This window comes from Leucoraja erinacea, chromosome 10, assembly GCF_028641065.1.
Source record: "Leucoraja erinacea ecotype New England chromosome 10, Leri_hhj_1, whole genome shotgun sequence".
Classification (NCBI taxonomy): domain Eukaryota; kingdom Metazoa; phylum Chordata; class Chondrichthyes; order Rajiformes; family Rajidae; genus Leucoraja; species Leucoraja erinaceus.
The window spans coordinates 9544334-10121049 of record NC_073386.1 but is presented as its reverse complement, the minus strand read 5'-3'; the positions used below and the strand labels follow the sequence as shown (position 1 = coordinate 10121049).

The 576716-nt window shown below is 44.2% G+C and overlaps 9 protein-coding genes and 1 non-coding gene across 18 annotated transcripts in view; 6 read left to right on the top strand and 4 right to left on the bottom strand.

The window, feature by feature from the left end:
- Positions 1 to 36585: 36585 nt before the first annotated feature.
- f3a (coagulation factor IIIa) lies at positions 36586 to 69547 on the top strand. The gene is made up of 6 exons (XM_055641462.1): positions 36586 to 36876; positions 42567 to 42678; positions 60481 to 60671; positions 61466 to 61647; positions 63802 to 63958; positions 68867 to 69547. Exons 1-6 carry the CDS (start codon positions 36813 to 36815, stop codon positions 69001 to 69003), a joined length of 843 nt encoding a protein of 280 aa, XP_055497437.1. The 5' UTR covers positions 36586 to 36812; the 3' UTR covers positions 69004 to 69547.
- A 24004-nt stretch (positions 69548 to 93551) lies between these two features.
- Positions 93552 to 112673, bottom strand: acp5b (acid phosphatase 5b, tartrate resistant). Its single transcript, XM_055641460.1, has 6 exons — positions 111854 to 112673; positions 110039 to 110232; positions 105922 to 106049; positions 101730 to 101921; positions 98352 to 98499; positions 93552 to 95032 (listed from the first exon to the last, which is right to left on the bottom strand). Exons 1-6 carry the CDS (start codon positions 111924 to 111926, stop codon positions 94778 to 94780), a joined length of 990 nt encoding a protein of 329 aa, XP_055497435.1. The 5' UTR covers positions 111927 to 112673; the 3' UTR covers positions 93552 to 94777.
- Positions 112674 to 112798: 125 nt separating this feature from the next.
- abcd3a (ATP-binding cassette, sub-family D (ALD), member 3a) lies at positions 112799 to 157963 on the bottom strand. The gene is made up of 23 exons (XM_055641459.1): positions 157796 to 157963; positions 145080 to 145113; positions 144874 to 144972; positions 138721 to 138809; positions 136820 to 136889; positions 136488 to 136585; positions 134827 to 134950; positions 132540 to 132596; positions 132059 to 132201; positions 129993 to 130062; positions 129389 to 129458; positions 125583 to 125680; positions 125371 to 125462; positions 124460 to 124551; positions 122878 to 122941; positions 122565 to 122628; positions 120898 to 120975; positions 120741 to 120806; positions 118887 to 118976; positions 117249 to 117368; positions 116375 to 116479; positions 115165 to 115221; positions 112799 to 113273 (listed from the first exon to the last, which is right to left on the bottom strand). The coding sequence occupies exons 1-23, from the start codon at positions 157903 to 157905 to the stop codon at positions 113196 to 113198; spliced, it is 1968 nt and encodes a 655-aa protein (XP_055497434.1). The 5' UTR covers positions 157906 to 157963; the 3' UTR covers positions 112799 to 113195.
- A 25885-nt stretch (positions 157964 to 183848) lies between these two features.
- LOC129700770 (rho GTPase-activating protein 29-like) lies at positions 183849 to 243019 on the top strand. Of its 3 annotated transcripts, none has more exons than XM_055641457.1 (23): positions 183849 to 184069; positions 189793 to 190141; positions 203277 to 203417; positions 207001 to 207094; positions 209224 to 209296; positions 210386 to 210446; positions 215441 to 215578; positions 217406 to 217470; positions 218528 to 218638; positions 219608 to 219688; positions 219792 to 219980; positions 220366 to 220503; positions 221105 to 221295; positions 224336 to 224511; positions 229463 to 229588; positions 231851 to 231949; positions 232231 to 232394; positions 233681 to 233869; positions 234751 to 234888; positions 234988 to 235217; positions 237471 to 237777; positions 240379 to 240472; positions 240697 to 243019. In XM_055641457.1, the coding sequence occupies exons 2-23, from the start codon at positions 189880 to 189882 to the stop codon at positions 241560 to 241562; spliced, it is 3933 nt and encodes a 1310-aa protein (XP_055497432.1). In that variant the 5' UTR covers positions 183849 to 184069; positions 189793 to 189879; the 3' UTR covers positions 241563 to 243019. The 3 variants fall into 3 exon arrangements, with proteins under 3 accessions (XP_055497432.1, XP_055497431.1, XP_055497433.1); XM_055641456.1 differs by having other exon boundaries at positions 240376 to 240472; XM_055641458.1 differs by lacking the exon at positions 229463 to 229588 and having other exon boundaries at positions 240376 to 240472.
- A 17279-nt stretch (positions 243020 to 260298) lies between these two features.
- abca4b (ATP-binding cassette, sub-family A (ABC1), member 4b) lies at positions 260299 to 408128 on the top strand. Its single transcript, XM_055642473.1, has 49 exons — positions 260299 to 260811; positions 262571 to 262664; positions 263647 to 263788; positions 265558 to 265701; positions 273903 to 274026; positions 285344 to 285541; positions 287381 to 287470; positions 289680 to 289920; positions 291605 to 291744; positions 294263 to 294379; positions 295844 to 296041; positions 302204 to 302409; positions 311431 to 311607; positions 315396 to 315618; positions 319649 to 319870; positions 321156 to 321360; positions 322063 to 322136; positions 323853 to 323925; positions 324042 to 324228; positions 329543 to 329674; positions 332473 to 332612; positions 336530 to 336667; positions 345974 to 346167; positions 349732 to 349873; positions 353266 to 353500; positions 357598 to 357797; positions 366732 to 367012; positions 368419 to 368543; positions 373156 to 373254; positions 373427 to 373616; positions 375506 to 375600; positions 376759 to 376791; positions 379762 to 379867; positions 380747 to 380821; positions 381482 to 381651; positions 382785 to 382962; positions 386708 to 386823; positions 386917 to 387064; positions 388888 to 389011; positions 393486 to 393615; positions 395942 to 396059; positions 396143 to 396205; positions 396316 to 396422; positions 397595 to 397736; positions 399799 to 399933; positions 402377 to 402480; positions 402572 to 402664; positions 403992 to 404241; positions 405728 to 408128. Exons 1-49 carry the CDS (start codon positions 260746 to 260748, stop codon positions 405887 to 405889), a joined length of 7146 nt encoding a protein of 2381 aa, XP_055498448.1. The 5' UTR covers positions 260299 to 260745; the 3' UTR covers positions 405890 to 408128.
- A 523-nt stretch (positions 408129 to 408651) lies between these two features.
- LOC129700768 (very-long-chain enoyl-CoA reductase-like) lies at positions 408652 to 488039 on the bottom strand. 4 transcript variants are annotated; one of them, XM_055641453.1, is made up of 13 exons: positions 487999 to 488039; positions 437355 to 437405; positions 436628 to 436679; positions 432781 to 432825; positions 427286 to 427389; positions 422170 to 422285; positions 421240 to 421345; positions 420290 to 420362; positions 419480 to 419523; positions 416356 to 416413; positions 413210 to 413298; positions 411525 to 411570; positions 408656 to 411409 (listed from the first exon to the last, which is right to left on the bottom strand). In XM_055641453.1, exons 3-13 carry the CDS (start codon positions 436641 to 436643, stop codon positions 411282 to 411284), a joined length of 825 nt encoding a protein of 274 aa, XP_055497428.1. In that variant the 5' UTR covers positions 436644 to 436679; positions 437355 to 437405; positions 487999 to 488039; the 3' UTR covers positions 408656 to 411281. The 4 variants fall into 4 exon arrangements, with proteins under 4 accessions (XP_055497429.1, XP_055497425.1, XP_055497428.1 ...); XM_055641451.1 differs by lacking the exon at positions 487999 to 488039 and adding an exon at positions 482390 to 482827 and having other exon boundaries at positions 408657 to 411409; XM_055641450.1 differs by lacking the exon at positions 487999 to 488039 and having other exon boundaries at positions 408655 to 411409; positions 437355 to 437609.
- A 737-nt stretch (positions 488040 to 488776) lies between these two features.
- Positions 488777 to 507550, top strand: gclm (glutamate-cysteine ligase, modifier subunit). Its single transcript, XM_055641455.1, has 7 exons — positions 488777 to 488988; positions 489157 to 489222; positions 497277 to 497361; positions 499155 to 499211; positions 502607 to 502809; positions 503979 to 504093; positions 505759 to 507550. Exons 1-7 carry the CDS (start codon positions 488854 to 488856, stop codon positions 505926 to 505928), a joined length of 831 nt encoding a protein of 276 aa, XP_055497430.1. The 5' UTR covers positions 488777 to 488853; the 3' UTR covers positions 505929 to 507550.
- A 3761-nt stretch (positions 507551 to 511311) lies between these two features.
- On the top strand, positions 511312 to 526454 carry dnttip2 (deoxynucleotidyltransferase, terminal, interacting protein 2). Of its 2 annotated transcripts, none has more exons than XM_055641448.1 (7): positions 511312 to 511383; positions 515980 to 516812; positions 518782 to 518920; positions 521890 to 521985; positions 522167 to 522331; positions 523491 to 523600; positions 525872 to 526454. In XM_055641448.1, exons 1-7 carry the CDS (start codon positions 511327 to 511329, stop codon positions 525963 to 525965), a joined length of 1494 nt encoding a protein of 497 aa, XP_055497423.1. In that variant the 5' UTR covers positions 511312 to 511326; the 3' UTR covers positions 525966 to 526454. The 2 variants fall into 2 exon arrangements, with proteins under 2 accessions (XP_055497423.1, XP_055497424.1); XM_055641449.1 differs by lacking the exon at positions 511312 to 511383 and adding an exon at positions 511912 to 512059.
- Positions 526455 to 531606: 5152 nt separating this feature from the next.
- trnar-ucu (transfer RNA arginine (anticodon UCU)) lies at positions 531607 to 531692 on the bottom strand. Its single transcript is given in 2 exon segments — positions 531607 to 531642; positions 531656 to 531692. It is a non-coding gene; the product is annotated as a tRNA-Arg (tRNA).
- Positions 531693 to 558078: 26386 nt separating this feature from the next.
- bcar3 (BCAR3 adaptor protein, NSP family member) overlaps positions 558079 to 576716 on the top strand; it is a 148823-nt gene continuing 130185 nt past the window's right edge. For 2 of the 3 annotated variants that reach the window (XM_055641445.1, XM_055641443.1), the window contains exon 1: positions 558088 to 558709. The gene's annotated coding sequence lies outside the window, so the exon portion shown is untranslated. Of the gene's footprint in view, positions 558710 to 576716 lie in introns of all 3 variants that reach the window. The other variant, XM_055641447.1, reaches the window with a different exon arrangement.

Below are 576716 nucleotides of genomic sequence, written 5' to 3'. Positions count from 1 at the left end.
TGCCGACCTAGACCCACTGCAGTTTGCTCATAGAGCCAACCGGTGCAGTCACAGAGGATGCAGTCTCCACAACACTCAACCTCGCACTGTCACATCTCGACCGGAAAAATACCTATGCCAGGATCCTCTTTATAGACTTCAGCTCCGCTTTTAATACAATCGTCCCACAGCAGCTGGTGGAGAAGCTGAAGCTGTTAAAGGTGGATACTGGCACTTGCAACTGGGTCCATAACTTTCTATTACAACGGCAGCAGATAGTCAGGGTGGGCAGTCGGACATCAAGAACCATCGCCGTGAGCGCTGGCTCACCCCAAGGCTGCCCTAAGCCCCCTGCTGTTGCATTACACATGACTGTACTGCTAGACTCAGTAACAACTATATTAACAAGTTCGCTGATGACACAACAGTGGTGGGCCTCATCAGCGACAATAATGAGTCGGCGTACAGGATGGAGGTGGAGCTGCTCACAGGATGGTGCAGATCCCACAACCTCACTCTTAATGTGGAAAAAACTAAGGAGATGGTGGTCGACTTCAGGAGGGCGGGAAAACAACATCACACTCCGCTGCATATTGATGGAGCTGCTGTGGAGAGGGTCAGCAGTGTGAAGTTCCTAGGACTCCACCTGGCGGATGGCCTGACCTCTACGACCAACACCACAGCAGTGGTCAAAAGAGCCCAGCAGCGGCTCCACCCTCTCCGGAGACTAATAAAAGCAGGTCTCCCTACTGCTCATCTAAGAACCTTCTACAGGGGCACCATCGAAAGCATAATGACATACGGCATCACTTCCTGGTTCGGGAGCTGCAAGGCTTACGAACAATATTAACTCAACAGGATAGTGAAGACAGCCAGAAGGATCATTGGTGCCCCACTGCCTTTCCTGTTGGAGATATACAAGAAACGGAGCATCAGTAGAGCCATCTCCATCATCAAGGACCCCTACCACCCATCACACCACATCTTCTCCATTCTGCCATCTGGGAAGAGGTACAGGAGCATCAGCTGCAAAACCAGCAGGATGCTCCACAGCTTCTTCCCACAGGCAATATGACTGAATTAAGGACTGTGTCCCCTCCCCAAATATAGTTCACCAACAATATCAACCTCGTCCATACTTTGACAGCTAGGTACCTGTCAAAGTAAAGCCACTGTCGGTCGGAATGCCTGTTTTTATTCTATTGTAAATTTTAGGCCTACTTTCTGTTTTTAGACATGGTCATTTTAATTTGTTTTTAAAGCTCTATGTATTTATCCTTTTTTTATTAACTACACTGAATGGAAACTGATCGAGCAACGTGTTTTCGTTTCCTCTGTGTATGCGGGTACTCAGTGAAAATTATATTAAATAAATACTGAATACTGAAACTGAATACTGGATACTTAGTGCCACTTCCTCTCTCATTTCTAATTCTCTTCTTCAACAATGAGAAGAAAAAAACACCGTCCATCAACATGTTCCTCTCATAGAAACATAGAAACATAGAAAATTAGGTGCAGGAGTAGGCCATTCGGCCCTTCGAGCCTGCACCGCCATTCAATATGATCATGGCTGATCATCCAACTCAGTATCGTGTACCTGCCTTCTCTCCATATCCCCTGATCCCGTTAGCCACAAGGGCCACATCTAACTCCCTCTTAAATATAGCCAATGAACTGGCCTCAACTACCCTCTGTGGCAGAGAATTCCAGAGATTCACCACTCTCTGTGTGAAAAATGTTCTTCTCATCTCGGTCTAAAAGGATTTCCCCCTTATCCTTAAGCTGTGACCCCTTGTCCTGGACTTCCCCAACATCGGGAACAATCTTCCTGCATCTAGCCTGTCCAACCCCTTAAGAATTTTGTAAGTTTCTATAAGAAGCTTTCCTCTCCTCAGTCCGCTTAACTCACGACTCAAGTCCCCCACTCTTTCCTTACCCCTTCCCTCCATCCCCTGCCACCCTCATCCCTCCTCTGGCTTCACGCCTCACTTTTCTCCTACTTACCTGGTGCCATTTCTATCTCCATTTAATCTCTGGCATTGGTCACTTACTCCATTCATCTGTCAATCAACCCTCCCCCCCCCCGTCACCTGTATCCACCTATCACTTGCCAGGCTTTGCCCCACCCCCACCTCTCTTTACCACTTTACTCACCCATGCTCCTCCATCAGTCTGACAAAGAGCTGACCCAAAATGCCATCTGTCCTTTCTATCCATAGATCCTTAGTTCCTCCAGCACTCTGGGTTTTTTTTTTGCTGAGGATACCAGCATCTGCAGTCTCTTTTGTCTCTAACTGAGTGATTAGTTTGACATTTACTGTTTAGTTTATTGTCACGTGTACCGAGGTACAGTGAAAAGCTTTTGTTGCCTGCTATCCAGTCAGCGGAAAAAAAATACATAATTGCAATCGAGCCATTCACAGTGTAAGGGAATAATGTAGATGATAAGGGAATAACATTTAGTGCAAGGTAGAGCCAGCAAAGTCCGATCAAGGATAGTCCGAGGGTCACCAAAGAGGTAGATAGTAGTTCAGCACTGCTCTCTGGTTGTGGTAGGATGATTCAGTTGCCTGATAACAGCTGGGAAGAAACTGTCCCTGAATCTGGAGGTGAACGTGGCTGCCCATTTAAGGATTTGTATTACACTTTCCATGCTATTCCATGCCACATTGCAATCACTGAATGAGGAAATGGCTGCTTGCATCATGCTGGAATCAACTGGAAACTATGCTGGCAAGAATCAATTCCATTATTAACTTGGAACCTACATTCATACAAAAAACCTCCATCAACTATTCTACTGCGGACATTTCTGTTAAATGCAGAAAGATAGAGGAACTCATGTTAGACTGTTCTGATCAGTCCGTAACTTGAAATAAAATCCCAGTTTCTCTTTCCACGATGCTGCCTGACCCACTGGCATTTTCTGCTTGGTTTTCACATTTCTGCATCTTTTATTATTTAACAGGGAGCCCTTGCAAGTGAATGATATATCTTCAAGTACAATCGCTGTTGTGGAAAGTGCTGCATCCAAATCGCACACAGCAGGGTAAATGCGCAGAGCCTTTTCCCCAGAGTAGGGGAATCAGGAGCCAGAATACATAGGGATACGGTGAGAGGGGAAAGATTGAATTAGAACTTGAGGGGCAACTTTTTCACACAAAGGATGGTGGTGCGAGCTGCCAGAGTAGGTAGTTGAGGCAGGCACTATTACAACCTTTATAAAACATTTGGACAGGTACATGGATAGGCTAGATTTAGAAGGATATGGGCCAAACACAACTAGTGTCATTCGGCACCTTGGTTGGCCTGGGTAAGTTGGGCTGAAGGGCCTGTTTCCGTGCTGTTTTACACTGTGACTCTAAATCCCACAAACAACAAGGAAAGTATTTTTGAACATATTTGGGATATTGTGAGCAGTTTAGGGCACCATGTCTGAGGAAGGATGTGCTGACACTGGAGAGTGTCTCTATGCCACTATGGTCCATACCCCTGCTCCAAGGCCTTCTGGCTCCATGCTCCTGTTCTATGACTCCATGGCTCTATGGGTCCATACCCCTGTTCTATGTTGCCCCCTGGCACCATGCCCCTGACCATACTTGACTGCTCAGCATTCTCTCTCTTCTCTCTAGGCCTCTTTATTTAACATCTCGCGGACCATTTAGCCTGGGCCCTCTGCGGCCTCCCTCATTGCTCATCCTGAGGGTGGGTGTGTGGGGAGGGGAATCAGGGTCCATTTATAACTCCAATCCCCTGTCTGTCCCTCTTCCCCATTCTCTGCAAGAAAGAGAAATCTGAGTCGAAGCAGTTCCCATCAAGTTTGTACCCAATCGCACCTTGGCACTGAGTTAAAGTTCGGTCGAGCAATTAAACTAATAATGGTTCACCATTACTGCAATTTCCTGCTGTTCGAAGTCTGATCTGTTTTCAGATCAGGGTTACTAACACAACACCGTCCTTGTTTCACTAAAGATAGACACAAAAGGCTGGAGTAACTCGACAGGTCAGACAGCATCTCTGGAGAAAAAGAATATGTGACGAGATCAAGACCCTTCTTCAGACTAGACTTTGGTTCACTAGACAAACTGAAAGAGGTTTTATATTGAGCTTCAATCAACCAGTACTACCACTTGCATTCTAAATATAACCATATAACAATTACAGCACGGAAACAGGCCATCTTGGCCCTTCTAGTCCGTGCCAAACACTTACTCTCACCTAGTCCCATCTACCTGCACTCAGCCCATAACCCTTCATTCCTTTCACGTCCGTATACATATCCAATTTATTTTTAAATGATAAAATCGACCCTGCCTCCATCACTTCCACTGGAAGCTCATTCCACACAGCTACCACTCTCTGAGTAAAGATGTCTCCCCTCATGTTACCCCTAAACTTTTGTCCCTTAATTCTCAAATCATGTCCTCTTGTTTGAATCTTCCCTACTCTCAATGAAAAAAAGCTTATCCACGTCAACTCTGTCTATCCCTCTCAACATTTTAAAGACCTCTATCAAGTCCCCCCTTAACCTCTGCGCTCCAAAGAATAAACACTTATCTTGTTCAACCTTTCTCTGTAACTTAGGTGCTGAAACCCAGGCAACAGTCTAGTAAATCTCCTCTGTACTCTCTCTATTTTGTTGACATCTTTCCTATAATTTGGCGACCAAAATTGTACACCATACTCCAGAATTGGCCTCACCAATGCCTTGTACAATTTTAACATTACCTCCCAACTTCTATACTCAATGTTCAAAATTATAAAGGCCAGCACAGCAAAAGCTTTCTTTACCACCCTATCTACATGAGATTCCACCTTCAGGGAACTATGCACAGTTATTCCTAGATCCCTCTGTTCAACTGCATTCCTCAATTCGCTACCATTTACCATGTACGTCCTATTTTGATTTGTCCTGCCAAGATGTAGCACCTCACAATTATCAGCATTAAACTCCATCTGCCATCTTTCAGCCCACTCTTCCAAATGGCCTAAATCTCTCTGTAGACTTTGAAAATCGACTTCATTATCCACAACATCACCTATCTTAGTATCATCTGCATACTTACTAATCCAATTTACCACACCATCATCCAGATCATACGACAAACAACAGTGGACCCAACACATATAGTCAAGCTTGTTTCCCTGCAGAGTTGTGTCAGGTCTTGTTGTTTAAGGTCTTGTTGTTTAAATAATTGTAGGAATTTTCTGTTTGATTACATTTGGTGATTAAAATCAGATTTCTCTGTTGTAACTGCATTGTAGACTGCAGACATAGCTGGCCTCTTGCTTGTTAGTCTGGCAGTGACGTTCAGAAACAAACAGCTGGATGTTTGATCAAGTAAACAGGTTGAGGAGGGGTAAGAAACTAAAGACACTGAATTTTACAAGACTGGCATCCACGTGGGAAATACACAGAGAATCATTGATCTTCCATTGTCGTCTCCGGTTTCTTGGGTCATGAGATCGCTCGCCTTGTTGAAACACAGCCTGTCTGTTCAATAAACCAAGGAGACATGTGGCCAGAGTAGTTGCAATGGAGAAGCTGCATGAGTCCCACATGGTCCTCAATCTGGCATGAGTGTCAGCGGTCATCTCGCCAACCCGCCGCTGAGAGACCAAAGAGGGACCCGGCGTGTGTGGGGGGGGGGGGGGGGGGGGGGGGGGGGGGGGGGGCTCAGGGAGAACAAAGAGGGGCCGGTGGCGGAGCGGTAGAGTTGCTGCCTTACGGAGCCAAAGACCCCGGTTCGATCCCGACTACGGGCGGTGTCTGGACGGAGTTTGTACGTTCTCCCCATATCCTGCGTGGAATTTGACCAAGATCTCCGCTTTCCTCCCACACTGGAAAGGTTTGTAGGTTAATTGGCTTGGTATGAATGAAAAATTGTTGGGTAGTGTTACTGTTTGGGGATCGCTGGTCGGTGTGGACTCAGTGGGCCGAAGGGCCTGTTTCTGGGACTGTATCTCTAAAGCAAAGCAAAACTAAATTAAAACCAGCGTGGGGGGTAGAATGAAGAGGGACTCCAGGAGGGGGGGTGGAGGGGGTGGAGAGGGAGCGTGGGGGAAGGGAGGGCCGGCGAACAGGACAAGGGATCATCGGGACTACATTGAATACTTAAGTAATTTTATCGGCACCTTGTACGTGGCGACTTGTTGCTTACTTGTGTATTGTATGAAAAATAAAGAACTTCATCGTGACAAGTACACGTAACAATCAAGTATCCATGAATCATTTGGAGCCACCGTGGTGTGCGCTAATTCCCATCCATCTGGCAGGGCAGCTTTCATGAAAGCCTCGTAGAAGTTACACAAGATATCTGGTTTAGGTCATGGAAATGGCATCTCATGCTTATTATATGGCTAGAAGTAGGAAGGAACTGCAGATGCAGGTTTCAACAAAGAAAGACACAAAATGCTGGAGTAACTCCGCTAACAATGGCCCGTTTCCTTTATCATCATTACCTTTCACTCGTTGTTCTTTATCTCTCTACATCATCGTCTATATCTCTCGTTTCCCTTATCCCTAACCAGTCTGAAGAAGGGTCTCGGCCCGAAACGTCACCCATTCCTTCTCTCCAGAGATGCTGCCTGTCCCGCTGAGTTACTCCAGCATTTTGTGTCTATCTTATTATGTGGCTCTTGAATTCCACAATTGTGCTCTCAACCAACCCCCACAGAAGCTCAGCAGATGTGCATCAAATGCCCAAATCACTTGGGGAAAACCATGACTGCCTAATAATGGGGAACTATCACCATAAAATGAAGGGAATTAAATCTGACATTGATTGCTGGTAATCATAGTCATCAGACTAGATGACACTGTCCTAATGCCCCAACTGGAAAATCATATTGTTTATTTTTTAATTGTCTGAATAACATTCCACTTATTAGTGCCTTAAAATCTTCATCTCTTTATATACAGATTGTTTAACTAATAAAATTACAAGAATATTTACTCATGGTTTGTTTATCTTATTTATTAGTCATGCTGGAAGCACAGGCAATATTTCTGCATTGAAAGTACGTGGTGACTTATTTTTCTTCATGTTCATTGGAACTGTATGGACATGTAGTAAATATTTACAGGCATGTGTTGTTGCTTCAGAATGTGGCCAGTGGTGATCACTGGTCGGCACAGACTCAGTGGGTCAAAGGAACAGTTTCCATGCTGTGTCTCTAAACTAAACTGAACCATAAGAGTGCTGTTATGATCTGTAGAACCAAAGAGGATAAACGTCTAAAATTTCCTGATTTTAAATTGTCTGACAATAATCTTAGTGTCTGTAATAAGGTAAAATATCTAGGGCATATTATTACAGAACAAATGACAGATGATGAGGATATTTATAGGCAACGACCTATGCTGTATGTACAGGCGAATATTCTCTCGCGTACATTTGGTGCGTGTGCAGATGTGGTGAAGATGTGTCGCTATTTAGAGCATACTGCACACCACTCTACACTGCGCACCTGTGGTCGAACTATGGAAAGACAAGTTTGCAGAGACTAAAGGTGGGATTTAACGATGCCATGAGAACACTGCTAAGGAAACCTAGATGGTGTAGTGCCAGTAATATGTTTGTGGCTGCAGGAGTCAGTACTTTAGAAGCTATCAGGAAGCTTGCAGGAAGATTGTTCCCGATGTTGGGGAAGTCCAGGACAAGGGGTCACAGCTTAAGGATAAGGGGGAAATCCTTTAAAACCGAGATGAGAAACTACTTTTTTCACACAGAGAGTGGTGAATCTCTGGAACTCTCTGCCACAGAGGGTAGTTGAGGCCAGTTCATTGGCTATATTTAAGAGGGAGTTAGATGTGGCCCTTGTGGCTAAGGGGATCAGGGGGTATGGAGAGAAGGCAGGTACGGGATACTGAGTTGGATGATCAGCCATGATCATATTGAATGGCGGTGCAGGCTCGAAGGGCCGAATGGCCTACTCCTGCACCTAATTTCTATGTTTCTATGTTTCTATATCCTAAGAAATCACATGTATAAATTCATTTGCAGGATAAATGACGCTAAAAATGTGCTTATTGTGGCCTTGTCAAACATAGGGGTTAGCACTACACGCTACGAATCCCAGCTGTGGAGACACTGGTATTGTTGTCTCGTTGTAGGACATTGATCATTCTTTTAATCTGGATTTTTAACTCATGTATTGTGTATTTTTTTTAATATAAAATTTATGATGCTTTTATAAGTGATCTACTAAGATTTTATATGTACATTATGATATTTTTTAATATGCAATGCATTTTTTTCATGTAATGTTGCCCCTTGTCTGGACCTCGAGTCCGTAATAAAGTTTATTATTATTTATTATTATTAAACTAAACCATCTCAAAACACCAGGCCTTACTGCCCATCACTCCCGTATCTACACTTGGAAGGGCAGTTTTGAGTAATTCTGGGTAGGGATGGAAAAGGAAGGGAAAGAGCAGAGAGTGAGGAACAGAGACTGATTCCTGGGATGTCAGGACTGTCTTATGAAGAAAGACTGGATAGACTTGGTTTATACTCTCTAGAATTTAGGAGATTGAGAGGGGATCTTATAGAAACTTACAAAATTCTTAAGGGGTTGGACAGGCTAGATGCAGGAAGATTGTTCCCGATGTTGGGGAAGTCCAGAACAAGGGGTCACAGCTTAAGGATAAGTTGGGGAAATCTTTTAGGACTGAGATGAGAAAAACATTTTTGACACAGAGAGTGGTGAATATGTGGAATTCTCTGCAACAGAAGGTAGTTGAGGCCAGTTCATTGGATATATTTAAGAGGGAGTTAGATGTGGCCCTTGTGGCTAAAGGGATCAGGGGGTATGGAGAGAAGGCAGGTACAGGATACTGAGTTGGATGATCAGCCATGATCATATTGAATGGCGGTGCAGGCTCGAAGGGCTGAATGGCTTACTCCTGCACCTAATTTCTATGTGTCTATGTTCTATGAATGCTGAAAGGAAGCAGAAACCATTCACCATGAACACTCCTGCGTTCTAAAACCTGCTTTGCACCAGTTCCTAATGACATAGTCCAGATGAGTTAGCGCCACATGGAATTTTGTTCTGAATTCCTGCTGGCAGAAGAAACCAGAAAAATAATACTGCAAACCATGAAATTGTTAAACAATATGATAGATAAACTTTACTCCAAATTTTAGATTGTATGACCTGAGGTCAAATTAAAGGAGATAAAATAATGCATGGTCAGAAGGTTTAGAGGGTAGCACAGTGATGCACAGTATTAGCCTGACGGGGCCAGAGACCTGAGTTGGATCCTGACTATGGAGTGCCGTCTCTATGGAGATTATACATTCTCCCCTTGAACCTGAGTGGGTTTTCTCCAGTTTCCTCCCACAATCCAAAGAGGTACATGTTTTTAGATTAATTGGCTTGGTCAAATTTTAAATTGTCCCTAGTGTGTGTAGGATAGTGTTAGTGCACGGGGATTGCAGATCGGCACGCAATCAGTGGGACGAAGGGCCTTCTTCCTCGCTGTATCTCTAAACTAAGCTGAACTAAACTAAAAGTGTGATTCCGATGTATCACCTCAGTGAATCAGTAGTACCTGCAGGTAAGGAGAGCTAAAAATACAACACAGAACACCTTGTTCAGAACACGCAACTACACCATGGTCACACTGAGAACATTGTGCTTCATTATGCCGCCTCTATTTCCTTCTGTGCAGTAGACTATTTACTAACTTTCCTCCTTGATATATTAGGCACATTGTAGCAATGTTACAAAATTTTGAGATTTTAAAAATCAAGTCTGCAATTTATCCCATCAGATAAAGCATAACAATAAGTTTAATTTGACACCAAATTCACTTTCATATCTCAAGTATTAAAAAAGTTATGGCCATTTTCATACTCGGAAATTAGCATCTTGTTCCCTATTGATTTTCAATGGACATTACAAAAAAGCTGTGATCTTGGATAGTCAAAAGCCCATTTCTTAAGGAAAGATTAACATTTTTAAATAGCCTAAGTGTCCAAAGATTATTCACAAATAATTCACAATATAACATGATTTTTATATCTAATTTACATTAATTTATAGGCCAAATTTAGTTTTCAATTGCTGTAAATAAATGCCCATTTAAATCGGCTTTCTAGTGGGTTCATGTGGAACGCGCTGGTTTAGAACGTTGACATCGCGCTGGATTAGTGCCCTCAAATGCCGAGAAAAATACTGCGGGATATAAAAAGCCCAAAATGAACTACTCGCTATAGATAACTTGAAATATAGGGTTATATATATGCCCCATTTAATGTAAAAATAAGGTACATACCTTTAATTGTTTGCTCTATAAAACCCTGGGGCTGCGAGAGGTTGCGGAATGAGACAGTAATTTTAAAATTATTATAACTATATTATCGAGGCCTATAAAACTAATAATACCTTTTGCGACCGGGTCTTGCAGCGATTTTTCGTTAATGATTTACTAGGCTGAACATCTGCGATTAGTACAGCCTAGTAAAAATCGCGTTTTAAACCCGCCCCCTCCAAACAGCGCCAAAATCGCGCACATGGCTGTGGGCAGATTCCCATTGACGATTCAGGTAGGTTTTGTAACATACCTACACATTGGCAATTTCCGCAACAGCAAACTTTTTATTTCGTGCCTTATTTTATTCCCTCTAATTTCAGACTCTGGGTCTCACTTAGTTTGGTTTAGTTTAGTTTAGTTTAGAGATACAGCATGGAAACAGGCCCTTCGGCCCACTGAGTCTGCACCGACCCACTGTCCCTGCACGTTAACTATCCTATACACACTAGGGACATTTTTACAGTTTATACCAAGCCAATTAACTTTCAAACCTGTATGTCTTTACAGTGTGGGAGGAAACCGAAGAACTTGGAGAAAACCCACGCAGGTCACGTGGAGAATGTACAAACTTCCTACAGACTGCACCTGTAGCCGGGATCGAACCCGGGTCTCTGATGCCATAAGGCAGCAACTCTACTACCGCTGCGCCACCGTGCCACCCACTTGAATTTAACATGGAGCAAAGTTGATAAATCCCACTGTTCAAAAATTCATTGATTGCATCATCAAAAAAATGCTCTGGTTTTCCAGGAAGGCCTAGCGGAGGAATGGCAATGAAGCAAGTTTAATTAACAGCCTTGCGGGAAAGAATCCTCTGGGGTTGATTGAACATGATGTGTTGGAAATTTGTACTGAGATAGAGAGTCGTATGTTTGCATTGGAATGCAGGATCTTAAATCAGGACAGGATAAAATGTCAATGATATGAAGGGCAGATTGGCTAAATTGGATTGAGACATAAAAATAAAAAATGCAACAGTAGGTAAGTGACAATGAATATGCTTATGTTAATTAATAATTTTATAATTAAAATGCATTTTTGATAATAGAACAATAGATTAAAGAAATTGCTGAATAAAGTTGCAATACATGTAGGAAGGAACTGCAGATGCTGGTTTAAACAGAAGATAGACACAAAATGTTGGAGTGACTCAGCAGGACAGGCAGCATCTCTGGAGAGAAGTAATCGGTGACGATTCGGGCCGAGACCCTTCTGACTAGTCTGAAGAAGGGCCTCGACCTGAAACTTCACCCATTCCTTCTCTCCAGAGATGCTACTGGTCCCGCTGAGTAACTCCCGCTTAAAGTAGGAATAGAATTAGATTAAAGTGAGAAATAAAATGTTCTTGAAAAGAGTCAGAAACCCACGAAGCTTGAGAGATAAAATGACTTTAGATATTTTGCTTAAGCTTCTGTACCTTCTGCTGGGCAGGAGCAGCGGGTAAGAAGGAATGACTGGGTGGGATCAGTCCTTTGATTATGTTGGCTTGTCTTTACTTATTTTAAATTTAAATATGTTACCTGTCTTACACGCAAGACAGTTTATGTTAGGAACAGTTCTCAGGAATGGAACCTTGTTGGAACCTGGAGAGTGGATATAATGTAAACATTTGATGCTCTAAAAAGTATTTTTATTTGTTAAATCCACAGGGAACGCAGTGGGTGCAGGGATCATTCTTTCGGGCATGTAGTTGCTACATTTAAGAGTGAACATATTCTGTTGTGCTGCTGCAAGTAAGAATTCCAATGTTCTATCTGGGACACATGACAATAAAACACTCTTGACTCTTGACTCTTGAACTCTTGACATTTGTAATGTAATTGAGACGCCCAAGGATTATCGGACTTCAATGTCATATCTCTGCATTACTGTTACCCTTTGTTTGTGCTCTGTGGACGGCTTGACTGTATTCATGGACAGTACAGTCTTTTAGTTAAGTTTAGTTTAGAGATATAGCTTTGCTTTGGCCTCTTCCTTCGGGGGATGCGACTTTTTCTTCGGTCGTATCCCCGTCTCTTCTGCGCCGAGGCCTAATGGCGGAGCTGGCGCCAACGGAGCTGTAGCGGCGGCAGCAGCGGCGGAGACCTGACTCGGCAACGGAGCTGTAGCGGCGGCAGCAGCAGCAGCGGAGACCCGACTCGGCCTCTGAGCTGGCAGCGGCAGCGGAGACCCGACTCGGCCTCTGAGCTGTGGCGAGGCAGCGACCACCCGCGGAGTTTGAACCGTCGCCTCGGCGCAGAGGGAGAACAAAGAGGGAAGAGCCAGAGACTTTAAGATTTTGCCTTCCACCACAGTGAGGAGGTGTTTGGTGAACTCACTGTGGTGGATGTTAAATTTGTGTTGACTGTGTTTTGTCATTTTTTTAAATTATATGTATGACTGCAGGGAAACAGAATTTCGTTCAGACCGAAAGGTCTGAATGACAATAAACAAATCTAATCTAAATCTAATCTAATAGCGCAGAAACAGGCCCTTCAGCCCACCGAGGCCGCCCTGACCTGTGATCACACTTCACACCATCCTACACACTCTGGGGACAATTTACAATTTTACCGAAGCCAATTAACCTACTACAGACCTGTAAGTGTTTGGAGTGTAGGAATAAACCGGAGATCCCGGAGAAATCCCATGCAGGTCACAAGAAGAATGTACAAACTCCATACAGAGAGCACCTGTACTCAGGATCGAACCTCTGGCGCTGTACAGCTGCCCCTAATTTTCTGGATAGCATGCAAACAAAAGCTTTTCACTATTCCTGTTAAGTCTTTTTCCCCCTTCAACTTAAACCTATGTCCTCCGGGTCTCGAGTCTCCTACTCTAGGCAAGGGACTCTGTGTATCCACCCAATCTATTCGTCATGATTTTATACACCTCTACATGATTAACCTTCATCCTCCTGCGCTCCAGGGAATAGAGTCCTAGCCGACTCAACTTGTCCCTGTAGCTCAGACCCTCGAGTCCGGCATCATCTTCATAAATCGCCTCTGTTACCCTTTCCAACTTGACCGCATCTTTCCTATAACATGGTGCCCAGAACTAAACCGAAGCAAAAAAAAGTCAAAAGGAAATAGAAATGTAAATATGAAATGTTACTCCACTAAAACAAAAACTAATCGAAAAAAACTCCTGAGAAGTGAGTTGTTGAAAAATCCAACCCTTGTGTAAATTTGATTAATTTGGATTTTTTGCACTGCCTCATTCTCCAGTCTGGATCATTTCCGTAGATCCAAACTTACTGTTAAAGAGTAAAGGGCCTGTCCCACTTGGCATTTTTTTTCGACGACTGCCAGCGTCATTGACTGACGCATCAGGTCACCAAAAACTACGTGGCGCGATGCAGCGTGATGACGTACAGCGCGGCGGTGACACGGTGTTGACGCATGACGCGCGGTGTTTTTTCAAGTGTCGCAACATTTTTTTTGTCACCGCCGGATTTTCAAATGTTCCAAATCTTTCGGCGACACTGATATGATGCCGGCAAAATCGCCAAGTGAGACAGGCCCTTAAGAAAAAATAAACAGCTCAACCACCAAGCAGTCTGAGCTGCTGAACCGATTTGACATCACTTCGTCTATGAGTTTGTCTCCTTCCAAGATTTGGTCAATCCAAATATAGTCAATAAAGTAACTGAGAGTCATGACAAAGCAATTAACATGCCTCAGAGAAAGATTGCAAAGATTGGGAACGTTAAGAAATCGGCCACATCATTCAGTGTAGGAATTGCAATTTACACAGGGTTCACATTCAGGTTCATTGGCAACATACTTCCGAATGAAGTCTGAAACACATTTTGCGATCTCTGCACATTACACATTGATGCCTTCACCCACAGTGTGATTCATGTTTTCAGAACACACATGGTAACATTGTGTTTTGTATTTCATATTATTCTTGTCCCAATCAATGCAATTCAAGATGTGCAAGTCATGTCAGTGAATTCAACGTTTGTTTTTTTTAACTATTTTTTCGGTTTGTGGGCTTCCACGTCGAGACAGGAATTTGGTACTCATCCCAAATTGCCCATGAGATGATCAGCAAGGGCTAGCTGTTGAACCTGTGCAATCTTGTTGGTGAAGATGATCTCATAGTACTGTTGAGTAGGAAGTTAGAAAATATGTGCAGGAGGAGGAGGCCATTCGGCCCTTCGAGCCAGCACCGCCATTCATTGTGATCATGGCTGATCGTCCACTATCAATAACCCGTGCCTGCCTTCTCCCCATACCCCTTGATTCCACTAGCCCCGAGAGCTCTATCTAACTCTCTCTTAAATCCATCCAGTGATTTGGCAGGGAATTCCACAAATTCGCAACTCTCTGGGTGAAAACGTTTTTTCTCACCTCAGTCTTAAATGACCTCCCCTTTATTCTAAGACTGTGGCCCCTGGTTCTGGACTCGCCCAACATTGGGAACATTTTTCTTGCATCTAGCTTGTCCAGTACTTTTATAATTTTATATGTTTCTATAAGATACCCCCCTCATCCTTCTAAACTTCAGTGAATACAAGCCTAGCCTTTTCAATCTTTCCTCATATGACAGTCCCGCCATCCCAGGGATCAATCTCGTGAACCTACGCTGCACTGCCTCAATCACAAGGATGTCCTTCCTCAAATTAGGAGACCAAAACTGTACACAAGTTCCAGGATTTAGACCCAATGACATTGAAGAGAGATAGATGGGCCCCTTAGATTAAGTGATACAAAGTCAACTGAACAGCTCAGAACCTTTGGCATTGGAGCTGAATTATTTCTAAGCATGGGTAGTGCCAACTTGGACTGATGTTCCCATGAATCTTCAGTTTAGTTTAGCGTAGTTATAGCACGTGGAAACAGGCCCTTTAGGTCCACGTCGACCGACAATAACCCGTGCACTATCCGACACACCAGGGACAATTTACAGAAACCAATGAACCCACCAACCTGTGCCCCTTTGGAGTGTGGGAGGAAACCCATGGGGTCACAGTGCCCTGGAGAAAACCCACAGGGTCATGGGGGGAACGTACAAACTCCATACAGACAGCACCCATCGTCAGGTTCAAACCCAGGTCTCTGACACCGTAAGCAGCAACTTTACTGCTGTGCCATTGTGCCACACTTACTGGGCCACTGTGCTGCCCTAATTATCTCTTGTCCTATGGTGCAGATGATGAGCAGTTGGGAGGTGATGTCAAATTAGCCTTTAGTGAGTAAACGCAGTGCATTGTGGCAGATGGCACACACTGTGGGTTTGATAAGGCAGTGGTGGGGGGAATAATTTGTTTAAGTTGGTTGGTAGAATGCCAAGCATGTGGGCTGGTTTTTCCCAGATGATGCTGTTGAAACTTGTCGAGAGAGCTTTTCTCACGTAACCCTTGTGTCCATCGGAAAAGCACTTGAGGTGTCAGGAGATGAGTCACTCACCATTGGACTCACCAGCACCCAGCCTCTGACCTGTCCTTGAAGTGCCCAGTGTGTCTATCACACTGCACGGTGGCGCAGCGGTAGAGCTGCTGCCTTACAGCGCTTGCAGCGCCAGAGTCCAGGGTTCGATCCCGACTACGGGTGCTTGTCTGTACGTAGTTTGTACGTTCTCCTCGTGACCTGCATGGGTTTTCTCCGAGATCTTCGGTTTCCTCCCACACTCCAAAGACGTACAGGTATATAGGTAAATTTGCTTGGTATAAATGTAAAAATGGTCTAGCTAGCAAATGGAGGAGAGCAACACAGCCAGAGGACGAGATCAAACACGTTGTGTGAACAAGTGGCATTATGAAAGCATCTGCCCAAAGACCCAAGTGTAGGGTCAACTAACGAGCTGACCAGACCAAGACCTGGGTGGGAGTTTATTTAATTGTGTGATGAAAGGTGTGTGCTGGAAAAGACTTGGCAGTCCAGGCAGATTCTGCGGAGACAAGAGAGGACCAATCTGCATTAAAATAAAGAATTCCATGTCTTCAGAGTGACTTTAGAGATACAGCGTGGAAGCAGGCTCTTCGGCCCACCTGTGATCACCCCTTACACTAACACTATCCTATACACTAGGGACAATTTACAATTTTACCAAAGCCAATTAACCTACAAACAGTGGCAGACTGGGTCTAAAATTATTGGTTGCCAGGAGACAAACTTGATATAGGGGGCCCACTTCATCAGGGGCCCACTTGCCATCGGGCAAGCTGACACCCTGGCCAGTCCGACACTGCCTACAAACCTGTACACATAGAAGGCAACCAGAGCACCCGGAGGGAACCCATGCAGCCACAGGGAGAATGCAGAAACTCCACACAGACAGCAGCCGAGGTCATGATCAAGCCTGGGATTCTGGATGTGTAAGGCAACAACTCTACCACTGTGCCTGCCGTGTAGCAAATCTCCAGCACCATTCCAGTTTTTTTCATTTTTGTTTGTATCCGGACTTCTTACCCTTCCGCTAATGATCATCGCAGAAGCCGCAAACATAAAGAAAGTTTGAAGTTACAACATTTGTCTGTATGTCACTGCTTTGTGACGTACAAAGCTATATTGCCGGTCTAAAGGGATATTGCACCATCACAGTCAATTAATGTTTAGTTCCGCCTGAGGTTGAGCTCCAGATATTACAATGGGGAACGAGTAATGTGTCAACTCTTGCAGGGAAATGAATCATTTGGTCACTTAGTTGATTGAGATTTGCGATCATCATATCCCAAAGACATGCGGGCTTGTAGCTTCACTGGCCGCTGTAAATTGCCTCTTAGGGAGCGGATGTGAATGTCGGGTAATACGGAACTCGCGTGAACACACGATTGATGTTTTGCGTGGTCTCAATGGGCTGAAGGGGGTGCAGGAAGACGATTCTTCTTCCCGCCCTCCCACATCAGTCTAAAGAAGGGTCTCGATCCGAAAAATTACCCATTCCTTCGCTCCATAGATGCTGCCTCACCCGCTGAGTTTCTCCAGCATTTGTGGCTACCTTCAGTGGACCGAAGGGTCTGTTTCCATGCTGTATCTCTAAATTAAATAATTCCTGATGCCTATTCCTGTGGATGCAATAAATTGATTCTCATCACTATTATTTGTGGATACTCTTTATGTATAAATTAGCTGTTGTGTTTTCCATTATGTCTACATTTCAATAGTGCTAAATCGGATTGTGTGATTTATGTTGTTGGGTGTTGTCTGAGTTTTGGATGTGGGAAAAGTATCGTAAATGCAGGATTTCCTGTCAATCTGATTCTCTTGTAAAATCTTGTGCTGTCTTCAACCAAGTGATAGGTTGGAAACAGCCTGATCGATCCTCAATGAACCGTCTAAAACCTGTCCTAAAATTACTTTTAAAGTCATCTTCCTTTAATTGTGAAGTGGTATCTGGTATTAAAGCTGTTAGTTCCAGTTGCCATGAACAATTGCAGAAGTTAGCAGGCTGAAATTTCCCATTCAGGTGGTCAATGGCCCATTCAGAATGTACCGTACATGGCTGGTGAATTTCGGGCAGTTTTCACAGACAGCTCGCAGCTAGCAATTCCCTGTGTCGGAAGCAGAGCACATCAGTAGAGTATCCAGAATCAAAATGAAGAGAACAATAATATGAAATACTTTCAAAACCATCGTTAGAAGAGTAACACATAACATGGAATAAAGAACTTGCAATCATATCATTCCTTCCACAACCACTTGCACTTGTATTTTCCAATTGTGTTTTACACTTTTTTGCACGGTGTTTTTTATTTATTTTTACTGTTTGCAGAATTTATGTGTAATGCGTGTGTAATTTCTGTTTCTGGGCGAGTTGTCTGAGTTTGTGCGTCTGTTCTATTGCTGCAGAAAAATGGAAGTTATTCATTGTACCTGTACCTCATCGTGCTTGGGCATGTGACAATGAACAGGACCTGACTCAGCAAGTCAGGACACACCCAAAAATCTTTTCACCGGTGTAAGGTAGGAATTGTAGCAGATCATTTGCACAGGAAAAGGTCCCACATTTGGTGTGTGGGAGGGGGGGGGTGTGGGGGGGGGGGGGGGGGGGGGTGGGGAAGGGGGTATGGGCGGTGGGGAAGGGGGGTGTAGGGGTGGGGGGGGTGTGTGTGTGGGGGGGGAGGGGCGTGTGGGTGAGGGGGGAACCTTCAAACCTTCATAACCTTTGTACTATTTCATCGATTGGAACAAAACTTATTTGACTTGCAGCAGAGGAGACTGGTAAGGTGGCGAAAAATCGTAGCGCTATGGGGGATCGTTTTTTGAGCAAATTTAATTACAATGCAGACAGGAAGTGGTCAAGATGAGAATTTTAGTAATATATATACTAGACCTAGTGCAGACCCGTTGGGTCTGCTCCCCCAACGCAGCCGTTCTCTACCCGTAGCCCCCACGAGAGACGTGGTCCTCCAACTCAAGCGGCTCAGGAATCAGCAGTGCGGCTGTTTTTAAATGGCGTCTTTGAGGCGAGATCAAAGGTTCAAAGGTTCAAGGTTATTTTAATGTCACATACACCTTGGTGTAGTGAAATGCTTCTTGCCATGCAACACATAAAGAAAGAATACAGACATAACAGTAATAAAGAAATTGAAACATAAAAACATCCCCCCACAATGGTTCCCATTATTAGGGAAGGCACAATGTCCAGTCCCCATCCCCAGTTCACCCATAGTCGGGCCTATTGAGGCCTCCACAGTTGCCTCCACGGAGGCCCGATGTTCCAGGCCGTTCTCGCCGGATGATGGTGCTCCGGCGTCGGGAGAATCCTCACAGCGGCTTGGGACACCTAGAACGGCCGCTTCCATACTGGAGGCCGCGGCTGGTGATCTCGCTGAGAGATCCCAGGCTCCCGATGAAAAGTCAGCGCCGCCACCCGCAGCTGGCCGCTCCTCAGACTCGCAGCTCCGCGATGTTTTTATCGGCGGTCTCAGCTCACTGGAGTTCCAGCGCAGTGACCCGGGTAGGGCATCGCCCGCTCCGCAATAGCGCTCCAGCGCTGTGCCGCTGCCGAAGCCGAGGGTCTGGGCGGTCACCGACAGGAAATGCTGCTCCAGGCCCGCTGGTAGGCTGCGAGGACAGGTCGACGGTGCAGCCCGGAGAAAAGCTGCCTCTCCGACCAGGTAGGGACCGTAGAAAAGCAGTTTCCCCCTCCTCCACCCCCCACATAAAAAAGGCTAGAACTCCAGAACAAAAAAACTGAACTAACTAAAAAATTTTTAAAAAGAGAAAAAACGGACAGCTGCAGGCTGGGCAGCCATACCATACAGGACGGCGCTCCCCCCCTCAGCCGTTATGGTCGCTGGCCAGCAGGAGGCGAGAAAATTAGTGAGTGGGGGGGCGGGGAAGAAGGATTTTATTAAAAATGTGTACATAAAGATGACGAAATTTAATGAGGACTGGATACTTAGAAAGAAAAGTGAAATCTCTACCGAAATGGAAAAGATCTCGGCGATTGTGTGTCTGGATTCGGCGTGGCAAGGAATCAAAGGAAGAAAGGCAGCCGGGAGCCGTACATGTAAATGGATCCATTCCGATTGGACATCTGCGAGCATTGGGCATTCCGATTGGGCATCTGCGAGTATTGGGCATTGTGACATCACACGATGGAACAAATCAAAAGGCAGAAAGGCAGCTGGATGGCAGGCGGCAGCCACAGAGTTTCATATAATAATAGATAGAAGATAGATAGAAGATATATGTCTAACAGTGCCAGAGACCTATGTTTGATTCCATCTTCAGGTGCTGCCGGTGTGGAGTTTTGTGCCTGGGACAGCGTGGGTTTCCTCTGGGTGTTCCGGTTTCCTCCCACATCCCGAATACGATCGGATGTGCAGGTTAATTGGACTCTGCAAACTGTTCCTATTGTGTAGGGAGTGGAGGAGAAAATGGGATAACACAGAACTAGTGTCACCAGGTGGTTGGCATGGACTCCGTTGGTCGAAGGGCATGTTTCCATGTTGTATCTCTGGAACAAAACCTAAAATTAATAAAACTAAAACTTAGTTTCTGATTTATTTTTGCCATTGTATCGACATTTTTACCATTTATTTCAAAACACAGATTGTTTAACCTGCAAGTACAGGATTTTTAATAACTTTGCTCAGTAGGACTCCTGAGGAGATTAAACATTGTCCGATTCAGATTCAATTTTAATTGTCATTGTCAGTGTACAGTACAGAGACAACGAAATGCATTGTATTATTTCACTCCTGGGCAGAGTTACCGTGGTATCGCTAAACATCATAGTACCACTTGGGACTTGCATGGTAGTTCAGTCAAACTAAACACTCAGTCCAGGGAGTTACGAATACAGTACATTGTCCAGTTAATCATTTGAAGCGATCTTAACTTTAAGAACACTATGTACCACCTGCGGAGTAACCAGAGCTACAATGCCAATATTGAGCAATCCAAATTTCTGTTGGATGTGTCAACAATTTAGAAGCACTAAACTAATGTACTGCACGACTTCAATGAAGTTTTAAACTTTTGTCAATCCCATTTTGGGATTTGGCATCACAACATGGTTTGGCAACAATGTTCCACCTAAGGCCACAAGAAATTGCAGAGATTTGTGGACGCAGCCCAGACCATCACCCAAACCAACCTCCATTCCATTGACTCCATCTACACTTCACACTGCCTTGGCAAGGCCTGCAGCATAATCAAGGATGAGTCTCACCTCAGTCACTCCCTCTTCTCACCTCTCCCGTCAGGCAAAAAGTATAGAAATGTGAAAACGCACACCTCCAGATTCAAGGACAGTTTCTTCCCAGCTGTTATCAGGCAACTGAACTATCCTATCACCAACTAGAGAGCGGTCTCTGCCACAGAAGGTAGTTGAGGCCAGTTCATTGGTTATATTTAAGAGGGAGTTAGATGTGGCCCTTGTGGCTAAAGGGATCAGGAGGTATGGAGAGAAGGCAGGTACAGGATACTGAGTTGGATGATCAGCCATGATCATATTGAATGGCGGTGCAGGCTCGAAGGGCCGAATGGCCTACTCCTGCACCTATTTTCTATGTTTCTATGTTTCTATGTTCCTGAGCTACCATCTACCACATTGGAGACCCTTGGACAATCTTTAATCGGAGTTTACTGGACTTTATCTTGCACTAAACGTCATTCGATTTCGCATGTATCTGTGCACGGGCAGCTTGATTGTAATCATGTAATTTCTTTCCGCTGACTGGATAGCACGCAACAAAAAAGCTTTTCACTGTAGCTCGGTACACGTGACAATAAACTAAACCAAACCAAACTTTCTTTAGCTGGTCGGAGGGAATAGGAATTGAAAAGTGGAAGGAAGTGGAGGAATTCAGCTTCAGGATGTATGGGACACTGAGAGGTCCGGGTAGAATGATGAGCAATTCAAATGTACAACCTTACATGCAACTCTAAAAATATACTTCAAACTTCCCATGAAATGGGAATTGGGTTCATCTACTGCACCATCAACACGTATCCCACTAATCCCATTTTATTCTTTCCACCTTGGCATGAACAATTTGCCTCAATTCCGGCTACAACCACGTTCTGCCACTATGTAGAAACAAAGAACTGCAGATGTTGGATTGTACCAAAGATTCTCTTTTTCGTCATCTGAATAGAGATTCATTCTTGCTTCAGAGTTGTAGGGTCATGCTTAGTCCAGGACTCAAGACGGGATTAACATTGTGGGTAGAAAGGAACTGCAGATGCTGGTTCTTACCAGAGATAGGTGCAAAGTGCTGGAGTAACTCAGCTGGCTAGGCAGCATCTCTGGAGAAAAAGGATGAGTGACATCTCAGGTCTGAACAAGGGTCCCCCCCCGACTTGAAACAGTTCCGGTCCTTTATGTCCAGAGATGCTGCCTTGACCCGTTGAGTTACTCCAGCACTTTGCGTCTATCTTTGATGTTCAACCAATATCTGCTTGGGGTCCAACTGGGGTTTTGTTTTTTTAATTTTTCCTGAATAACACAATTAAAAATTGGTCAGAGTCATTTGAGAAGATTTTATTCAGGATCTTTACAAAATAAATTGGTGTGCCTAAAAAAACACGACAGAATCCTCCTAGCAGGCAAAGCAGACCACTTCCAAAATACGTGGTCTGCATTTATGGACTTATTACAAGCATAAGGTGAAATAGTAATTTAAAAAATAAATTTTGCCAGGATCTGGTAATGGGGGGTGAAAAATACGGTTGGCATATATATCCCTTTTTGCGGAGTTAAAAAAAAAAAAAATTATAATAGTGATTATTACTCTTTCTTTCTTTCTTTCTTTCTTTTCAAGGGTCTATTTCTTAACTTTCTTCTCTAACTCCTTTTCTAATGGGCTTTCTTTTCCCAACACTTCACGACTCTTTCTCACTTTCCTTACTTCCTTTATTTCTATCCTTTTTAAAGTTAAACAAATGAAGGGGTACAACAAATGTAATGAGATACATGCGGTGTGTATTACTGCAACTTATTGTACTTCTAATAAAAATACAAATTAAAAAAAATTATAATAAAACACAACAGAAGAATATGCGACACATTTTTAGAACTCTTACGTAGGATGAACCTTCTTCTGTCATCTCCTTCAGATTGATGGGTGTGGACCTTTGTTTCTGCACAACTGTTATGTCAATGACCCCAACTTGGATGGGACCGATCTTGGCAGATTATCACCCCTAAAAAAAAAGTTGTTCGCTCCACTCATAACAGACCTGTAGCCAGAACAGCTGCAACAAAACTCCTTTAATCCTGTGGTGCAACCGTAAATAACTACATTTCACTGCCAGATAAAATGAGATAGATAATTAGCTCAGCAGAACTTGGTGGGAACTGGCTTGAACAACCTTCATCCCTAAAAAAAAACATCATTGAAACAAACTGCAAAATCCTGAGTCTGGGGTTTGGCAGCACGTAAATTGACCCCCGCCAAAAATGCAACAGTGACAACACTTCAAATGCGCTTCATTGACTGAAAAGCACTTTGGCCTGTCCTCGGATGGCGAAAACCATTGCATGAATGCTAGTATTTGCCTTGATGCACATCCACCTGCAGGTGCTGAATGCCTTTGTGTGGCTTTCCAGGCTGCACTTGGACAGATATATTGACTCATAAGTGGATGAAGGAACTCTGTCGTGAGTGTTACGTCATTGCCACTGTTTAAGAAGGAACTGCAGATTCACCCTCTCATATTTTCCTTGTATGTCTTTACCTACATTGCCAGGAACTTTAAGTACAAAGTACACCTCCCCACTGCAATATTCCACCATGGTGTGGGGGAGGGGAGGCTGGTGTGGGGGGAGGTGGCGTAGGGAGAGGTGGTAGTGTGGAGAGGAGAGGTGGTGGTGTGGAGGGGGGGGGGGAAAGTGTGGGTTGGGATTTGGGGGGGTGGTTGGGATTTGTGGAAGGGTAAAGGGGGGCTGTGGGGCAGAGTGGGGTATAGGGGGGAGGGGGATGGGGAGGGGGGGGAGGGGGAAGGAGGCGGGTGTGTGGAGAGGAGAAGAAGGGGGAGGGGCGAGGGGGTGTGTGGGGGCGAGGGGGGGTGTATGGCAGGGAGGGACTCCACTCAGCGGCCACGGCACCACACAGCACCTCCCGACTCCACACAGCGGCTTTCCCGACTACACTCTTGCAGACTCAATTAGCACGGCTTGTTTACTCAGCCCCGCCTCCGGGGGTTTTATTCTCCAGCGGGTGCCGGAAGAGGCGTTACTGACAGGCGAGAAGACCAATCTGCTGATCTCACGATTTTTTAAACCTTCATAACTTTTCTCATATTTCAACGATCGGAACAAAACTTGGTGTCTTGGAGTAGGGGAGAATGGTGAGTAAGGTGGCGAAAAAATCTAGCGACATAGGGTGGTATTTTTGCGCAAATTTAATTACAACGCAGACCAGAAGTGGTCAAGATGAGAGTTTTAGTAATACGATGGATGGATGGATGGATGGATAGATGGATAGATGGATAGATGGATAGATGGATAGATGGATAGATAGATAGATAGTTAAGGGTTAGGCCTAAGGACTAAAATGAGGACATTTTTTTTCACCCAGAGCATTGTAATTCTGTGGAATTCTGTGGAAGGCATTGGAGGCCAATTCACTGGATGTTTTCAAGAGAGAGTTAGATGTAGCTCTTAGGGCTAACGGAATTAATAGATATGGGGAGAAAGCAGAAACGGGGTAATGATTCTGGATGGCAAGCCATGATCATATTGAATGGCGGTGCTGGCTTGAAGGGCCGAATGTCCTACTCCTGCACCTATTTTCTATGTTTCTATGTTTCTAAGATGGATCTGACGTCATCGCAGGAGGTCGCAGATGTTGCTTGGATGTAAATTTACAGACTTTCGATCAACAAAACAAATAAAGATATTCAACTATTATTACAAGTTTGCAAGAACACAGCTAATAGTTTGGCAAGTAAGGCAGCTGAGGAGAATTACAATTTAATAACCATTAGAAATCCCAGGGAGAAGGATTAAGTGAGGCTGAAAGGGAAAAGCAATAATCTCCAATTTCATGGAGATAATATCAGTCTGCTTCCTTCAAAAGATGCAGCACAACGATAGCAGCTGGGTATTAAAATGCTCTTCAACTCAATGGGTGTTTTTAATAGTCTGGGAAAACATGGGTAAACATGCAAAGTATTCTTGACCCAACGATGGTAATAAAGATTAAAGACAAATATAACAAGACACTTGAATAAATATATGGGTGGGAACAGTTTAGAGGGATTTGGGCCAAATGCAGGCAAGTTGGACGAGCCCTGAATGCTCAGCATGGATTGGGTGGGCTGAAGGGTCTGTTCCCCTGTTGTATATCTGTACGACTCTATGAAATACAGCAATGCAGATGCAGCTGTGAAAATATCTTTTGGGAGTTTAAACTGGGAGAAGAACTCAAAAAAGAACAGTTTAGAGATACAGCGTGGAAACAAGCCCTTCGGCCCACTTATTCCACGCCGACCGTTGATCACCCGCCAACTAGTTCCAAGTCAAGTCAAGTCACTGTTATTTCTATAGCACATTTAAAAACACAACTCTCGTTGAACAAAGTGCTTTACATTGGTGGAGGTACTAACGTTATACAACAGTGGTACATACATACATACATACATATAGCCCTCCCTCAGAGGACGTCAAGAAAGGCTTCAGAATAAAGATGAGTTTTAAGTCTCGACTTACAAGAGTCGATGGAGGGGGCAGTTCTGATGGGAAGAGAGATGGTGTTCCACAGTCTAAGAGTTCCATGTTATCCCATTATCACATCCAACATACTAGGGCCAATTTACAGAAGCCAATTAACCTACACGGCTTTGGAATGTGGGAGGAAACCTAATTTAATAATTAGATTATTAAGAAATATTTTATTACTGCTTATGGAAAGTGAATACACTTAAGCAACACAGGGCATACTAGATGAACAAACAGATCTTTAAAAATGTTAACACATTTTTTAAAAACCTGGCCTTAATTAAGATGGGATGAACACTAAGGGGATTGCAAAGCCTCAGTAATGAATCTTTAAAGATGTAAAAAAAAAATGGGTGAGCCAGTAAATTCATTTTACAAGGAGCATAAGCCAAATAAATATTTTAGTTATTTGAGAAGCAGATGGAATATTTAAATACGAGATAGATTTTTTAGGTGAAATGGTGGATTGTTATATTCCGGAGAACCACAAATTGGCAGGCTAAAGAAATTCTTCAATCCATCGTCACAAATGAAAGACCGGGGGCACAGTACGGAACACGTTCATCTGGTTTGAGAATCTATGACTAATGCAGGTCAGTAATGTGCAAAAGAGAAAGTCATTGCTGTAAAGATATTTAGGCACCTGCATGCTACACCCTGGAATCTGTGGGGAACGAGTGAGTAAAGAAGGCTTCATGTGACTATTACTAGTGGTTTTAGGCAACCTGTGGCTTTTACTCCTTCTGAGTAAATAGCAGAGTATGAACACTAAGTATCGGAAAACTGGAATAGATCTGAGGAGTTATTGTTCCCCCCTTGTGCGTCTGTGTTGGAAATTCAACCATATAACGTCTATGTGGTCACTGATTCTTTAAAACAACATTGGTCAAGTTGGTATCAAAGTTCAAAGTAGGGCTGAAGATTCACATTGGCACTGCAAAGTTAGAAAAATAATAGTAACATTAAAACGAGAACTTACCAGTTTGAAGTTTGATCTTTATTTTATGAGGAGTGATTTATTGGTGGTGACGTGAAGAAGGCCCGCCAGTTTGCATGCTCGTCAATCTTCAAAGCAGCGGTATGCAATCACAGATAACAGCAGATTGAAGTAACATGGTAAGATGAGCAACATGAAAACTACCAAGAAGTCACCTTTTTATGAGAGAGAGGGTTGGGTGTGGTGGGCACGTAATCACCAATGTAACTCCTCATAATCCTAGCGATAAAAGGTAACATTTTTGCACAAATTTAAAAAAAAGCAAACCGGAAGTGGTCAAGATGAGAGTTTTATTAATAGTATATAGATATTGATAGATAGATAAGATCCTCTCTCATTCTAACTTAAAGTGAATATAAGCTCAGTTGATCCATTCTTTCTTCATATGTCAGTCCCGCCAACCCGGAAATTAACCTGGTGAACCTACGCTGCACTCCCTCAATAGCAAGGGCTGTTGGGTTAATTGGGGCTCGACAAGCTTCTCCTAGTTTGTGGGGAGTGGTTGAGAAATTAGGATAACATCTGGCTCAGATTTGGCAGCTGCTTTCCAGCTGTTGGTGTGATCAGGCAGCTGACAGGAAATCAGGCCTTTCATTCATTCAGCGAGAAACCTACCACTCAGGTCTCCTACAACATTTTTGCTCCTTAAAAGGACATTTGCTAACTCCCCCACAGCCTTTTTAAATAGCTCTGAATCGTGAAGGAAGGTATAAATTTAGACTTATTATGTGTAATGAATTAGTTTCAAATTCAATTGCATAATGAGTGCTTTGTGTGGGAGATGGATGTCATTGAATCCCTACGTTGCACGTTATTGCTTGAAATGGTTGAAGAAAACATCTGTATCAGATTACTCAGATGGTAAGAGGAGAGTGTGAGACAATCCAAATATGTCAGTATTTCCATGGAAATGAATGTTTGTCAGTGGCATTAAAAGAGAAAGCCTCGCGTTCACACATCACCTCTTCCAACCCCTTTCAGGACATGCCGAAGATCATAGAAGAGAGAAGAGTGCAGCACAGGAACAGGCCCTTCAGCCCACAATGTCTGTGCCGAACATGAGGCCAAGACCAACTCTTATCTGCCTGCACGTAATCCATATCCCTCCATTCCCTGCATATCCACGTGCCTATGTTCTTCTTCTTCTTCCGTGTGGCGTGCACAGCCTAAAGTTGTTGGACAACTTGTTCTATTTGATCTTCCGTTTGTGCACGTCGAGTTGATTGCACTAGTCGAAACGGGGCAGACCACGTGAAGGTTGCTATCTTCCACCTCGTGCCTATCCAAAAGTCTCTTAAATGCCACGATTGTATCTGCCACCACTGCCACCTCTGGCAGCATGTCCCAATCACTAACCCCCCTCTGTATAAAACACTTGCCCCTCTCACCTAACAGCGAGCGATGCCCTCTAGTATTTTATATTCCCATCCTTGGTAAAAGGTTCTGGCCATTTACGGATCAGGGAAAAAGGTTCGGACTAGTGTTTTTGTCAATGGTGGGATGTTGATTGTAAATGAGGAAAAGGTGACAATAGCACCAAATGCTACAGCTTCTTGTCAACTTTGTACAGGTGGCTCTGAGCTCAAATGTAACAGCCCCAACTGAACGTTGAGGTATGAAAGAAAGGTGAAAAATGCTGGAATCACTGAGCAGCTCAAACAGCATTTTTAGTTTTAGAGATACAGAGTGGAAACAGACCCTTTGGCCCAACGAATCCATGCCGACCAATGATCACCTGTACACTAGTTCTATCTTACACCCATTAGGGACAAGTTACTGATCCCAATTAACCTACAAACCCGCACGTCTTTGGAATGTGGGAGGAAACCCGTGCACCCGGAGAAAACCCACGTGGTCACAGGGAGAAATTTCAAACTCTGTACAGACAGCACCCGAAGTCAGAATCAAACCCGGGTCCCTGGCCCTGTAAGGCGGCAATTCTACAGCTGCGCCACCGTGCAGTCCTAAATCTGTAGAGAGAAAAACATTGAGCTGTTCGGAAATGTGAACCATTTCTCCTTCTGCAGAGACTGCTTGGTCCTCCAAATTTTTTTTGTTTTTATTACTGACTAGACCAAGTGCAGACCCGTTGGGTCTGATCCCACAACGTGTGGTTGTGGGGGGGGGGGAGGCGGCATGCAGTGTCACACACACTAACTATCCGCCACCCCCCGCACTCACGCTAATTACCCCCCTTGATATTATATTAATATTATTAATTTGCTCCTTTTACTCCATAACCACCCTATCTACGGACGCATAGCCCCCAACTTGCAGTCACGTCTAGAGAGGGGTTGGGGGGGGGGCGAGGGTAGAGAGTGAGGGCAGAGAGAGAGGGGGACAGAGAGAGAGAGGGGAGGGAGAGAGAGAGGGTGAGAGTGAGGGGGAGAGATAGGGGGGCTGAGAGGGGGGTGAGGGGGAGAGGTGGGGAGCAGGGAAGGGGGAGGGAGGGGGGAAGGAAAGAGGGTAGAGGGGGGGTGGAGGGGGAGGGGGGGGGAGGAGAGGGGGGGTGGGAAGGGGGAGGGAGGGGAGGAGGGGGAGAGGAGAGGGGAGATAGAGAGGGGGAGGGGGGAGGAGAGAGGGGGGGGGAGAGAGGAGAGTAGAGGGGGGAGAGGAGAGGGGGAGAGAGGAGAGGGGGGGGAGAGGAGAGGAGGAGAGGAGGAGGGGGGGGCAGAGGAGGGGGGGGGGAGAGAGGAGGAGGGGGGGGAGAGGAGAGGGGGGGGTGAGAGGAGGGGGGGGGGAGAGAGAGAGGAGAGGGGGTTAGAGGAGAGGGGGAGAGAGAGAGGAGAGAGGAGAGGGGGGGAAGAGGAGAGGGGGTGGTGAGAGGGGGGGGGGGGAGGGGGAGAGGTGGGGAGAGGAGAGGGGGGGAGGAGGAGGGGGGGTTAGAGGATAGGGGGGAGAGAGAGGGGGGGGAAAAGGGGGGGAGAGGAGAGAAAGGAGAGGGGGGGGAGGGAGTGGAGGAGGGGAGGGAGAGAGAGGGGAGAGAGGGGAGAGAGGGGGGGGGAAAGAGGGGGAGAGAGAGAGGGAGGGAGAGAGGAGAGAGAGGGAGAGGGGGGGGGAGAGAGAGAGGGAGAGAGGGTGAGAGGGGGAGAGGGAGAGAGGGAGAGGGTGAGAGAGAGAGAGAAGGGGAGAGGACTCAACCCCAAACCCCCAAGGAGAGGGGGGGAGCAGGAGAGGCTTTTTCCTCAGAGAGGAGGGGGAAAGAGAGAAAGGAGAGAAAGAGAGAAAGGGTAGAGAGACAGGGGGTAGACATTTGTTCAGTCATTCAGAGCTCAGACCTCCAGAGAGAGAGAGAGAGAGGGGCAGAGAGAGAGGTTTTTATAGGCCTTTTTACTCAACCCAAACCCCCCAAACAACCATTTGCAGGCAGTGCTTTTTTCCTCAAACTAATCAAAACCATATTTTCATTTTCAAACCAAATTAAGGGTACTTACTCACAGCTGTGTAGACATTTGCTCAGTCATTCAGAGTTCAGACCTCCATGTTGTAGAGACTGATTGGGGCACACCACTTCCTGGTTTTATAGTCCCTCCCCCCTGCCGCGAGCGGGGGCAGCAGAGAGAATGGGGAATTTTGTAAAATCATTAATATCTCTGTCATTTTTCATCAACGGGAAAAATCTTCGGCACACATACGGCGGAGGGGGGCTCTGAGCAAGGTGGCCAAAAATGAGGGCCGTAGGTGGCAGCCTTCAGACTCGCAATAACAAAGTTAGTCTTCCTGCAGAATTTTCAAAAGAAAAGGTCTTTTCAATCACAATGAGTTAATTTTTGTTACTGCTAAATATACTAAAAATACTATAATATATTGTTTAATATGGTGTCATTGCACAAGTGTCAATAGAATTAAAGATGGACACAAAAAGCTGGAGTAAGTCAGCGGGAGAGGCAGCATTTCTGGAGAGAAGGAATGGGTGACGTTTCGGGTTGAGATCCTTCTTCAGGATTAACCGCATGTCATTTTCAACGGCCGCCTGTGGTGAAAGTGATAGCTGTGTACTGTGTCTGATTACTGCCGGGAGGTTACATAGAAACAGATATATTTACCCCTTATAGACACAAAATGCTAGAGTAACTCAGCGGGACAGGCAGCATCTCTGGAGAGAAGGAATGGGTGACGTTTCGGGTCGAGACCCTTCTTCATCGCCCTTATACTGTTTACTGTAAATCCAATAAATTTATTTTTCTGCTTGTTAATCTCCAAAGTATCTTCTAAATGGTTCTCTAGCTTCCAATCAAAATCGTGCTCTGACCAAATACTGCAGGTGCACAACGCAAATGTTGTTCCTTAATTCGCAACCTGTGTTCTATCCAATTCATTCCATGGAAACATGCATTATGGCCCCACCACAGATCAAACAAAAGCTTTTCACTGACAATAAACAAAAGTAAACTTAAACTTTCTGGATGAGGAGTTGTTTAAGAAAGAACTGCAGATGCTGGAAAAATCGAAGGTAGACAAAAATGCTGGATAATGCAACATATAACCATATAACCATATAACAATTACAGCACGGAAACAGGCCATCTCGACCCTTCTAGTCCGTGCCGAACACATAATCTTCCCTAGTCCCATATACCTGCGCTCAGACCATAACCCTCCATTCCCTTCCCATCCATATAACTATCCAATTTATTTTTAAATGATAAAAACAAACCTGCCTCCACCACCTTCACTGGAAGCTCATTTTAGGCCTACTTTCTGTTTTTAGACATGGTAATTTTAATTTGTTTTTAAAGCTCTATGTATTTATCCTTTTTTATTAACTACACTGAATGGAAACTGATCGAGCAACGTGTTTTTCGTTTCCTCTGTGTATGCGATTACTAATTGAAAATTATATTAAATAAATACTGAATACTGAAACTGAATACAACTTCCCCTTTCTTCCAGTAAGATGTCACTCTCTTGAGCAGAGAGAATCCTGCACTTTGTTTAGAGATACAGCATGGAAACGAGTTCTATGGTATCCCACTTTCTCATCCACTAGGGGCAATCTTTACTGAGGCCAATTAACTTGCAAACCCTCACGTCATTTGGGATGTGAGAGGAAACTGGAGGACCCGGAGGAAACCCACGCGGTCAACTCCAGAGTGGTGGATGACCACACACATACACACACCTCACCCAAGGTCAGAATCGAACCCGCGTCTCTGGTGCTGAACCATGCCTTCTCGTGACATTTATTTGATACCATCACTGAGAGGGATCTTGGTAAGTGTTGCCGGTTGAAGTGTAATGTAACATAATAAGTCATTGTATCTGACTCATAGCAAAACCACGCGCGAATCCTGCCCCCCCCCCCCCTTCCCCCCCGCCTCAAGTATCTTCGATTCCGTTCATTTCTCATCAGATCTTGGCGAACAGAACCATCAGTGTTTTTTTTTTTTGCACAACTTTTTTCTTTTTGTGCAAAACACAAAGTGCTGGAGGAACTCAGCGGGGCTAGCAACATCTATGGAGGGAATGGACGGTCAATGTTTCAGGTCGTGACCCTGCTTCAGTCTGTCCATCCCCGCCACATTAGTCTGGTCTGGTCCATTGAGATTGTTCAGCACTTTGTGTTTTGTTCACGATTCCGGCACCTGCCGTCTCTGGTGGTTCCATCGTTTATTTTCTGTTCCTTTCAGACTAATGATGTTTAATGTAAACTCATGCAATAACTGAACTAGTTATTTTTGGATAGTCGAGGTTCTCTGTGGAGACGACAGAGGAGATGATTGGAAACATGCCCTTGGTTACACAGCCGCCCTCGGTTGCTACAAACTATTGTGGTGCAGTCAGTGAGGTGGATTACAGACAAAGATCCTCCAGCGGTAGGATCTTTGGTTACAGGCCGGGCAACCCGGCGCGTTCAGAAAACGTTCGCCTGTTCTCTCCACATTTCTTATAATCGCATTTGCAGACACGATCAGTCTGAGTGACCAAGCATTGTGACAGAATCAGAATGCTACTACAGAATGCTGACTCACTGCACGGAAATTCACGCGGTTATTGTTTAATGGTATTGCAAATGCATTTGTAAAACGTTTTCTGTTTCGTATGCAATCAAGATTGCAAGTTATTTTAAAACATGTTTTATGTCGGAAGGAACTGCAGATGCTGGTTTACCCCGCAGATAGAGAAATAAAAATGCTGGAGTAACTCAGCTGGTCAGGCAGCATCTCTGGGAGAAAAGGAATAGGTGACGTTTCGGGTCGAGACACTTCTTCAGCCCATTACTTTTCCCCCCAGAGGATCTGACCCGATTAAAACACGTTTTGCAGTTTTTGCCCAAAACGTAAGGCCGAGGAAATCTTTTCCATGCGCACCTGTATTGTCCTGGAGGATATTTACAATGATCCCAACATTTCATATTTTAAATTCTGAATCCATTCCAATAATTTGTCCAGAATTTAAAATATGAAATGTTGGGATCATTGTATATCTTTGACCCTGACGCCCCCTCTGTAGTGGTGGCACGCTATGCAGGGAACCTTTCCCGTTCGTCATTCTTTGAAACACTTCAGTTAAAAAATATATTATTACAGAAAATCGTGAACAAAAAATCGTGGGCAAAACACCACTAAAATTACTCAAAAAAGCTGGCGTAACTCAGCGGGTCAGACAGCATCCCTGGAGAAAAGGAACATGTGGTATTTCGGGTCGAGACCCTTCTTCAGGCCCGCTGTTACTCCAGCTTTTTGCGTCTATCTTCGGTTTAAACCAGCACCTGCAGTTCATTCCTACACTTAAAAAAATGACAACATAGCGAATAAAACAATTGAGCCTCGAGTAATTTTCCGCCACATTAATACAATGTATTAATCAGTATTGCTTGTCACATTAATGCTGCCATATTATGATTATGGTCTCCTTGTTAGCCGTGACAGTCGCCTTACTATGAATAAACCTTGCAATTACACGTCAAAGTCCATCAATGTAAACCAAGCAAGGGGAAAGGGCGCCTCCCTGCTTGCCCATTATCACCTGCACGTCTAATATTAGCTTAAGTGGAGGTCGGAGGCGCCGTGTGTAAGAGAAACATGTTCATTCTGTGACAGTAAAAACCCACCTGTGTGTGTATCTCCACTCCATGCTGGGACTGATGCTGGGAAATATATTCTGCACTCTGTTTCTTTCCCTTTGTCCCACCCATTGTACTTGAAAATGGGTCACAACCAGAGGTTCAAAGGATGCAAATTAAATACTTAAAACAAGTGAGAGGGAAATGCATAGCTATAATAAACCAAAATACATCTTTGAGTTATCAAGTCAAGAGTGTTTTATTGTTATATGTCCGGAAACAAACAAAGAAATTCTTACTTGCAGCAACACAACAGGCGGTCACAGTGGCGCAGCGGTAGAGTTACTGCCTTACAGCGAACCGGGTTCGATCCTGACTACGGGTGCTGTCTGTACGGAGTTTGTACGTTCTCCCCGTGACCTCTGAGATCTTCGGTTTCCTCCCACACGTGTAGGTTAATTGGCTTGGTAAATGTAAAAAAAAATGTCCCTAGTGGGTGTAGGATCGTGTTAATGTGCGGTGGGCCTGTTTCCGCGCTGTATCTCTAAACTAAACTAAACAGATATGTAAACATAGTACTCTGTAAACACTATAATAAGCAACAAAATTGTCTATATATATATATATATATATATGTATATGCATATATACACACAAGATGTACATGTGTATATATTTATATTTGTTTTAATATATATATATATATATATATATATATATAATATATATAAAACAATAAATGTATATAATACATATATTATAACAATAATCGGGAAAAAATACACAAAAAAATGACCCCGTCTATGTAGTTGGGAGTATATTTGGAGGTTGTACTGTTTAATAGCCTGATGATTGCAGGGAAGAAGCTGAACATGGGCATTATGTCTTGATATAATGAAAAGAAACAGTGTAGCAAGAGTGATCACGGGTGCATGCACCCTTGCTTGGAGTGTAGGTGGAATAATGGCCCGGCTTTGGCCATACTGTTCCATGCTCATGTGTAGGGGTGCGAGTGGGGAAGAGAGACAGAGAGAGTGGGCTGAGAGTTCAGTTTAGTTTATTTAGTGTCACAGTCAGCAGAAAGACAATGCATGAAATACAATTGAACCATTATAGATACATGATGAAGGGAATAACGTGAATCACATTGAGTGCAACAAAAAGCCAGTCAAATCCAATCAAAGATAGGCTGAGGGTCTCCAATGAGGTAGCTAGTAGTTCAGGACTGCTCTCTGGTTGTTGTAGGATGGTTCCGTTGCCTGATAACAGCTAGAGGAGGGGGGGATATGATGAGGGTGGGGGTGCAGAATCAGGGTTCTTAACGTGTTTTCTTACAAACAGAGATCAAGATAGTAACAAAGCTCGGCGACTATTTATGATTTTTTAATCTGCAATAAACCTTAATTGTTTAGCAGAATTAGGCCATTTGGCTGTGTAGGAAAGAACTGCAGATGCTGGTTTACATAGAAGGTAGACACAAAATGCTGGAGTAACTCAGCGGGTAAGGCAGCATCTCTGGAGGGAAGGAGTGTAGGCCATTTGACTAATTGAGTCTGCCCTGCCAATCGATCATGGCCACACTGTAATCAATATATGGACACACTGATCTGTTTTATAGTCAATGCCTACTATGTTCTGTTGTGCTGAAGCAAAGCAAGAATTTCATTGTCCTATCAGGGACACATGACTATAAACTCTCTTACATCTTGAATCTCAGGATCTATTTTTCCCTCTCAACTCCATTCTCCTGCTTTCTCCCCGGAGCCTTTGACACCTTTCCCAATCACAACCTATCACTCAACCTTTTGTTCAGTCTGAAGAAGGGTTTCGGCCCGAAACGTTGCCTATTTCCTTCGCTCCATAGATGCTGCTGCACCCGCTGAGTTTCTCCAGCATTTTTGTCTACCTACAATCTATCAATCTCTGCTTTAAAAATACCCAATGACTTGCCCTCCGCAGCTGTCTGTGGCAATAGATCCACAGATTCACTAACCTCTGGCTAAAGAATGTTGAAATCTCTGATTTTTTTTGTATGAGAAGTGGCACGGAATTATTTCCACCGTGAGATGAATTTGACATTTCCGTCAATATGCAAACCAAAAGTATAGTGCGAGAATATCTTGCACAAGGAATAATTGGAAGCTGGCGCTGGGACTTGGATGGATAATAACTGCCTCAGCGGGTCAGGTAGCATCTCTGGAGAAAGGGAATAGGTGATGTTTTGGGTCGAGACGCTTCTTCAGACTGAGAGTCAGGGGAGAGGGAGACATAGAGATAGGGAAGTGTAAGGTGTGAAAACAAGACATCAAAAGGGATGTGGCTCAAGGAAAATGTAGATTATATCATTGTTAGCTGGGAGAAGATGAACACGAAGCATAGGCAGATAACATTTAATCAGGGAGACAGTCAGGCTGGTCTGAGGATTGGGAATGGGCAGGGGATGGAGAGATATGGTTATTTAAAATTGGAGGTAGACAAAAATGCTGGAGAAACTCAGCGGGTGAGGCAGCATCTATGGAGCAAAGGAAACAGGCAACGTTTCCGGCCGAAACCCTTCTTCAGACCCATTTTCCAGCATCCGCGGTTCATTCTTAAATACTTAAAGTTGGAGTAGTCGACCAGAAACGTCACCCCATCCTTTTCTGCTGAGATGCTGCCTGTCCCGCTGAGTTACTCCAGCATTTTGTGCCTGTCTTCAATTCTCATGCCGCTGGGGTGTGGGCTGCCCAAGCGAAATATGAGGTGCTGCTTTGTTCAGCATGTTCCTAACGTGAGCAACTGTGAAAGATTGTGGGGCCGTCAAAGGCACCTCGGCGGTTGCAGCTCCAACGCAGGCGGCACTCACTCCCCGCGCTGTGTTTCGATCTTAGCGGGTTGGTAAAGAAATTGCAAGGAAGGAAGCTGCCTCGGTCGTTGCTGTCCCGTTCCCCAAATCGCTGGCAGCACCGAGACACCAGGAAATGAATCACACAGCGGGCACGCCTTGCGGAGCTGCCTGGAGCGTCCACGTCCAGGTGTAAGAGGGGGGCGGCACTCAGAACATGAACTGCAACACCGGCCGAGGTAATAGTTCTCGTTTCCAAGAATGTGTGACAGAGGAGGGGCGAGGAGTGGCGGATCTTTCCTTCCATTGGTTCCCCCGGGGAGAGAGGGGGCTGCCCTCTGCATTGCTGGCCACTGCCTTTTATAACCCGGGGCTGCCTTGCTATGGGAGGGTTAGTATCGGCGAGGAACAGGCGAGGGAACATTTGTTGAAACAAACACCGATTGTAATTTCACCGCGATCAAACCACCTGGGGCGGAACAGAAACAAAGTCACCTAGACACAGAGAGAAGGAATCGCTGCCGTCTGACCTGCCTTGTTTCCAGAAGTGGCCTCTCAGTTCATTACGCTCAGCATGGGATCGGCTGCTATAACATTGGGATGTGTTCTCATTTGCCTTCACTGCAGGCTATCTTCAGGTAATGTGACCGAACAGCGCGGATAGTTATTTCGATGTTCTTTGTCCTAATCTCGTTTAATCGCCAATGTAAGGTAAACCAGGAAGGAAAAAAAAAGCAAATGTAACTATCTGATCGCTCCATTTTGCAGCGATCCACTTTGAATTTCGTTGATTGAAACCAGAAGAGAACGAAAGCAGTGATTTGAGACGCGAAACGGGGCCCTGATTGTGGATGATCAGCCATGATCACATTGAATTTTTACAACATTCTTAAGGGATTGGACAAGCTAGATGCAGGAAGATTGTTCCCGATGTTGTGGAAGTCCAGAACAAGGGGTCACAGTTTAAGGATAAGTTGGGGAAATCTTTTAGGACCGAAATGAGAAAAAAAAAATCACACAGAGAGTGGTGAATCTGTGGAATTCCCTGCAACAGAAGGTAGTTGAGGCCAGTTCATTGGCTATATTTAAGAGGGAGTTAGATGTGGCCCTTGTGGCTAAAGGGATCAGTGGGTATGGAGAGAAGGCATGTACAGGATACTGAGTTGGATGATCAGCCATGATCATATTGAATGGGGGTGCTGGCTCGAAGGGCCGAATGGCCTACTCCTGCACCTATTTTCTATGTTTCTATGAATGGCGGTGCTGGCTCGAAGGGCCGAATGGCCTACTCCTGCACCTGTTGTCTATGTATCTATGAAACAAAACGAATTTCTTAATCACTCGTTTGCAAACTTTTTTTTAAACTGGTTGCCTGATCGATCGAATTTCTGATTTCTCTTTGCGATTCCCTAATCGGACTGGTGAGGAGGGTTTACAAGAAAGACCCAGCCTTCCATGGGGAAGGTCTACAGGAGTTCAGGTTTGGGTTGGTTCTTGTCACATGTACTGAGGTACAGTGAAAAGCCATGTTTTGCGTGTTACCCAATTAAATCAGGTAATACTACACATAAATGCACTCTTTATCAGTTCATTAGATAGCGCAGAGGAAAGATACAGAGTGCAGAATATAGTTCGCAGTATTGTAGTGCACCAGTTTCGTAGACAAATTCCAATGTCCGCAATGGGGTATAGGTGAATTGGACAGTACCCTATCGCAGGGAATGATCTTCACAACCTGACAACAGACGGGAAGAAGGTGTTCCTGAGTATAGGGTGATTTCACGAAAGGTCACTGGAGCGTAGATCCGCACCCACGGGAACGAAAATCTCAAGTGGAGGACATGCTATACATCCGGTACATGTTAGTGAAAGGGAAAACACGCACTTTCACACCCTTTAAAAACATCGAAAACGGCCAGTTTTTGAGCTGCAATTTACTGTGCCAGTCGGGGTGACCGTGAGGCACAGCTACCTAGATTTACAGTCCAAAAAAAAGATAGAAACTAAGGTAAATTCAAGAGGGAGCTGAAGGTGCAAATCCAGCGGAAATGCTTATCGGACATTTGCCGTGGAGATTTAAAGATCCAAAATAGCGGGAATTATCGCGTTTGCTCGCTACATTTCATCAAAAGTAAGGCATTATTTTTAATCTTTATTGATGAAATGCAGTGAGCAAATGCGATAATTCCCGATATTTTTAACCTTTAAATCTCCACGGCAAATGTCCGCTGTTCACTTCCGCTGGATTGGCACCTTCAGCTCCCTCTTTAATTTACCTTAGTTTCTATCTTTTTTTTTGGACTGAAAATCTAGGTAGCTGTGCCTCACGGTCACCCCGACTGGCACAGTAAATTGCAGCTCAAAAACTGGCCGTTTTCGATGTTTTTAACGGGTGTGAAAGTGCGTGTTTTCCCATTCACTAACATGTACCGGATGTATAGCATGTCCTCCACTTGAGATTTTCGGTCACATGGGTGCGGATCTACGCTCCAGTGACCTTTCGTGAAATCACCCTATAGGGGTGGCGCAGCGGTAGAGTTACTGCCTTACAGCGCCAGAGACCAGGGTTCGATCCTGACTACAGGTGTTCTCCAGGTTCCCCAGTTCCGTTCCACACTCCAAAGACCATACAGGTCTATAGGCTAATTGGCTTTGGTAAAATTGTAAATTGTCCCTAGTGTGATAGTGTATGGGGTGATCCCTGGTTGGCGTGGACTCGGTGGGCCGAAGGGTCTGTTTCTGCGCCATGTCTTTAAAGTCTAAAGTAAAATGTTTGGTTGTATGCACTTTCAAGCTTCTGTATATTCCGAATCTGCCCAATGGAAGCAGAAAGAAGGAATAACCGGATGGGACAAGAGTTTGAGCTGAAGACGGGTCTCGACCCAAAACGTCACCTATTCCTTCTCCCCAGAGATGCTGCCTGTCCCGCTGAGTTACTCCAGCACTTTGTGTCTATCTTAAGTCTTTGATTATTTTAGGCTGGTCATATTCCCATCAAATTCAGCCAGTGTTTGTGCACCCGTTAGCTGGAAGTGCAACTTAATTTATAGACTCTGACAGACGCACCAGCTACATCATAGAACAGTAATACTCCATCTATAATTATATCACTTTCATCTAGGTGTGGGCATAATTGGCCAGCAATTAATTGTGGTTCCCTGAAGAAGGCGGTGGTGAACCGCTACTGTGATGGTGCCTCCAGTACGCAGTCACAGAGGGACTAAGATGAAGAAGGAACAGCATTTTTCGTCTGCATCGCTTTCTTATAATTTGGTTCATTGTCGGCGAGGCCCAGGCCTATTGTATGAAAAATTAATTCATAGCCGCCAGATAAACTTTGCATCAAGCGTAAGAAGAAACTGCAGATGCTGGTGTAGATTGACACAAAATGATGGAGTAATTCAGCGGGTCAGGCAGCATCTCTGGAGAGAAGGAATAGGTGACCCTTCATCAGACCCTGGTCTCGACCGTAAATGTCACCTATTCCTTTTCTCCAGAGATGCAACCTGATCCGCTGAGATACACCTGGATTTTGTGACTGTCTACACTTTGCAACAATTACCTATTCACCAGTGTCCAGGGAATAGCCTGCGTTGCGTTCCCTACTTGCTGAGCTGAAAATAAGTTAGAAGTGTGTGACTTGGAGTGACCCATGGATGCTGCCTGGATCAGAGGGTATTCGCTGTAAGGAGAGGCTGGGCAAACCTGGATTGTTTTCTCTGGAGCATCGAAAGCTGAGGGGAGACATGATAGAAGTTTATAAGATTATGAGAGGTATGGACAGAGTTGGAAACTTTTCCCCAGGGTGGAAATGTCCAAGAAGGTGAGAGGGAAAATATGAAAGAAAAGTTTTTTTTTAATGGAGAGTAGTATGTGCCCCAGAAGGCTTTATCAAAGGTAGATATGATAGTGGTGTTGAGGATTTTAGATAGGACCAGGGTTTTGCAGGGAATGGCAGGATATGGTTCACATGCAGCATGAGGAGATTAGTTTAACTTGGCATCAGGTTCGGCACAGACATCCGGGAAAGCACAATGGTAAGCTTTACTTTGCATGCTGTCCAAATAGATCATATGTACCATGCATGAATACAATCAGTCAAACTCGAGTACAATAGTTAGCGCCAAGGGGAAGATACACAGTGCAGAATATGGTTCTCAGCATTGTTGCGCATCAGTTCCACATAGTTCAATATCTGCAATAGGGTAGAGGTGAATTGGACAGTACCGTAGCTTATGTAAGGGCCATTCAGAAGCATGATACCAGTGGGCAACAAACTGTTTCCTGAGTCTGCTTTCAAGCTTCTGTACTCTCTGCCGAATAGGAGCAGGGAGTAGAAGGAACGACCAGGGGTGGAACAAGTCTTTGATTATGTTGGCTGCTTTCCCAAAGCAGTGAAAGTATAGATGGGACCAGTGGTCTATGTGATGGTTCAGGCTATGTTTACAACTCTCTGCAATTTTTGGCATTCTTGGGCAGAGACGTTTTCCAAACCAAGCCATGGGATTGTTGAGCAAGACTCAGTACATGGGGTTGGAAGCTCATTTCAGGGTACAATTTGACACGTTTTCAGCAAGATACAAGCAGGCGGACATCCTGAGGGGCAACAGGAAAGGCCGTGGAGAGTGCCGTGGGATAACAGTTGCGTTTTTTGGGTTTTGTTTAGAGATACAGCGCAGAAACAGGAACTTCGGCCCATGGAGTCCGCGCTGACCAGTGATCCTCACGGACTAAAGGCCCTGTCCTACTTGGCGACTTTTTTTCGGCGACTGCCGGCGTCATACCAGGGTCGCCAAAAGGTTTTGAACATTTCAAAATCCAGCGGCAACAATAAAAATGTTGCGACACTTGAGGGGAACATCACGCGTCAATATATCATCACAACGCATCACGCTGCGATTTTTTTCGATGACTTGATACATCAATGAATGTTGTCGGCAGTCGCCAAAAAGTCGCCAAGTGGGACAGGCCCTTAACACTATCCTACACACTCTAGGGACTATTTACAATGATACCAAGCCAATTAACCCACAGACCTGTACGTCTTTGGAGAGTGGGAGGAAACAGGAGCAGGTCACAGGGAGAACATACAAACTTCGTAATACAGCCACCTTGGTCAGGATCGAACCTGGGTCTCTGGCACTGTAAGGCAGCAACTCTACCGCTATGTCACTATGCCGCCAAAATGCTCGAGGTAGAATTTAAACAATAAATCATATTTTATGGTAAATAAAAGGTGTGTTTATTGACTTCCAGATTAGCAATAAAAAAGATAAGCTTAAAATTAAGCACGTCCATCATGTAGGTGTGTTTTGAGGATCGAATCCTGACTACAGGTGCTGACTGAATGGAGTTTGTACATTCTCCCTGTGACTGCTCTGGTTTCCTCCCATACTCCAAGATGTACAGGTTTGTAGGTTAATTGGCTTTAGTAAAAATGCTAAATTATCCCTAGTGTGTCGGAGAGTGTTAGTGTTACAGTGACCGCGTGTCGGCTAGGACTCAGTGGGCCAAAGGGCATGTTTCAGCACTGTATCTTTTAACTAAACTAAAATCGGACAGCATCCCTGTGGAACGAGAAGCAAAGTGAATTCTACAGGCTGGTGACATTTTGTCAGGCAAAGGTTCACTGATCTGTCACAAAGTTAGTCATAAGCCTGATTTAGTTTCTCCACAGATGCTGACTGACCTACTGATCATTTGCTTCATTTTCTGCTCGTCTATCAATTTTATTTTATCTTTTTGATTACAAAATAGTAAAAACACACCCAACATGATGGACAGATGTTTAATGCTTAGCACATCATTGTCATTGCTCACCTGGAAGTCGGTAAACAGACCATATGGGGTGTGACACAAAATGTTAATTGTCTTTTAAATTCTTCCTCGAACATTTGTGCGGCACGGTGGCGCAGCGGCAGAGATCGCAGCTTTACAGAGCCAGAGATCCAGGTTCGATCCTGACTACGGGTGCTGTCTGTGTGGAGTTTGTACGTTCTCCCTGTGACCTGCATTGGTTTTCTCCTGTTTCCTCCCACACTCCAAAGACGTACAGGTTTGTAGGCTAGTAATTGACTTGGTAAAAATGTAAATTGTCCCTAGTGTGTAGGATGGTGTTAGTGTGCGGGGGGCTGCTGGTGCGTGCTGACTCGGTGGGCCGAATGGCCAGTTTCCACGCTGTATCTCTGAACTAAACTAAACATTGCTGATGTTAATCGATAAACCGTTGGTGTCTTACATGAATCCACTGCTAAGCTCTTGTAGCTGTGACCAGTTTTTAAAATGTTGAGTGGCCGACTAGAAAATTGTCTTCTTTTCAAACTTCCAGGTGCTTTGTTGAAACCCGTCACAAATGTCAAGTGGAAATCGTTCAATTTCGACACATTACTAGAATGGCAGAAAACTTCGGAAGACGTGACATACACTGTGAGAGTCAGTGGGTAAGTAAATCATCCGTAAAGGGAGACAAGAGCTCGTGGACCAAAGCCAGATCCCTGAGCAGCAGAGAGCATTTAGTTCAAAGCCAGAAAAGTGTGTTGCAAACAATCGCGTTATGTGGGCAGACCTATTGATGTTGTGTGCTGACATTGGGACAAGTGAACCGTTCCAAAAGGAATAGAAGAAAATCGTACTTGCAATGTCCTCATGCTGTGTGCAGTCCTGGGATCCGGTGTAAACTCCCAGAGATTCATCCTCGGAAATAATGGTTAGAAGGAAGTTTCCTTGTGGAGTCAATGAACAGACCTTGGTGTCAGGCGGGAGGGGATCTATTTTGTAACCGGACAGAGTGTACTGGAGGTGGAGGGGGTCAGTAGAGGAGGGGTATAGAAAGCACCTGATGAAATCTCCTGGAATACATCCAACCAGACTTGGTAATCAAAGTTATGGGCAGTACAAGTCCTGAGCAGCTACCTTAAAATTCAACATGGATTCAGGTTGTCAAATAGTTACTCTACAGAGTTTGACTGGGCTTTAACTTTATAAGTTTGTTAGATCTAGGAGCAGAAATAGGCCATTCGGCCCATCAAGTCTACTCCACCATTCAATCATGGCTGATCTATCTTTCCCTCTAATCCCCATTCTCCTGTCTTTTCCCCATAACTCCTGACACCTTACTAGTCATATAGACAGATAGATACCCAGCTATGTTTGACAATAGACAATAGGTGCAGTAGGCCATTCGGCCCTTCGAGCCAGCAACGCCATTCAATGTGATCATGGCCGATCATCCCCAATCAGTACCTCGTTCCTGCCTCCCCATATCCCCTGACTCTACTATCTTTAAGAGCTCTATCTAGCTCTCTCTTGAAAGTATCCAGAGAACCGGCCTCCACCACCCTCTGAGGAAGAGAATTCCATAGACTCACAACTCTCTGTGAGAAAAAGTATCTCCTCGTCTCAGTTCCAAATGGCTTACCCCTTATTCTTAAAAATAAGTTATGTGTATCAAAAGACTTCCATTATTTCATACCACTAGTAATCTCAATCTCCTTTCACTTACTGCATTCAAAGTTAAAGACAAGCAGGATATTATGACTTGGTCTTGGCTGAAGTTGACATTGTGCAAAATGTGAAGTCACACCTAGTAGGAACTAAGAAATTCAGTGTTTGACTTGCCATGTTTCTCTACAAGTTGTGCATACTCAAATCATCTTGAGAATTTTGACATTGAAAAGATGGATAAGTTGGCACACTGACATAATAGATGCCACTATCCATGGCAAAAAACCCATGGCCCGTTTATTGAGCTAAAGACACTTAGCACTGCATTAACTCAGTGGATAAAGCTGACTCTCTGGAGAATATGGGTAGGCGATAATTTGGGTTGGGTCGAGTCGGAAGAAGGCTACAGACCCCAAACAGCTTCTCCAGAAAGGCTGCATGGCCCATTGAGTTCCTCCAGCACTTTGTTTTTTTTTTGCTCAAGATCCCAGCATCTGCAGTTCCTTGAGCATGGAGCTGTTTATTTCAATTTTAGGTCAATTTTATTTCAGTGTAGGTGAATTGTTCATGGAGGGATGTCTTAATCACTGCTATGTGATCTTCTTAACACTTACACTAAACCTCTACAGTCCTGGAGGTAGCTAGGGGGGGGGCGGCATGGTGGCGCAGCGGTAGAGTTGCTGCCTTACAGCGCCAGAGACCCAGGTTCGATCCTGACCATGGGTGCAGTCTGTACAGAGTTTGTATGTTCCCCCCCCAGCGAACGTGTGGGTTTTCTCCAGTTTCCCTCCACACTCTAATGACGTACAGGCTTGCAGGTTAATTGGCCTTGGTAAAAATGTAATTTGTTCCTAATGTTCTCTAAAGTCTAAAGTCTTCCATGCTGTAATTACTGTTTGAGATTTGGAAAAAAGCTAAAGGTGGGGACGTTCCTGTTTGCACCTGCTGCCCCTCCCTGTAAGACTTCTCTCCTAATGTACATTCTGCGGCTGATCAGACATTAAATTAAAACGTCTGACAAACGGCCTTGTTCAGACTTGAAGCAGCTTATCAGCAATTCACCCCACTGGTTATAAAGATGATAAATTGCTTATCCTGAACAAACAGGTCTGAATGGTCGTGATAGGGGCGATGCTTTTTTTCCCTCGAGACGGTTACTGATAGTAAATTCCTATCCAAAAACCCTTTGGAAATCAAAAGGGCATGTGCATATGAAATGACTAACGCTGCTTAATGCAGCCAAGAGGCTCAATGGCACTTTCTATAGTTCATTATCACTGAACAACAATGGGCAAGCTACGATAAAAGATTTTACATAAATTCGAGACAGATTTTGCAACACGCTAACCGGGAATAGTTGCGTGACATCTGAATCAGGTCGCACTTTTAGCCTTTCTTTTAGTCTCTGTACCTAGCAAACCGAGGAAGTTTCATAGTCAGCTTTGAAAACTTTTAGTTTAATTTAGAGATACAGACCCTTCGGCCCACCCAGTCTGTGCCGACAAGCGATCCCCGTGCACCAGCACTGTTCTATCCGACACACGCTAGGGATAATTTACAATTTTACCGAAGCCAATTAACCTACAAACCTAAGGTACGCAAAAATGCTGGAGAAACTCAGCGGGTGCAGCAGCATCTATGGAGCGAAGGAGATAGGCAACGTTTCGTCCCGAAACGTTGCCTATCTCCTTCGCTCCATAGATGCTGCTGCACCCGCTGAGTTTCTCCAGCATTTTTGTGTACCTTCGATTTTCCAGCATCTGCAGTTCCCTCTATAGCCTTTCAAACCTATACGTCTTTTGAGTGTGGGAGGAAGCGGGAGCGCCCAGAGAAAACACACACAGGTTTCGGGAGAGAATGTACAAACTGAGTAAAGACAGAACATGTAGTCAAGTTTGAACCCGGGTCTCTGGCGCTGTAAGACAGCAACTCAACCACTGCGCCACCGTGTCACCATTTAAGTTCCTTAAATAGCATGAATCAAACTTGACACATGCATAGCTTCCTTTGAGTACGTACGCTTGGCTCTGGAGTTTTTTTTTCCAAAGTTCCCATTTTCCTTGACAAATGATCAGATATTCCAGGTGAAAGTCAGTGGCCCAGGGACAGCAAATTACAGGTTACATGAAGAGGGACACAAGGTGATGGAGTAACTCTGCAGGCCAGGCATCATCTCTGGAGGAAACGGATAGGTGGCGATTCAGGTCGGAACCCTTCTTCGGAGTGACCTAGGGTCCCGACCCCAAAAGGAATCCCGATCACCAATCCTTTCCCTCCAGAGATGCTACCAGACCCGCTGAATTACCCCAGCACTTACATAGAAACATAGAAAATAGGTGCAGGAGTAGGCCATTCGGCCCTTCGCGCCTGCACCGCCATTCAATATGATCATGGCTGATCATCCAACTCAGTATCCTGTACCTGCCTTCTCTCCATACCCTATGATCCGTTTAGCCACAAGGGCCACATCTAACTCCCTCTTAAATATAGCCAATGAATTGGCCTCAACTACCTTCTGTGGCAGAGAATTCCACAGATTCACCACTCTCTGTGTGAAAATGTTTTTCTCATCTCGGTCCTAAAAGATTTCCCCTTTATCCTTAAACTGTGACCCCTTGTTCTGGACTTCCCCAACATCAGGAACAATTTTCCTGCATCTAGCCTGTCCAACCCCTTAAGAATTGTGTAAGTTTCTATAAGATCCCCCCTCAATCTTCTGAATTCTAGCGAGTACAAGCCGAGTCTATCCAGTCTTCCTTCATATGAAAGTCCTGACATCCCAGGAATCAGTCTGGTGAACCTTCTCTGTACTCCCTCTATGGCAATAATGTCTTTCCTCAGATTAGGAGACCAAAACTGTACACAATACTCCAGGTGTGGTCTCACCAACACCCTGTACAACTGCAGTAGAACCTCCCTGCTCTTATGCTCCTATAGATACTTTGCGTCTATCTTTGGTATAAACCAGCAGCTGCAGTATTTTGTTTCCACAGATTAAATAAATCTGTTCATTTTTTCCAACATCCAAACATCTGGGGTCATTTATGGTGCTACTAAATCATGGGGCAGGCTGGTATGGTGTGCTTTGGAAGGGCAAATGTAAGGGGAAAGTTTGATGTTAATGGCAGGATCCTTAACAGCATTAAGAGAATTTGGGCTGCGAGTCCATAGCTCCGTTAAAGTCACCAGCAGATATCGTGGTAAAAAGGTGGGTAGTATGCTTGCCTTCATCAGCCAGGGCAGTCCTATTATAAAACATTGCTTATGCCTTACTTGGTGCGTTGTGTGTTGTTTGCTCGTCCCATTACAGGAAGGATGTGGTGGCTTTGGAGAGGGTGTAGAAGAGGTTTAGCAGATTGCCGTCTGGATGAGAGGGGATTAGATATAATGAGAGGTTGGACAAACGTGGATTGTTTTCTCTGGCCTGCTTTGTGCTTCAGCTATTGGACTGTTCACTGGCAAACAGAATTGGACACAACCCTCGAAATGTGGTTGAAGTGGTGTATTTTGCAACTTAATCTCATCTTCCCTTGACCTGAGGTCTACCGGTTTGGCCACAAATTCCAACATTCATTTATTTTGAGCCAACACGTTGAGAATAATGTTGTGCTTGAGACAGCAAAGGGATTGTTAGCTTGTATATCGTATTTCATTAGAAAAGGGAATGGAGCCAGTCGTAAAACAACAGTGTGCTGTCTTTAACTGTAGGACGGGAGCAGCAGAGGCTGGTTTCAACTGAAGATAGACACAAAAAGCTGGATAGGCAGCATCTCTGGAGAAAAGGAATTGGTGACATTTCGGGTCAAGACCCTTCTTCAGACTGAGAGACGGGGGATAGATATAGAGAGATATGTCTTTAAAAATGCAATAAAACAGGGATATACAAATCAGTTAGCTTTAACCTCATCGGTAGGAAATGTAATGGAATCTTTGCCTAAAGAAGTGAGGAAAATGCATCCAGCTACAAGAAATAAAATAGTTTAGACATCGTGGGGAATTAAATAATGACGTGGTTGACCAATTTTATTGGAGACTTTACATAAGTAACAGGAAGGAAAGGCACAGGTAATGTGGTAGATGTTTGAGGATGTGCCCAAAAGAGTCGATGGAAGCAGAGCTGTGGACGTTGTATACATGGATTTTGGGAAGTAATTTGACACAGTTCTGCTTGGTAGGCTGCTCTGGCAGGTTAGGTCCTATGGGATTCAAGGAGAGATAGCTGAATGGATTGAAAATGTGCTTCTTGGCAGGAAGTGGAGGATGATGGTGGAAGGTTGCTTCTCAGAATGGAGGCCTGTGCCTCAGGGTTCGGTGCTGGGCCCATTAAGGGCCTGACCCACGAGCATGCGACTGCATGCGGCAAACACAACCTAACGTGGTCGCTTGAGCCGTACAGCATCACAGGGCCGGTCACACTACGATCGCCGGAATGCTCCGGAAAACTGACAGAGTTCAAAAATTCCGCGTGGCACCGCCTCGATGGGCAGACGCAGCGTCTTGACGCTGTACGTCACGCGCGAACTTCCCACGGACTTCGCTCGAGCTTCACGTCACTCACTCGACCTCCGCGTGGCCCCCGCTTCCGGTTTGGTCGCGCTTGCCACATGCAGGTCGCATGCTGGTGGGACAGGCCCTTTACTGTCTGTCATCTACATCAATAATTTGGATGTGTTTTCAGATTACCCTAAAGTGGATAGAATTGTAGGTGGTGAAGATGGTGGTCAGAAATTGCAGCAGGGTCTTGATCAGTTGGGCACGTGGGCTAAGGAATGGTTGATGGAATTTTATGCTGAGAATTGTGAGGTGTTGCATTTTGGGAACACTAACATGGGCACAACCTACACTGAACGGCTGGGCTCTGGGGAGTTTTGTACATTGTTCATTAAAAGTGGCATCACTGGTGGTCAAAAAGCCTTCTGGCACGTTAGCTTTCATCAGTCAGAGCTTCAGTATTGAAGTTGGGAGGTCATGTTGCAGTTGTATAAGATGTTGGTGAGGCCACATTTAAAAGTATTATGTTCAGTTCAGGGCACCATGTTACAGGAAGGATGTTGTTAAACTGGAAAGGGCCTCAGAGAAGATTTACGAGGTTGTCGACAGGGCTTGAGGGCCTGAGCTGTGGGAGAGGTTGAGCAGGCTGGGACTCTATTCCTTGGAGCACAGGAGGATGAGGGGTGATCTTATATAGGTGTATAAAATCATGAGAGGAATAGATCGGAACTTGCCCAGAGTAGCGTAATCGAGAACCGGAGGACATGGGTTTAAGGTGAGGGGGGAAAGATTAGGAAAATAGGAACCTGAGGGGTAACTTTTTTATGCAACGGGTGACAGGGTGTATGGAATGAGCTGCCGGTGGAGCTAGTTGAGGCAGGTACTACCGCAACGTTTAAGAAACATTTGGACAGGTGCGTGGATAGGACAGCTTTAGAGGGATATGGGCCAAATGCAGGCAGATGGGATTAGTGTAGATTGGACAAGTTTGCTGGTGTGGGCAAGTTGGGCCGAAGGGCCTGTGTCCATGTTGTAAGAGTCATACTCTAACTGATGAAGTCGAAGTCTTTAATAGGTTTGGGAAAGGCCAAGTGCTGTATGTGGAAGTGGGTAGAAGCAGATACGAAAATTGCTTCGTTATGCCCCTGTCCCACTTAGGAAACCTGAACGGAAACCTCTGGAGACTTTGCGCCCCACCCAAGGTTCCCGGAGGTTTTTGTCAGTCTCCCTAATGGTCGAAAGTGGTTTCCGTTTCTTCTATGTTCCGGCGATTATTTCAAAAAATTAAAAACCGGCTGCGACTAAAAATAGGTTGCCGTTTTAAAAATCGGTCATTTTTTTGTCAAAGCCGGTTGCGATGCTAGTTGAAGGTTTGAAGGTGGTTGCCAGAGGTTGCAGGTAGTGGAAGGTAAAACGTTCCACTACCTGCAACCTCCGGCAACCACCTTCAACTAGCATCGCAACTCCTTCCCTCTGATTGTCTTTCCCTGAGATTGGGTTTTATTGTAGACCTGTTGCAAAGGTGAAAATGGAGATGAATTCTATGCACAGCCAAAGTTGAGAAGTGTGCAATCCCTCACACTATTTCTCGTCATTAATTCTTCCTCTCCGTCCAAAAAGCACCTTCCCTCTCCAAGGCCCCCACCCACCCCCACCCACTGCTGCCCTCTCGGTAAACTTCTTCTTCTTTCAAACCAAGCCTGAGCCCAAATTGCATTGTGGCTGTGCCGTCAAAACAATAGAGCAGAGTTCAAACTAGGAGTGGTTTCAAAGCCTTTTCAATAGATTGTTGTTTCGTAAGTAAATGCTCGTTTAGAAACTTTCCCTTCAAATAGGGCTTTTAAACTATTTCAGCGGTAGATCTGACACTGCAGTGGCATTCAAGAGAGTAGTACTTTGAAAGGCTGAATGTGCTTTTGTTACGTTGGGGGTTGGCTATTTTTAACAGCTATTGAATTCATGTGAAGTGGACTAATGCCAGTGCAATAGTCTGCCGTCTAATTGCCTGTACATGAATTTTGCCTATGGCATCTTTTACTTTCTTGTATACATAGATCCATGAATCAAAGTGTTTGGGGCTGGAATTGTGGCTGTGAAATAGTAATAATGAAGTATAAATGATCAAAGTATCACATTGGCTTGGGGCCAGGGCACTACTCTATTTTCCAGAGAGATGTTGTTTTTTGTAAAAAATTGCCTTGATGTGTGAGACCATGAATCTTTCATCAGTAAACGCCTTGCAGAACTGATATCACGTAAGGATTCCCAGGAGTAAAATAAAAGAGACAAATTGCTGGAGTAACTCAGCGGGTCAGGCAGCATCTCTGGAGGAGATGGCGAGGTTAGGTTTTGGGTGGAGACCCTTCGTCACCTTCTCCAGAGATGCTGCCTGACCCATGGAGTTACAACCCAGCACTCTGTGTGTGAGTTTTCTTTGTGAACCAGCATCTGCAGTTGCTTGTTTCTCGATTTCCAGGAGTAATTGGGGACGTTCTATTTCTTCAAGGAGGCTTTGAGCACATCCTTGATGCTTTTCCCCGCTCTGTCTTCCTGTGAGAGCGCTCGGAAAGCAGCGTCCATTTTGGTAATCTAGTCCCAGGCGCATAAATTGTTATTGTTCCCCTTCAGACTTTAGACATACAGCGCAGAAATAGGCTCTTTGCCCCACCAAATCCGCACCGACCAATGATCACGCCATACACTAGCACTATACTACACACTAGGGACAATTTGCAATTGTACTGCAGCCAATTAATCTAGAAACCTGGGCGCCTCTGGAATGTGGGACGAAACTGGAGCAAACTCGTGCCGGAGTACGTACAAACTCCGTACAGACAGCACTCGTAGTTGGGATCGAACCTGGGTCTCTGGCGTTGTCAAGCAGCAACTCTGCCACTGTGCCACCCCACTTGTGTGGCAACTCCAAGAAAATCTCGCAAGGTGCAGCACCTGGCCCTTTCCAAACTCAATAACGCCTCTAACATCATCAATTGACAGAGACTGTGGAACGCCCTCTTCAAATTTGGCATTGTGCAGAAATTAAATCTCCATTTTTCCTCCTGGCTTTTTGGCTGCATGCAGACCCTGATCCTTTACACCAGGTTCTATAATATAACCAATCTCAAGGAAGTCTGGTGTCAAGTAAAGCTGTGCCAATGCCCCAAGACCTTTCTCAACCTTTCTTGCTGTAATGTAACACTTAAATCGTCAGCATACCTTCAGCAGGAGTGGAGCTGCAGAATCAATAGGAAACTGTTTAATCTACAATCGCTACACCTCATAACCAAGGTGACCTGTATCTCAAAAAAGCAATTCTAACTTGGATCAGATGTATGGATGACGTGGTTTGTTCATTTGTAATTGTTCTTAACTGTGTGGCAACTGATAGAAAGTGCATGGAACAACATCTCCCCATACGTAGGAACAAGTAGGATAAGGCCACTCGGCCCTTCAAGCTTGGTCTACATTTACATCTCAGCCCCAGGCCTCATCTCCTCTTCTCTGCCAGTTCCCCATCGCCCTCAATTCTCTGACCGTTTAAAAGGTTCTCTACTTAGATCATGGGACCATAAGTCTGAAGAAGGGTCCCGCCCCGAAATGTCACCTATCCCTTTTTTCCAGAGATGCTGCCTGACCCGTTGAGCTACGCCAGCCTTTTGTGTCTATAAAATCGTTAAATATTAGGGCAGAGTCGGGCCATTCAGCCCATCGAGCCTGCTCCACCATTCGATCATGGCTGATCTATCTCTCCCTCTCAGCCCCAATCCCCTGTCTTCTTCCCGTAACCATTGACACACTTACTAATCCAGAGCCTATCAATGCCCACATTAAAAATACTTCTTTTTTTTTCAATGATCTAACCACACGTTTAAATAAGTGACTGCCTCACAAATAGATTTTGCTAATATTGCCTCTGCAATTACAAATCAAACAGGAACAGTAAGTAAATATGTTAGAAAGGGATTAATAGAAGCAATTCTTTCGGAATGAACAGATTTGATTAAGTAAACACTGGGCCATTGTTTCCATTAGGGGCCTGTCCCACTTGGCCTTTTTTTCAGCGACTGCCGGCATCATATCAGGGTTGCCAAAAGAGTTTGAACATTTCAAAATCCAGCGGCGACTCCGCCGCATATTTTTTGGAGTATTATGGAGTATTTGGAGAAATCTCCTGTCTGGAGGTAAAGCAAGAGATCGTGCAGCTGTGATTCACATTCAGAGATGTACACAGGCTAAACGAGTCAGCAGTCAAGACTGTTTTATTGCAATATGTCCCAAAACAGAACAATGAAATTCTTACTTGCAGCAGCACCACAGATATGTAAACATAATACTCCTTAAAGACCATAATAAACAACAAAGAAAGTTCAGAATTACCACCTTATACAAAGCTGATTGCACTGGAGAGGTTGCAGAGGAGATTCAACCGGATGTGGCCTGGGATCATTGTCTCAGTTGTAAGGAAAGACTGGACAGGCTGGATATATTTTACTTTGATCAGATGACGCTAAGTGGGGCTTGATAAAGCTAATTAGGATTATGAGGGGGTAAAAATTATTAGTAATTTCCCCAAAACCTATGAATTTGGCTTTAACCAAAAACTAGTCATGACTCAGGGCAGCACGGTGGCGCAGCGGTAGAGTTGCTGCTTTACCACGCCGGAGACCCGGGTTCAATCCTGACTGCGGGTGCTGTCTGTCTGGAGTTTGTACGTTCACTCTGTGACCACTCTGGACCTCCCACAGTCCAAAGATGTACAAGTTTGTAGGTTATTTGGATTTGGTAAAATTGTAAATTGTTCCTAGTGTGTGGTCTGTGCGAATGCAAGGGGGGTCGCTGGCCGATGCAGGCTCGGTGGGCCGAATGGCCTGGTTTCCGCGCTGCAGTGCAAAACTGTTAGGTAATCTCACTGGACTACACAATCTAGTATTCAAGTGAAGTCAAGTCAAGTTTATTGTCAAAAGCACGGGTAACCGTAAGGTACAGGTACAATGAGAATCTTACCTGCAGCAGCATCACAGGCACAGAGACCCAGACAATAGACAATAGGTGCAGGAGTAGGCCATTCGGCCCTTCGAGCTAGCACCGCCATTCAATGTGATCATGGCTGATCATCTCCAATCAGTACCCTGTTCCTGCCTTCTCCCCATATCCTCTGAGTCCGCTATCTTAAAGAGCCCTATCTAGCTCTCTCTTGAAAGTATCCAGGCAACCGGCCTCCACTGGGACAGAGAATTCCACAGACTCACAACTCTCCGTTCTAAACGGCTTACCACTTATTCTTAAACTGTGGCCCCTGGTTCTGGACTCCCCCAACATCGGGAGCATGTTTCCTGCCTCTAGCGTGTCCAAACCCACAACAACGTGAATAATACATCAATGAGACATAGATACTACAAGAAGGGAAATGAATGAATGAATGAATGAATGAATGAATGAATGATGACTAAGTTTATTGACCAAGTACTCATGTACAAGGAATTTGCCTTGGTGCTCCGCCCGCAAGTGACAACATGACATACAGTGACAGATAGGAATGACACATAAAACACTAAACGATAATAAAAAAAACATCATCGATCAAACATGAATTAAATAAACTACCAGAGCAAAAGGAGGCTACAGATATTTGGTTATTGAGTAGAGCTACTACTTGTGGAAAAAATCTGTTTTTATGTCTGGCTGTGGCAGCTTTGACTGTCCGGAGTTGCCTTCCAGAGGGAAGTGATTCAAAGAGTTTGTGGCCAGGGTGAGAGGGGTCAGATGAATCCTTAAAACTGAGTAAACACGGCAGCGTATATAACATAACGCGTTACGTTTTATACAACATCACAATAACAGCAAAGAGATTAGATTATTCAAAATTATACCAATATCTCACACTGACATCACCTCTGTTATCGTTCTGTCTGGAACGTATGATAATAAGGCATTCTTGACTCTTGTGCTTATTGATGACAAAATCATAACATTTTATTGTAACTGTACCTTGAAACTGATGTGGGAATTGCTTGCACGCTTGTACTTGTGCGTGATTGTGCACAAGATTTTTTTTTACTGAAATGCATGTGCAAAAGGAACGTCACTGAACCTAGGTGCACAATGTGACAATAAAGAGACATTGAACGTTTTGAATCGACACCCTTCTCTTTAAAGGTACACAAAATTGCTGGAGAAACTCAGCGGGTGCAGCAGCATCTATGGAGCGAAGGAAATAGGCGACGTTTCGGGCCGAAACGTCGCCTATTTCCTTCGCTCCATAGATGCTGCTGCACCCGCTGAGTTTCTCCAGCAATTTTGTGTACCTTCGATCTTCCAGCATCTGCAGTTCCTTCTTGAACACTCCTTCTCTTTAACATTGATTCTGAGTGTAGCTCATCCCAGCGATCACTCGAGGACCTATGTTCCCAGCTCCACAGATGACCCATCTCATCTGCAGGCCCTCACAAGCTTTTCATAACAGGAAACTAATCCCACGATAAGTTATTTTGGGAAAGAAGAATGCTGAGTTTATCAGGACCTTGAGAAGTTCCTCTTTTAATGATGTGGCCATTTGTGGTCCGTTGTATCACTGGCTCTGTGGAGAACGCAGATTAGTAAATTGTGACCTTGGGTTCAACTTGTTTGCGTCTGAATGAATCCTTTCGAAGAATCTTTCACCAACAGCCAGATTTAAAAGTTACTTTATTAAAAAGTCCTCTGCTTCCTTATGGGATGATAATTTTGGTCAATTTTGAGTCAATATTAGTTCTATGTTGGTTTACCAAGACTTAATTGTGTTTCTCAGATGCTAGTTTGTAGCCAAATTTGCATTATGTCCTAGTAACCTCCTAGCTTGACTTCCCGAATGTGTAGGAAGGAACTGCAGATGCTGGTTTAAACCGAAGATAGACACAAAATGCTGTAGTAACTCAGCGGGACAGGCAGCATCTCTGGAGAGAAAGAATGGGTGACGTTTCGGGTCGAGACCCTTCTTCAGACTAGTCAGGGGAAAGGGAAACGAGAGATATAGACAGTGATGTAGGGAGATGTAGAACAAATGAATGCAAAAAAGTAACAATGATAAAGGAAATGGCCCTTTATTAGCTGTTTGCTGGGTGAGAACGGGAAGCTGGTGCAACCTGCGTGTGGGACGGATGAAGAGAGGGGGAATGCAAGGGTTATTTGAAGTTAGAGAAATCAATATTCATACCACTGGGGTGTAAGCTGCCCAAGTGAAATATGAGATGCTGTTCCTCCAATTTGCTATTAGCCTCACTCTGACAATTGCCATGCATTCATTTATTCTATATGTCTCTACATTACTGTCTATACCTCTCATTTCCCACTCCCCTGACTAGTCTGAAGAAGAGTCTCAACCCGAAACGTCACCCATTCCTTCTCTCCAGAGATGCCGCCTGTCCCGCTGAGTTACTCCAGCATTTTGTGTCTATCTTTCCTAACGAGCAGCTGTTATGTCTTTTTATCAGTATCAGTGAACCTGTTCTGACCTGGCTCTCAGTCTGAAGAAGGGCTTCAACCTCCAGCATTCTGTGGGTCTATCTTCTGACCAGGATAAACCCTAGGTAGACAAAAATGCTGGAGAAACTCAGCGGGTGAGGCAGCATCTATGGAGCGGAGGAACCCTTCTTCAGTCTGATGTGGGGGAGGGGGGCGGGAAGAAGAAAGGAAGAGGCGGAGACAGTAGGCTGTGGGAGAGCTGGGAAGGAGGGAGAAAGCAAGGACTACCTGAAATTGGAGAAGTCAATGTTCATACCACTGGGGGTGTAGACTACCCAAGCGAAATGTGAGGTGCTGCTCCTCCAATTTGCGGTGGGACTCACTCCGGCCATGGAGGAGGCCCAGGACAGAAAGGTCGGATAAGGAATGGGAGGGGGAGTTGAAATGCTGAGCCACTGAATAAACCCTATTTTGACTTATCTCCACTCATTTAGTTGCAGGTTTTCCAATGTCTCCACTTTAAAACTCCTAAGAGTTGGTTCCTTACCTGAATGTATCTAGGTAAATAACCTTGGCAAGTACTGCAAAGCAGGTTTTACCTAATAGACTTTGCCAATTCTACTTTTAGTTGTAAATATTAGAGGTTGTTAGAGTTAAACAGGTATTAGTATCGGTTTAGTACTACCACGTGAACCAAGTTGCAGTGACAATCTTTGTTTTGGCCGCAGTCCAGGCAAATTAATACATACATGATTGCAATTAAACCTTATTCATGGTGCAATAGGTAGCACAAAAAGAGTCCAAATTAACTGTTAACTACAATCTACACTCTTAAACAACTGCTGCACTCTTAAAGGCAAAGTGAAATGACTTAGAAAAATTCAGTCTGAAGAAGGGTTTCGGCCTAAAACATCGCCTATTTCATTCGCTCCATAGATGCTGCTGCACCCACTGAGTTTCTCCAGCAATTTTGTGTACCATAGAAAAATTCATGTTGGTCGTTGTGGGCAAGTGTGGCTGAAGGGCCTGTTGCCACGTTATATGACTATGAGAAATGTATTGGATCAAAGTGTGGCAATTACAGATTAAGTCCTCAGTATCATCCATGCCGGCGTCAATTACCATCAATGATTCCTCACTGATGGCCCTCAACTTGCGATAAAGCCAAGAAAACACACACATGGCCGACTTCTGCCTCACAAAGGTCTTTAACCTCTCTCTGAGAAGTAAAATGGTGGGCAACTGTTTCGAGAACTAATCATTTCTAACTTCTCTACCTTCAAATAACCCTTGATTTACCCCTCTCTCCATCCCTCCCTCTTCCTAGTTCTCCAACCAGTCTGGCTGACCCCCTGATTATATGTTATCTCTGTATGCTTTGTTGTTATTTTATCCCAGCTAACAATGATCTATTCTACATATTCCTTAATCCGCGTCCCCTTTGGTCTCGTTTTCACACCTTACACTTCCTTATCTCTGTGTGTGTGTCTCTCTCTCCCCTGACTCTCAGTCTGAAGAAGTGTCTCATTCCTGAAACGTCACTCATTCCTTCTCTCCAGAGATGCTGCCTGCACCGCTGATTTACTTCAGCATTCTGTGTCTAATTTTTCTACAGCGAGTTATATCATTTTATGCCAAAAGAACATTTGTCCCAGCTAAAAAATAAAGGCAGGTCGAATTTCTTAGTAATTTCTAGAAATTACTGAGAAATTGTGTGACCCGAATATTAACTGTTTTAAGTTTGGAATATAATTTCTTAGTAAGCATTCTTTGATTTCTGAGGAATGTTTAAAATTAGAGTTCTAATTGTTTCATTTAGAGGTTTTTTTCACCCACAGGGACACGGTAACAAAAATGACCTCTTCCTGTTATGTTTATTTCTACAATTCATTACTTCAGACATGCCAGGAGATTCCTTCCCCATCAAAAAAAAAGGCCAAGTTCAAAAGGCTAGCAACAGCCCATATGTGTACCCTATTGTACTTGGATTGTATTAGTTATTAAATTGTATTAGTTATTTATGTTATGACATCGGATGGAAGCTGCAAACCAAATCTCGTCGCTCTTATGTGCAATGACAATAAAATATATTATTATTATTATTATTATTAATAAGGTATAATTGCAATCACGTATGCCCATTCCAACGAGAAAGACTATATGATACGATAGAATTTTATTTATCCCAGGACGGAAATTGATCTGCCAACAGTCATTAAACACAGATACATGAAATATGAAATTAACGAGTGGAAAGGATTGGGGATGTGCAAAGATTTGGGAGTGGAGTCGGTCTACCCTATGACAGAAGGGGGGGATGAGATATACACAGGGAAGAAGGCTCTCCTGTGGCGTTCTGTACTGCATCTTGGTGGAACCAGTCTGTTGCTGAAGGTGCTCCTCAGGTTGACCAGTGCTTCATGGAGGGGGGTGAGCTGCATTGCCCGCAGTTTGAGGAGCATCCTTCCCTCCAAGACCACCCCCCGTGAATCCAACTCCGACCCCAGGATGGAGCCAGTTCCTGATGGGCTTGTTAATCCTGATCTCGATTGATTTGATGTGAGATGGTGCAGACATTGCACTAAATCACCCTATGGGGTATGTTCTGTCCTGTTCTACAATACACTCATTGTTTCCACATCTCTCCACGCCACCCACAAACACTCTGCCTGTCTCAGCTCCAACGCACAGCCATGTGCTCATGACCTTGATGTGGTATTGGATTCAAGTCAAGTCAAGTTTATTTGTCACATACACATACGAGATGTGCAGTGAAATGAAAGTGGCAATGCTCGCGGAACAACAAAACAACCAAGCAAATTATAAACACAATCATAACACACATATTATTTTACATAATAAATAATAGAAGGAAAAACGTTCTGTGGAGTTAGTCCCTGGTGAGAAAGGCGTTTACAGTCCGAATTGCCTCTGGGAAGAAACTCCTTCTCAACCTCTCCGTTCTCACTGCATGGCAACGGAGGCGTTTGCCTGACCGTAGCGGCTGGAACAGTCCGTTGCAGGGGTGGAAGAGGTCTCTCATGATTTTGTTTGCTCTGGAGTTGCACCTCCTGTTGTATAGTTCCTGCAGGGGGGTGAGTGAAGTTCCCATAGTGCGTTCGGCCGAACGCACTACTCTCTGCAGAGCCTTCTTGTCCTTGGCAGAGCAATTCCCGAACCAGATGGTAATGTTCCCAGACATCCCACCACAACCCATCCCACCACATTAAAGGGGCTGCATACACGCAACTTATTGTCAGTGTCAAGTGCATGCCATGTCTTGGTATTTATAAGTGGGGGCGGGCCAGTAAATTTGGGAAGAGGGTGAGAAATGTTGTCAAGCTGGAAAGGGTGCTGAGAAGATTTACGAGGATGTTGCCAGGACTTGAGGGCCTGAGCTTTAGGGAGAGGTTGAGCAGGTTAGGATTCTGTTCTTCGGAGTGCAGGAAGATGAGGGGCGATCATATAGAGATGTATAAGTTCATGACGGGAATAGATAGGGTTAATGCACAGTCTTTTACCCAGAGATGGGGAATTGAGAACCAGAGGATATAGGTTTAAGGTGAGGGGGAGAGGGGGGAGGAGAATTACTAGGAACCTGAGAGGTGACTTGTTTACACAAAGAGTGGTAGGTATATGGAACGAGCTGCTGGAGCAGGTAGTTGATACAGATACCATCACAACATTTAGGAGTCATTTAGACAGGTACATGGATATAAAAGGTTTAGTGGGATACGGACCAAATGCAGGCAGGTGGGACTAGTGTAGATGGGGTATTTCGATCGGCTTGGGCCAAAGGGCCTATTTTCATGCTGTATGACAATAAATGCTCTTGAAATGACTGGACTAAAACTGGGATTTCCTACATAATAAGGAGCAAACTTGTTTTGTCAGAATCGAAGAGGAACGAGAGTGGGTTGCTCTGCAATTTTTCACGGTCATGTCATATGTGCCCCAGCACCGTATCCCTGCCTTTTCTCCATATTTCTTGGTTCCCTCGATGCCCATAAGACAATCAATCTCTTCCATAGAATCACACAGCACGGAAATAGGCCCTTCAGCCCAACTCATCAGGGTAGTGCTAGTGTACAGGGATCGCTGGTCGGCACGGACCCGGTGGGCCGAAGGGCCTGTTTCCACATTGTATCTCCAAATTAAGCTAAACTGATTTGATGGCTGCTGTAGATGAATAGCGGTGAGAGTAAGCGATGTACCCATCACCTTCTGCAGCTTGTAATCAGAAGAGCTTGATGGATTAGAGGATTAGTTATTTAACCCTAACAACCTCTACATTCCACTCCCTGGTTAACTGGTTCCTATAGACTGTTTCCTCCACTGCGATCTTCTTAAAGGAGGGAGGTGTTTACATTGCACTAAACTCTTGAAGTGAGATTTTGTTGGAGATGTGGCAGCACAGTGACGCAGCGGTAGAGTTGCCACTTTACAGCGCCAGGGACCCGGGTTTGATCATGACTACGGGTGCTTGTCTCTACAGTCTCCCCGTGACCTGCGTGGTTTTTCTCCAAATTCTTCGGCTTCCTCCCACTCTCCAAAGACATACAAGTTTGTAGGTTAATTGGCTTGGTATAAATGTAAATTGTCCCCGGTGTGTGTAAGATCGTGTTAGTGTGTGGAGATCGCTGGTCGGCGCAGACTCGGTGGGCCGAAGAGCCTGTTCTCTCGCTGTATCTCTGAGCCAAACTAAACTAAGCCGGTTGCTATGGGCTGTTTGCTCTAATGCTCTCCCCTTAAACTAGGGAGGTGTTTACTTTGAACAATAAACTCAACGTGAAATTTTGTTTGGGGTGGGAACCGAATGCTTATTTCCATTGTAATATTAAGAGTGAATGATTTTTTTTTTTGTGTAGCATTAATTCTAACTGGATTAAAAAGCCTGAATGCACCCGGATACAAACAACAAGATGTGACCTGACTAACGTGTTGCAGAATGTGTCCGACACCTACACTGCAGAGGTACTGAGCTACCCTCCCGGTGACACAGAGGAAAACGAAGACCCTCCTGTCGCCAAATCACCTCCAATCCAGCTCTTAAAGGACAGTAAGTGTTGTCAACTATCCAGCAGTGTGGGGAGCTCTCCAAATAGAACAGTGAATTCTCCAATGTTAGGTGACCTTTAACAACCCCCTGCTGGCTTTATCTTGCCCTTTATCCTGTATCTGTTCACCTTCGATGGCTCGATTGAAATCATGTATTGCCTTTCACGCTGAAGATGGGTCTCGACCCGAAATGTCACCCATTCCTTCTCTCCAGAGATGCTGACATACTCCAGCATTTTGTGCCTACCTTCTGTTTAAACTAGCCCCTGTCCCACTTAGGAAACCTGAACAGAAACCTCTGGAGACTTTGCGCCCCACCCAAGGTTTACGTGCGGTTCCCGGAGGTTCCAGGAGATTTTTGTCAGTCTCCCTACCTGCTTCCACTACCTGCAACCTCCGGGAACCGCACGGAAGCCTTGGGTGGGGCGCAAAGTCTCCAGAGGTTTCCGTGGGGCTAGTGGAGTCAAGGGATATGGGGAGATAGCAGGCACGGGTTATTGATAGGGGATGATCAACCATGATCACAATGAATGGCGGTGCTGGCTCGAAGGGCCGAATGGCCTCATCCTACACCTATTTTCTATGTTTCTATGTCTACAAGAAAGGAAAGGGAAAAAAAAGTGTATGACACTGATATCTGTATTGTTTGCTGTTACATTTAAATGTATAATAATCGTGCTATATTTTTTTATATCACATTATTAAACCAACAAAAGAGTATTCTCATTCGTAATACTTTGTGTGTGTGTGTGTGTGTGTGTGTGTGTAATACATTGGCTTCTGTTTGTACTCTAGCCGTGATTGGACGACCAAGTTTCACAGTCACCCGAAAAAACACTACGGAAATTCAACTGAAAATAGACGATCCTAACACACACATCCGCTTTTTAAATCGCACTCGAAAAACACTACGGGATATCTATGGGTCTGAGCTCGAGTACAAAGTGTTTTATTGGAAGGACCGCACAAGTGGCAAGGTACGTCATCGTTATTTAACTGGCCCAAAAATAACTGCAGATGCTGCAAATCCATAACAGGTGGATTCCGGGAGGAAAACGGAGTATAGGTTTCAGGTTGATAACCTTTCATCAGAAAGGCCGTTTTCTCCTTTCGTGTCCATCTTCCATGTTTCAAATGTCAACATCGCTGTCATCGTCAGTCCTGAAAAGGACGCAAGCATCCGGCAACAATCAGTGGGAGCCATCGCTTGTTGCAATAGAGGATGGTGGTAGCAGAATTAGCTCGGGATACTTCCAGTTTCCAGCCCCCCCGCGATGTGGTCGCTTCTGCTATGGGGCCAGAACGGTCGTAAGACTCATACATCATGGAAACAGGCCCTTCAGCCCAATTCAAGCATGCTGGCTTAGATGTTGAGCTAAGCTAGGGTGGGAATTGTGGAGAGAACTGCGCCGTTAGAATCATACAGCGTGAAGGCGGGCCCTTTGGCCTAACTTGCCCACACCGGCCGACATGTCCCAGCTACACAAGTCCCACCTGCCTGCATTTGGCCCATACCCCTCCAAACCTGTCCTATCCATGTAACTGTTTCTTACAAGTCATGATAGTCCCAGCCTCAACTACCTCCTCTGGCAGCTTATTCCATACACCCACCACCCTTTGTGTGAAAATGTTACCCCTTAGATCCCTATTGAATCTTTTCCCATTCATCTTAAATCTATGTCCTCTGGTCCTTGATTCTCGTACTCTGGCCAAAAGACTGTGCATCTGCCCAATCTATACCTCTCATGATTTTATACACCTTTTGTAAGATACTATCCCTCATTGTCCTGCGCTCCAAGGAATAGAGACCCAACCTATTCAACCTCTCCCTACAGCTCACACCCTCGTATCCTGGCAACATCCTCATAAATTTTCTTTGTACCTTTTCTAGTTTGACAATATCATTCCTATTATATGGTGCCCCCGAACTGAACACAATACTCTATATGCAGCCTTACTGTTCTTCCATTTTGTCATAAACATGGGCAGCAGTCATTCTGTGGGAATCAAACTTAGCTCTGGTGAAATTTCCCTACGGCGTTAGGATAAACATTTATGTGTTTAAGAAGGAACTGCAGATGCTGGAAAATCGAAGGTACAGAAAAATGCTGGAGAAACTCAGCAGGTGCAGCAGCATCTATGGAGTGAAGGAAATAGGCAACGTTTCGACCCGAGTCGAAACGTTACCTATTTCCTTCGCTCCATAGATGCTGCTGCACCCGCTGAGTTTCTCCAGCATTTTTCTGTACCTAGGATAGACATTGTCCAGTTAACTTGATCATTTGGTGATAAGGACATGTTTTTGAGGGAAAAATTACAGAATGGACTGCCACGATGGCTCAGCGGTAGAGTTCCTGCCTTACAGTGCTTGCAGCGCTGCAGATCCGGGCTCGATCCCGATCTAAGGGTGCTGTCTGTACAGAGTTTGTACATTCTCCCCATGGCCGCGTGCGTTTTCTCCGAGATCTTTAGTTTCTGTTTCCTCCCACACTCCCAAAGACGCACAGGTTTGTAGGTTAATTGGCTTGGTCTAAGTGTAAATTGTCACTAGTGTGTGTAGGATAGTTTTAGTGTGGGGGGGGGTTCGCTGGTCGGTGCGGTCTCGGTGGGCTGAAGGGTCTGTTTCCGCGTTGTATCTCTAAACTAAACTATACTAAGAATGCTGGATCACAATAGTTAACTTTGTAAATAAGTGAATGTGACCAAACATGCATTTATGCTATCAAAAATAAATATTAAAATGCTGCAAGCTTTCCATCTGTACAGCAGTCTCTTGATTGACTATAAAACAGACACAAAATGCTGGAGTAACCCAGCGGGACAGGCAGCATTTCTGGATAGAAGGAATGGGTGACATTTCAGGTCGAGACCCTTCTTCAGACGGAGAGTCAGGGGAGAGGGAGACACAGAGATGTGATCCTAGTCTGACAAGTTACTGCAAATAAAGAAGTAAACAGTCATATTACGTGTAAATTATTCCAACACAGGTCCCATTTGCCCATATTTACAGTAACTCGGATTCAATCCCATTATCAAATATATTTGAAAAATTAATTGGATATATTCCAATACATTGGAAAACGGATGAGGAAGCATGTACTCATAAATAATATATATTTTTTTCTTAACAGAAAACTAAAATTGCAAAAGAGCAAGTGATAGTAATGGATGTTGACCCTGGCGTTAGTTACTGTTTCTCCATTCAACCCCATATCATATCACCGTATAAGAATGGCCAAGAAAGCAAGATCATATGCTCATCCTCTGAAGATCGTTCTCCTTTTGAAGGTATGTTCTTCATTGAGATTGACTCTAGTCGGAACACCGTCTATTCTGCCTCCTGAAATAAAGATTGCACACAATACAAATTGCCACCCTGCATGGGCGCAGTTAAACACTGTCGTGGTGGCCAATTAAGTACTTTTGAAGTGTAGAAAGGAACTGCAGATGCTGGTATATACCGAAGATAGACACAGAATGCTGGAGTAAATCAGCGGGTCAGGCAGCGTCTCTGGAGAAAAAGGATAGGTGACGTTTTGGGTCGGACTCGAAACGTCTGAAGAAGGGTCCCAACCCCAAACGTCACCCATCTTTTTTCCCCAGAAATGCTGCCTGACCCATTGGGTTATTCCAGCACTTTGTGTCCTTTTTAAGTACTCATGAGGTATAGTTGCTCAAGTTAGTTTTGAGATACAGCATGGAAACACGTCCTTTTGCGAGTTTGCACTGACCAGCAATCCATGCACACTAGCATCATCCTACACACTAGCAACAATTACAATTTTACCAAGCCAATTAGCCTACAAACCTGTATGTCTTTAATGTTCATGTTCATAAATGATAGGAGCAGAATTAGGCCATTTGGCAGAGTAAGTCTACTCCGCCATTCAATCATGGTTGATCTATCTCTCCCTCCTAACCTTGTTCTCCTGCCTTCTCCCCATAACCCCTGACACTGAAACTAATCCAGAATCTATCTACCTATGCCTTAAATATATCCATTGACTTGGCCTCCACAGCCATCTGTGGGAATGAATTCCACAGATTCACCACCCTCTGACTAAGGAAATTCCTCCTCATCTCCTTCCTGAAGGAACGTCTTTTAATTCTGAGGCTGTGACCTCTGGTCCTGGACTCTCCCATGAGTGGACACATCCTCTCCACATCCACTCCATCCAGGCCTTTCACTGTTCTGTAAGTTTCAATGAGGTCACTCCTCATCCATCTACACTCCAGCGAGTACAGGCCCAGTACCATTAAATGCTCATCATATGTTAACCGCATTCCTGGGATCATTCTCGTAAACCTCCTCTCGACCCTCTCCAGAGCCAGCGCGTCCTTCCTCAGATATGGGGCCCAAAATTGCTCACTATACTCCAAATGCAGCCTGACCAGCGCCTTGTAGAGACTCAGCTTTGTATCCCTGTAAGAAGGGTCCTGACTGAAATTGTCAGTTAACTTAACTATGTTCCTTGCGTCCCAGTATTTATCCCTTACATTGTCCAAATAGAACAATGATACTACTTTATATGCAGGGAGCAGGATAAAGACATTTGCAACTAATACAAAAAAACAGGAGACATTTGCTGGGAGTGAGGCAGAGCATCTGGTCTATTGAAGCGGAAAAGTGGCAAACTGGATTTAATCCAGAGGTGATGGAGGAGATTCAATGGAGATGCTCAAAGTCGTGAATGTTTTGTCAGAGTCCCCAAGAGGAAACTCTTTCCAGGGGCAGCACTGTTGATGATCAGTCAGTGGGCATGGATTTACAGTGATGGCCAATAAAGCCAGAGGTAACATGAGGAAGTATTACTTAGTATTTTAATATCTTCTGAAAGCAATCTACAGTGCAGTGGCTTTAGCACGGCACAGCTGGTAGAGCTGCTGCCTCCCAGCGCCAGAGACCCGAGTTCGATCCTGACCTCTGGTCCTGTCTGTGTGTCGTTTGCATGTTGTCCCTGTGACCTTGTGGGTTTCCTCCGGGTGCTCTGGTTTCTCCCCACATCCCAAAGATGTGGAGATTTGTAGGTGAACTGGCCTCTGTAAATTGCCCCCAGTGTGTAGAGAGTAGATGTGAGAGTGGGATAACATAGAATTAGTGTGAATGGATGATCGATGGTCAGCATGGACTCGGTGGGCCGAAGGGCCTGTTCGAGGCTGTATCTCTAAACTAATCCTTCTAAACTAAGCAATGTCTGAAAAGGTGATGGAAACAGATTTAATAATAGCCCCCCAAAAGGTAGTTGAGTGGATATTTGAAGGTGAGAAGTTTACAGGACTAATTAATTAAGCAGCTCACTTAATGAGCCAAGCAGGCATCATGACTCTCTCCTCTTGCCCATTCCGAGCTCCTATGAACAGTAGACACAAAATGCTGGAATAACTCAGCAGGACAGGCAGCATCTCTGGAGAGAAGGAGCGGGTGACGTTTTGGGCCAAGACACTTCTTCTGACTTTGACTTGCGGGGGAAAATCAGAATCTCTTCACAGCAGTTTTTAGATTTTCACAATCCCATTCACCTGCTTTGTATTAGCTGGAAGCAGCAGGGCACATGACGGGATAAATAATAATGTTCAAACAAATATATAATCCCCTTCAGCACGACAGATTATTCAGTTTCACGAGGTCAATTTCGATACCCGTGGCGGGCGATCCAAGCCCGCTGTTGAGATATGGCCATGGCTCATCAGGAGCTTCTGTCACCCTGTGTGGTTTCCTGGGAGTCTGTCACCCTGCAGAGCAGTTTGTAGGCTGCGTCATTGTCATGCAGCCTCTGACTTCATTAATCTAGGTGGTAGTAATCAGGGCATTGAGAAAAGGCCATAAGTGATAGGAGCAGAATTAGGCCATTCGGCCCATCAAGTCTACTCCACGATTCAATCAAGTTCAAGTGAGTTTATTGTCATGTGTCCCTGATAGGACAATGAAATTCTTGCTTTGCTTCAGCACACAGAACATAGTAGGCATTGGCTCCAAAACAGATCAGTGTGTCCATATACCATTATATAAATATATACACACATGAATAAATAAAATGATAAAGTGCAAATAACAGATAATTGGTTATTAATAATCAAAGTTTTGCCCGAGCCAGGTTTAATAGCCTGATGGCTGTGGGGAAGTAGCTATTCCTGAACCTGGTCGTTGCAGTCTTCAGGCTCCTGTACCTTCTACCTGAAGGTAGCAGGGAGATGAGTGTGTGGTGTGGCCAGGATGGTGTGAGTGTTTGATGATACTGCAAGCCTTTTTGAGGCAGCAACTGCGGTAAATCCCCTCGATGGAAGGAAGGTCAGAGCCGATGATGGACTGGGCAGTGTTTACTACTTTTTGTAGTCTTTTCCACTCCTGGGCACTCAAGTTGCCGAACCAAGCCACGATGCAACCGGTCAGCATGCTCTCTACTGTGCACCTGTACAAGTCACGGCTGACCTATCTCTCCCTCCTAACCCCATTCTCCTGCCTTCTCCCCATCGTCCTTGACACCTGCACTAATCAAGAATCTATCTATCTCTGCCTTAAAAACATCCATTGACTTGGCCTCCACAGCCTTCTGTGACAATTAATTCCACACATTCACCAGCCTCCGAGTAAAGAAATTCCTCCCCATCTCCTTCCTGAAGGAACGTCCTTGAATTCTGATGCTATGACCTCTGGTCCTAGACTCTCCCGCCAGTGAAAATATCCTCTCCGATCCACTCTATCCAGGCCTTTCATTATTTGTAGTGCTGAAGAATCCTTGGTAAATGGAAACCCAGCCTCAGTAGTGAGCGTGGCTGCAGCATGGTGGTTGCAGTATTAATAAACCTTAGACCTAGACTAATATGAATATATCAATGCCAAAGTGACTCCTGTCCATATATTTAAATACAGAACCAGCATTCACCGGGTTAATTTTGTGAAAGCGTATCTCCATTCACGCAATGAAAGCCAGATTACTGGGAGGCCAGGATTCATCAAACGTAATATTATGGTCAATAGGGCAGCACAGTGGTGGAGTTGCTGCCTAATGCCCCTGTCCCACTTAGGAAACCTGAACGGAAACCTCTGGAGACTTTGCGCCCCACCCAAGGTTTCCGTGCGGTTCCCGGAGGTTTTTGTCAGTCTCCCTACCTGCAACCTCCGGAAACCGCACGGAAGCCTTGGGTGGGGCGCAAAGTCCCCAGAGGTTTCTGTTCCGGTTTACTAAGTGGGACGGGGGCAATGTCACCAGCAGAGACCAGGGTTTGATTTTCCCCGTGACTGCGTGGGTTTTCTCTGGCTGCTCCCATCTCCTCCCGCACTCCAAAGACATGCGGGTCTGCAGGCTTGTAATTGTAAACTGTCCTCAGTGTGTAGGATAGTGTCGGTGTACGGAGGGGATCGCAGGTCAGCGCGGACTCGGTGGGCCGAAGGGCCTGTTTCCGCGCTGTCTTTCTAAACTAAAAAAAACCTTTGTTAGAACCTGAAAGGCCAAACTCACTACTCAACTATAAATGTATTCTCCAGTTTCTCCAGCTTTTCTGTGTAACCAATGTATTAATGACGTTTTTCTCCTGTATTTTGATGCAGTTCCAGAGTTCACATTTAACTTCCTTCTCTCGCAATTATCGCATGGACTATAAACAATAGATAATAGGTGCAGGAGTAGGCCATTCGTCCCGTCATGTCACTCAATGTGATCATGGCTGTTATTCCCCAATCCGTACCCCGTTCCTGCCTTCTCCCCATATCCCCTGACTCCACTATCTTTAAGAGCCCTATCTGGCTCTCTCTTGGCAGTATCCAGAGAACCGGCCTCCACCGCCCTCTGAGGCAGAGAATTCCACAGACTCACCACTCTCCATTCTAAATGGCTTACCCCTTATTCTTAAACTGTGGCCCCTGGTTCTGGACTCCCCCAACATTGGAAACATGTTTCCTGCTTTGAGTGTGTCCAAACCCTTAATAATCTTATGTGTTTCAATAAGATCCCCTCGCATCCTTCCAAACTCCAGAGTGTACAAGTCCAGACACTCCATTCTCTCAGCCTATATCCCGGGAATTAGCCTTGTAATTTCATAAGGTCATAAGGGAAAGGAGTAGAATTAGGCCGTTCGGCCCATCAAGTCTACCCTACCATTCAATCATGGCTGATCTATCTCTCCCTCCTAACCTAATTGTCCCGATTTCTCCCCATAACCTGACACCTGTGCCCCTCTCTCTCTCCCCCCATCTAGATTTCGGCATCGGTGCCTATGCTTTGATGGCACTCGGAGTCCTGCTGCTCATCGTGGTGGTGGTCGGGATAACGGTGTACATGTGCCGCCGAAAGGCTCCCCACACCCTCGCTGAAGCCAATCCTCTAACGGCTTAGACCCAACGTGGAGGACCTGGGATTTTTTTAGCAGAACCGGCCGTTGTTCCAGGAGCTGGGGGCAGGGTTTTCCTACCCTGATGGTCAGAAGCAAAATGTTTCTTTGTGCATTCACGCCTTACAGTACGCAGCCGACCCTTCCCAGCTGGACGGGGGAAAAGAAAGATTTGTTTCTGTGAAACTCTAGGATTTATCCAGGTACTAAACACATGCAGAACGGTTTCTGCAATCTTCTAAAGCACTAATAAGGAAACTCTCGATGACTGATAAGGCACTTTCATATATTATTCTCTGTTGGTTTCTGGGTTGTACTGTGATGCTGTGAAACTTACAGATGTTGTAAATGTATTTAATAACTAAATCTTAATTATTTTTTATTCGCAATGACGGGGCACCTTAAGGAATCTTTTGTATATTGGTGTTTATTTATCTCAAATATCTTTCAAAGGGGAATTTATCTTTTGTATGAGTATTTTAAAACTTTTTTTATTAAAAAAAAAAACTGACGGTACTTAATAAATGATGGTGACGGGAACAATGAAAATGTTCAGAGTCTTATTTTAAATTGTTACCTCGTTGCTGGAAGGGATTTGTACCCACTGAGTTCGACTTTAAATTTGGGTACTGCTAGCATAGTGTTTTATTGTCATGTGTCCCAGATAGAACAATGAAATTCTTACTTGCAGCAGCACAACAGAATATGTAAACATAGTACACTGTAAACAATATAATAGACGAGAAAAAAAAGTTCAGTGTGTGTGTGTATATACATACAGCGGGAAACAGGCCCAACTTGCCCACACCGACCAATATGTCCCATCTACACTAGTCCCACCTGCCTGTGTTTGGCCTATATCCCTCTAAACCTGTCTTATCCATGTACCTGTCTAATTGTTTCTGCCTCATAAGGACATAAGTGATAGGAGCGGAATTATGCCATTCGGCCCATCTAGTTTACTCCGCCATTCAATCGTGGTTGATCTATCTCTCTCTCCTAACCCCATTCTCCTGCCTTCTCCCCATAGCCCCTGACGCCCATACTAATCAAGACTATATCTATCTCTGCCTTAGAAAGATCCATTGACTTGGCCTCCACAGCCTTCTGTGGCAAGGAATTCCACAGACTACTTCAACTACTTCCTCTGGCAGCTCGTTCCATACACCCACCAACGTTTGTGTGAAAATGTTCTGTCAATTACAATGCTTCTGCGCAGCCATCCATGGTATTTTCCTTTCGCCCTCTTGCTGTCCCTTCTGAAGATACCATTTTTTAATTTCTGATTCACGTGACAGTTGTGTGCTTTTATAAACATCTAAGCAAATATTAAATGAGAACTCTGCTTATTTTCAATCCATTTCCATGGTGCATAACATATCGCCATTGGACAGACAACACAAGAGAGCTGTAACAATGATTCCGAAATTCAATGACCTTGGTCATCTCTGTGTGGAGCTGCAAGAGATGGGCAAGATCCTCCATGAATATTTCTCCTCTGTTTTTACCAGTGAGGATAAAAAATATGTATAGAAACAGGAGTATAGAAGTTGGGAGGTCGTGTGGCAGTAATATCAGACGTTGTTGGTGAGGCTGCATTTAGACTATTGTGTTCATTTCTGGGCATCATGTTATAGGAAAAATGTTGTCAAGCTGAAAAAGGTGAGAAGATTTATGATGATGTTGCCAGGACTCAAGGGCCTGAACTTTACGGAGCACTGGAGCAGGCTAGGACTTGATTCCTCTGAGCGGAGGAGGATGAGGGGTGATCTTATAGAGGTGTACAAAGTCATGAAAGGTCTGGAAACACACAGATTCTCCTGGCTAGAGTAGTGGAATCAAGAACCAGAGTGCCTAGGTTTAAGGTGAGGGGGAAAGATTTAATGAGAACCTAATGGGTAACTTTTTCACACAAAGGGTGGTGGGTGTGTGTAACGAGCTGCTGGAGGAGGTAGTTGAGTCAGTTTATTGCTACATTTAAGAAACATTCAGAAAGGTACATGGATGGGATGGGTTTAGAGGGATATGGGCCAAACACAGGCAGGTAGGAGTAGTGTAGCTGGGACATGTTGGTCAGTGTGGACAAGTTTGGCCACAAGGCCTGTTTCCACGCTGTATCACTCTATGACTGGGGAACTTGGGGACAGTCAATATAAATGTCTTGAGGACAGTCAGTATAACGGTCAAGAAGGTGATGATCGGCCTAAGGCGTATGATGATAAATAGATCTCTCGGGCCTGATCCGAGGACACTGTGGGACGATATAGAAGAAATTTCAGAAGGCCTGACTGAGATGTATGACCCCTTGTTAAATATGGGTGAGGTACTAGAAGACTGGAAGGTGGTTAATGTTGTGCCTCTATTTAAGGAGAGGCTGCAAGAATGGCCGTCTTTTACCCAGAGTAGGGGAATCAGGCTCATCAGCGTCTCTTCTTCCTGAGGAGACTGAAGAAGGTCCATCTGTCTCCTCAGATCCTGGTGAACTTCTACCGCTGCACCATCGAGAGCATCCTTACCAACTGCATCACAGTATGGTATGGCAACTGCTCTGTCTCCGACCGGAAGGCATTGCAGAGGGTGGTGAAAATTGCCCAACACATCACCGGTTCCACGCTCCCCTCCATTGAGTCTGTCCAAAGCAAGCGCTGTCTGCGGAGGGCGCTCAGCATCGCCAAGGACTGCTCTCACCCCAACCATGGCCTGTTTACCCTCCTGCCATCCGGGAGGCGCTACAGGTTTCTCCGTTGCCGAACCAGCAGGTCGAGGAACAGCTTCTTTCCGGCGGCTGTCACTCTACTCAACAACGTACCTCGGTGACTGCCAATCACCACCACCCCCCCCCCGGACACTTATTATTTTTTTTAATTCAAATCGTTTGCTATGTCGCTCTTCAAGGGAGATGCTAAATGCATTTCGTTGTCTCTGTACTGTACACTGACAATGACAATTAAAATTGAATCTGAATCTGAATCTGAATCTGAATCAGGGAAAGGACATAAGGATCTATGGACAGGTTTGAGGTGTGATGAGGAAGATTTAATAGGAACCTAAGAGGCAACGTTTTCACACAGAGGGTAATGGGTATGTTTACAGTGCTGCCAGAGGAGCTAGTTGAGGCAGAGACTATAACATCATTTAAAAGACATTTGGACAGGTACATGGACAGGAAAGATTGAGAGGGATATGGGCCAAATGCGGGCAGGTGGGCCCGCACCGACCAGCGATCTCCGCACACTAACACTATCCTTTGGGAAGATCTCGGAGAAAACCCACGCGATCGCATGGAGACCGTACAAACTCCGTACAGATGGCACCCGTAGTCTGGATCGAACCCGCGTCTCCGGTACTGTAAGGCAGCAACTCTACCGCTGCGCCACCGTGCTGCTGACATCTTCGGTTTCCTCCACACTCCAAAGACGTACAGGTTTGTAGGTTAATTGGCTTGGGGTAAAAATGTTAAAACATTGTCCCTACTGTGCGTAGGGTAGTGTTAATGTGCAGGGATTGCTGGTCGGTACAGGCCCAATGGGCCGAAGGGCCTCTTTCCGCGCTGTATCTCTGAACTAAAAAAGCTATTCTCAACTAAAAAAACTAAACCTCAGTGGTCATCCTGCCTGCTATAAAGCTGTAACAGTCATCAAAAGTCTGCTTAACAACCAAAAGTCTTCCCTTTGAACAAAGACCAAACAAGGATTAGTACCCGAAGATAGACACAAAAAGCTGGAGTAACTCATCGGGACAGGCAGCATCTCTGGAGAGAAGGAATGGGTGATGTTTCGGGTCGAGACCCTTCTGCAGACCCAATGATTCCCAACTGAGTAATGGCCGTGACTCACAGTCTAATCACCATCACCAGGTGGCGTTTGCTGCAGCCAGCAATTTTCTCGGTCCTGTCCGAGATTTAAACTGATTTCCCCGAAAGAAAATAACTCCTCCCGGCGGGCGGCACGGTGGCGCAGCGGTAAAGCTGTTGCCGTACAGCGCTGGGATCAATCCTGGCTACGGGTGATGTCTGTACGGAGTTTGTACGTTCTCCCCGTGACCTGCGTGGATTCAGTTTCCACTCACACTCCAAAGATGTACAGGTTTGTAGGTTAATTGGCTTGGTATAATTGTAAACATTGCCTCTAGTGTGTGTAGGATAGTGTTAGTGTGCGGGGATCGGTGGCCAGTGCGGACTCGGTGGGCCGAAGGGCCTGTCTCCACACTGTATCTCTAACCTTAGCTAAACTAAAATAGAAACCTAAGGGGTAATATTTTGCACACAAAGGGTGGTGGGTGTGTGGAACGAGCTGCTGCAGGAGGTAGTTGAGGCTGGGACTATCGCAACATTTAAGAAATATTTAGACAGGTACATGGATAGGACGGGTTTAGAGAGATATGGGCCAAACGCAGGCTGGTGGGACATGTTGGTCGGTGTGGGCAAGTTGGGCCGATGGGCCCGTTTTCACACTGAATGTCTGCATGAAAGTCAACCTGTGAAGGTGGATTCATATCCTGATGAAAAGCCTATATAATATTTTAAGAGAATCTGGTGCTCAAGAGGAAGCATGCTCATGCTGAGCAAGGAAAGAGCTTTGCCAGCTCAGCGTATTTCCCATGGTCAGAGTGCATCTCAGCTATGCGACTTAAACCTGACCTTACAAAGAGCCCCTCAGCACTGACAGTCTCCCTTTCATACATCGAAAGGGACCGCTGGTTATCGCAGCTTAAAAGATTATAACTGATCCCTGGGGGAATGTGGTGTGGTGACGCACTGTGGGAATGTTTTTGTACGGAGATAAGTAACGGCTAAAGGGCCTGTCCCACTTCCCCGAGTTACTCACGAATTCTCCCGTGTTTTCCCTTTGATGCGAACTCGGAGATGCCCGCCGTTGGTACGCGGGGCTATTTTTTTTATTCGTGGAGATTTTTGAACACGTTGAAAAAACGTCCCGACTTACCCGATGCCCCGAGTACTTACGGCTGACATTACGAGCCGCTACAAAATATCTACGGTCTCCTACGGAGTCGCTACGGACATTCCCCGAGTTTGAATCGAGGGAAAACCTCGGGTGAATTTGAGAGTAACTCAGGAAAGTGGGACTGGGGCTTTACCATATAACCATATAACCATATAACTATTACAGCACGGAAACAGGCCACCTCGACCCTTCTAGTCCGTGCCGAACACATAATCTCCCCTAGTCCCATATACCTGCGCTCAGACCATAACCCTCCATTCCCTTCCCATCCATATAACTATCCAATTTATTTTTTAATGATAAAAACGAACCTGCCTCCACCACCTTCACTGGAAGCTCATTCCACACAGCTACCACTCTCTGAGTAAAGAAGTTCCCCCTCATGTTACCCCTAAACTTCAGTCCCTTAATTCTCATGTCATGTCCCCTTGTTTGAATCTTCCCTGCTCTCAGTGGGAAAAGCTTTTCCACGTCAACTCTGTCTATCCCTCTCATCATTTTAAAAAACCTCTATCGTCCCCCCTTAACCTTCTGCGCTCCAAAGAATAAAGCCCTAACTTGTTCAACCTTTCTCTGTAACTTAGTTTACGAGATGGTGCTGCCACCACAGCCTTCCCAACAGTACTTTAGTAATGTACTGTCAGTGCTAAAGCACTGTGTGAGAACTACATCTGTGCTTAGAACTAGTGCCGTTGATATGATGCGTGACTGGGTTCACAATGTACACGCACACAATGACACTGCTAATTAGGCTGAAGATTGCACCAGGAATCTCTACGATCAAAGCCTGATCCGTTTAACACCACTATGCCATTGAATGATTGCCATATATACCCGTGCACAATGCCCTCTGACAGGGGAGGCCACTTCTCAGGGGAGAGTATGCAGTTTCCTGCAGTGAACAGCCATCGCTTTTCTGGTCGTACATTCCACAAATAATAAGGGTTTTAGACAAAGAAACATAGACAATAGATGCATTCGAACCAACGCCGCCATTCAATATGATCATGGCTGATCATCCTAAATCAGTACCCCGTTCCTGCTTTCTCCCCATATCTCTTGATTCTGTTAGCCCTTAGAGCTAAATCTAACTCTCTCTTGAAAACATCCAGTGAATTGGCCTCCACTACCTTCAGTGGCAGAGAATTCCACAGATTCACAACTCTCTGGGTGGTTTTAGTTTAGTTTAGTTTAGAGATACAGCGCGGAAACAGGCCCTTCGGCCCACCGAGTCCACACCGACCTGCGATCCCCGCACATTAACACTATCCTACACACACTAGTGACAATTTACACCTACGCCAAGCCAATTAACCTTCATGCCTGTACATCTTTGGGGTGGGGGAGGAAACTGAATATCTCAGAGAAATCCCACGCAGGTCATGGGGAGAACGTACAAACTCTGTACAGAGAGCACCCGGAGCTGGGATCGAACCCGGCGCAGCAACTCTACCACTGTGCCACCGTGGCCGCCCTTTTGTTCAAGGATCCGTGAAGCAGAGCTAAAGCAACGACGATTTAGCATTAGTGTATGCCCCACCATCAGTAGTCAACTGCTGCCTGACGTCAGACGGCTGTAGACGGCTGCAACAATTGCCAGTCAAGTGTCTCCTTGTCTCCACTGCCTTGCTCGGGCTGATCATCTCACCGGGGCGGGACCTTCAAAGGAAACGAAGAGAAATCCCACCCAGTGTTCCTCCTTCAACAATGGTTAATATCCAGAATATAAAGACGAAGTTCTCCCTCCATGTGGCTGAGTGCAGCCATTTTAGTGTGTGTGTGTGTGTGTGTGTGTGTGTGTGTGTGTGTGTGTGTGTGTGTGTGTGTGTGTGTGCGTGTGTGCGTGTGTGCGTGTGTGCGTGCGTGTGTGTGTGCGTGCAGGGCTGCCAACTCTCACGCATTGAGCGTGAGACTCACGCCCTCAAGCAAACTCTCACGCCCTCACGCTCATCAGACATTTCTCACGCTCAGTGGTGAGAAATGTTGTGATCAACGAAAATGCCAAAACTCGGATCAACTGCATTGTCCGCGGGATGGGAGCAGAACCAGCGGGCGGAACAGATGCGGGGAGCCGGGACGGACCAGTGTTTGCCGGGGCCGGCGTGGCACTTGCTGCAACTCTGGCCATGGAGCGCTCCGGACAGTGCAAGTCCCGGGCGTCGGAGGCGTCGGAAGTGCCGCTGCCGCGAGAGTCTCTGTGCCGAAGGGACAGACTCTCAAAGGGAGGTGGAGAGAGAGGGGAAGGCAACAGGGAGACAGTGGGGGGAGAGAGAGGGGGGTGAGAGGGGAGAGAGGGTAGAGAGAGAGGGGGGTGGAGAGGGAGGAGAGGGTAGGAGAGAAGGGGAAGAGAGAGGGGTGGTAAAAGAGAGGGAAGAGAGAGAGGGGGAGAGGGAGAGAGGGTAGGGGACAAAGAAAAAGAGAGATAGAGACAGAGGAGAAAAGAGAGGGCAAGGGGAAGAGTGAGAGAGAGGAGGGAGAAAAGAAAAAGATAGAGACAGAGGAGAGAGGGCAAGGGGGAAGAGAGATAGAGGTGAGAGGGGAGACAGAGAGAGAGAGGGGAAAGAGAGAGAGGGGAGAGAGAGAGAGGGAAAGAGAGAGGGAGAGGGAGCGTGGAGAGGGAGAGATAGAGGTTGGGGGAAGCGAGGTGGGGGAGAGAGAGGAGAGAGGAGAGGGGGGAGAGAGAGAGGAGTGAGGGGAGAGAGAGAGGAGAGGGGGGGGGGGAGAGAAAGAGGAGAGAGGGGACAAGAGAGAGGGGGAAGAGTAAGGTGGGAGAGAGAGAGAGGGGAGGAGAGAGAGAGAGAGAGGGAAGGGGAGAGAGAGAGAGAGAGAGAGAGAGGGGGTGAGAGGAGAGACAGAGAGGGGAAAGAGAGAGGGGAGGAGGAGAGAGAGAGGAGAGGGGAGAGAGAGAGAGGGGGGTTGAGAGGAGAGAGAGCGGAAGAGAGGGGGGGAGAGAGAGAGAGAGTCTCTGTGTCGAATTTGCCCAGGTGACCGGCATGGATGAGGCTGCGGCTCGGTGCATCCTGGAGGACAACCAGTGGCTGCTGGAAGTAAGTACCAAGCACTGGGTAGATACGGTGGAAGATAGTGGCCTTCAAATAGGAGTGGCTGGAGAAAGCATCCTGCTTGCCTGCTAGATTTTCACTTGCTGTAACTGCAGGAAAAATGTTCCCGATGTTGGGGGCGTTCAGAACCATGGGTCACAGTTTAAGAATAAGGGGGGGGGGGGCAGTTAGGACTGAGATGAGGACAAACTTTCTTCACGTAGAGAGTTGTGAATCTGTGGAATTCTCTGCCACAGAAGGCAGTGCAGGCCAATTCACTGGATGTTTTCAAGAGAGTTACATTTAGTTCTTGGGGCTAACAAGATCAAGGGATATGGGAAAAAAACAGGAAAGTGGTACTGATTTTAGATGAATAGCCATGATCATATTGAATGGCGGTGCTGACTCGAAGGGCCGATGGCCTATTCCTGCACCAATTTTCTATGTTTCTATGCTGCTTGAGTGTATGGCAATAAAACTCGATCGATTGATTTTGAAGCATTCATGCATTGTGGAGGTATAATGTAGTCATAGAGTGATACAGTGTGAAAACAGGCCCTTCGGCCCAACTTGCCCACACCCGCCAACATGTCCCAGCTACGTTACCTGCTTTTGGTCCATATCTCCAAACCTGTCCTATCCATGTATCAGTCTAACTTTTTCTTAAATGTTGGGATGGTCCCTGCCTCAACTACCTCCTCTGGCAGCTTATTCCATACACCCATCACCCTTTGTGTTACCCCTTAAAAAGTTACCTCATACTTCATACAAAAAACATTGAAATCAAATCATACTTCTACAGTGCACTAAAACATGATTTAATACACTCAAATTTCAAAAAGTTCCTACCCTTCTTCCACACCCTCTCCCCACTCGGTTGCTCCACTCCCTCACCGGGTACCCTCAAGGCCAGTGATCAGTGATCGCACAGCCTCCCCCCTTTCAAAAACGCTCCAATCCAATTTAAAGCATATATTTTGCATTCAAGTGTAAGTTATAAGACTCGCTACAGTATGCACCATATTGCACAATTTCTAGCTGAAAAATGCAAATGTTCCATACCAATGGGAGGGGGCACCCTCCTTTCTCCTCCCACCGCCCCCCCCACACCCCGGTCGCGATGCTTCTTCGGGCTTGGTCTCTCGCAAATTTCTCACTCCCAACTCTCACCCAATATTGGCAGCCCTGGGTGAGGCCACATTTAGTGTATTGTGTTCAGTCCTGGGCACCATGTTATAGGAAAGATGTTGCCAAGCTGGAAAAGGTACAGAGAAGATTGAGGAGGATGTTGCCATGACTCTGATCTACAGGGAGAGGTTGAGTAGGCTGGGACTCTTTTTCTTTGAGGACAGGAGGATGAGGGGTGATCTTATAGAGGTGTATACAATCATGAGAGGAATAGACGCTCAGAGTTTCTTGAATCAGGGAATCGAGAACTAGAGGACATGGGTTTAAGGCAAAAGGGAAAAGATTTAACAGGAATCTGAGGAGTAACTGGTGGGTGTATGGAACGAGCTGCCAGAGGAGGTAGTTGAAGCAGGGATATCGCAACGTGTAAGGAACATTTAGACAGATACATGGATAGGATAGGTTTGGAGGGATATGGGCTAAAGGCAGGCAGTGGGACTAGTATAGCTGGGACATGTTGTCCGATGTGGGCAAGTTGGGCTGAAGGGCCTGTTTCCACACTGCATGACTTCATGACTCCACGCTAAATTACTCCAATATTTTTTTGACATGCAATCTCTGCTGAATTCTATTCAAAGATGTCGCTCACAGGCTAATTATTGAGACCAGTAACCGAGACAACTGCTGGGTTTTACTCACACCCCGATATTTCCTTTTCTAGATTGGTTTACCATCGCAGATAATTGTGGTGATGAACCATTGAACATTAGCTTGAAACAAATGCTCTAAATGTTTCTTTTAGAATTTCTCAAAAGTCTCAAAAAGTTTCCCCCAGTAACCCTGTCGAACTAAAGGGCTTGTCCCATTTGCCGATTTTTTTTTTCGGCAACTGCCGGCATCATTGACTGACGTATCAGGTCACCAAAATATATGCGGCGGAGTCGCGGCGTGATGCCGTATCGACGTGCGGTGTTTAATCAAATGGCGCAACATTTTTTTTGTCGCCGCTGGATTTTGAAATGTTCAAACTCTTTTGACAACCCTGATATGATGCCGGCAGTCGCTGAAAAAAAGGCCGTGGGACAGGCCCCTAATGGAAACAATGGCCCCGTGTTTACTTAATCTAATCTGTTCATTCCGAAAGAATTGCTTCTATTAATCCCTTACGAACATATTTACTTACTGTTCCTGTTTGATTTGTAATTGCAGAGGCAACAAATTTCTCACTCCCAACTCTCACCCAATGTTGGCAGCCCTGGTGTGTGTGTGTGTGTGTGTGTGTGGTGTGTGTGTGTGTGTGTGTGTGTGTGTGTGTGTGTGTGTGTGTGTGTGTCTGTGTGTGTGTGTGTGTGTGTGTGTCTCCCTCTCTCTTTCTCACACACACACACACACACACACTCTTTCAGATAAAAGATCAAATACTGTTGGAGAGTAGTCCGTAAACTTTTTAAAGTCAAATGGGTAGGGCCGAAGATGTCCTGGTCCGGTTGCTCCTAGGCCTGGCCAAGCTGGCTATCCGCGAGTCACAGCGCCAGGCGGAAGAGGGCTTTGCCCGAACCAGATGCTTGCCCCTTTACCGGGGTTACGGTTGCGCCCGGGTGCCGCCAGAGGGGGACATAGTTGTATCGTAGTTATTTAATATATTTGTAAAGATTGTAAGAGTTGTTTGAAAATTGAGTGTCTGGACAATTTGGTGATTTTCTACGGTGGTGGCGGGTGCGTTACCACGTTTTGCTTTTGTACCGTGATCATAATTAAATAAATTATTTTTGATTTTTTAAAAAAAAGGTCTCCTCTCTGTGCTGAACAACTCTAAGACTATCCAATGTAGTGGGCAGCATAGTGGTGAGCAGTAAAGTTGCTGCCTTACGGTGCCAGAGACCTGGGTTCGATCCTGACTATGGGTGCTGTCTGTACGGAGTCTAGTGTCACATGTACTGAGGTCCTGTGAAAAGCTTTTTGTAGCAAGCTAACCGGTCCGCGGAAAGACAGAGTGATCCGGTAGGCGGCGCAACTCTCGTCAGCAGCGGCCTCTGCAGCCCGTCCGCGTTTTTATTATTTTTTGTCTATGTTTCTATGTAGTTTTTGTTATTTTTTGTTGGGGAGTGTGTGGGGTGGGAGGGGGTAACTTTTAAATCTCTCCCTGCACGGGAGATCCAACCTTTTCTTGTCGGGTCTCCGTTGTCGTTGGGGCTGCAACGAGGAGCGGCCTCCAACAGGAGAAGACCGGGGACTCTGGTGCCAACGACTCACCTCACCGTAGCGGAGCTGGCCGAGTCCGGAGCGGGTGGAGCGGTGGTGGAGCGCTGCTGTTGCTGCGGCCCGACCTCCGGAGATTCGGAGGCTGCAACTGCGGGTCTGGCGGACGGCGGCACCGTGAGCCCGCGGGTCCCTGGCGGGAGACCGCTTTTCAGGGCTCTCGCAACGGCGACTTCTCCCGCCCGAGTTGCGGGGTTGAAGAGCTCCTGGAGCGGGGCCTGACATCACCGCCCCGCGCGGCTTGGAATGGCCGCGGGACTCTGCAAGCACCCGCCGGGGGCTCCAACACCAAGAACCCGGTGTGCGACCTTGCATCACCCGGCGTGGCTTTAATGGCCGTGGGACAATCGCCATCGCCAGCCGGGGGCTTTGACTTTGACTCTGACATGGGGGGGGGGGGAGGGTGCAGTGGGGAGATAAGTTTTTTTGGCCTTCCATCACAGCGAAGTGATGGATGTTTATGTAAATTATGTTGTGTCTTGGGTCTATTTGTTTGTAATGTATGGCTGCAGAAACGGCATTTCGTTTGGACCTCAAGGGGTCCAAATGACAATTAAATTGAATTTTGAATCTTGAAGACGATACTCGATTCCAATCGAGGCATTCGCGGTGTACAATCAGGTAAGGAGTTTGCATGTTCTCCTGTGACCACCTGCGTTTGCTCCAGGTGTTTCAGTTCCCTCCCTAGCTCCAAAGGCGTGCAGGTTTGTAGGTTCAATTGTTTCTGTAAATTGTCCCCAGTGTGTACGGGATGGGAAACTGGGGTATCATTAGAACTAGTGTGCGGGTGATCATTGGTCGGCGCGGACTCAGTGGGCCGAAGGGCCTGTATCTTAAAACCAAACAGAACCTTCTGGGAACAGAATGGACAGAGGAGGCAGGGAGACAAGAATGGGGCTGCAGGAGTGTATTTGGGTAGAGAGATAGGTAGGAGCTGGACAGAACATAGAAACATAGAAATTAGGTGCAGGAGTAGGCCATTCGGCCCTTCGAGCCTGCCCCGCCATTCAATATGATCATGGCTGATCATCCAACTCAGTATCCTGTACCTGCCCTCTCTCCATACCCCCTGATCCCTTTAGCCACAAGGGCAACATCTAACTCCCTCTTAAATATAGCCAATGAACTGGCCTCAACTACCTTCTGTGGCAGAGAGTTCCAGAGATTCACCACTCTCTGTGTGAAAAATGTTTTTCTCTCATCTCGGTCCTAAAGGATTTCCCCCTTATCCTTAAACTGTGACCCCTTGTCCTGGACTTCCCCAACATCGGGAACAATCTTCCTGAATCTAGCCTGTCCAAACCTTTAAGAATTTTGTACGTTTCTATAAGATCCCCCCTCAATCTTCTAAATTCTAGCGAGTACAAGCCGAGTCTATCCAGTCTTTCTTCATATGAAAGTCCTGACATCCCAGGACTTGTCAACGAGTTGACCATTGACAGACGGCATTGTGCTCTGGGAAGAAAAGCCAATCCGATCTGGCTCCTAGCCCAATGTCAGATATATGTTGAACCAACTCATTTTTCCAACCTCCCTGATGATCATGGTTATAGATTCCAAACATAACACTGCTCTAAAGAGGATAAACAAAGGCATAACCACAGGAATGCTAACGTGTTCTGTGCTGGGACCAACTTATCTGCAGATCAGTGGCCTGGCAGGGCCTGGTACTGAGTGACACAGATGCAAGATCATGTTTGAACACTCTCGGTTACAGTTAACAAAGCAAAGTCTCTTGTCGAAGCAGAAAATGCAAACGGGCTAGTTCAGTGTGTGCCTGTATTTTTGCAGGGTGGAGCAGGAGAGGCTGCTGGGCAGATGGCTGAAAAATAATGGCCAAAGAAAGCATGGCATTTAAAGAGATTTCTCACAGCCTCACACACAGCTCTTGAAAGCAAATGGAGTGTAGTCTGTTTTTAATATGGAATACTGCAATCCGTGTAGTTTGGTTTAGGGATATAGCACGGAAACAGACCCTTCGGCCCACTGAGTCCGTGCTGACCAGCGACCTCCGCACACTAGCACTATCCTACACAATTTACAATTATACCAAGCCGATTAGCCTACAAACCGGTATGATTTTGGAGTGTGGGGGGAAACCAGAGCTCCTACAGAAAACCCACGCAGGTCACAGGAAGAATGTACAAACTCCACCCAGACAGCACCCGTAGTCAGGATTGAAGCCAAGGTCTCTGGTGCTGTAAGGCAGCAACTCTATCGCTGCACCACCGTGCCGCTCCTGCACAGTTTTGTACATGGCAAACTCCCACAGAGTGTGGAAGATAATCTGAAGTTGTGTTCCAGTGGAATATATAATAACCAGGATGTCATGCAGAACAAATGTCAGGGCCTGAGGGAATATTGAGAAACAGAAGGATCTTGGAGTAGAATTTCAAGCATCGCTGAAGGTGACAGCACAGGTAGATTGTAGGGTACAGGATATTTATTTGCATCAGTCAGGATATAGAATAGAAGGGCAGGTATGTTATGGTACAATGTTATAAAACATTGATTATAATAATACAATGTCAATATCAATTATGTCACAGCTGGAGTATTGTGCACAGGTCTGACTGCACACTATAGGAAGGACATGATTACACTGGAGATGGAGATTCACCAGGACGTTGCCCGGAAGGAGCGTTTTATTTATGACACCTCCCCACCTTCAAAACCTACTGCACCAAGCACTGACAATAGACAATAGACACTGCCTCAAGAAAGCAGCTAATATCATCAAAGCCCCACACCACCACTCTTGTCTCTGCTACCATCAGGAGCTACACGAGTCTGAGAACTGTTATTGCCAGTTCCAAGAACAGCCTCTTCCTATCAGCCATCAGGCTCCTGAGCCAACCTGTACAACTATATTTAAGAGGGAGTTAGATGTGGCCCTTGTGGCTAAGGGGATCAGGGGGTATGGAGAGAAGGCAGGTACGGGATACTGAGTTGGATGATCAGCCATGATCATATTGAATGGCGGTGCAGGCTCGAAGGGCCGAATGGCCTACTCCTGCACCGAATTTCTATGTTTCTATGTTTCTAACCCTAACCATAACCCTGCCTCAGCACTGAACTACTGCGGACTTTGCACGAGTAAGGTTGCATTATGTGCTCCGGTCTGCATTATAATGGCCTTGTTTACCAAGATAAGACTCAAAATATTTGAAAGAGCTTGATGTGCCGGAAACATGATGTCTCGCTGTAAAGGAAGAGTCTCGATCCGAAACGTCAACCATTCTTTCTCTCCAGAGGTGCTGCCTGTCCTGCTGAGTTACTCCAGTGTATTGTGCCTATCTTCGGTTTAAACCAGCATCTGCAGTTACTTCCTGAGGTCAAGGAAAGAACATTCACGTCGCGGCCCTGTTTCAACCTATCTTTCCACCAACCCGCACATGAAGCACGAGAAGAGCAAGACAGGCCCCATTGTGTGCAGATGCCGAGAAGTGTGTTCAGCTCTGGCTGAACAACTTCTAATCTTGTGTGTGGGCTCGATAGGAAGAAGCGTTCCTTCCTACACATTACTCCCTGCACACTGTCTCAGAACAAAATCTTCAATTTTTATTACACACAGTACAATCGTTGCACTCTTTTACTTGCGTCAGATATGCTTATGTGTATGACTTTACTGGATTGTATGTAAAACAAGGCATTTGACTGGCATCTAGGCACATGTGACAAGAAAGTAACTACGGTACTAAACTATTGAACGCCTAGCATCCCAGTGCTGCTGTCTGCTGCCACCTTGTGGAACTTAATAGTTTAGCAGTCACATCACTGCCAAAATCCAATTCAGCTGATATATCTGATCAAAGATGTAATATGTTTAGTGAGGGTGTGGAAATAGTTTAATATAATGTGCTGCTTCAATTTGCTAATTTACACCCTTGTTCTTGTTCACACATTGGCACTGTATTAAGAGGGCTCATTGAGGCTTTGATGAGAATATACAAGGAGAACTGTGAACAGTTTTGGTTTCCCTCCCCAAGGAAGGAACTACTTGCCTTGGAGCTGTGCGGTGCAATTTTACTGGGCTGATTTCCGGGATGGTTGGATTTTCCATTGAGGAGATATGGAGCGGTCTGGGATCTGCTTGAGACTTCAGAAGAGGCTGTAATGAAACATTCAATGGTTCAATGGTTCTTCCTTGGTGGCAAGGTGGCACAGCGGTAGAGTTGCTGCCTGACAGTGCTTTCAGTGCCAGAGACCCTGGTTCGATACCGACCACGGCTGCTGTCTGTACGGAGTTTGTACGTTCTCCCCATGACCACGTGGGTTTTCTCCGAGATCTTCAGTTTCTTCCCACACTCCAAAGATGTACAGGTTTGTAGGTTCATTGGCTTGGTGTAAATGTAAATTGACCCTAGTGTGTGTAGGATAGTGTAAGTGTGCGGGGATCACAGGTCGATGCAGACTCGGTGGGCCGAAGGGCCTGTTTCCGCGCTGTATCTCTAAATTAAACTTGTCATGTGTACCGAAGTATTGTGAAATTAGTTGTTTGCAGCAAAGTATTACTGTATATAAGCACAATTCTAGATTAAGCACAAAGTGTTTAGAAATAGTTCACAAGAGTTGCCACCATGTTGTGTTTTGGCACCATTTTCAAAGTCCAAGTTGCTTTAAGTGTAGGTGGCCAGAAAGGCCCGGTGTCCTGGCTGAGCAAAGTTGTTGGGGTCCTCCACTGCTCCGAGCCACTGCAGGCCGCATCTGGTCCATACACGCTGTCTCTTGGAGCGACTCCAAATCCAGTTGAGCTCCAGGCTGCTGCAAAGCCTCCAGGCGTCACCTCGGTCGAGATACTCGCATCAGCCAGCAAACTGTCATCGCCTCTCCGTGACTCTGCACTCTGAGAGTTCTGAGAAGCCTCGGAGAGTCTCCTTGACATAAGGCTTCTGCAGTTTAGGACTGGATCAGCGATTTTGGAATTCCCTACCCCATTCATCACTCAGTTGTTGAGTACATTCAAGGCCAGGACTGATGGATGATTGGTCACAAAAGGAGTACGTGGTTATGGGAAGCAGATAGGAACATGGAATTGAGGTCAACAATCATCCACAATCTCACTGAATAGACAATAGACATTCGGCAATAGGTGCAGGAGTCGGCCATTTGGCCCTCGAGCCAGCACCGCCATTCAATGTGATCATGGCTGATCATCCCCAATCAGTACCCCGTTCCTGCCTTCTCCCCATATCCCCTGACTCCGCTATTTTTAAGAGCTCTATCTAGCTCGCTCTCGAAAGCATCCAGAGAACCTGCCTCCACCGCCCTCTGAGGCAGAGAATTTCAAAAGGGGGCCTCATTGAAATCTACAAAGCGGATACAGGGAAGGATGCTCCTGAAGACTCCAGAACTAGGGATCATAGCCTCAGGATATGGAGCAGAGCATTTTGAAAAGAGATGAGGAGGAATGACTTTATCCACAGGGTGGTGACCTTGTGGAGTTCTCTACCACCGAAGTTGGTGAAGGCCAAGTCATTAAATATGTTCATGTAAGGGTTAGATATGTGTTCCTTAATGCTCAATGAACACAGGGATATGGGTCTAAGGCAGGAATAAAGAGCAATAGTGCACGATTGGTCATGATTGGAACCTTATCAAATGCTTTCTGAAAGTCCAGGTACACTACATCCACTGGCTCTCCCTTGCCCATTTTCCTAGTAACATCCTCAAAAAATCCAGAAGATTAGTCAAGCATGATTTCCCCTTCGTAAATCCATGCTGAATCGGATTGATCCTGCTACTGCTATCCAAATATGCCTCTATTTCATCTCTTATAATTGACTCCAGCATCTTCCCCACCACCGATGTCAAGGTAACTGGTCTATAATTCCCTGTTTTCTCTCCCACCTTTCTTAAAAAGTGGGATAACATTAGCTATCCTCCAATCCACAGGAACTGATCCTAAATCTATAGAACATTGGAAAATGATCACCAATGCGTCTACAATTTCTAGAGCCATTTCCTTAAGTACCCTGGGATGCAGACCAATAGGCTCTGGGGATTTATCAGCCTTCTATCCCATCAGTCTACCCAACACCATTTCCTGTCTAATATGAATGTCTTTCAGTTCCTCTTTCACCCTAGATCCTCTGGCCACTAGTACATCAGGGGGATTGGTCGTGTCCTCCTTGGTGAAGACAGATCTAAAGTATCTGTTCAACTCGTCTGCCATTTCCTTGTTCCCCACAATAACTCCACCTTTTTCAGTCTTCAAGGGTCCAACTTTGGTCTTAACTAATTTTTTCCTCTTCACATACCTAGGAGATTAGTGGGCAAAATTAGAGCACATGGTATTGGGTGTAGGGTACTGACATAGATAGAAAATTGGTTGGCAAACAGGAAACAAAGAGTAGGAAGTAACGGGTCCCTTTCAGAATGGCAGGCAGTGACTAGTGGGGTACTGCAAGGCTCGGTGCTGGGACCGCAGCTATTTACAATATACATTAATGATTTAGATGAAGGGATTAAAAGTAACATTAGCAAATTTGCAGATGACACAAAGCTGGGTGGCAGTGTGAACTGTGAAGAGGATGTTATGAGGATGCAGGGTGACTTGGACAGGTTGGGTCGGTGGGCAGATGCAGTTTAATGTGGATAAATGTGAGGTTATCCACTTTGGTGGTAAAAACAGTAAGGCAGATTATTATCTATATGGAGTCAAGTTGGGAAAAGGGGAAGTACAACAGGATCTGGGGGTCATTGTTCATCAGTCACTGAAAGTAAGCATGCAGGTCCAGCAGGCAGTGAAGAAAGCAAATGGCAGTGTGAACTGTGAAGAGGATGCTATGAGGATGCAGGAGGCCTTCATAACAAGAGGAGTTGAGTAAAGGAGCAAAGAGGTCCTTCTGCAGTTTTACACACAGAGCCCACACCTGGAGCATTGTGTGCAGTTTTGGTCTCCCAATTTGAGGAAGGACATTCTTGTTTTTGAGGGAGTGTAGCGTAGGTTAACCAGGTTAATTCCCAGGATGGTGGGACTGTCATATGTTGATAGAATGGAGCGGCTGGGCTTGTATACTCTGAAATTTAGAAGGATGAGAGGAGATCTTATTGAAACAAATAAGATTATTAAGGGTTTGGACATGCTAGAGGCAGGAAATATGTTCCTGATGTTGGGGGAGTCCAGAACTAGGGACCACAGTTTAAGAATAAGGGGTAAGCCATTTAGAAAGGAGATGAGGAAAAACCTTTTCGCACAGAGAGTTGTGAGTCTGTGGAATTCTCTGCCTCGGAGAGCGGTGGAGGCTGGTTCTCTGGATGCTTTCAAAAGAGAACTAGATAGACAGTGTAGTCAAGGGATATGGGGAGAAGGCAGGAACGGGGTATTGATTGTGGATGATCAGCCATGATCACATTGAATGGCAGTGCTGGCTCGAGGGGCCAAATGGTCTACTCCTGCACCTGTTGTCTATTGTGAAGTAGACCCTTAGGGCTGAATGGCCTCCTACTGCTCCTGTTGTATATGGTTTTATGTTCATATGTCAACATTTTTGTTGGATTTGACCAATAGATTTGTTACCCTCTGTAAGGATACAAGACAACTACCACTGTACTGTGCAATGACTGTAAGTATCAACGCTTATCCAGGGCAGGGCGGCACAATGGCGCCACAGTGGAGTTGCTGCCTTACACTACTGGAGACTCGGGTTCAATCCTAACTACAGGTACTTTTCTGTACAGAGTTTCTACGTTCTCCCTGTGACCATGTAGGGTTTTTCCAGGTGCTCCGTTTTCCTCCCACACTCCACGTGCACATTTGTAGGTTAATTGGCTTCTGCATTATGTCCCTAGTGTGTAGGATAGTACTAGGTTATAGGGGTCACTGGTTGGCATGGACTCAGGAGGCCGAAGGACCTGTCACAACGCTAGTACTCTAATACCTAAAAGACGCCCTACAATTCATCACCAAGATGGAGAATAACTGTATTGCAAGCATGTAAGTAGTAAAGAAAGTTTACAACATGACTCACTGAGCACCCATTAAATGCAATACTTTAATATTTTTTAAAAACAAGTTACTTGCAGCAGTATTAGCACAACACACATCTCCATGAAAATCTGAGAGTCTAGCGTAGATTATTAGACTAAGTGGGACTCGTTGGGTCCCAGCATCACACGGGTGGGCTGGTCCCCCAACGCAATATTCCCCCTCTCCACCAATTCCAATATTGGTGGCCAGTGGAGGGGGGGGGGGTGCTTTCTGGAGCACTAGTATGGGTGTTGTGGGCTGAAGGGACTGGTTTCTAGAGGGCTAGTATGGACATTGTGGGCCGAATGGATTCTTGGGCTGGTGACTCAGTCACATGGCTGGTGGGCTGGCAGTTGACATGGCTATTCCTTGAAATTCCATTTCAAGCAGGGTGCAAGGCCACTAAATTCAAATGCAGTTTCTTACCACTTTAAGCAGGGTGCAAGACTACCAAATTCAAGTGCAGTTTCATACCATTTCAAGCAGGGTGCAAGGTCACTAAAGATAGCGAGTCATGACCTCTCACTCCTCCATCTTGCAGAGACTGAGCCACGCCCACACTTGTGCAAAGACAACTTTAATTAGGCAAGGCAACTTTAATTCGGCAAGGCAACTTTAATTTGGCAAAGCAGCTTTAGCATTTCCAAACCAAAGGCAACACAGCTTTAGCATTTCCAAACCAAAGGCAACACAGCTTTAGCATTTCCAAACTATATTTTCAAACCACATTAAGGGTACTGACAGGTCAGTAAAACCACTCATAGTTTAGTAGACATGTGTTGAGTGTTATTCACAGCTCAAACTGAGAGACATGACCATCTCACTCCCCCATCTTGCAGAGACTGACTGAGGCACTCAACACTTCAGGGTTTTACAGTCCCTCCGGAAGGGGCGTGGCCTTCAGGAGAGAGAATCTCAACATTTTTTAAACACTAATAACTCTTTTATTTTTCATCGATGGGGAAAATCCTCTTGTCCTGTGCAGCGGAGGGGGACTCTGAGTAAGATGGCCAAAAATCACAGCTGTAAGTGGCAGCATTTTTTCTAAAATCAATATACAGAACACCAGGAAGTGGTCAAGATCAGACTTTTAGTAATATAGATATCAAACTATTAGACCTTGACAAGAGATGTCTATCTTTCCTATTTGACCAAGTTAGGCAAAAATCCAACCACTTTGTGTCCAGCCAACCTGCTATGTATTTCCCCATACATAATCTCCTCAAGGTATGCCTACTTTGAAGAAGTTCTCCTCCACCTCTCTGGGTCAGAATGATCCCGATCCGAAACGTCACCTATCCATGTTCTCCAGAGATGATGCCTGAGCAGCTGAGTTGCTCCAGCACTTTGTGCCTTCTGAATAGTCGGTGGCCTCCCTATCTTCAAGCACACTCCTCTATCACAAATGTCCAGCACCATGGAGTCAACAAAATGTCAGTGATTCATAGCACATGTTTCTCATTCTCGTAAATCCTTCTGGCAAGTGCTAATCGAACAGAGGGGCAGCCACACCAATTCTCCAGGGACCCGCAGTGTTGGCTGATCAGACAGCGTAGAAGAAAGCAAGCAGGCCACAAACAACAGCTCCTGAAAGGAATGTGGGACTTGTCAACAGCAGATAAATACATGTGGGTGGTAGGCGGGCTGACAATGTTCCATGGGTAAAAAAGTCAGGATCCACAGCCAGGGAAGGTGACTGACAGCCTTGGAAAAATGTTGGATATTGCAAGGAATAAAAATCGGAAAATGCGTAAACAGAGCGGCTGCCTTTACAAGTGCTGACAAACTCCACATAAACCATGCATGGATCTGGCTGGTACAACGCTCACACCCTATCTCTAAAGCACAGGACTAGCTGATGCCAGGTCTGACCCAGAGGGAATGCAGACAATCAGTCCACGCGGACATCTCTGCTATCCAAACTGATACGAGGGGGGAATGTTTATGGTCCCACAGAGTGTTAACAGAATTATCACGGCAGACAAGTTACCTTCTCCGATTTTATTGTTGGCAATGCAGCGAATTAACTCTTAAAGCACCAGCACCAGTTGGACACAAGGATGAGATGCAGAAACACAGCACACAGGTTGAATATTGTTTAAAGATTACAAAAGACTGAACTAAAATGAGAAGTCAAGACATTAATGGCTTTTGACAGATGACATTTCTCATTTGTACATTGAGTCCATATACAGGGCGACTCATTACTCCAACCCTGGCCCCCGTACTTGCTGAATCATTTTAGGATCAGTTTGAGCCAAGTAAAAATGGGATGCCTGCCAGCTGAAAACCTTGTGACATCTGACCGTGCCTGCCTGCCTTCTCCTCACCGCCTGGAATCACAGATCACACTCTGTGCCTTCACTTGTATTTCTCCAAATCTCAGCCAGTGTTCCAGCCTTCATCCACGGAACTTCCTGTATTACCTTGTCTACTTGCTCCTACTCACAGGATAAATAGAAACGGGGACACCAATGTTTGCCCGACTCGTTTATCCCTAGTAATGTTCAGGCCTGCAGCATCCATTTGTTCCTTGAAACAGCCAGATTTATTCAAATCTCTGATTTAAAATGCCCACCATTCATTACGTAACCTGCTGATTTACAAGAATGTAATCAGTTATCCCACTTTCTTTTCTCCCCCTCCCCCTCCCTCTCTCTATCTCTCTCGTTCACACTCTCGCTGTGCTCTGTCTATCTCTCTGTCTGTCTCCCTTTCCTCGTATTTAAGCGGTTGGACAGGCTAGATGCAGGAAGATTGTTCCTGATGTTGGGGAAGTCCAGAACAAAGGATCACAGTTTAAGGATAAGGGGGAAATCTTTTAGGACCGAGATGAGAAAAACATTTTTCACTCAGAGAGTGGTGAATCTGTGGAATTCTCCGCCACAGAAGGCAGTTGAAGCCAGTTCATTGGCTATATTTAAGAGGGTTAGATGTGGCCCTTGTGGCTAAAGGGATCAGAAGGTATGGAGAGAAGGCAGGTACAGGATACTGAGTTGGATGATCAACCATGATCATACTGAATGTCGGTGCAGGCTCGATGGGCCGAATGGCCTACTCCTGCACCTATTTTCTATGTTTCTATGTTTTCTCAGTTTCTGTTCTCCATTTTGTTCACACACTCTCTATATTCCATCTTTCTCTGTCTCCCTTTCCTTTTCTTTCTTTCTGTTGTCTCTTTTGTTATCTCTCTAGGTCCTGCTCCCCCCCCCCCCCCCCCCCCCCCCCCCCCCCCTGCCCTCCCGCCCCCTCTTTCTCTCTCACTCAGTGTTCCTTTTTTCTCTCTGTTTTCTTTCTCTGGCAGGACTGTCATATGCTGAGTGAATGGAGCGGCTGGGCTTATATACTCTGAAATTTAGAAGGATGAGGGGATCTTATTGAAACATATTATTAAGGGTTTGGACACGCTAGAGGCAGGAAACATGTTCCCGATGTTGGAGGAGTCCAGAACCAGGTGCCACAGTTTCAGAATAAGGAGTAAGCCATTTAGAACGGAGGTGAGGAAACACTTTTTCACACAGAGAGTTGTGAGTGTGGAATTCTCTGCCTCAGAGGGCGGTGGAGGTCGGTTCTCTGGATACTTCCAAGAGAGAGCTAAATAGGGCTCTTAAAGATAGTGGAGTCAGAGGATATGGGGAGAAGGTAGGAACGGGGTACTGATTGTGGATGATCAGCCATGCTCACATTGAATGGCGGTGCTGGCTCCAAGGACCGAATGGCCTACTCCTGCACCTATTGTTTCTGTTCTCCCACTAGTTCTCACTCTCTCTTTCTCTCTGTTCTCACATTCTCTTTCATCCTCTCTCTATAACACATACATACAATGGGCACTTCCTGCTAATTGAAAACCTTCTTATGGTCTGAAGATCAATTCTTCCATGTGCTGGCACGTTGCAACAGGGAGGGTATAATGTGCAAGTTTAAAGACAAGAGAGAACTCAGAAAACAGCTTACAACACTACAGTAAGATGCGGTGCCTTGTCCATGCCAGTAACTTACTCCAGTTAATCTCCCCCCAAAAAATAACCAACTCTGCCTTGTGTCACACTCGCCCACAATCAATCCTCACTTAAAGCTTTGGTAGACATCCGAAGGTTGCAAGGATTTATACGACTGCTGTGGGATCTGGCAGTTCTACCACCTGCCTTTCTCCTTTCTAGAGAACTTGGCAGAAATCAGGCAAAGCCTGGAACTGATTATTAGGTTGTGTTGTGCAATGCGATCCCTGCAAGCTTCCTTTTTGGACTTTAAAGAGTTCACGGTGCACTCATGACTTAGAACAAAAACAACAAAAAGGAAGCTCGTAACAAGGATGGAGCAATGGCCCCTCGGTAGATGTTCAAGTGAACATCACCCATCCCTGATCCAAGGGTATGTCTACCATGTAAATTCCAGAATATCTTTAAATTTTAATTACTAGGCTTCGTTCATTTTCACATTGGGGTCAAGGTGATAGTTGACGGACAGTGGGATAATCATCCCTCTTGTTCTCACGAGTAGAGATTCAGTCCCTCCAGAGCCCACCACTTTGATCTGGTTCACAACCATTACCCTCGTCCAAATCCACTTGCCATAGTTCGGCTCCACATTTTCTCTTTATCTTCATCTGAGCAGAGATTCATTCTTGTTTTGGAGCTGTAGAGTCATGCCTGGTCCAGGATTCAAGATGGAATTAACATTGTGTGTAGAAAGGAACTGCAGATGCTGATCTACACCAAAGATAGATACAGAGTGCTGGAGTAACTCAGAGGGTCAGGCAGCACCTCTGGAGAAAAGGATGGGTCCGTCTAAAGAAGGGTCCCGACTTGAAATGTCAGTCTGAAGAAGGGTCCCGACCTGAAATGGCACCTGTCCTTTTCCTCCAGAGATGTTGCCTGACCCGTTGAGTTACTCCAGCACTTTGATTAACATTAACATACTCCAGCACTGGATTAACATTGTTTATTTTATATTTATTGGAGGTAGAAATGAAGCTGAGGGAGGTCTTTGCAAGCATTGAGGTGGGGGGGGGGGGGGGGGTTAGGGGTGGTGTGAGTGCTTGAGGTGGTTGTGCGTGGGCTGTGGAGTCTGTGTATGTGGAGGGTTCTGTGGGGATATGTTCCAGAGGAATGAGTGGAAAACATGCCGAGGGTGTGGAGTGCAAGTTGGAGTATGTCGGGGGGGGGGGGGGGGGGTTGTGCCCCAGGATGTAGTAGAGGCGGCTTCAGGGCTAGGGTAGGGTGGTGAGACTGGGTGCTGCTGTACTTTGTACTTTTGTACACTTGTACTTTTCTCCTTCCATCACAGTGAGGAATGTGGAGGAGTCACTGTGGTGGATGTTTATGTTAAAATGTGTTTAGTGTGTTCCGTTACTTTTTATTTGTATGACTGACTTGGCAATTGAAATTCCTCGTATGTTGCAAAACATGCTTGGCTAATAAAGCATTATTGGGATTGTGATTGAGTATCATTGTGCCGATGTCTATATGTCTATGTTTACTAAACTGTGCAGATAAAAGGGATTTCGCTGCACAATAAAGTACCATCGATTGGTGGAAGGGTGTACTTTGAAGTTGTGGGGCATGCTCCAGGATATAGATTTGTACCAAAAAAAAGATACAAAATGCTGGAGTAACTCAATGGGTCAGGCAGCATCTCTGGGGAACATTGATAGGACAGGTTTCAGGTCGGGACCCTGTTTCTATATTACAGACATAAGGGATGCATAGCATTAGGGCTATGCTGGAGCGTGTGTGGAGGTGCTACCCGACGCAAATTCACAAGTTTTAGGAGTAGAATTAGGCCTTTCGGCCCATCGAGTCCACTACACAATTCAATTACGGCTGATCTCTGCCTCTGAATCCAACTTTCCTGCCAGCTCCCCATAACCCTTGACATCTACTCAAAAATCTGTCATCCATTTCTGGACTTGCCGAGGCCTCCGAGGCCAACCCGCAACATTGGGATTCTTGAACTGACGCATTCTGTCTATCGACTCATGTACGTGTGTGCCTAGGGAACGTTCAATGGTGAGTAGGAAGGAACTGCAGATGCTGGTTTATATCAAAGATAGTCACAAGATGCTGGAGTAACGCAGCAGGTCAGGCAGCATCTCTGGAGCACAAGGATAGGTGATGTTTCATATTGGAATCCTTCTTCAGACACCAATCTAAATAAGGGTTCCGACTAAAAACGTCACCCATTCCTTCTCTCCAGAGATGCTGCCTGTCCCGCTGAGTTACTCCAGCATTTTGAGTCTATCTTAAGTCCAACCGTGAGCTTTGTCATCTCTCTGCAAAGGCTATTTCTGGGCTTGGGATACATGCAAAGGCAAATAGTTGAACATTTAATTCCCAAATTAAGCAGGTGCAAGTTTAGAACCAATTAAGCCATATGAAATATATTATGAAAAATTAAACAAGGATCATTTCTAAGTCTAATTTTCATTGGAAGTAAGTTTACGCCTGGGTAATATGGTTTGGAAAACCACCATACCATACGGCTGCCTGTACGATACAACTAGATGCACAGGGGACATCTCGATCAGAGTGAATCCACCCAGAGCACTAATCTTAGCATTGTAGAATTGGAGCCAGCTTGTGGGAATCTTCTTGATGTGTACCGTAGACTTGTCAATGAAAGTCCCGCTTCCAGTGACGATGTACCCAGTCCCATCGTCCTCCCGAATAAACTGCGGAGCAAAACAGAATGAGTTATAGTCCACCTCATCTTCTCGACAATCAGCAAAGGCTTCCCACTGACCAGCTCACAAACAGCAAGCAATGAAGAAGGTCAGTGGTATCGTGTAGGAAGATGCTGGTTTAACCCGAAGATGCTGGAGGAACTCAGCGGGACAGGCACCATCTCTGGAGAGAAGGAATGGGTGTAGTTTCGGGACTGAAAGCCACCCTTCTTAAGTCTGAAGAAGGGTCTCGACCCGAAACATCACCCATTCCTTCTCTCCAGAGATGCTGCCTGTCCCACTGAGTTCCTCCAGCTCCAAATGTCCTTTTTTGGACTATATTAATAGTCAGCGGAACACCCGATTTCTGGTTGCAGACATTCACGTTCACAAGTTATACGAGTAGAATTAGGCCATTCTACCCATGGAGCAGGGCTGCCAATTTTCATGCTTTGAGTGTGAGAATCACTAATTTGGCCAAATTCTCACGCCCTCACGCTCTGTCGTGAGAAATTCTGTGATCAACGAAAATTTAAAAACTCATATAAACTGCATGGGCCGCGGATGTTGGAGAGCCGGGGCTTAGGGAGGGATGGAAGCAGAAGCAGCGGCGGGGACAGATGCAGGCGGGGAGTGGGGGCTGGCGAGTGTTTGTGGGGCTGGTGAGTCGCTCGCTGCAGCTCCGGCCATGGAGCAGCTTCAGTGCAAGAGTCCCGGGCCGTCGGAGGCTGTGCCGAAGGGACAGAAACTCTCAAAGGGAGGGGGAGAGAGTGAGGGGAAGGAGACAGGGAGACAGGGGGGTGAAAGGAGAGAGAGGGGGAGAGAGGAGGGTGGGGGGGAGAGAGGAGAGAGAGAGAGAGAGAGAAAGGGGGAGAGAGGTAATGAAGAGACGGAGAGCGAGGAGAGAGGGGGAGGGGGAGAGAGAGAGGAGAGGGTGAGTGAGGTGGGAGAGAGGGAGAAGAGAGAGAGGGGGTGAGAGGGGGGAGGGAGAGAGGGGAGGGGGAGAGAAGGCCGAGAGAGGGGGGAGAGAGGAAGAGAGAGAGAGAGAGAGAGGAGGGAAGAGAGGGGTAAGAGAGAGAGGGAGTGGAGAGGGAGGAAAGAGGGTAGGAGAGAAGGGGAGAGTGAGGGGGTGGAGTCTACTCCACCATTCAATCATGCTGATCTCTGCCTCCTGATCCCATGTTCCTGCCTTCTCCACATACCCCTTGACACCCGATCTAATCAAGAAATTGTCTAACTCTGCCTTAAAAATATCCACTGACTTGGCCTCCACAGCCCTCTGTGGCAATGAGTTCCACAGATTAACTACCCTCTGACTAAAGAAGTTCCTCCTCACCTACATATAAAAGAGCGTCTGACAGAGTGACCCTGAGCTTTCAGTTGCCTGCCATTTTAATCCACAATCCCACTCTCACCCTGACCTATCAGTCTGTGCGGTTACAATGAGACCTAATGCAAGCCTGAGGAGTAACACCTCGCCTTCTGTTTTAGCCCTTTGCAGCCTTCCGGTTTCACACATTAAATTCTCCAACTTTAGCTAACTTCCTCTTTCCATCTAGATCAAGACCAGCCATCACTTCAGCTCAGTTTTTCTTTTTTACTACACTTATTGAATGGGGAGCCTAACCCAAGGAAATCTCTCTGCCCTGTGTTTAAGTCAAGTCAAGGCAAGACAAGTATATCACTGAGTCAGCAAATTAATGTTAATAGCCAGGAAGCTCCTTCTAGAGCACACACCTATATATATATATATTGTCCAAACACTTTGGCAATAATTAGGTTATGTTGAGTTGAGTCATATGTACAATTGCACCGAGATAGATATAGGTGTAAAGAAAATCTTGCCTGTGGCAGTATCACAGGCACATAGGCAATGCACAAAGACATCAATTAGACAGAAATTTGACCCAAATGATACATCAATTCTGCAAGAGTGAAATGAAAAAGTACGTGCAAAAACCAAGTCATTCTATCATGTACAGGATATGGAGTTAGATGATCAGCCATGATCATATTGAATGGCGGTGCAGGCTCGAAGGGCCGAATGGCCTACTCCTGCACCTATTTTCTTGCGAGTCATTGTTCTAGAAGTATAATAAAGTAAACTGATCATTGTAGAAAAATAATATGTTAGAAGCATTGTCAGGAAGTGAATTGAGACTTATTGAAACCGATGCTTTGCAAATTTCACAAATTAAAATCATTCAGCTACTAAGCATTTGTATAATGTCACCCATTCCTTCTATCCAGGGATGCTGCCTGACCCGCTGAGTTACTCCAGCATTTTGTGTCCATCTTCGGTGTAAACCAGCATCTGCAGTTCCTTCCGAAGCGTTTGCACAAGGTCAAAGTCAGCCCCATATCTACTGCAATATCTGGAATACTCAGGAGGCTGGCGCTGTGGCACCCACTGCCTCTCTAGGTAAAGTCATCAGTGCCCTGTGGGCCATCCAGTGCAGTCTCCATTCCTTAATACAGGCCAAAGTCAGGCCTACATGTTGCTGAGATCAGATAGGATTAAGGTGCTGTCCCAGTTGAGCGACCTAATTGGCGAGTTTAGAAGTGTTTAAAAAAATGACATGTTGAAGACCTCCTTCGATTATGTAGAAGACCTCCTTCAACCTCCTTCGACTATGTTGAAGACTAGCTACAACTAACTTCGGGAAAATTGGACACCGAATAGTGGAGAGTGAAGACAACCTCCTTCGACCTCCCTTCGACTATGATGAAGACTATCTATGACCATCTTCGACTACCCTCGATTATCTACTTCTAACATGCCGACCTATTACGACCTACTATGACTAAACCTACGAGTAAACAAAAATATCGATTTTTTTCCATGGCAACCTTTTTTTACTTGCGGGCATTTTTAAAACATATTGAAAAAAGCGCCACGACCTAGCTGAGGCCTCGAGTACGTGGAGACCACTGTCGAGCATGAAGGAGAGATGCAAAGACCTCCTACGACCTTGTGTCGACCATGCTGCGAGTGTGAGTCGAGGGCAAACTCGCCAGAACTCGCGGATTAGGTCGCTCAAGTGGGACAGGCCCTTTATAGTCTTCATCACAGTCGAAGGGAGGTCGAACGGAGGTTGAAGGAGGTCGTCTTCACTCTCCACTATTCGGTGTCCAATTTTCCCAAAGTTAGTCGTAGCTAGTTGAAGCTAGTCTTCAACATAGTCGAAGGAGGTCTTCTACATAGTCGAAGGAGGTCTTCTACATGTCATTTTTTTAAACTCTTCTAAACTCGCCAATTAGGTCGCCCAAGTGGGACAGCCCCTTAAGGCATTTCAAAACTAGCACTCATAAGTTCAGTGCTTCCTACCTGCAGACTGTGATCATGGCCGCTGATATAGGCTGTCACGTTGTATTTCTCTAGAAGTGGCTTCAGATGTTTTACGAGGCAAGGAGTGGGTCCATGCTTCCCGATGGACCACACAGGGTAGTGACCAGCAACTATCAAGTAGTCAGACCTGAAGCAAAAGCATACAGATGGCAAAGGATTTAACATCTTTACAACCCATTACCGATTGAAGGGGTGTGGGATATGTATTTCAAAATGCACCATTCATTCAACTTTTAAAAATAAAATCGAGTTCGTATTCTTGTGCAGTCTGTTACGTTTGATTTTAACACAAATCTTTAGACTTTAGAGATACAGCGTGGAAACAGGCCCTTCAGCCCACCGTGTCCGCGTCGCCTGTACACTAGCACTATCCTACACACTAGGGACAATTTACAATTTTACCGAAGCCAATTAATCTATAATTACTGTACATCTTTGGAATGTGGGAGGAAACCAGCCTGGGCACTCGGAGAATGTACACACTCAGTATAGGCAGCACCCTTAGTCAGGATTGAACCTGGGTCTCTGGCGCTGTAAGGCAGCAACTCTACCGCTGCGCCTCTGTGCCACCTTTTACAAATGTTGAGATTTTCACAATTCTCATTCTTTTAACATGGTAAAATAATTCAGGGTGAGTGAGAGAAACTTTAACAAGAGATGCGTGTACAAAGCCATGTAAAAAAGCACTGGCACAAGTAACCAGATAGTAAAGAGGTAGATTTTAAGGCACATAAAGACACCTGCGGATAGGTCTGCAGGTAAAGAATTTTAAGGAGCAAAATTAAGGATGGGAGAGAGGTGGACAGTTTTATGGAAGAAAATGTGGACATAAGGCAGCTGGAATTCCTCATCCTGGTTCGTTTTGGTCATGGTTTTGATGAAATCAGTGTGATTGCACAATGGCCTATTTTCGTCCCCACGTTATATTCTAACTATGAGTCTTTCGGAAAGTGCCTTTATATCATTATTGTTTGCTCATGAAACAGACAGTTCGGGTAGAGAAGTCGTCTATGAAGGAAATGCAGATGCTAGAAAATCGAAGGTAGACAAAAATGCTGGAGATACTCAGCGGGTGAGGCAGCATCTATGGAGCGAAGGAAATATACAATGTTTCGGGTCAAAGTCGTCTTGGTTTACTGTAGCCGATTCATATTGAAGAACTAGAACAAGACTATAATTACCTACTATTTATCATAATATCGTTCCTTGTTCCAGACTGAATTAGTGCCCCCAAAACAGTGGCAAATCAGTATCTTCTTACCATATGTCCCAAAGTGGACAAACATTCTGAAGGGGAGCATTGGCATTATGTCTTCCCAAAAGAATAAAGTCCCCGACTCACTCTAGGTCCCACACTTACTGAGTGATGGATATTGCCACACTTATCACTGGGCTCTGCCCATGGACTTCAGCTGGAATCCAGCAAGGGTCCTCCATCTTGCTAAGATTCCTGAGGATTAGGCGGGCACGGATTAAAAAAAAAACGAATTCACTTTAATGGGGATTCTCAGCTGGCAGAATTATGTTACAGAATTAACCCATTTGGCCCACTATGTCCATGCTGGCTCTCGATAAAGCAGTCCCTTCACCCCTGCTCTAAACCAGAGGCTCTGTAAGATTGATTCCCTCAAATGTCTGCACAACCTCCTTTCAAAGTCAGTCACTGTCTCCACTTCCAAGATCCTGATAGGCAGTATGTTGTAGGTCACATAGAAGCAAAAGTTAAAGTAATTATTTAAAAAAAGTAAATTGTTTTAATTTAACATTTTAATGACTTCCAAGTTCCTTGATCTGTTAATTAATGATTTTATTTTAAATAATTTAGATTGATTTTAAATGTTTTAGATAGATCTATACATTGTTAAAATGTAATATAAAGGAACGACAGATGCTGGTTTATACCAAAGATAGAAACAAAATGCTAGAGGTACTCAGCAGGTCAGGTAGCATCTCTGGAGAAAATTGATAGGAGACATTTTGGGTCAGGACCCTAAAAATTGTTTAAACTAATTGACACAAGCCAATGTTTAGTCCTCATTTTTGGCCCCCTGTTATTGTGGCTTATGCAGTCAATTCTGGGTAAAGAGCCTCAGAACTATGCCACCCAAGGTCAAATTGGCCCAGAGGTCTTGCTACCAACTTACAGTTGAAGAGTCATAGGAGACCAGCGAGATTAAGCCCATTGCACTCAGACCAGCTAGGTGTGTATGGGCAGGGGCTATGGGCATGCATCTGGGTGGAAACCTAGATCCAAGGAGATCCAAATCTATCTGGAAAACTGTCCTCCCATGCAACCTGGGAAGTTGGTCAAACTTGAATTGTTTTCCCTGGAATGTCAGATGCTGAGGGGAGACCTGATAGAGGTACATAACATTTTGTGAGGCATAGATAGGGTAGACAGTCAGAAGGTTGAAATGTCGAAGACTAGAGAGCATAGCTTTAAGATGAGAGGGACCAAGTTTAAAGGAAATGTGCAGGACAAGTTTTTTTTACATAGAGTGATGGGTGCCTGGAACATGCTGCCAGGGTTGGTGGTGGAGACAGATACGATAGTGGCATTTCAGAGGCTTTTAGATAGGCACACGGATATACAGAGAATGGAGGGATACAGATAATGTGCAGGCAGAGTTAGTTAGTTTATCTTGGGGCTAACGGAATCAAGGAATATGGGGAGAAAGCAGGAACGGGGTACTGATTTAGGATGATCAGCCATGATCATATTGAATGGCAGTGCTGGCTGGAAGGGCCAAATGGCCTACTCCTGCACCTATTTTCTATGTTTCTATGTTCAGCATGGACAATGAGGGCTGATGGGCCTGTTCCTATGCAGTATTGTTCTGTTCTATATTCTATAAATAAGGCCCCTGCACTTGATGTCTGGACTTCTGGAAGGTCATCTGAATCTTACCATATAATGGGCCATCTTAGTGAGTTGTTTGTTGCGATCATCAGACCCAGAATTGTGAAGTGCGTAAGAAGGAACTGCAAATGCTGGTTTACGCCGAACACAGACACAAAATTATGGTGCAACTCAGAGTGTCAGGCAGCGTCTCTGGAGAAAATAAATAGGTGATGTTTCGGGTCGCGACCCTTCATCAGACATTGATAAATGAAATGAAATGATTCAATTTATTGTCCAGTTTACCAGTCTGATGAAGGGTCTCTCCAGAGATGCTGCCTGACCCGCTAAGTTACTCCCGCATTTTTTGCGTCTACCTCCAGAATTGTGAAGTGTGCTTACTAATTAGAAACAATCTGGCCTTTAACTGGACTCTATAGGAGAGGTTTGCTCTGTTTTTATAAAACATACCCCGAGTGGGGTTTTGCATTATCGGAAGTTGGCTTTCAAAAAGTTACCTGGAACGTGCCAGCTTCTCCTGGATCCACTGAAGTTGCTTCTGTGCTAAATGATATTTTTTTGGTCCTTTTGGTTGATTGCCTTTATCAGTGTTTCCACAGATCACAACAGTGTCAATCATCAGAATGGTGGCAGAAACATTGACGTTAGGAATCTTGAAAGACAACTCGTAGTAGAGATCTGGAAAGTTCCTGTGACAAATGGTATAATTCACTCAGTTCCATGCTCAGCAAAAAACACTAGCTCTTTACAACTGAGCTTGAACTTATCTCGGAGTACGGACACAAGGAACTGCAGATGCTGGTTTACAAAAAAAAGCACACAAGGTCTCCAGCGATGTTGCCCGTCCTGCTGAGGTACTCCAGCACTTTGCTTTTCTACCTAACCTCAGGTCCGGACCCTTGAGAACAAAAGCTTTATTTGCCACTTCATGCAGACTGGATTGTAATTTCCTGAGCTTTTGTACAGATATTTAAAATGCTGTCACTCACTATTGGGAACAACAATATTCTGTTTGGCAAAACCTCAATAAACATGTGTGCTCCTGCTAGAATGGAGGAAGCAAAGAGTAAAAGAGAATCTCAAAAATCAAGAACCACTGATGATACAGCATCCTTAATGCCCGTCCCACTTAGGAAACCTGAACGGAAACCTCTAGAGACTTTGCGCCCCACCCAAGGTTTCCGTGCAGTTCTTGGAGGTTTTGTCAGTCTCCCTACCTGCTTCCACTATCTGCAACCTCTGGCAACCACCTGCAACCTCTCCAAAAAACGTTTCACTACACGTGACAATAAAATGAACTAAAATGAGGGGAGATCCATTTACCGAGAGTGAATAAAGGCTCAGATAGTTCATTCACACAACTCACAATCAATAATAAGTTCAACAGTTGGAGACTGAGGTGGATGATTAGACCAAACTAGGTCCCTTCCATAGAGGTAACAGAGCTGTAAGGATTTTGTAGCATCAGTAGTTCTTGATTTTCTAGATTCGCTTTTCCTTTTCCCTTCGACAAAGCATTTATCTAAAGGAATGGCCCACAAAATCCTTGCCGACTAGCGAGCACCCTGTTCCCCAATCACCCCGTACCCCAACTCTATCCTACACACTAAGGACAATTTTACAAGTTACCGAAGCAAATTAACCTACAAACCTGTACGTCTTTGGAGTGTGGAAGGAAACCGGTGCACTTGGAGTAAACCCTCGCGGTCACAGTGAACGAGAACGAACAAACTCCATACAGTGAACACCCGTGGTCAGGACAGAACCCAGGTCTCTGGCACTGTCAGGCAGCAACTCTACCGTTGCACCACTGTGCTGCCCTATTACTGCAAGTAAGAATTTAATTGTTCCGTTTTGGGACGTATGACAGAAAAAATACTCGTGACTCTCTTGAGCTGGGCCAAGTTGGTAACGATGGGTCAGGATGTTGTCTCACCTGCAACAGTAGATACACTTATGATTGGAGCCCCTGTAACCTTGGATCCCACTTTGCTCCAAGCTCTTCTACAGAGGACCCCACACTCCAGGCCACCCCAGTGGTGTAACAGTTCCCCCTTTATTACCATCAGAAGTGCTCTACCTCTCAATCCCCCTACCCACCACCGCCATCAGCCGCAAGAAACTCTGCAGCTGTTCAGAGTGGCTCTGTTTCTGTAATTATACCCCCCCTGAAGGAAAGACCACACAATTACTAACTAATTGTTCATGGAACTCTGATGAGCTCATTGTCTGGTCATTTTGTTCCTCTTTCTCTCCTCTCACTCCCTCGGTTTCTCTTCTTCATTTGGCATGGTGCTCCATCTTCCTCCCACTCACTCTGCACATGCTATGGGGGCCATGGGAGCATGTGGAAAGCTCATCACAATGGTCCGTGAGCTGCTGATGGCATCTTGGGGAGCACCAACAGGAAAGGGAATAAGATTTGGTTCACAGCTCTGTGACATCCTTCCAAGAAGGCTGAGGTGACATGAAGTTCATCCAAGTAACTGACTCATGTGAGAACTGAAGAGTATTTGCAAGAATAACCAGCAACTGCAACCTGCATCCACAGTGTAGCTGCCTGAAGAATGATTCCTGACCTGAAAACTGGGCTGTCTCGTGAGATCTTATTTGTTTTTCGTGCTTGAGAGCAGCATTGGCCAGTGAACATATTGGTTTTGAACAAGCAATGGAAAGGGCAGGCCCATGTTTGCTCAATTCCTTCCATGCCCCAAACTAATTTTAAAGGAATTGAAAAATTGGATGAAAGGACTCCAGCAACCCAATCCTCTTACACCTCTTCAAATGAGCCATATCTAGCAGGTGGATTCTTTTAAAGGTTTTGTGTCCAATGCCCTGTGTTTACATGCCCATTGTCTATGCTCAATGTTGCTGTGCCCAATGTCCCCGTGCCCAAGTAAATTAATGCTGCCTTCTCTCCAAAATGTCTTTCCCAAATTGAAGAATTCAAGAGATTTTTTCAATATAGATGTTTATACAATTAGGAGTTTGTGTAGCTATAGCATGGCTTCTATCCTCTTGATCTCTACTCCTAAATAATATACCTTGTTTTAAAGACAATCGATTTAACTGGCACATTCTACAGCACAAAGCTTTTTCATGGTTTGTTCTCATAGAGTTGGCGCCATGGCTATCCCTCGAGGTCAAGGATGATGGTCTATGTTCTGTTGTTTCTGTGGACTCTCAGGTGGCTTATGAGTAGAAGTTTTGTGCTGCTCACAGAACTAAGCCGTCTGTGCGTGTGTTTGTTTAACGTGCACTTGATGTTACACTCCAAGAAGCACACGGTCCTTCACAAATCAATCAACTAATTCCAATGGTAAGGGAACCAAGACGATTGGAGCTGATAGATCTGTTGCAGCCTTCATCTGCCTTCACAGCCGTTGAGTTCAAGATAACTTTGTCCGCCTGGTCTGCCGTTGAGGTCTTGTAGGTTGGATCATTCTTAGTCTGAACCCTCATCCTCAACCTTACCGCCATGGGTGACCCTACCAAAAGCTCGGAATCATGGGAACAAGCAAGCCTCTTCACCACGACAAGGTAAACAATCTGAAGAGGTGTTCTCATAGCAACCTGGGGTGGTGTAAACGCTCATGGAGCTTCTGGAGCTTCTCTCCTGACCCAAAAGGTCAAAAACTCTGATTCATCAATATTGAGTGTACCTGCAGGAACTGCAAATGCTGGTTTACACAAAGAATGCAGGCAGCATCCGTGGGTAAGGCAGCATTTCTGGAGAACATGGGTCAATTATATTTTGGGTAGGTGATATTTTGGGTCTGAAGAAGGGTCCTTTTTTGCATCGCACTGCCTTATCCAATTTTCACAGGATTCAGGTGTGTTAAGGGGCAAATAGCAAAAACATAGATTACTCAATAGAAAAAGACACATGGAGTGAGTGTCAGAGAATGAAACAGATTTCCCATAATTGTAGGAAAATGCAACAAGTGATAAATTATATTATACCCTTCATGTGTGAGAATACCTTTCTTGGCTTAAGAGAAAATTCCACAAACTCCCAATCTATCATGTTGCGGCCTTTGCACTATTTTTATCTGCACTTTCTCTGTAGCTGTAACATATTATTTACTCTGTGCCTTGTCTGTCTGCACATTTTGTACTCCTGTACGGTTAGATTGTATACATTCATGAATGATTTACATGAATAGAACGCAAACTAACTTTTTCACCCTCTCTCGTTACATGACAAAATTAAACCAACAACCAATTACCAAACGTTCTTTAGATTACATTGTACTGGAAATAAGGCAAAAATCTAATCAAAGAACTTTGCAAAATTATGAGCTAGATGAGGAGGGCAGGTGGCGGGGTTGGTTGTTGATCACAAAATATTAGATGACATCCCTTTTAAGGGAAATTATCGAATAAACTGACATTTAAGGCTAACTTTAAAATAAAACACAGCTCCCATGGCAAGTAGGGAACGGAGGCTAAAATCATTAATAGGTTTCCACATCTGTTTATTTCATAAAATTAACTTTTCCATATGACATAGATTCCTTGGATACTTTATCTACTTACGTATTGTTTCCCTGGAATGCATCAATTATTAAAAATGTCCATTTAAACGCTGCTGAGAAAGTTGACACCAAGAAAACGTGCACAGCAATTGATACCACCTCATTATAAGTGTTAATTAGTGTTAACGAGCAGATGTTGAAATTCACTTACCATCTCTTAGATATCCTTGAATAAGCAATCTGTGCTGAAACGTTACCCAAATGATCGTGATTTCCTGCCAGAATATACCACGGTATATTGACAATGGAAGGAGCTGTAAATACATTCTCAAATGTTTCCTATTCAAGTAAAAATAAGATCAGCTACTTAGTATATCTGTGATAGAGGAATGTGTGAGAATTTGAAGGCAAACAGATGAATAGTTAATTAATAAGGGTTAAAAGGGAAAGCGGTTTACTGATAGATTTGATTAGAAACTGTAAAATTGCAAAGTAATTTCAAGCAGGTGATTTTTACTTGTGTTGGCTCCATGCTAACTTTATGTGTTCATCATGTTTATTCAATATTTAAGCTGCAAAAATTCTAAAGTTTTGTTTAGATATGCAGCATGGAAACAGGCCCATAGGCCAACCGAGCACATGCCAACCATCGATCACCCATTCATACTCGTTCTGTTATCACACTTTTACATCCACTCCCTACACATTAGGAGCAATTTACAGAGGACAAAATAGTAGGTGACAAAAGATTTGTCACCTACAAATCTGCATGTTTTTGGGAGATGGGGGAACTGCACCCCATTCACCACTTCACACATACTTAAAGCAAGACTCCAATCTGAAAAGACTGGACCCTTTCCCACCCACCCCTTTCCAATCACCACTTCACACCCAATTACCCACACCCTCCGTGCTGCACAACATCAATTCTCCATCATCAACAATAAAATAGAGGAGGTGGAGAGGCTTTTCAGAAGTCAGAAGAGCTTGAAATCTCCAGGACCGGACAATGTTTCCCCCTCTACTCTCTGTGCCGAACAACTGGCACTGGTCTACACAGACATTTTCAACCAGTTCCTGCAAACCTGTACTGTCCCTGCCAGCTTCAAAGTCTCCACTATTGTCCCTGTACCCAAAAAGGCAAGGATTACTGGTCTTAATGACTACAGGCCTGGTGCACTGACCTCTGTAGTCAAGAAGACCCTTGAAAGGCATGAGCTGACCAAGCTGAAAAATATCACAAACCTCCTGCTGCACCCTCTGTAGTTTGCATATCAGGCAAATAGATCTGTGGATGACGCAGTCAACCTGGGCCTCCACTTTATCCACCAACACCTAGACCGGTCTAGGGGGCCTATGCAAGGATTTTGTTTTTGTGGATTTTAGCTCTGCATTTAACACCATTGTGCCAGAGCTACCACACTCCAAACTCTCCCAGTTGACTGTGCCTGAACCCCTCTGTCGGTGGATCACCAGCTTCCTGACAGACAGGAAGCAGCATGTGAGGCTGGGAAAGCACATCTCGGACCCGCAGACCCTCAGCATAGAAGCACCGTAAGGCTGCGTACATTCCCCTCTCCTTTACTCTCTCTGCACCAATGACTGCACTTCCAGACTCCTCTGTCAAGCTTCTCAAGTTTGCGGACAACAAAACCCTGATTGGACTGATCCAGGATGGGGAGGAATCTGCCTACAGACAGGGAGTGTCACAGCTAGCATCCTGGTGCCATCGCAACAACCTGGTGCTCAATGTTCTTAAGACAGTGGAATTGATTATAGGCTTTAGGAGAGCTCCCCCTCCCCTCACCCCACTCACTATCAACACCAGTCACATCTGTGCAGTCTTTTAAGTTCCTGGGAACCATCATCTCCAAGGACCTTAATTGGGGGGCTACCATCAACTCCACAGTCAAAAAGGCACAACAGAGGATGTGCTTACTGCGGCAGCTGAGGAAGCACAATCTGCCACAGGCAATGATGGCCCAATTCTATACGGCCATTGTAGAGTCTGTCCTCACCTTCTTCATCATGGTCTGGTTTGGCTCAGCCACCAAGCACGACACCCGGAGGTTGCAGCGAATCGTCCGATCAGCAGAGAAAGTTATTGGCTGCAGCCTTTCCTCCATTGACGAACTTTACACTGCAAGGGCCATGAAGCGAGTGGGTAAGATCACTCTGACCCCTCTCACTCTGGCCACAAACTCTTTATCACTTTCCTCATGGAAGGCAACTCCGGACTATCAAAGCTGCCACCGCCAGACATAAAAACAGCTTTTTTCCCCACGTGTAGTAGCTCTTCTCAATAGCCAAAAATCTGTAGCCTCCTTTTGCTCTGGTATTTTGTTTTGTTCACATGTTTGATCAATGGTGTTTCATTATTAATGTTTAGTGTTTTACTGTGTCATGTTGTTACGTGGGTGGAACACCAAGGGAAATTCCTTGTATGTGAATACTTGGCCAATAAACTTATTCATTCATTCATTCAAACCAAAGCACCCGGAGGAAACCAAAGCAGGAGAATATACAAACTGCACATAGACAGTACCCCAGATCAGGATCAAACCCAGATTCTCTGGCGCTGTGAGGCAGCAGCTCTACCAGCTGTACCACCGTGCTGCTTCAGTTTAAACACTGAGAGTTCAAGTGATAAAAAGTGACTATTACGCTAACTTTAATTTCCACTTTTTAAAAATTGTTTTACAACAGCTGCGTGGCTTAAAAAAAAGGAAGCAAAATACAAAGTCCTGGAGGAATTCAATGGGTCAGGCAGCCATTTTGTATAGGCTGAGTATAGAAGTTGGGATGTAATGTTAATGAGTATAGAAGTTGGGATGTAATGTTAAAATTGTACAAGGCATTGGTGAGGCCAATTCTGGAGTATGGTGTACAATTTTGGTCGCCTAATTATAGGAAGGATGTCAACAAAATAGAGAGAGTACAGAGGAGATTTACTAGAATGTTGCCTGGGTTTCAGCAACTAAGTTACAGAGAAAGGTTGAAACAAGTTAGGGCTTTATTCTTTGGAGCGCAGAAGGTTAAGGGGGGGGGGGGGACTTGATAGAGGTTTTTAAAATGATGAGAGGGATAGACAGAGTTGACGTGGAAAAGCTTTTCCCACTGAGAGTAGGGAAGATTCAAACAAGGGGACATGACATGAGAATTAAGGGACTGAAGTTTAGGGGTAACACGAGGGGGAACTTCTTTACTCAGAGAGTGGTAGCTGTGTGGAATGAGCTTCCAGTGAAGGTGGTGGAGGCAGGTCCGTTTTTATCATTTAAAAATAAATTGGATAGTTATATGGATAGGAAGGGAATGGAGGGTTATGGTCTGAGCGCAGGTATATGGGACTAGGGGAGATTATGTGTTCGGCACGGACTAGAAGGGTCGAGATGGCCTGTTTCCGTGCTGTAATTGTTATATGGTTATATGATTATTTTTTTAAACCTTCTTTGGACTGATGTCCAAATCATCGGAAGACAGTTCCCGACCCAAATCATCGCCTGTCCATTCGTTCCACAGATGCTGCCTGACCCACTGAGACTCTCGAGCATTTTGTGTTTGCAATCCTGTTTTTTTTTTTTTAAAACAACTTTTGCTCAAGATTCCAACATTTGGAGTTAAATGTGTCTCCATTAAAAAAGACAAATTTTGACTTAGATAAAATATTTTATAACTTAATGTTCAGCCAACTCGTGTTCCAGAATACATTTTCCATTTTGTTTTGGTCCTGCACATCTCACAAAGGTATTATATAGGTGAATTTTATAAGCAAATTTTTTAAATTCATAATATACATTTCTTAAATAATACAAATTAATCACTATCCCCATATTAATTGGGATTCAATAATCAAAAGTGCTGGATTTTTCCTTTTTATTTACTTTCTTATCCTCATATCCATAGATTTAAATTTACATTCAATTCACAAGAAGCATTGGCAATATATGATCAGATGTTACTGGAGGGAGCATGTCGTACTTTGGGTACAACAGTACAACTCAGCACAGAAATGAATTATTAGGTAACTTATACTCTTTCGAAACTATGTGCAGATAAGTATTTGGAGTTTTGTTTCTTAAGAGGATCATAATTAAAATGGAGCATATGACTGGACTTCTTGTCTAATTAACTTCAAATTAGAGTTTGTGTTGCTTGTGTATCTCTCCAAACTGAAGATGAGCAGCAATGTAGGTTGTAGCACCAAGCCGAGATATTTTGGGAACACCTTTCCTGCAAAAATCCTGAGCATTCTTGAAAACCAACTATTATGAGGACAATGATTTTACCTCCTCTTTGATATGATACAGTATGATCTAATAATTATTTACCTTAAATCTTAAGTCGTTTACATTATTTACACCACGGTAGTAAAAATTATCTCCGACGTTCAATACAAAATCTGCTCCCGACTCCTGGGCAACTCTTCCCATCTCGTTTGCAGTAGCTTTCTGGATATTAGTCGTATATGGTGGATAAGGAAGGCCTCCCCCATCTCCAAAGGCAATAAATCGAATGGAGTTGTCTTACAGTTAAAAAGAACACAACATGAGTCCAAATACAATTGCTTTGTGAAGAGCAGAATCAGCAATTAAAATAATTCAACGTATCTGACAATTACTAGTTACTCAGAGGCTGGTGACTCATTTTACAAACAACTATTAACACTTTATCACGAGGCAGACACAAAATGCAGGAGTAACTCAGCGGGACAGGCAACATCTCTTGAAGGATCGGGTGACATTTCCGGTCGAAACCCTTCTTCAGACTGAAAGTTACAAGATAGGGAAACGAGAGATATAGACAATGATGTAGAGAGATACAGAACAAATTAATGAAAGATATGCATAAAAGTAATAATGATAAAGGGAACAGGTCATTGTTCGCTGTAGCTAGGTGAGAAGAAAAGCCAGTGTGACTTGGGTGGGAAGGATGGTGTCCTGTTTACTCCAGCATTTAGTGCCTATCTTCAGTTTAAATCAGCATCTGCAGTTCTTTCCTACACACTTTGTCACTAGACCTGGTTAAGTGCATTGCAAGGAGTTCATATTGGAATACAGTAAACCTTTACAACAGTACACGGGTATTGTTAATAATGTGTAAGAAGGAACTGCAGATGCTGGTTTAAACCAAAGATAGTCATAAAAAGCTGGAGTAACTCAGTGGGACAGGAAAGAAGAAATGGGTGACGTTTCAGGTCTGAAGAAGAGCCTTGACCCGAAGCGTCACCCATTCCTTCTCTCCAGAGATGCTGCCTGTCCCACTGAGTTACTCCAGACTTTTGAGTCTATCATCAGTATAATTAATAAATCTAATTCATTGTTTTTGTACTGAAATATAGTCTGCAGACCAAGAGGTCTCTCTGATATTCTATTGTTAATTTGATGAAACAAGTCAAAGTATTTCCCTTAACAGTGGGCTGTGAAAAAAAAAAAAAAAAAAATTGTACTGTAGTAAGTGCAAATTTAACAAGACCAGTGTAGAACATTGTGAAGCCAAACTGGTGATGTTTTTGGCTATATCCTTTAGATTGGGCAACTGTAAATGAGTTTGATGTTAAAGAGGCAACTATAAGTTATTAAATACTGATAAAGGTTTGTAAGGACAAGCAACATGAAAGAATTGACATGGATGTAGTTTGTTTTATAATACATTTCCAATAGATTGTAAGGTTTTCATAAATATCCCAGTGACTTGTTGAACCACATATACCAAAGATTTCCCAGGTAATATCCTTACCCTTTGCCAAGTCACATGCATGCTAATAAGTGCCAATAGTCAGCTGAGAGTGGACAGAAATTTGCCAGCATTGTTACCCAATGACATTTGATGGAAATGTGTTTCAACATCAAGTGAGAGAAACCCTGTCCCCTTTTTAATTCTGTTTACCATAGATACACACTGCTGTTGCTCATTGGAAAGTCATTTTGACAATGTCTTTTCATGTTGGTCAGCATGGGCAAGTTGGCCCAAAGGGCGTGTTTCCATGCTGTATGACTCTATGACACATACATTGCAGAAACAAGATATACATCCGATTTTGAATAAACCCAAGCAAAATCTAGCCTTTATCAAAGCATTTCCAAGTGATGCTGAAAAATATTCAGAAAAAATACGTTAACAAATGCAATGCAAATACAACTTACCTTTTTGTGGATAGGACTGTACAAATAGCAAATAAGCTATTGCCATGTAAAGCATTTGTTCAAACTGGCCCATGATCAAGCAGTGGGGAAACAGACCCTGCAGAACGTGCGACCAAACCTAACTCAGTTGCAGCATAGTTTGATTTTACCTGCATTTGATTATTTCGAAACTGACACCAAAATCCTTAAAAAGTAATAAATTAACAAAATCTTCAGAAAAAAAATAACAGTTGCACTAGAAACACGCGCCCAACAACCACGATCATCTAATGAAACTAACTTTAACAGCCAGCCTGCTTGTTAGGGAAGTTAGGACACAACCTCCGGAAATATATTGCTGATATATGTTTTTCTTTTTAAAAGGGATGACATTATGAAAGCGGTAAAATTAATACCACCATGAAGAAATTTCACATTACATTGTAAACTAACATTGTCTTGGCTCATAGAACATTGCATCATAATCAGATGTTGCAAAAGATTTCAAGAACAAAGGCAACAGAATGTTGAATAACAGTATCACACATTATCTGATTTGCTCGTCTGTTCTACAGTTCCCTTCATATTTATTTACCTTTTGTTGGCCGGGGTCATTTTCCTGATGAATTACTCATTCTAAATCCAATTTACATTTGGTCCTAACATAAATGGAGACACTCCGTAATCAATTGGAAGGTATTTTCTTTTCCTGGACAATCACCACTTGTTTATTGTTCTTGTTTACATATAACTGAAATGTGGATGCTTGATTGCTGCCAGAAAAAGATGTTGCATTATCTCCGATAAGAGATGAGCGATAACTCAGATCTATCAGATCATTTTCTTAAATCATATAATCAAGTGTTTCTTAGATGCTATGTGTTTTCAGACACGCTCTACATTCAAGACTCCATGTAACATTTGTTGACCAAATTTCAAAATAATTACTCACACATTAGCACAAAGTTAACATTTAACGTCTTTATTTTTTTTCTGTAAAACATTAGGAAATGAGTTGCAGATATCAAATTATTGCATAACAAGAACATGCCATCATGTAGTGCATTCCTAGGTTACTTAATTTGTACTGTACATGAAACATTACAGGTTATCTTCATTAAGGTAACAATTCAAACATTTTCTAGGTGAATTTTACTGGATCTACAAGTCTCAATATTAATATTTCCAAATATACAGCTCTCAACAAGACTACAAATTAATGAATTGTACAATTTTATTACAGCATCTTAAAACTGAGAATTAATTACAAACTGAAATATTTAGTGCAGGGTAGAATGCAAATTGTACTGACTTCTGTAAATCAATCTACTTCTCATTTCAGAAACAGATTAGCAGATGGGTTTTAGGAACCAAATTCCACTGTATCCACAGTAATCGGTTTAAATTCATAATTACCTCTACCATCCATGTGCAAATAATGCTGAAAACAAAAATAAAACCATTGTAATAAACCAAAGTGTAGATCATTAAAACAAAATTGCAAGCATAGTTTGAGACAAATTAGTTTATATCTTTAATATGACAATCAGAAATTTAGTACAGGTGATCTGCAAAACATTTGAGAGACAAGCATATCTTTCTCGGGGAGAAGAGCAATTGGAAAACAATATATATATTTTGAACCTTTTTCAGACTCCTGTACAAGACAGTTAAAAAAAACATCAATTTTTCCTAGTAAATGGTGAATACGTGAATCACATGATACTTGTGGTTTGAGATACAATTGAAGAGAATTTATTAAGGCATTTAAAGTTACTACTTTGTCCCTACAAAATGCATATTATGTAGTGGTATGCTGGAATATTTCTGAAGTTGGCTTTTCAGGATTTGTCTCTCACTTACAAATTTTCTAAAGAAAGTGGTCCAATATGACAATAGACAATAGGTGCAGGAGTAGGCCATTTGGCCCTTCGAGCCAGCACCGCCATTCAATGTGATCATGGCTGATCATCCCCAATTAGTACCCCGTTCCTGCCTTCTCCTTATATCCCCCGACTCTGCTATTTTTAAGAGCCCTATCTAGCTTTCTCTAAAAGCATCCAGAGAACTGGCCTCCACCGCCCTCTGATGCAGAGAATTCCACAGACTCACCACTCTCTGTGAGAAAAAGTATTTTCTCGTCTCAGTTCTAAATGGCTTACTCCTTATTCTTAAACTGTGGCCCCTGGCTCTGGACTCCCCCAACATTGGGAACATGTTTCCCGGCTCTAGCGTGTCCAAGCCCTTAACAATCTTATATGTTTCAATGAGATTCCCTCTCATCCTTCTAAACTCCAGAGTGTACAAGCCCAGCTGTTCCATTCTCTCAGCATATAAAAGTCCCGCCATCCCGGGAATTAACCTTATAAACTTACGCTGCACTCCCTCAATAGCAAGAATGTCCTTCCTCAAAATTGGGGACCAAAACTGCACACAATACTCCAGGTGTGGTCTCACTGGGGCTCTGTACAACTGCAGAAGGACCTCTTTGCTCCTATATTCAATTCCTCTTGTTATAAAGGCCAACATTCGCTTTCTTCACTGCCTGCTGTACCTGCATGCTTACTTTCATAGACTGATGTACAAGGACCCCCAGATCACGTTGTACTTCCCCTTTTGCCAACTTGACGCCATTTAGATAGTAATCTGACTTCCTGTTTTTACTACCAAAGTGGATAACCTCACATTTATCCGCATTAAACTTCATCTGCCATGCATCTGACCACTCGCCCAACCTGTCCAAGTTACCCTGCATTTTCATAGCATGACTTTGGCCAGCTCCTCCATCATGGCCCTATAGTCCCCTTTAACCAACTGCAACACTGACACCTCCGATCTACTATGCCTGTTTTTAGGTTTGCAATTCCAAGCATACAAACCCAAAGTAGGGTATCCCAACTAATGTGACCTTTATGGATTATGTTTAAATAGAAATACAGTATCTGACAGTTACAGCAATCAGTCGCCATTATCTAAGGATAATACTAATTCAAGTGTAGAAGTTTAACCTGCCAACATTCAACTGGAGAATGCCATTGGGCTTGGAAATAATTCAATTTAAATAAACCATCCTTGTGTATTCACTTCTGTTTTATCTGCTCCAATTTAATTCTACTCTGCTATTACATCCAGCAATGAACTGGGTAACACTGTACCCATCCAGTCTGCAGGTCACTCCATCAGTTGTCCACAGGATATCTGTTTAAAATCATGCTCTAGGACAAATGTCCTGGTTAAGAACTTTTAATTGTTTTAAAGTTTTCAGAAGAATTACTCATTTGTTCCATGGATTTTACTCTGCATTTCCTGTAGGTCGGGATTACTTCACTAACCTCATGGTGACTCCAGAGAGATTTTCTGTGTGACACAGTGAACAAAGTGATGCCAACCTTTTGGAAGAAAAATGATATGGATCACATCCATCACAAATAACAAAATATTAATTGTCAATCCAAACAAAGATTGTATTAACAGAATCCTTCATCTTTTTTTTATAGAATTTTAATTAGTACAAAATAACACATTAAAAAAACATATCACAAAGTTTAAACATTAAATTCGTACAAAGCAGGAATCTTCTTTTTCTATTCATGAAACAGTGGAATTCAAATTATCTACCACATTGGTGACCCTCGGACTAACTTTGATCGGACTTTACTGGCTTTATCTTGCACTAAACGTTATTCCCTTATCATGTATCTGTGCACTGTATATGACTCGATTGTAATCATATATTGTCTTTCTGCTGACTGGTTAGCACACAACAAAAGCTTCTCACTGTACCTCAGTACACGCGACAATAAACTGAAACAAACGTGCTGAGCCAGGGAGATAACATAGCTTTACATTTACAATGCTCACACATGTTCTCACCACACCATCATTAAGGTACATTTGAGGCATGAAAAAGTATTTTCTATAGGAAGAGGAGTAATGGGAGAAGAGAATATGTATTTTAAACTACCTTCAGGCTTCCGTTACTAATGTTTAAACATGTTCAAACAGATCCTCTAATTGCTTACAGATGCGATTTTAATTTTAATTTGTTTGTTGGAATTTAAAAGAATTTATTGAAGTATTAAGAAATGTAATGTAAATACTCTGTTCATGCAAAAATTTATTATATGTAATGCTTTCTTTACAATCACGGCTTACCTTAGGCAGCGCCGGAGGAGGGAGATGGCAGCCCTGCTGGCAGTCTGTTCGTTTTTTTTCAGCCTTTTTGGTATTTTTAGCGTTTGTTTAAAGTTTGTTTTAATGTTCTTGTTTGGGGGGGGTTTGGGGGGGGGGTGGGGGGGGGGGGGGGGGGGGGGGGGGGGGGGGGGGGGGGGGGGGGGAAACTTTTTTTTTCAGGTTCTTACCTTCCCGGAGAGGTGATCAAGTTTCGGATCACACTCTCCGGGCTCTGCGGCCTACCATCGATGGAGTTGAAAAGCCGCCTCGGATTCTGTTGCTTTTTTAAAATTGTATGACTGACCTGGCGAGTGAAATTTCACTACACCAATGGTGTATGTGACAATAAATGAACTTTATGAACCTTACCTTTCTGCAGTGGCTATAGATGAAGCCTTCAACATCAACACTAACTGCACTGGTACATTCATCTAAAATAGCAAACTGTGGCTTGTGGTAAAATAATCGAGCCATCTATATTAAAATAAATGAAACAACACAATGTTAGCAGCTGCCCGCTAAATTCAGAGTCATTACAATAAAACATTCCTTTCAAGCAACTTAGCTGAGAAGATACAAAGTGTTGGAGTAACTCAGTGCGTTAGGCAGCATCTCTGGAGAACATGGATAGGTGACGTTTCGGGTCGGGCCTGAAGAAGGATCTCAACCTGAAACGTCACCTATTCATGTTCTCCGAGATGCTGTCTGGCCTGCTGAGTTACTCTAACACTTTGTGTGTTCTTGTGTAAACCAGCAACTACAGTTCCTTGTTTCTACATTTTAAGCAAATTAGCCATTTAACTTGTAGATTTAATTTAATGAACGGTAAAGATTTGGGGGGAAAAATACTTAAAACTTAAGAAAAATATGCTGATGATCCAGCTAACGATGCAGCAGAAGCCTGATGAAAAACTATTACATTGGTGGATCGGAGCTGCAAGTGCACCTCATTAGACATGGATTCGAACACAACTAGACCCCAAAATTCTGCACATACTTAATGCTATTTTGGGACCAACACGCAAAATTCTACCACGTAAAATAAATGCATTATAGACTAAATTTTACACGCATACATTGTTTTTTCATGAATAAATTATAAACGTCAATATGTAATATCTTGCAATATTCAAGCAATGCATCAAAAACAATCCGTTTTATGTTCCATTCTGGTGATACAAATCTCAAGCATGTAACAATATTCGCTTTTCCATCAAAAATTTAAATGGGTTGCACGACATACAGCCATCCGTTGTTTCTCCCCTCCACTGAGTACATCCATCCAATCCTGAATACAATCCCAGCCTCCTTCACGCTCCAGAATATTGCCAAGCTGTACATTATCCAGATAGTCCTTCAGAATCTGTTGACAAACACAATTCTACAATCAAAATAACTCCATCATTTATTAATTTCCATGGGAAACATGGCGGGAAAATTATATGAAAAACAAACACCAACCAGTTTTTAAATGCATTTGTGCGCCCAATCACATATTTTTCCAAATATATACATATATTTATATACACACATACATATATATATATATATAGCTTGATGATAATTTGCGAGACACTGCATAGAATCAAAATACCTTTTCATTGGTGAACAGTGAGGTGAGACACTGCATAGAATCAAAATACCTTTTCATTGGTGAACAGTGAGGTGAGGTGACCAAGAAATAAAAGCGCCTGTTATTGTTGGCATGATGGAATATGGATGTTCAGTTAGTGACCGGGGTGGGGGTGGACATTAACAGATTGGTACTTCACTGTAATAGCAAGTAAGTGTTGCAATCAAGAGCCACCCTGAAATAAGGATGGGAGCATTAATGGAAAAGAGGCATGGAAGAATTTAACTAATTCAAAAAGGAAGAAATAAAGTTATTAATAAGTGTAAAGGGAACATACGGGGGAAGATAAAGCATGCATGCCTATGGAAGTGCAGGAAAGGTAAAGAAAGGGAAAGGAAAGGCTACGGGCAGCATTTATCATTGTTTCCATTTTAAATACAGACTCTATTTATAGACCACATCACCCTCATCTCCCAACCTAAAGACGAAAAAAAGTCCATGTGAAATGCAGATGAGGACCAAGTGGAAGAAGAAGACAATGTAGTTATAGAAAAATTCTGCATTGACACAGATCTTTCAGCTCACCGAGTCTGCACCACCATTCATCATCCATGGGCACTATTCCTACAGTAATAAGTTTATTATCCGCATATTGTCATCAGTTCCACCTGCATTCTCCCACTCACCTACGCATATGGGACAATTTACAATGGTCCATTAATCTACCAACCTGCAGATCTATGGAAATGTGGAAACTGATATAAGTTCCGTGCAGTTGTAGAAGGAATTTGCAAACTCTACACAGACAGCACCTGAGATCAGTATTGAATCAGTCTCTGTGAGACACAATACTACTAGCCGCTCTACTTGTGTCACACAGGGAAAAAGGTAAAACAACAGCAATCACATTCTCTGACCGCCCACATTTAACCTGGGAAATAAAAGGGGGTGGCATTCAGAGTAATGCTCTGTTATTTCTCTTAGTGGAATTCAAAGAGGACCTGCAATCTAATAGAAGGTTTAGGAGTGGAGGAGAAACAGTGCAGGCACAAAAGGAGAAAAAGTGAATGCATGGCTCTTATGACCCAATTATTGAAGCTTTTCAAGGGATCACCACATTAATCACAGAAGGTTTAAAATTGCCAGCACAGAAAGGCACAAAAGATATTTTCCATTTTTCACAAAGGGCACTACATTTTCTTCACTCCGTCATCCAGCTCATTCCAACATTATTACATGTTGCACTAAGATATCCCAAGTTTGACAATCGGAGCACAAAGCAGCTAATTTTATTATATGGTATTATACCAGATCAGATATTCCTTTCCGCCTTTGATCTTCCAGTGTGTCAGGGTAGATCACCTGATCTCTTAGAGTTCCGAGAGTCATGTATGGTCGCTGCAAGATAATAAACAATTGACGTATTAATATGAGAATCAAAATTGATTCAATAGAATCTTTAGCAAGTCAATTTTTAAATAAAAGCACAATAATTTGTGATTTAAAGGTAATTTTAAAACATAGCAACTTTGATTTCAGGTTCAGATGCTGGTTTCCAAAGACAAAATGCTGGTGTAACCCAGCGGGTCGGGCAGCAACTCTGGAGAACATGTACAGGTGATGTTTCGGGTTGGCATTTAAGTTTTACGTTTATATTTAAATTTTACATTTGATATAAGTTCTATATTTTGTAGTTGCATTTACTCACATCTCAATTTTGACAACCAGTTCCAAATGACAATAAAACATTTTTTATAAATTAATTTAATTCCAGCCAACTGAGAAAAGCTGCATCAATGAAATGCATTTTCATACCTTTGCAACTCCATATAACTTTCTTAAACTCTTAAACTTAAGCACAGTAAAAGTAGGCAAGATGTGAAATGCGTGGCAATTATTTACAACCTATCACCTGTGTTTTTTATCACCTTGTTTTGTGGAAGATTTGTTTATTTTAGCAGAAATGTGAAATAAAAGATTTGTGGAATTGTATTAATTAACATAATTTCAATTCAGTATCCCAGTGTACGATATAATATGCTACCTAACATGAGCTGTTATTTACCTATATCTATCCTCTTCCTTGTCAGTTGAATGAAATGGTTAGATGTTTGTGACTACTAGTACGGAGGCCACAAGATATCCAAAGAAGCTTCACTTTAGTTTAAAGTGCACTTTTTTTTCCCTGAATGACAATTATCTGCTCTGTACATAATTTAAACTACATGATCATTAAATCATGTCCGTGATCTTCTTAAACATCAAACAGACATGCTACATAATCTAGGCTTGGCTACTCTGGTCAGATGTAATTTGGGACCAAAAATAGAACATAATTTACTAATTGTTCCATCCTGGCTGCCCAAGTCATGTCTTACTTCCAACAACAATCAGAAAGTAAACCATCTCAGTTACAAATGTATCATTGTGAACACTCGAAGCCTCATACATCAGCTCCTTTTGATGTAACACCCCCGTTACTTCATTCCTGGTTCACTCACTATGTGTTTGGGTGATTAGGTTTAAACTGTTGGGGAATCCTGGGCAAGCTCGGAAAGGTGGATCACCCTGATCAGATCTAAATCCCCAATTTTAAGTAATTCTTGCATTCCTCCCTTCCTTCCCCCTCCCTCCCCCCTCCTAGTCATCTTAGGGCCGTTATAGATTCCCCCCCTCCTCAGATCATCAGTTGCCAACCCTGTTTTGTTCTGGCCGTCTCTACATTAATCTGGTGGGTTCCGACCTGAAACATCACCTCTTCCTTTTCTCCAGAAAGGCTGAGTTACTAGAGAATTTTGTGTCGATCCCCAATTTTTCATGATTTGTTGAATGCTGTGACAGAAGTTCTCTTGTTGATATAACTATCTTGTCTTGTTTATGTATATGTATACAAAGCAATAAATTGAGAGCTTAAAGCAGTCTGGCTAAAAGTCATTGTCCAAAAATAGAACATTATCTCTGGATAATGACATTTTTCAAAACTATTTTTTCCCTTTTGTTTAGAACAATTATAATAATAAAGTCTGAAGGAATCACAGCACACATGCATCGCAGGTAACTACAGATGAATAATCTATTGAGATGGATGGAAATTATTGTGTGAAAGCAAAAATCAACACCGTTAAAATGAACCAAGATTGAAAAGGAATACGTCCGTCTTACCTGAGGTACATAAAAGAGCTTCCCTCTGTCTGGCTTGGTTAGACGTCCTCCAAACAGAGGCCATAACTATCAAAACCAAAAAATATGGTTTAGCTTACCAATTAATGCTACTAGGAAGCAAATATTCTAACGTTCAATACAATTGTTTTGCACTCACCTCTCCTAAGCAGCGGAAAAGTGAGCTCTTTCCACACCCGTTTGGACCACAGACAAGAACATTTGCTCCGGACCTGACCTGAACAGTGACAATGCAGTTAATAGCATTCACCTTAAAAAACTGTTTACAAATTCCCTTGCATAGTCCATCTGAATTTTAAAGATGTCACAATAGAATAGTTCTCTAAAATGTTTTGACATTTTCAAATTAAAGCTTTCAAAATTTACTTGAAATTTCAATTATCCTGCCAACGAATAAAACTTAAACAGCTGATTTGTTTCATGGTAATCGTTCACAATATTCCATAAAAACATAGAAAATAGGTGCAGGAGGAGGCCATTTGGCCCTTCAAGCCAGCACCACCATTCATTGTGATCATGGATGATCGTCCCCTATCAATAACCCGTGCCTGCCTTCTCCCCATATCCCTTGACTCCACTAGCCCCTAGAGCTCTATCTAACTCTCTCTTAAATCCATCCAGTGATTTGGCCTCCACTGCCCTCTGTGGCAGGGAATTCCATAAATTCACAACTCTCTGGTGAAAAAGTTTTTTCTCACCTCAGTCTTAAATGACCTCCCCTTTATTCTAAGACTGTGGCCCCTGGTTCTGGACTTCCCCAACATTGGGAACATTTTTCCTGCATCTAGCTTGTCCAGTCCGTTTATAATTTTATATGTTTCTATAAGATTCCCCCTCATCCTTCTAAACTCCAGTGAATACAAGCCTAGTCTTTTCAATCTTTCCTCATATGACAGTCCCACCATCCCAGGGATCAATCTCGTGAACCTATGCTGCACTGCCTCAATCACAAGGATGTCCTTCCTCAACTGTACACAATACTCCAGATGTGGTCTCACCACATGTAACACAGGTTGCTTGTTCTGCATTTAATACCATTTCCTGACTACTAGCTGGCCTCCTGCTCTTTCTCATACATTTACAAAATGATTCATAACCAGTGTCTTCCCACATGCATCCTTTCTTCTCATAACATCCCGCCCCTCTCATGCTGCTTCTTCTCTAAATTCTTCATCTGCCTATCAACCATACACTCCTCCCATTGTTTTCCCTCCTTCCACTGTTCCTATCTCCCCAACCCTTATTTGGTCTCATACTTCTTCTTCGCCATCAGATTTCAATGTCTGCAGCAACTGGTTACTTCCATCCATCATGTCCCAGTGACTGTTTTTGCACTCCTCTCACTCACGTGACTGTCTACCAATCTACAACCCCCCCCCCCCCCCCCCCTTCACAGTATAGTACTACATGACCCACAGAATTCTTCCAGCTGTTTATACTTTGTTCCAGATTCTAGCACCTGCGGTCATTTGTTTCTATTCTCCATGTAACACAGGTTGCTTGTTCTGCATTTAATACCATTTCCTGACTACTAGCTGGCCTCCTGCTCTTTCTCATACATTTACAAAATGATTCATTAGCATATATATGGCTTGCCCTTACATTTCAATAATCATTCTCAATAATATTTGCACATTTCACACAATCTACAAGTAAGAACATAAAAGTATATTTGTAATGTCACAAAGAAACCAAATATTAGAAGGTTTAGACTAGTCTTAGTTCAAATGAGAAGAACTATTGAATAAAAGAACAGAGATGTAGTACAGCACAAGAAAGTACGTGTATAACAAATAAATGTTTTACCTCAAAAGAGAGATCTGGAATTAAAACATCTCCATTTGGTGTCACCAATGGCACGTGTTCAAATCTGACAAAGAAAGTAATCTCATTTTATTATTAAATTATGTCAGATGATGTTAAATGATGTTCTCTGTCAAGCTCTGCCTCAAAATTTTTGGCCTGTATATTTGTAAATGAGGTGCATATAAAAGGATTTCACAATCAATACTATATATAAAAAACTGTTAATGTGAGAAAAGCCAATATTGGTCAGATTTGGTGAAGAGCTTAAACCTGTACCGTTGTCTACAAGTTACATATCCAGCTTTACACTTACTTGATAATATGATCCATAATAATGATCTCCCCATTCCCTGGTATCAAAGTCTGAGTTTTTGAACCTTAATAGGAAAATTAGAGATTATGTATAAACTTCATGTGACTAAGTACAATATATTTTTCAAGTGCATATTTAAGGGTAAAATACATGGAAGAATTAGGATACATTGCGAGCAGCTATTCCTCTGCTTCCAGCAAGGCGTCGCCTCCTAGAACCAGCAACTTTTCATCCAATATGGATCTAGAGGGGCCAGCAGTGATTTATACTATGTACTCAGAGGAGATGACTGTTGGGTGGGTGTTCCCCAGTGGAAGTTCATCGCTTCCTTGTCTGCCGTTCATAACTAAGCACATTCTTTAAAAGCAATTATAGTATTGCAAACAGTAATGTAAACCTTGGATGATTGTTTCTTTTCCCCGACTGAAAAGTTACCCGAGCCACCCTGGATAGTTATACAGGTGCACAACCTTTTATCCGGTGTTCCGGAAACCGAAAAACTCCGAAAACCGGCCATTTTTTCCAGGTGTCGTCTGCGCACCAAAGCTCGCGTTTGGCGCCAAACTTGACCCGAAACGACCCACGGTCAACCCAGGTCTGTACTACTGTAGCGGCTGCCTCCTCCCCGGAGACCGGGAGACGCTTAAACATCTGTAAATCATTGCTTAAATGTTAGTCAGTTAGTTTGGAGGGCTTTTATGTGAAGGGGGAGTGAAGGGGTAAACTTTAATTCTTAGTCCCCTACCTGGTCGGAGAGGCGGGGAGCGGTCAATGCCTTACTGGGTCGCCGTGCAGTAAGCTCCGCAGCGCTGTGGCCGGTGGGGCAGCGGGCGGCACTGGTTGTAGCTCCGACCCTGGCAACTCTACCCCTGGCTGCGAGGCGCTCCAAATCCAGCGCGGCCCGCGGCCGGACGCCCCAGCTCCGCGAATGTCGGGAGGCGGCGGCGTCGCAGCGCTGGGATACCAGCGGGGAGCGGGCAATGCCTTACCGGGTCGCCGTGCGGCAAGCTCCGGGGCGCTGTGGCCGCCGACCCAACTTTCGCGGAGCGTCGCTGGATTTGGAGCCGCGCAGCCAGGAGTAGAGTTGCCGGGGTCGGAGCTCCAACCGGCGCCGCCCGCGGCCGGACGAAGCCCCCAGCTCCGCGAGGTTGGGAGTCGCCGACCAGGTAGGGGACTAAGAATTAAAGTTTCCCCCTTCACCCCTACTCCACCACCACCACATAAAATCCCTCCAAACTAACTGACTAACATTTATGCAATGATTCCCCGGTCTCCGGGGAGGAGGCAGCTGCTCCAGACTTTTCAAGCCGCCCGCGCTACCTACCTAATCTACGCTAAAAATCTTCCATTCGGAAATCCGAAAATGTCCGAAATCCGACAAGTGTCTGGTCCCAAGCTTTCGGATAAAAGGTTGTGCACCTGTAGCTAATTCAGCACAGATCAAGTATCCAGCACCACAGAGATAAAACATTAAACTATAAACCCAATTACAGGATATAGTTTCTCACAACGTACACGTTTACATGAACTGGTTTGCTTGCATATAACTAGTTCTCGTGTGCTGTATTGCTGGCGTACTTACTCTTATCCTGTTGAGAAATCATTGTGCGTTCATATTTTCCAGCGTTTAGATCTTTCAAAACTTGCATTAATTCAGTGATTCGCGTTGTGAAACTAAATAGAAATCAGAACATAATTTAAAGATTTGCTAAACGTAAGTAGTGATCTAAAAGCTGCCATTTCATCAGTCATAGGAGCAGAAGTAGGCCATTTGGCCCATCGAGTCCACTCCATCATTCAATCATGACTGTTCTATCTTTTCTTCTCAACCCCATTCTCCTGCCCTCTCCCCATAACGCTGAACACCCTTACCAATCACATATCTGTTAATCTCCACCTTAAAAATACCCAATGACGACCTCCACAGCTGTCTGTGGCAATGAATTTGACAGATTGACTAATTAAAGTTAATTCCTGATGCAATAAAAATGCCAGTCTCAAATCTGTTGGAGAATCCTGAGCCTCTCTTAAACACCGCTACCATGTCCGCTTACACCACTTTCTTTGGCAGCGTATTTAAGGAGCCCACCAGTCTCTGTAAATAATATCAACCCCCCCCTCCCCCCGCTCGCCTCACCTGTATTTACCTATTATTTGGCAGGCTTCTTCCTGCTGGATAATATGGATAGGTGATGTTTTGGGTCAGGACTCTTCTTCAGTTTGAAGAATGGTCCACTTCCCCGAAACGTCACCTATCCATGTTCTCTAGAGATGCTGCCTGACACGCCAAATTACTCCAGCACTTTGTGTCCTTTTTTGTAAACCAACATCTTCAGTTCCTTGCTTCTACATTTGTCCTGTGCCTCTTCTCTTCCATACTTGCTTTTAAAATGTAAAACAATGTACACATTTCAATTTTGAAGTGACTGGAAACTAATGGGAAAAAGCGCACATATATATGTATGTGAATCTTGCTGGAAATATTAATTTTACCCAGACAATCTTGTCATCTCACGACCAGCCAGCACTATTCTTCCAAGAGCCTGAGACATTCTCAGTAACATACGACCACTTTGATAGTAATCCTAGGAAAAAAACAAAGTCTGATCAATTTAAAAGAACAGTTTCAGTCTTATTCTTGATTTTAGGGAAAATAATACTATTTCTGGCTTTCTCTGCAACTGAGAAATCTGAACTACACATACCTCCAGTAGATCAGCATGGTTGCTTTGCTGATGGCGAGGATGGGAGAGATTCAGAAATGGACGGCTTACTACAAGGTAACCCACTACAGTAGCAAGATCTATATAAAGAGAAAGATCCAGTCAATGCCTCAGCAGGGTAAACTTTGCAAACATATTTTATCAACCAAGTAATAAAAGAAAATCCAACAATAATTCAAAAATATACATCTTGCACTTTAACATTTCCTGTTCTTGTTACATAAATACCACAAAAGAAATACACAAGATTGGAAGTATGCATATATCAAAGGCCTAATTAACCATGGCTTTGTTAGGGGAGATCCCGTCTGACCTATTTGATTGAATTTTTTGAAGTGAAAACAGAATATTGATGAGAGCAGTGCAGTTGTTGCTGTCTGCATGGACTTCATTAAGCTTTTGATAAAGCACCAACATGGTTAGAGCACATGAATTTCAAAACGTTGAAAAATTGGATCCAAAACTGGCTTTGTAATAGGGGGCAAAGGGCGATGGTGGAGAATTGTTTTTATATTGGAGGCCTGTGCATCAGAGGGATCGATATTGGGATCTTTGATGTGCGTTATATAATTTAAAGATTTAGGTATGAATGTAGTCAAGTCGAGTTTATTTGTCACATACACATACGAGATGTGCAATGAAATGAAAGTGGCAATGCTCGCGGACTTTTGTGCAAAAAAAAAACAAACAACCTATAAACACAATCATAACACACATATATCTTTACATAATAAATAATGGAAGGAAAAACATTCAGTAGAGTTAGTCCCTGGTGAGGTAGGCATTTACAGTCCGAATGGCCTCTGGGAAGAAACTCCTTCTCAACCTGCTACGGTCAGGCAATGGAGGCATTTGCCTGACCGTAGCAGCTGGAACAGTCCATTGCAGGGGTGGAAGGGGTCTCTCATGATATTGTTGGCTCTGGAGTTGCACCTCCTGATGTATAGTTCCTGCAGGGGGGCAAGTGAAGTTCCCATAGTGCGTTCGGCCGAACGCACTACTCTCTGCAGAGCCTTCTTGTCCTTGGCAGACCAATTCCCAAACCAGATGGTAATGTTCCCGGACAAGATGCTTTCCACCACCGCTGCGTAGAAGCACTGGAGGATCCTCGGCGACACTCTGAATTTCCTCAATTGCAGAAGGTATCATTAGTATGTTTGCAAATGTCACAAACATTGATGGTTTTGGTGATAGTGGCAAAGGAGTCTTAAGCTACGGAATGGTAGTGAGGAGCTGGTGAGATTGCCAGAAGAACAGCAGATGGAATTTCATCATGTGTGATATATGTATTTTTGGAGGACTAAGGCTACGATATACACAATGGTAAGACCCTAGGACGTATTAAAAAGCAAAGGGCTCTTGGGACCCTGGAGATGCCAGCACTGATAATTTAAAGGTCATTAGGAAGCCACATGGGATAATTGCCTTCATTAGCTGGGGCATAGAACATAAAAGCAAGGAATTTATGGTTGAGTTTTATAAAATATTGCAACGGTCACAGTTGCCACACGAAAAGAGGATGTGATTGTCCGAAGAGGATGCACAGCGAATTCACCAGGACATTCATCAGCAGTCTGAAGAAGAGTCTCAACCCAAAGCATCACCCATTCCTTCTCTCCAGAGATGCTGCCTGTACTGCTGAGTTACTCCAGCATTTTGTGTCTATCATTGAGTAGAATTAAGGAATATTTTTTCTTTGTGTCTTTGGATTGGTCCCATGAATTTATTATCAATAAGACACTGCAATCAAAGCAAAAGTTGTAGCACCAGCAACATGGACTCAGCTCAGTAAAATGTTCCCAAAATAAACAAATATACAAGTCAACATTTTACATTGGAAAGCAATTCAGCCGGTTTGATCCCTGAAGTAGGATCAGTCATAGACTATCAGTATATTGACTGGTGCCAAAGTAACGGGTTATATAGAATTTCATAAAGGATTGTGCTAACACTTGGATTAAATGGCAGCACCCCTACGTTCAAAAAGGTGGTGATCTCACTTCAAGAATTTTCATGATTGGGATGGCCACCGATAAATTATGCCAAACATGTTTCTTTTTATACACAGGGTGTAACAACATTGAGGGTGACCTAAAATATACTCAACAGTGCAAAAAAACTGTTTATAGATGCCCCAATGAAAGAGAAAAGAAGTACATAAAGTGCGAGGCACTACTTATTTTGCACTACTTCAGATTGCAATAATCTTTGCATTATTCTGCAGATTCGGTTTTGCCATTGTATTTATTGTTGTATCTATCATTATCATGGCTTCATGCGAACAAGGAATTTCATTGCATCCTGGTGTAAATGATACAAAAGATGGTGAATGTAGCTCATCATTGATCTAATATCCACTAAAATAAATCTGTTGAGTATTAAGATGGAGATGGGTTCTTTGTCACTGCCAGACATCTGATCCCTCTGATACCTATGGGGAGCATTGATATGGAAGATGCTAACTATCTTATACCCAACACTAGGATCATTATAAACTGAATCTTTAATAATGGAAAATTGTTGTCAGGTTTCACTTTGTAACATCCTGGTGAAATTGAAACTGTTGGTTTCTGTCTAGTTTCTTAATTACAGCTTTTCACACTGTAACACAGCAACTCCAATCGTTGCTGGCAATTCTCAAAAGTACATAAAACCATACATACACTATTCTTACATCTACAGGGAAGTATTGCCAATGTATGAATGTATACGGAATAAATAAGTCTGTCAATTTTCAAACCAACAAGGTTGAACATTAACTACAGATGATTGTGTCTGTTGCATTGCAATTGATACCATTTGGGAGAGTTTTACATCAGCGAAGATGTGTTAGGCAGAGCAAATTATTACATCAAAATATTGCACCAAACAGATTTCCCAATGGATGCTAAAGCACCCCTAGAAATGCACAAGATTATATAACAGGGTTAATAGGATTTCTAAAGAGGCAATGCCATGGGAGGTACTTGGACACATTTCTAGTCTTGAGCTTATTGCAGCTACAAGCATTCCTTCACAACTATTCAATCTACTCTTGTCAAAGATCAGTTTTGAGTGCAATAAATACATAAACGGTTTAATAATTTCCGATATTATTTTGTTCAGATTCAAATTTAAAAGCGAGATTTGAAAGGTTCTTTTGACATTTAGTGCCTCCTTTGGAAATATTGAAATGACAGGCTGTTTATCACATATATTTTCTAACCACTAGAGGTCAGTGACCGTAAGTTTTAAAGGTTTTCGGAAGCTAAACTAAAGCAGCCAAATTTGCGAAGTTTATGGATACAAGATAGTCAAACTCTAACAGATTACATTGTGATCTCTGCACCAATGGACTAATTACAAAGTATAGTTTCAATGCCAAAGACTGGAGATAGTGTAAGTGTTTCAAAGTTAGCATTTTTCAATTTGAACAATGTTGTTGTGTTTCTTTGAGTGACACTGTGGTCAAAGTTTCTTAGCCGGTATCCTATTAATTTGATACTGGATAATGCAAGTGTTTTCTAGTTGCGTTTGAAGTACCAAGCTATTGAATCCCAATTTAAATGCCATTTAACTTCCACATACAATTTTTCTTTCTTCTATAAAGGCTACCAATTTCAACATAACACAATAACTATCGTAAATTAAGCTCAGCATTTATGACTTTAGATGCTGTAGTGAGCATCAGTTACATTACAAGATGTTTTACATTTTTAAATGGCACATTGCATTCCTGCACATTCTCCAAATTAGATTAGGATTGTTATATTGCAAAAAAAAAAAAATCTGAATGTGTATATACTTACATTTGGCAATTATACTATCCACAAATCCCATGGTGAAACGGAAGACAATGAAATTGTGTATGTGATCCACCTAATGAGAAAAAGTGCAATGTAAAAACCCTATTGGAATGTTAAAACAAAATGCAACCAATTCCCCATATAGATCAGGAAGTGAGATGAAAAATAATTTGTAAACAAAAACAAAAACAAAGGAACTAAAATAGTGTGAAAACTACTAGTAGGTTGAATCAATTCAACTAATGTGTAGATGACTGCAGCCAACACAGGTGATCAAATCATAATTATTGCGATAAGTAAAAGAACATAGAATGGATCATGTGATGCACAATAAAAATAAAGTGGACCTCCTGAATTTCTATGCAGTACCAGTAGGTCATTTGTCATTCTATGAAATTAAAGTGTAAAGGATAAGCAAATAAAAAAAATAAAGATCACACATTATGAGAAGATGGTTGCTTTTACTGAATAACAAGCTTTGTAATCTAAGAAAAACCTATGATGTTAAATATGAGAGGTTGGTCAGAATTCTCTCTTACTTTGCAAACTAATCCTATAATCTATCTTGTTTTATCAATGTCAGCACAGAATAAAAGGGATTGCTTACCAGTCTTTTAAAAGCAGTATGTATAGTCTGTTTTTCTCGATTGTTTCCATTGTAAAATGCAATTTCTTCACTGTAAAAATATGTATCAATAGTTTTACTCCAGTTTCTTATTTGCAAATTCTCTTGCTATTGACCACTTCCCCAACAGTGAACAGGAAATAATTATAAATGGGAAAAACTAAATTCCACCCCATTACATACTTGCAATGACCATAATATTAACAAGAGATGGTTCCATTGCTGTCCAAGTATCATGCTGTGGAAAAGTGGAACACTTCACTGCATAATTAAATGTCTAGCAATTTCAATTTTAGACTCTGGAACTTCAGCACAGAAATAGGCCATTCGGCCCACCGACTCTGCACTGACCACATCACCCCATACACTAGCACATTCCTACACACCAGGGACAATTCACAATTTTTTTACCAAAGCCAATTAACCTGCTCTTCTTTGGAGGTTTTCTCTGTCTCTCTTGTTTTCCTCAAGGAACCATTCAACTGCCTCTTGATACATCATATCTATTCTTTCCCTCAGTCATGACCTCTCTTCCAAAGAGCCACCACTAACCGACCTGTCAGTTTGGCCAACTTCCATAAAGGTTAACAAGCTCTCCTTAAAGCCAAATGGACAAATCCACGAACCAGGTCTTCTAATGGAAAGCCAACTATCAATTGATCAGAAAGGCCAAGTGAAATGCAGGGCTCTTCCAAACACTCTGATAAAGACAGAAATATAATCTAACTACTATTACTGATTTTAATTGAGATAGACTTTGCAGAAAATGACCCAGAATTTACAACTGAAAAGTTCCAAAACATATTTCCTGTTGGAATTTTGATTTGTAGAAGATCAAATTACTATGCACCATTGACTGCTTTTTCAGTATAATACACAATAATACAGGTGGCAAACTCCATACCCAGAATTCCAAAGGTAGTTAGGTATGCATAAGACTTAGACATTCCAAAGCTCAAAAATATACAAAGCATTAAATATTAAGCATTTGTAGAATCAAAAAAGTTGTTACACTAGGAAACAATTAAGTACTCATGGTTAATTCAAATTTATAAAAGGGAAATTAAAGCAAAAAAACTGCAGATGCTAGAAATATGAATCAAAACAGAAAATGCCGGATACACTTAATGCTTCTGTGCAGAGAGAAACAGGCCAGGGACTATTTTTGAATGTTTCTGACATTTCCTAATTATGTTGTGTAAAAACTAATTTGTACTTGTCTTTCCCCGACAGCCATTTCTTCATGTTAAATGGTGCAGATTCAGTAGGCATATTTCTCAGTTTAGGTGCAGAGATATCCACAGATGTTTTCTCTTCCCCAATGGACTACATAGAGTCCAAGAACAGTGTGCTGTCATCCTGTGAGGAACTGTTTAAAGTTTTGAACGTCCCATCATTCAGGGATTCAGAATTTTCACTTGGCCACACAGGTAAAAGTTGGCAGGTCCGATGCGATCCAAAGTCCAATTTACAGTAAGTACGACTATCTGAAATTCTGGCCTTGCAGGATTGTTTGGTCTCCCCTCCCACCGCAAATAGCAAGCCTTGTATATTTAAACATGTTCACACTTCAGTTTCACAATATACTCGAACATTAACTGGTTCAATCAAACAAGGGATGAGCATAGAAATTGCCCTGTACTTTCCAACTTTGAGCATGCCTTTGCAAAAGCATGAGATTTAATAATAAAATAGCAAGCCAGTGCACATCACTCAGAGCAACGTTTGCACTTGTTCCAAAAACAAAAAAAACAATGGATGGAAAGTGGGACAAGGAGGTAGAAACATATCACGTATCCTTGCACAACAGTTCTCATGGAAACAGGTAAAGGAATTCTATTTAAGAACAGAATACAAAAGCAGGAGCCATGCCTGCTCAGATATTTAATAAGATCAAGGTTGATTTTCAACTCATTGTCACTTTCATGCATGTACTCTACACCTCATAGTTCCCTTGATATCAAAAAATCTAAATATTTCCAGATTAAAATCTGAAAAAAAAATTAAAAGTTAAAATTAAGTGCAACTGGTTTTACATGTTTCCTCACCTATTTGTAATCAGACGAGAGTTGACGTATCTGTATTCACCTTCATATCTTTGCTCTGATATTGTCATTTTACCAATTGGTCTTCTCAGTCGAGTTAGGATCAGACCTGAAACTATCAGGTAAGCAGTCATGCATGAGGGTCCCTACAAAGAAAACAATGACTCAATATTCAAATAATACTTTTCCTTTTTGACACTGACATCGGGATGATATTCTCAAAATGCAGACACAAAAAGATACAAAGAATTACACCAAAAAGTCAAGTTATTCAAGTACATTCATTTGCCATTCAGCATTAAAATCTAGAATACTTTATCCTACTTCATTCTATGAGCATTGGATGTTACATTTTAGTTGTGCGTTTCCTCCAATTAGGTCCTAATAAGAAAGTTAATAAAAAACGTCTTATAGTTCAAAGTTAAATGAAGCATTTTCAGTGTCATGCAGTTAAAATTAGTTATTTAATTCATACTCAGCTTACCTGAGCGCCTATTGCACTTGTCAATTTAAATATATACAGAATGATGTCCAAAAGTGGCTGGAAAGGAAACAGGCAAGAAATTAGCTTGCGAAATAGCATGAAAAGAACACACCGAATCAACATTAAAAACACAATATTGTACCAGATGCTGGAGCTGAATCCAAAATAAACAAGCAAATCTACCACTGCCTGTGAAGAGGTCAAGTTTATGGTTCAGACAGAGTTTTCATCAGAACACAAAATTACTTGTGAATCAAAGATCTGGATGAAAACCCTTGTATTGGAAATTACAGGCAACACAAATTTGGATCAGATGAAGTTTATAGGTGGGGGATGAAAGTCAGCCAGGGTGGTAACTAGACAAAAACTGATGATTTTAAGCAGGAAACTGGACAATGTTACAGACATAGAGGTCAGCAGCGTTACTTTACATAGGCAATATTATTTGGAATGAGTTCTCAGAATCTCAGATTCAGATTTGCATTTTGAAATTGCAAATTATGCCAATCATCCTAAAACGAGAATGAAATCAAAGTGAAAGATATTAATGTGGCAAAATTAATGCTTCTTGGCTTCTGTATAACCAGAGACAATTGTGCCTGTCAAGAGTGTATATTGCACAAGCTCTCTGGCAACACAAGCCAGTGCAAGGTTGAAGGAATGGCAGTGTCATTGATTCTGAGGTCACTTTGAGCATTCTGGCCAAGTATCAGAGTATACTGTTGCCAAGGTACAGCATTTAGATAAAGAAGTAGAGATACATGGGGAAATATCACAGATTATTGCGTGTGAACATATAAAAAAATAATTGCTGGAGATACTCCTGCCTTGTTAAATACATAATAGTAGAACAAAGCCGATGTTTCGAGTCAAGACCCTTCTTCTACACCAAAAGAGCAGAGAAGTTGGCAATATAATAAAGGGGGTGGCTGAAGCAAGTGCCAACAGGCTATAGGTGGATACAGGTGAGGAGGGGTTTGGCAGATAACAGTCAGGTGAAGGAAGAAAGGGGAGATATCATCAGAGATGAATACAAGGTGCTGTTCCTCTAGTTTGTGTTTGGCTTCACAATGCGGAACACGTTACTTTAATCAACTTTTTAATTTCTACTCTGCCCTATCCACTGATGTCTACTATAAATCACTTCCGGACTACACCACCTCCCACCCCGTCTCTTATCAGGATCCCATCCCTTCCTCACAGTTTCTCTAACACTACTGCATTTGTCTTCAAAATCATGCTTTCCACTACAGGATATTGGAGATGTCTTGTTTTTCCAAGAAACTTGGCACTCCCCTCTGCCTGCCTGCCTGCCTTCCCCCTGCCACCACCACTTCCACCGGAGATTGCGAGGAAACCTGATAGAAGTATATAAAATTATGAGAGACATAGATGGGGCAGACAGTCAGAATCCTTTATCCCAGGATGGAAAAGTCAAATACTATAAGCAAGCACGAGGCGTAACACCTGTCACTCCATCCACCGATCTACACAGCCTTTCCAGGTGAGACATACATTCGCCTGTATCTTCTCCAAACTTGTCTATTGCATTTGGTGCTCACAGTGTGTCCTCCCCTACATCAGAGAGGACAAACACAGACGAGGCAAATGCGTTGCCAAAAACTGCTACGTCCGGTGTTGGCATCTGGATCTCCCAGTGATAGCCATCTTAATCCACCTTCCCATTCCCACATCAACCCATCTATCCTTAGCCTCCTCTAGAGCCAATGTGAGGTCAAATGTAAACTAGAGGAGCAGCACCAGTGCTTGCGTAATCTACTACCCAAATGCATGGACACTGAATTCACCAGTTTCAGGTAACGCACACCACCTGTCCCTTTCTCTTGCATCTAATCTACCCTAATCCTCCCATCTAACATGGTCTTCTTTCACACCCCTACTTTACACTCTAGCCCCCTTCACCCTATTTATTTCCCCTCCTCTCCCCTATACTCCTCCCACTATTCCCTCCTTCCTCCCTACTGTTCAGCCCCACCCTTCCTCAGCCACCATCTCTCCTCATTCAGTTCCATTCTTCACCTTCCTTTTCTATCAGTCTAGATTCTGCAGCCTTTTCTTCTCCACTTATCCACTCCCAGCCTCTGCTGCTATCTCCACCTTTATCTATAATTTGTTTGAATTCTGAGGAGAGGATAAGCAAAGTGATATGCAATTGGATGCTGGTGAAATGTTACTGATGTGAAATTCATTGTTCCTCCTTCCTCACTTTTTAACTTATTAAGCAATTCCAGCACAAGTAGTATTCTGTATGATGGTTACAACTCACCTTGCTGAGATTTGAATACAAATCCACTACACTGTTGCAAAATTTCTCCACATCTTGTGTTAACAGCTGATCTGCGTTTGCTATTCTGTTGTCAAGATTACCCATTTTATAGTATGTATAACCTCTGCAAGGAGAAAAGAATGCAACTGATTAATAACCCATGAAACCATTACATGCAAGTATTACACTGATATATAACTAAATGTACAGGTCCATCACCGATTTTGCAGCAAGTGGTGGTCCGGCACCTCCTTGAATCCAGACAAAATTACAAGTGTGCTTGAAATCCCCCCAGAAGTCCCCCTGAAAATGTGACGCCATGTGAAGCAGCCGATCTCGACCTCATCGGGACTTCCGCGTCCAAGAGGCGGGTCGAATTTGACCTGTACTACGCAACACAATTCTGGGCTCAACATCTGTTTAGAACAAACTGATGGAATTTGCTTATCAGTGGCAATTTAAGATAGATTAAGGTTTAATACCAAAACATGACTCTTCCCATGTGTTGAGGTAGAAATTAGTTTTCAGACTCTGCACTAAATATGACATAAGATTATAACTGATATGATTGTAATGTCAGTTCCACATTCCTCGCTTCTTATGTTTAGTTTACACCTTGCTTATCATTTCCTTTCCGAAGATCGTTCCTGGTCCCAGCACACTGGTGCAGTTATAAAGAAGGCACATCAGCACCTCTACTTCCCGAGAGGATTACGGAGAGTCGGCATGTCAAGGAGGACTCTCTCGAACTTCTACAGGTGCACTGCAGAGAGCATTCTGACTGGCTGCATCGTGGCTTGGTTCGCCAACTTAATTGTCCAGGAGCGGAAAAGATTGCAGAAAGTTGTGACCACTGCCCAGTCCATCATCGGCTCTGACCTCCCCACCATCGAAGGGATCTATCACAGTCGCTGCCTCAAAAGGGGAGCAGCCAGCATCATCAAAGACCCACACCATCCTGGCCAAACACTCATCTCTCTGTTGCCATCAGGTAGAAGGTACAGGAGCTTGAAATCTGGAACATCCAGGTTCAAGAACAGCTTCTTCCCCACAGCCATCAGGCTACTAAATAGAACATCAAACAAGCTCTGAGCAATAACAGTCTATTGCACTTTATCTATTAAAATTTATTGTGTACATACGGTATATATGAACTTTTATCTCCTGTTCTGTATTATGTTTACATATTCTGTTGTGCTGCAGCAAGCAAGAATTTCTGTGTCCTATCTGGGACACATGACAAAAGAACTCTCTTGACGACTTAAAATTAATCTAAGGTGTTACTTCCAAGACGGAATTCAAAGGCTCTTGATCCTCCGAGAGAAACATTTTGCCTCATTTGTCTTAAATGGAATAACAGCTTTTATTTCCTGACCAGTGACTCGTAGTCCTAGATTCTCAAAAAACAAGGAACATTCCCTCCACACCCCTCTCAAGATGTTATGTTTCAATCAAATCACCCTTCTTTCTCTCACCTCCAGTTGTACAAATCCACTTGTCCATAAGACCACTCATCATTTCTGGTTATCAGTCTAGTAAACCTTCTCTGAACTATTTCCAATGTATTAACATAATTTCTTAAATAGAGATCACTATTGATCACTAAATATATGTACAAAAATAACAACCACTATATGTGGTTACAAATGCCAAGAACTTACTTTAAATACTCCTCATACAGGTAAGTGGTGAGCTGAACTCGGAATCGAAGCTTCAGTTGATTCAAGCCCACTTTCAGGAAATTATTTACCAAAGATATCTGAAGTAATATAGTTAGAGAACAAATCAACTCAAAGCAGAATTTAAGAAACACTAACTATAACTTAAGAGGGCAAAAATATCTTGTGAAGATCAATTATGATCTTTAAAATTTTATTGATTACAAAGTATAGTAAACAATGTTAGGAATGTAGTCACTGCAATGCGAGTGCTCACTAATGACCATTACCAATCTACCGCTATTAATACAGCAAATAACTAAAAGTAAACTTACAGCTGGCATTGTGGCAACAAAGTTGAATAGGTATCTCTTGAAATCTTTGGTGCTCCGACCAATAATTGCACTGGAAACAGTAACATGCATAGAGACTGAGATTAGAGCCAAAATCATAAAATGCAAACATAAATGTTGATGAAAACATACATATTCTCAGAGAAGGGCTACAAAATTGGCATGAAGATCTTCAGTCATTATCATGTGCAAGTGCTGCCTTAAGATAAGTTGCACGTATTTTGCATCATGAATATTCATTTACTCAATATCCAAATCCTACTCAACAATATGCAATCAATACTACACACCAACACCAATTATACTGTAATACTGTAGTTTACAGGGAAAAATATCAGGTGAGAGGACTTTTTAAATACATAAAATTAAAATATTTTATTTCAAAAAGAAATTATACATATGTACAAAATAAGCGATGCAAGGACTGGATATACAACAAACAACACTCTGAATGATTACACCCACTTGCTTATAATGCAAATCCTTCATGTTAAAGTTAAAGCACAGGCCCTGTTACTGTGGATCATGACTGTATGAATAGCTGATAGAATCTTATTTCGATATGGGAGGCGGGGGGTGGAAGAAGAGTCATACTTGTTTTAAATAGATTTGAAAACAAGCAAGGAGGGGATTTTGAAAATAGTACTGCTCAACTGGGAACAAGCATATGACTGATTTATGAATGAGCCTTTATACTTCACTTAAAGTAGCACATGGTTGTGGGAGTTATTTAAGAATGCATTAGAACAGTTATGGCTAAAGTTAAGGCAATAAGGATTTTATCATCGGATGGGCTGAGGCAAGGCCAAGGGCGAGTGACATTATGGAGTTGGAAATAGGCAGCCATCGTGGTGGGTACTCTCGAGTCCAAGGACGACTGTAGTCAATTGTAGCTGTGAGATCAAGATTATGCATGGTATGATTCAGCTTCAGACAATGGCCATGGAAAAGAATGGAGTCAGTGGCTAGGGAATGGAATTTTTACCATAAGCCACAGATATTGGCTTCAGACTACCAGATAGTTAAGGGAAACATCTCATTCGGTCCTAGATTTTAAGCAAACTCTCTGATAATTTAGAGACAATTAAGTAATTAAAAGTTTCTTTGAGTTTATAGAGATTAAATAGATAGCAGATGATGGAATCTAAAACAAAAGCAGCGGAGGAATTCAGCAAGTTAAGTAGCATCTGTGGAGGGAAAGGGATGGATGTAGGACTTTTCTATATTGACGAGACCCAGCATAGATTAGGCAACTGTTTTGCAGAGCATATGTGTTATCCACAACAGCCATATTGAGCTTCCAAATGCATGCCATTTCAACTACCCCTTCTATTCCCACACCAATTTACCTCCACTGCCAGTGAAGCCAAAAAGAAAAATGGCACCTCATATTTACCCAGGGTCTCTCTCTCATTGTTCACCTCTTCCATCTCTCCCCTCTCATTGCGTAGACACACAATGCTCGCACCATCTCATTCCACCTGTCCATCATCCCTCCCTTATCTGGTTCAATTTTCTGTCGCTACTCTTCTCCCTCCTATCCCCAACCCAAATCATTTGCCTATTTTTTCTTGTCTTATGTTTCCACCGATCATCTACCAGCCTGACTTCCCCCTCCTGACTCAGTTTGCCCATCATCCCCTCCCTTACCTGCTCCACCCATCACCAACCAGCCGCTGTCTTATCCCTTTCTCTCACTTCACCAGACTGGATGTCTTCTTTCTACATTCTCAGTCTCAACAAGAAATATCGACCATCCCTTTGTCTCCACAAATGCTGCTTGACTCGTTGTTTTTCTAGCAGTTCATTGCTACTTTCCGAGTTATTCCTGTTTAGAGTACACAAGTGCAGATATTGAGACGCTGCAAGCTCCACAAACATACCTTTCAATCATGGTTCCATTTTGAATCATCCAGACATCACAGTAGGTTCGAGCAACAAGCATCACCGCAATGAGTAACAAGTAGGCAGACTAGAATTAGTAAAATAAGCATTCAAGTAAGCTTTTAAGTGCTCAAAGAAAAATCCCCCCCCCCCCCCCGCACCTCTGTCTATTGGTTCCAAAGGTTCTCATCTTCATCAAATTACATTCTAATACAATAAAACCAAGTGACTTTTAAAAATAAGCACATTATAAATGAGAAATCATAAATTAAATTAAAAGCAAATCATAAATTAAATTGTTGACTATAATTACTATTCAAATAGAAATCAAATTTAAATATACATTTATTTGAACTTTAATTTAAAGCTTTTTCCCCCAAAAGTTTTAATTACAAGTAAATAAATAAAGTTGCAGTTTTGGTGAAAGGTCATTAAAACCCAAAACTAAATCTCTTTCTCTCACCACCTGCTGCGTATTTCTGGAATATTTTATTTCAGATTTCCAATATTTACAGTATCTTTCACTTGATTTAAATAAATGTGTTGTACATATCAGTTAACTTTTTATATATTAAATTATATATTATATATAAAAAGGAAGTAATGGAAAATATTAACACGCAAGAATGTTAGATGTTTGGTTGGTACAGCTCATTTTAATTTTAAATGGTTTTAAAGGTCTCATTTTAATTTTAAATGGTTTCTCAATAGCTTAGTATTTGGGAATAAATTCTCAGATATAGATTAAATTTCAGGAAGGATCGTGAAACATTTGAGACAATGAAAAACAGTCCTTTGATTGGTCACTACTATTGTTGCTGTGATTTTTTTCTTTGCAGGCACTCCCTCAGGACGGTAAGCCTTGACCCAACTGGTTCTGAAGTGACTACTGAAACCTCTGTGGGATCTGTAGATTCTGCCACTTCTCAGGGCAGATTAGGGGGGGAGGGGGGGGGGGGGGGGGGAGGGGGGCTGCATAGGAGACGGTGCATTGGGCTCTATGTACCACTGATGGTAAATGAGATACTCTGGGCCCTGCTTGATGATCTTTCTGTATTTTATTCAGTAACCGAGCAGGAATTCGCACAAGTACGTGCAGATATTACATTTTTCAGAGACTCTGAGAACGTTCTTGAAACATTTCCTCTGTTCCCAGGCAATCTCTGGCAGTAACTGAACCTGGTGTGCCTGTTTTAGGAATTTGGTGTTGGACATGCAAACAATGTTTTCTGAACGTTGCATAGAACACAAAGTACTGTAGTCACTCAGTGGGTCAGGCAGCATCTCTGGAGTTCATGGATAGCCGCATTTCAGGTTGGGACCTTTTTCAGTTTGAATATTCAAAACTTTGTCCATGCACAAAGTTAATGCATTTATAAAACATTCCCACTTTGTCCTGCTTTTCCATACTAAATATAATACTGTGCCTGCTATTTTTTATTTCTGCAGTTTAATTATAAAGAAATTAAAAACGAGGAAGAGAATATCTCTCATTTCCCTTTCCCGTGACTTTCAGTCTGAAGAAGGGTCTCGACCCGAAATGTCACCCATTCCTTCTCTCAAGAGAAGCTGCAGTCTTACTAGAGTTACTCTTGAATTTTGTGTCTACTAATAATTTTGCTCAGCCAGGTCAAGTTAACATTAATCCTTAATGTAAGTGGCCTTTACTGATTGGACCTATACAAGCAGTTGCCATTGCTTCAATATCTTTGCTTCATCTACCTCACCAATATAATCTTAAATGGTGAACAATATTTCTGCCTCAACAAATAATCCTGGATATGAATTCCTCGTGCAAAGTTAATACATATTTACAATACTCCCATTAATTCCCATTTTCATATCTGTGTAAAGGTTCTCCTTGTTCTTGTTTTCTTCTCATAATAATAACCATGCAGCCCATCAAGTCCATGCCAGAACCATGGGGTGCAATCTAATTAGTTCTATGATTTTATAAGCCTCTGTAAGGTCATCCCTTAGCCTCCTCCTCTGCAGGAAAAACAGCACCAGCCTATCCAGTTTCTTCTCAAAACTCAATCACCCAAACCCAGAAACAGGCAATGTTTCGGGCCGAAACCCTTCTTCAGACTGATATAGGGTGCGAGGGGGGGAGATGAAAGAGGAGGAGCCAGGGGGCTGAGGGAGAGCTGAGAAGGGGAGGAGACAGCAAGGGCTACCGGAAATTGGAGAAGTCAATGTTCATGCCGCTAGGGTGGAAACTACACAAGCGGAATATGAGGTGCTGCTCCTCCAATTTCCAGTGGTGCTCACTCTGGCCATGGACGAGATCCAGGCCACAAAAGTCAGATTCCTGATCTCCCTGTGGCTCAGCACTTCAACTCCCCCTCCCATTCCGAATCCGACCTTTCTGTCCTGGGCCTCCTCCATGGCCAGAGTGAGCACCACCGGAAATTGGAGGAGCAGCACCTCATATTCTGCTTGGGTAGTTTGCACCCTAGCGGCATGAACATTGACTTCTCTATTTCCGGTAGCCCTTGCTGTCTCCTCCCCTTCTCAGCTCTCCCTCAGCCTTCTGGCTCCTCCTCTTCCTTTCTCCTTTCTTCTTCCCCCCCCCACCCCACACATCAGTCTGAAGAAGGGTTTTGGCCCGAAACGTTGCCTATTTCATTCGCTCCATAGATGCTGCCTCACCCACTGAGTTTCTCCAGCACTTTCGTCTACTTTCGATTTTCCAGCATCTGCAGTTCCTTCTTAAACCCAGAAACAATTATCTCTAACTCAATTAAATCTTTCTGATAGTGTGGCGACCAGGATTGTAAGTAATATTTCAGATGTGGTCACCTCAATGCCTTGTACACCTATAACACGATTAACTCTTATTATTTCCTATTGCCTTATGACTGAGAAGGAAGAAATTTGGTCCCCACCATCAAGTCTTTGTTAGGTCCCATAACAACCCAATCAATCCCAGTCACCTAATTATTTTCTCATACCCAATTCTCTTGTACATGCCCATCAAAACTCCTCCAATTCACCGATCCCCCGGTTACAGTTGCCAAGTGTCCTGAACCACCAGCATGCCTTTAGGATATGGGAAAAACTTACACTACCCAAACCAATCCTTCGTCATGAGGAGCAGGTGCCGACTCTACATCCCAACAGCACCCAAGATAAGGGTCAACCGAACAGCGCCCATAACAAGGATCGACCTCGACCTATGTGTCACTCTGTTCAGACACTCGCATACTGAACCTTCTTTCAATCATCTCTCAATCCGATACATCACTCCTGCTAACAGTCTACAACATCTAATAGCCTGCCCATTATTTTTAAGCACATCCAATTATTAGCAATGTCCCATATCTCACCCCACCACCAACTGAGACAAAAATAATTCTGACAAAATAAAGACCCAACTTTTCAAAGCTTTCATGTTACATTTTCACAATTGCATGCTGGTAAATTTACAGTAAAACCTCAAAATCTTTTAGTCTGGAGCTTGGTGTTACATTTTTATTCAGGTCTGATTAAGGTTTAACATTAGACAATAGACAATAGGTGCAGGAGTAGGCCATTCGGCCCTTCGAGCCAGCACTGCCATTCAATGTGATCATGGCTGATCATCCCCAATCAGTACCCCGTTCCTGCCTCCTCCCCATATCCCCTGAATTAACCTTGTAAACCTATGCTGCACTCCCTCAATAGCAATACTTATTATTTCGATATATTAGATCTGGAGAAACAACAAGAAACCGAGTTTTCTTTAAATGCCTCATCAGTATAAAGTCTTTAATTTATTTTTACAACTCATAACCCTGTTCTGCTGCTACAAAAAAAGTTAGTGATTTTCATTATAATTTTTCCACAAAAAAAAAAACACTTAATGCTTACAATGAATTCCACCTATCACCAATATCCCATGGGCTTTTAAAAATTGGCTGTAGTTCCAATGTTGGAATCATCCCCATTTTTTATTTCATCAATTTCTCTTAAACCTTTCGATGCGCATTTAATACCCAAGCTGCAAAAAAACAGCTCCAGAACTATACACCAAGAGATACTGTGACTGTTTGCTATATGGGGGAAAGGATTGAAAATCAGGATAATTATAAAATAAATTGAGCCACACATTCAGACAAATAAAATACTCCTTTAGTACTGAAAAACTTAGATTATTCTTTACTGAAGGTATTGGATTAACAAATAAAGCAGCACAAATCAAGAATGATGATGTCACCTCACAACTGATTGGATTATACAAGGAAGTAATTTTAGGGTCATTCTGAAGGATGAACCAACATAGGCCAAATCATCTTTCTCTTTCTTAATTATCTTGTGATCTTCCACAGGAGGCTACTCGTATCATTACATAAGCAAGTAATTTGGAGCTTTGTTGAAGGATCTGTTTTAAGTGAAAGGAGTCACAATTCCAAGTGCAAAACACCAGTATTTTTCAAAATTTGAGAATAAACACATTGACATGACATAGTAATTAACACCCATATGTGATTCAGAAAGTTGACAGTTTAAGTCCCATTTGATGGTCCTCGGAACATCATGCAAATGGATAAAATGTGAATGATGAATACGGAAAACGTTTTGAATTATGTGAGCCGAATTGGTTTTACATAGAAACATAGAAAATACGAGTAGGCCATTCAGCCCTTCGACCTTTCAATATGATCATGATAACACAATTTCATTCAGGAAATAGAGAACCACTTAAATGTTACATTTGAAATTGAACATAAAGCTGTCTTGGGAGAAAAAACATCAATAACATGTCATTTCCCCACAGACAGCATCATCTCTGAACTACTTCTACCAGGAGGCCATTGAAATTGACAAGCAATCACTCCTATTGACACTTTTGCAATGTATTTCTATTAAACAATGCAATACAGTGGTTAGTATTTTTAGCTTGCAGTAACTAAATTAAAAGTATAGCTATTAAGAAAATGTTTATTTTTGAAACAATAACCTTGCCTTAGTGAGTCTGAAATTCTCAAATCCTTAACCACTGACACAATTGATTTTATAAACACGATTTTCTATAACACGAGTTAGAAACACAACTAACTGTACCTTAAAGACATGAAATGCTGGAGTAACTCAGCTAGTCTGGCAGTATCTCTGGAGAAAAGGAATAGGCGACGGTTTGGATCAAAACCCTTCTTCAGGCCTATTCCATTTCTCCAGAGACGCTGCCTTACCCGCTGAGTTACTCCAGCAATTTGTGTGTATCTTTAATGTAAACCAGCATCTACAGTTCCTTCCTACACAAACTGTATCTTGACGTCTATGGACAGGTACTTGTTACTTCATCTTCACTACACGGCACTTACTTTATTGTAACCAACATTAGAATTACAAACATTTTTAAGTGAGTTCAAATCGCTTGCAGAAATTGGATTTCAGAAACTTGTGTCCAAGAGAGTAGACATGGAAGAATTGAGAATGAGGGGTCATGTTTAAAATTATGGAATCATTCATTTAAGACAGTGATAAAGCACTTTTTATTCTCCCAAGGATTGCAAAACAGTGGAACTTTCTCCAATAAAGTGCACTGGAAGAAGTCTTTGAATATTTTTAAGGCAAGGTATATAGATACTTGACAAGCAAGGAGGTGAGAGGTTACTGCAGACAGAAGTGAATGTGGAGTTGAGATTACAATCAAATTAGTTTGATATTACAAAATGGTGAACATGCCCAAAGAGAAAGAGCAGAAATTCAACTTAATTCTAAATTAATTCACAACAATTAAAGTACTTTGATTAACATATATCCGAACGCTGTTCGTTAAATTGTCAGTAGCCAACAGCAAATCTCCGGGCACTACTGATTGAAATGGTATTCTGATGATTTAAATAATTCTTATTCACTTAAATAATCAAAACAAATCTGAATGCAACTTAAATTGAAGATTTGTTCTTATCATTAGATCTTTGCATCTTCTTTAGCCACCTGCCTGCAAGGTCACTTGACTAATAGAAAAGGAAATCAGCAATAAACTGTTATTACTCTCTAAGTGAAAGGAATGCCACAGATGAACTACTTACCCAATCTATGAAGAATCAAGTGTATCATGTCATTTAATATAATTCACAAAAGTAAATTGTGCCACTTTAATTTGCCCAATTTATGAAACTGCTACATAACATTATTCAATTGAATAAATATGAAATGCTTACTTCTTGCGAAATCATTCCAGGTACCATTATCTTCAAAATTCGCCATAGCCTTCCAAAGAAAACCCTATCTACAACTGCTTTCTCTTTTTTTCCTTCTTTCTGGAGAAAAGAAGACAGGGTACACTTTTGCTAAGTAACTAAATTGAGCAATCAAGGCTGTTTAAATGAATAACTAAAATTGCAATGTATTTTCTCAATTGACTCACCTCACCATGTAGAGAAACTTTTCCATCAAGCTTACTGTAATCAAAAGATTTACAATTTAAAGTGTAAACTAGAAACTTCCATATTTAGGAATGAAGCATGTTAGCATTATTTCCATCTTTTCAATGGGTAAGTTAACAAAATTGTTGTCTAGAAAAATAAATATGAGCCCCTCTCTTTCCTTTATCATCCATCCTGTTTTCTGAATTTTCAAACACAGTGTCAAGGGCATGGCAATTCAGCCTGCTTGTCCAGTTTCTTCACTCCCACTTTCAAAATACATGTCATCACCTACTTTTCCCTCTTGCTTGACTTTCATTCCTTTGTTATGTCACTCATTCTTTTTATAACATCTGAATCTAATGGGCTCCAACCACCAACTAAAACCCACCAATGGCTAATTAACTCCCCAATTTCACTCTTGAACCTCAGACTTCCCACGCAGGAAGAATTTGTAATCAGTCAGTTGAAAAAGCAGGTAATGAGAGGAGTCTAATGAATAGTCGATTCACTGAAAATACAAATATAACTTTAAATTGGAATCCAAACCTCTAGTGATAACTAGATGATTGCAACAAATTGTAAAAAGGCAGTCATGCTATCTAGCATTGGGAAAGAGTGATGCAGCACAGTGGCATAGTGGTAGGCCTACTGCCTTTCAGCACCAGAGACCCGGGTTCGATCCTGTCTTGTCTGTACGGAGTTTGTACATTCTCCCTGTAACCTGTGCAGGCTTTCTCTGAGATCCACCCACACTTCAAAGATGGACAGGTTTGTGGGTTAATTGGCTCGGTATAAATGTAAATTGTCCCTAAAATGTGTAGGATAGTGTTAGTTTGCAGGAATCATTGGTCGGTGCGGACACAGTGGGCCGAAAAGCCGGTTTTCACACTGTACCTCTAAACTGAACTAAAACCATAAAAGGTTAAATTATTAGTTTTGTTATTTGACGAACACAGTGCAGAAGCTGATTACAAATATATAAAATGTGCCACAATGTCAGTATGTATCCACATAGCTTCAAAAATGCCAAACTCTATTATCGCAGTTCAGTGCCAAGCATTCTATTAAACTAAACATTCAGTCCACTGACAAAAAATGTTTTAATATTTGACATCCATGAGGGCATTTATTTCACGGTGCAATATCTTGCAAATCACAAGGAACTTGGGTACAATTAGTTAGTAATTTGGTTCTTCAGTTGATATGTTGATCTGAAACATTTCATCCAAACTAAGAAATTAATCTATTGGCACAAGTATTTAAATATTGCACACTGCCAGTCGTGCGTTAAGTAGTTACCATAGCATTTTTTTACACAATTGATTAGTTCAAAAACAAATAATGTTTATTAGTCATTACAAAAAACTAAATTCTGTATGACATTCATTTTGTTCTTAAGAGATTTCATTATGATTGTACCAACAGTCAGAGACAAATCAAAATCTCCACGACTGCTGACAAGTATAAATGGTTATTTATTCGACCATGCCGTTTGACAGGCATGAAACTGTGGCATTCACGTACTGATCAATAATTTGTTGATATTAGACACATAATTGTGCGAAGACAGCATGCAATGTAAGCTGAGCAATCTCACAACCATGGAACAGATTGAAGAACAGCAGTTCTGCTGATTCGAGTGGCGAATGGTAGTGCGCAATTAACAGCTAAAGGGAGCTATGGCTCCCAGAACATCTCATTCGTAATGATGGTGGGGCCCATAATGTGGAGAGTTAAAGGCTGAAACATTAACATTGAAACATACAAAATAGATGCACAAGTTGGCCATTCGGCCCTTTGAGCCAGCACAGCCATTCAATATGATCATGGCTGATCGTCCAAAATCAGTACCCCATTCCTGCTTTCTCCACATATCCCTTTATTCCGTTAGCCCTAAAAGCTACAATGCCCTACAATGTTTGGGACAAAGATCCATCATTTACTTATTTGCCTCTGTACTCCACAATTTAAGATTTGTAATAGAATTCCACCAGGTGGCACCAGCAGCAGCTGCCTCGCTAGCAGTCCGTCACGTCCCTTCTCTGTTTTTATTATTTTATGTTTTAAATGTGTGTTTCTATGTTTCTTGGTTAGTTTATGTGAGGGGAGGGGAATAGGGGGATTACCTCGACGGAGATGCAACTTTCTCAGTGTCTCATCTCCGCCCCCTCTCCCCCCCCCCCCCCCCCCCGCTGCCTAACAACTGGATTGGTGCAGCATTTCCTGAAGCTTCAAGTCACAGGCACAGCGCGGACTTTAACATCATGGAGTTGCGATCCTTTGCAGAGGATCGCCAGAAGAAGTGCTCCGACCGCGGGGCCTGTGGACTTTTAACACCGTGAATCGCAGGTCTCCAGTAAGAAGTGGCCGACTCGGGAACTCCATGCCGCGCGCGGAGTGTTCCGATCCGTCCCGACGTCAGAGTTTCGATCATCCAGACGAGAGGGCCTAAACATCGGACCCTCTGTAGCGGCGAACTGCGGAGGGTTCAAACGCCCCGCCACGGGTGAACAAAGGAGGAGGATGACTGAATTTTGTTGCCTTCCATCACAGTGAGGAATGTTGATTCCATTGAGGTGGATGTTTATGTTAAATTTTATTTTATGTGTGTATCGTGTTCTTTTCACTTCGTATGGCTGTATGGCAACTCAAATTTCATGGTAACTCAAATTTCACTGTACCTTAATTGGTTAAGTGACAATAAATAGGGGGGGTCGGGGGAAACTTTTTATTTCAGGTTCTTACCTTCCCGGAGATGTGATCAAGTATCGGATCACATTCTCCGGGCTCTGCGGCCTACCATCGCTGGAGCTGGAAGCCGCCTCGGACTGTGGCGAGCCCCACCGCGGGGCGCGGACTTAACATTGGAGCGGATCCCTTGCCTGGGATCGCTCCCACTGCGGCCTGCGGACTTACCATCAAGGGCTCGCAGTCTCGGGAGAGGCAAGTCGGGAGCTCCAATGCCGCAGAAGGTTCGTTCAGCCCCAACGCGAGGTTTGATCGGACGGCGCGGGGGAGCTGACATCCCCCCCCGATGCGGGAGCTGAACGCTTCGACCCGGAAGGCCCGAACGCCGCCAGCTACGGGACTCAAGACCGTCCCATCAACGGGGGGCTCGAGGCCCCCGACCAATGAAGAACAAGGGAAGGACTTGAACTTTATTTTTGCCTTCCATCACGGTGAGGAATGTGTGGGAGTCACTGTGATGGATGTTTATGTTAAAATATGTTTTTTGAGTCAGTTGCTTTTTTAAATTGTATGACTGACCTGGCCAGTGAATTTCACTACACCAATTGGTGTATGTGACAATAAATGAACTTATGAACTCATAAATGCAAACTTGAACTTGAAAAAAAAATCTCATGTGGTTAAATTGCACATTGTCAGATTTTAATAAAGGGCACTTTTATACATTTTGGTTTCACCATGTAGAAATTACAGCAGTGTTTATACATAGTCCCCCCATTTCAGGGCACCATAATGTTTGGGACACATGGCTTCACAGGCGTATGTTATTGCTCAGGTGTGTTTAATTGCCTCCTTGATGCAGGTATAAGAGAGCACTCAGCACCTAGTCTTTCCATCACCTTTGGAAACTTTTATTGCGGTTTATCAACATGAGGACCAAAGTTGTGCCAATGAAAGTCAAATAAGCCATTATGAGACTGAGAAACAAGAATAAAACTGTTAGAGACATCAGCCAAACCTTAGGCTTACCAAAATCAACTGTTTGGAACATCATTAAGAGGAAAGAGAGTACTGGTGAGCTTACTAATCGCAAAGGGACTGGCAGGCCAAGTAAAACCTCCACAGCTGATGACAGAAGAATTCTCTCTATAATTTAAAAAAAATCATGTCCAACAGATCAGAAAAACTCTTCAGGAGTCAGGTGTGGATTTGTCAATGACCACTGTCTGCAGAAGACTTCATGAACAGAAATATAGAGGCTATACTGCAAGATGCAAACCACTGGTTAGCTGCAAATATAGGATGGCCCGGTTACAGTTTGCCAAGAAGTACTGAAAAGAGCAACCACAGTTCTGGAAACAGGTGGACAGATGAGACGAAGATTAACTTGTATCAGAGTGGTGGCAAGAGCAAAGTATGGAGGAGAGAAGGTACTGCCCAAGATCCAAAGCATACCACCTCATCTGTGAAACACGGTGATGAGGGCGTTATGCCCTGGGCATGTATGGCTACTGAAGGTACTGGCTCACTTATCTTCATTGATGATACAATTGCTGATGGTAGCAGCATAATGAATTTTGAAGTGTATCAAAATCCTTTCTGCTCAAGTTCAAACAAATGCCTCAAAACTCATTGGCCGGCAGTTCATTCTACAGCAGACAATGATCCCAAACATACCTCTAAAGCAACAAAGTAGTTTTTCAAAGCTAAAAAATGGTCAATTCTTGAATGGCCAAATCAGTCGCCCGATCTGAACCCAATTGATCATGCCTTTTATATGCTGAAGAGAAAACTGATGGGGACTAGCCCCCAAAACAAGCATAAGCTAAAGATGACTGCAATACAGGCCTGACACAGCACGACCAGAAGACACCCAGGTGATGTCCATGAATCGTAGACTTCAAGCAGTCATTGTATGCAAAGGATATGCAACAAAATACTAAACATGACTACTTTAATTTACATGACATTGCTGTATACCAAACATTATGGTGCCTTGAAATGGGGGGCACTATGTATAAACACTGCTGTAATTTCTACATGACGAAACCAAAATGTATAGAAATGGCTTTAATTAAAATCTGACAATGTGCACTTCAACCACACATGTTTTTTTCTATCACAAAGCTCAAATTGTGGAGTACAAGAGGCAAATAAATAAATGATGGGTCTTTGTCCCAAACATTATGGATGGCATTGTACATCTAACTATCTCTCTCAGCAAGATGTTCAGACTGAAGTTTTGGCTTCTTTCTGAGATTACAGAACTCCTTAGCAAATGAAGCAGCTGATGGTTGTATGCAAGCAAGGTTCTAATGACATTCAATCATGGTCTGATATGTTGCAAATAACATTTGAGCCATGAATGACCATCTTCAACCAAAGAGACTGTGACCTCAACATTCAAAATCATTATAACTCCTGTATACCCAGCCACATAAATATCATGGTTACAGAGTAGGTCAGAGTAGATAGCAGGTACCTAGTGATTCACCACCTCGCACCCCAAGCCTTTCCACCATAATGGCATGGTCTTTACTTGTCCCAGTGAACATCAACAATACTAAAGAAAATCAGTATCATCCAAGCTCAACACCAACAGGTCGAAGCAATTCCATTAATTATTCATTCCCTTCATTACCAACACACAGTTGCTGCAGTGTGCACCAACTACAAAATGCAATATTTAACCAGAGCACTCCAACAGTATCTCAAACCCAAGAACAAAGGCAACAGACTTATGGGAACACCTACAGCTATAGACTTGCTTACAAAGCGCTTGCTGTCCTGACTTGGAAGGATATAATTTCTGGAACTATATTTAGTAACCTCCACCCAACAGCATCGTGGGAATACCTGCACCAACAAAACGGCAGCAATTCATGAAGGCAGTTCACCATCATCTTCTCAAGGGACAGGTTAATTAATGTTGACCTGGTCAGTGATGCCAAGACCGTGCAAAATTAATTAAACAGTGCATATGGAATGATTACTCAGCAGCAGACAAAATTCCTGCCGTAATCTTTCAATCTTCCTTGAATATGCTACCAGATGACTTGAGGGTTTCTTGAGGTAATCCTGGTATCTAAAGGTCAGACATTCTAATGACAAGAAGAGGCAAATTAGCTCTCCAGAAAGCTACTTATATCAAGACCTACACCCTCTTCTCATTGCATCAGGAAAGAGGTGCAGGACCCCGAGAACCATTATCTTCAGGTTCAAGAACAGCTTCTTCCCATCAACCATCGGGATCCTGAACCACCCAGCACAACCCGAACCACAACCTTACCTCGGCACAGAACTACTGTGAACTTTGTACCAAGATATCGCTATGTACTTTGCTTTGATCTACTTTAGCTTGAATAACTGAGTATTTATTTATTGCATATTTATTTGATGTGTTGTTGCCTAATCTGCAGGAAGTAAGAATATCATTGTTCCAGTCCTGGTTCATATGACAATGCAATATTCTTGAATGAAGGAGGTAAGATTGTGGAGGAAAGAACTGTAGATGCTGGTTTAAATCGAAGGTAGACACAAAATGATAGGCAGCATCTCTGGAGAGAAGGAATGGGTAACGTTTCGTGTTGAGACCCATCTTCAGTTACCCATTCCGTCCCTCCAGACATGCTGCCTATCCCACTGAGTTACTCCAACATTTTGTGTCTACCAGGTAGATTGTGGTGTTCTATACAGCTATTATTAAGTCAACAGATATTTTGTATATATAGTGACTTGGGTTTGGGTATACAGTACTGGGCATATTAGACTATGCAAAACTTGTAGATAAATAATGCCAGTATAAACAAGATAGTAGCAGGCTTCAGGAGGTCCTAGACAAGTAGCTGGAGGCAAATACGGCAGATTGAAATTAGTCAGACACAAGGTTGTTACATAAAGGTGTTCAGGATTCTTCAATCTCCATATCAATCTTTGAGGAGACAGTAGGTGAATCACTTATGTCAGGATACCCAACCTAATGCACAGAGACTGTTTGTAATTAAGTGTCCCAATACATAGATTGACCAATGATGCTATGGATCACCCGGTTCTTGGGATCTGTAAGCTCACAGCTTGGTATATCCCTCAGTCTACATCAAAGATCTTATAGCGAAGCAAGATGGGTTACTCTCACGCAAAAGTGAGGTACGCTCATGGGCGGATTCATGGGTGATTATAGGACACATTTTAGCAACCTGACTCCGCCATCTTGTTCCGCCATCTTGCTCCGCTTTCTTGCTTCCGGCCAAAGATTGGATCCGCAGCGAGGAGAAGGAGTGCGGGGCCCGGGGCAGAGAGAGTGCGGGGCCCGGGGCAGCGGGGAGAGAGAGTGCGGGGCCCGGGGCAGCGGGGAGAGAGAGTGCGGGGCCCGGGGCAGCGGGGAGAGAGAGTGCGGGGCCCAGGGCAGCGGGGAGAGAGAGTGCGGGGCCCAGGGCAGCGGGGAGAGGGAGAGTAGTGCGGGGCCCAGGGCAGCCCGGGGCAGAGGAGAGGAGTGCGGGGCCCGGGCAGCGGGGAGAGAGAGTGCGGGGCCCGGGGCCCGGGGCAGCGGGGAGAGAGAGTGCGGGGCCCGGGGCAGCGGGGAGAGAGAGTGCGGGGCCCGGGGCAGCGGGGAGAGAGAGTCCGGGGCCCGGGGCAGCGGGGAGAGAGAGTCCGGGGCAGCGGGGAGAGGGAGTGCGGGGCCCGGGGCAGCGGGGAGCGGGGAGAGAGAGTGCCCCAAGCCAATGTTTCTTATTTAATGTCCCTTGTCTAGTCTGAAATAAAGTTCATTATTGGATTAGAAGAAATATAATTGTGTGTGTTATATACATTTATATAATTTTCATGTATGTGTGTTTATAAACATTTTATTCCTTAACAAGAATCAACAGAATTATGAACAAACAGAATTATGAATCTAACCCTATAATCACGCACAAAAAGTCCCCCCCTGTCAATCACCCTGCGAGTCGGGTCGGTTCCGGTTGCTACAAAATCAACTCAAACACTGTTTGTGAGCCATTTAAAAAGAAATGATTTAAAAAACATTAAAAAAGACAATTACCAGAGTCAAATTTTATTCTTGACAAGAAGTTTGAACTGACAGATTTATGAATCTGACCCACACAAACTGTTGCCCCGCAACATTGATTACAGTGCGAGTCGGGTCGGGTTAGGTAGGCTCAGGTTGCTAAAATGGGCGTGGAAAATGCCCATGATCCCCTCCATAGCGTACTACACGTCAGTCCATTGCATTTAGCAGGAGTAGCCTATCTTGCTTCGCTATAAGATCTTTGGTCTACATTACAATCCAGTCATGGGGCCAACAAATGTATAACGAGCTTACTGTGAACAGAAGGTAGACAAAAATGCTGGAGAAACTCAGTGGGTGAGGCAGCTCACTGGGAACAGAAGCTGGTGTACCTAAAAATGAGGTGTCAACTTGAAGTTGCAAAACAGGATAACATGCATCCTAACGAGATAAAACAGGTATACCAGACTGATTCCTGGGATGTCAGGACTTTCATATGAAGAAAGACTGGATAGACTCGGTTTGTACTATCTAGAATTTGGTAGATTGAGGGGGGATCTTATAGAAACGTACAAAATTCTTAAGGGGTTGGACAGGCTAGATGCAGGAAGATTGTTCCCGATGTTGGGGAAGTCCAGAACAAGGGGTCACAGTTTAAGGATAAGGGGGAAATCTTTTAGGACCGAGATGAGGAAAACATTTTTCACACAGAGAGTGGTGAATTTCTGGAATTCTCTGCCACAGAAGGTAGTTGAGGCCAGTTCATTGGCTATATTTAAGAGGGTTAGATGTGGCCCTTGTGGCTAAAGGGATCAGGGGGTATGGAGAGAAGGCAGGTACAGGATACCGAGTTGGATGATCAGCCATGGTCATATTGAATGGCAGTGCAGGCTCGAAGGGCCGAATGGCCTAGTCCTGAGCCTATTTTCTATGTTTCTATGTCACTGACAAAGCCAGGCAAGCCACAATCACTGGAGCATATACCTTTGCAATCCTTCCAAATCTAATGATAAATAATAGTAAGCAATTAACTGGGTGACAGAATCTCCAAAAACATCACCATCTTCAATAATTGTGAAGCCCATCTAACAAGTGTCACGAAAGAGACAGAGGTCTTTGCAACCACATTCAGCAGGAAGTAGTGAATGAATGATCCATTACGGCATCATCCTGAGATTCACATTTCCATAGAAGCCACTTCAGCAGAAATTATTTGCACCACATTATATCAAGATGTAGATATGAGCAAAGTGTAGAGCAAAAGCAAGAGGACCAGACAGAATCAGAATCACACTTTATTTGCCAAATATGTTTTGCAACATACGAGGAATTTCATTGGCCAGGTCAGTCATACAATTAAAAGTAACAGATCACTTCAAATAACACATTTTAACATGAACATCCACCACAGTGACTCCTACACATTCCTCACTGTGATGGAAGGCGAAATAAAGTTCAAGTCCTTCCCTTAGTTCTTCCTCGGTCGTGGGCCTCGAGCCCCCATTGACGGGATGTTCTTAATTCCCGTAGCCGGCGGCATTCGGGCCTTCCGTGTCGAGGCGATCTGCTCCTGCATTTGGGGGCGGGATGTCAGCTCCCCCGCGCTGGACGATCGAACCTCGAGTCGGAGCCGGTGAACCTTCTGCGACGTTGGAGCTCCCGACTCGGCCTCACCCGAGACTGCGAGCCCTTGATGTTGATTCCGCGGTGGTCGCGAGCAATCCCAGGCAAGGGATCAGCTTCGATGTTAAGTCCACGTCCCGCGGTGGGGCTCACGACAGTCCGAGGAGGCTTCCAGCTCCATCGATAGTAGGCCGCAGAGCCCGGAGAATGTGATGCGAAAATTGATCACATCTCCGGGAAGGTAATAACCTGAAAAAAAGTTTCCACCAATCCTCTCCCCCCATCCCCCACATAAAACAAACCTAAGAACATTAAAACAAAACTTTTAACAAACTAAAAAATAACAAAAAGAGTGAAAGACGAACAGACTGTCCGCAGGGCAGCCATCGCATTCTGGCATGGAGAACACTCAGATCCCATGATCTACCAACTTACCATCTGTGGATCAATTTTCCCATGAGGTTGGTCAGGAACATGGGTAGGTTTGCTTTTGGAGCCAGGCTTCAGAGCATAGGCTGGGCGTGCAAGTGGAACGCGAGTCAGGATCAAGACTGGGGTCAGGATTGTATGAGGATTTACATACAAGCAGAAACCCAAACTTACAAGCTGAAACCTACATAGAAGTCATATAGCCAGAAAGAAGCCTTCTGTATGTCATTGTGGCCATAGTGTCATTGCCAACTGCCTTGGGGGTATCTGCCTTTTTAATTATCTGCGGGAAGGTCAGGACCTTCACAGTGAACAGTAGGATGCAGGGAGTGTTATTGATCAGAGGGATATAGGAGTACAAGAACATAGTTCCCTGAACATTGTGTTACAGGTAGATAGGGTGGTGAAGAAGGCTTTTGACATGCTGGCCTTCGTCAGTCAAGGAATTGAGTATAGAAATTCTGACATTATATTACAATTGTGCAAGATGTTGGTGAGGCCACACTTGTAGTATTGTGTTTATTTTCAGTCACCCTGCTGTAGGATACTATTAAGCTGAAAAGAGTGCAGAGAAGATTTACAAGGATGTTGCCAGGACTCAAGGGGCAGAACTATAGGAGAGAGAGGGATGGAGGACTTTATTCCTTGAAGCGCAGTAGGTAGAGGATTGATCTTATAGAGGTGTATAAAATTACGAGGGGTATAGATAGGATAAATGCCCATTCCTTTTCCACAGGTAGAGGAATCAAGAACTAGAGGGCATTAGTTTAATGGGAGAAGGGAAAGATTTATTAAGAACCTGAGGTACAACTTTTTCACACAGAGGTTGGTGGGTATACAGAACGAGTTGCCAGATATAGTTGAGAGAGGTACAATGACCACTTAAAAGTACTTTCGACAGGTACATTCATAGGAAATTATCAGACGGATATATACTAAACAAAGACAAAGGGGATTAGTTTAGACAAGGCATCTTGGTCTCCATGGACGAGTTGGGCTGAAAGGCCTGTTTTTGTGTTAAATCATTCAATGATTCCAAATTTGTGCCCTGTCCCTCCTGAGAAGAGGACTTGGTGTTCTGAAGAATTGTGTTTCAGAACTAATCACACCTAATCATATCTAAGCTGTTGCATTGGTTATTACATTCTCATATACCCGATAATGTAGAAAAGTACCCAAGTATGGCTTATCTACAAAAAGCAGAACAAAGACAATCCAAGTAATCACCGCTCACTTTACTATCAATTCTCAGAGAAGTGGTGAAAGGTGTCACCTCCAGTGTTAAGCAACACTTACTCACCTACATAGTAGTGTGGAAGAGGCTTTTGGATAGGCACATGAATATAAAGGGACTGGAGGGATATGGATCACATGCAGGCAGATGAGAGTAGTTTATCTTGGCATCATGTTCAGCACAGATATGTGAGTGCCAATGCTTTGCTTGGATTTCACCAGGGCTACTCTCTTCCATACTTCATGATACAAAAACAGATCAAATAGCTGAATTCCAAAGATGATGTCAATGCGGCTGCTCGTGGCATCACGATAACACCTGAATGACCGGCAACAAGGAGTCCAAATATAACTAGTGAATGAGCTTTAAGAACATTCAGCAGGTCTATCAGCATCTATGGATGGAGAACCTCAGTTAACATTTCAGGTTAATGGCCTTTCTTCAGAGATTGCATACTTTGCAGCAACTGACACACCAAAGTCTAAACAAAGTCTAAAAAAGTTAAGATTATATAAAGTTAAGATTGTCATGTAATGTTCTCATTTGCCTGGGGAAGTAAAGGTCAATACAATCCAGAACAAAGCAGCCCTTTCATCAATCTATCCATTCATTCTGTCAGGCAGTTATTCCCCCGTGACTGGACCACATACAAAATGCACTGTAGTTAGTCTCCTAAGCTATCTGAACAACACAACCCAAATCTGCGACCTGTGAACACCACCTGTAGCAAGTTCCATAATGACTTGGAAATATAAGTAATTCCTTCATCATTCCCTTGACATACCGAATAATAGGAGTTGAACTTCATCATAGGGCTGCATCAGTTCAAGAAGATGGCTTATCACCTCTCTCAGATGAAAATTAAAAATGGAAAGAAGCATTAGCCTTGCCAGCAATGCCCACATTCCGTAAAATACATTGAAAAAATAACTGTCACAATACTGCAGATTAAACCAAAGGTTAAAGGGGGGAAATTGAAGAGGGACCACAGGGGCTTTTTTTTTTCACTCCGAGGGCAGTCTGTATCTGGGACTAACCTAGAGAAGTAGATATAATTACAACTTTTAAAATCATTTATACACGTATATTGAAAGGAAGGGTTTAGAGGAATAGTGGGCTAAATGCAGGCAAATGTGACTAGCACAGTGAGCCAACTTGGTCAGTATAGGCAATGCATTTTTTGTCCGTGATGCATAGCTCTACTTTCGATCAGGCGCTAAACAAATGCAGAACAGAATACCACTTTGGAAGTGGAAGTGTTCCCTGACGTGTTAAAATGTGCATGTGCAAATTCAGCTCTAGATTCCTAAAGAGATTAATTCTTCTTTTTAAATTAACAATTCTGAAATAATCAAGAGTAAAACATCATGAACAATCTCAATTCGGCCAGTGCCATCCTTCCAAGGGTAAGGGGAATTAAAACAATACTTCAAGATTGATCTTTCCTAGCTGCGTAGCCGGGGAAGCAATAAAACAATGTTTCAAGATTGATCATCCATAGTTGCATAACCCGGGAGCAATATGCGCTTAAAAAATCATTAAATCTTAAAACCCTAGGTTTGCTCAGGAGGAGGACGAGGAGATCGCAGATGCCCATTCATTCCCGGCAGCTTATGTGGTCGCAATCTTCTCCTCCAGAGGTGACTAGGCCGGTTGAAACCCACGGCCTCGATTAGCACTCGACAGTACTCCCAGCCCCGTCCTGTTATTCGGCACAAATCCACGCCCCGTACCTGTGCGGTGTGCTGTTCTTCCGTCTCCTGGCGATCGCAATCAAGGCCAAGACAGCGGTGGCTCCGAGAGCGGAGTTTTTCACCGTCAGGAGTTTGCTGAAAGCCGCCATGGCCGTGACCGGGGAACGTCGCGAGCGCTGCCGGGATGGACGTCCCTCCGGCTGTCAATCACACCTCCGCGTTGTCACTGCGGAGGGGACTTTAACCTGAATGCAAACCACCCAGAGGAAACCCTATACGTAAACCTTGCACACATCCTCCTAAAGTATTAATATTACACTTAACTATTGCATTGCTCGGGTTCTCACAGAGCACGAGTTGCAAATCCATGTTGCGTGTGCATTAAAGCTTACTTACATCCTCTATATATATATTTTATTTATTTTTTATTTTTTGTCCTTTGATGTGGCCTCTGACTGATCATATGCCACTAGAGAGGAGCATTGGGGTGGCGACAGCAATGCTTGAGACCTTCAAACATCAGCGGGGAGCAGTATAATATTTTGGTTTATTTTTACTTTTATATCACGATCATTTGATATATAATTCAGAGGAAAATAAATACTGTATCAAAGAATTAGGAGCAGAGAAGGCCCTCTGGCGTTTGAGTGCCATTGATGGGGATCACGTTTGATCTCCGGAGTGGAAAATTGGAAAGATTTGTCACTCACTTAGTGAAGACATTTCTCCCCAGCTCATGATCCCGAGACTATTCCATAGTCTAAATTCTATAGTCCGAGGAAACATCCTTTCGACTTTCATCCAGTTGAGCCATGTAAAAATTGTATACGTTTCAGTGGTTTAATCTCTTATGATCTTCTAAACAAATATTAGTCCAATGAACCTTTGCTGCACCTGTGCAATTACATCCTTTTTAAAGTATGGAGACCACAATTGTTTAGATGTGGTTTCACTTAGGCTACAGATAATTGCAGCTAGCCTCTTTAACCCTGCTCTCAAATATTCCCATTCTATAAAGGCCATTCTACGATTTACCTTCACAAATGCTTACTGCGCCTGCATGTTAGCTTTCAATGATGTTCACAAGGATACCCAGGTCCCTTTAAACATGAGCACTACCCAAACTCATGTAATTAAAAAACACTGTTTTTTTGTGTTGTGTGTCAAAGTGGATAAGCTGAAAATTTTGCACATTATATTCCACCTGCTGCATTCTTGTTCACTTACTCAGGCCATCTGGAACAAAAAATAATAACTGCAGGAAGAACTCAGACCCTTTATCTTGAATATAGGAATGGACTGAAAAGAGTTGGGGAATTATCAGGTGAAGGCTGTGCAAGAGTGGAATGATAAAAATCTGTGATGTTATGGGAGACATTACTGAACCAATGTTTGAAATTTATTCCATTTGGTTTTATTTGTTGTTGAACATATTAAAAATGTAAATTATAATTTTCTTTTCTGTTTCTCCTTTCTCTCTCTTCTAAGCCAATACTTCTTTCTGCTTATTTCTCTTTCACAACTGATGTGAAATTAAATATACCATTTCTAATTGCATTTTCATCTCAATTCTTCAATAGGATTGATTAAGAAATGTCTGGTACCTTGCTTTGATCCATCATATCCCAGTTACAAACCTACTCCAGAGTTTTAAATGTAGCACATCGTACAGGAATATTTGTACAGCACAGGATCAGCCCCCGGCTCACAATGCCTGTGCAGAGCATGTTCCCAATTTTCACTAAATCCATCTTCCTGCACATGGCCTATATCCTTCCAATCCCCGCCTCTTCTTGTGCCTGTCTAAATGCCTCTTAAACATTGCTATCACATGTGTTTCCATCACTTCCCCTGCCCGCGTGTTCCAGGCACCTACCACCTCGGTGTAAAGATCTCTTTTAAACATTCTCCCTCTCACCTTGAAGTTGTGCCCTCTAGTTTCCTTCACCCTGGGAAGAAGGCACTGACTACCCCTTTTATGTCACTTAGACAAATATCTTGGCTAATACTCCAGTGCAAAGCAAAAGGATATGTTGACAGCGAAAAGTGTCACGCTTTGAATAAGCCCTTAAATCAAGGGCCTATCTGGTCTCTTATTGTTGTGAATGTTTTCACAACACCACTTCAATAAAGAACAGTGCAGTATTCTTTGGGGTCCCAGTTACATATATATTTTACTCAATGCCACACAAAACACATTATTGCATTGTTGTTCACAAAATCTGACTACCACATTTCTACATTAAACAACAGCTACGTTTTACAAGTCTGAAATTTTCTGACAACCATCACATGTGGAACAATATGACATCAACAAAAGTTCAACTTCTTTGTTAAAGGATCTGATTCATCAGAAAATAGTCCACGCTTCCCTATACCAGTAGGACTTCTTGGTCATGAGACACTAAAAACCTGTACTTATTTAGAATATAGATAATGATCACCTATTTCCATACAAAGGCATTTGATTTTTTAATTAACAAAAGCTTAAGTTACTCATTATCTTGGTGAAGCAGAAAGGTGAAAATACAATGACGTGCATTGGTTCCAAACGATGCCACATCAGGAGTGCAAGATAAAATTAAGTAGAGGTTAGGCCTTTGTGGTAGCCTTGGATTACATCTGGTGACCACATCTACTTTATGTTACTCTATTTTATCTCTGTACCATCCACTCCCCTGACATCAGTCTGAAGAAGGGTCTTGACCCGAAACGTCACCCATTCCTTCTCCCCAGAGATGCTGCCTGTCCCACTGAGTTATTCCAGCATTTTGTGTCTATACTTTATAACTATGTAAAAGTGCTCTGGCTTTCATATAATGCTCAATGCCAACTATCCCTTTAGTTTCATTGTCATTAATTTCTATTTTGTGTATAGGGCTAACATGAATATAATTGGGAATCCAGATGCCGGTAATTTGATTTATGGTAGTGAAAGAAATCCAGAACCAGGGATCACAGTTGAAGAATGGGTAGGCCACTTAGGACTGAGATAAGGAAAACCTTCTTCACCCACAGAGTTGTGAATTTGTGGACTTCTCTGCTACAGTAGGCAATGGAGTCCAATTCACTGGACGTTTTCAAAGAGAGTTAGATTTAACTCTCAGGGCTAAAGTAATCAATGGATATGGGGAAAAAGCAGGCACGGGGTACTGATTTTAGAAGATCAGCCATGATCATATTGAATGGCAGTGCAGGCTCAAAGGGCTGAATGGCTTACTCCTGCACCTATTTTTCTATGGTTTCTATGAAAGTGAACAGGAGACCCAGGAACTAATGGAGACCAAATTCAAGATGTCCTTCGATTGGACGCAGGAGAAAAAATAAAAAGCTCTATGAACATCTGAAAGCCAAGATCCAACAGAAAGACCATGACCTGAAGAAAAGATGATGGGTGGAAAAAGAATAAGAAATTGAGAAATTTGCTGATAAACAAACATTACTCAAAACTGTCAGAGCTATCTGGCTAAAGACAAAGGGGCAGGCAATGCCCACTGGAAGGAAAACTTTGAAAAAACCTACACAACTGTGACTGTAGTTGACACAAGTGTCTTTGATGCCATTCCTCAATGAACTATTCAGCACAGCTGCAGAGCAACCCTTGACCCAGAATAATTTTTTTAAACTGATAGGCCACAGAAACAGATATTATACCCGCTGAAATTCAAAAACTTGGCAGTCCCTTTGAACCTGCTCTGCTATTTATTGATCATAGTTGACTTTCCACCTCATTGCCATTGCTCTGCACTATTCATGGATTCCCATCATATCCAGAAAATTATCCATCACTTTTTTCGATAAATATGATCATTAAATGTCAATTTTTATGTTTATTTAGTTTAATTTAATTTAGTTTAGTGTAGTGTAGTTTAGTTTAGCAAAGCATAGAAATAAGGCCTTTTGCCCACCAAGTCCAGGGCAACCACTGATCACCCGTTCACACTAGTTCTGTTACCCCATTTTCTCATCCACTTCCTATATACTTTGGGTGATTTACAGAGGCCATTTACAAAACCTGCATGACTTTGGGATGTGGGAGGAAACCCGAGTATTTGGAGGAAACCCACGCGGTCATAGGAAGAATGGACTGCCTAGGAGAGATTAGATTGGCCAGCCCTACTGTGACTACCAACCAATCCACATTTAGCTTCTCCATGGTGCAAGTGACTATTATAGAGGAACGCTGAACGCAGTTCATTAAATTGGAAGAAATATGTATTTGTAGTTTGTTACTTCACCAGGAAGGAATGTTTTGAATCCTAGAATGTGGCTAGGTAAAAAAAAAGTAGTGGTAAAGACTTGGTTTATAGACTGGAACAATGCGTACAGTAGAGTTCATGGGTTGGCACTATTGCTTTTCTTAATATATATTAGAAACTTAGACGTGAGTGAAAATAACACAATTTCCAAATTTAGAGATAACACAAAACTTGAACACATAATGAACTAAGAAGAGCATAGTTATATAAGTTGAGGAAAATGTAGACATCCAGATGGAATGGGCAGATAGGTGGCAGATGAGATTTAATGCTGATAAATATTACATTTGGGAATCCACCAGGGGTGCGCACGATCAGCAGCCCCGCCTGTTTTTTTCATATTAAAAAAAAAATTAGTGTGTGTTTTAAAATTTTGTGTGAATGTTCTCTGGTTTGTTTTATATGGTGGGAGGGGGTGGGGGACAGGGGGTATGGGTCAGGGGAAACTTTTTTTCAATCTCTTACCTTGCCAGAGATGTGATTGTTTTCCGGATCGTATCTCCAGTTGCTCTGCGGCCTAACATAGATGGAGGCCTCCTCGGACTGACTTTGAGCCCCACCGCAGGTCGTGGACTTAACTTCGGAGTTGAGGCTATCGCGGTTGGCCAGAAACATCGCCTCTAAGTCAGGAATCGCCATTCGTTCCCTCGTGGACTCTGGGGCTGAGATCAGCATCATACCTTCGACCGGCCTCGATACCCATGCCGGTAAGCGTGGTCCCGTCCTGACCACCATTAATGGCAGCCCCATTCGCTCCTACGGGACTCGGACTGTTTCCTTTGTCCTCGATTCTCACCGTTGTTCGTGGCACTTCACCATCGTTGATGACTCCCGGCTGTTGCTCGGGGCTGATTTTTTGTGGGCTTTTTCCATCATGGTGGACGTCTGGGGCCAGCGCCTCATCCCTCCGGGACCCCCCAGTCTGTGGCCTCGCGGCCCATGGTTTCTCTCGATGCGCAGCTCGAGTCTGTGTCGGATGTGGGCGGAGCCTATGCCCCGATCCTGGCGGAGTTCCCGGAGATCCTGACCCCGCGATACCATTCGGCTGCTCCTAAGCATGGGGTGGTGCATCATGGCCCTCCACTGCATGCTAGGATGCGCCGCCTCCCGCCCGACAAGTTACGTTTAGAGCGAGAGGAGTTCCAACACATGGAGGACACAGGGATCGTTCGGTATTCCGACAGCCCTTGGGCTTCCCCACTTCACATGGTTTCTAATTCGTCTGGGGGGGTGGCAGCCATGTGGGGATTATCGCCGCCTAAATACCGTCACGACCGCCGATCGCTACCCGGTCCCGCATGTCCAGGATTTCACAGCTCATACCATATTTTCGAAGGTTGATCCGGTGCGTGGCTACCATCAGATTCCTGTCCACGCCGATGATATGCCCAAGACTGCTATCATTACTCCGTTTGGCTTATTTGAGTGGCTGCGGATGCCTTTTGGACTTAAAAACTCCGCGGAGGTTTTTCAACGCCTGATGGACATGGTTGCTTGCGGTTTGAACTTTGATATCGTTTATCTCTATGACATTCTGGTCGCCAGCCGTTCTCATCGCGATCCCTGTGAGCACCTCCACATGCATTTCCAGCGGCTCCGGGATCACAGGTTGGTCATTAACGCCGCCAAGTGCCAGTTCGGTCTCAGCTCCATCTCCTTCCTTGGGCATCTCGTTACCATACAGGGTGCTACACCCCTTCCCGGCAGGGTGGAGGCGATTCAGCGGTTTCCTCGGCTGCTTACCATCAAGGGTCTGCAGGAGTTTGTGGGAATGGTGTTTTGTGCCAGCGGCGGCTCGGATCATGCGGCCTTTGTTCATGTGCCTGGCCGATAAGCCGCGGGATCTCGTGTGGACCGCCGAGTCTGACGCCACTTTCGACGGTGCCAAGGAGGCGCTAGCTGCGTCCATGTTGCTGGTGCACCCGCGGGCTGCTGCCCCCACCACCCTTACCGTGGATGCTTCTGATGCTGCTATCGGAGGGGTCCGTGAACACTTTATCGGTGGTCGTTGGCAACCGCTTGCTTTCTTCAGCCGTCACCTACGCCCTCCTGAACGGAATTACAGTGCGTTCGACCGCGATCTTTATTTGGCGGTCCAACATTTCCAGTATTTCCTGGATGGCAGGACACTTACCGCGTGCAGAGAGTAGTGCGTGCGGCCGAACGCACTATGGGAACTTCACTCGCCCCTCTGCAGGAACTATACATCCCTATTCCTGGGATGTCAGGACTCTCATATGAAGAAAGACTGGATAGACTCGGCGTGTACTCGCTAGAATTTAGAAGATTGAGGGGTGATCTGATAGGAACTTACACAATTTTTAAGGGGTTGGACAGGCTAGATGCAGGAAGATTGTTCCTGATGTTGGGGAAGTCCAGAACAAGGGGTCACAGTTTAAGGATAAGGGGGAAGTCTTTTAGGACCGAGATGAGAAAAACATTTTTCACACAGAGAGTGGTGAATCTCTGGAATTCTCTGCCACAGAAGGTAGTTGAGGCCAGTTCATTGGCTATATTTAAGAGGGAGTTAGATGTGGCCCTTGTGGCTAAGGGGATCATGGGGTATGGAGAGAAGGCAGGTACGGGATACTGAGTTGAATGATCAGCCATGATCATATTGAATGGCGGTGCAGGCTCAAAGGGCCGAATGGCCTACTCCTGCACCTATTTTCTATGTTTCTATGTTTCTATCAGAAGGTGCAACTCCAGAGCCAATAAGATCATGCACAACCCCTTCCACCCCTGCAACGGACTGTTCCAGCTGCTACGATCAGGCAAACACATCCGTTGCCAAGCTGTGAGAACGGAGAGGTTGAGAAGGAGTTCCTTCCCAGAGGCCATTAAGACTGTAAACTCCTACCTCACCAAGGACTAACTTTACTGTACTATTCTACTGTTTTTTAAAAAATTGCTGTTTTTTTTCCTTTTTCCTTCCTCCCACAATATGTAATATGTAAAAGAATATGTGATTCTGTTCCATTCTGTTTGTAGTTTGTTTGTTTGTTTGTTTTGTTTTTTTTGCACATAGTCCGCGAGCATTGGCACTTTTCATTTCACTGCACATCTCGTATGTGTATGTGACGAATAAACTTGACTTGACTTGACTTGGTGTTTACAGACCACAAACCTCTCACGTTTGCCTTCACGAAGGTGTCTGATCCCTGGTCTGCTCGTTATCAGCAGCACCTGGCTTTTGTTTCTGAATTTACAACCGATGTTCGGCACGTGGCCGGCAAGCTGAATCAAGTGGCCGATGTTTTGTCCCATCCTACTGTCCATGCTGTGCTGTCCTTCGCCCCGGGGTTGGATTATACTGCGCTGGCTGCTGCCCAGCGCGATGGTGACGAGATGCAAGGATATCGTACTGTTGCATCGGATTTGGTGTTGGCTGATGTGCCGTTCGACCCTGCAGGGGTGACAGTCCTGTGCGATACTTCCACCGGCCAACCGCGACCTGTCGTTCCGGTTGGTTGGCAGCAGCGAGTTTTCGACTCTATTCATGGACTGGCTCATCCTTCCATCCGGGCGACTTCTGCATTGGTGGCGGCCATGTTCGTGTGGCATGGCCTTCGTAAGCAGGTTGCGGCGTGGGCCAGGGCCTGCATTTCTTGCCAGGCGTCTAGGGTCGAGCGGCATGTTCGTACGCCGCTTCAGGATTTTGTGGTTCCTTCTCACCGGTCTGCATACACCCATGTGGATCTGGTAGGTCCTTTGCCGTTGTCTCGTGATGCCAATCACCTGCTCACCGTTGTGGATCGTTTCACACAGTGGCCTGAAGCTGTACCGCTGTCCGACACCTCCGCTGCGAATTGTGCACGGGCCCTCGTGGCCCACAGGGTGGCGCGTTTCAGCGAGCTGCTGACATTTCTACTGATCATGGTGCCCAGTTCACCTCTGCCTTGTGGTCGGCCATAGCTCAGCTGTATGGTGCGTAGCAGCATCATACCACCGCGTATCACCCTCAGGCCAACGGGTTGGTCGAAAGGTTCCACAGACATTTGAAATCGGCGTTGAAGGAGCGGCTCACTGGCCCGGATTGGGTGGACCAATTGCCTTGTGTGTTGCTGGGGATCTGCACGGCTCCTAAGACGGATTTGAACACTTCTTCTGCGGAGCTGGTGTATGGTGAGCCGCTGAGGGTGCCTGGGGTTTCCTTCCTACAACTCTGGGTCGCCAGAGCTTGCCTCGTCTGTGCTGGTGCATCTGCGTGGGAAAGTGGGGGTCCTGGCTCCCGCTGCCACTTTCCGCCATGGGGTCATCCCGGTGTATGTTCCGCCGGTGCTTAAGCACTGCTCTTTTGTCTTTGTTCACAGGGACTCGCATCGCACTCCGCTCCAGAGGCCGTATGAGGAGCCTCTCCGGGTGTTGCGGCCTGGTGTCTCGACATTTGTATTGGATGTCGGGGGTCGTGAGGAGATCGTGTCGGTGGCCCGCCTAAAGCCTGCTCATTTGGATGTCAACAGCCCCGTGGTGGTGGCCCAACCCCGTCGTCCGCCGGCCGCTCCCTGTTCCCCTGCACCTGTTGCGCCTGTTTCCTCTTTTCCGCCTGTTTGCCCTGTTCCGACTGGCACCAGTTGTGCAAGTCCCTCCTGTCTCCACTTGGTCTGGTCGGGTCATTTAGACGCCCGCTCGTTTCCTTTCCTCTGGTTCTGGGGGGGGTCCTGTAGCAGCACCTAGTGGTGGGGTGGAGAGGGCAGAACCCTCTTCATTGGTCGGTGCGGTCATGTGACCGCAGGGTGTTAGTTTTCACGGGCATTTGGGGTGTGTCGGTTAGTTAGTCAGCGCTCCTCCCAGCAATAGGAGCAGTTAGTTAGTGCAGTCAGACACGCGGACTTCAGGGGTTTTTGTTAAAAATAATAAAACATTTCGCTCAACCTGTCTGGTCTCACTGCAGTATTAATGTGATTGTGATAGAAAAATGAGAAGAGGCAATATAAATTAGAGGGCGCAAGTGGTACAAGAACAAAGAGATTTGGAAATAAATGTGCACAGTTCATTGAAAGAGGTAGTCTGATTGACAAAGTGGTTAAAAAGCCATCATGGATCCTAAGCTTCACCTGTTGAGGCAGAAGAACAAGGAAGGCATAATGAACTATCATAAAGCTTTGGCCAGAAGTAATATATTCTGTACAGTTTGGATATCATGTTCCCTGAAGAAAGTGATTTTTTTAGAGAAGGTGCAGAAGAAATTGAGACCTCATTGAATTCCAAAATACAAAGGCCCTGGATATAAAAGTATGCAGGTTGATTAAGGAGTCGAGGAACAGGAGCCATAATCTCAGAAAAAGCAGTTGTCCATTTAGGACATTATTTCTTTGTTCAGGGGATAGTAAATATTTGGAACTTTGTAAGTCTCAATTAGATCTATTGTTCTATACACCAGATAATTTTAGTTTAGTCTCCTCAGTCTCCAGGAAGATATTGAAATTCAGTCATGGGCCTCATTGAAAATAAAAGTGAGAGATTTCAGGATATTAATGGAATCAGGGAATGTTGTTTTCCAAAGGAAGTAGAGATAGTGCATGAAAATGCCACAGGTAGAAGATGAATTCTCATCTTGATGAATGTTGCAGCAGACTTAACGAGCCATTTCCTTAATGCTCTTATCTGGTTGAATAACATATCCACCATGGGCCCTGCTCTTATTTGCCAAAACTGCTCACTACCCCAAACTCACTCTTGAAAACAAGGATAAAACGTGGCTTCTTTTCTCCACTGCAATCCAATTAATCTCCACTTCATTGTCTTCATCCCCTTACCTTCAATTACACGAGATAATAAGTTTGAGATCATCTGGATAACTGCCCTTGTCACTTCCTTTGTATTAAATCAACTAAATCCATTGACATGATAGATGTGTCTGTCTCCTCCCCAATCTAGTGGTTCTGATCATGCTCAACAACCTCCATTTTATAGATATGGCTATCAATATGACACCCAATGGGAAAGTGGCATGTGCTCTTCCATGCATATTTTACCTTAGTGGACTGACATTTTCCAACTATCTGTCGTACCAAATTACATCATGTGTCACAAAGCATGTTTGCTCCAATACCTGTGGATTTTGTAGCTTTTAGGGTCAACCTATGGCACTGATCACTCAAGCAAAGCCAGATAATCAGTTTGCATCTCAAATACTTTGGGCAACTTATGGCACAGGAGTCTGTTAGGCCAAACATTAAAGGGCAATAATGCACAGGAGATCACTTGACCACCTTGTCTCCTCTCACTGTCCTCTGGTGCAACTGTTGTGTGCCAGCCATATTGGAGAGTTCTTTGATTTACTTCCTGGCAGTCTGCATGGCAATAATGGGAATTCCCATGGGAATTGTACAGGTCCTGGTTTAATGCACAATTCTTTATGCAAAGAGCCAAAACACTGCATATAATTGTATTTAGCTTAGGTTTGGTTAGTTTCAAGATACAGCGTGGAAACAGGTTCTTCGGCTCATTGAGTCCGCGCCGACCAGCAACCCCTGCACACTTACATTATCCTACACACATTAGGGACTATTTATAATTATATCAAGCTAATTAGCCTACAAACCTGTATGTCTTTGGAGTATGGAAGGAAACCGAAGATCCCGGAGAAAACCTATGCAAGTCATGGGGAGAATGTACGAACTCCGTAAAGACAAGCGTCCGTAGTCAGGATTGAACCCGGGTCTCTGATGCTGTAAGGCACAACTCTACCGCTGCACCACTGTGCCATTGTGCCGCCCATTCCACTCGGTTTATTTAATTTTTGTAGGGGAGCTGAGTGGATATTAATATTTCATGCAGCACGTTCAGTGCACCAAAACAGGATGAAACCCAACTTCTGGGCAGTTATAGCTCCCTTTTTCCACCTCTGATGAAAGGTTAATGGGCTGAAATGTTATCTGTTTCCTGATCCTCAGATATTGGCTGACCTATTAAATGTTTTTGCATTGTCTCTGACTATTTAAAATCTGCAGCGCTTTATTTTGAAATAATCAAAGTAATTCTTTACATTGCAATATTTACTCAAAATGCAGTCATTGTACGATGGCAAGAAATTGAAGGTTTCAACCTAAACAGATTAAGTCGTTATTTTATGTTGTTACAATTCTTGCGATATTCGCAAATTAATTTAAAGGCTGCCTTATCAATATCAAGTGTATGTCACTGAAGAACATAAAGAAATCTGATTTACTGTAAAGTAGCTATTAAGAACAATATATTTTCTAGATTTATCTTGATAATACAGCTTACAATATCTAAAAGAACACTACAACAAGGTGAATATTAATACTGTCTGTGAAATTCATTTTTTGAAGACATTCCTTTAAAAAAAGAGTCATTGGAATGTCGGGTGAATTGTGTGAAATTCCTGTTTATTCCACAGAGTGTAAACTAAAACAATGAAAAGAGAAAAAACAGTTCCAGTCCACTGACTAAGACCCCTCCCTTGGAATTATGTCAGACTCAAGAACTACAGCTGTGCAATCCCATCCCCCCTGTAGCTTGACCCCATATTTCCGCAACTGGTACATGCCACAGACACAGAATCAAGTACCATTTGCCTCACACTTTGGACAATCCAAAGTCTGGTTTTACTGTACCAAATAAACAAAAACATTTATTCCATGATTAGATTTTGTAAAGAAAGTCAATGTACTTTACTTATGGTCTGTTAAATTCTATTTACTTCTGAATATCATATAGCAAAAAAAAAAGTAATTATTTATTACACACTCCTACATATTTATTGAGATTTGTACTTCTGTATAACCAATATGCTTTTGACTTGCTTTCAACACTGCATTCCATGTGTATTTTCTACAGTGTTTTCTAAACTATTGAGAATGTTACATTAATTGATCTTCCATAAATTGAGTCGTCAAAATAAGCTATATGATGATTCATCAAATTTGCAAAATGCATAGTTCCAAAATGAAACATAGTGTCTAAAAGATTAAAAATAAAAAAGCTAAATCTTTCTTGAAAACATCCAGTGAACTGGCCTCCACTACCTTCTGTGGCAGAGAATTCCACAGATTCACAACACTATGGATGAAGAAGTTTTTCCTCATCTCCGTCCTGAATGGCCGACCCCTTATTCTTAAACTATGACCACTGGTTCAGACTCCCGCAACATGGGGAACATTTCTCCTGCATCTAGCCTGTCCAATCCTTTAAGAATTGTTTATGTTTCTATAAGATGCCCTCTCATCCTTCTAAATTCCAGTGAATACAAGCCCAGTCGACCCATTCTTTCATCATATGTCAGTCCCGCCATTCTGGGAGCCAACCTGGTGAACCTACACTGCACTCCCTCAAAAGCAATAATGTCCTTCCTCAAATTAGCGGACCAAAATTGCACACAGTACTCCAAGTCTCACCAGGGCCCTGTACAACTGCAGTAGGACCTCCTTGCTCCTAAACTCAAATCCTCTCACAATGAAGGCCAGCATGCCATGAGCTTTCTTCGCGGCCTGCTGTACTTGCATGCTTACTTTCAGTGACTGATGTACATGCACGCCCAGGTCTCGTTGCACTTCCCCTTTTTCTAATCTGACACCATTCAGATAATAATCTGCCTTCCTGTTCTTGCCACCAAAGTGGATAACCTCACATTTATCCCCATTATACTGCATCTGCCCACTCACCGAACCTATCCAAGTCACCCTGCAGCCTCATAGCATCCTCATTGCAGCTCACACTGCCACCCAGCTTTGTGTCATCTTTGCACATCAAATACCTAACTCGGTCAATTTTGTTTTAAAATCCCAGTATGAGCCATTCAGATCATTTATATACCATGAGCCATTACTCCTGTCTATTTATGCAAAACTTATTTAGAAACACATTCATTACACCCAATAGAACATTCCCACCCTCCGTACACACGCATTCAGGGAGATATTGTAATCTCCCAACAAATAGCTCACATTTTTATGAAGTAATTTGATAAGAATGTGTAACAATTTTGTAAGTATGATATGTTTTGAGGCATACTCTTTAAAGCACAAGGACAAAATAGTGTTTCAAAATGTTAACATTAACTTTACTGCAAAGAATATAGCATTTGAGGCAAAATGAGCTGAAGACACAGATGCAAGTATATTATATAAATTTTACTGAAACGTGACTTAGAGAAACAAGAATGACAGCTTAACATTCCTGCTTATAGGGCTGTTAGACAAGGTAGAGATAGACATAAGAATGAGAGGTGTGGCGTTACTGGTTAAAGAAATAATAATGGTTGAGGAAAGGAGGCTGTTAGAAAGATTGTGAAAAGAGACTATAGAGTTTGAACTAAAGGACAAAAATACTACAAGTAAAATCAAAGGTATTTTTAAGTTCATAAAGGAATGAGGATGACAAAGATAGATGTAGGAACTATTTGCAGCTAAAAGTATAACCTATGTAAAAAGGCAGAGGATAGTTATTGGATAGTTATATGGATGGGAAGGGAATTGGATAGTTATATGGATGGGAAGGGAATGGAGGGTTATGGTCTGAGCGCAGGTATATGGGACTAGGGGAGATTATGTGTTCGACGGACTAGAAGGGTCGAGATGGCCTGTTTCCGTGCTGTAATTGTTATATGGTTATATGGGAAAAGCTTTTCATGAACATTTTGTGGTTATCTTCAACAAAGGGGATAAGGCAATGCTGCATTTAAGGATTAAAAGTGCAGAAGATGGAAAAGATGTATTAGAGGAAGTACTATGGATTTAACATCTTGGTAGGTGAATAAATCTCCAGTCTCAAATTAAATATATTCCAAGCTGCTGGAAGAAGCAAGAGGAAAAAGTGAAGTAGTTCTGACCATCATTTCAATCCCCCTTGGCTATAGGCATGGTGTTAAAAGATTGGATGAATGCTAATGCTTTATATTTGTTTAAACAAGAGGCTGGGTCAAATTTAGTAATTACAGATCAGTGATTAACTTCAGTGGTGGACAATCTATTTGAATCAATTCAGAGGCATTGTATGAATCATCATTTAAAACGGCACCATTTAGATTAATCAACGATTTATTACAGGAAGATTGTGTCCATTTAATTTGACACTATATTTGAGATGGTAACAAGTCAATGCAAAAGTGTGTTCTATGTAATCTTCATGGTTTTTGGCAAGGCTCTCAACAAGGTTCCACTTGACAGGCTGGGCAAAAAGTAAAAGTGAATGAGATGAAAGACAGAGGGATACATTTGATGCAAATTGGCCCAGTGATAGGAAGGAGAGGGGGTTCCATTGGGCTCAGTACTCAGTCCCTTTATTCCTGAATTATATTTTAATGATTTAGACAATTCTAAGGGGCATGGTAGAAACGTTTGCAGATAGTCGAAAAATCACCCACATCATTGACCTGATAAGGGAAGCTTGTCAGAAGATATACTGTGATGATAAAGTAATTAATCAGAAACATGATTTTACCATGAGAAGTTAGGGGTAATGCCTTTGGGGAATTGTAACAAGGCATTCTTTAAAGGTCGCAGGATACCTAAATGGTATGATTAACAAAGGAATGCAAATATTTCCCAGTTCTCCCACCAGTCTTACTGTCTCCGACTACATTCTATCTCTGTACCGCCCACTTCCCTGATATCAGTCTGAAGAAATGGTCTCGACCCAAAACGTCACCCATTCCTTCTCTCCAGAGATGCTGCCTGTCCCACTGAGTTACTCCAGCATTTTGTGTCTACCTTCAAATATTTTCCTTCATTGGTTGGTGCTTAGAGTATGAGAGCAGTGAGATAATGCTGGGATTTTAACCAATGCTATTTTGATCACAGTCAGAGAACTACATAATTCTGGTCTCCATATTGCAAGAAAGACACAGTTACACTAAAGGGGTGCAGAGGAGACTTACAAGAGCACTATCGAAGCTATGGGAAAGATTAGGTAAATGAGATGGGATTTTTTTTTAAAACAGAGTCTGAGGAAAATGAGAACCCTAAACAGAAAAGCACCTTAGCAGGGGTGACAAAAACCAGGAGGATTAAATTGTTATCAAATGATGGAAGGAATAGGAAGATGATGATTTTTAACTAGAGTGTAGATGTCTGGGACAGACTATGGAGAACGACCTTGTGGTTTGAGACTTCAGAATGGGAATGGTAGAATTCTAGAACAAATTACCAGTGAAAGAAGACATTTGATATCTTAGTGGGCTTAAAGATCTATAAATTCCATGGTCCTGATGTGATGTAGCCCTGGATATGATGGCAGGCGAGGCAATGGATTGTTGCAGCTGTGGCAGAAAACTTTGAGTCATAAGTTCATAAGTTGTAGTAGAATTAGGCCATTCAAGTCTACTCTGCCATTCAATCATTGCTGATCCATCTTTCCCTCCTAACCCCATTTTCCTGCATTTTTCCTCTAACCTCTAACACCTGTACTAATCAAGAATCTATCTATCTCTGCCTTAAATATATCCACTAACTTTGCTTCCACAAACGTGGCCACAAAGCCTTCAATCCCCTCATCCAAATCATTAATATACAATGTGAAGAGCAGTGGCCCCAGCACTGAGCCTTGGGGAACTCCGCTAGTCACTGGCGGCCAACCAGAAAAAGCCCCATTTATTGCCACTATTTGCCTTCTGCCATCCAGCTAACCTGATATCCATGCTAGTATCTGCCATTTGATACCATGGGCTCTCAACTTCCTTTGCAGTCTCACATGTGGCACCACGGGTCTTTAGCTTGAAGAAGGGTCATGATACAAAAGTCACCTATTCCTTTTCTCCAGAGATGCTGCCTGACCTGCTGAGTCGCTCCAGCTTTTTGTCTATCATTAAGTGCATTGTTGAGTATAGTTTGGTTGGTGTAGTCTATCCACATGGACTTCCATAAAATGTTTGCACAGGCTCACATAGAAGTCTAGGGCAATTTCACAATTTGCATCCAAAAATGAGTTGGTGATAAGAGGCAGAGGATGATAGTTGAAATTTATTCTTGTGAATAGAAGCCTATGACCAATCGTGTGCCATGAGAATCAGTTCTGGGAACCTTTTAGTTTGTTATATATATTATTTATCCAGAAAATTGTGGTGCAATTGAAAATGAGGAGGGTAGCCATCAGCTACAGGATCATATTGATAACAAGAGAGTATGCGAGATGGGCTGAGCAATGGTAGAAGTAATTTAATCCTTAGAATAAATGAGTGAGGGAGGACATAAGGCTCAGACACATGTATTAAACCATTGTAGCCTTGGAAGTACTGATGATAAAAGGGATGTTGGTGTACATGTTCAAGGTTTCCTGAAGGTGGCAGTGCAGACATATAAGATAAGAAGGCGTGCCAGATAGTTGCTTTAATTCGATTGGGTATAGAGTATACAAGAAGGGACAACTATATAACTATTTTCTGTCTATCTTCGGTTTAAACCAGCATCTGCAGTTCCTTCCTACACACTCTCTTCAAATTCTCCCGTTAGATCTGCTGCCATTAATAAGAACACCACCACCCTTGTTTCAGATCATATTAATAGGTGGTATTCATTTTTTTTCTCTTTTACCCAGTATATCCTTCCCCTTCTCTGCAACTTAAAACATTTCTGTGTTCTAGCTTTTCCCAGATCTGATAAAAGGTTGTTGACCTGAAACATTCACTCTTTTTCTCTCCCCACATACTGCATGATCTTCTCAGCATTTCTGCTATCTCCTGGTTTTACTTTGGGCATCAATTGTGTTTTGCATGAGGAGTGTTGCTAGCAAGGTCCACTTTGGTCCATGTGAAATATGGAACCATATGATTCAATGCTACAAATGGTGCTAGGCATACAATATCATTGCAATCTCTAATTCTGATCTAAATTGTCCATTAATGGGATGTATTTTTCATAAAACCAAGCACTGCGATTTCCAATTTGTATTTATTTATACAATTCACACAGAGGATAGTTGTTACTTCCATTTTGTCCTCAAGAATGTAAATTTGCTTATCACTATATTATCTAGTGCAGATTTACCAAAAAGATGAAGCACATAAATTGAATTTAGTACCATACAAAAGCCTTGCTTCAGGATTTCACTTTCTTTCTGCCTCTCTGCATAGTTTTATGTAATCTCCTGTTCAACCGTTACTTCCTTTTTGTTCTCCTGCCTAACAAGGCATATATTTGGATAATAATTGTATCAAGGATAAGTTTAAAGGAAAAAGCGAAGCTGTATAGAGAATATTACTGGACTGATCCAATTGGCCATTCACTGACTTGGTTGGACATTTGATGATGTAGAGATTTTATTTCCACTAGGAAGCCAGAAAAATTATAAAGTGATTTACCTAGGTACATATATATATATTCACTAATTTTTAAATAAATAATTTGGATCCTGGAAGGCATGAGGTAATTCAAAAGTTTGGACAGAATATATAACTGGGTCAGCACTTGGTCTAGTAATCCAATAAAAATATGTTGTAGTTATCTGGCTGATTTGCCTTTGAATAAATTATACAATAACAAATATTATGAAAAAAGTCAAAAATGTGATGGAGCTAATTTATAGCAAATGCTGATGTTTCCAGTCAATATGGTGCAGCGATCATACGGTTTGCAGGCCAAGAGTCACTATGTTTGAAATAGTTTTTACATTCTTTGTACATTGTTGTTTTAGGCATATAACCATATAACAATTACAGCACAGAAACAGGCCATCTCGGCCCTACAAGTCCGTGCCGAACAACTTTTTTCCCTTAGTCCCACCTGCCTGTATTCATACCATAACCCTCCATTCCCTTCTCATCCATATGCCTATCTAATTTATTTTTAAATGATACCAATGAACCTGCCGACACCACTTCCACTGGAAGCTCATTCCACACCGCTACCACTCTCTGAGTAAAGAAGTTCCCCCTCATGTTACCCCTAAACTTCTGTCCCTTAATTCTGAAGTCATGTCCTCTTGTTTGAATCTTCCCTATTCTCAAAGGGAAAAGCTTGTCCACATCAACTCTGTCTATCCCTCTCATCATTTTAAAGACCTCTATCAAGTCCCCCCTTAACCTTCTGCGCTCCAGAGAATAAAGACCTAACTTATTCAACCTATCTCTGTAACTTAGTTGTTGAAACCCAGGCAACATTCTAGTAAATCTCCTCTGTACTCTCTCTATTTTGTTGACATCCTTCCTATAATTGGGCGACCAAAAATTGTACACCATACTCCAGATTTGGTCTCACCAATGCCTTGTACAATTTTAACATTACATCCCAGCTTCTATACTCAATGCTCTGATTTATAAAGGCTAGCATACCAAAAGCTTTCTTTACCACCCTATCTATATGAGATTCCACCTTCAAGGAACTATGCACGGTTTTACGCAGATCCCTCTGTTCAACTGTATTCTTCAATTCCCTACCATTTACCATGTACGTCCTATTTTGATTTGTCCTGCCAAGGTGTAGCACCTCACATTTATCAGCATTAAACTCCATCTGCCATCTTTCAGCCCATTTTTCCAAATGGCCTAAATCACTCTGTAGACTTTGGAAATCCTCTTCATTATCCACTATCTTGGTATCATCTGCATACTTACTAATCCAATTTACCACCCCTTCATCCAGATCATAGATGTACATGACAAACAACAAAGGACCCAACACAGATCCCTGAGGCACCCCACTAGCCACCTGCTTCCAACCCGACAAACAGCCATCCACCATTACCCTCTGGCTTCTCCCATTCAGCCACTGTTGAATCCATCTTGCTATTCCTGTACTTATACCCAATAGTTTAACCTTCTTAACCAACCTTCCATGAGGAACCTTGTCAAAGGCCTTACTAAAGTCCATATAGACAACATCCACTGCTTTACCCGCGTCAATTTCCCTAGTAACCTCTTCAAAAAATTCAAGAAGATTAGTCAAACATGACCTTCCAGGCATATACATTGGAATATGTTTTATACATTAACCTGAAGTTTGACGTACTAATTTAATATTTGTAAACAGGTTTCTAGTCCACCTCTGGGTATTAATGACGGCAGTTGGAACTTCCAGGCTATTCTAGGTGGGACAGGAGGAGCTTGATGGGAGGTCTAGAGGGTGGTTTGGAGGTAATTTGTGGCTTATGCCAATTGCACTGAGCTCTGAATTCTCAACACCACCCCGAATACTCCTCCATTTTCAATGATCATCAGGTTGGGATTCCTATAAGTTAGTGTAGATGTCAAGTTTTCAAGGTTTTTGGATCATCTTTAAACCTTTTCTACTGTCCACCTTGTAATACCATGTCATGACAGAGCTTGGAATAAGGTATTTTGATATTTTGAGAGTTTGATATTTGACACATGAACAATGTGGACTGCACAAAGCTTCTGACTGACTTTTATTAGGGTCTCAACAACAAAGATCTTGGAGAAACAAAGAACTGCAGATGCTGGTTTATACCAAAACAGGATACCAAGTGCTGGAATAACTCAATGGGTCATGCAGCATCTTTGGAGAAAGGGGATGGGATGGAGGGCAGAGGTGAAGACCTGGAGGAGAGAAAAGACCAGTACCAATCAGACCACAAATGACCACAGGCAGGATGGTGCCTGGCGATCTTGGCTTGGGAGAGAGATGTTGGTTCAGTAACGCTGTCACTGAATTTGGTGGATTTTGAAGACTTAGGGAATTATAATTATTATGGTTTCTCCAAGATTTTAACAACTACACATAATTTAATTTGTTTTATATCATGGAAGTATTCAATATTCTATGGGCATGGAGTTAAAACTAAAGTTTCTGGTAAAGTGATAATATTCTCAATTTTAAGTTCATAATTTCTTGTTATTATTTTTAGAAACACAGAAACATAGAAATTAGGTGCAGGAGTAGGCCATTCGGCCCTTCGAGCCTGCACCGCCATTCAATATGATCATGGCTGATCATCCAACTCAGTATCCCGTACCTGCCTTCTCTCCATACCCTCTGATCCCCTTAGAGGGTATGGAGAGAAGGGCCACATCTAACTCCCTCTTAAATATAGCCAATGAACTGGCCTCGACTACCCTCTGTGGCAGAGAGTTCCAGTTCCTTTCTATCCTTCTGTAAATAAAGACAACGTTGTGCTAGTGTAATTACAAACTCAGACAATGGGTGGCGCTGCAGCACGTCAAAACAATAGGAGAAGCTGGAATTAAAGCAAGGCAAGTCTACGCGGACAGTTTATGTTAGAAATGCAGATGTCGAAACTTACGATGGAAAAATGCCATATACATTTTTTGTTATTATGGTTACGGGGAAAGCCTAATGGCATTTTATACACTTAGAAAGTACAACTGGGAAACAGGATAAGACGCAAAGTGCTGGAGTTACTTAGCGGGTCAGGCACTCTCTCTGGAGAACATGGATGGATGGGTAACATTGGGGTCGGGACCCTACTTCTGACCATGTTCTCCAGAGATGCTGGCTGACTCACGAAGTTTCTCCAGCACTGTGTTTTTTTGTTTGTAAACCAACATCTGCAGTTCCTTGTTTATCCTGAGCAACAGGATACTTGGCTCAAAGAATCAATGTTTTTCTTATGCACTCCACAAGTAGCACAGTAGTTATAATCCATAAAAGGACACAAAGTACTGGCGTAATTCAGCGAGTCAGACAGCATCCCTGGAGAACATGGATAGGTGACGTTTCGACTCGAGGTCCTTCACCAGACTGTGAGGTGGGGGGGGGGGGGGGGGGGACATCGATGTTCTCCAGGGATTCTGCCTAACCCACCTCCATCACTTTGCATCCTTTTGTGTATTAACCAGCATCTGCACTTCTTTGTTTCCAGAGTTATGATCCATTATCATTTGGATCTGTCCAATAATCCTTTATTTTCTTCTCTTCATTAACGTCCTTTGCCATGAAACCCTGTATTTGATCACTGAAGAAGGGTTTCGGCCCGAAACGTTGACTATTTCCTTCGCTCCATAGAAGCTGCTGCACTCACTGAGTTTCTCCATCACTTTTGTCAACCATGTATTTCATTAGCCTATATCTGTTTGACGTGTTTCACTATCTTGTTAATCTAAACTAGATATTTTCTCTGCTTTGTTGAATATCTAATTTTTTCCCATTCATGCTAGGTTTATTATAAACCATTTACCATCACTATTACTATAAATTATATACCATTATTGACTCATTTTAGTGGCTCCTATAGGTTGGAAGTTCATAGAGGTGTAGGATTTTAAATATAAACAGAGAGATACATTTAGAACATATTTTAATCAAATGTTTCAATAAGTGATTAAACGTTAATGTAAGTTACCTCTTCCAGTTTTACAAGATGTTATTTGGACACCATTGAATTCTCACATCACAGTGCGCAGTAACATTCACAACACAGACTAACAAAATACTAGGTTTTAAGGCAAACATGTTAATGCAAAGTTGAGATACAAGGGTAAATCAATATAAAACATTAAATAAACGTACACAGTTTTGAGCTGTATGTCCTAAAAAGGCAATAGGGAATTTAGCACAGAATTAATAGGATGCTACCTATTAGGGAGAAGAGCAAAAATGCTGAAAGCTTGAAAAATTGGAACATATCTGCAAAATGTCCCCAGCTCTAATACTGCACAAACTTAACCATAACCTGACCTCAGCAACGATTTACCATGGCCTTTGTTTTGGTAGCACTATGTACTTTGGTTTGCGCTATTATGGTCTAGTTTGCTGATGATCTATTGTACTGTTTATTGTATATTTATTTGTTTTGTTGGTGCATTATTGTGCCAGTATAGCTGCAGCAAGTTAGAATTTCATTGTTCCATTCCTGGTGCATATGATCATTAAACTCGTGACTCGCGAAATAGATCATTTACATTTTATATACAATTTTGTTTTTGTGCTTATCAAGAATGAGTGAGATTACTACCTGCAGTAGAAAGTTTCAAATTACTTAATTTGTCAAATTCAGCATCATTTAGTCTCAGTTTTGTGCAGCACTTTTCAATTTGCAATAGTGCTTCCTTATGCTAATTAAAATACATGACTCAATCTCCAAACACCACAACGTGCATCAGTATTGTTGACAGTTTCCATTTTTTACATCAACAGTCTATGACTGTTACTGCATATTTGGGATCCAACAAGGATTGGATTGAGACACAAACTGCCAATGCTGAACTGAGACAGGATTGAGACAACTCTAATATAGTCTTAAGAAGGGTCACAACTCAAAACGTCACCTCTCCATGTTCTCCAAGGATGCTGCCTGACCATCTGAGTTGCTCCAGCACTTGGTGTCCTTCTTTGTAAACTGCAGGTCATTGTCTCTTCAAATGTGGTTTCCATAAGTCCAATTCAGCATGTCAGTCTGGGCTGGATTTCAACCCAGTTCTAATATCTTGAACATTGGCATTTAATCAGCTCTCATATATATATATATATATATATATATATATATATATATATATATATATATATATGCCATTTATTGTCACTATACATGTACAGTGAAAATGAAAGCTGCTCGTACTCAGTGCATACATACAATTTAGCACAAAAAACAAGAAACAGAAAAAAACAAAAAACAGAAGGGAGAAGGGGGGGGGGGGATGGGGGTGGGAATAGGTGCACAATTTCTGCGGCGCTACATACATATATACAGATGGAAGTCCGTGTTGGGCAGTGAAGTCAGTGCATGTGTGAATTAGAATTAAAAGTAGTTATAATTCTCGGAAAGCAACTATTCCTGAGTCTATTTGTCCTGGATTTGATGCACCTATAGCGCCTTCCAGAGGGCAGCAGGTCGAACAGTCCAAACGCAGGATGGGAGCTGTCTTTGATGATCTTCTTTGCCCTGCTAAGGCAGCGGGAGGTGTAGATGTCCATCAGGGAGGGGAGAGGGCAGCCAATGATCCTCTGCGCTGTCCTAGTTACCCTCTGAAGCCTCTCCCTGTCTGCCATGGTGCAGCTGCCATACCATGCTGTAATGCAGTATGTCAGCAGGCTCTCGATGGACGAGCGGTAGAAGGTCAGAAGCAGGTTAGAGTCCAGGTTGTGCTTCCTGAGGACCCTCAGGAAGTGCAGCCGCTGCTGAGCCTTCTTGATGACCGCTGTCGTGTTGTCCGTCCAGGAGATATCAGCAGCGATATGGACGCCGAGAAACTGGAAGGTGTTGACCCTCTCCACACATTCGCCGTTGATGTGTAGGGGGGCTAAGTCGGCGCTGTGCCTCCTGAAGTCGACAATGAGCTCTTTTGTTTTCCTGGTGTTCAGAGCCAGATTGTTTTCTGAGCACCAGGTTGTCAACTTCAGGACTTCCTCTCTGTAGGCTGCCTCGTCTCCCTTTGAAATAAGTCCGACCACAGTAGTGTCGTCAGCAAATTTGACGATGCGGTTGTTGTTGTGGGCCGGACTACAGTCGTAGGTGTAGAGACAGTATAAGAGGGGGCTTAGCACACAGTCCTGTGGGGAACCGGTACTCAACCTGCGAGTGGAGGAGAGGTGGGGGCCGAGTCTCACAGTCTGGGTCAGTTGGTGAGGAAATCCTTTATCCAGGCACATGTGAGAGTGGGGAGGCCGAGAGTGACCAGTTTACCAATGAGAATGTCCGGAATGATTGTATTAAAGGCTGAACTAAAATCCACAAAGAGCATCCGGACGTAGCTCTGCCCCTGCTCCAGATGGCTCAGTACAGAGTGGAGAGCTACGGTAATGGCATTCAATAATTCTTTCCATTTTCTTGCTGAACGATATTCACATTTTCCAGAAAAATGACACAAATGCTGGAGTAACTCAACAGGTCAGGCAGCATCTCTGGAGAACATGGATAGGTTATGTTTCGGGTCCCGACCCTAAACATAACCTATCCATGTTCTCCAGAGATGCTGCCGGACTGGCATTTTCTGTCTTTTTTTGTAAACCAGCATCTGCAATTCTTTGTTTCTACTTTTCACATTTACCAGCCTGCATGTGATTCTGCAGAAATGTGGGGAGAATAAATCAACCACAATAATGACTGCAAATATCTAAAATACAATATCTACTTATTGCAAACACTGGAAACTTCAGTATTTATTAAATGCAGTTAATGAAAACTATTTTTCAGAAAGATATTCTTAAATGGAATCACTTTTGAAATGTATTCCTGATATTTTATAACCTGCTCTTTGGATGTGTTACTGGCCTGTAAAAACTCTCTCAAATACTGCACACTCATATAATAACCCTGTTTCCAGACTTTACGCCAGATTCTATTTTTTGCATTTTTTTTCTAGATCACAGGTTCACGCAAATTTGTTTATTTGTGGGAATGTTGGAGCAGAGTGATCCTCCAATTACTTATTATCAATGAATATTTTTAAACATGAAATGTAAATAAACCGTTTCTAAATTCCATTAAAGGGTTGAAAATATACTTAAGGATATTTACTCTTTTTTCTTCCTTTCGCAACCAGAAATGTATCAAAAGGTCTTTAGTATCCTGTCATCTTGCAGAACAGTATGTTAGTGTTCCCCAGACTCGCATGCTTACCTCAGGTATGTGCATCGCACACATGTTTATTTCAATTTACGTTTCAGGATTGTTGGATTACTCGACCAGACCAAGAAAAGAGAAAGTTAATCTTTAATTTCAGAAACCTTATAGGTCGACGCAGCTACCTGACTGAATATACGTGATATTCTTGTTACGGGAAATAAATGTTGAAATATATTATCACTACGTATCAGAGGAAAATTAATCTTCCATTAAAGAAACTGTTTTCCTTACATACCTTACATACCAAGATGTTCCACCCATGATCATTACCTTTTTTTCACCTCTACCTCCAACTCAGGGGCAAAGGTCATTAACAATTTTAATTAAAATGTCCTCGTCGGATCGTTAGTTAACGAGAAATGACCTGTGATTACTTCCAGTCTAGTTTTACTATTTCCAACAGCGTGAGGTATGACCGAGGCACAAGTCTACTAGTCAGATACTGATGAGAGTATCGCACTACACTCACAGACATGTAAATTTACAAATCCTAACTCCTATGAAATCTGGAAGGCTTTTATCACAATCTAATTCATCGTTTGTATTATGCAACAGTCAAGCACTGGATCACTACAGTATGGTTGATGTTAGGATTGTAAGTGTTAAATCCATGCATGCAAGAAAAAGCGCTGGCAGCAGATAAATCGGCGTATTTATTTCAACTGAATCGCTTCGCCAGTGCAAGTTTTCCCAAATGCTTGCATTTTGATTGGATTTCTGCTTTCGGACATTGAAGAGCTCAGAACTTTCCACTTGAACTGGGAGGGGGGAACCCCCCCCCCCCCTCCAAACACACACACAGACACATACTGACAGACACCCACAGCAGCCCACCCATCAAATGCCAATGTAACCTGATGCCTCTGCCTTCACCTGTTGCGGCTTCATCAGACTTCTGCAGAGATGAGAGGAGGGCAAGGGGGGAGGGGAGGAGGGCAAGGGGAGGAGGATAATGGGGGAGTGAGAGGGGGGCAAGGGGGGAGGTGATGAGTGGAGGGAAAGGGGGAGTGGGAGGGCAAAGGTGGGTGGGGAGGAGGGCAAGGTGGGTGTGGCAAGATAGGGGGGTGGGGAGGGTAGGAGGGGGACAAGGGTGTAGAGGAGGGCAAGGGGGGAGGGGAGGAGGGCAGGGGGAGGGGTAGGATGGCAAGGAGAGAGGGGAGGAGCAAAAGGGGGGGGAGTGGGCAAAGGGGGGGGGAGAGGAGACAAGGGGAGGGCAAGTGGGAGAGGGGTGGCAGAGGGAGGGGGGAGGGGGCGGGCAAAAGTTGGGTGGGCAGAGGAGGGGAAGGGGTGCGGGCAATGGGAGAGGGGTGGCAGAGGAGGGAGGGGGGCGGGCAATGGGAGAGGGGTGCAAGGGAGAGGGGTGGCAGAGGAGGGGGGAGGGCCAGCTGCCGGTGCTCGGGCCCCGCCTCGAGGTCACGTGGGGGCGGGGAGCGAGAGCGAGCGCTGGACAAGCGGGTGAAGGTAAACGGCGGCGGCGGCGGCCGGTGAGGTTTGTTGTCGGACCCCGAGTGCAGTCGGAGAGAGATCAAGTGCTGCTTTTTCCTTCCTCCCTGGTTGGAATGCGATGGCAATGAAAACGCCGGCGGAACCGAGCTGCGCCAGCTTGGTGAAGCGAGTAAGTTGAGATTATTTTTGACGGCTGGGATCCAACCCGTCGCCGAGCGGCACTTTTTACCAAAGATCCTATAGCAGATATATATATCTTTGCTTTTTACCTCCTTTCATCCCCCAGAAGCCGTGATCGGGAGTGTTTTCTTTTTTTTTTTTTTGCGGTCGGGGCGGGGGGTGAGGAAGAGTTTGAGACTTACCGCTTGCAGGGGTGCTGAGGTCGGAGAGTGTGTCGGTCGCCATGCGTTGTATCGCAGCCGCCGGGCTCGTCTCGCGGCGAGGGCGACCGTTACTCGTGGCGCGCGGAGCCCCCACCGGCCCCGGGCGCGCGCACCTTCCGGCCCGCTCGCGACCAGCGCGCGGACTCCGGGTGACGGCTCCTTCCCAATACCACCCCCCCCCCCCCCCCCCACCCCCCCCACCCTTCTCTCTCCCCCCCCCCCCCCCCCACACCTTCTCTCTCCCCCCCCCCCACACCCCCCCCTACACCTTCTCTTCCTCCACCCCCCCCACACCTTCTCTCTCTCCCCCACACCTTCTCTCTCTCCCCCCCCCACACCTCTCTCGCTCCCCCCCCCACACCTTCTCTCTCTCCTCCCCCCAACCTCTCTCTCTCCCCCCCCACACCTTCTCTCTCTCCCCTCCCCACAGCATACCTCGCTCTCTCCCCCCCCCACACCTCTCTCGATCCCCCCCCCCCGACCCACCTCTCTTCTCCCCCCCCCGCCCACCTTGCTCTCTCCCCCCCCCCCACACGCTCTCTCTCCCTCCCCACCTCCGCCCCACACCTTCTCTCTCTCCCCCCTCTCTCCCCACAACCTTCTCCGCACTCTCCTCCCTCCCTTCCACACCTCTCTCTCTCCCGAGCCCCTCTCCTTCACCCCTCCCCACAACGCCCTCTCCTCTCTCCCCCTCCCCTTCTCTCTCTCCCCCCCCCCACACTTCTCTCTCTCCCCCCACACCTTCTCTCTCTCCCCTCCCCACACCCTCTCTCTACTCTCCCCCCACACCGTCTCGCTCTCTCTCCTCACCCCCCCACACCTTCTCTCTCCTCAGCCCCCCCCACCGTCCTTCCTCCGCCCCACACTCCTTCTCTCTCCCCCCCACACCTTCTCTCCCCCCAAACCTGCTCTCCTCCCCCCCCCACCTTCTCTCTCTCTCTCCCCCTCCCCACCCTCTCTCTCCCCCCCCACCCGGCCCTCTCCCTTCCTCGCCCCCCCCACACCTTCTCTCTCGCCTCCCCCCACCGGGCTTCTCCCCCTCCCCACACCTCATCTCTCTCCTCCCCCACACCTTCTCTCCTCCTCTCCCCCACACCTTCTCTCGGCGCCCCCCCACCTTATCTCTCGTCGCTCCCCCTCACCCTATTCTCTCTCTCTCCCCCCTCCCCACCTCTCTCTCTCTCTTCCTCCCACACTCTCCCACCTCTCTCTCGCCCGCCCACACTCTCGCGCTCCCCCCCCACCCCACCTCTCGCGTCCCCCCCCCACCCCCCTCTCCCCGTCCGCCCCCCCTCCTCCACACCTTCTCGCCTCCCCCCCACACACCTCATCTTCATCCCCCCCACACCTTCTCTCTCCGCCCCCCCCTTCTCTCTCCATCTCCCCCACCTTCTCTCTCCCCCCCCCCCACCTTCTCGCTCTCTCTCCCCCCCACACCTTCTCTCCCCCCTACCCCCACTCTCTTTCTCTCTCCCCCTCCCCCACCTTCTCTCTCTCACCCCCTCATCCACACCTCTCTCTCCACCTCCTCCCCCTCACCTCGGGGGGCTCTCATCCCCCCGCCTTCCCCAAGTCCCTTCTCTCTCCCCCTCCCTCCCCCTTCTCTCTCCCTCTCCCCTCCTCCCAATCCCCCCCCCTTCTCTCCCCCCCCCCACACCTTCGTCTTCTCCATCCCCCCCCACTCCCACTCCCTCTCTCCAGCCCCCCCGTCCCCCCTCCCTGCCCTTCTCTCCCCCCCCCCACCTCCCCCCCTCTCCCCCCCACACCTTCTCTCCTCTCTCCCCCCTTCCCTCACCCTCCTCCTCTCCCCCCCCCACCTTTCCTCTCCCCCCCCCACTCCTTCTCTCCCCCCCCCCCCACAACTCCTACTCCCCCCCCCCCCACTTCCCTCTCCCCTCCCCCCCCCACCCTTCTCTCTCTCTCCCCACCCCCTTCTCTCTCTCTCCCTCCACTCCCCCACCTCCTCCTCCCCCCACACCTTCTCTCTCTCCCCCCCTCACACCTTCTCTCTCTCCCCCCACACCTTCTCGCTCCCCCCCCCCCAGCCTTCTCTCTCTCTCCTCCTCCCCCACCTTCTCTCTCTCCCCCCCCACACCTTCTCTCTCCACTCCCCCCTTCTCTCTCCCCCCCTCCCCACACCCTCTCTCTCCCCTCCCACACCTTCTCTCCCCCCCCTATCGCCCACCCCACCCCCTTCTCCCCCTCCCCACACCTTCTCTCTCCCCCCCCCTCCTCTCCACCTTCCCTTCCCCCTCCCCCGCCCCCCCTCTCTCCCCCCCTCCCTCCCCCCCTTCTCTCGCCCTCCCTCCCCCCTTTCTTCTCTCTCTCCCCCCCCCTCTCTCTCCCCCTTCTTCTCTCCTTCTCCCCCCCCCTTCTCCCCCCCGTCTCTCTCTCCCCCCTTCTCTCTCTCCCCCCCACCTCTCTCTCCCTCCCCAACCTTCGCATCTCCTCTCCCCCCCTTCTCTCTCTCCATCCCCCCCCCTCTCTCTCTCCCCCCCCAACCTTCTCCCTCTCTCCCCCCCCCTTCTCTCTCTCCTCTCCCCCCCCCCACACCTTCTCTCTCTCTCCCCCCCCCTTCCCCTCTCTCCCCCCCCCCCTTCTCTCTCTCCCCGCCCCTTCTCTCCCGCCACTCCCCCCTCCCGCCCTCTCTCTCCCCCCCCCACCCTTCTCTCCCCCCGCCCCCCTCACACGCCCACCCCCCCCCTTCCCTCCCTCTCCCCCCCTCCCCCTCCCCCCCCCTCTCCCTCCCCCCCTCTCCCCCTCCCCCCCCTTCTCTCCCCTCCCCCCCCCCTTCTCTCCTCTCTCCCCCCCCCTTCTCTCTCGCCACCCCCCTCTCTCTCCCCCTCCCTTCTCTCTCCCCCCCCCTTTCTCTCTCTCCCCCCCCCTCTCTCTCTCCCCTCCTCTCTCTCTCTCCCCCCCCCTCTCTCTCTCCCTCTCCCCTCTCTCCCTCTCTCCCCCCCCCCCCCCCCCCCTCCCCCCCCCCTCTCTCTCCCCCCCCTTCTCTCTCCCCCCCCCCCCTTCCGCTCTCCCCCCCCTTCTCCTCTCTCCCCCCCCTCTCTCCCCCCCCGTCTCTCCCCCCCTTCTCTCTCTCCCCCCCGCGACTTCTCTCTCCCCCCCCCCCCTCTCTCTCTCCCCCCCTTCCCTCTCCCCCCCCCCTTCTCTCTCCCCCCCTTCTCTCCCTCCCCCCTTCCCCGCTCCCCCCCCCCTCCCGCCTCCTCCCCCCCCCTCCCTCTCTCCCTCCCCCCCCTTCTCTCTCTCCCCCCCCTTCTCTCTCTCCCCCCCCTTCTCTCTTCCCCCCCCCTCTCTCTCTCCCCCCCCCCCTTCTCTCTCCCTCCCCCCCTCTCTCGCCCCCTCCTTCTCTCTCCCCCCCCCTCTCTCCTCTCCCCCCCCCCCTCCCCTCTCACCCCCCCCCCCCCTCTCTCTCTCTCTCTCGCCCCCCCCCCCTCTCCCCCCCCCTCTCTCTCCCCCCCCCTTCTCCCTCCCCCCCCCTCCCCCCGTTCCCTCTCCCCCCCCCTTCTCTCCCCTCCCCCCCCGCCCTCCTCCCTCTCCCCCCCCCTCCTCCTTCCCTCTCTCCCTCTCCCTCTTCCCCTCCCTCCCTCTCCCTTCCTCTCCCCCCCCCCCCCCCCCTCTCTCTCCCCCCCCCCTTCTTCTCCCTTCCCCCCCCCCCCCCCCCTCTCTCCCCCCCCCATCTTCTCTCTCCCCCCCCCCCTCCCCCCCCCTTCTCTCCCCCCCCCCCCTTCGCTCTCCCCCCCCTTCTCTCTCTCCCCCTCACCTTCCCCCTCTCTCTCCCTCTCCCTCCCTCTCCCCCCCCCCCCTCCCCCCCCCCCCCTCTTTCTCCCCCCCTCCCCCCCCCCCCCCCCCTCTCATCCCCCCCCCCCCCCTCTCCCCCCCCCCCCCCCCCCCCCCCTCCCCCCCCCCCCCTCCCCCCCCCCCTTCCCCCCCCCCCGACACCTTCCCCCCCCCCCCCCGACACTTCTCTCCCCCCCCCCCGACCCTTCTCTTCCCTCCGCCCCCGACACCTTCTCTCTCCGCCCCCCCTGACACCTCTCCCCCCCCCCGACACTCCACCTCTCCCCTCCCGACACCTTCTCCCCGCACCCCACACCGCTCTCTTCTCTCCTTTCTCCAGACATTCAGCACCCCTTTTCCACTACCCCCTTCTTTTCTCTGAACTCCTGGAATAGCCATCTTTCCCCCGGCTCTCGGAACCTGACCCATCAACCCCCAACTCTTGTTCCTCTTAATATCGGGTGGATTCTTGCCACAGTCCTTTCTGGACCTGCTGTCATTTTCATTTCCTCAGCACCACTGCACCCCTTATTTCTTTATTTTCTACATTGGGTCTGAGAACTGGATGGTGTTTTCACTAGCTGGGCCATACATAATGCTTTCTGTCAAACCTTCCACAAGTTGTGTCAGTAGCAGTAGTGGGGTGAATTGACGGTATTTCATCGGAATGCAGGTATTCACTCCAAGATTAGGCACCATGCATCATAAGTAGGGTTGTCAACTGTGGATCTGTTTTTCACTGGGTGCTATAAAAAAACAAAAAACAAAAAAAAACCTCAACTGTGCTTTTTTTTTCTGCTGAATGCCATTTTGACCCAATTTGTGTTCTGTTGCAGATCAGAAAAAGAAAATGGTTTATATATGCTGTCACAAACACATTTGATTTCTGGCTTTCTTTTTCTGAAGGCAGTTGATCAGCCCATTTTTAGTGAATAATTATGGAATTTATTATCCGTTAAGCCTGTGATGCAATACTGGTAAAATGTGCTCTTTAAAAGTTGAAGTTTACTCATGTACTGCTCTCAGCTGAAAACAGGAAAGTCTTGCAACAGGTTATGTTGATGTGGGTTACCACTTTAGAAATAAGCAGTTGAGGTTTACGTTGTTTTGAGATGTTTTGTGCAAGAATTTAAATGTTTTCATGTTCGCTTAAAATTGCTTTTCTGATATGCTTTGATTTGTCTTATTTTGTTCTATTCTATAGAACAGTTGTAAATCTTGTGCAACTTCTTAATTAATATGTAAATATTTCAGCTAGTAGTTTAATGAAGCTTAAGAGTTTAAATTCTGATGACCATAGCACTATTTTGCCATTGAGAACAAAATGAATAACAGTTGGGTGTTCAGTCAGCTGAGACTTGAAGGTTTACTCCCTGCTTCAAAGTGAGATCCCAAAACTTGAGATATTGAACATCTTTAAGAGCATCCATATATTATGCAAGTGATGAGTATTAATTTAAGCACTAAGTTGACCATTGTACTAGTAAACAATTAAAGATATGTGGGTAAATTTGTAATGAAGCAAATTTATAGTTATTGGTGAGGGAAAAATCTTCTTTCAATTTCTATTAAATTTAGTGCTTCGGGCAAGTATTTCAGCAAATGTGATGGAAGATGTTATTGGGCTCGTGTTACGATTCAGTAAAGCAAACTTTCCAATAAAATGTTGAACTTATCGTAAGCATATTAACTAAACTTTTGTTTTCTATTCTCTTTTTAGGATCAGTCATCCTAAACCTTTGCACGTGATCTTTGAGCCTTGTCTACAGATCATCCTGAGAAATTTGCAAACATTGCAACCGCTGGGATGTTGCGACAGACTGTTGGAAGTAACAAACGTGGTTTGGGTTTCTCCCGACTCTCCAGTTCAAATTTCTTTGCATTGCCCACCTCTGGAAACTGGAGTATGGGCCGAAGTGTCAAAAGTGGTTCTGTCAGCAGCATCAGCTCTAACTCAGACTGTTATGACAATCCAGTTGTGGATCCAGAATACATAATGCAGTTGGTGAATGATGTCAGGAAGTTTGCAGATGTTCTGGAGCATTTGAAAGAAGCCTTTCTTTCAGAAGGTGGGTTATTTACATAACGTTGATCTCTGAGTTTCTTAAGGATAAGCTTGATTTAGTAATTTGAAATATGTAGCATTGAGGTAATGGTCTACCTCTGCAGATAACAATTCAACCAAAACCAACAAAATGATTATTTTGATTTATTTATTATTGTGTTATTTCTTATGAACTTGTAATGATGAACATTTTCTCGTTAAACGCACAACTTGCTTTCGTACATGTAGGTGCGTTAATTCTTGTGTAATCGTTCATAAAATTAGCTTGGATTGTCGACTTTTCAATCCCTGAAAATGGGCTTTACTGAAAGCGTGATACAGAATGGATGGGAGGGATCGGTTCAGGATAAATGGAGGGGGGGGGGGCTTTACTGAAAGCTGCTTTGAGGAAGAGTATTGAACTGCTGTAGTCTTTGAGTGGTGAACATGGCACCCGCTGTGTTGTTACCAATATGTTTAGAGATATTTTTGTTTGGCAGTTTTGAACAATGTTGATTAAATATTAAAATGTGAATGGTGTCGAGTTTAGAGCCAGTGCATGCATTTTGCAATGTGTTTTAAGTTGTGTATTTGGTCGGTGCTGCTGAAGAACTGTTTCTGCAAGTTATTTTAATTCAGCAATGTAGGCAAAAGAGCACAAAAGAACGGTGAACGGAGAGAGCATTTCAGTATTGTTTGGTGACTTTATAGTTTGCTCTCTATGTCATTCTTGAAATTGTATTTAGTTAGGTAATATAAATCATTGTTATATGTTGTATGTACAAATTGGTTAAATAATTGAAAAAGATCATTTTTATTTTGGGCATCTTGTTTCAAAGTCTTCCTGTTAATATAGTAAGGTACACAAAAATGCTGCAGAAACTCAGCGGGTGCTGCAGCATCTAGGGAGCGAAGGAAATAGGCAACGTTTCAGGCCGAAACCCTTTGTCTGAAGAAGAGTTTCGGCCCGAAACGTTGCCTATTTCCTTCGCTCCATAGATGCTGCTGCACCCGCTGAGTTTCTCCAGCATTTTTGTGTACCTTCGATTTTCCAGCATCTGCAGTTCCTTCTTAAATATACTAAACCAGGGCTCGAAATTAACAGTTGCCAATGGCCACCTAAAGTCCCACCTGGCATGATACTGCAGATGCTGGTTTATACCGAAGATAGACACAAAAAACTGGTATAAATCAACTGGTCAGGCAGCATCTCTGGAGGAAAGGAATGTGACGTTTCGGGTCTGCGGCAGCGACGGCGGCTCCACCTCCTCCTCCTCCCACACCCCGCCCGGCCTCATAGCGGCCGCTGCATGCCACTCCACCAACGGCGATAACCGCTTTCGAAAGGAACCCGCCCGCACGTTGAGGCCGGGAGGAGGGAGGAAGGGAGAGGCCTCCTTCCGCCGCCTGTAGCACCTGCACCGCTTGGCCCCGCACCTTCCTGTTGGCTGGCGGAGGAGGGAAGGCGGTGGCGAGGAGATCCCAACTGCCTCCCCTTTTGGCGGTGGACAGGGACGGCCAAGGCAGCGGGGCGATGATGCCGGTGTTGTCCGAGGAGCACTGACCTTCCTTCCTCCCCACCTCCTCAGCCCCTTCCTCTCCCTCTCTCTCTTTTGTACGCCCCCCTCCACCCCCTGATCCTGGGTCCCCCTCCTCTCCATCCCGTACGGATCCGCATTCCCGCCGCTATTCAGTCCTCGCTGACATCCCCTGTTCTCCCCTCCCCATCTATTCATCCTGCACTGATGTCCCTATCTATCTCGCATTGATTCTCCTTCCCCCCCCCCCCCCCCATCTATCCTACATTGGTCCCCCAATTTATCCTGTACTGACCCCCCCCTTCCCATCCATCCTGCACTGCATCCCCCCCAGTCATCCTGTACTGAACCCCCCATTCATCCTGTACTGACCCCCCCATTCATCCGGTACTGAAACCCCCATTCATACTGTACTGATCCCTCCATTCATCCTGTACTGAACCCCCCATTCAACCTGTACTGATCCCCCCCACCATTCATCCTCTACTGATCCTCCCCATTCATCCTGTACTGATCCCCCCCCCCCCCCATTTATCCTGCACCGACCCCCCCCCCCCCCCATCCATCCTGCACCGACCCACGACCCCCCCCCCCCCCCCCTCCCATTCATCCTGTGCTGATCCGCCCGCATTCATCCTGTACTGATCCCCCCCCCTCCCCCCATATTCATCCTGTTCTGATTCCCCCACATTTTTTGTTTGGAAGTGGAAAGGAATAATAGAAATTGCATTCATTGCAACATGTAAAAATAATTTAGATACTGTATTAAAATTTTGCTGCATGTCATTGTGGTATATCATGTATTAATTGGTGAATATGTTTAGTTTGTGACTTTATTTGATGCAGAAATAATATGTGAATGCTTCATTGAGCATAATTCCGACTGGTAACTACGCACTTCGTCCGAGCATGTTATTGCACGCGTCATGCAAGCCGTCTTAAATGACCACTGTCATATGGCGACCTAAAAAGCTGCCTAGGTTGCCTGGTTGGCAACAGAGAAAAAAAGTTAAGTGAGAGCCCTATAAACACTTGAAAGTTGCATTGATGTTTCCCCACATATTTCTGATATGGGCTCGTTGAGGGCCTCTTCTTCTACCAGGCTACCTGATGCTCGATGGGTAGTCAGCATGATCCTCTTTCTTCCACCACTTTACCCTCTGCTGACCCCAGCTAACCACCCCCTGCCATGCACGTTCCTGACCCTTTCCTTCTCGCTCCTCTCACCCCCATCCTCTTTCTTACCCCCCCCCCCCCCCCCCCCCCCCCTCATCACTCCAGTACACCCCTTCCCATCCTTCTCTTCCCTCCTCTGACCCCATGGCCTATCTCTGTTTCAACCCTTGCCCATCCCAGACCTCCCCATTTTCTCAACCGAGCAGTTTTATGGCGCATCTGCATTCAGCCTGCAGTGATCATCTTGGGCTTGTGGTTGCATGGCATTTTAACACTCTTCGCTGCCACGTTGACCTGTCTTCCTTGGCCTCTTTTCAACTATGGAGAAAGCAGAGGACAGACACAACGGATGATAGCTTGCACCCGAATGGTATGAAATTGGGAAGGTTCACACCACTGGTGGTCTCTTCTCGCACTTGGTTCATATCTGCCCGTTATGCTGGTCACCTACCAGCCTGTAAACCCACTATCCCTCCCCCAAGGATGGGTCAGATTGGAAGTGAGGTGAAAACTGAGAGAAAATGGCAAGCTGTGACTGAACTGAGAAATCCGTAAAGCAGGTATCCAATAGGTGTTCTATTATTTGGGAGGCCATATTGTGAGTAGCATATGTGGTGTACTAAATTGAAGTGCAGCATTATTTGGAACCATAAGGGGTAGCTGAGGCAAAGGATGGTGAAAGTGCATATTTTGGGTCGTCTATGGTCGCATAACAAGAGGCGAGGTATTGGCGGAGATTAAACAATATAAACTGTCTCAGCTGCAATGGTTTATTTGAAGTTCCAGGAATGGACTATGTTTTGTAGTGAAGTTGATGTAAAAAATGGCAGAGGATAATAAGAATATGGTGGCCCATATGGTGAGGTAAAAGAACAAAGAGAAACTATCCTAGTTCTGGGAGGAAGAATGAGATCAGATGTGTGGGGAATAGTAAGGATACAGTCAGCATTCGACAACAACAAAAAATGTAAATTTATCAGGACAAATTGGATGGTGATCTTGCAAAAAAAATTGCGAGAAAGTGTACTTATGGTAGGTGTGAAAGTCAATGGGCAAAAAAATTAGAATAAAATGGATATGGTGTTTTTTTCATGTTGCTTTTTTCCATTCAAATTTGATATACCACAAAAAGGAACTAATTATATTAAAGGTACACAGAAATTCTGGAGAAACTCAGCGGGTGCAGCAACATCTATGGAGCGAAGGAAATAGGTGACGTTTCGGGCCGAAACCCTTCTTCAGACTGATGTTATATTCATTCAGACTAACATTATATTAGTTTTTATTATTAGCTGTCTGTATGTGAAAATAATTGCAATGTGAATGTATAAAATATCGTCCATAAATAGTTCATAATGATTGATTGAATAGGGTGTAAGTGGTTATGAGGAGAAGGCAGGAAAATGTGGTTGAAAGGGAAAGATCGCTCAGCCATGATTGAATGGTGGCGTAGACTTGATGGGCCGAATGACCACAGACCCTAGTTCAATATTGAATCCGGTGCAGTCTATGATGTTTGTATGTTCTCCCTGTGATTGTGTGGGTTTCCTCCAGGTTTTCTGGTTTCCTACATTTCAAAGACATTCTTGTTGATAAGTTACCTGACCACTGTAAGTTGCCCCTTGTGAAAAGGTGTGCAGTAGGATTTGGGTGGAGTTGATGAAATATGTGGTGCGTCAAATGGAATGTTATAGGTTCTGGAAATTGATATTTTGGACTTGGTAATCAAAGTTGTGTGACATTAGGCGCTTAGTCATGTCATTTCAGATTTATTGCACCGTTCTTTACAGCATACCACCTAAATAGTGGCACTGGTATTTACCCTCCATATATTACACGATTGGAATCCTAAATCATAATCTGGTTGATTTTCTCATTCCTACTAGTTAATTTACAGCAGCCAATTTATCTACCAATAAGTCTTTGGAATATGGAAGTAAACTAAAGTATCCTGGGGAAAACCCATGCGGTCGCATTGAGAATGTGTAAACTCCAGCCTTGACCTCCAGCATTAATAGAACATGGATTTGGACATTTTATTTCACCTTGTGGGTCCCAAAATATGAGACCTAACTTTAATTAGCATGTAGAATCTGGTGGGGACGTGCAGTGTATTATGAAGGTCCTTTCACAATGTTGTTAATAGGGAATTTCATAATTTTGACCTAGGGGTAATGAAAGTTCTGCAGTGTAAACCTAATCCCACCATATCAGATCTTTTTACAGCAATTGGCTAGACTGCCCAATAAATTCTGGCTCCCATGTAACCAGTTTCCCTTTTGGCTATTCTGGTGGCTCGATCTCTGCCATTCTGTCCTATATCTCTTTCTGAGTCACACCCCACAAGCCCAACCAGTTGTATCCCTGAAGTGGAGCAATGACCTGCAGTATACTAAGGGGTGTGTGTTTGTAAATAAACCGTAGTTACTCGAGTAAATACAACTTAGATAGGTGCCAAAATATTAATAAGCTTTTATTAAAGATAATTAAGTTTCTATCAAATAATTCTCTAAACATTAATTGGTCTAATTGCTTTTGAATAATTTAACTCTTAATGAGAAATTAGTCTACTGATTTCTAATCTACATTAATCGGCAACAGAACACTACAGGTCACGTCTTGCACTAGCATGGCATTATTTTCTAACGGTTTTGCAAGAATGTCTTGATGTAGCATAAACTAATATCTTCCATGTAACATGATTTTGCTCGAATTGCCATTTTTAATTAAATCAAAAATGTACCCACAAGGAATATTGGTAGCGGAAGAAATTCGTACATCGTACATTTTATTCTGAATTCCTTATACATTAATAATCAATGGCCTAATCACGAACTAGAATGCTTGTAGGAAGGTTGAAATATTAAAATCTAACTCCAAACAAATTTTTATTGTTCAAACTAACTTTTCTCTGCCCAAATGTAGATTCAAGACTTGTATTCTGTTTTGTCTTGCTGTCCTTTCGACCTAACCCCAGGCTTATTTCTGACCACCTCAGTTTTTCCAGCTTCCTCCAATGTAGACTGTGGCTTGCGTTGTAGCTGCACCACACTACCTTAACGAGCCACAAAGCAGTCTTTCAGTTTCATGCCTTCCAGCCTGTGTGTGTTGCTTTCTACATTCTTGTCTCCCTCCCATAGACCTTCAAGGGGCTGTCCCACTGTGGCGACCTTATTGGCGAGTTTAGATGAGTTTAGGAGAGTTTGAAAAAATGTCATGTTGAAGACCTCCTTCGACTATTTAGAAGACCTCCTTCGACTATGTTGAAGACTAGCTTTGACGAGCTTCGGGAAAATTGGACACCGAATATTGGAGAGTGAAGACGACCTCCTTCGAGTACCCTCGACTACCTACGAATAACATGCTGACCTCCTTCGACTAAACCTACGAGTAAAAAAAGTATCGATTTTTTTTTTCCCCCCCATGGCGACCTTTTTTTTACTCGCTGGCATTTTTCAACGTTGAAAAATATGCCTGGACCTAGCTGAGGCCTCGTGTATGCGGGGACTACTCTCGAGTAGAGATCACTGGTCGGCATTGACTCAGTGGGCTGAAGGGCCTGTTTCCATGCTAATCTAAACTAATTTTGTTATAGTAATGAACTGTAAATAAATCTGGACATAGTTGAGGCAGGTTCTATAACAGCATTTAAAAGACACGGGAACAGGTACAAGACAAACGCTTCTTGATGAACTTTGTTCAACCAAACAATTATACTGCAAAAGTCCTTCATTGGTTGTAATCTAGTGAGTTAAATCCTCAGGATGTGAAATGACCACATTAGTGCAAGCCGATTTTTCTTCTCTAATTTTCGATTGCTAATTGCAGGGATGAATGTGCCCAAGTGTCATTTGATGTTTTATAAATATTCGCAATCTTAAAATCAACGTATGTAATGTCATACTTGGTGTTGACTAGACAATAAACATACTAAATCCAAGATGTGTGACAGATGTGGTTAATTCACAATTGTAGTGCATAAGCTGCATCACATATCAAAATAAGTCCATCAAAACTGCATTGTTGTGCCCCACTAACAGTGGGTGTATCTCCAATGAGGGACATGGTTACTGGAGATTGAACTAATTTAAAACGTGGGTTCAAAGTAAATTTCTTCCAGAGGCTGATAAATCTTTGGAGTTCTCTACCCTGGAGAGGGTTGGAAGCTAGTTCATTAGTGGTACATAAATAGGAAGTCAGAAAAACTCTTAAAGGTCAGGGAACTGGGCACTACGGGAACTGGCATAGATGAGATGAGACTTGGGGCAAATGAGCCATGATCATATTCGGGTGGACTTGAGGGACTGAGCATTGTTTTGCGTTCTTATGTACTGTGCTAGAACTTTAGAACTTTTTACTTCTATTCCTTCTACTTAATTTTCATGTTTCCTGTTCAATATGGATCATTCAGTTTTTTCAGGCTGCGGAAGTTTAATAGACATTAATGTTGCATAATGCACAATATAAACTTTTAAAAATGTGCTTCCGTAAACCTCTAACATGATGAATACTTTTTTTTAAATTGGCATATTTATCTCAACACAGCATTTTCTTTAGAAAAGCAATGACATTCTGGTATCAGTGATGTTGGTTTTTAAGTTTAAAATAATCAGCAACCAATCAGAATGAAGGTTCATAACTGAATAATTCCACACAGATCCAGTTTTGCATCACCGTGAGCTCTGCTTATGTATTCTCTTGTGAGCAAAGCAAAGATTTTGGCTGAAATCATGCCTATTTCTAAAATGCCAAATTTAGACTCCCATCAAAGGGATCTACATGAGTCGCTGCTTCAAAAAGGCAGCCAACATTATCAAGGACACATACCACCCGGGTCACACTCTCAATTCACTCCTGCCATCTGGAAGTAGGTATAGGGGGCTGAAAGCTGTAACGTCCAAGTTCAGGAGCAGCTTCTTTCCCACAACTGTCAGGCTATTAAACACTAAAATATCCAAATTGGCTTCGAGCTACATAGACTTGGTGGCATATTTTTGACTGCACTGTTATTGTTTGTTTATTTTTTATACATGCTGAACTTTTTTTATTTGTTTATTATGGGTTTTACAGATTATAATGTTTACATATCTGTTGTGCTATTGCAAGTAAGAATTTTATTGTTCAGTTTTGGGATACAAGACAAAACACTTGACTCTTCACTAATGGTTCAATAGTACTTTGTCACATGTACTAGGGTACAGTGAAATTCATTTTTGCATACAGTTCAGTACAAGTATCACTAAAATGTTTCTTTGTGCTTATGTATAATGATACTTGCACTGACTATACAAAAATGAATTTCACTCTACCTTGCTACATCTGTCAATGTAAATGTACAAGATAAGCAACTCAGTGTATAGTAGTACACTGAGACAGTATACAGAGCTGCCAGGTTTGGTGCCGTTTTCAAATCCCAGTTCTAGGTGTATTCTCAACCCGCCCAAGAAGTCCTGTTTTCTTTGCGATGTTGCAGGGCCTGCCTTGGCAAGCACCGCCGATGGTGTCCTCTATGCTGCTGCAGCCCGTGTCAGGTCCATGTGCTAGCCCTCCTGCAGCGTCGCTCAGTCCAACTGAGCCCCAAGCTGCTACAGGGCCTCCCGCAGTTGGGGCCTGCTTGCTGGTCCTCTGTCTGATTCCGACTCCCTCCTCTCCAGTCCATGGGGCATGCAGGGACCGGGCTTAGCGGGTTCTCGGTTCTGCAGCGGGCGACCCAGGCCTGATGTCGGGTATGGCCGAGGTACGCAGGGGCGACCTTCTGCCGCTCGACTAGCTTATCAATGAACTGGTGATTCTTGTGTATGTTCTTTATTGAAATCTATTGACTGTACCTTAAACCACACAGTTGTCCATTCAGTATTTTCTGTAATAAATCCAAATTTCTGCTGTTTACTGTGCAACCATTGCTCGAATCCCCCCCCCCCCCCCCCCCCCCCCCCCCCCCCCCCCCCCCCCTTGTATCACCTAGCGTTAAATTTAAATGAATTATGCAGGATAACTCATTAAACTCTCACAGAGTTGTGAGTCTGTGGAATTCTATGCCTCGGAGGGCAGTGGGAGCCGCTTCTCTGGATACTTTCAAGAGAGCTAGACAGGGCTCTTAAAGATAGTCATGGGAAATGGGGAGAAGGCAGGAACTGGATACTGATTGGGGATGATCAGTCATGATCATATTGAATGGTGGTGCTGGCTCTAAGGTCCGAATGGACTACTCCTGCACCTATTGTAAATGGTGCAGCAAATGGATGTAATTTCCATATGTAAGAAGTATTCTAAACCAGGCATTGTAGTCTCAGGGTAAGAGGTTAGTCATTCAAGATTGAAATAAGAAGAGACTTATTCAGTTAGAGGACTAAAAATCTTTCAGATTACTTATAGGTCTGTGGATACCAGATTATGGTGCATATTTATTGCTGCAGATAGGAAAGTGACCCGGAAATCTTTCCTAAGAAATCTTTCTGTAGAAATGGTGATGGAAGAAGGGAAACTCATAGGGAGAAGTTCTTGAGAGGTTGGATGTACTTTATTTCTTGATGGGATGCATCGTGATGGAAGTTAAGGTGTAGGATACACTACGATTTTCCATCTCCTCATGCAAAGGAGATGCATGAAAAAGTGGAGCAAGGGCCTCTCAAGCACCCACATGCTTTAGTTTATTTTCAGCTGCGTGGAAAACTTTAGGAGGAAAAAAAAGTTGGGCACCTGGAAGAGTTTAAAGTTCCATGTGAAAAATCGAGAAAGAAAATGAGGCTCATGGAATAAAGGAATGAGTTAAAGCATGCATATCTGTGTGAAGTAAGAACAGAAAATAGAGTAATTCGAAGTGAAATAAAAACTAAAAATGCTGGAAAATCTCAGCAGGTCTGGCAGCATCCGTGGAAACGGAAATACTGTATTTAATTGACATTAAGTGTTTTCTTTAAAAAAAAAATTTAAAAAATGATGGTGGACCAAAAGTCAGTGGTGAGATTATATACAAAAATGTGTGGGGCAGCAGTTGTGAAATTATGGCCAAATTAGTAATATACAACAGTGAGGGGTGTAATAATAAATTACAATGGTATATTGTTATTGCTAACAGATTTGAACATACAAATGGCAGATGAAATTTACTGCAGAGAATGTGAAGGCACACAGCTTGGCAGAAGAGGTGTATCAGTTTCCAAGAAATTGGACCCATTTTGCACCTGTCTTTGATGGGTAAATTGAGCACAGCAAGTGTTTCCTGTTGAAGCCCTGCCCATGCTGATATTTGACCACTACTTTTGTTGCGATTCACTTTATCATGGGCTTTATTTCCCTGTTACCACTCCTCGGCACCACCTCCAACCCTATCTCCACTCAATAGATATAATTTTAAAATATAAAAATACGTCCCATGTAATTCTCAAATAACATTTAGGAATGTTACATAATTTTGAGATTATAAAAATCAAGCCTGTAATTTATCCCATCAGGTAAAGCATAAAAATAACTTTAATTTGATACCTAATTCACTTTCATATCTTCAGTATTCTCCATCCACAAGTCCAACCTCCGCAGTTTTGGGGACAGAGCCTTCTCCAAGACAGCTCCAAAGCTCTGGAACTCCCTCCCCCAACTGATCCGCAATTCCGTGTCCCTCACCATCTTCCAGTCCCGCCTCAAGACCCATCTCTTCACCTCTGCCTATCCTTAGCCCCACGTGCCGTCCCTTTTCATCTGTGCATTAATTGCTTCATACTGTGTTTTGTATTGAATTCTGTATTTACTTTGTGTACTAGTCATGTCTCTACTATTTATTTAATTCCCCTTGCATGTTTTTCCTCTACCTGCTAAATTTTTGTAAGGTGTCCTTGAGACTCTTGAAAGGCGCCCATAAATAAAATTTATTATTATTATTAGTATTAAAAAAAGTTGTGGTCATTTTCATACTCAAATTAGCATCTTGTTCCCTGTTGCTTTTCCATTGACTTGACACAAAAGCTGTGATCGAGGACAGTCAAAAGCCTATAACTTTCTTCAAAATTAAGAGAACTGAATTAATTTTTCAGTTATTATAGATTGAAGCATTCTGAAACAAATATGAAACCTCTTACTTGGATGACCAGAAATTAAAGCATATAATTAGTTAGTTAACTAATTGTAGCTAATTACAAAATTGACCGTTGTGACAGGAATAGTAATAAACACCCAGACTGCCATGAAAATTCAAAAATGTGATATTCTCAAGATCAGAACTTGAATATTATTGTATTATATGCTGTAAGTCTGTAACAGATAGGTAAAGAAATTACAATTTCTAGCAAAAGACCAAGTCTTTATGGAGAAGATCAGTTGCTAGCTGGTACATTGGCATATCATAATCAGTAGCATCATCAAACTTCTCAGATTGTAACCAATAAGTAACTCTGTACACCTTGTTTTTCCTCAACTTTTCACTTTTGGCATTGTAAACTACAGGTTTTTGGTCTTCAAACCATGCATGTTAGGCCTTTCTGCCTACTGCTTTCCCATTAAGAATGTCCTGTAGATCCAAATTTGGAGTAGTCCAAATTCAGATAATCTCTACGAATGCTTTCTAAATCAGTCTCTCTTGCTGGGCATTTGGATTGACAATTTTGCATTTCTTCTTCGGAGACGTCTGTTTAAAATGTAAAGAAAAAAACACTGAACAGCATTAGCAGAAACAAGTTATTTGCAGTTTTAGAAAAAAAGGTAGAAATGATAAAGTTAAACGCTAAAACAAATAGTAAATACGCAACAAAAAATTAATATTCATCAGTTTCATCAAATCAATTAAATTCATCTAATCAATTAAATTCATTTAATTCAATTACTAGATCTAAACATCTATACATTTCTTAAGAAAAGTCTAACATTTTTTAATAGCCTAAGTATCCAAATAACAAACTGATCCCATTCACACAAGAATTCACAATATACGATTTTTAAATCTCACTTTGTCATGAATTTATATGCCAGATGTTTAATTCACATAAATTAATCCAGAAACATCCACTCTCAAGATAATCAAAATCATTATTTTTTGCACAATGCATTTGATTAAAACTGCTGTTGATATTTAATATGAAAATATTGATCATGGATAGACAATAACACAAAATATAGGTGATTTAGATGTTCTTATGACATGATTGTGCAAAAAAAAAAAGAAATTTAATTTCTTGAGAGTGGATGCTTCTGGAATGTGATCGATTTGAATGTTGCCTTTGCCATAAATTTAAGCCCATATCGGCATGGCCAATTCGTATGTGGGCCTAAATAACATTTTTCGCATCATAAGATTAAAATGAAGCCACGCCAAAAAGCAAAATAATATGTTAAATAAACGACATACCTTTTGTTTTGTCCTGATATTGCGATCCGTGATGTCGAAGGCATTTTTAGTCGTGTTTAAGTTCAATCCAGCGACGTAATGGTCCAGCAAATTTTTATTTTAACCGGGAAGGGAAGCATGAACGATTTTTCTTCATCAGCTAGCAGCCCGAGGAAATCCCTCTCTGACAACCAATACAAACCTGCATTTTAATCTCCCCCCCCCCCTCCCCAAAGCCTCCGGAATCGCACGCACAGGCAGTGCGCCGCTGGAGTGCCGCTGATGGTAGGTTTTGCAACGCTATAACTTTCATGGGTCTGACAGCCCTCTGAAGGTTGCAAATTTTCTGTATTGTGAACTGCAGCACTCAGATTCCTTCATGCTCTCAAGGGCAGGGCGCAATAGCTCGGCTCGGCTATTACGGGGTCTCCTCCAAGAGACCCACTATGCTTTACTCCACACCTCCTGCTCGCATTTTTATTTTTTAGGCCTTCTTTACCAGTTTCCCCCCCCCCCCATCTCCATTCCCTTCCCACAGGTCGACTGGAATGACATGCAGCTGTAATCCTGGCAAGCAGCTGGCATCTGTGACATGTGCAGGTTGGTTTTAATGCCCTTGAGGGGGATGAAACCACTAGAGAATGAGTTTCTAATATTTGCCATTCTGTTTGGACTTTTTTGGACTTTTGATCAGCACTAACAGAATGCCCCATTTGGGGAATTGTATATGCCGAAATTACACTTTATAGACAAACTGGTTAAATAACACGCTTATAAGCAGTGTGTGGGAACAAGTTGTAAATGGTCATGAACTTTTGAAAGTGGCAGGGCAAGTTGAGAGTTTGATTAGTTTGCCCTTTGGGATCCTGAACTTTGTAAAGAAAAGTTTGCATTCCCATTCCCTGCCCAATGGACCCCTCGCATTAACCTGGGGGTATGTTTGTAAATGTGGAAAAAATAAAATGATATAAAATAGGTACATATATATTTGATTTATTTTGTTTTTTCTTTGACCTTAGCGAGTTTTTTTCTGAATTAATTCTAGTTGTTGGTGATGCACTTTATGTTCTGTATGTATTTAATGACATTTTATTGGACATGTTTTGAGAAGATTTTGCCTGTTTTTTCAGAAAATGTAAGTTTGCATCAGTTAGCCCATGAACGTCTCGGAGAGCTGTTAAGGGTTTTAAAGCTGGTGATTAGCAAACATCAGTCATTGAATTCGGTGGACATTCTAAGTGCCACAGGGACAGTGATTTCTAAAGTAAAAGGTAAGACTGGGCATCTAACTGCATTATATTAAATTTTGAGAAAAATATGTAATATGGTTTAGCTATGTTAAATATAAATTTTAAAGTATTCTGTATGCAAGCAAGAACTTTATTTAACTATGTATATTCTATATTTTCTTTGAGCTGAAGAAAGTTGAGCTTTCTTTCAAACTAGTCTCCTGTGTTCTGCTTCAGTTTTTAGAATAGGTTTCCTTCCACATCATATAGATGTGCCGGTTTGTAGGTTAATTGGCCTTTTTAACAAAGAGTTGTCTCCAATATGGAGGGAGTGAATAGGAAAATGGGATGACATAGAACTAATGTGACCAGATGACTAATGGTCAGTGTGGACCGAAGGGCCGGTTTCCATGTTCAACTAAAGGTACTGCTGCAATAATTTCATACATGAATTAGGTAGCTCATCTTAGAATAAACATTGTGTGCCTTTTACTGCATTATACATTCTCGTGTCTTTATATGTGGAAATAGCACTACATTAAAGGGTGGCTGCAAATGTTAGTCTACATTAAAACAAAATTAAAAATGCAATTGATGAAAAGAGAATTTTTGTAAGATAAAAATTCAAAGGAGAGAAGTATTCCTCGGTTAAAATAGCACCACCTGGTGGGTTTGAACACAATTCATGAAATGTGGAATTTGACACATTTGTATTATAGACAGAATATTTAACTTGACTGAATTTGCCTTAACCTATTTTATCCCTACCCCCATTGTACACAATTTGATCTTAAATATTCTTAATGCATTTCACTAGTTTGTCACTAACTCTCTTGCAAATGATAATGGCAAACAATGCAATCGGTCTCACTGACGTATCACATGCTATACGTGAGGAAATGAATGCATTTCTAACAACTGCCGATTGTCTCTTTTCACTTGCATCCTAACAAAATTTAGTGTAGCCAGAAGTTATGGAGCCACTTAACGTCATCTAAATATACTTCTGCATTGGCAGACACGCTGAATAATAGCAAGTGTTTTGACTGAGGGCAGAGTTAAAACGTTGACTGCATTTTAAGAGTGCCACAGGTTAAGATTGCAAGGGCATAGAATACTTTGGAACTGAAAAGATTTTTTGTGTGCATTGGGCAGCCTACCACAATGAACAGATAAAAGTCCATGGATCAACTTAGTATAGTTAGATACTTGATGAGCAACATGGACATGGTGGGCTGAGGAGCCTTCTATTTCTAGGCTATTTGTGTTGATTTAGGTACTACTGAAATTTTGTGAATACGTGTCTCTAACACCCACTCAGACAGGGTATTCTATATTCAATCTGGATGATTTAAAAAAATCTCCAGTTCTAGTGCTGCGATGTTTTACTACATTTGAACTATTATAGTCCGAAGTTTCCATTTAAGTAAAATGTTGATAATTGGCTAATTTACCAGAAGAATGGTGTTTTATTGGTCTGAGGGGCAGCTGCATGGTGTTAATTTCTCAGTAATATTTCTATTTTATTTTTGAATTGCTCTTACTTAAGTTTTATATATGCGAAAGCAGGCAAGCCTGTTATTTGCGTCAATCAAGTGTTCTGCTTTACAGGCAGAGGTTTGCAGATAAAGTATCTCTCAGCAAAACTCTTTAAGGGGCTGTCCCACTACGGCGACCTAATTGGCGAGTTTAGGAGAGTTTGAAAAATGTCATGTTGAAGACCTCCTTCGACTATGTAGACGACCTCCTTCGACTGTTGAAGACTGGCTTCGACTAGCTTCGGGAAAATTGGACACCGAATAGTGGAGAGTGAAGACGATCTCCTTCGACCTCCCTTCGACTATGTTGAAGACTATCTACGACTACCTTCGATTTCCTTCGACTACCCACAATTACCTACGAATAACATGCCGACCTACTATGACCTACATCGATTAAACCTACGAGTAAAAAATATCGATTTTTTTCCATGGCGACCTTTTTTTGACTCGCGGGCATTTTTCAACATGTTGCAAAATACGCCGTGACCTAGCTGAGGCCTCGAGTATGACTACTCTCGAGCATGAAGGAGAGTTACAAAAGCCTCCTAGGACCTCGTGTCGACCATGCTGTGAGTACGAGTCGAGGGCGAATTCGCGGATTAGGTCGCCGCAGTAGGACAGCCCCTTTAGATTTTAGACTCTAGTTTTGAAGTCACCATCAGACTTTTATGTTTGAAGCACTAAAACCTGATGTGATAAATAAAGCATTAAATGCAAGTTTTTTTTAATTTCAAGTGTCTGATTTTTATACTATAATACTTTGGCCTGCTTTTCGCACCAGAATTCAGGAAAGGGGAGATAAGCTAAGGAGATAGAATTGGCGAAATATGTTCTCATACTGGTAAACCTTTATGTACTGTAAATATATCTTGTAACCACACCCACAGTTTTAGTTCTTTACGAAGATTTGCTATAGATAGTCTGCTACTCGGGAAGCTATGGGAAGGTTTGGAAAGAGTTACTGGAAAATGTTTTAATATTAGCTACATATGTTTCCTAGTTGTAAAGATGTGACAAAATATCTACCTCAAATTTCAGTTGTATTTTAAGTTCTTGCTGAAGTTATAGTTCAAATGTGCTACGCATGTTTGTGACTTAGAACAAAAACTGCAGGAAGTTTGTTTCCTTAAAACTCAATGAGATCAAAGACTAAAAGCCAAATCTTTTGACAGAAGCCTTCCTGCAACAGGAACAAATGCATACTTTGCGCAGAAAGACCAATGTTAATGTTAGTTAGTTAAGTGCTAAATCAGGGTTTTGACGAAGACTTTTGTAATTCTTTAGGGCTCTCTAACAGTTATCACTTTGAAGTGAATTATATATTTTGAGTAGACAAGCTTATTTTGTGCATTCATGTTCTGAGCTGGTAATGAAGACAAGTGTGTATTGTGGTATACCGTGAGTTTTTAATTCAAAACGTCAAAGTTTGCTCTTTGTTGGGGAAGCTCGTAGGGGAAGGAACTGAAACATTGGATTGTATTTGCCAACTCCTGGGGGAGTGAGGTCTTTGCAGACGTTATGCAGGTTTATTGAACCACAAGGAATTCTTTTAACTTGCATTGTATTACTTTTTGGAAAGGTTGTTTGAAGAAGATTGTATTATAGTTTCTTTACAAGAAGATAATTAAAGAGTACTTTGTTATGACTTATTTACAGTACTATTCACCCCATTAGTGTGCTTAGCGGGGCACAGGAAACTAATGTATTTGACAATATCCTGGTTCTTCACATCTTGACCAGATTTCAGTCAGAATTTAAGTATGATAGAAGTTCAAAGTGGGTCTAACCATTTTCTTTATGCTCGGATGAAGAATGATTTGGTCTATTTTGCCTGTGGAATTTGTAATAGCTATGTTGGTACGGTCTGTTTGGCAGTTATATCTCTTTAGTCAGGTTGTGTTATTTGCAGTATTTATAAACATTATACTAAATTAGTCTAGTATGTACATATTTGCAACTGAAAATGCTTGTACTTGTTTAGTTAGCTTACGTTAATTGAGGTGATGCATATTGATGAGCCTTTACTTCATATTCATGTTGTGAATACCTACATTGTATTGTATTGAAGTATAATTTCCTCTTAGGTGCCAACTACAATGAAGTAAATGAAGAGAAAAGAGAGCATTTCAGTGAAATATTTGCTTCCATTGACACATTGGCATTCACATTTGGTAATGTGTAAGTAATACAGTTTGTAATTTGGGCCTATTATAGGTATTTTAGCTGAAATATTATTAAAACTTTATTAATACTGCAACTTAAGTATGCCTAGAAAATTATTTAAATTTAAATTGATTTGAATTTATTTTTTTATTGAACTTTTAAATTTAGCTGTGGTGCTTTATTTTTTCTCTTCGTGCTCCACTCAAATTTTCTACCCTTCCCCACCCACCTCAAGTATTTAAGATTTTGCTGGAATATAGTTATACCACGATTCACATCCTTCCTTTAGTTTATCCAAGCATAGTGTGAGCTTACGCATTGAATGCCGGCAGTGTTTTCAGCTATTGCAGCCAAGCTCAAACCTGTTCTCAATCTACACCAGTATTTGATGATTTTAATGCTGGTCATTGTTCCACCGCCAGGAATGTGAACCCTAACTTTTTTTTCCAGACCTATTTTGTATCTCACTGTGTAGTTCCTGAATTGCTATTAAAGTTGAAATACTAGATTAATTTAAGATGCATTACAAAATGAACCACAATCTAAGACTCAGTGCCTTGATTGCCATTTTTATCTGCAATACCATTAGGGTGATTGCCTTTATATTTAATATTCATCTTCAAGAGCATTTGGGTTTGGGAACTGAAAATTGATACCTGATGAAATCTTTTCTCCAGTGTTACAGGTTGCCTGTTTGTGTTTTAAGCAACGGACACTTTGTTTTAAAATACATAAGCTATTATCTGATAAATTAAAATGGTTTAAGTAAATTGCTTTTGTTTGTTTGATAGTAAAGCAAATTTAAAGTAAGCACATCAACTTTTCAGTGGAAAAGAAGCATTTTTTTCCTGCGAGAATGTGTTCTTTCACTTTGGTTTTTCTGTGTGTCTTTTGTATTGTAGTATCAGAGTGTTCCCCTTATCGTGCCCTGTTTATATCCACAAAAGTAAAATCATTAGCCAATTTTGCAACAGTATAGTGTGTGCATAAACCAGGCAGACCCGTAGCAGTAAACTTTATGTGAAGTTTCAATTATGAATAAGCACGTTTAAAAAATATATATATGTTTAGTTTCAAATGTAGTAACTAGATTGCTTTTATTGTGTCTCAGTTTCTGTGGAGTTTTGCCTATATTCCAGATTTGAATTCAAAACTGAAATTATTTCAAATTATGTTTCTTTACCAGTGAAGTAACTGCTGTTGCATTCAACTATTAGATTGTTCAAAATGCTTTAGTGACAACCCAGAGAGTTGGGAATCTGGAATTCTCTGCCACAGAAGGCAGTGGGGCCAATTCACTGGATGTTTTCAAGATAGTTAGATTTGGCTCTTAGGGATAACTCAATCAAGGGATATGGGGGAAAAGTGGGAACGGGGTACTGATTTTGGATGACCAGCCATGATCATATTGAGTGGGGGCGCTGGCCTGAAGAGCCGAATGGCCTACTCCTATTTTCTATGTTTCTAACCCAAGTTTGCAATGTCTAGAACTAGATTCATAGTGAATATTCAGTTTAAGTAGGCGCGATAGAACATTTGCTTCATACCGCCAGGAATCATTGTTTTATACTTAACCTTTTTAGTTTAGATTAGTTTAGTTTTTAAATTAGAGATACAGCATGGAAATAGGCCCTTCGGCCCATCCGGTCGGCGTTGACCAGCGATCCCCGCATATTAACACTGTCCTACACACACTAAGGACAATTTTTACATTTACCAAGCCAATTTACCTACATACCTGTACGTTTTTGGAGTGTGGGAGGAAACTGAAGATTGCGGAGAAAACCCACGCAGTCATGGGGAGAAGTTACAAACTCCGTACAGAGAGCACCCATAGTCGGGATCAAGCCTGGGTCCCCGGTGCTGTAAAGCAGCAACTCTACCACTGCACCACCGTATCGCCTTTTTTATTTTCTCTAATCTACCTCATACTGATAAAACTGGGAATATGGATGTGTCGAATATTGCTGAGGCGTAGTTTGGATGAAATTGTAAAAGGGGGTGCTTTGAAGCCATTACTGCATTAATAAAATGTAGTATATTGATTTTTCTCTCTGCTTGGCAAGAATTTTTGAAGCAAAAAATGTACTTTAACTTCATGAAAATGTAACACTCATTTAAATCAACCAATTTTTGGCTGGCAGCATTTCAGACTTTCTTATGGGAGACGTGGACTATAGTTCATCTGTGGGACTCCCAATCAGTGGAAGAAGCCGCGTAAGTACACAAAGTTCAAACTAATTAGAAACAATTGTGATCCAGAAATATTATAGGATGTGATAAAATTATTGCTAAATCAATAACTCATTTATAATATAGAAACAGAGGGAGACACCTGATCAATTCTGCAGCTTTTTGAAAGTTATTTAATTTGTCTAATTTCATTATGCTCTTTTGCCTTCTATATAGTAAGTTCATTGATGGCCTTTGCATATTAAAAAAAAATAGGTTGTGACTCTTGCCTTCAATACATGTCATTGTAACCTCCACGGGACCACTTTTATCACAGCTTTACACTGTTTTCTCTCCACCACTTTTCATTTTTTATAACTGCAAACTTGTTTCATTTCCAACTCTTCCCATTTTTGTTCCAAGTCAACAACTAAAATGTCTTCTCTGTTCTCTTTCCACCAAAGCTGTATAACCTGTTGAGTATTTCTACCATTTTCTAATTTTATTGCTCAGAATAACTGTCTGTTTATTTATTTATTTTTTACATCTCATCGTGCTTCTTGGTCTTGTATCTCTCTCCATTGATTGCATATTGGAAGCAACATCTGTTTTCTACTCTTATCAAAACCATTCATTGTATTCATGGAACTATTAAGTCTCCTTTGAATCTTTCCTTCTGAGGAAAACAGCTCCAGCTTCTATATACGACACACCAGTATTAATAGCAACATGATTAATTTGATGATGCAGAAACCATTTACAACCATTTGCACAGTGCTCCCAGCCTGTTTGTTGTGAATGAATGCTTTTGGGAATCTACATACCATGCATAATTAGATTTATTGAATGTATAATTGATGCATAAGTATTTAAAAAGGTGGAGCATGATCTTGTTTACATCACACTAATTTATAAACTACAACTACATTCAGTTTTGGTGGTTTGGTATCGTTTGCATATATGCCATAGATGTGTTGTAGACTTGCAGCTAATTAAGTTGTAATTATAAAAAGAAAGCAAACTTTAGAAATCTCCTGCTGATTATTGCATCCAATGAATTGGAGTTTTATAGTTAAAATATGAAACATTTTTCTGCATCTAAAATTAGTAATTGTTTTTTATTATCAATTTAAGTCCTACGAAAACCTATTCGTGGGATCAGGAGGATCAGTTCGGGAAAAGAATGACTTGCAAGGTACAAATGCATTTTTGAAATTGTTTTAAAATATAATGATCTGAGAAATGTTACTGTCTGCCAAATTTCCTACTTTACATCTGTAAATACAATTCACAAGGTACTTCGTCCAAACAGCTTTTGACCACCTGTCAAACGTGCAATGTCTTTTTTGTTTTGTTTTATTGTTTTTTCTAGATATTAGAGATGTTGTAATGCGAGTAATATTTGTTAAACTTGTTAATGCTTTCAGATACCTACCATGTTTTTGATGCATTGACTGAATTCCAGTATTTTTCCCTACATATGCATTCCTATGAAACTTTGTGTTATAAAAACAACTATCAATGGAGAAAAGAGGTTAGGGTCTAGATTTTCAGACTGGCAGGAGCAAAGTTATTTTTCCCGCAGGATTTGCAGAAATAAAGATATTTTTAATAGCTGTAAGTTTATTTTTACTGTATTGCCAAACTTGTGAAGGCTGCATGTTACATTGTTTAAATGTAGTAAGTGTCAATAGTAACAATTTCTTGTCAATTACAATGACCATCTGTGGTTCAACTGGCAGTTGTATTCATAAAAGTCTGGTTACTGCAGGGAAGTTGCATGGAAACAGTTTTTTTCTTTAGACAGCTTTTTTTCATTTTCCAGTATAACTCTTAAGTGGTTCTCTAGTTTATGGTCATGTTACAACTAATTTGGCCTGTGTAGAAACGTATTCCCTAATTTATCAGTTACGTTATATCCAGTTTGCGTTATAGAAACACGTTAAAGCAAAACCTCCATTCATCCAAACTGAGGATCTGGCTCAATAAGATGAGCTTTATATTTCAGTCACATGGTCATCTATGGTCACATGTTTGTTTCCTTGCAACTATTTTCTGTTCTGGTTTGCCTCATTGTGACCCAAGACTCCACTGCCCGTTTAAGCATTGTCTAGGGCTGGTTAATTTATTCTGAGCAGTGAATGGATTAAGTAGGCCAGAAATTTCTTTCTTCTGTATTGACTGCGGTCAAAGGTATATCTGACATGTTAATGATCTTTTTTGAGAAAGTCCTATAAATCATATTCTTCTATTGAGAAGTTCTGCAACAGCATTGTTGGGTTTCATTTTTATATTGGTTGCAGACTCGAAAGGGACATATGCAGACACTCCTTGAGTTAAGTAAGGTTTCCATTCCTGTGAACTGATTTATCCTTAAACCTATTTATCTGTAAGTTTAAGTTTAAAAACTAACAACTTCTCAGTCGGGAAAACTAAGTGGGTGATAGAAATAACAGAGGCTCAATCATGTGAAGCCAATCGCTAAGGATGTGATCATAAAAGAGCCAAAGTACTAGCAGAGGCAATACAATTCTAATGAGAATTTTTAATCGTGTTATAGTTTAATCATTTGACTTTTTTTGCCTGTACAGATATTTTCAGCATAAATTATTCAATTATATTTTTGACTTTAAAAGCAGAGAGTGCAGAAATTTATGGGGATGTTGCCAGGGATGGTATTGAGCTATAGAGAAAGGTTGGGCAGGGTTGGAGTTTATTCCTTGGAGCACAGGAGGCTGAGGGGGCTATCTTATTGAGGTACATAAAATAATGAGCGGAATAGATAGGGTGGATGCAGAGTCTTTTACCAAAGTCAGGGTATAAAAGGGCAGCTTTTTCACAGAGTGTGTTGGGTGTATGGAATGAGCTGCCATTGGAGGTACTTGAGTAATATAACTGCATTTAACAGACACCTGTAACATGTATATGAATAGGACAGGTTTAGAGCATTGTGGCCAAATGCAGGCAAACGGGACAAGCTTAGATAGGATATCTTGTCGATGTGGATGGATTGAGTCTAAAAATATGTGTTTAAAAATATCCTTTAATAAAATCTGACAACATGCACTTTAACCACATGTGATTTTATTTCTATTACAAATCTCAAATTGTGGTGTACAGAGGCAAATAAATAAATGATGGGTCTTTGTCCCAAATATTATGAGGGCAATGTAGCTATGAAACGGGTCCCTGTAAGCTCTGGATTGATAACGTCTTGGGTCAATAGATATTACAGGGTATGGTTTCCATAAATGTCAGTAATAACTTGTTATCTATAGCCCATCTCTACCGGGTTAATGTTAACGTAGACAAATCCTTGTAGGAAGGTTTGGGTGTAAGAATGGGTGTAGAGCAAGCAGTAAAACTGCAGCGTTGTGGAGCGGGTAGGCAAAAAATAGAGTTGGAACCTACGCCCTTTAAACCAGAATGTTCAAGGTTAAGAAAAATGGAGTGTTCAGCATATAAACAGGCATTTAGTTTCTCAGACCAGTTGGGTTGAAATTCATATCGAAGCTGAATTTTTGGTATCGTGCTTTTGTGATGACAATTGGAGAATTATACAATGATAAAATGTTTCTAGTGCTAACAATAATCCAAGATGAAGGTTGAGGTTAAATTTCCCAATGGGTTCTAAGGCTGGGAAATGGGAATAGAAGCAAAACTGACCCCATTTCCAGGAGTTTTACCATCAAGTGTAAAATGGTGTGTTCTGATTTTTGTGAGCTCTAGAAATATGGTTCCAATGTAAAAATCGTAAGGAGTTAAAAAATGATAGGTTTAGCCTATTTTTAACTTCCCTCCAATGTTTTTTTTTTTTTTTTACATGATTGTGAGAAGGAATGTCTGTGGCAACAAGTACCTTGCCATAATAATATCTGCACCGTGTCTCATCTAGGCCATTGGCTGCAACCATGAATATAAATTGAATCCTGGACCAGATGGATCTTTACTCCTACGAAGATTTCCTCCAACGAAGATTTCACTATATTTCCTGTACACAAATGGCCTCATCCTGCACCTATTTTCTCTGTTATTTTGTCATTATGCGAACAGCAGACAAAATCAAACATGACTATCTGCATCATTTCACTGCATTTTATCCAATGCTCAATGTGGAAAGATTGGATGGGGCTCATTTAACTGCATTCTGCTGATGGGTTGGTTGCAAGCGTAACCAAAAACAAACAATGGAGAAATTTCCTTGCATCTATCGAGGCCAACAGGAAGTCAAATTTGAACAAACCTTCGATCAGGAAGTTGTAAACCCAGGTCCATTGTAGATGTTGATTGTGTCCATCCAAATCGGTTTTCTCACTGCATAATTTTTGATGAAAAAAACATACAGTGTTAATGAGCACTGCATTAATGAGCACAGCTTTAAAGACTAATGTGAGGTCAACCATCCAGGTATTGTTTCATGTATGGAATCTCATCCTCGCAGAAGGTGATAATCAAAGGATAGCAAACAAAATAGCACTGAAGCATGTTTACTTTACTTCACCATTAAACATTTCACGTACTGATATTTGACCTTGTCAAAATTGGTGGTATTATTGAGGTTTCGATGATCATCCCTGTAATAATACTCCTTCAATGTGTTCTGAGATGGATGACGTGCACATTTTTCACTTTTTAAAAGATGAAAAATGTCAGGAATGTTGTTTACTTGAACTCGAGAATAAATTGTATTATTTAAAAAAAACTTAAATGACCAAAACTGATAGTGGAAATGACTAATAATACCACTCCTGTGCCAGAGACTCATAGTTGCATTTACTCGGGCTCCAACATATTATTAATCATTGTTTACATTAACTGATTTAGTGGTCAATTTGGTTGTTTTAATGAGGCTTAAAATGCAAACCAGTTTCTTTCAAATTTAACCCAGGCATGTCTCTGGACAAGATATGCAACATTCTGATGCCCAAATGTTTTTCTCACTGGTTCACAGTACACACTCTCAATCAGGCTCAGTAATGGGTAAATAATTGCTTATCTCAAGCCATCTATTCCTTGGAATTTGTGGAATTTCCTTCCAATAGTAAGTTCTGGTTGCCATTTTAACAGCGATGTAGACTTGAAATATTTATAAATATTTTCCAATTTTGTTTTTGCCTGTAAGCTGTATCAGGCTTTATAGTTGAGTTTTGTATAACTATTTGAGTGTTATCTCCAGATCATGAAAGATATCACAAGTAGTGACAGCTCATGCAAATGCAGCAAAGATCTGAAATGCAAGCTACATATTGTAGATTAGATAAGTGGTTAAAATTTAGAAGTTTGATTTGATTCATGCTTGTGTGAATTCAAGCACCATCCAAGTCTTGAGCTTGCGAGTTGAGTTGTTGCTCTTGTACTGTACATAGTTGATATTGCAGCTTTTAGTTGGAACGGTTGTTCTGCATGTCCTCTTGAAAAGATACAAGTATCTTAGAATACTGTTTGAAGAAGAGCAAATGAGCTCATGATATCATGGTTAATATCTCAACCAAAGTTCTCGACTAAAAATAACTAATTAATTAGTTTGGATGATCTCACAGGATGTAAATTGGAAATAACGTTATGTCAGCAACCCTACATTTCATAAAATAATTTGTTGGCTTTTAAATGTTTTGCAAGATTTTGGCGTGCTGAATGTTTCCTCCTTCGTACCACCACCAGGTGTCAGCCAGTATGGGAACCGATTTACAATTTTCTAAATGATGACTTGGCTGAAAAAGTTAGTTAGATCAGCTTAGATTAATTCATTAATGACATTGAACACAGAATCAAACATCTTTGCTGGAAGGATAATACGTAAAAAGATAATTTTATAATTGATAGATTTTTAACAAAACAATGCACCTAAAACAAAGAGAATGCAGTTTATAATGCATAAATAATATTTAGCAATTTAATGAAATACCATCACCTAACAGCTTTATTGCTTGCACTTTTAAGTTGAATAGTGAACAACTAATTAAATTATTATACCTTCCATTGACTTGGAAAGCATTATCTCTCCAAGTATCTCTGGTTCTGGGTCCATAGTCTCCATCATTCCAACACCACCATGTTAGTTATCATTATGACCTTAACTTGTATTGCAAGATCACAAGTGTTCAGTACAAACATTTGGATTTCTGTATGCTTTACGAGCTTGATTTATATTTCAATCTTATTCCCTGATGTTTCATTTCGTGTTTTTAGGGGCTCTCCGAGCAAAGGAGGTTGATAATATGCTACTTAAAAATGACAGCGGGATAGAGTCAGCTTTAATGTATGCAAAAAATTGGTCGAGATATACCAAAGATATTCTGGCCTGGTTGGAAAAGCGGCTTAGTCTAGGTGAGTTCTTCACACAACTGTTCAATCTTGTTAGCCAAAGTCACTTCAATCAGTGAAATGTTCTAATACATCTTGCGTTCACTTTTTTTCTTTGCACAAGTAAATAACATTTTGTCTAACTTGTACCCACTTTTTAATGGTGCATTTAAGAATTTTTGTTTTGTATCATAGTGGCTAGTTGCATTAACTGAATTTAAATTATTACTTCTGGTTATTTAGTTTATTTTTGGTTATTTAATTACTTTTCGCACAGCTTCAGGATCAAAACAGTTCAATTGTGACATTCATCCCATTGTGTCAATGCCAGCTTTCAGAAGGATCTTTCCAGTTGTTTTAATCATTCATGGGATGTTGGCTTAGTTTCAGCCTAATTTTATTGCCCATCGCAAATTGTGGGACATTTTGTTGCTATGATGACTTGGCTGAATTTTTGCATAGATTTGTAGTTCAGATCATCCAGTAACTTAAACTATAATTATATTTGTGTTATTGTGTTAGATTTGCCAGAAAGCTGACGTTCACTCCTTTGAGGATCAATAGACAATGGGTGCAGGAGTAGGCCATTCGGCCCTTCGAGCCAGCACCGCCATTCAATGTGATCATGGCTGATCATCCCCATTCAGTACCCCGTTCCTGCCTTCTCCCCATATCCCCTGACTCCTCTATCTTTAAGAACCCTATCTAGCTCTCTCTTAAAAGTATCTAGAGAACCGGCCTCCACCGCCCTCGGAGGCAAAGAATTCCACAGACGCACAACTCTCTGTGTGAAAAAGTGTTTCCTCATCTCTGTTCTAAATGGCTTACACCTGATTTTTAAACAGTGGCCCTTGGTTCTGGACTCCCCCAACATCGGGAACATGTTTCCTGCCTCTAGCGTGTCCAAACCCTTAATAATGTTTCAATAAGATCCCCTCTCATCCTAAATTCCAGAGTATACAGACCCAGCCGTTCCATTCTCTCAGCATATGACGGTCCCGCCATCCTGGGAATTAACCTTGTGAATCTACGCTGCACTCCCTCAATAGCAATAATGTTGTTCCTCAAATTAGGGGACCAAAATTGCACACAATACTCCACGTAGATCTTATTAGATAGATTCCGCCAACATTTAAAAGTGCTGTTCACAGTTGGATTCCTTAACTTGCCAGATTTTGTATTCACAGAACCACATGCAATCTCAATCCCTTAAATCTCGGTTTTAAAATTTCTTATGATTAACATAAATTTTTGTTTTCTTTTTAAAATCCATGCTCATGGCATCATTAAATCTGTTTCTTTACTAAAGATCTCAATTCTGGGTCAACCATAATTTGACTTTTAAAATATCAGCTCCCTTTTATGCTTTTCCAAGTAACTTGGTATTTTTTTCCAAGCGCTGGTTAAGTTTGTGTTAGATTGCTCTATCTGAAACATGTCCTCACCATATATTTAGGTTGACATGTATCTAATTACGTACCTTTTTTTTAGCATGGTTTAATTTTTGTGTTCATTAGTCCTCCAGTATTCCACATCTGAATTGGATTGAATGACTCGGTTGACATTTTCAATACTTTCATTTATTTCCCTCTGCAACTTGCATTCCATCCAAATGACGTGGTTTTCGACTCGTACTATCAGCTGCCTTCTTCAACTTTCCTACCTTATCTTCTACAGTGAAGACTATTATAAAGTACTAATTTTAGTGCTTCAATCTTGCCCTCTGCCTAAATGAGATCTTCATTTTGGTCCCTAATTTTGTGACCCCCAGGCTACCCTCTCTTGTTTGATTATCCTGTTACCATTTTTTGCGGGGTTTATTTCTAATAATATTATTTCCCACTCATGCAGATACAGAATATGCAAGAAGTTTTTCAAAATTGGCAGAGTCAGCTAAGATGTGTATCGGCCAACAGGTAAATATAATGTCTGATGTTAAGGGAATTTATTATTGCAAGTGTTACTACAAAGTAAACTACTTGGGATGTCAACACTTCTTTTTCTGGCCAAATGCAGACAATAATGGGGTGGGCTTAAATCAGCATGAATCAGGTTTGTAGAGCAAATGATCAGTCAACACATACATGTAATTTTCGGAGCATGTTGTCAAATGTGTGCTTGTAATATGTTGGAGGAAATCAATTTCTACATACAGATGCTCCTCGACTTACGATCCTTCGACTTGCGATATTTTGACTTTACGATGGTGCAAAAGCGATACAAATTCAGTAGAAACCGTAGTTTGAATTTTGATCTTTACCCGGGTTAGTGATATGCAGTACGATATCCTAAAACAGGAGTTGCAACGGCTTCAAGAGCTGCAGTAAATCTGGTCGGCCAAGAAAAAGTAAAAAGAGAGAACTAAAGACTCCCTGAAAGGCAAGTGTCTTCTGCAAAACGCACAGCAAAAGGAAGCCACTGTGGTTCTGGTAAACAAAAGTGGCAAATCTCAGCAGCTGGACCCTGCAACAAAACACAACAACTTTCCACCCGGGCAGGCAAAACGGCAAGGAAGAGCAAAGAGCGGAGTCGGAACCTAGCGTACCTCTGCTAGTGCTTGCCAATGGGAAGGGCCTCGGAGTAGCCCAAGGGAGGGGAAGGTCAAGCAGCCCGAGACCAACAGCAGCCCAGACCCCACGGCAGTATAAAACAAAGTCAATGGCAAGCAGACGTTAAAAATCGCAGGCAACCAAACCAAGTATTGAGCGGCTGTCGAAGCGGGCCGAGGGCTTCAGACCCTGTGCGACTTATCAGAGGAGAGAATGTTTGGTAGGTTAGGTGTATTAAATGCATTTTTGACTTACGATATTGTGGATTTACGATGGGTTTATTGGAACGTAACCCAAACGTAAGTTGAGGAGCACCTGTACATTCAACTTTACCACTATTGCATTGGATGAATTGAAAAGCAACCCATTAGGAAAGATAATTGAGCTAGAAGAGCTGTGTAATTATTTTAGTTTTTCTTAACAGGTGCACATGCCATTTCAGACAGTGTATATGTCTGCTTTTGAATATGATATGGAGTACTGTCAGGCACTTCTTCAAACTGGAGCAGGTCTCCAGTCAAATAAATTCATTCAGGTGAGGTCTTTGCAAGTTTTCGTTGTCTGACAAGTGTCCTTTTTTTAATGCATAATTTTTGGGAGGGTAATACAGCGTGGAAACAGGCCCTTCATCCCACCGGGTCAACACCGACCACCCATCAGCCGTTCACACCACATCTATGTTATCCCACTTTTCCATCTGCACCCAACACATCAGGGACAATTTAAAGAGGAAAGTTAGCCTACAAACCCCGGAGGGAGGACACCGGAGGATTCTTACGTTGACATGTGAACTCCACACAGATGGCCCAGTCAGGATAGAACCCGGATCTCTGCCGCTGTCAGGCTGCAGCTCAAATCAGTTGCGCCACTGTGCTGCCCATATTATTATAGTCTGAAGAAGGGTCTCGACCGGAAATGTCACCTATTCCTTCGCTCCATAGATACTGCCTCACCTGTTGAGTTTCTCCAGTATTTGTGTCTGCCCATATTATTATATTACTTACACAAATATTGTTAGCTACTTTTATAATTTGTGAATTTCAAATTCCAGTTTGTAGATAGTAACTCAAACTTTTGGTTTGAGTTTATTTCTCCCGTGTGCAATCTCCTCCCTGGCTGCTTAAAACATTGTCCAGTTTTGTGTTGGTGGGAATGTATTATTCTCATGTGTCTTAGATTGTTCTTTCTCTACTGTTTGGTGTCCATGAGCATTTCCTTGTGAAGGGAGGAAAGGAAACAGTTCTGCCTCGTTTATTGTATTGGAACTGAACACTCTTTGTTTTCCCCCTTGTTGATCATTTCTATGTAACTTAGATTATGTGCATTAGATAGAAGAATTGGATGTGCAAGAAGATCTTCCTATGCAAGCTTGAACTTGGAATTATTTTGGTTGCAACATTTGAAGTTGTAATTTGTTCCATTTTATTTGAACTGTTAATAAAAGTTAATTTTAGCAGCAGGTGTATTGGTATAGAGTTATATTTCTGCGTTAAATATTTTATAGCCTCTTCTGCTGCGAAGAAATGAGCTTGACAAGCAACGTAAAGAAATTAAAGAACAGTGGCAAAGGGAGCAAAGAAAAATGGTATCATTCTTCATTCTCTTTGAAATAAAATTTTGAACTTGCTCATTTGTTTTTAATATAAATGCAATTTATAAATATCAGGAACCTTTTATCTATTTGACAGCATGAGGCAGAAACAACCCACAGAAAAGCAAATTTGTTGTACATTCAACGCCAAGAAGAATATGAGAAAGCAAAATCATCTACAATTCGAGCAGAGGAAGAACGTGTAACTTCAAGTAATGGACAAACTGGAACTTTCAACAAGCACCTTGAGAAAAAAAGAAAACTGGAAGAAGATGCTTCACAAAAAGTAAACTTCAAGTCATATTATCAGATTTATTCCATTTAAGTGCTGTTTTTCTAATAATGAGTGCTGCTGGTTTTACTCAACTTGAAGTTGTAAATTAATTTGAAATCTTCACTTCAAAATTTGATTTTTCTGGTGCATAAACTACTAAACACTGTGAATAAAATATAGTTAATTGATCATCTTGTTGCCCAGTCTTGAGAATTTAACTAATCACAATAATTGTTTGGTTCTAATGGGGTTCAGGGCATGGAACATTCAAAGGGTATGTATTTTAAGTTGCCTATGGAGTGATTTGATCGTGGTTTGCTTGTTCTGGATTTAGAAGAATTATTAAATAATAACATTCCTATTGGTTATTTAAATTAGTAAAATATCTCTTTTGTAGGCAGAAGAAGCTGGAGAGAATTTCAAAGCCTCGATATCGGATGCCAATGAAAAAAGAAACAACATGGAAAGCATCAAAAGTGAAATACTGACGCAACTACGCGAACTTGTCTACCAGTGTGATCTCACCTTAAAATCAGTAAGATTGGTTTCTGCAAATCACGTGTGCATAGTTAAAACATCTATAAAATTGTTTCAACTTCAAGAATTTAGTTGAGCATGCTGATATGGAGAAGTTTGCCTTTAATCACTTTGCTAAGAGTATTGGCTCTTACTTCTGCACATCAGTTCTTTTGACCTTCATGGCGCTGAATAAGTTAACGTGACCAATTTCACGCATTTATCACCAGCTGCAAAAGCCAAATTTGAAACATATTTATAGATTTGTTACAGTAGGAAAATTAGTAATTTGACTCATTGGACCTGTGCCAGCTTTAAAGAAAATACTCAATTCGTCCCCTCCCTTGTACTTTACCCTGGAGATTTGAAAATTGTTTTCTTTCAAATGCAACTTATTTAAAACCCATGATTGAAACTGCTTCCACACTTTCAGGGATTCAATTAAAGACCATACTTATTTGTAGTGCAATAATATTCTTTGTCCTATATTTGCACTTCTCCTAGAATCAATAGTTATAGTCTATAACTCTATTTGTTATATTTCAAAACATAAAATTTAACTTGGCCGTCCTTAATATTTGCAGCATTTACATCATTGATTTAAAATTTAACTCTTTTAGGTGACGGTCAACCTGTTTCAGATGCAGCATGCTCAAGTAGTCTCCCTTCCTGTTAATTATCAATCTCTTTGTGAAAATACCAAGTTATACGAGCCAGGACAACAGTATTCAGAATTTGTCAAAAGTTTACCAAAGGAGGAAATTTCGATGGAGCCATACTTTTTGCCATTTTCTGTTTCACCCAGTGGAGGGTAAGTATCTGAATGTTTACCTTAAATTATTTTGATTTGTGTGCAGATAGTGACATATAAGCTTGGTATGAGCACTATTTATGAACATGCTGGTTTACAAAAATGGGCACAAAATGCTGGAGTAACTCAGCGGGCCAGGCAGCATCTCTGGAGAACGTGGATAGGTGATTTTTCGGGACAGGACCCTTCAGTTTGAAGAAGGGTCCTGACCTGAAACGTCCCATATTCGCGTTCTTCAACGATGCTGCCTGACCAACTGAGTTACTTTGGCATTTTTTTCTATTTATGAAAATTCTATTCATTTTTACTATGGCAAATAATATTTATACTCGGTCCATAGGAATACACGAATGCATGATGCATTTTGCTGAACATTTCAATGTTTCAGGATTTTTTTATTGTCCAAATATCTTCTAGGAGCGCAATACTTAAATCGGGGAATATCAGTAAGGATTATATGAGATTTGTAATATACAGAGCCCTCCATAATGTTTAGGCCAAAGACCCATCATTTATTGATTTGCCTCTGTACATAATTTGAGATTTGTAATACGTGGTTAATCACGTGGTTAAAGTCAGATTTTATTAAAGGATATTTTTATACATTTATACATTTGGTTTCACCATGTAGAAATTATAGCTGTGTACATAGTCTTCCCCCCCCCCCCCCCCCCCCCCCCCATTTCAGGGCACCATAAGTTTGGGACACATGGCTTCACAGGTGTTTATAATTGCTCAGATGACTCCTTAATGCAGGTATAAGAGTTCTCAGCACCTAGTCTTTCCTCCCCTTTCCATCACCTTTGGAAACTTTTATAGCTGTTTATCAACATGAGGACCAAAGTTGTGCCAATGAAAGTCAAAGAAGCCACTATGAGACTGAGAAACAAGAATAAAACTGTTAGAGACATCAGCCAACCCTTAGGCTTACCAAAATCAACTGGTTGAAACATCATTAAGAAGAAAGAGAGCACTGGTGAGCTAAATAATAGCAAAGGGACTGAGTGGCCAAGGAAGACCTCCACAGCTCGTAGAAGAATTTTCTCTATAATAAAGAATTAAGGGCCTTTCCCACTTGGGAGACCTCCACCGCGAGTTCTGGCGACCTTATGCGACTATAAAAAAAAATCAAGGTCGCGGTGACCTACGACCTTCCTCGACTATGTGTACGACCTCCTACGACTATGTTGAAGACCTCCCTCAACTATGAAGGAGAGCTCATTCGACTATGTTGAAGACTGGCTTCGACCATGTACGTTTTACTCGAGGATGGTCTCTGGCAAATTGGTCCGTGAATGAGCATGACCCCCTTCCACCTCCGAGGACCACACCGAAAACCAACAGTGACCAGTGACGAGTGTCTACAGCTCAAATGATCACCTGATAAAATGGTCATGTCTGCATTTCTTTTCCTCACTAAAAAATGCCTCCTAGGTTTGTTTGTTTTTTTTAAATCATTCTGAACCATGCAAGCAAGGAAGGAGGATGTTAGTAAAAATACAACTACTGCTGTTTGCAGTAGCCCTTTTGCTTCAGCAGCCTTTAAGAAAGGGGAAGAGCAAGGGTGAAGAGGAAGCACAAGAAGAGGTCTCAATGGGTGAATGTAGATGATGTGATGGACTGTCCCAGTACACCAGATGACTGGAAGAGAGTGGCGCTGGGCTTTGACAAAAGATGGAACTTCAAGCACATGTGGGGCAGTGGATGGCAAGCATGCCATTCTTGTCCCTGTCCTTGTACCCCTCATTTTCCTTATTGTACAGGATGGCATTCTGCTGGAACCTTTCCTCAAGGTCCCCCTCCTGCTGCCTGGTGAAGGTGTAGGGCATTACCTTCCTCCAGCCCTCCCTCACCACCAATGGGGCATCTGCCTCTGATGCTGTGTCAGACACGGGAGAAAGGGCTGCTTTGCTGCCTTCAAATAAGGCAGTGAAAGATCGGGTTGTGGTGGGGACGTATACTACCACCCTGGTATCTTCCTTCAGGGGTCTCTCATGCAGGGCTATCTCCTCCTGCACTATCACCTCCTGCCACTCCTCCTGGGTGGGCAACACCTGCATGGCAGGATTTTTTTTTATGCCCTCCCCCTGAGCTGCTGCCTTTTTGGTGCCATCTCTATAACACAAGTCTCCTCTCCAAAAAACTATCCAGCTATGAATGAACATGCCCTGGAGTGTCAGAGGTCACGTGCTGCTGTTTAAATTATCAATCACCCGATCTGACCCCAATTGAGCATGCCTTTTATATGCTGAAGAGAAAACTGAAGGGGACTAGCCCCCAAAACAGGCCTGGCAGAGCATCACCAGAGAAAACACCCAGCATCTAGTGATGTCCATGAATCGCAGGCTTCAAGCAGTCATTGCATGCAAAGGATGTGCAACAAAATACTTAAAATGACTACTTTCATTTACATGACATTGCTGTGTGCCAAACATTATGGTGCCCTGAAATGGGGGGGGGGGGGGGGGGGGGGGGGGGAGGGGGGACGTATAAACACTGCTGTAATTTCTACATGGTGAAAACAAAATATATAAATGGCCTTTAATAAAATCTGACAATGTGCACTTTAACCACATGTTTTTTTCTATTACAAATCTCAAATTGTGGAGGGCACTGTGAATTGATGCCTATGTAATTCCTCCATTAAATTCTCATTCCTGATCTCATTTACTAGGGAATAGTCATTTTCCAGTAATTTTTTTTTCCTCTCGTCTCCAACCCACCTTCTATTGCAGCAAACCTCTGATAATCCATTATCTGACCACTCAGTAATCCTAATGGTTCAGCATCTAGCTCATTAGTTTACATTTGTCACACTTTCCCCCCTGCTGGCTAGAGCCTTGCCCCTACCATCTCTGTGCTCCCTTGAAATTTACTGGGTCCACTGATATGTTACTCTGCAACTTTTTAATTTAAAAAGGTGAATTAAAAGTCCAGCAAATGCAGTAGTCTCCAGCAGCATTGTGTGTTGGATTAAGAGTTTAGCTGTATTGTTAATTTGACATTGCTGGTAAAATATTCCCTCACTCCCCCCTTGCAGGCTTCCAGTTACAAAAAAAGCAACAAGTAGTCCTCATTCTTCACAAGGAAATTTGTCGCAGACCTCTGGTATTTCTGTTGATATTCTGCCTCAGTCACCTGATGTGGAAAGTCCCCTTCTTATCAAGTCCAATAACATGGAAGAGAAGCAATTAAATAGCAGCATTGACTTTCAAGGTATTTACAATAAATACTATATTATCCTTTTCACAGATACTATGATCAGTGTATGCAAAGATTGCTATTTGTTGTAGATTAGATCTTGTAAGTTCTTGTATAACTCTAAATTGATTGTTTTTATCCAGTTCAACTGACACGCTACAAGTTTCCCATATTTTATTGCCAGATTAAATACTTTGGAACATGAAGAAAATTGAACAATTCACTAACTTTCGACAAGTACATATTAAGCTAAATATAGAGTTATGCTGCTGAAGGAAATCATAGGTGCATGAGTAAAAAAAAACACTCCATTTTAGGAAAAAAATTGCGATATCCAGAAGGCCAAAGGCTGTCACTTATGTTGCCATTGGACGTCATTACCAATAATGTAACTCCATTTATCCTAGCTCTCCAAAAGCTAGAATACTTTAAAGTTACCAGAAAAATAATAGGATGCCTGTTTCTAAGAAATATTTTGATGTTATTTGACATCTTGCAACAATACCGATGCATTCTTGTTTTAATTTTTTTATACTAAGGCATTTTTTGTTTTGTATGCTCCATTATCGAGGATGACTTAAAAGATCCTGGCTAGTTTCTCATACAATTACTCTAGTTATTATTATCAATACTTGCTATTTGCCATATTTATCCTTTCAGTTCTAAGCCACAGCTGCATTAGCTGCTCTTGTTGCTTGTAAATTGGGCTACTGTGCATTGGGTTTCTTTAGGTCATGTTGCTAAGGGAAATTTTAAACTATCATCTAGTGAGAATGCTGTGCTGCATGCATTTAAATGATTTTAGTAGTTTAGGACATAGATATGTATATCACAGGAACAAGCCCTTTGGTTCACAATGTCTGTGCTGAGAAACTAATCTCACCTGCCTGCACATGATCCATATCACCATTCCTTTCATATCCATGTGTCGTATCTAAAAGCCTCTTAAATACCGCTATCATATTTATCATATATATCTGCCTCCAGCACCGGTCCCTGGCAGTGCATTCTGTGCACTCATCACCCTCTATAATAAAAAAAAACATGCCTCACACACCTCTCTTAAACTTTGTTCTTTAAAGCTAACCCCTCTAGTCTTTGACATTTCCATTCTGGGAAAAAAGTTCTGTGTATCCTACCTATGTTTCTCATAATTTTGTGGTCCGTGTGTGTGTGTGTGTGAAAAATCTGCAGATCTAGCAATGTTGGTGTCGTGTGAAAAATCTGCAGGTCTAGCAATGTTGGTGTCGTCCAAAAATCTTGTATTACTCCTCCTCTTACACCTGAGCCCTGCTAAGCTCTAAGTAAATGTACTGTGCTATACCTTGGATTCTGATGTGTACTGACCAGAGGGTTACCTGTGCCTTATCTAGCAAAACAGCAGAATATCTCTAAAAGGGTTAATTGCAAATTATCATGGGCAAAGGGGAGCACTGGTGCATCTCTGAGCCCCATGTGAATTTCTGGATTCCTGACATTGTATTGCTTTCCTATACCCAGATAATTTGTTTCTGGTTTATTTTATGGATATTCAAATTTCAGTTAACATCCATGCATTTACAATCATTTTAAAATAAACCAAATGAAATGGATAGATATAATGTATTTGGAACATAATTTCTCAGAAATATTGCATTTGAAATACTTGAAGTCCTGTCTGCAACTGTCCAAGCTTTTTTTTTGGTGGGGTGGGCATTTGGAATTAAAACCCTTCCACTATGGTACAATAGAAATAACATTTCTGGCGCAAGACTTGACGTGTTACAAACAATGGGGAAGATAATAGATTTCAACAGGATGTAAACAAGCTAAATGAATGGAAAGGCTCGTAACTCGTGAGATTTAATGAAGTGCGAGGTAATGGTTCTTGGTAAGAATGAGGAAAACCGAAATGCACAAATTAATGAACATGTAGCGAAAGTATTGTTTTCAATAATATTTTGGGCTCCATTAATAAAGGCACAAAGTGCAATGCAAAAATCGAAGCTGTGTTGAAGCTTTTCTTTAAAAAAATATTTGACCCCCAGCTAAGGTATAATATGCAGTTTTATAACAACTTTACAAAACAATTGTGAAGGCTTCAAAAAAGATGCAAGGAAAATTCCTTTCAAAAGGAAATTGGATAAATCTTTGGAGAAGGAAAAATAGCAGGGTTTCTGGGGTAGAAATGGCGAATGGAATTGACTGGTAAGGTAGCAGAGTGTTCTAGCAGCCCAGTTCGAGCCTGGTCTTGGTGTCAACTGTGTGGAATTTCCATGCTATTGCTTGGTTTTCTTAGGAATGCTTCTTTCCTCCCTCATTTCAAGGTTAAATTGCTCACAATGTGGATGAGTGGCAGGAGGAGGGATGGAGGGGAATGGTTGTCTGGCATATGAGACAGAATGTTACAAGAAAACAAGTAGGAGAATGAGACCAAAGGCTGCTCTGAGAGCCAGGGTATACAGGGCATACAGAAAGTATTCAGACCCCTTCACTTTATCCACATTTTGTTACGTTACAGCCTTATTTTGAAAAGGATTAAATTCATTTTTTTAATCATCAATCTATACACATGATTTAAAATTAATGCATTTCGTTGTCTCTGTACTGTACACTGACAATGACAATTAAAATTGAATCTGAATCTGACAATACCCCAGAATGAAGAAGCGAAAACAGGTGTTTAAAAATTTGGATAAAGTAATTAAAAACAAATAACTGAAATATCACATTTACATAAGTATTCAGACCCTTTGCTGTGACTATCAAAATTGTGTTTCCATTGATTGTCCTTGAGATATTTCTACAATCTGATTGGAGTCCACCAGTGGTAAATTAAAATGACTGGACATGATTTGGAAAGGCACACACCTGTCTATATAAGATCCCACAGTTGACAGTGCATGTCAGATCAAAAGCCAAGCCATGAAGACGAAAGATTGGCCGTAGACCTCTGAGACGGGATTGTGTCGAGACACAGATCTGGGTAAGGGTATAAAACAATTTCTGCAGCATTGCAGGTCCCGAAGAGAACAGTGGCCTTGGTCATTCTTAAATGGAAGGACTTTGGAACCACCAGGACTCTTCATAGAGCTGGCTGCGTGGCCAAACTGAGCAATCAGGGGAGAAGGGCCTTGGTTAGAGAGATGACCTAGAACCCGGTAGTCACTGGCAGAGCTCCAGTGTTCCTCTGTGGAGATAGGAGAACCTTCCAGAACGACAACTATATCTGCAGCATTCCACTGATCAGGCCTTTACTGGTCACTCTCGGCCTCCCCACTGTCACATGTGCCTGGATAAAGGATTTCCTCACTAACCGGCCCCAGACTGTGAGACTCGGCCCCCACCTCTCCTCCACTCGCAGGTTGAGTACCGGTTCCCCACAGGGCTGTGTGCTAAGCCCCCTCTTATACTGTCTCTACACCTACGACTGTAGTCCGGCCCACAACAACAACCGCATCGTCAAATTTGCTGACGACACTACTGTGGTCGGACTTATTTCAAAGGGAGACGAGGCAGCCTACAGAGAGGAAGTCCTGAAGTTGACAACCTGGTGCTCAGAAAACAATCTGGCTCTGAACACCAGGAAAACAAAAGAGCTCATTGTCGACTTCAGGAGGCACAGCACCGACTTAGCCCCCCTACACATCAACGGCGAGTGTGTGGAGAGGGTCAACACCTTCCGGTTTCTCGGCGTCCATATTGCTGCTGACATCTCCTGGACGGACAACACGACAGCGGTCATCAAGAAGGCTCAGCAGCGGCTGCACTTCCTGAGGGTCCTCAGGAAGCACAACCTGGACTCTAACCTGCTGCTGACCTTCTACCGCTCGTCCATCGAGAGCCTGCTGACATACTGCATTACAGCATGGTATGGCAGCTGCACCATGGCAGACAGGGAGAGGCTTCAGAGGGTAACCAGGACAGCGCAGAGGATCATTGGCTGCCCTCTCCCCTCCCTGATGGACATTTACACCTCCCGCTGCCTTAGCAGGGCAAAGAAGATCATCAAAGACAGCTCCCATCCTGCGTTTGGACTGTTCGACCTGCTGCCCTCTGGAAGGCGCTATAGGTGCATCAAATCCAGGACAAACAGACTCAGGAATAGTTGCTTTCCGAGAATTATAACTACTATAAATTCAAATTCACACATGCACTGACTACACCGCCCAACACGGACTTCCATCTGTATATATGTATGTAGCGTCGCAGAATTTGTGCACCTATTCCCCACCCCCCATTTCCCTTCTGTTTTTTGTTTTTTTCTGTTTCTTGTTTTTTGTGCTAAATTGTATGTATGCACTGAGTATGAGCAGCTTTCAGTTTCACTGTACATGTATAGTGACAATAAATGGCATATCTATAAATGGCATATCTATCTTTATGGTAGAGTGGCCAAACGCAAGCCACTCCTCAATAAAAAGGCACATCAGAGCCTGTTTGGAGTTTGCCAAAAGGCACCTAAAGGACTCTCAGACCATGAGAAACAAGATTCTCTGGTCTGATTGAACTCTTTGGCCTGAATGCCAAGCATCACGTCTAGAGGAAACCAGGCACTGCTCGTCACCTGGCCAATACCATACTTACAGTAAAGCATGGTGGCGGCAGCATCATGCTGTGGGGATGTTTTTCAGTGGCAGAAACTGGGAGACTAGTCAGGATCGAGGGAATGATGAACGGAGCAAAGTACAGTGGACCAAATGGCTGCCTACCAGGGTGGAAATGTAATTGTCCTTGTAAAGATCTAACACCGACCTACAGATGGAATAGCCCTTTAAGTCCTGTGGCACTGTGATTTGTTGTCAGTAGGCAAAGGTTCCTGTAGACCTTTTCTAGTTTTGCTAGCAATTGAATAGTTTTTCTTTTATTTTTACTATATAATTTTGTCAGATCTATTGATCAAATGATATAGCTTAAGACAACGTTAGCACTTTTATAGTTTAACCAATGTTTCAGTTTTCCCCTGATTTTATTTTTTTCATAATAGCCCAGAGTCATGGGCCATTTAGAGCTTGGCCCTCAGGAGCCCAGGGGAGTGGTATGTGCAGTGATTCGGAAAGTGGAGGAGGAAGCAGTGAGTCGAGATCCATGGATTCTCCTTCTGCTAGCCCTGGTATGGAAGCAAACATATTCACGATTATTGTTTTCTGGGTGATCTTGAGATGCTTGGAATAATGTTATTTTTTATGCTCATTATTTCGATTGAAGTACTGGTGCTCATTCTCTAGTAAAGACAATTTACATTTACCATTTTCTATCACACGGTAGGGATGTGAGCATTAGATGTTACAAAGTTATTTGCCACATCATACCACAATATTCTTAAGGTGGTGATTACATCAATGCTTGTTGATAGAAATAAGGGACCACTGTTAACTTTGTAACTATAGATATGAATAATTTTTTAATTTATTTAGCCTCCAAGGAATTTGAAGAAACATGCTTCCTCAATATTTAGTTATATGCACAACTTAAAATGAAACCAAGTAGTGTAAAGTAATAACATTTCCTTATGCTCAAATTACTTAAACCTGCAAGGCTATTAGTAGTGATGCGGATCTTTGTATCGGTGTCTGAAAAGACGTATTAAAATAATTTTTACTGGTATCCTACTTATCACTATCTTAGAATTTTGGGAAAATGGGCAGGACAGAATATGTGATGAGTCATGGGCCTGTCCCACTTAGGCGATTTTTTGGGTGACGACAGGCGACTGCCGCAAAATTTGCAACATGTTGAAACTTTTTCGGCGACAGGTGATGTCGTAGGTGAATTCCATTAAAACTAGTCCTTGACAGTCGCCTAAAAAGTCGCCTAAGTGGGTTTTGGCCCGAAACGTTGCCTATTTCCTTCGTTCCATAGATGCTGCTGCACCCGCTGAGTTTCTCCAGCTTTTTTGTGTACCCATAACTTTGGTCTACATGTATCACATCTTTTTAAAAAAAAAAAAAAAAAAAAAAATGTGAGTTGATCCTTATTGAAAAATAATGGATTCTCAAGTAATGCATTAAATCTCCCAAAATGGAAGAGGGAAATATAAAGTAAATGCAGGACCCCTCGAAGTACTAATGTACCCAAGGAGATGGGGTGCAAGTTCATAGCTCTCTGAAAGTGGCCACAAGTGGATAGAGTAGTAAAGAAAGTATACGACATGCTTGCCTTCAGCGATTGAGAGATTAAGAATAAGAGTCAAAGTCATGTTGCAGCAGTATAAAACTTTGATTTCGGTGCATGCGGAACTATGTGCAATTCCAGTCACCGCACCAGAGGAAAGATGTGGGGACTTTGGGGAGTTCCACCAGTATGTGGTTTGGATTGAACTGCATTAGCCACTGGGATAGATTGGGGCAAACTTAGATTGTTTTCTGGTTGATGGGTTTATAAAATTATGGGAAGCAAATATAGGGTAGGTGGTCTTTTTCCATGGTGGAAATGTCAAATACCATAAAGCATGGATTTAAATGAGAGGGGAGATTTAAAGATTTCAATGGCTGGCTTTTCTTTTACATGAAGTGGTAGATGCCTGTAAGTGCTGACAGACCAGGTGGTGGAAGCAGATACAGTAGCAATGGCTAAATGGCAGAGGCATTTAGTCAGGCACATAAACTGAAAGTTTTGTGTTATTGTGTATTTTGTGTATATTGTGTTATTGTGTATGTGATGAACAAATCTGATTGATTGAAAGGGTATAAATGGATCGTTATGTACAGACAGATGGGATTAGAATGCAATCCTATTTGGCACAGACATGGTGATCTATAGGGCCTGTTCCTATGCTGTACAGTTCCGTATTCCCTCCTTTCTGATTAAGGTGTTGCCTATTTAAGACCGATCAGAAAGAATTTATTTCTCTGAGAGTCGTGAATCTTTGAAATTCTATCACCCAGCCGGGATCACCTGCTCTTTCCATTAACACAAGGACTAGTTTTAATGATCTACTCCTCACTGGACAGCACACAGTCATTCAGTTTGAAAATCCATATTCATAGAAATGGTCCTTGTTCGCATTTATTGTTTTCACCAATTAATTTAAAATTATCTTTCTATTTGTTTCTTTTGAGATCAAGAAAAATTGTAGCCACTTCTGTCTTTGCATGTTATTTAGTCTATTTGAGGGAAAGATTTCTGATCCTTCTGTGGTTTGTCTATCCTCAAATACATTACGGTGCATAATCTAACATGAAACCAGCTGTTGATATTTGTTATTTAATTATTTGCATATTCTGAGTGAAGAAATAGAAGAAGAATTTATGGACCCCACATTTACATTCTTGTAATCATCAATCGAATACATCTTGAAATCCAATCATGCTTCAATGTGTTACTCTGTTTTGCATCAATGAAGTTCTGAATGTTACTTTATCGGCTGACCTAGGTGATTTCAAGAGAAGGCTGCCCCGTACACCTTCAACAGGCACTATGTCTTCAGCAGATGACTTGGATGAAAGAGAACCACCATCTTTATCAGACAATGGTGTGTATTTAGTGTGTTTGTGCTTGTATCATATTATATTTTCCTAGTTTACTATTGTAAGTTGTCTCATCCTATGCAAAATCAATTAATTCTTCTTTTGGTTTGCATTGTGTCCAATGGGTACCAGAGGAGTTTGATTGATGGTAAGATTATGCTATGGTACTAACATATTCTTGTATCTTAAATTTTTTTGAGTTTGATATTTACATAATGTATGGTGAAAATTAAGAATATTACTATTTGCCAATAAGCATCACTATGTCATGTTTTTTAAAATGTAGGTCTAAGTGAGATTGTGGTGGAGATGACGAATTCTCCGGGGCCTTTCCGCAATACTGTAATGTCAAAGGCAGCACATACACACAAACTGAGAAAACTACGAGCTCCGTCAAAGTGTCGAGAATGTGACAGCCTTGTGGTGTTTCAGGGCGCTGAATGTGAGGAGGTAAGTTTTCTATGACTGGCTGTTTTTTTATTAAATATCAAATTATTAAAATATTACCAACTTTTGTCATCTTGCAGGTGACCATTACTGCCTCGGGTTGGGTTGAATTGCATGAAGGGAAATACAGTTGCTGGAGGTCATTATTCTTTTGGGTTCAAGATTCTGTGTGCATTTTTCAAATATACACAGATGGCCATATCATGACAAAAAAAGACACAAATTGCTGGAGTAATTTAGCGAGTCAGGCAGCATCTTTGGAGAACGTGGATAGGTGACATTTCAGATCCGGCCCCTTCTTTAGACCAGAAATGTTGCTTTGCATGTTCTCCAGAGATGCTGCCTGTTCTGCTGAGTTCAGCAATTTGTGTGTTTTTTTTAAACATGCATCTGCTGTTCCTGCTCATTTGCTACTCTGTTCTTTCCTGCTTTCACATAGTAAACCTGGATGTGAAGGCCAATCTACTTGACCTACTATATAATAATAATAATAATAATAATACATTTTATTTAATGGGCGCCTTTCATACATCTCAAGGACATCTTACATAGTAATCGGAATAAAAACATATAATCGGAATAAAATAAGTAATAAAGACATCACAGAGACACAAATTAAAAACAGAATTCAATCCAAAAACAGAAAATCAAAAACACAGTGTGAAGAGAGAGCAGCGGCAGTCAAAGCGCGCCAGCGTCCACTCTCTCTTCACGGCAGCCATCTTGGACACAGACTTACAGGATTACAATTAGACAAAAAAAATATGGTAGGCATTGGTGCGGGAAGGGGATAGCGGTGGTGGGGGGGGGGTCCATTCTCTTGGATTGTCTTCACAGCCTTTAATAGATGAGAATGAGCTGAAGATTTGACTCCCATGAAAACGTTTGTCTAATTTTTGCCTCTCAGAGGTGGATTCCCTTTCTTACACTTATTGCATGTGGGATCCTGCAATTGAGTGGAGTGACAGACAGGGCAACATCTATTCCTTCATCCATCACAGATATACAGCAGACCCATGTAAGTCTGGGACTTAAATTGCAAGGGAACAGCTAAATGCCAATCTTATTCACAACAGCCATTTACAACCAATACAATTTAACCAAAGCATATGTGATTTAGAAGCATAATATGCAGTTCATGCCTCCCTCAATTACAGTACAATAAGAGAGATTTTACTGTTATCAATTTAATCAAATTGAAGATTGGTCCCTATGTGTTTGAGTCCTAAAATTTGTCTTGAACTGAAATTAATATTGAGTTAATCTTTGTATTTAATTTCACTTGGCAGTGTACTTTGGCATGCCACAAAAAGTGCCTTGAGACTCTAGCTATTCAGTGTGGCCATAAAAAACTTCATGGTCGATTGCATCTTTTTGGCGTGGACTTCATTCAAACTGCAAAAGATTGTTATGATGGAATTCCCTTCATTATTAAAAAATGCATTTCTGAGATTGAAAACCGAGCTTTAAGCATTAAGGTAAGATTTACGATGTGTTCTGTAATTACAAGACGTTTTGGTTGTCTGTTGCACCCTGAGACTTCATTCCTGCTTAAATTAATTTAGCTTTCCTAATTTGTGCATTTAATGGCACGTCTATTCAATGCTATATTCCAAAGACGTGAAATATGTAAACATATTTTATAGGGGAAACTTGAGTCAAAAGTAAAATGAAGAGTAAGTGATTTATTAGAAACGTTATTAACAGTTACAAATGCACCAGCCTCATTTTCAGTAACTGATGGAATAACTGTTTGAGGAAGGTTTTATTTTTATAATAATTGATATATCACGACCTTTTGCTTTGCATCTCATTATGAAGGAAATATCCTTTTAGAAACAAACACAAATATAGCTGTGTTTAATAATCAATAAATGTTTATTTATAGTAGTTATAATTTAATACCAGTTATGCCTGGTGGTCACTGTTACTAACATAAAACTAGAATTCTATGAAAAGAAATGCACAGCATTCTGTTTGGTTCTTTGGAGATGGATAACATTGGTACAGCCAAATATATTTACCTTGTCCTGTTAAAGGTAATGAATTGTCATACAATGGAGTATTGTTTCTGTTAGCATTCAAGTATGTAATGAAGGTTTAGAGCTGGGTGTGTCCGATTATGTTAGTTAACGTGGGGTGGGTCAGAATACATTTTATTTATTTATTTATTTACTCTTATAATTTAAATATAAAATTGGCTAAAGCCTTTGTGCCAAATTTGTCATTCAAATATCTAAATCTGCTTAATGCCATGTTTCTATCACATTTTTAGCAATATTCATATTTTATTTTTAATATTTTGCCTAGATTAAACACGTATTAATTACTTGTTCATTTAAATGATCCTTTGTTCAAGGGTATTTATCGGGTAAATGGAGCAAAATCAAGAGTTGAAAAGCTATGCCAAGCTTTTGAAAATGGAAAGGATTTAGTGGAACTCTCAGATTTGTATCCCCATGATATTAGCAATGTGTTAAAACTATTCCTTCGTCAGGTAAGTCCTTTTAGAATAAGACACCCCACATCATTCATCTGAAAAGTTTTTTTTTTAAATTATACTAGAGTGAAATCACTTTTTTTTTTTATCCAATAGCTTCCAGAACCATTGATGTTATTTCGTCTTTATAATGAATTTATTGGCTTGGCCAAGGAATGCCATAATGTTACCCTTGAAGATGATGGTAAACGAAAACATCTGTCAGCATCTAAGTGGTCAACCAGTATAGGAAAAAGCCAACTTCTTTCTAAGGTCAAAGATCTACTTGGTCAGTTGCCGCAAGCAAATTACAACACTGTGCGTTACCTCATAAGCCATCTTCGTAGGTGTGTAAAAGTAAACACTTTTGGGCATTTTACAATTGTAGTGTGTTGAAACTATGAAACTTGCTATTTATCAAAACACATGTATCGCATTTCCTTAACCTGCCAAGAGATTATTCTTTTTGATTGGCATGTGTAGGAGTTGTTTAAAGATTAGCTGATCAGAGCTCAGGGCTGACATGTTCCAGTAAGGAGGAGGGATAACAATAGTAATCTTGGACGATGAGAAGGTTAAATTTGGTCAGAAAGAAAAAGGAGACGTACAATATTTTGGAAGATGAAATCAGCAGGGTCTTTGAGGAACATGAAGAAACCGGGAAATAACTCAAGCAGGCCAGTAGGAGCCATGAAATATCACTGGCCATTTGGAATAAAGAGAATAGCAATACAATGTGATTAAGAAGCAAATGTTGGGTCTCTTGAAGAGCATCAAGGTAAGTACCCAGGGCCTGATGGGAAATATCCCAGATGACAAAGTCTTTGTATTCTCTAGTTTTCAGTGAGATCCCGGAGCACTGGAAAATAGCCAGTGTTGTTTTTTCATGGGGAAATGTGAATAATGTAGGAAATTGTCAGGTCAGCCTCATATTAATGGTAGAAAAGCTATTGGAGAGAATTCCTAGGGATAAGATTTACTCGTGTTTGTAAAGGAATGGGGTAATTGGGGACATTTGGCATGGCTGTGTGCAGGACATGTCATCGTTTGCACACGTTTTTTTAAGGAAGTGCCTAAGGTGATTGAGAGTGTGGCAATGGATCTTTTCACACAGAGAGTGGTGAATCTCTGGAACTCTCTGTCACAGAGGGTAGTTGAGGCCAGTTCATTGGCTATATTTAAGAGGGAGTTAGATGTGGCCCTTGTGGCTAAGGGGATCAGGGGGTATGGAGAGAAGGCACGTAATTTTCTATGTTTCTATCTTCCCTCGGACTAGTTAAGCATTTGAAAAGATCACTCCAGAAGATATATGTTACATGGGATCCATAGTCAACTTTTGATTCTGAACTAGCTTACCCATAGAAGACAGGGTGAAGGTGGAAAGGTGTCATACTGCCTGGACGTCTATGCACCTTGGTGTTCCGCAGGGATCAGTGCTGGATCCTTGGACAAAAATGTAGATGGGTTTTTTAGCAAGTTGGCAGATGACACAAAATAAATAGTAGATTTGCAGACAGTGGAATAGGCTGTCAAAGGATACAGCAGAGGAATAGATGAGTTGCAAAGATATGGTAAATGTGTGATGCTGCACTTTGGGAGATCAATTGTAAGGTGAAATGATAAACGACAGCTTCAAAAGCTGAAAGCGGCGGCGATCTCATCATGTTCTGAGAAGGAAATTTCATCCAACTGGCACTTTTGTGGACATTATTCTTTCAAATATACATCACAGGCATTAAGTAAAATCCGAAAATAATTAATTTATTGTGCTGTCATAATTCCTAATAAGATTCTACACCTTAAATGCACTGTTTTCAATATCATTAGTATAATGATTAAATGGCTTGGCTCTAATTTCATTTTGTTTTTCACCACCTGTGACTGTAAATTAAAGTTATAACTAAAGTGTTTCTTAATTTACTGTTTATTTGTAAGGCTTTGTTTTCATTTATAATGTATGCTTCACTTGTTGAACACAAGAAAATAGCTAAAGGAATAGTGCTCAAGCTTACTCCATCTTTCTGTATGATTTCTGATCTGCTCTTGGCACCAACTCCTCTTCTGTGCCTGTTCATCCTTGCCCTCAATTCCCCAATCTTTAAAAAAAAAAAAAAAAATGATCTAGTTCCTCATTAAATACCTCTAGTAAATTATCCTCCACGACCTGATCGATATTCTAATCCAGACATTCGCAGTTGAGACGGGTCCTTTCCATTATTTCAGTACAAGTCGTGCTGCATCTATTTGCACCTCAGTGTTCTTTACAGTACTCTAAATTTTCATTAGGCAAGTACCCATTCATTTTTATTAATATTTAACTATGGGACAAATATTGGCATGTGCACCAGATTATTTAACTAGTTTTTCTTCGAAGTGATACTATAGTCCTCCTTAGAGGGTAGAGAATACATCTGAAAATTTGCACCTCTAACAGTGCCACATTTTTCTTGGTACTGTGTAATTGTGTCAGCAGTGATTTTTGAGGTTGTATCTCTAAATTGATACTTGAAGACACAACCTTCCAGAATTAGAAGAAAAATATACTACCAACTAAATATATGGCTGACACAGATTCATGCATTTCCATGTTTCCTCCACAGGGTAGCAGATAAAGAGGAAGAAAATAAAATGTCACCAAGCAACCTTGGAATAATATTTGGGCCCACTCTCATTCGACCAAGACAAACAGATGCAACTGCGTCATTATCTTCTCTTGTTGATTATCCACATCAGGCTCAAATGGTAGAACTCCTTATAAACTATTATGAAAATATATTTGTTTTTGCACTGTCGCCATCATCTTCACAAACTGGAAAGGTATTATTCGATGAAAAAGACAAGGTTACTCCTTTGCCTCAGGAGGAAGGCGTCACAAAACACAAAGGACATCCAAAAGCTAACAAAGAGGTAAGTGGTGATCAATATTAGAAAATCTGTGTTGTGATGTTTCAAAGATTTTTTTTCCCTGTCTGCTGTACCCTTTAAAATAAGCATTTCCAGCAAACAACAAGATAACATTTCTCTTTCGTGTTGATTTGTACGGTTCAAGAAATATTCAATTATAGAAATGTAAATAAAAATTGCTGGTAAGATGTATGTATGGAAAGGTAAATGGATTTAACATTTCTAGTTGATGACCTTTCATTTTATCCAGTAGCTGTAGTTTTTAGGTTTCCAATTTAGTTATTTAAAAACTTCGACAAGTTCATATTTCTTTCCCCATAATTATTGACCCTATTATAAAATAACCATATTTAAAGACTTATTTTGGCATACAGTGTTCTAGATAAATGTTTGTGGATATATTTTATTTAGTATCCAGATACAGCAGTGGGTTACTGAACAATAATGAATTCTATAAGGTAAACAAAAATGCTGGGGAAATTCAGCGGGTGAGGCAGCATCTATGGAGCGAAGGAAATGGCCAAGTTTCGGATCAAAATTTTTTGAACAAATGTTGAAGTTAAATGGGATGTCATTCTAGGAACTGACTGTTGACTTTAGAAGAGAAAGGGCGAGGATCCACAAATCTGTCTTTGTCAATGGGTCAGTGGTAGGGGTGGAAATTGCAACCTTCACGTGGTCCGCCCTGTTTCGACGAATGCAATCAACCCGACGTGCACAATTAAACCAGATCAAATAGAACAAGTTATCCTACAACTTTAGGCTGTGCACGCCATACGCAAGAAGAAGGTCAGTGGTAGAGAGACTCATCGATCTCAAGTTCCTGGACGTGCATATTTCAGAAGATCCGTCCTGGATTCAGCACATTGATGCAATCATAAAGAAAGCCCATCAATGCCTCTACTTCCTTGTATATCAACAAATGCTCTCTTCAACTTCTAACTACGTATGGTGAAAAGCATATTGACTGGTTGCATTACGGCCTAGTTTGGCAACTTGAATGCTCAGGAACGAAGGAGATTACAAAAAGTGGTGAACAGTACCCGATCCATCAGGGGTACTGACCTCCCCTACATCAAACGGATCTACAAGAGTCGCTGCCTCAAAAAGGCAGCCAGCATCTTCAGAGACCCACACTACCCTGGACACACTTGCATTTCACTCCTGCCATTGGAAAGAAGGTATAGGAGTCCGCCCACCACAGCAACACCATTGTCAAATTTGCGGATGACACTACGGTGGTGGGACTCATCTCCAGGGGGGACGAGTACACCTACCGGGATGAGGTGGAGCAGCCGACAGTGTGGTGTGGAGAAAATAACCTGCTCCTCAATACCTTAAAGACAAAGGAAATAATAATAAACTTCAGGAAGAATAAAACGGACATGGTACCATTAATTATCAGAGGGGACTGTGTGGAGAGGGTGGCGGATTTCCGCTTCCTGGGAATCCATATTGAGGAGGACCTGAAGTGGGGCGTGAACACCTCTGCGCTGCGGAAAAAGGTCCAGCAGAGACTGCACTTCCTGAGGGTGCTCAGGAAGAATAACATCACTCTGAGATTGCTGCTGTCCTTTTATCGGTGCTCCATTGAGAGCATCCTAACATACTGTGTATGCGTATGGTACACCAGCTGCACAGCGGCTCAGAGGAAAGCGCTCCAGAGGGCCATTGACAACGCCCAGAGGATTGTCGGCTGCCCTCTCCTTACCTTGGAGGACTTACACAGTTCCCGCTGCATCAAAAAATCCCAGAGAATTATAAAGGACATTTCCCACCCCGGACATTCCCTGTTTGAACTGTTGCCGTCAGGCAGACGGTACAGATCTACAAGGACAAACAGACTTAAGAACAGTTTTTACCCCACTGCTATAAAGGCACTAAATGTAGCCGCCAAGGAACGCAGGGGCGATACATACTAAGGGACTGTGGTACACTGAAATCGACAGAAGGATGTAGGGTTGGGTGTTTATGCGTGCTATTTTCATGATATTTATTTTAGTTGTTTATCTTTTTTTAATATTTTACCTTGTATGTATCGTTAGCTTTTAGAAATGTTTGAATGGAGCACTGACTGGCTGACATTTTTAAATTTTGTTGTACATGGTTCATGTTACAATGACAATAAAGAAACTATTCTATTCTCTGAAAACTGTAACGTCCAGGTTTAGGAGCAGCTTCTTTCCAACAACCATCAGGCTATTGAACACTATGACCTCCAACTAAACTACGAACTGCTTGGGTTACACTCTGTTCTGAAGAAAGGTCTCGACCCGAAAAGACGCCCACCATATGCTTGAGAAATCCATATTCTTATTGACTTGAGTTACTCTAGCACTTTGTGCCCTTTTGTCTATTAACCAGCATCTGCAGTTCTTTGTTTCAACTAGGAATTTTGACCTTGTTTGATTTTGCATTATATTCTTTTATAATTTATTTATTGAGCTTTATTTATTATATTATCTGTTGAGTACTGTGTTTACAAACGTTAAGCTGATGTTGCAAGTAAGAATATCATTGTTCTGCTTCGGAACATGACAATTAAACATTCTTGACTCTACTATATGAATGTAAGAAAATAACAGGTATTTTTGATGTTAGCAGTGCTTTCGTTTGTCTGGAAATGAAAAGACATCTTCCAGTAAGACTGCAAGTGAAGGAAAGGATCCAAAATGTAACAAAAACACCAATGAATCAGGTTTGTATCTTGGTGTACCTTTAAATATATAATTTTTGGGTATTTCACGAATGGAATGAAAGCAAATGTTCAACATTACTGCACTGGGGATGTCGGTATACAATAACAAGGGAACTGTGCTTTGTTTCTTAAATAATTAATGATTTGTCAGAAATTATAGACATATTTCTTGGGTCAACTTTTTTAATATTTGAGAATACTAATTTGTGAATTATACATTTCAGGCCCAGATATGTTTTTCGACTCGAATGAATTGCCAACTACACAAGCTTCTGAAGTCCATAAGACCAAGTTGTCATCTGTGGAAAAAGCTGGTCAGCAGCTTGTCAAAGTTAACATGCGGCCTCCGAGGCCAAAGCTAGTTATTTCAAGACCTGCTAGCTTGCCTATTCCTGAAATGATTTATTTGAACGACAAAAGTTTGAAAGGGCGTAGCAAAACGGACAGTGAAAGTTGTACTATTATTGAAGAAGCTCCAGAGATGCAAATTCCATCTCGATCACCTCCGTGCTGCAGACATTCGTACTATGATACCCAGTCTCTGCGTAGAACTTGGGACAAGCAGTATAAATGTTACGATATAACTCAAAAAACTGCCATGATTGTGGCAAATATTGCGCCAGAAAACAAAACCATTGACAATTCTTTCTCTCCACCTTTTGCTCATGGCTCTGGCAATAACTTTACAGGTGGCTTGCTTCCCAATAAACCAAACACATCGACGGTTAAACAAGTAAAGACCACTAATTTTGATTGGAACTCTTTAGATTCTACAGCCCCTTATGCATTTCGACCACCACGAACCTTGCAACCTCCACCTGGCACTTTTTACAAACCACCCTCTAATGCACTCAGACATGCAGGCGGTTCGTTGCTCAAACCGGTTGTAGTATTAGCTGATAGCTCGGATTCTGCACAAGGTGGCAATGGAGCAATTAATCCTGTAGAGGATAATGAGAATAATGGAGCAGGAGAATTGGAAAGTTCTGCAGCCAAAGAAGCTCAAGGTGAACGTAAACTGGCATTTCAAAGACTGCGATCAAAACGAATTCCGCCTGACTATGAATACCGAGAAGCACATTTTGTTTAATTGACAATTAAATGAACTCTTGAAGTGTTAATCTGCCAATGTACTTTTTAATATTTTAAAATGTTTTATTTTGCACCGTGAGAAGCCATAACACAATCTGGAATAAATCTTTGACGGGTAACATATCCATGAATTTAAATTCAATTTTCTCATTCGACACATCAAAGTGAAGTGTTGCATTCTTATATTTCTGAAAGTTTTTCAGCTTCCTGATAAAGGCTGGAGTTAATGTTGAGTTTTAAATGCGTTGATTTTAAAATCCTATGGTAGCATGCAACTCGTATCTTGTCCCAGAAGAAAAAGAGAAAATTGCTAAATATGCAGCACAGAGTAAATTTATTTTGTGGCAATAGTAATATGTTAATACGTAGATTTTATTTTGCAGTTATCCAAAGTTTTACAAACTTTATATCCTCAACTGCCATTCTTAATTGTGCAATCAGAGCTTACTATGCGTCTTAAAAGCTGCACGGCATGCCAGACCCCTTTTTCTTTAATGTGCAAAACCCCTCAAATATATCCATATTAATTGTTTGTATATTTAAGCCAAGGTGTGTAACTTGTCATATTTTTTATTGGTGCATATAATATGGTCCATGATCAAGTAATATGGTCATTAGGGGTTCTGTCTTAAAATGTGAAATACTTTTGTAATTTTTGCATCCGTTTTATTTATATTTTTATTTTTTTTGCATGTATGCCTTGTTTACATTAGTTTGTTCACAAAACACTAAGCTATGCTTCTTGAAGCAAATGTATTAATTATATAAAATGCCATAAGTTACAAGAAATGCCTTAACCTTTGGAAAGTGGCCTTATGTAATTTATTAAAATTTAGTTTTTATGTATTTTATAAATGATGAATTTATGTAAACTAATTGGCCATCAATCTGCATAAGATCAATTATGATTTTTTTTGTACTTGTAATGCTTCTGGGAGGGTTACATTAGCCGTAGGAAATTTGACAGGTGAAAACTGGCAATATTTTTCATCAGTGTTTTAAACGGATACTTCAAGAATGCCAGAGTTTTTCTGCTTTATAGACAATAGGTGCAGGAGTAGACCCTTCGAGCCAGCACCGCCATTCAACGTGATCTTGGCTGATCATCCACAATCAATACCCCCCCCCGTTCCTGCCTTCACCCCATATCCCTTGACTCCGCTATCTTTAAGAGCTCTATCTAACTCTCTCTTGAAAGCATCCAGAGAACTGCCCTCTGAGGCAGAGAATTCCACAACTCTCTGTGTGAAAAAGTATTTCCTCATCTGTTCTAAATGGCTTACCCCTTATTATTAAACTGGCCCATGGTTCTGGACTCCCCCAACATCGGGAACATGTTTCCTGCCTCTAGCGTGTCCAAACCCTTAATCTTATATGTTTCAATAAGATTTCCTCTCATCATGCTAAATTCCAGAGTATACAAACCCAGCCGCTCCATTCTATCAACATATGACAGTCCCGGGAATTTACCTTGAGAAACCTACGCAGCACTCCCTCAATAACAAGAATGTTCTTCCTCAAATTTGGAGACCAAAACTGCACACAATACTCCAGGTGTGGTCTCACTAGGGTCCTGTACAACTGCAGAAGGACCTCTTTGCTCCGATACTCAACTGCTCTTGTAATGAAGGCCAACATGCCATTTGCTTTCTTCACTGCCTGCTCTACCTGCATGCTTACTTTGATGAACAAGTACCCCCAGATCTTGTTGTACTTCCCCCTTTCCCAACTTGACACCATCCTGTTTTTGCCACCAAAATGGAAAACCTCACATTTATCCACATGAAACTGCATCTGCCCACTCACCCAACCTGTCCAAGTCTTCCTGCATCCTCATGGCATCCCCCTCACAGTTACCCAGCTTTGTGTCATCTGCAAATTTGCTAATGTTACTTTTAATCCCTGTATCTAAATCATTAATATATATTGTAAATAGCTTCGATCCCCGCACCGAGCCTTTGTATTGACAGCATTTTTATAGGAAATTTTACCAGTGATGCACTGTTCTCAGCTCTTTGGATGGGGGACTTCCAATATCACAAACATTTTGAATACAGAAAGGATGGGATATAATTGTGCTTTTTTTTATTTTTGGGATGATGCATTTGTTAAATGTGCCTTGTGTTCACAGTTAAGACACAATCTCTTTTGTTAATGGAAATGCTGGTAATGTTGCAAAATTAAGTCACAATTTTTGTCGTTTCTTATCCTATGTTGTCATGTTCAAATTTCTGAACCATCATCTCTTTGTATGGCATTTGATTGTAATAAATGTTCATATTGTTTTTCTAGAATGCTTTTTTGGTTGGAAAAGATTTTGTTGGGGATGTCCATACAGTACCGTCCATAATGTTTTGGACAAAGACCCATCGTTTATTTATTTGCCTCCACAATTTGTACTCCACAATTTGAAATTTATAATAGAGAAAATGTCATGTGGTTAAAGTGCACTTTACACATTTTAATAAAGACCATTTTTATACATTTTGGTTTCACCATGTAAAAAATTACAGCAGTGTTTATACATAGTCGTGTGTGTCCCCCCCCCCCCCCCCCCCCCCCCCCATTTCAGGGCACCATAATGTTTGGGACACAGCAGAGCCATGTAATTGAAAGTAGTCATGTTTAGTATTTTGTGGCATGTCCTTTGCACGCAATGACTGAAGTCTGCGATTCATGGGCATCACCAGTTGCTGGGTGCCTTCCGGTGATGCTCTACCAGGCCTGTATTGCAGCCATCTTTAGCAAACGCTTGCTTTGGGGGCTAGTTCCCTTCAGTTTTCTTTTTGGCACATTAAAGGCATGCTCAATTGGGTTCAGATCGGGTCACTGACTTGGCCACCCAAGAATTGAGCATTTTTTAGCTTTGAAAAACTCCTTTGTTGCTTTAGCAGTATGTTTGGGATCATTGTCTTGCTGTAGAATGAACCGCCAGCCAATGAATTTTGAGGCATTTGTTTGAACTTGAGCAGATAGGATGTGTCTATACACTGCAGAATTCATTATGCTACTACCCTCAGCAGTTGTATCATCAATGAAGATAAGTGAGCCAGTACCTTCAGCAGCCATACATGCCCAGGCTATAACACCCCCACCACCGTGTTTCACAGATGAGGTGGTATGCTTTGGGTCTTGGGCAGTTCCTTCTCTCCTCCATACTTTGCTCTTGCCATCACTCTGATATAAGTTAATCTTCGTCTCATCTGTCCACAAGACCTTTTTTCCAGAACTGTTGTTGCTTTTTTAAGTACTTCTTGGCAAACTAACCTGGCCATCCTATTTTTGCAGCTAACGAATGGCTTGCATCTTGCAACGTAGCCCCTGTATTTCTGTTAATTAAGTTTTCTGTGGACAGTGGTCATTGACAAATCTACACCTTACTCCTGAAGAGTGTTTCCAATATGTCGGACTGGTGTTTGGGGATTTTTCTTTATTATAGAGAGAATTCTTCTGTCATCAGCTGTGGAGGTCTTCCTTGGCCTGCCAGTCCCTTTGCGATTAGTAAGCTCACCAGTGCTCTCTTTCTTAATGATGTTCCAAACAATTGATTTTGGTAAGCCTAAGGTTTGGCTGATGTCTCTTACAGTTTTATTCTTGTTTCTCAGTCTCATAATGGCTTCTTTGATATTCATTGGCACAACTTTGGACCTCATGTTGATAAACAGCAATAAGGTGATGGAAAGACTAGGTGCTGAGAGCTCTCTTATACTTGCATTAAGGAGGCAATTAAGCACACCTGAGCAATTACAGACCCCTGTGAAGCCATGTGTCCCAAACATTATGGTGCCATGAAATGGGGGGGGGGGGGGGTCTATGTATAAACACAGCTGTAATTGCCACATGATGAAACCAAAATGTATAAAAATGGCCTTATTGAAATCTGACAATGTGCACTTTAAACACGTGATTTTTTTTTCTATTACAAATCTCAAATTGTGGAGTACGGAAGCAAATAAATAAATGATGGGTCTTTGTCCCAAACATGGAGTGCACTGTATATTTAACCATTTTCTCGCCATCTCTCGGCTCCAATTTGAAAGTTAACACTACCGAGCAAAAAAAAGGTAAACTTATTTGGGTGCATTTTCTCCCAATGTAAATGTTCAATACTTGATTCCTGGTTATACTTTGAGATTGGGCTCTTTGTATGAATGAAGAAAATGTAATTCTTCTAGCTATTCTACTTCCCATTTTGGCCTTGACTGGTTTAGGTTTATTATCGTCATGTGCACTGAGGTACAGTGCAAAGCTTTGTTTTTCATGCTTTCCAAATAGACCAGATATACTATACATAATACAATCAGAACAAACAAGTACAGCAGATAGAACAAAGTGCGAGGTAGAGTGTAGAATATAGTCTTCAGCATTGTAGCGGATTGGTTCCATAGACAAAGTATAATATCCGCAGCAGGGTAGAGGTGAATCGGATAGTAACAGTTTATGGAAGCCAGATGATGAGCCTGGTGGTGCGTGCTTTTTAAGCTTCTATACCTTCTTCCGACAAGCAGGAAGAAGGTGGAATGTCCGGATTGGGGCAAGTCTTTGATTATTTGGTTTACCTTTGATATAATAGATCATGTTGTCCTGTGGATGTGAGTTTTGTGCCAGGTCTGAGGGGTTGATCCTCAAATACCTTTTCCCTCAATTGACCAAAGATTGTACCTGGGGTCTCAAAGGTTTTGATGAATAACCAGCAATGACAGAAAGCATGTATGGGAAGAAAATGTAATGCAGTCTGTCTTTGCATTTGCTACTCTATCGATGCATGCATTGACATACAATAACGGTCCAACTACGGAAATCACATTGTCTTATTGAAATTATGAATCACTCATTTTACAATCCAATTGTTTAGTCAAAAGGAACAGCAAAATCAATTTCCTCATGAAATTCGAATTATTTATTTATATAAATAAATGTAACAAATAAAAATAATTAAATTCACAATTTCAACAAGTTTATGATTTTGGCCGTTACCTTAAAAAGGTTGTGCTTTTATCCGATTTGTCCTGTTATGCGGTCAATAGAGGCTTTACTGAACTGCATCTTGGACTAATTAATAATGACAGCCTTGCGTATGATTTGCTACAATTTAATAAGGATGTCATCGTGAAGTGCCCTCAAATGTAGGTCACGTATTAACAAATTCTCATGATAGCAAACTTGTTTTTAAAATCTTATTCTAAAGTTAGTGAAAATGAAACTTGATCAAATTATTTTAATTTCAACCATGTTGAAAAAAGCAATTCAATATTAACCAGTTTTTCTTACACAATCAGTTGCTCCATTTTGAGTAGGGGATTTAAACAAGCAGATTACATTTGAGCTGTGTAGTTTTGAGCAGCACCGTCGTTAGATCCTGTGTAGAAATGTATTCTAAGAAGAGTTTGTTTTTCCCACTGGATATTATCTCCAAATGTCAGCTCGCTGCTTAAGGTAAGCTAATGTTTATGCTTTTTAGCTTTTACATTCAACAAATAATAATGTTATTATGGTATACCTTCGATGTTATGTTCTTGTTAATCCGTTGCAGGCCTTATTGCTGGGCTCTCGATTATTATTGCCTATTAACAGTGGAATGTAAGATTACTTCATGTGGAAATGAAGCCTTTTTAGTTTCTGAAAAAAAAGTGTAGACCCCTAGTTTATGGAAAAATGGAATGCACTTTGTTTTTAAACAGCCGAGTGGGAAATAACAATGTTCCAGGTTACATCTGTATACATGGGAAAAGGTAGTATCTTATTCTAGTGATAAAGTCAAAAGTTATCTTCTGGATAGCAGTTTCTAGCAGTCAATTTAAGCATCCTTAATTTGCATGTTGAAATTACAGTGATTATTCAAAGAAGAATTTGGCAAAAGGATCAAAACAAGGATTTAAAACTCCTTTTCATAGGTATTTGGCCTAACAACTATTTCAAGTTCAAGGCTGGGACATCACAAACTATGTGGTAAGCTCACATCACCCACAATGTCCTTGCCTATTTAATGGCCATGTCATAATCAATTTTCCAGGCTACTTGCTCTTTAAAGTTGCTTCAATACAATTTTCCACGAGAATATTTCACAAAATTTCATGTTTAGTAAATGAACAAAATTGTAAATCTTTATCATGAGAAATACTTGAGAAGAGCAAAGAATAGCCCCAAATCTACTCCTTTTACACTGATAATTTGGTATAAGCAAATAATCTGGAATCTCTTGACCATAAACATTGTTGGCGGCAGTTTTGTTTATTGAAGTACAAACAATGTAAGAAAGCCTTTCTTTTTGCTTTTGTCTATTTTGACTGTTTATGTAGCTGACTTTTTTAAAAAAAAGTTTATAAAGCAGCATTCAGCAAAGTTCCGAATCTATTAAATGCATTTGCAGCTTGAGAAGTAAATCGTTTTCTCAGAATCTAATGTAGAAAAAAATGTCTGAAGAAGGGTCTCAACCCGAAACGTCACTTATTCCATCGTTCCATAGATGCTGCCTCACCAGCATTTTTATCTGCCTTTGACTTTTCCAGCATCTGCAGTTCTTTCTTAAACTTCTCAGAATCTAATGGTCAGTCCTCATTTCTGGATCTGTCAGCAAATTAAAATCCTTTTCCATCATAGGAATTTGTGCTAATTGGATTGAGTATTATAGAGCAGGAACAAGATTCTAATGCTCTTGTTTTATGAGTATGATGGCTCAACATGTGCAGGCATGAGAGCATGCCTACTGGATCTGTTGATCCATTTAAATTCTGAACCACTTAATGAGATTTAGATTACATCCTTTTTCTATTTTGTATTCTGTAAGGTTAGATATAAGTAACTATTTTGGTGAAACTATTCTTTGTAATAGATGTGGAGTAACATGAATTGCAATACTGTAATTACAATTGATTTTAGACCAACATGTAAAATTAAAACTGATAAGGCAATGAATTTTAGTATTACAGGTGAAATGACAGATACTATTCCTCGGAACACAAATACCTTTTAAGCATTAAAAAAATTAAGATAGCTTGTATTCTATAAAGTAATTGACATGAATTGCAAGAGTAAAATAAAGTTCAGGAAATACTCAGCAGCTAAGCCAACTTCTGGTGACGGTGACACAGCGGTAGAGTTGTTGCCTTACAGCGAATGCAGCGCCGGAGACCTGGGTTCGATCCCAACTACGGGTTCTGTCTGTACAGAGTTTGTACGTTCTCCCCGTGACCTGCGTGGGTTTTCTCCGAGATCTTCGATTTCCTCCCACACTCCAAAGACGTACAGGCTTGTAGGTTAATTGGCTTGGTAAATGTAAAAATTGTCCCTAGTGGGTGTAGGATGGTGTTAATGTGCGGGGATCGCTCGTCGGTGTGGACTTGGTGGGCCGAAGGGCCTGTTTCTGCGCTGTATCTAAACTAAAGAGTTAATGTTTTTGGTCAATTAGTTCATTAGAATTGCTCATTGCTATGAAATGTTCTTTCTCTAAATATATTCTTCTTGCATATGGCGTGCACAGCCTAAAGTAGTCCATCAAGGGTGTAGACATACAGGCCAGGACAGCATCAGTTACTGGGTGGATGCCTTTGATGCCCCCAGGGAAAAGCCTCAGTGGACATTAATTTACGATGTGTGGGGTGGTCTGGTCTGGATGTCTGCAGTCGCAAGCCGGGCTGTCTGTCATCCCCCACTTTTGCAGGTGATGGCCTGTTCTTGCACGGAGGGTGCGGATTCTGTTCAGGGTTAGCCATTACTTGCGATGGAGGTGAAAACCCGGTGGTTTTGACCTCCACTGGGTTTTGCCCGACCACCTACGTATTTACAACACCTTGGTTTATTTTTCAGATTTCAAGTCTCATTTTTATTATTTTTAAATTTGGAATTGATCAACGATTTCTTAATGTGAAGATTTAGATTTTGATACTAACACCACTGCAAGGAAACATGTTCCCGATGTCGGGGGAGACCAGAACTAGGGGCCACAGTTTAAGAATAAGGAGTAAGCCATTTAGAACGGAGACGAGGAAACGCCTTTTTCTCACAGAGAGTGGTGAGTCTGTGGAATTCTCTGCCTCAGAGTGCGGTGGAGGCAGCTTTCAAGAGAGAGCTAGATAGGGCTTAAAAATAGTGGAGTCAGGGGGTATGGGGAGAAGGCAGGAACAGGGTACTGATTGGGGATGATCAGCCATGATCACATTGAATGGCGGTGCTGGCTCGAAGGGCCGAATGGCCTACTCCTGCACCTATTGCTATTGTCTATTGCAAGCACAACTCAAATGTGTGGAAGTGATTGAAGTACGTGCATTATGGATATAATAAGGCAGCTATTCCCACTGGGGAGTAACATTTCTATCTTATGCAAATAATGAACTTGTTTTACGAGCCCTTCAAAGACAAATACCCTAAATTTAACTGGTTATCAAGCTGACTCGGGCATGACCTGAACCTTGGATGTAAATCTCGATGAGCCACACAAACTGTCTGTATGTAAGGTCATTGGTGGAGGAATGATAAAAAGAAAACCAGCCAGTAAAGTGACTCCATGCCATAAACGCGAACCAGCCTTGACAAAGATCCAAACCTTTCTCATCAAAATTTCCTGTGTCCTTCATCAGATTCCAATGAAAATAAAATCTTGGAAGATCTAACACAACTGAGACAGTGGATGTTGAAATCTTGAAGGGGGAAAAAAACTGCTGGAGTATCTGGGTGTAGGGCAGCTTCTGTGGAGAGAATGGACAGACAACGTTTCAGGTCGGGACCCTTTTTCAAATTGATTGGATTAGGGGGGAGAAAGCCGGAAAAGAGCGAGAGGGGTTTGGGAAAATCCTTGCCAGTGACAGGTGGATACAGGTGGGAGGAGCTGAGAGTTGATTGACAGAAATAGAGCAAGTAATAAAGACTAGAAGTGAAAAGGTGACAAAAGTCCAAAGATGTTTGAAAATTAGTGAAATGTAAAGGCAGGGGAAAAGAACGGGGAGAACTAAAAGGGAAATCCAGGAGTTGTTGGGAGAAGAGGGGAATGGACCATGTGACTATGGATGGTGGGTAATTGTGTACATCTGAGGTGGGATGGGCAAGCAAAGGGGGTGGGAAGGGATATTACTCGGTATTGAAGAATCCACCAATTGCCAGATTTTGTCATGCCCCCACCTCTCCTAATTTAATCCCATCTACAATCAGTCTGAAGAAGGGTGGCAATGTGAGTGCATCATGCATAGATGCTGCCTAACCCCCCCCCCCCCCCCCCCCCCCGAATATACTCCAGCACTTGGTGTCTTTTTTTCCCCTCAATGATCATACCATTGGGTTATAAGCTGCACAAGCAGAATGTGAGGTGCTGTTCTTACTTACAGTTTGCGGCAGTCTCTAAGAGAATGTGGAGGGGAGATAAAATGATTGGCAACCAGGCAATCCTGCCCGACGCAGACAGAGTGTAGGACAATAACTTAAAGTAAGTTATTTCAGGTAGTCCTTGCTTTCTCCCTCTTTCCTCTCCGCTTCCCAGCTCTCCCACAGCCCACTCACTGTCTCCGCCTCCCTCCTGCCTCCCCCCCCCCCCCCCCACCCCACGTCAGTCTGAAGAAGGGTCTCGACCCGAAACGTCACCTTTTCCTTTGCTCCATCGATGCTGCCTCACCCATTGAGTTTCTCCAGCATTTTATCTACCCAAAGGTTAATGCCTGCTTCTGGCGTAGCGAGTCATTGCTCAGTTAAGAGGAACAGTTTCACAGGTATTCTCAAAGCCTTCCTGAAGAATGTAACACCATCACTGATACAGAATAAGCTCAAGAGACAACACAAAGAGGGAAAGGAGCAGTTAGGATGCTATTGAGGAAAGCTGGCCCATATATTCCATCTGCGGAAGGGTCTTTCCACATTGGGCTCATCTTAATAAATAAATAAATCGTCTTGATCACAAGGAACAGCTTAAGCAGAAGAATGAGCAATAAGAGAGCAAGTTCACGTGAAAATAGGTCCCAACCTGAAACATCGCCCATCCATGTTCTCCAGAGCTGTTGCATGATCCACTGAGCTACTCCACCATTTTGAGTCCCGTTTTACAAGATAGACATAGATTGAGAAGAAAGATTTTCAATACAAGAGTGTTTTGAATAGCTCAAAGTGTAAAATAATGCTTATGACGAAAGTCTCTTTGAGTACAATCCCAGGTTGGAAGAAATGAGATTGAAAGGGAAAAGAATATGGAAATAATTAATGGTTTATACTATAGAAAATCCAAATGGCTTTCATTACCTAACTATTATTAAGGGAAACAGTGCAATCTGGCCAGAACGGACATATTTCTTTGCAGACGGTGAAATGGCTGAGGCACTAAATGAGGAATTTACATTTGTTTTCATTAGAAAATAATGCACTGCCATTACAAGTTGGTGGCAATGTTGACTAATAAAATAGATAAAATTGGCCAATAAGTTGCCAATCCTGAAGGCAGAAATTGATCTGATCCAATGGTATGCATCCCAAGATAGCTCTTCAAGAGAAAAGCTGCAGAATTCCTCCCACTATTGATCCCTTAAAAACATACTTTTGTTCATATTTCTCTTTGTAAGAACATGCAGCATGTCAATTGACTGTAATATTTACCACATTATTTCATTAAACTTGTGTTGGCTCTAGAATGCTTTGGGATGATCTGAGACACTTGCGGGTTTTAAGTTGCTGAAAGAAGCTCTACAGTGTCACCAAAACTCTCAGTCCCAGCTGCATTGTCTCTCAACTTGGCCATTTTGACAGATTTTTGACTAACCATATTCATTAACAAACTCATCAGAACCCTACCTCTTCCGTGGACCTTGCCATCACTGAAGCCTGATTTAGCTAACTAAACTCACTCAAAAACTAAAACCATCAGCTACAACAACATTTATGGAACCAGATCATGGACTTCTTGTAGCGCTGAAATCTACATTTATAAAAACAGCCAATCCAGTCGATTTCACTATAGTTACAACACTGCCAACTACCTGCCAATGTGACAAATTGTTCAGATTGTGTCCACGAAATAATCAATCCAATTAATTTCTGCTCCTCCCCCTCACCTGTTATCAATAAGTGATATAACATTTTGTCGAGAATGTTGTCTAGCATCACTTACTCCAACAATCTGCACCCTGTTGCTCAGTTTGGGTTTTGCCAACAACATTTAATTCTGGACCTCAATACAACCTTGCTCCAACTATGGACAAGAGAACTGATTTCAGAAATATGATGGAAGTAACGGTCATTGCCATGAAGCAGCCCCAGTAACCTTGAAGTCCATGGAAATATGCAAGATGGTTCTCTAACTGGGGGGGTGGGAGATTGCAAACTTCACGTGGTCCGCCCTGTTTCGACGAATGCAATCAACCTGGCATGCACAATCAAGTAAGATCAAATAGAACAAGTTGTCCTGCAATTTTAGGCTGTGCACGCCATACGCAAGAAGAAGATGAAGTTCTCTAACTGGAATAATGCATGGCTCAAAAGAAGACAGCCGTGTAACTTAAAGGCAATCACCTCAGTCCAAGGTATCTTTGGAGGAGTTTATTGAGGCATTGTCCCGGGGAGGAATTCTTCAATTGTTTCATTAATAACTTCCTGACATCTTTAGATCAGAGGTAGGGATGTTCAGAAATAATTGCATTGTGTTCAAGCCATGTTCACAGCTTTAAAAAAAAATCAAACAGTGCATGGTTCCTTGCAGTAAGAGTTGGGTAATAATCAAGGAAGGTTTGGACTAATAATAGCCAAGTAACATACGATACAGATGCTCGGCAGTGACCATGTCTACCAAAAGAAAGTTTAAGCACCTCCCCTGAATATTCAAGTGCATTCCCATTTCCAAGTCCTCCACCATCGTGGTGGTCTCCATTGAGCAGAAATCTTGACCAGCCAGTTCTGCAGCAGGTGCCTTATCTCCCGACACCCTAATGTCTTTCAATCATCTGCAAGTCATGAATCAGGTACGGTAGAATATACTTCTTGGTTGGGTCCAGCTCCACCACACAGAAGCAAACCATTCAGGACAAGGCAGCCTCGATTGGAACGCTGAACAACACCCTAAAGAATCAACCCTGCCTCACTGTAACCCAAATGCGTAACATGCACAAAATTAATTAAATTCATTCATTAAGGTGAGAAGGATACATGAGACTGCAGATGTTGGAATCTGGAGCAAAAATCAAACTACTGGATGAACTCGGTGGTCAGGCACCATCTATGCATGGAAATGGACAGTCGACGTTCCGGGTCAAGACCCTTCATCTGGACTCTACATGTTTTCTTAGCCAGCATCACCCAAAGATGTGATGCCCATATACAAGAAATATAAGGATACCCAGTGCTTGCAGACACTTACACCACTCCTCTCCAGGTCGCACATACAAACATTATTATTTCTTCATGCTGGAACAAAATTTCAAGGAGGCCATTCATGAGTAAAGCTGCACAATTCAGGAAAGTAGCTCTTCATCTCTTCAAAGGCAGTTGGAATTGATGGTCCTGCCAGTCCAAACTCGAGTCTTGCACAACCATTGCGCTGTACTTACTGCCCAGGCTCACAGTCAAGCCACACCTTGATTTTAACATCCATTGCCTTATCCCATCCGATCACTGCAATAATCTCCGTTCCAAAAACGCTCCATGATTCAGATTCATATTTATTGCCATATACACCAGGATGCAACAAAATTCCCTGTTCACTTGAAGCTCACGGAGTAAACGCATTGTATAATACAATCATTCTAAACATACAGAAATGAGAAATACACCTTTTATCATTGAAAATGAGTGGACTTCAAATATCATATTTGTGCTCCTCTAATTTTGGTCTCCTGTGGGGTCTTGAATTCATTGTTCCAGTTTGGACACTAATCCTTTTGCATTGCTAAGTTGTGGAGCTCCCCCTCCAAACGTTTGTCTTTCTTCCTTTAAGACATTTTTAACTTCTCTTTAAACAAGATTTTGGCCTGCACTGCCATCTCCCTATGTTGCTCAACATAAGTTGGGATATTTTACAACATTAAAGTATATGTATAAATATACGATCAAAAGACACCCTGCTGAAGGAACATGTCACCCGAAGAAGAGTCTGGACCCATTTCCTCCACAGATTCAGCCTGACTTGCTGAGTTCCTACAGCTGTTTGTTTTTTTGTCCCTTATTCCAGCATCTGTAGTCTCTTATGTCTCTGTAGAGATATTTGTTCATGTGTTTTAGAGTGAATAGAATTTGTTGAAGTTCTTCCAGCAATTAGGATTGGATCTGATGCCAGAGAATAGCAAACTTTTTTAAGTATGGACGAGGGATAAACCGAACAACTGTGAGACGGAATGTAGGAAAAAAAAATGCAGATGCTGGTCTGAAAAAGGATCCCGAAACATCTCTCATCCATGTTCTCCAGGGCAGCTGCCTGACCCGCTGAGTTACTCCAGCGCTTTGCGTCTAACTCTGAGACAGATGTCAGTGGAGACATTTACAAAAATAATTTCTGCGGAAAAAACTTAATGGAGTTCAACTAAATATTAGCTCGTAAAATGAAAGATGGCTTGTATTTATTAAAAGCTAATTTGATCAAGTTTTTTAATAAAATAACCAACCAGACTGATGAGAGTGTTGTGGTTGCTGCTGTGGATTTGAACTTCCAAAGGGCATTTAGCAATGTACCATGTAATAGATGTGCAAACAAAATTTAAGCCCGAGGGATTACAGGGATTCTAGCGGCATAGATACAGATTTGTCGAAGCGACGGAAAATTAGAGCAGTTGTCATTTACATTGCATGGACCAGTACAATGGTATTCCACAATGGTCAGCATTAGAACCACTGCTCATTTAATGACTGACTTGAGTTGAGAGGGCACAATATAAAAATGTGCACAAGATAACCAAAGCCTCAGAAATATAGTGATTAAAAAAAAATCAGATTTCAGTCAAAATTAAGTTGTAAAACATGCAGACAACCGCAGATAAAATTCAACACAGGACTGTGAAGTAATATATCTTTGCAAGTCTGTGGAGAATCAATATGAGAATCTTCTTCAGTCATGGCTGACCATGGGTGATATGAGATTAATAGTGCAATTTTAAAGAAAATGGAGGTTCAGAGTCTTTGATGTCAGTCGGGTGTATTGAAATGTTTCTTAAAATCTATTTGAGACCATTGGCTTTTGCTTAGTTTAGAGATACAGCGTGAAAACCGGCCCTTCGGCCCACCGAGCCCGCACCAACCAGCGATCCACACACATTAACACTATCCTACACATGTAGGATACATGGCTTTGTTAATCGGGAGGCAGAGATATTAAGCTAAGAAGCTTCCATATTTCCTTATGGTGTCTAAGGAGGTGATTTGGCCTGTCGAGGCTGTGCCAGCTCTGAGAATTTATTTTTAGACGTTAGGTATACAGCACGGAAACAGGGCCTTCGGCCCACCTAGTAAACGGCAACCGACAATCAGTGTGTGAACTAGCACTATCTTACATATCAAGGACATTTTACAATTTTATCGAATCCAATTAACCTACAAGCCTTTGAAATATGGGAGGAAACCGGAGAAAACCCACGGGTCATAGGGATAACGTACAAACAGTGTATAGTCGGCATGCATAGTCGGGATCGAACACGGCTCACTGGCATTTTAAGGCAGCAACTCCACCTCTGTGCCGCCCTTATCTCCCCAACTGATTTTGCAGCCGGCCTATTTGCTCTACATTCCTATCAAATCCCCCCCCCCCCCCCCCCACCCCCTCTCAAAATTGGTTCACTTAATAATACACTGGTGACAATTAACCTACCAGCTAGCATGAGTTTGGGTTGTGGGATTCTGAGCGGAGCAGTTGGGTGAGCATTCACAGGACACACTGATAGCACCAAGTGCCAGAATTAAGCCGGGTTCACTGGCGTCTGAGGCTGCAGTTCCACTAATTGTCTCATCCTGCCAGCTAGTTAAACCGTAACTGAAGTAGAGTTGCAACGGTTCCACCGGAGTATAATGGTCACGTCTGAGCAAAAGGCCCTCTAAATAATAGGACGGATTTCCTGTGACAAAAGAATTGTTAACACAAAGGAGCACAGATTTAAAGGTAATAGATGGCAGGACACAGAGAGTTGTTGTGATCTGAGATATGCTTGCCTGAGAGGAGCCAATGGAATTCAATCCAAAAGCAAGTTTCAAACAGGGGGTTATTATTTTCATCTGTACTTATGATACAGTGGAAACTTTGTTTTGCATGTGACGTGGTTTCAAGCTGGAAAGAGTCCAGAGAAGATTTCCGAGGATGTTGCCGGGGCTCAAGGGCTGGAGTTTATAGGGTGAGGTTGGTCAAGCTAGGACTTTATTCCTCAGAGCACAGAAAGCTTGAGGAGTATTCATATAGAGATGCATAAAATCATGAGCGGAATAGTTTGGATGAATGCACAGAATCTTTTCCCCAGAGAAGATGAATCAAGAATTAGAGGGCATAGGTTTACTTAGAGGGTGGTGGGTATGTGGAATAAACTGCCAGAGGAAGTAGTTGAGGTAGGTACTACAATAATACAAGGGACTGTCCCACGAGCATGCGACTCCATGCGGCAAGCTCGACCTAAGCGACTCCATGCGGCAAGCACGACCTAACGTGGTCGCTTGAGCCGTACGGCCTCGCGGTGCCGGTCCCACTTTGATCGCAGGAGCCGTATGGAGTTGTGCGGAGCTGGTCCCGACATCGCGCGGGTCTCCGAAAAACTGACTGTGTTAAAAAAATGCCAGACCACAGCCTGCCTCGACGTCATACGTCACGTGCGAACTTCCCGCGGACTTCGCTCGAACTTCATGTCACTCACTCGACCTCCGCGCGGCCCCCGCTTCTGGTTTAGTCGCGCTTTCCGCATGCAGGTGCATGCTGGTGGGACCGGCCCTTTAGGTCGCGCTTGCCGCGTGCAGGTCGCATGCTCGTGGGACAGGCCCTTTAGACAGATATATGGGTAAGAGATGTTCAGAGAGATATGAGTAAAACACATATAAATGGGGCCAGCTTAGATGGGGCATCTTGTATGGTGTCAATTTGGGCAGAAGGGCCTGTTTCCGTGCAGTATAACTCTATGGCATGAGTGCAGTCATACTATATGTGAATACAACATGTAGTACTAAAGAGAAAGGAAACAGAGGATATAGTATTACAGCTTCAGAGAAAGTGCAGAAAAAAAGTTCAAGGTCTGCAACAAAGTAGTAGTACAAACATTCAAGCTTTTGTAGGTTCTGCCCGACAGGAGATGGGAGAAAAGAAACTGACAGACTGTGAGTGGTTCCTGATTATGGTTTGTACTCGCTAGAATTTAGAAGATTGAGGTGGGTTCTTATAGAAACTTACAAAATTCTTAAGGGGTTGGACAGGCTAGATGCAGGAAGATTGTTCCCGATGTTGGGGAAGTCCAGAACAAGGGGTCACAGTTTAAGGATAAGGGGGAAATCTTTTAGGACCGAGATGAGGAAAACATTTTTCACACAGAGAGTGGTGAATCTCTGGAATTCTCTGCCACAGAAGGTAGTTGAGGCCAGTTCATTGGCTATATTTAAGAGGGAGTTATTGTGGCCCTTGTGGCTAAAGGGATCAGGGGGTATGGAGAGTAGGCAGGTACAGGATACTGAGTTGGATGATCAGCCATGATCATATTGAATGGCGGTGCAGGCTCGTAGGGCCGAATGGCCTACTCCTGCACCTATTTTCTATGTTTCTATGTTTCTAGATTGGGAGATCAGGAAAATATCCTTAGCAGACAAAATGTGCAGGAAGGAACTGCAGATGCTGGTTAATACTGAGGATAGACACAAAATGCTGGAGTAACTGAATGGGACAGGCAGCATCTCTGGATAGAAGGAATGGGTGACGTTTCGGGTCAAGACCCCTGAAGAAGGGTCATGACCTGAAATGTCCCCCATCCCTTTCATCTAGAGATGTGGCCTGTCCCGCTGAGTAACTCCAAGTTTTTGTGTCTAAACATCCTTAGCATTTGAGAAGCCAGTTCAAGAGACTGTCAATGGCAGGGAAGGAGGAATCCTTGAATCTGGCAGTACAAACATTCAATCTCTTGTAGTTTCTGCCCAACAGGAGAGGGGAGAAAAGAAACTGACAGACTGTGAGTGGTTCCTGATTATGTTGGCTGCATTCCCGAGGCAGCGGGAAGTGTAGATACGTCAGTGGAGGGAGGTGGTTTGCATGATAGAGGTTATATCCTCAGCAACTCTGCAATTTCTCGCTGCCTTGGGCAGTGCAGTTGCCATACCAACCTGTGATACATCTCTATAGGTAGGCAAAAATGCTGGAGAAACTCAGCGGGTGAGGCAGCATCTATGGAGCGAAGGAAATAGGCAACGTTTCGTCCCGAAACGTTGCCTATTTCCTTCACTCCATAGATGCTGCCTCACCCGCTGAGTTTCTCCAGCATTTTTGTCTACCTTCGATTTTCCAGCATCTGCAGTTCCTTCCTAAACATACATCCCTATAGGATGCTTTGTATGGTGCATCCGTAGAAATTGGTAAGAGTCATTGGAGACATGCCAAATTTCTTTAGTCTCCTGAAAAAATAGAGCCATTGGTGTGTTTTCAGGGCCACAGCATTAAAATGGTTGGACCAGGTCAAATTGTTGGTGATATTTACACCTGCAAACTTGAAGGTCTTGACCATCTCCACTTCAGCACCATAAATGCAGACTGGAGCATGCACTCTACCCCACCTCCAGAAGTTGAAGATCAGATCATTTTGCTGGCATTGAGGGAGAAATTGTTGCCTATAAACTATGCTGCAAATCCATCTCCCTTCCCCTCTCCCTCTCCGCCTCCCCCTCCGCCTCCCTCCCCTCTCCCTCTCCCCCTCCCCCTCCCTCCCCCCCTCCCTCTCCCTCTCCCCCTCCCCCTCCCCTATGGGTCAGGAAGTCAAGAATCTAATCGCAGAGGAAGGAACTGAATCCTAGGTCCAGATGTTTGGAGAAGAGTTTGGTTGGAATTATGGTATTGAAGGTGGAACTATCATCAATAAATAGGATAGACTGAGGAAGGGTCTCAACCCGAAACGTCACCCATTCCTACTATCCAGAGATGCTGCCTGTCCCACTGAGTTACTCCAGAATTTTGTGTCTATCTTCATTTTAAACCAGCATCTGCAGTTCTTTCCTACACATCAATAAATACAAGTCTGATATAAGTGTCCATGTTAGCCAAATGTTCCAGGGACGATGGTCCGGCTGGGAGATGGCTTCTGCCAGGGACCTGTTGTGATGGTAGATGATTTGCAATGGTTCAAGGTTGTGTCGGAGGCTGTGTGCATCATGACCAGCCTACCATAGCACCTCATGATGCTTGAAGTCAGAGTTACTGGACAGCAGCCATTAAGGCACTCCACCTTGCTTTCTTTGATACCAGGATGATAGTGGTTGGCTTAATGCAGGTGGGAACCTCAGATTGCCATAGGGCCAGTTAAAGACGTCCATGAATACTCCTGTCAGCTGGTCCGCACAGGTTCTGAAGACCCGGCTGGTGATACCATCCAAGCCGGCAGCTATCAGCAGGTTCACTCTCAGGAAGGGCATTATTTTTTAGTTACAAGATTGTTGCTAAACTGTCACATCGCCAACCCTAAGTTTCAGGAGCTATTCTGGCTCGCAAGATTCAGCTAATTAGCTGGGGGGGGGGGGGGGCAGGTTTAACACAAATCTGAAGGGTAACCTTTTAAAAACAGGTGGCACAGTGGTGCTGCAGTAGAGTCGCTGCCTTACAGCGTCAGAGACCTGGGTTTGATTCAGACTACGGTTGCTTTCTGCACGGAGTTTGCAGGTTCTGCCTGTGACCCCGGGGTGTGGGTTTTCTCTGGGATCTCCGGTTTCCTTCCACACTCGAGGCATGCAGGTTTGTAGGCTAATTGGCTTGATAGAAATTGTAAATTGGCCCTATTGTGTGTAGGATAGCGTTAGTGTGCAGGGATCGCTGGTTGGCGCGTGCTCGGTGGGCCAAGGGGCCTGTTTCCACGCTGTATCTCCAAACTAAAAACTAAAGTAGTCACTGCCTTTACAAACCGCGCTATTTGAAGAGGCGAAGGAACTGTGAGTCAGGCACCATCATCTCCTCAATTGCTGTTCCTTCCTGTTTTTTTTAAAAATAAATCAATTGTCTAATGTCAAGGCACTGCTGTTTACTTTTTAGAAGCGCACATGCTAAATGATTGTAGTGGGAGAGAGGCAGAATAATGAGTGCCTCCAAACAAATCCCTCTCCTGCTGTGGAAGAACTGGACTCTCAGGAAGAGACAAAAGGTCAGTGAGTGAACAAAGCAAACACACTGCATTCATTCCCACACCGCCGAACAGTGGGAAGGAAATGGGACAGGGAGACTATTAATATGGGATCAAATGTTATGTAAACATGTTCGGAATTTTTCTCCAAGTTCACGTCACCTTTTTTTTTCTCACTTGTACTATCAGTGACTTCAATTCATGGTGAGCCAGCCTGATAGTACACAATGTGTAGGAAGAAATTCCATTTGCTGGTTTACACAGAAGATAGTCACAAAATGCTGGAGGAACTCAGTGGGACAGGCAGCTTCATAAGATCATAAGTGATAGGAGTAGAATTAGGCCATTCGGCCCATCAAGACTACTCCGCCATTCATTCATGGCTGATATGTCTCTCCCTCCTAACCCCATTCTCCTGCCTTCTCCCCAAAACCTCTGACACCCGTACTAATCAAGAATCTATCTATATCTGCCTTACATATATCGACTGACTTTGCCTCCACAGCCTTCTGTGGCAAAGAATTCCACAAATTTACCACCATCTGACTAAAGACATTCCTCCTCATTTCCTTCCTAAAAGAACGTCCTTTAATTCTGAGGCTATGACCTCAAGTCCTAGACCCCCCACTGGTGGAAACATCCCCTCCACATCCACTCTATCCAAGCCTTTCACTATTCTGTACATTTCAATGTCCCCCCCTCATTCTTCCTAACTCCAGCGAATATAGGCCTAATGCCACCAAACACTGATCATCTGAAGACTAGGAATGGGTGATCATTCAGGTCTGAAGAAGGGTCTCAGTAACTTCACGTGTATCTTGGTCAGCCAGTTTGTGCACAGTTGAGCTCTATTCTGGAATTACAGCAAATAGCTTCCATTAACCATGCACATCTTTAACTTGCTGGGCCAAATATGAAAGCACTGAAACAATTTATTAACGGGACAAAGGCATACTAGAAAATGAATACACTGACTATTGATTTTTGACAGACTAATTGCTGGTTTGATAATCTATCTATTATTACTTTCATACTAACTGAGTTTCGCAAGAATAATGCTGTAACCTGTGGTACAACAGCTAATCCTACCTTAGCATTGCGATACTATGGACCACATCTACCATGGAATTTGCTTCACATAAATTATTGACATGATCACTACTCATCCGGCAGTGGGAAACATAGAAACGTAGAAAATAGGTGCAGGAGTAGGCCATTCGGCCCTTCGAGCCTGCACCGTCATTCAATATGATCATAGCTGATCATCCAACTCAGTATCCTGTACCTGCCTTTTCTCCATACCCCCTGATCCCTTTAGCTACAAGGGCCGCATCTAACTCCCTCTTAAATATAGCCAATGAACTGGCCTCAACTACCTTCTGTGGCCGAGAGTTCCAGAGATTCACCACTCTCTGTGTGAAAATTGTTTTTCTCAACTCTGTCCTAAAAGATTTCCCCTTTATCCTTAAACTGTGACCCCTTGTCCTGGACTTCCCCAACATCGGGAACAATCTTCCTGCATCTAGCCTGTCCAACCCCTTAAGAATTTTGTAAGTTTCTATAAGATCCCCCTCAATCTTCTAAATTCTAGCGTGTACAAGCCGAGTCTATCCAGTCCTGGTTAATAAAATGATAACCTGTACGATCAAATTAAATTCAATAGGGGGTAAACTGGAAGCAAAATAACATACTAAGCTGCTTTCTAGCTTCATTTCAGACACAAGTCTAACAGATCTGAATGTCACTGTAAACTAACAGCATATTTCTCATCTTTATCTAGCTCCGCTTCCTGGTGGAACTTGCCTGGCCTCTCTCTCTTTTCCTGGTTTTAGTTTGGCTGCGGAAATCAAATCCTCCGTACCAACAACATGAATGTGAGTAACAGCAAAGCTTATGTACATTGTTACATTGTAAAGACTGGATCGACTTGACTTATATTGACTCGAATAGAAAGATAAGAGGAGATCTTATAGAAACATGTAAGATTATTAAGGGATTGGACAGACTAGATGCAGGAAAAATGTTGGGGAAGTCCAGAACCAGAGTTCACAGTTTAGGAATAAGGAGGAAGCCATTTAGGATTGAGATGAGGAAAAACGTTTTCACCCGGAGAGTTGTCAATCTGTGGAATTTTCTGCCACAGAAGGCAGTGGAGGTCAATTCACTGGATGTTTTCAAATGAGAGTTAGATGTAGCTCTCAGGGCGAACGGAATCAAGGGATATGGGGAGAAAGCAGGAATGGGGTACTGATTTTGGATGATCAGCCCATGATCATATTGAATGGCGATGCTGGCTCGAAGGGCCAAATGGCCTACTCCTGCACCTATTTTCTATGTTTCTATGTTTACCTTTATTGCTATGTCTCAATCATTGAGGTGGACTTCAGTTGCTGAAAAGATGAAGGCATTGCTTTTGAAACTCCAGAACTTGAAACTGAACCCAGCAACATCCAGAAGAAGCTTTTTTTAATTGAATATCGCTGGCCGGTGTCCCAGTCTGTTTTTGGTCTGAATAATGACTGCACACCATAAGCTGCCCTGATTCATCACTCTTTTTTCCCCAAGCAGTGCATACTTCATAGACAGAGAATACCAACAATAGCATTGGATCAAGGAGCAGCTTTCTGGTGCTTTGGCTGAAGCTGAATAGTTGATATGGTTCCAAGCCTCTTAGATTGACTGAAGTATCAGTACAATCGCAAGAAGCAGAGGGGAAAAACAGGGCTCCTTTCTTTGGAGATGCCACCTTTGTTTTCAAAGGAGAATTTAAAGAAGTTTCTAAGAAAGAGTCATTAAGTGAACTTAGAAACAACAACCTTTTGAAATTACTTTTGCATTTTTTCTTTTCCTCATTAGGCCACTTTCCCAACAAAGCTATGCCCTCTGCAGGGATGTTGCCATGGTTACAGGGCATTTTCTGTAATCTGAACAACCCCTGCTTCCAGCACCCCACCTTCGGAGAATCGCCTGGTGTGGTTTCAAACTACAGAAATTCCTTGTAAGTACAATTTAAGGTTCCATAGCCATACTTGCTACTTGTGTAGGGAGGAGCTGCAGATGGTGGCTTTCACAGAAGATAGACTCAAAATGCTGGAGTAACTCAGCGGGACAGGCAGCATCTCTGATGATGCTTCGGGTCGAGACCCTTCTTCAGACTGAGAGTCAGGGGAGAGGGAGACACAGAGAAATGGAAGCGTAAGGTGTGGAGACGAGATGTCCAAGAGGACAAACTTCAAGGAAGATGTAGAATAGATCATCGTTAGCGAGGAGAAGTTGACAACGAGGCATACAAAGATAAAATTTAATCAGGACAGTCAAACTAGCCGGAGAAGTAAGATGGGGGAGCGATGGGGAGAGAGGGCAAGCAAAGGTTACTTGAAGTTAGAGAAGTCGATATTCATACCGCTGGGGTGTAAGTTTCCCACTTATTATCATTCATTTGAAACTTCCTGAGAACGTCACAGATAGGAACTGAATTCTGGAAGCTGTGCAAATTTTAACATTGCTGTTAACGAGGTAAGTCTGTGTGCCAATCAAAATATTGAAGGACAAAAAACCTATCACATAATTAAAATAAAGAATAAAAATGTCAACATCTTCAAACAAATTCTGTGTGAGTGCTGCTGATGCTTGCCACAGAAGGCTGTGGAGGCCAGGTCAATGGATGTTTTTAAGGCGAAGATCCAATCAATCAATCAACCTTTATTGTCATTTTGCAAAGCAACAGTTGCACAGTGCAAAATTAGAAGACGTTTCCCTTGGGAATAGCGGAGCATCGCACATAAAACTTAAACATTTCACACATAATAACAGTAAAAACAATCAAGTCCCTGATGAAACAGTATAAATTGTTAAAAGCAGGTAAAAACAGCAACATTAAAATACAGTTAAAATAGTCATTAAAATGTCCAGGGCAGCTGATTTGAGTGGCCAGTGCCAGAGTTATTAAATTGTCGGTGCAAAGCAGCAGAATCGGGTGGAGTGACTGTTTAGCAGCCTCACAGCCTGTGGCAGGAAGCTGTTTAGCAGTCTGGTTGTCCGGGTTTTGATGCTGCGGACCTGCGGTATCTCTTGCCTGATGGCAGGAGATCCAGATGTGTGTGGAGGGGGTGCAGTTTGTCCTTAGCTATTCTCAGAGCTTTTTTCAGACATGATAGATTCTTGATTAGTAACGGTGTCAGGGGTTCTGGGGAGAAGGCAGGAGAATGGGGTTGAGAGGGAAAGATAGATAGATCAGCCATGATTGAATGGCAGAGTAGACTCAACGGGCCAAATGGCCTAATTTTTCTCCTAGAACTTCCAAACTTATTTAGAATATCACATGCAAGCTCTTGCACGTGGGCACTCACTTGCACCGATACTGAACTTAGACTCAATAAGCTTACGGTGTCCTTCAATATTGTAAGAAAATATGTGGAATATTTAAGTCTCCCTATTTTCTGACGGGCGCTGGGAAAGCTGACAGATTTTTCTCTGGTGACTTTATGCACTTGGCCGTTTCTGAATCGGCAAAAATCCACAAGCGTTACCTAGATTTCTGCTTGAGCGCCAATACTTCACTTCTTGAAATGTAGCAATTAGCTATTTAGTACAGAAGATCGACACGAAAAGCTGGAGAAACTCAGTGGGTCAGGCAGCAGCTCCGGAGAAAAGGAATGGGTGACGTTTCGGGTCGGAACCCTTCTTCGGATACTTTTTTAGTGCAGACTGGATCTTCTTGTATGGAAAACTGACATGTTTGTGTGCTTCTTGACGGTTTTTTTCTAGACTGGCACGTGTTTATGCGGATGCTCAAGAGCTGGTGTTTGATAAACCTGAAATTCATAAACTGAGCATAATCTGGAATGACGTGCGCCTGCTGTCTGACCTGATGGATACACTCAGATCCAACCCCAGGAAATTTGCAGGCAAGTAGACATGCGTTTATACCAGAACTTGTGAACTCGGCACATCTCGGAGCACCTCTTTTTTTTTTTCTTTTGGTCAGTCTCCCTACCTGCTTCCACTACCTGCAACCTCCGGCAACCACCTGCAACCTCCGGGAACCGCACGGAAACCTTGGGTGGGGCGCAAAGTCTCCGTTCAGGTTTCCTAAGTGGGACAGGGGCATTACTCAGCTGGTCAGGCAGCACCTCTGGAGAAAAAGGATGGGTGATGCTTCTGGTCATTGTTTCAAGTCTGAAGAAGGGTCTCGACTCGAAAAGTCACCCAACCTTTTTCTCCGGAGATGCTGTGTTACTCTGGCACTTTGCGCCTATCTTATTTCTGAAGTGAAGTTACTTTTTCGAGCACATGACAATAAGCAAAGTCCAACAATGACCAGCTTACACATGGAGGCCACTTGCATTAAGGACACAGTATAATTTACATTTTAACATCTGTGTAATGTCTTTCACCTCTGAAATTTGGTTCCACTTATTACAATAGCATTGAAGTTTCATAATTCTAATCATACTTTATTAGCCAAGTATGTTTTGCAACAGACAAGGAATTTGATTTGCCCTACAGTCAAACCAATAAAAAGCACCAAAACACAAAAAATACATTTTAACATAATCTATTTTGCAAGTGGGGTACAATTTACAGATGCTACTGTATTCTGCATTCAACCTGCACAAGTGGCAAAGGAGAGATTAAGGTCCCAACGTCTTTATAGCGGAGTGGTTACCTGTTGATTGAGGAGTAACTATTCATCAGGAGGAGCTGTCCTGTTTCACTTCAAGCAGACGCAATGGGGTATTTAACATCCCAATCACCTAGCTTAGTACTTATGGGGCTGTCCCACTTGGGCGACCTAATTGGCGAGTTCAGAAGAGTTTGAAAAAAATGACATGTTGAAGACCTCCTTTGACTATGTAGAAGACTAGCTTCGACTAGCTACGACTAGCTACGACTAACTTCGGGAAGATTGGACACCGAATAGTGGAGAGTGAAGACGATCTCCGTCAACCTCCCTTCGACTATGATGAAGACCAACTACGACTACCTTCGACTACCCTTGATTACCTATGACTAACATGCCGGCCTACTACCACCTACTATGACTAAACCTACGAGTAAAAAATGAATCGATTTTTTCCATGGCGATCTTTTTGTACTCGCGGGCATTTTTTAACACATTGATAAAAACGCCGCGACCTAGCTGAGGCCTCGAGTACGCGGAGACCACTCTCGAGCATGAAGGAGAGTTACGAAGACCTCCGACGACCTCGTGTCGACCATGCTGCGAGTATGAGTCGAGGGCAAACTCGCCAGAACTCGCGGGACAGGCCCTTTAGAAACATAGAAAATACGTGCAGTAGGCCATTCGGCCCTTTGAGCCAGCACCGCCATTCAATATGGTAATGGCTGATCATCCTAAATCAGTACCCCGTTCCCTCTTTCTCCCCATATCCCTTCCGTTAGCAACAATATTACTACTTGGGGCTTCGGCCTAACATGTCAATTGGAAATGTTCCTTAGACAATCTAAGTTACACTGTTAACCAGGATTACAGTGTAGGACCCCAAGTGCAGGACCTTCAACCCACACTTTCCTGTCTCATTATTCACATTAAAATCAATATTATCACAGTACATTGAAAATCATCTTTCTGGATCAAGGGACTTGTTCTGTCAGTAATGATGGACCATGTTTGGACTCAGCTGTGTAACTGCTGTGTTAATAGAAGAGCTGTCAAGACTTCAAGCTACTGCATAAAAGCTCTCTGTTCTTGTGCTACAAATACGGTTGATTTTCGACCTTAATGGGCCTCTCCCACTTACGAGACTTTTTCGGCGACTGCTGGCACCCGTCATGGATCGTTGCAGGTCGGCGAAAATTTTCAACATGACGCCTCGACTCTTTTGGCGACTGAGGAGACTACTCATGATCATACAGGCGACATGTTGCGGGGTGAAGCCTGTATCGTCGTGAATAGTTGCCCACAGTACCTTGTTCTGGTCGCCGCTGGGTTTTCAACATGTTGAAAATTTTCAGCGACCTGCTGCGACTATGACGGGTGCCGGCAGTCGCCAAAAAAAATTGCGTAATTAGGACAGGCCCATTAGGTTTTGTATAGGCTTTCGCTGTTCTTAGGGCAAGTAGAATTCAAAGTTCTGATCTGGTTTATATAATTTGGTGCTTAAAGATAACTAGGCAATCTGCAGTACATGAAAGGCCATGGATCCAGAGTAGTGAAAGGGCATTAGTGTTCATCCCAAAATGCCTGTGAACTCAGGGGACACTTAAGGTTCAACCACGTGAGATAGTGGGAGCAACTATTGTTTAAGGATTCGGGAGGAGGAACTAACTTGTTTTGTTTCCTCTAGAGCACCAGAAACCGAGGGGGCAATCTGATAGAGGTAGATAAAATTCTGAGAGGGATAGATAGGATAGATATAAGGAGTTTTTATGTAGTCATATATGAGAAGGTAAATGAGATAGGGAATAGCTGAAAGGTGATGTGCAAGGCAAGGATTTTACACAGATACTAGGTATCTGGGATCTGCTGCTAGGGGAGGTGGTAAAGATACATACCCTACACAAGGACAGACACATGAACAGGTAAGGAATAGAGGGACAAGGACCATGTTCAGACATAGGAACATAGAACATAGCAAATAGGTGCAGGAGTAGGCCATTCGGCCCTTCGAGCCAGTACCGTCATTAACCATGATCATGTCTGATTGTCCAAAATTAGCACTGGCTTTTTACCCATATCCCTTGATTTCCATAGCCCTAAGAGCTAAATCTAACTCTCTCTTGAAAACATCCAGTGAATTGGCCTCCACTGCCTTCTGTGGCAGAGAATTCCACAGATTCACAACTCTCTGGCTGAAAACATTTATCCTCATCTCAGTCCTAAATGGTCAACCCCTTATTCTTAAACTGTGACCCCTGGTTCTGAACACCCCCAACATCGGGAACATTTTTCCTGCATCTAGCCTGTCCAATCCTCGATGAATTTTATATGTTTCTATAAGATCCTCTCTCATTCTTGTAAATTCCATCGAATACAAGCCCAGTCAACCCATTCTTTCATCATATGTCAGTCCTGCAATCTCAAGAATTAACCTGGTGAACCAACGCTGTACTCCCTCAACAGCAATAATGTCCTTCCTCAAAATAGGAGACCAAAATTACACACAATACTCCAGGTGCAGTCTCACCAGGGCCCCGTGCAACTGCAGTAGGACCTCCTTGCTCCTCAACTCAAATCCTCTCGCAATGAAGGCCAACATGCCATTAGCTTTCTTCACTTGCATGCTTATTTTCAGTGACTGATGTACACCCAGGTCTCGTTTTACCCAGGTCCCCCCCCCCCCCCCCCTTCTCCTTATCTGACACCATTCAGATAATAATCTGCCTTCCTGTTCTTGCCACCAAAGTGGATAACCCCACATTTATCCACATTATACTGCAGCTGCCATGCTGCTGTCCACTCACCCAACCCATCCAAGTCACCCTGCAGCCTCATAGCATCCTCCTCACAGCTTACACTGCCACCCAGCTTTGAGTCATCTGCAAACTTGGTGATGTTACATTTAATTCCCTCGTCTAAATTGTTAATATATATTTTAAGCAACTGGGGTCCCAGCACCAAGCCTTGCGGCACCCCACTAGTCACTAGTCACCTGCCATTCTGAAAAGGACCTGTTAATTCTTACTCTTTGCTTCCTGTCTGCCGACTAGTTCTCTATCCATGTCAATACCCAACCCCCAATGCCATGTGCTCTAATTTTGCACACTAATCTCTTGAGTGTGACCTTTGTCAAAGGCTTTTTTGAAAGTCCAGCTACACCACATCCACTGGCTCTCCCTTGTCCATTCTTCTTGTTACATCCTCAAAAAAATTCCAGAAGATTAGTCAAGCATGATTTCCCCTTCATAAATCCATGCTGACTTTGACCAATCCCATCACTGCTTTCCAAATGCGCTGCTATAACATCTTTAATAATCGACTCCAGCATCTTCCCCACTGCCGATGTAAGGCTAACTGGTCTATAATTCCCTGTTTTCTCTCTCCCTCCTTTCTTAAAAAGTGGAGTTACATTGGCTACCCTCCAGTCCACAGGAACTGATCCAGAGTCGAGAGAACATTGGAAAATGATCAACAATGCATCCACGACTTCTAGGGCCACCTCCTTGAGTTCTCTGGGATGCAGACCATCAGGCCCTGGGGATTTATCTGCCTTCAGTCCCAACAGTTTACCTAACACAATTTTCTGACTAATGTGGATTCCCTTCAGTTCCTCCTTCCCACTAGATCCTCGGTTCCCTAGTATTTCCAGGAGATTGTTTGTGTCTTCCTCAGTCAAGACCGAGCCAAAGTACTTGTTTAACTGTTCTGCCATTTCCTTTTTTCCCCATTATAAATTTTGTTTCCCATTATAATGGGACTAATGACAGATTGGATCCTAATGACAATCCTAATGACAGATTGGATTAGTTTTGGTTGGCATCATAGTTGGCTCGGACACTAGGTTGCTTGTTCCTGTGCTGTACACATCAATTTTTCTATATTTTAAAAATATTTTCAACAATGTGCAGAGGTTCACCTTTAAGGTGAAGGGGGCGGGGGGTGTGAAGATTTAATACAAGCCTGAGGGGTAACTTTTTCACACAAAGGGTGGTGCGTGTATGGAATAAGCTGCTGGAGGAGGTTGTTGAGGCAGTTACTATTGCAACGTTTAAGAAACATTTAGACAGGTACGTGGATAGGACAGGTTTGGAGGGATATTGTCCAAACGCAGGCAAGTGGGACTAGTATAGATGGGACGTTTGTCAGCATAGGCAAGTTGTGCTGAAGGGCCTGTTTCCACATTGTATGACATTATGACTCTCTGTAAATATAGTCTTAGAGAAGGCAAAACTTGAATTTTCTGGGAAATGAATTGTTACATATAACATAGAACATCAAAGTTCATCAGCCTGAGGAAGGGTCTCGACCTGAAACGGCACCCATTCCTTCTCTCCCGAAATGCTGCCTGACCCGCTGGGTTACTCCAGCATTTTGTGTCCACCTTCGATTTAAACCAGCTTCTGCAGTTCTTTCCTACACACCGAAGAACACAGTACAGGACCAGGTCTCTTAGCCCACAATGCTCGTGCTAAATGTGATCCAAGTTACACTATTCTCCCTCTGCCTGCATTTCATCCATAGCTCTCCATTCCCTGCATATCCATGTGCCAATCCAAAAGTCTCTTAAATGCCACTGTTGCATCTGTCTCTCTGGTAGTGCCCGCAACACTGTGCCCCAAACATCTCTTTTAAACTTTGTCCCTCTCAGCCTAAAGCTATACCCTCTAGTCTTTGATATTTCCACCCTGGGCAAATAGGTTCTGACTCAGTCTGAAGAAGGGTCCCGATCTGAAGGGTTTGTAGAACCTGAAGTGCACCTATCTATGTTCTCTCACTGAGTTACTCCAGCTGTTTGTGTCTTTTAAAAATATATAAACTAGCGTCTGCAGTTCCTTGTTTCTACACTTATGTCCAAGTTGTTTATATATATATATCACAACAACACAGATCCCTGTAAAATTCACCAGCCAGAGACCTACAGCCAGAATAATATATTTCCTCCACAACCCTCTGTCTTCTACAGATAAGGTGGTTGTGAATCCAAACAAGCAAGTCACTGTGGATCTCATGCATCTTAATCTTCTGTTAAAACTATTGATCTTCTGTTAATCAACTGTTAGACTATCAAGCTATGGAATGAGTTGGACGTAAGACCCTTAATCCATCTAAATATTAGCATAGCACCCTTTCTGACGACCTAATCTCCCTTAAATTCATCCAGTGGCAGCCTTGCCTTCAGCTGCCAAAGTGCTAAAGCTGAAATCCTCACCTGACTTCTCTTCCTCTCTCTTTTTTTTTTTGAGATGCTCCTTCAAACCGGTGGGGACAGCCCAACAGTTGTTCCCTTGGAGGGCATGAAGGAGATGGGGATAGTGTGTAAGTCATTGAGGTCAGGGTGAGTTATGAAGGTAAAGTGGATGATGACTGGATGAAGTCATTGCTTTGAAGTGTGGAATCAAACAAAGCACCCTTAAATCTCAGGGTTAATGAGTAAAGGGTCGAGGGATGTGTCGTTAACTGTAGTAAAAGCAAGAAAGAACCAGCATCTATTATGCACAGTGATGCATTGTCAGGATGTCGAAACACATCGTACCCATTAAATACCATTGGAATTTAGTTATTGTTGTCCAAAAGTCAAAAGAAAGTGGTGACACAGATAGGGTGGTGACAAAGGCTTTTGGCATCCTGGTCTTTATGACTCGGGGAACCGACTACAGAAGTTGGAACGTTATGTTGCAGCTGTACAAGATGTTGAAGAGGCCACATTAAGGGGTCAATCTTCAATTTGTGTCTATCTTTGATATAAACCAGCATCTGCAGTTCCTTCCTCCACATTTGGAGTCACGTGTTCAGTTTTGGTCACCAAACTAGAGGAAAGATGCCCTTAAGTTGAAAAGTGTGCTGAGAAGATTCACGAGGATGGTACAGTACTTGATGTCCAACATGTATATGTACCTGACAGAGCCTTTGTATATAAATGAACTTTGTACACAAAATGAATAAAATCGATTTGCCAATAGACACAAAATGCTGGAGTAACTCAGCGGGCCAGGCAGCATCTCAGAATAGAAGGAATGATGAGGTTTCAGGTCGAGACCCTTCTTCAGACTTCAGTCCAGAGATGCTGCTGAGTTACTCCAGCATTCTGAGCCTATCTTCAGTATAAACCAGTATCTGCAGTTCCATCCTACACACATCTGTTTGTTGCTTATGTTGCATTTTGGTGGGAGACACCACAAATAGAAGCATAGAGTCCAAAAAGGAGGGTGACTGAGCTAATTTTCATCAATGGCCTCAGTTGAGGAATGGTGTTGAGTTCTGGGTTGTGTTGAGATATCACAGCCTTGGAGGAGATTAATAAGTGCGTGTCAAAGAGAAGACTTCAGTTATATGGATCATCCAGAGATCATGTGAATTTTCTTGTTAAGAACATAAACGTTTCTGTCGATATTGATCATAGGCAAGTCAAGAAGAGTTTTGATAAAATGAATCATCAAAGGTTTTTAGAGCAGATTGAAGAGTGGGCACAGGCCTAATTGGTGAAATGACATCCTGTACCATACATCCAGATCTCAGTGTGTTTTGAGCCCAGCTTGATATTAAGCTCTTCTTCTGTCACCTCAGCTTCTGGGCCTTTTCTCTGGTCAGGAGTCTTTGCCTCCCAGTGATGTTTCATCTATCCGAGCACAGAAGTTGGGACGTTGGTGAGACCGCATTTGGAGTATTGCGTTCAGTTACGGGCACCATGTTATATGAAAGATGTTGGCAAGCAGGAAAGGGTACAGAGGAAATTTACGAGGATGTTGCCAGGACTCGAAGGTGTGAGCTATAGGGAGAGGTTGAGCAGGCTGGGAGCGCAGGAGGATGAGGGATGATATTATAGGGGGGTATAAAATCATGAGAGGAATAGATCGGGTAGATGCACAGAGTCTCTTGCCCAAAGTAAGTGAATCGAGGACCGGAGGACATAGGTTTAAGGTGAAGGCAAAAAGATTCAATAGGAATCTGAGAGGTAACTTTTTCCACACAAAGGGTGGTGGGTGTATGGAACAAGCTGCCAGAGGAGGTAGTTGAGGCTGGGACTATCACAACAGTTACATGGATAGGACAGGTTTGGAGGGATAATGCAGGCAGGTGTGACAAGATGGGACATGTTGATGGGACATGTTGGCTGGTTTGGGCAAGATGGCCTGAAGGGCTTGTTTCGACACTATCATTCTATGACTATGACTCTATCACTAGCCATGCTTTGTTCTACCCCTCCTCTCTTCCAGCTTCACACACCCCCCCCTCCCAATTTCCACCACAATCAGTCTGAAGAAGGTCTCAACCCGAAATATCACCCACCCATGTTCTCCAGAGATGCCGCCTGGCCCGCTGAGTTACACCAGCACTTTGTCTCTATTTGACCTGAACTATAAGTATACGTGGTCTGCTATCTTCCATTCTGACTGACTGAACAAAATTAGAAGCTAAGCAGAAATGTCAAGCTGTCTTTAATTTTACCATTTTGTTATGTTCAAGATATTCCTGTTTCATTTTAAGGGAGAGGCATTCAAATCACAGACATTCTGAAAGAGGATGAAACACTGACGTCATTTCTACTCAAAGACATTGGACTCTCAAGCTCCGTTGTTCATCAGCTAGTCAGTGCCAAAGTGCGACCTGAACAGGTAAGTGTGTTTGGGGCTGCTACTTGCAAAATTAACGTTGGGATTGCAAAATGGCCCATTTAAACTTTTAGAGATACAGCTCGGAGACAGGCCCTTCGGCCCACCGAGTCTGTGCCATCCAGTGACCACGCCATACACCAGCACATTTTAAAACATTTTATTTTAAAAAATCGTATGTGTCCGAAAAGGAGCAGGAAGAAGCCAAAGCTTATTAATTCCCACCCCTTATTCAACTGCTTATATTTATCTTATACAAATTTAGCAGCTATATGTACATCAAATTATTTACATTTATACACTAATCAAATATTTACAAAGCCATACAAAAAAAGAGAGAAAAAAAGAAAAGAAAAAACCCTCATTCCTACACACTGGGGATAATTTACAATTATTTATTACCAAAGCCAGTTGGACCTGCAAACCTGTTCGTCATTGGAGTGTGGGAGGAAATAGGAGCACAAGGAGGAAACCCACACGGTCACAGGGAGAGCGTACAAACTTGGGACAGACAGCACCTGTAGTCAGGATCGTGCGTGAATCTCTGGCGCTGTAAGGCAGCAACTCTTCCGCTGTGCTGCCTCTTGTGCCAATCAAAAATACCTCTTCTTTTTATCTCAACTACAAGATTTTTCATCCCATCCAGTTTAATCTGAAGAAAAATATTTACAACTACTGTATATTGTTTCAGACTCTCAATAAAGTGCTTGGTTTTAAAGATATCATTTACTTCAGAGTGCTCTTTCTTGAGCAAACGCAAAATACTGATCATAAACTGGCTCGCAACATCGCAGATCCAGAAAATCACTCGTTCCCATTAGAACAAAGAACAGTACAGTGCATGAACAGGCCCTTCGGCCAATAATGTTTGTGCGAAAACTTACCTGCCTGTACATGGTCCATATTCCTCAATTGCCTGCACTTCCTCTCTGTACATGGAAATATGAGGTAAAGCATCATCCCCAAACCAAAGATCTCCTGGAGCAATGGAATAGAAAGCCAGGACATCTGCTTTACTTGCAGATGCTACATATACTGGGGCGACTGAGAATAGGGAAGAATATAAAGTGATTTGTTTAACAATATTTTTAAGGCAGAGATAGAGTTGATATTTTTAAGGCAGAGATAGATAGAGTTGATATTTTTAAGGCAGAGATAGATAGGCAGAGATAAGTATGGGTGTTGAGGGTTATGGGGAGAAGTCAGGAGAATGGGATTGGGAGAGAGAGATAGATCAGCCATGATTGAATGGTGGAGTGGACTGGATGGGCCAAATGGCCTAATTCTGCTCCTTTCACTTGCTATACAAAAACAATAACACCATGTATTTATATGACACCTTTAACATAGCAGGAACTCCCCATACACTTCATAGTTGAGGTATCACACCAAACCCACACATCAACAACATTGAGCTCCCTACATGCCCTTCGCTTCTTTCTAGAACTGAAATCAAAACATTTTCTCATTGAAAAAACAACAACGTTTAAAAGCAACATTGTCGAGAATCTGATGAGGAGATTTATTAGCAAGTGCAGTGCATAACCTCAAAATGAAAGCACAAGGCAGCCCTTCACCCCCTGAATGTCTGAGTGTTGAAGTAATTGCAATCTGCATCAGAATGTTCCTTTTGCTTTCCGTGTGTGGCCTGGAATTGTTTAACAGATGGAATGCACTAGTGTGGGAAGCAACATTGACTGACAGTGGCTGGATAATAATAACACTGGAACACGGCGCTAAAGGTCCTTTTCATATGCAAATAATAAAATAATGACAAAACATCCAAGTATGCCTTGATTCAAAATTACCCAGACTGAGCCATCTTAGCTTTCGTTAGAAGCTTCAAACAGAGACTTCCTAAAGAACTGTTAGCACTTTTGTGACAAGGTTCTTTGACTAGTGTGTATTACTGTGTGCTTGTGGTTATGACAAATGGCTAAGTCTTGAATAGTATCGCAGTAAACAAATAGTGCAATGTCTTCATGTTTCACACGTATCTGCCAGAATCTTCAAGTGTCACAGTCCTGGCTTTTACATTTTGGGAATAAAGTGGGTTATTTACCATGAAATTAGTTTAGTTTAGAGATGCAGTGCAACACGGGCCCTTCGAGTCCACACCGACCAGCGATCCCCGCACATCCTACACACACTAGGGGCAACACTAGCGTACGCACACTCGGGACAATTTATGATTATACCAAGACAACATACAATTACTCCACTGTGTGAGAAAACTGAAGATCTCGGAGAAAACACACGCAGGTCACGGGGAGAACGTACAAACTCCGCACGGACAGCACCCATGGGCAGCATTGAACCCGGGTCTCTGGTGCTGTAAAGGGCCTGTCCCACGCAGATGGCACGCAAAGATTTTGTACATCACAAAACCCTGGGGAGTCACTGCCTACGTCACCACACACCATGCGCGCACCACGTGTGAGGCACGATTCGTGCTTCGTGACGCGTAAATGATGTTGCGTAAATTACACGCAAATAACGCCCAAGTTGGGCAGGCCCTCAAGGCAGCAACTCTACTGCTGAGCCACTGACCGAAATTAAATTAAAATAAATGTTCCTAATCATTGATGTTACCTGGACGTGTGTATGACTGATATTAATCTTCTTCTTGCGTATGGCGTCCACAGCCTAAAGTTGTAAGACAACTTGTTCTGTTTGATCTTCTGTTTGTGCGTGCTGGTTTGATTGCATTCGTTGAAACAGGGTGGACCACGTGAAGGTTGAAATCTCCCACCCCACTGATATTAATGAGGTGAAGAGACCCTGTGTGCTCTGGGGAGCTCTGAATCCAGGGTTCAAGACCCACACGTTCGCACAAAAAGTTATGTTGACCTTGTGCACAATCAGGTGTGAGCTGAGATGGTAACCAAGGACCCTTCTTGTACAGGTGGTCATGTTGCAAAGAAGAGCAAGCGAGCTCTCCCAGAAACTAGGTCAATATTTATCCCTCGATCAGATTTTCTAAAATTAGCTTAAGAAAGAATTGCAGATGCTAATAAAATGCTCCACGGGGGAAAAAAAAAATGGTAGACAAAAATGCTGGAGAAACTCAGCGGGTGAAGCAGCAACTATGGAACGAAGGAATAGGTGATGTTTCGGGTCAAGACCCTTCTTCAGACCCTTCTTCTAAAATTAGCTGGTTTGTTGGGTCCTTATTGTATTATAGCTGGCAGGAGTTTGTTGTTTTCTTATGGGCTGCACTGCAACAGTTTCCAATATTACCACAGTAACAACACTTCAAAGTTACCTACGTAAGGTGCAAAGGATTTAGTGACAGGGACGTGAGAGGTGCTACATATATGTAAGACTTTACTTTCCTTTGATGTCAAAAGTGTCAAAGTGTATTTGTCACCAATACTACTCTAAAGCAGTTCTGCTGCCAACCTACCTGATCTGTGCCTAAAGTATTTAGTTTAGTTTTTTTTTCCGTTTTCAGTTTAGTTTATAGTCACATGTACCGAGGTACAGTGAAAAGCTTTCATTGTGTGCTAACCAGTCAGTGGAAAGACAAAACATGGTCATCATCGAGCAATTTGCAGTGTACAGATACATGATACAGGGAATAACGTTTAGGACAAGGTAAAGCCAGTAAAGTCCGATCAAAGGCAGTCCGAAGTTCCCCAGTGAGATAGATAGTAGTTCAGCACTGCTATCCCTATTTGCAGTAGGATGGTTCAGATGTATTTTAACAGCGAGGAAGAAACTGTGTCAGAAGGAACTGCAGATGCTGGTTTAAACTGAAGATAGACACTAATGCTGGAGTAACTCAGCGGGACAGGCAGCATTTCTGGAGAGAAGGAATGGGTGACGTTTCGGGTCGAGACCATTCTTCAGACTCTGTCTATCTTCGGTAGAAATGTCCCTGAATCTAGAAGTGTACGTTTCCACACTTCCCCGTGGACAAAAAGGATTGATACAATGCTGCTGGCAGTGAGACGGTGTAAAGTGGTTTGACTTCCCACCGAGGACACTGCCCTCTCGGGTTAATGTTCATGATCCTGCCTATTAAGAAAGGCCGGAGAGTTCTCATTGTGCTGAGCATAGTCTGCCAACCAAAGTCACCAGACAGTCTCATTGTCTGATCATTTATACCTCATTGCTGTCTGAGGGATTATGCTGCATGCAGGATAAATGCTATGTATCCGATACCACAATTCAAAGATTCTTCATTTGTTTAGTTTAGTTTAGAGACACAGCGCGGAAACAGGCCCTTTGGCCCATCGAGTCCGCACCAACCAGCGATCCCCGCACACTAACGCTATCCGACACACACGAGTGACAATTTACAATTATACCAAGACAATTAACCTACAAACCTGTGTGTCTTTGGAGTGTGGGATGAAACCGGAGAACCCGGAGAAAACCCACACTGTGTCACTGGGAGATCGTACAAACTCCGTTGTCAGGTTTGAACCCGGGTCTCTGGTGCTGTAAGGCAGCAACTCCACCACTGCCATGCCTTTGTAAAACAGTTTGAGAAATCACGAGGTCATAGCTGGCTCTGGGTATTTCTTTTCCCTTTTTTGATATACACACCCTTCTCTCTCACGGCCACCAAGCTTGAAACATTCCATAAAATGGTCTTTTATTAACATTACAGAAATTAACCCTGCGCGGCACAGTGGTGCAGCTGGTAGTGCTGCTGCCTGACAGCACCAGAGGCCCAGTTTCTACCTTGACCGTCAGGTGCTTTCACGTTCTACCTGCGACTGTGTGGGTTTCCTCCAGGTGCTCCGGTTTCCTCCTAAAGACCTGTGGCTTTGTCAGTTAATTGGCCTCTGTATGTTGTCCCCGATATGTGTAAAAGTGGGATAACCTAGAATTACTCTGAACGGCTGATCGATGGGTTGGCATCGTGGGCCGAAGGGACTGTTCCCGTGCTGTATCTCGAAACCAAAGTCAACACATTTCAGTATTTCAGTGGAGTATTACCCAATTTATTTTTTCTAATGTGTAAGCATAACTTCCTTCCTGTCTTAACATCATAATTGCTTTCAAAAACCTGGGTGCATATATCCCGAGATAGGGTGGCACAGTGGCGCAGCGGTAGAGTTGCTGCCTTGCAGCATCAGAGTCCCGGGTTCGATCCTGGCGATGGGTGCTGTCTGTGTGGAGTTTGTACGTTCTCCCTGTGACTGTTTTCTCCGAGTTCTCCAACACCAGCTTGTGGATTAATTGGCTTCTGTAAATGGGGTGTGGGATTGAACTAGTGTACGGGTGAATATTGGTCGTCATGGGTTTGGTGTTTCCTCGCTGTATCTCTCAACTAAACTAAACTAAACTAAACCAAGTTCTCTCATTCCCCTTTAATCAAACTGTGTCAGTTCACAGTCACTTCTAGTACATTTCAAGTCCAATAAATCTGCCTTTCCCGCCCCTCTACCTATTCCTGACGCCTGGAACCACCCTCGACATTGTTCACAGCATTCCTGTGCTATTGACGTCTGATTTCTCAGTATTCCCAATGTCAGGCCACTATTAGAGGAGCCACTTCCTCTTTGCCAGTAAAGTAAAACAATTGCACAGATTCAGATGTGTAGGAAGGAACTGCAGATGCTGGTTTCAATCAAATGTGGACACAAACTGCTGGAGTAACTCAGCGGGACAGGCAGCATCTCTGGAGAGATGGAATGGGTGACGTTTCAGGTCGAGACCCTTCTTCACACTGATGTCAGGGGAGGGGGCGGGACAGAGATAGAATGTAGTCGGAGACAGTAAGACTAGTGGGAGAACTGGGAAGGGGGAGGAGATGGACAGAGAGGGAAAGCAAGGGCTACTTGAAGTTAGAGAAGTCAATGTTCATACTACTGGGGTGTAAGCGACACGTGAAATATGAGGTGCTGTTCCTCCAATATGCACTGGGCCTCACTCTGACAATGGAGGAGGCCCAGGACAGAAAGGTCAGATTGTGTATGGAGAGGGGGAGTTAAAGTGCTGAGCAGCCGGGAGATCAGGTAGGTTTTGGTGGACTGAGCGTAGGTGTTCAGCGAAACGATCGCCGAGCCTACACTTGGTCTCGCCGATATACAGGAGTTGATTTAGATTCAGATTCAGATTCAGATGCTGGGGTTATTGTTCCAGTCTGTCCTGCATTCATTTTTGCAGCTGTTGTTCCCAGATCTGAATAATTGGAGCAAAAACAACATGCTTTGTCACCTCTTTCCTGTCAATATATGAAAGTAGCCGAATAGTTGCAGAAAGACACAAGATTCTTTACTGAGCCTCTTCCCTTCAACTTATCAACGAATAAACATTTCAAAGTAGAATGCATTAATTTCAATAAATTGTATGATGCAAAAAGAACTTTTTTCACGCAGAGTAGCGTGAATCTCTGGAACTCTCTGCCACTGAGGGTAGTGTTCAGCGAGGCCCGAGTTACATTGGCTCTATTTAAGAGGGAGTTAGATGTGATTCAGATTCAGATGCTGGCTAAGGGTTCCAGGGGGTATGGATTCAAGCAGCAGTTGTACCCAGGATACTGGAGTTGGATGATCAGCCATGATCATATTGAAAGTGGCGGTTGCAGGGCTCGAAGGGCCGAACTGAGCCTACTCCTGCAACTAATCAACGAATTTTCTATGGAATGCATTAACTATGTTTTATGTAAAATGGTTTCTTTATTAAAAAAATTGTTTTTATTAAAGCATAATCTGGGCGGCACGGTGGCAGAGTAATAAAGTTGCTGCCTTACAGCGCCAGAGACCCAGGTTTGATCCTGACTACGGGTGCTGTCTGTACGGAGTTTGCATGTTCCCCCTATGACTGGGTGGGTTTTCTTCGGGTGCTCCGGATTCCTCCCATATCTGAAAGACATGCGGGATTGAAGGTCAACTGACCTCTGTAAATTGTCCCTAGGGTGTCTGATAGAACTAGTGTATCGGTTGATCATTGGTCAGCACAGGCTTGGCGGGCCACAGGGCCTGTTTCCATGCTGTATCACTGAGCTAAACTCATTTCTCTCAGTCCACTCTTTAATAATGCTGTGTCCTCTCATTTTTTCCTATCAAACTGTGCTCTCGTTTCCTCCCACATTCCAAAGATGTGCCGGTTTCCAGGTTAATTGACTTGTGTAAATTGTCCCTAATGAGTAGGATAGAACTAGCGAACGGGTGATCATTGGTCAGCAGGGATTTGGTGTGTCGAAGAGCCTGTTTCCACGCTGTATCACTAGACTAAAGGAAACTAAACTAAACTAGGATTGAAACTCGCTGACGTACAGTAACACAGCTATGGAGTGATATGTGGGAGTGGTTGAGAGGCTTAGACTATGGCCGGCTTGGGGAGTTCAGTCTAACATTACGAAGCTCTTGGCCGGGAACCGTGCAACAACAGGGAGGTAACCACATAACCGACATCTCCCTTTGGGTGGGTGTGTGCTTCAGTGCAGCTGCTTTGCAGAGCAGTGCCGCCCCACAGGGCCTGTGGTTCTGGTTATCTGTGTTCAGCTGGAGAGGTGGGGGTGGAGGAGTGTGTGTGCAGAGGGGGAATTGTTATCCATCAATTCGAGAAAAATTCCAAAACAAAGTGAACTGGACACATTTCAACAAATAAAATCATAGCTCTTCTCATTTTGCCCTTTCAACATCTTGAAGTATTTGACCCTACTTTGACAGGCATTCACATAATGAATCTTTTGACGCAGCAGAAATCCAATTACCCTGACACTGAATTATAATTAGTCACAAAATATTTGTTGAAGTTCAGTTATCAGTGCATCCACAGCAACATAATTGTGTACCTTCATTAGATTAGAGGCTTCTCCAGCCAGCATTCATAGAGGTTGAAGAATGACACATTGATAATATTTGAAAAGCTAATCTTGATTCTCTGATTAAGCCAGTGGCATCCATAAGCTTCTGCTGTCGGTTGCTTAGCTACCAAGTATTTGTTAACTTCATTTAGATAGGAGTTGTAAACTAGGTCGATTTCCTGAGTTGCTTTTGCTCAAAACCTGCAACTGTGAGAGACATCAGTTTAGTTTAGTTTAGTTTATTGTCACGTGCACCGAGGTGCAGTGATAAGCTTTAGTTGTGTGCTAACCAGCCATAGGAAAGACAATACGCGATTACAGTCAAGCCATTTACGGTGTACAGAGAGATTTAAGAGTGCCGAGTGATTGTAATCTGTGTTGGTAGATCTGCTTCTGTGGCGAGCGCGCAAATTGTCGCCCGAATTGGGCGCCAACTTAGTAGGGAATAGTTCAGTAGGTTTAGTAGATGAAGATTGATGGAAAATGTACCGGCTGAGATCGTGGCAATGTGACTCATCACATTGCTCCATCTAGGAGCACTGGGCCAACATTTTGTTCACATTTCTCATCCCATGTTATTGATGAGTGTACGAGAAGAAGGTTTAATCAACAACACTTGTACGTGGTTTACAAAAAGTGATTAACCAGTGAGTCAGAAACATCAATCAGCCGTCCACAGAAGTTTGTCTCCATCCTACGCTTGCTCCATGACGGCATGCAAACCATGTTACATTGGGCGGCACGGCAACACAGGGGTAGAGGTGCTACCTCACAGCGCCAGAGACCCGGGATCAGTTCAATTCAGTTTATTGTCACGTGTACCAAGGTAGAGAGAAAAACTTTTGTTCCAGTCAGCAGAAAGACGATACATGATTACAGTCGATACATTTGCAGTGTATAAGTTTACCTGATAAGGGAATAACGTTTAGTGCAATGTAAAGCCACCAATTTCTGATCAAGGATAGACCAAGAGTCACCAAAGAGATAGATAGTAGTTCCGCACTGCTCTCTGGTTGTGGTGGGATGATTCTGTTGCCTGATAACAGCTGGGAAGAAACTGTCCCTGTATCTGGTGGTGTGCGTTTTCACACTGACCTCGGGTGCTATCTGTGTAGAGTTGGCACGTTCACCCTGTGACCACGTGGGTTTCCTCTGGGTGCTCCAGTTTCCTCCAACATTCCAGAGACGTGCGGGTTTGTACGTTAATTGTAAATTGCCCCTTGTGTGTCGTGAGTGGTTGCAAAAAGTGAGATAACATAGAACTAGTGTGAACGGATGATCAATTTCCCTCCTGGGATGAATAAAGTTATATGGTATCGTATGGTTGGCATGGGCCTGTAACCATGCTGTATCTCTAAACAGACCAATAGATCTACAACATCGACCATCTCACTCAAGACTGCATCAAACAAGATGATGTCATTGCCCCGACAGTCATTCTCACTGCAAATTTGCATCTCAACTTCAATAAACTTCACATGGAAGTTGAAGTAATGTTCGGATCTAATGGGAAATTATTCAATGCACTGCAACTGCATGGTCACCTGAATCTCTATTGACAAGATGCTATGTGTAGATGAGGCTTGAGTGAGATGGTCCATGCTTTGATACCAAGGTCTAAGTCATCGCTGACTTGCTCACTGAAGCAGAGAAGATCAACAAATGTCCTTTACCAACCTGACCTCACGGCCCACACTGTCATAGTCATCGAGACGTACAGTATGGAAACAGACCCTTCTGCCCAACTGGTCCTTGCCAACCAAGATGCTGGTCCCACTTGCCTGTGTTTGGCTCATATTCCTTCCAACCTTTCCTATCCATGTACCTGTCCCAATGTCTTTTATATGCAGTTCTAGTATCTGCCTCAACTACCTCCTCTGGCAACTCGTTCCATACACTCACCATGATCTTATACACTTGATCTTATACACCGTGACCACACCTGAACACGAGTGAGGATTGGGAAGACATGTAGTGCAGCATTAGAATGGCCTCCATTCATCCCAAAATATGTACAAATCAAATCATAAAATCTACAAAACTATTTTCCAAATGTATTTAGGATCTGACACCTCCAAAACTGCAACATATTTCAGAGGGCTTGACTTCCTTCCACTATAATCTCCTGTTGCATGCACAGGAAACCACTCCAGCAATAGCTTGTTCAATAGACTGTGTGAAATGTCACTGAGTCAAAGAGTCAAACAGCACAGAAACATGTTCTTCAGCTCAACTTGCCCAAGCCGACCAAGCTGCCCCATCTATGTAGGTTCCACGGCCAAATTTGACTAGTATCCCAACTAAACCGTTCCTATCCATGCACCTGTCCAAATGTCTTTCAATATTATTATAATATCTACTTCAACTACCTCCTCTGACAGCTTGTTCCATATACCAACCACCTCGCAAAAAGTTACCCCGCAGGTTCCTATTAAATCTTTCAAGATGCAAGAGAGATTTATTATCATATGTCCCGAAATGGAACAATGAAATTCGTTCTTGCAGCTGCACAACAGATAATAAGCAACAACAAAAGGTTTAGTGCATATATATAAAACAATAATAGTGAAAGGACAAAATCAATATCCGCAAGTCTATCCTCCAACCTCATCTATTGCATCCGCTGCTCTAGATGTCAGCTGATCTACATCGGTGAGACCAAGCGTAGGCTTGGCGATCATTTCGCCGAACACCTCCGCTCGGTCTGCAATAACCTACCCAATCTCCCGGTGGGTCAGCACTTTAACTCCCCCTCCCATTCTGAATCCGACCTTTCTATCCTGGGCCTCCTCCATGGCCAAAGTGAGCACCACCGGAAATTGGAGGAGCAGCACCTCATATTTCGCTTGGGCATTTTATACCCCAGCGGCTTGAACATTGACTTCTCCAATTTCCGGTAGCCCTTGCTGTCTCCTCCCCTTCTCAGCTTTCCCTCAGCCCTCTAGCTCCTCCTCTTCTTTCTTCCCCCCCCCCCCCCCCCCCCCCCCCCCCCCCCCCCCCACTACATCAGTCTGAAGAAGGGTTTTAGCCCAAAACGTTGCCTATTTCCTTTACTCCATAGATGCTGCCGCACCCGCTGAGTTTCTCCAACACTTTTGTCTCTCCCCAAGATTAGCTTAATGTCTGAGCTTATTTAGAGGTTGTTGTGTTTAATAGCCTGATGGTTGCAGGGAAGAAGCTGCCCCTGAACCTGGATATTATAGTTCTCAGACTCCTATACCTTCTTCCCAATGGCAGGAGTGAAATGAGAGTGTGGCCAGGGTGGTGTGGGTCATTAATGACGCTGGCCGCCTTTTTGACGCAGTGACTCATGTAGATGCCTTCAATGGTGGGGAGGTCGGCATCTGTGATGGACTGGGCATTGTTCTCCACTTTTTCCAATCTTCTATGTTCCTGGGCGTTTTGAGTTTCCGAACCATACCATGATGCAACCAATCAACATGATCTCTACTGTTTCTCCCCTTCTCACCTTCAACCTATGACCTCTGGTTCTTGATGGCGAAGTGTTTGGGAATGCTGAATGTAACACCGCCTGTTCTCTCTTTCTCCCAGTTTGCTTATGGAATTCCAGATCTATCCCTCAAGGAGATAGCATGCAGCCAGGCCCTCCTTGACCGCTTCATCATCTTCTCGAGTCGGCGAGGATCACGCACGGTTCTCAACGGGATGTGCGTCCTGTCGCAGCAGCGACTCCAGTTGGTGGAGGATGCACTTTATGCAAACGTGGATTTCCTTAAACTCTTCCAGATGGTAGGACCATCACTCGGCTCACTCAGGGGTGAGGAGGGGGAGGGGGGGGAGAACAACGGGGGACCTGGCGCGGATACTTTGTAACATTGTAAGCGCCCTTTATGGGCAACTATTTGCATACCTTGGGTTTGCAAGCAAAGAATTTCACCTTGACTTGTCACAGGTGACAATAAAGTATTAATTCATTCATTCATTTATTATCATGGCTGGAACGCAGTTATTTACTGATAAGTATCTTCATCGCATGTAGGTATTGCCCGGTTTTATAGTTACATTGACTTCTGGATGAAATTAGTTGGAAGGAACTGCCGATGCTGGTTTATGCTGAAGATGGGCACAAAGTGCCGGAGTAACTCAGTGGGTCAGGCAGCATCTCTGGGGAAAAAGGCTGGGTGACATTTCAGGTCAGACCCCATCATCAGACTGAAGAAAGCATCTGACCTGAAACGTCACCCGTCCTTTTTCTCCAGAGATACGGTCTGACCTGCTGAGTTACTCCCGCACTTTGTGTCTATCCTCTGGATGAAATTACTTGAATTAAGTCACTCTGATTGTTTAATACTTTCATTAATCCATACAGTATTAATGAATTTTCTGAACAGCTTGGATATGAATGTCACCCTGCAGGTAAGATGGGAAATAAGTAAGAATGCAGGCAGTTCTCTCCAACTCAGACCTGAAAAAACTTTTGAGGCATCATAATAGAACTAGACAGAAATGAAGGGTTATTGCAAAGGCAGGATCTAAGGGGCGATTTAAAGGTGGAGAGAGCAAAGGAGAGGTGAGGAGGTTTGGGAGGAGCAAGGACTTAAAATCCAGAAGATGCAATGTGGATGGTTGAACACTTGACTAGTTGAAGGGAAGGTGCCACACACAAGGGACCAGATCTATAGATGGAGGAGGTTCAGCAACAAGTCAGAAAGAGTCTGAATCAAGTCAATTGCAACCTTAGACCTCATCATCATCATCGTTGAAACATTAGCGACGCAGTGGTGCTGGTTTCCAACGGGAACGGTGACGGACGCACCACACATCTGTCCTCCAGTTCCTGCGGACTTCCGCCGCTGGATGTATATGATTCTGGTGTGTGTGCTTTATCGTCATTCCTTACAATGCTATGTACGGCAGTGATCGCAACTTCTACTGAAGTGTGGATGGCCGTCGGCTCGCTAGAAGCTCATCCGCCGTTTGACAGGGCTTGTTTTTGGTCCTGCTGGGGGCCCACAGCCCCCTCCTCACCTGGCAAACCAGGTGGGGGAGACGGTTTAGATGCAGACTATCCGACCATGGAGCAGGTAGCACGGGATTGCATGGTACCCGTGGCGGGGGGAACTCCCCCCGACCTGACCTGAAACCTTAGACCTAGTTTAGTTCAGTTTCCTTTACTGTCATGTGTACCGGGTTACAGTGAAAAGTGTTTTTGTTGAATGCTATCCAGTCAGCTAAACAACTTTACATGATTACAATCAAGCCATCCACAGTGCACAGAAACAGGATAAAGGAAATAACACTTAGTGCAGTAAAGCCTGATTAATGATAGTCCGAGAGTCTCCAATGAGGTAGATGGTAGGTCAGGACCGCTCTCTAGTTGTTAATAGGATGGTTCAATTGCCTGATAACAGCTCGGAAGGAACTGTCCCTGTATCTGGAGCAATTCGTTTTCACACTTCTGTACCTCTTGTTTGATGGGAGAGTGGAAAAAGACCGGGGTGAGATTCACCCTTGATTTATGCTGGTGGCCTTACTGAGGCAGTGAGAAGTATAGATGGAGTCAATGGACTCTGTGTTTGGTGTTGAGCTGAATTTCAAATATGTACACAAGTTCTGTTATCATTACAGGCCCCAAAAGTGCTAAACAGACATTCTGATGGAATAGACCTGAATTTTTGGCTAAGGATTTTAAATGATGCATCATCAACATTAGAAGAGGTAAGGAATTAAGGTGCAAATGTTCAAGACCATCTGTATAAAGTATTCCGTTCAATCCAGCCACTGCTAACCGTAAGAAGGCTCTGTTCCAAATTCCCCTAATGCAAGCCCATGTTTTTTCTGAGTTAATGCCCCTGTCCCACTTAGGAAAACTGAACATAAACCTCTGGAGACTTTGTGCCCCACCCAAGGTTTCCGTGCGGTTCCTGGAGGTTTTTTGTCAGTCTCCCTACCTGCTTCCACTACCTGCAACCTCCGGCAACCACCTGCAACCTCCGGGAACTGCACGGAAACCTTGGGTGGGGCGCAAAGTCTCCAGAGGTTTATGTTCAGTTTTCCTAAGTGGGACAGGGGCATTGTAAAGCCCTAAACTGTGTGAGGTATTCCACACTGAAACTGAGCAAAATTAGTTAAAGTCAACGGGAAAATAGGGTAAACAAATTTCATAGTTAGAAATGCCCAGAAAAATTGGAAATGTGAATTCATTTTTGCTCCTTGCCGATCATTTATTTCCTGAGTCGTTTAGAGCAGCCCTCTAGGAATTAATATTTAGTTCCTAAAGACTCTTTGGAAATCTTTATTGCAATAAAGGCAATAAATTCTCCCTGGTCTATTGACTCTTGGTATCACCTTGCCTTTGGGCAGTTCCTGAGGGTGACTTGCTTATACTCAAGTTTATGGACTCGGTGATGGCTTATTAATAATAATAATAATAATAATAATATTTATTTATATAGCACTTTTCAACAAAACCAGTATTTGAACCAAAGTGCTTTACAGACATTGATTAAATTAAATGAACAGATCAATTCAATAAATCCATACAAATCAAAAAAAGAGAAAAAAGAGAAAAAGAAAAAAGACACAGAAACAGTACACTATAGAAATCAACATGAAACGTCCCCCCACAGCAGAATTCACTGTGGGGGAAGGCACCAAAAATATCCAGTAAGTCAACAGGCTCTGTATAGATGGGGCAGGGGGACTCTGATGGAGAGGATGGGGTAGTTTGTAAGGTGGCCAGCAACTTGCACAGGCCCTCCCTCTGTACACTCCCATTGCATGATCTTTATGATCTTCTCGATAGCTTTCAAGATGCTTATTTTAATCTTAAAGACCCGATAAGTGGCTTGTTGACAAGTGACGTTGACAAGTTGGCTTTCATAGCAAGAGGATTTGAGTATAGGAGCAGGGAGGTTCTACTGCAGTTGTACAGGGTCTTGGTGAGACCACACCTGGAGTATTGTGTGCAGTTTTGGTCTCCAAATCCGAGGAAGGACATTATTGCCATAGAGGGAGTGCAGAGAAGGTTCACCAGACTGATTCCTGGGATGTCAGGACTGTCTTATGAAGAAAGACTGGATAGACTTGGTTTATACTCTCTAGAATTTAGGAGATTGAGAGGGGATCTTATAGAAACTTACAAAATTCTTAAGGAGTTGGACAGGCTAGATGCAGGAAGATTGTTCCCGATGTTGGGGAAGTCCAGGACAAGGGGTCACAGCTTAAGGATAAGTGGGCAATCCTTTAAAACCAAGATGAGGAGAACTTTTTTCACACAGAGAGTGGTGAATCTCTGGAACTCTCTGCCACAGAGGGTAGTTGAGGCCAGTTCATTGGCTATATTTAAGAGGGAGTTAGATGTGGCCCTTGTGGCCTAGGGGATCAGAGGGTATGGAGAGAAGGCAGGTACGGGATACTGAGTTGGATGATCAGCCATGATCATATTGAATGGCGGTGCAGGCTCGAAGGGCCGAATGGCCTACTCCTGCACCTAATTTCTATGTTTCTATGTTTCTATATGTACCCTGTGTATTATTAACTGAGAATGGTGTTGACGAGATCTTATAAATGTATGAGTGAGGACCAGAATCTTCCCATGCACCTATTTGGAGATAAGCTGATAGGTCTTCCTATTTCTTCATGAAGGTTCTCCCCAAAAATATCTCTCATTTCCCTTTCAGGGAAAGATAGATCAGCCATGATTGAATGGCGGAGTCGTTTTATGGGTCAAATGGCCTAATTCTAATCCGAGAACATTAATTTAATAAGTTTTCAGGCATTTGTGGAACAGCATATTTCCAGGATTCGCCATTATTTTTCTTTTTAATTTATTTTTCTTTAATTTTGTTTCGTTTTTCATTGCTTTATTTATTTAATGTGATGTCGGCGGAAATAATTGCGCACTTTGCAAACCATTCGCACGCAGTTCACCACGAGGGATAGTGTTCGAGATTTACTTCAGGTCGTTTACCCATTGTTTACTGAGGAGGGCCCAGCTTCGTTCAGCCAGATGACAGCCCTGTTCTCACGTCTAATCTGTGGCTATCCCGAGAAAGGAGGCTCCAGGATCTTCTCTTTTAACTGGTATGAAGATAACAATTACAAAGCTTTCCTGGGAATTAACAACACAAAGAAAGAGTCAACGTATACCTATGATGACACGACAAGTAAGTCTTCTGTATAAATCGTTGCAATTCTCTAAAATCATAAACCTTCATCCACTCTGCCATCAGTGGCAGTAGTACTGTGTGTACTGTCTGTGAAATGCATTGCATTTATTCATCCGGACTACTCTGACAGCACTTCCCAAGCCCACAACCTTTACACCAAGAAGTTTAAGGGCAACAAAATGCTGGAGTATCTCAGCGGGACAGGCAGCATCTCTGCAGAGAAGGAATGGGTAACGTTTCAAGTCGACACCCTTCTTCAGACTCTGGAGACTGAAGAAGGGTCTCGACCCGAAACGTCACCCATTCCTTCTCTCCAGAGATGCTGCCTGTCCTGCTGAATTTCTCCAGCAATTTGTGTCTATCTTTGGTATATTCCCCTTCATTATCCTGACCATCATTTAGGGAAAGACTGTGTTTGAGGATGATTCCTGTGGCTTTCCCCCCTCTTCCCCAGTTGAATAGCTTACAAAGTTTTCACTTGTGTATCAAATATGAAAAACAGCCACATTGCAGAGTTTAGTTTAGAGATGCAGCGCGGAAACGGGCCCTTCAGCCCACCGAATCCACGCCGACCAGCGATCCCCATACACCAGCACTATCCTACACACACTGGGGACAATGTACAAATATACTAAGCCAATTAACCTACAAACATGTACGTCTTTGGAGATTGGGTGGAAACCGGAGCACCTGGAGTAAACCCACGCAGGTCACTTTGAGAATGTACAAATTCTGTACAGACAGCACCGTAGTCAGGATCGAAGCCGGGGCTCTGGCGCTGAACGTGCTCTAAGGCAGCAACTATTACCGCTTCGCCAGCGTGCCGGTCATTGGACTCTTATCCTCACACTTGTCATGGTGCGGGGAGAATGCTAATGCTTCAAAATAACATCTGTAGAATGCACTGCAGACATTTCTGGGTACGTCAATAGCACCTCTCCAATCTGTGACCTCAAGCATCAAGAAAGACCGGGCAAAAAATGAATGGGAGCTCCGCTTGCTGCAGGTTCCTCTCCTGCTAACAAACTATTCCAAACTGGGAATTCAATCGGCATTCCTTCTTCACCCATCACTGGGCCCAAGTCTTGGATCCCCTCAATAATTCAACGATACTTTAGCGTTACAGTAGGTACAGTGAAATGTCTGAAGGGGGGTCTCAACCGGAAATGCCACCCATTCCTTGTCTCCGGAGATGCTGCCTGTCCCGCTGGGTTACTCCAACACTTTGTGTCTATCTACAGTGAAATGCTTTGTTTAGTGTACAGCTTGGTAATATCATATCGCGGACCTCACCGAGACAGTCCACAAGTGACTCCACGTTTTTGGCACCGACAAAGCTACAAATGCTCACCAAACAGTCCTATCTACGAGGGTCCCCCCCTTTGTTCTCGACACATCCCACCCGGTCCCCCTTCAACTAACAAGCCTGTGGAACCATCTGCACTAGAAGGGCTTCAGCAGTTCAAACATGCTACTCACCACCATCCCCAGTAGCATGGCTGGGCATTAAATGGTGGCCTTCTCAGCAATCCCTGTATACTGTAAAGTAATAAGGGGAAAATGCTGGGAGAAATATTGTCAATTTTCTGGGAGAATTTTGCTTTATTGGGGTTATCTTTATTGGAATAACTAGCGGTCTACCATGGTCAAATTACTAATGCGTGGTTAAAATTTTCCATAGCTCCTTTCTGTAATGCATTGATTCAAAACATGGAGTCCAGTCCTGCTACCAAGATCGCCTGGAGCATGCTGAAGCCGCTACTGATGGGGAAGGTTCTGTATTCTCCTGATTCGCCCGCAACACGGCAGCTGATGAAAACGGTGAGTTCACGTTATTTTTATGCTGAACAATTGATGGATCATGGAATATAGAACAGTACAACACAGGAACAAGCCCTTCAGCCCATCATGAATGATGGCCAATCAAACTAACTAATCACTAAATCTGGTTTGGGAATTGCTCTGCCCAGGACAAGAAGGCTCTGCAGAGAGTAGTGCGTTCGGCCGAAACTATGGGAACTTCACTCGCCCCCCTGCAGGAACTATACATCAGGAGGTGCAAGTCTAGAGCCAACAATATCATGGGAGACCCCTTTCACCCATGCAACGGACTGTTCCAGCTGCTACAGTCAGGCAAACGCCTCCGTTGCCATGCTGTGAGAACGGAGAGGTTGAGAAGGAGTTTCTTCCCAGAGGCCATTAGGACTGTAAACTCCTATCTCACCAGGGACTAACTTTTACAGTACCACTCTACTGCTTTTTTTAAAATTGCTGTTTTTTTCCCCCTTTTTCCTTCTGCCCACAATATTTAATATGTAAAAGAATATGTGATTCTGTTCCATTCTGTTTGTAGTTTGTTTGTTTGTTTGTTGTGTTGCACAAAGTCCGCGAGCATTGCCACTTTTCCTTTCACTGCACATCTCGTATGTGTATGTGACGAATAAACTTGACTTGACTTGACATCTTTCCTGCACAAGGTCCATATCCCTCAGTCTATTCATGCGCCTGTATAAATGGGTGGCACAGTGGCGCAGCAGTAGAGTTGCTGCCTTACAGCGCCAGTGACTCAGGTTCGAACCTGACAATGGGTGCTGCCTGTATGGAGTTTGTACATTCTCCCCGTGACCGTTTTTCCCGTGAGCTCCAGTTTCCTCCCACACTCCAAAGACGTACAAGTTTGTAGATTAATTGGTTTCGGTAAAAATTGACATGAGCGTGTGTAACATGAGTTATAATCAGTATTCCAACTGATGAATGCAAGGTGAAGAGAGACAATGCCAATGGCTAAATAAGTTGCCAATACCAACATTTATTGCTCATTCCTGACCAAAGATTATAGAGTGGAGCTCTAGTATCTTTGTTCCTGAACACTCTGGAACTGACTGCCCTGCTGGCTCATATCAGGTGACATCTAAGAGTTGAACATATCGCAACATAACTAACACTATCTAAACATTATTCCCTTATCATATATCTATACACCGTAAATAGATTGGAGCCATCTATTGTCTTTCTGCTGACTGGTTAGCACGGTTAGCTTTTCTCTGTGCCTCGGCACACGTGACAATAAACTAAACGGAATGAACTAAATTGAACATGTTCCCTTCCCTCTGATTAACCAAATGGGTGTCAAACACACACCCAATAGTTTCACAGTCAACGTTATTAACTCCGGATTTCAGACTGTGCAACAATCCAATTGTTGGAAGAGAATGTTTTAATTTGCTAATGTTTTACTCCGCTGGTCAGAATGCTAACTGTTGATGTAGCATACATCAATCATTATGGATTAACCTGGATTTGGCAGTGTACTGAGGAATGGAAAGTCCACTGAATGCAAAGACTTACAACCCTCAACAGCCTGCACTTTTGGCTGCACTTTTCCCTTTTTTTTTCCCCTTTTTCCTTCCGCCCACAATATTTAATATGTAAAAGAATATGTGATTCTGTGATTCAGTTTGTAGTTTGTTTGTTTGTTTGTTTTTTTTGCACAAAGTTCGCGAGCATTGCCACTTTTCATTTCACTGCACATCTCGTTACGTGTATGTGACGAATAAACTTGACTTGACTTGACTTGGCACAGCTGGTAGAGCTGTTGCCTCACAGCACCAGAGACCTGGGCTCGATCCATACTTCGGGTGCTGTCCTCACAGAGTTTGCATGTTCTCCCTGATACCAAGTGAGCTCCAGTTTCCTCCCACATCTCAAAGACGTGTGGGTATGTCGGTTAATTGGCCTGTGTAAACTGCCTCTAGTGTGTAGGGAGTGGATGGGAAAGTGGAATGACATAGAACTAGTGTGAGCGGACAATCAAGAACGGGTCCACGGGTGGATTCAGTGGGCTGAAGGAGCTGTTTTCATGTTATATCCCGAAAAGTAAAACTGAATTATTACTTTACTAGAGAACATGAAAGAGTTGAGCTCCAGATTTAAGGCTGTGCAACATTCCAATTCTTGGAGGAGAATAGGCACAAATGCTGGAGTGACTCAGCGAGTCAGGCAGCATCTTTGGAGAAAAAGGATGGGTGCCGTTTTGGGTCAGAACCCTCCTTCAGACTAGAAGAAGGCTTCCGACCTGAAATGTCACCCATCCTATTTATCCTGAGATGCTGCCTTACCCTCTGAGTTGCTCCAGCACTTTTTGTCTATCTTCGGTATAAACCAGCATTTATAGATCCTTCCTACTAATCTTGGAGGATAATGTTTTACGGACATCCTCCTGTCCGAATAAGATGGCTGAACAGTACTTGTGGATAAGCTGACGGATATTTGTCAGCTGAATATTCACTTTCCTGATTTTGCATTGTTCACCAAATGCTGCTCTGAATTCTCTTCACAGGCTAATGTCACTTTCGAGGAACTACACAGACTTAAGCAGATCGGAAAGGTCTGGGAGGAGGTGAAGCCTCAGCTTTGGAACTTCTTCCAAAACGGCGTACAAATGAACATAATCCGCGTAAGTGTTTGTCACAAGGAGCAACAAACGAGAGCAAAATGTTCCCCGAACCACCAAGCGGTTATATCTCAACTCATTACTTTTGTCGCCATGTTTATCTAAAATGGTCAATTGTCTCTGATGTACTGTAGATAACAGCAGATTACAGAGGATTTTTAACATATTTCTACATGGATAGACGACGTTGCAGGTCGCGACCTTTCATCAGACAAAGGCAGGCGGGGCTAGTGTAGCTGGGACATGTTGGCCGGTGTGGGCAATTTGGGCCAAAGGGACTGTTTCCACACTGTATCACTCTATGACTCTATGACACTATGAATCTAAGTGATAGGTGGATATAGGTGACAGGCAGGTGGGTGGAGTGAATGACAAAGGCTGGAGATGAAAAGGAGACAAAAGGTGTCGGAGGAGGAGAGAGGAGGAGTGAAGGGTAGAGGCAGAGGGAGGGATATAGGTGGAAGGGGGAGAGGGGGAAAAAGCAAGGGGAGTGACGCTGAACCTGCTACTAAGATATATTGTCAGGATTCAGTTGGCATTGTCCTCATCTTTGGCTTCACATTTGATCTCATTTGCCTTTGCCCCAACTTAATCTTACTTTGTCTTATTTGGTCCATTAAAGGATATAATATGTAGGGAGAATATGTGCAGAGAAAATTTACAAGGAGTTGCAGGACTCGATGATCTGAGCTTTAGGGAGAGGTTGAGGAGGCTGAGGTTCCGTTTCTCCTGGAGTGCAGGAGGATGAGGGGTGATCTTATAGAGGTGCATAAAATCATGAGAGTAATAGATCGGGTTGATGCATAGAGTCTCTTGGGGAACTAAGGACGAGGATTTAGGTTTAAGGTAAAGGGGAAAAGATTTAACAGGAATCTGAAGGGGTAACTTTTTCCACACATAGGGCGGTGGGCTTATGGAACGAGCTGCCGGAGGAGGTAGCTGAGGCTGGGACAATCACAACATTAAGAAGCAATTAGACTGGTACATGAATAGGATAGGTTTAGAGGGATATGTATTGCTGCTGGCAAATTCATTTCACTGCACCTTTGGGTGCATGTGACAAATAAAATTGAATTTGACTTTGACGTTGACGCAGGCAAGTGGGACTAGTATAGATGGGACATGTTGGTCGGAGTGGGAAAGTTGGGCCGAACTGTTTCAACACTGTTACACTCTAAGTCTCAATGTGTGTGAAGGAACTGCAGATGCTGGTTTACACCGATGATAGACACAAAATGCTGGAGTGACTCAGCGGGACAGGCAGCATCTCTGGAGAGAAGGAATGGATGATATTTTAAATCAAGTCCCGTCATCATTCATGTGCCGTATGTTTCATGTGCCATCTCAAAAAATAATTGAAGTTTGCTGGCTCAGCCATGTCGACCAGGCTTGGGAATATTTGGAGAGTGTTTGATTCCCCCCGTATATGTTTTTCCACTCACATTCCTCGCCTTTTATTTCCCACAGGACTCCATAAAAAACCCCACAGTTTCATATTTCATAAACTTGCAACTGGAAGACATGGACTTGACGGCCAGTGACATCATAAACTTCCTAAACAACAGCCCATTCAGCGAGAGTGCAGACGGACTGCCAACGTTTAGCTGGCAGAATATTTATAACATTACCGACCAGCTACTCACCACATTCAATAATTATATGGAGGTAAGAAAACAAGGGAAGACATTAAAAAAAATAAGTGAAGAGTGTTTTATTAACAAATGGTAGACACAAAATGATGGAGTAACTCAGCGGGACAGGCAGCATCTCTGGAGAGAAGGGAATGGGTGACGTTTCGGATCGAGATCTCTCGACCCAAAACGTCACCCATTTCAATAGACAATAGACAATAGACAATAGGCGCAGGAGGAGGCCATTCAGCCCTTCGAGCCAGCACTGCCATTCAATGTGATCTTGGCTGATCATCCCCAATCAGTACCCCGATCCTGCCTTCTCCCCATATCCCCTGACTCCGCTATCTTTAAGAAACCCTATCTAGCTCTTTCTTTCTCCCCAGAGATGCTGCCTGTCCCACTGAGTTACTCCAGCATTTTGTCTCTACCTTCGATTTAAAGCAGCATCTGCAGTTCTTTCCTACATGCGTTTTATTATCATTTGTCCTGAAACTGACAAATTAAATTCTTACTTGCAGCCACACAACAGATGTGTAAATTTAGTTATAATGATATTTTTTAAAAATCAAAAAATCTTATATTGCATAAAATCATGAGGTCATTCATGAAATCATGAATCAAACATTAAATCAGGACAAGATAGTGTTGCAGAGATGAACTGCTTCTAACGTTTTTTGTATCTGCTTATTATTCCGGTTATTCTTGGACCCAGCAAAGTAACCAATATTTAACAAACATTTACAAGGCCAATAGGCTTTGTACAGGAACCTTGTATTACTTTATTATTTTTTTCAGGGTGACTTATTAAATTACAGACCTGCATTTATTTCTCCATGCCTAATTTGCTCGTGATAGGGGAATGGGGAATAGAGAGGCAGTAGGGGGTGGGAGGATGTTCTGAGCTACCTTTTGAGCTGCTGCCTGGTGACAAATGTGCTCCAAGAATTTTACCCTGGTCATAGAAACATAGAAAATAGGTGCAGGAGTAGGCCATTCGGCCCTTCGAGCCTGCACCGACATTCAATATGATCATGGCTGATCATCCAACTCAGCATCCTGTACCTGCCTTCTCTCCATACCCCCTGATACCTTTAGCCACAAGGGCCACATCTAACCCTCTTAAATATAGCCAATGAATTGGCCTCAACTACCTTCTGTGGCAGAGAATTCCACAGATTCACCACTCTCTGTGTGAAAAATGTTTTTCTCATCTCGGTCCTAAAAGATTTCCCCCTTATCCTTAAACTGTGACCCCCTTGTTCTGGACTTCCCCAACATTGGGAACAATCTTTCTGCATCTAGCCTGTCCAACCCCTTAAGAATTTTGTAAGTTTCTCTAAGATCCCCCCTCAATCTTCTAAATTCTAGCGAGTACAAGCCGAGTCTATCCAGTCTTTATTCATATGAAAGTCCTGACATCCCAGGAATCTGTCTGGTGAACAATCTCTGTACTACCTTTATGGCAAGAATGTCTTTCCTCAGATTAGGAGACCAAAACTGTACGCAATACTCCAGGTGTGGTCTCACCAAGACCTTGTACAACTGCAGTAGAACCTCCTCTGCTCCTATACTCAAATTATTTTGCTATGAATGCTAACATACCATTCGCTTTCTTCACTGCCTGCTGCACCTGCATGCCTACTTTCAATGATTGGTGTACCATGACACCCAGGTCTCGTTGCATCTCCCCTTTTCCTAATCGGCCACCATTTAGATAATAGTCAACTTTCCTGTTTTTACCACCAAAGTGGATAACCTCACGTTTATCCACATTATACTGCATCTGCCATGCATTTTCTCACTCACCCAGCCTATCCAAGTCACCTTGCAGCCTCTTAGCATCCTCCTCACAGCTAACGCTGCTCCCCAACTTAGTGTCATCCGCAAACTTGGAGTTGTTGCATTCATAGTAAAGTAATTGTAAAGGAACCAAGTATTTGTACATCAGGTTGGTCTGGTACTTCGAGATGCTGGTGTTCCCATGCACCAGATGGCACCATCATCTGGCTGGATTCTAATTGGACTTCAGACTTTTACTTTAGACTTGAAAGATGCTGCGTGGAAACAGGCCCTTCGGCCCATCAAGTCCGTGCCGACCAACGACCACCCCATTACACGGCACTACCCTACACACTAGGGACAATTTACAATTTACAGAAGCAAAAATTAACCTACGGACCCGCCTGTCTTTGGAGTGTGAGAGGAGACCGGAGCACCCAGAGAAAGCCCATGTGCTCACAGAGAGAACGTGCAAACTCTGCACAGACAGCACCCGTAGTCAGGATCGAGCATGGGTCTCTGGCACTGTAAGACTGCAACTCTACCGCTGTACCACTGTGCCGCCCACCTCTTTTGGCGCTCCTCCGTATAGACTGTAACTCACCGCATTTGTGAAAACATTACAATAATTCAACCACTGTTTAGCCCTGAGGCTGGATATTGAATGAAGTTGAGATTTGTATGTTGTGGGCTCTATCGCCTCTGTTATTGCTGGTGACCCGGGCTTCCCGCAGTTTGGTTAGTGTTACACTTACAGACAACACTAATCTGGTCATTACCAGCATGTTTCGCTGTTATCAGCATGACTAAATAGCTTCATAAAGATTGTATCAGCTCTGTGATTTAACATCATTCCCTAGCAACCACACAGTTTTCAGAGCCCATCCACACAGGAGATAAGATATCTCGGCATTGATACAGCCGTCTGACACAAGGGATTAGAAGCTTATCAACATTTTGAAGCAATGTCACTGTGAGTTAATGTTTTTTTCTCGTTTTGTTGAGGAAAAAAGATCTAACCTCACACAAACTCCAAACCTGCAACATTTGACAACTGGCAGATATTGTTAGGAAGGAACTGCAGATGCTGGTTTAAACCGAAGATAGACACAAAATGCTGGAGTAACATAGAAACATAGAAACATAGAAATTAGGTGCAGGAGTAGGCCATTCGGCCCTTCGAGCCTGTACCGCCATTCAATATGATCATGGCTGATCATCCAACTCAGTATCCCGTACCTGCCTTCTCTCCATACCCTCTGATCCCCTTAGCCACAAGGGCCACATCTAGCTCCCTCTTAAATATAGCCAATGAACTGGGCCTCGACTACCCGCTGCGGCAGAGAGTTCCAGAGATTCACCACTCTCTGTAACTCAGCGGGGCAGGCAGCATCTCTGGAGAGAAGGCATGGTTGACGTTTCGGGTCGAGTCTGGAGAAGGGTCTCGATCAGAAACGTCCCACTTTCCTTCTCTCCAGAGATGCTGCCTGTCCCGCTGAGTCACTCCAGCATTTTGTGTCTATCTGGCAGATATTGTTCATGCCTTCCTATACCTCTATTTTCATCCAGTGCTTTAACTTTGCAACATCTGCCTGGAGAATGGGGTGCGATAGACCAATATTATCATAGACCAAGATACTAACATGACGTTGAATAGGTGGGCCGGCACGGTGGCGCAGCGCCACAAACCCGGGTTCAATCCTGACTACGGGTGTTGTCTGTACGGTGTTTTTATGTTCTCCCCGTGACCATGTGGGTTTTCTCCAGGTGCTCCATTCTCCTCCCACACTCCAAAGACCCTCAGGTTTGTAGGTTAATTGGCTTCTGTAAAATTGTCCCTAGTGTGTAGGATAGTGCCAGACTCACTGGGCTGAAGGGCCTGGTTCCACACTGTATCTCTAAACTAAACTAAACTAAATTAAAACTTTAGTTAAACTAAAGAAATTTGGACAGGTACATGGTTAGAATTGGTTTTAGAGGGTTATGGGCCAAGCTTTATTCTTAGAATAAAGGGGAGGCCATTTAAGACTGAGGTGAGAAAAACCTTTTCACCCAGAGAGTTGTTAATTTATGGAATTCCCTGCCACAGAGGGCAGTGGAGGCCAAGTCACTGGATGGATTTAAGAGAGCGTTAGATAGAGCTCTAGGGGCTAGTGGAGTCAAGGGATATGGGGAGAAGGCAGGCACGGGTTATTAATAGGGGATGATCAGCCATGATCACTATGAATGACGGTGCTGGCTCGAAGGGCCAAATGGCCTCCTCCTGCACCTATTTTCTATGTTTCTATAAGCACGGCAGTTGGAACTAGTGTAGATGGGACATGTTGGTCGGCATGGGCAAGTTGGGCCAAAGGGTCTGTTTCAATGCTGTATGACTAGGAATAAGATCTTAGTAGTTTATCGATCTGAATGAGTCGATATTGTTGCCTGTGCAAAGGCCAGTAGTTTCTTAAAAATTGTGGGAGTCATGGTGACTGTTCCTCTCCCCAAAAGTGAACCGCCATCAGATGATCATTTAAAACCCATAGAGCTATGCAACAAGGGAGCAGGCGCTCCAGCCCAACTAGTCCATGCCAAACTGAGTTAGTTCCACTTGCCTGCACTGTCCCATATCCTTCCACCTCCCCTCCCCCCCACACCCCATCAAACCTTCCCTATCCATATATCTATCCAATTGTCATTTAAGTTTCACTTAAATTGTATCCACTGCCACCACTCCAGCTTGCTTCACATCCCATGTACGCACCACCCACTGCCTGAAAAATCTGCCCCTCGCGACCCTTTCCCCTCTCATGTGAAATCTCTGCCCTCAAGTTCTGGAATCCCCCTACCTTGAAGAAAATCTGTGGCTATTCACCTTATCTATGTACTAACGACATGACCGTACCTCTATAAGGTCACCCCTCAGCCTCCTACGCTCCAGAGAAAAGAACCAGCTATTCAGCCTCTCTTTATTTCTCAAACCCTCCAGACCAGGCAACATGTCATGTCTTTTAGGCACCTTTTCCAATTGGCTCTGGATGCCCTGTGATCGAACCTGCCTTGCTGAGAACCTACAATGCTGTACCTTATCTAAGACCTTGCTAGTGTCCATATAGATAACATTTACTGCATTGCCCTCATCAATCTTAGTCACCCCTTCAAAAAATTGTGAGACACCATTTGCCACACACAAAGCCCATGTTGATTAGTCCTTGTATTTCCAAATGGTTCAAAGGTTCTTTATATTGTCACATGAACTGAGCTACAGTGAAAGTCTTTTTTTTTGTGACTTCCCCGAGTCCCTAATCATCCACGTCATCCTCAATATTGATGAGACATAATCATTTATCAGCTCAGGTGCAGATTTAGATGACAGGTCAGGTACAATGACATGTTTAAGAAAGAACTGCAGATGCTGGAAAAATCGAAGGCAGACAAAAAACGCTGGAGAAACTCAGCGGGTGAGGCAGCATCTATGGAGGGAAGGAATAGGTGACGTTTCGGGTCGAGACCCTTCTTCAGACTGATGTCGGGGGGGGGGGGGGGGGGGGTATAAAAAAAAAGAAAGGAAGAGGCGAAGCTCACAGAGTGAATAGTATCCATACACTCATGATAAACACAACAACAAGTACAATGTTGAGTGCATAAGAGTAGATTGGTGCTAGATTGTAGTGCTGGAAATATCAGAGTACTATCATGAAACAATTGAATGAGGTAGCGTTAGAGGTAAGAGTACAAGGCAGCACCTTTGGGAAGGAAGTGTGGATGAGATGTGGGAAGGAACTGCTGATGCTGGTTTACTACGTAGATAGACGCGAAATGCTGGAGTAACTCAGCGGGTCAGGCAGCATCTCTGGAGAAAAGGAATAGGTGACGTTTTGGGTCGCGGCCCTTCCGCAGACTGGGTCACCCGTCTCCCGTAACCCTGCATGCAGATGACCTCGTTGATTTCCGAAGGTCCCTATTCTCTCTCTAGTTACTCTTTTACCCTCAATATACTCGTAGAAGCTCTTTGGATTCTGCTTTATCTTATCCGCCAGATCTTATCCAGGGCCAATCTCTTCGCCTGTTTGAACGCTGCACACTTTCTCCTGTCTCCTTCTCTCCCAGTTTTGCAAATAGTGCCGGCTGTTTTATCAGCGATCCTGGCTGAAGGAAACGCAAGGGTTAAGGTGTGCTGACACCACGGTGCCTTTTCTCTGAACTCGGGTGTCTTCATTTAAGTATCTTGTTCATTAGACAAGAGTTGGTCAAAAGGCAGTTTTTATCTGCACATCTGCAAGTTGCTTACAACAGGTGCTGGAGAGTCTTCTGAAGTATAAATGACTGTTTACATGTGGAGCAAATAATTACAGGCACTAGAAGTTGTTATCTTCTCACTCTGCGATTTACTCAGGCATACTCTTGTCGTAAACTCTTTGATTATTTGCAGTGCTTAAACCTGGATAAATTTGAAGGCCACTTGGACGAAGGGCATCTCGCCCACCGAGCACTTTATCTCCTGGAAGAAAACAAGTTTTGGGCCGGGATTGTGTTTCCAGACTTATACCCGTGGTCAAGCCAGCTTCCAACGCACGTCAAATATAAAATCCGCATGGACATTGATGCAGTGGAGCGAACCAATAAAATAAAAGACAGGTTAGTTTCATTCACAAAGAGAATGTGAGTTCCCAAACTAAAACTCACCACCAACTCTTTTTTTTTTTTGGTATCAAAAATAATTTATTTAATTACGAACACGGCACAAAACCAAACCGTGGTGGCACGAGTAACTAGAGAGGGAATAGGGACCTTCGGAGATCAACAAGGTCACCTGCATGCAAGGTTACAGGAGATGGGTAACCCAATCTGCGGAAGGGCCTCGACACAAAACATCACCTATTCCCACCACCATATTACAAAATCACCAAATGATCTAAATGTTCAAACAACTATGTTACAATCCTTACAAATATACTAAATAACTAAATTCAGGAAGAAGGGTTTTGGCCCGAAACGTTGGCTATTTCCTTTGCTCCATAGATGCTGCTGAACCCGCAGAGTTTCTCCAGCATTTTTGTGTACCTTCGATTTTCCAGCATCTGCAGTTCCTTCTTAAATACTAAATAACTACTATACAACTATGCCCCTCTCTAACACCACCCGGGCACGGACGTAACCCTGGTAAAGGGGCAAGCATCTGGCTCGGGCAAAGGCCTCTTCCGCCTGTGGCCATGACTCGTGGATGGCCAGCTTGGCCAGGCCTAGGAGCAACCCAACCCAACCCAACCCAACCCAACCCAACGGTCCTTCCCACTTCACCAGCAACTCTTAGCGAGTGCCAGCGATGCAACTGGGGAAATATCTTGCCGGTATCAAGTGTTCATAGGATGAAGGTGTGTCCATCTGACTCAAACCCCTCTAGTAGTCTTAGTTTAGTTTAGAGATACAGCCTGGAAACACGCCCTTCGGCCCACCGACCAGCGATCACCCCTACACTAGTTCAATGGTTCCTTTATTATCATGTGTACCAAGATGCGGTGAAGTTATTTTTTGCAGAAGATTATTGGCATGCATAAGTATAATAATACATAATACATAAAAACAGTCCAGTGAGGTTAGGCAATAGTCGCCAGGATCTGGCGCCGTTTCACGGTCCCAACTGCAGTTGGCCATAAAGGCCTTCATCCGGTCTTCCCGCAAACCATCGTCCTCCTCCTTGGTGGACCTCACAGTTGAAGTGGAATTGGAAAGCTCCCATGGAGTCATATGGACATAGAAACATAGCAAACAGGTGCAGGAGTAGGCCATTCAGCCCTTCGAACCAGCACCGCCATTCAATATGATCATGGCTGATCACCCAAAATCAGTACCCCGTTCCTGCTTTCTCCGCATATCCCTTGATTCCGTTAGCTCTAAAATCTAACTCTCTCTTGAAAACATCCAGTGAATTGGCCACCACTGCCTTCTGTGGCAGCGAATTCCACAGATTCACAATTCTCTGGGTGAGAAGGATTTTCCTTATTTCAGTCCTAAATGGCCTACCTTTTATTCTTAAACTGTGACCCCTGGTTCTGGACTCCCCCAACGCCGGGAACATTTTTCCTGCATCTAGTCTGTCCAATCCCTTAAGAATTTTATATGTTTCTATAAGATCCCCTCTCATCCTTTTAAATTCCAGTGAATACAAGCCCAGTCGATCTATTCGAGCCGAGCTCTTCATCCACACAGACGCACAATGCAAATAACTTACATAGAAACATTAGAAAATAGGTGCAGGAGTAGGCCATTCTGCCCTTCGAGCCTGCACCGCCACTCAATATGATCATGGCTGATCATCCAACTCAGTATCCTGTACCTGCCTTCTCTCCATACCCCCTGATCCCTTTAGCCATAAGGGCCACATCTAACTCCCTCTTAAATATAGCCAATGAACTGGCCTCAAACACCTTCTGTGGCAGAGAATTCCACAGATTCACCATTCTCTGTGTGAAAAATGTTTTTCTCATCTCAGTCCTAAACGATTTCCCCCTTATCCTTAAACTGTGACCCCTTGTTCTGGACTTCCCCAACATCGGGAACAATCTTCCTGCATCTAGCCTGTCCAACCCCTTAAGAATGTTGTAAGTTTCTATAAGATCCCCCCTCAATCTTCTAAATTCCAGCGAGTACAAGCCGAGTCTATCCAGCCTTGCTCCCCTTGGTCGCTGAAACATTTAATTTAGGCGTGTCTGGAGATGACATAGAGCTCGAGTTTCACGGCGGGCATCTCTCCAGTTGTTTCACTTGGCAGTGTAGCGAAGTGTAACCTTAAGAGGTTGAGGCCTTGAAGTTGAACGTGTGCATTCTCTCCGGCAACAACAACGCTCGCAAAAAGGGCGATTGTTCCACACAACAAAGCCCAGTTGTCCATTGGGGATGTTGAGTGATTCCTCGCCATTCATCAATCCACGGAGCTTTGGTGCAGCTATTTCCTTGTCATTCCCCTGTGTGTGAGTACAGATAGTTGTACGCTTGTGTGCAGCCCGCCTTGTCTCAGGGACCTGGTACAAGGCTACTTGTGTCAGTATTGTCAACTACATTGACTGGGCAATAATCCAACACAGTAGTCCGACTATTTAAAGAGCAAGACAATTTTAATTCTGTTTCTTTGAACCTCTGTCTTCACTTGCAGCAGGAGGTGGCACCCCCTCGCTCTCCCCAAGCCCACTTACAAATGCCACTTCCACACAGAGGTGTAACCAAGGGGCAATACACTGCTGAGCTACACATACCTTTACATTGGCATCACAATGCATCAGTGGCAGGTGTCGGCATTCTACTGTTGTGTCCAACCCCAGTTTATTACCGGGCAGTTTGCGGGTTTAATTTCATGTACAGACACAAACATGCTGGAGTAACTCAGAGAGTCAGGCAGCAGCTCTGGAGAAAGGGAATAGGTGACGTTTCGGGTCGAGACCCTTCTTCAGACTGAGAGTCAGGGAAAGTTATGGGGAGAAGGCAGGAGAATGGGGTTAGGAGGGAGAGATAGATCAGCCATGATTGAAAGGCGGAGTAGACTTGATGGGCCAAATGGCCCAATTCTGCTCCTGTCACTTATGATCTTATGAAAAGGAAACGAAATGATGAAAGGGAAAGGATATAGACGGTGATGTAGAGCGACACAGAACAAAGGAATAAAAGATATGCAAAAAGCTTCAATGATCTAGGAAATGTTGAGCCCACAATGGTCCATTGTTGGCTGTGGGCTAGGTGATAACGAGTTATGCGGACAGTGAAACTCGACAGGACGACAGTGAAACTAGTACAATGACTAGGGTGGGGGAGGGATGGAGAGAGGGGATGCAAGGGTTACTTGAGGTTGGAGAAATCAATATCCATACCGCTGCCCAAGCAAAATATGAGATGCTGTTCCTCAAATTTGCGTTGGGCATGGTTCTGACAATGGAGGAGGGCCCAGGAGAGAAAGATCAGTTTGGGAATGGGAAGGGGAGTTGAAGTGTTTGGCAACCGGGAGACCAAAGCGGACTGAGCGAAGGCGTTCAGCAAAACGATTGTCCAGTCAATGCTTGGTCATTGAATTTGATCTCTAGCGTCTTCATGCTGCACAGGAAGAGAGATGATGGAAGGGGTTACTGGAAATTCAGGCAAAGGATGGAGAAGGAGAGATTTAACTTGCAGGAAATGGAAAACCTTGGCATCAATGATAGGAGTGTAGAGGACAATGAACAGAAAGGTGGCTCCTTGCACAATTGATAGCGCATTGGACGACTAGCAGCATGAGGACATTCAAAGGTTCACGTCCCGATGGAGCATGTGGGTGGCACGGTGGCACAGCAGTAGAGTTGCTGCCTCACAGCACTTGTACACTCTGGAATTTGGAAGGATGAGAGGGAATCTTATTGCGGCATATAAGATTATTAAGATTTCGGACACGCTAGAGGCAGGAAACATGTTCCCGATGTTGGGGGAGTCCAGAACCAGGGGGCCACAGTTTAAGAATAAGGGGTAAGCCATTTAGAACAGAGATGAGGAACCACTTTTTCACACAGAGAGTGGTGAGTCTGTGGAATTCTCTGTCTTGGTGGAGGCCCATTTTCCGACTACTTTTAAGAGAGAGCTAGATAGGGCTCTTGAAGATAGCGCAGTCAGGGGTTATGGGGAGATGGCAGGAACGGGGTACTGATTGTGGATGATCAGCCATGATCACATTGAATGGCGGGGCTGGCTCGAAGGGCCGAATGGCCTACTCCTGCACCTATTGTCTATTGTCTATTGGATGCATGTGCTTCTGTGTAATGGGAGCACCATGCCTGTGGTGCTTGCCATGGCCAGGCAGTCTGTTAACGCTCAATAGGGAAGATCGATATAAAATGCTGTGGTAACTCAGCAGGTCATGCAGCATCTCTGGAGAAAACAAATAGGAGACGATTCAGGTCGCGACCCTTCTTCAGACTGAGAGTCGGGGTAGAGGGAAACTAGAGATATGAAAAGTTACAAAACAAATCAGACCCAGCAAATGTGGAGCCCACAATGGTCCATTGTTGGCTGTGGAAGAGATGATAACAAAGGGATATGCACAGTGAAACTAGTAGGGTGACTAGGGTGGGGGAGAGATGGAGACAGAGGGAATGCAAGGGTCATTAGAAATTACAGAAATTCAAGTATTCAAACCTATTGGTGTTTAGGAAGGAACTGCAGGTGCTGGTTTAAACTGAAGATAGACACAAAAAGCTGGAGTAACTCAGAGGGACAGGCAGCATCTCTGGAGTGAAGGAAGAATGGGTGACGTTTCGGGTCGAGACCCTTCTTCAGGTTGTGGGCTGCCCAAGCAAAATATGAGGTGCAGTTCCTCCAATTTGCCTGTAAACCAGCGTCTGCAATTCCTTCCTACGCTCAATATCTAGTTTCAAGGGTGAAGGATGGTCTCTCGGGGAAAGTACCAAAATGCTTCAAAACCCACAAATTTGGCCCATACTCTTGCATTGCATAACATGTTTAATGTCCTTGTTAAACTTGAATTTTTGTTTTATCGACGAATCGTGCTATTGTACCACTCATCTTTATTTTGCAACCATGTCCACCTCTATCACCTCCCATGTCCTGTGGTTCTGTGTGCCTGTGTTTCCTGTACCCTCTCCCTCTACGCTCCTCAGTCTGTCTTTGCTGGCAGATCCTTTGGGCATTTCAGCGCTACTCCCTGTGTTAGAGACCTCTTGTACATGCGAGTGGTTGATGGGACGGATGGGCCAGTGGTAGTGGGGGCTGATGATTCAGACGATAGACTCATCAAGCAGCTTAGTTTAGTTTAGTTTACTGTCACGTGTACCGAGGTACAGTGGAAAGCTTTTGTTGCGTGCCAACCTGTCAGCTGAAAGACAATTCATGATTATAATCGAGCCATTCACAGTGTACAAATACATAGACATAGAAGCATGGAAAAATAGGTACAGGAGTAGGCCATTTGAGCCAGCACCGCCATTCCATATGATCATGGCTGATAATCCAAAATCAGTACCCTGTTCCTGCTCTTTTCCCCAAATCCCTTGATTCCTTTAGCCCAAGGAACTATATCTAACTCTCCCTTGAATACATCCAGTGAATCGGCCTCCACTGCCTTCTGTGGCAGAGAATTCCACAGATTCACAACTCTCTGGGTGAAAAACTTTTTCCTTATCTCAGTCCTAAATGGCCTACCCCTTATTCTTAAACTGTGACCCTTGATTCCGGACTCTCCCAACAACGGGAACCTTTTTTTACTGCATCTAGCCTATTCAACCCCTTAAGAATTTTATACATTTCTGGACTATGCCCTCTCATCCTAAATTCTAGTGAATATAAGCCCAGTCGATCCACTCTTCATCATATATCAGTCCTCCCTATCACGGGAATTATAAACCTACGCTGTACTACTAGCAAAGATGTCCTTCCTCAAATTAGGAGACCAAAGCTGCACACAATACTCCAGGTGTGGTCTCACCAGGACCCTGTACAACTGCAGTAGGACCTCCTTGCTCCTATACTCAAATCCTCTCGCTGTGAAGGCCAACGTGCCATCTGCCATACATGATAAGGTAATAACATTGAGTACAAGATAAAGCCAGTCCGACCAAATATAGTCCGAGGGTCACCAATGAGGTAGGTGGTGGTTCAGGACTGCTCCCTAGTTGCGGTGGGATGATTCAGTTGCCTGATAACAGCTTGAAAGAACCTACCTGAATTTGTAGGTGGTAAAAGCAAAAAATTCATTGACAACGAGTTGACTGTTTCACAACCTCATGCGATAATGGAAAAAATCTGCTTAGCTTGTCATGATAGCCATGCTCAATTTGTTTAATATATTACCCTCTGTTAATCTATTAACCAGTTAGGTGAAGTGATGCCTGATTCTCAAGTAATAAACCTGGACTTTCAACGTAGTGGCTACAGAATGGGCAAACGTGCAGTTCAGTTTCCTTTAAATGAGCGCAAGGCTGATGTTTCAATCTCAGACATCCATGAACTAGTTGAACTGTTCTTAATGGCCTGTCCCACTTGGCGATTTTTTTCGGCGACTGCCGGCGTCATAACAGGGTCGCCAAAAGATTTTGAACATTTCAAAATCCAGCGGCGACGAAAAAAATGATGCGACACTTGAAAAAACACCGCACGTCCATACATCATCACTCCGCGTCGTGCCGCATCACAACGCAACTTTTTCGGTGACCTGATACATCAATCAATGATGCCGGCAGTCGCCAAAAAAATCGGCAAGTGGAACAGGCCCTTTAGAGTCACAGAGTGTCTTACAGCCTGGAAACAGGTCCTTTGGCCCAACTTGCCCACACCAGCCAAAATGCCCTCTTATCCATGTCCTATCCATGTACCTGTCAAAATGTTTCTTAAACATTGCGATATTCCCAGCCTCAACACCAGCTCCATTCATCTGATTCTTAATTCTCCTACTGTGGGCAAGAGCCTGATCTATCCCTCTCATCATTTCGTTCTTGTTGTTTGTTACTTTGAAAGCTCTCAGTTAAACTGTTTACAACGTCTGCAGCCAAGCTTCTAAAGGCAGCCTCGTCTTCTCGCTGAAGCTCAGTCTTCATAATCTCATACTGGCCCAAAGTGGGTCTCATCAGGAACAAGGACCTCATCCACACAGACCTCTTCCTGGGCTTCTTCTTCCCCTTTCTCGTTGTACTACTGCCGGACTGATCTATAAGCACGAGGGCTGCTGCAAGCAGAAGTCTTTGTTGTTGTTGTCGTACTAATAGCGATGCAATCTGTAGTTGCTCCATGATAGTCATGATGCAGTCATGATGTCACGTGTGTTCCGTTGTCCTCAGATGTCGTAGACAGTGACGCAGCTTGTCGCATTTTGTCGTATCGTGTTGCGGGTGGACGTATGTTGACTTCAGCTGTCGCTGTTTGACGTCTGTGTGGTCGCATGCCATCGTATGCTGTCGTATATTGTCGCAGTTGAGGTCCTGGGAAATTGTGCCGTTGGCTGACGAAGATTGTCGCAGCGTGACATCAACTGTGTCATAGTGTCGCAGATTGTCGTACAACTTGACGGTTTTTGACACCCACAGTCGCCGAAACAGGCCCTTAACTCTCATTATAATTTGCATGTTGATATAATTTGATATAATTTAATTGCCACACAACCAGGGTCGGTGGAATTTTGGGTTGCCAGCAGCGGTACAGTAATAAAGAACACACAACCACAATAAAAATTTTACACAAACATCCACCACAGCATTCATCACTGTGGTGGAAGGCACAGAACTTGGCCAGTCCTCCTCCATTTTCCCCCGTGGTCTGGACCTCCACCCTCCACAGCCGTTGCAGCGGGCGTCCAGATGGTAAGGGACAAAGTCAAAGTCAAGGTGAGTCCAGGATCGGCTCTTCCCAACCAGAGACCGCGGCTTCAGGCTGGTGTAGGCCGCAGGCCGGTGGTCAAAGTTTGACGTCACATTGAATGCAGCAAGTGTACCAAGGTGCTTCACAAGAGTAATTTTATGTAAAATTTGCCATTGAGTCACATAGGCCAATATAGGTCAGAATTCATTCAATCGAAACACTCGGACTATCTTTAATCGGACTTTATTGGACTTTGTCTTGCACTAAACATTATTCCCTTTATCATGAATCTGTACGCTGTGGACGGCTCGATTGTAATCATGTATTGTCTTTCCGCTGACTGGTTAGCACACAACAAGAAGCTTTTCACTGTACCTCGGCACACGTGACAATAAACTACACTCAACAAAACAAAATTCCCGAAGTTCAAAAAAGTTTTAATGATCTCATTAAAGGAGGAAAGAGCACTCCTGGGAAGGATTTCCATAGCTTAGGACTCTGGCGGCGAAAGGCACAGTCTCCAATGATGAACAATTAAAAGCAAAGTCCACCTCCTTCTTCTTCTTTCGTGTCCATCTTCCATGTTTCAAATGTCGACATCGCTGTCATCGTCCGTCCTGAAAAGGATGAAAGCTTCCAGGCGACAATCAGTGGGAACCATCACTTGTTGCAATAGATGATGGTGGTAGCAGAATTAGCACGGGATACTTCCATTTCTAGCCCCGCAACACGGACGCTTCTGCTATGGGGCCACCTCACCTCCATCTCCCAGCAGTGATTTCTGCTTTGTTCTGTCCCTTCCGATGGTGCCTGTGTTGTTCAGTTGCCGTGTAAAGAGAGCTTGCTGATATCAACATGCAGCCCTAAAATTCAAAACTTTTTAGACTTTAAATTTTCAGCACGGGAACAGGCCCTTTGGCCCACCGAGTCCGTGCTGGCCAGCGATCACCCCGTACACTATAGCACTATCCTACACACTAGGGACCATTTACAATTTTTACCAAAGCCAATTGACCTACAAAACTATACGTTTTTGGAGTGTGGGAGGGAACCGGAGCACCAGGAGAAAACCCACGTGGGTCACAGGGAGAACGTACAAACTCCGTACAAGCAGCACCCGTAGCCAGGATGCAACCCGGGGGTCTGTGGCACTGTAAGGCAGCAACTCTTACCGCTGCACCACCATGCAGCCCTAAAGACCCAATGTGTTGTTCAGCTGCCGTGTGAAGCAGTTGACTAGTGGCTGCACAGAGATCGCGATTAACATTATTACTGGGCCCCAATCATGCAATACCTTGTGTAAACTGTTGTACCTTGTGCATGTTTCTCCAACAGGTACTGGGACCCGGGTCCCAGGGCTGACCCGATAGAGGATTTGCGTTACATCTGGGGAGGTTTTGCTTACCTGCAAGACATGATTGAACATGGAATTATCAGGATACATACCAACACAGAGGTCCCATCTGGGATCTATGTCCAGCAAATGCCATATCCCTGCTTCGTTGATGACATGTAAGTCAATTAATCATTGATCTTCTTTGATAACGCTCTTTTACATAGAAACATAGAAACATAGAAATTAGGTGCAGGAGTAGGCCATTCGGCCCTTCGAGCCTGCACTGCCATTCAATATGATCATGGCTGATCATCCAACTCAGTATCCTGTACCTGCCTTTTCTCCATACCCCCTGATCCCTTTAGCCACAAGGGCCACATCTAACTCCCTCTTAAATATAGCCAATGAACTGGCCTCAACTAACTTCTGTGGCAGAGAATTCCAGAGATTCACCACTCTCTGTGTGAATTCCAGAGATTCACCACTCTCTGTGTGAAAACCTGTTTTAAACCTGGTTTAACTTCAGCAACAGGCAAGCGGGCTGCTGATGGGAAGCTTGAAAATACATGATTTAATAGGAATCTGAGGGGTAACTTTTTCACAGAGGGTGGTGGGTGTCTGGAACAAGCTGTCAGAGGAGGTAGTTGAGGCTGGGACGATCCCATCGTTTTAAGAAATAGTTGGACAGGTACATGGATAGGACAGGTTTGGTGGGTTATGGATCAAGCGCAGGCAAGTGGGACTAGTGTAGCTGGGACATTGTTGGCCGGTGTGGGTGAGTTGGGCCGAAGGGCCTGTTTCCACACTGTATGACTCTATGTTGGATGCTATGCTGAAACAATTCTTAGATTTTCAGCCCTACATTTCCAACATGCTGCTCCCCGTAAACACCACAACATTCCTCTGGCAGTGTGTTCCATGTACACACCACCCCTTGTGTGAAAATGCTGGCCATCAGATCCCTTATACATATTTTCCCTCTCATCCGGGTGCATTGAAATACCAGTCCACCACCCAGCACCCTTGGTTCCAGAGCCTTGCCTGATTATCCGTTTTGCCGAACAAGCCATGGGCCAGAGAATAATAATTCAACAATACACATCTGACCCACAAGTTATACCCCTTCCATGTCTCTAAAGCGCCAGGGCCTGCCTGAAACTTAAATATGTATAATAATGAATTGAATTGATTATAAATATGACAGTTTACATCTATAGTGTTGTAATTGAGTGAAATCCAGGTTAGCCGGGAAGTGGTGTTGGGTAAATTGAATGGATTAAAGGCCGATAAATCCCCAGGGCCAGATAGGCTGCATCCCAGAGTACTTAAGGAAGTAGCTCCAGAAATAGTGGATGCATTAGTAATAATCTTTCAAAACTCTTTAGATTCTGGAGTAGTTCCTGAAGATTGGCGGGTAGCAAACGTAACCCCACTTTTTAAGAAGGGAGGGAGAGAGAAAATGGGGAATTACAGACCAGTTAGTCTAACATCGGTAGTGGGGAAACTGCTAGAGTCAGTTACTAAAGATGGGATAGCAGCACATTTGGAAAGTGGTGAAATCATTGGACAAAGTCAGCATGGATTTACGAAAGGTAAATCATGTCTGACGAATCTTATAGAATTTTTCGAGGATGTAACTAGTAGCGTGGATAGGGGAGAACCAGTGGATGTGGTGTATCTGGACTTCCAGAAGGCTTTCGACAAGGTCCCACATAAGAGATTAGTATACAAACTTAAAGCACAAGGCATTGGGGGTTCAGTATTGATGTGGATAGAGAATTTGCTGGCAAACAGGAAGCAAAGAGTAGGAGTAAACGGGTCCTTTTCACAATGGCAGGCAGTGACTAGTGGGGTACCCCAAGGCTCAGTACTGGGACCCCAGCTATTAACAATATATATTAATGATCTGGATGAGGGAATTGAAGGCAATATCTCCAAGTTTGCGGATGACACTAAGCTGGGGGGCAGTGTTAGCTGTGAGGAGGATGCTAGGAGACTGCAGGGTGACTTGGATAGGCTGGGTGAGTGGGCAAATGTTTGGCAGATGCAGTATAATGTGGATAAATGTGAGGTTATCCATTTTGGTGGCAAAAACAGGAAAGCAGACTATTATCTAAATGGTGGCCGATTGGGAAAGGGGGAGATGCAGCGAGACCTGGGCGTCATGGTACACCAGTCATTGAAGGTAGGCATGCAGGTGCAGCAGGCAGTAAAGAAAGCGAATGGTATGTTAGCTTTCATTGCAAAAGGATTTGAGTATAGGAGCAGAGAGGTTATACTGCAGTTGTACAGGGTCTTGGTGAGACCCACCTGGAGTATTGCGTGCAGTTTTGGTCTCCAAATCTGAGGAAGGACATTATTGCCATAGAGGGAGTGCAGAGAAGGTTCACCAGACTGATTCCTGGGATGTCAGGACTGTCTTATGAAGAAAGACTGGATAGACTTGGTTTATACCTCTAGAATTTAGAAGATTGAGAGGGGATCTTATAGAAACTTACAAAATTCTTAAGGGGTTGGACAGGCTAGATGCAGGAAGATTGTTCCCGATGTTAGGGAAGTCCAGGACAAGGGGTCACAGCTTAAGGAAAAGGGGAAATCCTTTAAAACCGAGATGAGAAGAACTTTTTTCACACAGAGAGTGGTGAATCTCTGGAACTCTCTGCCACAGAGGGTAGTTGCGGCCAGTTCATTGGCTATATTTAAGAGGGAGTTAGATGTGGCCCTTGTGGCTAAGGGGATCAGGGGGTATGGAGAGAAGGCAGGTACGGGATACTGAGTTGGATGATCAGCCATGATCATATTGAATGGCGGTGCAGGCTCGAAGGGCCGAATGGCCTACTCCTGCACCTAGTTTCTATGTTTCTATGTTTCAATAGAACAATACAACGCAGGGCAAGCTAATGATGTCTGTGTCAAGGTCAAATTAAACTGATCCCTTTAGTCTGCAAGTGATCTGTATCCCTCCATATTCACTGCATATTCATGTGCCTATCTGACAGCCTCAAACATCCTATTGGGGCCTGGATGGGGTGGATGTGACAAGGATGTTTCCACCAGTGGGATAGTCTAGGACCAGAGGCCATAGCCTCAGAATTAAAGGATATTTCTTTAGGAAGAAGATGAGGAGGAATTTCTTCAGTCAGAGGGTGGTGAATCTGTGGAAGTCATTGGCACAGAAACCTGTGGAGGCCAAGTCAATGGATATTTTTAAGGCAGAGATAGATAGATTCTTGATTAGTGCGGGTGTCAGGGGTGATGGGGAGGAGGCAGGAGAATGGGGTTAGGAGGGAGAGTTAGATCAGCTGTGATTGAATGGCGGAGTAGACTTGATGGAACGGCCTAATTCTAATCCTTATGAACTATTGTGACTACCTCCACCAACATCCCTGCTGTGTGCTCCAGGCACCCACCCATCTCCTTGTCAAAGGCTTGCTATCCACATCCCCTATAAACCCTCCCCCTCTGATCTAGAAGCCATGCCCTCTAGTCTAAGACATTTGACATCTAATAAACTAAGCATTACCTATACTGTTTAAGAAGGAACTGCAGATGCTGGAAGAATCGAAGGTAGATAAAAATGCTGGGGAAACTCAGCGGGTGAGGCAGCATCTATGGAGCAAAGGAATAGATGACATTTTGGGTCGAAACGTTGCCTATCTCCTTCGCTCCATAGATGCTGCCTCATCCGCTGATTGCCTATACTGTGGTGTGATGATGAAAAGACTTGCCTTTGTGAAGTTTGGGAAGGAGAGGGTTTGAGAATCCAATTCTTGCAGTAATAAAGGGAGGTTTCAACGAGAAGTGAGGAAGCGGTGTTTATGATCTGATATCTGCATAATACTGTGTTGTGACCTTGCCGCTAATACTTTTAATTTTTGCTGCAATCTATCTGCTGTTCCTGCCCATTCCCCGTCCCTTCACTCCTGCCTCTCTGTTGATCCCTCTCCCTCCTCCCCCCCTCAAGCTTCATGCTAGCACTAACTCGCTGCTTCCCGATGTTCACCGTACTCTCCTGGATCTACTCGGTCTCCATGACCGTGAAGAGTATTGTACTCGAAAAGGAGCTGAGGCTGAAGGAGACAATGAAGATCATGGGGGTCACCAGCTGGGTGCACTGGGTGACGTGGTTCATCGACAGCTTCATCATGATGGGCGCCAGCACCGTGCTGGCAACCGTGGTGATCATGGTAAGAGCGCGCTGATAAACACCGCCCAGGCATTTGCCACTCCACCTTAAACCCACGGTATGAGTTCATTCCACGAGTTCTCCCGAGTTTGCCCGGATTCGAACTCAGAGATTTACGGTAATGGCCGCTCGTCGGTACTCGGGGATCTCGTGGACATTTTTCAACTTGTTGAAAAATCTTCACGAGTCTTCCCGAGTACCTGCCTGCCGTTAGCGTTATGAGCCGCTAAGAGACGTCCCCGAGCTCCGACGTACCCGCTACGTTCATTCTCCGCGCTTACCACGAGTTTGATTTTTTAAAAACTCGGGAGAGCTCTTGGAATGAACTCGTACCGTGGGACAAAGCCATTAGGCATCAGTGTGAGCTTGAAGGAATAGGTGATGTTTCGGGTCGACTTTAGACTCAGACAGGGTCTGAAGAAGGGTCTCAACCTGAAACATCACCCATTCCTTCTCTCCAGAGATGCCGCCGGTCCCGCTGAGTTACTCCAGCACTTTGTGTCTATCTTTGATTTAAACCAGCATCTGCAGTTCCTTCCTGCACCGTGTGACCTTGAACGCAGACGGAGATCAAATATAGCGGGCGGCACGGCGGCGCAGCAGTAGAGTTGCTGCCATACAGCGCCAGAGACCCAGGTTCGATCCTGACCACGGGTGCTGTCTATACGGAGTTTGTACGTTCTCCCTGTGATGGCGTGGGTTTTACCCAGGTGCTCCGGTTTTCTCCCACACTCCAAAGACCTACCGTCTGAAGAAGGGTTTCGGCCCGAAACGTTGCCTATTTCCTTCGCTCCATAGATGCTGCTGCACCCGCTGAGTTTTTCCAGCTTTTTTGTGTAACCCTAAATAAAGTTTGTAGGTTAATTGGCTTTGGTTAAAAAAAATGTAACTTGTTCCTAGTGTGTGGGATACTGGTGGTCTATGGGACGGTCACTGGTCAGCACGGACTCGGTGGGCCAAAGGGTCTTTTTCCGCGCAGTATCTCTTGAAGTCTAAATGGGCTCCTTTGCATTCCCAACATTTTCCCTGTGATCGATCGCATGGGTTTTCTCTGGGTGCTATGGTTTCCTTGCACATTCCAAAGACATGCCGGTTTGAAGGGTAATTGGCTGTCGTAAGGTCAGGTGGGGGGGAGTTCCCCCCGCCACGGGTATCATGTAATCCCGCGCTACCTGCTCCATGGTCGGATAGTCGGCGACTAAACCGTCTCCCCCACCTGGTTTGCCAGGTGAGGAGGGGGCTGCGGACCCCCAGCAGGACCAAAAACAAGATCTGTCAAAGGGTGGATGAGCTCCCAGCGAGCCAACGGCCATCCACACTTCAGTAGAAGTTGCGATCACTGGCGTACATAGCATTGTGAGGCACCGTGCCCGTTGATGTTTTAAATTGTTCCTAGTATGAAGGATTGAACTAGTGTATGGGTGATCGTTGGTCAGCGCAGAATTGATGGGTCGAAGGGTCTCCCATGCTGTATCTCTAAACTAAACTAAACTAAACTAACACTGCTCCCCTGTGTTACAAGCTGTTTTAATGTTGGCACAAAGATTCTGTGATTTCCATGCCTGATATTGAATGAATGAAAAAGTTTATTGGCCAAGTATTCACATACAAGGAATTTGCTTTGGTGCTCCGCCCGCAAGTGACAACGACATACAGTGACACTTAAGGGCTGTCCCACTGCGGCGACATAATCTGCGAGTTTAGACAAGTTTGCCCTCGACTCAAACTTGCAGCATGGTCGTTACGTGGTCCTAGGAGGTCCTATGAGGTTCCATTGCATCTCATTATCCTTGCATATCACGCTGTTTTGACATCAATGGTTTCCAGTATCACCCATCGATTATTCATTTCACATGTATTTCCAACATCTTCATAGGAGATTAGGCAACCTTTCCTCACAAATGCCTTACCGAGATTGGGACTGCATCCTGAATCGTGGCTGAGCATCTGCCCTACCCCTACTTCCTTTATGCTTGAGGGAAGTTCCCTCCTACTCGCGGCCTCAGCTAGGTTGCGGAAAATTTGTCAGCATGTTGAAAAACTTTCTGCGAGTAAAATTTGGTCATGGTTATTTTTAACTTGTAGTGAAGTGGAGTGGGGTCGCTATTTAGTTACAGGCAGTCGAGGGCAGCCGTAAGCAATCTCCTTCGCAGACCGGGCATTTTGATTGGCTCATTGGAGTTTTCAGGACCTAGGTAAAATGCCCGCTAAACTTTATTATACTTCTTAAAAGTGTCTCTACTCCTTCTCCCCCCCTTCTCTCCCCCTTCTCTCTCCTTCTCTCCCCCCCCCCCTCCCCCCCCCCCCCCCCCCCCCCCCCCCCCCCCCCCCCGCGCTCCCTAAAGGACTTACCGTACACTGGGCAGCCATCTTTCCTACCTCTTCATCGCGGGTGTGAATTTCAGACAGCGCTCCCCTGCTTTCCCTGGACCCCGCCGCCTTTGTGGGGTGTGTGTGTGTGTGTGTGTGTGTGTGTGTGTGTGTGTGTGTGTGTGTGTGTGTGTGCGTGCGTGCGTGTGTGTGTGTGTGTGTGTGTGTGTGTGTGTGTGTGTGTGTGTGTGTGTGTCAGTCAATCCAGCTCGCGGTTTCGAGCTTCAAGGTCGAAGACACTGTTCTTAACTCACGGATTAAGTCGCCGCAGAGCGACAGCCCCTTTAGGAATGACACATAAAACATTAACCAAATCACAGATATATGGGTAACTGCTCATTCTTTCATCACCTGGGCCTTCTTGCATCTGAAAATCAATTTACGTTTTTGATGTTTTATTGAACGAAATGTATCACTGATGTATCACAATGAAGTGGTGGAATGTGGGGCCCAGTGATATGAAGGTCAAGGAACTGTAAATGCTGGTTTAGAAGCAAACACAACATGGTGGAGTAGCTCAGTGGGTCAGGCTACATCTCTGGAAGATGTGGATAGGTGACGTTTCAGATCAGACTGAAGACAGGTCCCATCATCTGTACATGTCTTCCACAGATGCTGCCCAACCCACTGAGTTAGTCCGGCACTTTGTGTTTTATTTGGTGAATCAGTGGTATGCATATTTAGAGACACCTTGTTGAGGAAATACTTCAGGTACTCCATTGGGGAAGGTTAGGGTATGAGGTTGGCCTGGGATAAATTCAACTCAATATCAGAGCACATCATCCTCATTACAAGTAATGCCTGATTTAAGGTTACATCTGTCTCTCACAGTATGGTCATTTAAAAGGGGAAACACAGAATTAGGTCAAAATAGGTCATGGGAACGTCTAATTTATTGGGCCAGCTGTGACATTGAAGGAAACTGCATTTTCACAGATGCTATATTTGGACAGATGTTTATCTCCAGTACACAAAAAAGCTGGAGAAACTCAGCGGGTGCAGCAGCATCTATGGAGCGAAGGAAATAGGCAACGTTTCGGGCCGAAACCCTTCTTCAGACTGATCGGGGGTGGGGGGGGGACGGGACAAGAAAGGAAAAAGGAGGAGGAGCCCGAATGCTGGGGGATGGGAGGAGACAGCAGGGGGACTGAAGAAGGGGAGGAGATAGCAAGGACTAGCAAAATTGGGAGAATTCGATGTTCATGCCCCCAGGATGCAGACTCCCCAAGCGGAATATGAGGTGCTGTTCCTCCAATTTCTGGTGCTGCTCGCTGTGGCCGTGGAGGAGACCCAGGACAGAGAGGTCGGAGTTGAAGTGCTGAGCCACCGGGAGGTCAGTTAGGTTATTGCGGACCGAGCGGAGGTGTTCGGCGAAACAATCTAGATCTGATATTTATCTCCAGTACGTTTTGTTGTGCTCCTTGGGCAGTGGGAACTTATTATTGTCTTAAAGTAACGTTGCAAGCAGATACGTTGCATTTGTGTAGAACCCTTAATATATTCATTTTTGTGTACATTCAATTTTCCAGCATCTGCAGTTCCTTCTTAAACATAAATGCTGATGTGATCTTCTGCACCTCATGTTCTCCACAAGTTTGTCTTTGTCACATACAGTTCTTTACAATTTCTATTGTTTGCACCTCTTTTGCTTTTGCTTCCAGAGAGGAAATGTTCTCCTCTACAGCAACCCCTTCCTTCTCTTTGGCTTCCTCCTGGTCTTCAGCTTGGCCACCATCATGCAGTGTTTCCTGCTGAGCGTCTTCTTCTCCAAGGCCAATGTGGCCGTGGCTTGCAGTGGGATTATTTACTTCACCCTCTATCTGCCTCACCTCCTCTGCTATGCCTGGCAAGACAGGATGACCAGAAACATGAAGTTGACTGCGGTAAGTGTAATGGAGTGAAATCCTTGACTCTGAACAATTCAGAGCCGACTTATCATCGATAAAAGTACAGATAATCGGGTAGAACTGTTGCCTCACAGCAACATAGACCCAGGTTTGATCCTGACCTCGGGTGCTGCCGGTGTGGAGTTTGCATGTTCTCCCTGTGTTGGTCAATGGTGGTCAGTGGTTCTTCCTGGTGCTCTGGTTACGCCCCACATCCCAAAGACATGCGGGTTTGTACGTTGATTATCCTTGATGTGTAGAATCAGGGGGGCAATTGATGACAGTATGGAGTAACCCAGGTTCGAATCTGACCTCGGGTTCTCTCTGTGTGGAGTTTGTACGTTCTCCCTGTGACCGCGTGGCGCTCTGGTTTCCGCCCATATCCCAAAGACGTGGGTTAATTGGCTGCAGTAAATCTCTCCGGGTGCGTAAGGAGTGGATGTGAAAGTTGCATCAGTGTGAACGGGTGATCAATGTTCGGCTTGGACCCAGTGGCCCAAACGCCCTGTTCCCAATGCTGGATCTCTAAAACATATAAAAACTCATTTGAAAGTATATTTGTGATATTCTGATCACGGTGAATTAGGTTTCAGACCATCCATTCGTGTCAAAAGCAGCTTGCCATTACTTAAACAGCTCCATGATGTGATGAGCATCTCAGTTCAGTTTAGTTTATTGTCACGTGTACCGAGGTACAGTGAAAAGCTTTTTGTTGTGTGCTAAGCAGTCAGCAGAAAGACAATACATGATTAGAATTGATCCATTTACAGTGTACAGATACATGATAAAGGGGACAAGGTAAAGTCGGCAATGTCCGATCAAGGATAGTCCGAGGGTCACCAAAGAGGTAGATGGTAGTTCAGCACTGCACTCTGGTTGTGGTAGGATGATTCAGTTGCCTGATTACAGCTGGGAAGAAACTGTCCCTGAATCTGGAGGCGTGCGTTTTCACACTTCCATACCTTTTGCCCGATGGGAGAGGGGAGAAGAGGGAGTGGCCAGGGTGTGTCTCATCCTTGATGATACTGCTAGCTTGAGGTATATAAATGGAGTCAATAGAAGGGAAACACAAAAACCTGGAGTAACTCCGCGGGAGTTTCCGGACGAGCCCCTTCTTCACACACGTCGCCCATTCCTTCTCTCCAGAGATGCTGCCTGTCCCGCTGAGTTACTCCAGCATTTTGTGTCTACCTTCGATTTAAACCAACATCTGCAGTTCCTTCCTACACATTGGTTTGTGTGATGGCCAGTGGACTCTCAACATCATTGTTGATATTTTCAGAGCCTATTGTCTCCAGTGGCCTTCGGCTTTGGATCTGAGTACCTCGCCCGCTACGAGGAGCAGGGCCTTGGTCTGCAGTGGGGCAATATCTGTGACAGCCCTGTGGAAGGAGACGAGTTCAGCATGCTACTCTCCATCAAGATGATGCTGTTTGATGCATTTCTCTACGGAATTCTTGCCTGGTATCTCGATGCTGTCTTTCCAGGTACGCTGGCATTATGTGGAGCATATAGGTTGTATAGGAGACACGTTGTTCACAAAGTCTCAAGATTTATGTTATAAACAAGTCTTAGTATCTATAGTAACACCAGGGCAGCACGGTGGCGCAGCGGTAGAGTTGCTGCCTTACAGCGCCAGAGACCCGGGTTCGATCCTGACAACGGGTGCTGTCTGGACAGAGTTTGTCCATTCTCCCCGTGACCTGTGTGTGGGTTTTCTCCAGGTGATCCAGTTTCCTCCCACACTGCAAAGACGTACAGGTTTGTAGGGTGATTGGCTTGGTATAATTCTAAATTGTCCCCAGTGTGTGTAAGATAGTGTAAGTGTGCGGGGATCGCTGGTCGGCCTGAACTGGGTGGGCCGAAGGGCCTGTTTCTGCGCTGTATCCCTTAACTAAACAAAACTAATTTTGTTCAAATAATGATCTGTAAACAAATTTGTACCTAGTTGAGGCAGGTTCTGTAACAGCATTTAAAAGACACAGGGACAGATACATGGATAGGGAAGGCTTTGAGAGATGTGGGCCAAATGTGGGCAAATGCGACCAGCTTAGATGGGGCATCTTGGATGAGTTGGGCTTGTTTCCATGCCGTATGATTCTATGGCTCAATGGCCGGTCAGAAGTAATGTACCCCAGGATGTTGCTTCACCCCTTTAATCCACTGTGTGGTTCCTTCCCCTGCATTAGGTCAGTACGGAGTGCCCGCACCCTGGTATTTTCCACTCCAGTTTTCCTACTGGTTCAGTGCTGAGAAACCACAAGCTACCACGGACGGTGAGTTCATTGACAAGTTGGGAGACTGGGACAACAGAGCAGCATCCTCCCATCTTTCCCAGTTCTGTTTCTCCCGACGGAGTTTATCCTGAGAGTGACTACCCTGTGGTTATTTAACCCACTTATCCCATCTGGGTTAATGGAGACAGGGGTTCTGAACATAAAGGGCTGCATACTTGTCTCTGATGACTTAGCCGGTTCTTGCCTATTATTACCAGAGATCTAAAAGAGACTTGGCATGCTGTCTATATTCCTGTTAAACTTGGAGTCGTGTGTTTAAACCTCCATCAATGCTCAACTTCAATGATGTTTTCATTTCAATGGCAATCTGCCAGGTTTTGATGGGTGACAGGTATAATAGCTCGGTGTTGAAACGGCAACACTGAATATTGTGGCATGAATGAGCTTGTGTGTGATTCATCTCCATTGTAATGATCCAGCCAGCGCCATGCATGAATTATTTCATCAGAAGATACGAAATACAAGTAGGAATTGGCCATTTGGCCCCTCCAGCCTGTTCTACCATTCAGTAAGTTCAGGGGCAATCCTATACCTTACACATAGATCCACAACATGATTCTCTCTTATCCTTGGATACATTCAATCACGGAGTATCCTTGCACTCCTGGGCAGAGCAAGATCTACAATCGCCCAAGTAATTAGTAGACACAAGGAACTGCAAGTGCAAAAAAAAACCTCACAGTGTGCTGGAGGAACTCAGCGGGTCATTCCACATACCGTATGTACGGAGTTTGTACGTTTGACCTGCGTGGGTTTTCTCCGAAATCTCTGATTTCCTCCCACACTCCAAAGACGTACAGGTTTGCAGGTTAATTTGCTTGATATACATTAAGTGTAAATTGTCCCTCGTGTGTGTAGGATAGTGTCAATGTGCGGGGATGGCTGGTCGGTGCAGGCTCGGTAGGCCGAAGGGCCTGTTTCCGTGCTGTATCGCTAAACTAAACTAAAAAAAATAACACCAGCCGTGTGATCAGAGTTTCCGAATCAACTACAAGTAAAATAACATCCCTGAGATTAGACAATAGACAATAGGTGCAGGAGTAGGCCATTCTGTCCTTCGAGCCAGCACCGCCATTCATTGTGATCATGGCTGATCATCCCCAATCAGTACCCCGTTCCTGCCTTCTCCCCATATCCCCTGACTCCGCTATTTTTAAGAGCCCTATCTAGCTCTCTCGTGAAAGTTTATACTTGAGAGATTATATTTCTGAGTGAAGAAATTGTTCGTAAAATGCTGGATTATAGACACAAAAAGCTGGAATAACTCAGCAGGACGGGCAGGGTCTTTGGAGAGAAGGGACCTTTCGGCCTGCTTTGTAAAATGCTAACTGGTAGAGCCGGGGATGTTTTAACATTTTTTTGCGACATAAACTGTTTTTATCCTAGCCAGCATTCAACATGAACATTAATGAAGCTTTGCTTTTGATCTTTGCTCAGGTGAAAAAGAAATGCGAGTGGGTGTAAAAGAAGAGGCTGTGGGAGAGGAGAAAGCGGAGAGGCCCGGGGAGGTGAAGGAAATGAAGGCCAAAGACCATGCAGCCGGGCAGTTGACGGAAGCACCAGGCACGCCTGGAGATGGCGGCAGACTGAAGGTGTGTAAACTGAAGGCGCAGGAGGCGAGGAAGAAGCAGGAGAGGCTGGAGAAGGAGAGGCTGGAGAAGGAGAGGCTGGAGAAGCAGGAGAGGCTGGAGAAGGAGAGGCTGGAGAAAGAGAGGCTGGACAAGGAGAAGAAGGAGAAGGAAAAAATCAACCCGGGTAACAATGCAAATCAATGCAATTTACAACTTGTACAATTGGCTCTGTGCTCTTGTGCACATTCCCTGCCACAGATGTTGACAATGTCTGTTTTTATCTGTCGGCAGTAACAGCAGCAATGGCAGGAAACCCTCTGTACGAGATGGAGCCGCCTAGTCTGACTCTGGGAGTGTCCATCCAGAACCTGGTGAAGACTTTTGGTGAGGGGCAGAAGCCAGCTGTGGATGGGCTGAGCATCAACTTCTTCCAAGGGCAGATCACTTCCTTTCTGGGTCACAACGGAGCTGGAAAAACCACCACAATGTAAGGGCTTGCATTCCTGTCTGTTGCGAAAGTCAAAGAATGATCGCTGCCCAGGCTGAGCCGTGGAAGCAGGCCAGCTTCACGCAGCGCTGTTTACAGCCCCAGCTCAGGCTGAACACAGTGCTGCCGGCCATCTGTGCAGTGAAAACAACACCCACTGCACAACGGGCCCTCTGTAACGAGGTCAGGCGATCTGTCATTGAAGTCACGTTAGCCAGAGGTATCATTAGAATATGACTAGCTGCCGACCACCCGTAATGTGACTGCATTGCAGTTGCTGAGACCCCCGACTAGCAGCAACAGAATTGGGGGGGATTGAAAGATGGGAAGTATAACGATATGTCAGAAAGGTTTACAGAGAAGGGCTAATAGAAAAATGATAGGTATTTGCTGCTACAAATGGTGGAAGTTGTATGTAACGAGCTGCCAGAGGAGGCAGGTACTACATAACAACATTTAAAAGATTTGGACAGGTGCATGGGAAGAGTCGTAGTCACACAGTGTGGAAACAGACCCTTCACTCCAACACACCAGCCCACACACCAGCCAACATGTCTGGTCACAGTTTAAGGATAAGGTGGAAATCTTTTAGGACCGAGATGAGAAAAATATTTTTCACACAGAGAGTGGTGAATCTCTGGAATTCTCTGCCACAGAAGATAGTTGAGGCCTGTTCATTGGCTATATTTAAGAGGGAGTTAGATGTGGCCCTTGTGGCGAAAGGGATCAGGGGGTATGGAGAGAAGGCAGGTACAGGATACTGAGTTGGATGATCAGCCATGATCATATTGAATGGCGGTGCAGGCTCGAAGGGCCGAATGGCCTACTCCTGCACCTATTTTCTATGTTTCTATCTGCACTAGTCCCACCTGCCTACATTTGGCCCATAACCCTCCAAACCCACCCTATCCGTGTACCTGTCTAAATGTTTCTTAAACGTTGCGATAATACCTGCCTCAACTACCTCCTCCGGCAGCTCGTTCCGTACAACCACAACCCTTCGTGCGAAAAAGATAGGAAAGGTTTAGAGGGATCTGGGCCAAATGCGGGTAGGTTGGACCCAGTGTAGATGAGGCATCTTTGTCAGCATGGGCAAGTCGGGCCGAGGGGGTCTGTATCTGTGCTGCACGACTCGACTGATATGCACAATGTGTTTAATTGAAAGAAAACCAGTTTATTACACTTGTGCACTGTGTCGCAGTTTATTAGTGGAGGCAATGTAATTACCCACTGCAGTGCGAACCTTGGAAACGCAGGCACTCACTGCCCGAGGAACACACGTGGCACTTCACTGAATTGGAATAATAGTGGCTGTTAAAGTCATACTGCTTCGGTGCCAAACACGTTCCATCTGAGTTGCTCACTTGCCTGTTCCAAACAAACAAGGCACCCATAACCCAGCTCCACCTCCTCTGAATCAAAGCGCTGAGCCAAACCTCAGAGTAAAACTCAGAGTAAAACCAAGGATCAGATTTGACTGTGCCTTGAAAGATAATAAAAGGAATAAACAAGAGGGCTTAGGTACAAATTAAACTGGGTGAAATATTATAGGTCTTCCAAAAAATTTAGCTCAATAACTTTTAGACTAGTTTAGAGGTACAGCGTGGAAAGAGGCCCTTCGGCCCACCAAGTCCGCACATCCCCGCACATTAACACTATCCTACACACACCAGGGACAATTTATATTTATACCAAGCCAATTAACCTACAAACCTGTAAGTCTATGGAGTGTGGGAGGAAACCAAATATCTCGGAGAAAACCCACGCAGGTCACGGGGAGAACGTACAAACTCTGCACAGACAGCACCCGTAGTCGGGATCGAACCCGGGTCTATGGCGCTGTAAGGCAGCAACTCTACCGCTGCGCCACTGCGCCGCCCTATCAGCATAGGAACGGTCCCTTCATCCCCATTCATCCATGATGAACGTGCTGTGCTGCATCTCTGTGCTAATCCTATTTGTCTGCATTAGGGCTCACTTCTCTTTATTCCTTTCTCTTGTATCCACATGCCTTTTAAACAATGTATTTGCGTTTGCCACTACCATCGCCTCTGCCTGTTTGTCCCACATGACCACCACCCTCTGTGGGACACACGTCCCCATAAGTGGGTGGCGCAGCGGTAGAATAGCTGGCTTACGGCGCCGAAGGTCCCTGTTCGATCCTGACTACGGGTGCTCTCTACGGAATTTTGTACGTTCTCCTCGTGACCGCGTGGGTCCTCCAGTTTCCTCCCACGTTCCAAAGACGTACAGGTTTGTAGGTTAAATTGGCTTCGGTAAAATTGCTCCTAATGTGTAATCTGGCATTAGTGTAGCATAGATCGCTGGTCGGCGCAGGCTCGATGGGCCGAAGGGCCTGTTTCCGCCATGAACTAAAATCTCATTTAACTTTTTCTCCTCTCACCTTAAAACTACTCTCTTTAATTTTACACTTCCGTATCCTGGGCAGAAAATAAAGAAATAAATTGTGATGATCCACCCTCTCTATGTCCTTCACAATCTACAAACCTCTAAGGTCACTCTTCAATGTAACACCAACATACATACACCTCCAAGTAATTAGAAACATAGAAACTAGGTGCAGGAGGAGGCCATTCGGCCCTTCGAGTCAGCACCGCCATTCATTGTGATCATGGCTGATCATCCCCTATCAAAACCCGTGCCTGCCTTCTCCCCGTATCCCTTGACTCCACTAGCCCCTAGAGCTTTATCTAACTCTCTCTTATGTCCATCCAGTGACTTGGCCTCCACTGCCCTCTGTGGCAGGAAATTCCATAATTTATTATTTATATTAATTATATTACTATTATAATTTATATATATATATATGACAAGCCTCAAGCCTAGCACTTGTGGTCTTCACACTACTTCTTGTACTCGTGCATAGTATGACCTGAGAGCATACAAGCAAAGCATTTCACAGCATCCAGGTACACATGGTAATAATAAGCCAATACCAATGTTAACACCAACAGCACCGGTTATACCCTCCACCACTCTGTTGTACGTCCTACCACCAAACCAATTTTCCTATACGCCTTGGATCACATGCTTAAACTTCTGGACCTCTTCCCTGCGCGATACCTTGTCATAAGGCTTGCTAAAGTCCACCTATGTAGAAAGGTCCCAAACCAAAACATTTCCTGTCCACGTTTTCCAGAGATGCTGCCTGAACCACTGAGTTACTCTGGCACTTTGTGTCCTTCCATGCATACCACGTTTTACTGCCTTCCCTTTCTCAGTTCTCCTCAAACAACTCAATCAGACAGGATTTCCCTTGCAGTAAATCATACTGACTCAACCAAATCAGTCCCTGCCTTTACAACGGGATAAAATCCCATCCCTGAACTGAAATTTAGCAGCGCCCTCAGTAAATGTTTATTTAAAAAAGCCTTAACCATTGTAACAATGAGATTCAACCAATTTGCACAAAGCTTCAAAGATCTAAGTAAAGGAAGCAAAGCATTAATAACAAGTATTTATGCAAAAGCTTCTGTGTCCATGGGAGATCCCAAAATACTTTCGTAGGAGGAAGCATGAATAATGAGAGGATGGATCAAAGTGGGAGATAATCAGAAAAAAAATGTTAGAGGAAAATATTTGTATCGTCTGCCCCCTGGATAACGGACAGGTTCCATCCATGTCCATTTGTCTATGTTGGAAAGTACCCAGAAATCACTCGTTACTGTAGTCCCACCCCCACAGTGTTGTACAGAATGGCATCAAATCCATACAAGAGTGATATGACATGTACAGTAAGACTGACGTGTACTAAATTATCATAAACAATTACTAAAAGTGGAGAGAGAGAGAGACAGAGTGACCAAGAGGGAGAGAGAGTGAGACTGACAGACAGAGAGAGAGAGACAGACAGAGAAAGAGACAGAGAGAGGAAAGAGACAGAGAAATATGTATGTCATGTTTTATACTTTGGCAATATAACAATGTATTTTTTATCACGCCAATAACGTTTTTAAATTGAAAAAAAATTGAAAAATTGACAGCGAGAGACAGGCAGAGACACAGAGAGAGACAGAGACAGAGAGAGAGAGAGAGAGAGAGAGAGAGAGAGACAGGCAAAGAGAGAGAGAGAGAGAGACAGAGACAGGCAGAGAGAGACAGAGAGACAGAGAGACAGACAGACAGAGAGAGAGAGAGACGGACGGGCAAACCGACAGAGAGAGAGAGAGAGACAGAGAGAGGGAGAGAGAGGGAGAGAGACAGAGAGAGGAAACCAATGATGATGCTGCTACTTTTTGTCACATGTGCCGAGGGACAGTGAAATTCTTTATTTTTGCGAATGTGAAGTACACAAAAGAGCCGCCACCAAGGCGCTGATTATTTGTAGCTGCTGTGTGTGTGATGGTGTGGCTTGTGGCTTGGCCATGGGGCTGCTCATATTGAAGCAATGTGGTCACCCTTGTTATTCAATTTCAATTCATTTTCAATTTTAAAACTTTATTGGCATGATATAGTACATCGTTATATTGCCAAAGTATAAAACATGACATACATATTTAAAATGCATGTATAAATATTCATTGTCCACTTGAAAGTGGCTTCCTCGGCAACATGCTGGGCGACCCACTGACCTACTGCTGGTGAAAAGTGTCGGCATAATCAGGAAAGGTGAAGAACTGTGAAAGTAGAGGAGCTTTAACAAAGCAACTTAATTCCGAAGGAGGAAACGGAATGGTGTGTGAGATGTTTGGTGTTGGTTTTAACTTGTTATGGATTTTAAGCTTCTTTTCCTATCCACTGAGTATGAGTAAATGTTGCGTAATTATCTTTCTAATTGTGTAACACCTTGTTCATGGGGACTCGGTTTTCAAAGGAACAAGGTCCTTTTAAGGTTGGAAGATTATGTGATAGGTGTAGAATTAGGCCATTCGGCCCATCAAGTCTATTCCGGGACATTCAATCATGGCTGAGCGATCTCTCCCCCTAACCCCATTCTCCTGCCTTCTCCCCACACCTGTGCTAATCAAGAATCTATCTATCTCTGCCTAAAATATATCCATTGACATGGCCTCCACAGCCTTCTGTGGTAAAGAATTCCACAGATTCACCGCCCTCTGGCTAAAGAAACATCTCCTCATCTCCTTCCTAAAAGAACATCCTTTAATTCTGAGGCTATGACCTCTAGTCATAGACTCTCCCACTAATGGAAACATCCTCTCCACATCCACTCTGTCCGAGACCTTCACTATTCTGTATTTCAATGAGGTCCCCCCTTCATTCTTGTAAACTCAGTATTAGGTCCTCAAGGTGTTTTGTTGATGGGTTTTGATGCACTTCTCCCTGCATTGAACAGGTCGATGCTGATCGGATTATTCCCACCCACATCTGGAACGGCGTTCATCAATGGCAAGGATATTCGCACGGACATTGATGCAATTCGACAGGACATGGGCATATGCCCCCAGCACAATATTTTGTTTAATAAGTAAGTTCAAGTGACGTAATAAACCCGGACATACGATAGCAAGGAGAGAGGAATAGAGGATAGAAACAAAGAACTGCAGGTAAGGACTCAGAGTGCTGGAGTAACCCAGCGGGTCAGGCAGCATCTCTGGAGAACATGGAGAGGTAACGATGCGGGTTCACAAGTTATAGGAGTAGAATTAAGTCCATCAAGTCTCCGCCATTCATTCACGGTTGATCTCTGCCTCCTAATCCCATTTTCCTGCCTTCTCCCCATAACCCTTGACACCCGTTGTAATCAAGAATGTGTCTATCTCTGCCTTAAAGGGTCAAGACCCTTCCTCATACACTGGTTTACAAATATAGACACAAAGTGCAGGAGTAACTCAGAGGGTCAGGCAGCATCTCTGGAGAGCATGGGTAGGTGATGTTTTAGAATAGAATAGAATAGAATAGAATAGAATAGTTTCTTTATTGTCATTGTAACATGGACCATGTACAACAAAATTTAAAATGTCAGCCAGTCAGTGCAGCATTCAAACATTTCTAAATGCTAACGATACATACACGGTAAAATAATAAAGATAAACAACTAAATAAATATCACAAACAAAGCACGCATACACACCCAACCCTCCATCCTTCTGTCGATTTCACCGTTACCACAGTCCCTTAGTTTGGATCGCCCCTGCGTTCCTTGGCGGCTACATTTAGTGCTTTTATAGCAGTAGGGTAAAAACTGTTTTTTAGTCTGTTCGTCCTTGTCCTTGTAGATCTGTACCGTCTGCCTGACGGCAACAGTTCAAACAGGGAGTGTCCGGGGTGGGAAATGTCCTTTATGATATTCTGGGTTTTTTTGGTGCAGCGGGAACTGTGTAAGTCCTCCAAGGTAAGGAGAGGGCAGCCGACAATCCTCTGGGCGTTGTCAATGGCCCTCTGGAGCGCTTTCCTCTGAGCCGCTGTGCAGCTGGTGTACCACACGCATACACAGTATGTTAGTATGCTCTCAATGGAGCACAGATAAAAGGACAGCAGCAGTCTCTGAGTGATGTTGTTCTTCCTGAGCACCCTCAGGAAGTGCAACATTTGGGTCGGGACTCTTCTTCTTCAGACTGATTGAGGTTGGTGGGAGAGGGGAGGGGTAGACAAAGCCTGGCAAGTGATAGATGGACTCAGGTGAGCGGAGGGTTTCTGAATGAGGTTATAACGTTTAGATTATACAACAAGAGTTCAGCTTTTGTCTAGGATTTTCTTCAGGGACATGAGTGGGTGTTTGTACGATTTACAACACATGCTGGACACACTAAAGAGGATGTTATATCCGTTTTGTAGACACCTGCTTCCAATTCGGATTCATTGTGTCCTGAATCTTGTTGTTGATCTAACTATAAATACAAGGCGCATAAAACAGAAGCAGTTCATTCTACTCCACAATGGATATTGAGTTACTAAATGGGAGCAGCCAATAACTTACATTAATTGAATTACTCCCCCCCCCCATTCAAGTTGATAGCCATGTTTCTATAGGGAAAAGTTTATAGGTCATTTGTAACAACTGACAAAGAGGTTTAGCTTAATGTCGTTTATTATCACGTATACCGAGGTACAGTGAAAAGCTTTTCGTTGCAAGCCATCCAGTCGGCAGAAAGACAATACATGATTACAATCGAGCCATCCACTATGTGCAGATACAGGATAAAGGGAATAGCGTACAGTGCAAGTCCAGTATTGTACGATTAAAGATAGTCCGAGGGTCTCCAATGAGGTAGATGGTAACTCGGGACCGCTCGCTAGTTGTTGATAGGATGGTTCAGTTGCCTCATGATAGCTGACAGGAAGCAAAACTGAATTAGAAGGATGAGGGGATCTTATAGAAACATATAAAATTATAAAAGGACTGGACAAGCTAGATGTTGGAAAAATGTTCCCAATGTTGGGCGAGTCCAGAACCAGGGGCCACAGTCTTAGAATAAAGGGGAGGTCATTTAAGACTGAGCTGAGAAAAACGTTTCCACCCAGAGAGTTGTGAATTTATGGAATTCCCTGCCACAGAGGGCAGTGGAGGCCAAATCACTGGATGGATTTAAGAGAGAGTTAGATAGAGCTCTAGGGGCTAGTGGAGTCAAGGGATATGGAGAGAAGGCAGGCATGGGTTACTGATAGGGGACGATCAGCCATGATCACAATGAATGGCGGTGCTGGCTCGAAGGGTCGAATGGCCTCCTCCTGCACCTATTTTCTGTGTTTCTATGTTTCTATGTTAACGTACAGTGCAAGATAGGGTCCAGTAATGTCCGATTAAAGATAGTCTCCAATGAGGTAGATGGTAGCTCGGGACCACTCACTAGTTGTTGATAGGTTGGTTCAGTTGCCTAATGACAGCTGAAAGGAAGCAATACTGAATTTGCCTGTACCTTGGGACGAGGTTACAAAGATAGGTTCTACTCCACAAAAACAGCTTACGTACCATTGCAAAAAAAAAAGGTATGCCAAAGAATGCAGAGGTTTTCTTTAAATCTGGAATGTTTCCAGTGAGATGGTTGATGCATTGGCCATTTACCACACAGAATGATTCTGCTTGACACTGGACCCGCAGTGCCCATCAAGATAAGCCCATTGTATCAGTCTGCGAATCTGGCCCACCATCAGAGAGAGCTAACCAACTGGTCAATAAATACTGGGGAATGCTTGGTATGTTGGCCTGGGGAAAGTTGATGTCTCTCTCCTGTTACGGCTGGGCCTGGAATATTGCTGTTGAGTCTGGAGTTTGGAGACGGTGAGCAGAATCCTCTTGAGCTTTCACATTTCTCGTCCTTGCAGCCTCACCGTGGCGGAGCACATCCTATTTTACACTCAACTCAAAGGCCAAGCGGTCGACGAGGCAGAGAAGCAGACAGAAGTCATGCTGGACGAAATCGGATTGATGCACAAGAGAGATGAGCTGGCTCAAAATCTATCAGGTAAAACGCCCCTTGCTACCTATATGGGCTCGGATGGAGCGAGTTGGTGGAAGGTGTTGAGAGTAGTTGACTTTGCCCCGTTCAACTATTCTGCTCCATCGATCACCTCCTGCCTCACAAGTGGAACAACCAGCATCCACTACATCGGACTCATTAGCTGCCTTACAAACTGAGAATGCACGCAACTCATCTCCGATCCCAGGTTGGAGAGAGAGAGAGAGAGAGAGAGAGAGGTGATGAGGACAAGATGATGAAGTAGAGGAAGAAACCTTATTAATGTGGAAGCCGGATACAAAATGCTGGAGTAACTCAGCGGGACGGGCAGCATCTCTGGAGAGAAGGATTAGGTGACGTTTCGGGTCGAGACCCTTCAACAGACTTCAGCGAGACTCTTAGTCAAAGTTCTCCACAGATGCTGCCTGACCCGCTGAGTTACTCCAGAATTTTGTGTCTATCTTCCATATCAACCAGCATCTGCAGTTCCTTCTTATACGACCTTATTAATGTTTCATGTTCACGGCCAGTTCTTCCCTTGGACTTGCATTACTTAGCCTTTTTTAGATTTAAGACCCAGAATCACTTTAAATATCTAATAATCTCTGTTATGTTTTCAATGATTGATTGAAAGAAAGATACAGCATGGACACTGGTCCCCACAGCCCACCGAGTCCACCCTGACCATCGATCACCCGTTCAAACACTTTCTATCTTATCCCTCTTTCTCACCCACTCCCTAAATGCTATCGGCGATTTAAGGAGGCCAATGAACGTACAACATTGCACATCTCCTGAAGGAAACCCACGCGGTCACAGGGTGAATGTGCAAACTCCACACAGACAGCACCTGAGGTCAGGATCAAACCGGGGTCTCTGAAGCTGTGCGGCAGCAGTTCTACCCCTGCCCCACGGTGCCGCCCTATGCCGTCCATCTGTCTCCTCAGATCCTGGTGAACTTCTACCGCTGCACCATCGAGAGCATCCTTACCAACTGCATCACAGTATGGTATGGCAACTGCTCTGTCTCCGTGCAGAGGGTGGTGAAAATTGCCCAACGCATCACCAGCTGTCCAAAAGCGCTGTCTGAGGGCGCTCAGCATCGCCAAGGACTGCTCTCACCCCAACCATGGACTGTTTACCCTCCTACCATCCGGGAGGCGCTACAGGTCTCTCCGTTGCCGAACCAGCAGGTCGAGGAACAGCTTCTTTCCGGCGGCTGTCACTCTACTAAACAACGTACCTCGGTGACTGCCAATCACCCCCCCCGGACACTTATTATTTATTTTTTATTCAAATCGTTTGCTATGTCCTCTTCCATGCTAATATTTCGTTTGTCTCTGACGTACACTGACAATGACAATTAAAATTGAATCTGAATCTGAATCTGAACATGGTTTGTGTGACGTCATGGAGCCAGCAGAGGATGGAGCCAAATTCCTCTGTGTCCAAGTGATTGATGTTTCTGACTCACTGGTCAATCACAGCTTGTAACCCACACACACGTGTTGTCGATTAAATCTGCTTCTGCTGCACCCATCAATAAAGTGGGATTAGAAAAGTGAACAAAATGGTGGCCCAGCGCTTGATCTATTGAGACACATTGCCACGATCTCAGCCCTTTGATTTTTGATCACTGGTCATTGCACTCTTCATACCGAATGGCCAACCCCTTTACTTTGAGGCTGTGTGCCCCTGGCTGCAGGCACCACGGGCAGCAAAACATCACCCATGTAGCTAGCCTTCCAAGTCTTTGAGAATTGAGACTATTTGAAGGTCACCTCTCATTCTCCCAAACTCCAGGAATCATAAGACCAACATGCTTAATCTCCCCCAGAAGACAAACTTCCCATCTTTGGATTCAGTGCGGTGAGTCTTAGTCTTGTACGTTCACTCTTTGGTAGGTAGGCAAGCCAGGACTAAACCTGGACTACACTTCTTCCCACCCTGCTTCCTGTAAGGACTCTATCCCCTGCTCCCAATTCCTCCGTCTATGACACATCTGCACACAGGATGAGGTGTACCACACCAGGGTATCGGAGATGTCCTCATTCTTTAGGGAACGGGGGTTCCCCTCTTCTATTATAGATGAGGCTCTCACCAGGGTCTCCTCTATATTCCGCAGCTCCGCTCTCACTCCCCATCCCCCTACTCGTAACAAGGACAGAGTCCCTCTTGTCCTCACCTTCCACCCTATCAGCCGGCGCTTACAAAATATAATCCTCCAACATTTTCGCCACCTCCAACGGGATTCCACCACTGGCCACATCTTCCCATCTCCTCCCCTTTCGGCTTTCCGCAGAGACCGTTCCCTCCGTAACTCCCTGGTCAATTTGTCCCTTCCCACCCAAACCACCCCCACCCTGGGTACTTTCCCTTGCAACCGCGGGAAATGCTACACTTGTCGCTTTACCTCCCCCCTCGACTACAGCCAAGGACCCAATCAGTCTTTCCAAGTGAGATAGAGGTTTACCTGCACCTCGTCCAACCTCATCTATTGCATCCGCTGCTCTAGGTGTCCACTTCTCTACATCAGTGAGACCAAGCGCAGGCTTGGCGATCGCTTCACCCAACACCTCCACTCGGTTTGCAATAACCAACCTGATCTCCCGGTGGCTCAGCACTTCAACTCCCCCTCCCATTCCGAATCCGACCTTTCTGCCCTGGGCCTCCTCCATTGCCAGAGTGAGGCCTAGCACAAATTGGAGGAGCAGCACTTCATATTTCGCTTGGGTAGTTTACACCCCAGCGGTATGAACATTGACTTCTGCAATTTCAGATAGTCCTTGCTTACTCCTTCTTTCCCCGCCCCTTCCCAGCTCTCCCAACAGCCCACTGTCTCCACCTCTTCCTTTCTTCTTCCCGCCCTCCCCCCACTCCCCCGACATCAGTCTGAAGAAGGGTCTTGACCCGAAATGTCGCCTATTCCTTTCCTCCATAAATGCTGCCTGACCCGCTGAGTTTCTCCAGCATTTTTGTCTACCTTCGATTTTTCCAGCATCTGCAGTTCTTTGTTAAACAAATGTCTACATAAGTACACGACTGAACCATCTGGCATTTGTTTACCCATCCGATTCACTTGGTAAAAACCCACTGATCTCAATCTTGAGGTTTAAATTAACCAAACTTCATTTTTGAGGAAGGGAGTTGCAGATGAGTTTAGTTTAGAGATACAGCGTGGAAATTAGCATTATTCTATGCACTCGGGACAATTTACAATTTACAATTTTTACCGAAGCCAAGTAACCTACAAACAGATCTCATCTTTTGGAGGCATTGAATAAACCTGGATAAAGCTGTGGTGTGTTATGTAAGTGTTGACTTTCAGTGAGTCTTATCTGCTTTAGAATCACAGCAGTCTCACAGTACACTTTCAGATTGCAGTTAAAACTGAATTATCAACACATCAACCGTTGAACGTCCTGTGCAGTCTTTGCCTTTACAACTCAAAGGATTACTGTTATGAAGACTCGATAGCTTGATGCTTCCTCTTCTCGGCTCTGACCTCCCTTCCATCGAGAGGATCTATCACAGTTGCTGCCTCAAAAAGGATGGCAGTATCATCAAGGGCCCACACCATCCTGCCCACACACTCATCTCCCAGCTACCTTCAGGTAGAAGGTACAGGAGCCTGAAGACTGCAATGACCAGGTTCAGGAATAGCTACTTCCCCACAGCCATCAGGCTATTAAACTCGGCTCGGACAAAACTCTGAACATTAAAATAGCCCATTATCTGTTATTTGCACTTTATCAGTTTATTTATTCATGTGTGTATATATTTATCTAATGGCATATGGACACACTGATCTGTTTTGTAGCCAATGCCTACTATGTTCTGTTGTGCTGAAGCAAAGCAAGAATTTCATTGTCCTATCAGGGACACATGACAATAAACTCTCTTGAATCTTGAATCTTCTGCAGGTGGAATGCAGAGGAAATTATCAGTGGCCCTGGCGTTCATTGGAGGAGCTAAAGTGATCATTTTGGATGAGCCAACGTCTGGAGTAGATCCATATTCCAGGCGATCTATCTGGGATCTCCTACTGAAGTATCGCTCAGGTATGGTGCCCCTCCGAGAACGTCAGCAGGAAGACAAAGCATAAACCCATGTGATAGAGTTACTGTAAAAAACCTTCCTTCTATATTGTATCCTGAGAATGAAAGAATACTACTTAAGAATGTTTAATTAACAAATGCCATACAATAGTGTGTGAGATGCTGGGAGATGGGAGATCCAGGAGATGCTGCCTGCCCCGCTGAGTTACTCCAACATTTTGTGTCTACCTTCGATTTAAACCAGCATCTGCAGTTCTTTCCAACGCATGGATTGGTAAGTTGTCTGGCATGGCTTCCCTAAGTGTCACTGGGTCATGGCCAAAGAGGGTTCAAGGGGTCGAGGGTTATTTTGGTTGAGGAGGTGAAAGCTCCCCACTGTCACGTTAAATGTCCGGAGATTGGAAACTGATGAATGAAATCTGGAGACGGCCACCGCAGCTGCTGTGCTAACGATTCTAACCACAGATGGACCTGTCTGATCTTGGCTGCTAACTCTGATCTCATCCACAATAGCATTTGTCCCGGCAACAGAGGTGCACTTGTGCTGGATGCATCTCCTTTGTGTTCCTCTCATCTCCTTTCACACAATGGGACCTTTATGCAGGAGGATGCAAAATCGAAAAAGCAAATGCTGGAAGAAAGTTGGCCGACAACTCACGGTTTTCCACAGGATGGGAGTTAACGTCTCAGATCTGATTTCAGGGTGCCCGCATCAGGTTTGATGATGGATTCCCATCCTGAAACAGGTTGTTTGGGGTTTCACTAAACCAGGCATTCACAGAGGGGGCAAATCTCAACCTTCTGAGGGGAAAGGTTTAGAGGTGCATGGGTTAAATATGGGCAAATGGGATTATCTTAGATGGGCATCGAGTCATACAGCATGGAAACAGGCCCTTCGGCCCAACTTGTCCACGCCAGCCAACATGTCCCATCTATACTAGTCCCACCTGCCTGCGTTTGGCCCCTTGGTCATCTTGGCATCTTGGTCAGCAAGGATGCGCTGGCCTGATTCCATACAGCATGACTCTATGACCCTATAAATGGGAAGTGGCCCATATTTTCCAAGTTCTCACCATGAACCTTTATTGTGTCGGGGGATGGTGTTACATATCAATTGCATTTTGGTGCAGGACGTTGAGTGTAAGGCCTGCTCGCTCACAAGCTTCTTTGAAAACATAAATAGCCTTCAATACAGAATATGCATGACGTTGTGCTTGCAACACTGTACATATATAATAGTTCTGAAGAAGTGTCTGAAGATAGGTCCTGACACAATTCATCTCTCCACAGATGCTGCCTGTCCTATTGAGATACTCCAGCATTTTGTGTCTATCTTTGGTGTAAACCAGCATCTGCAGTTCCCTTCTACGTATATAATGGCAGGTTTTATTAGATATGATTTTGGATGTTTTGAATGTTGGTACCAAAATGATAGTGTGTGCTACACTGTATACAAAGGCAGATACTAATCGATGCATTTGAAATCGACTATGATGTGACAACTATGTATCACATTGGACTTCACTATATGTATATCAGTCTCGTAGACTTTGTTAAACTGTGCTGCAGCAGAAAAAACATTTATAGGTGCAGGAGGAGGCCATTCAGCCCTTTGAGCCAGCACCGCCATTCACTGTGATCATGGCTGAACATCCACAATCAGTACCCCGCTCCTGCCTTCTCCCCATATCCCCTGACTCCGCTATCTTATGTTGCATCTTAAACACACCTGAGGCATTCATACAGGACCAGTGTTAAACAAAATTTGACCCCGAGCCCCTCGAGTCCTCGTTGTGACAGATATCGACAATCATTGTCGAACGGGTTGGTTTCAAGGAGAGGCATCAAGGGTAAGAGAAGGTAGGGGTGGAGAGGTCTGGTGGAATTCCAGAGCCTCGTGTCTTGGCAGCTGAAGACACAACCGCTGTGGTGCAGACATGAATTTCAGGAATGCTGAATATGACTCCATATTTCACACCGCTGACATGGAATTTCTGCACAAACAGCACTCGCTGTGCAGTTAGCACCCTTGACAGGATTCTCTGTCTGTTAACATGAGTGAATCGCGTGGGACCTGGATTGCTGTCTCTGCTTCTGGCATTGTGATTAGTACAAACCCTTCCCTGTAATTTGGACAGGAATAGGAATTTTAACATATCTTGAACCGAGATTATAGCAAACACTGTACATTTTATTTTTCTTCATGGAACCCATCCCATTAAAGGGCGTCACTGCCTTACAGCGCCAGAGATCTGGATTAAATCCTGACTACGGGTCCTGTCTATATAGTTTGTACATTTACGTGGGTTTTCTCCGGGTGTTCCAGTTTCCTCCCACACTACAAAGATATGCAGGATTGCAGGTTAATTGGCTTCTGTAAATTGTCCCCGGTGTGTTGGGTAGAACTAGTGTATGGGAGATTGTTGGTCAGCATGGACTTGGTGGGCCGAAAGGCCTGTGCCTCGTTTAAACTAAAACTCACCAGACTATGGAGAGTCAACGGACTACAGATGCTGCAACCTGGAGTGAAAGACAAAGTGTTGGAGTAACTCAACAGGACAGGCAGCATCTCTGGAGGACATGGATAAGTGACATTTCATACACAAAATGTGACCTATCCATGTTCTCCAGAGATGCTGCCTGACCTGCTGAGTTACTCCAGCACTTTGTAGTTTGCTCACCACGGAACCTTTGCCATGCTAACTCCCGAGAGCATCTTCACAGGCTCTGCTACATGTTGTCTGGGGCCAGCTTTCACTAGATGAGGTTCTGTATTGGGGAAGAATGCAGAGACAATTTCAGATGATGCAGTGATGAGTTACATAGAAAAATAGAAACATGGAAATTAGGTGCAGGAGTAGGCCATTCGGCCCTTCGAGCCTGCACCGCCATTCAATATGATCATGGCTGATCATCCAACTCAGTATCCCGTACCTGCCTTCTCTCCATACCCTCTGTTCCCTTTAGCCACAAGAGCCACATCTAACTCCCTCTTAAATATAGCCAATGAAACTGGCATTCATTCTGTGATCAGAGGTGTGGGATCGTCCCCAATCAATAGTAACTCCGGGTGCCTGCCTTTCTCCCCATATCCCTTGATTCCACTAGCCCCTATCTAACTCTCTCTTAAATCTATCCAGTCATTTGGCCTCCACTGCCCTCCGTGGCAGGAAATTCCATAAATTCACAACTCTCTGGGTGAAAATGTTTTTCTCACCTCAGTCTTAAATGGTCTCCCCTTTATTCTAAGTGTGGCCCCTGGTTCTGGACTCGCCCAAAATTGGGAACATTTTTTCTGCATCTAGCTTGTCCAGTCCATTTATAATTTTATATGTTTCTATCAGATTTCCCCTCATCCTTCTAAACTCCAGTGAATACAAACCTAGTCTTTTCAATCTTTCCTCATATGACAGTCCCGCCATCCCAGGGATCAATCTCGTGAACCTACGCTGCACTGCCTCAATCACAAGGATTACCTAATTGAAAATTTGTAAAATCACAGATTTCAAACAAATGATGTTAAGGTTTCATTCCAGCGCAGGCCTGTGAACTTTGCCACCAATTGACTGTAAGTTCTGAGGGTTTTTTTTAAATGTTTTTATTACTTTTGGTATCACCCTGTGATCAGTAAAGTGAGGGGGATCTCCAGAAACAAATTTCAGTTTCATTCTGAATTACTAACGGGCGGATCTCAAGCAGATCCACTCACCCTACAACAGGGGCTGATTGCAGAAAATAATGTCACTTTACAGCAAGGGAATGAAGCAGAATTCACAACATAACATCTCGAGTGTCAACCGCTATGAGGGTGAACCGGTTGATGTTGAAAGGAGATGAGGAAATCAGGTGATTTCATGCACCAGCTAGTCAAAAGCAAATCGGATGAATTCATACCATAATGTGCAAAAGTCTTGATTAGTTTAGTTTTGCCCGACCCGCTGAGTTACTCCAACTTTTTGTGTTTATCTTCAGTGTAAACCAGCATCTGTACTTCCTTCCCACACATTAGTTCAGTTTAGTTTAGGTTAGGTTAGTTAACTTTGCAGTGCAGAGAGAGGCTCTTTGGCCCACCGAGTCCACTCGGACCAGCGATCCCCCATACACAAGTTCCATCTAACACACGAGGGCCAATTTGCAGTTTTTACCGAAGCCAATTAACCTACACGTCTTTGGAATGTGGGAGGATACCAGAGCACCTGGAGAAAACCCACGCGGTCACAGGGAGAACGTACAAACTCCGTAAAGACAGCGCCCATAGTCAGGATCGAACCCGGGTCTCTGGTGCTGCGCCACCGTGCCCTCCTGATTGTGTGTTTGTTTGGTGGAGTGGCTTGACGGAAAGCGGAGTGTGGTGGGTACAGGGGACAGTGGCAGAAGGGGATGTAAAAGAAAGTCACCTTCCCCTGTGACACTTTGCTGGACATTGACTTGAAATCGCTTGCACCAGAGGTAATAGAATTGCAGGGTGTACAAGCATGCAGGTGCCTTCATGTTTAGTTTCTTCATGTTTGAAGAAGGGTCCCGATCCAAAATGTCACATAGAAACACAGAAAATAGGTGCAGGAGTAGGCCATTCGGCCCTTCGAGCCTGCACTGCCATTCAATATGATCATGGCTGATCATCCAACTCAGTATCCTGTACCTGCCTTCTCTCCATACCCCCTGATCCCTTTAGCTCCAAGGGCCACATCTAACTCCCTCTTAAATATAGTCAATGAACTGTGGCCTCAACTACCTTCTGTGGCAGAGAATTCCACAGATTCACCACTCTCTGTGTGAAAAATCTTTTCCTCATCTCGGTCCTAAAAGATTTCCCCTTTATCCTTAAACTGTGACCCCTTGTCCTGGACTTCCCCTACATCGGGAACAATCTTCCTGCATCTAGCCTGTCCAACCCCTTAAGAATTTTGTAAGTTTCTATAAGATCCCCCCCTCAATCTTCTAAATTCTAGTGAGTACAAGCCAAGTCTATCCAGTCTTTCTTCATATGAAAGCCCTGAAATCCCAGGAATCAGTCTGGTGAACCTTCACTGTACTCCTATCACCCATTCCTTCTCTCCAGAGATGCTGCCTGTCCTGCAGAGTTACTCCAGCATTTTGTGTCTTATCTTCGGTCTAAACCAGCGTCTGCAGTTCCTTCCTACGCAGGTTTCTTCATGTAATCCCTTATAATGGTAGTTTAACAGAGGCGTGGGCATTTCAATTAATTCAATTGCTGTCTCCTGTGAATATAGTGCAAATTCCACGCAGAAGTGACAAGCATCCATGTGGTAATATTCTTGTGAAATATGTTCTCTTCCTGAGAAGGGATTCCTCTGTTATTATGTCACATTTTCGGAAGGCCTCGCCCCTGCAGCTCGCTGTAAATTACTTCTGCGTCCTTGCGGTTGTTTGGGCTGAAACACACTGAGTCTGGCAGGCACAACCTCTCAGCTGGAAAATACATTATTCAGCTGTGGTTCGTAGCTTCATGCATGTAGACATTTGGAGCAATATTACAGCCAAAGAACCACAAAATGTGTTGCTACTTCATCTCCTGTTGTTCTGGCAGTTGCCTACAGTCTCACTACATCATTGCGCCACTATAAATAAATTAAACCTCTACTAATAAATAAAAAATAATAATTCAATATTCTTATCTGGAACTTGATAGATAAGGAATTTATGACCAGTTTGAAACAATCCCAGTATCTATAGTAAACGAAGAAGGGTTTCGACCCGAAACGTCACCTATTCCTTCGCTCCATAAACGCTGCCTCACCCGCTGAGTTTCTCCAGTATTTTTGTCTACCTCTGATTTTCCAGCATCTGCAGTTCCTTCTTGAACATCTATAGTAAATGGTTCCTCCAATCTTCCTGTTGCTCAGTGCTCTCATCTTTGAGTATGAGGGTGGTGAGCAGGCAAATGTTGCATTCTATTGCGGCACTGTTGAAAATGCTCTCTTATATCCAATTCGTATCTGCTATCTCAGTAAAAACTCCACAACATCATGAAACAGAAGTGAATATATAATGTTTCCGTAAATGACTTTACCTTCATTATATGTGGCAAGGAACTGCAGATGCTGGTTTACACCAAAGATAGACACAAAGTGCTGGAGTAACTCAGCAGGTCAGGCAGCATCACTGGAGAAAAGAAATAGGCGTCGGGACCCGAACAATCTCAACCTGAAACTTCGCCTATTCCTCTTGTCCAGAGATGCTGCCTGACCCGCTGTGTCCCATGACTTCATTGTGTTCTCTCTGAGGTAACAAGCAGCGGTAATAACTGGATTAACGCTGACCCTGTACAGAGCAAAGAAATTTAAACAACCCAATGTTGGTAATGGTCAAAAGCAAGCACGTGCCAGGTTTAATTGATTGAATTAAATTGATCGAAAGATACAGAATGGAAACAGGCCGTTCGGCCCATCGAACCCACGTTGACTATCGGTCACCCGTTCACATTAGTTCAATGTTATACCACTTTCTCATCAACTTCCTACGCACCAGGGGGCAAATCACAGTGGCCAATTAACCTACAAACTGTTTGGGATGTGGTGGGAAACCAGAGCACCCAGTCACCTGTTCTCACCATTTATCACCCGTTCCTGCTATCTCTACATCATCCCACTTTACATACAATCCCTACACACTAGGGGTCATCTACCGAGGAAAATGAGCCTGCACGTCCTTGGGGTGTGGGAAGAAACTGAAGCACCGGGGTGGAAACCAGTGCTGTCACAGGGAGAACATGCAAACTCCAAAGAGACAGCACCCGAGGTCAGGATCAAACCTGGGTGTCTGGCACTGTGAGACAGCAGCTGTGCCACTCTAAAGTTAAACATTTGGAGAATGTGGCCTGGTCCTTCTAGCTGTTGCTTGCTGAGCAAGTGCTGTCGCATTTGAACCCCTTTTTCGTGTAACCTGCACCTTTATGCGCAAGTATAGAGTCTTAATGAAAGTAAGCACGCAGGTACAGCAGGCAGTGAAGAAAGCGAATGGCATGTTACAAGAGGAGTTGAGTAAAGGAGCAAAGAGGTCTTTCTGCAGTTGTACAGGGCCCTAGTGAGACCACACCTGGAGTATTGTGTGCCGTTTTGGTCCCTTAATTTGAGGAAGGACATTCTTGCCATTGAGAGAGAGCAGCGTAGGTTCACGAGGTTAATTCCCGGGATAGCGGGACTGTCATATACTGAGAGAATGGAGCAGCTGTGCTGGGTCTGCTACATAATTTTACCAGGTTGTACGAAAAGCAAAGCACTTCACTGCACCTCGGTACATGTGTACACTAAAGTATCATTGAATAGTTAGCTTGTCAAGTCAACTCAAGAGAGTTTATTGTCATGTGGCCCAGATAGGATAATGACATATATTTCTTCATATATTTAATTATGTTTTGACCAACCTGAAACCATGCTCAGGAATACCCTGAATTACCAAGTTGCTGGCATTTACTTTGCTTTGTGAAAACATCAAGTGAATGTATGATTCATTCCATCAAACAAATAATGGAAAGAAAGTTACATGATCAAAATAAGTCAGGCATCGTTGATCTGTGGCTGGTGTGAAGTCTCCCTCTAGTGGAGTGTGCCTCAAACAACCCAAGAGAGAACCTAGGTCTGAGGAAGGGTCTCGACACGAAACATCAACCAGACATGCTGCCCGTGTCGCTGAGCTTCTCTGGCATTTTGTGTCTATCTTTGGTTTAAACCAACATCTGCAGTTCCTTCCTACACAAAGATAAAACAGTTTGGGACACAAGGAACTGCAGATCTTGGAATCATGAGGAAAGCAGAGCAGGCAGCATCTGTGGAGGGAATGGGACACTTCTTTAGTTTAATCATAGTGAGGGGGGTAGGGGGCAGAAAGCTGAAAAAGCGAGGTGGGGCCGGGACAAGGCCTGGCAAGCCTGTCTGAAGAAGAGTCTCGAGCCGAAACGTCACCCATTCCTTCTCTGCAGAGATGCTGCCTGTCCCACTGAGTTACTCTGTGCCTATCCAGGCAAGTGATAGATGGATACAGGTGAGAGGGGTGGATGGAGCGGGTGACAAAGGCTAGAGATGAAAAGGAGCCAAAAGGGTGAAAGGAGAGAATTCTAAAGCCAGAGGGAGGGATATAGGTGGAAGGAGGGAGGAAAGAGGGGCAGATAGTGGGAAAAATGTCAGCACACAAGGTTTGTGGGGGAGGTGGGTGTACGGGAAAGGCAAACCGGGTTTGGTGGAACGTTACTTAAAATTGGAAAATTCTGGCCACTCCCTCTTCTCCCTTCATCGGGGAAAAAGGTATAGAAGTGTGAAAACGCACACCTCCAGATTCGGGGACAGTTTCTTCCCTTTTGTTATCAGGCAACATAATCATCCTACCACAACCAGAGAGCAGAACTGAGCTATTACGATTGGTGACCTTCGGACTATCTTTGGTCAGACTTTGCTAGCTTTACCTTGCACCAAATCTTATTGCCTTAGGCTGTAAATGGCTCAATCATAATCATGTCTTGTCTTCCCGCTGACTGGTTAGCATGCAACAAAAAGCTTTTCACTGTACCTGAATGGTGGCCGATTAGGAAAAGGGGAGATGCAACGAGACCTGGGTGTCATGGTACACCAGTCATTGAAAGTAGGCATGCAGGTGCAGCAGGCAATGAAGAAAGCGAATGGTATGTTAGCATTCATAGCAAAAGGATTTGAGTATAGGAGCAGGGAGGTTCTACTGCAGTTGTACAGGGTCTTGGTGAGACCACACCTGGAGTATTGCATACAGTTTTGGTCTCCTAATCTGAGGAAAGACATTCTTGCCATAGAGGGAGTACAGAGAAGGTTCACCAGACTGATTCCTGGGATGTCAGGACTTTTATATGAAGAAAGACTGGATAGACTCGGCTTGTACTCGCTAAAATTTAGAAGATTGAGGGGGGATCTTATAGAAACGTACAAAATTCTTAAGGGGTTGGACAGGCTAGATGCAGGAAGATTGTTCCTGGTGTTGGGGAAGTCCAGAACAAGGGGTCACAGTTTAAGGATAAAGGGGGAAATCTTTTAGGACTGAGATGAGAAAAACATTTTTCACACAGAGAGTGGTGAATCTCTGGAATTCTCTGCCACAGAATGTAGTTGAGGCCAGTTCATTGGTAATATTTAAGAGGGAGTTAGATGTGGCCCTTGTGGATAAAGGGATCAGGGGGTATGGAGAGAAGGCAGGTACGGGATACTGAGTTGGATGATCAGCCATGATCATATTGAATGGCGGTGCAGGCTCGAAGGGCCGAACGGCCTACTCCACTTATTTTCTATGTTTCTATGTTAAATATCTCTATGTCCTTCCACTCAGGAAGAACAATCATCCTCTCCACACATCACATGGATGAAGCCGATCTTCTCGGTGATCGGATCGCCATCATTTCCCGGGGAAAGCTACTGTGCTGCGGCTCCTCTCTATTCCTGAAGAACAGCTTTGGCTCCGGTTTCTACTTCACCCTGGTCCGCAGGATGAAGAAAGTAAAGAGAATGAAGCGGGGATCAGCGGTAAGTCAGTGAGTGCGTCCCTGTGTACGAGCCCCAGGGAAGATCACGCACTCTGGAGGGGGCTTTGAAACTGCTCGAAAGGTCCTTCGTTTTCTAAATCAGATCAGAAACAGGTCCTTCAGCCCCACCCCATGCATGCTGACCAAGATGCCCATCTCTGCTACTCCCATTTGGCCCATATCCCTCCACACCAAACAAAGAGGTGACGTTTCCGATCGAGAAGGGTCTCCACCGGAAAAGTCACGCATTCCTTTTCTCAAGACAGAGAGGCTGTCTGACCCGCTGAGTTACTCCAGCTTTTTGTGTCTATCTTCGGTTTAAACCAGCATCTGCAGTTCCTTCTTGCAGAAAGTGATGGAGTAACTCAGAGGGCCAGTCAGCATCTCTGGAGAATGTGGATAGGTGTTGTTTTGGGTGTGGTTCCTTCTACAGAGTGATTGTGGAGTGGGGGGGGGGGGGGGGGGGGGGGGGGGGGGGGGGGGGGGGGGGGGAATAAAGCTGGAAGAGAGGAGGGGCAGGGTGGACCTGTTTCACTCTAAACCTTTCCTATCCATAGAGGGAGTGCAGAGACGGTTCACCAGACTGATTCCTGGGATGTCAGGACTGTCTCATGAAGAAAGACTGGATAGACTTGGTTTATACTCTCTAGAATTTAGGAGATTGAGAGGGGATCTTATAGAAACTTACAAAATTCTTAAGGGGTTGGACAGGCTAGATGTAGGAAGATTGTTCCCGATGTTAGGGAAGTCCAGGACAAGGGGTCACAGCTTAAGGAGAAGGGGGAAATCCTTTAAAACCGAGATGAGAAGAACTTTTTTCACACAGAGAGTGGTGAATCTCTGGAACTCTCTGCCACAGAGGGTAGTTGAGGCCAGTTCATTGGCTATATTTAAGAGGGAGTTAGATGTGGCCCTTGTGGCTAAGGGGATTAGGGGGTATGGAGAGAAGGCAGGTACGGGATACTGAGTTGGATGATCAGCCATGAGCATATTGAATGGCGGTGCAGGCTCGAAGGGCCGAATGGCCTACTCCTGCACATAATTTCTATGTTTCTATGTTTCTATGTTTCTATCCATGTACCTGGTCAAGTCGGCATTCCACTGTGTGTGTCCAGGACAGATCGCATTAAAGCAGCTCAAAAGGTTCATAAGATAGGAGCAGAATTAGGCCATGAGGCCCATCGTCCACACCACCATTCAATCATGGCTGATCGATCTCACCCCCCCCCCCCCAACCCCATTCTCCCGCCTTCTCACCATAATCTCTGACACCCATACTAAACAAGAATCTATCTATCTCTGTCTTAAATATATCCATTGACTTGGCCTCCACATCCTTCTGTGGCAAAGAATTCCACAGAATCATCACCCTCTGACTAAAGAAATTCCTCCTCATCGCTTTCCTGGAATAACGTCCTTTAACTCTGAGGCTATGACCTCTAGTCCTAGACTCTCCCACTAGTGGAAACATCCTCTCCACATCCGCTCTCTCCAAGCCTTTCATTATTGTGTAAGTTTCAATGATGTCCCCCCCTCATTCTTCTAAACTCCAGTGAGTACAGGCCCAGTGCCATCAAAAGCTCACCACATGTTAACCTACTCATTCCTGGGACCATTCTTGTAAACCTCCTCTGCACCCTCTCCAGAGCCAGCACATCCTTCCTCAGATATGGTGCCCAAAGTTGCTCACATTATTCCAAATGCAGCCTGACCAGCGCCTTATAGAGCCTCAGGATTACATTCCTGCTTTTGTATACAAGCCCTCGGGAAATAAATGCTAGCATTGCATTTGCTGTCTTTACTCCAGATTCGACATGCAGGTTCTTTAGTTTCTAAGTCAGATCAGACCCTATGTGTGAGCAGAGTTGAGGATTTACTTTCACCCATAGGTCAATGGGAAGGTATTTTCCTGACCCGTTCTGGTAAAGCAGCCTCTCATGAAGCAGGAAATTACACAAGGCTGTGTAGGGGAAACGTTGCCACAGAAGCAATATAACCTTGACACTAGATTCACGATTCAAGATTCAAGATTCAATTTAATTGTCATTTGGTCCCCTTGAGGTCCAAACGAAATGCCGTTTCTGCAGCCATACATTACAAACAAATAGACCCAAGACACAACATAATTTACATAAACATCCATCACATCGCTGTGATGGAAGGCCAAAAAAACTTATCTCTCCACTGCACTCTCCCCCCCCCCCCCCCCCCCGATGTCAGAGTCAAAGTCAAAGCCCCCGGCTGCCGATGGCGATTGTCCCGCGGCCATTAAAGCCACGCCGGGTGGTGCGAGGTCGCATACCGGGTCTTGGTGTTAGAGCACCCGGCGTGCGCTCGCAGAGTCCCGCGGCCATTCCGAGCCGCGCGGGGCGGTGATGTCAGGCCCCGCTCCAGGAGCTCTTCAACCCCGCAACTCGGGCGGGAGAAGTCGCCACTGCGGGAGCCCTGAAAAGCGGTCTCCCTCCAGGGACCCGCGGGCTCCCGGTGCCGCCGTCCGCCAGACCCGCAGTTGCAGCCTCCGAATCTCCGGAGGTCGGGCCGCAGCAGCAGCAGCGCTCCACCACCGCACCACCCGTTCTGGACTCGGCCAGCTCCGCGACGGTGAGGTGAGTCGTCGGCACCAGAGTCCCCGGTCTTCTCCTGTTGGAGGCTGCTCCTCGTTGCAGCCCCAACGACAACGGAGAGCCGACAAAGAAAAGGTCAGGTCTCCCGTGCAGGGAGAGATTTAAAAGTTACCCCCTCCCTCCCACCCCCACCCCCACACACACACACACCCCAACAAAAAATAACAAAAACTACATAGAAACATAGACAAAAAATAATAAAAACACGGACGGGCTGCAGAGGCCGCTGCTGACGAGAGTCGTGCCGCCGCGACGCCTACCGCCACCTTCCAGCACTAAGTGCTGGAGTAGCTCAGTGGGTCAGTTCACAGCTCTGGAGGATGTGGAGTCTGAATGACAATCAGAGTCTGAAGAAGGGTCTCGACCCGAAAAGTCACCTGTTCCTTTTCTCCAGAGATGCTGCCTGACCCGCTGAGTTACTCCAGCTTTCTGTGTCTATTTTCTCTGGAGAATGTGGCTAGGCAATGTTTTGGGTCAGGGTTCTTCTACAGACTGATTGGGGAAGGGGTGGGGAGGGGGAAGAAAGCTGGAAGAGAGGACGGGCAGGAGGGGGCTGTTATCCTCTGAAACATTCCTATCCATGCACCCGAGTAAGTGTCTTCTAAATGCTGCTACAGGCAACTGCCTCAATCACTTCCTCTGCAGCTCGTTCAATACCACCTGCCTTTGAGTAAAAAACTTGCCCCTCAAGTTTCCATTAAATCATTCCCTTCTCACCTTAAACCTCTGTCTTCTGGACTGTGCATTTACCCGATCTATTCCTGTCATGATTTCATACACATCTATAAGATCACTCCTCAGCCTCCTGCGCTCCAAGGAATAAAGTCCTAGCCTGCTCAACCTCTCCCTACAGCCCAGGCCCTTGAGTTCTGGCAACATCCTTGTAAATCCTTTCTGTACCCTTTCAGCTTGCAATGTCTCTGATGCTTTGTGCATGTTAGCTGCTGTGCAGATTGAGTGATCTTTGCTGTTCTTTCACCCATCGACTGCCTCAGCCGACCTGCACCTGTGCACCAGGCTGTAGCTGTGCCTGCTCCAACTGTTTCCCACTTGATGAGACCCTTCCAGATGAAGAACTAGATGGTAAGGTTCACATGCCCTCTCTCCCCCTCTATCCTTGCTAGTATTAGACCATCCGACCCATGCATGTGAGTGGGATCATTTCTCTCTGCGGCGTGGCATCTATTCCAGACCCACTGTCCACAGGTTAGGGTGGCACAGTGTGGTGCAGCGGTAGAGTTGCTGTCTTACAGCGCTGACAGCGCCAGAGACCCGGGTTCAATCCCGGCTACGGGTGCTCACCTTTTCGGAGTGTGTACGTTCTCCCCGTGACCCTGGGTGGGTTTTCACCGCGACCTTTGGTTTCTTCATACACTCCAAATACTTACAGGTTTGTGGGTTACTTAGCCCGGTACAAAAGCAAATTGTCCCCTCGTGTGTGTAGGATCGTATAATGACCCTGTCCCACTTAGGAAACCTGAACGGAAACCTCTGGAGACTTTGCGCCCCACCCAAGGTTTCCGTGCGGTTCCCGGAGGTTTTTATCAGTCTCCCTACCTGCTTCCACTACCTGCAACCTCCGGCAACCACCTGCAACCTCCGGGAACCGCACGGAAACCTTGGGTGGGGCGCAAAGTCTCCAGAGGTTTCCGTTCAGGTTTCCTAAGTGGGACAGGGGCATAAGTGTGAGAGGATCGCTGGTCGGTACGGACTCAGTGGGCCAAAGGGCCTGTTTCCTCGCTGTATCTCTAAACTAAACTAAACTAAACAGGAGGTGACAACGGTGAATCTCATGTACTGGGAGATTAGTGAATGATAGCAACAACAGTGGATCTCATTGGGAGGTGCACAGTGGTACAGCTGGTCGAGCTGCTGCCTCACAGCACCAGAGACCCATGTTCGATCCTGACCTCGGGTGCTATGCGTGCGGAGTTTGCACGTTCTCCCTGTAACCACATTGGGTTTCTCCCACATCCCAAAGACGTGCAGATTTTAGGTTAATCAATTGGCCTCCGTAAAATTTGCCACTAGTGTCTGGGAGTCGATGAGAAAGTGGGATAGTATAGACTCAATATGAAAGGCTGATCGATGGTCAGCATGGACTCAATGGGCCGAAGGGCCTGTTTCCATGCTGTATCACAAAACCCTAAATGGAAAGCTCCAGACTGCTGGTTAAATATGAAAATGTTTAATGTAGATTCTCAAATATTTGTGTTCCTTACATCTGTTTATAAGTTCTCTGGTCAGGAAATGATATCACAAAGCATGCATGCAATAATCTAGTGACTAGTTTTAATCCCACCCTGTCACGTAGCTAGCTATTTGCCTCCATTTCTAGACTTTTCATTTCATGTTGTTGTGTTGACTGAAAATAACTTTTTTTTTAACAGTTAGAAACCTAAATCTGCCAGATTTATTTTTTTGATTTAGACATATAACAATTACAGCACGGAAACAGGCCATCTCGGCCCTTCGAGTCCATGCCGAACACCTATTCTCCCCTAGTCCCATCTACCTGCACTCAGACCATAACCCTCCATTCCTTTCCCGTCCATATACCTATCCAATTTATTTTTAAATGATAAAATCAAACCTGCCTCCACCCCTTCCACTGGAAGCTCATTCCACACAGCTACCACTCTCTGAGTAAAGAAGTTCCCCCTCATGTTACCCCTAAACTTCTGTCCCTTCATTCTCAAATCATGTCCTCTTGTTTGAATCTTCCCTACTCTCAATGGAAAAAACTTATCCACGTCAACTCTGTCTATCCCTCTCATCATTTTAAAGACCTCTATCAAGTCCCCCCTTAACCTTTTGCGCTCCAAAGAATTGCAGCATGGAACCAGGTCCTTCGGCCGAATGAGCAAATGTCGACCATCAATCACTCGTTCACGTTAGTTCTGTGTCACAAGGAGAACTTGCAAAGTCCACACACAAACATAGACGCATAGCACCCAAGGTCAGGATCGAACTAGGGCCTCTGACATGGTAAGGCAGCAGCTTTATCAGCTGTGCCACTGTGCCACCCTTAACCCACAGATACTATGATTGTGTCGTTGACCATAATACACTATTTTAAATGAAATAGTGAAGGATAGAAAAGGATATCTTAATAACCATCAAAATTATCCCCCATTATTTATCCCACTGGACATGTATGCAATTTCAATCATCGATTATTCCTTTATAATGAAAATGATCCCAAAATAGATATGCATGAAATTAACAGACAAAAGTACAATCCCTTTCAAATATGGCACCCTAACGTGTACTATTTTAACTGACATTGACATATTTAAAAGCTAAAGGTTAATGGTTATGTAAAAATAGTGTGCTTGATCAAACCTCAGCAGATGAATGCCAACATTGCAGTCATTTCATGGAGTCATTGCATGCTCCAGTATGGAAATAGGCCATTCTGCTCACCAGCTAGGCTTGTATTTCTTAGAACTCACATCCTCATGCTTCATCATTTAACAAGGTCGCACAACTTACTCGACTTCTTTGGACACAAAGTGCCGGAGTAACCCAGCGGGTCAGGCAGCAGCATCTCTGGAGAACATGGATAGGTGACGTTTCAGGTGGTGACCCTTCTTCAGACTGAAGATCAGAAGCGCCTCGACCCAAAAGTCACCCGGTCTGATGAAAGGTCTCGATCCGAAATCTCACCCAGTCTGAAAAAGCATCTCCATCCAATACCTATCAATGTTCTCCAGAGATGTTGCCTGACTTGCTGAGTTACTCCAGCACTTTGTATCTTTTTTTTTGTATTAACCAGCATCTGCAGTTCCTTGGTTCTACCACTCAACTTATTTTCCCGCACAATCCCTTTAACTCCTAATTTTCCCAGTGTCCAAAAACATATCAATCTGACCCTTGAATGTTCTCAACCACTGAACAATCTCGGATGACTGAGTTGATAATTCCAGAGATGTAGCACCCTAAAACATCAGTGCCTAGTTGTAGATTCGCCCGCCTGAAGAAACAAGCTCTCAACACCTCGAATCTCAATGAAATTGCCTGTCACGTTTCCCAACTCAGTTGAGTTTAACCCAAGGCCTTTAAATCTAAAACATTGATGGGATGGTTTGGGGCAATAAGAACACAGTTGACTGTGTTTTGTAAACTTGCAGCAAATGGTGGCATGGTGTCGCAGCAGTAGAGCTGCTGCCTTACAGCGCCAGAAACCCGGGTTCAATCCTAACTACGGGTGATGTCTGTACATAGTTTGTATGTTCTCCCCGTGACCTGCGTGGGTTTACTCCGAGCTCTTCGGTTTCCTCCCACACTCCCAAGACGTACAGGTTTGTGGGTTAATTGGCTTGGAGTAAATGTAAAAATATTCCTTGTGTGCGTTGCGTAGCAGGGATCAGTGGGCTGAAGGGCCTGTTTCCGCGCTGTATCTCTAAACTGAACTAAACTAAAATGACAGCCTGCTTTGTCTTCCTGGACCTCTTGTCGAAATCTCTCCGCAGGCGACGTTGACTCGTTAACAAAACTCATCCAGCATCACGTCCCCGAGGCCCAGCTGATCGAGAATGTCGGCCAGGAGCTGTACTACCTACTGCCCAGTAAAGATATCAAGCACCTGGCCTATGCCAGCCTCTTCCGAGAAGTCGAAGAGACGCTGCAAGACCTGGGTCTCAGCAGCTTTGGTGTGTCCGACACCTCGCTGGAGGAGGTGAGGCTGAGTGGTACCTATTCCAGGAGGCTACTCTGACCAGCAACGCATTGGCAGCCGACTGCAGTTTTCACCAGAGCTGCGTCCGTAGAAAAATGTAGTTAACCGCTAGTTGGAGACAAGACACAAAGGCTCTGATCCTCTCAACTAACAGGTCACCGATTTAAAATCTTGACCTAAGTGTTGTCTTTTGAAAAAGGGGTTGCCCATTTTAGGCAGATAGGAGGTAAAGCTTGTTCTCTTTGAGGGTCGAGGGTCTACAGGAACCGTTCTGCCAGGGCAGTTCTGTTCATGGATTTTGGAGAGAGGCTAAACCCGGGCTGTGTGGGACTGGGGGACAATGAGAATGTAGGCAGGCTGCGGAGGGCTCTGCCAGGGCAGAAGTTCATATCCCTTCATTATCACCTCATCCACAGCCAACAGTGGACTATTTAAATCTGAATCTGAATATATGTGGGCTCCACCTTTCCTGTGTCATCGGTGCAGGCTCTGCTTTATTCTCATGAGGTCATAAGGTCACAAGAAATAGGAGTAGATTTAGGCCGTTCGGCCCATCAAGTCTACTCCGCCATTCAATCATGGATGATCTATCTCTCCCCCCTAACCTCCCTCTCCCCATAATCTCTGGCACCTGTACGAATCAAGAACTGTACCTCTCGTTTCCCTCTCCCCTGACTCTCATTCTGAACAAGGGTCTCCACCTGAACCGTCACCTATTCCTTTTCTCCTGAGATGCTGCCTGACCCGTTGAGTTGCTCCAGCATTTCGTGTCTGAACTAAACTAGTGTTGAATGGGTGGGGGCTCCAGTGGGGCCAAAAGGCCCGTTTCTGTGGTGCATGAATTTAAATTCTCCAGCCACCACGCCAGGCTGCAAACTCACATCAGTGATTCATTAGTCCAGACCCCTGGGTGTTAGTGACCAAACCCTCAGCTGCAGTTCCTAACCTACACTCCGCAACTGGTCACAGCATCGTTGACAAGGAGCGCGTGTTACACATACTTTCTCGTTTTGAAATCTTCACGCCTCTGCAAAAAAAGTTCCTACCAACCTCAAACACTTTCTGAAAGAATTTTCACTGCTCATTTGTGGGTGTGAGGTTTTGCAACCAACAGCTGTGGGTGGGTGTGAGTGAATCATCTTTGTGCTGGACACAAGTTTCAGTGGGGAACCCCCCACCCCTTCATTCTACCATGGCCACGTGATACATTTTTAAATGTAGTTTTGTTTAGTTTATTGCCACGTGTGCCGAGGTACAGTGAAAAGCTTTTTTTGTTGTGGGCTATCATGTTGGCAGAAAGACTATATGTGATTATAATCAAGCCGTCCACAGTGTACAGATACAAGATAAAGGGAATAACATTTGGTGCAAGATAAAGTCCAATAAAATCTGATTAAGTTCGTAAATTCTAGGAGCAGAATGAGGCCATTTGGCCCATCAAGTCTATTCTGCCATTCAATCATGGCTGATCTATCTTTCCCTCTCAACCCCATTCTCCTGCCTTCAACCCACAACTCCTGACACCCTTACCAACCAAGAATCTGTCAATCTCTGTCTTAAAAATATCTATTGACTTGGCCTCCACAGCCGTCTGTGGCAATGAATTCCACAAATTCACAACCTTTCTGACTAAAGAAATTCCTCCTCATCTGCTTGCTAAAGGTGCGTCCTTTCATGCTGAGGCTATGACCTCTGGTCCTACACTCTCCCACCAGTGGAAACATCCTCTCCACAATCACTACCCAGATTAAAGATAATCTGATTAAAAATAGTCCAAGGGCTGCCATTTATGGCTCTAACCTTATTTTGTCTCGGAAGTGCGTGGCTGAGTCCGGGAGATGAGAAACAATTCACGGCTGAGGCGGAGTCTTTCTTTGAAGCATATCAGGGACTTCTTGCAATAATCCTACAGTCACAGTTGCCATTCCTGATGGACACTTTCTAATTCTTGCTATCAAGGGAGTACAGCGTAGGTTCATCAGTTTAATTCCTGGGATGGCGAGACCGACATAATGTGAAAGAATGGATCGACTGGGCTTACATTCACTGGAATTTAGGAGAGGGGATCTTGTAGAAACATACAAAATTCTTAAGGCATTGGGTAGGCTGGATGCAGGAAAAATGTTTCTGATGTTGGGGGAGTCCAGAACCAGGGGTCACAGTTTAAGAATAAGGGGTAGGCCATTTAGGACTGAGATGAGGAAACACTTTTTCACCCAGAGAGTTGTGAATATGTGGAATTCTCTGCCACAGAAGACAGTGGAGGCCAATTCAATGGATGTTTTCAAGAGAGAGTTAGATTTAGCTCTTAGGGCTAATGGAATCAAGGGATATGGGGAGAAGGTAGGAGCAGGGTACTGATTTTGGATGATCAGTCGTGATGATATTGAATGGCGGTGTTGGCTCAAAGGGCCGATTGGCCTACTCCTGTACCTATTTTCTATGTGTCTATGTAATTCTAGATTAGTGGAATTTAAGTACCACAGCACCTGCACTTAATCTGCTGCAGTAATTCAATGTGATTATTTTCTAACCTGCAGATATTCCTGAAGGCTACTGAAGATGCTGCTCTCAAATCAGGTAAATAAAACATCTCTGAACGATCCACATGGAACATGATGGCTAGAGAATTGTGTTCTTGGTGAGGTTTATGGAGCAGAAATATCACCTGCTCCTGAATATCTGTTTTGCCAGATTGATATGAGATGCTGCCTGTCCCGCTGAGTTACTCCAGCTTTTTGTGTCTATCTTCGGTTTAAACCAGCATCTGCAGTTCCTTCCTACACATTTGATCAATTTTGCAACGTTGGTATATTCTTCCAATTCAGGCATATTATAGACCCTTTTGTATGTGAATCAAAGTCTAAGTGAGTAACACTAAGAAAGATGGAAACTGACAGCAGAAGGACCTATTTGAAAACTTGCTCATTTTTAATTCAATGCTAAACAATCCTTTTAATGCAGACTTCATTAATTTAAACTGGATGTGCAGGAAGGAACTGCAGATGCTGGTTTAAACAGAAGATGATTAGACACAAAATGCTGCAGTAACTCAGCGGGACAGGCAGCATCTCTGGAGAGAAGGAATGGGTGACGTTTCAGGTCAAGACTGACCGACAGTATGAAGAAAGGTCTCAACCCGAAACGTCACCCATTCCTTCTCTCCAGAGATGCTGCCTGACCCGCTGAGTTACTCCAGCATTTTAAATCTATCTTTAATTTCAACTGGAACCTGACTCAAGTGCTAATGAATTGATCTAAAGAGACTTTTAGAATGTCAATTGCTTTTAAAAGTCACTTTGGACAATAGACAATAGACAATAGGTGCAGGAGTAGGCCATTCGGCCCTTCGAGCCAGCACCACCATTCAATGTGATCATGGCTGATCATCCCCAATCAGTACCCCGTTCCTGCCTTCTCCCCATATCCCCTGACTCCGCTATCTTTAAGAGCCCTATCTAGCTCTATCTTGAAAGTATCCAGAGATCCGGCCTCCACCGCCCTCTGAGGCAGAGAATTCCACAGACTCTGTGCGAAAAAGTGTTTCCTCGTCTCCGTTCTAAATGGCTTACCCCTTATTCTTAAACTGTGGCCCCTGGTTCTGGACTCCCCCAACATCGGGACTCTTTTTCTCCCTATCAATCTATTTTTTTTTCTCTTCCCTGCCATGTCTATGTGTGTAACTTTAATTCACCTTTCAACATGCTCTCTTTTACCTCCCTTATTCTTCTGTCATGGGTTGGTTCCATTTAGTCTAGAGATACAGCATGGTAAGAGGCCCTTTAGCACACCAAGTCCAGGCCAACCATCAATCACCCATTCCCTCTAGTTCTTTGTTATCCATCTTTCTCATCCACCCCCTATACACGAGGGGCAATTTACAGACCCGCACATCTTGGGGAGGAAACTGGAGCACCCGGAGGAAATCCAGGTGGTCACAGGGAGAACGTGCAAACTCCACAAAGACAGCACCCGAGGTTAGGATTGAATCGGGTCTCTGGGGCTGTGAGGCAGTAACTCTACCACTGGGCTACTGTTGTTCCTATCGTTCACAAATCTCCCAGTACATCGGACACACTGTTATCACCTCATATTTCGCGTTGTAACGGGTAAACTCGATAGTGAGACAGACCATCTGGGTGGTACCCAACTCTGAGGAGGAGTGCCCTGGCCACAGCTTGGTTGAAGTCGCTACATTTTTGTTTGTGTGTTTTTATATCCTTTGTTCATCGTGGCCTCTGCAAGGCTGTCGCATCTCAAGAACGTCACAAGCAGCCGTTGGAGTGGAACAAAAGGCAACAGTTGTGGATGTTGAGGCCCAGGATGGTGAGCATGAGGGAATATTCTCCAGATCCGTATTAGTTTCAGCTTAGAGATACAGCGTGGAAACAGGCCCCCTCAGCCCACCGAGTCCACCGAGCCCACGCCAACCACCGGTCACCCATCGTCCCAGTTTTGCATCCAATTTACAGCAGCCAATTGAACTACAAACTTGCACGCCTTTGGAGTGTGGGAAGAAACTGGAGCACCCGGGGAAAACACACGCGGTCACAGGGAGAACGTACAAACTTTGTACAGATTAGCGCCCGCAGTCAGGATCGAACCCAGGTCTCCGGCTCTGTTAGGCTGCAAGTCCAGCACGGTGCCACCGTGCCGCCAGAAATATATTTAAGAGGCTGTATTTGGCTATATTTAAGAGGGAGTTAGATGTGGCCCTTGTGGCTAGAGGGATCAGGGGTATGGTGAGACGGCAGGGATGGGATACTGAGTTGGATGATCAGCCATGATCATATCGAATGGCGATGCAGGCTCGAAGGGCCGAATGGCCTACTTCTGCACCTATTTTCTATGTTTTCTATGTTTCTAAATATTCGGCCAAGTTAGTAGGTTAATTGGCTTCGGTAAGTTGTAAATAGTCCCTCGTGTGTGTATAGGATAGTGCTTGTGTGTGTGGATTGCTGGTCGGCATGGGCCAAAATTCTGGTGGGCCAAAATGTCTGTTTCCGCACTTCAGCTCAAAACTAAACTAAACCAAGTTACTCACACTACTCACACTTTGAAGAATTCTCGGCACTTTCTTTCATAGAATAAGGTTTACATAGAAAAACCTCAACCTCGTTGAGAGATGGGAGAGATTAAAACTCACTATATTTTTACATTTCCGCTATCTCTAGACAGGCTGCAGAAATGCCTTCACAATGAACCATATTATTTGTGTGATTTGCTCCTTTCTTCTTCACCTTCTAACAAAAAAAGTTAATCAAACCTGCTCTACTCACAGAGTGTAAATAGTAATCATTACAGGTTAAATACGCTAATTGCTTCAAATTCATATTTTTTTGGCTCCAGCTTTTAAAAACCCCTCAACATCTACTTTAAAGGTTGTAAGATCAAAGATTGGAATGAGCTGCACCCTTGGAAATTATTTAGTAACAACCCAGGAGAAAAAAAAATATTTATTTGTACGAATGGACCAGAAGTAATGGAATGTTGTGAATGAAGGAAAGCCGGTGATAAACACGAACAAAAATATGGTCATATAAGTGCTGATGCTTCATAGATGTTCATGTACAGTATATGAATGTCAAAGTATGAACACGTGAATTAGGGGCAGCAGTGGGTCACCCAGGACCCAGCTACAATTCTGTTCCAACGTTTTACATTTCATTCTACCTCATCAGCAGTCTTTTGGAACCAAGAGAAGGGTTCAAGGGTTTCAAAGATCTTTTATTGTCATATGTACCAATTAAGGTACAGTGATATGCGAATGACTATGTAGCCGCATGAAAAACAAGCAACAAGACATACAACTACATAAAAGTTAACATAAACATCCACCACAGCTGATTCCCCACATTCCTCACTGTGATGGAAGGTAATAAAGTCCAGTCTTCTTCCTCTTTATTTGTCCCGCGGTCGGGGCGATCGAAGCTCCCGCGTTGGGGCGATCGAAGCTCCCGCGTTGGGGCGGTCGAAACTCCCGCGTTGGGGCGGTCGAAACTCCCGCATTGGGGCGGTCGAAACTGCCGCGTTGGGGCGGTCGAAACTCCCGCGTTGGGGTGGTCGAAACTCCCGTTGGGGCGGTCGAAACTCCCGCGTTGGGGCGGTCGAAACTCCCGCGTTGGGGCGGTCGAAACTCCCGCAGCTTGGAGTTCCCGATGTCGGTCTCTGAGCGGAGACCATGGGCTCCGTGATGTTGAGTCCGCAAGCACCCACGGTTGGAGCTCCGAGGTCGATCCCTGGCAAAGGGATCATGGGTTCCGCAATGTATAAAGTCCAGTAGGCTCCCCACGGTGGAGCTCTCGAAATCGGGCTCCAGCAAAGGCCGCCAACTCCTCGATGTTAGGCCGCAGTGCGGACGGAGATGGCGATACAGAAAATATTTGCATCTCCGTCGAGGTAAAAGATTAGAAAAATTTGTCTCCAACTACCTCCCCCCCCCCCCCCCCCCCCCCACACCCCCCACATAAAATATTTGTTCCCATTTGTGGGTTCTCAGTGACTCGTGAAACCAATGTGGTTTCGGGCAGCATGGTGGGCACAGCGGTAGAGTTACTGCTTTACCACACCGGAGAACTGGGTTCAATCCTGACCAAGGGTGCTGTCTACACGGAGTTTGTACATTCTCCCTGTGACCTGTGTGGGTTTTCTCCAGTATCTTTGGTTTCCTCCCACATTCCAAAAAACGGACAGGTTTGTGGGGTAATTTCCCCACTGCCTATCTGCTTTCTCTCGATCCCCTGAACCCTTGGTTCGTGTCGGGTGCAGTTATACAGTGAGCATCCAGCCATGCCTCAGTCAAGTGTCCAGCGTTTGTGTATTGCACCTTGGCAGTGGGTTTTGCATCATGGAGCCAAGCCTGATACACCATATGCATGCAAATACAGCAAGTCTCAGTGGTGGTGCAATGAGGAGTGAATGTGCTGGCCAATATCCATCCACCCAATTCCCCATGCAGCCTTCATCCAAAAACCCACACCCTCTCTGGCCGAGGTAACTAACTCCAGAATTTCCCTTCACTGTTTGACTCAGTTCCTCCGAGTCAACTCATGTAGCTGTCAACGCGGCAGAAATTGTACACGCCTTTCATTTGCTTTCTCATCTCCCCCGGCTCTTTCAGTGAATTCGACTCCCATGCCACCAGTCCCCTGCTCCTGCACACTTTTTAGAACAGTTTTTTAAAATAAAGAAGTCTAAAGAAGTGATCCAACGTGAAGTTTTGGCTATCCGTTCCCTCCACAGGGGTAGCATATTGGCTCAGCGGTAGAGCTGCTGCTTCACAGCTCCAGGTTCGATCCTGACTACGGGTGCTGTCTGTGCAGAATTTGTAACTTCTCCCTGTGACCGCGTGGGTTTTCTCCGGCTGCTCCTGTTTCCTCCCACATTCCAAAAGACGTGCGGGTTTGTAGGTCAATTGGGCAGCCACGGTGGCGCAGTGGTAGAGTTGCTGCCTTACAGAAACCCGGGTTCGATCCCGACTACGGGTGCTGTCTGTACGGAGTTTGTACGTTCTCCCCGTGACCAAGTGGGTTTTCTCCGAGATCTTCGGTTTCCTCCCACACTCCAAAGACGTACAGGTATGTAGGTTAATTGGCTTGGTGTAAATGTAAATTGTCCCTAGTGTGTGTAGGATACTGTTAATGTGCGGGGATCGCTGGTCGGTGTGGACTCGGTGGGCCGATAGTGATAGTGCCTGTTTCTGCACTGTATCTCTAAACTAAATTAAAATTGGTGTGTGTCTGTAAACTTTCCCTCGTGTGTAGCATAGAACTAGTGCACAGGTGATCGTCGGTCAGTGCAGACTCAGTGGGCCGAAGGGCCCTTTTTCCACGCTTCCCCTTCTTCTCCTTCTCCTTCTTCTTCTTCTTGCGTATGGCGTGCACAGCCTAAAGTTGTATGACAACTTGTTCTATTTGATCTCATTGATTGTGCACGCCAGATCGATTGCATTCGTCGAAACAGGCTGTATCTCTAAAACCAAAACTGAAAACTAAAAACTAAAAACAAAGAGTGTTTGCTGCTATCATTGCCCACGGCTCGGTACAGCATCCTCTCATCAGCATCCAGAGAGTGATAATTTAAGACGTCTGGTGCAGGAGACACTTTCAAACAAGTTTTAGATGAAAGAGAAGGTACACAGGGGCTCTGGAACTGTGATGTCTCATTGATGTCAAGATGTGTAATTACATCTAATTACCCGACTGCCTGATGCATCCTCTCATTAAATCACAAAATAACCTTTCAGACATCCTGCAAACATAATTACACTGAAATTCAAAACTCTTTTTCTTTAGATTAGTTTAGTTTAGTTTAGAGATACAGCACAGAAACAGTCCCTTCGGCCCACCGACACGTTGTGAAGCAGTCCTGTAAATTGTATCAATGCATCTCGTAGAATGAATGAATGAATGGATGAATGAATGAATGAATTGAATCAATGGATGAATGAATGAATGATTGAATGAATGATTGAATGAATGAATGAATGATTGAATGCATGAATGAATGAATGAATGAATGGATGAATGAATGAATGAATGAATGAATGAATGAATGAATGAATGAATGACTGAATGAATGCATGCATGTATGAATGAATGAATGAATGAATGAATGAATGAATGATGAATGAATGGATGTATGAATGAATCAATGGATGAATGAATGACTGAATGTATGAATGTATGCATGAATAAATGATTGAATGAATGAATGTATGATGAATGCATGAATGAATGATTGAATGATGAATGAATGAATGTAAGTGTCACTATTCACGGGCAAGGAGCTTGGTGCTCCGCCCACAAGTGCAAACATGACATACAGTGACAGTACTTTGTCACTTGCGGGCAACACCAAGGCAAATTCCTTGTATGTGATATTGGCCAATACACTTAGATATTACACAATTGACCACGCTGCATCGGTCGTGGGGCAGTGAGTGTTAGGGTTGTGAAGTTTGGTCAATCAAGCAGGTTTTATGCTTCATAGTTTATTAATTTAGAGATACAGTGCAGAAACAGGCCCTTCAGCCCAGCGAGTCTGCATCGACCAGCAGTTCCCACATATTAACAGTATCCTTCACACACTAGGGACATTTGATATTTACTCCAAGCCAATTAACCTTCAAGTCTGTACGTCTTTGGAGTGTGGGAGGAAACCGAAGATCCCGGAGAAAACGCACGCAAGTCACAGGGAGAACGTACAAACTCCGTGCAGACAGCACCCGTAGTCAGGATCGAACCTGGGTCTCTGGCGCTGTGCTACAATGCCGTGCCTGATTCTAGTTTTCTTGTGAAAGGAGAAGGTAGATACTGGCAGAAATGCTGTCACTTCCAAATACATCCCCTTTAAATGGAAATAATTCATTTCATTTCCCTAACCTTGCTTTTTGGAGTAAAGTCACCTCTGCCGGTATATTTCATCCATATTTTGCCTGCGATATTCCCTTTAATTCACAAAATATTCTTGGATGAAGAAAGATCTCATGCACCAAGAAATATCAAACAACACTTCCAACCATTTCCTTCATCCCACCTCTGCAAACTATCCAGACTCCAAACGTCACCTACCCATGTTCTCCAGGGATGTTGCCCGACCCGCTGAGTTACTCCAACACTCTGTGAAACGTCACCTATCCATGTTCTCCCGACCCGCTGAGTTACTCCAATACCTTGTGTCATTCCCAGTCTTAATTCCTGCACGATTTAAATGACTTTATCTTTATTCATCTACGATGTTTTTGTTGGAACACCTTCCTGAAAACAATTCCAAATTGCACATTTGAACCATTACCAGTGGTTAGTTTGGCTCATTGCCTGTGATTGTTTCATTATTATTAGTCTGACTACCTTTCAATCACCTCACTACAAGTCAAATAGAGTAATGCAGCGTGGAAACAGGCCCTTAGCCCACACCGGCCAACATGTTGCAGCTACACTAGTCCTACCTGCCTGTGTTTGGTCCATATCCCTCCAAACTTGTCCTATCCATGTACCTGTCTAACTGTTGGGATAGTCCCTGCTTCAACTACCTCCTCTGGTGGCTTGTTCTGTACACCCACCACCCTCTGAGAGAAAAGGTTATCCCTTAGATTCCTATTAAATTTTTTCACCGTCACCATAAACCTATCTCCTCAGGTCCTCGATTCACCTACTCTGGGCAGGAGACTCAACGCATCTGCCCGACCTATTCCTCTCATGATTTTATACACCTCTATAAGATTAACCCTCATCCTCCTGCGCTCCAAGGAGTCCCTGCCTACTCAACCTCCCCCTATAGCTCAGACCCTCCAGTCCTGGCAACATCCTCGTAAATCTTCTCTGTCCCCTCTCCAACTTGGCAACATCTTTCCTACGGCCCAGATTTTTCCAGCACAGTCCACTGTTGCAATGGAACTGTACTGTAGTTCTTCTCTACACTATTTCAGTTGAGGATTTAACAGCCTCAGATTGGGAATTTGAATGTTTAGTTTAGTTTACTTTAGAGATACAGCGCAGAAACAGGCCCTTTGGCCCACCCAGTCGATGCCAACCAGCGATCCGCACACACAAGCACTATCCTACACACGAGGGACAATTTACAATTATCACCGAACCAATTAACCGGCAAACCTGAACGTATTTGTAGTGTGGGAGGGAACCGGAGCTGTCATTGGGAGAACACGGGGTACAAACTGTACAGACAGCGCCCGTAGTCAGGATCGAATCCGTGCCTCCGGCGCTGTAAGACAACAACTCTACCGCTGCACCACTGTGCTGCCCTATATAAAGAACACAAAACTGATACACCCTAAGGATTAAAAAGAGTAAGATTGTAAACATTCTCAAAATATTTTTGACTTCAACTTATTAATTCCTAGATTCCATTGTGAAAGCCATCCATTAAGCCACAGGTTAAGTCATAGCCACTTGTGTGGAACGTTTCATGGAAAGACACTTGGAGACAGTGGATTGAGTTTAGTTTTGTTTATTGTCACATGTACCAAGGTACAGAGAAAAGCTTTTTGGTTGCGTGCTATCCAGTCAGCAGAAAGACTCTACAAGATGGCAATCGAGCCATCCACAGTGTACAGATAGAAACATAGAAAATAGGTGCAGGAGTAGGCCATTCAGCCCTTCGAGCCTGCACCGCCATTCAATATTCAATTCAATTCAATTCAATTCAACTTTAATGTCATCGCACAAATACAAGTATCAGTACAACGAAATGCAGTTTTGCGTCGGTCCGTAGTAGTTGTACATAATGAGAAAAAACAAGAAAAAAAAAAAAAAAAAAAAAAAAAATAGAAAGAGAGAAGATACAGAATAATCAGGAAATACAGAATGATTAAACAAAGGGGGACGGAATCATCTGATCATCCAAGCTGATCATCTAACTCAGTATCCTGTACCTGCCTTCTCTCCATATCCCCTGATCCCTTTAGCCACAAGGGCCACATCCAACTCCCTCTTAAATATAGCCAATGAACTGGCCTCAACTACCTTCTGTGGCAGAGAGTTCCAGAGATTCACCACTCTCTGTGTGAAAAATGTTTTTACTCATCTCGGTCCTAAAAGATTTCCCCCTTATCCTTAAAGGATACAGGATAAAGGGAATAAAGTCCAATTAAAGATAGCCTGAGGTTCTTCAATGAGGTAGATGGTAGCTCAGGACTACTCTCTAGGGGTTGAGAGCCCATATTTAGCCCAGCACATTGTAAGCTGCCCAGTCACCTATGAGAGAGCAGTGAAAGATGGCAGCTCAGTGGACCATAAGCAATAACAGTGAATTGTGAAGTAGTCGCCCCTGGACTGTGAGTAGACTTGTGAACTATAAGCACCCCACTGAACAGGCACGTCACAGTGGTGCCGCGGTAGTATTGCTGCTTTACAGCGCCAGAGACCCGGGTTCAATCCTAATGGCCCTGTTCCACTGTACGAGTTAATTCAAGAGCTCTCCCGAGTTTAATCCCGAAATCAAACTCGTGGTAAGCACGTAGAATGTACGTAGCAGGTACGTCGGAGCTCGGGGACGTCTCTTAGTGGCTCGTTAACGCTAACGGCAGGTACTCGGGAAACGCGATAAGCTTGGGAAGACTCGTGAAGATTTTTCAACATGTGCCTGTTCTGCTGACTGGATAGCACGCAACCAAAAAGCTTTTCTCTTTTTTCAACGTGTTGAGAAATGTCCACGAGAGCCCCGAGTACCGACGAGCGGCCATTACCGTAAATCTCTGAGTATGAATCAGGGAACACTCGGGAGAACTCTTGAATGAACTTGTACAGTGGGACAGGGCTTTAACTATGGTTGCTTGTCTGTATTTAGTTTGTACGTTCTCTCTGTGACCTGCGTGGGTTTTCTCCGGGATCTCCAGTTTTCTCCCACATTACAAAGACGTACAGGTTTGTAGGTTTAATTGGCTTGGTCTGATTGTAAATTATCCCCAGTGTGTGTAGGATAGTGTTAGTGTGTGGGGATCGCTGGTTAGCGCAGACTCGCTGGGCCTGTTTCCACGCTGTATCACTAAACTAAGCTAAACTCCCGTAGACCAGGACTGTAAGCAATCCAGCGGAAAGAAAGACTGGTGGATAAGCAGCCTGACAGCAATGCATAGCCCCGTGGAGAACACACAGTCTGGTAGACCATGAGGAGCACAGTGAGTTACCTGAGCCCAGCCCTGTCCACTGTGTTTAGTTTGGTTTAGAGATACAACACAGAAACTGGCCATTTGGCCTACTGAGTCCGTGCCGACCAACGATGCCCGCACGTTAACACAACCACACTAGGGACATTATTACATTCCAATGTAAATTAATCTACAATTAACCAACCCAATTAACCTCCAAACCTGACGTCTTTGGAGTGTGGGAGGAAATCGAAGAACTCAGAGAAAACACATGCAGGTCACGGGATCAACTAGCTAGGGCTCTTAAAGATAGCGGAGTCAGGGGATATGGGGGGAAGGCAGGAACGGGGTACTGATCAGCCATGATCACAGTGAATGGCGGTGCTAGCTCGAAGGGCCGAATGGCCTATTCCTGCACCTATTGCCTGTTGTCTATAAACCGGTTATAGATAAAACCCGCAAACTCTGCACAGACAGCACGTGTAGTCAGGATCGAACCTGGGTCTCTGGCGCTGTAAGGCAGCAACTCTACCACTGCGCCATGGTGCCACCCTATCGTTTCCGATCATATTTCAGGAAATAAAGCCAGCTTATTTCCGATGCTCTATGCAAACGTTTTAAACACTGTCTTCACTCTGAATGTAACCTCGCAGCCAAGGAGGGGCCCCAGAACAGCCCAGCTGCGGAGAAGGCACAAAACATGACAAGAGAAACGTCCGAGGCGAAACCGAACGGACAGCCGGCAGCGGGCAGTTCGCACCCAGCCACGGCCGAGGCGTCCCCTGATCCCACAGGCCAGCAGCCACCCGCTGGGACTGACGGGAAAGGCTCCAGACAAATCAAGGGCGGAGAGCTTGTCAGGCAGCAGTTCAAGGCGTTGTTCATCAAAAGATTCAACCATGCCATCCGCAGTCAAAGGGATTTCCTGGCACAGGTAAGATGAAGACATCAGGTCTCACCAAGTTAGCAGAAGCAAGGAAAACTGCAGATGCTGGTCCATGCCAAGGAGAGACACAAAGTGCTGGAGTAACACAGCGGGGTCAGGCAGCATCTCGCAAGAGATGCTGCCTGACCCCGCTGTGTTACTCCAGCACTTTGTGTCTATCTACGGTGTAAACCGGCATCTACAGTTCCTTGCTACACATCCCTTGCATAAAGTTGTTGGAGAGAAGGCAGGTACGGGATACTGATGTTGATCAGCCATATCATATTGAATGTCCGAAATCGAAGGCCGAATGGCTACAATGGCCACTAATTTCTATGTTTCTATGTTTCTAAAGTGATGTTCAGCGAGGTCACAGCATCTCGCAGAGATGCTGGGCTGAGTTACTCCAGCACTTTGTGTCTATCTACGGTGTAAGCCGGCATCTACAGTTCCTTGCTACACATCCCAGCATAAAGTTGTTTGTTGGTGTTTATAATATTGAATGTCCGAAATTAATGCAATTCTTCAATGGCCACCCCATCGTCCTGATGTTGGCGCTGATGCAGTGCTGGGGCAGTGCTGTCTTTCCGATGATTCAGTTTCAGGACGAGCAGGGTGATTCTCCCGGGACACAGGAATGTAATGCTGAGGCTCCATAAGGCGCTGGTCAGGCCACGTTTGGAATATTATCAGCAATTTTGGGCACCGTATCTGAGGAAGGATGTGCTGGCTCTGGAGAGGGTCCAGAGGAGGTTTACAAGATTGATCCCAGGAATGAGTAGGCTATTGAATAGAGTGGATGTGGAGAGGATGTTTCCACTAGTGGGAGAGTCTAGGACCAGAGGCCACAGCCTCAGAATAAAAGGACGTACCTTTAGAAAGGTGATGAGGAGGAATTTCTTTGGTCAGAGGGTGGTGAATCTGTGGAATTCATTGCCACGGACTGCTGTGGAGGCCAAGTCTTTAGGTATTTTTAAGCAGAGATTGACAGGTAATTGATTAGTAAGGTTGTCAAAGGTTACGGGGAGAAGGCAGGAGAATGGGGTTGAGAGGGAAAGATAGATCAGCCAGGATTGAATGACAGAGTCGACTCAATGAGCCAATTGGCCCAATTCTGCTCCTATGACTTTTGAGTTTATGAACTTGCTTTTGGAGTGTCCACCCTGACCCTCATAAAGGTGGCGAACAACATTTCTTCTCACACTGCATTCACATCATACCCTCATGTCTCTTTATCTATTATATGCATTTCGTACATATATATTCTAGTCATTTAAAAAAATCCTTACATTACTTGACAACTTGCATAGGCTCCAAGAGTGAAGCAGGTTCAGTGAGATTAAAACAATTAAAGTGACATTTTGCGAAATGCCAGATTTGGAACTGTACAAATTAATCTTCTGTCTTCCCAACAGTTTCTCCTACCTGCAAACTTTGTGCTACTGGCTTTGATCTTTTCACTTATAATCCCTCCATTTGGAGAGTATAGAAGTTTAACGATGCACCCATGGATGTATGGTGAACAATACACTTTCTTCAGGTACGTCAGCAGCTTTTGTTAACTTCCCATTATGCCTTTTTTTTTTTTTTTTTAATTGTTTTTACTCTCTTTTAATGTATTTTTGATGTAATTTTAATGTAATTTCACTTCAGTGAGGGTTTGGTGGTATTTATGTCTAGATGGTCCTGCTTGATTGTGTAACAATTTGGTATGATGGATCCTTATTGTGAGCACAACTTAGCACATGATGGATCCTTAATGTGAGCACAAAATTGTCGTGTAATAATTTTTTGTCCATGATTAGTCATGTACAGCACTTTGTTGCAACAGTGGCTGTTTTTAAAATGCTCTATAAATAAAGTTATTATTATTATTATTCTGTTAGAATGTCATACGTTTTATTGTATTGCTCTTGCATTGTGTCACTGTAGGCACAAGACTATATAACTTTAATGTGCACAGTTTAATTTAGATGAAATAGATGAATGACAATTGTCGTTCCTGTGCCGGAGATAGATGGTGGTCCTTTATGCATTTGCAGGATTTGAGTGCAGAGACCTGAATGAAGGTGGCTGACAAGGTCTAGGACTTGAGGAAATTCCTTGTTGTCTGAGTTTAGTTTAGTTTAGTTTAGTTTAGAGATACAGCACGGAAACAGGCCCTTCTGCCCACCGAGTCCGGGCTGACCACCGATCCATGTCCACAAGCACTACCCTACACACACTAGGCACAATTTTTACCACAGCCAATTAACCTACAAACCTTTATGTCTTTGGAGTGTGGGAGGAAACCAGAGCACCCGGAGAAAACCCACGCAGGTCACGGGGAGGACATACAAATCCGGACAGACAGCACCCGTGGTCAGGGTCGAACCCGGGTCTCTGCTCCCGTAAGGCAGCAACTCCACCGCTGAGCAACCATGCCGTACATCTTTCAGCTCTCATCTTTGTGAAGAGGCAGTACACGATGAGGCAGTGAACTATGGTCCTATCTGCTGGTTTTTTTTTTAAAGAATATGGCCATTATTTACCACAGACCTGACATGACTAAAAGAGAATAATTTTATCCCCCTGCAGTTTGTGGAAGTTTGCAACACACAAATAATTAGTTTGAAACACCAGAGCAGCCTTAGATGGGAACACAATTAGAAACATAGAAACATAGAAAATAATTGCTGGAGTAGGTCATTCGGCCCTTCGAGCCTGCACCGCCATTCAATATGATCATGGCCGATCATCCAACTCAGTATCCTGTACCTGCCTTCTCTCCATACCCCCTGATCCCTTTAGCCACAAGGGCCACATCTAACTCCCTCTTAAATAATGATCTGTGGAGCTTTCAGGAAACCCTGAGGATGTAGTAGGCGCTACAAAATGCAAGTTCTTGCAGCACCACTTGCCCTCCAGCACTTTTTACATTCTAAAATTATAAAAATATTTTCTAATTCCTGCAAACCTATCATTTATAATTGGAATAATGTAGTTATCATTTATAATTGGAATAATGTCGTTTCAATGGAAATTTTGATAATTCAAACAGATTTTAGAAACGTTGCCTATTTCCTTCGCTCCATAGATGCTGCCTCACCCGCTGAGTTTCTCCAGCATTTTAGTCTACCCTTTCATAACATCCATTCTTTTGGTGATTATTTTATTCGTGTACTTTAGTCATTTTATTATTTTACAACATAATGCGGTTACGTAATTAAGAACGTCAACATACTGAAGGAACCAATGTCAGCTGCCAATTCGCAGCCACATCCTGTGAATGAATAAAAGAAAGTTACCGTGTGTTTTATTGCAGCAGTGACAAGAATCTTATTTATTGTGGGTCATTCAAGTGTAACTGGCAGCAACATATAAAGTTTAAATCATATCCCCATTGAGCCAAGTGTATTTACTTGTCATATGCACCGGATATGAACTAGAACAATGATAGTCTTACTTGTTGCAGTCTTACACAACAACAAAGGAAAATAAATATACAATAAATTATGTTAAACTAGATCATGCCAGTGCAAAAATAAATCAAAGTAGAGCAACCATAATGGTTCAAAGTCCATAGATGTTCGATGCTGGCGTTTAAGTCACTTTCCCGTTGAGTCAAGGTCTTGAACCATCCAGCACAGCCCGAACCACAATCCGGCCTCAACAGGATTGTGTACAGTGGTTCAGGAACCTGATGGGAGGAAACTGTTCTTGAAACCTGCGCTCATGGTTTTCAGGCCCCTGCACCTTCTTCTAGATCAGTGGTTCCCAACCTTTTAATTTTTCTGTGGCCCTCCCCTGACATTATTAACGGAAAAAAAAGTACTTCAATATTATAATACCTTCCATAAAAATATCAGTGTCTATTAATTGCACATATATTCTCCTTTATTCTATTCCACAAACATCAAAAATATTTTGTGGGTTCAATAAAACAAACATTTATAATCATACATTAAAAATATATTTCAACTTCATGGATTTAAATTTATTAGAACTGAAATTTAGGAGGCAACAGGGTGGTAGCTCTGTGGCCCCCTTCATTGAACCTGTGGCCCCTTAAATCGCAACATTTTTCTGTGGCCCCCCTGAAATTTGCCATGGCCCCAGGTTAGGAATCACTGTTCTAGATGATAGCAGAGAGAAGTTGTCTAATGCATTTCTCATTTAATCTCATTTCGTTGTCTAATGCATTTCGTTGTCTCTGTACTTTACACTGACAATGACAATTAAATTGAATCTGAATCTGAATCTGAATCTGAAGTGAGCATGGCCAGGGTGGTGTGGGTTTCTGATGATGTTAGCAAGCCATCTTGAGGTAGCACTTCCGGTAGACCCTTTGGTGGTGGGGAGTTCCTTGCCCGTGATGGGCCGGGCAATGCCCAACACGTTCTGCAGCCGCCTCTGTTCCTGAGCGTTTGAGTTTCCAAACCAGGCAATGATGCTAGCTCTCCACCGTACACTTGTACGAGGTCAAAGGAGTTTTTGGCAACACAGAACATAGAACGGTACATGAGCACAGGAACGAGCCCTTCAGCCCACAATGTTTGTGCCGATCATGATGACGAGCTGAACTGATCACACCTGCCTGCTATTGATCCATATCCCTCCATTCCCTGCATATTCATATCCGGATGCATCACAGCATGGTTTGGGAACAGCTCCATCCAAGACCCCAATAAATTGTGGATTCAGCCCCGACCATCACACAAACCAACCTCCCTTCCACTGCCTCAGCAAAGCCACCAGTATAACCAAGGACGAGTCGCACCATGGCCACTCCCTCTTCTCTCCTCTCCCATCAGGCAAAGGGTACACAAGTATGAAAAAAACATCCCTTCAGATTCAGGGTCAGTTTCTTCCCAGCTGTTATCAGGCAACAGAATCATCCTATCAACAACTAGAGAGCGGTCCTGAGCTACCATCTACCTCATTGGAGACCCACGGACTATCGTTAATCAGACCACTGGAATTTATCTTGCACTAAATGCTATTCGCTTTATCATGTATCTGCACATTGAGGATGGCTCAATAAGATCATGTATAGTCTTTCCGCTGACTGGTTAGCATGCAACAAAAGCTTTTCAATGTACCTCAGTACATGTGAGAATGAGCTAACCTGATCCATGTGCCTATCTAACAACTTTTCAAACAGCATCATTGCATCTGCCTTCTCCACCACCCCAAGCAACGAGTTCCAGGCTCCCACCACCCTCTGTGTAAATAAACGTGTCCGAAACATCCTCATTAAACCCTCTTACTGTATAGCTAGGCCCTCTAGTCTTGGACATTTACACCCTTCCAAAGGATTTAATCATCGGAAAGCAAGGGTGTTAGAATAATTCTTTATAAATTTTCAGCAGCATCAAACACAAACCAGACAGACCAGTGAATATTAAGCACAAACCAGGTACAGAAATCACATCTGGACACCCCTGGTTCACAATGAATGTTTCATGTTAAATGTAGTGTTTTAGGATTATGTTACAGAGAGGTGCCTCCAGAAAATATCATTGTTATAATATATCCTAGGTAAATGTGTTTTTGTGTATGTGTGCGTGTGTACATGCATCTACGTGTGTATGTGTTGGTATATGTGTGCATGCATCCATGTGTGTATTTGTGTGTCTGTGTGTTCATGTATGTGTTTGTGCATATGTGTGCGTGCATCCTTGTGTATGTGTGTGTGCGTGTGCAATCACGTGTGTGTATGTTTGTGAGCATCCACATGTGTGTGTGTATGTGTACATCCATCCACATGTATTTATGTGTGTGTATATGTGTACATGCCTCCAAATTCACATGTGCATTCACGTGTGCGTGCTGAATCCACATGTGTTTTTTGCGTTTGGGTGTGTGCACATGTGTACGTGCATACACATGTCTATATATTTGTATGTGCGCATGCGTATGTGTGTGTGTGTGTGTTTGCATGTGTGTGAGTGTGTGTGTGCGTGTTTGCGTGTGTGTGAGTGTGTGTGTGCATGCGTGTGTGTGTGCGTGTGTGTGTGCGTGCGTGTTTGTGTGTGTGCGCGCATATCCACAGGCATATGTATATATGTGTGCCTGTATTATTTTAGGATTAAGTTACAGAGAGTTGCCTCCAGAAAACCTGAATGTTATATTATACACTCGGTAAATGTTCTTTTCCCGCATCTCAACAGCAATGAACGGCCATCTGATGAGAAGCTGTGCCAATTGACGGAGGCATTGGTGAACGATCCTGGGTTTGGGACTCGGTGTATGAAGGGCAACCCCATTGAGTAAGACTGATCATATTCACATTGCCACTTTCACATTTTAGCTGAGCTCAGTGTTGACTTTCTGATGTCGAGCTTCAAAATCAGTTCTGCATTCAGTGTCATAAATTTGTGTGTATTAATGAAAAATCCTGCTTCAACGTTCATCTTCCAACATTGTCTTATCTTTAAACAGGGGATACCCCTGCGGGAACCATTCCACTGACTGGGGAGTCCCGAGACATGACCGCTCAATAGCCAACGTGCTGAAATCCCCCATCTACTCCAGCAACAACCCATCGCCACCGTGCCTGTGCAGCACGAGAGGCCGCCTGGTTATGCTCCCCGACTGCCCCCCAGCGGCCGGTGGCCTGCCTCCGCCACAGGTAGTAACCACCTGCCTCACTGGTGCTGCCAAATGCATGACACAGGCCTGTGTGTGTATCTGTGTGTGTGTGTATCTGTGTGTGTGTGTGTATCTGTGTGTGTGTATCTGTGTGTGTGTGTGTGTGTGTGTGTGTGTGTGTGTATCTATGTATATGTGTGTGTGTATCTGTGTGTGTGTATGTATCTATGTGTGTGTGTATGTATTTGTGTGTGTATCTGTGTGTGTGTGTGTATCTGTGTATATCTGTGTGTGTATCTGTGTGTGTGTGTGTGTGTGTGTATCTGTGTGTGTGTATCTGTGTGTGGTAAATCTGCATGTATGTGGTTGTGTGCAGGTAGTTATCTGTGAAGGGTGAGGGAAGGAACTGCAGATACTGGTTTATGCCGAAGATGGCGCACACACAAATTGCTGGAGTAACTCAGCGGGACAGGCAGCATCTCTGGAGAGAAGGAGCGGGTGACGTTTCGGGTCGAGACCCTTCTTCTGAAGTCTGAAGAATGGTCTCGACCTGAAATTTCACCCATTTCTTTCTCTTCAGAGATGCTGCCTGTCCCGCTGAGTTACTCTTGCTTTTTGTGTCTATCTTTGTGATTGTGTGTGTGCGATTATCTGTCAATGTTTGGCTTTGTATGTTTGCATGCATTGTGTGTGTGTACACATGCATCTACATGTATATGTTTGTGTATGCGTATGCATGTATCCATGTCTGTTTGTGCATGTGTGCATCAACATGTGTGTGTGCATGTGAGCATCTATCCACGTGTATATACCTTTGTGTGTGTAGATGCATGCATATGTATTTATGTCCTGAATGCATACGTGTATATCTTTAGATGTGTGCATGTGTGCACGCATCCACACTTTTGTGTACCTGTGTGTGCATCCATACATGTGTACATGCTTGTGTACGTGTGCGTGCATTCACACTTACAGTATATGTTTGTGTGCGTGCATATGTGTGTGTTGAATCCCTGTGTGCGTATATGTGATGGGTTTGTGCATGTGTGTGTGTGTCTACGTGTGTAAATGTGTGTGTGTGTGTGTGTGTGTGTGTGTGTGTGTGTGTGTGTGTGCGCGTGTGTGTGTGTGTGCCTGTGTATGTGTATGTGTGTGGGTGTATACACGGGTACCTGTAGACTATATATATATTCCTACTAGAAGCTTGTTTGAGGTGAGATGCAGTGCAGTAGCAAGCACGATTGAGCAAGCATTTGTTGATGTGTTGATGCCTTCCTTGAGTTGCTCTGCACCGTGGCCGGGTCTGTTGTGGTTAAGACCATGGCTCGTGTGCTGTTGTATCGCGGCAGTAAGGCGACTGCACATTTCTGTGGGAGCCAGCCAACATTAACCTCCACTGCAAGACTGTTCGTCTACAACGCAATTCATTCATGGCTGATCCATCTAAATCCATTCTCCTGCCTTCTCCCCATAATCCCTGACACCCGTACTAATCAAGAATTTATCAATCGCTGCCTTAAAAATATCCATTGACTTGGTCTCCACAGCGGTCTGTGGTAATGAATTCCACAGATTCACCACCCGCTGACTAAAGAAATTCCTCCTCGTCACCTTTCTAAATGTACGTCCTTTTATTCTGTGGCTATGCCCTCTGGTCCTAGACTCCAACGAGTAGAAACATCCTCTCCGCATCCATTCTATCCAAACTCTGCCAGTGAATGTGAATGCGTTGTCATTAGAGAAAGAGAATTGAGAAAGAGAATTTCATCTATTAGAACAATATCTTACTATAACATGCATTTAGATTATCTTTGTTAGTTAAAAAAAAAGGAAAAAGATTAGCTTTGCTGCAATTTTTGTTTTGTGTGGTGGTCTATTTTAACGCTAATATATTTGGAGTCATTGACACGTTTGCTTTCTCCATTCCAGAGAATCCAGAACTCAACGGAGATCCTGCAGAATCTCACTGAAAGAAACTTATCAGATTTCCTGGTTAAAACGTACCCTAAACTGATAAGGAGCAGGTGAGGCCCATTTTACCTGCCCAAAGTCATCATCGTGTTCAGTGCTCATTTGCAGATGAACATAGTCATAAAGTGATCCAGTATGGAAACAGGCCCTTCGGCCCAACTCGCCCACACTGGCCAACAATGTCCCAGCTGCACTAGTCCCACCTGCCTGCGCTTGGTCCATATCCCTCCAAACCTGTCCTATCCATGCACCTGTCTAACTGTTTCTTAAACGATGGGATAGTCCCAGTCTCAACTACCTCCTCTGGCAGCTTGTTCCATATACCCACAACTCTTTGTGTGGAAAAGTTACCCCTCGGATTCCTATTAAATCTTTTCCACCTTGGACCTATGTCCTCTGGTCCTCGATTCCCCTACTCTGGGCAAGAGACTCTGTGTATCTACCCGATCTATTCGTCTCATGATTTTGTACACCTCTATAAGATCTCCCCTAATCCTCCTGCGCTCCATGGAATAGAGACCCAGCCTACTCAACCTCTCCCTATAGCTCACACCCTCTAGTCTTGGCAACAATCATTTCTGAACCCTTTCAAGCTTGACAATATCTTTCCTATAACATGGTGCCCAGAACTGAACACGATATTCTAAATGCAGTCTCACCAACGTCTTATACAACTGCAACATGACCTCCCAACTTCTATACTCATACTCAATACTCCAATGTGCCACTAGCCTGATTGCCAATGTCTACCTGCGACAAAAGAACCATATTGACCAGATCCTCTGCTCTACAACACTCCCCAAGGGGTCTACTATTTGTGTGGGTTCTGACCAAAGCTTTTCAAGAGTAGAAGATTCAAACATGGGGACTGCACTTGAGAATCCTAGAAGTTTAGGGGTCTGAGGGGGAACTTCTTTACTCAGAGAGTGGTAGCTGTGTGGACTCCCCAGGGGGTTTGTTTTTACATATTTGCTAGTTATATGGATGGGAAGGGAATGGGTTCTGCGCAGGTATATGGGACTAGGGGAGATTATGTTTCGGCATGAATAGATGGCCTAACTGTTATATGGTTATATGGTTATATGGTGTATGAATAATAACTTATTATTAGCCAAATTAAAATGTCTAGTCATCCAACCTGAAGGCATCTTCTCAAAAGATTTCCCTATATGTCCTGCGATCTGACCTTTTTCTCCTTTGTGTCATTTCAGCATGCAGAGCAAGTACTGGGTGAACGAACGCAGGTATGGATTCACTTCAACCAACGTCAGTCTCAGGTGTTTGTTGTGTCTGTAGGGAAATGCAAAGAGGGCAACCACAATGTGGATGTCAGGCCTCCAAAGTTCTGTAAAATTAGAATGTGCAAGCCTGAACCAGAAGCAGCTCATTGCTGTTCAGTGATGGGTCAGGGTGGTCCTTGTGACGAAGGGCTTTCAGGTTGGCATAACAAGAAATGGATCTCGGGGATTCTCTGGCTCATTAGAAGTATCTAAAGTGGAGGTAAATACATTTTTGAAAGGTTGGAGTATTTGACGGCAATGGGTATCTTGTGCAGAGGAGTTGAGACCGTGGGTTGATCTGTGATGATCATACTGAATGGCATGAAGAACATTAAGGCCCAGATTGCCCACTCCTGCTTCTATTATTATGTGCTCTCGTGAATAACACGATTAATCAGGTGTTGCCGCCATTGATTGCCCACATCTAAATGCGGGCGGCATGGTGGCGGAGCGGTAGAGTTGCCCCTTACAGCGCCAGAGACCTGAGTTTGATCCGGACTATAGGTGCTGTCTGTATGGAGTTTCTACTTTCTCCCCGTAACCTGAATGGGTTTTCTCTGGGTGCTCCGGTTTCCTCCCACACTCCAAAGACGTACAGGTTTGTAGGCTAATTGGCTTTGTAAAATTGAAAATTGTCCCTAGTGTGTAGGATAGTGTTAGTGTGCGGGGATCGCTGGTCGGCGCGGACTCAGTGGGCCGAAGGGCCTGTTTCTGTGCTGTATCTCTAAACGAATCTAAATTGCCTTTGACAAGGAGCTGATGAGTTCCATCCTCCTGCATTTCCTCTGGTGAAGGTAATCTGGCAATTAGACAGGTAGTTCCAGATTTTACCCTGTGGAATTGAAAGAACGACATCCTATTTCTGAGTCTTGTACCCACATGACTTGGAGGATCACTTGGAGTTCACAATGTCCCCAATCCCTGGGTGCATGGAGGATCATGAGATGTGGTGAAGCAGTCCTGTGAATTGATACAATGCATCCTATAGACACAACACACCTGACCGCACTGCATCGGTAGTTGGGGCAGTGAATGTTAGGTGGTTAGAAGTTGTATCAATCGAGCAGATTTTGTGCTGAATAGTGCCGTGCTGCTTGACTGATATTGCAACTGCACATACACACAGGCAGGTTGAAAGCGTTTCAGCCCGGCTAACGTGGCTTGAAGGTGCTGGAGAGGTTTGTGGGAAGTCAGAAAGGTAGACACTCATTGTAGTATTACCAGTGTCGGAAGGAACTGCAGATAGACACACAAAGCTGGAGTAACTCAGCGGGTCAGGCAGCATCTCTGGAGAAAAGGAATTTCGGGAACCGAAATTCCTTTTCTCCAGAGATGCTGCCTGACCCGCTGAATTACTCCAGCTTTTTGTGACTGTCTGCAGAATTGCCACTGTTTGACGTGTCAGCTTTCACGGCGTTTGTGTGAAACTCGCCATGACTTTGATGTGAGGATTCGACAGTGGTGATGTAGTTAATGTCAGGAGGAGCCAGCGGATCCTCTGGTTATTGAGTGGGTTTGTTTTTTAAGTGTGGAGTCAACATGATTTGCCCCATTAGCCCGAGCCTGAACGTTATATCAATCCTGCCGTGTGCTGGAACTGAACATTGTGCGATCTTTGGGTAATATTCCCACACTGACCTTTTGAAACTCGGCACAGGTCTGGGCGGCTTCTGTGGGGAAGCCCTATCGCTCAGCCGACTGGCCTTCAACAGCTTAGTCATGGGGGCGTACAGTACGGAAACAGGCCCTTCGGCCCAGCTAGTCCATGCCAGCCAACATTCCCCATCCACGCTAGCCCCCATTTCACCGTGTTTGGCCCATATCCTTCTGAACCTTTCCTATCCATGTACCTTACGAGGTGTCTTTTAAAGTATGTTATAGCACCTGCTCACAACCTCCTCTGGCAGCTCGTTCCATATCCCCACCACCCTCTGTGTGAAAAGGTTTCCCCTCAGCTTCCGATTAAATCTTGCCCCTCTCACCTTAAACCGATGTCCTCAGGTTCTTAATTCGCTTAGTGTGGGTAAAAGACCCTGTGTGCCTGTCTACCCCTCATGTACCCCCATCATGATTTTATACACATCTGTAAGATCATCCCTCCACTTCCTGGTGCTCCAAGGTACAAAGTCCTAGCCTGCGTAGCCTCTCCCTGTATAACCTCATAGAAACATAGAAAATAGGTGCAGGAGTAGGCCATTCGGCCCTTCGAGCCTACACCGCCATTCAATATGATCATGGTTGATCATCCAACTCAGTATCCTGAACCTGCCTTCTCTCCATACCCCCTGATCCCCTTAACCACAAGGGCCACATCTGACTCCCTCTTAAATATAGCCAATGAACTGGCCTCAACTACCCTCTGTGGCAGAGAATTCCAGAGATTCATCACTCTCTGTGTGAAAAAAAAAATTCTCATCTCGGTCCTAAAAGATTTCCCCCTTATCCTTAAACTGTGACCCCTTGTTCTGGACTCTCCCAACATCGGGAACAATCTTCCTGCATCTAGCCTGTCCAACCCCTTAAGAATTTTGTAAGTTTCAGTAAGATCTCCCCTCAATCTTCTAAATTCTTGCGAGTAAATTCTAGCGATTCATGCCCTCAAGACCTGCAACGTAAATATTCTCGGCACTCTTCTTGCTTTATTTGTTTGTGCATTCCAAAATAATGTTTTGTGATTAAATCATTTATCATGTGCTGTCTTTCTGCTGACTAGACAGCACGCAGAAAAGGCTTTCCACTCACTGTACCTTGGTACACCTGACGGTAAACTAAACTAAACTAAACTAAACTTAACTGAAGTTAACTGAAGTTAACTGAAGTTAACTTAACTTAACTTAACTGAACTTAACTTAACTTAACTTAACTTAACTTAACTTAACTAAACCACACTAAACTAAACTACCAGCCTGAGGTTTTGTTGTTTCATCGTTGCAGATACGGTGGGATTTCTATCGGAGGAAGACTCGCTGGTTTACCAGTCAACCATAAACAGATAACCACGGTCTTCTCTCAACTGGGCCGAATGCTGAATGTCACTGGGGTACGCTTCACCTTCTACTGCTGCAGAGTACAGCCTACAGCCTAGTGAAATGGTTTTTTATTGTCTTCCACTTCACATGATGTGGTTTACCCAACTGAGGAAGTTGCAACGGAACAGCCCATTTATTTTAGTCAGTTCCGTTACAAGAGTAATCAGAAATTAATCAACTGCTATTTCCCTGGGCCTCAACTTTATTTCTTCAGGTTTTTATGTCGTCTCAACTCAACAATTCTCTGTGGCTAATTCCTCACACTCTGCTAACTTCAATAAGAGGAATGCTCCTGTTGATAGAATGCAAGGGAAATTAATTAAAAGTAACCCAAAAGGTTCTTATCGTTTCACTGTGTAGTTTGGTTTAGAGAGACAGTACCGAGCACCGATCCCTGTATGCCAGCACTATCCTACACAGTGGGGAAAATTTACAATCTTTACCGAAGCCAATTAACCTACAAGGGTTTCCGACCCAAAACGTCACCCATCCTTTTTCTCCAGAGATGCTGCCGGTTGCTCCAGCAATTTGTGTCTATCTTTGGTATAAACCAGCATCTGCTGTTCCTTTCTACACATTCATGTGTTCATTTCTCCCTCTAGTGACAGAAAAAAATACTGCTCCTTCCATTCATTTCTTTTTGCGACCTCCATCATTAATTTATTGTTTTCAAAAATACAAAGTGCTGGAATAACTCAGCGTGTCAGGAAGCATCTCTAGAGGACATGGATAGGTGACATTTCGGGGCGGGACCCTCTTCACCTTCATGTCCTCCAAAGATGCTGCCTGACTTGCTGTGTTACTCCAGCACTTGGAATTTTTGTAAAATAGCATCTGCAGTTCCTGGTGTCGATAGTTGCATTGTTTAATTAATTTGTTCTTTATACTAGGGCAATAATACGCAGATGGTATTCAGCAATCTGAATGATTTCATTAAATATTTGGAGACTGAAGAAAATATTAAGGTGAGTCATCAATGTTGATATAATCACCATTGTTCCCTCTTCACTGGATAATAATTATATAATAATAATAATAATAATAATAATAATAATAATATAATAATAATAATTTTATTAGTTATTTATGTTATGACATCGGATGGAAGCTGCAAACCAAATCTCGTTGTGCTTATGTGCAATGACAATAAAATATATTATTATTATTATTACTATTATTATTACTACTATTATTACTATTATTGCTATTATTATTATTATTATTATTATTATTATTATTATTAACAGCCCAAAACATATTTTCCTGTGCTGGATCTGGATGTAGTACGCTGAAATGCTCTAGGTAGGGCATCACTCAGCACTGGACCATTTTATACGGGACAATGTTTTACATTTTTACAAGCCAACTTTTTCACACAAAGGTCATAGATGCATGGAACAAGCTGCGGGAGGAGGTAGTTGAGGCAGGAACTATCGTGATGTTTGAGAAGCAATTAGACAGGTACATGGATAGGACAGGGTTAGAGGGATATGGGCTAAAGTTAGGCAGGTGGGACTAGTGTAGATGGGACACGTTGGTCGGCATGGGCAAGTTGGGCCGAAGGGCCTGTTTCCACGCTGTATGACTCTATGACTAACGTTGATAAATGTAACAATCTGTTGCAGGTGTGGTTCAATAACAAAGGCTGGCACGCCATGATTGCCTTCACGAACGTTGCCAACAATGCGATCCTCCGGGCAAACCTTCCCGAGCAGGAGGAGGCTGAAGACTACGGCATCACCCTCATAAATCACCCCCTCAACCTCACAAAGGAGCAACTTTCAGAAGTGACAGTGTAAGTTGGTGAGAGCTGAGGCCACATTGATCGGACAGGCCATGTGAGTTACTAGAGAAGGCCGCTGCCATCCTTGAGCCCACTGAGTCCGTAACTTCCTCGTTGATCTGACTATAACTTCAATTCCCCATCCTCCCCAACCCCGTGTAACATTCACTCCCTCCTCTATCAATAATGTATCTATCTCCGCTTTACAAAATATTCAAAGATTCTGCTTCATAAGTTCATACAAGTATGGAGCAGTGATAGTGTTGCTGCCTTACAGCGCTTGCAGTGCCGGAGATCCGGGTGCAATCCCAACTGCGGGTACTGTCTGTACGGAGTTTGTGCATTCTCCCCGTGACCTGCGTGGGTTTTCTGAAATCTTTGGTTTCCTCCCACACTCCAAAGACGTGCAGGTTTGTAGGCTAATTGACTCGGTATAAATATAAAATGTCCCTAGTGGGCGCAGGATAGTGTTGATCCATAATAGCGGGGATCGCTGGTCAGCATGGACCCGGTGGGCCGAAGGGCCTGTTTCCGCGCTGTATCTCGAAACTAAAAAACTAAAGTCTACTCCACCATTCAATCTTAGCTGATCTACCTTTCCCTCTTAACCCCATTCTCCTGCCTTCTCCCCATAACCACTGACACCCACACTAATCAAGAAATGCTTATACCACAAGGTTCTCCAAGGACACGTGACTCGCAGAGAGTAAAAATGGGGTTAATCTCTGTTTTAAACGAGTAACTCCTAGTCAAGAGTAAATGCTTTCAATCATCGATATTTGGAGAGTAACATCTGACAGCATCAGCCATGAAGCACTCAACAGCGCGATTCTCCCTCCCTGTTATAACTGTCCCATGTTCACCTATCCCACAGCCAACAATGGACCATTGTGGACTCCACATGCCCATGATTATTGTTGCTTTTGCATATCTTCCGTTCATTTGTCCTAAATAGCATCTATATCTCTCGTTCCCCTTTCCCATTCAATCTCAGTCTGAAGAAGGGTCTCAGCCTGAAACGTCGCCTATTCCTTATCTCCGGAGATGCTGCCCGACCCGCTGAGTAACTCCAGCTTATTGTGTCCGTCCAGGTTTACTGATGTTGTCTCGCTGTCATTAACACCTCCCTGGTTGTGTGATTTCAGCCTCACCACCTCCGTGGATGCAGTGATCGCCATCAGTGTGGTGTTCGCCATGTCTTTCGTCCCGGCCAGCTTTGTGCTCTACCTGATACAGGAGAGGGTTTCCAATGCAAAGCACCTGCAGTTTGTCAGTGGAATGAGCTCAACCACCTACTGGGTCTCCAACTTTATTTGGGATATGGTACGTCACAATCTACTGGTCGAATGAAAAGCATGAGCAAGTAGGCAGTAACTAATGTTAACGCTGGTTTTCACGCAGAGATGTCTTACAGTACAGATCAAACACCATGAGGGCATCAGTGATAGGAGCAGAACTACGCCATTTAGAAACATAGAAACATAGAAAATAGGAGTAGGCCATTCGGCCCTTCAAGCCTGCACCGCCATTCAATATGATCATGGCTGATCCTCCAACTCAGTATCCTGTATCTGCCTTCTCTCCATACCCCCTGATCCCCCTAGCCACAAGGGCCACATCTAACTCCCTCTTAAATATAGCCAATGAACTGGCCTCAACTACCTTCTGTGGCAGAGAATTCCAGAGATTCACCACTCTGTCTGAAAAATGTTTTTCTCATCTCGGTCCTAAAAGATTTCCCCTTTATCTTTAAACTGTAAATGTGGCCCATCTTGTCTACTCCACCATTCAATCATGGCTGATCTATCTCTCCCTCCTAACCCCATTCTCTTGCCTTCTCCCCATAACCCCCGACACCCGTATTAATCATGAATCCATCAATCTCTGTCTTACAAATACTCATTGAAGGCCTCCGCAGCCTCCTGTGGCAATGAATTCCACAGATTCACCACCCTCTGACTAAAGAAATTCCTCCTCATCTCTTTCCTAAAGGAACGTCCTTTAATTCCAAGGCTATGACCTCTGGTCCTGGAGTGCCCCACTAGATGAAAGATCCATGTGTAATATGGGCCTGTAGCACAATGGAAATAGATAATGACAATGGACTAGTCAGAGCCTCAGAATTAAAGGACGCTCTTTTAGGAAGGAGATGAGGAGGAATTTCTTTAGTCAGAGGGTGGTGAATTTGAGGAATTCATTGCCACAGATGGTTATGCAGGCCAAGCCATTAGGTATTTTTAAAGTGAAGATTGATAGGTTCTTGATTAGGAAGGGCGTCAAAGGTTACAGAGAGAAGGCAGGTGAATTGGGTTGAAGGAAAAAATAGATCAGCCATTGCTGAATGGCGGAGTATTTCTCGATGGGCTGAATGGCCTAATTCTATTCCTATGACTTATGGTCTATCAACTCTCCTGTTCCATTCTCAATGAATTTGAGCACATTTTTTTAAATGGATTTGCCTGCCGTTGAGCAGGTTTGATTATATTCATCTTTTCTAGTGATTAGCTATGTCCTTTTTGATTATTGATTCGAGCATCTTGCCAATTAACTAGCTGGCCTGTAGTCCCCTTGCTCATACATATCTCCCCTTTTGAACAAGGGAGTTACATGGGCTCTTTTCCATTCTTCTGGCACTCTCCTGGAGTTTAGCGAGTTATGACATTTTTCAAACGATAGGGCCACTATCTTTGCAGTCACTTCCTTTAATAGCTAGGGGCATAGTCCATTGGGACCTGACGACTTGTGACTTGACAGCTTTTAGCTGTCTGAATCTTCAATACTTTATCCCATGTAATTGTGATATTTGCAGCTTCTATCATGTTATTTGAAATTAGTCCCTCTGTACGTATGAAAATTGTCCCTATGATTTTATATCTGAAGAAGCACCTTGACCCGAAATGTCACCTATTCCCTTTCTCCAGAGATGCTGCCTGACCCGCTTTGTGACTTTATCCAGCAGTTTGTGACTATCTATGGTTTTACATTTCACTCCTCTTCTCCAATTATCTGACACCCCTTTGTCTCCTTTTCACCTCTTGCTGTTGTCACTTGCTACACCCATCTGCCAATCAACCTCCCCCCCCCCCCCTCACCTGTATCCACCTATCACTTATAGAAACAAAGTGCTGGAGTAACTCAGCGGGTCAGGCAGCAAAAAGGGATGGGTGACGTTTCGGGTTGGGACTCTTCTTCGGGTGATGATTTAGGTCTGAAGAAGGGTCCCGACCTAAAACATCACCATTCCTTTTTCTCCAGAGATGCTGCCTGACGTGCTGAGTTCCTCCAGCACTTTGGTTTAAACCATCATCTGCAGTTCCTTGTTTCTCCATCTATCACTTGCCTGGCTTTGTCCTACCTCCACCTCTATTCTCCCACACCACTCGGTTATTCCATTTAGGTTTCCTTGCACTGCCTCAGATTGCACTACAAAACATGCAGCATCCTGCTATTTTGCAGTCATCGATGTATTTATTTTTGTATCGATCATTAATATGTATATTGCTAACTGTGTGATCTTCATGAGGACAAGAAATGTTGTTACACCCTGGTGTATATGACAATTAGCATCCCGATCACAAAGGGAGGTACTGATTCAGATTATTTCATTGTATGTGACAATGAGAACCTCTCATATTGATTGTGTCACTGGGTCCATTTACCTGCACTTGCTCTGAGGGCTTTTATACTTTGGCAAATCAAGTGCTTTTCTAAATACATCTAAAGATGATAAACTGCTTAACCTTACACTGTGAACAAATTGGACGCTTCGTTCAAGTTAATTACAATGCAGAGTGTGCTGTCTCCAAATGCTTTCAACCCAAGCTTGATGCATGGCAGCTTCCCCCATTACAAAAGTGATGACACTGCATAAATACTTCATTTGTCATAAAGTGCTTTAGGGCATCTTGAAAGAGATATGAAACTGCTATAAACCCAAAAGGAAATAAGTAATAATAGCGTGTTGACTCTCTGCCCCTTGCACTGTATGTCCATTATTTAAGGATCTGGCTGATGTGATCTTGGCCCACAATACTCCATATGCAACCGAACCAATGGTTTATAAAGCTGCAACATGACTTCCTGACTTATACTTATGGCACGGCTTTCCTCCGGGTGTTCCAATTGCCACTCAGTTTCTTGGTATAATTGCTGGTAGTTAATGACATGATTGTGGGGAGATTGGGATGAATGCAAGATGAGTATAAATGGCCAGTTCATGTCCGGCACACACACACTCAGCAGATCGAAGGGCCTGTTTCATGGCTGTATCTCTCTACAACTGGGGCGGCACAGCGGTAGAGTTGCTGCCTTACTGCGCCAGAGACACGGGTTCGATCCTGACTAGGGGTGCTGTCTGCATGGAGTTTGTACGTTCTCCCTGTGACCGCGTGGGCATTCCCCCTGGTGCTCCGATTTCCTCCCACACTCCAACTTGGTTTGTAGGGTTAATTGGCTTTGGTAACTGTTGTAACTTGTCCCTACTGTGTAGGATAATGCTACACTTGTTCACTAGTCGGTGCGGACATGGTGGGCCGCAGGGCCTGTTTCCACACGACACATCTAAACCTAAACCTAAACTGGATGAGGAACAGCCAGCCAATGGCCCTAGGCAACATGTTGACCTACTGGAAGAAAGGCTCATAACTCCAAACATAATGTTATTTATATAATATTGTGTTATATTATATGAAGCTTCTATTGATTAGTCAAGCCATCGCCAGCATTTAGAGTCATAGAGTCATGGAGTGACACAGTGTGGGAACAGGCCCTTGGGCCCAACTTGCCCACACCATCAACATGTCTCCAACTAGCTGCACTAGTCCCACCTGCCCGTGTTTGGTCCATATCCCTTCAAACCTGTCCTATCCAGGCACCCATCTAACTGTTTCTTAAATGTTGGGATGGTCCCTGCCTCAACATGTTGGGATAGTCTTTACCTCCTCTGGCAGCTTGTTCCATACCCTTTGTGTGAAAGAAATATGATGGGAACTTTTAATTGAGGTGTTATCTTGCAGCAATTGTAACAATTCTCCTGACAATGAAATGTGATTGTTTCCCTCTTCCTCAGTGTAACTATTCAGTGACCACAGTCATGGTGACCCTGATCTTCATCTGCTTCAAGAAGAAAGCCTTCACCTCTTCGCAGAACCTGCCTGCATTTGTAGCTCTCCTGCTGCTGTATGGGTGAGGCATATAAAATCCGCACCTCAGTCACATTTTGGTCTGCAAAGATAACGCAAGCATCAGGCTTCAACCCCTCGTTGCCTTCTCTTGCAGGTGGGCAGTGACCCCCATGATGTACCCAGCATCGTTCGTGTTCGATGTTCCCAGCACCGCCTACGTGGCTCTGTCCTGCATCAATCTCTTCATTGGCATCAACGGCAGTGCTGTCACCTTTATTCTCGACTTGTTCGAAAACAGCAGGGTGGGTTTATCTTTTGCCTTTCTGCACACCTGCTAATTAGACATTTCATGTTATCCTCTCTCTCTCTCTACTGGGCTGAGGGGGAAGTGGGACGAGGAGTATCCTAGATATTTAAAACACTACGAAATGGTGATATCTCTCAGTTCAAGTAACCCCTGCATTCTCTCTCTCACCGCTCCCTCCTCCACCCTAGCAGTCCTGCCATTTCCGCTGTTCGCATCCATGTATCTCTCCGTTATCACCTCTTCCGCAGCCAACAATGGACCTTTGTGGGCTCCACCTTTCCATTGGTGCCAGCTCTGGTTTGTTCTGAACCTTTCATACCTCTCGTTTCCCACTTGCCCTCTTTTGGCCCAGATCCCTCTCAAGCTTCCCTATCCATGTACCTGTCCTACTATTATTTTAAATGTTGTTATCGTACCTGCCTCAACTACCTCCCTTGGCAGCTCCTTCTATATACCCACCACCATCTGTTTGAAACAGTTGCCCCTCGGGTTCCTATTAAATCTTTCTCCTCTCACGTTAAAACTATGTCCTCTGTTTCTTGATCCCCCTACACTGTGTAAAAGACTCTACATCTCCCTCATGGTCTATATGATTACTCCACATCCTCCTGTGCTCCAAGGAATAAAGTCCTAGCCTGTCCAACCTTTCCCTATTGCTCAGGCCCGGCAACAACCTCATAAATCTTCTCAGCATTTTTTCCAGCTCAACAACCTCCTTTCATTGGGGGGGGGGGGGGACCAAAACTGAACACAATACTCCAAATGTACAACTTGTACAACTGCAACACGACCTCCCAACTTCTATACTCGGGTTTCGGCCCGAAACGTTGCCTATTTCCTTCGCTCCATAGATGCTGCCTCACCCGCTGAGTTTCTCCAGCTTTTTTGTGTACCTTCGATTCTCCAGCATCTGCAGTTCCTTCTTAAACATTCTATACTCAATACCCTGATTGATGAAGGCCAATGTGCCTGAAGCCTCCTTGACCACATTATCTACCTGTGAGGAGCTGTGCACCTGCATTCCTGGATCCCTCTTCTGCACAAAATTCCCCAGAGCCCTACCATTCACTGTGAAGGTCCTCTTCTGGTTTGCGTTCCCAAATCGCAACACCTCGCACTTATCTGCATTAAACTCCATTACAAACTCAGCCCACTTGCCCAACTGTTCAAGATCTAGCTGTAATTTTTATAACCATGAGAGTTATCTGCAAACTTTCTAATTGTGCCTTGTACATTCTCATCTAAGTCGTTGGTATAAACCATAAACAGCAATGGCCCAGCACCGATCCTTGAGGCACTTCACTAGTCAGAGGCCTCCAGACTTCTTCTTCTTCTTGCGTATGGCGTGCACAGCCTAAAGTTGTAGGACAACTTGTTCTATTTGATATTATTTGATTGTGCACGCTGGGTTGATTGCATTCGTCGAAACATGGCAGACCACGTGAAGGTTGCAATCTCCCACCCCACCTCCAGTCTGAAAAACAACCTTCCACCATCATCCCCTGTTTCCTTCCATGAAGCTAATTTTGGCTGGCTGGCTCTGGATCCCTTGCATTCTAACCTTCCAGAACAGCCTACTGTGTGGAACCTTATCAAATGCCTTGCTGAAGACAGTATAAGCAACGTCTACAGTTTTGTCCTCATCAATCTCTTTGGTTACTCGTAAGGATGGTTACTAGTTTTTAATATTTGGTTACTAGTAATGATATGGAAATACACAGCATGCTTGGGGATTGTGCTTTTGTTGTGCAGGTGTGTCCTATTTGCCTTCAGCCAGTGCTCAGCACGTGTAATGGTGATTCTTATTTTCCCCTCCAGGTTTTACAGATGTTCAATTCAATGTTAAAAAACGTTCTGATAATATTTCCACATTTCTGCCTGGGACGAGGTCTGATTGACATGGCCATGAATCAGGCAGTGACTGAAGTATACGCAAGGTTTGGTAAGTTTTCAGAGAGCAAACTTTGCTCAGATCCTGTTGTTCTGAAGCTAAAGATATTGAGCAGTGTGGAGGTGATTATTACACTGAAAATGAAATCACCGTTCCAAGACAAATTCTTTCCCCCTTAAGTTAAGTGGCTTTTGTCAAGAAAGATATTGCAGGAATAATGTGTAGGAAGGATCTGCAGATGCTGGTTGACACCGAAGATAGACACAAAGCGCTGGAGTGACTCAGCAGATCAGGCAGCATCTCAGGAGAACAGGAAAAGGCGGGTTGAGACCCTACAAGGGAGGGGTTTTGACCTGAAACGTCACCTATTCCTTTTCTTCAAAGATGCTGCCTGACCAGCAGAGTTACTCCAGCATTTTATGTCGAATTGCAGGCAGAAACTCGTTACTGCACAACTAGCAACCTCCCTTTTGATTTACCTGCAAGAAGATATAAATGTAGCGATTATTAGCACACATTTAATTTAACCATCCTCTCGGTGGAGACACCTGTACAACCTGCATAAGAGTTAAACTGGGTAAGTCCTCATGTGCCACAATCAAACCATATCACCCTGTGGCAATGACTGTCAGCAGCGGTAGAGTTGCTGCTTTACTGCGCTTACAACGCAGGAGACCAGGGTTCGATCTCGACTATTGATGCTCTGTACAAAGCTTGTACGTTCTCCCCGTGACCTGCGTGGGTTTTCTCCGAGATCTTCGGTTTCCTCCCGTAATCCATAGACGTGCCAGTCAGTAGGTTAATTGGCTTGGTATAAGTGTAAAATTGTCCCTAGTGTGTGTAGGACAGTGTTAATGTGCGGGGATCGCTGGTCGGTGTGGACTCGGTGGGCCGTAGGGCCTGTTTCCACACTGTATCTCTAAACTAAACTAAACTAAACCCTTTGCACAAATAGATGTCTGGACAACAACCTACTTAACAATTGTATTGCCAACGTTAATCACTTGATAGCAATGTCAGAAAATACCGATAAAGCAGAAACGTCTAAAGCAGTGGTTCCCAACCTTTTTGGCCATGCCCCACCTAATCACCTCTAAAATCCTGATGCCCCCCCCCTTGCTTTCCCTTGAGAGAAAATGGAGGAAATAGATATTATAATGGTAACTTAGCAAAAGCTCTTTGAATCGCATTTCTAAATCCAATTCAATAAATAAGGTTCTCCCATGACCTCGCGCGCTTCGTGCGACGTGCATGAAGAGCGATGGCGTGGTGATTATGTAATAACTACACAATAAATACCTTTTTTACCCAAAAAAAATTATTTACTCAAAATAACATCTGAAACATAAACTACATATGGAAAATCAAAAAAAAAAAAATTGAAAATTTGGACCCAGACCTCCTCAGTCGCGCTCAATTGCCCCCCTTAAAAATCAAATTGCCCCCCTGTGGGGCGTACGCCCCACGTTGGGAACCACTGCTCTAAAGCCTATCTACATCATCGACACCAAACTGGTTGAAGAAAGGGTGGCATGGTGGCGCAGTGGTAGAGTTGCTGCCTTACAGCGCCGGAGATCTGGGTTCACTCCTGACTACGGGTGCTGTCTGTACGGAGTTTGTACGTTCTCCCCGTGACCGCGTGGGTTTTCTCGGGTTTCTCCAGTTTCTTTGCACACTCCAAAGACGTGCAGCTTTGTAGGTTAATTGGCTTCTGTAAGAATTGTAAATTGTCCCTTGTGTGTGTGTGTGTGTGTGTGTGTGTGTGTGTGTGTGTGTGTGTGTGTGTGTGTGTGTGTGTGTGTGTGTGTGTGTGTGTGTGTGTGTGTGTGTGTGTGTGTGTGTGTGTGTGTGTGTGTGTGTGTGTGTGTGTGTGTGATTGTGCTAAGTGTGCGTGAATCGCTGGTTGGCACGGACTCGGTGGGATGAATGGCCTGTTTCCGCGCTGTATCTCTAAACTGAATCAGACGAAGTGGGGTGAAACGAGTTTTTATGTTTAGGGTTAGTTTTATTGTTATTGACACGTGTATCGAGGTACAGTGGTTTTAGCATGCTATCCGAACAATCGGATAACTATACATAAACACATGCAATTTGAACTCGTGTTGACTGAATAGAGCAAAGGGGAAGATGCAGAGTGCAGTTACTGGAAAGATGGCTGCGGTTATCCAGCTTGCAGAAGAACAACAATCCTTCTGCTAACCACACACTGATGTACAAATATTCAGTGACGTGTTTACTGCAAGGATAGACCGATTATTGCCTGCGTCACCCGTTTCCTGTTAAAAGAATGTCACAGTAGCTCATGCACACTTCTTATTGAGGCACAGTACTTCTCACCCCTGTTTTGGTGAGGCTGCTCACAATTATATGTGCTCACAAAATAGTGGGAGAATCTAGGACTAGAGGGCATGGCCTCAGAATTAAAGCACGTTCGTTTAGGAAGGAGATGAGGAGGAATTTCTTTAGTTAGAGGGTGGTGAATCTGTGGAATTCTTTGCCACAGAAGGCTGTGGAGTGAAAGTCAGTGGATATTTATAGGGCATAGATAGATAGATTCTTGATTGGTGCAGGTGTCAGAGTTTATGGGGAAATGGGGTTAGGAGGGAGAGATAGATCTTCTTGGGTTTGAGGCAGCAGAAGTTATGTAACGCCCTCCTGGCGCTGCAGCCAGTTCCGCATTCAGCTGCAGCAGGGTGATGCCATCCGGTTCGACATCCGTAGATGCCCACCCGAAAAAGGGCGCATGCTCTGGGTTGGCGCCAAGCCGCAGCGACTGAGGTTGCATTAGGGCTGCAAGCTGCGGCGACTGAGTTTGCATTATTTTTGCTGCTGTCTCTGTTTGTTGTAGTCCACCTGACTGAAGTCAGTTGACAGGGCTCACCACGGGGAGGTCGACAACATGAGCCCCAGAGATAGATCAACCATGATTGAATGGCGGAGTAGAATGGATTGTGCCGAATGGCCTAGTTCTGCTCCAATCACTTATGATCTTATGCTCTTATTTCATCCTGGTGAAAGAATCAAATCTTCAGTAGTTATTACGTTTCTAAGTCACAAGGAAACTACTCAGGAAACTGTGGAATCAGAAATGCATCCACTCTTTGTTTTGCTCATGTACACATGGGATTTTGTTTTCCTGACCTCCTCTCGTACAACCTTGTAATATTACATTGAGCAAAATAAATTAATCTGACATTAACGATCTGAAATCTAGGGAGTTTCAGGACGTAAAGGTTTGGGAGCCAAAGATACCATCACCATTGGGGAGACTGAAAACGTAGAAACATAGAAAATAGGTGCAGGAGGAGGCCATTCGGCCCTTCGAGCCAACACCTCCATTCATTGTGATCATGGCTGATTGTCCCCAATCAATAACCCATGCCTGCCTTCTCCCCATATCCCTTGATTCCACCAGCCCATTGAGCTCCATCTAACTCTCTCTTAAATCCATCCAGTGACTTGGCCTCCACTGCCCTCAGTAGCAGGGAATTCCACAAATTCACAACTCTCTGGGTGAAAAAGATTTTTCTCGCCTCAGTCTTAAATGACCTCCCCTTTTATTCTAAGACTGTGGCCCCTGGTTCTGGACTCGCCCAACATTGGGAAATGTTTTCCTGCATCTAGCTTGTCCAGTCCTTTTATAATTTTAAATGTTTCTATAAGGTCTCCCCCTCATCCTTCCAAACTCCAGTGAATACAAGACTAGTCTTTTCAATCTTTCCTCATATGGCAGTCCCGCCATCCCAGGGATCAATCTCGTGAACCTACGCTGCACTGCCTCAATCACAAGAATGTCCTTCCTCAAATTAGGAGAAAAGACCAGAATTGGGATGTAAGGATACATCAAGGGATTCCAAGATTAGGATCTTACGGAGAATGAATGCATGGGGATATTGAGAATGAGGGTGGGAAATTTAATATCAAAGCATTGCCTGGGAACTACTGTTGGTCATAGATGATGAATGAGCAGAACTTGGTGCAAGTTGGGACACTAGAATACAATTGCACATCACCAGCAATCATTTAGTAATGGGCCCGTATTTGGTGAGAGTCCAGGTCGGGATTTCTCATAGAAAGCTGTAAAGGCAACACCACTGATTCCAATTAGAGTCTTCTCTAGTATCCAGAGACATATACGTTCAAAGAAGGACTGCAGGGGGTCACTGGTGGACCAGTTTTGTATGCTGGGGAGGGTACATTTTTAACTAGGTGCCTACTATAACAGCAGCCACCTTTTCACACTCATGACTTCAGCAGTTTCGGTAAAGTGCTGGATCATTAATACTGATGAAAATAGAATACTGATTTTAAAAAATAGAATAGAATTGTGAGGTTATGGACTTAACTAAATCATAACTAATAAACCTTCAAATAATCTAAAAACTAGTTGAAAATGATACCGCCTCAGTGAAACTAAACGCATTGGCCTCCGCATGGTGTGAGCGCTGGTCGGCGCGGACTCGGTGCGCCAAAGGGCCTGTTTCCATGGTGTATCTCTGAAGCTAAAGTAAACCTTGTTTTGCAGGCGAAGACTTTTATTTTAATCCATTCCATTGGGAGTTCATTGGCAAGAATCTTACAGCCATGGCGATCGAGGGATTCGTCTACTTCCTGCTGAACCTTCTCTTCCAACATCGCTTCTTCCTCAGTCACTCGTACGTACATCCTGAGCAATTCCTTCCCCTATCTCCCATTCATACTAGAAACAGTTCACGTTCCTGCATTGTCCCCTATTCTGGCAAGTTGTTCTTCTTCAGGCAACTCAAAAAGATTAATGGATTTTGTATCAACGAAGATTGGGTGATTAGAATTATTTGAATCATCTGCTCAATGTGGAAATTATCTGTAACCTCATCAATAAGAGGGATATGAGGCCAATCATGGCCAAATGAGACTAGCGTAGATGGGGCGTCTTGGTCGGCATGGACAAGTTGGGCCGAAGGGCCTGTTTCCATGCTGTAACAGGGTTACCTGACAGTGAAGGAATGGAGGAGGCTTCAGGTTTGAAGCAGTGCATGTCTCTGGAAGAGTAGTAGTTGGCAGAGGATATTACAGAGTTAGGGAGGGGATAGGCCAGGGTGGGATCTTGACAGTTGTAATTTAGAGGTGACTGGAAACCAAAAACCTGGGTAGGTTCAGATGTGGAAACAAACAAGGCGAAACTGGTTGACCCCAGTAGCACAAAACTGGCTTCAACAGAAGAAAAGCAAACCAGCTTCAATGCAGACCATGCTACTGGTTTGCTATCAGCCCATTTTCTATGAATGTCCCCTCAATATTTATTTATGCCCCCCCCCCCTCTCTTATGATAGTCATACAGCATGGAAACGGGCCCTTTGTCCCAACTTCCCCACACTAACCAACATATCTCATTTACACCAGTCCCACCGGTCTGCATTTAGCCCATATCCATCCAAGCCTGTCCTATCCATGTGCCTGTCTAAATGTTTCTTAAACATTGGATAGTATCTGTCTCAACTACCTCCTCTGGCAACTCATTCCATACACCCACCACACCCACATGTAAAAAAAAGTTACCTCACAGGTCCGTATTACATCTTTCCCCCCTCACCCTAAACCCATGTCCTCTGGTTCTCGATTCCCCTACTCTGGGCAAGAGACTCTGGGTGTCTGCACGATCTATTTCTCTCATGATTTTGTAAATCTCCAGGACGATCACCCCTCATCATCCTGCACGCCAAGGAATAGAGTGCCAGCCAGCTCAATCTCTTTCCACAGCTGAGGCCCTCACCTCACGGCACCCTTTCCAGCTTGACAACATCTTTCCTACAACATGGTGCCCAGAACTGAACACAATAATCTAAAGGTCTGAAGAAGGGTCTTGACCAGAAACGTCACCCATTCCTTCTCTCCAGAGATGCTTCCTGTCCCGCTGAGTTACTCCAGCAGTTTGCGTCTATCTTCGGTTTAAACCAGCATCTGCAGTTCTTTCTGACAACAACACTCTAAATGCGGCCTCACCAACGACGTACAGCTGCAACATGACCTCCCAACTTCCATACTCAATACTCCGACTGATGAAGCCCAATCAATTCAGCCGAAAACCACCCGTGCTCAACAGTGGGCCTGGCCAAGCTGGCCATCTGCGAGTCATGGGGCCTGGCGGAAGAGGGCTTTGGCCCTTTACTGGGGTTGTATAGTAGTCATTAGAATATTTGTAACATGGTTGTTGGATGATTTTGGAACATGGTGGTGGACATGTTACCTCGGTTTTGTTTTTTTTGGTTTTTGTATCGTGTTAAAATTAAATAAATTATTTTTTGATACAAATGAAAAAGCTCAACAGTCCGGCCTTTAGCTTCCAGCCTGTTGATCTTCCCGTCTGTCTCAGTTTGGCAAAAATGTCGAAACTGTTTTCACTTTTGATAATCGTAGAGACAATAAACAGGGGGCGGAGCTCACCCTCACCTGGCAGCCAGGGAGAACAGAGAGTAAAGGGCCTGTCCCATGGGCATGTGACTCCAGGCAGCAAGCGCGACCTAAAGGGCCAGTCCCACCAGCATGCGCCTGCATGCGGCAAGCGCGACCTAACCAGAAGCGGGGGCCGTGCGGAGGTCGAGTGAGTGACATGAAGTGCGAGCGAAGTCCGAGGGAAGTTCGCGTGTGACGTACGGCGTCGAGGCGGCTGCGGGCTAGCGGGCCGTTGCAGCGCAGAATTTTTTAACACGGTCAGTTTTTCGGTGTCCGGCGCGATGTCGTGACCAGCTCCGCACAACTCTATACGGCACCGGCGATCGAAGTGGGACTGGCCCCGCGAGGCCGTACGGCTCAAGCGACCACGTTAGGTCGCGCATGCCGCATGCAGGCGCATGCTGGTGGGACCGGCCCTTTAGGTCGCGCTTGCCGCATGGAGTCGCATGCCCGTGGGACAGGCCCTTTATACGCACGCTCCCCATATGCCTCGGCCCTTGATGTTTGCGGGCATCCCCGCCAAACTGAACGTCTTCCTGTTTGGTGCAGGCCATCGACAGCCGGCAACCTTCCCGCCATTGAAGAAGATGACGATGTGGCTAAGGAGCGCGAGAGAATTCAGGGCAAAAGCACGCACGACATTCTGAAAATAAAGGAGCTGACCAAGGTGAGTGGAATCCAGTCGTGCTACAGACGGACGAATGTGTGAGATGGTAACCGAGTTATCTAATTCAGGTTGTGTTTCCACAGTATTACGCAGGGAAATCCAGGCCCGCCGTTGACAGGATCAGTCTAGGAATTCGTCCTGGAGAGGTAACGTTCATCCTCCAAATAAACACATTAAAACTATTTGAGCATATATGCAGACAGGTCGTTACATTCGCTCATTCTCTGATACATCTGCTTTGCCACTCGGACTTTAGTGCTTTGGACTTCTGGGTGTCAATGGTGCTGGAAAGACGACGACCTTCAAAGTACTGACGGGCGATATCCATCCCACGTCTGGCGAAGCATCAGTAGCAGGCTACAGGTACCTTCCCCCATGCTCCAAGATGCTCTTAGAGCCAGATGCTCAGAGCCGGATTTACCACTAGGCTTCGTAGACTGAAGACTAGGACCTCGAAATCTAGGGGGCCTCCGGCCAAGGTGGATAATATTTTTGACACTGTCATACGCCTTTCTTACATATGCTGTCACAACACACTGTAGTCTCTAAACAACCCTTCGGTAATTTTCCTTGCCCTCCATTTCAGAATAATAGTGTTTTAAGTCGATAACTCGACACTAGCACTGGCAATAAATAAATAAATAAATGGAGCGGCTTTACAGCCCCCTATCTCATTGGCCAGGCTCGGGTGCAAATCAATTTGGTGGGCCATCTCCCTCTAGCCGTGGGGGTGGGGGATTGGGAGGGGCCTCACAAGTGGAACAGCCTAGGTCCTCTCTTCATCTAAATCCGGCACTGCAGATGCTTGCCCCTTTACCGGGGCTACATCCGCGCCCGGGTGGAGTTAGAGAGGGACATTTAGTACATTTGTAACATAGTTGTTTGGAGTTTAGTGTCTGAATAATGTGGTAATTTTGTAATATGGTGGTGGGTGTGTCACCACTGTTTTGTATTATTTTGGTTTTTGTTGCATGCTCGTAATCAAATAAATTATTTTTGATTCCAAAAAAAAAGATGCTCTTAGAACATAGAAGATAGTGCAGTACATCACAAGAACAGACCATTCAGCCTGCAATGTTTGTTCCGAATATAATGCCCAGACCAACCCTTCTCTGTCTGCACATATTCCATATCCCACCATTCCCTGCATATCAAAATGCCTCTCCAAAGGTTTCTTCAAAGCCACGAACATATCTGCCTCAACCATCACCCCTGCCAGCGTACTTCAAGCACCCACCATCCCCTGTGGAAGAAAAACTTGCCCTGCACATCTCCTTTCAACTTTGTCACTCTCTCCTCAAAGCTGTGCCCTCTAGCATTTGATTTTTTTCCATCCTGGATGGAAAAAAGATTCTGACTATCTGCCCTATCATGAAAATTAAAATCTTAACATTTTGCAAATGAATCCTCATTACGTGGATTTTTCCTTGGAGGTTGAGCACCCGGAGATCTTTGATAACTTTGGTTTATTTTCTGCCTTGTGTTGCATTGCACTGCATGTGTCTTTGTGTGGATCTTCTCCCCACCCCGACTAGTATTCTTGGCCAGATTGAAGATGTCCACCAGAACATGGGATACTGCCCTCAGTTCGACGCCATCGATGACCTCCTCACGGGCCGCGAACACCTCCAGCTCTACGCCCGCCTGCGAGGAGTTCCAAAAGATGAGATGGACCGGGTAATTTTCTCAATGACTGCCAGGGCCCAACTCTTGGCTGCTTTATAAATCTCTCACGCTCCTCCTCTACCCTGCTCTGCAACCTCATTAGTCACAGAGTTATAGAGTCATAGAGTGATACAGCGTGGAAACAAGCCCTTCGGCCCGACTTGCCCACACCTGGCCAACATGTCACAGTTACACTCATCCCACCTGCCTGGGCTTGGCCCATATCCCTCCAAACCTGTCCTATCCATGTACCTGTTTAACTGTTTCTTAAACGTCTCAGCCTTAACTACCTCCTCTGGCAGCTTGTTCCATACACCCACCATCCTTTGTGTGAAAAAGATACCCCTCAGATTCCCATTAAATATTTTCCCCTTCACCTTGAATCTATGTCCTCTGGTCCTCAATTCCCCTGCTCTGCTCAAGAGACTCTGCCCAAGTTTACCCAATCTATTCCTCTCATGATTTTGTACACCTCTATAAGATCACCCCTCATCCTCCTGCACTCCATGGAACAGAGACCCAGCCTGCTCAACCTCTCCCTACAGCTCAGACCCTCTAGTCCTGTCAACATCCTCGTAAATCTTCTCTGAACCCTTTCAAGATTGACAATATCTTTCCTATTACATGAGGTATCTCGAAGCGATGCTGAATGTTTTATACTTATTTTTGACCACATCTGGTAACCAAAGGTCCATAAACTGAGACAATGCATGTGTCAGTTTACTCGTTTGCACAAACAGGGTGTGATTTGTATCGAAATTAAAACAGAAAATATTAGGGCCGACAAAGCAACAATCATTAGAAACATAGAAACACAGAAAATAGGTGCAGGAGGAGTAGGCCATTCGGCCCTTCGAGCCAGCACCGCCATTCAATATGATCATGGCTGATCATCCAACTCAGTATCCTGTACCTGCCTTCTCCCCATACCCCCTGATCCCCCTGATCCACAAGGGCCACATCTAACTCCCTCTTAAATATAGCCAATGAACTGGCTTCAACTACCTTCTGTGGCAGAGAATTCCAGAGATTCACCACTCTCTGTGTAAAAAATGTTTTTCTCAACTAAGTCCTAAAAGATTTCCCCTTCATCCTTAAACTGTGACCCCTTGTTCTGGACTTCCCCAACATCGGGAACAATCTTCCTGCATCTAGCCTGTCAAACCCCTTAAGAATTTTGTAAGTTTCTATAAGATCCCCCCTCAATCTTCTAAATTCTAGCGAGTACAAGCTGAGTCTATCCAGTCTTTCTTCATATGAAAGTCCTGACATCCCAGGAATCAGTCTGGTGAACCTTCTCTGTACTCCCTCTAGGGCAATAATGTCCTTCCTCAGGTTAGGAGACCAAAACTGTACGCAATGCTCCAGGTGTGGTCTCACCAAGACCATGTACAACTACTGTAGAACCTCCCTGCTCCAGTACTCAAATCATTTTGCTATGAATGCTAACATACCAGTCGCCTTCTTCACTGCCTGCTGCACCTGCATGCCTACTTTCAATGACTGGTGTACCATGACACCCAGGTCTCGTTGCATCTCCCCTTTTCCTAATCGGCCACCATTCAGATACTAGTAACTTGCTTATTTAATTTAAAATATTAACATTTATATGGCAGCGACAATGAAGTAAAACTTTGAGAAGCTTTGACTGAATTTGGTGAACGTGTGCACACAAATGCATGTGTACACGTGGATTACAATGAATAAAATGTGACTTCTGTACTATGGAAAGTATAAACGTCTCGGTTTGAATGAGGGCAGCCCTGTATTCTACAAAGTTAGACACAAAATGCTGGAGTAACTCAACGGGACAGGCAGCATCTCTGGAGGGAAGGAATGGGTGACGTTTCGGGTCGCCCGAAACGTCACCCATTCCTTCTCTCCAGAGATGCTGCCTGTCCCCGCTGAGTTACTCCAGCATTTTGTGTCTACCTTCGATTTAAACCAACATCTGCAGTTCCTTCCCACCTGTATTCCACAAACCAGGATCACATTAGACGGGGCATCTTGGGTTGCATGGGCGAGTTGGGCCGTATGATTCGATGGTGCTAAGTCCATGCCGATCCATTTCCAGGTCGCTGAGTGGGCAATTGAGAAGCTGGATCTCACCGAGTATGCTGACCAGATGGCTGGTACCTTCAGCGGAGGCAACAAGCGCAAGCTCTCCACAGCCATAGCCCTCATCGGCTGCCCTGCAGTGGTGTTACTGGTAGGAAACTCTACGGCTCTCCCCCTTACAGCATCTCTAGAACGGGCGCCTGAATTAAACTATTTGACCAACTACTCAGGAAAATAAAACTCTTGCACTACCTGTGGCCCAAGTGGACAATGTAGATCAATATAGAATGTCCAATTTCTCCACAGCAAACTCCCGCAACAAGCAATCCGATAATGACTATATGAGTAAACGGGTCCTTTTCACAATGGCAGGCAGTGACTAGTGGGGTACCGCAAGGCTCAGTGCTGGGACACCAGCTATTCACAATATATATTAATGATCTGGATGAGGGAATTGAAGGCAACATCTCCAGGTTTGCGGATGGCACGAAGCTGGGGGGCAGTGTTACCTGTGAGGAGGATGCTAGGAGGCTGCAAAGTGACTTGGATAGGTTTGGTGAGTGGGCAAATGCATGGCAGATGCAGTATAATGTGGATAAATGTGAGGTTATCCACTTTGGTGGCAAAAACAGGAAAGTAGACTATTGTCTGAATGGTGGCCGATTAGGAAAAGGGGAGATGCAACGAAACCTGGGTGTCATGGTACAACAGTCATTGAAAGTAGGAATGCAGGTGCAGCAGGAAGTGACGAAGATGAATGTTATGTTAGCATTCATAGCAAAAGGATTTGAGTATAAGAGCAGGGAGGTTCTACTGCAGTTGTACAGTGTCTTGGTGAGACCACACCTGGAGTATTGTGTACAGTTTTGGTCCCCTAATCTGATGAAAGACATTCTTGCCATAGAGGGAGTACAGAGAAGGTTCACCAGACTGATTCCTGGGATATCAGGACTTTCATATGAAGAAAGATTGGATAGACTCGGCTTGTACACGCTAGAATTTAGAAGATTGAGGGGGGATCTAATAGAAACTTACAAAATTCTTAAGGGGTTGGAACGGCTAGATGAAGGAAGATTATTCCCGATGTTGGGGAAGTCCAGAACTAGGGGTCACAGTTTAAGGATAAGAGGGAAGCCTTTTCGGACCGAGATGAGAGATTTTTTTACACAGAGAGTGGTGAATCTGTGGAATTCTCTGCCAAAGAAGGTAGTTGAGGCCAGTTCATTGGCTATATTTAAGAGGGAGTTAGATGTGGCCCTTGTGGCTAAAGGGATCAGGGGGTATGGCGAGAAGGCAGGGATGGGATACTGAGTTGGATGATCAGCCATGATCATATCGAATGGCGGTGCAGGCTCGAAGGGCCGAATGGCCTACTCCTGCACCTAATTTCTATGTTTCTATGTTTCTATGATCTGTTTATTTATTGGTACGCAATAGGAGAGGTATGTTCGCCATGACACTCGGAGCATCTCCCCTGTTAGACTTTAGATACAGTGCGCAAATAGGCCCTTTGGCCCACCGAGTCCGTGCTGACCTGCCATCACCCCATACACTAGCACTATCCTACACACTAGGGACAATTTTGTTTTTCACAATCACCATCACAAGCACAATAATACTTTATTAGCCATGTCTGTTTTGCAACATACGAGGAATTTCATTTGCCAAGTCAGTCACACAAATAAAAAGCAGCGGAACACACAAAATACATTTAAACATAAACATCCACCATAGTGACTCCTCCACATTGCTCACTGTGATGGAAGGTGAAAGAAAATTCAAATTTCTTCCCTTCTACGCTCTCCCGTGGTCGTGGGACCTCGAGCCTTCCGTTAGCGGGATGATCTTGACTCCCGTAGCCGGTGGTCAGGCCCTCGGCATCGGGGGGATCAGCTCCTGCATCGGGGGGATGTCAGCTCCCTCACACCGGACGATTGGACCCCACGTTGGGGCTGGTCGAGCCTCTGTGCCGTTGGAACTCCCGACTCGGCCTCCCCCGAGACTGCGAGCCCTTGATGCCGCAGGTCACGGTTGGAGCGATCCCAGGAAAGGGATCGGCTCCTATGTTAAGTCCCCGCCCCATGGTGGGGCACAAAGTCAGTCCGAGGCGGCCTCCAGCTCCATCGATGGTAGGCTGCAGAGCAACCGGAGATGCAATCCAAAAAATAATCGCATCTCTGGCAAGGTAAGATACTGAAAAAAAGTTTCCCCCGACCCCCCTCCCCCTCCCCCACATAAAACAAACTGGAGAACATTTACACAGACTTCTAACACATTTTTAAAAGAAGAAAAAACAGAGACTGTTGGCGGAGCTGCCAATCGTGCAGTGCCAAAGCCAATTAACATTCAAACCAGTACGTATTTGTAGTTTTGGAGGAAACCAGAGCACCCAGAGAAAACCCACACGGTCACGGGGAGAATGTATGAACTCAGTACAGACATCACCCGTAGTCAGGATCAAACCTGGGTCTCTGGAGCTGTAAGGCAGCAACCGGACACCGTGCGGCCCAAAGGACAGACATTTGTTAACTTCAGTTGAACTGAATTGCAGGATTTCATGTGCATATCACTAAGCTGTGAGCTTGTGCCATTAGGATGAGCCGACCACTGGGATGGATCCAAAGACGCGGCGATTTCTCTGGAACTGTCTCCTGGGCGTAATCCGTGAAGGAAGAGCGGTGGTGTTGACCTCACACAGGTGAATGCGCTGCCCGGCAACCATTTACTAAATAATTCCCTGTGTGCTCGATATCTGGAAGTGACTGAATTCTCTGCTCGCTTGCTTACAGCATGGAAGAATGTGAGGCTCTCTGCACCCGGCTGGCCATAATGGTGAACGGTCAGTTCAAGTGTCTTGGCACCATACAGCACCTGAAGTACAAGTAAGTCCCAATTCCTCTCATCATCCCCGGTTGTGTTGCTATCTAGTTGAATTCATCAGGGTATTCAAGCTAAAGTCTTTAGCACCACGAGTTGTTATGTGTTGTGGTGTGGGGGATGACACCGGGTTCGGCAGTCACCACAGGTGGACGCACGTGAAATATTTTATTTACAGTGGTAAAGAAGTCCAGGACCACATGGGGGCGCTGTCCCTCACTGTCAAGGCTCATGTGCCGGTGGTCCTGGCCCAGCAGCTCAGTCCCGGTCTTCGAAGGAGGAGGCCGTGGTGATCTCCCTGTAGTTCACCCTTGCCTCGAGAGGAGGCGCTGGCGGTCTCGGGCTTATCCCAGCGGCTCAGCATTGGGGCTTGAAAGGGCGGTCTCTGGATTATTCTGGCGGCTCAGTCGCTGCCTCCACGTGTGGGCCCAGCCCCTCATTACCTGTGATCAAAACGGCATCAAAGGGAGAGGGTGCTGTCACAGTATCCATTCAAATTCATCTTAGTGCTTTGTAACAAGACAGGAATTTGTACCTAATTCGTCAAACTCTTACCATCTGAAGAGTAAAAACCCATCCATAGAAACATAGAAATTAGGTGCAGGAGTAGGCCATTCAGCCCTTCGAGCCTGCACCGCCATTCAATATGATCATGGCAGATCATCCAACTCAGTATCCCGTACCTGCCTTCTCTCCATACCCCCTGATCCCCTTGGCCACAAGGGCCACATCTAACTCCCTCTTAAATATAGCCAATGAACTGGCCTCAACTGCCCTCTGTGGCAGAGAGTTCCAGAGATTCACCACTCTGTGTGAAAAAAGTTCTCCTCATCTCGGTTTTAAAGGATTTCCCCCTTATCCTTAAGCTGTGACCCCTTGTCCTGGACATCCCCAACATCGGGAACAATCTTCCTGCATCTAGCCTGTCCAACCCCTTAAGAATTTTGTAAGTTTCTATAAGATCCCCTCTCAATCTCCTAAATTCTAGAGAGTATAAACCAAGTCTATCCAGTCTTTCTTCATAAGACAGTCCTGTGGTTTAAGGAGACGAAGGGAACTGCAGATGCTGGTTTACAAAAAAGGAGAAAAAGTGCTGGTGTAACTTAGCGGGTCAGGCAGCATCTCTGAGTTACTCCAGTATTTTGTGTCTATCTTCAGTGTAAACCAGCATCTGCAGTTCCTTCCTCATCAGTGCAGTTTAGTTTATTGTCACGTGTACCGAGGTACAGTGAAAGGCTTTTGTTGCCTGTTAAACCAGTCAGCGGAAAGACTATATATAATTACAATCCAGCCGTACACAGTTCTTACACGATTCATTTACACGATTCACAGGTTTGGAGATGGTTATGTGGTGACGCTGAAGATCAAAGGAAGTCAGCCTGGAGCCTCACCCGACCTGACAGCGGCCGAGACATTCATCAAGAGCAACTTCCCCGGCAGCCTGCAGATAGAGAAACATCACAGCACCATCCAGTACCAGCTGTCTTCATCCTCATTAGCCAGAATCTTTCACCTACTCATCTCTAACAAAGAGCAGCTGAGAATCGACGAGTATTCTGTCTCACAAACAACTTTAGACCAGGTAATCAACTCATAAGGTCATAAGGGACCGGGAGTAGAATTAGACCATTTGGCCCATGACCTGCAACGTGACCTCCCAACCTCCATACTTAATACTCCGACTGAAGAAGGCCGGTCAATTAAGTTGGGAATCGGTCTTCCGGTCTGTCTCGGTTTGGCAGAAATGCCGGCGATCGGCCAAATGGCCTAATTTCTGCTCCTAGAACTTGTGAGCTCATGAAAGTGGTGACTTCCCCATTGAATCTAACTTCCTTTCCAGATTACGTCATGCGCACTTTCAAGATATTAACATTATCCAAATGACGTGGAAATTCATATTCTAGAGCTATGCTGAGAATTGTGTCAGCAAATCCCGTATAGAATAGGTTTCTCCACTGGTGTCTAAGATTTCATGTTCATCAGTTCTAGGAGCACAATTAAGCCATTTGGCCCATCAAGTCTGCTCCACCATTCAATCATGGGCGATCTATCTTTCCCGCTCAACCCCAATCGCTTGCCATCTCCCAATAACCCCCGACACTCTTATTTCCTTCTGATGTGTGGAGTTAGCTGGGTGCAAGCGAGTACTGACCACAACTAAACCCAATTTTATTGATTCAAGTGCAGTATTGTTTGTCTGTATTCCTGATTATGTTTTTGCCCTTATCTGGTTCTTTCCACTGGGAAATGAGGCTGAGGTTTTTGGGAGGGAAACCTACAACCCAACAGTTGTGCCTGCTCTAAAGATGGATACATCCCCAGGATCAAGTATATCCGAAAGATAGACACAAGATGCTGAAGTAACTCAGCAGGTCAGGCAGCATCTCTGGAGAAAAAGGATTGGTGAAGTTTCCCTTGAAGGTCAGGAGCCTTCTTCGGAAGTGTATCCTAGTTCATTGTGGGAGGCAGGGAGGAAGTTACACCGCACCTGTCAGAGATATTTTTATAGAAACACAAGGAACTGAAGTGTCGCCCATCCATTTTTCTCCAGAGACGCCGCCCGGCCCACTGAGTTACCCCAGCACTTTGCGTCTATCAGGTTTATGCCTGTATAACTCGTTATCACCGATCCCATATCCAACAACGGACCATTGTGGGCTCCACATTTCCTTGATTATCGTTGCTTTTTGTATACCTTCCATCCATTTGTTCTGTATCTCTCGTTTCCCGTACCCCTGGCTCTCGGTCTGAAGAAGGGTCTCGACCCAAAACGGCACCTATTCCTTCTCTCCAGAGATGCTGCCTGACTCTCTGAGTTACTCCAGCTTTTTGTGTCTGCCTTCGGTTTAAACCAGCGTCTGCAGTTCTTCCCTGCACGTAAATATTTTTTATCGTAGATATCCACGGGTGAGGTGCCAGAAAACTTGAGGGTGATTTATTTTGTGCCTCTAATGCTTTGTGTAAGTTTAAACGTCCTGCACTGTACTTGCCTGCAAGGCTCCTACGCTTGTTGGTGTTGGTCCCTTGTCACACTTTGACCATTTCTGGTTCCGTTTACCTCCGCCCAGGTGTTTGTGAACTTTGCCAAACAGCAAACAGCTGAAGACGAGAATCTCGCCCTCCACCCCCGTGCTGCAGCGGCCAGGAGAGAAGTGAAAGTCACACCAGCTCCCGCGGAAGCAGCTCCCGGCTCAGCCGGTGGCGGCCTGAACAAGGAGAAGAAGTCCTGAGGAAATTCCAACAAAGCCGCAGTGAACAGGCTGAATCGCAAAGGTCCTGCCGGTTTCAATAAGGGAGACCACCCCTGTGATAATTCCACGCGGCTACCACTACCAGGAGCATCAACACGTGGACGCCAAGCGTTGTGACTTGCTAAATAGTGAGCTGCTAATCTCAATGTCATGTACGTCTCACTCTAAAGGAAGGTCCACCTGTGGCTGAATACAGTAACTTTAAGTAGCTTTAACCTGAAGAAGGGTCTCGACCCGAAAACGTCACCCATTCCTTCTCTCCAGAGATGCTGCCTGTCCCGCTGAGTTAGTCCAGCACTTTGTGTCTCTCTTCAATTTAAACCAGCATCTGCAGTTCTTTCCTACACAGTAGCTTTAAGTTGGGCTTGGCTGTGGCTATTTCTCAGTCATAACATAGATGCCTGTACATCCCTCCTAGTGGGCAGAATGCAGAACTGTAGTCATTACTTGCAGGATTCCATGTCATTCAGCATTGTTAGCAGTGAAGGGGTTCTTTACCCGTTAACATTCCAATACTGTACCTCCAAATAGAATGGATGGAGTGTGGTAAAACATGTTGTCAGACTGGAAGTAAATAAATATTAAAACAGGGATGAGAGAGCTAATTTTCCTCAGCACACTACTTCAAGTTCAAGTGAGTTTATTGTCATGTGTCCCTTTATAGGACAATGAAATTCTTGCTTTGCTTCAGCACACAGAACATAGTAGGCATTTACTACAAAACAGATCAGTGTGTCCATATACCATAATATAAATATATACACACATGAATAAGTAAACTGATGAAGTGCAAATAACAGATAATGGGTTATTAATAATCAGAGTTTTGTCCGAGCCAGGTTTAATAGCCCGATGGCTGTGGGGAAGTAGCTATTCCTGAACCTGGTTGTTGCAGTCTTCAGGCTCCTGTACCTTCTACCTGAAGGACCCTTCCTAAAAAGCACAATACCGCAGATGCAGGATAACTGCAACACAAACAGAAAATGTCGGAAATATTCAGCCGGGCAGGCAGCTTCTAACATGTTATGCCCCATCAGTCTAAACTCTTTCACCAGCTTCTCCATGTTTACTATTTGAATTATTTTTAGCAATACAGCACAGTTGCAATACTGGCTCTTGCCCAACAGTGTGGACAATTGCCCAGGTGTGCTGCACTCACATATAGCAGAACATGTCCAATCTGCCTGATTACTGCCCAATGTTAACCCTCAATCATCTGCAAAGTGATGGTAGCTGCCGTCCGCATTACTATCAAGCGCCACTTACTGAACAATAACACCTTCACACGCGCCCACTATGGATTTAACCTTCAGACCTCATCGCACCCTTCATCCAAACAGGCACCACTGAGCTGAACTCCAGAGGTGAGGTGAGAGAGACGTTGGTTTAGTTTAGTTTAGTTTATTGTCACATGTACCGAGTTACAGTGAAAAGCTTTTGCTGCGTGCTAACCAGTCAACCCATCCACAGTGTACAGATACATGATAAAGGGCTATAATATTTAGTGAAAGATAAAGTCCAGCAAAGTCTGATTAAAGATAGTCCGAGGGTCCCCAATATGGTAGGTAGTAGTTCAGGAGGACCACTCTCTAGTCGTTGATAGAATGATTCAGTTGCCTGATCACAGCGAGGAAGAAACTGTCCCTAAATTTGGAGATGTGCGTTTTCACACTTCTGTACCTCTCGCTTATTCTCTCTCCATAGATGTTACTTGCCCTGCTGAGTATTTTCAATATGTTTCTGTTTTCATTTGAATTGGCTGCAATGTTTCCTATGTTGCAATTCATTAAAAAACACTTCTTGGTGTAAAGTAATTTTCAAAAGTAGCATAAAAGGCCTGATTCAAATGCAAGCCTGTTTCTATTACGTGAAATACAGGTTTATGACTATGCTGTAGCTATGATAGATGAACTACCCCCCCACCGTCCTATCGTCCTATTTGCTAAAGTCAGCAATGGTAAAGTTTGTGCCCATAATTGGTGAGCCCACAATTGAGCGTGGGAATGGAATGATTTAAGCTCCAGATTCCTTCAGGGCCTGTCCCACCAGCATGCGACTCCAAGCGGCATGCGCGACGTAACGTGATCGCTTGAGCTGTACAGCCTCGCGGGGCCGGTCCCACTTCGATCGCCAGAGCCGTATGGAGTTGTGCGGAGCTGGTCCCGACATCGCGCGGAACTCCGAAAAACTGACCGTGTTCAAAAATTCCACACGGCAACGGCCTGCCCGCCCGCAGCTGCCTCGACGCCGTACACAGCGTCTTGACGCCGTACGTCACGCGTGAACTTCCCGCGGACTTCGCTTGAGCTTCACGTCACTCACTCGACCTCCGCGCGACCCCCGCTTCCGGTTTGGTCACGCTTGCCGCGTGCAGGTCGCATGCTCGTGGGACAGGCCCTGTACTGTGATAAACCTTGGCTGTCACTCTTCATAAATCTGCAGCTCCAAGAGAATTTTCAACCATCACACTATCTATTACAGGCGGGGCAGTGGTACAGCTGTTAGAGCGGCTGCCTCACAGCACCAGAGACCCGGGTTCGTTCCTGACCTCGGATGCAGTTTGTGTGGGGTTTGCACGTTCTCCCTGTGACCAAATGCATTTCCCCCAGTGCTCTGGTTTCCTCCCACAGACGTGCGGGTTTGTAGGTTGATTGACCTCCGTAAATGTCCCCTAGTGTATGGGGAGCGGATGTGAAAGTGGGATAATATGGAACTCGTGTGAACGGGTGATCGATGGTCGGTGTGGACTCGGTGGGCTGATGGGCCTGTTTCCGTGCTGTATCTTTCAACCAATCAATCAATTAAAACAAATATTTAAGGTAGATTTAAGGTTTATAGTGGTAATTAGAAAGCATCAAAATATAATAGATTGCTATAAAATTATGAATAAAATTCCAACCAACCACATTGGCTATTACCTAACACTTTGAGTTATAATTAGTTAAAAGGATCACAGCTGAAGACCCAGAAACATTGCTCTGCTACACAAAAACCTTTCTCCAACTGGTCCTCACCCCGCACAAACAGGATCACACACACACAGATGCACGCTGCATGTACACACAGCACACGCACGCATACACACCTGCACCGCACACGTATATACACACACAAATGTACACTCACACACTGATGCACACACTAATGGAAACATGCAACAAAAAACATACAGACATGTTTAGAGGGGGAAAACACATACATAGAAACAGAAATGCGTGGAAACAAATATGTACTGTATACTGAGTCAGGCGTATTTATATATTATATATACAACACACAGTGGTTCAGCGGTTGAACTACTGCCTTACAACGTCAGAGACCCGGGTTCGATCCTGACTACGGATGGTTGTCTGTACGGAGCTTGTACGTTCTCCCCGTGACGTGCATGGGTTTTCTCCAAGATCTTTGGTTTCCTCCACAGTCCAAAGACTTACAGGTTTGTAGGTTGATTGACGGTGTAAATTTAAATTGTCCTTAGTGTGTGTAGGGGAGTGTAAATGTGCGGGGATTGAGAATACGTCTGTAACGTAACAAAATGTGGAAAAAGTGAAGGGGTCTGAATACTTTCTGAATACACTGTATACACACAGAAACATGCAGACACGCAGAGAGAGAGATTCGCTGCACTTTGAGACCATCGCAAGATCAATGAAGCAAGTCGGCTAAGTACTCTACCGAAACGTTGAGACACTGTACCACTTAGTCAGACATGAAATACATCACTGTTAAAATGTGCTTTTATTAACTGTCAGAGTTATTATATAACTGATCATCTTCAAATGCAAAGTCAGTACTTTTATAAGATCATTCTTTTAAGAGTTTGAGCCCAGAAATGCTGAACAATCAGCTTTGTCAGTGGGGAAGCGATGGTGATAGATGCCGAGTGCTGCACAGACTGACATCTGGTGTTTGGAAAGCTTGCAAGTCTTTCTGATGTATTCAGTGCAAATACCCATGAACGGTTGCTGATTGAACTGCAAATTCTCTTTATATGAGTGCTACCTGCAACAGCCCTGAAGGACAGGCTCTGAAATCTCTAATCAATGAATTGATAGTGGGATACAATTAATGATGAACAAATCATTATCACCATCCCTCGGGTCAACTCATGAGACAAGTGGAATGGAAATCTGAATATTGTACATTACACAGTCTGAGTTATACAGCCAGGACCGTGAACAATATTGCAGTCTAAAACACACACAACTTAAACTCTAAGATGGAATTGAGTAGATTTGCAAGCTTAGCTCTTCATAGACCACACTCTGAATGATATGATGTAACTGCGTACAATATGGAGGTGGTTTGGCCTTGGTGTGATGGTTAATAGTTAGCCCTCAACCCACACTGCGTAAATGGATTATCTGCTTGTTATATTCCTCTGATGTTGGAGGAACCAAACTGTTCCACGGTTCCTGAGTTACAATCAGTGATTCTTTCAGAAGTATTTCATGAACAATAAAATGCTTGGTGAAATCCCAACATTGTGATGGCCATTATATAAATGCATTTTTTTGGTATATTATGAGCATGGTTACGTCAGTGACATTCACTGCGTGTTCACTACCAAGGCGTTACTCAAGGGAAGCCATGGACCAGTGATGTTCACACCCGCCAGTAACGTTAACTTTGGGGCAGCACAGTGGTGCAGTAGTAGAGTTGCTGCCTTACAGCTCCAGAGACCCGGGTTCGATCCTGACTATGGGTGCTGTCTGTACATAGTTTGTACATTCTCCCTGTGGCCGCATGGGTTTCTCCAGATGCTTCATTTTCATCCCACGTTCCAAAGTTTGTAGGTTCATTGGCTTCGGCAAAAGTGTAAATTGTTCCTTGCATGTGCAGGATAGTTCTAGTGTACGGGGTGATCGCTGGTCGGCGCAGACTCGGTAGGCAGAAGGGCCTCTCTCCGTGCCGTATCGCCAACGTATAAAGTCTGCATCTGCAAAATAACACGCAGGATGCCATTTGCTGTCCGCATTTGTGTTTATTTAGGAAACAACATTTTTGTAACAGCAAAGCTCCCTGCTTTAACCAGGCAGTAAAATATGAACCGGTGCCAGTGCACAGAGTGTGACGAGCAGTAGCATCAGAGCACCGCTGTGAGGCCAAGTTAATGTGAGATAATTGGGGAGAGTCAAGGCTTGGATCAACCTGATTTAAGACGCATCAGCATGGAGTCATATAATAACCAGCCAACGATGTTCCTGATTTGGGACAGTTCACTGCTGCTGGATCCTGTGTGGTTTCAATTTGCAAATCAATATTGGCCATCAACATACACTGATGATCCAGCAAGAGAATGTCAGTCCAGCAACAATGGTGAAAACTACCGGCAAGAGGACCTTGAATTAGTGGGACCCAGTTTGCTATATTATAGCAGGAAAGGTATTATTGGCATGCGCAGGGTGGGATAATCCTTAAACTCCTTCAGATACATATGGTGCTTCCCTTTAGCCCAGACGGTCATCTGAAAGAAACCGATTAGGGTGAACAGTCCAACTGAAAGGCAACAGAAAAGAGAGTGTTAAATGAGAATTCTGTAGATGTCCTTGAAGAATGTTGTTACTACACTTGCGATGATTGTTTTGTGTCGGTAATGTTGCACCAGACTTACCTGGAAGACATTGTGTCATTATGGTGAAACCAATCCAAGACCCTACCTGGAGAAGGTGAACAGATTGAGAGGGTCAGACTGATTCATAAACGGTAGCTAGCTGAATAACTTGCTTTTAACTACAAGCGATAGATTCACACTTTAAATTTTACATGTACAAACATACGTTTACAAATTTGCACATTCACGTCAACAAGCTCAGGCTTGCGATAATGAAATAATAAAATGCAGATTACTAACCCACTCATTAGCATTTTAAAAAGCATTAAACACCACATATGCAGCTAAATAAAACTGATATCTGGAATATTGAGACTCGGATCGTGACAGAAAGAAAATGAAGCAACACTATGATGTAGGAAGGAATGGCAGATGCTGGTTTACACCAAAGTTAGGCACAAAATACTGGAGTAACTCAGTGGGTCAAGCAGCATCCCCGGAGAAAAGCAATAGATGACATTTCGGGTCAAGATGCTTCAGACGAAGGATCTCAACCCGAAACGTCACCTAGGCAACACCATTGTTCACTCTTCACTGGATATATAGTGGACACAAACTCTCACCCAAATAGAGGCATCAGGAGTCCGAGGTTCATGTGAGCATTTAGGAATTGGGTTTCTAACACCGGAAAGAGTCTATTGTGTGTCATCAGTATTTCTTTAAATGGAGGATTTGAAGTGTAAAGTGCTTACACTTTCACAGCTTTGAGCACAGGCGGTGAGATCTTGATGTTACTAGTCCTGATGTGGTGGGTACATAGCGATACGGCTCCACACTGAATAGGAGAGGTTTGTTTTACCTCCAGCACTTCAGAGATAACACAACACTTGATAAAAGGTTAATGTCACCATCCCTGTAACAGTGGTACTCACACACCAACCCACGTCATAGTCATAGAGTGATACAGCGTGGAAACAGACCCTTCGGCCCAACTTGCCACACCAGCCAACATTTCCCAGCTACACTAGTCCCACCTGCCTGCGTTTAGCCCATATCCCTCTAAAGCTGTACCTGCCTAACTGATTCTTAAATGTTGCGCTAATCTCTGCCACAACTGCCTCCTCTGGCAGCTCGTTCCATACACCACCAGCCTTTGTGTGAAAAAGTTACCCCTCACATTCCTATTTAATCTATTCCCCTTCACCTTAAACCTATGTCCTCTGGTCCTCGATTCCCCTACTCTGGACAAGAAACACTGTGCATCTATCCGATCTATTCCTCTCATGATTTTATACACCTCTACAAGATCATCCCTCATCCACTTGATCTCCCAGGAATAAAGTCCCAGCCTGCTCAACCCCTCCCCATAGCTCAGACCCTCGAGTCCTGACAACATCTTCATAAAGGTTACACAAAAAAGCTGGAGAAACTCAGCGGGTGCAGCAGCATCTATGGAGCGAAGGAAATAGGCAACGTTTCGGGCCGAAACCCTTCTGAAGAAGGGTTTCGGCCCGAAACGTTGCCTATTTCCTTCGCTCCATAGATGCTGCTGCACCCGCTGAGTTTCTCCAGCTTTTTTGTGTAACCTTCGATTCTCCAGCATCTGCAGTTCCCTCTTAAACATCTTCATAAACACTTACTTCCATGTACTTCAACCAAAGAGACCTGCACTGCTGGTTACAAACACCAACCTGACTGGAGATAAATCCCACCGAGTGTGTGTGAGCTCGGGGCATGGAACATACCTCGTACGTGTAGTTTGGACAGGAGACGAAGAAGAAGAGCCAGGTGAAAGGGTTCTTTGTCGGTTTAGGAATCTTCCGCATCTTGGATCCTGGGGATGGAATGGGCACACGCTGATCATGAGTGTCTCCAAACCACACGAGGACGCAGCTTACAACCCAATGGCACAAACATTCAATCCTACAATTTTAGGTCACTTACAACCCTCCCTCCACCTTCATTTCCCCATGCTGCTGTGCTATGACTTAATGACTCACAATTAATGGAACATCAGTTAATGTTGGCTTACATGCAAGGAAACCAGCTTTATTTGTGAAAGTCTTCCACTCCTGAGAGCTTTAAGGGCCTGTCCCACTTACGCGACCTTTACAGGCGACTGCCGCGACCCATGATAGGTCGTGAGAGGTCATGAGAGGTCTCCTATTGCGTACAGTTTTGGTCTCCAAATCTGAGGAAGGACATTATTGCCATAGAGGGAGTGCAGAGACAGTTCACCAGACTGACTCCTGGGATGTCAGGACTGTCTTATGAAGAAAGACTGGATAGACTTGGTTTATACTCTCTAGAATTTAGAAGATTGAGAGGGGATCTTATAGAAACTTACAAAATTCTTAAGGGGTTGGACAGGCTAGATGCAGGAAGATTGTTCCCGATGTTAGGGAAGTCCAGGACAAGGGGTCACAGCCTAAGGATAAAGGGGAAATCCTTTAAAACCGAGATGAGAAGAACTTTTTTCACGCAGAGAGTGGTGAATCTCTGGAACTCTCTGCCACAGAGGGTAGTTCAGGCCAGTTCATTGGCTATATGTAAGAGGGAGTTAGATGTGGCCCTTGTGGCTAAGGGGATCAGGGGGTATGGAGAGAAGGCAGGTACGGGATACTGAGTTGGATGATCAGCCATGATCATATTGAATGGCGGTGCAGGCTCGAAGGGCCGAATGGCCTACTCCTGCACCTAATTTCTATGTTTCTATGTGAGAGGTCACCCGCGACATGTCGCCAGGGGTCGCCAATATGGTTGTGAGAGGTCTCCTATGGTTGTGAGAGGTCTCCAAAGAGCCGTAGCGTCTTTCTGGTCGCCGCTGAATTTTCACCATGTTGAAAATTCCGGCGACCAATCACGGGTCGCGGCAGTCGCCTGTAAAGGTCGCGTAAGTGGGACAGGCCCTTAATATGACAGTGTTCTATCAAAAATACGGGTTTGTTTTCCGAAGAGGGTTTACAGTAAGGAATTGTTTACATACTGAATGACTATTAAAACACAAAGTACTTGTGCTGTAACGCCAGGATAAGCGCTCAAGCCACAAATCAATCAATCAGTTTTATTCATCACATACACATATAAGGGCAGTGAAATAAATTTGCCAGCAGCGGTACAATCAAAAAAGAACACACAATACATAATAAAAAAATGAACACAAACATCCAGCACAGCATTCATCACTGAGGTGGAAGGCACAAAGTACAGTCACTCTCCTCCATTATTCACCTGTGGTCGGGGCCATAAACCTCCGCAGTCACTGCTACGGACAGCCTCTAGTCCGGATGGTCGAACACATGAAATCCAAGCTCAATGCCAAAGTGGTATCTATCTACACACACTTATGCTATAGGACAATAACTAACTTTATATTCAGTAATAAGCTATCTACATGTTGATAAACACACAAGCTGAATGTTTAACCAAGAAACACAATCTCAATGGCACATGAGAATGTAAAATACCTTTACAGAGTTAAGCCATGGGACGACAACAAATAGGTGTGTAGATTACCAGTATATCATTGGGATTATCAAATGGGCACCTCCTTCACTGGTGTTTCATTGAGTTAGGCCCACAACACCAGTTATGCAAAGGTCATTGACCTAACATTTTCTCAGTCTTTCTTCCCCTCAATCTTTCACCCTAATGCCACCAAGCTTTCTGCTGGGTAGAGCCAATTTACAGATCAAATGGAAGATTGACACAAGATGCTGGAGTAACTCAGTGGATCAGGCAGCATCTCCGCATAGAAGGAATGGGTGACATTTCAGGTCGAGACCCTTCTTCATTATTCAACTTTCATACTAGAACAAAGGTAAGCCCAAATTCACTCATCAAGTGATGTGGATGGAGGAAGGAACTGCAGATGTTGGCTTATATTGAAGTTAGACACAAAATGCTGGAGTAACATAGAAACATAGAAAATAGTTGCAGGAGTAGGCCATTTGGCCCTTCGAGCCTGCACCACCATTCAATATGATCATGGCTGATCATCCAACTCAGTATCCTGTACCTGCTTTCTCTCCATACCCCCTGATCCCTTTAGCCACAAGGGCCACATCTAACTCCCTCTTAAATATAGCCAATGAACTGGCCACCTTCTGTGGCAGAGAATTCCACAGATTCACCACTCTCTGTGTGAAAAATATTTTCCTCATCTCGGTCCTAAAAGATTTCCTCCTTATCCTTAAACTGTGATCCCTTGTTCTGGACTTCCCCAACATCGGGAACAATCTTCATGCATCTAGCCTGTCCAACCCCTTAAGAATTTTGTAAGTTTCTATAAGATCCCCACTCAATCTTCTAAATTCTAGTGAGTACAAGCCGAGTCTATCATATGAAAGTCCTGACATCCCAGGAATTAGTCTGGTGAACCTTCTCTGAACTCCCTCTATGGCAAGAATGTCTTTCCTCAGATTAGGAGACCAAAACTGTAAGCAATACTCCAGGTGTGGTCTCACCAAGGCCCTGTACAACTGCAGTAGAACCTCCCTGCTCCTATACTCAACCCGGCAGGTCAGGTAACATCTCTGGAGAGAAGGAATTATGATGCTTTGGGTCGAGACCCTTCTTCAGAAGGTCTGAAGAAAAGTCTCGACCCGAAACGCCACCCATCATTTCTCTCCAGAGTTGTTGCCTGTCTCAATGCATTTTGTGTCTATCTGCAGTAGGTAGGTGATGCTGCTGCATGCAGGCATTCAACGGCTGTGCCCCGAATTGCCATCCACTCCGCACTGATGGGGTGAGAGAAAGGGCCCTCAACCAAACAGCTCCAGAACCAAAGTCCTCTACCAGAACTTCTTTAACCTGCGCTCCTTACAGGGAAACACACTGACAGTGGTGGGTGACAGGTAGAAAGGTAACAGGACTGTGTGATGGCACTTACCCTCTGAACGCAGGTTCCTCAGCGTTATATGGATTGAGAAATTCCCCAACTCGCACACCTACAACAATGCACAAAAGGATATGTTAAGAGACTGCTCATCCTCTGCGATGTACCGTGCTCATGTTTCCTTACAACACAGTCAGAGGCTGGAGTTGAAAAGCAAGCTGCCGGAGGAACACAGTGGGTCAGGCGGCATCTGTGGAGGGAAATGGACAGACAAGGTTTCAGATCGGACACCCTTCTTCAGACATTCTGAAATGTCGTCTGTCCGTTTCCCTCCGCGGTTGCTACCCGGCCCATGGAGTTCCTCCAGCAGATTGTTTTTTTTTACTCAAGATTCTAGCACCTGCCGTCTCTTGTGTCTCCGTAGTAGGAGGCTATTCGGCCCATTGCGTCTGTACTGACTCTTGGAACAATCCCATTCAAACCCTATGTTTATTTACACCTCTCGTATTCTCTCTCGTAGGCCCATTAACTTCATCCTGATTCTCCCGCCAATGACCCTACCAGCCGCATGTCATTGGGGTGCAGAGGAGTCCGGAGCATCCGGAGAATGCCACACGGACACAGGGAGAGTGTGCAAACTACACGCTGGTGGAGGGTTTGGTTTATTTTTTGTCACATGCACTGAGATACAGTGGGAAACTTCGTTTGCATGCTATCCAGTAAAACCACGAGGACCATCAAGCCCCTATACCAGTACAACAAGCAGTGCAACGGGAAAAATACCAGAGTGCGGAATATAACACTAGGACATTGGTCACAGAGAAGGCGCAGTGAAAGGGCCGCAATACCGCTGGGTTGTAAGCTGCCCAAGCAAAAATATGAGGTGCTGTTCCTCCAATTTGCCTGTGCCTTCACTCTGGTAGTGGTGGAGGCCCAGGACAGAAAAATCAGCATGGGAACGGTAAGAGGAGTTAACATTTTTTTCGCAGCCGGGAGATCGTGTAGGCCAAAAGCATTCCTTCAGTCTGAAACATAGAAACTAGGTGCAGGAGTAGGCCATTCGGCCCCTCGAGCCTGCATCGACATTCAATATGATCATGGCTGATCATCCAACTCAGTATCCTGTACCTGCCTTCTCTCCATACCCTCTGATACCCCTAGCCACAAGGGCCACATCTAACTCCCTCTTAAATATAGCCAATGAACTGGCCTCAACTACCTTCTGTGGCAGAGAATTCCAGAGATTCACCACTCTCTGTGTGAAAAATGTTTTGCTCATCTTGGTACCTAAAAGATTTCCCCCTTATCCTTAAACTGTGACCCCTTGTTCTGGGATTCCCCAACATCGGGAACAATCTTCCTGCATCTTGCCTGTCGAACCCCTTAAGAATTTTGTAAGTTTCTATAAGATCCCCCCTCAATCTACTAAATTCTAGCGAGTACAATCCAGTCTTTCTTCATATGAAAGTCCTGACATCCCAGGAATCAGTCTGGTGAACCTTCTCTGTAGTCCCTCTATGGCAAGAATGTCTTTCCTCAGGTTAGGAGACCAAAACTGTACGCAATACTCCAGGTGTAGTCTCACCAAGACCCTGTACAACTGCAGTAGAACCTCCCTGCTCCTATACTCAAATCCATTTGCTATGAATGCTAACATACCATTCGCCTTCTTCACTGCCTGCTGAACCTGCATGCCTACTTTTAATGACTAGTGTACCATGACACCCAGGTCTCGTTGCATCTCCCCTTGTCCTAATCGGCCACCATTCAGATAATAGTCTACTTTCCTGTTTTTGCCGCCAAAGTGGATAACCTCACATTTATCCACATTATACTACATCTGCCATGCATTTGCCCACTCACCCAGCCTATCCAAGTCACCTTGCAGCCTCCTAGCATCCTCCTCACAGCTAACACTGCCCCCCATCTTCGTGTCATCCGCAAACTTGGAGATGTTGCATTCAATTCCCTCATCCAAATCATTAATATATATTGTAAATAGCTGGGGTCCCAGCACTGAGCCTTGCGGTACCCCATTAGTCACTGCCTGCCATTGTGAAAAGGACCCGTTTACTCCTACTCTTTGCTTCCTGTCTGCCAGCCAGTTCTCTGTCCACATCAATATTGAACCCCCAATACCGTGTGCTTTAAGTTTGTATACTATTCTGAAGAAGGATTCCCACCCTGAAACGTCACCTATTCCTACTCTCCAGAGATGCTGCCTGACCCTCTGAGTTACTCCAGCATTTTGTGTCTTTATCTTCCCGCAACAGATAAGCTGAAGCTCTGTCACAGCCAGACGTGGACAGTGGAACCCAACTCAAGTATAATCCGAAACTCTCCTTGAAAAGAATGCAACTTCTTTTCCCAGTTTCTGTGGGAATCCGTGGTCCTTGCCCGCTCAGAATGGAGAAGGGCCAAGCGGGGGTCACAATGTCCTCATCAGCTTCCCACAGAACTGAAATTAAGAAAGCCATCCTCCATCACCGCACTGAGTGAGGGGAGGGTACCCAGGCTGCAGAAGACCAAGTTTAATCAGACAATTTTTGTTATCATAGACAATATACAATAGACAATAGGTGCAGGAGTAGGCCATGTGGCCCTCCAAGCCAGCACCGCCATTCACTGTGATCATGGCTGATCATCCAGAATCAGTACCCCCATTCCTGCCTTCTCCCCATATCCCTTGTCTCGGCTATCTTTAAGAGCTCTACCTAACTGTCTCTTGAAAGCATCCAGAGAATTGGCCTCCGCTACCTTCGGAGGCAGAGAATTCAACAGATAATCACCTTACATCCGATGACAATAAAGGAATCTAACTCTAATTCTAATTCTGACACTATTGGTTACCTTGGAGGCGCAAGAGACTGCAGATGATGTGATCTTAGGTAAAAGACAAAGTGCTGGCGGAATTCAGCAGTTCAGGCAACATCTGGCTGAAGTCAGGCCCCAACCCGAGATATTGTCTGCCCATTTCCCTCCACGGGTCAATGTGTACGTTCCTCCAGAGTTTTGTTTTTTTTACTATTAATTATCATTATGATTACACAACGTAAATTCCAACCACCTGTACAAGATAGGATCTCCTTACTCTACAGACGGCCAATTTCATACCTCTGAATGGAACCTGAATGGGAATGCAGTCAAACATTGTATGTTGCCAGATAGCATGACCTACCACAAAGGTACCTAGTGCCAGATTGACTTGTTGGTCACCATAAACTGTGAAAATAAACAAAAGCAAATTAGGACCAAACCTAGATTTGAATGGATTAGAATGAGTGTTGGGGAAGACATGAAGAACAAGGTTAAAATTAGTATTGGGGAAGACATGAAGAGCAAGGATTGGTAGGAGAGTGAACAGGGGTAATGCCTCCAGCACCTTCATGGTCAGCTGCAGGAGGCCTCCGCCCCCGGGACACCAAGATGGCTGGGCGAGGAGAGGAGATGGACGTTGGTTTGTGGGAGGGAGGTCCTGCATGAGCACGGGGCGTACCAGGATCGGGCACTGCTCCAGTAGACCGGGCGCGCGGGATGACGGGACTTCGGACTTGTGGAAATGGCGCCAAAAGAATTCCGCGGCGCAGTCTCACAAGTGACAAATAACGGACCATTGAACCACTGGGACGTGGATCCTGACGGAAGTATGTAAAGTGATGAGAGGCATAGATAGCGTGGGCAGTCCGAACCTATTTCCGAGCATGTACTTGTCAAGGACTAAAGAGCAGAGTTTTAAAGTGAGAGCGGCAATATATAACGGAGATGTGCGGGGCAGGTGGATGTCCGAAACATGATGCTGCAAGTGGTGGTAGAGGCAGGTAGGAGAGTGGTTTTTGTAGAGGCTTTGGGACAGGCACATGGATGTGCAAGGAACGGAGGGATACGGATCATGAGAGATTAGTTTATCGTGCTCGGCATTGGACATTGTTCACCATCCTGCTCCTGTGCTGCGCTGATCTATGTTCGATGTTAATATCCTGTTACTTACAGGGAGGTGTGTAGAGTGGATGGTTGATGAAATAAGCCAGCCACGCTGTAAAGCCCCAATAATAGAAACAGTTCTGTAGAGGCAAAGGATGTGAGTCAAGTAACAGGCAGCAAGTGGTCACCTGAATGCAGTCAACTTTCTCACAAACTGGTGTTCCTGTTTACAAAGTCCTTCAATTAAGTGGATTTAAGAGTTTTTGATTTTACATTTCTGCTACAGAGGTTGTGAGTAAGCCAACCATCTATCCAGCACATCCATGAAAAACAAATTTCTTATCATCCATCGTGATTTTTTGTTAATATAACATCGGTGAGAGTATTGAGTTTAGAAGTTGGGAGGTCATGTTGCAGTTATACTGTATAAGATGTTGGTGAGGCCACATTTAGATGCCTTTTAACACTGCAAAGTAGCAACAGTTGGAGTAATTTGTTCAGTTTTGGCCACCCCAGCCATAGGGAAGAATGTTAGAAACATAGAAAATAGGTGCAGGAGTAGGCCATTCGGCCCTTCGAGCCTGCACCGCCATTCAATATAATTATGGCTGATCATCCAACTCAGTATCCAATAGAAGATTTACAAGGATGGTGTCAAGGCTCGAGGGTTTGAGCTGGAGGGAGAGGTTGAGCAGGCTGGGAGGGCAGGAGTATGGGGTGAAATTGTAGAGGTGTACAAAATCATGACAAGAATAGATTGGGTAAATGCACAGTCTATTGTCCAGAGTAGGGCAATCGAGAACCAGAGGACATAGGTTTAAGGTGAGGGGGAAAGAACTTGAGGGGTAACTTTTTTACACAAAGAATAGTGGGTGTATGGAACAAGCTGCTTGAGGAGGTAGTTGAGGCACGTACTATGGCAACATTTAAGAAGCATATTGACTGGTACATGGATAGGATAGGTTTAGAGGAATATGGGCCAATTGAGGCAGGTGGGACTAGAGTAGATGTGCTTACCTTAATGGTGTTGCGAAGAGGCATTGTGCCGTGAGAAAATCGATGCACAAACAGCGTTTCGATCAGTCGTTTGACATAGTGGAAAGAATGGCAAAAGCCAGCCAGGCTGGAAGAGACAAGGAGCACTGCAATGTGAGCATGGGGCAGGGATATCCCACAGTGACGGCACAACAACTTGCTCATGACCACATCTCCACATGGTGTGGAGCTGAGGAGTCTACTGGCCCTGATCTACAGACAGTGCTGATAATGGGTCAATGACCTGAGCTGCAGGGGGAGGAGGGGAAGATTGGGGAGTGTGGGTGCTGGGATGAGGATGGTTGGTGTGTTGAGATCTAGCTGAGAGGGAGAGTTTAATTTAGAGATACAACATGGAAACAGGCCCATCGGCCTACTGAGTCCACGCCGACCATCGATCATTGGACTTTAGACTTTAGAAATACAACGTGAAAACAGGCCCTTCAGCCCATCAAGTCCGTGCCGACCGCCAATCACCCATAAACTAGTTTTATCCTACACACTGGGTACATTTTACAGAAGCCAGTTAATCTCCAAACCTGCATGTATGTGGAATGTGGGAGGAAACACGGAGCACCAGGAGGTAACCGACGCTGTCACGGGGAGAACGTACAAACTCCCTACAGACAGCACCCATAGTCAGGATCGAACCTGGGCGTCTGGTGCTGTAGGGCAGCAACTCTGCCGCTGCGCCACCGTGCCGCACATGAGAGGGTGGGGAATGCCATGCTACACTGTGACAAGTTCTCAAACCCAAAGCCAACACCCTGTCACTTCAGGATGTAACAGTTTCCTCTATTCAACAATCGCAAGACTACAGTCGTCGACCCTTCCTCCCCCTCCGTAGAATCCGAGATGATCACACACTGAGACATGGAAACGCTGTGGGCTCCAGGCGTCCCGTGGACTTACTGCACAACGGTATGAGGACTGGTGCTGAATTCATGCTCTTCCTCGTAGATAAAAGGCAGGCGGGAATAGAAGAGCAAGTAGATGAAGAGAGGGCCTGCATACTCCGTCAGGAACACCTACAATCAAAGCACAAAGGGCAGGTCATTGTTAGCTTCAGCTGGACCGGGCAATGGGCTACAGACGGGGTATCGAGGAGTGAGGAATGCCATCGGAGAGCCAGGAGGGCCATCGGTACCTCCCGGCGAGCGCCGCAGAGCCGTCCAAGAGATGGAGCCGGCGGCAGGCGGCCAGAGACGGGCCTGTGGTGAGGGTCGGAGTTCAGACTAGGATGTGCCGGCTGGAACAAAGGGGGACTGGGCATGGCAGGGGGGGAGGGGGAGGGACTGCCGCCAATAAATATCCATGGCGACTCTTTGCGTACTCTCCACTCTTGCATACTTTGCTAAGCAAAGAGTTTTACTGTGTCATGTCACGTGTGATAATAAACGTGTGGTTCTTAACTAGTCCCACCTGCCTGCATTTGGCCCATACCCCTCCTATTCATGCACCTGAATTATTTTCTAATTACTTCTTAAACATTTCAATACTCCCAGCCTCAACTATCTCCTCTGGCAGCTTGTTCCATACACCCACCACCCTTTGTGTGAAAATGTTACCGCTAAGATTCCTATTCAATCTTTCCCCCTTTGCCTTAAACCCACGTATGTCCTCTGGTTCGCAATGCCCCTGCTCTGAGCAAGAGTGCGTCTACACGATCTACTCCTCCTATGAATTTCTACGCCTGTCTGTGATGTATTTACACGTGGAGCTCTTGTGCCTGTCTCGCTGAGGAATCGGGCAAAGTTATGACAGTGTTATGTCCCAGGTACTGTCAGGCAGACCACTGGAGTGAGTTTTCCCTGATCCCTCCTTGTCAATCCTGCTTTGCCAAAGGGTCGTGACCTCTCCAACCACGATCCCACCTCACTCCACTCTCATTCTCCACCAAACCAATTCCTCCTGTTGTGTGAGTTTTCTTCATTGCAATTAACTTTCAGAAGTTTCACCTTCAGTATATGAGCATAATTACTGTAGCTTTCCTCTTTTCTCCCCAGGCACTAGCTGCACATTCTGGGCCAAGAATGGCCCTTAAGCTCAATGTATTTCCATTCAAGATTCAAGAGATTCAAGATGAGTTTATTGTCACATGTACCAAGGTACAGTGAAATTCGAGTTACCATACGGCCAAACCAAGTGAAAAGCAGTAAGACACACAGCCATATAAAATAACATTCCTCTTTGTGATGGAAGGTAATAAAATCCAATCTCTCCCTCTTTCTTCTCCGTGGTCATGGCCATCAAAGCTCCCGCAGCCGGCGATCCGAGGCCTTTGAGTCGGGGTGATGAAACTCCCATATCAGGAAGGTTGAAACTCACCACAGCCTGGAGCCCTGACTCAGTCTCTAACCATGGACCGCGATGTTTAGACTGGGCTCCAAGTTGTTAAAGTCCTCTGGGCCGCCCGCGGCTGGAGCTCTCCACAGCCGATGCCCGGTGAGCGGATCGCAGCTCCACGATGGTTAGTCCGCACCGCACCTGCGTTGAAGCGCGGGGTCAGTCTCCGTGATAGGCCGCGCCACTCCACGACGTTAGGCCGCAATGGGGGACGGAGGTATGACACGGAAAAACCTCCGTCAAGGTAAGAGATTGAAAAAAGTATCCCCCAAAGCCCACCCCCCACACAAAACAAACCGAGAAACACTAAAACCTTAGTATCAAAGCGAAGGATGATGCGTACAAATTAGCCAGAAAAAGCAGCATACCGGAGGACTGGGAGAAATTCAGAGACCAGCAGAGGAGGACAAAGGGCTTAATTAGGAAAGGGAAAATAGATTATGAAAGAAAACTGGCAGGGAACATAAAAACTGACTGCAAAAGTTTTTATAGATATGTGAAAAGAAAGAGATTAGTTAAAACAAATGTAGGTCCCTTGCAGTCAGAAACAGGTGAGTTGATCATGGGGAACAAGGATATGGCGGACCAATTGAATAACTACTTTGGTTCCGTCTTCACTAAGGAAGACATAAATAATTTGCCGGAAATAGTAGGGGACCGCGGGTCAAAGGAGTTGGAGGAATTGAGTGAAATCCAGGTTAGCCGGGAAGTAGTGTTGGGTAAATTGAATGGATTAAAGGCCGATAAATCCCCAGGGCCATATAGGCTGCATCCCAGAGTACTTAAGGAAGTAGCTCCAGAAATAGTGGATGCATTAGTAATAATCTTTCAAAACTCTTTAGATTCTGGAGTAGTTCCTGAGGATTGGTGGGTAGCAAATGTAACCCCACTTTTTAAGAAGGGAGGGAGCGAGAAAACGGGGAATTACAGACCAGTTAGTCTAACATCGGTAGTGGGGAAACTGCTAGAGTCAGTTATTAAAGATGGGATAGCAGCACATTTTGAAAGTGGTGAAATCATTGGACAAAGTCAGCATGGATTTACGAAAGCTAAATCATGTCTGACGAATCTTATAGAATTTTTCGAGGATGTAACTAGTAGCATGGATAGGGGAGAACCAGTGGATGTGGTGTATCTGGACTTCCAGAAGGCTTTTGACAAGGTCCCACATAAGAGATTAGTATACAAACTTAAAGCACACGGCATTGGGGGTTCAGTATTGATGTGGATAGAGAACTGGCTGGCAAACAGGAAGCAAAGAGTAGGAGTAAACGGGTCCTTTTCACAATGGCAGGCAGTGACTAGTGGGGTACCGCAAGGCTCAGTGCTGGGACCCCAGCTATTTACAATATATATTAATGATCTGGATGAGGGAATTGAAGGCAATATCTCCAAGTTTGCGGATGACACTAAGCTGGGGGGCAGTGTTAGCTGTGAGGAGGATGCTAGGAGACTGCAAGGTGACTTGGATAGGCTGGGTGAGTGGGCAAATGTTTGGCAGATGCAGTATAATGTGGATAAATGTGAGATTATCCATTTTGGTGGCAAAAACGGGAAAGCAGACTATTATCTAAATGGTGGCCGATTAGGAAAGGGGGAGATGCAGCGAGACCTGGTACACCAGACATTGAAGGTAGGCATGCAGGTGCAGCAGGCAGTGAAGAAAGCGAATGGTATGTTAGCTTTCATTGCAAAAGGATTTGAGTATAGGAGCAGGGAGGTTCTACTGCAGTTGTACAGGGTCTTGGTGAGACCACACCTGGAGTATGCGTACAGTTTTGGTCTCCTAATCTGAGGAAGGACATTATTGCCATAGAGGGAGTGCAGAGAAGGTTCACCAGACTGATTCCTGGGATGTCAGGACTGTCTTATGAAGAAAGACTGGATAGACTTGGTTTATACTCTCTAGAATTTAGGAGATTGAGAGGGGATCTTATAGAAACTTACAAAATTCTTAAGGGGTTGGACAGGCTAGATGCAGGAAGATTGTTCCCGATGTTGGGGAAGTCCAGGACAAGGGGTCACAGCTTAAGGATAAGGGGGAAATCCTTTAAAACCGAGATGAGAAGAACTTTTTTCACACACAGTGGTGAATCTCTGGAACTCTCTGCCGCAGAGGGTAGTCGAGGCCAGTTCATTGGCTATATTTAAGAGGGAGTTAGATGTGGCCCTTGTGGCTAAAGGAATCAGGAGGTATGGGAGAGAAGGCAGGTACAGGATACTGGGTTGGATGATCAGCCATGATCATATTGAATAGCGGTGCAGGCACGAAGGGCCGAATGGCCTACTCCTGCACCTAATTTCTAAGTTTCTATGTTTCTAAAACATACTTTTAACGCTTACTTAAAATAACAAAACAGACAGAAAAGACAGACAGACCGTTGGCTAGGCAGCCATCGTCGTCGCCCCCTGGTGTTCATGAATGTTGCTTGATTATTCTTCATACGGTGGTGTTTCACTCTTGCTCGAGACTTATTTAATTCATAAGAGACGGAACCCCCATCTTCTGTAGCCCTGGCCTCGCGGGGAGAATCGGAAGGTCTGGTGATGACATGTTCTCAAGCTTTAGAAGTATCAGTAGCATGTACTGTATTTCAGAAGATACAGAATACCAGAGGATATTATAAGCTTGTAAACACCTACCACCAGACACAGCCACAGCTTCTTCCCCTCTGTTATCAGACTTCTGAACAGTCCTCCAATACGTTGCAGTGTAAGTCCTGGTCTCCCAACCTGCTTCATCGCGGACATTGGACTTTTTCTCAGAAACTCTACACTACTGCAAAACTACAGTCTGCACTCTGATATTGTTCTCTTTGCTCGACCTGCTGCGTTTGTGTGTGGCTTGATGGTACTTAAGTATAGTATTATCCGATTTAATTGGGTAGCTTGTAAACGAAAGCTTTTCACTGTATCTTGGTACAGGTGACAATAATAATTCCAAAACCCTAATGACATCCGCCTGTCACTTTTGCCGGCCGGAAGAGAGTCTGTGCACCACGTGTATATGGAGTGTGTGAGGCTGCAGCCCCAGTCCCATTATCTAAAGGGGCTGCTCCTTGCCTTCTGGCTGCACTTCACACCCACCGTCCTCATCTTTGGTCACCCTGTGCGTAGGGGAGAGGGTAGGGCCGAAGATGTCCTGGTTGGGTTGCTCCTGGGCCTGGACAAGCTGGCCATCCGCGGGTCACGGCGCCAGGCGGAAGAGGGCTCTGCCCGAGCCGGCTGCCTGCCCCTTTTCCGGGGTTACGTCTGCCCCAGGTGGTATGAGAGAGGGACTATCCGGGGGCACCCTTGGGAATTTCCGGGACCGCTGGGCACCGCGGAGTGTTGAACTCATCCTTGACAAGGATTGTAACATCATTGCATAGTAGTTTATTTTGTATATTTGTTTGTCTTGTAATATGGTGGTGGGCTCTGTTTTGTTTTTATTGTGTTGTATATGTTTTAATACCTGAATAAGTATTTTTGATTAAAAAATAAAAAATATATAAAACACTACCCATATGACCCAGAATAATGACAGAGCAGACATTGTAGTGGGAATGTCTTGTTTGTGTGCTGCACTGCTCTATATTCTCTATATGTTGTTCATTGACACCACTGTGCCCTACGTCACGCTACTGGCCGCCGGTCTCGAGCAGGGATTCCTCCGATCCCCAGAGGAGGCAGTGAGACTCACCGTAGTCCAGCCAACCTGGGAGCCAAGGTCTTTGAAGTAGAAGGTTGCGGTGGTGCCGACCGGGAGCGTTTGCAACACTTCGTCATCCCTGACGCATTTTCCCTCTGAGGAAGAAATGAACAGCACAGTGACAGACCCTGCTTGGGGCTTGCAATACAAAGCATCCGTTCAGAAGGAACTTCAAGTCCAGAGCAGAAACCGTGGAACCCAAACCAACCACAAACCCCCCACACACTTATTGTAAAAGTTACAAAAACAGAAAATCACGCAAATACTCTGCTGGTGAAATGAAACCGACCGCAGGTGATGAGAAACAATTGTTATTGCAGATTTTCAGCGTTTGTAATGTTTTTGTCTTCCAATTGCCATAATGTTTAGTTTAGTTTAGAGATACAGCGTGGAAACAGGCCCTTCGGCCCACCGGATCTGCACCGACCGCCGATCCCCGCATCCTAACACTATCCTACACCAGGGACAATTTTTACTATGCCAAGATAATTAACCTACAAACCTAATGATGATAGTGACATGGTGCTGTTCTGTTTCAATGAGGATGTCTTCCATGATCTTCAGTGTTTTAATGTTTTAGTGGTGGGTTGTACTTTATACTGGTGCAGTGTCTGAGATGTCTGTGCTTTGCCCCAACACAGTGAATGGTGGATTGACCAGTCCCTCAGTCAGTGTTAGTTTCAGCTCCGTGAATCAGACTGCCACGTCCACTGGTTGCCCAATAGGCCACCACAAGCGGTCCCCTTCGGCAGTGAGCATTGCTGACATTCCAGGACTATCAAGGTGGATAAACAGAGTGTGTTAACTGTAAGTCAGTCAGGCACCACATTCAATCCCCTCCTCCTCCCGTCGGTTTGGAAAAGGAGACCAGATTCTTGATCAGGCTCAATGAACTAAATGGAGTGCAAGTGACAGGGAGGTTGCCATTGTCTTCATGTCAGGACAAGCTAATAAATGCGGACGCGGTTGGGACTCCAAAAATATGGCTGTGTCTCCAGTATTTGTTTTTATGTTCAAGTGGTGATTGTGTCTGCAACATTCTCCCCCCCCCCCCCACTTAAAATAAACTCGATTCACCTAAAAAGGTTTGGAACACAACCCTGCGCAAACATCGCCGACAATCAGCGTCACCAGTCACGGGATAGGCAGCCCCCGGATAGAGTGGACGTGGAGAGTATTTTTCCATGAGTGGGATAGTCTAGGACCAGAGGTTACAGTCTCACAATTAAAGGATGTTGCTTTAGGAAGGAGATGAGGAGGAATTTATTTTGTCAGAGGGCGGTGGATCTGTGAGATTCATTGCCGCAGAAGGCTGTGGAGGCCAAGTCAATGGATATTTTTTACGGCAGAGATAGATAGATTCTTGATTAGTACAGGTGTCACAGGTTATGGGGAGGAGGCAGGAGAACGGGGTTGGGTGGGAGAGATAGATTATCCATGATTGAATGCTGGAGTAGACGCGATGGGCCAAATAGCCTAATACTGCTCCTATTACTTATGAACTTATGAGCAGACCATAGAAGAAGGCCATTTGGCCCATTCAGCTTGTACTGACTCTTTTAAATAGCAATGCAGGTAGTTCAGCTCTCCTTCCCTTTCCCTGCAATGTTTTTTCTGTTCAGCCATATCCTCAGTTCACTTTCAAAATGTGGTATTAAATGTTGCCAAAGTACTGTGAGACTGGAATAGACAAGTACTTTGTAGCTCTTCCCCAATCTGCACATGCATTCCTTCAGTTCAGTTCTTGACTCGGGGAAATCCTATGTCACTCAATGATGTAAGTTCCTATTGGAAAATTAAAACTTTAAATCAACACAGATATCACTACTTCTCCTCCTGAATACCAGATTATGCCATTGCATGGGAGCTTACTCTGACCTCATTGTTGCCTGCATGTAGCAGTGCCCACACAGCCATCAGCTATCATTAGAAACATAGAAACATAAAAAATAGGTGCAATAGGAGGCTATTCAGCCCTTCGAACCAGCATCGCCATTCATTGTGATCATGGCTGATCATCCACAATCAGTAACCCGTGCCTGCCTTCTCCCCATATCCCTTGATTCCACTAGCCCCTAGAGCTCTGTCTAACTCTCTTTTAAATCCATCCAGTGAATTGGCCTCTACTCCCTTCTGAGGCAGAGAATCCCACAAATTTACAACTGGATGAAATGATTTTTTCTCATCTCAGTTTAAATGGCCTCTCCTTTATTCTTAGACTGTGGCCCCTGGTTCTGGACTCCCCCAACATTGGGAACATTTTTCCTGCATCTAGCTTGTCCAGTCCTTTCATAATGTTATATGCTTCTATAAGATTCCTTCTCATCCTTCTAAATTCCAGTGATACAAGCCCAGTCTTTCCAATCTTTCCTCATATGACAGTGGGGTGGAAGATTGCAACCTTCACATGGTCCGCCCTGTTTCGACGAAAGCAATCAACCCGGCGTGCACAACCAAATAAGATCAAATAGAACAAGTTGTCCTGCAACTTTAGGCTGTGCACGCCATACGCAAGAAGAAGTTATATGACAATCCCACCATCCTGGGGATTAACCTACTGAATTTATGCAGAACTGCCTCTATAGCAAGGATGTCCGTCCTCAAATTAGAATTGCACACTAAAACTGCACACAATACTCAAGATGTGGTCTCACCAGGGCCCTGTACAACTTCAGAAGGACCTCTTTACTACTATACTTAAATTCTCTCATCATGTTGGCCAACATGCCATTAGCTTTCTTCACTGCCTGCTGTACCTGTATGTTTACTTTCAGTGACTGGTGTACAAGGACACCCAGGTCTCGTTGCACTTCCCTTTTTCCTAATCAGACACCATTGAGATAATAATCTGCCTCCTTGTTCTTGCCGTCGAAAGTGGATAACCTCACGTTTATCTACATTACACTGCATCTGCCCACTCACTCAACCTGTCCAAGTCACCCTGCAACCTCCTAGTATGCTCTTCGCAGTTCACGCTGCCACCCAGCTTTGTGTCATCTGCAAATTTTCTATTGTTTTAATCCCATCGGCTAAATCACTAATATACAGTTTATTGTAAATAGTTGCAGCCCCAGCACTGGGCCTTGCGGCACTCCACTCGCCACTGCCTGCCATTCGGATAGGGACCCGTTTATTCCTACTCTTTGTTTCCTGTCTGCCAACCAATTCTCTATCCTTGTCAATATCCTACCCCCAATACCATGTGCTCTAATTTTGCCCATAAATCTCCTGTGTGGGACCTTATCAAAGGCTTTCTGAAAGTCCAGATATACTGCATCCACTGGCTCGCCTTCATCCATTTCACTTGTCACATCCTCAAAAAATTCCAAAAGATTAGTCTCTCTCACTCCTTTGTTGAAAAGTGGGATAACATTAGCTACCCTCCAATCCACAGCAACTGATCCTGAATCTGTATAACATTGGAAAATGATCACCTATGTGGCCATGATTTCTAGAGCCACCTCCTTGAGAACCCTGGGATGCAGACCATCAGGCCCTGGGGATTTATCAGCCTTCAGTCCCATCAGTCTACCCAATACTATTTCTCGCCTAATGCAAATTTCTTTCAGCTCCTCTGGTACATCTGGGGGATTGTTTGTGTCTTCCTTAGTGAAGACAGAATCAAAGTACCTGTTCAACTCTTCTGCCATTTCCTTGTTCCCCATAATAATTTCATCCGTTTCTGCCTTCAAGGGACCCACATTTGACTTTACTAATCTTTTTCTCTTAACATACCTAAAGAAGCTTTTACTATCCTTCTTTATATTCTTGGCCAGCTTACCCTCGTACTTTGTCTTTTTTCCCCATATTGCCCTTTTTGTTACCTTCTGTTGTCCTTTGAAAATGTCCCAATCCTCTGGTTTCCTGCTACTCTTTGCTATGTTATACACCTTTTCTTTTAGTTTTATTCCATCCCTAACATCTATTGTCAGCCACAGTTGCCTCTTACCCCCCTTGGAATCTTTCTTCCTCTTTGGAATGAAATGATTCTGCATCTTCTGGATTATGCCCAGAAATTCCTGCCATTGTTGTTCCACCGTCATTCATGCTAGGATCCTTTTCCAGTCGACCTTGGCCAGCTCCTCTCTCATGCCTTCATAGTCCCCTTTGTTTAACTGCAACACTGACACTTCTGATTTAACCTTCTCCCTCTCAAATTGCAGATTAAAACTTATCATATTATGGTCACTACCTACTTTACCTTGAGTTCCCTTATTAAATCTGGTTCATTAGATCACACTAAATCCAGAATTGCCTTCTCGCTGGTAGGCTCCAGTACAAGCTGCTCTAAGAATCCATCTCGGATACACTCTACAAACTCCCTTTCTTGGGGTCCAGAACCACCCTGATTTTCCCAGTCTACCTGCATACAGAAATCTCCCATAACCACAGTGGCATTACTTTTGTTACATGCCAATGTTAACTCCTGCATCAACTTGCACCCTACATCCAGGCTACTGTTTGGGGGCCTGCAGATAACTCCCATTAGTGTCTTACATTTACAATTCCCCAATTCTATCCACAGCGACTCTACATTGTCAGTCCCTATGTCACCCCTTGCAAGGGACTGAATTTCATCCCTCACCAACAGAGCTACCCCACCTCCTCTGCCATTGGTGCCTAAAAGAAATCGGTGATGGATAGATTCCAACCCGAAACATCACCTATTCTCCAGATTCTACCTGACCCGCTGAGTTACTCCAACACTTTGTGTCCATCTTCGGTGTAAACTAGCATCTGCAGTTCCTTCCTACATATTATTGGTGCCTGCATTGTCACAGTGTCCATACATTGAAACCGTTATCATTAACTGGCAGAAACAAGGAACTGCAGATGCTGGATTACACAAAAGGACACAAAGAGATTGGCTTTGCAGCATAAGGGGGCGTCCTGAGAGTATGAAAGGCATTGTATAAATGCAAAGCCACTGGAAGTATAGGATTTTGGTGTGTGTGCTTTATCATCATTCCTTACAACGCTATGTACGACAGTGATCGCAACTTCTACTGAATTGTGGATGGCCGATGGCTCACTAGAAGCTCATCCGCCCTTTGACAGGTCCTGCATAACACAGGAGAAACACCTTTACAACAAATAGGTAGAGAGTAAGGAACAGATGCCAGGCTATTTTACGGTTTCCTGATTCAATCATAGGATGTGTTTGCAACTAAAATGGCTTTGCATTGGTTCAGTGGTGGGGCTGGTCAGTATACGCCAAATCATTAATTAATTCTGGGATTTAATGGCATGGTTTGGAGGTAACTTTGTCTTAGTTTTGTCACTTTGTCAACACTTATGTACTGCCTAGGTGATGTCCACTATATGATTTAGCCAGGTTGTACGCAAAACAAAGCATTACACTGCACATGTGACAATAAAGTCTAATTGAATCATTAAATTAACCATATCTGACTCACAGTGTACAAACTGGATCATTTCAAATGGAATAAAGCAAACCGGATGATCGATTGCTGTACGGTACTTACTGGGATCTAACCTGATGGATTGTCTTGCTGGATACCACTGGGGGTCTAAAAAAAGGAGATGCAAAAAATAGAATTTATCTGTTATAGCAAAGTGTCACACAGCAGTAACGAGCTTGCAATGGAGAGGTGCTGGAATGAGGAGACTGAATTTCCCACTGGGGCACCATCCCTTTGGGAGGTGTGATACAACTGAATTATGCCCACCCAAACTTACTTCTGCTCATCTGCCTTATTGTCCGTGGCTTAGTTTGGTTTAGTGTAGAGATACAGCACGGAAACAGGCCCCTTGACCCACCGAGTCCGCGCCGACCAGCGATCGTTGCACACTAGCACTATCCTACGCGTCAGGGTCGATTTACGATTTTTTACTGAAGCCAAATTAACCTACAAACCTGTACGTCTTTGGAGTGTGGGGGGAGACCGGTGCACCCGGAGAAAACCCACGTGGTCACGGGGCCCACTCAACAATTACTTCTGCTCACCTGGGTTCACCTTATTTGTGAAGAGCGTTCTATGTGGAGATGGTTTAGCTGAAGACTAGAATTAGCTAAAGACGGGTCCTGACCCAAAACGTCACCTCTCCATGTTCTCCAGAGATGCTGCCTGACCCGCTGAGTTACTCCAGCACGTTGTGCCTTTTTTTAAACTAGAATTAACACATCCTGCAAGTTCCTATGAATGGTCTGTTTTCAGATCCTATGAATGATGCTATGAATACTGCCCAGCAATATTGATGACCTACCCCCCTCCCCCCATTGCCACAGGAGCTTGGAGTTTGGAGGGAGAGATTGATCAGCCATGACTGAATGGCGGTGTAGACTTGATGGGCCGAATGGCCCAATTCCTCTCCTATCACATGAACTTATTCCCTCTCCAAAGTTACTCCTGGACCTATGTTCAGATAATGCAACTTGCTCCATACAAAAAACATCCTGCGCAAAATCCCTCTGATCTTCTGCCAATTAAATTAGAATAGTATCGTAAGGCTATTGCACCCTTGGCATTAGGGGCAGATTCTCCCCACTTACACTGTCAGTTTTGAATCCTTCCATTAAAACTTATTTTTCTGTTATCTGGTCATCAGGGGCCAATCCTAACTCTGAAGTCTCACCAAACAACTGGAGACTCCCGCCATTGTTTCCACTTTCCAAGGCTTAGACATCCTGCGTCAAGTGTGATCGTATGAATTCAACACAGTGTTCCAGTCAACCAATCATTTAGAGATGCCTAGCATAACTTCCTTGCTTGTGTGCTATTAATAAAGCCAAAGATCCTGTATCCTTTTTTAAAAGATTTCTGAACATGACCCTTTACTGGGACTATGTGTACGATTTTATACGTGGCCTGTTTTGGACGGGGCATTTAAACAATACATAAATATTGAACACAAATATTGATCTTACAGTGGTTTACATAAAAAACATGAGAATAGATTGACGCGCAGAGTCCTTTGCCCAGAGTAGGCGAATCGAGAACCAGAGGACATGAGATTAAGGAAATGGGGGAAAGGTTTAACAGGAACCTGAGGGGTAACTTTCTCACTCAAAGGGTGGTGGGTGTATGGAACGAGCTGCCAGAAGAAGCAGTTGAGGCAAGTACTATCGTAACATTTAAGAAACATTAAGGTACATGGATAGGACAAGTTTAGAGGGATATGGACCATATGCAGGCAGGTGGGACTAGTGTAAATGGGACATGTTGGTTGGTGTGGGAAAGTTGGGCCTGTACGACTTTATGACTCCATGACTATGACATTTGTGCATATACCTGTGGCCTCAACGCCATCTTTCCTTGCAGTCCATTCCACCTATCGCTTGCCAAATGACAAACTGCCGGGGAAATCAGCAGGTCAAAGTTTTGGCCCATATCCTTCTGAACCTGTCCTATCCATGGACCTGTCTAAATGTTGCTTAAACGTTGTGATAGTACCTGCTTCAACTACCTCCACTGGCAGCTTTTTCCATATACCCACCACCCTTTGCATGGAAATGTTGGCCCTCAGATTCCTATTAAACCTTCCCCCCTCACCTTAAACCTATGTCCTCTGGTTCTCGATTCCACTACTCTGAGCAAGAGACTCTGTGTGTCTACCCTATCAATTCCTCTCAAGATTTTGTACACCTCTATAAGATCACCCCTCAACCTCCTGCACTCCAAGGAATAGAGTCCTAATAACCCTGTCCCACGGTACGAGTTCATTCCAAGAGCTCTCCCGAGTTTGCCCTGATTCGAACTCGGAGATTTACGGTAATATCCGCTCGTCGGTACTCGGGGCTCTCGTGGACATTTTTCACCATGTTGAAAAATCTTCACGAGTCTTCCCGTGCTTACCTGCCGTTAGCGAGTCTTCCCGAGTACCTGCTGTTGGCGTTACGAGCCACAAAGAGACGTCCCCGAGCTCTGACGTACTCGCTACGTTCATTCTCCGTGCTTACCACGAGTGATTTTTTTTTTTAACTCGGGAGAGCTCTTGGAATGAACTCGTACTGTGGGATAGGGCTTTAAACTGCTCAACCTCTCCCTATAGAACAGGCCCTTGAGTCCTGGCAACATCCTTGTAAATGTACAGCAGCCATTCATATACTAGCACATCGTTAGTTTGTGGGAGGAAAGTGGAGTATCAAGGAGAAATCTAGTCAGTCACCACGAGAAGGCGAAACCAACACTTACACAAATGTGGGAGAAGTGGAGATAGTGTAGGAATTGATTTTGAAGAGAACTTTGAAATAATGATGTGATCCCAAGTTTACGTCATTTAATATTAATATCAAAAAGAGCAGCTCTCCTATTGCCTGTACCTGGGAGACTTTCTTGATTAGTGCGGGTGTGAGGGGTTATGGGGAGAAGGCAGGAGAATGGGGTTGAGAGAACAGCCATGATTGAATGGTGAAGTTCACCTGATGGGCCGAATGGCCTAATTCTGCTGCTGGAACTTATGAACATAATGTGAGTGTTTAAGAAGGAACTGCAGATGCTGGAAAATGGAAAGTACACAAAAATGCTGGAGAAACTCAGCGGGTGCAGCAGCATCTATGGAGCGAAGGAGATAGGCAACGTTTCGGGCCGAAACCCTTCTTCGGTCATCATGTGAGTGACTCATTTAGGCCCTATAATTACTCTTCCCTTCATTTGCCAAATCTTAGACCATATATAAATTTATAGAAGATTAATGCTCCCTTTTAAGTGCCCGGCTAATCTATTCTCATTCAGACTTTGAACCTCATCTTTCCCTCTCAGCTGTATTATATGTTTACGCTTGGCTCTGGACTTCAATACGAGTCTGACATTCATCATAACCTTCTTTTCTTTTGATCTTCAATAATCTCTGGTCATCCGGAGAGCTTTAGATCTCAGGAGTGAGTGTATACCCAAACAACCTTATCTTTGAATGCCCGGGGGGCAAATGAAATCTGATTAGGCAGAAAACATGGAAAGATCAATGGAGGGGGGGGGGCCTCCATTGATCTTTCCATGGCTACCGACGTTTTCTGCCTAATCAGATTTCATTGGGTACGTCTTCATTGTAATGGGTTGTTAAATTTATCCTTGTGGGCAGCTGGTGGGGGAATAAATAACCCAGATCCAGGAATTGTCATCCACGCAAAATGGATTTACACGAAATAGCTTACCACCTCCCACACCAAACCAACGCTCCTATTCCACAGCTTCCACAAGACAAAAACTTCTATCTTCGCTATAAGAGCTAATGCGTCTTTAACAATGAGTCTCGGTAGGAGAAAGCAAAGCAATTGATGAACTAAATGTAAACAATAGTCAGATTAGTTTACAAATAACATTTGTACACTGCTTAAGGTGCACTGGAATTATTGCCAAAGGTTTGACTCACATGACTTGTGGAACATGGATTTTATTTCTCCAACTGTGGCATTTGGTTCGACCTGAGCAAGAGATGAATGAAAAGTGCTCAGTGAAACTGCTTGCTTGCGATTCTTAAGAAGGAAAGAGTGCTGACTTTTGCAATAATAACTTTACGAGCAAATGTAACCGAGCTGTACATGTCCCAGTAATGTGCTCGCCCACACTGAGGACATGATTATTTGTTAAAATGACATTCTAGTTCGAGGCAGCATCACAGTGCCTAAAGAAATCTCAAACTGCTCTGCAACAAAGTTGTCCTCGGCGAAAGCACAATTTTTACACTTGTTAACCAAATCACATTCAAAACTACCCTTCTCTTTCTATCTATATTAAAAAAAACTAGAAGCAGAATCAATCCACAATTGAACATTTTAATAATGTATGAGTGATGTACATGAAAAGTATTTTACTATAAAATGTAACTATACTATGTAACATAATATTTTAGCTTCTAATAAAAAAAATAATTTTTAAACAAAAAAAAAACTACCCTTCAAGCATTTAAGAACTTTACACTAGATGAAAAATGTGACTGGATTCTCATTAAATGCTGCCAACTTTTATAAAGGTTCTGTGAGTGAAATATTTGTTTAGATACATTTCAAAGTTGCTTTATTTTAAAATAAAGTTAATACTATAAGTGTTTGTTAAGCCACAATGGTAGCCAAGGCATTTGTAAGTGTTTAGGCTCTCACCTTGTCCAGGAAGCATAGCTGTTCCTTGTTCTTGGCATCCAGAATCTCCACCTCAAAGAAAACAAATGATTTTACTTTTTTAGACGAGGCTGCAGAGTCCCTTGCCTGCTGCGCGACATTTGTGGCGACTGCTTTCTTTTTAAAGCTCGAGGCAGTGAATACAGCTGTTAGGTCGATGGTTTGTAGTGCGGCCATTGCTTGTGCAGCAGGGGGAACGGCCGGTGCTAAATGTTGCACCAACCGACACACCAGCAGGGCTGGCTGTGAAGAAAGTGGCAACGACGCATGTCCTTGACATTTCCATACGACAATAACTGCACGACGGATCCTGACAGCAGCATGACAGAAGAACCCAACTGATGGAAATGTCCTTGTAATGTGATAGTCCGCATCGTGAACTCCATCAGCCACGGTTGTAGTAGAGCAGATCCTTTTTCTACTCCAGCTGTTTCTCTGCCTGAATATTCACCCTCCAGACCAACACTAAGTTAGTCACAGCAAAGTGTATTATCAAATGAATCTGATAAACTCTTTCACTTTGAGTGCATTATGAAACACAGCATACCATACATTATAAAATATCCAACACTGCGGGACTTAATACCAAGTACAAATCAACATTCTTATTCTCTGCATGTTATAGAAACAAACTCACGTACATTTTCACACCTCTAGATTCCCTCTCCCCTGACTCTCAGTCTGAAGAAGGGTCTCGACCCGAAGCTGCCTGACTCGCTGAATTACTCCAGCGTTTTGTGTCCATCTCGGTGTAAACCAGCATCTGCAGTTCCTTCCTACACATCATTTAAGTTTGATAGTTAAATGAACAGTACAATCAAAAAACGCTTGCTTCTAGGATTAATAAAATGTAAAAGGAGTTTCATGTTTGAAATGAAATATTTGATTTCAGACATTTAAAAGTGACTTTATCTGATCCTTGTCATGATTGATTTTGAGAGGCTTTCTGTGAAAGGATGTGTGTGACTTCTATGGAACGTGCATGTGGGTAGTGTACACGCATCAATCTGACCACTTGTCAACATACTAATCCCTATACAATCCAAGCTTACAATAATAAGAATTTTTAATATCGCTTTTAGCACAGTAAAACATTTCACACTAGCTAAGGAAGAGGAGCTTAATCGAACAAAACTGAATACTAAGCCAAATAAGATTTAGTTTATGTGTAGGAAGGAACTGCAGATGTTGGTTTAAACCGAAGATAGACACAAAATTCTGGCGTAACTCAGTAACTCTCTGGAGAGAAGGAATAGGTGACGTTTTGGGTCAGTGCTTTTGGATCAGTTCTTTTCTCAAGAGATGCTGTCTGACCCGCTGAGTTACTCCAGCTTTTTGTGTCTATCTAAGATTTAGTTTACTTTAGATTATTGTCACGTGTGCCGAGGTACAGTGAAAAGCTGTCAGGTGATATTAGTTTAGTTTTAGTTTAGAGATACAGCGTGGAATCCGCTTCTTTGGCCCCTGAATCCGAGCAGACTAGTGATCCCCACTCACTAACACTTCCCAAAACGCTTGGGACAATTTGCAATTTTACCAAACCCAAGTAACCTGCAATCCTGTACATCTTTTGTGTGTGGGAGGGAACCTGAGCACCCAGAGAGAACCCACGTAGTTCACGGGGAGAACGTACAAACTCTTTACAGACAGCACCTGTAGCCAGGATCGAACCTGGGTCTCTGGCACTGTAAAGGGCCTGTCCCACGGGGGGACGCGCGGGGGTCGAGTGATCCCGTACGAGTTGACGTGAAGTTCGAGCGAAGTCGCGGGAAGTTTGCGCTAAGCGTACGCCGTCAAGATGCTGCGTACGGCGTCGAGATGGTGCATATGCCCGTCGAGGCGGTGCGTACGGCCTCAATATGGCTGCGGGCCGGCAGGCGTTGCCGTTGCCGCGCGGAATTTTTGATTGTCAGTTTTTCGGAGCCCCGCACAATGTCGGGACCAGCTCCGCACAACTCCATACGGCTCAGGCGATCGAAGTGGGACCCGCCCCGCAAAGCCGTACGGCTCAAGCGACCACGTTAGGTCGCACTTGCCGCATGCAGTCGCATGCTCGTGGGACAGGCCCTTTAGAAAAGATTCATCACGGGGGGTAAGTTTTAAGGAGCAACTTAAAGAAAATGTTAGAGAGAGAGAGAAATAGTAAGACTGAGATGGATGACCAAACTTTAGCATCTAGTCAACTTAAGACTAACACTGACCCTTCTCATTTCCTAATAAAACCAAGCAAACATTTTTGAAAGGAGGTTATAGACAATAGACAATAGGTGCAGGAGTAGGCCATTCAGCCCTTCGAGCCAGCACCGCCATTCAATGTGATCATGGCTGATCATCCCCAATCAGTACCCCCGTTCCTGACTTCGCCCCATATCCCCTGACTCAGCATGAAAAGTGTCGCCTTTACAACCATGGGGGAATATAGTGGTGATAAGTTGGATCTTATGTCCACCAACATGTGACAAAGGTGAGAACCAACAGCTCCACCGAGTACCTGGAGCACATGATAACACACGCCAAGCGCTCGAAACAAGAATGACCAGATTCACGGACAACTGAAATTCTGCAACCATCTTGAGGTAAGACAGCTACGATTATTTAGAAGCAAAATAATAGTTCTGATCTAATAATAAAAATAATAATAATAATAATAATAATAATAATAATAATAATAATAATAATAATAATAATAATAATATATTTTATTGTCATTGCACATAAGCGGAACGAGATTTGGTATGCAGCTTCCAACCGATGTCATAACATAAATAAATAATAAATTTGGATTTAGATGTCTCGAGAACATGGATTGTAAAAAGAACAGTAAAACAGTCAAAAATGTATGACCTACAGAGACACAAAGATGCCAGTGGTATGATATAACCAAATATCAACAATCCCTCATAGATGATGTGAGAAAGCTGCTCAACTATATGGTCACGGCCATTGGCACCGAGCCTTCAAATGCTCCTCGCATGCTATTTTTTGGCAATTGTTAAAAGACACGCTGCCTAAAGTATTTGTTTCGCCAGCCGCACACAACACACATACCACAACCAGAGAGCAGTGCTGAACTACCCTCTACCTCTTTGGTGACCCTCGGACTACCCTTGATCGGACTTCGCTGGCTTAACCTTGCACTAAACATTATTCCCTTATCATGTATCTGTACATTGTAAATGGATGGATTGTAATCATGTATTGTCTTTCTACAGACTTGTTAGCACGCAACAAAAAGCTTTTCACTGTACATTGACAATAAACTAAACTAAACTAAACTAAACCAAACTAAATGAAGCATTTTCAGTCACGGCTCCCACTCCTGTACATACAGGTTAGATCTATATACCTGATGCAACTATCTGAAATAGGGCAACACGGTGGCGCAGGGGTGAAGTTGCTGCCTTACAGCGCTTAAAGTGCCAGAGACGCAGGTTCGATCCTGACCATGGAATTTTGTATGTTCTCCTTGTGTGCTAACCAGTCAGCAGAAAGACAATACATGATCAGTCTGAAGAAGGATTTCGGCCCGAAACGTTGCCTATTTCCTTCGCTCCATAGATGTTGCTGCACCCGCTGAGTTTCTCCAGCATGTTTGTGTACCACATGATTACAATCGATCCATTTGCAGGTTTGTAGGTTAATTGGCTTTGGTAAAATTATAAATTGTCCCCAGTGTTTAGGGTAGCGGGGTTTATCTCCGAGATCTTCGGTTTCCTCCCACACTCCAAATACCTACAAGTTTGTAGGTTAATTGGCTTGGTATAAATGTAAATGATCTCTAGTATGTGTAGGATAGTGTTATTGTGCGGGGGATGGCAGGTCGATGCGGACTCAGTGGGCCGATGGGCCTATTTCCGCGCTGTATCTTTAAACTAAACCAAACTAAACTAAACTCAAAGTCGTCAATGATTCACGCTTCAGCTTGTGTACAAGAAGTTTGCAACAAAATCCCAACACCTCGACGGGTTATTGACAGTCCCAATCAACGTGAGACATGCTAAAACCATCAGCTTGCAATAACTTGGTGCCTACAACATGGTAACATGACTCAAGGCATTCTGCAGACCTGTTGTCAAACATTCCTTAAAGCAGTAGTTTAGAAAGAACACATGCATGTAACGGATATCAAGGCTTGATGTGTGAAAATATCCCAGCTTCCATACTTTTCAACTCTGATTTAATTATAACTTCAGTGAGTGATGTGGAGATTAAGCGAGCCCGTATTAGAAACTTAAAGGTTTAGGTTTAGGGTTTGTTATTGTCAACTATTATTATTATCAATTGTCACCAAATTACTGAATTATCACTTGCATGTGAATGAAAAGAACACTAAATGCACTGTAAGTGTCCAGGGCGTTTATAAATTCATGTTCATAAGTGATAGGAGCAGAATTAGGCCAATCGGCCCATCAAGTCTATTCCACCATTCAATCATGGCTGATCTATCTCTCCCTCCCTCCCAACTCCATTCTCCAGCCTTCTCTCCATAACCCCTGACACACGTACGAATCAAGAATTTATATATCTCTGCCTTAAAAATATCCAAAGAATTCCACAGATTTGACACCCTCTGACCAAATAAATTCCACTTCATCTTTCTAAAGGAACATCCAATCAAGCCAAACTCGTACAATAGGTTAAGCAAGGGGAAATACAGAGTGCAGAATAAAGTTCTCAGCATAGTAGCACGTCGTTTCCACAGATAAAGGGATATGGATTATGCACGGGCAGATAAGGATTGGTCTTGGCATCATGTTCGGCACAGCTTGGTGGGCCGAAGAGCCTGTTCTTGTGCTGTACTGTTCTATGTTCTATAAAGTCCAATGTCCGCAATGGGGTAGAGATGAATCAAACAGTACAGTGCAAACACAAAGATAGTGGGATACAAACGCAACAGGTTGTTTCTCAACAAGCAGCGGTGGCGCAGCGGTAGAGTTGCTGCCTTTCAGCGCTTGCAGCGCCGGAGTCCCGGGTTCGATCCCGACTGCGGGTGCCGTCTGTACGGAGTTTGTGCGTTCTCCCCCTGATCACGTGGGTTTTCTTCGAGATCTCCTGTTTCCTCCCACACTCCAAAGAATGTACAGGTATGTAGCTTAATTGTGGCTTGGTGTATGTATAAATTGTCCCTAGTGTGCGTAGTATAGTGTTAATTACGAAGAAAGACTGGATAGACTTGGTTTATACTCTCTAGAATTTAGGAGATTGAGAGTGGATCTTATAGAAACTTACAAAATTCTTAAGGGGTTGGACAGGCTAGATGCAGGACGATTGTTCCCGATGTTAGGGAAGTCCAGGACAAGGGGTCACAGCTTAAGGATAAGGGGGAAATCCTTTAAAACCGAGATGAGAAGAACTTTTTTTCACACAGAGAGTGGTGAATCTCTGGAACTCTCTGCCACAGAGGGTAGTTGAGGCCAGTTCATTGGCTATATTTAAGAGGGAGTTAGATGTGGCCCTTGTGGCTAAGGGGATCAGGGGGTATGGAGAGAAGGCAGGTACGGGATACTGAGTTGGATGATCAGCCATGATCATATTGAATGGCGGTGCAGGCTCGAAGGGCCGAATGGCCTACTCCTGCACCTAATTTCTATGTTTCTATGTTTCTAATGTGCAGGGATCGCTGGTCGGCACAGACTCGGCGGGCCGAAGGGCCTGTTTGGGCGCTGTATCTTTCAAGTATACTAAAACTAAATTCATCTGAAGAGGTTTGGTGTTGACCCATTAGCGAATGCTAGCGTATCTTCCTGTCTTTAGTTCTTAGGAAGTTTACACAAATGTTAACCCATCTTTTCTCGTTCCAGACGCTGACTGCCCTCCTGTACATCTCCACTACCTTCAGTTGATCTTCATCTCTCCCCCCTGCAGCCAGGAATGGCTCCATGAAACACTTCAGTTTCCTCTTGTCATGAACAGTATTCTTTTCCACTGCTGCCGCCCGCCCTCGTGGCGATTTGTCCCGTTCTCGTTTGTTTTGCGTTTTGGTCAGGATCAGGTGTGTCTTTTCCCTGCACCTGCTGCCAGCACTGGCTTGTCACAAATGGATTACAGCTAATATTTTTCTTCCATGATTAACGCTTCATGACATTGAATATTTGCATGGTCATTGTTTTCATATTTTCATGTAATCCCCCTTTAGTTTAGTTTAGAGATACAGCGTGGAAACTGGCCGCTCGGCCCATCAACTCTGCACCTACCAGCCCTGCACAATAACACGCAAGCCTGCACTAGGGACAATTTACACTTATGCCAAGTATGCAAACCCAAGCCAATTAACCTTACAAACCTGTACGACTTTGGAGTACAAACTCCGTACAGACAGCACCCGTAGTCAGGATCGAACCCGGTTCTCCGGCGCTGCAAGCGCTGTAAGGCAGCAACTCTACCACTGTGCCACCGTGCCGTCCCTTCATGCCCCACATGCATTCCGGACACTTCTCCTACAAACTGAATAGGAGAATCCGCAAAGAGTAGGAGTAAACGGGTCCTTTTCACAATGGCAGGCAGTGACTAGTGGGGTACCGTAAAGGCTCAGTCCTGGGACCCCAGCTATTTATGATATATATTAATGATTTGGACGAGGGAATTAAATGCAACATCTCCAAGTTTGCGGATGACACAAAGCTGGGGTGCAGTGTTAGCTGGGAGGAGGATGCTAGGAGGCTGCAAGGTGACTTGGATAGTCTGGGTGAGTGGGCAAATGCTTGGCAGATGCAGTATAATGTGGATAAATGTGAGGTTATCCACTTTGGTGGCAAAAACAGGAAAGTAGATTATTATCTGAATGGTGGCCGATTAGGAAAGGGGGAGATGCAACGAGACCTGGGTGTCATGGTACACCAGTCATTAAAAGTAGGCATGCAGGTGCAGCAGGCAGTGAAGAAGGTGAATGGTATGTTAGCATTCATAGCAAAAGGATTTGAGTATAGGGGCAGGGAGGTTCTACTGCAGTTGTACATGGTCTTGGTGAGACCACACCTGGAGTATTGCTAACAGTTTTGGTCTCCTAATCTGAGGAAAGACATTCTTGCCATAGAGGGAGTACAGAGAAGGTTCACCAGACTGATTCCTGGGATGTCAGGACTTTCATATGAAGAAAGACTGGATAGACTCGGCTTGTACTTGCTAGAATTTAGAAGATTGAGGAGGGATCTTATAGAAACTTACAAAATTCTTAAGGGGTTGGACAGGCTAGATGCAGGAAGATTGTTCCCGATGTTGGGGAAGTCCAGAACAAGGGGTCACAGTTTAAGGATAAGGGGGAAATCTTTTAGGACCGAGATGAGGAAAACTTTTTTCACACAGAGAGTGGTGAATCTCTGCAATTCTCTCCCGCAGAAGGTAGTTGAGGCCAGTTCATTGGCTATATTTAGGAGGTAGTTAGATGTGGCCCTTGTGGCTAAAGGGATCAGGGGGTATGGAGAGAAGGAAGGTACAGGATACTGAGTTGGATGATCAGCCATGATCATATTGAATGGCGGTGCAGGCTCGAAGGGCCGAATGGCCTACTCCTGCACCTATTTTCTATGTTTCTATGTTTCTATGTTTCTATGAATCCATGCCACCAGTTCTGGTCCTCAGTTCCATGCCTTCCTCCATCACCTCTGTTAATTTCAACAAAAAGTAAAGTAAAAAGTACATAGAAACATAGAAAATAGGTGCAGGAGGAGGCCATTCGGCCCTTCGAGCCAGCACCGCCATTCATTGTGATCATGGCTGATCTTCCCCTATCAATAACCCGTGCCTGCCTTCTCCCCATATCCCTTGACTCCACTAGCCCCCCTAGAGTATCTAACTCTCTCTTAAATCCATCCAGTGACTTGGCCTCCACTGCCCTCTGTGGCAGGGTATTCCATAAATTCACAACTCTCTGGGTGAAAAAGTTATTTCTCACCTCAGTCTTAAATGACCTCCCCTTTATTCTAAGACTGTGGCCCCCTGGTTCTGGACTCGCCCAACATTGGGAACATTTTTCCTGCATCTAGCTTGTCCAGTCCTTTTATAATTTTATATGTTTCTATAAGATCCCCTCTCATCTTTCTAAACTCCAGGCCTAGTCTTTCCACTCTTTCCTCATATGACAGTCCCGCCATCCCAGGGATCAATCTCGTGAACCTATGCTGCACAGCCTCAATCACAAGGATGTCCTTCCTCAAACTAGGAGACCAAAACTGTACACAATACTCCAGATGTGGAGCATAATTCCTTGAAAGTGGCGTCACAGGTAGATAGGGCTTTCCATGGTAGAGGAACTAAAACTAGAGGGCATAGGTTTACAGTAAGAGATTTAATAGGAACCTGAGGGGCAATAGAAGGGTGGTGTAGATATGGTGGAGGGAGTTGAAACAGGTACTATAACAACATTTAAAAGACATTTGGACAGGTACATGGATAGTTTAGTTTAGTTTAGTTTAGTTTAGTTTAGTTTAGTTTAGTTTAGTTTAGTTTAGTTTAGTTTAGTTTAGATATACAGCAAGCTATCGCCCACCAAGTCCACACCGACCAGCGATTCCCACACATTAACACTATCTTGCACACACAAGGGAAAATTTACACTTATGCCAAGCCAATTTACCTACAAACCTGTACGTCTTTGGAGTGTGGGAGGAAACCGAAGTTCTGGGAGAAAGCCTACGCAGTCAAGGGGAGAACGTACAGACAGCACCTGTAGTCGGGATCGAACCTGGGTCTCTAGCCCTGCAAGCGCTGAAAGGCAACAACTCTACCGCTGCACCACTGTACCCCACTATTCGGATTCACCGATAGGAAAGGTTGAGAGGAATATGGGCCAAATGTAGGTAAATAAGTCAAGCTTAAATGGGGCATCTTGGTTGGCATGGAGGAGTTGGGCCGAAGGGCCTATTTGACGCTAGGATATTTATGCCTGGAGGGTACATGTTCACTGTGGTCTCTTTCTTTAATTCTGTCTGAAAGGTTCGGAATTTCTCTGGAACGCTCTCTCATCCACAGTCCTCATAAAAGTGTTTCCCTGGTTAACATCTCTTCCTACACAAACCACCCCCTCCCCCTTCCCCTGTAACCACAGAAGATGTGACACCTGTTGCTAAACCTCCTCCGTCGCCCCTGCCCCGGGATCCCGACAGTCCTTTCAGGTTAGGCAGAGGTTCACTTGCACCTCCTCCAACCTCATCTACTGTATCCATTGTTCAAGATGTGGACTCGTACACCGGCGAGACCAAATGCAAATTGGAGGAACAGCATCTCATATTTCGCTTGGGCAGCTTACATCCCAGTAGTATGAATATTGATTTCTCTCACATCAGGTAGCCCCGGCATTCCCTCGCTCTCTATCCCTCCCCGACCCAGCTCACACTAGCTTCTCATTTTAACCCTGTAAACAGCTTACAATGGCCTGTTTCCTTTATCATCATTACTTTTTTTGCATATCTTTCATTCATTGTTCTTCATCTCTCCACATCACTGTCTATGTCTCTCATTTCCCTTATCCCTAACCAGTCTGAAGAGGGGTCTCGACCCAAAACTTTAGTATCATACGCACAAGGACAGAGAGGCCTAGGTACAATGAGTGTGTGTATGTAGGAAGGAACTGAAGATGCTGGTTTATACCGAAGGTAGATACAACATACTGGAATAACTTAGCAGGTCAGGCAGCACCTCTGGTGAAAAGGAATAGGTGATGTTTCGGGTCGGACCCCTTCTTCTGACCCAAAGCGTCACCTGTTCTTTTCCTCCGGAGATGCTACCTGACCCGTTGAGTTACTCCAGCATTTTGTGCCTATCTTCGCATTGAAAATCTTGCTTGCAGCAGCATCACAGACACAAAGACAACACACACAAAAACATAAATAATACAAAAATCAACACAAATTCTACAAGACAGTGCAGAGGAAAGGGCTGAGCAAATACGCAAGACGTTGATGACAGTCCGCCCACCAATCCCACTTTTTGCTTCACCAATCCACAGCGCAAAATACCTCTAGAACGTTGGTTTAGATGTGAGCAGTGCAGGGTGCTCCGGCAGTAAATCTCACAGGAACACTTTGACAGGCCGTTAATCTGGCCAAAACTGAATCCTTGTCCATGGCATTAGTAAACATCCAACAGCTGCTCTGTGACATGGGCCAACTGCATTGCAAGGCCACTCACCTGTGACGTTAACTCTGCCTCTCTCTGCTGGCTATTTCCACCATTCTCCTCGGTTCCTGACTGTGTTAGAGTCATAGAGTGATACAGCGTGGAAACGAGCGATTCGGCCCAACTCGCCCACACCGGCCAACATGTCCCAGCTACACTAGTCCCACCTGCCCGCGTTTGGTCCATATCCCTCCAAACCTGTCCTATCCATGTACCTGTCTAACTGTTTCTTAAACGTTAGGATAGTCCCAGCCTCAACTACCTCCTCTGGCAGTTCATTTCATACACCCACCACCAAACTGTGAAAAAGTTTCCCGTCAGATTCCTATTAAATCTTTTCAACACTTCACCTTAAACCTATGTCCTCTGGTTCTCAATTCATAGGAGCAGTCCCCCATCATCACAGCTCTGGTAAATGACTCCCGATTCCGCCAATTCTCTCTCAGATGCTGACACCTCCATCCACAACAGTTCCTGTCCTCCAGCACATCTGGATCTTGTCCTCTCCAGCTGTGCAACAGATTTGCAGAGACCCGTCCAGCTGCAGACAACCAAGAGCCGTCACCCATGTACACCAAGCGTGCAGGAAGGAACTGCAGACGCTGGTTTACACCGAAGATAGACATTAATTGCTGGAGTAACTCAGAGGGTCAGGCAGTGCCTCTGGAGAAAAGGAATAGGTGATGCTTTGGGTCTGAAGAAGGGTCTCAACCCAAAACATCACCTATCCATATTTTCCAGAGATGCTGCCTGACCCGCTGAGTGACTCCAGTGTTTTGTGTCTACCCATTGATGGCAAGTTTCTTATTGAGGAGGTTTCTGCTTTCCGTTTGCTGGGCTTGTGAACAGAGATGCTCCTCCATGTGGAGTTGCCTGAACAACCTCCCTAGCTGGCCGGTCATTAGTGGGTAAACCAGGGTCACAGCAAGTGTAGGTTCCCCTTTGCCAAAGTGTCGGATCAATCATCATCAGTCTCAGAACTCCCCACGCATTTCATCTCTTTGCTGAGTATAAATAGACATGGATCAAGGGGGGATTCCCACAACCTCCGTCAGTTATTAATAAAATAATCTTGACATGAAGCCACTCAAGATGCAGGTCCTGCAGTCTCATCGCTGCTTTAGGCACAAGCTCAATGGACTAACCTTCCCGGGATATTTATGATCAACCATCACCACATTACTGAATTATCACTTGCATATGAAGGGAAAGAACACTAAATGCACTGTAAGTTTATCAGTTTATTTATTCATGTATGTATATATTTATACAATGGTATATGGACACACTGATCTGTTCTGTAGTCATGCCTACTATGTTCTGTTGTGCTGAAGCAAAGCAAGAATTTAATTGTCCTATCAGGGACACATGACAATAAACTCTCTTGAATCTTGAAAGTGTCCAGACCGCTTATAAATTCTTAAGTTCATAAGTGATAGGCGCAGAATTAGGCTTTTCGGCCCATGAGGTCTACTCTGTCATTCAATCAAGGCTGATCTATCAGTCCCTCTTAACCCCATTCCCCTGCCTTTCCCCTTAACCCCTGACACCCGTACTAATCAAGAATCTATCTATCTCTGCCTTAAAAATATCCACTGACTTGGCCTCCACAGCTTTCTGTGACAATGAATTCCACAAATTCACCACCCTCTGGTTTAATAAATTCCTCTTCGTCGCCTTCCTAAAGGAACGTCCTTTAATTCTGAGGCGATGACCTCTGGTTTTAGACTCAACCTCTAGTGGAAACATCCTCTCCACATCCACTCGCTCCTGGCCTTTCACTATTCGTTTTCACTATTTACTTAAAGGACGGAGGTTGGTCGTGTCTCACTGCTGAGACACATCTCTCTGGAACAGCCGATCCGTTTCTGAACACTTGGGTAACTAACTAATTATATGTTTTAATTTCAGGTCATCCAAGTAAGATTATTATATATTTGTTTCAGAATGGCTCAATCTACGATAACTGAAAATTTCATTCAGTTCTCTTAATTTTTAAGAAGGTTATGGCCTTTTGACAGCAACGATCACAGCTTTTCTGTTATGCCCATAGAAAATCAATAGGGAACAAGATGCTAATTTCCGAGTATGAAAATGGCCATAACTTTTTAAATACTTGAGATATGAAAGTGAATTAGGTGTCAAATTAAACTTCTTTTTATGCTTTATCTGATGGGATAAATTACAGACTTGATTTTTTAAATCTCAAAATTTTGTAACATTGCTAACAGTTGTGCTTTTACTCAGGTTCCCCCCTCTCCCCACTCACAACCTGTACAAGAGCGTGGGGGACTGGATGACAGTACTGACGGGGTCCGCTGCCCCGCAGTAGAACAGTCAGTTGGACACCCGTGGTCTGTGTCCAGTGGTGAAACTGTTTACTTACCACCTAGTGCAACCCCACCCTCAACAAAGCCCAGCTGAGAACAGATGGAACTCCCTGTGTAGTGGTACATCTTAATACTGCATGAGATAGAGACAATTGTAGAAAACCAATACTGTGTAGTTAAATCTTGTGACCTGGTCACAAAACCGTCGATTACCAAAATAACCCTGTCCCTCAGTGCTGGTGGCTCACATTTGTAATCTGACTGGTCTGCCTGTCTCAGCAAATTTATATTGTCTCAGTTTCAGAAGAGGTATGTAAACTCTCTTTGTCACGGCGGTCTGTACACATGGCAGTTCCACAAGATTGCTCTCGCTCCATTGCCAGGTCTTCAGAGATATTGCATGCATCCAGGACAGAAAGGTCAGTGAGGGAATGGCAGGGGGAGTTAAAGTGTCCAGCAACCTGTGGAAATTTGGTAGGTTCAGGTGGAGTAAGCGGAGGTGTTCAAAATCACAACTCGTCCCTTCCCACTCAAACCATCCCTTCTCCAGGTACGTTCCCCTGCAACCGCAGAAGATGCAACACCTGTTCCTATACTAGCGTTGTTACAAAACCTACCATCAGCGGCGCTACAGATCTGCCACTGCCTGTGCGTGTGATTCCGGAGGGGGGGGGGCTGGATTAAAATGCAGGTTTGTATTGGTTGTCGGAGAGGGAGTTCCTCGGGCTGTTAGCTGATGAAGAAAAATCGTTCGAGCTTCCCGTTCCCGGGTTTAAAAAAAAAAATTGCTGGACCAGTTAATCGCTGCATTGAAGTTAAACACGCCTTCAACATCATGGATCGCAATATCAGGACAAAACAAAAGGTATGTCGTTTATTTAACATATTAATTTGCTTTTTGGTGTGGCTTCATTTTAATCTTATGATGCGAAAAATGTTATTTAAGCCCACATACAAATCGGCCGTGTCTTGCCTGCCGATATGGGCTTAAAATTTATGGCAAAGGCAACATTCCAATCGATCACATTCCAGAAAAATCCACTCTCAAGATAATCAAATTTATTATTTTTTCGCACAATCATGTCATAAGAACATCTAAATCATCTATATTTTGTGTTATTGTCTATCCATGATCAATATTTTCGTACTAAATATTCACAGTACAGTTTTAGTCAGATGTATTGTGCAAAACAATTATGGTTTTGATTATCTTCAGAGTGGATGTTTCTGGATTAATTCATGGGAATTAAACATTAAATTCTTTCCATTTGGCATATAAACGGTCAATTTTGTAATTAGCTACAATTAGGTAACTAACTAATTATATGCTTTCATTTCAGGTCATCCAAGTAAGATGTTTCATATTTGTTTCAGAATGCTTCAATCTATAATAACTGAACATTTTATTCAGTTCTCTTAATTTTTAAGAAAGTTATGGGCTTTTGACTGTCCTCGGTCACAGCTTTTTTGTAAAGTCAATGGAAAAGCAATAGGGAACAAGATGCTAATTTCTGAGTATGAAAATGACCATAACTTTTTTTAATACTGAAGATATGAAAGTGAATTAGGTCTCAAATTATAGTTCTTTCTATGCTTTATCTGATGAGATAAATGACAGGCTTGATTTTTATATAATCTCAAAATGTTGTAACATTCCTACCTATACCTCCCCCCCTCGACTCCATCCAAGTATGGTATGGCAACTGCTCTGTCTCCGACTGGAAAGCACTGAAGAGGGTGGTGAAAACTGCCCAACGCATCACCGGTTCCTCGCTCCCCTCCATTGAGTCTGTCCAAAGCAAGCGTTGTCTGCGAAGGGCGCTCAGCATCGCCAAGGACTGCTCTCACCCCAGCCATGGACTGTTTACCCTCCTACCATCCGGGAGGCGCTACAGGTCTCTCCGTTGCCGGACCAGCAGGTCCAGGAACAGCTTCTTCCCTGCGGCTGTTACACTACTCAACAATGTACCTCGGTGACTGCCAATCACCCCCCACCCCCGGACACTCCTCCCACAGGAAAAACACTATGACTGTATGCATGTAAATAGATTTATTTATTGAAATCATATTCTATGTCGCTCTTCCAGGGGGATGCTAACTGCATTTAGTTGTCTCTGTACTGTACACTGACAATGACAATTAAAGTTGAATCTGAATCTGACCCCGACGGTCTTTTCAGGTGAGGCAGAGGTTAACTTGCACCTCCTCCAACCTCATCTGCTGTATCCGCTGTTCCATGTGTGGACTCCAGCGAGACCAAGCGCAGGCTCAGCGATCTTTTCGCTGAACTCCTCTGCTCAGTCCGCCTAAACCTACCTGATCTCCCAATTGCTCAGCATTTTAACTCCCCTTCACATTCCCACACTGATGTTTCTGTCCTGGGCCTCCTCCATTGTCAGAGTGAGGCCCAGCGCAAATTGGAAGAACAGCACCTCATATTTCCCTTGGGCAGTTTACACCCCAGCGGTATGAACATTGACTTCTCTAACTTCGTAACCCTTGCTTCCCCCCTCTCTCTCCATCCCTCACCCTTCCCAGTTCTCCAACCAGTCTTACTGTCTCTGACTACATTTTATCTCTGTTTGCTTTGTTGTCACCTTCTCCCAGCTAACAATGATCTATTCTATTCTACATTTCCCTTGATCTCCATTCCCTTTGCCCTGTTTTCAAACCTTCACACTTTCTTATTTGTCTACCTCCCCCCCCCCCCCCCCCCCGAAGAAGGGTCTCGACCCGAAACGTCACCCATTTCTCCTTTCCAGAGATGCTGCCTGTCCCACTGAGTTACTCTAGCATTTGGTGTCTATCTTTGATCGGCCGTTACTAGCTTTACCTTGCCTTAAATGTTATTCCCTTATCATTTATCTGAACACTGTGAATGGCTCGATTGTAATCATTTATTATCTTCATCTTCAACAAAAGGTTTTCACTGTACCTCGGTACGCGTGACAATCAATTAAATTGAATTGAACTTGTATCAGACAAGAATGTGAAGTTGAACTTGCATATAGATTAGCTCTGAATGTATTAGATGTTGGAGGAGTTGAAGGGCCATTTCTGCTCCTGTGTGTCTTTCCCCACTAGGATTGCCAACTGTCCCGTATTAGCCGGGACATCCCGTATATTGGGCTACATTGGTTTGTCCCACACGGACCGCCCTTGTCCCGTATTTGACCGCTACTACTCGGGTTGAGGGGGCTGTCGGGTCGGAGTGCCGCGTCCGGCCCCCGCCTCACCCGTCCCGACATTGTGCAGCCCATGGAGTGCAGCAGCAGTGCCTCGTCCGTGGCCCCGTCGGTCAGCAGCCCGGCCAGCTGTTCGACCTTCGTACCTTCGCTTACCGCCGACACTGCCACCCCTCCTTCTCATGGCCGATCATCGCTTCTTGAGTTGGATGGGGTGCTGGACTTTGAGGGCAGCAGAACACAAAGCCCAGCCGGCGGGACAGCTGAGGTGTTTGTTCTATGCCTTCTGTGGCCACAAGGTGTCGCCAAGCAGCCGATCATTCCCTTCTGAAATTCAGTCACTGTTGGGAATGCAGAACATTAAACATCAGAGGACACAGAGTGCTGGAGTAACTGAGTGGGTCACGCAGCATCTCTGGAGAACATGGATAAGTGGCGTTTAGGGCCGGGTCCCTTCCACAGACTGATTGTTGAGCGGTGGGGAGGGAAGAAATGTTCAAGAAGGAACTGCAGATGCTGGAAAATCGAAGATACTCAAAAAAGCTGGAGAAACTCAGCGGGTGCAGCAGCATTTATGGAGCGAAGGAAATAGGCAACGTTTCGGGCCGAAACCCTTCTTCAGGAGGGAAGAAAGCCTGGAGAAAGGAGAGACATAACAAAACGTGACAGGTAATCGGTGGGCACAGGCGAGGGAGGGGAGGTTGATAGTCAGATGGTTGAAATAAAGGCCAGAGGTTAAAGCAGCATGTGTGAGTCAGACTGATTGAAGAGTCACAAATTATGAAGCCAGAGATTGCTTTGTGACATTTTGTGCAAACCAGCAGGTCCTTGTTTCTTGAATAAACATCGGGTTCAGTGTTACGTCTGACGCAGCAACATCTGGATGCTCCAGGGTGAGAGATGAGAGAGTAAAAATTCATCTTTAAGGATGGTTATGTGGGCGAGGTGGTCGTCAGTGGAAGTAAGAATCAATTGCAGTTTAGATCACAGAGGCAGAAAGGACCTAACAGAACTCCTGAAGCACTGTCCAAGTGATAAAGTTGTGGTCCCTCATTGTCTAGCTAGATTTACTGAGAATGTGCGTGATTGAGTGTGAGAGGGTGTATTTGTGAGGGTGCATGAGTGAAAGTACGAGTGTGCGTGCATGCGTGCTCGCATGTGTGTGGCGTGCATGGTGGGTTGCGTGTGTGTCTTCTGCTTCTGTTTCTGCTTGCTACTGCACATCCACCAACCGCTGCGCTATTTCATGCAGGCCACGCTCGCATGGGCACTGGTTGCAAAAGGGGTATTTAGATTTTTATGTGGGCAAGTTTGGTGAGACGATGCGTGTCTATGTCTACATGTGTCTGCAGGTGAGTGTGTGTGTGTGTGTATGCGCGTGTGAGAGTGTGTCTGCTTGACTGGAAGTGAGAGGAACTACCCATCAAATGCTACCTACACTGTTGGAACCTTACTGCCGACATGCCTTGCCCTCGAACCGGCTATAGTGCAAATGAGACATAGATGAAATAAAAACTATGAGACATAGAAAGGGTATGTTAAAGACTAGAGTGCATAGTTTAAAGTGAGAGGAGCAAAATTTAAATAAACGTGCGAGGCAAGTTTTTATTTTAACGCAGAGGGTGGTGAGGAGCCACCGAGAACGAAGGGGGGACCTGGCGGGGAGATTGGAGATTGCTGTCACGTGCAGCGGCAGGCAGTAGATAGGACTGTTCGGTGAACGATTGGAACTTTGTCGGCGCCAAAACGTGGCGACACTTGTGGACAGCCTTGGTGAGGTCTGCTACATGATTTTACCAGGTTGAATGCAAAGCAAAGAACTTCACTGTACCTAGGTCCATGTGACAATAAAGTATCATAGAATCATTGGGTGCGTGGAATGCGCTGCCAGGGGTGGTGGTGGAGGCAGCTACTATCGTGGCATATAAGAGACTTTTGGATAGGCACATGGAAGAACAGGAAATGGAGGGATATGGATTATGAGTTGGCATCATGCTCAGCGCGGACGCTGTGGACTGTTCCTGTGCTGTTCTGTTCTGTGTTCTGTTCTTGGTTTTCTCCGTAGATTGTCACCTTGTCGTGGTGGAGAAGGTTATGTGCCCCTGTGAGCGGTGCCGTCTGGAGCTATGCTCCTGGTAGGGCCACCCATGGCGGTAAGGTCGAGGGAGAGGTCGCTGACAAAGAGCAATCCAACCAAGACCTCAACGGTGGAACAGGCGGAGGAGGATGGCTGACTTTAGCGGAGCGTCACAACGGCTGGGAAGGCGGATGACGGCTGCAGCAGAAAAGGGTCTCCGGTCGGCTTGGACTCCATGCCGCTGGCTCCTGACCCAGATCTGTCAAGGACCATGTGGTGACTGTGTACCAATCTCCCCACGTTAAACAAAGTCACGCACAGGCATCCTCCCAAAAGAGGACAGTCATACTCGTTTCGAGCGACCGCCGATGTATGATGTCTGTTCTAGGTTCTATGTACCTGCTGCCGTCAGTGACTGAAGGACTGGACCCTGTTTGACAGACTCTCAAACACTCCATTGGTGCATTGGTGAATGAGAATCCATGAGAGCCATTGCTCCATTGTCAGAGCATGTACTGGTTTGATGCCACATTGAAAGAAATGGAAACCTGTCCTGATTGTATTGTTTCATCATATGCTTCTTATAAGCATAACGGGCGGCACAGTTACGCAGCGGTAGAGTTGCCGCCTCACAGCGCCAGAGACCCGGGTTCGATCCTGACTACGGGTGCTGTCTGTACGGAGTTTGTACATTCAATTGTACACGTGATCATAAAGAACCACTGAAGTCAAACTTCATTGGAACAGAGAGGGTGAAAGGGGTCTCGACCCGAAACATCACCTATTCCTTTTCTCCAGAGATGCTGCAGGACCCGCTGAGTTATGCCCCTGTCCCACTTAGGAAACCTGAACGGAAACCTCTGGAGACTTTGCGCCCCACCCAAGGTTTCCGTGCGGTTCCTGGAGGTTTTTGTCAGTCTCCCTACCGGCTTCCACTACCTGCAACCTCCGGCAACCACCTGCAACCTCCGGGAACCGCACGGAAACCTTGGGTGGGGTGCAAAGTCTCCAGAGGTTTCCGTTCAGGTTTCCTAAGTTGGACAGGGGCATAACTCCAGCATTTTGTATCTGTTTTCCATTGGAACAGTGCAGGAAGTCAAAGACAAAGAGTCCAGAGAGGGCATGGGATGGCATATTTAAGTAATTACAAATGAAAGTTCAGGGTTACTTCATTTATTCCTTAATTAATTGGGAGCAGTTTAAGATCTAATGCACTTTGAGGAAATGAACTCTCGCATCTATTTTAATTAAATGAAGTGGCGAGGCTTATTATTCTCTGAGGAAGAGACACAAAGAGGACTTTGTGGATCAATGTGAGCGTGTTATCAGGAGACTGAGGTGACTGCTACCCTTGATGGTGTAGAAATGCGGGGAGCTGGAGAGATACAGAATTATCTCGTCGATATTACTTTCAGCACAACGGAGGTGAACCGGCGCCCCTACATTCATAGAAGTATAAAAAGATTCAGCACATGTCTGAATACTCTCACAAAATTCTACAGATACTCTATTGAAAGTATCCTGACTCCTTGTGTCATGAGTAGGAAGGAACTGCAGCTGCTGGTTCAAACTGAAGATAGACACAAAAAGCTGGAGTAACTCAGCAGGACAGGCAGTATCTCTGGAGCAAAAAGGAATGGGTGACGTTTCATGTCGAGACCCTTCTTCAGACTGATTAGGGAGAAGGGAAACCGTTCTCGACCCGAAACGTCACCCATTCCTTCTCTATGACCTGGAACTGCAATTCTAATGCACTGAGACGCAAGAGGCTGCAGAGATTGACAGACTCTGTCTAGTTCATTACTGCCACAGACATCACCACCACCCGAAGCATCTACATGAGGCTCTGCCTCAAGAAGGTGGCATTTGCCACCAAGGATCCGCACCATCCAGGCCATGCCCTCTTCTCTGACCTTGGATGCTGTCTGTGTGGAGTTTGCACACCCTCACTGTGACCACGTGGGTTTCCTCCGAGTGCTCTGGGGGTTTCCACCCACCCACGTCCCAAAGACATACGGGTTTGTAGGTTAATTGGCCTCAGTAAATGTCCCTGGTGTGCAGGAGAGGACAGGAAAGTGAGATGCTCGCCGCGGACCCGGTGGGCTTTCAGTGCTGTATCTCTGAACTATGCAGTGAGAGGAATTTACTCCAAGTCTACGAGGCATGTGTATGGTAGCTGCATCTTTCACAGAAAACCCAAATAAATGGCACAGGATCTTTGAACTCTTTGGCTGCAGTGAGTGCAATGTTGAACCTATGCTGGGACTTGGAAGAAATACGAGCTTCAATGACGTTGAACGTTCGTTCTTTGAACGGTGTACTTTTACGTTCTCACTGTGACCTGCGTGGGTTTCATAGAAACATAGAAACATAGAAAATAGGTGCAGGAGTAGGCCATTCTGCCCTTCAAGCCTGCACCACCACTCAATATGATCGTGGCTGATCATCCAACAGTATCCTGTACCCGCCCTCTCTCCATACACCACAAGGGCCACATCTAACTCCCTCTGCTGTTGGAGTTTCCTCCCACACTCCAAAGACGTACAGGTTTGCAGGCTAATTGGCTTGGTAAAATTGTTAATTGCCCCTAGTGTGTGTAGAATAGTGTTAAGTGTGCGGGGATCGCTGGTCAGCGCGGACTCGGTGGGCCGAAGGGCCCGTTTACGTGCTGTATCTCTAAACTAAACTAAACTAAACTAAACTGAATTCCCTGGTGCATTGTGCATAAAAAGATTCATTTTGCTGACTTAACTCAACCGCCCAATACCCGACTTCCTGCTCTGTGTTTCGGAGACCTGTAACAATTGTACCCAAATTAGTGCAGTCATTGTGTGAGTCGCAGGGAGAAGAAGTCATCCACTCAGTGTGAAAACTCATGCTAATTCAGTCGATTGATTGATTTTTACCATGATGAACGTTTGCGGCAGCAATGATACATTGTTCTGCAATAATTGAACAGAAACATTCAGATGAACCCTTGCCACAAACCCATAGAATGATACAACAAAGCATCTCATGAAAAGCAAGATTGTACATTGTGCAATGTACTTGCACAAATACAATGTCCTTGTACATTGTACTTGTGCATATGATAATGAACTCGGCTTCACGAGGGATGTTTCTGTGTGGATGTTAAGTCAGGGAGAAGAAAATAAACCCTTACTGCTATAGCTCAATCCATCAATTACTCTTCATTTTACTTTATCCTCTGAAGAAAGAAAAAAACCTCTCAATGCATGAACTCCATCGGGAAGAAGGTACAAGAGCCTGGGAACTGTAATGTCCAGTTTCAGGAGCAGCTTCTTCCCGACAACCATCAGGCTATTAAACAGTACAACCTCCAAATAGGCTGGAGTAACTTAGCGGGTCAGGCAGCATTTCTGGAGAAAAGGAATAGGTGACGTTACGGGTCAAAACTATTCATCAGACTCGTCCTGAAACGTCACTTATTCCTTTTCTCCAGAGATGCTGCCTGACCCGCTGAGTCACTACAGCATGTTGTGTCTATCTTTGGTGTAAACTAGTATATATGTAACGGATATGTAAACACAAATATATATATATTTGAACACTAATGTAATCGAACGTAATAGAAAATAGGTGCAGGAGGAGGCCATTCAGCCCTTCGAGCCAGCACCGCCATTCATTGTGATCGTGGCTGATCGTCCCCAATCAATAAACCGTGCCTGCCTTCTCCTCATATCCCTTAATTCCACTAGCCCCTAGAGCTCTATCTAACTCTCTCTTAAATCCATCCAGAGATTTGGCCTCCACTGCCCTCTGTGGCAGGGAATTCCACAAATTCACAACTCTCTGGGTGAAAACGTTTTTTCCCACCTCAGTCTTAGATGGCCACCCCTTTATTCTAAGTGTGGCCCCTGGTGCTGGAGTCGCCCAACATTGGGAACATTTTTCCTGCATCCAGCTTGTCCAGTCCTTTTATAAATATATATGTTTCTATAAGATTTCACCCCTCATCCTTCTAAACTCCAAAAAAAAGTTCATATATATAACTTTTTATATTTATATACATTTGCACAATTTTTGTTATTTATTACGGGTTTTACAGAGTACTACGATGACATATCTGTTGTGCTGCTATAAGTAAGAATTTCATTGTTCTGTTTTGGGACTAAATTACACCTGACTCTTGACTCTCGACTTGACAGATGAGGAAAGCGGTGATATCCATTGTGATAATGGAGAGGACCATGCAAAAGCCCATGATGTTCCTTCATCACCTGCAACCAAACTGATTTCAAATAACTTTCCGTGCAATTCTGGCAGAACCGCAAATCAATTGCATTTCTGAATGAACAATTGCATCTGAACGGCTATGTTATGCCACTCTCTGCATACTTGTGGGTCAGGAAAATGGGTTCTTATTGGAACAGAATAAACGTTGAATCTGGCATCAAGGCCTTCAGGTATTAAATAAAACTATACCTAGCTAAATCCGAAACAGAACAGCTTCATAGGGGTTAGACACAAAATGCTGGAGTAACTCAGCGGGACAGGCAGCATCTCTGGAGAGAAGGAATGGGTGACATTTCGGGTCGAGACCCTTCTTCAGACTGAAAGTCGCTGGAAAGGGAAATGAGAGATGTGGACGATGATGTAGAGAGATATAGAATAAATGAATGAAAGACATGCAAAAATAGTAACAATGAGAAAGGAAACAGGTCATTGTTAGCTGTTAGCTAGGTGAGAACGAAAAGCTGGTGTGACTTGGGTGTCAAGTCAAGTCACTTTTATGTATATAGCACATTTAAAAAACAACTCTCGTTGGCCGAAGTGCTTTACATCGGTATAAGAATAGTGTACCAAACAACAGTGGTTCATAGATCAAAAACAAATATCACTACATACGTATAGCCCTCGCTCAGAGGATGTCAAGGAAACATAGAAACATAGAAATTAGGTGCAGGAGTAGGCCATTCGGCCCTTCGAGCCTGCACCGCCATTCAATATGATCATGGCTGATCATCCAACTCAGTATCCTGTTCCTGCCTTCTCTCCATACCCCCTGATCCCTTTAGCCACAAGGGCCATATCTAACTCCCTCTTAAATATAGCCAATGAACTGGCCTCAACTACCTTCTGCGGCAGAGAATTCCAGAGATTCACCACTCTCTGTGTGAAAAAAGTTTTCCTCATCTCGGTCCTGAAAGATTTCCCCCTTATCCTTAAACTGTGACCCCTTGTTCTGGACTTCACCAACATCGGGAACAATCTTCCTGCATCTAGCCTGTCCAACCCCTTAAGAATTTTGTAAGTTTCTATAAGATCCCCCCTCAATCTTCTAAATTCTAGCGAGTACAAACCGAGTCTATCCAGTCTTTCTTCATATGAAAGTCCTGACATCCCAGGAATCAGTCTGGTAGGCTTGGGAGTAGAGATTAGTTTTTAGTCTCGACTTAAAGGAGTCGATGGAGGGTGCAGTTCTGATGGGAAGTGGGGGAGGGATAGAGAGAGAAAGAATATTGATTTTTCTAACTTCAAGTAACCCCTGCATTCCCTCTATATCTCATTCATCATCTATATCTCTCACTTCTCATTGCCGTGACTTTCAGTCTGAAGAAGGATCTTAACCCGAAACTTCATCCATACCATCTCTCCAGAGATGCTGCCTGTCTGCTGAGTTACTCCAGCATTTTGTGTCTATCTTCGATTTAAACCTGCATACAGACATAAAAACAAAGAAAATAGGTGCAGGAGGAGGCCATTTGGCCCTTTGAGCCTGCACCACCATTCATTGTGATCCTAGCTGATCACCCACAATCAGTAACTCGTGCCTCCCCATATCCCTTGATTCCACTAGCCCCTAGAGCTCTAACTCTCTTTTAAATTCATCCAGTGAATTGGCCTCTACTGCCTTCGATGGCAGGGAATTCCACAAATTTACAAATCTCTGGGTGAAAAAGTTTTTTCTCATCTCAGTTTTCAATGGCCTCCCCTTTATTCTTAGACTGTGGCCCTGGTTCTGGACTCCCCCAACATTGGGAACATTTTTCCTGCATCTAACTTGTCCAGTCCTTTTATAATTTTATACGTTTAGAATAAGATACCCTCTCATCCTTCTAAATTCCAGTGAATACAATCCCATTTTTTCCAATCTTTCCTCATATGACAGTCCCGCCATCCCGGGGATTAACCTTGTGAACCTACGCTGAACTGCCTCAATAGCACGGATGTCCTTCCTCAAATTGGGAGACCAAAACTGCACACAATACTCCAGATGTGGTGTCACCAGTGCCCTGCCGGTCCTGCAGAAGGACCTATACTCAAATCCTCTCGTTATCGAGGCAAACATGCCATTAGCTTTCTTCACTGCCTGCTGTACCTGCATGTTTACTTTCAGTGACTGGTGTACAAGGCCACCCAGGTCTTGTTGTACTTCCATTTTTCCGTATCTGACACCATTGTGATCATTTATCTACATTATACTGCATCTGTCATGCATCTGCCCACTCACTCAACTTGTCCAAGTCACCCTCCAACCTCCTATCATCCTCTTCACAGTTCACACTGCCACCCAGCTTTGTGTCGTCTGCAAATTTGCGAGTGTTACTTTTAATTCCATCATCTAAATCATTAATATATATCGTAAATAGTTGCGGCCCCAGCACCGAGCCTTGCGGCACTCCACTCGCCACTACCTGCCATTCTGTAAGGGACCCGTTTATTCCTGCAGTTCCTTCCTGAACATGCTTCATCGGGGTGCATACCTTTCTTCCTTCAATGTCCCTGCACCTTGGATTACACCAAATACTATCATGTATCCATACACTGTGGACGGCTCAATTGTAATCATGTATTGTCTTTCCGCTGACTGGTTAGCACGCAACAAAAGCTTTTCACTGTACTTCGGTATAAGTGACCATAAACTAAACTAAACTAAACCAAACCAAAGGCCCTGTTTTAAACCTTCTTCCCCATTAAATAGGAACAAAGTCCTCACAGATTTTTGCAGCTAATGCTAAACTCCATAGCCAGCAGAGGACTGGAAATATTTCTATGGACAGAAATAATCTCATCATTAATTACCATATCAAATAACAGTGGAGTAGGAGCATGGTATTGAATGAATGTAACATGACCTCTGGGTTCAAATGATTTGCACAAAGTGCAAGCTTGGCTCCTATGTTTATATAATCTTCTGAAACTTTGATCGTCTGAAGTCTTGTAACATACCAAGCCTTTTTTTCTTGGCAGGCTATGGACTAAGTGCAATGGTGATGATAGGACAAGATTCCCGCTGTGTGCACATTGCCGAAACACTGTGAACGTGTTTATAAGGAGAAGGCAGCTATAAATAGCAATGTTCTCCTATGAGTGTCAGTTTGTATTTGTACGAGACCCAGAATCAAGTAAAACCTTGATGTAAAGTTATTGAGCACAGAGGTAAAGTCAGAGCAAGTTCCCCATGTACGGGAACCCATCCTAAGGCTTGTCGGCTGGTGGGACCGGGAGGGAGCTGGAGACGCTAGAGGCAGGAAACATGTTGCCATTGTTGGGGGAGTCCAGAACCAGGGGCCACAGTTTAAGAATGAGGGGCAAGCCATTTAGAACGGAGACGAGGAAACACTTTTTCTCACAGAGAGTTGTGAGTCTGTGGAATTCTCTGCCTCAGAGGGTGGTCGACACCAGTTCTCTGGATAGTTTCAACAGAGAGCTAGATAGGGCTCTTAAAGATAGTGGAGTCAGGAGATATGGGGAGAAGGCAGGAACGGGGTACTGATTGTGGATGATCAGCCATGATCACATTAAATGGCGGTGCTGGCTTGAAGGGCCGAATGGCCTACTCCTGCATCTATTGTCTATTGACTATTGATGTCGGAGTAGGAGTGGGCTGGTAGGAGGCAGGAGGGTGAACCAGGGTAATGCCTCCAGCGCCTTCAAGGTCAGTGGCAGGTGGCGCTCCCGGGACACAAAGATGGCCGAGCGAGGAGAGGAGAGGAGAGGGACGTCAGTTGGCGGGAACCGCTCCAGTACATCAAGCGCGCGCGCGGGCCGACCAGACTTTGGACTTTGAATAATGCCACCAATAATGGCGGAGCCTGCACGTGTGATATATGCAAAAATAATTCCACTTTGCAGTTGCATACAATGTATGTGATAAATAGAGCACCATCGAATAAGGCACAACTGAACTATTGAATTATTTACATGGACACAAGGAACAGCAGATGCTGGGATCTGGAGCCAAATACAAATTGCCGCAGGCCAGGCAGCATCGGCGGATGGAATGGACAGATGACATTCCGGGTTGGGATCCTTCCTCAGACTGATTTACAGAGAAGTAGAGAAACCATATTGAGTCCTGACAATGCAAATATATGAATAGAAACTTCTCAAAGGTACTGACATTAGCTAGCATCTGTAATCAGAGCTGCATTAACATATTCATTAGTTAGAGTTGCTAGCTCCTGCTGAAGAAGCCATTTGTAGAAGTGCTGGTCAATAAGGAATACATTTGCATTTATATGGTGCGTTTCTCAACCTCAGAGAGTCTCAAAGTAGTATATTTTTTTAAATGTAATAATATAGTGGAAAGTAGCAGTCAAAGTGTGCGTGTATTTCTGGTACAGGCACAGACGTTTGAATACCAGATTTACAATCATAAGATTCATTAGATTCATAAGATTCATAAGTCTTTGGAGCAGAATTAGACCATTCAGCCAATCATGTTTACGGCACCGTTCAAACATGGCCGATCTATCTCACCCTCTCAACCCGATTCTACTGCCTTCTCCCCATAACCCATGACACCCGTAGTAATCAAGAATATCTCTATCTCTGCCAGAAAAATATCCATTGACTTGGCCTCCACAATGCCTTCCATGGCATTGAATTCCACAGATTCATCACCATCTGATGAAAGAAATTCCTCCTCATCTCCTTCCGAAAGGTACGTCCGAGGCTATAATCTCTGGTCCTAGACTCTCCCACCGGTGGAAACATCCTCCCCGCGTCCACTCGATCCAGGCCTTTCACCTTTCAGGTCTATCACCAGAGACAGGTCAATGATCGAGGAAATGTGAGTTAAATGCCACCACAGCAGTTGGACATTTATATTCAGCTGAAGATAGACACAAAAAGCTGGAGTAACTCAGCGGGGCAGAGAGCATCGCTGGAGAGAAGGAATGGGTGATGTTTCGGGACGACACCATTCATCAAACTTCAGTCTGAAGAAGGGTCTCAACCGGAAACATCACCCATTCCTTCTCTCCAGAAATGCTGCCTGTCCCGCTGAGTTAAGCCCCTGTCCAACTTAGGAAACCTGAACGGAAATCTCTGGTGACTTTGCGCCCCACCCAAGGTTTCCGTGCGGTTCCCGGAGGTTGCAGATGGTTGCCGGAGGTTACAGGTAGTGGAAGCAGGTAGGGAGACTGACAAAAACCTCCGGGAACCTCCGGGAACCACACGGAAACCTTGGGTGGGGCGCAAAGTCTCCAGAGGTTTCCGTTCAGGTTTCCTAAGTGGGACAGGGGCATACTCTAGCTTTTTGTGTCCATCTTTAGTTTAAACCAGCATCTGCAGTTCTTTCTTACACATTTAAATTCAGCTAATTAAATTCTGGAATTAACAATATTTACAGCCATAATGCTGGCCATGGAACTATTGGCTTGACCTGACTGTCTTTGAACAGTCTGACTTATGTGAGAACAGGACTCTCTCTTCTATCCTTTATTGTGCTCTGAAATGCCTTTACAAGCCACTCAGCTAAAGAATAATTAGGGATGGGACCTGAACGCTGACCTTTCTGATAATGCCCAGAGCAGATGAATGAATGAATGAATTATGGGTGAGTTCGTAAACTGGATACAAAGTTGGCTTGGTGGTAGGAAAGCCGAGGGTGGTACAAGTTAAGGGCTTTAGAACAAGATAGAACAAGTTAGGGCTTTATTCTTTGGAGCGCAGAAGGTTAAGGGGGGACTTGATAGAGGTTTTTAAAATGATGAGAGGGATAGACAGAGTTGACGTTGAAAAGCTTTTCCCACTGAGAGTAGGGAAGATTCAAACAAGGGGACATGACATGAGAATTAAGGGACTGAAGTTTAGGGGTAACATGAGGGGGAACTTCTTTACTCAGAGAGTGGTAGCTGTGTGGAATGAGCTTCCAGTGAAGGTGGTGGAGGCAGGTTCGTTTTTTATCATTTAAAAATAAATTGGATAGTTATATGGATGGAAAGGGAATGGAGGGTTATGGTCTGAGCGCAGGTATATGGGACTAGGGGAGATTATGTGTTCGGCACGGACTAGAAGGGTCGAGATGGCCTGTTTCCGTGCTGTAATTGTTATATGGTTATATGGTTATATGGTACTGGAGGACAGATTTAAGATTGGAGAACTGTAAACCGTGATGTGCCACAGGGATTACTGCTGGCCTCTTTATTGTTCAATAATGATTATATGATACATTTGGGTCAAGGAAAGAGCGTTCACTTCGCGGCCCTGTTTCCACCACCACGCACAAGAGGCACAAGAAACACAAGACAAACCCCACTGTTTGCAGATGCCGAGAAGTGTGTTCAGCTCCGGCTGAACAACTTGTGTGTGGACTCGATAAGAAGATATGACACATTAATGATTCGGAAGGGAATATGAATGGCATGATTAAAAGGTTTGCAGTTAACACTAAAACTGGGGGTAGAGTGGACAGCGAGGTTACAACAAAATCTACATCCATTGGGGAAACGGGCACGGAAATGTCTTATGGAACATAACTCAAACGTACATGTGGGGAGGTAAACCAGGCCACGACCCAGGCAGAGAGTTCCAGGGCCCTGTGCAGTGCTGCTGAACTTTCAAGGCCTTGCAGTACAAATACATAGCTCCATGAAAGTGTCAACATATGTAGACAGAGTAGTGAAGAAGACACTATGCTTGCCTTCATCAGCTGAGGCTTTGATTATTGCAGTAGGGACATCGGTTACAGTTATACAAATCTTTAATTAAGCCGTAGCTGGAAATACTATGTGCAGTTCAGGTTGCCATGTGATCGGATGAATGTGATTAAGTTGGAAAAGGTACAGAACAGATTCACGGGAATTTAGCCTGGCTTGACTCGTGAGGAAAGACTGGATAGGCTGAGACTGTTTTCCTGGAGTGAAAGAATTGAAGGGAGACCTTTACAGAGGTTTACATACGGTCCAAACTCAGGAAAATGGGATTAGTCTAGATGGGCATCGTGGTCTGTAAATAATAATTTGGTTCAGGTCATGTCTAAAGGATAGGAATGGTTTAGATGTTTATGGGGCAAATGTGTGCAAATGGGACTAGCTAAGATGAGGCATCTTGTTCGGCATGGACAAGTTGGGCCAAAGGGCCTGTTTGCGTGCTGTATAACCCCAAGACTCTAAAGGATTAACAGCTGCAATTTAACATCACTATGTATTCCCAACATGTGAACAAAGGTCACGTTCGTAAAGGATCTGCAACAAAAATCTGGGTGTGTATACTAACTGGGGCAGCACGGTGGTGCAGCAGTAGAGTTGCTGCCTTACAGCACAGGAGACCCAAGTTCAATCCTGACTACTGGTGCTGTCTGTATGAAGCTTGTACGTTCCCTCAGTGACCTACGTGGGTTTTCTCCGGGTACTCTGGTATCCTCCCACATTCCAAAGATGTACAGGTGTTTAGATTAATTGGCTTCAGTAAAAATGGTAAAATTGGCCATGGTGTGTATGATAGTTTTCAAGAATCGTTTTCAAGAGAGTTAGATTTAGCTCTTTGGGCTAACGGAATCAAGGGATATGGGGGAAAAGCAGGAACGGGGTACTGATTTTGGATGATCACCCATGATCATATTGAATGGCGGTGCTGGCTCGAGGGGCCAAATGGCCTACTCCTGCACCTATTTTCTGTTTCTATAGTACTAGTATACGAGGATCGTTGGGGCGGACTCGATGGACCGAAGGGCCTGTTTCCACACTGTATCTCTGAAACTAAAACTAAAGTACACTGAATTGGATTTTTGAAAAATGGTTACTGTGTAATACACAAATCGTTCACTTTCCGATAGAATTTCTAGTGCAATGTTAATAAACTAAGTGAATGTATCAGGCTCTCACAAATGGGTTTTCAACTAATTGAGTGTGAGAATATCCATTTGGGTTGAAAAGGATAAAAGGGCATACTCTTTAATTGGGGAAAAGATAGAGGCAGTGGAATCAGGAGTCCAACTACTTAAGGTTATTAAAATGATAGCTATATTAAAAAAAATTAAAAGGCTAATGTAAAGCTGATCTGGATTATGATGAGTGTGAAGTAATGTTGCAGTTATACCAAAGACCACATCTGATTACACTCCCAGACACCAAACTTTAGGAATGATGTACTTTCCTTGGAAGGATTCCAGCATTGATTTATTAGTGGGAGGGGGGGTGGGGGGAGAGAGAGACTCAATGTTTCAGGTCAATTACTTTTCATCAGAACTGGAAAGTGTTAGGAAACAATTATAGAGCATCATCATTTTCACCCAGAGTAGAGGAATCAAGAATCTTATAAGATACAGATTCTAACCAAGATTCAGGAATCTTATCGAAACATGTAAAATATTTCAGGGATTGGACAGGCCAGAGGCAGGAAAAATGTTCCCGATGTTCGGGGAGTGCAGAACCAGGGGCCACCATTTAAGAATAAGGGATAGGCCGTTTAGGACAGAGATGAGGAAAAACCTTTTCACCCAGAGCGTTGAGAATCTGTGGAATTACCTGACACAGAAGGCCGTGGAGGTCAATTGACTGGATGTTTTTAAGAGAGAGTTAGATTTAGCTCTTAGGGCTAACAGAATCAAGGGATATGGGGGGAAAAAATGGGAACAGGGTACTGATTTTGGATGATCAGCCATGATCATATTGAATGGCAGTACTGGCTCGAAGGGCCGAATGGCCTACTCCTGCACCTATTTTCTATGTTTCTAACGACAGGACATTGGTTTAAGGTGAGAATGGAAAGATTTAAGAGAAACTTAACGGGTAACTTTTTTTCACACATAGGATGGTGGGTATACGGAATGAGCTGCCAGAGGAGGTCCAGAGGACGTATTTGAGGCAGGTACTCATTTAAAAGGCATTTGGACAGGTACTGTAAATAGATAGCAACGTTTTAGAGGAACATGGATCAAATGCAGGCAGGTAGGACTAACTTAGAGGGGTCATCTTACTTTAGACTGTAGACTTTAGAGATATAGCATGGAAACAGGCCCTTCAGCCAACCAAGTCCACACCAACCAGCGATCCCCATACCTTTACACACACTAGGGAAAATCTACAATTTTTCGGAAGCCAATTAGCCTACAAATCTGTATGCCTTTGGAATGTGGGAGGAAACCAGAGCACCCAGAGAAAACCCACGTGGACACAGAGAAAGTACAAACTCCTTACAGACAGCGCCCCTAGTCAGGAACAAACCAGGGTCTCTGGCACAGTAACTTTACTGCTACACCACTGTGCCACCCCTGTGACATAGACCAGTTGGGCTGAATGGCCTATTTCCATGCTGTATGACTCTCTGACTCCAAATGAACAGCACGGGAACATTCCTACCATAGATGCTGCCAGACCCGCTGAGTTCCGCTTGCACTTTGAGTTGTGCCACATAGGTGTTTGGTTTAGTTTAGTTTAGTGATACGGCGTGGAAACATGCCCTTCGACCCTCCGTGTCCGCCGTACACTAACGCTATCGTCCATACACTAGAGACAATTTACAATTGTACCAAGCCAATTAACCTACAAACCTGTACATCTTTGTAGTGTGGGAGGAAACCGTAGACCCCAGGAGAAAACCTACGCAGATCACAGGGAGAGCATACAAACTCCGCGCAGACAGCAACCGTAGTCAGGAACGAACCCGGGTCTCTGGTGCTGCAAGGCAGCAATGTTACCGGTGCATCACCGCACTGTGTTCTATCTGTTGAAATCTGCACCAGAGCAGAAACCATCAATTTGATTCACACTATGTGATATCAAAAGGTGCTGAGAGCATTGGAGGTAAGTGAGGCAATGGCACTAGATAACTTCCCAGCTGTGGTACTGAAGGCCTCACACCACAGTAAGCTGTACCTCTCCATGGTGAAAATAAGTTGGTTGGGACATGGACACTGAAAAATGTAATTAAGAGAGAGAACACCAGATGTTCCATGTAGAAACAAAGAACTGCAGGTGCTGGTTAATACGAAAGATTGACACAAAGTGCTGAAGTAACTCAGCGGGTCGGACAGCATCCCTGGAGAAAACGGATGGATGACGTTTCGGGTGGGGACCCTTCTTCAGTATCTCTGGAGTAAAAGGATGGGTGAGTAAGATCGTCCCGTCAACGGAAGGTTAGAGGCCCCCGACCGCTGGAGGACAAAGAAGGGAGAGATTGGACTTTCTTTTCGCCTTCCATCACAGTGAGGAATGCGGAGGAGGTGGATGTTCATGTTAAAATGTATTTTGTGTGTTCTGTTGCTTTTTATTGGTATGATTGTATGGCAACTCAAATTCCTTGTATGTTGCAAAACAAACTTGGCTAATAGAGTATGATTATGATTATAGAAACATAGAAAATAGGTACAGGAGGAGGCCATTCGGCCCCTCGAGCCAGCACCGCCATTCGTTGTGATCATGGCTGATCATCCCGTATCAATAACCCGTGCCTGCCTTCTTCCCATATCCCTTGATTCCACTAGCCCCTAGAGCTCTATCTAACTCTCTCTTAAATCCATCCAGTGATTTGGCCTCCACTGCCCTCTGTGGCAGGGAATTCCACAAACTAGGATTATGATATTTTGGGTGGGGACCCTTCCTCGGTATCTCTGGAGTAAAAGGATGGGTGATGTTTCGGGTTAGTGTCACGCATATATAGGAAGAGTTTGTAGAAGGGCGGAACAAATAGAGACAAGGCGAGAAGAAATTAGTTCTGTGGGACAAGTATAAGCTGGAATAATGGGTCCACCTGGACAGTCCTGCTAGTGGATCCTGGGGAGGAGGTAGATGAGGTTAGTTGGGAGACAGTGTGATGGGAAGCTATTGCTCTCCCAAGGAGAAGAGGTCAGTGACAGTCCGGGAGACAGTGATAATGGCAGAGGATGGGGTGATGAGGTGTCTGAAAGTTGACATTGGTCTCTCTACAGTGGCGGACACTTTGCTAAACAACAACAGATGTTGAAAACCCAAAACAACTGCATATTCTGTGAACCTAAGATAAAAACTGAAAATGCTGGAAATAACTAACGGTGGGAAGAGTTAACATATCAGATCAAAGATCCTATGTCAGAACTGGCAAAATGTCAGACTTGCTCAGAGCAGTAGGTCTGTTGACTATTTTGGGATTGCTCCTTCAAAAGCAGTGGGCCGTAGGTTTGGGATGGGTGGGTTACAGGGATTCAGGAAAGTGTAACAATCCGAATATAAGAAAATAGAAGCAGGGAAAGACCATTCCGGTCTCCTCTGATGTATCAGTTCCTCCAAACTTATAATGTTGCTTTGAATCAGTGTCCTTGATTGGAGTCTTTCTTCAAGGCTGTTTTCCAACAATATGCTGCTTTATTGAGATACTGTTTCAATTCTGGGGAATTCTGGGGACCAGCCCAGTTTTCCAGACCTCTTTGCAATGAAGTTTACATTTTATCTGTTTGCTTTCTTTATCTGTTAGCCTTCTCCGAGCTAACAATGATCTATTCTCCATTTTCCTTAGTCTTTTACACACCTTACACTTGCTTATCTCTGTATCTCCCTCTCCAATGACTCAGTCTGAAGAAGGGTCTCGACGCGAAACATCACCCATTCCTTCTATCCAGAGATGCTGCCTGTCCCGCTGAGTTACTCCAGCGATTTGTTGTCTATCTTCACTACAATGCTGAGAGCTATATTCTGCACACTGTGTCTTCTCCTCTGCTCTATCTGTTATACTTTTTTCACACAGAGAGTGGTGAATCTCTGGAACTCTCTGCCACAGAGGGTAGTTGAGGCCAGTTCATTGGCTATATTTAAGAGGGAGTTAGATGTGGCCCTTGTGGCTAAGGGGATTAGGGGGTATGGAGAGAAGGCAGGTACGGGATACTGAGTTGGGTGATCAGCCATGATCATATTGAATGGCGGTGCAGGCTCGAAGGGCCGAATGGCCTACTCCTGCACCTAATTTCTATGTTTCTATGTTTCTATACTTGAATTTGACGATTGTATTTATGTGTAGCATTATCTTCAATAGCATGAAAAACAAAGATTTTCACTAAGTAGGTACAGGTGACAATAATACTAAATACAATTATACTAACTGTAAAACTAATACTAATACAATAAATATAAACCTAGATACGTTGATATTTAATGTCTAAAATGTAAAAGGTTTCACTATCACATAAGGTTTATAAGGTTCATTTATTGTCACATACAGTGAAATTTCACTGGCCAGGTTAGTCATACAATTTTTTTTAAAAGCAACAGACTCAAAAAACACATTTTAACATAAACATCCACCACAGTGACTCCTACACATTCCTCACTGTGATGGAAGGCGAAATTCATCTCCTCAGAGAGTTAAGTGGAAGGCAATAAATAAGTAGTAGAACTCAGTACAGGTACTTACAGAGGATACAGGGACAATTAAAGTTTTTAAGATTGATGCTGATCTTAAGTAAGGGTATCAAAGAAGTATGGCATTAGACCATTCAGTCCCTTAATATAATTCCACCAGTCAGCTAGATCAGAGTTGATCTATTTCTCGATCCCATTAACTAGCCTTAGTTGCACCACCCTTACTACACCAGGCTAATGGAAATCTATCACTTTCAGTGCTTACATTTTCATCAGATTCCTGGTCTTTTGGAGATTAGCGTTCCAAATCCCCACATGGAACCAGAGGTGCTTTCAGATTTTCCAATTTTACTTCAATTTATTGTTTATTGTCACGTGTAGCAAGGTGCAGCGAAAAGCTTATGTTGTGTGCTAACCAGTCAACAGAAAGACAATCTTCTGTCCCCATCACTGTACAGTCCCACTCTCAGTTCAAGATAATGCCCGCTCAGTCTAAACTCTTTCACCAGTGGGGAAAATTAAAGCACATGGTAATGGGGGTAGGGTATTGACATGGATAGAGAACTGGTTGGCAGACAGGAAGCAAAGAGTAGGAATTAACGAGTCCTTTCCAGAATGGAAGGCAGTGACTAGTGGGGTGCCGCAAGGCTCAGTGCTGGAACCCCAGTTGTTTACACTATATATTAACGATTTAGACGAGGGAATTAAATGTAACATTTCTAAAGTTTGCGGATAACACAAAGCTAGGTGGCAGTGTGAGCTGCGAAGAGGATGATATGAGGCTGCAGGGTGATTTGGATTGGTTGGGTGAGTGGGCAGAAGCATGGCAGAGGCAGTGTAATGTGGATAAATGTGAGGTTATCCACTTTGGTGGCAAGAACAGGAAGGCAGATTATTATCTGAATGGTGTTAGATTAGTAGAAGGGGAGGTGCAACGAGACCTGGGTGTCCTTGTACATCAGTCACTGAAAGTAAGCATGCAGGTACAGCAGGCAGTGAAGAAAGCCAATGACATGTTGGTCTTCATTGTGAGAGGAGTTCAAGTTCAAGTTCAAGTGAGTTTATTGTCATGTGTTCCTGATAGGACAATGAAATTCTTGCTTTGCTTCAGCTCACAGAACATAGTAGGCATTTACTACAAAACAGATCAGTGTGTTTAGGAGCAAGGAGGTCCTACTGCAGTTGTACAGGGCCCTGGTGAGACCACACCTGGAGTATTGTGTGCAATTTTGGTCTCCTAATTTGAGGAAGGACATTATTGCTATTGAGGGAGTGCAGCGTAGGTTCACCAGATTAATTCCTCGTATGGCAGGACTGACGTATGCGATGAAAGAATGGGTCGATTGGGCTTGTATTCGCTGGAATTTAGAGGATGAGAGGGGATCTTATAGAAACATATAAAATTCTTAGAGGATTGGACAGGGTAGATACAGGAAAAATGTTTGCGATGTTGGGGGAGTCCAGAACAAGGGATCACAGTTTAAGAATAAGAGGAAGGCCATTTAGGACTGAGATGAGGAAAAACTTATTTACCCAGAGAGTTGTGATTCTGTGGAATTCTCTGCCACAGAAGGCAGTGGAGGCCAATTCACTGGATGTCTTCAAGAGAGAGTTAGATTTAGCTCTTGGGGCTAAGGGAATCAAGGGGTGTGGGGGAAAAGCTGGAAGGGCTGAATGGCCTACGTCTGCACCTAGATTCTATGTTTCTAGGTTTCTCTCTGTTTACTATATTGAATTATTTTTAGCAATACAGCACAGGTGCAATACTGGCACTTGCCCAACGGTGTGGAAAATTGCCCAGGTGTGCTGCACTCACATATAGCAGAACAAGTCCAATATGTCTGATCACTGCCCAACGTTAACCCTCAATCATCTGCAAAGTGATGGTAGCTGCCGTTAACATTACTATTAAGCGCCACTTACTGACCAATAACACCTTCACACATGCTCACGATGGATTTAACCTTCAGACCTCATCGCACCCTTCATCCAAACAGGCACCACTGAGCTGAACTCCAGAGGTGAGGTGAGAGAGACGTTGGTTTAGTTTAGTTTATTGTCACGTGTACTGAGGTACAGTGAAAAGCTTTTGCTGCGTGCTAACTGATCAGCGGAAAGACTATGCATGATTACAATCGAGCCATCCACAGATACATACATGATGAAGGAAGTAAAGTTTAGTGCAAGATAAAGTCCAGTAAAGTCTGATTAAAGGTTTCCTTGATGTAGATAATAGCTTAGGACCGCTCTCCAGTTGTTGAGAGGATGCTTCAGTTAAGGCATCATTTGACCAAATGTACCACTGAGGCGCCCTAGTACAATTCAAGTCAATGGGCATCGAAGGGAAAACATTCCAGTGGTTGCAGTCATATCTCACATGAAAGAACGTGCATGTGGCTATTGGAAGTCAGTCAGCCCAGATTCCTGAACATCACTGCAAGAGTTCATCAGAGCACTGCTATAAGTGTAACCATCTTCAGCTGCTTGGTCAATGACCTGTCTTCCCTCATGAGATCAGTAAAGAGGCTCACTGTTGATTTTGTACTGTTGAATACCTTAATACTCCCGGATGAAGCAACCCATCCCTACACACAGCAACACCTTGACAATACTCAATCACAGGCTGGTAAGTAGCAGGTAACATTCAAGCCATAACAGACCAGGCAATTGCAATCTCCAATAAGAGAGAGTCCAAGCACTGACCCTTGACTAGAAGACAAAGTCCTGGAGTAACACAGCAGGTCAGGCAGCATCTCTGGAGAACATGGATAGGCAACCGAAGATGTCCGAGGAAAGGTCCTGACCTGAAACGTCGCCCATCCATGTCCTACAGAGATGTTGACTAACCAGCTGAGTTACTCCAGCACTTAGTATTCCATGCAATATTACAATTCCCTGTGTCTCAACCTGCCCTCAACATTCAGTGACATTACCATTTGCTGAATCCTCCTCCATCAATATCTTTAGAATGATCAGAAATACAACTATAACAGCCATTAAAATACCAGAGCTGCTAGATCAAGTTAGAGGATGGATACATTGAAAAAAAAACACTTTAAAGCCTTCAACGTGGCACGTCAGGAGCAGAGGTGGAATGGAATACTCTGTATTTGCCTGGAAGAAAACAGTCTTGACAACTATTGACACCATGCTGGACTTCCTGCCCAACTGACTGGATCCCCTTCCACCCCAGCATTCATTCCCTCCACCATGATGGCAACCGTGTACACCGTCTACAAAAGTCACGATTCAACAAGGCATCTCCCAAACCCATAACCTCCACCACCAAGAAAGACAGTCGCAACAAGAGGATTGACACTCCACCATCCACAGGTCTCCCTCCCCCAGTCACACATTATTCTGAATAGGTACTTCATTGCTGCTGGGTCTAACTCCTGAGACTCTCTACGTAACAGCCATTGAATATCTCACCAAGAGAATTGCAATGGCCCAAGTGACTAACCATCCCATCCTCAAGGACCAGAAGGAGTAGCCAAACAATGCCTGACCAGAAATGTCCGTACCACTGCTAAAATAAATCATTTTATAGCTGCAGAAGGCTTCGGTAAGGCCACATTTGGAGCAAAAATGCCCATCGAGATGGTTGAATGGTTTTGAAAGTTCCAATCAGTTTCTGAAACTGAACGGAAGAATAGGCTTGAAGATTACGTGACGTATTCAATCCCGGCCTTCCCAATGTAGGAAGTAGAAGCAACAACAATCCTGTAAAATGTCATTCCTTTTTACTCAAAGTGACCCTTAATGCATTGCCACGTGCAGGAGAGGGGACAACACGTATCAAAATTGGCAACTTTGTAGTTTGTTTCAATTGGCTCTTCTTACCAAGGTGAAGTATAAGGAAAAAAACAACTTTTTAAAAACTTGAATAATGCAGAATAACTTTCTCTCTAAGGCTGCGACTGAGCAAAAACGTTTGCAGAAATGTTAAAGCATTGAAAACAATTTGATTATAAACAAAAAGTGATCTTGGTAGAACGGAGCTGAGGCAACAGAGCTGACTGAGTACTAGTTACTGCTGAACTGGTACTCCTGCTTATTATAGATCATGTCGGGCTATTGACACATGGAACATGCTGCCACGCAATGCTGTGAAAGCTGTGTCAGTAGATTCTTTCAGCTGGTCTTGTTTCTGTTCCAGGAAATAACGTGCTAGTGGTGGGACTAGCCCTCTTGACTCTCTGAAGCATTGATGGGAAGGTAGCAGAGTACCTCTGAGTTTGGTAGACACAGGAGAAACTCAGCGGGTGAGGCAGCATCTATGGAGAGAAGGAATTGGCGACGTTTCGGGTCAAGACCCTACTTCAGGGGTACCTCTAAGTTTACTGGTCTTCTGTACTGTACTGTTTTTGTTGAATAGTTTCAGCTGCGATAAATCTATCTTAAAATCTTAATGCAAGTTCTTTCTGTCATTGTTTCCTCTTACGAGGAACAAGTTGGCCAACAGCTTTAGGCTGTGCACGCCATACGCAAGAAGAAGTAGAAGCAGCATGGTGGAGCAGTGGTGGAGTTGCTGCTTAACACTACCATAGACCCGGGTTCGATCCTGACTACAGGTGCTTGTCTATACAGAGTTTGTACGTTGTCCCCGTGACCTGCATGGGTTTTCTCAGAGATCTTCGGTTTCCTCCCACACTCCATAGACGTACAGGTTGTTAGGTTAATTGGCTTGGTATAAAATGTAAAATTGCCACTAGTGTTTAGGATAGTGTTAGTGTGCGGGGATTGCTGGTCGGTGCGGACTCCGTGGGCCGAAGGGCCTGTTTCCGTACTTTATCTCTAAACTAAACTAAACTAAACCGAGTGAGGTAGTAGAAACAAACAATTGCAGTTGCTGGTTAAAACACAAAGTGCTGGAGTAACTCAGCGAGTCAGGCAGCATCGCTGGAGAACATGGATAGGTGATGTTTCAGGCCGAGACCCTACTTCAGACTCGCAGTCCAGAACTGGGCCTGGAATTAAGGTGAGTTGACAGCCCCAGCCTGCTGGCAGCCGGGCGAGAGGAGAGGAGAGATGGAGGCAATGGTCGCTACCCACACTGTCTAATGAATGCAGCATCTATCATCAAGGATCCCTAATATCCAAGCCATACCCCTCTTCTCACTGCTACCATCAGCCAGGAGGCAAAGAAGCCTGAAATCACACCCGGCGACTTCAGGAACTGCTACTTTACTAAAACTACCAGATTCTTGAATCGACCCACACAGCCGTAATCCTATCCTGACAACGGAACACTATGGCCCATCTCCTGGACTATCATGGACTTGTTTCTTTGATCTAATTATGTTTTTGCATTAAATGTCTTGTTTTTGGCACAATCTTCTTTCTTTTAAAATTTGATGTGTAATTTATGTTGAATTGATGTATTATGTAGAGTTTTCCTAAGTCTATGTACCTGCGATGCTGCTGCAATGAAACCCGTCACCTAAACTGTCATCCTTTACAACAAACATTCCCAAATCCTGAGTGGGAGAGTCTTGGACCAGAGACCATAGCCTCAGAATAAAAAGATGTACCTTTAGAAAAGAGATGGGGATGAATTTCTTTAGTCAGCGGGTGGTGAATCTGTGGAATTCATTGCCACAGACGGCGGTGGAGGCCAAGTCAGCAGATATTTTGAAGGCAGATTGACATTCTGGATTAGTACAGGTGTCAGGGGTTATGGGGAGGAGGCAGGAGAATGAATCTGATAGGGAGAGATAGACCAGCCATGATTAAATGGCGGAGTAGCCTGGATGGATTGAATGGCCCAATTCTTCTATAACTTATGAACTAATGAGCACTTAATTAAGAGCAGAAAATGGTGGGAACACACCTTAGATTTGCTTACAATCACAATAAGAAAATAAGTAAGAGACACAGGCAGACTTACAAAGCTAACCCCAGCCATAATCTAAAACTAATTTGATTACCTACAGAAACCTACAGGGTTACTTAGAGATCTATTTTATATAAGCGTAAACTCATAATCAATCGGACAAAGAGTAGTCCATTCAGCCCCTTGAACTAGCTCTGCCACTCAGTGAGATCATGGGCTGAGCTAAAATTCCTCAAGTCTCTCCCTCAATCCATGTTTCCGTTCCCGATAAAATACCTGCCTAACTCAGCATCGGATATATTCAAGAGTCCAGCATTCACACCATTCTGGAATTTCTGGCATATTTCAATCTTCTTCATGAACATAACTTTCTGATTTACAATATTTGTTCTCGTGGTTCAGTGGATATGAACGCTTAACATAATGAATTGAGCACACGTTGTACAAAACAGGTATTCTTAGAATAACAATTGAAGAACAACTGATGAACAACTCAGAATAACAACTCAGAAGCAGGGTCCAGTCCTGAAACGTCATCCATCCAGCTCTTTGTGGCTATCTTCGGTATATACCATCTGCAGTTCCTTTCTACACACTAACACAGTTATGCCAGGGAACGACAGGATTTAGATCAGAAGTGAATAGTATTTCCCAGTGGTAACACACAAGCTGTCACAAGGCTATCAGAACGTACATAAATATATTCTGATCACTGAAGCAACCTACTGCAACGAGAGATCAGTCCTGAACTACTATCTACCTCATTGGGGACCCTCGGACTATCTTTGATCGGACTTTACTGGCTTTACATCGCACTAAATGTTACTCCCTGATCATGTACACTGCAAATGGCTCGATTGTAATCATGTATTGTCTTTCCGCTGGCTGGTTAGGTTTTTCACTGTACCTCGTTACACGTGATAATAAACTAAACTCAACTAATCATTGTGACCAGTTGTGTTGCCACCCTGAAGTACTGTCCACCTCTGGATGACTACTTGCCTCTTTCGTTCTATAAGTATTCAAGAAATGTCGCAATTATCCATCATCGTATCTGTTTATTAAACCCCTTGTGAACGCTGCCTGTACAAGGTTTCACACTGGCATCAACATATTTAAACATGTAATTAAATAGATGCCTAATCGATGCAATCCCTCGTATTTTAAAGTGGAGATTGATAGGTTCTTGATTAGTACGGGTGACAAAGGTTATGGGGAGAAGGCAGGAGAATGGGGTTGAGATGGAAAGGTAGATCAGCCATGATTCAATGGCATAGGTTTGATGGGCCAAGTGACCTAATTCTCTTCCAGTGACTGAAAAACTTAAAAAACAAACTAATACAGTTGGCATCTGTGGAAAAAGAAAAATAGTTGATATCTTAGGCCAATGACTTGAACACTCTATAACTTACATTGATACAAAGAGACATAGACAATAGGAGTAGGCCATTCGGCCCTTCGAGCCAGCACTGCCATTCAATGTGATCATGGCTGATCATCCACAATCAGTACCCAGTTCCTGCCTTCTCCTCATACTCCTTGATTCCGCTAGCCCATCTAACTCACTTTTGAATGCATCCAGCAAATCGGCCTCCACTGCCTTCTGAGGCAGAGAATTCCACAAATTCACAACTCTCTGTGAAAAGGTTTTTCCTCATCTCAGTTCTAAATGGCCTACCCCTTATTCTTAAACTGTGGCCTCTGGTTCTGGACTCCCCAACATCGGGAACATTTCTAATGACAACAACGTGTCTAATCCCTTAATAATTTCATATGTTTCTATAAGATACCCTCTCATCCTTCTAGATTCCAGTGAATACAAGCCCGGTCGCTCCATTCTTTCATCATATGACAGTCCCAGCCATCACGGGAATTAATCTCGCAAAAGTTAATTATTTCTCTCTCTCCACAGATACAAGAGTGATCAAGTCATAGAGAGATACTGTACAGAAATATGTCCTTCCTCAAAATAAATCGACCTAGACCATCAAACATCCACTTATACTAATGCTCCTCCAACTCATTTTATCATCTTCACATTCCCACCAACTCCCCTCATGATTCTACAGCACCCAAAGTCAGGATCGAACCCAGGCCACTGGAACTATGAGGCAGCAACTCTAATAACTGTCCCACTGTTGTCTGCTGAGTGTTTCTACCATTTTCTGCTTGTATTTCAGATTTCTATCATTGGAGTCGCCCATCAGTCAAATCAAACCCTCCCTCAACTGTATCCACCTGTCACTTGCATGGCTTTGTCCTGTCTCAACCCGAAACATTGCCTATCCATTTCCTCCAGAGATGCTGCCTGATTCACTGAGTCACTCCAGCACTTTGAATTTTGCTCAAGATTTCCAGCACCTGCAGTCTCTCGTGGCTCTGTTAAAAATATGTACTGGCTCGGACATGCAGAGGTATTTGTATCTCAGAGGGGCCAAAGGCTGCATGCAAATTGTAAAGATGAGAAGGATAAAATTACAAATTATAAATTATTTAACTACTTCATTAGTGGATTCATGAGACATGGTATTAGCTAAAGGGCAGAGACATTTGAATAACAGTTGAATGAATATGGAAGTTGGGAAGTCATGTTGCAGTTATACAAGACCTTGGTGAGGCCACATATAGAATATTGTGTTCGGTTCTGGACACCATGCTAGGAGAAAGTTGTTATCACGCTGGAAAGGGGGGAGAGAGGAGATTTATGAGGTCGAGAGGGTCTGAGCTATAGGGAGTGTTTTAGGAGGCTGAGAATCTATTCCTTGCAGCGCAGGGGGATGAGCGGTAATCTTATCGAGGTGTATAAAATCATGAAAAGGGTAGATCAGGTAGATGCACTGAGTAGGGGAATCGAGAACCAGAGGACATAGGTTTAAGGTGAAGAGGAAAGGATTTAATAGGAATCTGAGGGATAACTGTATCACACAAAGAGTGGTGGGTGTATGGAACAAGCTGCCAGAGGAGGTAGTTGAGGCAGGGACTATCGCAACTTTTAAGAAACAATTAGATAGGTACATGGATAGGACAGGTTATGAGGGATATGGGCCAAACGCGGGCCTGTGGGACTAGTGTAGCTGGGACATGTTGGCCGGTGTGGGCACGTTGGGCCGAAGGGCCTGTTTACACGTTGTATCACTACGTGACCCTATGACACCTGTTTACTGGGAGTAGGGGGAAAGCAGCCAGGAGTCATTTGGATTGGATGATTGCAGACATATGGATGGATGAAATTTCAGAAGCAGCTGAGCAGAGGTGAGGGCAGAGCTGGATAACGGCAATAAAAGTGTGTTATGCAGCACCTTCACATTGTAACATCATTCGTGATAGAGACCACTGCCTGGGATGATGGAGGGAGTGGATCTAACACCAGCTATCGATGGGGAATGGCATGAACAATTACGGGGGATACAATTGATGGAGAGAGCGAGGTAGGAAGTCTTTCATCAAGCTGGCAACGAGCAATGTGTCTATTTTTTTAAGTGCTTTATATGTCACTGTGTTTCTATATCAAAAGAAGCAGGACTTCAGATGGAATTAACATTACACGCTGTAAAAAAAAAAGCTTGAAACACTGGGGATGAGAGTTAAAAAAAAAACTGTATTTCAATATTGGAAGTTTTGCTGACATTTACAAACTGGCCGCTGTCTCATTCTCCCAAACTCCTAGATCGCCAGAGTCCCTTCGACAGACTGAAAGACGCAGTGACTCTCCGTATATTGATCGAAATCAATGATTTTTACCAATGCCATCATTGCTGGCCCTTGTTTGTTCTGGCATTTCCCTACTTCCACCCCCCCCCCCCCCCCCCCTCCCCCCCACCCCCCCCCCCCCCCCCCCCCTCCCTCCCCCCCCCCCCCCCCCCCCCCCCCCCCCCCCCCCCCCTACATTCAGTCTGAATAAAATTTCCCACCCTTTTTCTCCACAGACGCTGCCTGTCCCGCTGAGTTACTCCAGCAATTTGTATCTACCTTCAGTGTAAACCAACACCTGCAGTTCCTTCCTACATAATAATCGGGATTGTTGCTTAACATCGAGTTTATTAAATCCCCCAATATAACTCAAGACATTTCTTTGGTGTTGCGAGCTGCGAAAGAGAGGATGTTTTGAGACAAAAAGCAACATTGTTTCGTATACTTAATGGGGAAAATCGCCCATACGCAGCTACAGGAGCAGCTCCCCTCTTGAATGAACGCGAGTAACACTGGCTCCACGATGCAGACCCCTGCTTCAACCTGATTTCATTAGTGCCAAGGTAGACACAAAAAGCTGGAGTAACACAGCAGGTCAAACAGCATCTCTGGAGAAATGTCGTCCCGGTGAGTTTCATTGTCAGTATCTCGTTCTCACCCAGCTCACAGCTAACAATGGCTCATCTCAGTCTGAAGAAGGGTCTCGACCCGAAACGTCACCCATTCCTTCTCTCCATAGCTGCTGCCTCACCCGCTGAGTTCCTCCAACATTTTTGTCTGCTAACAATGGCCTGTTTCCCTTATCACCGTTAACTATTTGTTTTGCATATCTTTCATTCATCTGTTCTATATCTCGCTATTTCATCGTATATATCTCTCGTTTTCCTTTCCCCTGATTCTCAGTCTGATGAAGGAGGGCCTCCCCTCGAAACTTCACCCATGCATTTTGTCCACTGACCCGCAGAGTTACTCCAGCTTCCTGTGTCTGTCTGTGTCTGTGTCAAACCTATAGTCACAATATGCATCTGACTTGGGTAAACCATTTTATATGATTCATATTATACATAAGCCATATATAGATAAATAATTAGACCAAGATAAACGGCGTAGCACTAAACCATAGACTACTTTTAGACATAACAGACTCCACAGTCACAGAGCCTTAAATGGAAAAAAAAGTATCCTGTACTTCTGATGCGGGTCTCTTTAATACCGTGCAGAAAAGCACCGCTACTTTGACATTATCTATCGATATTCTCTTACCTCGAAGAAGCTCACCCGGCTCATGGCTGCGGTTATTCCCGGGCGTGAGGAGCCGGTTCCCCCGTGTGATCAGAGGGGTAAGTCCGGGTGCCCTGGGCTGGGCTGGGCTAGGTGACAGCTCGGTTGAGCTGAGGAAGCAGGAGCCGGAGCCTGGAGTGAGTGAGTGAAGCCTGGCACTGGGACCGCGCGTTGACCATCCACCTCCACCCCGAGCCCTTGGGAAACTCTATCCAGGGTGGAGCTAAGAACGAAATGTGACTTATGGCCAGGAACGGCAGAGCCATCGCTCACATCCACGGCTCAATGACTCCACGAGAATTTAGCGCAGTCTTCGATTCCCGCTGCCCTACAACGAGGGAAAATTGGAACTGCTTCTCGTAGCCCTCGGTCCGTCGCAACACCAGCTGTGTGATGGAAGGGGGAAGGAACTTGACCGCGAGAGGTCAACTTATTTTCAGTTTGAATCCCTGATCTCCCTTGTAGTTGAGGTCTGATGTTTAGATAAGGCTGTACTACCTGCAATCCCCCCTCTCCCCTCCCCTTCCCCCTTCCCTCTCCCTCCCTCCCCCTCCCCTCCCCCCTCTCTCCCTCCCTCCTCCTCCCTCCCTCTCCCCTCTCCCTCTCTCCCTCTCTCTCTCCCTCTCCCTCTCTCTCTCCCTCCCTCCCCCTCCCCCTCCCCCTCCCCCTCCCCTCCCCCCCCCCTCCCCCCCTCCCTCTCCCTCTCCCTCTCCCCCCATTCCTCTCTCCTCCTCTCCCTCCCTGCCTTTCTCTACGGGTGCGAAAGAGCAAAACATATAAATGCAGTTCAAGAAAAAATAATCAATCGAATGGTAAGTAGGAGAGGAGAATAGGGAAGGGAAGGGAGGAGTGGAGAGGAGAATAGGGAAGGAAGGGGAGGAGAGAAGAGGGAAGAGAAAAGGAGACCAGAAGAGGGGAAGGAATGAGAGGAAAAGAGACACAAAATGCTGGAGTATCTCAGCAGGACAGGCAATATCTCTGCAGAGAAGGAATGGATGACCTTTTGGATCGAGACCCTCCTTCAGACTGAAAGGCACAGCAAAGGGAAGCGAGGGGTCTAAATGATGATGCGAAGAGATATCAAATAAATGAATGAAAGATATGCAAAATAGTAACAATGATAAAGGAAACGGGTCATTGTTAGCTGTTTTCTAGGTGAGAACGAAAAGTTGGTGTGACAGGTGGGGGAGGGATGGAGAGAGAGGAAATGCAGGGGTTACATGAAGCTGAAAAAAAATCAATATTCATAGCCCTGGATTGTAAGTGAAATATGACATGCTGTTCCTCCAATTTGTGTTAGGCCTCACTGACAAAAGAGGAAGCCTAGACAGAAAGGTCAGTGTGGGAATGGGAAGGGGAAGGCGAATTAAAGTATTGGGCACCCGGGAGATCAAGTAGGTCCAGGTGGACTGAGTGAAGGTGTTCAGCGGAACGATCGCCCAGTCTACATTTTGTCTCGCCGATGTATAAATGTCCACATCTTGAACAACAGAGACAGTTTATGAGGTTTGATGAGGTGAAACCTGAAAGAACTGTTGGGGTCCCTGGACAGATTTGAGGGAAGAGATATAGGGACTGGTGTTGCATCTCCTGCGGTTGCAGGGGAAGGTACCTGGGGAGGGGGTGGTTTGGGTGGGAAGGGATGAGTTAACCAGGGAGTTGTGGAGGGAACGGCCTCTGCGGAAAGCAGAAAGGGGTTGAGATAGGAAGATGTGACAAGTGGTGGGATCCCATTGGAGGTGGCGAAAATGTTGGAGGATTATGTGTTGAATGTAACATCTGATGGGGTGGATGGTGAGAACCAGGAGGACTCTATCCCTGTTGCTATTGGGGGGGAGGGGGAGCAAGGGCAGAAATGTGGGGTACCGAGGAGACACGTGTCAGTGCCTCATCTATGATGGAAGAGGGGAACCCCCGTTTCCTAAAGAATGAGGTCTTGTATGGAGGGAAGAGAAGACGTGTATCCGACAATGTCAACATCAAACTTGTACATAGGACAGAGTGTGGTGTACAGTTTGATGTGCCATGCAGACAATAAACTTCAGTCTATGCACAGCAGATTCACCCCACACCATCCCTTCCCACCAATACCATTTAATTTTTGTTTCAAATCATGATTCTGCACTTCTGTTTCTCTAGACTGACATATTAGCTTCTTCACGCATGCCTGTAACACACTCTGACCGTGCACTGTCACACCCTTAGTCACTTAATTTTTCTCTCTTACATTCTATCTCAGACCTTCTCTATTATTCCCTTCCTCTGGATCTTAAAAGCCTCTTTATCTCCAACTATTACCCATTCTGATGAAAGTTCATCAATCGGAAACCACAAATTTATTTCTCTATTATGGTCTCCATATGTTGAACTATCATGGAGGTACAAGGAACTGTAGATGCTGGAATCCGATGTAGAACAAAAAGGGTTGGAATAACTCAACAGATCGGGTAACATGTGTAGGAAGGAACTGCAGATGCTGGTTTACATAGACAATACACAGTAGGGTATTCGGCCCTTCTAGCCAGCACCGCCATTCAATGTGATCATGACTGATCAACCACAATCAGTACCCCGTTCCTGCCTTCTCCCCACATCCTTTGATTCTGCTAGCCCTAAGAGCTCTATCTAACTCTCTCTTGATTGCATCCAGTGAATCGGCCTCCACTGAATTCCACAAATTCAAAACTCTCTGCGTGAAAAAGTTTTTCCTCATCTCAGTTCTAAATGGCCTACCCCTTATTCTTAAACTGTGGCCCCTGATTCTGGACTCCCCCAACATCGGGAACATGTTTCCTGCACCTAGCGTGTCCAATCCCTTAATAATTTTATATGTCTCTATAAGATCCCCTGTCATCTCATCCTTAAAACCTGCCCTGAGTGCCAAAGGGAACATTTGATCCGGTTTTACAAGCAGAGCTTTTACTAGCTGGCAATTTGCAGCAATTATTTAGTTTTATTGTGGAATGCTTTCAGTTTAATATTCCAATGCTTGGCAGTTTGTCAAATGGCATAAATATAACTGCACTATTTTTTAAAGTAAAAAGCGGAGCATAAGAGATTGTCCAGCTCATAATTTTCAGTAATAATTCAACAAAAATTGCATTTAAATTGCATTGTGGCATCGAGGCCAGTTCATTGGCTATATTTAAGAGGGAGTTAGATGTGGCCCTTGTGGCTAAGGGGATCAGAGGGTATGGAGAGGAGGCAGGTACGGGATACTGAGTTGGATGATCAGCCATGATCATATTGAATGGCGGTGCAGGCTCGAAGGGCCGAATGGCCTACTCCTGCACATAATTTCTATGTTTCTATGTTTCTATGTTACTTCAAACACAGATGGATAACTAATCACCCTGCTATAAATGTCTGATCAAATGATTATGAGAAGCGTTTTAATTTCATGAAGATGTTCCAAGGAGCTGTGAGTGTATATGCCTGCCAACTGACCCACTTCTCAGAAACAAACTAACAATGCAACTTGTAATGTAACAATGCAGAATCTATCATAAATTCTAATATTTGGGACTTGAGTAGATCAGTCAATTAATAATATTTCATCAATAAAGTGCAACTACGTGTAAAAAGTCAGAGTAAATGCATTGACCCAAATTATTTGCAGGAGGTATCCAAAGATGCAACAGCATAAATGATTGATTAATAGGACTGGGTGTTACAATCCCTAAGATTTCACTAGAATTGACATTCTTGGGTATGACCACTAGGTGAATTTGCTAACAATCAGACACATCTTCAGTTGTGTACCTCAACGTCACTGGGTGTTTCGGCCTTTTATCACAAGACACCCTCAGTCGAGGCAGGCCCACCGCAGGTTGATCAGACCTGGGTGTGTGTGTGTCTTATTGTTAAGCTCTAGATGGTTACCTTGCAGCCCAGACAGCATCTTTCCTTTTCAGCCACAGCCAGTGAGTGCTCCGTTCGGCGGCATTGGCAAGTTCTTTTATTGCCCTCCTTTGTGCCTGCCCTGTGACTCCTACTTCCATTTTACTGAAGCAATTTTCTAACATTGCTTCATTTTACAAATCAGACAACTCTATTCCTTTGTGTACTGAAGGAACTGCAGATGCTGGTTTAAACCGAAGCTGGACACAAAAAGCTGGAGTAACCCAGCGTGTCAGTCAGCATCGCTGGAGAAAAGGAATAGATGACATTTTGGGTCGAGACCCTGCTTCAGACCTTTCCTGAGTTAAGGACTAATTCAAAGATTTCTATATTGTGGCATCAGACATTCTTTTATCCATTAGATATTAGTCTTCCACTATACAATTATTTGTGGTGTAAGTTAATTTCTCCGTAATTCTCATGTGTTTTACTAAACAATTTCGTGAGCAATATATCGTTATCTTCAATCAGTTGACGGCAATATGGTTAAAGATAAACATTAATTATCTACATTACATCTAACTACTTGATGTCAACAAAATGACACCAAAATAACTTATTCTGGCAAGTATTTAATGTTAAATTTTATACTTTTAGAACAGAATTTTGTTCCATTTTTTTCAGAGCCAGTTTGGGAATGACTAATCCTGTCTTGGCTTTTCCTGTCAAATTCCTCTATCAATTGTGCATTCACTCCATCCCTGTCTACTTTGGTTTATTTTCACTGTTAGTAATTTAATGTAAAAATAATTTAATGTCAAAGTAATGTTTCCTCAAAACAGCCAGAGATTAATTACCAGATTGGATGCATGCATGTCATTTCCACTAATCTGCATTATCATCACCCCCACACTCTTATTCCATGCCTTCCTGTAGCTTTTTCCAGTTTGATAAAAAGTCATCAACATTAATCCCATTTCGCTCCATAAATGTTGGATTACTTGCTGAATAGTTCCAATCTTTCCTGTGTTCTTTATTTCAGATTTTCAGGAGAGAGTTAGATATACCTCTTAGGGCTAACTGAATCAAGGATATGGGGAAAAAAGCAGGAGCTGATTATGGATGATCAGCCATGATCATATTGAATGGCGGTGCAGGCTGGAAGGGCCAAATGGCCTACTCCTGCACCTATTTTCTATGTTTCTATTTTCAGCGGCTGCAGTGTTTTATTTTGGCACGTTCATCAAACATCATCTGGTCATAGGTGAAGGTTTGACTCAGGACCTTTCTACAGACAGTCTGAAGAAGGGACCTGACCCGAAAAGCTGCCTCTCCATGTCCTCCAGAGATGCTGCCAGACCCGCTGAGTTACTCCAGTACTTTGTGTTTTAGCATTTCCCCCCAAATATTTTTATTTCAATTATTAGGTCTATTTTAGATATGGTAATTTTAATTTTAAAGCTCTATGTATTTATTCTGTTTTTATGAACTGCACTGACGGGAAGTGATTGAGAAACAATTTTTCGTTTCATCTGTGTATGTAAGTACTCAGTTAAAATGACATTAAAGTAAATACTGAATACTGAACTGAATACTGAATAGATAAGCCTTTCAGAGCACTCCAACTAATCCTATTCCTTCATTATTTCCCCACAGTCTATTCTCTAACACGTCCATCAAGGTTACATGTGAAAGAATAAATGAAGGGGGAATAATTCCCTCAACAATCACATATACCAGTAATAACTTACTCAAGTTAATTAACTTAACAATCTGTTCTCTGATCTTCAGTTGTTCATTTCTCCTGTGCAGGATGGGCGGGTCGTGACACAGCGGATGGGCGGGGCTGATGATGACGCGCTGTAATTGCGCAGTGGGCGCGGCGCATATGCCAGAGAGGGCGGGCCACGGTCCTGTCAATCACCGCTAAGGCTGTGAGGGTCGGGGCCAAAGATCATCGGTCGGTGGCGTTGAGGTAGAGGGGGTGTGGTCATTGGGCCCGTCAATCAACGCACCAGTGGGCGGGATTCTGTGCGGAGGGCGTGTGGCCATGATGCAGCCAATCAGCGTGCGGGTGGGCGGGTCTATGCATGTGAATCCGGAGGGGGCGTGGTAGAGGTGACGCCATTCAGCGCTGCGGCAGCGGGAAGAGGGCGGGGTCATGGTCCTGTCATTCAACGTGCGGGCGGGGCCAACGGGCCGCCTGGGCGGTGACGCACGCGGCCTTGGCGCCTGCGCGAGGAGTTAGCGAATGGGAGGGAGGGGGCGTGCCTCCGTACTGCTAATCAGCGCTGGGGTAGCAGGTGGGCGGGGACAAGTTGGCATTGGCGCGTGCGCGGGGGAGAGGTGGGCGGGGCGGGGCGGGGCTCGCAGGTTTGGGGTGGTGGCCCGCGGCTACCGATCAACGTGGGGGTGGACGGGGCGGGGCCGCGTGCACGGGGAGGAGCTACTGTGGGCGGGGCTAATGGGGAGGGGCGGGGCTCTGGTCCGTCAATCGGTGTGAGGGTGGGCGGAGCGGGGCCCGGCGTGCGCGTGCGCAGTGGCAGCGGGAGCGGGAGGGAGGTGGGAGTTGGGCTCGTTGTCGGCGTCGGCGAGTGAGCGGCGCCATGTCGGCTCGTAGCGTGCAGACGGAGGGCGGCAAGCAGCTCTTCTCTCAGGCCTCGGCCGTCTCCATCCACACCGGGAACATCGTCAACTGGAGCCGCCTCAAAAAGAAGTGCCCGACCTCGCCGAGCGAGGAGGTGAGCGCCTCGAGGGGGAGGGAGGGGGGAAGGGGGGACCGGGAGCGGGACTGAGCAAGGCCTCGCCTCTTCCTCCGCTGCTGCGCCGGTCAGGCCGCAAACGGGCCAAGGGGCAGCGACCTGGTGCCGGCCCGCTCTACCTCCCTCTCACTCTCTCCTCTCGTCCAGTTGCAGGACTGTATCCGTGAGACTCTGGAGAAATGGAGCACCCAGGTCAACCCAGAGCTGCTGAAGGTAAGCGACTCTCTCTCCCTTTGCACTCCCCTGTAGCAGGGGTGGAAATGTCATAGACTAGAGGGCACATTTAGGGTGAGAGGGGCAAAGTTCAAAGGAGATGTGTGTGGCAAGTATTTTTTTACACATAGGGTGGTATCTACCCGCAGGTGCTGGCAGGGTTAGTGGTGGAGGCAGATACCATAGTGGCGTTTCAGAGGCTTTTGGTTGGGCACAGATATGAATCATGTGCAGGCAGATGAGATTAGTTTGTGGCTGGAGGCTACATTAGCGCTGAAGAACGTGTATCTTGTACTGACGAATGTCATAGAGCTGTACAGCATGGCAATAAGCCTTTTTGCTTGCCTTGTTCCTACCAACCAAGATGCCCAATTGAACCAGTCCAATTAACCATTTTCACGTCTTTTTTGCCCAATTAAGACCAAAGTTGAACCCTTGAAGACTAAAACAGGTGAATTTATTGTGGGGAACTAGGAACTGGCAGACCAATTGAACAGGTACTTTGTATCTGTCTTCACTAAGGAAGACACAAACAATTTCCCTGATAGTGGCCAGAGGATCCAGGGTGAAGGAGGAACTGAAGGAAATTCACATTAGGCAGGATATTGTGTTGGGTAGACTGATGGGACTGAAGGCTGATAAATCCCCAGGGACTGATGGACTGCATCCCAGCGTACTTAAGGAAGTGGCTCAAGAAATCGTGGACGCATTGATGATCATTTTCCAATATTCTATAGATTCAGGATCGGTTCCTGTGGATTGGAGTATAGCTAATATTATCCCACTTTTTAAGAAAAGCAGGAGAGAGAAAACAGGAAATTTTAGACCAGTTAGCCTGACATCAGTAGTGGGGAAGATGCTGGAGTCAATTATAAAAGATGAAATAGCGGCACATTTGGATAGCAGTAACAGGATCGGTCCGAGTCACCATGGATTTACGAAGGGGAAATCATGCTTGACTAATCTTCTGGAATTTTTTGAGGATGTAACTAGGAAAATGGACAAGGGAGAGCCTGTGGATGTAGTGTACCTGGACTTTCAGAAAGCATTTGATATGGTCCAGTGTAGGAGAATAGTGGACAAATTTAGAGCACATGATATTGGAGGTAGTGTACTGATATGGATAGAAAATTGGTTGGCAGACAGGAAACAAAGAGTAGGGATTAACGGGTCCCTTTCAGAATGGCAGGCAGTGACTAGTGGGGTACCGCAAGGCTCGGTGCTGGGACTGCAGCTATTTACAATATGCATCAATGATTTGGATGAAGGGATTCAAAGTAACATTAGCAAATTTGCAGATGACAAAGCTGGGTGGCAGTGTGAACTGTGAGGAGGATGCTATGAGGACGCAGGGTGACTTGGACAGGTTGGGTGAGTGGGCGGATGGATGGCAGGTGCAGTTTAATGTGGATAAATGTGAGGATTTTCCACTTTGGTGGCAAAACCAGGAAGGCAGATCATTATCTAAATGGTGTCAAGTTGGGAAAGGGGAAGTACAAAGAGATCTGGGGGTCCTTGTTCATCACTCACTGAAAGTAAGGATGCAGGTAGAGCAGGCAGTGAAGAAAGCGAATGGCATGCTGGCCATCATAACAAGAGGAGTTGAGTATAGGAGCAAAGAAGTCCTTCTGCAGTTGTACAGGGCCCTAATGAAACCACACCTGGAGTATTGTGTGCAGTTTTGGTCTCCAAATTTGAGTAAGGACATTCTTGCTATTGAGGGTGTGCAGTGTAGGTTCACAAGGTTAATTCCCGGGATGGCGGGACTGTCGTATGTTGATAGAATGGAGCGGCTGGGCTTGTCTACTCTGGAATTTAGCAAGATGAGAGAGGATCTTATTGACACGTAAGATTATTAAGGGATTGGACACGTGAGAGGCAGGAAACATGTTCCCGATGTTGGGGGAGTCCAGAACCAGGGGCCATAAGGGGTAGGCCATTTAGAACTGAGATGAAGAAAACCTTTACCCAGAGAGTTTTACCCTGGATACTTTCAAGAGAGAGTTAGATAGAGCTCTTAAAGATAGCAGAGTCAGGGGATATGGTGAGAAGGCAGGAACGAGGTACTGAATGTGGTTAATCAGCCTTGATCACAGTGAATGGCGGTGCTGGCTCGAAGCGCTGAATGGCCTAGTCCTGCACCTACAGTCTATTGTCACTCACCTGCCTTGCTGGACCCATATCCCTCCAAATTTAATCTTGTATCTGCCCAAGTCTCTCTTAAATATTGTAATTTTACTGACCTGCCATTTATGGAAGATTGTACCATGTATGCACCATTCTGTGCAAAAAGGTTGCCCCTCATAAATAACTTGTCATAAATCTTTCCCCTCCCATCTTACACCTATGTCATTGAGTTTTACTTAACCTACCTTGGTGGGGGGGGGATTGGTTATTCACCTTATCTATGCCATATCTGTGCTGGAAGGTAAACCGCCCCATCAGAGAATGCTCATTACACATATGCCTTGAGGCTGCTTTATGCACAGCTATTATGCAAACATGGGCCCAGTTAGTCTATGGGATTTTTTAAATCATTCCAGCCGAAGAAAGAACTGGTCACTAATGCGTGCATTCTTTTTATGAATTGACACTGTTAACCTTTTACACTTTCTGAGCTCCTTTTCTGATATTGGAGGCTGTATATGTCTCCATTTGTGGCAACAGAATTTTACTTTCACATTCAAAAATTCCACCTTTATCGTTTGTTTCCACAGTTGATGGCACACTTTCCTCTTTTCGTCTCACTCCAGAGAAATGAGTGCACAAATCTAGGCTGACACCATTTTGGTTCTAAGTGTAGCTGTCAGACGTCCCCATCTGTCCCTGTGGATAATTATCAAACATTAAACGCTGTAAAAGCTGGGAAGGCTATTGAGAAGAGTTATGAGTGTCTTGCCAGGACTCGAGGGCCTGAACTATCAGGAGAGGTTGAGCAGGCTGGGACGGACTTTATTCCTTGGAGCACAGGCTGGTGCCGAATAATCTTATGGTGGTGTATAAAATCATGAGGGGAGTAAATGCACAGTTTAAGTCTTACCAAGAGCAGGGAAATCAAGAAACAGAGGACATGGGTTTAAGATAAGTAGGTAAAGTTTTCTTAGGAACTTGAAGGGTAACCTTTTTTTACAAAAAGGGTGGTGGGTGTATGAAATGAGCTACCAGAGTTGACACAAGCACTATCACGATGTTTAAAAGAAATTTGGACAAGTGCATGAATAGACGAGGTTTGGAAGGATATGTGCCAAATGCAGGCAGATGGGACTAGCACATGGTCATTGGCATGGGTACCTGGTAGTGGAACTTTTGCAAAGAAGAGAATTATTGCTGGTGTCTGGGCCAATACTTACCCTTTAACTTAATCTATTATCACACAAGGGATCTTGCTTTTTGTGGGAACTTGCTGTGGTCCCTCCTACATTTTCCTTTTTGCTGCATTGACCAAACTCCCTCCTGCATAGCTGAACTAAAATGCTTTCCTTTTCACGTATCTTTCAAGGGAGTTGCCCTTTTCTGTGAAGTAAGGCACTGCAGACGCTGGTTTAAACCGAAGATAGGCACAAAAAGTTGGAGTAACTCAGCAGGGCAGAAAACATCTCTCGAGAGAAGGTTTGGGTGACATTTTGGGCAACTTCTCTGAAGAAGGGTCTTGACCTGAAACGTCACCAATCCCTTCTCTCCAGGGATGCTGCCTGTCCTGTCTGCTGGGTTACTCCAGCTTTTTGTGCCCTTTTATGTGATTTTACTTTCCACGTTGCTTTTCTGGTTAACTGTTCATAATATTTTATGCAAAAAGCAAGGAAGTCAGCAGGTCGGGCAATATCTGTGGAGTTAAATGACGGACTATGTTTTGAGTTGGGACCTTTCTTCAGACTGTCCCGACCCGATACATTGTCCATTTCAGTCCACACCTGACCCCCCTGAATTAATCTAGCTGATTATTGATCCAGCATCTGCAGTCTCTTGTGTGTCCTTTCCAAACTTGGTTATAGATTTACCAATGTGGTTTGCAAGATATTAAACCACTGAAACGCATGAGTTGTTTGTGGTTAATGTTTTTACATTTATAGCTTTTTTTCATTAACAATATCTTATTGCTTTACTATTTTTATTTATGCTTAGCTAGGTGGAAATGGATTCAGGACTTTTTTGATGGGATAATTTAGATTGACTTTCCATTTGTTACTGCAAGAATACAGTTGTCAGGGATGGTATCTACAGGTCTCATATTCCATGTGGGCATAAAATAACCACATAGGAAGTGACGATGTCCAAGTATCCCGATTAAGATGTCTTCCTAGATTAATACTTTATACCGATTATTACCTCATTTTGTCTGTAATTGGATTTAGTTTTTCCCAACTTTTGAAACAATTCATTCGGGTGTCAGAGGTTATGGGGATAAAGCAGGTGAATGGCGTTAGGAGGGAGAGATATATCAGTCATAATTGAATGGCTGAGAAGACTTGATGGGCCGAATGGCCGAACGTTGCTCCACTTATGGTCATGATCAATCTATGATAAAATATTGATTGCTTTGTGTGCCTAAGAGATATGAAACAATGTAATCTTAAGTTTCTCTCCTCTATTCTGGCTGTCAATGAAGTACTTGATTTGTATTTTATTAACTTTTCTGGTTAACTCTAAGCCTAAATGACGTGCAGACTTGGCAGATCTTGAGGACAAGTGATATGTACAGAGTACTATGCCCCTCAATGTGGTTACTTTGACTGGTAGTCCTGTACTTTGTCTAAATTATCACTCATTGAGAGTTAGAGCAGGCATTGCTTTTCTGCTGAAGTGTATAGACTTGCTGGAAGAGTTAGAATTAGTGAGTGTTCTAATTCAGGATGTAACTGCTTTATGAGGGGCCACCATGTGGGACGGGGTTCATGCTGGAACAGAAACTTAGTTGGGACACATAAAGACAAGTGCTGGAGTAACTCAGAGGTCAGTCTGAAGAACCGCTTCGACCCGAAATGAGCGTATCCATTTTCTCCAAAGATGCTGCCTGACCTGCTGAGTTATTCCAGCATTTGTCTTTTTTTGTAAACCAGTAGTTCCTTATGTCTACACCTCAGCTGGGACAGTTAGATTAAATATTCTCGGTACAAGTGGAGATCGGAGACTGCCCCTTCCAGCTTTCTTTCTACCTTCTTCACCCCCACACGCACACGCACACGCACACACACACACACACACACACACACACACACCTGAAGAAAGGACCCAACCCAAATTGTCACCTGTCCATGTTAACTTTAGAGATACAGAGCTGAACAGTCCCTTTGGCCCATCAATCAGTGATCCCCACACATTAACACTATCCTTCACACATGAGGGACAATTAAAATTTTTACCAAGCCAATTAACCTACAAACCTGTATGTCTATGGAGTGGGGGAGGAAACCAAAGATCTCGGAGAAAACGCACGCGGGTCACAGGAAAAACATTCAAACTCCGTACAGGCAACCTCCCGTAGTCAGGATCGAACCCAGGTCTCTGGCGCTGTGCCACTGTGCTGCCCTTCTCCAGAGGAGTTGGCTGGGCCGTTAGTTACTCCTGCACTTTATCTTTCTTTTAAACCGGCAACCACAGTTCCTTGTATCTACCTTTTCAAGTGTATGATGGAATACATTCCGTGTCTGTGTGTGTGCAGCTCCAACCTGCAATCCATCTGTACCTTAAACATTTGTTTTCTCCACCACCCAATACATACATAGAAACATAGAAAATAGGTGCAGGAGTAGGCCATTCGGCCCTTCGAGCCTGCACAGCCATTCAATATGATCATGGCTGATCATCCAACTCGGTATCCCATACCTGCCTTCTCTCCATACCCCCTGATCCCTTTAGCCACAAGGGCCACATCTAACTCCCTCTTAAATATAGCCAATGAACTGGCCTCAACTACCCTCTGTGGCAGAGAGTTCCAGAGATTCACCACTCTGTGTGAAAAATGTTTTTCTCATCGCGGTCTTAAAGGATTTCCCCCTTATCCTTAAACTGTGACCCCTTGTCCTGGACTTCCCCAACATCGGGAACAACCTTCCTGCATCTAGCCTGTCCAACCCCTTAAGAATTTTGTAAGTTTCTATAAGATTCCCCCTCAATCTCCTAAATTCTAGCGAGTATAAGCCGAGTCTATCCAGTCTTTCTTCATATGAAATCCTGACATCCCAGGAATCAGTCTGGTGAACCTTCTCTGCACTCCTTCCTCAGATTTGGAGACCTGATATAATACTCCAGGTGTGGTCTCTCCAAGACCCTGTACAACTGCAGTAGAACCTCCCTGCTCCTATACTCAAATCCTAATCCATTGTGGCTGCAATGTGTAACATTAGGCAGCATAGTGGCGCAGCAGCAGTGTTGCTACCTTACAGCGGCAGAGACCTGGGTATAATCGTGACTGTGTGAGTGTTCTCCCTGTGACCACATGTGTTTGTACAGTTTGTACATTCTCCCTATGACCTTATCTCTATCCCTCTGACTGAACTTTTTTTTCTCATTTATTATATTGTTTACAGTGTACAATGTTACACGACTGCAATAAGAAATATTGTCATATTTCTGGGACATATGACAATAAAACACTCTTGTCTGCATTGGTATTCTCTGGGTGCTCCGATTCCAGCTAATTGGTTTCTATAAACTTGTCTCTAGTATGTAGGATGCGAAACTGGGATAACAGAACTAGTGTACGGGTGATCGTTGGTCGGCAAGGACTCGCTGGGCCGAAAGGCCTATTTGCATGTAGTATCTTTAAACTAAACTAAATCTGAGAAATGCATTGTCTAGCCTATGCTGCCGATCTCAAACTTTTTCCAACAGAAGGAACCAGGGCATGGAATCACTATCCATCTGCATGTACTCTCCAAATCATACACGACATTGACTGAAATATATATTTAGTTTGGACATACAGCATGAAATCTGGCTATTTGGCCCACTGAGTCCACATTGACCATCGTTCACCCATTCATACTCATTCTATATTAACCCACTCCCGGCACACCAGGGGCAATTTACAGAGAGTGATCTAACTTACAAACCACTACATCTTTGTGATGTGAGGAAACCGGAGCACCCGGAGAATGTGCAAGTCCACACGGACAGCACCCAAGGTCAGGATTGAACCAGGATCACTGGTGTTGAGGCAGTAGCTCCCCAATAACATAGAGTACCTTCACCCAGCAAATGAAGGAAACGGTTCCCTACCACCATGTCAATAATCTATGGATTTGCCAGCAATGCCCAGATCACAATAAATATAAAAAGCCAACTATGGCACTCCTGATATCAATCTGGCCACCAATCCAATGTAGATTTACTTGATTCCGCCACGGGTGCATGAATCCCAATGTTGCTGATTTACATTTGTAAATACTACACCACTTTTTCCTGCTATCTTCCACAATATCCATTTCCTCTTTTGTCATTTGCATTCTAGCATTGAGTATACAAATTAGGAGGGTACATCCACATAATACAATGGAGACAAAAGAGGATGCAAATGCTGGATTCTCGAGCAAAAAATAAACTCGGCAGGAGGGGCAGTCTCTGAAAAGGGAAAGTTAATTCAGTGTGAGTAAGGACCTGTGTTGATCACAACTATCTTGGCTCAAAAGGACACAGTGCTGGAGTAACTCAGCAGGTCAGGCAGCATCTCAGAAGAACATGGATAGCTGACGTTTCGGATTGAGAACCTTTAAAAGAATGGCCTCTACCCAAAACGGCACCAATCTGTCTGAAAAAGGGTCTCAACATGAAACATCGCCGCCATCGATGTTCTCAAGAGATGCTGCCTGACCTGCTGCGTTACTCCGCCACTTTCTGTATTAACCAGCATTTGCAGTTCTTTGTTTCTACTATTTAGCTCACTGGTTTCACAGATTCAATACATCACCAATCTACGTCATAACAAAAGATCATGGTGTTTTTAATAATGTACTATTTGTAACCCTCGCCTTTTTCAACCCAACATCACAGGGATTTTTCCTCTCCAGGGCATTCCTAATCTCCCAAATTCATTGTCTCCTTTTGGTTTATTACAGGATCCACCTGCTACATTGGAATGTACCATAACGCAGGACGTAGACTCAATAAGCCCTGAGGAGAGGGAGGAGGTGAAAGTGTCAGGTAATGTGGGAATACAAGACCCGAGATAGACACAAAAAGCTGGAGTAACTCAGCGGGACAGGCAGCATTTCTGGAGAGATGGAATGGGTGACGTTTCGCGTCGAGACCCTTATACAAGACCCGAGTTGCTTGTCAGTGGCTGGGTATGTAAGTGTCCAGCTGTATTTAATGCAGGAACATTGGAATATTTTTCAATCAATTTCCTGCGCTAAAGTTGCCTCCAGGAAACAATTGGTCTCATTAACTGAACAATGATGAGGAGATGGCTTGGGGCAAGGAAACGGTGATGAGGGTAGGATAGGAGATTGGGAAATGGTGGTTTTGCTTGAATCCCAGGGTAAGCTGCACTTCACTTGCAACTGCTGGGAAAACATTGAAGCTGGATTTGGTTATTTACTGGAGTGCTGCCAGATATATCAAGCCGATGGAAATAAGGGGCTCTCATCAACAGTGCAGATGAAAAAGGCTGTACTATACAACTCTTAAATTTAAATGGCTACCAAAATCTGAGGTTAGTAGCCCCTTTAAAATAAATGTTACTCTTCAACCTCTGGAGCCAAGAGAATGCAAATGAATTTGCATTGGCTTCAAGTGGTAGGAGCAGAATTAGGCCATTCGGCGCATCAAGTCTACTCCGCCATTCAATCACGGCTGATCTATCTTTCCCGTCTCCCCATAATCCCTAACACCCGTACTAATCGAAGCAATTTTCTGGTTTTACTCATTAGTGTTGGGGAGAGGGCTTAACATTTCCTTTCATATTTGAAGGTAGTCTTTTTCACTTATGTTCTTTCTCCCCTTTCCTCAATTTATTGTGCATTTTACCGGAATGCTACATTCCCAGTTATAAGAGTACTTTGGACATCCTGTTCACCTTAAATTGTAAACATTCAGGAAATCATGGAGGAAGGAACTGGCCTGTTTATTTTCCTCTCCTTCTGCAGCTGTGATGATTCCAATAACCATGTTACATTCACAATGAAGCTAGATACATTTGAAAAGAAAGGGGAAACGATAGGGCAAGAAGGTAGAGCAAAAAAAGTTCAAAGTCTATTTCTGTGTAATAAATTCACATTGTTGTGCAGAATTCATCTTGCCTCCCTCATTACTCCTACAGTTTAATGATAAATTTATGCAGCTTGTTACCAGTTCACTGACTTGAAAACCTGGCTGTCATCCCCCAAAACCCAAAAGTCTGATTTAGAACCTTTAATATGCATTCTATCTTTTGTTCTAGCTTTTTCTACATGTTATTTTACTGTTTGTTAGGTGAATTTATGTTGCCCGTTCTCCATGTCCATTGCACCCCGTGCTACACGAAGTCTTAACAAATGCATTGTTCAAGCTAATTATTATTTCATGGCTCTTATTTTCAATGCCACAAAACTTGGTCCCCAATTGACATACTCTGGGGCGAAAAATTGCTATCTATCCTGATTCCTCAACACATAGCATTCTGTTCAACTCTTATTTTTCCAAGTGGGAGAGTCCCATGCTGCTTCTGATCCATAAATGGAACCAAACATGAGCAACCGTATGAATGATAAAGATGCAACTTAAATGGTTATTCAGTGTATTGAGTAGGTAATTGATAAAGTCCTTTGGCTCACAGGTGCACTAGCTTTTTTGTGTGAATATTATATTTCAGAATTAAATGATTTCAAGGCAGAATTAATTCCAATTTTGTCTTTGCATTTATACATTTAAAATTACGTGTTAATTACAAATGGCTATTCTATAGGAATCTGTGAAATGCTTCTGTGGTCAAATCAGTTATTTTTTTCATATTGCAGCAAAACTTTTTCTCAATGATCCTGGCTCTTCGGGCATCAAGGATGCAGTGGAGAAAGGTATTTACTAAAGTTTTTCATTTCTCTGCTGTTGTTTTTTGGCACATTTGCATGCTTTTTTAAAATGCGTGTTCAACACATTTAGATTACACAGGATTACACAGAAGCCAACTGCAGCATTGGTCACTTGGCATTTATTCAGTACTTGCTAGTGCTGAATGCAGTGAGGTGGAAACGTCATGCTGGGTGCTGCTGGTTAATTGTTTTTATACAGTAGTTGTGAACTCATAATTATGACTGCTCTATTGCACTATTGCTGACCACTAGATCAAATTGCCCTCTTAATAGACAATGACAACCATCTTTCTTTGGGTAGGGTACAAATGCAACCATTGGAATGTTTTCCTCTTTGTACCCATTGACTTCATGAAACCCTGATAAAAATGATACCAAATAAATCATTGTTAACGTGATATTGGGGCAGTCACTCTTACCTCTAGAAATTGACTCATTTAGTTTACAGGTACAGTGCGGAAACTGGCCCTTCGGCCCACTGGGTCTGCGCCAACCAGCGGTCTCCGCATATTAACACAATTCTACACCCACTAGGGACAATTTTTACATTTACCAAGCCAATTAACCTACAACACCTGTACGTCTTTAGTGTGGGAGGAAACTGAAGTTCTCAGAGAAAACCCATGCAGGTCACAGGGAGGACGTACAAACTCCGTGCAGACAGCACCCGTAGACTTGATCGAATCCAGCGCTGCATTAGCTGCAAGGCAGCAACTTTACCGCTGCGCCACCGTGCCGCCCATTGATTCATGACCAAACTATGGCTCTGGTTTGGAGGTAGACACAAAATGCTGGAGTAATTCAGTGGGTCGGGCAGCTTCTTTGGAGCAAAGGAATAGGTGACGTTTTGGGTCGCAACCTTCCTTCAGGTTTGGAGAGATATGCTCCCAGTAAAATATAACTGGGCATCAGTGAGCAGGTGACTGGTGAGTAAGTGCTGCTTGATAGTTTTGTCAGAGACGCAGTCTTGTCGTTTGGCTGATGGCTGAGAGTAGATTTTGGGCAGTTAGCTGAGTTAGACTTCTTTTTGCAGATTTACCCGAGGAATGTTTCACACTTGTCAGATGCTCTTTTCCGGATCATCTTATCTAGAGATGTGGCTTGTTCTGGAGTGCAAGTGTTTTTTTACTACAGCTGTGTTGTTGTCTTTACCCATAGTCTTTGCTTATTCAGTGCTTTCTGGTTTAAAATTTGGTTGAAATCAAGCCTGCTTTTGTGATGTGGAGATCTCGTACAACTGAAATGAGATATCCGCTCAGCAATTTAAGCTGCATATGTTCGGGGATGCTCCAACCTTGTCCATGTTACTTGCCTATCAATCCCTACCATTGTGGAGGATGGGGATAACCTTGGGGGCATATCCTTTGGGTTCACACGAAAACAAGTAGAAGTAGGTGGAGGATACCCACTGTTCATGTATGCATTGGCTGATCTCTCCTGGCCTCTGCTTGGCTCTTTTTCTAGTATAGTAATCTGACCACTATGACACAGTGTATTTACATATACAGGATTGGGGAACTGCATGCTTTAAATATTCATGGTCCTGCCATTTTGTCTGTAACCCAATTCCTGTGCCAGATCAGTACTGTTATCTGTTGCAAGTGCAATTTGCAGCGCATTGGAGTGGCCACTGAACCTAGTTCCAGTGCAATTGTGTCCCAGATATTTTTGTGCCAAATGATGTGGTTTCTGCCACATTAATAAGGGTAATGCAATTTGAGATCAGATCCAAAATATGGAGAATACTCGAGATCAGCTACAAACTCAGTATCATGGAAGAGTTTAGTGACTCAGTTTATAGTTCGTAACTTGAGATTTCATCACACTTGAAATAGTGCAGTATATTACCTGAATGGTGTAATAATGTTAATCTAGAACATTTAAATTGAAGGACCCATGGTCTTGATCATTATGCAATTCGCTGCCCTCAAATATATATTCAGGCAAGGGTGGTGTTCAGGATTTAACGTGGTACTATTTAGATTACAGATACAGCGAGGAAACGGGCCCTTCAGCTGACTGACCAGCGATCCCCATACACTAGCACTATCCTGCTTGCTAGATGTCATGATAACTCACTTTTCCATAGTGTCAAAGTTTCCTACACAAGGGACAATTTATTTGTTTTACTGAAGCTAATTAACCTACAAAACTGCGCGTCTTTGGAGTGGGAGGAAACCAGAACACCCGGGGAAAACTCACAGGGAGCGTACAGGCAGCGCCCATAGTCAGGATCGAACCGGGGTTCTCTGGCGCTGTAAGGAAGCAACTTACTGCTGTGCCACTGTGTCGCCCCTATTTCAGCCAATTACAAATATGATAATTATACCAAGTGGTATAATTTGTTACAGAGATTGTGTATGAATTTGTGGCAGTATTAAGATAATCAGTATCCATGGATTTTTATTTTTTCCTTTGAAAACTACTTTACCAATTTCTCACATGATTTGTTTCATTAGTGAGTAATCTTTGCTCACTGACAATGACATGAGCCACTTAATGTAATGGCACCTGGAAAAATATTTTGTTTTTAACGTCAAATATAAATCAACTGGTGTGAGATTTACATTTGATCAGCTTTGGCATTCGCAAATGGACCCATTATTTAAAGATGCTTGTCGCTACTATATTCCATTCAATTATATAGTCATAAGCATGGAAACTCATCCATGACTACAAAGATCCCCCCTCTAAGCTAGTCTTCATCAACCTGGGTTACTTCAAGAAAAATTAAATGAAGACACTACCTCCCACGTATAAAACAATGCAAACAATACCTAACAAACCCTTGTCTTACCAAATGTAAGTATAGCTTATTCCACAGATTCTTCTCTGGTAACTCTCCTACTATTGATTCCAGGTTTTTCTCTATAGTTCTTCGTTAATAGAAGCACCCCCCGTCAGCCACCCTGCAGTCTGTGAGGTGCTGGGCTGCTTGCTAGATGTCATGATAACTCACTTTTCCGCAGTGTCAAAGTTTCCAGCATTCAATGCGGTCTCCTCCTCATACTCCTTCTCCACACATGATCTGAGCCCCAGAGATGATTGCTGTCGGGGCAGAATGAAAAGGCAGCTGGTGTTGGAAGTAACGGGTGATTTATTCAACTGGTCTGCTGGTCTCCTGGTGTGCACCAGTTTAATAAATTACCCATTACTAACACCAACTCTGCATAGCCTTTCTATTTTGTTGCTACACTGCCATCTTAAAAGTTATTTACATGGTAAGCTACCTCTTGATGGTCAGCAGTTTTCCTCTAAAATGGTTCTTACTGTCATCTTATCCTAATGAGGTTCTTATGCTTACCATCTGCATTTATAACCAAAAAAGACGATTAAAATGTGAGTATCGAGGAAATAATGGAATTTTGTATTTATTGCAGCTTGTTCAGCACTTGAAGTATCACAGCTGGATTCTGTGATACTTGCCCCTCCTCCACTTGCAGATGGAGCTAGTCTTTCTCTTGCACACCTGCAACCATATTGGGAAGAGCTGGAAACTCTGGTTCGAAGTCAAAGCATTGTAGCAATCGGTACCTCAGATTTGGATAAAGTTCTTTTGGAGCAACTCTATCAGTGGGCTCAGGTAAATCTGGGTTGAGTAATTATGTTGTGTGATTCTGTTTGTAGATTTGGGAAGGCTATTAGATTTTTTTTTTTTAATGTTTTATCTTTTGTGTATATCAGAAATGGCTGCACTCTGCGGCCCGTTTAACATTAAAATAATTAGTGCTGCACCTGATTCCATGGCTTATGCTGCCAGAAGATAGGCACAAAATGCTGGAGTAACTCAGCGAAACAGGCAGCATCTCTGGTGAGAAGGAATAAGTGACATTTCCTGCCGAGACCCTTCCTCCGACTCTGTTACTCCAGCATTTTGTGTATCCGCTATATAACCAGCATCCTCAGTTCGTTCTTACACATTTTATGCTACCAGTCCTGATTCTTGAGGGATGGTGACAGAAGCCTGCTGCCTCATGGCTCCAATGACCAGGTTCAATCCTGATTTCCCTTGGTGTACATGTGAGCGGAAGAATATGGGAGGAGTTGATGGTGAGACTATTAAGTGGGATTAGTGATCAATGTGTATTTGATGGTCAGCGTGGACTCGGAAGGCTGAAGGATATATTTCTGTACCATATTACCCTGTCCTCAAAATGTGTGTGATCATTGAACAATGATGGCTTCCCAGACTGATCTCAACTGTAGTGCTGATGGATAAATAGCGACTGACCTAATTGTTGCTGAGCTTGTACAGCAGATGGAAGGGCTGCCCACAATTCTTGTCAATGATAGACTTTAGATGGATATGCAGGGAATGGAGAGATATGATCATGTGTAAGCAGAGGAGATTAATTTAACAGCATCATGATGGGCGCGGACATGGTGGGCGGTGAGGCCTATTCCTGTGCTGTAGTCTTCAATGATAGTTATGCATTGCCTTCCCCAGGATGATCTATTCAAAACCATGAACATCGAGGCCGTTCCTAACAAAAACTGATTCAGAAATGTTTCTTTCAAAGGATCTCTATCTGTGCTTTTGACTATTTAGAAACTTGTATTTAATAGTGTTAAAAAAATAACATTTAATGGGAGAATGTTTAGGTCAGGTTTACGTGGTTTAATTTGATATTGAAAGTTAATTGTCTGGTAATAGTTTGCTACACTAACATTTCAAAATTGCATCTGTCTTTATCTCATGTTACCTGTAACCCATCACTTTCTTTCCTCCCTTCCCCTCACCCAATGTCGTAGGTGAAACCTAGCAGCAACCAGGTGAATTTAGCTTCCTGCTGTGTGATGCCACCAGAGCTCACTGCCTTTGCTAAAGAATATGACATACAGTTATTGACCCACAGTGACCCGAAAGGTGAGACTGCATATATATATATTTGTCTACTTGTATGAAATGTAGGCTCTCTGTAGTAGGTGGTTGGTAGTAGAACGTATGTTTCTCTTGGAGATGAGCAGGGGTTCAACTTTCTTTCTTCCTCCCACCTCCACTGTCATTTCTCTTGCCCTGTCCCGATGCTGCAGGGCAAGAACGAAGAAGGACCATTGCGACTCTAATGAGTACCTTGTCAGTGCCAGATACATGGTGACCCTTTGTGTATGGTATGCAAAAATAAATAATTTCACTGTACCTAGGTATGTGTGACAATAAAATATAATTGAATACCATTTGAACATCAGGAAAATCATGAACTAAGCGCAGACATTTTCCTTGGCAAACTCACATGGATGTAGTGCATGAGTGAGCAACACCAGAAATTGGAGGAACAGCACCTCGTATTCCGCTTGGGAAGTCTGCATCCTGCGGGCATGAACATTGAATTCTCCCAATTTTGTTAACCCTTGCTGTCTCCTCCCCTTCCTGTCTCCTCCCCTTCCCCAGCCCTCGGGCAGTCTCCTCCCATCCCCCAACCCTTGGGCTCCTCCTCCTCCTTTTTCCTTCCTTCTCCCTGCCACCCCCTATCAGTCTGAAGAAGGGTTTAGGCCCAAAATGTTACCTATTTCCTTCGCTCCACAGATGCTGCTGCACCCGCTGAGTTTCTCCAGCATTTTTGTGTACCTTGGATGTAGTGCATGTCCTGTCCACATTTTTTTGTTTTAGTGCACTATAAGTTTGGGTTTGTTTGTCACGTGCACTGAAGTACTGTGAAAAGCTTTGTTTTGCCTGCTGTCCATTCAGATCAGATAAATACTATACATAAATACAGTCAAGGTAAATTCAAGTACAATAGGCAGAGCCCAGGGAAAGATATAGAGCAGAATATAGTTTCGACATTATAACACAACTGGTCACAGACTTGTAGTGTAACTGTTCCACAGACAAAGTCCAATGTCTACAATGAGGTAGAGAGCATCTGACTGTACTCTAGCTCATGGAAGGACATTCACAAGCTTGATAAGAGGGGAAGAAGCTATTCCTGACGACCTGATTATGCTCGCTTTCAAGCTTCTGTATCTTCTGCCCGATGGGACCGGGGAGAAGGAATGACCAGGGTGGGGAAGGCATTTGATTATATGGGCTGCTTTCCTGAAGCAGCACCAGATGGGGTCTAGTCTGTGTGATGGACTGAGCTACATCCACAACTCGCTGCTTGGTGTAATTCAGATGGACTTCAAGGTCCAGTGGTACAACTCAAAACTAAGCAGTAGCACATCTGGCCAACATTGAAACCAGAGCTAAACCACTGAAATAATTCTAAAGTACTTGATCCATTACTGTATCTCATTTACTGTGCATAAAAATAGCGTTGCCATCTCAAGGGTGGTAAGTGAGGACTAATAAATCCAGGCCTTGCTAATGGCACTGCTACCCAAGCGTAATTTTTTAAAGTAAGCCAGTAGCCATTATATTTTCCTACATTACAGTATTTCTCGATAATTTGCAAGTAAAGCTGTTTGGATTTTTTTGTAACTAATGTTAAGTGCTTTTATTTAATAATTTATTCTCTGAAGCATAATTTCTGTGTTGGAAGTTTCACATAATTCAATGCTGATTGTTTTATTTCATTTCTTTTCCTTCAAGAATTGATACCCATGTTAAGTTTTCAAGAGGCGGTGATTGCCAGCATGCAAGATAATCTGGCATATGAATGGATAACTAAGTGGGTACTACGATATTCAGTAATTGTTAAAAGCAGAGGAATTATTAAATCAAAGGGTTACTTTGTATATGCTAAAAGAATTCATTATTAACATCTTTCTCAAGCCAGTTAGTTGGAATAGCACTTTTATGAACCAATTTATGCATGGTATGCAAAGGAGGAATTTCTAGCTGCACTACTGACCAAATGCCTTTTGATCTTTCTTGATCTATGACTGAATCCAAGATAAATTCTAGTGGGGGGGGGGGGGATGAACTGAAAGGAATGGTGTGCAAAACCAGATTGTTTTGCACATTTTAGTTGGATTTTATCTATTGATTTAATTGGCTGTTATGTTAAACTTTTCCTTTTTTAAATACTTTTGGTTTAAAGATATATGAAGACTTTTGTTTGTAGTTCATGTATTTTTTTTTGGGGACAAGTCATGGGCGCATTCAAAAACACACCAATACAATGCAAGAAAATCTTCAGGTAGGTGCAGTTTTATGGTACACAGTCTACCTGAACTGGCATCAGTCCAAACCTTTGTGTTCGAAATAAATTGGCAAATAGCTAAGTTATTGCGACTTATGCAATTAAACATTTTCCAAGTGGTTTGTTATTGAATTAATTTCCGCGTAACTGAACCTGTGCTACTCTACTAAATATTGTGAACTTTAGATTTATGGGGCATACAAGATAGTAATGTTTCATAAAATCTTTTTATGGTTTACTGCTATTATAACCAGAAAGCCTTGACGTGGAGTTAATTGTAATGGAGTGAAATATTTAAAACTCTCTCCCACATGCCTATCTTAAATTCTCCACTAACTTCAGATTAGTTAACATGAGGATATGTCTCAACGTGTGAATTCCATTGGTAAGCAGAGGTTAGACAACTGGACCCTGGTGCTCGCCCCGAAAAGGCACACAGAATAACAACAGGCCAGACTCGTCTTTGGTTAATCTTTTTTTTTTTTTTGCAAATCACTGACTTTATTTTGTTGATGCCGTATTGCTAATTTTTTGGTTTAACTTTAAAATTAAGACACAATTTCTCGTGCAAGAACAAGGCCAACGCACAGTTTATTTCCTGGCATGCAGCATTACTGTTCTGTGGTGTTATCATTTAGTTGGTGAGTTCAGTGTCTGTTAGCTGTGATGCAGTGAACTAGAGGCAGGGTTGTCATCATATTGTAGGTTATATTGAGTGGGACTGAGTAAAATGGCAGTGGATTTGCTACGGGCTCTTTTCATTGTGTCAAATGCAGTGGTGTTGTCCACCAATAATTGGTGAAATGGGTGACAGTACAAAATGCGGTCATCGTTCTGCATGCATGATGTAAGCCGCTGGTTTTTGTGTGGCGAAAACCTTTGAAGAAAAGGCTAAGTTCGAATATAACAACCACAGGTAGTGGTTTCAACCTACACATTCATCCACTTATTGCTCTTGAAAATCAACCATAAATCATGGGGATGTACACTGCAGCAATATCCTTAAAAGTTGATTGAAATTGTAACCTGGGGCTACTTTGGCTATAACTTGTAGTTTTAAAATGGGCAATCAATTTTGTGCTTAACATTTTAGGCTGAAGTACTTTACAAGATTGAATGTACAGTAGTTCCAATGAAATAGTAAATATTTGGAAATAGTGAATCTATGAAAATGTTATATTTTGTTTACTTGGCCATGTAATGCATTTTGTGATTTGCACATTAAAAGAGTGATCTAAACGCCGCTGATTTTCTCTTTATTCTACATGTTGTCTCATTCTGTTGGCGGCTTCTCTGCAATGATAATGTGTGGCTTCCTTGAGTCTCTTGGCCATTACTCTCTTGTAAACCCGTTGCCTGAAAACAAACCTAGCAGTCATCAGAGCTCTCTGAGGTACAGTCCAAGGCTTGATTAGTAAGGGCATCACAGATTAGGGGGATAGAGCAGGAGAATGGAGTTGTGAGGGAAAAATAGCTCAGCCATTACTGAATGGTGGAGCAAATGTGATGGGCTGAATGGCTTAATTATGCTCCTATGTCTTATGGTCTTGTGGCTTTATGGAAATGAGAATAGGAAGGACAAAATGCCTTTGCCCAGTTATTCATAAATTAAAATAGATATAAAAAGCTGCAGTAACTCAGCAAAACAGGCAGCATCTCTGGAAAGGAATGGGTGACGTTTTGGGTCGAGACCCTTCTTCAGACTGGTTAGGGATAAGGGAAAATGAGAGATATATACAATGATGTAGGGAGATATAGAACAATGAATAAAAGACGTGCAAAAAGGTAATGATGATAAAGGAAATTGTTAGCTGTTGGGTGAAAATGAGAAGCTAGTGCAACTTGGGTGGGGGAGGGATATATATACATATATAGAGAGAGTGAGAGAGATCGAGAGCAGTTTGGGCGAGGAGGGATGAGTTAAGATATCTATACTAAGTTGGATTACATGTAATGAGAAACTTCCACATAGAGGCTTCACGCAGTAGAGATGGTGAGTTTTACTGAATTATGATAGGATTCATAAAAGAGAAAATGTTAATTCCTTGCCAGTTTAATTGGGATAGGGATGTTATGTTTAATTGGGATAGGGATATGCTGGAAATATTTAAAATTTTGTTCTTATAATTTACATGCAGCAAAAGAACAGGATTATCATGAGGGAAAGAAAATCTAAGCACACCAAGGGCTGATGAACCTGATTGCTTGCAAACTGATGTTCTAGAAAAAATGGCTGCTGAGATGATTGCAAGCATTGGTTATGACCTTGAATTTCCCCTGACGCTATTACTATTGATATTATCACTATTCATGAAAATGGAACTACAGATCGCTCAGCCTAATATTTATTAGAAAAGTCAAGGCCTGCACTCTCGAGATTAGAAGGTAATGAATGTCATTGAGGGAATGACTGAGCACTTAGATTATATGCAATTAGGCAGTCAACATGGGTTTGTGAAAGGGAAATAGCTTTATTTATTCTTTTGAGGGTGCAAATAGGAAGCTAGATAAAAAAAGGTGGCACGGGTTGTCGTAATTGGAATTTGAAAGAATTTCATGATAAAGTACATAAGATTACAGTAAAAGATTTACGAGAATGTTGCCAGGACTGAGCTTTGGGGAGAGGTTGAGTTGGCTGGGACTTTCTTGGAGCGCAGGAGGATGAAGGGTGATTTTATAGAGGTGTATAAAATCATGAACTGGGCCTGTACTCGCAGGAGTTTAGAAGAATGACGGGGACCTTATTGAAATACAGAATAGTGAAAGGCTTAGATAGAGTGGATGTGGAGAGGATGTTTCCACTAGTGGAAGAGTCTAAGACTAGAGATCATAGCCTCAAAATTAAAGGAAGTTCTTTTAGGAAGGAGATAAGAAATGTCATTAGTCAGACGGTGGTAAATCTGTGGAATTCTTTGCCGCAAGGCTGTGGCGGCCTAGTCAGTGGATATTTTTAAGGCAGAGATAGATTCTTGATTAGTACAGATGTTAGTGGTTATGGGGAGAAGGCAGAAGAATGGGGATAGGAGGGAGAGAAAAAACAGGCATAATTGAATGGTGGAGTAGACTTGATGGGCCAAATGGCCTAATTGTACTGCTATCACTGATGACCTTATGAGAGGAATAGATCGGGTTGCACGAAATCTCTTGACCAGAACAGGTGAATCGAGGACCAGAGAACATAAGCTTAAGGTAGAGGGGGATAGATTTAATAGGAATCTTAGGGGATAACTTTTTAACACAAAGGGTGGTTAGTGTATGGAACAAGCTGTCAGAGGAGGTAGTTGAGGCTGGGACTATCCCAAAGTTTAAGAAGCAGTCAAAGATACGTGAATAGGACAGGTTTGGAGAGATCTGGAACAATTGCAGGCAGGTGGGTCATATTGGCTAGGGTGGGCAATTTGGTCCGAAGAGCCTGTTTCCACGCTGTATCACCATGACTAAAGGGCTTGTGGAGTTGAGCGATATTAGCAGAGATTAGAATGAAATCAATCGGGTCATTTTCCATTTGCCAAGTAGTCATGAGTTCCAGGATTGATGCTATCGGCGTGAGCTTTTTACAGTTACGTTCTTAAAGAGACTACACACATAATAAATAGCTGATAAGAAGAAGCAAAGGTAAGTTGAGGACGAAGAATATTCAAATATGTACAGGTTACTAATTAGCAAATATTGGCAGAAAATATCTGGCAGCTTGTTCCATATACGCAACATCCTGTGTGGATATCTTCGCCGCCATAGCTATGGCATTCCTTCTTTTCGTCCTCATAGGGCAAGGGTAAGGAACCCTGGATGACTCAAGATGTTGAGGTTCTGCTCAGACGAAATGAGACACGAGTAGGCTACAGGAAGTTGGGATCCAGTGAATCCACAGAGGAATATGGGGAATGCAGGATAATACTTGGGGAAATCATGAGGACGAAAAGAAGGAATGCCATAGCTATGGCGGCGAAGATATCCACACAGGATGTTGCGTATATGGAACAAGCTGCCAGATATTTTCTGCCAATATTTGCTAATTAGTAACCTGTACAAATTTGAATATTCTTCGTCCTCAACTTACCTTTGCTTCTTCTTATCAGCTATTTATTATGTGTGTAGTCTCTTAAAGAACGTAACTGTAAAAAGCTTACGCCGATAGCATCAATCCTGGAACTCATGACTACTTGGCAAATGGAAAATTACCCGATTGATTTCATTTCTAATCTCTGCTAATATCGCTCAACTCCACAAGCCCTTTAGTCATGGTGATACATGCTTCTAAAAGCACCCCTACCCTACGACTTGCCAAACATCCGTTGCCTGCAAACGACCCTTCAAAATTCGCCGTGCTCCAATTTAGAAATTGTCGGATGCATTGTGAAATGGCAGCAATCTCCCAGCGAATGAAAAGTCCTGATCCGAAATCTCGACTGTCTATTTCCCCCACAGGTGCCGTCTGACCGCTGAGTTCCTCCAGCATTTTGTGTTTGGCCAAATACTTAAATGTCATTGGTTTTCATGGACCTGTGCTTAAGGTTTGCTAAATGATTTCCACCCTTGTAGCAAATAAAACCTTTAATGGACATATTGAAAGTGTATATGAAAGATTTGTTTTGTTCGAGATTCCAGCGTCTGTGTCTCCAATGAAGTCGTACAAGGAACGAGTGATGTTTCGGGTCGAGACCCTTCTTCAGACTTCAGTCCCGCTGAGTTACTCCAGCATTTTGTGTCCATCTTCGGTGCAAACCAGCATCTGCAGTTCCTTCCCACGCCTACAACAAGGGCTGGCTATCATGTACTGACCCCTCCCAGTTCATCCTTGTTTGAGAAAAATCGCCTGCATTTATGGCTAATGTATCTCATTATGTGAGATGGACACAAAATGCTGGAATAACTCAGCGGGACAGGCAGCATCTCTGGTGAGAAGGAATGCCTACTCATTACGTTAGACTGCGCATTTTGCACCAATTCGAGAAAATTAGGCAACAAAAAAAATCAGTATTAAATGAGAACAGACTGCGTCATACCTGCAGAGGATGAAACAAGGCAGCACTCGGTTCAGGGCGCTGAGTCCTCAGGATGCGGGTGCAATGGTAAATGTGAAGGTTGGCAACAAAGTAATGTAATTGGGAACTAAAGTTAAGTAGACATGCATGAATATATACTGTATAAGTAGAATAAATACTGAATGCCTACGCCACAGTTAACCCTCACTGCGAAAATAGACACAAAATGCTGGAGTAACTCAGCGGGACAGGCAGCAGCATCTCTGGAGAGAAGGAATGGGGGGGGATTCGGGTCGAGACCCTTCTTCAGAGGAGAGGGTGTCTAGAGAAATGGATGGAAGGATAAGGTGGGAAAACGAAGCAGACAATGAGGAAATGTGGAATGGATAATTGAGGGGAAGGTGAGAAGGAGGCATAGATAGAAGGGTATCGACCCGAGACATTGCCCATTGCTTCTCTCCACTGAGTTACTGCAGCATCTTCGGTGCAAACCAGCATCTGCAGTTCCTTCCTACACATGCATTTGGTAACATTAACGCTGCCTCGGCGCGGCTGGTCCGGCGATGCACAGCAAAGATTATAGAGGAGTATCTTTGATGCACAGTCAGTGACAGGCGGTCGGCTCCGTTTGGCGGCGACACCGGGCGGAAGTGTCTGGGGGAAGGGAGGTGGCGGTGTGACGCGGGGCGGCTGGGCTGGTCTGGGCCAGCGGGCGGGCGGGATGGTGCAGACACGGAGCAGCCGGCGGGCCCTGGTGGCCGAGGTAGGAGAGGAGAGGAGAGGCCTGGCCTGGGCCCCGGGGCCTGGCGCCGCTTCCCCGGGCGGGCAGTGCGGGACGGGGCGGGGAGGGGAGGGGAGGGGCGGCCACGCGTGGCCCTGACCAAAGATACTAGATCTCTGGCCCTGACTGAGGGCGATGCGATACAACTTTCCTCATCCCACGAGGGACATTGCCAGCCAACAGTCATATTATAAAAAACACATGAACATGAAATTAAAGCGACGAGTGGAAAGGATTGGGGATAGAAACATAGAAATTAGGTGCAGGAGTAGGCCATTCGGCCCTTCGAGCCTGCACCGCCATTCAATATGATCATGGCTGATCATCCAACTCAGTATCCTGTACCTGCCTTCTCTCCCCATCCCCCCTGATCCCTTTAGCCACAAGGGCCACATCTAACTCGCTCTTAAATATAGCCAATGAACTGGCCTCAACTACCTTCTGTGGGAGAGAATTCACAGATTCACCACTCTGTGTGAAAAAGGTTTTCCTCATCTCGGTCCTAAAAGATTTCCCCTTTATCCTTAAACTATGACCCCTTGTTGTGGACTTCCCCCGGGATGTGCAAAGATTGGGGGAGGAGTCAGTCTGTACAATTATGCAATTGTAGGTTAATTGGCTTGATAAATGTAAAAAGCAATGCCCAGTATAAAATTGTCCAACTTTCAGTATTCTTCGGAAGGTACAAGTCTCAGTCAATAGGTGCAGGAGTAGGCCATTTGGCCCTTCGAGCCAGCATCATCATTCAATGTGATCATGGCTGATCATCCACAATCAGTACCCCGTTCCTGCCTTCTCCCCATATCCCCTGACCGCTATTTTTAAGACCCCTATCTAGCTCTCTCTTGAAAGCATCCAGAGAACCTGCCTCCACCGTCCACTGAGGCAGGGAATTCCACCCACCAAAGATCCTATAGCGAGCTATAGGATCTTTGCACCCCACCACACCACAGAAGGAAGAGGAGTTGTACAGTTTGATAGCCACAGGGATGAAGGATCTCCTGTGGGTTGTCTGTGCTGCATCTTGGTGGAACCAGTCTGTTGCTGAAGGTACTCCTCAGGTTGACCAGTGTGTCATGGAGGGGGTGAGCTGTATTGTCCAGGATGCTCTGCAGTTTGAGGGGCATCTTCCCCTCCAAGACCACCTCTCATGAATCCAACTCTGCCCCCAGTACTGGAGCCAGCCTTCCTGATGAGTTTGTTGATCTTATTGGCGTCCGTAGCCTCCTAGTGCCGGAGGCGGTGAGCGGTCAGGCCGGTGAGTGGAGGCCACGTCCGGCACCAACCGTGTGCCAAGCACTTTAGTTTAGTTCATTGTCAGTAGGTGGTATTGTAGATAGCAAAAATGGGTGTCAAAAATTGCAGCAGTTTCTTGCTCGGTTGGGCAGGTGGGCTGAGGAATAGTTGATTGAATTTAACACAGAGAAATGGGAGGTGTTGCAGTTTGGGAAGTCCAACACGGGCAGAACCTACACAGTGAACGGTAAGGCACTTGGTAGTGTTGTGGACCTGCGTGATCTAGGAGTGCGGGTACATAGTTTGTTGAAAGTGGCATCACAAGTAGATAGGGTGGTCTAAAGGGGTTTGGCACATTGGCCTTCATCAGTTAGAGCATTGAGTATAAAGTTGGGAGCTCATGTGCAGTTATATAAGAAGTATGGCAGGCCTCATTTAGAGTATTGTGTTCAGTTTTGCGCACTTTGTAATAGGAAAGATTTTGTCAAGCTGGAAAGGGTGCAGAGAAGATTTACGAGGATGTTGCCAGGACTCGTGGGCCTGAGCTATAGGGAGAGGTTGAACAGGGTAGGACTCTATATTCCTTGGAGCGCAGGAGGATGAGGGGTGATCTTATTAGAGGTGTACAAAATTATGAGAGGGATAGATCGGGTAGACGCACAGAGTCGCTTGCCCAGAGTAGGGATATCGAGAACCAAAGGACATAGGTTTAAGGTGAGGAGGGAAAGGTTTAATTGGAACCTGAGGGGTAACTTTTTCACATCCTTTCTTCAATTAAGAAATCAAAACTCTGCACAGTAGTCTGGAAGCAGTTGCACCAAAGCCCTGTATATTTATATACAATATCCTTATTCAATGTACTCCAATCATATTGGAATGAAGGCCAACATGCTGTTTAACTTGCTAATCAATTATTCACATCTATGTTAGTTTTCAGAGACTTGTATAGAAAGACAGAGTTTTCATTGAACATTCAAATATCCCAGAACCTTTCATTTAAACAAAACACTGTTTTTGTTTTATGCACCAAATGAGATAACTTCATATCTGCGAACATTATATTGCATTTGGCATCATCTTACCTTTTCACTCCGCTTATAGATATCCCCTGTATCACGGTACGTGACAATAATGTACCAATATCCATGAAGCCCCTTTGCATCTTCCTCCGCATTCACCAGCCCACCTAGTTTTTTTATTGTCAGCAAATATGGAAATTTGGAATGGAGTGGAAGACTTTATTGTCACATGTGACAAGGCACCGTGAAATTCTTTGCTTGCATGCCCAATGTATACAGTAGAAACATAGAAAATAGGTGCAGGAGTAGGCCATTCGACCCTTCGAGCCTGCACCGCCATTCAATAATGAATAAGTAGTCGCCATTAACGACGGCACTAACAGAATTACAAAGTACCCCCGCCGGCTCTTCCTTTGTTCTTTCCCGCTCCGGGTCCTCCATTGTTCTCCCCCTCCCTCACAGCCGTCCCCCTGCGCCAGTTCCCCCTTTGTTCTCCCCCCACCCCACCCCACGGTGATTCACCCATGCCCTCATCGACCACGGGTCGACCTGCGGAGCCTCACTGCCACTGCGAGGCTTCATAGGCCACGAGGCCCCACCGCTGAGGCCCCACTGCCACATCCAGCTCCGCCACCACAGCCGAGGTTCCATCGCCGCCGCCGAGGCTCTACCGCTGCAGCTGTCGAGGCTCCATTGGCCCTGGCAGGCTTCACCTCCCGGCTTCTCCACGGCCTTCCGGGAGGCGTCTGCCACCACGGCCTCCTGGGAGTCCTGTGGGGACGAGTCGGGCTTACTGGATGGGTTCCAGTCTGTCCGCATCGCGTCAGATTTGGCATTTGTCATTTGATACCTTGAGCCAAATCGTTGATGTAGATTGTTAATAGCTGGGGCCTAAACACCAATCCATGCATACTGAGAATGATCTGGTTGTGCCCATTCTTTGTTTTCTGCATCAGTTCCCAGTTAGTAGATTTCCCACCCTCACCTCCCCCCATCCCCATCACCCTCCAATGTTCTCTAACCCAGTTGACAAACCTCTTGTTTTAGGGCTTTACCCAGATACTCCAAAAGCACTGGTTCCTCCTTATTAATACTAGAAGTCATCTCCTCAAAGAAGTCCAATAGTTTAGTCAAATAAAATTTTCCTTTCAGAAATCCTTGCTGATTTTGCTCAGTCATATTATTTATTTTCACAGTATTCTATTGTATCCTTCATCATGGGCTGTAGCTGACAATAGGCAAATAGTTCAGTAGTTTATATTTTTCTTACTCCCTTATTTGTTATCTGGGTAGGATATATTGCCAGACAAAAGCTTGCTAATTACAAAGATGGGTGGTTTAATGTTCTGTTAGTTCTGAAGGGAGCAACCTATTATTAGTTTATAAATTTTTTAAACAAATAAAGATCGTTATTTTACCTGGCTCTCTCAAAGTAAAAGTAACAGTTTCAGTCCGAAAGAGCTGGCTGTGCAACCTGCAGCAAAAAAAGCACTAAAAATTGTGTTACTTGTGAGATGCAAAAAATGTTAATGTTGACAATAAATTCAAGAAAAAGGAGTGAAGTTTGATATTTTAAAGCGTACCCAGAATTATTCATGTTCCATCTCGAGTGAAAAATCAAAAATGCATCCATGTCTTTTTTTTAAGGAGGCCGAATCGAGAACAAGTTCGCCCGTCAGTCAAAGGAGGACTAGAAGTAGCAGGCTTGAAGCTAACGCAATAAGCCCGACTGAATCTCAACGCAGGGATAAGGAGGGGGATAAAGAGAAGCATCTTGTTCAGGCTGAATCGCAGCCCAGCATTGTGCAGCCAGCAACATCCCCATTAAAGTGTTCAGAGAACATTGTTATACAACTCTCCCAGGCGGAGCCCGAAAAGAAAAATTTAACCGAATTAGAAACGTATACAATTTGTATTGAAAATGATGAGAAACAAATTGTGCAGACTGAATCGCAGCCCAGTCCAGTCCAGTCAGAGGTACTCGGTAATCAATTGGAATTGGCTGACTCAAAGTGCTCTGACGTAGAAAATAATGCAGACATTGAAAAGGAAAAGTTGACTGAAGCTCAAAAGGCAAATAATCGCGATAATAAAGGAGGCGATTTAGAGAGCAAGACCCAAAGTGGGACTCCAGCTGTTATAGATTTACTGCTTAGCAGTGATGAAGACAAAGATACTCTGAGTGATGGCAGTAGTGATGTGGTGCAGGTGGAATCCAGCGAGAATGTTATACCTGGAGCCTCCACTACTCCCCCTGTAACAGCGGCCAGTCCTGCAGCAAATGACACCAACATGTTTGTCATTGACACACAACCTGGACTAGATCAAGATAGAAAATTTTACTTGGACTCAAGTGAGGAAAGTGGAGCAGAATCTGGGGACGGAGATGAAAAATCGGACAAAGAAGAAGAAGATGATTTTATTGATGAAGATGAAAATGAGAATGATGAAGATGACATTTTGAAAACCAAATCTAAACTGTAAGTATGGAATAGGTTTGAAAACATGCATTACACTTGTAAAGCAGTAAATTATATTGGCAAATAAAAATGCTGGAGAAACTCAGCGGGTGCGGCAGCATCTATGGAGCGAAGGAAATAGGCAACGTTATATTGGCAGTTGTTAAATAGATTGCAGATTGGATTGTGTTCAAATCTATCTAATACCCCTACTTGCTATATTCTTCCCCAGTGCTCATAAGGTCATAAGTGATAGGAGTAGAATTAGGCCGTTCGGCCCATCTTCATACTCCGCCATTCAATCATGGTAGACCTATATTTAAGAGGGAGTTAGATGTGGCCCTTGTGGCTAAGGGGATCAGGGGGTATGGAGAGAAGGCAGGTACGGGATACTGAGTTGGATGATCAGCCATGATCATATTGAATGGCGGTGCAGGCTCGAAGGGCCGAATGGCCTAGTTTCTATGTTTCTATCCCTCCTAACCACATTCTCTCCCTCCGAACCCCATTCTCCTGCTTCTCCACAAACCTCTGACACCTGTACTAACTACTGCTGACGCAGTGTTGAGTCCATCAGCAGAACACAAGCATCTGTTCTCCATCTCATTTCTGGCATCCCCGTTGCAAAATGTATTTGCGAAAGACAGAGTGACGAGGGAGTGCTTTCTACAGAATCACCGACTTTTGTTGATTAGAGTGACTCTTGGCCAACAAAAAAGCACTAAATGAGTTAATGCAATGGACACCTATCATTGCATGCTAATAAATCACAGCAGAAGATCTATTTTTAAGATGCATAGACAATAGTCCAGGAATATCATGGGGCTTATTTTTCTGATCTTGGCAGCCTGGAGGAGTTATTCAGCTAACAAGCAGAGTAATTCCAATCTAGGTAAATAAAATTTGGACAACTATATGTGAAGTGAGCCACACTGCCTTTAAAGCAAATCTCTCTGTACCGTGGTCATCGTCCCATATCCACACCTACATAACCCTTTGCACTAACAAAAATCCTAACAAAATGTATCCCGTTTATACCAATGTGTCTTGTTAGCTGGTCTGTTTTGTTGGAATGACTTGGGACTTTGGAACAGCTGCATGGAATATAGCATGGAAACAGGCCCTTCAGCCCACCAAGTCCACACCAACCAGCGATCACCCCAGTCCAAGCACAATTACCTAATACACAATAGGGACAATTTACAATTTTAATGAAGCCTATTAACCTACAAACCTGTATGTCTTTGGAGTGTGAGAGGAAGCCGGAGCACCCAAAGGAAACCCATGGGTTCACAAATGGAACGTATAAACTTCATACAGACAGCACTCGTGGTCAGGATCGAACCTGGGTCTCTGGCGCTGAAAGATCGCAACTCTACCGCTGCCCTTCGTCTGTGCCATGTTTTATCGTACTTTGAAGGAATATCATTAAAAATAATTTTCAATCTTTACACTTGGGTATTGAAAATAAAATTCAAACAATAAATATCCATTCAGCCGAAACCTAGAATAGATCTGTTCATCTGAACAAAATAATATTTGGTTCAAACTAAAATAACGATTCTGTTTAATTTCTGGCCAAATAAGCCAGCTGACATCGGCTACATAAGTACAGCAGCAGTACTACATTTGACATTTATTTCACCAGTTAACATTACTGTTTCACAGTGGGCTTGCAAGTATTGATCAAGGATCACATTTCCCATTCTTGTTCACACCAGCAAGTGCCTAACACATTCAGTGCTGTTGGAAAGACTCATGATATTCATTCAATGCAGGCAGAGCATTGATGAGCGGGGACAAATTAATGCTCACTGCTTTTCAGTTTAAGATACAAACTAATAGAGGTTTACATGCAAACTAACATAGCCTTCCAACATTAACACGTCTTAAAATCTGGTTCCCATTTTGAATGTTTAAAGTACACATTTAAGTTGTGCTGAGGCACTTTGGCCATGTTCATTAATGGAACCTTGTTTATATGTTGCAGCATAAACTCCTCAAGCAGTATTGACACAGGGCTAAATCTCAAGGAACTGGGTGGCCTTTACATAACTTTTGATGCGGACAAACAGGGTGCCAATTCAAAAGCAGTACAAAAAATTAAGGATCAAAAAAAAGAAGATGAGGTGAGTTGCATTTGCTACATTTTGACTTTCTGACCCGCATTCAAGTTCAGTGAAAAGCACTGCAGGTATTGGAAATGTGAAATAAAAACAGGCAGATGGCATCTGCGGAGAGAGGAAATGTTCAGATTGATAATCTTGCAATATAAATGCTTTAATTTGAAGAGATGAGGGAGGATGAAGAGAACAAAGAGAATGGCTGTGTAGGGTTTAGGCCATAGAGACTGATATGAATGCAAACTGACAGGGGAAATGGAGATCTTTATGTTGACAGCAGGTTATGCAGCATTCTACAGAAATAGGAATTCAACAATTAACAATAACTAGTCTACCCAAGTTGTCACCTGATCTGATAAAGATTATCAATGTGTCACATTGGTTCAATTGTTCTGCCTTTACAGATGCTGCCTGACCAAGTGGCTTTTTCGAGAATTCTCTTTTATTTCAGATTTCCAGCCACTGTATACTTTGCAGTTCTGGCACTGTGCATCTTTTTGTCTCTCTTGCCCTTGTTCATCTCCATTGTGATCATCTGCAAGCCTTCGCCAACCTTTCCTGGGTGGCACCAACACCTAAGGGACACTTTTTCTCTTGGTCTCCACCTTACCATAGATATTTTGTTTGTATTTCCCCTTTCTCTGCAACTGAAAACATACTTGTTTTCTAACTTAACTGGTATCATATGAAGAGTCAATAACTTGAAACGTTACCTGGGTTTCATAGTTCTCATATATTGCCTGGCCTGTGGGGTAATTCCAGCACTCTTTTCTTTTTCCGTCTTTCAGGTTTTCCTGCCAACCCACGATTGGCGATACATTATCTCTACTTTGGGCATGTGATTATTTACTTCTGCCATGTCAGACTTTAAACTGGAGCCAACCTCTCAGAGAGAGTGTTCTAGATTCAAAGTCAAAGTCAATTTTATTTGTCACATGCACCCGAAGGTGCAGTGAAATGAATTTGCCAGCAGCGAAACACTTAAAAAGAACACACAATCCACAATAAAATTTAACACAAACATCCACCACAGCATTCTTCAACCGTGGTTCACCTGTGGTCGGGGCCATGAACCCTCCGTAGTCGCCGCTACGGACGGCCCGACGTACAGGCACTCTCGTCGGGATGATTGAAACTCCGACGTCGGGAAGGTCGAACACAGTCCGCGGCTTGGAGGTCCCGAATCGGCACTTTCAACTGCACAACAAATAATTTCCTCAGAGCCCCTAAACCCCATGCCTTCTGCTTTCAGATACCTCTGCTTTGAGGAAATGTGCTGTATTATCTGCTCTCTTGCTCGTATACCTCAATTAGGTCCCCCTTTAAACTCCTCTTTTCCAAGGAAATCAAATCTCTCATCCTAACTGAAACACTCCATTCCAGGCAACGTGCTAGTGATTCTCCTCTATACTCTCCAGTGCAATCATGTCCTGCCCACAGTTGTGGTATCTTGAAATGCACGCGTTACTCCAGCTGCCACCTAACAAATGGTTTAGTTGTACCTGTGTAAAATTCCTTAACTCCAGCCTTCTGTCTGCTTCCTGTTTCCCCAGACTTGTTCACTTAAATCCTGGCAAATGCTTCCTTCATAGATCTGATGTCATCAGAACCTCCACTGCCTCTCGAATTTGCATCAGGTGCCCTTGTGCTTGGTGACCCATGTTGGCTTCTGGTCAAGGCCTTGATTTCCTATTATTAAATATCGCTCGTGGTCTTGCCACTGTAATCTCATCCGACAACCTCTGGATCTTTCCAAGTTTAAACACTCCACTTGGCAGTCATACTTTCAGCTGCTCCGTATAATTTCCTCCTCCGGGCTTCTTTCCTTTTCTATCTTTCCGACACACTTTCTGAATCTTCTTCGGCCCTCCATTGACCAAACTTTTAGCATCCATTCTAAAAATGTTTTAATGCATTTTATTTGTTAAATGACAATAGACAATAGGTGCAGGAGTAGACCATTTGGCCCTTCGAGCCAGAACCGCCATTCAATGTGATCATGGCTGATCATCCCCAATCAGTACCCCGTTCCTGCCTTCTCCCCATATCCCCCGACTCCGCTATTTTTAAGAGCCCTATCTAGCTCTCTCTTGAAAGCATCCAGAGAACCTGCCTCCACTGCCCTCTGAGGCAGAGAATTCCACAGACTCACCACTCTCTGTGAGAAAAAGTGTTTCCTCGTCTCTGTTCCAAATGGCTTACTCCTTATTCTTAAACTGTGGCCCCTGGTTCTGGACTCCCCCAACATCGGGAACATGTTTCCTTCCTCTAGCGTGTCCAAGCCCTTAACAATCTTATATTGTCCTTCCAAATCTGAGGAAGGACATTATTGCCATAGAGGGAGTGCAGAGAAGGTTCACCAGACTGATTCCTGGGATGTCAGGACTTGCAAATGAAGAAAGACTGGATAGACTTGGCTTATACTCGCTAAAATTTAGGAGATTGAGGGGGGATCTTATAGAAACGTACAAAATTCTTAAGGGGTTGGACAGGCTAGATGCAGGAAGATTGTTCCCGATGTTGGGGAAGTCCAGGACAAGGGGTCACAGCTTAAGGATAAGGGGGAAATCCTTTAAGACCGAGATGAGAAAAACATTTTTCACACAGAGAGTGGTGAATCTCTGGAACTCTCTGCCACAGAGGGTAGTTGAGGCCAGTTCATTGGCTATATTTAAGAGGGAGTTAGATGTGGCCCTTGTGCCTAAAGGGATCAGGGGGTATGGAGAGAAGGCAGGTATGGGATACTGAGTTGGATGATCAGCCATGGTCATATTGAATGGCGGTGCAGGCTCGAAGGGCCGAATGGCCTACTCCTGCACTTATTTTCTATGTATCTATGTATATGTTTCAATGACTTGACATGATTTGCTTTGTTAAGGATGCTAAATGATGCGCCTTGTTGCAGTGTGGTATTTGTGTAAGTAATGGCAGTTCCTGCAAGAACATTTTTGTAATTTGTCCTTTCTGTTCTTTAGCTATTAAGAAATAGCATCCTGACACCAGAATTTGAAAAACGATATTGTGTTCCGACCATAAACGTGTCTGAACGCCAAATGAAAAAGAAACGCAAAGTAAGTAGCGAGGCCAAAGATTCTGATCTCCATGTAGCTACTGCTTGGAAAACTCTGTCGGTTCAGAGAAATGCATTGTATTTCAAAATCAGTTTAAATCAATTAAAACACATTAGTTTGTTTGGATCATTGTGCTCTTTAATGGCATCCTATTGATTTTTTGGAATTCTTACATGTTTAGATAGAGCGTGCAAAGACTGCAGGGGACAGCTGGTACAACATGAAAGCTCCTGATTTAACAGACGAGTTGAAAAATGATCTGCGGGTGTTAAAAATGAGGGGTGCCATTGACCCCAAACGCTTCTACAAGAAGAATGACAGAGATGGTTTCCCTAAGTATTTCCAGGTATGGTCACGGTAAATGAGCAGTGCAGTATTAACATTTAAATGTTTTATTTCTATTGTTTGGGTCATACAATGTAACAGAGTTTATTGTACAGTGCACAGCATCCGTTAATGTCCCTGCAGCAGCCTCAGTATGCTGCTGGCAATAACATCTTGGAGCAAGCTAGTTAGCAGGTTACCAAGAGCTGACATCAATGTAATAGTCCATCTCGGTAGGTAGACAAGAATGCTGGATAAACTCAGCGGGTGAGGCAGCATCTATGGAGCGAAGGAATAGGTGACATTTCGGGTTGAGACCCTTTTTCAGACTGAGGAAGGGTCTCGACCCAAAACGTCACCTATTCCTTCGCTCTATAGATGCTGCCTCACCCGCTGAGTTTCTCCAGCATTTTTGTCTACCTTCGATTTTTCCAGCATCTGCAGTTCTTTCTTAAACAGTGTATCTCTGTAAACTCCCCCGAGAAGACATACCGGGAACTCCATAACTGCATACAGTGTTTTAGAACTAATATTGATCTGATCTGCCGATTATCACCAATTAAGGCTTCTAAGATAGACGCAAAATGCTGGAGAAACTCAGTGGAACAGGCAGCATCACTAAATTGAAGGAATGGGTGACGTTTCGGGTCGAGACCCTTCTTCAGTCAGTCTGAAGAAGGGTCCCGACCCGAAACGTCACCCATTCCTTCTATCCAGAGATCCTGCCTGTCCCGGTGGGTTACTCCAGCATTTTGAGCCTATTTTTAATTTAAACCAACATCTGCAGTTCCTTCCTACACATTTAAGGCTTCTACTTCTGTTGATGTAGAAGAGGGGGAACCGCAGGTAGTTTTCAAGAACTTATCTGCAATCCTCTGCCTTATCTAACTGGAGCTGCAGGTTCATTTGAAGGCATGATGGACACTGAGTCTTCAGTTACCCATGAATGCACAGGGTGCACGTTATATGTCAGAGACTAAAGCTGTCCCTCTACAGTTGAAGAACGAGTAACTTTGGAGAATTGGTACCCCTAAATGAAGTATACTATTAATATTTATTACTACTTTACAGTCTGGCTCAAATGTTTTTAGATTGTTAATTCACCCAAAGATATGTGCTCCAGCCGTTTTTTTGGGAAAGATATCTCATGATTACTGCATTGTGTAACCACTTGCTCATAGGTTGGCGAAATTGTAGAAAATCCAGCAGATTTCTATCAATCTCGTGTGCCCAAGAAACAGCGGAAGCAAACAATGGTGGAGGAGCTCCTGGCCGATGCAGAATTCCGACGGTATGTCCTTTTATTTACATGGGAACAGGGAGAAACCATCTGGTCTCAGCAGCCATTTCTGCCCTTTGGCTAGATCCCATCTGATCTCTGTCTGCTCCATTTAATCTTCCTTTGATCCATTCTTTACAATTGTCACGGCTCACGATGACAAGATGATGCTCAGCACTTCTGAATTGCTCCCATCATTAAAGCCATATGTTCAGCTGCGCAGAAACAGGACCTGCAGCCCAACCTGACCAGGCTGATCATTAGGCCTGCCTCTGCTAGCCGCATTGGCCTGCATTTGACTCGTATCTCTCTAAACCATTCCTATTAATGAACCTGTTCAAATGTCTTTTAAATGTTGCTGTTGTACCTGCCTCAACCTCTTCCTCTGGCAGCTCGGTTCACACACCCACCACATGTTGTGAGGAAACTGTTGCTGCCCAGATCCCCTTTGAACCTTCCCCCTCTTGCCTTCGATCTATGGCCTCTAGTTTTAGACTCCCCTATGCTAGGAAAACGGTAACCATTTAGCTTATCCATGCCCCTGGTGATTTTATTTTCATTTCATTTTATTTATTTTATTTATTATCATTCGATAAAACCATACTTCCACATGAATCATGAACAAAATTTGTACTCGGGTCTGAGCAGCGTAATAGTGCAGTAAGACATCAATAACTTGCAGTAAAGACATCAATAAATTCTAACATATAAAAAACTTCCACAATAAAATCTAAATAATAATGAGCCTATGAATAAATAGTAAAAAGTTAAAAAAGCAGCATGGTTAAAAGACAGCAGCATAATAATGACCATAGCATTGTAAAGATCTCCCCTCTGGCTCCTACTCTTCAGGGGGGAAAAGCCCTAACCTATTCAATCTCTCCTTATAACTCCATCCTTGCAGTCCCAATAACATCATCCTGAATTTTCTCTGCACCTTTTCCAGCATAATGGCATCCTTCCTAGAGCAGGACGTCCATTAATACACACAGTACTCCAACCGTGACCTCACCAACGCCTTGTACAATCATAACATGACATCCCAACTCTCGTGTGGGAAGGAACTGCAGATGCTAGTTCAAACCGAAGATAGACACAAAATGCTGGAGTAACTTAGCGGGATAGGCAGGATCTCTGGATAGAAGGAATGGGTGACATTTCTGGTCATGACCCTTCTTCAGACTGACTGAAGAAGGGTCTCGACCTGAAACGTCACCCAATCCTTCTATCTAGAGATGCTGTCTGAGTTACTCCAGCATTTTGTGTCTATATCAACTCTCGTGCTCAGTGGAGAGTGTTTCTCAATATCATACAGCACTAAATCCATTAATTGATTACTTTTCAAAATTAGATTATACCATATTTTTTAAGTTCAAATGAATGTTAGTCCAGGCTTATCAAAAATCTGCTGAATTTAACTCCTCATGGCTGCGTCGTGCTCATGAATTTTTAAATACACCTTTGGTAGTCAGCATGCATCTTTGCTGGGTTGCAGTGCTCAGAAGCAAAGACTTTATGATTTCCCTTCTGAATTCCTTGAGATAGAGGTAAACATTTTGTTTTATCCTTTCTGAAGTCCACTTGTATCTGTGCATTGAGTTTTAGTAAATTGTGTACATTTACATCTGATTATATTCACTATTAAGAAACAATTTCAATTTATCTTTCTTGACTTGTAAATCGAAGTTCACTTTTCATTGTGTTGTCCACTCTCATAGTTTGCCTGCGTCCCTCTAACTACTTGCTCTCTATATACTGCACCTCACACCTTAGTGTCAACGGTACCCCAGTGTACACCCTTGGGAATAATGGTAATTATACTTGAAGTAACATCCTTACTCCTTAGGATGTTATTTTAAAGTTACTCCTTAAAATAGCAGCCCAGTGTGTTATGAAAGTTGATGTTCAATTTTCAGGTCAAGAATAGTGAATAATTTTATCTAAATGTATGCTTACTATTAAATGACATTTGAATGATTAATGAGTCCAGTGCTGTCTGACACTGAGAACCTTTACTCCTCTCAGTTTCCTTCTAACTAATAGCCGACCCACGTTACATAATTCAGTGCTCTTTATTTTGCTGGCTTTGCATTGCACTAGACGTTATTCCCTTATCATGTATCTATACACTGTAAATGGCTCGATTGTAATCATGTATTGTCTTTCCACTGACTGTATATAGCACGCAACAAAAGCTTCTCACTGTACCTCGTTACACGTGACAGGAAACTAAACTGACAATAAACTAAACTGGTCACTGTTCTTTGTGCATTTTCTTTCCAGATACAACAAGAAAAAATACAAACAGATCATGATAGAAAAAGCAGCTCTTTCTGCGGGCAAAAAGAATCGCAAGAAGAAGAAATTTAAAAAATAAAACCCAAAGTAAAACACGCCATATTCTTGATGTATTTTCACACCAGTGTACATTTTTTTTAAATTTTAAATTGACAGAACTACCAACTCTCCATTAATAAAGGCAAGTTATTGGCTACAAGTGGTTTTGGAAATAAAAACTTTGACGATGCTAAGATATGCATCATAAATGATTTTCCAGCCCCCAAGATATGAAGACGTTACATAAAAATAGATAACGAAATTCCACGGATTTAGATTTTTAATCGCATTATATTGTTTCTTGTAGATGCAACTCGTCAGACAGATGTTGAGTGCACATTGCCAAGAACAAGAAGCTTTGCTGCATTTATAGATCAAAGTCCTGATCATTTTTGTCTGATTGACTGGCAATTACATTTTATGAACCAAATATGTTTTTTTGTAATTGCCCTGACTTGGAAATGATTTATAGCACTATATTTATCTGCTGACGTCTATAAAAATGAAATCTGTTCTTATAGAGCGGAAAGTGCTTTCTGATTCGTATGCAAAATCTTTTCCAGCACAACTAAAATGAAGAAAGTCTCTGTGGAGGAATAATGAGCCAGGTTGACTGGCCCCACATTTGCCAGCTTTGTACCTTGAATTTCTGTCCTCGGAGGGTTTTGTTTGACAAATCCTCACTGAACCCCCAATGCAGTGCACCATTCTATGCTAGGAGAAACATGGAACTGCAGCTGCAGTTTACAAAAAAAACGACACAAAGTGCTGGAGTAATACAGTGGGTCAGGCAGCATCTCTGGAGAACATGGATAGGCAATATTTCGGTCTGAAGAAGAGTCCCCACCTGCAACATCCAAGTTCTCCAGCGATGCTGTCCTTTTTTAAAAATAATCATTCCCTCTTCCTGGCAACTCCCATACAATGTCAGCTCATTGGTGATAGGACTGGCCTTCAATCATACTGATGTAATCAGCTTTAATGACACATTACATCCACCCCTCCCCGCTCCTCCCACCCCCCCAAAAAATATTATTTCAAGTTCCTCACAGTTTGGTTTCCTGCTTTTGGATCCGTCATGAAGACCAAGGAAGGCTCAGTTACGCAATGTGGTGAGCAACATTTTCTCAACCAAAATCAGCCGCGCTCAGTTGGTGCAGTCACTCCTGGGTGAAAACCCCACAAATAGTGCCAGAAAATACATGGGCATTAGCAGTAAGTGTGGCCAGCTGCAGGTTTGTCATCCAGGTGTTTGGATACTGGCTCATCTGACCATTTAACTGAGAAGGGCCTGATCCTGTGCTTTAAAGGCTCAGAATGAGCCAACGCACATTAGAGGAACAGCACTTCATATTTCGCTTGAGCAGCTTACAACCCAGCAGTATGAATTATTGATTTCTCTAACTTTAAGTAACCCTTGCATTCTCCCTCTCTCCCTTCCCCGTTCTAGTGTCGTACTATTTCACTCTCCTGCATAGTTTGTTTGTATCCACTGGTTATCACCTTCTCCACAGCCAACTGCAGACCATTGTCAGAGCTGCCAAGTAGTACGGATTTTCCGTATTTTGTACGGAAATGCAGTAAGAATACAGATGTACGATTTTGCTTTGTAAAATACGTTTAATTTTTAAATCGGCCCGACTTCCTGTTTCATCTTGCTGCTTAAAAAATGCAAGTATATTAAAAGCCATACTGTACCTCTAAAAATGATAGCAAATTAAATGTATTAGTATTTTAAATTTCGAGATCTGGATGATAATTTTTGTAAGCTTTGATCTGCCTGTCCCGCTACAGGTTTAAACAGCGCTGTCAGTTTAGCGCGTGGGGATTTAAACGAACAGCGCCATAGGTTCTAATTATAGCGCCACCAGCTGGAGCACTATTGCCTTTACACATAGGGAGGTTGCACGCAGTCGAGGTCACGACCCGTGACCCGTACTGTTGCCACGCAACGCCAACTGGAGCACACGCAGTGAACAGCAGGTAAGCATTTACTATGGCTGGCAGCACAGCAGGCCCTTCTTCTGGCCTAGCATCCGGACTGGTTGCACACGGGCCGTCTATCCCGCGGCCGGGGGTGAGAGAAAGAGGTGGTTGGGGGGGGGGGAAGAGGTTGGGGTGTTGGTGTAGCGCGGTCAGTGACGGTGGGTGGAGGGAGCAGACCGTCCCCAACTCTGCTGCAGCTGATGTTGCCCAGAACCGCGGCCCTGCTACACCTGGTCCCGCTCCCCTGGCCCTGTATGGGCACTGCCGACCCACAGCCCGTGACAGTGCAGCCCACGGGGAGATGGGGCGGAGGGCGGCCGTGGCCGGACAGCGCTGACCCCGGGGGGGAGAGTGGGGGCTGTCACGAGGGATGTGCTCATCCGGCCGCTTACACCTTGGTGCTCGGGTTCAGAGCAAATATACTGATACCTTCCCACTTTCAATGACAGTGCCCACAAATATTTATAGCGCAAATAATCACAATTTCAGCGTTTTTTAACAGGTAAGAAAGTACGCGTTCCGTGTGTTAATAGTGTGTGCCGAGGCAGCCATGTCCTCCACATGGATTGAACTGCTCCGTGCGTCACGCCCTTTGACCCGATGATCATACGTGCAACCCCCCTATAGTGCAATAGGCTTTAAACATAGCACTATGGCCTCAGTGCTATGGGTCACAGACTTCGGGGAGGGAGAAGGAGAGAGGGAGAGGGAGGGAATAAAAGAGAGAGGGAGAAAAAAAGTAAGGAGGACGGAGAGGGAGGCTTCCAAAATTGTTTCTACATCATCATCTGTTGCTAAAAGCAGGAAGCAGCCGTTCAAACAGAAGTATACAAAGAGATGGCAATGAATGCACTGACAAATAAGGTGCGTAGAAGATGTCAATTGGTAGTAAAGTTATGCATTCTTATACTCTTACATGGGTATGACCGCACATAAAAAAACATTTTTTTCAGCAAAATAGGACGGCGTACAAATACTGATTTCCTCAGCAAAATACTGATTTTCAGGTACTAGAATACTGTAATGCTCTGACAAAACTTGGCAGCCCTGCATTGTGGGCTCCAACTTTCATTTATCATCTGGCTTGCTTTGATTTGTTCTTTTCATACCGTTCATTTATTTGTTTTTTGTACATTTTCATATCTCTCCCCTGACTCTCGGTTTGAAGTGTATCAGCTTGAAACGTCACCTTTTCCATTTCACCAGAGATGCTCCCTGACCTGCTGAGCTACTCCACATTTTGTGTATATCTTCCGTGTTAACTGATATCTGCAGTTCCTTCCTACACTATATTGTGCTATGTTCTCCTTCCACAAATGCTGGCTGACTCGCTGAGATTTTGTTAGTATTGATTTTTCAATAGCCCAAGAAGATGCTTTCAATTAATCATGTTTGTAATGTTCAGTAGCCTGAATATTATTATCCTTAAACTGGCTGGGGATGAAGGGAGTAATGTGTTCATGATGAAAGATCAATAAAGATTTCGAGTGAAGATGAATGGGAAGAGAAAATAAAGGCCTGAAAGCTGGGCAGAAGCCATTTGCCAATGCAAAGGTTCGGCGATACCAAGCCCCCGGTAGTATGACAAGTGGAAGATCAATGGTTTAAGTGACTGAAGCAAGCCATTTTGGCTGGAAAGATTGTTAAGTGCAACAGCTATGGGGTTTGGCTTAATGTATTCAGTAGATTTCATCATGGGATGAGTGTTTTTTTTTAAATTATTAATAAATATGTCTATTTGGTTCTGCTCACATGCTGATAGTTATATTGTTTTGCCAGCCATTATATTCTCAAAATGTTGGCGGAACCTTTCAATTGAAGTGGTTGTTTGATTTGAGAAATCAAGCAGTATATGTGGCATTTAGTCGAATCGCATTCAAACTTGTCCAGTTCTAAATATGAGGTAGTTAGTAGTAGTCTCTTGTACTGGTCTATTCCAATTGCATACTTAACAAATATATTGGATGATTTGAACTTTTGAGCAAAAAAATCAAACTTGTTTTATCAGGGCAAATTTTTTAAGGCCATTGGGTAATGAAGATGTATATATATATTGTGCAAACTGTCATTTAATGAATCGCCATTTTCAACCTAATCCTATATCTAGGCAATACAGATATCATTATGTTCTTTGGTCAAATCAAGATAAATGTATTATTATAATATGCACCAGTATGGTGAGGTACAAATACGATGAAAATTGTTTATAATGGTTTTGGGAACTTAATAAAATGGCTAAAACATCATCCTTGTGAGATCAAGTAATTTTAATTTGAATCATAGTCATTTTGTCACAGATCATTAGACCTATAAACTTTTATCTGGGCAAGCCCATCACCAAAAAAATACCAGGAAACGGCACTAAAAGATTAAATCAGAAAATTCATTAAATTAGGCTTTAGTGATGTGTGTATAGGATACTGAGTTGGATGATCAGCCATGATCATATTGAATGGCGGTGCAGGCTCGAAGGGCCGAATGGCCTACTCCTGCACCTATTTTCTATGTATCAAAAAAAAGTAAGATATAACCATTTTATAGTGACCCGTCGTTTTAATCTCCAAGCACACACGAAACAATAAGAAATTTGAAATTCATACCAATTTCCCTCCTGGGATAAATACATTTGTGTCGCATCGATTCGAAACTCTGGTTTTCTGTAGTTTGATTCTGGCACCGTTAGTTCAAGATTTTCAGCAGCATCAAGTTTGCATATTTTCACTTACAACTTGGGATTCACAGGGGAGGGTTCGCCATATGGAAAATAGCAATATGGACTTTTTTTAAGGGACGTACCCCTCGGTAGCGAGGGGGGGTGCGCTATATTTCATGAAACACGATATTCTGACTGTTAACTCTCTTATTTTCTGTTTTAAGCGTTATTTTTTTATCAGCAATAAATAATGCAGTGATTTTACAAGCCTTGGGTCAGGCATCCGATTAGAATATTCTCGGAGCATTTTGTCCAGCGTTTTCAGCTTTTATTTCATATTTCCAGAATCTGTACTTTTTTTTGCATTGTCATTTGTGGAATCGTTAGCCAGCTGAAGAGACACAAGAAAAACACATCAATTATCCGGGGAAATGTAAAGCACAACATGGCAAGAAGAAATACACTAACGCTAGCCGACCGAGTGTATTATGGTCACTCAGTCGATGCGCATCCCTGTCCCACCCACTCTCCCCCGTCCCACACCCACACCCTTGATCTGGTGCCCCGACTCGCCATCCCTCCCTCGCCCAGTCCCGTCCTTCTGTCCAAAGTCCCTAGTCCGATCCTCGTCCCTCTATCTCAGCCCCGGTCCCACTGTTTCGCTGTCTCTCCCCTCCCAGCCCCATCCCGTCCTGCACTCTCGCCCCTCGGTCTCTCTCCCAGCCCCGGTCCTGTCTCCCACTCTCCCATTCCGTCCCGCACCCTCGCTATCTCCCCCACGGTCATGTCCCGCACCCCCACCCCGCAGCCTCCACTCTGAGCCGCAGTCAATGCGTTCCTTCCTTCCTTCCTTCCTTCCTTCAGCCCTGCCTCGCCGGCTCCACAATAAATCATTCCTCCACTCACTACTCTGTTGCAGCCAGCGTCTAACTAACCCGCTCCTATTTGCCATCGGTCATCGCCCTGCAATGTTTCGGTTGTGCAATGTTTTAGAAGAAATGCAAAGATAAACAAATATTTAAACCTGTAAAGTAAAAATGAACGACTCCGCCGGGACTCGAACCCGGAACCTTTGAATGCCTTCAGCCCACTAGAAGTCCAATGCGCTATCCATTGCGCCACGGAGCCACCTGTTGAACTTAGCCCGAAGCTCCACATGGCTCGACATCGCTAGCGCACAGTTCATTGATACAGTTATGTTGCTATAAAATGTAACCAATTCACTGTATCCATGTTCTATTTTTTTTAAGGAGGACCTGGATTTCTGCAAACAACCTACGCTGCAGGCTTTGTTTTAATATCCTAAAAATAGTTTCCACTTATTTCTTTCTGCAGCATTTTGGGACGAGGTTCTAGCATTGTGGGAAATTGAGTTCGAGGAGACAGCGTTTCACTTAAAGTGTCCTCAACATCCCTGCAGTTGAGAAAGTGATCTGCAGTTGGCCCGAGAGATGCAACAGACAATGCATTTTGTTTCAACAGTGGCAAGCGAGGAATTTGATTAATTTCCCAGTTGCCAACTGGAGGAACTAACCTAACTTACACATTTAATCTGCTCCACTGTGAAATCTCCTCATTTGAAGAAGTTCTCCTATCTCCGACGAGAGTTTTGAAGTGCTCTTTCCCGGTGATTCCTCCTACTCTCCAGCTCAATCACTTGTTATCACCCTCTCCACAGCCAACAATGGACCATTGTGGGCTCCACCTTTCTTTGATCATCGTTGCTGGCTTTGATTTGTTCTTTTGAATACATTTCATTCATTTGTTCTATGCACCTTTTCATATCTCTCGTTTCCCTCTCTCCCGACTCTCAATCTGAAGAAGGGTCTCGACCCGAAATATCACCTATTCCTTTTCTCCAGAGATGCTGCCTGACCCGCTGAGTTACTCCAGCTTTTCAGTTTGTCACGTGTAACGAGGTACCGTGAAAAGCTTTAGTTGCGTGCTAATCAGTCAGCAGAAAGACAATACACGATTACAATCGATCCGTTTACAGTGTGATAAGAGAATAACATTTAGTGCAAGGTAAAGCCAACAAAGTTCGATCAAGGATAGCCCGAGGGTCACCAAAGAGGTAGATTGTAGCTCTGGTTGTGGTAGGGTGATTCAGTTGCCTGATAGCAACCGGAAATAAACTGTCCCTGAATCTGGAGGTGTGCGTTTTGACACTTCTATACCTGTTGCCTGATCGGAGAGCAGAGAAGAGGGAGTAGCCAGGGTGCAACTGGTTCTTGATTATGCTGCTGGCCTTGCTGAGGCAGCGTGAGGTATAAATGGAGTCAATAGAAGAGAGGTTGGTTTGTGTGATGGTCTGGGTTGCGTCCACAATTCGTTGCAATTTCTTGTGTTCTTGGATGGCGTTGTTGCCAAACCAAGCTGTGATGCATCCTGATAAAATGCAAATGGTGTGTCTGTAGATGTTGGTGAGAGTTGTAGGGGACATACCAAACTTCCTAAGCCTTCTAAGAAAGTAGAGGTGTTGAAGTGCTTTTTTGCTTGTTGCTTCAATATTGATGCTCCAGGAGAAGTTGTTGGTGATATTGACTCCTAGGAATTTGACGTTTTCAACCATTTCTACTTCGACCCCGTCAATGCAAACTAGGGAACGTGTACCACTTCGCTTCCTGAAGTCGATCACTATCTCCTTTGTCTTGCTGACATTGAGAGAAAGGTTGGTGTCTTGACACCTGGACATTAGGTTCTCAATCTCCTTCCTGTACACCGTCTCATCATTATTTGACATACAGAGGGTGGCGAATACCTAGAACACACTACCAGAGATAGTGGTTGAGGCAGAAACGATAGTGGCATTGAAGAGATTTTCGGACAGGCGTACAGGCATGCAGGGAATGATGGTATATAGATTATATGTAGGCAGATAAGAGTTGGTCATTGAGTTTGGCTCAGATATTGTTCTGGTGCTGTACTGTTCTATGTTCTATATCAAGTGCTGAATTTATTTATTTTTAATGCAGATGCTGGAAATCTGAGATAAAAACTGAATATCAGCAGGTCGGACAATATCTTTGTGGCTTTGTTCAGGATGGGCATCAGTTGCCGCCCAGTGAATGAAGCGAGGCATTGTTGAAATGCAGTTATCACACATCTGGAAGGTTTTCATATTTTTTCCTTTCCTTTCCGTCCCTGAATCAGTAACTCTGTTTCTCTCACCACATATGCTGCCTGACCAGCCGAGTGTTTCCAGCATTTTCTGATATAAGGTGCCATCTGGTTGGTCATTTCTTCACTGTATACGTGCATCTGACTCTCTGACCCACAGCCTCAATTTCCAAAGCAACAAAAATGAGGTTTATCTGAACTTCCATATGACTGAATGTAATAAAAATGAACGGCAAGTGCTGGTTTATACCAAAGATGTGTGAAGAAGGGTCCTGACCCGAAACGTCACCTATCCATTTTCTCCAGAGATGCTGCCTGACACGCTGAGTAACACCAGCATTTTGTGTCTATCTTCCAATTCACGGATCTGTTTATGATAACTTTGGTCCTCTTGTGTAGTTGATCAGTTGAACCAATATATCAATCAGTCAATCAATCAATCAGTTTTATTCATCACATACACATATAAGTGCAGTGAAATGTATTTGCCAGCAGCGGTACAATCAAAAAAGAACACACAATACACAATAACATTTAACACAAACATCCACCACAGCATTCTTCGCTGTAGTAGAAGGCACAAAGTACAGTCAGTCCTCCTCCATTGTCCACCTGTGGTCGGGACCATAAACCTCCGCAGTTGCCGCTACGGGCAGCCAGATGTACAGGCCATCTCGTCGGGACAGTCGTGGATAGAAGCTCCGCACACCACAGCTTCAGGATGTAACAGTCCACGGGCCCGCGATCGGAGCACTCCCTTTTGGCGACCCTGGAAACATCCACGCTGCGCCCGCTGCTGAAACTCCGTGCCCGACTCTGGGAAAGACATTCTTGCCATAGAGGGAGTACAGAGAAGGTTCACCAGACTGATTCCTGGGATGTCAGGACTTTCATATGAATAAAGACTGGATAGACTCGGCTTGTACTCACTAGATTTTAGAAGATTGAGGGGGATCTTATAGAAACGTACAAAATTCTTAAGCACAGGCAATCCAAGATTGTGATGTTAAAGCCGAACGTGGGGTCACAGGTGGATGGGGGAAATTTTAGGACAGAGATCCCCCAGAGAGTGGTGAATCTCTGGAATTCCCCCAGAAGGTAGTTGAGGCCCCCCATTGACTATATTTAAGAGACAGATGTGGTCCTTGTGGCTAAAGGGGATCTGGGGGTATGGAGAGAAGGCAGGTACAGGATTGAGTGGACACACATAAAAAAAAGGGCCGAATGGCCTACTCCTGCACCATTTTCTAGTAGTTTCTATAAAGGCGACCAATCCATGCTGCGTGGCAGGCGACTATCTCACCCCCCCCCCACCCCCTACACAAGACCACCGAGAGACACTAAAACAAACCTTTGGACGCACTGTTATATATCTGTTTTACCTTAACAGAGCATGGAATACAGGCAAATAAGTGACAGAATGGAACTGATGGGCATGCTGTCAAAGCTGGCATTGACAGGACGGGCCGAAGAACCTCACATGTTGTACGAAGTTCTCAGTTATAAATATGAGTTATGCTATCACTCTGACAAGTTTCCCCTTCTCTGACCTATTAATAAAAGTCCTAATATAACCCTCTCACTCTTGTAACGCCGTAACTTTAACTGTTCACTCGTTGATGATTTCCAAAATACATGGGAGCTTCCAGTTCATTGGCTTTCTGATGAAAAACACAATGTCATTATAGCCTTATATTTTAATCATTTGATCCAGCGGGCGAGAGAGGACAGAGTTAAGATGGATCTTAGCATCTTTTTAATCCGTTATAACAATTTACAAAAATCATTAAAGATAGCCTTCTAATACCTGCCCTCCCACTCCCACCCCCTCCTTAATTAAGACGTCATTGGCTCCCCATGATGGATTCTATCCTCGACTTTTCCATCCTTGCAATAAAATTTGATCAAAATCTCTCTCTCAAACCTAACAAACCAGAGAGCCAAGTTTTATCCTGACCTCGGATGCTGGCTGTGTGGAGTTTGCACGTTCTCCCTGTGACTGAGTTGGTTTCCTCCAGGTGCTCTGGTTTCCTCCCACATCCCAAAGACATGCGGGTCTGTAGGTCAATTGGCCTCTGGAAATTGCCCCTAGTGTGTGGTGAGCAGTTGAGTGGCATAACATAGAACCAGTGAGAAAGAATGATCGATGGTCTGGGCTGAAGGGCCTATTTCCTTGCTATATCTCTAAACCAAACTAAACACAACTAACTTTGGTCACTGTATTTGTGATGCATTTAGGTTTTTCTCATTTAAGGATGTCAGAGATACTGAGTTTGTTGTTTGAATAGACATTGTACAATGGGCATAGGCTAAATGCGAGGGGTTTGCCAAATAGACAGATGACTGTAAACTGCTGAAATATAGAAACAAAGAATTGCAGTCCCTGGTTTATACCAAAGATCGACACAAAGTGAAAGGCTTGGATAGAGTGAATGTGGAGAGGATGTTTCCACTAGTGAGAGAGTCTAGGACCAGAGGTCATAGCCTCAGAATTAAAGAACGTTCTTTTAGGAAGGAGATGAGGAGACATTTCTTTAGTCAGAGGGTGGTGAATCTGGGGGGGCTCTGGAGGCCAAGTCAATGGATATTTTTAAGGCAGAGATACATAGATTCTTGATTAGAACAGGTGTCAGAGGTTATGGGGAGATGGCAGTAGAATGGGATTAGGAGGGATAGATCAGCCTTGATTGAATGGTGGAGTCAAATACACTTGATGGGCCGAATGGCCTAATTCTACTCCTATTCCTTCTGAGTATGTCTGAAGAAGGGTCTCGACCTGAAACGTCACCCATTCCTTCTCTCCAGAGATGCCTGTCCCACTGAGTTACACCAGCCTTTTGGGTCATTTTGGGTCAGGACCCTTCCTCAGACTGTAAGTAGGGGGTTTGGGGGAGGGTGGTGGGTGAAGAGCTGGAAGCGAGAAAAGATCACAGCCAGCTACAAATGACCTGCGAAATGCTGGTGCAGCTCAAGTAACTTCAAGTGCCCTCTGATGGCTGGTTATCGCTATTGCAGTTGCACGCTCCTCCACCAGGGGTCAGTGCTACGCCTGGCAGAGGAAGGAGCTATACAGAATGAATGGCATTGACCTGCTTTGCAGTCCTGATCTCTTTTGACCTTACTTCCCTCACCGCCCTTAGGACTTTGCTTAGGACAGACGGAATTACTTTTTTCCCTCTTCACATCTGTGCAGAGAAGCTCTTTTCCCGTGCAGTGGCTCCAAAATATGTGAATTACCTGCCTCTCTGAATTTGTTCAAATTAAATTGTGCAGGACAGCTCAAAGCAGCTGCCTTCTGCAAGATTATGATGTGTTGTAGTCAGGTATTACATGACCTGATGAACAAAAGAGATCATAGAGGGTGGTAAACATTGTCACTGCTCCATAAGTACTGACCTCCCCCATAGCTATAGGAGGCACTGCCTCAAAAAGGGTCTTGGGCAATATCATCGAAGACCCTTACCACCCTGGCACCATCACGCTCTCATCTTGCTACCCCCATTGGGAAGAAGATATAGGAATCTGAAGAAGGGTCTCGACCCGAAACGTCACCCGTTCCTTCTCTCCAGAGATGCTGCCTGTCCTGCGTGAGTTACTCCAACATTTTGTGCCCATCTTTTGCTTATTACATATTGTCTGTATGGCATTGTGTAACAGGCCTGTTGTGGTCCTGCAAGTAAGAATTCAATTGTTCCATTATCGGTGCATACAACAATTAAACAGTCCTGATATTTTCCTCTTGCGTTGACTTTTGTTGGAAGGGCCAGCTGTGTCATTAGACCTTGTTACACTCTACAGACTCTACACTTCACTCTTTCAATAACCAGAGCAAAATGACAATGAGAGGGTCCAGTTGCCATGGAGAAATTGCCTCCCTACTGCGACAACCTGAATTAAAGGATTCAATCAAAATTATGGGACTTTTTTTAGGAAGGAGATGAGGAGAAATGTCTTTAGTCGGAGGGTGGTGAATCTGTGGAATTCTGTGGAGGCCAAGTCAGTGGATAGTTTTAAGGCAGAGATAGATAGATTCTTGATTTGTACAGGTGTCAGAGGTTGTGGGGAGAAGGCAGGAGAATGGGGCTAGGAGGGAGAGATAGATCAGCCATGATTGAATGGCGGAGAAGACGATGGGCCGAATGGCCTAATTCTACTCCTATTCCTTATGACAACCTACCATGTTTGTGATGTGATGTATGTGGCTTCTGCATTAGCTGGTGTGTCAAATGTAAATGAATGCGGGTTCTGCTACAACTTTGCGTAATATTATTTAGGCCACAGCACAACAGTTAGGCAGTGATTTCTCACCCTCATGCACACAACTTGGACAACTCATAGCAGGCACCTCAAAGTTCTGCAAAGGTATCTCCAAATCCATTGGCAGGAGAAGCAAACCAACATCAGCGATCTGATCCAGGCAACTCCTTTAGTTTGAAGAAGGGTCTCGACCTGAAATGTCACCCATTCTTTCCATCCAGAGATGCTGCCTGCCCCGTTGAGTTACTCCAGCTTTTTGTGTCCATCTTCCTTTAGTTTAGTTTAGTTTAGAGATACAATGCGGAAACAGGCCCTTCAGCCCACCGAGTCCACACCCACCAGCGATCCCCGCACATGAACACGATCCTACACACACCAGGGACAACAAAAATATAACAATTAGTTGTTGCATATTTCACGTTTAATAGTTGTACAACAGCAGACTACATTTTAAGTACAGGGTGGCGCAGCGATAGAGTTGCTGCCTTAAAGTGCTTGCAGCGCCGGAGACTGAGGTTCGATCCCGACTACGGGTGCTGTCTGTACAAAGTTTGTACGTTCTCCTCGTGTCCTGCATGGGTTTTCTCCGAGATCTTCGGTTTCCTCCCACACTCCAAAGACGTATAGGTATGTAACGTGAATTGCCTTGGTACATGTAAAAAATGTCCCTAGTGTGTGTAGGATAATGTTAATGTGCGGGGAGGTGGGCCGAAGGGCCTGTTTCCGTGTTGTATAAACTAAACTAAATTAGACATTATGTGGCGGACCAATATTTACACAGACAACGGAGATTTGTATGATACAGTTCCCTGAGTTTGTATAAGAATTTTTTTTTAAAGAAATGAAGTGGTTCTTTATTTGAAGTCCAGCATTTATCACACAGATAATCCCTCCAGGTGCTAGATAGTGTCCTGGGACCCCATTCTTCACCTGGGATAAATAGACAGTAGAATGATGGATTTTACGCTACTTTGGACAGGTTCATTCTCAGGCAGCAAGAATACTTTACACTGTAGACTCTGATCCACGTCCGAAAACACAACAATGGACCTTTAAATCCGATCCTCCCTCGAGCTCTGAGGAGTCTGTCAAGTAATCCAACTGGCGTATTAGTTGAGCTTATTTCATTGAACCTAATACTTTTTGTCGTCAACTTTGTGGAGGAGATTTTTGACTGTGGTTTCTGTGCCTTGCGAAAAGTGAACAAGGCATTTTCATAAGTTCATAAGTGATAGGAGCAGAATTAGGTCATTCATCCCCAACGATTCTACTCCGCCATTCAATCATGGCTGTTCTATCTTTCCCTCCTAACCCCATTCTCCTGCCTTCACCCCATAACACCTGACACACGTACTAATGACGGATCTATCTATCCCTGCCTTAAAAACATCCAGTGACTTGGCCTCCACAGATTTCCGTGGCTATGAATTCCACAAAATCTAACCACTCTACCGGGACTCGAACCCAGAACCTTTGAATGCCTTCAGCCCGCTCGAAGTCCAATCCGCTATCCATTGCACCACAGAGCCACCTTCTAAATAGACAATAGACAATAGGTGCCATTCGGCCCTTCGAGCTGATCATGGCCAATCATCCACCATCAGTACCCCGTTCCTGCCTTCTCCCCATATCCCTTGAGCTCTATCTAACTCTCTCTTGAAAGCATCCAGAGAATTGGCCTGCACTGCCTTCTGAGGCAGAGAATTCCACAGATTCACAACTCTCTGTGTGGAAAAAGTTTTTCGTCATCTCCGATCTAAATGACTTGCCCCTTATTCTTAAACAAGGCTCTCATGCTCAAAGTAAACAGTAGCTGTCAACTCCCTGGGTCCCAGTGCACGTCAATGTCTTGTAGAAAGGAGAAAGTGGAATGCGCAAAAAATTCTATTCACACTTAGTCATCAAATCTGTTATTTTATGGCATATGAAGATGTTTTGCAAATGAGTGGTAAATGACTGTGTCTGAATCATTCCAAGGTTCTGACTGCTGGAATGCATCCCGCAGCTGCCCGCGCACGGCACTCCAATATTTTTCCAAGTTGAGGGAATAAAATGGATGTTATCATGTTCTGCGCAGTCATTGTGGGCCGTGGGGCCCGTTCTTGTGCGGTGCTGTTTTTTAGTTTAGAGGCAGAGATACAGCGTGGAAACAGGCCCCGCGGCCCGCCAAGTCCGCGCCGACCAGCGATCCCCACACACGAACACCATCCTACACACACTAGGGACAATTGACAATTTATACCAAGCCAATTAACCTACAAACCTGTACGCCTATAGAGCCTGGGAGGAAATCGGAGAACCCGGAGAAAAGGTATGCAGTAACAGGGAGAAAGTACAAACTCCATGCAGACAGCATCCTGTAGTCAGGATCGAACCCGGTTCTCTGGCGCTGGGAGGCAGCAACTCTACCGCTGCGCCACCGTGCCCATGGGAATAATCCCAGGCAGGCCGCTCTTCCAGGGCTGATGGCGAGTGGGGTTGGAGGTGGAGGGGGAGTGGGATCATTCCTTGAGTTGATCCCGTTTGATCATCCAACTTTCAATGCACTTACATATTTCAGCAGAGTTCACTGAACTGGACAGATCACCAGCTGCAGTCCTAACGCATGCCTTTCCGCTCCATCCCACAAACAGGAGAAGGCAAACTGTGGTCTGGCAGTGATCAGAGGTCTCCCTAAGGCCAGAACTCCAGCCTGGGATGTTCAGGGTTGCCACAGCGTTAACAAGTTTAGTTTGGTTTTGTTTATTATGGTGAAAAGCTTTTTGTTGCATGCTATCCAATCAGCGGAAATACTATACATGTGGATCACAATCTGGCCATCCACAGTGTTTAGATACAGGATAAAGGGCAGATTTAGTGCAAGACAAAGTCCAAATAAAGATAATGAGGAAGATGGTGGATCAGGACCACTCTCTAGCTGGTGAGAGGACGGTTCAGTTGCCTGATAACAGCTGGGAAGAACCTGCCCCTGAATCTGGAGGTGTGCGTTTTCACACTTCTGTACCTCTTGCCTGATGGGAGAGGGGAGAGGGGAGAAGAGGGAGTGACGGGGGTGAGATGTGTGTACATATTCCCATCTCACTGGTCAATCCTTCAGGCTTACTGGACTTTTCAGAGCTGAAAAAAATAACCAGCTTCATTTATGTGGCAGAAAAGAACTGCAGATGCTGGTTTACACCAAAGATAGACCTACAATAGCTGGAGTAACTCAGCGGGACAGGCAGCATCGCTGGATAGAATGCGAGATGAGAAGAACTTTTTTCACACAGAGAGTGGTGAATCTCTGGAACTCTCTGCCACAGAGGGTAGTTGAGGCCAGTTCATTGGCTATATTTAAGAGGGAGTTAGATGTGGCCCTTGTGGCTAAAGGGATCAGGGGGTATGGAGAGAAGGCAGTTACGGGATACTGAGTTGGATGATCAGCCATGATCATATTGAATGGCGGTGCAGGCTCGAAGGGCCGAATGGCCTACTCCTGCACCTAATTTCTATGTTTCTATGAATGGATGGGTGACGTTTTGGGTCGAGACCCGACCTGTCTGAAAAAGGGTCTTGACCCGAAACGTCACCCGTTCCTTCTCTCCAGAGATGCTGCCTGTCCCGCTGAGTTACTTCAGCATTTAGTGTCTATCTTCATTTATGTAGCGCTTATCACAAAATCTCAAAGTGCTCCCAGTCTGACCTGCCCGGTGACATTAGTTTAGTTTACTTCAGTTTAGTTTAGAGATACAGTGCAGAAATAGGCGCTTGGGGCCACCGAGTCCACACCGACCAGCGAACTCCGCACATTAACACTACCCTACACTCACTATGGACAATTTACAATTAACATACAAACCTATGCATCTTTGGAGTGTGGGAGGAAACCGAAGATATCAGTGAAAAGCCAAGTGATCACGGGGAGAACGTACAAACTCTGTACAGACAGCACCCGTAGTCGGGATCGAACCCTAGTCTCCGATGCTTGATGAGCTGTCAGGCAGCAACTCTACCGCTGCGCCACCGTGCAGCCAATAGTGAACCAGAGGAGTCCAAGACTAACTCAGAATATAACAATAGCAAGCAAGCCGCAGGAAGGGCCCTTATCAAACTTACATGGTGCAACATTGGCAGCTGAATATGTCCAACATTGGCAGTAAAACATTCCAGTTCTTATATACTGAAAGCTTTATGATCTGTTGTAGGAGTGGAAGAATTGACCTATAAAGACAAAAGCATCTTTGTTAGTGTGTGTAGGAAGGAATTGCAGATGCTGGTTTACACCAAAGATGGACACAAAGTGCTGGAGTGACTCAGCAGGCCAGGCAGCATCTCCGGAGAAAAGGAATAGGCGACGTTTCGGGTCGAGACCCTTCTTCACACTGTTAGGTATTGTTTTACCTGTTTATTCTTTTAACAGGATATGGAATTCCTCAACAAAAAAATAGGGTTTCTCAATCATTAATTTCCACCAGAATTTCTCTAATTCAAACCATTTCAATCTCACGTTGTTCGAAGTCATTTATTAATTGGTATTTACCATTTTCTATTAAAAGAAAAACTATCTCAAGCTTTTAAGCTGTTCTTATTCAATCATGTGTAGGAAGGAACTGCAGATGCTGGTTTACACCGAAGGTAGACACAAAATGTTGGAGTAACTCAGTGGGTCAGGCAGTATGTCTGGAGAAAAGGAATAGGTGACATTTTGGGTCCAGAACCTTACATAGCAAGTATGAACAAGGGTCTCGACCCAAAACGTCACCCATTCCTTCTCTCCAGAGATGCTGCCCGACCCGCTGAGTCACTCCAGCATTTTGTGACTGTCTTCTTATTCAATCATGTTTAGTTTCTGTGCTGACATAGATGGCTCCTCTGTATATAGAATGTGAAAGGATACACACTACCGGAATAACTCAGCAAGTCAGGCACCATCTCTGGAGAACGTGGGGAGGGAAGGGTCTCGACCTGTAACGTCACCTGTCCATGTTCTCCACAGATGTTGCCTGACCTGCTGAGTTACTCCAGCACTTTGTATCCTTTTGCGTAGAAACCTGCAGCTGCAGTTCTTCGTTTTGAACTAACATGTAAGCTGTATATACCTGTATATTATTGTCCCATGTACCGCGATACAACTAAAATCTATGTTTGTGTGACATCCAGTGTAATCATACTCTGTATGAATATAATGAAAAATATATTTTTTGTGTATAGATATATGATATATACATATAGCATGTTGCATGCGTACATATTTTGTATGGGTATATATTTTATTTTACATGTAGATGATGTCCTCATGATATGAAGTCATATGGTTCGATCTTCACTACGGGTGCTGTCTGTATGGAGTTTGTACTTTTCCCCCTGTTTCCGCGTGGGTTTTCGCCGGGTGCTCCGGTTTCCTCCCATATCCCAAAGACGTACAGGTTTGTATGTTAATTGGTTTGGAATAATCATAAATGTTCCCTGGTGTGCGTGGGAGAGCGTTAGCGTTAGCGTACGGCGATTGCTGGTTGGCACGGACTCGGTGGGCCGAAGGGCCTGTTTCCGTGTTGTATCTCTAAACTCAACTAAAAAAGACTTAAGCAGAAAGGTGACTGAAGAATACGGCAGATATGTATCCACTCCCTGTGTATAAATAAGGTGCACCGATGTATGTGACTGTTTGAAATGGATACACATTGTATGAAGAAGGGGCTGAAAGTGAAGGAAGTTGGAATCTAATTTGAAAGAGAACAGGACTATCTCGGTTTCACGACTACTCACTTTCCTGTCTGAGTCAGGGTGTCAGGATGTGCCTGCCCTGCCCCAGGGCATGGTAATCATCAAAGAATCCCCCCTTGTGTTGTCCAGTATCCATTCCTCTTTGCTCAGTCATCAGACCCGCCTGGATGGCCTTACAAAGCCCACTTCTGCTAAACGATGCCTTTGCATGTCATCAACTCTAGTTCCAAAGACTGGGAGGGGGGCCCCATCGGGAGAAGCTGCTTATCTTTCAGAGAAGGTACTGATTCACGCGGGGAGTTGAGATCTTCTACCGATGCTCACATCAGCCAGAGACAACACAAAGCCTGACACAAAATGCTGGAGTAACTCAGCGGGACAGGCAGCATCCCTGGAGAGAAGGAATGGGTGACGTTTCGGGTCGGGACCCTTCTTCAGACTGAATATTGATTTCTCTAACTTCAAGTAACCCTCGTATTCCAGAGATTCACCTCTCTCTGTGTGAAAAAAGTTTTCCTCATCTCGGTCCTAAAAGATTTCCCCCTTATCCTTAAACTGTGACCCCTTGTTCTGGACTTCCCCAACATCGGGAAGTGTATGGGGATCGCTGTTGGTCGGCACAGACTTGTTGGGCCAAAGGGCCTGTTTCCGTGCTGTTTCTCTAAAACTAAAACTAAAACAAAAAAACTGGTAGAAGTTAGACCTTATCGAGGTGTACAAGATCATGAGAGGAATAGATTGGGTAGTTTTTTTGTGCCAGTGATGGGGAATTGAGAACAGGATGACAAAGGATTAGTGTGGGTTTTAAGAAGATTTAATAGGAACCTGAGGGGTAACTTTTTTACACAAAGGGTGGTGGGTATTCAGAATGAGCTGCCACAGGAGGTAGTTGAGGCAGTTGCTAAGTTGAAGAGACATTTATACAGGTACATGGATATGATAGACTTAGTGGGTAATGGGTCGAGGACTTGTGTAGATGGGGCATGTTGGCTGGCGTGGGCTGGTTGGGCTGATGGGCCTGTTTCCACGCTGTATCACTCTATGACTCTCTGGAGCGACAGTGGGGGAGGTGAGGAGGTTGTCTCCAATACAGCAAAAGCATGGCAACCATGTGGATAATAAGCTGCAAACAAGGTGATCTGCTCAGTGAGTGAACGAGAGAGGGTGAGAACATAGACCAGAGAAAGTAGGCCTGTTTCCATGCTGGGTGACTATGATTCGAAGACTGTCTAACTTGAACCTGCATTTAGTAGTTGTTGGAATAACGTCACTGCAAAACCTTGACCTCTGATACCTCATGGCTATTTCAATATATGAAAGAGCTTGGAATTACTAAATGAGTGTCACGGGTGTAAGATATTATGAAGCTTGTGATATCATTGTCTTTAAAGTTGGTGTCAGTTTTATTGAAACCATTACTCAGCAAATACATTTATGCTGCTCGTAAACCCCATGTTATCACTTAGCTCATTAGATTGCTTGCGTTTAGTACCTTGTGGCCCCCAGCACTTTACTTAGCGGCGCAATAAAGTGTTCCTTAAAGAGAGGGTTTATCCTGTGACGAGAGGGTATATTCGGTAACTACAAAGCATACAGAAAGATTGTATCACAGTATTTGGAGGCCTGATCTATATGGGTTATGTAAATATGTTAGCTCACTGATTTCTTTTTAGTCCATGGAGTAGGATTTGCAATGTGTTTCTTTTGTGTAGCGAGCAGGAGAAATGAAACTTGACAGCTGTCACACAAAGTGGAATGAGCAATGTGCAGCGCACAGGGAAATTGTGGCATAACGTTAGTATTAGTTTTTAGTTTGAAAGATATAGAATGAAAGTCGGTCCTTCAGCCCACCGAGTCCATGCCAACCATCGATCATTCATTTACACTAATCATTGAGTCATAGATTCATACAGCACGGAAACAGGCACTTCGGCCCAATTTGCCTGAGCTGAACAAGATGGCCGATCTACACTCCATGTTTGGCCCATATCCCTCCAAAATGTGCTTGTTTCCAAATATTCTTAGATCAAGGTGCTTACTTATTGACCTGAGATAATCACTCAGTTTCTTTCTCCACATATGCTGCCTGACCTGCTGAGTTTAGTTTAGTTTAGTTTGGCTGTTTAGTAGTTTCTTTTAGTTTTGTTTAGTTTGGTTGTTCAGATTAGTTTAGTTTAGTTCAGTCTGGTTGTTTAATAATAATAATAATAATAATAATAATAATAATAATAATAATGCATTTTATTTGTGGGCCCTTTCCCTACCCTATTTCCTTTCCTATCCATGTATCCATGTATCCAAACCCTTTCCTATCCATGTATCCAAACCCTTTCCTATCCATGCATCTTTACAAATGCCCTTTAAATGCTGTTGAAGTACTTGCCTCAACCACCTCCTCTGGTTAAAAAGACTCTGAGCATTCACCCAAACTTTTCCCCTCAATGTTTATTAAGAAAATAAACGGACTGCTGGAGGAACTCAGCGGGCCAGGCAGCATCTCTGGGGGGAAGAAATGGGTGACGCTTCGGGTCGAGACCCTCTCTCAGACCCCCCTTCACAGATGCTGCCTGACCCGCTGAGTCCCTCAAATCAATCTGCTCACGACTCTAGCTGCTGCAGTGAACTGTTGCTTGGAAAAGTTAATCTCATGGACTCCCTGCACTGCATGGCAGGGATTTGCAAGTTGTGGTGCTGAGTTTAAATCACAAGCAGCGATAAAGTCAACGTTGCCTCTCCCAGTCCAGCTCACTCCTCTGGTATGAAGAATTCCACTGAGGAGCTTATCAGCTTTGGAATGCAGAGGGAGGTGAGGCTGGTGACTTCTGGAGGGGTGAGGAGGGGAGGCATTCTCCCTTAGTGTTTAGTGTTCATTACTGTAACGTGTACCGAGGTACAGTGAAACGTTTTTTTATTGCGTGCCATCCAGTTGGCGAAAAGACTATACATGATTACAGTCAAGCTGTCCACAGTGTCCAGATACAGGATAAGGGGAAGGGTTTCGGCCCGAAACGTTGCCTATCTCCTTCGCTCCATAGATGCTGCTGCACCCGCTGAGTTTCCCCAGCATTTTTGTGTACCTTCCATTTTCCAGCATCTGCAGTTCCTTCTTAAACAAGGGGAATAACATATTGTGCAAGATAAAATCCGATTAGAAAGATAGTCCAAAGGTCTCCAATAAGGTAGATGGTAGATAGATACAAAATGCTGGGGTAACTCAGCAGGACAGGCAGCATCTCTGGAGAGAAGGAATAGGTGACGTTTCGGGTCGAGACCCTTCTTCAGACTGATGTATGGTCCGGACTGCTGTGTGTGTAGGGAGGAACTGCAGATATTGGTTTAAACCGAAGACAGACCCAGACGTCACCTGAGTCTGAAGAAGGGTCACCTGTTCCTTTTCTCCAGAGATGCTGCCTGTCCCGCTGAGTTAGTCCAGCCTTTTGTGCCTGTCTTAGGTCAGGGCCACTCTCTAGTTGGTGAGAGAACAAAAGCATTTCACTGCGCCTCGGTATCCGTGACGATAAACAAAACTATGCTAAACAGCTCAGTTGCCTGCTAACAGCTGGGAAGAAACTGCTTTTTTATTTTCAGACGAGTTCAATAATCTCGGTGATGTTGGTGCCTGGAATTTGAACCTTTTGAACTTGAAGCAGGTGAGGAGCGCAGTCAATCATCGGGATGATAGGGTAATATAGAGCATGTCTTTTAATTGCAAGCACGGGTTCCCTCCCCCACTGTCAGGACTCTGCCCAGCAGGTAGAAACCTGGACACATTCCACTGACAGAGCCCTGGACTGAGCCTGCAAGAGTTTAGTTTAGTTTAGTTTAGAGATACAGCGCAGAAACAGGCACTATCGGCCCACCGGGTCCGCGCCGACCAACGATCCCCGCACGTTAACACTATCCTACACACACTAGGGACAATTTACGCCTACCCCAAGCCAATTAACCTACAAGCCTGTACTTCCTTGGAGTGTGGGAGGAAACCGAAGATCTCGGAGGAAACCCGCGCAGGTCACGGGGAGAACGTACAAACTCCGTACAGACAGCACCCGTGGTCAGGATCGAACCCAGGTCTCCGGCACTGTAAGGCAGCGACTCTACCGCTGCACCATCGTGCAGAGGCAGAGGCAGTGCTCAGCTTCAGACATCCTCACCTCCATGTGAAGACCCTTTCAACTGGACGCACTGAAGCTCGGAGCAGCCAACGCCAGGGCTCTGTGGGGATGGACCACGGCCTAGAGTCCTTCCGCTGCTGGAGATTGGGGGCCAGAGTGTGGTGGACAGGCCTCTCAAACCAGGGAAAGGATATCGCCTCAGGGGGACACATGGATGGCAAGGCAGCCAGGTATAATGATATTTCTGTGAACACTACCCAATACTGGCAAAGATGCTGGAGTCAATTATTAAAGAGGCAATAATGGTATTAAAGAGGTAATAATGGGGCATTTGGACAGCAGTGAAAGGATTAGCTCAAGTCAGCATGGATTTATGAAAGGGAAATCATGCTTGACTAATCTGGGTGAAAAAGTTTTTTCTCACCTCAGTCTTAAATGACCTCCCCTTTATTCTAAGACTGTGGCCCCTGGTTCTGGACTCGCCCAACATTGGGAACATTTTTCCTGCATCAAGCTTGTCCAGTCCTTTTATAATTTTATATGTTTCTATAAGATCCCCCCTCATCCTTCCAAACTCCAGTGATTACAAGCCTAGTCTTTTCAATCTTTCCTCATATGACAGTCCCGCCGTCCCAGGGATCAATCTCGTGAACCTACGCTGCACTGCCTCAATCACAAGTTTGTCCTTCCTCAAATTAGGAGACCAAAACTGTACACAATACTCCAGATGTGGTCTCACCACAGCCCTATACAACTGCAGAAGAACCTCTTTACTCCTATACTGAAATCCTCTTGGGAGGGGGAGGGGGGGAATGGAGGAGTTACTCGAAATGAGAGAAATCAACGTTCATACCACTGGGTTATAAGCTGCCCGAGCAAAATATGAGGTGCTGTTCCTCCAATTTGTGTGTGGCCTCACTCTGACTGTAGGAGGCCCAGGACAGAACGGCAATGGGAATGGGAAGGGGCATTAAAATCTTTAGCAACTGGGAGGCCCACATAGGCCAGTGCTGACTGAGTGCAAGTGTCCAGCTAAACGATGGTCTGGGCGATATATAGGACCCAGGGAGTCAGTCTCAATCTACCCCACGGCAGAAGAGCGAGGAGTTGTAAAGTTTGATAGCCACAGGGATGAAGGATCTCGCATCTTGGTGGAACCAGTCTGTTGCTGAAGTTACTCCTCAGGGTTGACCAGTGTGTCGTGGCGGGGGTGAGCTGTATTGTCCAGGCTGAGGAGCATCCTCCCCTCCAAGACCACCTCCCATGAATCCACCTCCGCCCCCAGACTTCCTGATGAGTTTGTTGATCCTATTGGTGTCTGTACCCTTCGCCCTGCTGCCCCAACAGACTGCAGCGAAGAGGATGGGACTGGCTACGACCGATTGGTATCACTTGTGATGATAAGGTATTGTCCATTCATTCATCCATTCATTCATTCATTCATTCATTCAATCATTCATCCATTCAATCATTCATTCATTCATTCAATCATTCAATCATTCATTCATTCAATCATCATTCATTCATTCATACATTTATTCATTCCCTAGAGTTTCCTGGCCGGGCTGGCTCAGCAGTTCACCAGATAAACGTCCTTTCCCGTTGACTGCCCCTTGGGCAAACACTGTCAGATTCATCTACACTGAGCAGGCAGTCAACAATGTGAATTAGGTGCCAGCTCAAGCATTTACAACCAGAGGAATTTCGATATGAATTACTGAAGCGTATATAGACAGTGAACTGGTTCAATTAACTTGTCGGAAGCCTGAAGGGAAGAATCCCTGCGAAGGAAGGAAGGAACTGCAGATGCTGGTTTAAACCGAAGATAGATACAAAAGGCTGGAGTAACTCAGCAGGACAGCCAGCATCTCTCGAGAAAAGGAATGGGTGGGTGACGTTTCAGGTCGAGACCTTTCTTCACAGAGAGTGGTGAATCTCTGGAACTCTCTGCCACAGAGGGTAGTCGAGGCCAGTTCATTGGCTATATTTAAGAGGGAGTTAGATGTGGCCCTTGTGGCTAAGGAGATCAGAGGGTATGGAGAGAAGGCAGGTACGGGATACTGAGTTGGATGATCAGCCATGATCATATTGAATGGCGGTGCAGGCTCGAAGGGCCGAATAGCCTACTCCTGCACCTAATTTCTATGTTTCTATGTTTCAGACTGAAGAAGGGTCTCAACCCAAAACTGAAGAAGGGCCTCGACCCGAAACGTCACCCATTCCTTCTCTCCAGAGATGCTGCCTGTCCCGCTGAGTAACTCCGGCTTTTTGTGTCTATCTTCGGGAAGAATCCTGTGCCAGGAATTATGTTAGAAATGTAAGCGGAGGTATGACACATGATCCAAACCCGAGCTAAATGAATTTGGCGGAGAAATTCCTGCAGCCAAGGTGTGACATTTATGGAGACACATCGAGACTGCAGGTGTTGGAATCTTGAGCAAAAATAAGCTGGACGTGCTTAGTGGGACAGGCAGCATCTTTGGAGGAGAATGAGCAGATGATATTTCAAACACAAATTGCCAGAGTAACTCAGCGGGACAAGCAGCATCTCTGGAGAGAGGAACGGGTGATGTTTTGGGTCAGAACCAACCTGAAGAATGTTAAGTGGAACCTGTAGGCAATGAGTAGAAAGGAACTGCAGATGCTGGTTTAAAATGAAAATAGACACAAATAGCTGGAGTAATGCAGCGAGACAGGCAGCATCTCTGGAGAGAAGGAATGGGTGCTGCCCGTCCCGCTGAGTTACGCCACCTTTTTGTGTCTATCTGCAGGAAGTGATGAGTCCCATTTGCGCCTCATTTAGGCATCATTTGTAAATGAGGTTGACGCGTGGGTGACGCATGCATAGCGCATGGTGAGGCCTGGATTCGCTTGCGGTGGCGTGCGGTATTGCGCGGCGCTCCAGGAATTCGTAGTGTAACAAAATCCTCGCGCGCCACCTGCATGACATATCGCATACGCACGCTGACACATTGGCGTCGCACGCTGGTGTCCCGACGTCTCACGTGTATCGCGTGGTGACACATGGTTACATCACCGTGCGTCGGCGTCTGTAACCATGTGTCGCCGCGTGCTGCAGGGTAATCTAATGACGACCCGCGCTCCGGACGGCTGTGCTGACGCGTGATTTGCACGCCGACGTCGCGCATTACGACGCGTCGACCTATTTTACATATGACGCGTAAATTAGGCGCAAATGACGGCCAAGTGGGACAGGCCCTTAACTTTTCAATGCAGCAGGTCACAGGTTTGTTGAAGCCTGGGTTACAGTGCAGGCCGGACTGTCTGCTCCAAGAAGATGATACGCAGAGTAATGGGCAGCCTGGATTTAATCTTTACTCTCTCATCCCCCCCCCCCCCCCCCCCCCCCCCCCCTCCCCCACCATCCCCCACCCACTGCCCCAACTCTGCAGGATATTCATCTGTAGCCCATGTGAGCAAAAGCCTTTGAACTGTTCCTAGAACTTAATGATTTTAGTGTGTAGGAAGGAACTGCAGATGCTTGTTTACACCGAAGATAGACACAAAATACTGGAGTAACTTGGCGGGTCAGGCAGCATCTCTGGAGAAAAGGAATAGGTGACGTTTCAGGTCGAGACTCTTCTTCACACTCAGGTGACGTTTTGGGTCGAGACCCTTCCTCACATTTTGCCGTTTGAAGACAAAATGATTTTAGTGTTTTACTTTGTGCATCTTTCAGACACAGCCAGAATATCAGGCGACGGAACCATCCCATCAACAACCAGAGAGCGGTCTTGTGCTACCATCCACCTCATTGGAAACCATTGGACTATCTTTAATCGGACTTTACGAGACGTTATCTAGTGTTAAATGTTATTCCCTTCATCATGTATCTATCTGTACACCGTGGATGGCACAAATGTAATCATGTATAGTCTTTCTGCTGACTGGTTAGCACGCAGCAAAAGCTTTTCACTGTACCTTGGTGCATGTGATAATAAATTATGCTAAACTAAACCGAACTAAAATAAATTAAACTAATATACACGCAACAACCAGTGAACAACTTGCTCTGCCGTGTGGAGCAGTAACTAAGTAATTGGTTGCTGAGAATTAGTGTAATGATGTGGTACAGTGAGGGTTGTTGACAGAGAACTCTTTATTGAGCTCTCTGCCGCTCTAACGTGAGATCAATGTGTACGGCAGGCAAATCTGCAGGAATAACCAACCCCTCCTCTCCCTCATCCACCTCTCATCTGTCAGCTCTTGTCCTGCTCCTTCCCCTTACCTCTCTGTCCCCTTTATATCCCCTCTGCTGCACCACGCAGAATGGCCCCAGCCCGAAATGGTGCCCGCTCACCTCCCTCCGCAGACTCTGCAAGCCACAAAATGCTGGAGTAAAGGGCCTGTCCCACTTACACGACCTTTACAGGCGACTGCCGGCACCCGTCATAGGTCGCCGATATTTTCAACATGTTGGAAATTCAGTAGCGATCAGAAAGACGTTACGACTCTTTGGAGACCTCACGACCATAGGAGACCTCTCAAGATCATACAGCCTGTATGGTCGTGAGAGGTCTCCTATGGTTGTGTGAGGTCACTCGCGACATGTCGCCAGGGGTCGCCTGTATGGTTGTACGAGGTCTCCTATGGTTGTGAGAGGTCTCCAAAGTGTCGTAGCGTCTTTCTGGTCTCCACTGAATTTTCAACGTTGAAAGTTTTGGCGACCTATCATGGGTGGTGGCAGTCGCCTGTAAAGGTCGCGTAAGTGGGACAGGCCCTTTACTCAGCGGGTCAGGCAACATCCTTGGTGAACGTGGAGGTTACGGGGAGAAGGCAGGAGAATGGGGTTCGGAAAGAGAGATGATAGATCAGCCATGACTGAATGGCGGAGTAGACTTGAATGACCTAATTCTGCTCCTATCACTTATGAACTTGGAACATGGATGGGTCACGTTTGGGGCCAGGACCTGTAAGAATTAGTTTATTTTTTAATATTTTAAATTAGCCTTTATTATTTTAGATTTTATATATTTAGGTTTTATATATTTTTTAATAGCTTAGATCAACCTTTACAACATGAGCTGCAACAACAGCCGTGTGAACCAGACTGTGTTGGTGAATGATGAATGATGAAGGGCTCGCTGGTGCAGACCAGCGGCATCGACACCTAGTTTTAAGATGGGACGACTCAAAGTGCAGGAGTAACCCAAACAGACTGAATCAGTCTGAGGAAGGGTCTCGACCCGAAACGTCATCCATCCATGTTCTCCAGAGATGCTGCCTGAACCACTGAGTTACTCCAGCATTTTGTGTCCATCTTTTGTACAAACCAGCACCTGCAGCTTGTTTGTTATTGCATTCTGAGTTCCTCCAACAGTTTGGCTTTGTCTCGCTATTTATTTAGCATCCAGCCCAGTAAATAAACTCCACCTAAACCGCTGTAAAAATATGATTCAGGTATTATCACAGCACCGTCTGCAACAACAGGATAGGATTATCAGCACTATATCCTGGTCTGGTGTTTGCATGGAGGAAAGCTGCAGACATCAAAGACAATTAAATAACATGGAGTGTGGCAAAATTGTTCAAAGGCGCTCCGTTACTTAGAGACAAACTGATTCTGAAGCAGCGGTTCGATCTTTCCGAGGTGGTACATGCACTTCTCAATGGATGTATATATCCACTGCCATGAAGTGGTGCCTTGAGGTCTCTCTAGATGTAATACTGTTAAATGATCGTTGCCAAGGTGAAGATTGTAGCTCTTCCAGGAACAGGAAGAATTAGCAAATTTGTACCTGCACCGTAACAATGATTAGTTTAGTTTAGTTTGATTTGGAGACACAGCGCAGAAACAGGCGGTTTTGCCCACCAAGTCCGTGCCAGCCAGCAATCCCCGTGCACCAACTCCATCCTACACACACAGGGACAAGTTACAATCTTACAGAAGCCAATTAACCTACAAACCTGCACATCTTTGGAGTGTGGGAGGAAACCGGAGCACCCGGAGAAAACCCACGCGGTCACAGGGAGAACGTACAAACTCCGTACACACTGCAGCATCCGTAGTCAGGATCGAACCCGGGTCTCAGGAGCTGGAATTTCGCATAGAACACAAAGTGCTGGGGTAACTCAGCGGGTCAGGCAACATCTCTGAAAGACACGGATAGGCGATGATCCGAGTGAGGAAGAAAGGTCCCAGTGATCCCTTGTGTTTCTCTCAGATAACCAATGATGGGAGAGCATAAAGGGTCTTCCAATCAATCTGAAGAAGGGTCCCCACCCAAAATGTTGCCTGCCCATGTCCTCCTGCGATGCTGCCTGATCCGTCCAGTTACTCCAGCACTGTGAGTGCTCCCACATCTTCTGCCAAGCCAGGCTTACTTCTGATCGCCTTCCCCACAGAGTGAAGGCGCTGAATCATGCTGTGTCATCACAACATATTGTTTTATCCAGACAGTAACAAGAGTATACTTGCTCTGGATAACCCTCAACTTTGGAGAAATGAGATTCTATTACGCATGGGTTTTCCCCAGAGCGGGGTCATGTGTGCTGTGGTTTGTGTTTGGCTGTGAGTTTACATCAGGGCTGGCTAACAACTGTAACATTTTGTGTTTCGCATCATAAAGTGTCCCTCATCTTTAGTAATGTGGTAAACAGCCGACGGGCAGCACAATGGCGCAGCGGTGGAGTTGCTGCCTTACAGCGCCAGAGACCCAGGTTCGATCCTGACTACGGCTGCTGTCTGTACGGAGTTTGCATGCTCTCCCCGTGATCTGCGTGGGTTTTCTCTGAGTGCTCCGGTTTCCTCCCACGCTTTAACGAAGTACAGGTTTGGAGGCTATTTGGCTTGGTAAAATTGTAAATTGTCCACAGTGTGTGCAGGATAGTGTAAGTGTGCGGGGATCGCTGGGCGGCGCGGACACGGTGGGCAGAAGGACCTGTTTCCAAGCTGTATCTCCAAACTAAACTAAACCAAACTAAATTTGCTGTTGATAAGTAATGTTTAGGTTTCACCATTTTCCCTTCCTCCTCATAATAAATGACCTGTTCTACCAATGTTGGTTTAAATATTTAGTCAGGACACTGTGTTTCTTTAGGTGAGACCGGAGAGGTGTAGATACCATCCGTTGCTTGGATGTTATGATTTCCATCTGTGGACCAAATTGGTGTCCAATTAGTTACTACAAACCACAGCAGATAGACAATAGACAATAGGTGCAGGAGGAGGCCATTCAGCCCTTCGAGCCAGCATCACCATTCAATGTGATCATGGCTGATCATCCCCAATCAGTACCCTGTTCCTGCCTTCTCCCCATATCCCCTGACTCCGCTATTTTTAATAGCCCTATCTAGCTCTCTCTTGAAAGCATCCAGAAAACCTGCCTCCACCGCCCTCTGAGGCAGAGAGTTCCACAGACTCGCCACTCTCTGTGAGAAAAAGTGTTTCCTCGTCTCCGTTCTAAATGGCTTACCCCTTATTCGTAAACTGTGGCCCCTGGTTCTGGACTCCCCCAACATCGGGAACATGTTTCCTGCCTCTAGGGCAATTATGAAGCCACCACTTTGCAAAGGACACAGTCGTTTCAAACAGGGCATTCTTCAACCAAACGGTCAGTTACCGAATAGTGAAAGGCCTGGATAGAGTGGATGTGGAGAGGATGTTTCCACGAGTGGAAGAGTCCAGGACCAGAGGCCATAGCCTCAGAATAAAAGGACGTACCTTTAAAAAATAAATATTTAAATCCAAAATTTATCGCTGGAAGCAGTGCAAGATAGGATATGATGTTAGACACAAACTGCCAGAGTTGCACAGCGGGACAGGCAGCATCTCTGGAGAGGAGGAATGGGTGATGTTTTGGGTCAAGACCCTTCATCAGACCTGAAACGTCACCCATTTCTTTCTCTCCAGCGATGCCGGTGTCCCGCTGAGTTGCTCCAGCATTCAGTGTCCTCCAGAGATGCTGCCTGACCTGGAATATCAACTGACGACCAAAACAAAATACTGTGTAGATAATGAAAATCTGGAATAAAAAGAGGGTGGTGGTTGCCTAGAACAAGCTGACGGAGGTGGTGGTGGAGGCAGGGATGATAGTGGCATTTAAGAGGCTTTTAGACAGGCTCATGGATAAGCAAGTAATGAAGGCATATGGATTATGTGGAAACAGATTAGATTAGTTTAACTTGGCATTGTGTTTGGCACAGGCATTGTGGGCCGAAGGGCCTGTTCCTGTGCTGTACGGTTCTATGTTCCATTTCCTAGAGAAACTAAAAAGCACTGGAAATACTCAGAGGGTGAGACAGCAACGATGGTGAACATGATGCATCATAATCACTGAGTCCAGTTCAATTGCGCGTTGCAATTCCAATGCCTATTTTCAGGGGCTGTGATCTTCTACATCCAACAGAGAGGGGCTCAGTGTTGCATCTCATCTGCCTCAAGTAGCACTTTGAAGAGAGCCTGGATTATGCGTAGAGGCTTCGTGCGTGGCTCTTCAACCGCAGTGTGCCCCAGAGGCATGATATTATCTAGTGACCTAAAAGTGACACACAAGCACGCTCATTGTACAAACATAATGTAAACATGGATGCAACTGGAGCGGAGTGCTCCAAGCACATTGCATGTTGTAGAGATAGAGGTTTACGCCTTTTTGTGAAGTGCCTTGGGACTTCTTGTAACATTGTGGCAATCAGCCATAGAGCCATACTGCATGGAAACAGGCCCTTCGGCCCAACGTTCCCATTCCGACCAACATGCCTCATCTACAGTGTTTAAGAAGGAACTGCAGATGCTGGAGAATCGAAGGTACACAAAAAAGCTGGAGAAACTCAGCGGGTGCAGCAGCATCTATGGAGCGAAGGAAATAGGCAACGTTTCGGGCCGAAACCCTTCTTCAGACTCATCTACATTAGTCCCACTTGCCCGCGTTTGGCCCATACCCAAAAGACAAAAATAATTGCCCCAAATCTATGAAATCTGAAGAAGGGTCTCGACCCCAAACATCACCCATTCCTTCTCTCCAGAGTTGCTGCCTGTCCCGCTGAGTTACTCTAGATTTTTGTATCTATCTTCCATGTAGTTCGGGCCTATTTGGAGGTTGTAGTGTTTAATAGCCTGATGGTTGTTGGGAAGAGCTACTCCTGAACCTGGACGTTAGTTTTCAGGCTCCTGTACCTTCTTCCCAATGGCAGCAGTGAAATGAGTGTGTGGCCAGGGTTGGTGTGGGTCTGTGATGATGCTGGCTGCTCCTGGTCGTGTGGGGTGGCTCAAAACCATGAACATTTTAGAGAGAGGAGATGGATAAAAACCATTTATAATAACGGAGAGGTCAGCAACTTGAGTCAGGGCGTGTGAGAAGGAACTGCAGATGCTGGTTTACACGAAAAACAAACACAAAATGCTGAAGTAACTCAGCGGGTCAGGCAGCATCTCTGAAGAAAAGGAATAGGTGACGTTTCGGGTCGAGACCCTTCTTCAGACTGAGAGTCAGGGGACAGGTTTCTGAAGAAGGATCTCAACCCGAAACATTACATAGAGCCATACAGCGTGGAAACAGGCCCTTCGGCCCAACTTGCCCATACCAGCCAACATGCCCCATTTACATGTCACACCTGCCTGCATTTGGCCAATATCCCTCTTTACTATCCATGTACCTATTCTAAATGTTTCGTAAACGTTGCAATAGTACTTCCTCAACTACCTCCTCCGGCAGCTCGTTCCATACAACCACCACCTTTTGTGTCACCTATTCATGTTCTCCAGGGAATGCTGCCTGACTCGCTGAGTTACTCCAGCATTTTGTGTCTACCTAATTCAGGGTGATTGGAATACGAGGAATCAAACCTTACACAGGAAGGGTCCTGAACCAAAACAATGTCTGTCCATATCCCTCCACAGATTATGGGCGGCACAGTGGCGCTGCCTTAGAGCGCCGGAGACCCGGGTTCAATCCTGACTAACTCTCTCCCTGCGTGGGTTTTCTCCGAGATCTTCGGTTTCCGTCCACACTCCAAAGACCTACAGGTGTGTAGGTTAATTGGCTAGGTAAATGTAAATTGTCCATAGTGTGTGTAGGGCGGGGGTCGCTGGTCTGGGTGGGCTGAAGGGTCTGTTTCCACGCTGTATCTCTAAACTAAGATGCTGCCCGACCCGCTGAATTCATCCAACACTTGTCTTTTTGTTTGTTCCATTGAAAGGATTTGGCCTAATTTGATATCCCTAGTAAAAATGGGATCAATATTTCTGTTGTATCATTAACTGATATACTGAAGGATGAAAACTTAAAAGAGTTTCAAAAAAGAGATGAAACTTATTGTGTTTAACAGACAGGGTTCTGGAAGATGCATTAACGGTGAAAGTGTCCAAGGTGGCAGTGACGCCCCCTTGCAGTCGAGACTTGCAAACGGACGCTTCAGGGTGCTATACAAATGCAGGTTATTGTTGTGGGCGGACACTTGTTATTCAGGAGCACGCCTGGATGAGGCAGGGCAGGGGAAGGCAAGGCCGGCCGGTGCACAGCGCTGTTCACAATCCATTTGCTGACTGCAGCAATCCTTCCTTCCAGCTACATGGCCTTTCCACTCGCTGCTAGAATGCAAGGAATGCGGAGCGCCGCCGAGCAACCTCGCTCCATTCCCGGCAACGTTGTTACTGGAGCCTTCTGATGAAAAACGAAAAAACAAGACACTTTTGCATGCCCGGGTTCAGTGGTGGCGGCGAGGAAGCGGCTACCGTGAGGATGTTGCAGTGATTGGTAACTGGGCGGCTCCGAGGTGTGTCCGGAGGCGGTGAGTGAGTGAGTGAGTGATCGGCTCAGAGTTACTTACATTATCGCTTCACTCTGTAATGCTGCTCCCTGTCAACGCCTCTGTAAAACCGCTCCAGACCTGAAGTACCTGCAACACTACCTTGCCCAAGGAGAGGTGGACAACTGCTCTCTGCTCTTACCCTGAGCATCTCCTTCAACTGAAGTGAGACCGGTTACGAAGGTAGTGTTAAATGTTCGTTCTTGTGGGATGCGGTGGGGGGGAACTTCATGCAGATTTGCTGGATATTTGTTTTACAGCATAATAATGAAGTGGGCACTGATGGGTTCATAAGTGACCAGAACAGAATTAGGAGGGAGGGGGAGGGGGGAGGGGGGCAGGCAGCATAACTGGAGACATGGATAGAAAAGATTTTGGGTCAGGACCCTTCCTCCAAAAACTATTGGTCAGTCTGTTCGAGTGCTGTTTGTTGGTTTGGTGATGGTTTGCCAGGAACTCCTTGCCAGTCCTTTGAATAAGAGAATTTAAACAGTTGCTAGGAGCATTTGGATTAATGGATGATCTGAACAATGGCCTTCCGACAGAGCAGTATGCTGTGTTGTGTTGCGATGACAGCAGCTGAAGACTCCAGAAACAGATAGGGCGGTGGTAACTAGTGAGGTACAAGAGGACACCTGACAATAGACAAGAGGTGCAGGAGTAGGCCAGCAACGCCATTCAATGTGATCATGGCTGATCATCCCCAATCAGTACCCCGTTCCTGCCTTCTCCCCGTATCCCCTGACTCCGCTATCTTTAAGAGCCCTAATAGACAACAGTTCAATTCTTGGAGATGAGAATGCAGATACAGCCCAGACCATCACACAAGCCAACCTCCCTTCCGTTGACTCCATCTACACCCCGTGTTGCCAGGGCAAGGCCACCAGCATTATCAAGGACCAGTCTCACCCCGTCTTCTCCCCTCTCCCATCGGGAAAGAGGAACAAAAGTGTGAACTTCCGAACTTCTGGGACAGGGACAGTGTATTCCCAGCGGTCATCAGGCAACTGAACTATGCTATCAGCAACTAGAGTGTGATCCTGAGCTACCATCAATGTAGACCCTCGGACTATCTTTAATCAGACTTTACTGGACTTTACCTTGCACTATACATTATTCCCTTTATACTGTTTCTATACACTCTGGATGGCTTGATTGCAATCCTGTATAGTCTTTCCGCTGACTGGATAGCACGCAACAAAATGCTTTTCACTGTACCTCAGTACACGTGACAATAAACTAAACTAAAAGTAAATAAGAGATAGAAGGTGCAGAGAGCTGGGGTGGCTATTCCTGGATTTCAACAGCAACCATAACGTGTGTTGTAATACCGGTCTCTGACCACAACCCAATGATATAAGTACAGTTTGTGTGATCTAGGCAAAAATGGACAAACCTTTTTCAGATTCAGACTCCGATTCAACTTCATTGTCATTGTGCAGTGTACGGTACAGAGACGACAACATGCAGAAATTACACTGCTGGCACAGTGGCGCAGCTGGTAGAGTTGCTGCCTTACAACGCCGGAGACCCGGGTTCAATCCTGACCTCGGCTGCTATCTATCTGTGTGCTGCCTGCACATTCTCCCTGTGACTGTCTTGGGCTTCCTCCGGGTGCTCCGGTTTGCCCCCACATCTCAACCACGTGCTGGGTGGTAGGTTAATTGACTGTTGTAGGTTTTTCCTTGTGGAGAATCTGGGATGAATTGATCAAGGGTATAGAGAGCATAATGTTAGATTATATTATTAGTGCGGCACGGTGGCGCGGCAGTAGAGTCGCTGCTACAGGGCCAGAGACCCGGGTTTGATCCTGATTGCGGGTGCTGCCCTGTACAGGATTTGTACGTTCTGTTCTCTTCGTGACAAGTGTGGGTTTACTCCAGGATCTCCGATTTCTCCCCACACTGGTCAGCGTTTCAAACGTTTCAAAGGTCTTTTATTGTCACATGCACCAATTAGTACGGCTGAATGACCGTGCATCCATACTAAAAAAAAAAGCAACAAGACACACAACTACATAACAGTTAACATAAACATCCACCACGGCAGATTCCCCACATTCCTCACTGTGATGGAAGGCAATAAAGTCCAATCTTCTTCCTCTTTATTCTCCCGTCGTCGGGGCAGTCCAACAATCCATCGGGGCGATCGAAGCTCCTGCAGTCGGCGTTCTAGGGCCCCATGCGTCGGGGTGGTCAAAGCTCTCGTGGCCTGGAGCTCCCAAAGTCAGTCTCTAACCAGAGACCGCGAGCTCCACGATGTTAAAGTCCGCATGCTGCCGCGGTTGGCGCACAGAGGTCGACCCCTGGCAAAGGGATAGCGAGCTCTGCGATGGTAAGTCCGCAGGCTCCCGTGGTGGAGATCCCGAAGCCGGTCTCCAGCAAAGGGCGCCAACCCCTCAATGTTAGGCCGCAGTGTGGACGGAGATACGATACGGGGGAAAAAATAGCATCTCCGTCGAGGTAAGAGATTTAAAATAAGTTTCCCCCAACCCTCCCCCACATAAAACAAGCTAAAGAACACGAAAAACATGCGTTTAACGCATACCATTAATACAACAAAGAAGGAAGGGACAGACAGACTGTTGGCGAGGCAGCCATTGCTGGCGCCACCCGGTGTGGACTCGGGGCCAAAGGTCCTCCTTCCGTGCAGTGTCTTTCATAAACTCAAAAATAAAAGATTTAGTACGTTGCAGTCTCTTTCCAAAGCCGCCATTGCTGAGATTGCCACATTAAAACAGGAACTCAAATCATGCCATATTTGCTGAATGTAAGAAAATATTCTGTGAATGCAGGCAAAGACAGGGTCTGATCCCTTTGTGTTCTGACTTGCTGATAAGGCAGTAAGTATTTAACTTCTGTTCTGAGGAAAGATAAAGAATTTGTTCTGTCTCTCCTCTGCTTGCACTGAATATCATCGGCGAAAATGTGCACTGGCTTGTGGTGGAATGGGCCCGTTAAAGCTTTACAGACCGGTACAGTTAGAGAATGGAGAGGGATGGGAGTGCACGAAGGTAGTACTTTAGAGAAACGGCGCAGAAACAGTCCCTTCAGCCCACCGCGTCTGTGCCGACCAGCGATCACCTTGCACACTAACACTATCCTATACGCTAGAGGAAACATTACCTACAAACCTGTACGTCGATGGGTTGTGGGAGGAAGCTGAAGCACCTGGGGGAAACCCACGCAGTCACAGGGAGAATGTACACACTCCGTACAGACAGCACCTGTAGTCAGCATCATAGGTTCATAAGTGATAGGAGCAGAATTAGGCCATCCGGCCCATCATGTCTACTCTGCCATTTAATCATGGCTGATCTATCTTTCCCTCTACCCCATTCTCCTGCCTTCTCCCCATTACCCCTGACACCCGTACTAATCAAGAATCTATCAAACCCGTGTCTCTGGCGCTGTAAGGCAGCAACTCTACCGCTGCACCACTGTGCCAGTCCTCTCAACTAATGAAACTCCTGTCTTGGTGATCCTGTGTTAATGCTGTGGTCTCATTTTGTTAATGTTTCATCTCCTTCTCAATTTCCCAACCATCAGGTTATTGAACACTATGATCACCACTTCAATTACAATCTGCCTGGGTTGCTCTGGGAACTTTAGGTATTATTCTGTTTGTGCATGTTATGTATTCATAGTAGCTTTTTTGTTTATTGAACTTTTTCTCGTTTGTTTAATATGTTATCTGTTGAGTAACTCTTGACTTGAGTACAGTGTTTGCAAACCTGTTGTGCTGCTGCTTTAGACTCTTAGACATTAGAGACAGAGTGCGGAAACAGGCCTTTCGGCCCACCTAGACCACGCCGTTCGCTGATCACCCATTCACAATAGTTATACCACTTTCTCATCTGCCCCCGACACACAAGGGGCAATTTACAAACCCGCACACAAATAGGAAGTGGGAGGAAACCCAAGCACTCGGGGGAAATCTACATGGAGAACATGCAAACTCCACGCAGACAGTACCCGAGGTCAGGATCAAACCTGGGTCTCTGGCGCTGTGAGGCAGAACTCTTACCAGCTGCGCCACTGCGGTGCCCTTTTGAGAATGAAAATTAGTCATGATGATATTGAACGGAGGAGCAGGTTGGAAGGGCTGAATGGCCCGTTCTTGCTCCCATTTCATAAGCTCATGTGATAGGTGCAGAATTAGGCCATTTGGCCCATTAAGTCTACTCCGCCATTCAATCACGGCTGATCTATCTCTCCCTCCTAACCCCATTCTCCTGCCTTCTCCCCATAACCTCTGACAATGTTACTAATCAAGAATCTACCTGTCTCTCGGTCTTAAGTATACCCACTGACTTGGCCTCCACAGTCGTCTGTGGCAAAGAATTCCACAGATTCACCACCCTCTGACTAAAGAATAAGTTGATTGCACTGCCATTGGTTGCGACAATCTTTCCCGGGCCATGTATCACCTTTGCAGGTTTCATTGGTGTTTTTGCTATTTGGTCAGAAAATGTTCACAAGTTGTCGAACCATGAGTCTAGTTATGTCCAGTTGGAGTGTGGGAGGGAACCGGAGCACCCGGAGGAAACCCTCGCGGTCACGGGGAGAACCTACAAACTCTGTACAGGCAGCGCACATGGTTAGGATTGAACCCGGGTCCCTGGCGCTGTTAAAGGCAGCAACTCTACCGCTGCACCACTGTGCTGCCCCCTTGCTGCTACAGGTAAGAATTTAATTGTTCAAGAAGGAACTGCAGATGCTGGAAAAGCGAAGGTACACAAAAATGCTGGAGAAACTCAGCAGGTGCAGCAGCATCTACAGAGCGAAGGAAATAGGCAACGTTTCGGGCCGAAACCCTTCAAGGGTTTCGGCCTGAAACGTTGTCTATTTCCACCGCTTCGCTCCACCCGATTTTTGTGTACCTAAGAATTTAATTGTTCTGTTTTGGGACATAATGACAATAAAACACTCTAGATTTTGATTTACCCCAATAATTCGAAGAACTTCATATCACAAAAGAGTTCAATTCCCTTTGAACGAGCTGTCAAATTATTTGTACTCCAGTTCCCAGAAGAATTGTTATATCTCTGCTTTTTCACCAAAGGATGCAATTTATTTTGAAGTTAGTGCTGAATAATCTTTCCCCAAACTTTCATCCCATGCTTTCCCGATCCTGTATCTAAAGAGAACTACACGATGATTTAAACATCAGGATAACAGCTGGGTTGGCTAATGCGAATGCAGATGGGTGTTGGAGGATTCTAGTCTGGAATCTGATCGAAAACAGCAGTGGGATTAAAATGGTTACATACATGCACCTATTGAAATCTTTCTGTTCACTGATTGGTATTAGAACCAGGCTTTCCCTTCAATTCAAAAATTCATTGCCCCAAATGCAGCGAATATTGGAGCCCTCAATGGAGACTCTCGTGATTGGACTTTACTGCCTTTATCTTGCACTAAACGTTATTCTCGTCATCATGCATCCATACACTGTAAACAGCTCGATTGTAATCGTGTTTAAGAAGGAACTGCAGATGCTGGAAAATCGAAGGTAGACAAGAATGCTGGAGAAACTCAGCGGGTGAGGCAGCATCTATGGAGCGAAGGAAATAGGCGACGTTTCGGGTCGAGACCCTTCTTCAGACTGTAATCATGTATTGTCTTTCTGCTGACTGGTTAACGGGCAACAAAAACGTTTTCACTGTACCTCGGTACATGTGTCAATAAACTAATCTAAACTGTTATTAATTATGTTTATCGTGTACCGAGGTACAGTGAAAAGCTGTAGTGCGTGCTATCATGCTATCACGTTGTACAGCATTAGCCGTGCTGGGTAGATGAAAACGTGGATTTAATATGTCACGGGACGTATGGAAACATCAAGTGCCTAGTTTTAATTCAAGGAGTCGGCTGTGGTTCAGGGGATAGAACTCTTGCTTCTGTTACAGGAGGTTGTCGGTGCACATCCCACTGTACAGAGCTGAACATTTGATTAACGCTTCACCGTGTTACTGCTGGAGGGGATGGTTTTCACTTGAGATGATGAAATACAGCCCCACCTGTTCCCACCGCTGGGCATCAGGGGAACCATGTTTGTTTTAAAAAGCAAGAGAGGTCTCCACTTCATGCTAGACAATGGGCATTAAATCAGCAACCAGATAGCAGCGCTGAACTACTATCGACCCCACTGGTGACCCTCGGACCATCCTTGATTGGAATTTGCTGGCCTGTACCTTGCACTAAACGTTATTCATTCCCTTATGTGTCCGTTTCATAGCAAAAGGATTTGCGTATAGGAGCAGGGAGGTTCTACTGCAGTTGTACAGGGTCTTGGTGAGACCACACCTGGAGTATTGCGTACAGTTTTGGTCTCCTAATCTGAGGAAAGACATTCTTGCCATAGAGGGAATACAGAGAAGGTTCACCAGACTGATTCCTGGGATGGCAGGACTTTCATATGAAGAAAGACTGGATAGACTCGGTTTGTACTCGCTAGAATTTAGAAGATTGAGGGGGATCTTATAGAAACTTACAAAATTCTTAAGGGGTTGGACAGGCTAGATGCAGGAAGATTATTCCCGATGTTGGGGAAGTCCAGAACAAGGGATCACAGTTTAAGGATAAGGGGGAAATCTTTTCGGACCAAGATGAGAAAAACATTTTTCACACAGAGAGTGGTGAATCTCTGGAATTTTCTGCCACAGAAGGCAGTTGAGGCCAGTTCATTGGCTATATTTAAGAGGAAGTTAGATGTGGCCCTTGTGGCTAAAGGGACCAGGGGGTATGGAGAGAAGGCAGGTACAGGATACTGAGTTGGATGATCAGCCATGATCATATTGAATGGCGGTGCACGCTCGAAGGGCCGAATGGCCTACTCCTGCACCTATTTTCTATGTTTCTATGTTTCTACTCTGTAAATTGATTGATTGTAATCATGTATCGTCTTTCCGCTGACTGGTTAGCATGCAACAAAAGCTTTTCACTGTACCTCGGTACACGTGACAATAAACTAAACTCAACTTAGCATCTCTCTGCAGTCTGCAGGAACTCCATGTGCAGGATACACACAAAAAGCTGGAGTAGACAATAGACAATAGATGCAGGAGTAGGCCATTCGGCCCTTTGAGCCAGCACCGCCATTCACTGTGATCATGGCTGATCATCCTCAATCGGTACCCCGTTCCTGCCTTCTCCCCATATCCCCTGACTCCGCTATCTTTAAGAGCCCTATCGAACTCTCTCTTGAAAGCATCCAGAGAACCGGCCTCCATTGCCCTCTGAGGCAGAGAATTCCGCAGATTCACAACTCTCTGTGTGAAAAGGTTTTTCCTCATCTCTGTTCTAAATGGCTTTACCCCTTATTCTTAAACTGTGGCCCCTGGTTCTGGACTCCCCCGTCAGCGGGACAGGCAGCATCTCTGGAGAGATGAGTGGGTGACGTTTCGGGACGAGAGATATAGAGGGTGATGTGTAGAGATAAAGAACAATGAATGAAAGTTGACTGTTGCCTTTCCTATTTTACGAGACCACACTGTGAATAGTACTTCATTGGCTCCCAGCTGAGCAAGGTTTGGCTGATGTACATTAGGGATTAACTATGTAAAGCTGTGCTCTACTGAGTAATAAGGGACATTTGCTGATTGGAAAGGACCCAGATTCGATCCTAACCTTGCACTAAACGTTATTCCCTAGTTATCATATACCCATACCCTGTAAATGGATCGATTGTAATCATGTCTAGTCGATCCGCTGACTGGTTGGCACGCAACAAAAGCTTTTCACTGTTCCTCGGTACACATGACAATGAACTAAACTGAAACTAACTGACCTTGGTGCTCGCCGGGTGGACTTTACACATTCATCCCAGTGACCATGTGGGTTTCCTCCCACATCCTAAAGACGTGTGGGTTTGTAGGTTCGTTGGACCTCTGTAAAACGGCCCTTGGTGTGTAAAGTGTGGATGGGGAAAGTGGAATAATATAGAACCAGTGTGTGTGTGTGTGTGTGTGTGTGTGTGTGTGTGTGTGTGTGTGTGTGTGTGTGTGTGTGTGTGTGTGCACTGGTGATCAATGGGCAGGGTGGAGTGAAGAAGGGTCCTGGCTGGAAACGTCACCCATCCTTTTTCTTCAGAGATGCTTCCTGACCCGCTCGGTTACTCCAGCACTGTGTGTGTGTGTCTGTCTGTCTGTCTGTCTGTCTGTCTCGTGGACCTGGTGGGCTGAAGGGGCTATTTCCATGTATGATTCAATCAATCAATTAATCGATCACTAAGCCATCAGATGGATGATAGTGCCATTTTTGTTCCGCTCTGGCTATGTAGTAGAACACACACAATACCGTACGATAGAAGTTTATTGATCCCAGGAGGGAAATTCTTCGGCCAACAGTCGCAGAACACAGCAGGATACATGAAACATGAAAATAAAGTGACGAGTGGGAAGTCCAGGATTGGGGATGTGCAAAGATTGGGACGGGGGGAGTCAGTCTACCCCACGACAGAAGGGGGGGTTGTACAGTTTGACAGCCACAGGGATGAAGGAACTCCTGTGGCGTTCTGTGCTGCATCTTGGTGGAACCAGTCTGTTGCTGAAGGTGCTCCTCAGGTTGACCAGTGTGTCGTAGAGAGGGTGAGCTGTATTGTCCAAGATGCTCTGCACTTTGAGGAGCATCCTCCCCTCCAAGACCACCTCCCGTGAATCCAACAGTGGCTGTGGGGAGGATGTCTTGGACTCGAGGTCATAGCCACAGAATTAAGGGACATTCTTTTAGGAAGGAGATGAGGAGATATCTCATTTTAATGGATGGTGAATCTGTGGAATTCTTTGCCATAGAAGGCTGTGGAGGCCAAGTCAGTGGATATTTTTAAGGCAGAGATAGATAGATTTTTGATTAGAACAGGTGTCAGAGGTTATGGGGAGAAGGGGAGTAGACTTGATGGACCGAATGGCTGAATTATACTTCTATTCCTTATGACTATATGACCATCACATTAGTACTATAATTTGGTGAAATAACACCACAGAAAGCATCTAGGTGTAGCCACCTGGGGTGATATCTCTTCCCTTGTTAGAGTGGTGTCTGTCTGCACTAGACTCAGCCCCTCCATGTCCAGCTTGCGGAAGGGCCCCAGACTGTGTTCCTCCCTCCCCCTCCACACCCTCCTCCTCCCCCCCATGCATGGTTTGACGTACCAGCGCTGCCCACATCCAGGTGAGAAAGGACATGTATTAATCAACGAGTTCTCATGTCCGCATTTTAAACGCGGCCTTTTATCTGCTCGAAGTTCATTGTCTTGCCTTTGAATGTTCCTCCATTACGTAACCTGACCCCGGGGCAACAGACCCTTGTGTGAACTTCCATTGGTAAAGTAAGGGGGAGGGTCCCCTCCCATCCTTCAGTTCTCCAGCGGGGACTTCAATGCCCGAGGTCTCTGGATTCCTTTAGTTCAACAAAGGAGCTAAGTTCATGAATAATTCTTTGCCAAACATCTCGCATGCTACCTCCTGGGTCAGCCCTATCATTGTCTGAGCAGCTGTGCAAATCTAATTTCAATTGGTTAGAGGATAGGGGTTTTAACACCAAATCTTTTTTTTTTTCGCAACAAAGGTCTCGACGCCAAATGCAGTGCAAAGGTGGGGAATTTTGAAACTCTTGCCATGTTTGAAGTGAGCTGATTGTTAGCTCTTCTTAGGAAGCAGAGGCGCATAACAGGCCAGCCACGGTTCCCTCGCCATCATTGTGCAGCACAGGAGGGGGACATCTTTTACAAATGCTAAGAGCTCTTTATTACTTGCTGAATGTGAACAAACAGGAAAGGCCCTGCTAACATACCGGCCGGCCCTGGTCAGTGGCAACTTCCATTCGTATCTGCATCATGATTGTAAACGACGCCACCACAATCAGTTACACCTCGACCAGAGGCTTATAAACCAGCCCACTCTGCAGGGGAAAGGAATTAGAGCCATACAGCATAGAAACAGGCCCTTTGGTCCAGCCTGCCCACACCGACCAACACTAGTCCCACCTGCCTGCGTTTGGCCCATATCCCTCTAAACCTGTCCTATCCATATACCTGTCTAACTGTTTCTTAAACGTTACGATAGTACCCGACTCGACTATCTCCTCCGGCAGCTCGTTCCATATACTCACCTCTCGGGTTCCTATTAAATCGTTCCCCCACTCGATCCCAACTACGGATGCTCCCCATGACCGCGTGGGTTTTCTCCGGGATCGTCGGTTTCCTCGGGGGGGAGGGGGGATTTCTCATGGATTCTGTCTGGACGTCATGATTTTGTGCATTCCCATGACATTGTCCGGATTAAAAGGGGCACTGGACCACCCATTTGCCGCAACATCGGTGGTGGACCTGTAATTGAAGCTTCAGTAGAAACCAGGAACTGCAGGTGTTCATTTACAAAAAAAAATGCCTCAAAGTGCTGGAGTAACTCAGCGGGTCAGGAGAACATGGATAGGGTCTCGACCAGAAACATCAACTGCCCATGTTCTCCAGAGATGCTGCCTGACACACTAAGTTACTCTAGCACTTGGTGTGTCTATTTTTACTTCAGTGCTTACATTCTCTTACAATGAAGACTAAACTACCGTTTGTTTTCCTTGCTGCTTACTGGCTGTTGCATGTCGACTTTCAGTTATTTGTGGACAAGGACACTGTAACCTGTATCTGTACTGTATGTATCATCCTTGAAAAAGTCACTTTCTGTTTTGGTTTTCCTTGCTCAATGTTCAGTCCCTGCTAAGACATCATGTGGCTTCATGTTCAATAAGAACAGCATATCTGGCTAAGTTGTGATTACTCTCGGAGCTGGGGGACCTGATGGAAATGTCTAAAATTAGCAGAGGCACGGTTGCGCAGCGGTAGAGTCACTGCCTTACCCAGAGACCCAGAGACCCGGGTTTGATCCTGACTATGAGTGCATGCTGTCTGTACGGAGTCTGTACGTTCTCCCTGGGACCGCGTGGGTTTTCTCCAGGCGTTCCGGTTTCCACCCACACTACAAAGACGTACAGGTTTGTGACTTCAGTAAAATTGTAAATCGTCCCTAGTGTGTAGGATAGTGCTAGTGCACGGGGTGATCGCTGATCGGCACGAACTCAGTGGGCCGAATGGCCTGTTTCCATGCTGTAATCGAGAGCGTTTTATTGTCATATATCCCAGACAGAACAATGAAATTCATACCTGCAGCAGTGCAACAGAATATGTTGAGTGCTGGGGAGGCATTGCCAGGGATAGTGGTGGAAGCAGATATGATAGTGGCATTTAATAGGCTGTAGGATAGGCACATGGATATGTAGGGAATGGAGGGATATGGACCACATGCAGACAAAGACGATTAGTTTAACTTGGCATCGTGGTCGGCAAAGACATTGTGGGATGAAGGGAGGGCCTGTTCCTGTAGAAACTAGGAACTACAGGTGCTAGTGTTGTGTCATTTTAACCCACATGGAGTTAAGACCCTTCCTTCTGGTCAGAGATAATGTGGGAGTGGACCACACCACTACCACCAGGGGGCGACACTAAGTGGCAGGAAAACCTGGATGGATGGAATAGTTGATGGGGAAATGATCCCAGATCCTGTTGTATCCTAGAACTACATCACGTTATAGTTTAGTTTAGAGATACAGCGCGGAAACAGGCCCTTCGGCCCACCAAGTCCGCACCGACCAGCGATTCCCGCACATTAACGCTATCCTAAACACACTGGGGACAATTTACATTTATACCAAGCCAATTAGCCTATAAACATGTACGTCTTTGGAGTGTGGGTGGAAACTTAAGCTTCCCGGAGAAAACCCGGGCAGGTCACGGCAGGAACGTGCAAACTCTGTACAGACAGCATCCATAGTTAGGATCAAACCCGGACCTCTGGCGCTGTAAGGCAGCAACTCTACTGCTGCGCCACCGTGCCACTCTTATCAAATCAAAGCCAGAATTCGATGTCCATCGGGCATCTTGATCAGCAACTGGTACCTAACATCGGATGTGCCAGAATGGGAAGTAACATTAAAATATAGAAACAAGGAACTGTAGATGCTGGTTTACAAAAATAGACACAAAATACTGGAGGTCAGGCAACATCTCTGGAGAACGTGGATAGGTGACGTTTCGAGTTGGGACTGCACTTCACACCCAAAACATCACCTATCCATATTCTCCAGCGATGCTGCATGACCCGCTGAGTTACTCCACCACTTTGTGTCCTTTTTTCTATTGATCCACCTGTTTAAGTGAAGGAAGAATTGGATACCTTCATGATGATGACAGCAGTCAAAAGAGTTAAGTGACTGGTACATAACAAACACTCTGGCAAAAGTCTCATAGAGCAACTATGGAACTCCTGAAAGAGCTAGTATCTTTGGGGGGCTTTTATGCCATTTACCTACACCTGGTAATTTTCAGGTCGGAACCCTGTTTAAATGTTCGTAAATTTATAAGTTCTCGGAGCAGAATAAGGCCATTCAGCCCATCAAGTCTACTCTGCCATTCAATCATGCCCGATCTATCTCTCCCTCCCAACTCTATTCTCCTGCCATCGCCCCATAGCCCTTGACACCCATACTAATCAAGAATCTGTCACTCTCTGCCTTAATATCCATTGGCAAGATCATGAGAGGAATAGATCGGGTAGACGCACAGAGTTTCTTGCCCAGAGTAGGTCCATCGAGGACAAGAAGACATAGGTTTAAGGTGGAGGAAAAGATTTCCTCAGATAGGAAACAAGATGCCAGAGGAGGTAGTTGAGGCTAGGACTTACCCCAACATTTCAGAAACAGTTAGGATAGGTTTGGAGGTATTTGGGCCAAACGCGGGCAGCTGGGACTAGTGTAGCTGGGACATGGGCAAGTAGGTCAGAAGGGCCTGTTTCCATGCTGTATCACTCGATGACCATTTGACTTGGGCTCCACAGCCGTCTCTGACAATGAATTCCACAGATTCACCACCCTGGTGAAAAGTTGATAATCCCCAATGTTTTAATCTAGTTGTTCATTCGTAAAAGAGCGTGAATTGGACCCAATACCGACTAATAAAGCATTTGGTCGCGTATCATTCCTACAATGTCATTCCATATGATTGTAATGGTTAAATGATACCCGACTCGGTGAATGCAAAATTCCTCAACTCGCAGGTGGGATAACTGATATGATAAATTGTGAGTAACTTTGTCACTTACTGGACAATATGTGTTTTGTTCGGTGTGATCTGACTGTAAACCCCAGCAAAGCTAAAGGGACAGAGTGATTTTGGTGGGCTGTTGATGAAGTGGAAAGTTGCGATGGGAGATGAATACTAGTCAAGAATCACATTCATGGTGGAAGGATAGAATTAAATGCGCACAAATAAATGACACAGTGCTAGAATTACACGGGGTCAGGCGGCAGCAGCAGCACCAGCAGCAGCAGCAGCAGCTCTGGAGAATCTGGGTAGGCAATGGTTTGGGTCGGGACCCGACCGGTGGGGCTATCTGTGTGGAAATGATTCTGTGGAAACACTGAGGCAAATCTGCTAGGGCTTTATGGAAGTTAATGAAATAAACCAGGGTACTTAACTCAGAATTTAACAGGGTACAATGTGTAGGAAGCAACTGCAGATAATAGCTTACACCAAAGTTAGACACAAAATGCTGGAAGAACTCAGTGGGACAGGCAGCATCTCTGAGGAGAAGGGATGGATGACGTTACGGCCCGAAATGTCACCAATCCTACACAGGGCTGTGGAGTTGATACCCAAAACACCTGACTCCGACGCCTTGATTTCTTGTGTATCCGACTCTAACTGACCCCTAGGTATAATAATTCTAAATCTGCTATGATGACATTACACAAAATTGCATTTCATAAGAACTACATGAATCATCTGGCTACCTTTTATGCCAATGTCCTTAAAGATTTGAGTTTAGTTTTGCTAAAGTTTTGTTTGTAGCTATGCTATTGTGGCTTTTTAATTGTTTATTCTTGAAAAAAAACAACATAATTCTTTATGCTAAAAGAAAATAAATTACCGAAAGGACTGACAAAATTAAAATTTCATTGAATTAAATAAAAATTATAAAAGCATTACTCCAAAATGTATTAAACTAAGGCCACAGGTGTGAGCTAAATGGCTAAATTATGACAAAAAAAAATCTCGTGCAATAGAAATTAAAACTATATGCATACGTAGTTATGTTTGCTACAAAGGTACATACCTAAAATGTATTAATAACTTGTCCTTAGGAACAGATCCTCATTGAAACCCTTAAATCTGATTTAATTATTTTCAGTGCAGAGAACAGTCTCTCCACGCTGACTCGAGCATGGCTGTTACTATCATAGCTGCAAATGTTACTATTTCTGGATAAACAGGGATGACTTATTGTACTGTAAGTTTAGGTGTGCGATCATATTTCTTTTAAACCAACAAGAAAATCTTGCTTAAAGTTTAACTTTATGGTCAAGCCCCTTCATCAGACAAGGGTACAAACTTGTTGAAGGGAATTTTTAATTAAAATGCACTTTCGCATAAAAAGAGTGATAAATGGCTTGAAGGTGTTCTAGCCAGAGTAATGAAGGCAAGACCATGTCTAGAATCATGGTGGGTAGGGGATGGTTAGTACTCGAGGAAGGGTGTTAGACGAGCAAAATGGCTTCCTCACGTATCCTCATCTGATGTTCCTATGGGATGTAACTAGACATCACGCAATCCTCATGCCATCCTGTTCAATAGCATCTTTAAGATGGCGCCCAAGCCAGGCGACTCTCCACGTGCTGGTCCCAGAAGCGGGTCTGCAATCACTCATTACAATCGCTCCACACCGTCCAACCTCTCCTCCAACGCCAGCATTCCCTACTTTAACTGTGACCTTCTTCATCTCCTCTGGGTTGTCCAGTCAGGAAGTGAAGAACATTGCTGTCTGTAACAACAGCGGCCACGTACGAGTTATTGGCTTCCATGAAATGACCCCAATGGAGGATCCTGACCCCAAACGACACCTGTCCACAGGTGCAAAGTTCCTCCGGCACTCTGTGTTTTGCTCAAGATTCCAGCATCTGCAGTTCCTTGTGCCTGCACCTTATTAGTGTGCATTTTATTTGGTGTGCCTTTGCCTTTTTTCCCCCACTTCACCCTTTCCCTCCCTGAGACTGATGCATGTGTTCAACATCGTGAGTCATGGGGCCACGATTAAATATTGTTTGTGTTTATCAAAAGCAATTTATGCCGCTGGATGAGACCAGGTTCCATGTAATCCACAACTGATTAGTCACTTGGTTCCATCCCGTCTAAGCCTGTGCTGGTGATTAGTCTGAAACTTGGAGGCAGTGAAGTGCACATCTCAGCATTCCGTCCTAATGTGCAGGTAATAATCACGTTCACACTGTTTACTCCGAAGGATTTGTCTCTCTGCATCTTCCTCTGCTTTGACTCCGTTGTAGCCGCCCGCCCTTGAGTGTTTTTGTGGAATGTTTAGGCACAACAGCAACCCTGTGTGTGTTTACTGTGTGAGCAGGAACTGCAGATGCTGCATTAAACCGACGATCGTCACCAAAACCTGGAGTAACTCAGCGGGGCAGGCAGCATCTCTGGAGAGAAGGAATGGGTGACGTTTCGGGTCGACCCAAAACGTCACCCATTCGTTCTCTCCAGAGATGCCGCCTGTCCCGCTGAGTTACTCCAGCTTTTTGTGTCTATCTTCGGTGTGTGATTACCTTTTAGCTTTCAGCTTTACTTTAGGTTAGAGATACAGCATGGAAACAAGCCCCTCAGCCCACTGAGCCCTCTGGAGACGTTGTGGGCTTATCAATGAAACATGAAAGAAGGCGGATGCCACGGTGAAGTACCTGCCCGATCTTTCACCGCTCCAATCCCACTGCCAATATTAAGAGTGCCGACTTACTACAGGGATTGAAACATTAAGTTGTATTAGTTCTACTCTCCGGCCTGTTGGGCACCTGTTTACACCTGTCCTATATTATCCCACTTTTGCCTGCCCTACACACTAGGGGCATTTGTTTTTGACACACAATAACCAACAAACACACACCTTTTGTGTGGGAGAAAACCGGAGAACCTGGCGGAATTCCACACAGTCACAGGGAGAACGTGCAAACTCCACATCAACAGCATACGAGGTCAGGATCGAACTGGGATCGATCTCTGGCGCTGCGAGGCAACATCTCTAGATAGACCAGGCATGATTGAATGGCAGAATAGACTTGATGGGTTGAATGGCCTAATTCTGCTCCTATGAATTTATGAACTCTACCAGCTTTGCAACTGTACTGCCCTTGTATTTTTTTTTGTTCTTGATTATTTTTCCCCCCCACTTCACCCTTTCCCGGGAGGTTGTGATGCTCTCCACGATTCCTAGAGATGCTGCCTGGCCCGCTGAGTTACTCCAGCATTTTGTGCCTATCTTCGATGTAAACCAGCATCTGCAGTTCTTTCCTACGTATTTTGTCTGGAGCTGTAGCCTCGCAGTTCCAGCCAAGAACTGCACGGGTGGACTATGCATGCACCTTCAGTGGTCCTGTGAGTCTCCTCCTGGCTCACCGTACTCTATCGTGCCCGGGTATGCGGATTGATAATTCATTATCTGCTATAAATTGCCCCTGGTGTTGATGAGTGACTTTAAGAATAAGGGGTCGGCCATTTAGGACTGAGATGAGGAAAAACGTTTTCACCAAGAGGGTTGCGAATCTGTGGAATTCTCTGCCGCAGAAGGCAGTGGAGGCCAATTCACTGGATGTTTTCAAGAGAGAGTTAATTTAGCTCTTAGGGCTAACGGAATCAAGGAATATGGGGAAAAAGCAGGAATGGGTACTGATTTTACATGATCAGCCGTGATCATATTGAATTGACACGAAGCTGGGGGGCAGCGTTAGCTGTGAGGAGGATGCTAGGAGGCTGCAAGGTGATAGGCTGGGTGAGTGAGCAAATGCGTAGCAGATGCAGTATAATGTGGATATATGTGAGGTTATCCACTTTGGTGGCAAAAACAGGAAAGTAGACTGTTATCTGAATGGTGGCCGATTAGGAAAAGGGGAGATGCAACGAGACCTGGGTGTCGTGGTACACCAGTCATTGAAAGTAGGCATGCAGGTGCAGCAGGCAGTGAAGAAAGCGAATGGTATGCTAGCATTCATAGCAAAAGGATTTGAGTATAGGAGCAGGGAGGTTCTACTGCAGTTGTACAGAGTCTTGGTGAGACCACACCTGGAGTATTGCGTACAGTTTAGGTCTCCTAATCTGAGAAAAGACATTCTTGCCATAGAGGGAGTACAGAGAAGGTTCACCAGATTGATTCCTGGGATGTCAGGACTTTTATATGAAGAAAGACTGGATAGACTCGACTTGTACTCGCTAGAATTTAGAAGATTGAGGGGGGGATCTTATAGAAACTTACAAAATTCTTAAGGGGTTGGACAGGCTAGATGCAGGAAGATTGTTCCTGATGTTGGGGAAGTCCAGAACAAGGGGGTCGCAGTTTAAGGATAAGGGGGAAATCTTTTCGGACCGAGATGAGGAAAATATTTTTCACACAGAGAGTGGTGAATCTCTGGAATTCTCTGCCACAGAAGGTAGCCGAGGCCAGTTCATTGGCTTTATTTAAGAGGGAGTTAGATGTGGCCCTTGTGGCTAAAGGGATCAGGGGGTATGGAGAGAAGGCAGGAACAGGATACTGAGTTGGATGATCAGCCATGATCATATTGAATGGCGGTGCAGGCTCGAAGGGCCGAATGCCCTACTCCTCCACCTATTTTCTATGTTTCTAAACGTTCAGGTAATATCATCTCTGGAAATGACCGTTTAAAACTGTTGGGACAAGTCTTTTGTGGACGATGCTGCTTTACAACGAGCAAGAGAACAGTTCAGTTGGACGAAGAGAACTTGCTTCTTTCGAGTTCACGTTAGACTTTCCAGCCTGTGACCGTGTGCTTCCCATTGCAATGCACAGAACCTGCCAACACAGCAAGACCCTTGTAAATGGAAAGTGATTATAGGTTCAGCTAATCTGCTCTTACTTTTTCAGTGATGTTAATCAGGTGATAATTTGGCCAGGATGTCAGGAACAATCCCCCTGCTCTTTCTCAGAATGGCCTGACGGGATCTTTCATGCACACACACACACACACACACACACACACACACACACCAGTTTAACATTTCATTTGAAAGTCAACACCTTCAACTCTGGGGGGGAAAAAAAAAGATGTTCAGTAAATGTGTTTAA

Excerpts from the sequence above, each read along its gene's own strand:
- f3a (XM_055641462.1), top strand. The coding sequence starts at position 36,813 with ATGGGATCGGCTGCTATAACATTGGGATGTGTTCTCATTTGCCTTCAC. Across the intron at positions 61,648-63,801 it reads AGGACCGCACAAGTGGCAAG|AAAACTAAAATTGCAAAAGA; the intron begins GTACGTCATCGT and ends TTTTCTTAACAG. Across the intron at positions 63,959-68,866 it reads AGATCGTTCTCCTTTTGAAG|ATTTCGGCATCGGTGCCTAT; the intron begins GTATGTTCTTCA and ends CCCCCCATCTAG.
- acp5b (XM_055641460.1), bottom strand. The coding sequence starts at position 111,926 with ATGGGCCAGTTTGAACAAATGCTTTACATGGCAATAGCTTATTTGCTA. Across the intron at positions 106,050-110,038 it reads TAAACGACTTAAGATTTAAG|GAAACATTTGAGAATGTATT; the intron begins GTAAATAATTAT and ends TTACTTGAATAG. Across the intron at positions 95,033-98,351 it reads GCCATGATCACAGTCTGCAG|TTTATTCGGGAGGACGATGG; the intron begins GTAGGAAGCACT and ends TTTGCTCCGCAG.
- abcd3a (XM_055641459.1), bottom strand. The coding sequence starts at position 157,905 with ATGGCGGCTTTCAGCAAACTCCTGACGGTGAAAAACTCCGCTCTCGGA. Across the intron at positions 136,890-138,720 it reads AATGGAACCATGATTGAAAG|TGCAATTATTGGTCGGAGCA; the intron begins GTATGTTTGTGG and ends TACTGTTTCCAG. Across the intron at positions 115,222-116,374 it reads TCTATAGCCACTGCAGAAAG|GTTGGCATCACTTTGTTCAC; the intron begins GTAAGGTTCATA and ends TTCTTCCAAAAG.
- LOC129700770 (XM_055641456.1), top strand. The coding sequence starts at position 189,880 with ATGTTGCGACAGACTGTTGGAAGTAACAAACGTGGTTTGGGTTTCTCC. Across the intron at positions 203,418-207,000 it reads AGTGATTTCTAAAGTAAAAG|GTGCCAACTACAATGAAGTA; the intron begins GTAAGACTGGGC and ends ATTTCCTCTTAG. Across the intron at positions 218,639-219,607 it reads AGTCAAATAAATTCATTCAG|CCTCTTCTGCTGCGAAGAAA; the intron begins GTGAGGTCTTTG and ends AATATTTTATAG.
- abca4b (XM_055642473.1), top strand. The coding sequence starts at position 260,746 with ATGAGTGCCTCCAAACAAATCCCTCTCCTGCTGTGGAAGAACTGGACT. Across the intron at positions 319,871-321,155 it reads GAAACATGAAGTTGACTGCG|AGCCTATTGTCTCCAGTGGC; the intron begins GTAAGTGTAATG and ends TGATATTTTCAG. Across the intron at positions 402,665-403,991 it reads ATACAGCACCTGAAGTACAA|GTTTGGAGATGGTTATGTGG; the intron begins GTAAGTCCCAAT and ends CACGATTCACAG.
- LOC129700768 (XM_055641450.1), bottom strand. The coding sequence starts at position 437,549 with ATGGCCGCACTACAAACCATCGACCTAACAGCTGTATTCACTGCCTCG. Across the intron at positions 419,524-420,289 it reads TCCACTCTACACACCTCCCT|TTTATGGTGACCAACAAGTC; the intron begins GTAAGTAACAGG and ends TTATTTTCACAG. Across the intron at positions 411,410-411,524 it reads AATGACACAATGTCTTCCAG|TTGGACTGTTCACCCTAATC; the intron begins GTAAGTCTGGTG and ends GTTGCCTTTCAG.
- gclm (XM_055641455.1), top strand. The coding sequence starts at position 488,854 with ATGTCGGCTCGTAGCGTGCAGACGGAGGGCGGCAAGCAGCTCTTCTCT. Across the intron at positions 489,223-497,276 it reads TCAACCCAGAGCTGCTGAAG|GATCCACCTGCTACATTGGA; the intron begins GTAAGCGACTCT and ends GGTTTATTACAG. Across the intron at positions 499,212-502,606 it reads CAAGGATGCAGTGGAGAAAG|CTTGTTCAGCACTTGAAGTA; the intron begins GTATTTACTAAA and ends TATTTATTGCAG.
- dnttip2 (XM_055641448.1), top strand. The coding sequence starts at position 511,327 with ATGAAACAAGGCAGCACTCGGTTCAGGGCGCTGAGTCCTCAGGATGCG. Across the intron at positions 516,813-518,781 it reads TTGAAAACCAAATCTAAACT|CATAAACTCCTCAAGCAGTA; the intron begins GTAAGTATGGAA and ends TATATGTTGCAG. Across the intron at positions 521,986-522,166 it reads AAATGAAAAAGAAACGCAAA|ATAGAGCGTGCAAAGACTGC; the intron begins GTAAGTAGCGAG and ends TTACATGTTTAG.